This window comes from Rhizophagus irregularis, chromosome 6, assembly GCF_026210795.1.
Source record: "Rhizophagus irregularis chromosome 6, complete sequence".
In the NCBI taxonomy this organism is placed as follows: Eukaryota; Fungi; Glomeromycota; class Glomeromycetes; order Glomerales; family Glomeraceae; genus Rhizophagus; species Rhizophagus irregularis.
The window spans coordinates 3,122,366-3,660,590 of NC_089434.1; the positions used below are offsets into that span (position 1 = coordinate 3,122,366).

Here is a 538,225-nt window from a genome sequence, read left to right on the forward strand (position 1 = left end):
TTATTTACAATTAATTCTTTCTATAATCACAAATTTCAGAACTACTTACAGTATACTTATTAATAAAGTTTTTGCAATATAACCACACATATATAAACTTTGGTATTAGTATAATTATAGAAAAAATTTATATAAAATACTTTATTAAATTATTTTTTAAAAAATAATATTTAGATAAATAAATGATATATTTGAATTTAAAGAAGTGACTATATTTGGTGTAATTATAGAAAAGATTTATCAACTGTATATATAAAATATAAATTAAATTATTATAAAAGCCTTATAAATAAAAAAAAGGTCAACCTTCTAATTATTTACTTATTAGAAAAACTACCATCCATTTTGAATAAAAAATGATTTATTGATTTGCTTTCTTTAATGCATTAACAAATGATAGTCTTTACATACAAGTTTTTTATTTTTCCATAAGCTTATACTAGGCTATTATTTATATCACTTTTGCTATTATAATAACTAGAATGTATTATCAGGACCCCGGATATCTAATATAAAGGTCATAATGGACTTTTGGCCAAAAACACCCCTTTTTGCTGAAACTCAAAAAATCGTTTTTTGTAAATATCTCAGCATCCAGTAATTCAATTTTAATGAACTTTTTTTTATTTTGTAGCCCTCATTTAGCTCTACAATTTAAAAAAAAAGGTCATCAAAATTGGACCCCTGGATGCCGAGATATTTACAAAAAACGATTTTTTGAGCCCCTGAAAAATGGGCCAATCTGCCGAAAGTGTGACTTATGACCTGTTTTGGAGATATCCGGGGTCCTGTATTATCAGTTATTCTAATAAAGAAATTAACTTGATTTAATTTAAGAAACCATATATTGAATAGATAATTTTAACAGGAGTATTTCCATTTATTCAAATAGGTATAATATTTTAACAAAAAAAATGACCAACTTCAACAGAATAATATTATATAAAGAATTAAATTATACATTTGTTAATAAGTATTATTATTTAAATTTTAAATACATGATTTTATTATTTTAAAAAAAATTGACATAATTTTTAAATTTTGAAAGTTTTAAGATTTTAATATGCTATCTAATGCAAGAATAATTTTTTTAATTAAAACATAATAACTCGTAATAGTTAATAAATAAGAATATAATTTATAAATAAGAAATATATACTATAAATAAGAATAAATCATTCGCTAAAAAAAAAATAAAAAAATAAAAATTTTGATAATCACAATATTATTAGTCTGCCAAAAAATTTTGGGAGGAATAAGGTAAAAAATGATAAGTTAATAAAAAAGAAATTATCTAATTATATATACATAATGTAGAGAGAAAAATATATATAAAATGGAAAATAGCAATAAAAATAATAAAAAAATAAAAATAAAATAAAAATAAAAATAAAATGATGTAATGTGTAAGAAATAAAATATTCTATATACAGAAATTTTTCAATGATTTCATTTCCGAAGTCTAATTATTATATTGCCGCAGTATTAAATTATGATATTAAGCGGGCACACCCAAATATACTCTGCAACAGCGTTCGACCATCAATACATGAATCGGCAAACACATGTGAGTTGTTGTTACTTCCATGAAAGAAAGTACATGGAATTGATTAAGTACATCCCACATGATCTCAGTATTTTTCTTTTCATTTTTTGGGTTGTATAAAAGGTCAACCTAATTTTTAAAATAATTATTGTAAGGTAAAAAACAATATATAAAACTGATTAGACTGTCAAAAATATATTTACTTGAATAGTGTTAGATACAGTCTCATTATTGTTCACTTCGACAAGAAAACCCGTCGCTTCTGGTCGGAAATCATTGACAGGAATGGGATGATTCAAAACCATGCCGCATATTTTTGAACTTTGTCCATTTCCATCTAATGTCGGCTTGATATCAAGCGTTGTGTCTAAATTGACACTAAAAATGGGCACCTTGCCTTCTGTTACTTTGATCCATACTAAAAATAATATGATTTTAATAATTATGACTAGTTCACAATTTTATCATTGATAATAAATATCTGATTTTACTTACAATTTTTTTCTTCCTGCGTCATGACACCAGTTTTAGTAATTATAATTTGTTTATAACCACCTATATGCTTATTAAAAGCGCATGTCCTGCCCCAAGTCTCTTTATATAAAGATTCTAGGCTTATTTGATTTTTGCTCTCATAAGTTGGAGTTGAGTAACTTCCAAGCTTTTTGCCCTCCATATCAACCCAAACCATAACTAATCTGCGTTGATCAAAGCTAAAACCATACGACATGTGCAAAATTTTGTTGTATTCTATAAGTTCTCTTACTGGAGGTGCTTTCTTTATCAATTGAAACCCGACAGAAACAACAGATGGCTTTGGTAGAATAAAAAGTGGTCTATAAGATTTTGATCGTGTATATACACTGAAGGCCAAGTCTTTAAGAACAGGTCTTTGTCTAAATGGCCTAATACAATTTTCGCCGAATCGAACGACGTGTTCAATCGGTATGAGTTGTGGCATTACATAATTCAATATATTTTTTGTTGAGACCGATTTCAATGATTTTTCAAGGGACGTGTAAAACTTAGCATAGCACTTGAATATGTCATAATAAGCCGTTAAATGATTAAATGGGTTGATAAGATAGATCACAAGTTGTGTTTTCTCAAAATTAGCAATATGCGATGCCAATGAAGAACCTTATAAGAAGATTGATTACAATAAACAATTTTTTTCAAAGATTATCAACATAAATGATATTAAAATTATTTAAATTTATTAACCTACCGAATTCTTCGCATGTTGATTTGTAACTGCGAATCATTCGATCTAACTCTGTTTCATTTCGATTTTGTGCTAAAAACAAACAAATAAATATAAGGAAAATCGTTTATTTAAAGGAAAATAATTTTCTTATTTTTTAAAACTGTACTTACGTTTTAGACGAATGGGTATAATACCTTGCTTGAAGTTGTAATTTGGATTTTGTATAATTCCAGGTTCGTGCATTCCTAACACACAGTGAAGCTATTGAAATGCAAATAGGTCACAAAGAATTATTTTTTTTTAGTAACAAAATATATAGATAAATAACCGAAATTGGAATAAGTACCTCATACTGAACCCGAAGTTCGTTGAAAAAATTTTTCACATGATAATATAATGAATCGCCTTCTGGACAAAAGACAAAGTATTTTACGTCCTTTTTTCCGGCGAATGGAGTGAGATTGTGCTTATCCCAATACTTAACAATCTCCGGAGAAGTCTCAATGAGAAATTTATCGGCACAAACGATTATATCAGGAGTCTTGAGCACCTGAAAATTAGACTCCACACCTTCGTTAATTTTGAATTGAACACCTAAAATAATATAACCAATCAATAATAGTAATTGTAGAAGAGACAAATATACGCACTTACCATTTAAATTATAATAATCTTGAACAGACAGCGGCCCATTGACGGACAATTGTGGATGATTTTCTGGACGAGGAAATTTGACAGAAATTTTCTCGATAACATTCTTTAATGACATAGTAATTTCTTGCTGCTCTGACGGAAGAGCAGATGATGTAGGAAGATCTATAATAAATTAAAGAAAAAGTTAAAAAGCAAAATCTAGAAAATTAAATAATTATTTAACATATTTAATGCTTACCATCACTAAGATTTTCCAAAATTCGTCTACGTGTTTCAATAAATTCAAAAGTACTCTCGCCTTCTCCATGAATTCCTGCCCCAAAAGGATATGAACCACCTGCTATTTGTTCCCGAAGAAATTGTAATGCCATTTCGGATTGTGTATCATTGCAAACTTCGCAATCTGTTAAACGTCGAAGTTGTCGACGTTCACAAAGAACGTAAATATTAAATATCATACTTAGACGTCCAGCATTCAAAAAACCCAGCTCGCGGTGATTTGAAACTTTTGAATTCCCAATCTCATTTTTCCATTCAACCTCCGATTCATCATTTGATTCAATGTCAGATTCAGATTCACTTTCACAACTCTCACTAGTATAATCAATATCGCTTTCACTAGAGTAGTATTCCAATTCCTCCTCATTACGCTTTTGGCTAGGTTTTAAATCATCGTCTGAAGTTTTAGGCTTTTTTGCTTCTAATACCCAAGCAGGTTCATAATCTGGAGTATAAAAGAAACCTCGTTTTCGCTTTTTACGATTAGTAGCTCGACAAAACTTCCCTCCAGGCATGTACTTAGTCATATCAACCTCGTTGTGGAACATTAATGGGGTGTAATCCTCCGGACAATATCTGAGCTTAACTTTACCAATTTCAAATTGAAGGTCACGATCGATTTGCTGTTGTCTATGTTTGGCTAAAGAAATCTGATTTTGACCAACAGATGGAGAATCTTCATTAACTATAGATATATTGCCAGGCGTTTGATCGTTTGTTGTCGGCGAAATTGCCTGCGACTATTTAATGTCAGTTTTTAAAATTTATTAGAAAGCCATTTGAATATGAATCGAGTATTTATTTGAACAGTTACTTACATCTTTATTATCACAATTGTCAAAATCGGCATCGGTAATATCATCATACATATAGTAGTCAAATTCGTACGATCCAACGTCCATTCCCATTATTTCATCAGTTAATTCTGCGTCATTTTGTGGTGGTGGCATTTGAATTTCATTGGATTGTATAGCGTCTGGTGGAGATGGGTAAGCTTTTGTTTCCAATGGCCTCTTCTTTGAGGACCGACCGGTACCCAAGTTATGCCCAGGTGAGCTAGCACTTGAAGTACCATTTCCCATTCCAGGAGTATTAGGTGTCATTGTATCCACACCAGGAGAGGTTGTGCCTAGGTCAACGGAATTTCTAAGCTTCAGAATCTGCACAGCTTCTTTTGAATGATCGTTATACGACCACCATTTGCTCGGCTTTAACTTTTGCTCAGATGAATAATCAACAAAGTTATTAAAAATTTCTGGAACCATTCCTGAATCTCGAGCCTCACAACGATAGATATTATTACTATCAGTTATAACATATACTCCTTTTGCAGGATATGGAAAGTCTTTGGTGAGATTATCGTGCGTGATTTGTACATGCACTAATGTAGGTATTGATGATTCTTCTTCCAAATTTGACAGGTCAAGACCAAATAGAGTTCTGAACTCGTTCAAGACAGCCGCGATATCATCAGCCTCATAACGACGATATGGTAAAAGATTTCCCCTTATACCCGAAGGCGCCAATAAGACTTTTACTACTTCTAGCTTTACTTCTTCCGACTTGGAAAAGTCAGAAGGTGCTAACGGCCTCAAACTTTGATATCTAACAACTGGCTTTACAACCAGATTAGTCGATGTTATGTGAATATTATATTTACAAGACAATATACTAGTTAAATATAAATATATATATTGATTTATTTATTTTTTTTTTAAAAAAAAAAAATTAGATATATTTAATTGAATAAATTAAATAATTAAAAATTGAAACATACCATTCATATATTTTTTGTTGAAACTTTGGAAATAAATGCAATTCTCCCATTGGAACTGCACCTTTCCCTATTAATGTTCTATTGTAAAAAAATAATGAAGCATTTGTTATAACATGATAACTGTAAATTCGGAGAGTCTGAGAATATGAAATATAAATACCGGCTTATTAAATTTTTTATTGATCTTATAAAAAGGTCAAATTGTATTGCTGAGCTCTCAAAGTCTTCCCATGTGAAGGTTCCCTTTTCAGTAACTTCAAGGCCTATATATTGAAACGATAATTAATTCGGATAAATTTATAAAATATACACAATTTTAAAAATTAAACATAAAAATTACTCTCAAGCCTAGTTAAATTATCCAGGGTTGAAGGATGTTCTTCGGCGTCTTCAAGCCAGAAGACATATAACTCACGAACTAACATTTTATCAGTAAATAAAATTTCAAAGTTTTTTTCATTTTCGTCCTTGTATTTCCACGTACATGGTATACCTTTCTCTAATAATACCATATAATTAACGACGATTGGATCGTCGATACGCGATATATTTTCAACTTCAGACGAAGGGGTAGAAGTGATAAATGAACGGAGTTGGTCTCCAGAACAAGAATAAGTATATTTACACCACCCCACTTTAATTATATTTGACTGGAAGTAAAAAAATAAAAAATTATATATAATTGAAAAAAAATCAAAAAAAATCAATAAATTATTTAAATTATAAATACCACTGTAAGAACATTTGTTACAGCGGATTCAATCGGAGAAATTTTGGTTAAACTGGAAGAATCCATACTGTTGCTAGCTTATGTGATATAATGGAATAGTTCTCAGCCAGTGTTCTTTTTGCTGAAGAAACGAAAATGACAAATTCTTAAATATTAGATGCAAATATTTCAGTCTTTGAGTATAACTTTAACCGTATTACAAAAAATTGGGGCTATCTGCTATAGTACAAAAAAACAGTGCCTTTTTGAAAGTTATCTAAATTGACACACCTGCGACGATTTCTTAATTTCATTCGCATTTTTGATGATTAAAGTTGATTTAGTTGGTTACACCAATTAAATAATTTTCCTATAATAATGTTTTTTTAATCAAATTTTCTCGTTAAAATAATAATGGCACAAAATGTATTTATTGTAGCTGCAAAACGTAATGTTTTGTTTATTATAATATTTGTCATTTTATAATTAATTATTTAATACTATTCATTTAATTATTTATAGGAACGGCTTTCGGCGCTTTTGGTGGCTCTCTGAAGAACTATACAGGTATTGATTCTCTTTAATATTGATTTGCTAAATAGTTAAACTTTTTATTAAAATTATTTTTTAACTTATTAGCAACTGAACTTGGTGGAATAGCTGCAAAAGCAGCTATTAATACTTTGCCGAAGGATGTTCCAATTGATTCAGTGATATTCGGTAATGTTTGTCAAACCGATAATGCTGCAGCTTATTTAGCTCGTCATGTTAGTCATCGCGCTAGTTTACCTACTCACGTACCAGCATTGACTATAAACCGATTATGTGGTAGTGGGTTTCAATCAGTTATTAATGCTGTCCAAGAAATTCGCGTTGGCGATTCAAATATTGTGTTAACTGGTGGTACGGAAAGTATGAGCAGATCTCCTTATACTCTTAGTGATGTACGTTGGGGAACTCGTTATGGAGTAGACCTTAAGTTAGAGGACTCATTAGCTGCAACTCTAGTTGATCAATATCCTACAAAGACACCTATGGGTATTACGGCTGAAAATTTGGGCGAGAAATACAATATTACTCGTGAACAAGCAGACGAATACGCGCTTAGTAGTCAAAAACGTTGGGCGGCTGGTTAGTAATGATACTATTGTTACTTGATTTTGTGTTTATTAAAGGATTATCGTACATTTTTTAATTATCTTTACACTAAATAGCCAATGAAGCTGGGCGATTCAAAAAAGAAATTGTCCCGATTGAAATTAAGACAAAGAAGGGTGTTCAAGTATTTGATACAGATGAACACCCTCGTCCCAACGTCAATATTGAATCACTGGCAAAGCTTCCTTCAGTGTTTAAAAAAGATACTGGTCTCGTTACTGCTGGTAATGCGTCCGGTATAAATGATGGAGCAGGAGCAGTAATTGTTGCTGGCGAGAATGCCATAAAGAAATATAGCTTAACTCCTTTAGCGAAAATCGTTAGTTATAATGTAACGGGTGTTGAGCCTACTATTATGGGAATCGGACCGGTTCCCGCTATAAAGAGCGCTTTGGAAAAAGCCAATCTAAAACTTTCTGATATTGGAATCATTGAAGTCAATGAAGCTTTCGCTGTTCAATATTTAGCTGTAGAAAAGGAATTAGGATTAAATCGTCAAATCACAAATACAAATGGAGGTGGTATTGCTATAGGTCATCCACTTGCTGCATCGGGCTCTCGTATTTTAGCGCATTTGGTTAGCGAACTACATAGAACAGAAAATCAATATGCCATTGGATCTGCTTGTATTGGCGGTGGACAAGGTATTAATTACTTAGTTCTTTATTCACTTTAAAAATCTTTTAACTAAATTTATTACGTCTTTTCTAGGCATTGCAATTATTCTTGAACGTGTAAAATAGAAAGTCCGAATGTTTTCCATCAAAAGGTGCATTACATAGAGATTACATTAAACTGTTGACTTATATTTATAATAAATTCGGGAATGTAAAGAGTATTATTAAGTGTAGATTTATAAATATTATAAAATGTATAATTTTTTGAGGATTTATTTCACACAAATGCGTTAGGTTAGGTTACCTCGTTTTTGCCGTTTTTGCTAGTGATGGGGGAAATTAACGGTTATAACATTTATAACATGGTATATACTCTAAAAAATATATATATCACATTATTTACCATCACTAGACTTTCTACCGCTTTTTCTGAGAGAAAGAAACGTTATTTGTCACCGTCATATGACACACCCGCCTTTTTGCAGAAGATTACCCCCAAAGCATAAAATTTTTTATTATCTTTTATAGATTAATAGATTATCTAGTACCATTAATTTTTCCAGAGGATCTAATTCTTAATATAACTTTCTTCATCCATTCTTCTCCTTGCATTTCAGTTAATCTTGAAATTGCTCTTTTAAAAGCAAACTTTTCTTCCTCACCCGTAAATATAGGCAAATTTTCGTTTTGTTCATCTTTACCCAAATGAAATTCAACATCACCAAATATCGTATGCTGGATACCTTCGGGATGCAATGGAGATTTTTCATTGAATAAATCATGAATTGGTGTATCTGCCGAACAAATTAATATTGCCTAATTTAAAGAAGATAAATTTAAAAACTACGAAAATAAAAAGAAATAAATATCCGAATTAAATCATTACATTACCTTTTTATCATATAAAGCATCAATAAGTGTAATAAATCTTCTTGCTTCATTTCTTAATGCAAAATTCATTTGTGGAATATTAGTTAAAATAATTACATTATAATATTTCATTAATTCTAAATAATCAGCTGAACTTAAAGATCGACAACACAATTCTCGAAAAGTAAATTTCGCTATATCATTACATGATTCCGGTACAATTAAAGATCTACCAAGAAATCTCAATTTTCTTTTCGTAACATGATCATTTTTTGTTAACGTTTTAAATATATTATTTATGGATTCTGAAGTTTGAGAATTCAATGGATAAAAGTAAGCTCGAGTTGTTTCTCTTGCAAGTTTACGATAATCTTCACCAGAATCAAGCGTTTGAATTTGACATTTTTGTTTTATAAGTTCAATGCACGGAATAAAACTTTTTCGTTGTATTCCATTTTTATAAAGGTCATCAGGGTGTCTATTTGAAGTAGTTACAATAACCACATCACGACTAAATAATTCATCAAAAAGACGACGTAAAATCATAGCATCTGCAATGTCTGTTACTTGAAATTCATCAAAACAAAGAATTATTGCATCGTTTGCTAGATCTGTTGCAATTCGTGGTATTGGATCGTAAGTTTCATAATTTGCTTGTTTCAAACGATAAATACGATCATGTACATCTAGCATAAAAGCATGAAAATGTACACGACGTTTACGTTTCGTTAGTAAAGTATCGTAGAAAAGATCCATCAACATGGTTTTTCCTGATCCTACATCCCCATATAGATATAATCCTTTTGGACTATTAATAGTTCTACTTTTAGATAGTGCGCCAAATAATTTAAATATCTATAATGCAAGATAAGAAAGAAATATTAACTTCCTATCAACTTATAAACTAATAACAGTTTAATTACCTTGCCAAAAACTGATCCACTATCTACTTCATCTGTTGCATCAGTAATAAGTGGTGGATCATAATTCAATAGACGATCGTGCATATCTTGTAAAATATTTACAATGCTACGTTGAAATGAATCTTCTCTTACCATTCCTGAGGCAACAAGTGCATTATATCGTGAAATGGGTCCAGCTGTATAGCAAATTATAAAATTGTTATTCTCAAATTTATTATATTATATAACTAATTAGGTAATTTGAATTTATTGTTTACCGTTCGATATTGAAGTGTTTTCTAATAAATAATTAGCATCTAAAGTCCTTAAATTGTTTTCACTAACAAATGGACCTACAGAAGAATAGTTATCTGCAACAATTTCGAGGTTTCCATTAGAAGTTGCTAAAGAGCTCTTTGAATATCCTTTGACCTTAAACCTAATGGTGCGTGATTTCAGTGTGTCCTGTGTTTTTAAAACAGAATACTTTCTAAAAATACAAGAGTATCGTGCATTAAAAGTCGATCTACCATGATATTGTATTGTCCTATTCAATCTAGAAAAAGAGTAAGAATAAGCAAAAGTTCGAGTTAATTTACTAAGGTTTTCTATTGTGGTCATCGGTTCAGATTAATAAAAAGAAAGACGCTTCAAGTGTTTTTTTTAAGTGTATTTACTGCATCCATTTTTAATTTAGTGTGGAAAATCTATTCTTATTATAAACTTAATCAATAAATTTCTCAATATTTCTAGCAAATTCTATTAATTGAATATAAATACTGTACATACTGTACGGAGTTCAAATTTATCAAATTTCCTATATAAGTTACTTCAACATATAAAGTTATAATGTCTGTTCGTTGTTTTTTTGATATCGATATTGGTGATGTGCGCGAAGGTCGAATTGTCTTCGAATTGGTAAGACGAAAAAATTTTCTTTGATTGAAACACGAAAGAAAGCGCGAGTTTATGCACTTTAACGCGTTCATGTGTCGTTTATTAAATAGTTTGACGACCTTATACCAAATACTGTTGAAAATTTTCGCGCGCTCTGTACAGGTAAAACCACATTACCATAATTAAGATAATGATAATTTTTAAACAATTTCTCAATTAACAATATAATTATTAAACTTTACTAGGAGAGAAGGGTATTGGTAAATCCGGTTACCCACTGCATTATAAAGGTAGCACGTTTCATCGTGTGATCAAGGCAAGTTTTCAAAAATATTTTGATATATTCTTTTTTATGTAATTTTTTTCTTATTTGTCTCATGAAATAGGGTTTTATGATTCAAGGTGGTGATTTCACCAGAGGCGATGGTACGGGAGGTGAAAGTATTTATGGAGACAAATTCGATGGTTTGTAAATTCGATTTCTTTAGTAAATTTACTTTTAGCTTCATTAACTAACCTTGATATTCTTATAGATGAGAGCTTTGACGTGAAACATGACGAACCTTTTCTATTGTCGATGGCGAATGCTGGTCCAAACACGAATGGTTCTCAATTTTTCATTACTACGGGAAAGGTATTATAGAACTTCATTGTTTGATTCTTTTCCTCAGGCTTACGATAGTTTATTCACTTTCATTCAGGCGACACATTTAGATGACAAACATGTGATATTTGGTAGAGTATTAAAAGGTAAATCGGTAGTCCGAGCCATTGAGAATAACCCAACTGGAACTAATGATAAGCCGATAAAGAAGGTTACAATTGTTGATTGTGGAGAATTGAAAGAAGACGAAGATGACGGCGTACCAGTTCCAGCGGATGGCGACACTTACGAGGATTGGCCCGGTATTATCTCTTTAAAATTTGAATTTATTATTATTATAATTATTATTTGTTAACTGAAATATAAAATTATTTTTCACTTTTATAGAGGATGAATCTGGATCTTTAAAACCTGAAAAGTTGTTAGAAATTGCTCAAAAAGTTAAAGATATTGGAAATGATTATTTCAAAAAAGGAGATTATTTGAACGCAAGTAAGAAATATACCAAGGTATCATAAAAGTTGAAATTTTATTTTTATTTTATTTTCTTCTTATGATTGATTATTTCTTTTTTATTAGGCAATTCGTTATTTGAATGAGAAAACAACATTTGAAGATGATGATCCACCAGAACTGGAAAAGAAATTCTATTCACTTAAAATCTCATGCTATCTTAATAAAGCTGCATGTTCACTTAAATTGCAAAATTGGAAAAACGCCGTTGATGATACTACCATAGTACTTGAAATGTCACCAGAATATCTGTTGGACGCAGATAAGGCTAAAGCATTGTATAGACGTGGTAGTGCTAAAGTTGGTATGAAAGATGAGGAAGAAGCTGTAAAAGATTTACAACAAGCATCAAAATTAAATCCTCAAGACGCTGCAATCGCGAAAGAAATAGCTATTGCTAAACAAAAACTCAAAGCTCGTGAAGAAAAACAAAAGAAAGCATTCGCAAAAATGTTCGAATAAAACTTGCATTCAAAATAAAATTTTATTTTTTTAAAAATAATTTATTTCTTTTTCTTGTTCTTTAAAGAAGCATTTTTTGTTTTCATGGAATTATTATTTTTAAACGTCACTAATGTTTCCTTAACTCTTTTAGTTTGTTTTGATGCCGATGAAGTATCTAATTTCTCAGGAAATCCGATTTTTTTTTGAATAATGGGTAACTGAAAAATTAAATTTTGTCCAATACTAAACGTACTGGATGATAACCAATATAAGCAAATTGCCTAAAAAAACAAGAAATTAATAATCAATACAAAAAAAAACCGAATAAATTTAATTGCTAAATTTACCATAGGTGCCTGAGAAGCGACAGGTATCATTAGTATGGATAACCCTCTACTTAAGTTTTTTAATATTTTCGACCTAAGACTTGGTTGAGATTTAGTAAACCATGAATGTATCTAAAAAAAAAAAGTATGTTTCAATTTTTTTGAACGGATTAAAATTATGTAAATTATAATTTAAAATTACCTCAATATTAAGAAGATTTGTAAGTCCTATGGCTAAGGGGAAAATATATAAAGGATCTGTTTGCGTTAAATCATTAAACCATAATATCCCACCATTTATTAGTGTATCTGTTGATATATTATCAACGGAGGTAATATTAGTTATAATGTCCACTTCTGATGTAGAGCCGATAATAGTGTTTTCAGGAATAGTTGAATTTGATTTTGTGGAATCTACCATATGCCTTATAGTTAGTGAATTACTTATGAAAAGCGGTATTTGTACCCAAGGTAATAAATAGTTCCTTATAGGAAAACATTTATTTGCTTTATATATTTCGTTTATTTTTGTTTTAAACTATAATTATATAATTAAACATTAATAATAATAAAGGAAAACAAAGTTATATATAACCAACCTTTTTTGTCAATTCACTTTGAAATTCTTCATAAGTCCCATTTCGCTTTTTAACTTCTCTCACAACCTCATGTTTAAGTCTTTCAAATATCTCCATTATTTGTGGCTGCAAAGATAATATTTTTGCACCATTTTTTTGTTGAATAATGGCAATGGGCAAAGTTAAAAAGGTTCGGAGTAAAATTGTTGATATTAATATAGTTGCCCACCAAGGAAGAACTGTCGAATTGTGTATAAATTCAAGAATAGATTGGTTAAATGATATTATGGAATTAACATCATTTGTAGGTAAATTTTCAGGTAAAGTATCGGCTATGGAAGGATAAGAAAAATCTACTATTTCATTTGTATTTGAATTTGTTAAAGTTGAAGTTGAGGAAACATTTCTTTTATTTAAATAGATAATGCTTTTAACTTGTGGAATTCTATTATGTCGAAATGAATTATGAAGAAATGGATTATTTAAAAATGAAGTTTGTTGCAATTTTCGTGGAATAATTTTACAAAACTTGAGCATAATTTTGAATAAAAAATTCTAAATCGTAACCTTTTTCTTTTGATGCTTTAAATAATCTTGCCTTTCTTGGAAAAATCTAAAAAAATATATATGTTCATGTGACATTTCCTAGTTGTATTTTAACTACTCCACGAAAAAATGGAGAACGATAGTGAAGACGACATTGACTCTAGAGAGTCTCAGCAAAGTTCAGATGCTGAAGCCCCTGATCGCTCTCCATATTCTGAAGGTATCATAAAAACTTTTGTTCTTCAGTAAGTTTTTTCTTACCTGAATCTCTGACGCGTTTGTCCTCTCTTTTTAGAGAATTTAGACTTAGAAGACGTGGTTGCTCCTTATAGCTTTTCGAGTACAAACGCTGCCGCTACCCACACAAATCGTACACTTCAGCCGTTTGCAGCTGATTGTAAAACTTACGATATTGTACCATATGTAGGTTATATTTCTCTGTAAAGCATTTATTTTAAATGATCTCAATAAACTTCTGAATGTTTAGGTAGCGGCTATACATGCGTGTCAAATTTATGCACTTGATGCGACAAGAAACATGCGTTGGGTATTTACTGGTGGTGATGATGGTTTTGTAAGGAAATACGATTTTTTTGCTTCAATGGGAGGCAAAACGTTATTAACGCAAAATCAAAAACATACTCAAGTGGAATCTGTTCAAAAGGTGCGATAGGGTAATTATTATTCTTTGATTTTAAATTATCGAAATACATTATAAATTTTTAATGAAAATATAGGCAGGTGTAATCCCTTCATATTGGGAAAATGAAGAGCAACCATTACCACCTGCAACTCCTAAGCCTGGTAAGTCGAGATAATTAATTTAATCTCTAAATAATATGGTTAATTTATTTTTAACTTATTAGAAAAGATAAACGGACCCACAGAAGATGGTACAACTCCAACAAGTGTCATTGAACCTCCAGTTCAAGAACTAAAAATGTCACCAGTTTATAGCCTAGCGGTTCAATCTGAAGCCATTTGGCTTTTAACGGGAATGGAGGTAAGCTTTTTCTATAATGAGAGGTCACATATAGTGCAGTGAATTGTGATTGCATTAATCACCCGATAAATCGGGTTTACTTTCTTCGTTTTGTCATTAAAGTTTAAAATAACACGTGTGCATCCAGAGCGGCGCAATTAATTTATTCACTGTCAGACATGAAGAAGGAAAATGCCATCATGTCTTACGACAACATAAAGCTCCAGTATCTGTTTTAAAAATAACACAAGATGAAACTGGATGTGTGAGTGGTTCTTGGGATAAAACAGTATTAGTAAGTTTATCTTTTTTGAAATTTATTATTCTTTGATTATTTTTATTTATTTATTTGTATAATTTAGCATTGGGACCTTAACACTGGTCAAGTCGTACGCGAGTTTTCTGGTCATAGTTCGCAAATTAGTTCCATATCATTTCGTCCATTTACAAACACTTCTTCTCGAACATCTGGGCAAAGTTCCCCCGCATCATTTGATCCACTTTTCGATGAACCGGAAGATATGCTAACGCATTCCAACGACGTGTTGCTTACAACAAGTATTGATGGTAATTGTTTTGTATGGGATAAAAGGGCAATGAACTCTATTCCAAGAAAAATGCCACCGCCTGAGAGAACTCCTCCGTGGTGTTTATCGGTATATTTGAATTTTTTTTCTATACTTGTAATATCATAATTATGACACATTTAGAATATTTAGAATCTTTCATTATTAATTAGGCATGTTGGAGTGCGGATGGTAATAAAATCTATTGTGCTAGACGTAATGGCACTGGTGAGCAATTTATGAATATTACAGGCCATTAAAAATTAGTATCATTTTTTAATTTTCTAATTTTATATCAAGTTGATGAGTGGGATTTTGTATCCGGAAAATTTATTCGTTCGTTTAAAATGCCAAGTGGATCGGGTCCAGTGTCTTATGTATCAAGTATGCCCAATGGAAAACATATTATTTGGTAAGTCTTAATATTTTGAGTATTTTGAGACAAATTTTAATTTCCTTTATTGCAATATATAGCGCTTCTACAGATAATATAAGACTGTGGAATGTTATGGATGATTATGAATTATCTAAATCGGCTGTACCGTTCTTAATTGTACCTGGACATCATGGAGGAACAATTTCTCAAATATGTATCCTCTTATTTCTTCACATATATAGTTTTCTTGGCTATATTACCCTTAACTTTTGTTCCATTTTTATTTTAAGTAATTGATCACGATTGTCGCTATATGATAACAACTTCCGGTAATAGAGGTTGGGAAGGATCAAGTACTGAAACTGCTTTGTTTTATGAAATATTACCAGTCATTTAATAATTTCTGAATTATATTAATTAAGAATCATTTAAATATTAAATATAAGTAATATGTGTTTGCATTTATTTAAGAGAATGAGAATGGAATATTAGGTTCATAAAAAGCAAATAAACAAATATTAATTAGAACTTCAATCTATTCGGGTATTTTGGCTGTTTTCCCAGTTTTTTTGATGGCTTCAATTATCTCGTTAGGTGATTTAGCAGTTTTAACCACTACAGTCTTTTTTTCGAGATCGAAGTCGATTGATTCCATCCCTTCCCAAAAAATATAAACAAATTAACTAAGTGAAAATATAAAAAATTATCAAATAATAAGTACCTCCGAGATTATTTAACGCTTTTTCAACAGCTTTTGTACATCCTGAACAAGTCATTGGTTCAACCTCGAACGTATAGGTTGTTTGCTATGTCGAAAAGAAATAAAAGGATTAGAATATGTAAGAACTAAATATATTTACAAAAAAAATAAAATATACATTTTCGCTCATTTTAAGAGTTTTCTGATTGAAAAGTAATAAACGTATCTTACGTGTTTTTGGACGATCATTTAGCAGTAGGTCTATATAATAGGGCAATAACAGCTGATATATCGTTACACAACCGACTTGACCGAAATTTTATACAGTTGGCTCGCGTTATAACGAATTTGCTGATCTGACCTTCGTTATGGAAAAATTCGGTAACGGATTTTTTGACATCCATATAGCAAAATTCGGAATATTGATTGTATACCGAATTTTTATTAAATATTTTAAAGTAAATTTATGTAAATAAATGTAAATTATAGTATATTTATATTATTTATTATTAAGATATTAATAAATCATTAAAATTCGTTTGTCTCGCAGAAATAAAACGTTGTTTTAATGCCTCCTCCTTAAGTTTTTTAATGCATCTTAATTCTTTTTTCATATCGAATTTATCCTCTTATTGCTCTAAATACAAAATCATCTTATCTGTTATCATAATGTTCAATGGCCTCGCTATGAGTAATGGATGGTAAAGGATTAGAATTTAGTTCTTCTACCTCTTGTTCATGATTATTGGGAAGAACTACTTTCAAAATTTCTTCACTGGATATCATTTCTGTTATAAGTTCAGATTCATCCCATTGAATAAATTCATCAGCAGTTAAAGGATTTTCAAGATTAAGTTTATCAATTAAATGAACTTCTTTCAGCTCATTCGTATGTGTTAGAAGAACTTGTGTTTCAGCACAGAAATCCATATCAATTTCATTTTCATTATCTTTAGGTAAAATATCTGCTTTTAACCAGCAATTTTCAATAGTAGATTGAGTGACATTATCCCATGCATGTATGACATATTTGATGCACTTTTTGATATTAATTTCAACAGGGTTAATGCCAAATTCACAATAATAATTTTCAGTATTGTACCTGAAATAAAAATTAAATTTTTTATAGTTAATAAAATTTTTTCATTGAGAAAGTTCATTTTCAAGTTTTTGCTAAAGTATTCTTTTTCTAATTAAATTAGAAATAATGTATAAATAAAACTAAGCAAACGCATAAAGTATCAACACGTAATAATGAACCTCCATGTTGAAAATGTTTAATATAAGTTTCTTTAAAATGACAAAAATTCTAAATGATTATTAGTTGTAGGAATATTAATATTTATATTTAAAATACAAGCTGCTCCTTGATGACCAATTAATGACTATGCATGAATTAAATTTCCACACCGACATGATATTAAATATTTTAAAAACTGAATAGCTCCTTCAAGTAAAGCACATATTTGATTATTTTTTGCAGCATTCAATTGAACCTGTATTAATAAATTCAGTATAAATTAAATAAATTTATTAAGTTATCATTATAGTAATTAATAATATCTGAAAAACATTTTGCAAATTTTGTATAGTTAATTTAATTCCATTAATACTATCTATATTTTTAATTTGTATTAAAACTCCTTTAATACATATGGGCTGATTTGTTTTTTTTGTTTTTTTGTTTTTTTTATTAGCAATAAATGTTAAAGATCAATACATATGGGAAGTCTAATGACTTATACATAGGAAGGCAGGCAATATGGTTAGAGCTAAGGTTGCTTGCCGAAACCTAGGGGTTTAGGCAAGATGGCGTTTCGCCGAAAAGCGAAATTCTGCCGAAACTATATTAAAGTTATATTAAAAAACTGGCGAAACTTTGGAGAAAGGTGAAACTGCCGAAACTTATTATAAATGCCGAAACTGCTGAAACTCTGCCAAAACTATAATAAATCTATAGTAAAATTTTGACGAAACTAATCGTAGGATTTTGAAGAGGTTAAGACAAGCAACCTTAGTTAGAGCTCTGATCGGTTTTGGTAACTACTGAACCGTACTGATCGGTTTCGATATCAGAACGGTTTCAGTATTCTGATTTACTGAACCGAACCTTTCAGTAAATTTACCGATCGGTTTCGGTAATTTCAGTTTTGGTATCAGTTTTGCGATTTACTGAACCGATTTACCGAACTGAAACTTTTGGTAAGTTTTGGTAAATTTTACCGATCAGTTTGGTAAATTTTACCGATCAGTTCAGTAGATTTTACCGTTCAGTTCATTAGATTTTACCGTTCAGTTTGGTAGATTTTACCATTCAGTTTCGGTAAATTTACTGAACTGATTTACTGAATTTTGCGAAACATTTATTAGTTAAAAAAAGTTGCGCAACGTTTTTTCTTTTGATGATTTTATAAAAACGTTGCGAAACATTTTTTATTTGGCAATTTGGTAAAAAAAGTTTCGCAAGCTAGGGCCGGGAGAAACTCAATCATACCAATAAGGATGACTGTAGTATTGCGGCAAAAATCATAAAAAATAAAAGCGTTAAACTTGACGTTTTTATAATTTTTTTATTTAATTAATTAAAAACGTTGAACTTCGCGCTTTTTGATTAAAAAAAAAAATTAAATGTTTTGGTTAAAAAATGCCGCACTTGACATTTTTTAACTAATTTTATTAAAAAAACGTCAAAGTGCGACGTTTTTAATAAAAAAATTTTTTTTTATTTTTTAGTTTAAAAACGTCGCACTTGACGTTTTTTAACTAAGTTAATTTATTTTTTATTAAAAAAATGTTAAAATGCGACGTTTTTAATAAAAAATTATTTTTTTTTTTATTTTTTAGTTTAAAAATGTCACACTTAACGTTTTTTAATTAAGTTAATTTATTTTTATTAAAAAAACGTCAAAGTGTGCCATTTTTAATAAAAAATTATTTTTTTTTATTTTTTAGTTTAAAAACGTCAAAGTGTGACATTTTTTAACTAAGTTTAATTTATTTTTTATTAAAAGGACGTCAAAATGCGGCGTTTTTAATAAAAAAAATATTTTTTTTTTGATTTTAGTTTAAAAATGTCGCACTTAACGTTTTTTAACTAATTTAATTTATTTTTATTAAAAAACGTCAAAGTGCGACGTTTTTAATAAAAAATTATTTTTTTTTTTATTTTTTAGTTTAAAAACGTCACACTTGACATTTTTTAACTAAGTTAATTTATTTTTTATTAAAAAAACGTTAGAATGTGGCGTTTTTAATAAAAAATATAAATTTTTTATGATTTTAGTTTAAAAACGTCGCACTTGATGTTTTTTAACTAATTTAATTTATTTTTTATTAAAAAACGTTAAAGTGTGATGTTTTTAATAAAAAAATACAATTTTTTTTATTTTTTAGTTTAAAAACGTTACACTTGACGTTTTATAACTAATGTAATTTATTTTTTATTAAAAAACGTTGCATTTGACATTTTTTTAATTTAATTTAATTTATTTTTTATTAAAAAACGTCAAAGTGCGACGTTTTTAATAAAAAAATACAATTTTTTTTTTGATTTTTTAGTTTAAAAATGTCGCACTTGGTGTTTTTTAACTAATTTTTTTTTATTAAAAAAACGTTAAAGTGCGACGTTTTTAATAAAAAATACATTTTTTTTTTGATTTTTTAGTTTAAAAACGTCGCACTTGGCATTTTTTAACTAATTAATTTTTTTTCTTATTAAAAAACGTCAAAGTATGACATTTTTTCTTTTCTTTTAACAATATTAGTAATAAATTCTTTTTTTTTTAATCATCATTCTTCTCGCCACAAATCACATGATTGCAAAATCGCACAATCAATATTACAGAATTGAGTATTCTGATTTAATTACCGAATTTTTGCAGATTGATCTTATCAATTTTAATCTTTTTTTACATTTTTTTCATTTTTTTTCATTTCTAATATTAATTATATTATAATAATAATAATAACTTTAATTACAATAATGACTTTTGAGTTCAAAGAAAATGACATTGAGAAAACAGCTGAGGAAGAAGCTGAGGAAGAGGCTGAGTATGAGACTGAGGAAAAAGCTGCCGAGAAAGAGGCTGAAGAAGAGGCTGAGTATGAGACTGAGGAAGAGGCTGAGTATGAGAATGAGGAAGAGGCTGAGTTTGAGACTGAAGAAAATCAAGTTGATGATACTGAAACTGAGGAACAGCAGATAGAAAAAAATATTGAGCGTGAAGTAGAACAAGAAGAAACTAATACGAAGAAATGTAGTTGGGTGTAGAAGCACTTCACATATGATGAAACTGTGAAGAAGGCAAAATGCAAGCATTGTAAGATTTTAATTGCTTGCAATAAAGGAAGTACGTCGGGAATGGCTGGTCATATTAAAAGTAAACATAAATTAATGAAAGAAAAAGAAAAAAAACAACTTACAATACGTGAATCTATTAATAATTCTGAAGTAATTGTAAGTATAATGTTTATTTCTTTTTATTCATGTAGGTTATAATTTTGTGCATTAAATATGAATATTTTAATTTTTAATTTATAAACTCATATATTCATATTTAGGTATATAGTAAAGAACCTTTTAAAAAATTTATTATTTGATGGATTGTAAAAAATGACCTTCCTTTTACTTGTGTTGAATCTAAAGATTTTTGTAATATGATTTCTCTTTTACGTAAAGATGCCTTCATTCCATCTGCTGATACAATCAAAAATTATATTATGACATCTTTTAATGATAATCAAAAAAAAGTTGCTTCTATTTTACAGGTTATATATATTAATGTTTTTTAATAATAGTTTTATTTGAATTTTACTAATTATTATTTTAATTTTTGTAGAATACGTCTAGTAAAATTTCTTTTATGATTGATGCATGGACTTTATCAAACAATTTTTCTTTTTTAGGAATAACAGCTCATTGGGTTACAGAAAATTAGAAATTAAAAAGTTTCCTTTTAGATTTTATTAAACTTGAAGGGCCGCACTCAAGTGCCAATATCAAAGATGCTTTTTTAAAAAGCTTAAAAAATTTTAATATTGAATCAAAGGTTAGTTTTTTTTATAAATAGTAAAATAATTTTAATAAAAATTAAAAAAAAATTTATATAGATTATTTTAATAAAAATTAAAAAAAATTTTATATGCATTCTTGGGCAAAATAACGACTGATAATGCCAGCAACAATATTACATTTCTCAAAGCTGTTGAATCTGATCTTTCTCAAAGATATATCTATTATGATAGTGATGATAAGCACATTCGTTGCTTGGCCCATGTAATCAATCTAGCAGCGCAACAAGTCCTTACTACCCTTAAAGCCACAGATAATAATGAATCATCAAATGAAGAAGTTGGTAGTTTGATAGTTAAGGTAAATAATTTTATTATATTATTATTATTAAAATTTAATTAATAAATCTATTAAAAATTGTATTGCCTTTTAGCTTCATACTCTTATTAAAAAAATAAAAGCATCACTCCAACAAGTAGATAAATTCAAAGCTCAATGTAAAGTTGCAAATGTTCCAAATCTAAATGTCATACTAGATATTCGCACTAGATGGAACTCTACGTATGATATGCTTGTAAGGGCAAGAAACTTAAGGAAGTAAGTTTGTTATTTTATTAATTTTTATTTTAATTAATTTATTAAAAACAATTATAATTTTATTTTATTTTTGCTTAATATATTAAGTAACAGTGATTCAAATCTTCGTCCTTTTACAATTAATAAAGATGAATGGATTAATTTATTAGAAATAGAAGAGTTATTGAAGATTAAATTTTAATATTATATATATAATTATGTATTTTTATAGTTTTATTAAAAATTTTTATTTTTTAGTATTTTGCTAAAGCAACAAAGCAAATTTGTAGGGAAGCATACCCAATACTATCATACGTGATTCCTATATACAATATTTTGTTAAATAAATTAGAGAATTTTTGGGATACTCCAAATAGATTTGAAAATGGAAAAGTAAGTTTATTTATATTTAATATTTATATTAAATGTAATTAAATTCCTTTTTTTTAATAGGAAGCGGCAATTAATGCCATTAATAAGCTTAAAATTTACTACAATAAAACTGATTCAACTTTATATGCAGTTTCTTTAAGTAAGTTATTATTAAGTTAATTTAATTTAATTAATTTTAATAATGTTTGTAATATATATAGTTTTAGATCCACATCTTAAAGTAGAATATATGAAAGATAATGAATGGGAAATCCAATGGGTTGATAGAACAAAAAAAACTGTATGAGTTTTATTTGTTTTATTTAAATTATATTATAATTTTCTTTATTTTATACATACTATATAATAATTTAATAGGTATCTGAACTCTATATGACGTTATATGCACCTCAAGAAACTCAAAATACTAATATAGAATATAATTCATCAGATAAAGATCTTGTTTCACATATTTCCAAATGGCGCCATATTGAATCTGTAAGTGAATTTGATCGTTATCTTAATGCTGATCGAGCACAAGCTCTGTGTGATACTTTAAATTGGTGGAAAGTAAGTTTATTATTTTAAAGGATATTTATTTAATTAAATATTTGTAACAATTTTTTAATTAATAGCGACATGAGGAAGAATATTCTAACTTATCGAACATGGCCAAGGACTACCTTGGGGTTTCAGGTTTATTACTAATCTGTTTTATTTATTATTCAATAATATTTTTTAATGTAAAAATATTTTATTTGGTAGCAACGAGTGCTTTTGCTAAACGTATTTTTTCCAGTGCAGCTGACGTAATAACATATGATAGAGCAAGTCTTGCACCCGAAACTGTGCGTGCAGTCATGTGTCTGAAGCATTAGTTTCGTTCAGGTGTTTTAGATTAAATTTAGGTTTATTAGTTTTTCATATTTGAATTTTGTTATTTGAAGTTAGTTATTTGGATGGAGAAGAATTGGATACTCAGGAAAACTTTGGATGAATAATTTACATCAAAAGAAGATGATTGATATAATTTCTTACGATAACCTCACTTCTTTATAACATAATGTTGAAAATGTATGGAAAATGTGTGCTGATAGCTTTTAATTTTGACAAATAAAATTGTTAAACCCGATCCAATTCAATCAAAGTCTTACGAAAATGCTTTTTCATAACCAATTTAATAAAAAAATGGATCGTTGATGTTTTTTTAAAAAAACATCGCAAAACTGTGTTTGTTTCGCAACGTTATTTTTTGAAATAAAAACATTTTTTATTAGTTACACTGGTCAAATAATAAAGTATCAGGTAATAACATATCAGGGCATGATATGCAATATTAAACAATATGTTTAATGGTTTAGTTTATTTGCTTATTTGCGTACAATATTTATCGATTTTTATTTTAGGTATTGTACGGTATTGTATTTATATTGGTTAACGTCATGAAATATTACATGATCGAAGTTTCTCTTAAAAAAAAAAGAAAATAAAATTTTTTTTTCATTTTGAAAAAAAGTATTTTTTCATTTTTTCAGTTACCGCAGAAATCGTTTCAGGTAGATTACTGCAGAATTGATGTCTCCTTTTCTCCTTTTCTGAAAAGGAGATTACTTTAGTCATACTATATAGATTTTAGTAGAACTTTCGAATGGGAAAATTTTGCAACATTAGTATGTTCCTTATTCTGATGATGTTTATCAAGAAGGGAGTTTTAGAAATAAACTTCAAGAAACGAACTAACGTTTCTTTTTTTAAATTTATAAGATTTAGCTTTTCTGGAGAGGACTTTTAGACGGTAAGTTTGTTTTTTGGGAGTTGAGTTTTGAAATTAACTTCAAGAAACGTACTAACGTTTCTTTTTTTTAAATTTTGTAGGTTTTAGCTTTTCCGAAAAGAACTTTTGGATGGTAAGTTTGTTTTTTGGGAGTTGAGTTTTAAATTTGACTTCAAGAAACGTACTAACGTTTCTTTTTTTAAATTTTGTAGGTTTTAGCTTTTCTGGAGGGGACTTTCAGATGGTAAGCTAGTTCTTTGGGACTCGATATACTGTTTTTAGGGTTTCAGAATTGAATTTAACGTTTCTTTTTTTCCAATTTTATAGGTTTTATCATCAGAAACACCTTTAAGATATGGCTCAAATTTTTATTGTAATTCAAGCCGACGACAACAATTTCAATCTTCATTTCATGGACTTAATATTCCTAAGTTTCAACGGACTGTACAGCGTCATTTTTCCTCACAAAAACAATGGATGCGATACCTTTTGAGCGATCACTTTGATCAAAGTTAAGGTTAACTTGATGTACAGACTGATCATCATTGAGGAAATTTCCAAAGATTTGCTTCTGTGACTTTATAGGCGAGGTATGAAACAAGAATTTTCCTTTTGGTGATGCGTTGAGATTTAGTGGCGCCATAGCAGCAGTATTACTGTAAGGGTGAAGTCTAACTTGTGAAAATTGAGAATTTCTGACATGGCTGCTGCTTAGCGATCCTCTTGATGGCCTTTAGAGTATGAACTTGAAACTGAAGTTTAAATAATGAGAAACAGGTGTAAGAAAATAACCACACGGTATATGAAGAAAATTGTAAATTATTCAATTGAAATAATCTACTAAGAAATAAAGATTCTTATGGGTCTCTGGAACGAAATTCTGGATGGTAAGTTGTTTTATTTGAGGTGGAGATGCCATTGGCTTTTAAAACATATTGACGTTTCTTTTATATTGCTTTTGTAGGTTTACGGTTATTTTGATGTAGCTGCATATTATTATTCATAATAATTATATAGTACATTATTAATATTATAAATACACAATTACTGCATTTAACTGTGAAATCTCATGAAATTCACGATGTCTAAACCATGTACTGTATAGATGATCGCTAGTCAGGAATTTGTACGAACTAGAAATAAAAAATTATACATGTACTGCTGTAAATAATAAATATTTCGTTCCAATAGAATGAATGACAATAAACAAATGGTTATATTAATTACAAAACGTTTTTTTAAAAAAAGCTCAGTAAATCGGTTCGGTTTTTGGTAATTACCAATACCAATCAATTCGGTTCGATATCAGTTTTTGCAAAAACTGAACCGAACCGAACCGATCGGAGCCTTAATTAGTATAAATATTTAATAATATTTTTGCAATTATATGTATTTCTTGTACACTATTTTGTATTTTTATTTGCAATTTGTTCAGGTAAAAGCTTATAATTTTTTAAAAATTCTCTAACTTCACTTTGCTATTCATTTGTCTATTCTATTATAATTACCTCTTCATTATTAATTGCAGATTGTAACAAAACCTTTTGATTATCTTTTAATAATAAAAGATGAGAATTTACTTTTCTTTTACATTTCTAAAATAAAGGATAAAAAGAATATTAATATACTAACTTAATAAATATTGTAATTTAATATGTTTTTTTGCCAAAGTATACATGAAAAAAAGTATAAATATAATAATAAGTTCATTACTATAAAAATTTCAAATAAAAATTACTTGTAATATGACTCTAATTCACAAAATTTTACATGACAATTTTTTAACATTAGAAAAGTAGGTAGCATAACAAATAACAAAAAATATTGACTCATCATATAATTAAAATAGCATATGACCTAAAATTAATATTATTTATTTTTAGAAGCAGAGGTAGGATAACTGCTTAGAAATGAATCAGGTTTTAAAAAGTCTTAATTAATAAAGTATTAATATATAATTACTACTAGTATTGTAATAATTATAATTATTGTTAATTATATAAATATGTATTATAATATAATAGGACTGGGAAAACTTATAATAAAGGTCACTGGATAATAGTAAAATGATGGTTTTGCCCAAATTAATAAAAATTTTTCTTAAGTAATTAAACTAAAAATCTAACAAATATTATACAAAAATGTCTGAAAAATAAAATGAATCATAAATTATTCTTTTAATATCAATATTAACTGAGATCATTAAATTTTTCAAAAAAAAATTTATAATAACGCAAATCACTTTTTAAAAAATTTATTAATTATGCGAACTACCTTTTTGCATTATACAGAATATATAAAAATCTAAATTGAGTGTATAAATCATACATTTAATTCTAAACTTAAACAGATAAGTTTAATCCACATATTTTGGCTTTATTAAAAATTGTATATATAAAAAATTCAATGGACTTTACTAGTGTGCTGAGTACTACAGTAACCTCCATTATAGGTTTTTCTGATCCTAATATAATATATATATATCATATTGGGTCTTTGCAATAAAAAGGTATGAAACTCAAACAATATCAAAAATTGAATTAATATTAAATTTGCATTTATTTCAGTAAAAAAAACATAATCATATGTGCCGATTTTTGGAATTAGTCTAAATTAAGATTTTTATAAAAATTTAATATTTTAGTAAGATTAACATTACACAAATCTAAATTAAATATGTGTTACATATTTACATAACTCAGATTTAATAAAAAATAAAAAAATTTTTTTAATCAATATTCAAAAATAACGGTAATAACCACTTCTTTTTCCCCATCACTTCCCATCACTTTTCCATCATTTTTCTATTCACTTTTATTAAATATGACAAAAAAGTTTATAAGCAAATATAGCAGTTATTCTTAAGTGGTAAGTAAAAGAAAAAACTTAATATTTTATATACATAGATAAGACATATTTTTTCATAATTTTTAGCTTTAATTTATTGTTTTTTCTTTGTAAAAAATACATGCAAATAAAAAATAATTATGATGTAAAATAGTTGTAAAATGATTATAGTGTTCCGAAACGAGTCGAGTTGACTCACGAGTTGGTCGAGTCGAGTCGAGTCAAGTCGAGTTGAAAATTACAATCAAATCGAATTGATTCGAGTCGAGTTAATAATTTAATAAAATCGAGTCGAGTCGAGTTAAGCCGAATTAAACATAATTCCGGCCAAATTTATGGAATTTCCTTTTTTTGGAAATTATGTTACACAAAATCCGAGACGAAAATTTTTTGAAAATTACAAAAATGGAATTTTGTGGAACGGCTATCGCCAAAAAAAGGAAATGATTGGCATAGCCAAATAAAATCACGTGATTTAATTCGACTCGACTCGATTCGGTTTGACGGGCCAACTCGACTCGAATCAAGTCGAGTTTATATTTTTATAATTTTAAGCTGTCATTCATTCGTTCGAAGTTTAAAAATGAATAATAAGATATTCTTTTTTTCAAAATAACTAATTATATATTTGTTTTTTATCTTTTAAAATTATTTTATTAGATTTATTCTACTAAAATCCTTAAATGGCAAATAAAATCTTTTAAATAAAGTAAAAGAATTTGGGATTCTTTTATGAAAGCATTTTTTGGTAAGAAATAAAATTTTCAGATCAGACTTTATGCAGGTGACAAAATCGTTCATTATTATTCCTGGAGATATGCTAACGTCATCATTTTACATTCATTTGAAAGCTGAGAATTTGCTCTATCGTAAGAATTAAAGATCAGGAAAATTGGATCACTGGATGAGGCGTAATTAACGATCAAAGTCAAATCAAATTTAAAAATTAAAAATAAATATATTAGACGTAATTATTCACAATCCAGTGATTCAATTCATTCAATTTTAGGCTTATTAGATAGACCTCAATTTTCTCTTTTAAATGAATATAATTTCATTCATATAGCTTGCATCTACAGGTATTTAATAAATTTTTTTATATCAGATTTTATCAAACAAAATTTTATATTAATAATATAATTGATGATTCCTAAACATCTACATATATTAAATGAATTATTTTAAATTTATTTTAAAGATAAAAGTTGGCATCACCTTAGGGAGCAAAGATCATTCAAATTGAATCACTACATGTGAAGTAATTAATGATCAAATTTAGATAAAATTCAATAAATATACTGAACGTAATTACTGAATAACTAGTGATTCAATTCACTTGATTTTAGATTCATTAGATAGATCGATCTCAATTTTCTCTTTCAAATGAATGTAAATTTATTTGTATAGCTTATTTCTACGAAGAATTATCAATGATTTTGTCATGAGAGTTATATTTGATCTTTTAAATTTTAATGATATCTTATATTAAAAAAAAATTGAAAATTATATAATTAATTAGTTTTTTTTGCATTATCTAGTATAAATTTATTATTCTTATATAAATGATAAGTCATATTTGCTTTAATAAAATTATTTTTGTGTAAAAAAATTAGATTCCAAGAATCGGCCCATATGTTAGCATATAAAGTAAAATTAAATTTTTTTTTGAGTTTCGTACGCTTTCATTGCAAAGATTTTTAATTATCATTTCTTTTTATAATAATATCTGTTCTACAAAAATTTATTTTTGTAATTTTTATTTTTTAAAAAAGGAAATTTAAAAATCATAAGTGTTATAATATTACAATACTTTAACTTTAAAAGTAATAATAAGTTGCAACTCTTACTATTATATTATAATATAAAGTAGTAATTATCAATTATATACTACTAATAAAAATTTATGAATATTTAACATTATTTTATATAATTATTTATGATCATAATTAACAGAATCCTACCTACTACTAAGATATGTCACTAGTAGAAATTTTACTTTTATATAAAATCTTATTTTAGATATACTTAAATTCTATTGGTTAATTAACTAAAAAGAAAAAAAATCATAATAATGTAACATAAAATTTTTCTTTTATAGTAGAATCTTTAAAGAATTTTATATGTAAACCTTACCTTAGACTATAGGGTAATCTATTTTAATAGTAGGTAGTCCTTGATTAACTTAAAACTCTTCTATTAAATTAAATTTTAATTAACCTATTAAAAGTATTTAAGTTTTTTAGTTACTTTAATTATTGAAAAATAGCAATATAATATTTTAAATAAAAAATTAGAATTTAGCATTATTAAAGAAAAATTTTTTAACTAGTAATTATACAATATAAAAATTTTAATTTTTCAATTTTAAGCAATTAGTTCCATTATTTAAAAGTTTGGAATTTATCTGATAAAAATATTAGAACAAATGAGATTTTCAGTATTTTTAAAATCCTATGATAAAAAACTGAAAAAACTTAATTTGGACAGAGATAAAAAAGTTTTAACTTTTAAACAAAGTGATCTTAAATTAGTTCTAAAACTAATTTTAATTTTAACAAATTTTAAACTTAAAATACTTTGAAAACTATTCTAAAAATCAAACTAAAATTGATTTGAAGAAACTGTTTTAAATCAGATTATCAAAATTTTACTGGTAATTATAAATTGTATTAAGAATTATAACTAATAAGAAGCATTAAAAAAAATTGTTTTGATATCCTACTAACTAAATCATTTGATTTCCAATTCTATTATTCTATAAAAATAAGTAATAATAATATATTGACAAGAGTTTAATAGTATATTCAAATAAGATAGTTAGTTAGTTACTAACTATTGTTTAATAATCAATCAAAATTTTTTTAATTGATCTTTATTATATACTCTATTTGCATTTTAAATTTAATACATATAGCTCATATTTTACTTAATATGAAACTGAAGTAAAATTAACAAAGAACTGAAATAAAACTGATAAACTGATCTCCATTTCTAGTTATAATTCCAAATGGATAAACTTGAAAATCTGATGAACAAATAGATAAATTTAATATGAAATTTCCTCTGAATATTATTTTAAAATTATTAAATAAAATTTTATAATGTTTTACAATAATAGAATACATATTTTATTGATTGGTTATTAAGATTATTATATAAATGAAGTTTAATTTAAAATTTCAGTTTGGGTTTAAATTTGTCCATTTTGTTCAGATTTGAATAAAATTTTTCCCATATTTATTCAGTTTATCCAGATTAGTATTTAAACTTAATTTTTCCAGTTTTAACATTCAGTTTAAGTGTCAAGTATAAATGGATCATAAATTGATCTTTTTATTACATAAAATTAGAAAAGATTATAGTTTTCAAAACTATTGGTCATCTTTATTTTAAGAGTATTTTAACAAGTTAAATTTTATTATTCTATAATCATTACTGAAATTAGAACTTATTATTCTATTAAATTTATAACAAAAAAACAGAAAACCTTCTTTATAAAAATAATTTATTTTGTTTTGTTTTTTACCTTTTAATAGAGTTTATTTTCTTTCTGAAATGTCAACTATTCTTCACTCTTAAAATATTAAGATATTTTACATATACTTTAAAGAAAATTATTGTTATTTTTCCTTTTTTTTTATCTTATTTATTTTTAGTTTATTTTCTTTTTCTCTTTTTTAAGTAGTTTTTAGCATGGGTAAAATTTACTTCAGTTACAATTCCTCAAATGAAGCTAATTTTTGCTTCTAAAGGAAATATTAGATTCAATGTATACAAAATATCTATCCAAAATGTTATAAATTGGTGTAACCTGTAGATGTCCGAATTCCGAAATTCTAGTGACGGATATTTTTACTATGTCCCGCTTTACTTCAAAATGTTTAATTTTTTTACAATCACATTCAAATCCATTTCTATCATTATCGAAATTTGATTTTTTTTTTCGACCTTATGTATCATTTTTACAGGTACCGACAAGAAAATTAGATTTAGGTAGTTTAAGCGATAATCGTAAAGCAACCAAAGAGGTGAATGATAAGCTCTTTCAACCTGAGAAAAATTACAAATTTGAAATTTTCAACAAATTATGTATGTCTTTTTATGATTTTGTTTAGAAAAGACGCGTAGGACGTGGGCCAGCTTCAGGTAGAGGCAAAACTTGCGGTAGAGGTCATAAAGGTCAAAAGGCTCGTGGTGGTAATGGCAAACCAAGAAGAGATTTCGAAGGAGGCCAAACTCCCCTTAGTAGACGTTTTCCTAAAAGAGGTTTTTATAATCTGTATGTAATTTTCAAGAGAAACAAGGACATTGTTTTACTTTTACGTAACATTATATTTATTGTCTAGCTTCAAAACGACTTGGGCTCCTTTAAATCTTGATAGACTTCAACATTGGATAGATAATGGGAGAATAGATCCTTCACAGCCTATTACGATGAAACATCTTTTGGACTCGAGATGTGTAAGAGATGTTAAAGATGGAGTTAAAATATTGGCTGATGTAAATACCTTTTTTTTCCATTTTTTTAAGGAAAAAATTTACTTATTAAAATATTTTTTAATAGGGTAAAGAGCATTTCAAGACTCCAATTACAATTGAAGTATCACGTGCGTCTCAACAAGCCATAAAAACAATTGACTCAGTTGGAGGAAAGATTACTTGTAGATATTTTAATAAATTAGCTTTAAGAGCTACAATTAAACCTGAAAAATTTTGGAAAATACCAAAATTCGCTGCTCCGATGAAACAACGCGATATTGGTACATATTTATAAAATTTCACGTGATTCAATTGCTTTTATACTAAATTTTTAACTTTTTATTATAATAGTTTGGTATTCGGATCCAAAAAATAAAGGTTATCTAGCTTCACCACCATCTCATTAAGATCAATGGGATTAATTTGCATTCGTGTTTTTATACGTGATTTGATCATAAATAATAAAAATAATAAATGAAACAAACAATAAATAAGATCGTTTTGTTGATAATAAAAAGGCAACAATACATATTAAAGTCTTTTTATTTTGTTTTTTGAATTTGCCTTTTTTCATATAGTGATCTTTGTGGTTTTTTCTTTTTTTTTCTTGGTTAATATCTTTTTCATAGTAATTACAATAATTAACTATTGACAGCAAAATCGTGAAAAAAGAATAAAGAAATATGTAGGATATAAAAAGATGACGACCAATTTTCTATAATTCCTAATAACCAACAAAAAAAAGTTTGTTAAAAAAGATTATAAACGTAACATTGAGTTAAGGTTGTATGCGGAAAAAAATGAAGATAAGGGAATAAGGGGAGATTTTTCTTTTTTACAATATAATGCAAGGAAAAAAATAATGTTCTTACTTAAAAGGAAAGAAAAAGTGTTGGAATCAACATAAAAATATATATATTATAATCAAAAATAGGATTACAAACATGCTCTCCTATTTTTTTTTATAATAAATGTTTTTTGATCATTAAAAGTTTTTAAGAAATAAAATTATTAATCTTTTTAAAGAGCGATTTTAAAAACAAAGGAGAAATGTTTTTTTTTTTTAAAAAAAGTGATCTTGCAAGAGAAATGAGTCATAACAAATATAAGTAAGTAGCAAGGATTATCGCTACAAAAATAAAAAAAAACTAATTACTATATTCAAAAAAATATATATATAAGAGCAAAAATGAAGGAGTTTGGGAATCAATTCGCCGTGTGGTAAGTTGAAAGGAAAAAAAAAATAAAGGAAAAATTAATTACATTACATACAAAGAGATACCTCCAGATAAAAACATGCAAAATATTTGCATATACAAAAAGTGCAGTTAGAATGTTTGAAGAAAATAAAAAAAAATAAAATAAAAAAAAATAAAACCTCTTTATTATCAGAAAAATAATAAGGAAGAAAAAAAGAATAATTCAACAAATAAAATAGCGAATGAAAAGAGTCCTCCAATTTTTTTAATTAAACATCTTTACACTCACAATATTTCAAATGACCTTTTGTACAAAAAGGGATTTTTTCAAGAAGCAGCTTTAACACCCATACCACCACCTCTTGCATTAGTGTTCCTCATACCACCTGAACTTCGTGAATTTTGATGACTTTGATGGTTTTGATGACTTTGAGAGCGATTATTTTGAATATTTTGAATATTTTGATTATTTTGACTATTAATATTTTGATTATTTTGGTTATTCTGAATTTGTTGAGTTTGAGCATCATCCAGTGCACTTGGAGCAACATACAATCGCTTGTCAATAACGGGCGGAATAGGTTGAATCTCAGTACCAAGCTCTTGTTCAATCTTGTAAAGATTAAACCGATCATCATAAGTGATAAGATTAATGGCAAGCCCAAGATGTCCAAACCGTCCGGATCTACCAATACGATGAAGGTACGTTTCGGCATTTTTTGGGAAATCAAAATTAATCACGACATTAACCGCTTGGATATCAATACCACGAGTAAGTAAATCTAATTACATATAAATTCTATTAATAAAATTGACATAGAAATCTTTCAGTTCACAACATTTACGGAGAATTATCCTATACAAACCTGAGCATACTAAGTTACGACAAACACCGTTTCTGAAATCATGGAAAACACGATTACGATGACTCTGTAACATTTTTGCATGACTGTAGAAACATGAATATCCAAGTTCGGTTATTTTCTTCGCAAGAAGTTCAACCCGGTTAGTCGAATTACAAAAAATGATAGATTGATTAATTTGTAGCTGTAAATCGTATTAAAACAATAATTTAGTATTTATTTTCTTTATTAATCTAAAGATTAATATAAAATTATTTATACCTTAGAAAATAAGGTATTAAGACAATGCACTTTCTGCCGTTCTTCAACGAAAGCATAATATTGTGTGACACCACGAAGTGTGAGTTCATCCATTAAATTGATTTCATACGGCTTTACAAGATATTTATCCTAAATGACACGCATTAACATATAAACATCATTTTAACAAATTAAGAAAGATAGGTTATCAAGATATTAATACCTTAAAACTTTTCACAATCAAGGGAAATGTAGCGCTATATAACATTATCTGGCGATCTTTGGGGAAATATGTTATAAGTTGTTCGACGATCGGAGAAAATTCTGGACTCAACAACTTATCTGCTTCATCCATTACGAATGTTGGACATTCGCTGAAGTCGGCTACGCCTTTTCCAGCTAAATCCAAAATACGACCAGGTGTTCCAACAACAATATGTACAATTTCAGATAAACGTAAAATATCGTCTTTTAACGTTGTACCACCTGTCGTTACCATAACCTGTACTCCCATATGCTTTCCAAGGGTTTTGCATACTTGCGATGTTTGCAAGGCCAATTCTCTCGTAGGGACGAGTAACAACGCTTGAATTTTCGGTTTTTTCACATTAATTTTTTCTAAGGCTGGAATAACAAAAGCTGCCGTTTTACCAGTACCATTTTTTGCTCTTGCAAGAATGTCACGACCAGTAAGAGCGATTGGTATGGATTCTTCTTGAATTGGTGATGGTCTCTCAAATCCGGCCTCAAATATACCCATCAGTAATTCGCGTTTTAGAAAATAGTCTTCGAATTCGTTTCCCTTTGTAGCTGTGACATCCTGTTGTATAAAACGACACATAAATATATTATGTAAATATGATTAAATTGAAGTAAGAGAATAGTTTTTTTCAATTTGACAAAATTAGTACTTGCCTCTGTTTGTGGTCGATGATCTTTAGGAGGCAGCCGTAAATTTTTCTTCCAACTATCGTTTTCATGACTACCATTGAATAAAGATCAATCATTTAAATTATCAGAAAAATTCATTTTATATATATTATCTAAAAATATAGATTAAACCACACGAGTATTATCAACACTCGCGTCTGAATATTATTATAAAAATGACAACTTTTAAAGTTGCTTTTTTAAAGCCATAACGTTTTACAATTAACAAAAGCGAAACGAGATAAAGTATAGAAGCTTACTTGAGATGGTGTGGCTGTTGATGATTTGGGAGAATTCCAGCCATTTGAATGTTTTTAAGTTTTTATACAGTGTTATAATACAAGAGTTATTTTGCGTGAATCTTTTTAAAGTTAAAAAAATGCGTGTTGGTTTATATGACGGCTGTCCGTCTTTCTTTACTTGTCTTGGTATACCGAACGAAACGATCTCTGCCCGTAAATAAAATATTTGTGAAGAAAAAATTTTTTTTTTTGTACAGATGTGAAGTTGAGTCTATGTTTAGCTTTATAAATAGTGGCGATGCAGAGCGAATTTCAAAAAAAAAGTTGTTCGTCTTATATACTTTATTAGGTTGTAAAGCAAACTTTGTCTATATTTTATATTTTTTGGTTAAGTTATCGTCTACAAGCAAAAGACAATTCTCTTTATTGGATTAGGTGGCTTTTTTTCGTAGTTGAAACGCTGGTAAAATGGTTATTAAGGGAAAAAAAAATTCAACAAGAATAAGAATAATTGTTCCAATAATATAAATAATTTTTTTTTTGTGGGGTTAAGTTTATGTAACAATACTAGATTTAAACACGTGATGCCGTGTCCTCTACAATTCTGGCCAGAATTAAGAAATCAATTTCTTTTTTTTTATAACAATTACATGAATAGCAGATGGAATTTTATTGATTGTTTTACATTTAAGCTTGCTTAAACAAATATTGTTAAATTTATAATTTTTCTAACTTTTATATATATTTAAAAATTTAACATTTTAACTAATTATTAATCTATTGAATCTTATTACTATTTAATAACTTTAAAGGTTTATTTAAAAAAGAAAAAGGATTATTTATTGTAATTAGTAGTGTTGAGCATTTTTAATATCCAATTAAAACAATTGGATTTGAATATGATATGAAATATCCAATTGGATATCCAATTAGATATTCATTTGTTCAATTATTCAAATGGTCTAATACTGATTGTAATAGTCATTAAAATTAAAGAATTAGATAAAAATATGGTATATATTATACTATTAATTGATAAAAATTTAATAGATTATTAATAAAAAAAATATTTTTTAATACAAAATATATATATAATATAAATTTTATATTTTAATTAAAGAATAATTTTAAAAATTTTAAATAAAATTTTATTGAAATTAAAGTTTTATTATATATATTAAATTTTTCAACTAGAGTAAATTTTTATAAAAAAAATTTTAATTTATTTTAATATTACTTTAATTTTAGTTTATAATTTATTGACTATAATTTTAATATTAATCAAATAATTTAAAATTATATTTAATAAATATATTTACTATTTAAAATTAATTTATTTTCAGTAAAATTTATTTAGTAATGTAATTTTAATTTATATTAATTTTATATTACTTTTACAATTATATATATATAAAATAAATGTATAACATATTAAAAAAAAAATTATATATATAAATAAAAAGATATTACTAAAGTTTATTAGTAATAATTGATATTATATTAATATATATGATAAAATACATTGCAATAATTGTAAACTTAAAAAAATCAATAAATTTTATAATAATAAATAATTATTCATTACTATTTGATTATGATGATAAATAATTATTTATTACTATATAGTAATAAGTAGCAGAACCATTAAAAAAATTTTATATATATAAGTTATGGTTTATAAATTGTAGTATATACAGTTAGCCCTTTCTATAACGAATTTTGATATAATGAATTTCACGATATAACAAATCTTTAGTGTGGTACGCATTTAGTCATATAAAAAAAAATTTATTACACCAAATTTTACTAATAAAATGCATTATAACATTGAACGAAGAAAAATTATGATTTCATATATATAAATGACCCTTTTTATAATGAATTTCTTTTAAAACAAATTTGTTTTTTAGTATAATGAAGATTTTTGCAAGATAAATTTTAATATAAAAGATAATTTGATATTGCTTTCATGAAATTTTTCCCAAATAAGCAATTTACCATTTTAATTCATTTATCAAAAGATGGATGATTTATGCTTTGAAATTTCTTTGCCTCTGTGATCATTATACCAAATTTTTCTGCTATACTGAATAATTTGTTATAGCATTAGTGAATTTTCTCATAACAAAGGGCTGATCGGTCTAGACACCTACTTCGTTATATTAAGGGCTAACTGTACAGTAAAATTTTGTTAATTTTTGCAATTGGTAAAATTGAATTTATATTCTTATTATAAAGGATATTACATTTAGCTATTATATTAAAGATAATTAACTTTTTATATACTTTTAACAAATTAATCTATTTTTTAAAAGTTAAAAATCAGAATTATATATAAGAGGACTCTGGACATCTCTTATATAGGTCATAACTGATTTTTTGCCAAAAAAGTTCCAATTTGCTTTTTTTTTTATTTTCAGTTTTTTGTGATTATCTCGACATTCAGTAATTTGATTTATAGATTTTTTTTATTTTGTAGAGCTTGATGAAAGCTATAAAATAAAAAGAAGTTCGCATAAATTGGACTACTGAATGCTGAGATAATTCGCAAAAAACTTGATTTTTTTTTGAAATTTAGGGTCAATTTGCGAAAGATCAATCTCTGTATTGTATATATGATGTCCAGGATCCTTATATAAGTGTTAACAAAATTGTCAAATTGAAATTATAGTATTATAAAATATAAATTTTACTATTTAAATATTTAAGATTACAAGTTATTTATAGTATAATTAAAAAAATATTTAATTTTTTTGTATAATTTTTATATATTTAATACTAAATAAATATAGCATTATTGTGATTTAATATATTATAGTATAAGCTTTATATATTATAATTAATTTTAATAGCAAGTATAAAGTTATATAATTTTCTTAAATTATTAAATGTCAAAATATTTGCAAAAAATATTTTTTTTGAATTTTAGCAAAAAGAAATAATTTGGCCAAAAATCCATTATAGTTTATATTAAATATCTGAAATTCTTTAAATATTATATAGTTAAAAAATAATAATTATTATTATATAGAATATAGTATTTTACTTTATATATAACTATTAGTATTTATTTTAATAAATTTATAAATGTACTGCAGTTAGTATATTTATTAAGAAATAATTTATTAGTAAAAATATTATTAAAATTTTTAAATTATACGATTTTTTTTTAAATGTACTTGTATTTTATTTATCAAAAAATAAAGTTGTTTGTCAAAAATAAAATGAAATAGTAAACAATTTCAATATACAGTCAACTCTCTATAAATACATCACTAATACATTCCCTTGGAACCAGGTATAAGAGTGCATTTAAAGAGGATGTGCATTTATAGAATACATATAAATCTATATGATATTAATCTAAAATTAAGGTAATACAAAAATTTTATAAGTAAACTATATAAAATTTTTTTATAAAAAGTGCATTTACAGAATACATATATATAAAAACCATGCATTTAGCATAAAGGCCCAAGTTGGGACTAGATAAAAGGTGCATTTATAGAGGATGTGCATTTATAGAGAGTGCATTTATAGAGAATTGACTGTAATAAAATTCACTAGTTTCAACAAGCAAGCAACTTTATCAAGGAATTTCAAATTTGTAAACTTTATAAATACCATTTGAAAAATTCTATTTATTTACCTAATTTGTAGATATATACATTAAAATAAAATAGAATTATTCTAAAAAGATTGGACTATATAATTGACTATATTATTAAAATAAAGGTTAAAATAAATAACAAAAATTAAATCAAATAAAATACAATAAATGCACTGACATCTATAATTAATAAAATTAATTCTATAAAATAAAGGTTATTTACTTTCAAATTTAATAAATTTTAAATAAATAAAGTTATATTTAAAATAACTCAGCAAAAATTTGATTATTTTTAAATACTAGTTAATATTTTATTTTTTGGTTTTAATAATAATCACAAAAAAAATTTAATCAAGTAACATTAAAGTAAGGAGAAGATTATTTTTTTCTTTTAATTTTCATAATTTTTATTTACATGGATCTTGTATATGTGAAAAGTAAAAAGATTTTTGAAATAATAATATATTTGAATTTTATTCTGTTTTATTTTATTTTTTTTTTTTGTAAAGTCACGGAATATATAACTTTTAGTTGGATTCTATTATGTTATACAATTACAGTGTTGTTTTCTTTTGAGCTAAATGAGAATTCAGGCCTTGCTTATTTCTTGCTATTTCAATTGCATAAAACTATAAGAAAATTAAAAGATCATATAAGCAAAAGAATTTCAAAAATGCAGAAAATTACCCGTACCTGCATCCGTGTAACTATAATCCAAGATCAAAAAAAAGGATGGTTAAACTAATATGATCATCACAATCTCATTCCCGATCATTGTATCTGTGTAAGACCCCACAATAAACTTACCAAACATTGTGTTTTCTTCAGTATAATCACCATCAACATTTTTTCTTAATAAGGTACCAAAATTATAATCACTAACACGCTTTTCATATTTCATAATCCAATTTCTCCAAATTTCTTTTCCGTTGGTAGATTTCATTTCTTCTTCATCTATTTCAATTAATGAAAAATTTGGGAAAGTATTTTGAAAATCTTGATAAATTTCATCATCAATTCTAATTAAGATAAAAAAACTATTTTAATTTTTTTAAAAATATTATTTTTTTTTTTTTAATAAAATTCTTATATGAATAAATAATTACGGCGTTAATCGAAGAGATTTTCCATCAATACTCGATATTAATCTAAAATATGTTTCTGCATATTGCGTGGCTTTGACCGCCCATTGCTTTTCTTTTTAAAGAAAAGTTTTTATTATTTAATAAATAGGAAAAAAAAAAAAAGAATTAAAAACTAACCAATCTCTGGGAGTTGTTCAAGTTCATCAGCGCTAGGTAGTGCCATGGTGGTTTTAACCGTGATTGTAAAAAGTTTGGAATAAAAACAATAAAAACGAAAAGCTAGAAAACTAAAATCCGAAATTGACCATCCTCTGTTTTTTTTAGGTATTGAATTCAAAAAAATTGCAACCAACGGTGAACCAATCAAAATTAATTTGGTAAATTGAACTTAGCCACATAACCGCCATTTCGATGATATTTTAATTTACATATCACATTGCTTCTCTTTTTTTTGTTTCAATTAAGCATAAAAGATTTCGTGGTTTAAAATCGTAAGAAAACTTTTTTTTCTTTTTCTTTCTTTGTTTATTTTATAATTTAAACCGGTAAGAAAAACCAACCTTGGTTTTGCCTTTAATTGCGCAACTTGGTTAGATCCAAATCGATATACGTTATTGTAGAACACCTTTCAACCTTCCTACTATTTTATACAAAAAAAAATATATATATTCTCAAGTTGTATTTTTATATACTTTATTTTATAATTTTTTTTTTTTTTTGTAATATTAACTTAACAATTCGTCATGACTGAAGCCGAGCCACCTACAATTCCTGTAACAAACGGAGCTAAAGATTATACAGCAAAAGACATTGAAAAATTACATGCTAGAATTCAAGCAGTCATTGATAAACCTCCAGTATCTAGTCCAAAAGTACAATCTAATACAGATTCTATACCGAGCGTTGTGCTAGAAGAATCTGCCAAGGTTTCAAATGAATCAGGTTCATTGAATGATCAACTTTTAACATCTGCTGATACGACAATTAAAGCTTGTGAGAATGAAGTTATTGAAAATGATTTAAAGGAATGTTATTGTCAAAAATTAAGTATAATTCCTGGAACAGCGAATTGTAATAGATGTGAAAGAGTTGTTCCTGCGTTAGTAGATTTACATAAACAACGTTTACAACAGCTTGACGATTTAGAAGTTGCTAATAATAGGATAAAAGAAGAATTTGACAAAGTAGAAAGGCAAAATGACGAAATTGAGAATTTACGTAAAAGAATTGAAGAATTGGAAGATCAAATTGATGTAAAAACTGATGAATTTATTGCTTTACAAAAAGATATGGCTATATTAAATGATAAATTTGTCGATGAAATTACTAAAGTTGCCGAATTACAGCATTCTAAAGAGGTAGTTGAAGGCGAATTGGAAGAATTAAGTAGAGTTTTGTTTGAGCAAGCCAATGGAATGGTTGCTTCAGCTGCAAAAGAAAGATATGATTTAGAAGTTCAACAAAAAGCATTAGAAAAGCAACTTAAAGAAACTCAGGAACGTCTAATGGCCGAGAGTTCTCAGCTTAAAGAATTAAGAGAGAAAATGGAACAATTAGTACAAAATCAACCACAACCAGAAAGTAAAAGATCAAGCTCAAGTGATCCTTCATTTAGAGCAAGTATTGATTTCGCTGAACTATTTGGTTTACGTGAAAAATCACCCGACGCTGCTGCTACTTTACCTGGTCCTACAGGAGTCGACGGAATTGGTATTGATAATGAATTGATTGCAGATTTTCAGGAATTTGTTGAACAAAGTCCGACTGTAAGGCTTCAAAAAATTCATACTATTCCTTTTATGCGTCATTGTTTAGAAGAAGATGTGGATCCTTGTATGAGATTTGGAAGTAACCCTCGTGTCTCTTCACGTAGAATAGTTGATGCTATTGTTGCAAACACTTGTTTTATTGAAGAATCTCCTCCTGGTGCTGATAAAGAACAAGCTTTAAATTCACATTCTCCCATTCGTAATTCTGCTTCTAAGCCGATGTTATGGGAACGTCTTTCAGGAAATTCAAATTCTCCAAGGATAGGTTGTCAATGTTGTGGTCGGATTGGTCCTTTGCCTTTTCAATATCGTATAACGAATTTAGATGATTGGTCTTTAATTGATCGTTATTGCCGTGATCGGCTGGTGGCTGTTTGCGAATTTTACGTATTTATTCGTAATATTCGTCAAGGCTTATATAATAATAGGCCAATTGTTGACCTTTATGCTGAATGTTTAAGATTACGTTTACAAATGTTTTATGCAAGGTTAGGAGCGCTACCTTCTATGCTAAATACACTTGGAATTAAAAGTGCAGAATTAGCTTCTGCGAAGAAACCTTCTCGCGCGCCTTCCGAGACTGGTGAAAATCAGCCAAATCAAACTGGAGAAGAACCTGAAATAACGATGGTTGACGAACCAGCTGCTGTACAGATTATTGCACCACCACGGGAATCAAGTCTTCCAAATTTAAACACTCCTCCAGATACACCTGATGATGATACAGAGAAAGATTCAAATTCTTTAAATAATGGCCTTACGGTGTAATAAATTAATGATTGAATTTTTCTTTCAATATTTTGCAGGGGAAGTCTTTTATTTTCAAAAGTTGACCTGATCTTTCATTGATGTTAAATGCGTCATATTTTAAATACGTCTTAGATTTTGGTTGAAAGTTTTAAAGTTTAGTGATAATTATTCAAGGCATTTTTGTAGCGATTATGATGGGAATAGTAATTTGATGGAAAAAATTTTTCCTAAAACAATTCGGTTTATGTAAATTATTTTATAATCTTTTAATACATTTATTTTTGAAAAAGAAGTTGCAATATTTTAATTTTCTTTTTTTGGTCAAATTCATTCACTTATTTCAATTTTTTTTTGTTAAAAAAATTTATTGATTGAACAATCGGTTTATATTATTTTTTGTGTATAGTATGTTTTTTGTTAATATTTGTAATTTTGTCATTGCATAATTATTAGCATATTTATCTTATCATTTCATAATCAATTGATAAAAAATTTTTGTGCATGTATAATTAATTTTATTAGAGTTCAAAAAATATAATGTTATTTCAGAAAAACGTTTTTCATTCCAAGTTTAATAAATAAATATATTAACTCGAAAGTATAGGGTCAGGATTAGCTATGTATGGTATGGCCGAGCAAAATTTTAAAAAGTGTCCAATCAAAATGAATTGGATTATACCCCTTGATTTTTTTATGTTTTTGATCACAATCACCCCTATCTGTTAAATTGAATATTAAATCATGTTGAAATATCACATCACATTATTTATATTTTGGTATTCATCGAAAAAAAGACGGATAAGGTCAATACTAGAGAAACTGGTGAATTTCATGTTATAATGGAATTTTATTTGTAATAATGCAAACTGACTTATATTTAATTCAAAATGTCATACATTCTTAACTCCAAATTCTAGATCTTCAAAATTTATTAGTAGAAATTATAGTGTTTATTCATAAAATAATCCATAAAATAAATTTATTTTATGAAGAAAAAAAAATAAAAAAAAAAATAAAAAAAAATAAAATTACTAATTACAAAAAATCAATTTAAAATTTACAAATTATATATGAAATTATATTTATTAAATATTAAAACCTCTACGAGACTTTTTAGAAGACATTCCCCTGTCTTCTTCATCGGAGGAGTATCTTCTTCTTTTTGATTTTTCCTCTCGTGCGTATAATATCTTTTGCATTGCAGCATATTCCTGAAGACGTTCATTTCTTATTCTATCCTCTTCTGCAGCTCTCTTTCGTCTTTCTTCTTCTAACACTGCCTCTTCCGCAACTCTTTGTTCTTCTATACGTTGTTTTTCTTCTTCAACCCTTTTTCTTTCTGTTCTTTCAACTTCTTTTTGTTCTTCAATTACTTCGAGCTCTTTCTTCTTTTTTTCAAAACTTCCAATCATTGAGTTTCCAAAGGCAACACGATTCTTCACTAGATCACGATCAAACATCACTTTTTTGTATTCTTCTTTAAGTATCTCTTCAAATGTTTTTGTAGACCATTGGGCCCAAGCGATTACTTTTTTCAATTCTGGCAATGAAATATTTGGAGATGCTGTGGTTATTGGAGCCGTTTGGCCTACTTTTGATTGACCTAATTTGGCGTCTCTGATTAATTGAGCACGGGTTTGTTGGAGCAAAGCGAGGTTATGAAGTGCAATCTTATGATCTGGCTTCAATCGAAGAGCTCTCTGTGTCCAATCCAAAGCTGTTTCTAATGATTCAAGGTCCTTTCGTTCTTTTCCAATTATATAATATACTCTTGCAATCCACTCCATTATCTGGTAATCCCTATGTTGATACTTTTTGGAAGCTACTTCATAAAAACGTATTGCGTTACCATAATCGCCTAAAAGAGCACAAGTATGTGCATAATTAATATTAAATTCAGGCTTAGGGCAATTTTGGAGTATTTTCCAAAAACCCTCATTTGCTTCTTGCATTCTTCCGGTTTCTGCTAATGCTACAGTAATTCCATTAGCTGCCCATATATTTCTTGGGTTTAAATTTAGAGCTCTTTGGAACAATTCTACAGCTCTCTTATAATACGCTTCTCTCTGTGGTTTTTCATGCTCTTGTTTGATTAGACGTGCCCTAATTAAGTATAAACTGCCTAATGCTGTTATAGCTACTAAATCATTTTTTTCCGCAAGAGAATGCAAAAGATTTCTAGGTGTTTGAAAATCTCCACGTCTCAACTGATATAAAGCGTGAATTTTTTTGACTTCCATATTCTCTTCATCAAGATCTAAAACTTCATGAATTATTTCATCAACTTTATGATGATTTTTAAGTTTATCTTCAATTGCAGCTAGACGTAACCGAGCTAACACAAATTCAGGGCTACGATCTATAATCTTCTTATAAATTTGTCTTGCCTGCTCTGTTTTATGTGCGGCTTCATTAGCACGCCCCTTATTATAACACACTGTTAATCCGCGATATCCCCCCTTTTCCGGCAATTTCTCAATTATTCTTAAGGCTTCACTATAATGATCAATTGCTTCTTCATATAATTTAGCTTTAAAAGCCATATTCCCCATTTTATTGAGAAGTTCAAATGGAACTGATCTATGAAGGCGTTCATATAATTCCTTTGCTTTCTTTAATGATGCAAGCGCTTTAACCGGATTCTTTTTTTGTTCAAAGAACCAAGCCTTTACTGTTGAAATGTCAGGATTCTTATATTTGTCTTCTACGAAAGCTTTCGAGATTCTATCGAAATCATTTAATGCTTTTTGCCTAACTGATTGATCCGAGTCATTAAAGCCAATATGAGCGTTCAATACGCATAAAACTGTGGTGACGTCTAAATTTTTGATATTTAGGTGCCATAATTTTTCGAATTCATCTTTAGCTTCTTCATAATAACCATTACGAATCAACATTTGTCCGTATCCATAACGCGCTGAAGTATGATTTTCATTAATGTCTATTGCATGATAATAGTGATAAAAAGCCTTATCATAGTCTTCTATAAAATGATAAGCTCTAGCAAGTTGATAATGCGTTTCGGATTGCATAAATCTGGAATCGGCATATTTTTCGGCTCGTCTTAAAGCTTCTAGAGCAAAATCCATCTCTTCTCGAAGATAGAACCCGTGCGCCAAAAGAATTAGTGCACTGGATTTGGTAGGATCAATATTAAGAGCTAATTCCACGCGCTCCATGCCTGCGCAATAGTTAGCTAATCTTTCTTCGTCAGATACATCTTTATAAGGATCAAGTTGTTTAGCAATATCAAATTCAATAGTAGCTAGAAGGATATTAGCGGGTACACTATTTGGGTTCATTGTAATAGCTCTATCAAAGGCTTGGACTGCTTCATTAAACCGATTCAATTTATTGAGGCAAAGACCAATTCCAATACGTGGATCTGGATGCGTCATGAAAGGGTTAAGCCTAGCAATTCTTTGATATGTTGCAAGAGCATCTTTGAAAGCTTTATGAGAATATTGTATACGAGCTAAACCAAAAAGAGCCGGTATAAAATTTGGCGAAATTCTTAAAGCATTTGAAAATTCGCGACCCGCCTGCACTACATCTTTTTTTGCAAGATATATAAGACCTTTCCCCACTAAAGAAATAAGATTTTGAGGATTGAGCTGCGAAGCTTCGTTGAATTTCTCTGTAGCTTGAACCAAAAAGTAATTTTTTTTGTCGATGTTCGCTTGATATTTTGGCGCTTTGTACATTTTAAAGTAAGTACTTGCAAGTAAGTTCAAGCATTTGCAACGCTCATCTATTGAACCGGGTGATAAAAGACCTCTTTCTAAAATACTAACAGCTTCTTCAGGTGACTCACGATTTACGTTATAGAAAAGTGCAAAATGTATCCAGTATTTCATGTCAATGACTTCATTACCAAACATATTGAGAGTTTCCCCCGCTGTTCCAAGCTGGTCGCAATCAATTTCAACCGTTTGGTTCGAGATCGGAAGCGGAATTTCAACAACTTTTTGAATAGATCCAACGCTCATCTTTGTAAAATTTTAAACTTAACAACGAAATGTATTATGTTGTTATTTCTATTTTTTATTTACATAAAATAACGTTTTGTAAATTTGAAAAATGAAAGATTTCTTTTTTTGATAAGAAAAAAAATACGAGCGAGAAGAAAACATGATAAAATTTACTAGTTGAAAATGCCCTCTAGAAACTTAACTAAAATTTGCTGCGGCACGTGACTAAAATTCGTCTCTAATGACTCAAATTGTATGTATATTTATATATTTGGATTTTAATACCAATACTAACATAAAATTAGGTTCGAATTATCTGAGTATATTAAGAATCTTTTTTAAGATTTACAATTTTTAAATATTGTAATAAAAATTCATAAAAAAGATCAATATCATTAATATAAGAATTATTATCACATCATCGTGATCTTTGAGTTCTTCGTCTCTCGAGCTCTTGCCTTTGTGATGTTCGCTAAGAAAAAAAGAGAGTTATTATTCGTGATTAATATTTAATATGATAAGCATTATAAAAAATTACCTCGACAACTGAAGTACCATCCCGAAATCTTGTACGAAATAATACGTTAGCATTATTGAACATTCCATCTTTGAGTGATACTACTATAAATTGTGATCCTTTGAATCGAGTTCGAAGCAATTGACCTATATTTTGTGTATGTGAAAGGTCAAGTGCCGCATCCACTTCATCAAGAATATACATTGGAGCAGGTTTAAATTGTAACAATGATAAGATCAGAGATAAGGCGACAAGTGATCTATGTATCAATTAAGAAATATCCGGCGTATAAGCAAAAGTAGAAAAGTAGGTTAACATAATGATTCATGCTGACCTTTGGCCGCCACTTAGCTCTGACAAACTTTGTTTCCATATTCCTCCAAGACTCACTTTGATTTCTAAACCATTCATCAGATCTTGACCCTCAGGTGGTTGAATTTTAGCAAAACTATTTGGTAACAAATCGCTGAAAATTGCTCCAAAATCACTAGAAAAAAGGGATAAATAAATTATAAACCATTATAAATTTATTTTTATTTTATTGTAAATTTCTTACGCATTAACTTTCTCCCAAGTCTTTTGCAATGCATCTTTCTTGTAGTTATCAAGAGAAACAATTGTTTCTTCGATTTTTTTCTTGTCTCTTCCAACTGTATTTAACATTTGTTTCAGAGATGCTTCTTTCTTTTCCACGCTAAAAAGAAGATATGTTAATTAATAATATATAGAATAAGTCAATGATTAAATAATTAAAGCAAATTCAAACCTATCAATCATGTTCATAACTTTAGCATTGATTTTTTTACGTAATTTGTTACGATTTAATTCAAGCTGCCGCAACATCTTTTTGCATTCATTCGGGTTTTGATTTGTAAAATCAAATGGAGTATTAGGTTTTCCAAAATGCCTATTATAAAGTAATATTATAAAATACTTATAAGTTATAACGTATAATAATGAGAAACTTGGCAAGATATACGTACTGTCTTTGATTTAAAATCCAGTCATGTTCATTTTCCATTCTTAAGACATTTTGTTGGGCCGCTACTACGTCCTTTTGAACCTTTTCAATATCATGATTAATCTTGGACATTTCCAATTGTGCTTCAGTTAATTGTGCTGTTTTCGCTTTAACAGCTGCTTGAAGTTCAACAATTTCCTCATCAAAAGCAGAAAGTATTTCTCTCTCTTTTTCTAATTCAGCTTGAGCTTGCTCTAGTGAGTTCTTAAAGGATGATTTGCCGTGGGATTTAGTAAATAGATATAGTTTTAAACTGTTAGCCTATAATTACCTTAAACTGATCTAGTTCATTTCTCATAGATTCAGCAGCTTGTGATAATTGTTTAATATTATTATCAACATTTTCAATTTCACTGTTGACATTTAACAGATCCTCTTCGAATTGCTCTGTGTTAAAAAGGAACAACTTAGAAACTTCATAATCAAATTGAGATTTGACGATATCAAAACTTACTCATTTCTAAGCGCATAGTTTGAACATTTCTTTGCATATTTATTACAACTTGATTACTCTGTGCGATCTCAGATTTTCCTTTGAGTACTGATTGCTGTATAAGTATAGTATAATTAATAATGATCGAAATTTGTTTTTTTTTTGCTCAATTGTTTATCTACCTTGATATCTTTTAATTTAGAATCCCGATTATTTCTGAACTCATTCATTTCCTTTTCAATTCTTTGACATGAATCTAAAGCAGCTTGCCGTTTTTTCTGAGAATCGATAATAGTATTTTCATGCTCAACTATTTGAGATTTAATATTCTCAACTATATGAATTATCTGATATCAAAAAATATTTGATATTAGACACAATTTAGAACTAAATGGATACTAGAGCTTTATGATATAGTTTCTGGTTACCTGCGAGTTACTGCTACTATTCATTTGTTGTTCTAATAATGTAACTTCATGCGTTTTCAAGTCTAACTGTTTCTTGGTTTGGTTGTACTCGTCTATTATCTCTTGTGTGCTTCTGATTTCTGCATTCAGATCATCGAGCTCTTGTTGATAAGTTTTTAATTGTTGTTTGTATTCTTTTAATGTTTGTAACCCTATAAGAATTCCGGCAAACAAAGGTTTTGAGCCACCTTGAAGAGTTCCAAAAGGATCATAGACATCTCCTTCAAGAGTAACAGATTTTGTTCGTACGTTCTTATCAAAAGTGACTCGTTTAGCAGTATCAGCATCCGTACATATTAAAGTATTGCCAAACACGAATTCCATAGCAGGAGTTACTACATCATCATAACCAATTAATGACAATGCTAAATGTACTTTCTCGGGTGCAAGCTGTTTAGCACTTATAAGTCTCTAACAAATTTATAATTAAATTATTTTAATATCATAATACTTTCCAAATATTAAATATTCTTTGATCATACCTCAGCTGGTATCTTGTACGCTTTAATCTTGTTCAAAGGAATTATTGTCACGCGCTTTCGTAATTTTCCCTTTTCGATAAGTTGAGACCCAACACTTTCGTTCTCCACAACCACCTATATCGTAAAATCTTAATTTTAACTTCCTTGATCCTTTTAAATAAAATCATACATAAGCACTAAAACATACGTTATACAATTTGCCACCAGCACAAATCTCCAAGGCAGTTGAACATTGTGCATATTGAGGATTCAAGTTAATTAGTTCAGCAACCAAACCTTTAACTTTACTACGATCAAAGTTTGATGTTGGATCAGAATATGAGAATTCAATGTTTGATAATTGCGATGACAGAGATTCACATTTCTAAAAGTAAAAAATTTTTAGTTAAGTCATATTTTCAAACAAATCAATCCGTAAGAAAATTACCTCTGTAAACGCTTTTACTTTATTCTGCATTGTAGATTTCTTATTCAACAAACTTTCTTCTTTACTTGGATCCCAATTAATCTTCGATAATGCTGTCTAAATTATTAATATTGCTTTAATAAACGGTAATTTTTTTCAGAATAGCATATATAATATAACGTACCGTAAGATTTTGTACAACTTTTTTAGCCGATTCATAATCTTTCAACAAACCTTGATTGTCATTAACAGCCTTTATAGCTAAAGGCTCTTTTTCATTTAATTCTTTGTTTAGATGGGATATCTTCAATTTAGCTTGTTCTATTTCGGTTAACGCGTGAGATTCATTATTTCTTGCCTCTACGTAAATCATATAATTATAATATATTAATACCATAAACATTGTAAGTTAATGTAGAAATATCAATATACCTTGTAGCTGCTCCATATATCCATTTTCGTGCCCTTCTTGTGCCGAAACACCCGTAGACAAAGTTTGTAAAAGCTCCTCTGCTTTTCTTACTTGCTCGCTTTTTTCATCATGATTTCTTTTTATTTTTTCAAACTGAGTTTCTAATTTTTTGTATTCTTCAGACTTTTGTAACAAAACTTGATTTATCTATTGTTAGTTAAAAATCGAATTAAAATCATGAATTATCCCACGTGCCATATAACCATACAATTAATTTTTACCTCAGCTTTGTTACATAAAAGAGTGTCCTTATTTTTCGTTTCTTCATCAATGGAAGCTCTGTTGAGATCACATTTTGTATTAATACGAACTATCTGATTTGAATATTCCATTATACTATTTTCTAATTCTTGAATATTGTCGCTCTTTCCTAATTCCTATATTTATTAGATTAATTAAATGTAAATTTATATAAAAATGAATATAAAATACATAAAATTTAAAATACCTTTTCTTTTTTATGCATCGTTTGCTTTATATCATCTTCTAAGTGCACGATTTCTTCTTTGAGACGTTCACTAAACGTTTCTGAATCTTTAATTTTCTTCTTCTTGGCATCAACATCAGCACCTGATTTGTTGACTCTTTCCTTGAAACGATAATAATAAGATATGAATTTATAATTTATAAATTAAAAAATTATTGGAAAAAATCTGATAAATACTAGATTCATTATATATTCAAATGCGATGACAATTCGGTTCAATCGTTCAATTTCAGATTCAGTTTTTTGATATTCTAGATAAGATCTCTTTTCGGCTCTCAATTGTTCCAATTTCGGGTCAATTTCTTCAATAAGTAACTATCATATTAAAAATTTACTAATTAGACATTAATCTCTACAAAAAAAAGAAATTTCAAATTACTTTTGTTATTTCTTCAACTTTTTTTTCTTTTTTTGCAATGGTTTTCAACGCCTTTTCTTTTTTCTCTTCAAACATACGTGTACCAGAAGCTTCTTCTATCATTGCTAAAATTTCTGGAGGTTTCATGTTAAGAACTTTTGTGATTCGACCTTGCATAATCAAAAAGTGTGGGTTATTGATATTAAGTTGAACTGATTGGAATAGATTTCCAACTGTCTGTTGTTGAGTTCTCGTCCCATTAACCATATATTTACTTTGGCCACCCATAATTATCTATTAAATGTTTGTAATGAATAACAAAATAAATAACTTAATTTTGGTCTTTCTAATTATAACAGATTTTTATTACTCACTTGTCTCGTCACACTTATTTTATCATATGTTTCAAACCCAACAGGACTACTATTCCTATCTTCATTATTAAATGTAATAGTGACCGAAGCTTTATTAACGCCGGCTTGACCGCGTTTGTAGATCAGATCTTGCATATTTGTTGCTCGAACCTAAATTTTATTTCCATACTTTTATTTTTGAATGATTAGATCAGCGATCTTTATAAAGGTTTTCAAATAATACCTGGCTCAAATTCGTTATACCCAATACGAAGCATATTGCGTCTAATATATTTGATTTTCCAGAACCGTTGAGTCCTGTAATAGCATTGAATTCGGGATCCCATCCGGTAATATGAGTACGAACTGCATATGACTTGAAACCTTCTATAACAACTTCTTCGATTCTCATTTCTTTTTCTTTTGTTAAAGTTAAAAAACGCAAGCGTAAGTTTTGTCAGTTTTGTCAGTTTTGTCAGCGCGATTTATTTTATATGACGTAACGCGATTTATTTCTTATTCAACACCGGTATGTGATAGCGTGATAACAGTCAACGGTTAATATGTTTACTTATATAGCGATAGTTTTACAATTTTTTCTTTCACTAAAATTACACAATATAGCAGTAAATTTAAGTAATAACAGTTGGTTTATCGTGTCCTGTAAATTCTTGCAATTTTGAAATTTGTAATGCGACATCAATTAATGGTTTTAATGCTTCTTGAGTGTTAGCTCCATACTCCGAAGCATTTTGAGTATATTTTTCAACATATAATCTAATCGTTGCACCTTGACTTCCTGTACCACTTAGTCGAATAACAATTCGAGAGCCATCAGTAAAGATTATGCGAATACCCTTAAGTGTTATATAAAATAACATTTAATTAGAGGTAAAAAAAAAATCAATAAATTAACAACAAATTACCTGATTTTTAGAAACACTTCTATCAATTGGATCAACATACTCGAAATCATCTGCTTCTTTAACCGTAAATTGATCAAATGTTTTTCCAATAAAGTCATTTTTACCTTCACTGATTAAATGACGAAGATGCGCAACCATTTTATTTGCGCTTTCACTCTCAACTTCTTCATAGTCATATCTACGGTATATTTAAATTTAAATAAATTAATAAATATAGTGTAATTTCAGAAAAATTTAATACGTAATATACCTAGAAAAGAAGTTGCGTCCATAGGTTTGATAATGCTCAAGAAGAATTTCTTTAATACCAGAGCCTGGTTTCTTTTCATTCACCGCAGCTATGATGTTAAGCCATGCTAAATTTTTATAATAATGAATAAACAGATAAATAAATAAATCTAACATATATTGTCAAATGTTTACACTAACCTACAATGGCCCATATACCATCTTTTTCACGAATGTGGTCAGAACCAGTACCAAAACTTTCCTCACCACATATTGATAGACGGCCTGCATCCATAAGATTACCAAAAAACTTCCAACCTATAAAATTTGTATCATACAATACATTGTAACATAAAAGTTTTTTATATTAAGATTTAGTTAAATTATATGCTTACCGGTAGGTACTTCGAAAACTTCTAATCCTTTCTTCTTTGCAACCAAGTCAATAGCTGCGCTTGTTGGCATACTACGTGCCAATCCTTTAACTCCGGTTTTTTGGAAATATGGAATTGCTTCAGCGTGAGCAGCAATAACGGCTACTGAGTCTGATGGTGTGACAAAAGCATCTTTTCCGTAAATCATATTACGGTCGCCGTCACCATCAGAAGCGGCTCCAAAATTAATATTTTCTCTTTCAACGCGTTCAACCAAACTATGTGCGTAGGTTAGATTAGGATCAGGATGGCTGCCACCAAAATCGGGTAATGGAACGCAATTTTGTATCGAAGAACGTGAAAGACCGAGTTCATCAACAAAAATATGCTCAGCATAAGGTCCCGTTACTTGTATTAATAAATAAATAAGAATAAAAAAATTTATTACAAATAAATAAATAGAAATATTAATTATTTATACCTCCATGTAAACCATCAAAAAGAACTTTAAAATTAGGGTTATTTTTAAAGAATTGTTTAATTTGTTCGAAATCGAAAATTTCTTTAAGTAAATTTACGTAATCTTCTACAGAATCCACAATCTCGATAATAAACCCATCCATGGTCTCTACTCTTATTTTAGATAGGTCAATCTAAGAAAAGAAGCGTATCGTAACGATTACTAATTAGTTAGCAGAATTAATGAATGTAGAAACATAATAGTAATAAATTACTTCAGGCATGTCACATATATAATATTTGTCACATTTCTTAGTATTTTCGTAAATCAAATTTGTGACACTTTCTGGAGCAGGTCCTCCATTGCTAACATTGAATTTAATACCAAAATCATTGTCCGGACCTTTAGAAGAAAATGTATCAGCTGATGATCCCAGCCAAAAACAATTAAAACCCTTTCTATATTTACCTCCAGGATTATGAGAAGCCGTTAATAGAATTCCGCCGTCAGCTTTACGTTTACGGATGAGATTAGAGGCAGCAGGAGTTGAGAGGATACCATTTTTCCCAATAATCAATTTACCAACCTAAAATAAAGTATAAAAATAAGTTTGAAATTATGGCCGTAAAAGAATATATATTTAACCTACTCTATTTCCTGCTGCAATGCGTATAATGAGTTGAATAGCTTCTGGAGAGAAATATCGACCATCACCACCTACGACGAGAGTAGCACCATTAGCACTCGGAGAAGACATAGCATCCAAAGTAGCTTGGATAAAATTTTGCGTGTAATTTTCTTGTTGGAAAACTTTAACTCGCTTTCTTAAGCCACTAGTGCCAGGCTTTTGGCCTTCATGAGAAGTAGTGGTTACACATCTAACCTGCATTTTGTACAGTACTTTTGAAGAGGAGAAACGAAATTTTGCCGATACGCGATATTTATATATTAGCGCTGACGTTAAAATGATCTCATGATAGCATTGTGCACTTAATTAGCATTTTTGTGAAACATAGATGGAGACAACAAATCAAAATTGAGAATTTTATCCATTGTCTTCAATTTTCTTGTTTAAAAAAAGTCTGGGTTGCTTCTTCTAGTGTCTATAGACAAATATAAAACATTTGATTGTATTCCTTTGATATGTCGATACAGGCTCCTTCGCATATTGAATATAATTCTTCGTCAGAATATAGTGAATCGGAATACGATCCCAACGGTAGGATTATGATATTAAGATTATTTATGATATTAGGGTTAAGTATTATATGATTTATTAAATTTCCTTTTGGTATAAAGATGAACGTTGGGATGATTGGGAAGAAGAAGCTCAACAAGATCTTAAATGCTTATTTTGTAACGAATTATTCACTTCGGCAGATGATTTATTTAACCATTGTTCGCATCATCATGGATTTGATTTTCAAAAAATACGTGCAGAATTAAGTACATATCCTATTTTATTTGCAATGAAATTAACTTAACTTATATAAAATTCTAATGCTTTAGATTATTATAGAATTCGATTTTTATCAATGTATCCGTCTGATAAATTATATTCGCCAACAGGTAAATTAATTATATTATAAAACAAAATTCTTAAAATTGTTGTTATTAAATTAATACTAACCTTTATATAGGTTCTAAACAATTCTGAATTGGAAAGTATCACATCATACACAGTACAAAATATACAATCAGTCATCAATGATGACGTTTATCTTAAGCCAGTTCTTGAAGATGATCCCTTATTATATGGTAAACTAAAGACTTATCATATTTTTGAAATTTCAATTTAATCTAAAATTCTACATACTATATAGCTTTTGATTATGCTGAAAGTGAAGATGATGAATTTGATAAAGATGTTGAAAGTAATTCTTTTGAATTGAAAGGCCAAGATCAAAGTATCGAGATTGATCCTACTACACCTTTAGAACATGAACTATTAAAAAAACTTCGCCTTGCGGAAGAGCGACTTTTTAATACTGAAGCAAGATTTAAGACTATTGAATCACAATTCAACGATTATCGTAATATGGTCAAAAACTCTTTCTTAGATGTTTATTCCGATATAAAAAGGTTTATGATGTGTTTACCTTCAATTATGTGAAGTTATAAAAAATTCACTGCTTTCCTTTTTTATTAGTGAACAATCAACAGGATCATTGAAAATGACAAGCACTTATGAGGAAAGGACAAATTATTATTTTAATTCTTATGCAAAAAACGGTTAGAATCTTTTTTCGAAAATTTTTACCTTCTCGATATAATAATTTATGTTGAAGAAATTTAATTCTGTTTATTTTGAAGATATACACGAAGAAATGTTAAAAGATCGAGTTCGCACAGAAAGTTATCGTGACTTTATTTATGAAAATAAAGATCTCTTTAAAAATAAGGTTCGATTACACTTATTTGTTTACACCGTTTATAATCCTCTATAATAATTGCTCTTCAACATAGATTGTACTGGATGTTGGTTGTGGTAAGTAATTGCTAACAGCTTATTAACATCATGTCAGTATTTAATAGTCCTTTTCTCAGGTACCGGTATATTATCGATGTTTGCGGCTAAAGCTGGAGCGTCCAAAGGTAATGTTCATTTGTTTTTAAGAAAATACGTTTAGATAAAATTGAATGTTATATTATGTTTCTTTATAAAGTTTTTTCCGTAGAAAAGTCCGATATAATAGAACGGACCAAAGAAATCGTAAAAGAAAATCAATTAGATAATATCATTACGTAAGTTTATATACTAGGAAATTTATTTTAATAGAAATTTGATATAAAGATTTTATTGTAGATTAATTAACGGGAAAATCGAAGAAGTAGACCTTCCTGTAAAAAAAGTGGATATAATCATTTCGGAATGGATGGGTTATTTCTTATTTTTTGAAGCAATGTTGGACTCTGTCATTGTAGCGCGGGATAAATGGCTAGCATCAGATGGAATTCGTAAGTTATTAGCAATACTTATTAGTTATAATATTTCCTCAATTTGAAAGTAAAAAAATTTTTAAAAAAATTTACAGTCGCTCCAAGCCATTGTCGCCTTTTGTTATCAGCAATCGAAGACGAAGAATTATTTAATGATACATTAAACTTTTGGAATGATGTCTACGGTATTAACAAGATAGAAATGAGAGAAATGACGTTTATGCTTTTTTATTTTAATAACAATTTCATACTGATTTATTATAGGTTTTAAAATGACATCCATGAAATCTCCTATAAAAACTTCTGCAATAGTAGAATATGTAGAACCACAAGCTGTAATTACGAATGTCGTATCTATTAAAGAAGTACCTACATATACAATTCGTAAATTCCGGTTAGATTTTACATCACCTTTTACTCTAGTATCTACTCGAAATGGTCACATTCATGGATTTCTGGGATATTTTGATACGTGGTTTACACGCGACAATCATGATATTCCATTATCTCAGAATATTGATGATATAGTTGAGGGGGTTTCAGGTTTTACAACAGGTCCCCAAGGTAAAGTTACTCACTGGAGACAAACTATTTTTCTCTTAGAACATAGTATTAAAGTTGAACAAGGTAATTTGTTTATTTTAAAGAGGTGAGAGGATTTATGTTTGATTAACTCATTTACATTTTACTATTTTATTAGGCACAATAATAAATGGCACAATTGATTGTAAAAAAAGTAAGGAAAATCCACGTGACCTTGATTTCGAAATTCGTTATCAGGTTGTGAATAAAGATGCTAATCTCAATGATACAGAAGAATATGTGCAAAAGTTTTATTTGCGATAACTTATTTTTCTCTTTATATTAATTTAAAATTTTCTTAATTTATTAAAATATTTTATACTTAAAATATTATTTTTTGAAATCATTTTTTTTTTAAAAAAAAAATGGAATTAGTAATAAAAAAGTAAAATAAAAATGCCAGTTTTTTAGTTTTTTTAACCCTAACAGAAAATATATCACAAAAAAAAACATGCACGCATATATATAAAAATGTATGTTATTAATTACTTTTAAAATTTTCTAAAAAGAAATTATCGTCTATCAAAAAAAAAAATGTATATATATAGTAAAATAAGGCAATTACAATTTCTATTTTTTAAAATTTTCATGCAACACCAAACATCCAAAATGGAGGCATTCCTCTTTGTCTAGCTTCTTCACCTAAACCAACACATTTATCGACACTTTTTCTTTTCAATATTATATCTTCTTCATTTGGTGAAATTGAAGAATTTTTATCAAATAAATTCATTTTACTACCAATATTTTTTAAAAAATGTTGAAAATAGTCATGTTCATCACCATGTTCGTGCCAAATCCCTCTTTTAGTATCACTTGCTCGATGAGCAGCCTGAGCTATGTGTATTAATGGTCTTAACAAATCATTGTCCAATTTACTAGCATGTTTACCTAAATGATCCATCATTGCTCTACTTAATCTTTGACCATCTTTTGCAGTATATTGCCACAAATCTAATCCAATCCTAACATTTTGTATTATTCGAGTTAAGATCATCCAATATTGTAAATTTAAAGTAGTATATTTAAAAGTAGCACTTTCATGTTGTATAGGTAATAATTTACCTCTCTCGATCAAATTATTTACAAATATAATTTCATAAGGTTGACTCATATGAGAAGACAATGAAGCATCATTTGCAATATAAAAATGTTTACCAATTCTCATTCTCGTTCTACTAATAACTCTCAAATATAATCTTACATCATCAACAAATCCAGCTAACGTAGCTACTTGTATATCATATAAGGTACCTCTATGATCTGGTTCCCTTGATCTTTCAATACTTTCAGGACTATTTATTAAACGTTCTAACCAAATTGATGAGAATTGTCTTAATTCAGTAAATTCCTTATGTGTAAGAGCTCTAACACGATAAAGTAATCTACAAGAATCCAAAAAAAAGCTTGGATCTGTTTCTAAAAGATCGGCCGGAAATTTTGTTCCTATTTTATTAAATTTTGGCACTGTTCTAGGAATTTTATTAAGATGTGGAAAACTATAACCTTCATCATTTGTAGCTTCAAAATCTGTATTAGTGACTTGCAACTCATCTTGTTCCCCTACTCCGTAGGATGATAATATAAATGTTCGAATTAAATTTGCTGCCCAACGAGAGTAACGAACATTTCCAGAAAAATGATGTGCAAATGTTAATGTTGTTATATTCTCGAATAATTCTGACGTTGAAACATTTGGTAAAGGAACCGGTGTATTTGAAACGAACCGACCAAATTCATCTACTTCAACTCCAATATATTTTTTAGGTTTCTCTCCACCTGATGATGAAGGAAATATGTTATTCGTATTTGTTTCATTTAAATTAGTAGTATCCGAGTTTTCTGTTGATTGTTGTTGTGATTCATTTGTTATGACATGATTTTGTTCTTCATCTAACATTACATCTTGTTCAATTGAAGCAGAATCATTCGATTTTATCACTTCTTCTTGTTGCTGATACACATCATCAACATTTGTTTCTTCGTTTTTTCTCTCATCTTCTAATAAAGCTGGAGAAGGATCAGTTTTTAGTTGCAAGAATTTTACTTGAGTACTTGCATCGATAGGTAAACCATTAGCAGAAGAATACCAATTAGCAGCATACGAACTCATCGTATCTGCTCTATCTAACATAACATTAACAACCCTTGTTATTTTTTCATCACCCCTCCAATAATGTAATCTTGCTTGATTCAATGATTTTTCATCGTATAAGAATAAACGATTGGCATCAAAACCTTGTGTCGATCTTGCAATCTTTTCATCAATTCCATCCAAAAAATCTTGTATGGCTAATAATCTGTTAAAAGCTCTTAGAGCGCTAGCTTCTCTTTTATGTACTTCTTGTGATGCTTGACCTGAAAATAATCTAAACACCCAACCAATCATTTTATACTTATTTTTAGGAGGAGAAAAATATGGTGCATCATGTGATTCCCATGGTACCGGAGGTTTATTTAATATTTTACGCGGCGATGGTACTCCTAATCTCCATAACATTTCTAATTTTGATCTACGACCATATCTCATATTTTCATTGTATTTTTCCTCGGAATCATGACGAAATATTATTTGCGGTTCTTCTGGCGTTTGAGGCCTAGTATCAGTGCCAACTAATAATTGAGTATTGTTTAATAATCTAGCCATTGGTACAACAAAATATTTATAATCTTTTCCCCATCTTTCAATTTGTGTCATTATTTCATTAAATGCGTTTGTAGTTAAAAAACAATTTCCATCAAATGGAAATATCCAACGTGCATTAGGTTGTAATTTACCATGTGCTAATGCTGCATTCCTTCCTCCATTATTATTCATTGCATATAAATTTTTGTCGTGATATGAATAATCTATAGTTCTTAATTTAGCCACCTTTGAAAAATTCATGTATTCATAAGAATGAAAAAAGTCATGTTCAGGAAAATCTTCAAGTCTAAAATCGTATTTTAAATATTCTTCAACTAAAAAAGGTATTCTAACATATTCTTGGTTATATTGTTTTAATAAATCTATTAAAGCGTTTTCATATTCATTATCTATTATACGGTTTAATATCCACCATTTTTTTGTGTTATGAAATTTTGGTTCATTTTCCAGGATAAATTTTACATTTTGTAGAACTTGACCAGCTTTATGTCTAGGAGGAAGATCATTACCAAGAATACGATAAAGGTGAATTTCTTCTGTTGAAATAATAGGTGAAGATATTACATTAGATGGAGATTTTGGAGAATTTGGAATTGGTGAAACCTTAATATTATCTGAAGTTTGTTCGATTGGAGAAAACCAAACATAAATCATGAATACTATTAAAGTTACTAAAATGATAACAGATAATCCACGACGAATAAATCGTTCTCTGCGCATTATTGCGTTATGTATACCAAAAGTCCGATCAAATTGTGAACCTCTCGCTCGAGGTAATATATTAAAATCGTAATAATTATGATTAGGTCTCATAAAATAATCTGATTTTTTATTACGATTTAATGTCGCTGACGGCATAATATGGAATTTGTGATTCGATTGTGTGGTATTATGTATATTTTATATTACGTGGTGTTAATCTATTTAAAAAGAGTCATTGACAAGCTGCGCACGTTTAAAGAAAATGTTAATAAAAACTATTTAACATAAAATCAAACCTTATTTAACTTTAAATACCTTTTGACAAAAGATTAGAGAAAAAGTATTTTTTTTTTCTAGATTGTCAACATAGAATATTTATATACTCTTTTTATTATGTAGTTTATACAAGTTATAAACTTGGCAGAAATTTTTTTTTTTTTTTTTAATAGAATGGACATATATATATAGGCGTGAATATATATAGAAATATTATAAATATTATATAAATAGATATTTGTACGATTATTATGGAAAAATCATTTTATAAATCGTTAATTTAAGTAAATAACGGAGAAATTTATTGGTTTTACCGTATTAGGAATTTTTTATATTATGATACAGCTTATCAGTCATATCCGACTAAAAAAAAAAATTCAATCGGCAATTTCTTCTCTTTCAATCTAGTTAAATAATTAATTAGGTAATAATGTTTAAATTATTAACCAATAAAAGTGTTTTACGAACTTTTATCCCTCGGTTTTATAATAATAAAGGTATGTTTTATAAACTGCATAAAGTATTAGTATGCTGCAATATATGATAAATTTTTTTCACATAATTTACTTCATTAGAGCAATATTTTCGAGCAAAAAATGTTTCTCTTCGAATCTCGTCAACAATCCATCACCAAATCTACAATAAAGTACCTTTCCCACCTTATTTACCTTGTCGTAATAAACCACAGTCTCCTTTCTTATTTTCATCTACCAATTTTACCCGATCAATATCGTCTTTTCCTCCCTCAAGAATGCATTCACCACCTCAGAGAACATTAAAACAACTTGTAGCATTTGGTGGAGCGACGTTAACATTTTTCATTATCAAGCCAACACTTTTTTATATAATAAATGGAGCAATTGCCTTTGGTGCTTATAAATTTTTAAAAAGATTATTGGACTACTTATTTCCGGCTATTGACATTAATAGGAAACAATTTTATAATTTCAACCCAACAACAAAATTAACAAAGATTCAAAGTAAATTATATACTAAATCTATTGAACAAATTAAAAAGGTAAATTTAAATTATAATATAATTGGATTTACTGGTCCACATACAATTTCCACCGAATCTGTCGAATTTAATTCAACAGATTCTCAACAAAAGTATACCTTAATTAATATTGAATATTGGGCAATTGATGAATTGAATAATAAGAAAGCTATCGTCAAAGTTGAAGGAATGTTACATAATCATGATGATTTTGAGATAAAAAATATTGAAATGTATTGGCCAAATACTGGACAAGTTATTAATGTTCCTACGGATTTGAAACAAGATAGTCAGGGTTATCGGAAACCTCCAATTATTGAAGCAGAATTTCGGGATATTGATTAATTTTTAATAATAATAAATTGGTAGCAAATTGGTAGTGACACCACCACGTGTTTTATACTGAATTAGATCAAACCCGAAAACATAATATGCCATTTAAAATTCGTTGACTTTTTTTGGTTAAAATAAATTTATATTTCCTCCCAAACTTGTTGCACGATATAATACTTATTAGATTTGACATCGCCCAAAATTTAACTCTTATCATATCACTTACACTTTTCTTTTAATTGGATCTATAAAGAAATAAGGCACAAGAATTACCCGATCTATTCAACACAATATTTCCGCAGTTTGGTTTCGAAGAATTAAGTCTACAGTTAATTTACTCAATTAAATAAAATTTATAGCAAATATCATATCCTTTGTTTATCTCCTCGTTCTTATATAAAAATATTTTTAAATCATATTCGCCTGAGTTTCCTTCACATATGAAGTGGCCTACCATTTTATATTTAAATATTAGAAATTGCTATAATTCTCGTGACGAAAGTTAACGAAATGATCTTTACCTTTAACTCTGGCAATCTGTAGTACCTCATGCAACTTAGTACCAGTAATGCAAGAGTACTTAATCTTGATAGAATTGTGGTATATTGTATAATCTCGTTTAAATATCAAGAATTTTACATCTGACCTATCAAAATCGATGTATTTGCAACAGTAATACAATATATAATATTAATATAGGAATATCGTGTTTTGAAACTTAAAAGATACCATTTGATCGATCTTTTTTTTTTTATTGAAATTATGACAAATGGATCTTTTTATTACTTTTCTCCGAATTTTAAAAAGGCCTGTTCATTTCGGTCGGTTGCAAATTTCGGTCATACAATATTAAAAAATTCTATTGTTGAAACACGTTCGACCTCAAAATTCTAAAATACTGATCTAAAGTTCGATCACGAAAACAAATGCAACAAAGATCTGGACAATCAAATTAATTCTACAATCGAAAGATTCAACTGACTTCTACGAGGTGTCAATCTGCAGTGGTTATAAATTATGAAAGCAATGGTCTAACTCTTAAATTAGCGCAGTGCTGTACAAAGTACTATATTTATATTATAATATACTGATAATTTTTTTGTTTTATTTCAATGAACGGGCTGAAAATAAATATCTAAATTTGGGTAGACTGTATGTCAGAAACTATTAACTTTAATATATAATACGCATGTATATACATATAAATAGATATATCAATTTTATTATTTGATCAAACTTAAAGGTTTATTTGATGCATTTTGGGCAAAGGAGTGAAATTCATTCAACAATAATAATATATTAATTAACACAAGCAGATCCTGAAAAAACGATGATCAAATTTTTTACAGGTCAGCAACTTTATCAACCTAATCGGCTTATCCGCTTATCCACTATGATTGCAAATACGTGTAAAAAAGACCTTTGAATGACGAAAATTTTCGTAAAAGACCATTGTACCTTCTATTTTTGGCCAGGTCGTATGAGTGTCTTGCTAGGTTCTTCAAGACAGGATTAAATCAATAAATGATCGACAAATTTGTATGACTAATATTTTTTTTAATTTGAAACATGCATATTTTATTACTTTCGCAACTACGATAAAACTCTTTTATCTCTTATATTCCTTTTAATCCTTTCTGCTAATTGCCTATCTTTCTTTGTAACAAAATATGTTGCTTTACCGCGTTTTCCAGCTCTAGCGGTTCTACCAACCCTGTGAAGAAAATCCACAATAGTTGTAGGAAAATCAAATAGTATCACATGATTTACAAAAGTAGTATCAACTCCTCTGGAAGCAATATCAGTACATACAAGAATTTTAGCGTGAGATTCTTGATTTCTGAATGATTCTAATTTAGTTGTTCTATCATCTATATCTCCATATAATCCTATCGCTGGAAAATTTTTAGAATAAAGATATTTTTCTAAATGTTCAGCCGTTTTTTTTTTGTTACAAAATATCATTGTTGATGCAGATTCGGAATGTGCTTTTAAAGTTTGTATAGTGGCCTCATACTTGTTATAATTAAATATTTTTAAATCAATAAAATTGTGAGAGAGATTGGGTAAAGATTTATGTAAGGAATAGGAAGTTATACGTTTCATAAAAGGTAACTCTTTACTTAATAATTCATTAACAGTTTTTGGTAATGTTGCCGTTACCACAATAATTTGATATGGTCGATTATTTTGTGTTACATTTGAAGCTTTAATTTGTTTAATAATTGAAGTAACATCTTTATCAAATCCTTTACAAAACATAGTATCAGCTTCATCTATAACCAAATAACGAGTTTCTGATAATGATATATGTTTGTTTTTGATGTAATCCAACAATCCCGCTGGAGTTGCTACAACTAAATCTGTTGGCATTAAAAGCGTTTTACGCACAAATTGACGATTTTTGTGAGAAGTGATTGCTATTGGACGAAATTTTGCAAAATGACACATGTGTTTGGAAACAGAGAGAACTTGTTCAACTAATTCTCTTGAAGGCAAAAGAACGATAGCTCTAGGTCTATTCAATAGTCTTACTGGAGATTTTAATGATGCCTGTGTCTTTGCTTCTTTTTCTAATTGATCTTCTAATACTACGGTTTTATTGTCAGTTGGTATAGGAGAAAATGACGGTACTTTCATCTCTTGAACTTTAATTTTATTAATGATCGGTAATAAGTAAGCTAAAGTCTTACCGCTACCTGTTTCAGCTGCGCACAAAATATGTTGTCCTTCAGACTTTAAAACTTCTGGTATGGTCAATGCTTGAATTTCTGTTGGTCGTAAAGGGTCAACTTCTTTTAATGGTCCTTGTTTAATTGCTTCTAAAACTTCTGGTCTTAGATCCATCGATTCGAAAGTTGCATACTCAAGGTGAAGAGAATCCAATTTTTTGGATTTTCCTTTGAGACTTAGCAGTTCTTGTGAAATTCTTTGTTTAATTGAAGAACCATCTTTCTGATGTAATTTTACGTCACTTTCGATTGGTAATAATTTAAATTTTGCTGGAATATAACCACGCGTTTTTTTTGTCACCGGAGTTGAAGTCTTTGAATATTTTTTATTTGTAGCCGTTTGTTGCTTTTGTCGTCGTATCATATTTTGATGATGCGTTGACTTGAATTTATCTACACTAAAATTACCACTTGGAATTTCATTTCCATGAAATCTAGGTAAATTTTTTCTTATACGTTGTTTCCTTTTTTTTTGAGTTAAGCCTCCCGAATATAATGCATTGGTTGATATAAATGTACGTTTCGAACATAATGAATAAAAAAATATATTAGAACTTGATAGAAAATTTTTAAAAAAATGACTTTTTGAAAGAAACATTTTTTTTTTATAAAAAAAAAATGATTGCTGCGTTAGTGACGACGTAATGTAACGTTTACAATTAAATCACGTGAGATGAATTCTTGATTTTTCTCACAACTCCAAAAGAAAAATTTAACTCTTTTAGATCGCTTTGACTAAACTTTCAACAAGATAAAAAATGCAGCATACACAGCCAGAAACGTCAAACCCACGAAAACGTCCGGCTTCTCAATCGCCACCGGATAGTCCGGCCCCAGCAAGAACGGGTAATCGAAGTGTACCAGCCTTTTTGAATAAACTTTACAAGTAAGAAATTTGATACTATGTAATCTCCCAACTTTTGGCCTTTTTGGCACTTTTTGGGACTTTTTTTTGGGAGAGCTTTATCTTTTTTCTTTTACAGTCGTGTATATACCTTATCCTTGGACAACTTTTATATAACTTTTTAGTATGGTTAACGACCCTCAGTCAAATGATTTAATCATCTGGTCCGAGACTGGTAACTCTTTTCTTGGTAAGTTAAATAATTTAATAATTACTCGATAATTTAATCTATTAATTTTCTATTTTATAATATACAATTTTATTAATAAAGTTAAAAGACCTCAAGACTTTGCAAAAGAAGTTCTTCCTCGATTCTTTAAGCACAACAATTTTAGCAGTTTTGTGAGACAGTTAAATATGTATGGATTTCATAAAATACCACACCTTCAACAAGGAGTACTCCAATCTGACGGACAGTCTGAACAATGGGAATTCAGTAACACAAATTTCCTTCGTAATCAACCGGATCTTTTATATTATGTTACTCGCAAGAAAGGGAAAGATAATGAAAATATAAAAGAACCAAATGAAATGGATATAAATCACATATTAAATGAAATTGCTTCAATTAAGAAACATCAGATGAATATAAGTGCAGATTTAAAGAATATTCAAAGGGATAATCAAATCTTATGGCAGGAGTCTATCTCAGCACGTGAGAGACATCGGCGTCAACAAGAAACTATAGATAAAATTTTACGATTTCTTGCTTCAGTGTTTTCTGCTGATAAAAAGAGAGCTATTGTACCAAAGAAGCGAAGATTACTACTTGAAAATTCTGACTCACTGGAATCTTCGGAGCAAAAAACGATTTCTAACGATAGTCAAACAAACACCTTACCTGATAATGAAGCCGATTCTTCATCTTTGGTATTAGATATTAATAACCCAGGTAATAAATAATACCTTTAATTATTGGTAACTGTTTTTTGAATTTTAATAAAGTAATAAAATTATTTTTCCAAATTATATAGCAGCTTTGTCCATATTGACTTCTTTAGCTGTTAATAATGATCAGTTTGACATTTCTAATACCCTACCATCCCTACCATCCCTACCGTCCCTACCATCCCTACCATCCTTATCCTCATTAACTGAGGAAATTGGTGATAATACCGATTTCTTGGATTCTGAATTGCCTGAAATTGAAACTCGTATTGATGAAGTTGGATCCAACGTTGATTATTTGACTTCATTAACATCTCAAATGGGATTTGATCCAGATGAAGTGATCGATTTAGAGGATGATTCTATCGGGAATGATTTTTTGTCATATTATAATGCGAACTTTAGTCCTACGGAACAAGATCATCAACTGCTATTTGATCTCAATTTAGATGAAAATAATAATAGTAATAATAATAATAATAATAATAATAATAATAATAATCCCAGTAATCATAATCCAGTTGATTAAAATTAGAATTAAAATTATTTGTGAAGTAACTTCTTTATTTTACAATTTGATTGTTTATTATTTTTTTTTTATTATTATAGGTATTTCTGGCTTACTGTTGTTTTACAACTTTACATCATGGTATTATTTATTTGGGATTAATTACTATGATGGGATTATGGAGTTTTTTTTTTACACGGAGAATTTAATAGTAGTTACGAATAAAACATATTTTATGTTCTTCTCGCATCTTTGTATTATATCAAATATTTTATATCAAATACTTTTATATATATATATTTTCGTCATCCTTTCAAAATATGTGATCATTCTTTTTTTATTATAGAAAAATAAATAAACCCTTTGCCAAATATTTACTAGACAGTATATGAAGGCATAAAACTGACATTATTATTTTTAACATTCTTGTGACGTATAATACGTATAATATGGGTAGTAGTTTAATTGATGATGTGATATCAACGTTAAAAATCTGATAAAAATCTTTTTTTTTCGGTTTATCCAAATTCTTCCCTGTTTATATTAAATACAAAAAAAAAAATAAGTGAAAGCTATTCTATAATACTGTAATTAATACTGGTATTTTACGAACAATGAAACGATCAGATTTGAAGTTTTGTCCCACTTGGTATTATAATTCCATTTCAATTTATAAAAAAAAAATTTCAATCTGATAATACTCATGTTTTATTAATTTAAAATTAGTCGTAACCTTTTAGACAAAATAGAAGATATTAGTGCTTCAAAATTTATTTTGAACTGCCGCACTTGTGATTATATAGAAGAAGCCGAGAAAAAAGATTATAAAGTGGAAACTCGTGATTTTACGCGTCAAATAAGGTAGAATTTTTTTTTTTTTGGTAAAAATTTTAATATTTAAAAATTTCTCCTTTGATTTGTTTAGACATCATCACGATAGTCAATTTCTTCCAAGACTCTTTCAAGATCCATCTTTAAAAAGATGCATTAGTAATTGTAAAACGTGTAATAAAAAAACGCGTACTATCGAGTGGCATTCACATCGTAACGACTCAATGAGTGTGTAAGTTGCGTGTTAAATACATGGAACGCGTTCTATTTAACGCACTAATAGAATTAATGAAAATTTTAGGGAATATTGGTGTGAAGAATGCGAACAACAACAACCATCCCCTCATAAAGGTATAGCTATGTTATATGATAACGAGAAATCGGAAAATTCATACGCGCAACTTGAACAGGAAGGATATTGCACTGACGAAGAAAGAAATGAATTGGAAGTTGTCGGACAAGAGGATTTTTAATTTCTCAAGTTTGATCATAATTATAATCGCCAAATGTTCATTATAGCTTGCATTTCGATGATTAGAGAAAAATATAAATTATAAGATAATAATGTATTGATGTTATTAGTATTATTAATATTGCACTAAATTTTTAAAAAAATTTTTATGAATTGATAAAAAGAGCCATTAATTTCAAGCGAAGGTATAATCAACAATTTATCCAAATTAGAAGTAGCGAATCGATGCTGTGCACACGAAGTCACAGGTCTTGCATGTGCGGACCCCGCGCCCACACCCAATAAAGTCAAGCCGCACACCGCTGAGAACAGCCCAGAAAACTCGCCCAATGGCATCGTACAGTGATGTATTATTTTCGCAGATGGGTAAAGCGAAACTAATTCTTCATTCTGAACAGTGTATTTAAAAAAAAAAGTTTTTTTTTCTTGGCTCGTTCATATACACACAGACCCTGTTCTTTGATCTTTCTACAAGTATGTACCCTATGTGTATGCGTACTTAATAAGTAAATGAAATTTATTCTTTTTAGAAGACATTTTTTTCTTTTTTTTTCCTTGTGCGTTTATTTCTGGTATATGTACTATTCTTCTATTATTTTGTAAATAAAGATAACGAGTTTAATAAAATTATTTTTTTCTTTTGTTAACCGACTAATGGTGTAAATTCTTCGTAGACTGTGTCCTACGTAAAATTTCGTCTGTAGTCGTCTCTTTTTATGATAATATTTTTTGTAATTACTAAATAATTCGGTTTAATACACTTTTTGTCGCGCTTTAATATTTCCCTTTATCTTGTAAATCATTCCCTTCATACCTTATTGTTTCGTTTAGTTTTGTAAAATATTCGCGAAAACTTGTAACCTTAACTAGGTTCTTAAAATTACAATTGGTAATCGATAATAATTGCATTTGGAGGGTTATAGCCTTTTTGGTAACGCGTTAATATTACTCTTTCTATTATTATATAGTTTAAAAAATTATTTTTTTTTTCTTTTTTCGTTTGGTGGTTTATTAGTTTTCAATAATTTTTTCTTCTACAAAAATACCGATCCTTTTTATATACATATTTATACTATATACATAAAAGAGGACAAGAAATTTTTTTTTATTATTATTTAAAAAAAAATTTTTTTCTTCTTGTAAATAATGACAATCAAAGGCAGACAACTTTTTGTTGGCAATGTGAGTATATTAATTATCAATTATTGTTTGAAATTGAATTTAATCAACATCGAACTAAATTACGAACTCATAATACATTTCTTTCATTAATTACCATTATAATTATATTTTTTTAATGATCTTTTTGGCAATATATTTTTATATTTTGCGGATGAAGCTTCCATATGTAGGTTAGTGAAACAAAAAAAAAAACGCGAACAATGCATTTATGAGACTTGATGAAATTATTTTGATTGGTTATCGTAATTTAAAATCAAGACTAATAAATTACGTTTATTTTACAAATTAACTGAAATAGTTAGTTGGCAAGAATTAAAGGTTAATAACAATCACTTTTTATTTAATTTTACAATAATTCCTTTGTTTCTTATTTTATTTTATTTGTTTATTTATTTTGTAACAAATAATAATTAATTTATGAATTAATTTTTTTTTAGGATTTATTTAGAAAAGCCGGTAGTGTACAACGTGCAAATATTATATTAAGTCGTGAAGGTCATTCGAAAGGACATGGTATCGTGCTCTATGCGACAGTTGCAGACGCGCAAAAAGCAATATGTAAGATAATCTAATATATAATTTTATTAGAGAAAATTACTTTATATTATTTAATGTAATAGTTTATAAATTGGATCACAATTAGAATTACGCTCGGAATTTTTAAAGAGATTTCTTAAATATTAATATTTGACCTTATGATTTTATTATGATATAAACAGCGGAATTTGATGGATATGAATGGCATGGTAGAAAGTTAGAAGTTAGAGAAGTAAGTGGATTGTATATCTGAAAAAATTATTAGTAATTGGTCTAATTAACTTATAAAATTATTATTTCATAGGACCGTAGTGCAATGGATTATCCTCCACCTCCACCACGTACAGAGGGTGCTAATAATATTAATCAAAATGAGGTATTTTAATTAATATTTCAATTTTTTATATTAAAAAAAAAAAGGATAAATTTTATTTATAATTTTACGAAATTAAATTTATAGGAAAGTGATAAAGTTACTTCAAACAATATCTTGTCAACGTCGGCGAATTCAAATGATGTAAATGGCACATCATCAAATCAAACTCTACCAACACCGGTTGATTATTCCATCACAAAAAATAATGAAATACTTAATGTGAACGGCACAAATATTAATGGGACCACGAATGGCGTAACAACATACAACGAAGAATTTACCAATAATTATTCCAATCATAACTCTCATAACTCTCATAACTCTCATAATTCTCATAACTCTTCGACTCTACAAAGACAATTATTCGTTGGGAATGTAAGTAATAGTATATGAATATACTCGAATTATCTATTATAAATTTGGATTAAGTATTTTTCCATCGTAGTTACCTTTTCGTGTACGATGGCAAGATTTGAAAGATCTGTTTAGAGAAGCGGGGACTGTCATACGTGCAGATGTTGCAATGGGATATGATAATCGATCTAAAGGCCACGGAACAGTGTTATTCGCCACCCTCGAAGAAGCAAAAAATGCGATCGGTATAACTTTTATGATTGTTTGATTATTTATGTTGTATTTTTATGACAGTATTAATATTATACAATTATATTCTTTAATCTATTTAGCTATGTTTAATCAAAAGAATTGGCAAGGTCGAATCTTGGAAGTGCGAGAAGATCGAGGTTTCGTTGATCCAAATTCCCATAACAACATTAACGGTAATGGCCATCATCATCATCATCACCATCATCACCATCATCCACAAGACCATTCACGTCGGGTGATTGATCCTACGCACCATAATCACACACAAAATCCTTATGGACCAGGTGGCCCTTTGATGGGGATGGGTGGTATTTTTTATGGAGTAAGTGATTAAGTATTATATACACACATATGTAAAGTATACCCACTTTATTAACATGTACTTCTACTATTATATTATTACAGCCTAGAGTTCAAGCACCTCAGCCAAATTATGCTGGGAGATTACTTTTCGTTGGGAATGTGGGTTTGAAATCCTTTGATTTCGTATAGTATTAAATGTGACCTTATATTAATATTTAAATAAATTTATATTTATAGCTGCCATTTAATTGTCAATGGCAAGACCTAAAAGATCTTTTCCGTAACGCTGGCAATATTATTCGAGCTGATGTTTCAACAAATTTCGATGGACGAAGTAGAGGTTTTGGTACGGTGCTGTTTGCAACACCTGAGGATGCCAGAAATGCTGTCGGTAAGAAAGAAAAAAACACGTCGTTCTTAATTGTTTTATTTATTGATAGTTAAGTTTTTTCTTAAAATGAAATGAATTAATCAACTAGGGATGTATGACGGTTATGAATTTCAAGGAAGAACTTTACGTGTTCATTTTGATAGATTTTCATTACCTTTACCGCCGCATCATCATAATCCACCACCGCATCCAGCACATTTACCACCTCCTGTACATCCACATCATAGGCCACCACTTATATCTCATCACAATTTCCATTTAGGTCCACCACCAATTCCTCATCATTTTATGCCTCCAGCACATATGGGGCCTTTTTCTCCACCTCTAACAACTCCTTCATTGACTAGTCCTCCGTTTCCTGTTTCATACAATCCTTTGGCTCATTTAAATAATCATCCGAATGCAAATACTAATGCTTCTTCACCATTTCAACCTATTCAACCTATTCCAATTGTTTCTTCAGCTGCTTCTATACATGGGATCGGAACTAATTCACAACAAACTTCTACTCAGTCATCACAAATCATCCAAGATCAACCAATTTCGACGCCAACAACACAATTTCCAGGATTTGGTCCAATCGGAAAAACAAACCATTCACCTCAATCAACCGTCACATCATCAATTTCAAATTTAGGCGCAGTAGGCGCTTTCCCATCAAATACAACAAATGGGATTGCAAATCATAATGGAATAAATGGAACAACAGATGGCAATAACAATAATTATGGTTCTGGAAACGATAATGCAATTCATGGTTTAACTTCGACTTTTGCAAGTTTGCATCTTAGTCATCTTGGTCAAGCCCCCCAATTATTTTTTCATCCTCATCCCCACCATCGCCATCCGGTGATCCCAACGGCTTATCACCCTCATCATCATCATCAGGTAGCTGCAGCAGCTGCAGCTCATCATCATCAACAGCATCATCACCATCAACATTCTCATGGCCAACATCCACATCATCATCACCATCCCGGTGCTATCGGGAGTGGACTTGTTGGAATAAATACTCATATTCATAGTCAAGTAAATGGAACTTCCGATTCTTCAGTTTCCGTTACAACAACATCTGGATTAGGTAGCGTTGTTAATCCAACATCGTCCTCTTCTCATATAGCCAAAGAAACTGATAACGGTGGTAAAAATGATATTATAGGTTCAAGTTCTACCACGACAGAAGTAACTAATAACTCGGCTAATAACAGTAATAATTCAACCAACTCTTCTGTTCCAGGTTTATGGGATAATAGTACGTCAACAATGTTATCTACTGCAGCAGCAGTATCAAATGGATCAAATGGGACTGTTAACTCAGGTAGTGTAATTAGCATAGGGATGACTTCATCATTGACTGGAATGGGCGGACTTGATAACCCATCTGTGGGTGTATCCCCTCTGTATTTGTAAATTTGTAAAAAAAAAATTGTGGTTTTGGATATTAGATCGTTGGATGATTTTAAAATTTTAAGAATATGGAGAATTTGGATGAAATTTAGAGATTAAAATGGTAATAATTGGTTAAATAATGGTTAAAATATGTCTGTTGCAATTTGACATCCTTTCTTTTTGTTTTTTCTTTTTGTTTTTTCTTTTTTTTTCAAGCAATTTGGTGGTTTTTTATAGAATATATATATATATATTTGGGAACATTTTTTCTTTACACTGTTTTTTTTCAAAATTATAAAAATTTTTTTACTAACATTTTCAAATGCAGTTATTGCTTTCAAAAAATGAACTTTATTAGCAAAAAAAAATTTCTACATATTACAAAAAAAGATTTTATACAGTAAAAAAAACCGATTACAAAAAATTAGATTAGATTGTATGAATTTATAACAAAAAATTTTTTATTAATATATATTTAAAAATGTTTAATTCATTGTCATAGTTATTAGTTATTACTTGTTAATTGCTTATTTAAAATTGTATTACATATTGTATATGTATTATATAATGTAAAAGTTGTTGACGTGAATGAAAAATTTGGATAAGTACCTTAATTTTATCAAATAAATATATTTTGAAGTGAAACCAATAATTGCCTTCTTGGCTCAGTTGGCAGAGCGTCTGCCTAGTAAGCAGAAGGTCGTCAGTTCGATTCTGGCAGAAGGCATTCATACGTTATTTATTTTGTGTTTTTTCTTTTTTTTTGCGCCATAAGGCATTCCTAAATTATTTATTTCCTTTTTTTGCTAACGTTTTTTGATGGCGTATGTTTACGCCATGAAATTTTTAATTCTATTCATTCTATTCAGTATATAAACTGATCATCATTCTTTTTTTTTCCACAAAAAAAAACGCAATGAAAGGTGTTAACTACCAAAGATTAAATAATAATAAAACACGCTTTTGTGATTTACGAAGTGTTAAACTTACATTATTAATATTAATCCTTCCATTAACACTTTGCGTTTTATTTTTAGGAAATAATTATTCTATTAATACACATAATTTTAAACCATTAAATTACACTTTAATTAATAAACTTGAAGCTCCCCTCTCCCAAAAAAATTTGATTTTTATTGGGGATGTTCACGGATCGTATGATGAACTATTAAATTTAATAAATAAAATTAATTATGATCCTTTAAAAGATCATTTAATTTTTGTAGGTGATATAGTAGCAAAAGGACCAAAATCCATTGAAGTTGTTCAATTAATCCGTTCATTGGGTGCTAGTTGTGTACGTGGAAATCATGATGATAAAGTTTTACAGATAAAAAACATTTTAGATTTTTTAGATTCCCAAAAAATCCCATTAGATGAATTTATTAAGGAACATGATATACCTAAAGATATCGTAAAATCTGAACACGGATTATTAGCAAAGTTGGTCATTCGATAAATTAACCTCTAAAATTTTGTTTATGTATTATACTCTATTTTAATTGATTTTTTTCTTATAGAGAACTTGACGTGGAGCTTTACAATTATCTTCTTTCTTGCCCTATTATTTTGGACATTCCGGAATATGATTTATATGTAGTTCACGCTGGTTTATTACCGGATGTACCATTATTTGAACAAGATCCTTCTGACATAATGAGCATGGTACCATTCACGTTATTATTACTATTTATTAAAAAAAGTAATACACACCTTTAATATGGATTTCCTTTTTTTTTTAGCGTAATATTAAGAATGGTAAACCCACAAGTAAAAAAGATGTAGGTCATGCTTGGAGTAAACATTGGAACGCAGCACAGCAGGAATCTTCTTCTCCTAAAACGATAATTTATGGTCATGATGCCTCGAGGAGATTGAAAATAAAACCTTATAGTTTCGGACTTGATTCTGGATGCGTATACGGTGGGGAATTAAGTGCATTAATATGGAATGATAATAGAGAAATCATAAATGTTAAATGTAACAAATATGTCGATTAAAGATTTTACCTATTTATTCATTTAAGAAAAAATTATCGTCAAATTCGTCATATCACAATTTAAATGATCTAGCAAATACTTTCTTTTTTACTTATTTAATAGAAGTTCACAGAAATAAACACTATTCTTTATTTATTATCTATACAGTTACTTTAGATACAGGATGTTCTGCTAAATTTCTTTAATAAAATAAATTTGAGATAAAAATCATAATTAAAATAACTATAAATAATTAATTTATACTTCCCGTAAATGTACTATTTAATAATACAGAAAATCTAAACTCATCATCCCATCAGTAAAAATTTTCAAAAAAATCTAGTCTAAATTTATTATAAGTAAATTATGATTGTATTATAATATATCCCATGCTTAAGCTCTGGTTTATGATTTTATGATTGTATAATAAACTATAAAATATTTGCCAAAACTTTTGTTTTGGTAGATATATTTGGAAAGGTTTGCAAAATTATTTCAGAATGCAAACCTACCAAAACTGTTAACTCTGGAATTTACTTAAGCAAATCTATTGGTTTTTCTGCTTTCAAATTACTGAAAACTAACACGAAATCATAGCAATAGGCAGATATAGTAGTTATACAACTTTTTATTGTTTTTCAAAAACTTAATAATAATTATAACTAATAGTATCCAGATACAAATTATACAAATTCCATTTTTAGAATTTATTTTTCAAGATAAAAATTAATCAAAAGCATTTAAATGTATTATTTTTAATGTTATAAATTATTCAAAGGTAGATGTGAAATTTTCAGTATATTCTGTAGCAGGAGGAGTTGAGGGAGCAACAGGAGTCTCTGTTATATGTTTTTGAAAGTCCTCGGAGATTGGCTGTGTAATTTGTTGTTCTTCCTTGGCATCCTATTTTAAACGGGATTAAATATTTGAAAGTGATAGAAAAAATCAACTAAACATAAATTAACCAATAAATTGTCATACCGAGATGTGAACCATATCGGGTAGAGGGTTCTTTGGACCAGCTCTACCACTTGGATCTTGGTCCTAAAATAGAAACTTTCAGCGTTACTTTATACGACAAAATTTGTAATAAAATCTGCAGATCACGTACCTTCATGATCTTGACCTTAATACCCAGAACACCTTGCCTTAACATAACGTGTCGGATAGCAGTGTCCACATAATCACGGATTGGCTGACCGGAATGGATCATGAACCCATCAACAAATTTCATAGATTTAGCACGGGCCGCACGTAATTTTCCAGATACAACCACTTCACACCCTTTTGCGCCTGATTCCATAATAAAACGTAAAACGCCATAACAAGCTCTATATATAAAGAATATAATTCAGAAAAGTTTATAATTTTCTAAATATATTTTTAATATATTTACCTTCTTACAGCAAGACCCGCCAATAATTTGTACCGAAGAGACTCACATTGAGCAATAGCACAAAGTCCACGGTTTTGTACTTTCTCAGCGTATAATTCAACAGTATTTTCAGGAAATTTAAATCTTTTTTGAATAAGGGCAGTTAATTCCCGAATTCTACGTCCTTTTTCACCAAGGACTTCTTGGGTGTGGGTAGCCCGGATTATAATTTCCGTACGAGCTGGTGTTACACGGACTTCCACACCAGAATAACCTTCTTCGGCCAACTCACGTGTAAAAAATTCGTTGAGTTCGGCAAAGAAAACACCATCAGCAACAAACTATTTGATTTTAGATTTACGCGAAAAATTATAAATTAAACAAATATTAATTGATTGAATTGGTGTTTTGTTATGCTGGACAATGTTTTGAATAATAAATTAATGAAAAAAAAATTTTTTTTTTTTGATTTTTCCCCAACTTAAACATTAAGGAAATAATAAAAAAATATATATATATATTATAGGGCATCTCAATTCATCTGGATCAGGTAATCTTTTTAATCCGTACATTATACCTTGGGTAAATAAGGTATTCAAACAAGAGGTGCCAGATATAAATATCATCATACCAAAATATAAAGTGAGATACTCTATAAAAGCAATATCTTTAAAATATCTGTAATAAAATCTTATCGATATTTATCCTAAATTCATACTAGAATATCAAAAAAATTACTTCACTTTTCTTTTCTTTGAAATTTGAGCCATTGTCCGTTATGGAATGCCTGAGCGATATACTGTAGTAGATATCTAGAGAGGCAAGATGCAAGAGGAGGAAAAAAAATTTTATCGTGAAGGATCAAAGATCATATGGTGAACGTTCCGCGGATAATCACTGATGACCTAAAAAATTTCCGAACAAATAGCAGCGTAAACGGTGGCAGATTTCACGACCGCTCTTCCCAATATATAAACCGTCTAATTTAGAACACGAATCAATCGATAAATCATGAATAATTTATACAAACATGCTTTAAAACAAGAGCAAAGCTTAACACAGGACTTAGAAAAATTTGAAAATGGAGAGGATGTTTCTGTTGGTATACAAGGTATATACGTTTTTTATTAATAAGTTTAACTTGTTTTTTATTTATTCTGAACGTTTTTAATTAGGACAAATATCGGCAAGTCTTACAGCATTAAAACGAACAATAGATGATTATGATGGACTTGCTAAAAGAGAAATGATTCTTGTTAAGCAAGAAAAAGCTTTTGCGTAATATATTTAATTTATTATAAATAATAATATTGCGTATTCACAAGTTATATTTTTAAGTTTTTTTTAATTAATTTCTGTAATTTTTATTATAGTAATATAAGTAAATTAAGGGATGATTATAATGAATTCAAAAGTCAATTTGAACGATTAAAACAAAAAGAGTCCAATAAGGTATTTTTTTGAATTAAAAAATTACATAAGAAACAAATATTGATTTAATTATCTGTGAAATTAGACCATTCAAAATAATAGGGCAGAGTTATTGGGACGAAGACATAATACATCCACGGTATTTTTTGAGATTATTTAATTTTATTTAGTCAATTCCATTTAATTAAATTTGTTGGTTTATAAAAAAAAGCCAGAATCCCCTTTTCAACAACATGAATATTCGAGAGAACAACATGCATTACGAGAACATGATTTTTTAAAAGAAACAGATTCAGCACTCGATGAGTATATAATGCGTGGAAGGGAAGTTCTTAATAATATATATGATCAAAATAATACTTTGAAGGTAAGGTTATTTGCATATTTTACTTATATTTCTTGCTAAAATATCTTACATTAAGTTTCAATTTTATAGAATGCTCAAAGGAAAATGCTTGATGCAGCAAATACACTTGGATTATCTCGGAATGTTATTCAATATATTGAACGACGTTTTGCTCAAGACAAGTGGATATTTATAGCGGGAGTTATTTTTACTTTATTTAGTATGTGGGCAATTGTACATTATTTAACATAGGATAATTTATATTTATATATTTTAATATAAGATAATATTTATACCAAGTATAGTTAAAAATTTACTAATTAATAATTGGATCCTTATAATACAAACATTATTCCTTTGAGCAATTCTCTTGAAGGTATTCTTACCTTCAATAAATACCAGTAGTATTTATATATAAATAAAAATCTTTTATTCCATATTAAAAAAAATAATAAAATTAGTTAAATTACAAATTATTTCAAATTAAAAAATTTTAAAAATCACATAATTGAAATTAGTATTGACTTATAATTGGATAGAAATTAATACTTTTCTATAATTCTGGCTGAAGTTATAACTTATTTTATTTTATTTCTAGAAGAGTAGTTATCGGTATCTATAACATTAATAGTATATATACATAAAGGAATACAGGGACTATTCAGGTTATTAGAATTGCGAATTTAATCCCACAAAGTAGACTAAGCAGTTATGCAAGACCTCACCCTTCAAACTAAACTATACTGGTAGGAAAACTACGCTACTACCAGTACTGAATGAAGTTATAACTTAGCTAGAATTAAGATTTTTAGTTAATATTCATACATGTATCATGTGATTTTATTAAAAAGTTATGTAAAAAAAAAAATTTTAATAAATATAATTTTAAATGAAACATGTGATATATGTATTTTTATCTATTCTGCAAATTTACTTAAAGCATCAAAATTAATTTTGAATATCAATTTTGATTTATTTAATAGATTCTTTTTCTTTTTCTGTTTTTCATTAAATTTAATTCTACTTAATATTAAATGATTAGTATAAAAAATTTACTTTTTGAAAACCTGTAAACACTTATTGTATAATTAAATTTTTAATTTGAATACTGTATTCCATATATTATGAGCCATAATACCCCTTATATATAGTACTCTTCTTGAAAAATTTCATAGAATTGTATAATACCTGAGGTATTTTACATTTATCTTGTGATCCAGTAATCAGATTTGAGCCACCTTCTTTTGTTTGATAGCTCTTATTAAGCTTTTTAAAATAAAAAAAAGACTACTCAAATTGGACTGGTAGATCATAAGATATTTACAAAAAACAGAATTTTTAAGCCGAAATTTTTAATAATTATAGTATTAGCCAATCATATGCCGATCATCTGCTAATTTGACTTTAAAGCTTCAGGCAAAGCCACAGATGTTTGGGTGAAACTTGAAACTTTTATAGTATATTATTTAGGTATTTAAGAATCTATGGCTAAAATAAATATGAATAATTTTTGATAATCAAGAAGTTATCATTAAATACATGCTTGCAATTATTGTAAGATTGATATAAGGCTAATATTTGGTAAAATTTTTATGAACTATTTTATGAATTAATTTATTAATAGTATATAAATAAAGTAAATAAAATCAAAATTTTATACATTATTATGTAAAGTTTGTAAAAAAAATAAACTCCACAGTATTTTTTTTGTGACAATATTGGACAAATGATCAGCAAAATGATCGGCAATATCATGATAATATGAGGATGTCCACCCTGTTCCTAAAAGTACAGAGTCAAATTCCCAATATTTGCAAAATACTTAAGGTATTATAGCCTGCAATATATGGTACTTCTTTTTTTTAATTGCAGCACATTTATAAATCTATTAAAATAATTAAGTAATATATAATAAAAAATTAAAAAACATTTGAACACTTCTTGATAAAAGAGTATTTTTTTTTTAAAGTATAAATTATAATTTATTATTATATTTATATTTTAAAATAAATGTTATCTATAAATTTTTTTTTTTTTTTCCACAATGCATTTGATAGTTTATTAAATAGAGACAAGACTCAGAAAATACAATTATGACAAAAACTAAATCTAAATTATCTAATATTATTAACTACTAAACCACTCGTCATACGTAGAAAACACACATGTGCAGCTGTCGAGTGAAATTTTTGCTCAGAGGGTATGATTCGTTTCAAATGTACCATTCTTAAAGATAAACGCTCCTTTTCTTCACAGCGCATTTACAGGACTCATCATACGGTAACAAAAAAGAAAAAAAGATCTATAAAAGTTGTGTTTATAGCTGAAAGAAAATAAAAACTTCGTATCGTTCCTTCCAAAAGTGACCTAAGGAAATTGAGAAGGAGTGGTATCCATTATCCAAGTCTTTCATAAGTGGCCCAAGGTACACACAATTAAACCAGAACTGACCAGCTGTAACAAATACGAAACATTTCCAATTCTTTAGACCAGCTAGTGTGAGACCCCATTTACTGGTAGAAAGTTGTTTGTTGTATATAAAGGCGGACTTTAACATCAAATGTCCAATATCACGGCATATGTTCTTGAAGCATCCGTTATCCTGCCATCAATATTGACTACAATCAACCAACTCAAGTAAGCTTCTATCCAATTTAAAATATTTTAAAACGAAACTAAAACAAATACTATTTCTAAAAGATAAACTAAAAATATTGGTAAACAAAAGAAAAAAAAAGAAAAAAATAAAAAGAAAAAATAATTCTGGGATTTATAAAGCCAATTTTTGTCTCTATCTTTTTTCCTTCGAGGTGTGTAGGCACAGTCAAAAATGAGATCCAAAACTTTTATCGAGGGTTGTTTAAAGAGAAACCAAATTTGGTTAGTTCTACAATATTGGTAAAAATATGGACTGAACGTTACACTGAAAAAGCTGGTAAAATTTCAAAAGCAGTTGTCCGTTCCGTAAGTTTTCCCAAAATGGAAGTTGTCTTTCAAATCATTTGTTGTTATTTGTAGGTGGGCCAGTAAGTTGCAGAAGATATCCAGAAACGCGTCTAGTTTATGACGCGATCTAATCCAAAATTTATTTGATGGTGACCTAATCGGGAGTCTAGTGACTTGACGAATAGGAAACGCCAGCAGGTGTTTATAAACAGTGGGTGTCAAAAAAGGTGTAGAAGAAGGTAGAGGTGTATATTGATCATATCGTTCAAGTAGGCTAGTTAAAGTCTTCCAGAGATAGTCTTGTGTATGGTGCTTAAGTCGTTGTGGAGCTGTCTCATGCTTCTTGATAGCTTGTTCCAGTATCTTGAAGAAAGAGGATCTATTGGTATATAGAAAGTTGTTGTGGAGAAAATCCACAAAGTCTTTATTGTTAAGGAGGTCGTTAGTTGCTCTTTCCATATCCAAGGTTTCATTATTCTGCTTAAAAAGGGTAGCTTAAAACTGTCCACATTTTATTGTCGTCCTAAGCTTGCTTATTCTGGGTGATACGCCTCTCCAAACCATCTTAGTCTAGAAACACCACAAAGAGAGGGAAAACGCATAAAGAATAGGAAAAATAAAAAAATAAAAGAAAATTTCTAATACCACGGTAGGTTTTTTGCTGTTAAGTAGTTATTTGAAGTATATGAAATAAAATAAAAGTGTATTGACTATAAGCGAAGTAAAGAAAAAATATTTTTGTTATCGAAAAAATATGGTCCAGACGTTTAGCAGAAAGAGTTTCCCTTAGTTATTATAATATCTGTTATCTATAAATTAATCATTAAAATATTATTAAAAGAATTATTATTTTATGTTATTTTATAGCCAAATAGAATTATACTTTTTTCATCATGCTGATATTTTTTTATTAAGTTATAAATAAACTACCATTGTATAATTATTATTGATATTTTTAACATTGTTTAATTAATAATTTATTGTATTTATAAAATAATCATTGGTGATTGCAGAATAACACAGTTTCGCAGTTCAGTAATATTCTAATCTCCTATCAAATAATTATTATATATTATTTAAATTATTTTAATATTATTCTTATTTAAAAACTTTAATTTTATTTTATATTTTATTTATTTTTTCAAATTAGTTTTCATTAAATATTAAATTTAAAAAAAATTTATATATTAGACCATATAAATTAATTTTATGATTTTTATAATATAAAAATTTTATTAATAACATAGTTAATTTTTTTTTCAAAAATTTTATATATAAAATTTTTTTTTTAATTTTTAAAAAATTTTTACCTGATATAATAATAATATAAAAAAAATTTTTTTTAACTTATAAACAATTAATAAAAACTAATCCAACTGGAATATGAAAATTATTTTTACTACTTTATATAATTATATCACCTTATTACTATACCAAGTAAAATTTTTTTTAATATTTAAACTAAATTTTATATAAAAAAAATAATTTATTACTTTTTTAATTTAATGTATATTAGTCTATAGAAATATCACAAAATTTTTAGAAAAATTTTTGGTACTATGATTTTATAAAATAAACAATTAAATTTTATTGTTTATATTATAATTAGAATAATATCTCAGTCCAAAATTTTGAAATTAAAAAACAAAAATTTCAGGTTAAAGATAATATATATATATTATACAACATAACAAGTATATATTTTGATATTTATTAAGTTCTTAAAAATATTTTTACACTCTTTAAAAATTGAAATTTCAGTTTAACCAGTTCAATCAACTTAAATATTGTCAATTCTTTTTTTATTTTTAGAAAATTGCTAAAGTTCACTAGCAGTATTGATCACCATACTAGCATTATAATGTACTTTCAACTAGAATTAAAAATCTAATAAAATACTGGCCGGCATTATATTATAATTTTACCACCTGTAATATTTAGCAATACCCTTATTTTTATATAGTAAATTAATAGACATAAAAAAAAACTCATTTTTTTTGCTTTATTTTAAATATTTTATATGTATCTTTTATTTTAATATAATTTTAGTTTTAATAGTTAGGCATATTTATTAAATAAACAATTTCTTAATTCTGGCCAAACACTAGAAATTAGCCTTAATGGCAGTCAAAAATAAAATCTATATCATTAAAATAATTTCTTCAAATAAGTTTTGTGAAAAAGCATAAAAAAATAAAAATATTTGTATAATTATTTTAAATTTTTAACATAGATCAGTGACATAAAGGTAAAAAATAAGTGTTTTTTAATTAATAATAATTCTTTTTTTTAATAATATAATTTTTTAAAAAAATATATAGTATTTAGTCTTAATAATCATTAAAGAAAAAAATTTTAATTTTAATATATTATATTAATATTGAGAATATTTAGTAATTAGTATATGTATAATAGTTAGTGTATGTAAATATTATATAAATAAGTAATAGAATTAAATAACTTATGACTTACGATCGATTAAATAGTTAGTTTAAAATTATTATGTTACAAAATAATTTACTAATGATCTGCAAGTGTTGTGACATTTCCGCTGACTGTATATTCACATAATATTCACATTAAATAATTATATTTTACAGTATATAAAATAAAATAAATAAATCTATATTTAATATTTGCCTTTGGTTCAACTTTATTAATTATATTTAAATTTTTACAATGGAGTTCGATTTTTATTTTGGTGTAATTAATATTACTTCATATTTTGTAAACTGATAAAACTATCAAAATATTATGATAGTTAATAATGACTTACAAAATAAATAGTGTAAAGCTAAAAATTCAATAATAATTACTAAATTAAGAATGTTGAACAACAATATTAAAAAAGAAAACAATGCCGTTTGACATAAAAGATATTTGCAATAATTTAACTTTAAATAACTCATATCATTTGATTAATACTAAAATTATTCATTAATCTTACGCTTACGAATGAATAAATAAATAAATAAATTTTATTAAATAATTTACTTTTTTGAATTTTTTTCTTTGTTACTAAAGAACGATTGTTTAAAAATTTTAATACGAGGTCTGTTCACCTATCCACTACTTGTCACAGTACCCAAGCGAGGGTAACACAATTCATTTTCATTCATGTCTATAGATGGTTTTAAATTTACTTAATAGACGAAATTATATCTGAAATTATTTGAATTCTTTGACTAAAAATACATTAAACTGTGTACATGTTAAATCGGTGTAGATCATTAGCAAGTGGTTTTATATTCGATTGGCAAATCCGAAATTAATTTAAGGGCATTGTTCCAGCCGTGTGGTGCTAAAATTACCAATCAAATTAAACAATATAAGAACGCCGATCACCACGTTTCCTTGTTTCCTATACATAGTCTTAAATAATAAATGGACAACGAAACATGTTAAAAAACTAATTACCTTAACAAAGAAATAAATACATTTATGAAACCTTATTCTCCTTGTAAGATCGTAACTTATCTCACTTGCAATCATTTTTGAACGCCATTTCAAGCAACAAATAGTAACACACGGTTTCCTTATTGTTAAAACTCTTCTTTATTAAAACTAATAAAGAAACAATATGATAGATATAATTACTTTGTCTATCGAATGATATAAAATGAATGTTAATTCGTGGGAAGCAGATTTCCTCACTTTTGAAAAAAAAAAAAAAGTCATAATTAATCCTATCCAAATAATTTAATCCCTGGTGGATTTTTCTCTTTTGAAATAAAGCATCCCACTTTTCATTCTTTTTAATAAAATCCCTTTACCTTTCAAATTAATTAAAAAATCTTTCTTTCTCAACTTCCATCAATAAAATAAAAATGGTTAATACTTCGTGGATCTTATTAAACACGCTGCGCGTGCTCTCAATCTTCTCATTGATGCTAGTAATAGCAACATGTATAATAGTAAATGTAAAAGGATTTCATGGCTTGGGCCGAAGTAATACAATATTCCAATTTTTCGTTCGATGCTTTATTGCTATAGAAGCATTGATCTTAATATTCACAGAATTGGGATGGCCAAAACGAATTTTCGCTTGGTTCCCAATGTTGGACTCATGGACTTTCTTCGGTTTCTTACAAATTTCAATGGGCTCACTTATTCTTGGATATGATAGTGGAATAAATAGTCAAAATTTTTTGGGTCAAAGTTTATTCATTTTTATTGTTGTGCCTGGTTGGTTTGTATTTATAATTGGAATAATTTATATGTTATGTGGTACTTTCGGTGGTAAATCCTTAAAAAATAAACGAGTAATTGGTAGAGGTTCTGAAAAATCTTCACCTCCTTCTTATACTGTATAACTAAATTAATTATTCGCCATTCGGTTTAAAAAAATTTGTATTCAGCGTGAAGATATTATGTAATTCATGTTTAAAATTATTTCTTTCTGACTTTATAATACTTTATAGATTTTTCCTTAAAAAAAAGTGGATGTAAATTATAATAAAGAGAAAAATCAACCAAAAGGGTTTGATAATAGGATTAACTATTTTATCGTATTACAAAATGAAAATATAAATTGATATAAATTGTAAAAAATTAAAAAAAAAATATTATACCTACATTTTATCGCCGTTTTCAAAATAGTGTACGCAATTTATTTGTGATTGTATATTCGAATACCAATATTCGCCCGGTTTTCGTCCGGTTTTCGGGTTTCTTTTTTTTTATTCAATTTAACTGAATACATCATTTTGAAAACGGCGATAAATTTTATATGCACTCACTCATTTTTTGGATGGACTACAGTCAAAAACCTTGATGTACCAATAACTGCATGTACGATAGATTTTCCATGTCTCATTTCACAATTAATAAAGAATCTCATTGTATATTATTTCGCGTTGTAACATGTATTTGATACTTTTCTTTTGCCCCTTTTGACTGTAGATCTTTGAGACAATAATAATGATAATAGGTTGATATAAAACGTTTTTTAAAACGATTTGAAAATTGTTGCACTTTATATTATTCACCTAATATTGTTCCTTAATCATTATTAAACATGTACAAAAGTCAATAGAGTTTCAATTGCTGTAAAAGGAAAATCAGGAATTTTTTTTTAAGTGATAAAAAATTGCGCGCCATCCTTGAGGATTTGGAAGACAGGACATCGGTTCTGGAAGGATAGTCAGAAACAATATAATTTTATTCATCGGTTTCAAACTTTTAAGAAACGGATGATCACTATTGAAATATTGAAATACAATGCTTTAAACTCGATTGAGCCAATAAAAAATTCATCGATGGTCACGTGAGCGTGAAATTTTTGAATAAAATAGAAATTTCTTTTTACGCGTCTTTTTACATTAAAGCTATTAACTATTCTAATTCGCAATGTACACGAACTCTGTGGTTCGTCCTTTGATTGACACCACAAAAAGAACAAGAGAAACTAAGAGCACATTGTTCTATGAAAGGGACAAAGTCCAAGGATTATGTGAAGAAATCAATCTTTTAAAGCAAGTAACTGAAGTGGTTAACGATAATAATGAATATTTGAATCAGGAAAAAAAATATGTTTATAATACTATTCAAAAAAAAAAATTGAATGTAATTCAATTATATCACTTTCAAAGAATTCAAAAAAACAAAGATGCTGCAAGTAGAGAAACGCGTTTAACTCAAAATGAATTAAATAGATTATCTGATCGGGAACAATCATTTTATAAAAAATATGAGCAACTTATTCAAGATTATAAAAGTAAATGTCCAGAATCTCTTTACATATCCAATGAATTACATGCTCCTAAAAGGCCTTATGTGGTCGTTCGGGTGATTGAAAATGTCGGAGAAGTGGTGACCAAGAATGGTATTATCGAATTGCTCAAAGGAAGTCAAACTATGGTTAGAGAAGCAGATTCAATAATTGCAAAACTGATAAAGATGGGTTACCTCAAAAAAATTGATAGTTATTAATGAAGTGATACACCACTTATAGCGTTAAACTATATACTAAACTGGTTATTATTCTGTTCCCTGAATATTTTTTTTTTTTGGTTAATGTTAATATAATTAAATTCTATTCAATTTATAATTACGTATGCGAAATTATACTTATGTATTGTGTTATATAGATGTAATAGATATAATTTTTAACCGCAATAATTTATTTATGGTTGTTTTTGAATTTTATTTTAGATTTCTGATAACTTTCTCTTCTTCGTGTCTTTGTCTTTTTCTTTTCCTTTTTCTTTCTTCTTACTTGCGGTATCTTCTAAGTTGTCCTCAACCTCTGTATCATTATCATCGGAACCTCCACTATCGGAATCGCTTATTTCAACGTCCCTATAATATAAAAAAAAGTAAAATGAGTATAAAATAAAGCTAATGCATAAAAAATAACATTTAGACGCTTACCACATTGACAATGAAGCAATGGTATTTTTTGAAGAGCCTATAGAAGCATCATTTTTTTTATTTATACCTGGCTTTTGGAGAGCTGATATATAAAGCATAAATTTATTAGTAAACTATCTTTATATAAAATAGAGATTGATTTAAAATGAATAATATAATATACCTTCGGCAACTGTGTTTTGTACCTTCTCCTTCATTTCTTCGCTAGCCTTTAAGTAAGCAGTGTCATCAAAACGATGCTTTTTTGTTGAAGGTTCACGCAAACCTTCTTCAATTTTCTTTTTTACTTTTTCCCTTTGAGCACGTTGACGTTCTGGCTCTTGCTCAAGATGGTCAGCCAATCTATATGAAAAATCAGAATTTGGTAATAAGTTTTTTTTTTTAAAAAAAAAGAATTGGTAATAATATGAGTTGTAATAAATAAAGTACCTTCTAGCCTCATTAACGGTTCTTAATCTACGTCCATTCAAATCACGACATGCTTCAAAGTTAGTAGTTTTTTGGCTTGCCATCTTACCTCCTTGTGCTCTTAACATAGAACCAAAACCTCCTTTTCCACCAAGAATGCGAATTCTAAGGTTAACGTTTACAAACTCCTCATTTTCGAAAATAGGAGCATGATCGTTTAATAACTTTCCGGATGTTGTATAAAGATATTGATCCTTAGGTTCAAGCAAGAGTCGTTTATATACGACTTGTTTTATATCGAATATAGTTATGTGAGCATCTGTTGGAAAAGTCAAGCACATCGTTTTCTTGTCACTAAATAAAGTCACGATCACCGATCGGTACTTTTGTTCAGACTTTTCTTTAAAAACATTGTTTGAAAGATCGTCAAATGGAGAATACGAAAAGTTATATACAGGCTCAATAGGGAATAATGTAGTTGCCATAATTGAAATTATTTGTTTAAATCTGGTACTGATTATGAACAGTACAAGTCAGAAATCGTAAGAAAACAAAAACACAAAAAGCAAGCCATTTGAACATGATCTGACAAATTATCTGTATTTTCACGTGATTTATACCTAAATTAAACTATAACCAATTATCACCAAGTACGTGAAAAGTCATAATTAGATTATTTAAAAATTCAACCAACTTCTCTCTGGTTTATAACGATAAAAAAAATAAAAAAATGAGACGTTCTTTTGTATACATCGTATTATTATCATGGCAATTTTTCGTGTTGCTATTATGTACAATAATATCAGCACAAGAATCTAGCGAGCGTAGTTTTGTTATAACTGATTTGAAATTAGCAGTTACAACGTCTGACTCCGTTAGAAAACTAACTGAAAGGTAACTGATTTTTTTTTTCTTGCTTTAAAACGTTATTATTTTTTTCCAAAATTAACCTCTTTTTTTTACGTGACTAATATTTGAAAGTGTTGAATATCCATCTTCACTTGATAAACCGATTGAATTATCTCACGGAGATAATTTAAAAATTATTTTCTCCCTTCGTGACAAAGAGACCAAAAAAGGAATTCAACCTCATCAATCGATGATTATTTTAAGTTCTAAACAAACAGAAAATCAAATACCAATAATTGTAACAGTAAGAGATAATGGCAAAGCTCGCGCTGAGTTAAATATGTTAGATATACCCGAAAATCTTTTTTTAGGAAATTATTCTCTTAATCTTATAATTGGAACTTTTTCTCATAATAACCCAATTAATTATCAAATTGGAACTGTTAATATTGATGTTCCATATTTATCCCCTGTTCTCATTAAATATGGTCCAAAACCCGAAATTCACCACATTTTTAGACCTGATCAAAAGTTACCTCCAACAATTATATCATATAGTTTTGTGATAATCGTATTATTGCCCTGGTTATTCTTAATTGGAGCGGTATGTATTTATTATTTAAAAACTTTTTGATTTCGATTTATTTATAAATAATCATTAATCTTATTCTTTTTATCAAAAAAAACAGTGGATACATCTTGGTGTCAATATTTCATTCTTGACAAGTGAACCTGGCTCACTTCCAGTTATAATTAGTTTCTTGTTTACATTATTGGCTATTGAAATCTTATTTTATAATTATTGGACACATTTAAACATATTTCAAACATTATCATGGTTATCTGGATTAAGTATTTTGGCATTTCTCTCAGGTCAAAAAGCTCTAAGTGATGTGCAAGGATGGAGACTTAAAGGACTTAGATAATTCGAATATTTAGATCTATTATAATGTAATTTAATTTTTTCTTGATGATTGATTAAAGAAACGAATCAGCTACCTGATATAATTCAAAAAGCCTTCTAGTATTTGTAACTATGCTTTGTATCAAGTGAAGATATTTCTTTAAGCAATTTTTTCAATGTACCATAAATTTATAGAGTAAGCTATTGTGATGATTTTCGATAAAAAATCTCTTTATATATAAATGAATATTATAGAAATCACATAATTGTTTTTTTCAATTATTCAATACACTATACTCTCTCATTTTCTTTTTCTTCATTTACGAGAAGTATCATCTCTTCAAGACAACGTTCAAGTAAATCTTGTGTTATGGGATCAGCCGGACGAATTCCTAACGACTATTATTTTATCACGTAATATTAAATTATAAATAATAGTAAATATTTGACCTTTATTGTAAATGGGGATATGACTAAATGAAAAAATAATAAAACCTCGTGATAATACATAACCGCTTCTTCGTACTCTTCTTTCACGTGATAACAATATCCGATGGCCGTTAACGCGCTTGGGCTTGGCGGAGTCATGGTCGTAACTTTCTGAAAGTACGTAATTGCGGCGTCCAAATCTCTAATAAAAACATTTTGATATGATATGTTTTCAATTCGAAAGTGCTATAATATTAAAACGAAAAAATTACCCCATCTTTCTGAACGCATGTCCAAGGTTCATCCACGTAGTTTCCCATACTTGTGGTCTACATTTTGTCTCTTCTACTAATATTAAAGCCCTTTTAAAATAATCGATAGCAGTTGCATTGTTTAATTTTTGATAATACATTACGCCCAATTCATTATAAACTAAAGGATCCCCTTCGCAAAGCTGAAGGCTAGTTGACAAATATTCATCCGCCGATAAAAGATTATTTGCTTGAAGATGCTGCATGCCGATAAAAAGATATGGGATATGCGAACTGAGATAATGAAAAGAAAGAAATTTTTATTTCTTCTAATCATGCTTCAAAAATTATAGCAAAAAAGTCGAATTAAAATTAAAAACATAATACCCTTCATATAATTTTGCTGCTGTAGAGTACGCCGTTATGGCTTGGTCATGTTCAGATTCTACAGCGAACGAATGACCAAATCCTATCCATGCTGGCCCATAATGAGAATCCATAGTCGATGCCTTGCTATAACAGACGTGTTAAATCACACTAAGATATAAGAGGCAACATATTTTTTTTTGCAAATACCTAAAATATCTCCTAGATTCATCATTCTGTCCTATAAGATAATAATAACATCCAACTCCAAACCATGTTACGGGAATATCTGGGGAATGTTCTACGAGTTCGTGAGCTAATAAAAACAATTTATTTTTTTCTCGTAATTCATGAAGACAAACAATATGAATTGGAAGACAAGCTGGATTGTGAGTGTCGAGTTCAAGAATTTTTGAAGTAATTTCAAGGCATTCCTTGAATCTACATTGTGAATATAATTCTTCTGCGCGACTTAATAATACATCAATATTATTTGATAATCGCCATACTTCCTCTAATTCAGCTCGCGCCTCCTGAATTTCCGTAACATGATCATACTGTATAATAATACATTAATATGTTAATTAATTTTTAGGTCTGAAATATGTAAAAAATATGATTATTGAAATACGATCCTGTAATACCTTTTGAAGCATTGATATATAGTTCATTCTTACGAATCTTGCTTCCTCACAATCCAGTTGTTCTTCATATTTTAATGAATTAATGAAGTCCCATTCTATTTTACAGTCAATAAAAAGTAATTAAAAACATAATATAGATAGAACGAAATTCATTCAAAAATAATTGCTAAATACCTTCTTTAACCGTCATCATATGATTACTTACTAATTCATGAAATGCCTATTTTTAATTAATTCCATAATAAAATAACAAATAAATCTACACTCAAATTAATTCCAATTGTAAATACATTTTTCACGACTACCAACCTCATAACATTTTACATCTAATTCTAATGCTTCCTTAAAGCACTTTTTGGCACTGTCAAGATTAGCTTGTTGAGAGAGTGCATAGCCTCGTAGATAACATATGGATGCTTCAAGCTACATGTGTATGGAAAAATGATTATTAATAATTTATTATAAATATTGCAGTTTCGAAAGTAATTGATTTTAATTTTATATAACCTGAATGCCTCCTTCCGTGTTTTTCACTAATGATCTATAACCTTTAGCCAAAATTCTAAACTCAATAAAAGAATTTTTAAAAATAAAAGATATATTATCAATTTTGACAAACCTCTATCAGCAAAAGTATTTTCTTCACCTAAAAGTTCTAACGCTTCCTGATATTTTTCTTGTTTGATCTAATAGATAAAATAAATAAAAATGAGAAATAATTGGAATATGGGTGAATCTTATAATAATTATTCTAAGAAAAATAAAAAATAGACAATACATTTCTTCGCTGATCAACTTATGATCATTATTCATTTCATACTCACGCAACACTTTGCGGCTAAAAATCTACATGCGACACTAGTATCCATTAATTTCCAAATTAATTTTTGTGCTCTAACATATTGACCCATATTATAATATATTTGTGCTAGCCAAAATACATCATTTGAATCGCCTATAAATTAATCAAGTTTAAAAGCATTATTAATTGGAAATAAAATAAAGACTGTAGTAAAATTACCTGTGATGGTCACAACTTTATTCCCCCAAAACGCCGCAGTTTCATATAAATTCTTCAGATAAGCATCATGTCTCCAATATCTTAGCTTATCTTCCATCTTAAGATTCGTACTACTAGACGAATTACTTCCCAAACTTGTTCTAGCATCATAATATGGAGAATGAGGAAGTGGATATTTAAAAGGTGGAGGTGGCGTAGCTATAAGACTTGGTGTAGCAGATGCACTATTATTACGAAGAAAAGAGCATGGTGTAGCAAGAGGATCTGGGAGTTGAGGAGGTACATTATTATTACTTGGGCGACGCGGAGGACTAGTCATCGGGTTTGTCACGAAAGTGCCGACTTCAGTAGAATTATTTGTGTCGTAATTTGTGTTATTTGCGTTCGAATTGCTGGGGTTGATAAGATTATTTATACTCATTGTCGCGGTTGTGGGAGTAGAATTACTATAATTATTGTTATTGTTGTTGTTGTCACTACTAGTGTTGTTCATATTCAAATTTGACAACTATTGGTATAAAAATCCGGAAAAGTTTTTCTTATGATCACTGATCAACATAATCCAAATTATGTTTATACAGATAACGATAATCTAAGATATTCAAATTTATTTCGTTATAAACTTATGAATGTTCGAAAAATATTATAAGAACTTTTTTAAACCTCCGCTTTGCATTATAATAAAATCGTGCAAAATGTCACAATTGCCTGGAAATGAAAAATATTCAAATTGGACTAAAAAACAACTTATCGAAAAACTCTTATTTTACGAATCAAACCTTGAAGAAAACACTTTAAATTCTACAAATTCCCAGATAATTCTAACAAAAAAGGTAGATAAAAAGAATAAAAAATCAACTTCTGCTAGGCCTTTTGACTGGTCAAAATATTCAATAAGAAGTATTGCTTTAAAAATCGCTTATTTGGGTTGGAATTATAGTGGTTTCGCCTCTCAGGGAAATGAAGATGATTTTCCTTCTATTGAAGGTCATTTGTTTAAATCTTTGTTAAATGCAAAATTAATAGCTGATCCATCGGATTGTAATTTTTCTAAATGTGGCAGGACCGATAAAGGTGTTAGTGGATTGGGTCAAGTAGTTTCATTAGACGTCAGATCAAATCTTCCAAAAAATACCTCCTCTGACATAACTAATAATAAGAAAATTGAAGAAGTGCCATATATTGATACTTTAAATAGGTTATTACCAGATGATATTAGAATATTAGCTTGGGCTCCTGTTGATAAAGATTTCAGTGCAAGATTTAATTGTAAATCTAGAAAATACAAATATTTTTTCGTTCGTGGAAATTTAGATATAGAGTTAATGCGTGAAGCGGCAAACCGATTTCTTGGAACTCATGATTTTCGTAATTTTTGTAAAGTTGATGGTTCTAAACAAATTACTAATTTTGAACGCACTATACTCGAAGCAAGAATTGATCCAGTGCAATACAAGCATCAGGATAATCCTTTAGAATTCAGAGAATTTTATGTATTTAACTTGCGTGGAACAGCATTTTTGTGGCATCAAGTTAGATTTATGATGTCAATTCTTTTTTTAATAGGACAAAAGTTAGAATCTCCATCTATCATTGACAACCTTTTGGATATCACAAAAACGCCTGCTAAGCCTAATTATGAAATGGCTAGCGAGATTCCGTTGGTGTTATACGATTGTGAATTTGATAATCTTGAATGGCAATATGGACGTGATTCCGGCACTTCGTTCAATACTCTCTCAAGACTTTATAAACATGTTTATGGACAGTGGTACATTCATACGACAAAATCTTTAGTTTATTCAACACTTCTTTACGATCTTGGCGAAATGTCTTTAAATCAAATAATGCAAAATGAAATGAAAGAACAAAATACGCAAAACAAGTCGTTAAAAGATTTTGTTTATTCCGATAATAATATAATAACTTCATCAACTAATGCATCAACTTCTATTATTCTTGGAGGCGGCAAAGAACATAGAATTCGCAATTATGTTAAGATTTCTAATAAGAAAACGTGTGATACAGCAGAAAGCAAGAATGAAAAGTATAAAGTAAAAAGAATCAAATTAGATAACAATGAAATAGAAACATAAAAATGTTTTACGGTACGTTAATCAATATAATACTTTTATTAAACTTTCATTGGAAATTAGAATCTCAGCTATTTATAAAGATAAATTTGGCTACCTATCCAAGAATAATTATATAAACCTACTAAGTATCCTCGGTTTAATGAGAAGTATATTGAAAAACATAAGAAACAACTCCTTGATTAACTTCCAGCTTCAGAATCGAATCTTTAATCTTGAGAAGATCTGATCCTCCAGTAAAATGATCCCATCTTTTACGGGGAAAAAATTAGCATTAAACAGCGAAATTTTCGATGAATGTATATTATAATATGATAAAACTTACGAACTCGTGTCTCCATAGACCATTTTTTCACTGGGAAGCCTTGGAAGAACTTGAACTCCTTCAATACATCTTTTGCACTTAAAAGTACTATGAGTATCGCATATAGTGTCTGGATCAAATTGGAACAGACGTCTTAATGATTCAAGTGAAAAGTGTCTTTCTACACCTTCTTCCTCGTCAACAACACATGATGAGAGAGATTGCTTGTGTGATTGACGTTGAAAAATTTTTTCCTCAATCGTTCCAGTCGCAATAAATCGATATATAAAGCCTTTAATATTGATATTAAGGATTAAACCTCCAAAAAAAGGGCTATCTATAATACAATCATAGTACCATTATTTGTTAAACTTACATTGTTTCTTTTGTCCATCTCTCCAAATTCTTGCCAGTGCCTAAGCAACGAAGTAAACGATAACTATACGTCAGTAAAACAATACTCTAATAAATTAAAAGAAGTATAATTACCTGTTGATCTGAAGCTGGATTCCAGTCTAGTTGTGAATATAAGCATATTAATTTATCTGCCTAATTATTTAATTGTCATTCTTTAAAGAAACAAAACGTACCAGGATCAAATAATACAAGACGATTTGCCCCAATTAAATTTATACCACATCCACCCGCTTTACTACTTAATAGAAAAACAAATTCTGGGTTATTTGGATTATTAAACTGATTTACAAGTTCCTGACGTTTTTTTATCGACATAGAACCATCAAGCCGCAGACATTCATATCTTTAAAAGATTAAAGCAAATATTAGCGTTGATAATACGGAAATGATTGGCCAAAGACAAAGACACCATTACTTTTTCATCCGGCATAATTTTTCGAATAGATCCAGTGTTTGAGTATAGTTTGAAATCAGGACAATCTTATCGTTTGTCTCATTCTTAATTTTTGCCAACATTCTATGTGAAAAAGAGAAATATATACATGATATTATTCAAAGTACGTTCGTTTCAAGCAATAAACGTTATAAAATTTACCTATCCAAAACCAACATTTTACCAGAAAATTCTGGTCTAACTATCCGAGCCTTTTCCTTTATTGAATATCCTTGTGGAAAACATTTTTCTGACCTTTTAAGATCCTTTGGAAGGTCTAGCAAATCGGGATGATTGCACAACTTTTTAAGGATAGTTATAGCTGTAATTGAAGCCATTAGAATATGTATAAAACTAGCATCCTGTTATCTATTTGAAAGAACATACCCTTAAGAGGTTGTGAACCTATACCACGCAAGAGATGTTGAATTTCAGGAGATGTCATGAACAATTCGTACAAAGACAATTGGAATTCACTTAATCGGCAAAATACGACATGTTCGTATTTTATGGGCACTTGAAAATTTATCAAATGAAGTTAATTTATCACTTTAAAATAACTTGAACTATTTTTAAAATTGAGTAAATCACACACAATATTTTGATAAAATATCGTTGCTTCGTCTTATAATGAATTTGCTCACGACGCTCCATAATTCAGCTAATTTTTGATCACTAATAGATCGTTCATGCTCAGTTGCATCAGCATCTCTACCACGAAGAATAGGGTTTTCATAATTTCTGCGAAATTCGTTGGGTGTACCAAGTAGTCCAGGATTGGCGAAATTTAAAAGTGAAAAATATTCTGAAAGGTCATTCTAAATAATAAACAGAAATTATTTTAGCGTAAATAAAATATATTTAATAATGTTCTTGTAATCACCTGAATTGGTGTCCCAGATAAAATTACTCTTCGTTGTACTTGAAGTGAATTTAAAGCTTGAAATGTTAACGAATCTATAAAATACAAAAATGATTCATATAATTGAATGACGTGTCAAATTATAAAGCAATCATTAAAGGATCATTTACTTGAATTTTTTAGTCGATGTCCTTCATCACATAAAAGTAGGCCGATTTTACTATCTTTTAATTCTGCAATGTTTGTACGTAATGTCTCATACGAAACAATCAAAACTTTTCGATGTAATTTTGAAATGGTAGAATAAAATGATATTACTATGTTATGTATTCTCAAACAAGGATCCAATAATTCCGACATACCAGGATAAATAATTGTTCGACCCTGAGAAATAGCAAATTGCCTTAATTCTTTCAACACGTTTTCTTTACCCCCCTTGTTATCGATCACTAACGGTTTTATTCGTAAAGTACCAAGCCATTTAACTAATTAATTAACTCTTATGATTAATTTCTAAAAAACATTATTACGTTATACTAATAGGACAGTTGACAGTTGGCTTGCCTAGCTCATTAGCCCAATTTGTTACAAGGCTTGATGGACAAACAATGATACATTTTTCTATTGTTTTCTTGTTAAATTCAGGCGATTGTTTAAGTAGCGTCCACAGAAGTGTGATACACTGAAGCTATATTACATGAATTTTAAAATTATAATTCATTGATAATAATTTCTTTAAGGTTTGATCAAAATTCTTACAGTTTTCCCAAGACCCATTTCATCTGCCATAATACATCTGCAAAAAAAAAAAAAATATTAAAAAAAAAAGAAAATAATAACTTTAAATTCTCACGATGTGTACCCGTAAACTCCTTCTACAGTTCTTCCAGTTGTACAGTTATAAAGAAACTTGTTGAATATTGAATTAACCAAAGATTATGAGAGTTCGCAACCAAATAATTTTTTAACATTCATAACATCATTTTCATACAAACCATACCTTTACACCATCGATCTGATGAGGGCGAAGTTTTTGTCCCAAGATTGGATCTAAACCGATTATCAAAATATGTATAATATTTGCTAGATAATAAAAATTTTTAAAACTTCAATGTATATCTTACCAACGATTACAGGAATTTTCATATTATCCGGGTTTTTAGTTCCCAAAATTTCTGCTACGGATTTATCCTTCCCTTTAATATTTTCTTGCAAGTTATCTAGATCATCCAAAGGATCATAAAGTATAATTGCATTTTGTGCTTTAGGATCATGTGCGGGCTTTACAGCTGTAGGAAATTTATGCAGAGTTCCCACTTGTGATTTTCGTTGGCCATTCTCAAGTTGCCTGATAAAAGTAGGAATTTTAAAAGGACGCGAAAATTTCTTTAATGATTGGCTAAAAGAAAAGGTCGGCCTAACATAATTAAATTTATTGGAATTTTCAGGTGATACATCGTTGGTATTCCTTTCTTTAAGTACTTTTAATTTCTTGTGAGGAAGTTTTTCATTGTTTGAATCTTCTACATTGGAAATATTTTTATCTTTATTCGAAATATCAATTTTAGCGCGTTTTGCAGGATATGTAACTGAATATTTGACGCTCTTATAAGAAAGAGTTTCCTGAGAAGCTTGTTCTTTTTTATCGGCTACATTTGATCGAGGAAACTTAAAAGGGGTTTTAAAATCATTATTCTTAATACTTTTACGCATTTGTAATTATTTTTGAAGATTATGATTTAAAGAGCTAAAAATGGTAATAGATGCAAGTAGTGCAACTGTGAAAGTAGTGAATTTATAAATTATTTTAAAAAAAAAATCGCGTGTGACGTAATTCGCGAACTCACGTGACATATAATGCAGTAAGTACAGTTCACCCTCGCTATAGTGAATTTTTATATAGTGAATAATTTGCTATAGTAAAGAAAAGCTCAGGTACGGATTTTCTATATAAATAATAATTCTTAATACAGTTCACCTTCGCTATAGCGAATCCCTTACTATAGTGAATCTTAACCTTCAGCCCATGAGCTTCACTATAGCGAGGGTGAACTGTAATTGAATTGGTTTAAAATACTTTATCTTACTGACAGTTTTAATTAATTCTTTTATTTATCTAATCTTTTAAAGAAATTTTACTATATAATAAATTATATTTGATTAAAATATATAATTGTTCTTTTCTTTCAAATTAAGTAAATTACTAATTTTTAATTTTTATTATTATTAAAAGAGATTAAAAATCTATAGCTAGATTTAATAAAGATTAAAGGTTCTTAGTTATTTTTATATTTTTTAGTTATTTAGGCAAAGTTTTTTACTTATTTTTTATATTATATTTAATCTATTTCTACTAAGTAAATAACAAATTATAATTCTACTAATTATGGAATAAATTATATAAAGAATTATTACTTTAACCTACAATAAATTAATTTTTTGTTTCATGTAAACTCTTCTTTTAATCAAGGATACTGAGTATAATGTTAAAAAAAAAAATCAATTCTTTAAATTATAATAAGATCATCTTTTTATTAGTTTAATATTTATATGTCTGAAAACTGTTTTTGCTGTTGGAAATATCTACAAAAATGTAAAAATATTAAATCTTAGTTGTTAAGAAAAAATTTTTCAAAAAAAATACTAAATTATTAATATTTACTTTATTAAGGTTCTGGATATTTTATTTTTATTATTTTTATTTCAAGTTTTGTGAGTTTATGCAAATCCACTATTATTTGATAGTGAATAGTTTAACTGGAAATTGCAAAGCTGATAATGCTAATTTACTACCAGCATTATTAGTTATTTGCAATTGTCCACAACTAATCAAAAGATTGGAAGTTAAAAAAAAAGCAAGACACAATTCGAAGCTTATAATATGTACACAAGTAGAAATTTTCATCAAAATTAAATAATATTTTTTTTTTGTCTCTGTTCTACCCAGCCATTTACATCAAATTAAATCTCTTTCGCTGGTTTTGCCATTACTAATTCAATTAAAGGAATGATACTATATGATTGACTAATAATAAATAATAATGATAAAATAATTAATTATTTATACAGAAAATTCCGGTTTCCTTAATGTAATGACATCTTCTCCATCTTTGTACAAAGATATCATAGAAGGAATCGTGATAAAAAGAATTGTTCTTAAGTATAAATGTGAAAAGTTCTGTTTTTTCTTTCTCAAATTAAGAAGCCTTCGCCAAAGTGATGTGCAAAGGAATAATCATTGTGGTTATAATTATTCCTTATCGGAGTGCCCATTGTGTGGTGCAGGAAATAAGGTGAACGCTGTCCACTTTCATAACCATTTCTTCTTGGACTAATAATAAAAGGATTGATTTTCAATCATAAAACTAAAATATGTAAATAATAACAATTTAAATTTTATTACCTTGTAGGATCCACCTAAATCGAAAAGAATGAGAAATATAACAAAGATACAATTTTAATGAATTATTATATACGTGTACCCTATAAGTCAAAATAAAATGAAAATAATGAAATAATAACAATAATTTGTCAGAAAAGACGATAATCATTTACCTCACTTTCGTCTTCATAGATGAGATCTTTATCAATCCTAACGTACCAACTTGGTACCCAGCCACGCTCATCATTAATTTCACAATATAACCAATGATCTTGTTTTTTATATATACGAAGCGTATCATCTTTTTTTATATTGAGTTCTTCATAATCAATTAAAGCAACGCCTCGTCCAACATATGGACTATCATCATCCATCATATCCCCTCCATTTACGCTTGTTTCAAGCAAGAAATTAGCTGGAACCCATCCAGTTTGACCATCCTTTTCGACAAAACACCAACCACCATCTTTGCTTCTAATTTTGAAAACATCTCCAACAATTACATTAAGTTCATCATCAAGTTCTGGAACGTATGGATAAATAGCAACTGCTGTGCCATTACCCTCCACCAGATCCACAGAATAATCATTTGATGTTTGATATTCAGAGGATTGTTGATTTGAAGAAGGCATTGGATAATTTTCGTCAGGCGCTGGTGGCAATTCTTTGTTTAAAAATTGAGTTGTACGTCGTTTCGATTTATTTGCCTTCAATGAATTAATAATTTCCTCAGCTGTAGCAACAGGTGATTTAATCTCTTTAATATTTTTTAACATAAAAACTGGATTTTGATTCGCTTCCTTTAATTTTTGGAATAATAATAAAGGTTTTTCATCATAGCTCAAACAACGTTCTGTCGTGTGATCTGTGAAAATATTGAAAGTATCGAGATTATGCTATCAATATATAAAACCTAAAGATTCATAAATTTATCTCAAGTCAATGAATTTACCTGGACTTCCGTAACAGATGAATAATGCATATTGACGCCAATCATCTGTAATTTTATATTTTTTTAGAGCAGCCGGTAGGACTTTGTAACACGGATCTTCAAGTGACACTCGAAAACTTTTATAAGATTCAGCTTCTCGATTAGCATTAGCATTTTGATTGTTACCAAAAAATTTTATGGAACCATTTTGCGTGTCATTGATTGTTACTTGAGGCGTGTTTGGTTTCTATATAACATAAAGATAAATAAAAAATATATTTATAAATTTTTAAATATAATATACATATATGTAAGAAACTAACTTACATCAAAATCATTATTGTGATAACGGTTACGATTTCCATCGCGTGGTGAGTGAGGAGAAGGTGGCGCACTTGAACCATCCGATGAATATGTCGGTGATTTCGAGTAGTTTGTTATACTTATGCCAGGAACTGTAACGGACAGGTTTGCCTTTACGTTACCATACTTCATTTTATTAGGACTTCTTTCCGGCTCAGGTAATGGCTATTCGAATTTTATGTATAAATTTTCGATGAAGTTTAAATAGGTATACTTCCGAGCCTTTTAACAAAAATTCTCCTAAAATTAATTTGAACCTTATTTTCTTTAGCCATTTTCCAAAAGTCATCTCGTAATCTTGATAAGTCAGTTGATAATTTTTGAATTTCTTTCGACAAATGTGAAATCAATGCATCTAGTTAAATTTAAAAATTTTAGTTAAATATGATATTAAATAACGAATCTCAAAAATAATTGTTATTTGTATTTATTTCAAAATACCTCTCTCTTGAATTGCGCTTTCAATTTTACGAAGGTCTGGAATTCCATTCGTAACGCTCATTGCCTGAAAAATGAATTGGTAAAAATTATCAAATTATTCAAGCTAAAATAAAAAACACAAATTAAGAGTTATACGTACACTTTCAAATTCTGCAGCTATTGTAAAGAGCCAAAAATAAAAAAATTAAATTTAAGCGATATAACAGAACGAATTTAATTTTTTAAAAAGATCACACTTACAAGGAGGAATATATTCGCCAATCTCGACAGGTATATTATGCTGTATTTTCAGGTTATATATAGCCTTCAGTATGGAAACTCGGTGGCCGACCGAACGTATACCAAGGTCTTTGAGTGCTTCATGGTCTAAATGAACCAAGATCTCCCCACTTATACCTTGTTCTGAGATGAAAGGTTGCAAAGGTTAACCGCTGAAAAAGCAATAACGACGAAACGGTTCGAGATTTCTGGTAAATTGGAGGATTTTCAAAGTACCTTTTAGTTGTGATTCATATGAGGAATAACCAAGAGAAGAAAGCCAGGCATGTACTTTATTCACATCCCAGGAGGTTACAGATTCCGTTGTTCGGTCCATGGGGTAATTGGAGTAGACGGTTTTTATCAAGTATTCTTTGGTAGAACAAATTTTAATTTTGTTCTGAAAACATGTGTTCAAATTTAATAACAAAACTAGCCACCCACCGCACCACGGAAAAGGGTTGTGGTACGAGGTGATCAGCCATCACGAGGATCAATTTTCTTTTTTATGCCATAAAACTTTTCAACCCGGCCGGCGTTAAGAATTTATTGTCGGGATCTAGTTTATTACTAATTTTTTTTATATTTCTATGTATATTATTTTACATACACCCATTAATTATAATAGGCAAATAAACAGCCAAAAGTATATTCTATTAATACATGAATGATTAGAAGTATTTTATTAATTTTGCTTTAGCACGCGAAAATTCGTAGCTTTGTAATACAAGAGTCATGTGATTGAAGATCGCACCATTTTATGAAGCTGTGATCAAATAGTTAATTTATTACATATAATTACAGAATATAAAGATAGATTTTCAAATCTATTTTAAAAAACAATTGCACCAGCAATTATTTTCATCATTATAATAATATGAAATGTAAGAAATAATTTAAGAATATTTTTTAGATCATTCAATATTCAATCCTACTCTATTGATATATTCAAGTGCATCAGGAATTCGCCTATTTAAAACAAATAAAAATGTAAATAAAATTAAAATCCAAATTAACAATCGCTTTTAAAGTAAAAAAAAAATTCTTACTTAAAGAAATGATCACTCCCAACTCTATCCGTTATTCCAGCACGTATAAATAACTTCCTTTGATTTTCACGCAATTTTACAAAAAATACATTAACTCCACGTTGATGATATGCTACAATAATTTCCAAAAGAATTTGCACAGCACTAAATAATTATAATTGATTGTGAATTTTTTTATTATTAAGTCAACGTAAATTCGTAATAAAAAAACTATATTAACTATATACATACCTAGCATCAATATCTTCCATTGTTTCTATATCAAATATTACATTCTCAATTGGAGACATCCGAGCTTCTTCAGAAGGATGAACACTCATATCACCGAATTCTTCCAGACGCCTTAACCGATCTTTAAGTTGACCAGTGTTGGCGAAGTACAAGGGTTCAGAAATTCTAACAACGAGCACTCCTTCAACATGTTCAGCTTGGTCAGGAAAATCTTTTATAGGTTTGAAACGGTTTGTATCACCTATCCTACCCTATAATTGCAAATACAATTGGTTTTTAATAAAAGGTAAGTAAAAAGAAAGAAACCCATTATTTAACTATAAGCACTTACTAATAATGTAATACGTGGATAAGTAGAATGTTTAACCACAAGTATTAACGATAAGGCAACTGAAATTAATGTGCCATATTCAATAGAAATAAAAATAGTGGAGAAAAAGGTCAAAAAGAGTAAAGCAAAATCTTTCCATGCTTTAATCTTGTACATGAAATATAAATCATGTGGAAGTTCTTCTAACAGGGATATAGCAGCAACTGTGACAATTGCTGCTAATACTGGTTTCGGCAGATAATAAAATGCACTAAGAAGGAAAAGTAAGCATAAAAGTACAAGTGTAGCATTAATGAGCCCTGCTAATTGAGTCTTGGCACCAGCTCTATCATTAATACCACTCCTCGCCATACCACCATAAGCAGCGAAGCATTGGAAAAAACTTCCAACTAAATTTGCTGTACCCAAGGCAACTAGCTCACGGTTGGCACTAACAGCATAATTATGTTTTGTCGCATAAGTTTTTGTGACTACAATAGATTCTACAAAACCGATAACAGATATCAAAGCAGCTGCTTCAAAACAATCCCTAAGATGAGAATGATTTGGAAAAGGGAGTTGGAAACTAGGGAATCCACCTCCTTTAATTGATCCAAGAATATCGACACCATCTTCATCCCAATTAAGAATATTACACAATATTGTAAATATAATAACACATATTAAAATTTCCGGTGCGAATTGCACTTGTGGCCATCGTTTGGACAATTTTTTTTTGATGAAGCCAGTTATTAAAAGAAAAGCAAGACTTGAGAATGAAACCATGGTAGTTAATATATGAGCATGATCAAGATGTGTAATAATATAGACAAAAGTTTCAACTGATGACGATGCGTGACCGATTCCATCCTTTGCAGCTGTCTCAGATAACTTGAACATAACCAAAAGTTGTTCGATCATAATTACAATTGCCACAGCAGAAATAAATCCACGCAAAAGAGCACGAGACAATACAGAATCCAAGAATCCTAATCGAACTATACCAAGAATAAACGTCAAAATACCCACAAAAAATGTTATTAAACCTGCGATTAAAATAGCAGATACTTCGTCACCCTCTTTGTCCATATATCGTTGTTGTTGTACTACAGAAGAACCTATAAGCATAGATACAAGTGCTTCTGGTCCAATAACTAATTGTCTAGGTATATAATTAAATCAGTTAGAATACAATAATGAGTAACTAATTTCAAATAATATAATATTTTACTTTGAAGTGCCAAGAAATGAATAAATGGCTCCAGGTATGACGACAGCATATAAACCATGAACAGGTGGAAGCTTTGCCAACACAGAATATGACAAAGCAGAGGGCAACAAAATGGCTGTTACAGTTAAACCGGCTAAAAAGTCTTCAATGAATATTTGTATAGAATAAGTTGGTAACCAACTGAAAACCGGAACATAATATCTAAGCCGAGTTTTGAAAGTTATCCATGAGTCACTATGTCTATTATTAGTTTGAGGAGCTAAATTTAAGAATTGTGAGAAAGTGATTTACTTGCAGAACGAATAAGAAGAGCTATTTTATGTTGAACGTAATACCTGATCCATCGGGTGCTGTAAGTGGAGTTACTTCCGTAAGTTGTTCTTCGTCAGTATCGTATTGACTACCTTATAATTTTATTCGTAAAATAAATAATTTAGACTCTTTTCGTACTTAGTGTAAGATAGAAGCGAATTCATACCAAACTCAGTAGGTGTCGACGATTCGCGCGGCGAATGCGACATTTTCTTTAAGAAATCCTTTGTTAAGAGTAATCCGATAGAAACAAATGAAAGCTTAATTTTTTTTTTTTTTTAAGGGAAATTTCTTGGCAAATATTAAGATATCGAAAATATTAAAAATATTGTTGGCTGAAATTTTGCGTCGAATAACATTTTTCAATCAACAACAGCGGATAATTCTAGGCTCGCGTAACAAACAAATCAAAGGATTTTCAATATCAGATATGCCAACTTATGTATGAGAGTATGACTCAGCCTTTTTACTAATAGGCTCAACTTTTTTAGCCTCAACTTTCTCACGGAGCCTGGATAACGAATTATAGTAATTGTCCTACGGTAGTTAGTAAGTACATGTGATAATTAGATTAAACAGATCTTTGATCTTTAATGGCAAAATTAGATTTTTTAGCAATGTTTTTAAAGACACGAAATAAAGCGCGAAATTAAGTATTAATATAAATTTATTTGGCTTATTTTAGTTAACAATTTGTGCGGGTTCGTAAAATTTTATTACGAAACACTCATGAGCATTTACATATAGAAAAATTATGAAGGAAAATATAACGATATCCAACTTTCCCACCCAATTACATTAAAGAAATAAAAAACCAATTTATATAAAATGTTCCTCCATTAAAAGAAAAAAAAAATTAGGATCGTTCACCACGAAGTCGTCTAGCGAGTTGAATATCTTTAGGTTGAATTGTAACACGTTTTGCATGAATGGCCGCTAAATTCGTATCTTCGAATAATGCAACCTAATTTCCAAAATAAGATATTTTACGATTATTAATTGATGTAATTTATGTATTATGTATATTTGTTAATACTTTTGAACTTACCAAGTAGGCTTCGGCAGCTTCCTGAAGAGCTCCAATGGCTGAACTTTGGAAACGTAAGTCAGTTTTGAAGTCTTGTGCGATTTCACGTACCAAGCGTTGGAATGGAAGCTTTCGAATCAACAGTTCAGTGGACTTTTGATAGCGTCTAATTTCTCTAAGAGCGACGGTACCTGGTCTATAACGATGCGGCTAATAAAATAAAATACAGAAAATAAAGAATAAATGTAAATGGAGGTAAGCTTAACGTCATAAAAAAAATATTATCGTATTTATTTTACCTTCTTAACACCACCGGCAGCTGGAGCGCTTTTTCGTGCAGCTTTAGTAGCAAGTTGTTTGCGGGGAGCTTTTCCACCAGTTGATTTACGAGCAGTTTGCTTTGTTCTGGCCATTGTTATATTTTTATATTTTTTTTAGAAGTTTATAATATTAAGAAAATGTTTAATAAGGGGGGGTGAACTAGGTAATATTTGTAAGAAGAAAAATTGGGAGTAAGTTAAAAATTCGCCCTTTATATAGCTTTTGATTTTACGCGTCAACCTAAAATGATTGTTTTGATGATTCGACGTGATTCTTAAAGAATCACAAACTGAACGCGCGCAAACGTGACATACGTGACCATTCAAAACTTCTCAAAATAGTAAAAAATAGAAAAAATAAGAAGAATATCCAAATATAACTTAGATATGTAACACGGTTACACGTCGTAATCAGTATTATTGAGTAATTGTAACTGAATATGTATATGTTTATTACGGACGCGACAAAAACTTAATCACAGTACGTGTATCGTGATTCATCACCTGACACGTTAAATAATAAAGCGCGAAACAATTTCAACAATTTCAGGAAAAAACAATAAAAACAATTGTTGCGCGTTGCTGACCGAGACGCGATCAGATCAGGTATATATAAAGGCATCCTTCTGGCCTTCCACATTTCTTCAGAAAATTTTCAAAAAAAAAAAACTTTTATCCCTCGCCTTGAAATTAGGTTACCCCATTATTTTTTTTTATACCCCGTAAAAATAATACAATAAACAATGTCTGGACGTGGCAAAGGTGGAAAAGGTCTTGGAAAAGGAGGAGCAAAACGCCATCGCAAAATTCTTCGAGATAACATTCAAGTAAGAAATAATAATAATAATAACTTTGAAAAACTTCTTTTGTTCGTTTCGAATTTTTATTTATTTCTTTCTTCAAAAAATAAAAATAGGGTATTACTAAACCTGCTATCAGACGTCTCGCACGTAGAGGTGGTGTAAAACGTATTTCAGGTCTTATTTATGAAGAAACTCGTGGAGTACTCAAAGTTTTCCTTGAAAACGTAATCCGAGATGCAGTAACCTACACAGAACATGCAAAACGCAAGACAGTAACGTCTCTAGACGTCGGTAAGTTCCATGTTCATTATAAAATTCATTCTCATATTCATTTGTATTCCGTTTATTGATAAAAAAAAAAAATTTTTCTTTTCAAGTCTATGCTCTCAAACGCCAAGGACGCACTCTCTACGGTTTTGGAGGTTAAACCGTTTCAACCTATTCAACCCTATCGGAAACAAGAAACTTTTTATTATTGCGAGCCTCATTATTTCATATTCATAAAAAAATATTTTTTTTTTTCTTCTATAATGCTGGACTTTGATGTTATATTTTATTAATAAAATGATGGATCAACTATTATAATAATTACTCAATAAAAATCTAATTATATTTTAATCTTGGCAATGATTTTCATTATCTGTTATATGTAAATTATAAAATCAAAACTTTTTATTTTCATCTTTTTATCAATATATAAAAAATATGGTACTTAAGTTAGCATACACTTTTAAATCGTTTACAAGATGAAATCTGAACTTAAATATTAACATCATCTTCTGTCTTGTTGCGAAAAACCAATTAGACTTCAACTTGTGAGGTGGATCCTCAAGTATTAGAAAAACTTCGTAAATTCAGATTTTCGAAAAGTTCGAAAGGAAGTGCCGCATTTGTTTGTAAGTTTTCAAATTAGTACAATAACAAAAAAAGCTATAATATATACCGGCTAGCTAGTTTAAACCGAGCTTCGGGGTAACATGAAAAATGTATAGAAATGTTCGTGAAAAGCGAAATTTATATAGAAAACTAATTATTTAAATTATTACCGTTCAATTCAATAAAGTGAAAATCGACAGGGAAAAATTACTGGTCATGGAAGATGAACAATATGATAATATATCATTAGAAGAACTTATTGAAGGTAATTATTAAGAATGCATTCTTTTTCATTGAAACTTTTTTTTAATCTTGTGTATTCAAAAACACGTAAGAGTTACCCGAAAATTCTCCGCGGTATATCGTATTAAGTTATGAAGTAAGAATAATAGATTTCATTAAAAAAAAAATGAACTTGATTTTATCTAACTTTGTATATAACTCTTTGAATTAGTTATTACATGATGACGGACGCAAATCATACCCTTTAATTTTGATTTATTATTCACCAGTTACTACAAATCCCGAGACGAATATGCTGGTAAATCATCTCAATTCATCTTTGAAATCTCCTTTGGCGTTAATATTTTATTTATTTATTTATTTATTTATACAGTATGCAAGCGCGAAAACTTATTTTCAACAAAAAGCAGATTTAAATAAGGTATAATAAACTTTTCCTATAACCATTTAATGAACCTAATGATAGGGAAATTGATATCCCAATTTCATTAAAAAATATTTATAAATATTGTTTTCTATTAGGTATTTGATATTCGAGATACTGAAACACTAACGGATGAATGGTTAAAAGTGAGTTTAATTTATTAAAATTATTTTAAACAATTTACATCTATACACGTTCACTTATTTTTTTAATTAATTTAAATCAATAGTCAAAATTGCTTCCTTAAGATATTTTTAAAATTATTCTATATAATAAAAAGATTTGAAAATATGAAAGATTTATTTGTAATACAAATGGCAAAGCCACATTATTACATTATTTATATTAATTATTAATTAATTAATTCAATTTGACATTTTTGGCATCAAATCATTTTAGTAAACCTGAAATTTTTTTTTTTTGTTACGCATCTATGATGTCATAAAAATTTTTTCCACACATCCTATAACAGTACATCAAATATAAAGAAATTTATTTCTTTTCTGTACAAAATTACAATATGTAAAAAACAAAATGTTAATAAATAAAACATATACGTTTATATTAAAACTGTTAATATTAACTAAATTGAACTAATGTTTAAAAACCCCAATCACTTTTGATTACGTATTGCTCTTTTTTCTCTTTTTTTGATCGAAAAAATAAATCTTCTTCCCCAATATAATTTTTCTTTGAATCCCTCTTTTCACCTTACAATACGATCATTCTCAAGTTAAATATCATCATATTAACCCAAGAATTATTAATTCCTAACATATCAATGTTTTTTTTTATCACAAACTTTCAGAAAATCTTAGGATTCATTGATGAGTGCGACAATCATCCTAAATTATTTGGTTTTTTTTAGGGGGAAAAAAAAAACGAATTAATTAATTTTTTTGCTCATGATAAGTCCTCTTTTCACGCTTGTACATACCTATACAGATAATAAAAGAAACTAATAAGATAAAATCCAAGTTTAGCAAAACATTCTTTTTTATGTTGTCCTAAAGTTCTAAAAATTTCCGTAGCATCATACATATGTTTATTACTTGTTACTCTAAAATAAAAATTTTCCAATTAAAAAGATAATTATTAGAATGATAAATGTATATATAATGATAAAAGAACAAAAAAATTTTATAATTTACTTGTTAACATTATAAGCAACTAATGGCGCATTGATGGTTAATGCGATCCAACTTCCATTAATTAAAAATATAAAAGCAAGGAAAGCATGAGCCATCATTTCTGGAAGTACAAACTATAAATATAAATATATATATATATATAGAATATATTAAACATAATCATGTATTAATATTTGTAACTTTTAAGGGATTTCAAATTAATTTAATCATATTGTAACTTACCTGATTCAATTTATTACAAAGATCAATAGGATTAATATAATCACATTCAAGATCCGAAAACATAATTGTCTAATAAAATTAAATGATAATATTATGTTATGGATAAAAACTAACTTTAAATACGTTCTTCTTTGATAAGCATTTAATCGAAAAAAATCCATTTCATTTTATTCATAAATCTTATAAATAATAATTCACGAAATAATTAAATTTTCATATAAAAAAAGGATACAAAGAAAACCATCGTAAATAGTAGAACTGCGGCCATAATGACAGCAAAAAGGAAAAGTAACGCTTCGCTCGGCATGTTGAATATCGTTAATTTTTTTTCTTTTTTTTTTTTATTAATTTTGTTTTATTTTTTTTTTAAAAAAGGGCAAGTTTTATTCCCTTTCAATTTTTAAACAAATTTTAATAATATTCAAAAAAAAAAAATTCGGTTTTTTGAAATCTGAGAATAAAAGAAAAAAAAAAAACCTTTCAACTTTAAATTTTTTCAAAAAGGAAAATTGTATTATTTATTAGATTGTGAAACTTTGCAGATTGTGAAACCTTACATAATGCAATTTCGATGATTTTTCTTATTTAGGAATCGAGCATCTTGCCCAATAAATTTTTTTTTTTTTTTTTTTGGTGGATTAGATAGATAATCCTATCCTATCCTACTTATAATTACTTTTTTTGAGAAAATGTCAAACTTTGATAAAGATTTTGTAAAATTGACTTCAGAAAATCTCATACTTCAAGATATTATAAATTTAGTAAAGGATGATGGAGCTGGAGCAATTACAACATTCAATGGCACGACCCGTAACACTTTCAAAGGTGTGTCTTCTTTATCTACTGGTTTTCATATTTTGATAATCTAATTCTTATTTATTTATTCGTCGATACAGGTAAAACTGTTATTCAATTGGAATATGAATCTTATTCTCCTATGGCAGAAAAAGTTTTATCTGACCTAATTCATGAAGCAAGAACAAAATGGGAACTTACAAAAACTGCGATATATCATCGTACAGGAATTGTACCGGTTGGAGAAACTAGTGTAATAATAGCAGTATCAAGTGTTCATCGTCAAGAATCACTTCATGCTGTAGAATGGCTAATTAATCAATTAAAAGAAAAAGCTCCAATATGGAAAAAAGAAGTCTATAGTGATGGAAGCGTTTGGAAAGAAAATGCTGAAAGCAGACAAAAAGTTTAATTAATTCAACGATTATATATCTCATATTTATTTCAACTAAGAAAGAAAAATATCAAATAATAATAAGAGAAGATTTACATAAAATAATAAATAATAATCAATTCATTGTATAATATTTAATATTTGAAAAAATGTGAAAATGTAAAACAAAAATAAATTCCCTAAAACCTAGTATAACGCCAAAAAAAGAAATTGCTAATATATATATACACATTGCATATGATCTTTCCTTTGAAGAAAAAAATGTACTGTATTCACCAGGAATTGTACATCACTTTAATAAAAAGAAATAATATCTATATTTATCTATGTTTTGACTGACAAAGTTATTAACTTTATCTTATTGTATTAAGATTAGGTCCGTCCATAGACCAAAATGAAGTAAGAGTTGCGATATCATCATCTGGTATAATAACGCTAAGTGGATTTTCCAAAGCTTTCGAATTTACTGATACACTATCATCAGATTTAACTGAACGAGCTGATTCATAAAATTGTGATGGGCTCATAGGACTACGTTGTGGTGGTTTTACAGTAGATTGAGAGTTGCTGTATGATGAATTTTGAGATGGTCTCGAATAATTAGATGGTTTGGGAGAATTACTGTTATATTTTCTTTGTGAAACTTTTCCACTTGTACGTTGAGAAGTTTTAGATGGAACAGGCCTTGAATTCGATGTATCTTGAGGTTTATTATTATAAGTAGCACGTGATTGTTTTGAAGTATATGTACTTTGAGAAATCTTAGACTCGAGTGTTTCTCGAGATGATCTTAATTTTAATTTTGAACTATTTAATGTTCCCCGAGGAGATTGTGTAGAAATTTCTTGAGTTAAGGGAGGTCGTAGATAATTATTATTATTTTCTTCAACTGAAGAATTTTGTAAATTAGGCTTGCGTAATTCAGGAAACTCCAATAAACGACTGTAATAAACTGCTTCAGGATGTGTAAGATTACTTGAAGAACCATTGAACAATATTGTTGAACCACCTTTCCGTAAATATTCATCTAGTGAATCATTCACCAACCAGTGGTAAACAGTTTTTAATACTTCAGGTGCATTAGGACGATTATTTGGATTAGCATCCCAACAACTTTTCATAAGTTCAGAATAAAAAGAAGGTGTTCCAGGTGGAACAGGTGGTCTTTTCCCCTCACATATATCTTTTGCCATATTAACATCATGAGCTGTACCAGCGTATGGTCTAATACCAGAACATATTTCCCACATTATAATAGCAAAACTATAAATGTCTACTTTCTTTGAATATTCTGCTCCTCTAAGAAGTTCTGGAGCAACGTAAGGAAGTACTCCATATAATCCCCCTTTCTTACGTGTCATTCGATTAGCTGGTCCACAAAGTCCAACGTCCCCAATAACGAAATGTGATTGATCAATATTCATTACATTACCACTATGTAAATCTCCATGAATGAGATCTCTCTTATGCATTTCAGCAAGACCACGAGCTATTTGTTTAAGAATTCGAATTTTATCTTTCCAACTTGATATACGATTGCGTTGAAGATGCATCCTTAAATCTCCAAATGATGCATATTGAATTACCATCATAAATTCTCCATTTTGTAATTGTGTAATACCATAACAATGCAAAAATTGTGGTTGAGAAAATAGACACCAATGCATTTTGATCTTTTTTTTTTTTTTTTTTTTTAAACAATCAAATAAAAATAAAATAAAAATTTTAATGAAATTTTTTAGTTATTAAAAATAATAATAATAATAAAAAAAAAATACTAGATTAAATTAAATTAAAAAAATTACCTCATTTAAAAAATCGTTACTAAAATCTTGTGAACCATCCAAACATTTCAATGCAACAGTCTGACCGGATTTACTCCACATAGCTTCATAAATTGCAGAATACCCACCACGAGCAATAGGTTTACAATTTACAAATTCATCAAATGGAATCCAAACTAAATTATGAGCTGGATATGGAAATTCCAACCGAATTTCTTGAATAAGATCATCTATTGGTTTATGTCCACTACGCCAATCTCTACGTTGTCCTGAACTTGAACGATTTGCGGTTGACGGTATAAGTGGTGGAACAAGTTTATTTGCATCAATGTTATTATCATTAACATTGTTATTTACGTTGTTATTATAGTTGTTATTAACATTGTTATTATTAAATGTATTATTAATATTATAATAGTTCGTTATATCTATTGTACTATTATCAGACGCCGTAACACTTGGAATAGCCTTGTCACTCTGTCGTTTTAAGGATCTTGTTCTACGTCTAGTTTTTTTACGTTTTTTAAGGAAGACTCTAAGAAATATTCTCCTTAAACGAATAAACATAATTTTTATTTAAAAAAAAAGGACGAAAAAACCATTTGATAAAGTTAACATTTTAAATAAATAATATAGTAATACAAAAATTTTTTTTTAAAAAAACCGGATTTTAACGGAAGAAACCCCCCAAAATTTTTTTATGGTTAGTTTTTCATTTATAAAATAATGGTGGGATTTATGCAATCAAATTACGTAATAATATAACCAAAATTTTTTTTTTTACTTACCGAATAATCGAGTTAGATGGAGTCATTGAAAAATTATAATCACTCAAGAAATTGAAATTGGAATATGAGAATAAGATTTTTTTTTTAAAAAAAAAAAAAAAAAGGAAGAAAAAAAAAACTAAAAAAATTTAAAAATAAATTAAATAATTAAATAAATAACCATCTCACAACATGAAACTGAAAGGGTTAATAGAAACAAACTTTGCATAATGCATTGTATCGGATTCTCCGTTTTTCACTGGTTCTTTTAGATGGTTGGTGAACATTTTCATCAGCCAAGATAAAGTTTAGCCTTTTTAACAACATGCCGTCATCTTCCATTTTTTTACAATGAACTTAAACCCAATTTGTTATATAAAAAAATATTTAATTAACGCTTATCATGCACATTATTCGCATGTGTACAAAACACTGTATTCTCGTAAAATCGAGTACATATAACAAGTAATCTGTAATTTTGTATAAACAATGTTCTATTATGAAAACTATAAGTCCAAAAAGGAAAAGCCACATATAATTATTTCTCAATCTCACCGCTAATTTGGATATGCACATTATTTGTTTACTATTTATTTACTCAAAAGGATCTTGAAGAAAAAATAATTGAACTATTTTAAACTTAATAACCTGTATTAGATATTCTTAATTGTAGCTATAAATAGTTACAAAAATATTTATGGATTGAAAATCAATTGCCATATCTAGTCATCAATTTTAATTACTTTCATTACAAACAAACACAGAGTTAGAATAATGTATTACATAATGGTTTGATCTAACCTAACCCTATAGATAATCTTATAAAAAGTAATATTGTTTTCTTATACTTTTTTGCCGTATTAAGAAATTAAAGGATTATGATACAAGGGGCATCTTAAATTACTCAATTAGTATCTTTAAAGTTTTCATTTAGATGACCCAAATTAGAGGGTAGACAGATTAACTAATATTCGCCACCACCTCTCTCTGCCCCACCACCACCACGACTAATATTACCAAGTTGCTGTCGTCTTTGAGCATCCAATTTTGGACATTCGGATATACGATGTCCCAGGCCGCCACAAAACATACAACCTGTGAAAATTTATATTTATTAGAACAATGCAAATTACATAAACTAACACTACTCTTGTAATCGTACCTCCTGATAAGTCTTTGAATTTTTCTGTAGGATCTTCTAAGGCTTCTAGTACGGGTGGAACTCGTTGTTTTGCTTCTCGAAGCAAATGTTTTAAATCTAGCAAAATCTGTTCTGAACAGTTCATATTAATAAATGTTGTGGCCACCCCTGTCTTTCCTGAACGACCAGTACGACCAATTCTATGTACTTTTTTTATTTATTTATTTTATTAGTAAATAATATCACTACTTAATAATAAACAATAAATAATAAACAATAAATACCATAATTTTCAATTTCCTTCGGCATATCATAATTGATTACGTGTTGGATATCCGGAAAATCTAAACCCTTAGAAGCAACATCAGAAGCAACTAAAACATCTTTTTTATATTCTTTGAATGCTCTTATTGCAAATTCTCGTTCCTCTTGACCTATAAACCAATAAACATTTGTAAGTTATGATATTATTTTTTTATAAATTATAACAAATTGAATATATATATATATATATACTTTTGCCTCCGTGAATAGCTACTGCTTCAACTCCTTTCACTAAAAGGTATTCGTGAATATCATCCACATCATTTTTATTTTCTGCAAAAATAAGTACCTAAAAAAAGTATGACAATAATATAAATATGAGATATAAAATAGTAAATATTGAATATAATAATGAATAAATTTCAATAATTACAGGTGGTGGTGTCTTCTGTAAACATTCCAGAAGATATACAATTTTCGCTTCCTGTTTTACATATTCTACTTCCTGAATTACGTCCAAATTAGCAGCACCTGCTCGACCAACATTGACGATCACAGGTTTTACTAATGCGGATCTTGCAAAATCTTGAATTTTCTTTGGCATAGTAGCCGAATATAATAACGTTTGACGCTGACTCTATTAAAATAAATACATATATTAATTTCTAACACTTAAGTAAGATTATTCTTTATTGTAATAAATCTCATACCGTAAAGTAAGACATAATATTTCTGACATCATCCTCAAAACCCATATCAATCATCCTATCAGCCTCGTCCAGACACAAATATCTAGAGAATCGATAATATATTAACAAAAAATTTTTGATTAAAAGTAACAAATAAATTAATTTATATAACACACTTGCATAAATCTAAATTAAATTTTTTTTTTTCCAGCATGTCCATTAATCTTCCGGGAGTTGCAACCACAATATGTATTCCTTCTGATAAGATATTCTGTTGATCAGACATAGATATGCCACCGATACATAATAAATGTCGTAATTTTGGGTAGCCATCTCTAACTAAAAAATCCATCATTGAGCTAATGCTTTCATAAGTTTGTCTTGCTAATTCACGCTATTTAGTTAAATGTTGAGAATTCATTAATTAATATTATCATGTAAAATTAAGGTATTATTTTAAATAAATAAATACGAACCGATGGACAAATAATCATTCCAATTGGACCCTCACCCCTAATTAATGGAAGTTTACATTCTTCTTCTAATGCAAACATAACTAACGGCAATGAAAAGGCCAAGGTTTTTCCAGACCCTGTAAATGCAATTCCAATCATGTCTCTTCCAGTCAATCTAAAAATATTCAAAAAAAAGAAAGTAAGTATATACATAAAAGCTTAACTCATTATGAATGATCGTATATTCCTTACACAACGGGAAGACCTTGAACTTGAATAGGTGTTGGCCGATGAATTCCTTTAGATTTTAAGTATTTCAAAATACAAGATGGAAATTTCATATCCTATTATAGAATTAGCAAATGTAAAAAAAATATAACAAAATAAAAAAAAAGGCGTACCCTAAAGTGTTTAATTGGTGGTGGGATATCTTCACCTTCTACAAGGATATGATATCTCTGTCGAATTGCATCATGATCAGCCTGAGCTCTCTCACGAATTTGACGAGGCGGTCGCCAGCTAATAAAAAAAAGGATAGATGAATAACAGCTATCTGATAACAAATACTTTTTTAAAAAAGATAAGAAACTTACGTAGTCTTCATTGGTTCCGTATAAATAATTCCTTTTGCAAGTTCTTGAACTGATGCCAAAAGCCTTCGTTGAGCGACAGCTTCCATAATTGCCTTTTCTTCTTCAAGTTTCTTTTCAACGTCGGTTTTGGAAGAATCTAATTCATAAAATTTAGTTCTTTAATCACTGTATAGATATTATAAAAAAAAAAAAATTCGGAAGATCTCTTTACCTTCTATTAATTTTTGTTTTTTAGCTTCCACTGCCTGATCGATCAAGCTGACATTAGCCTTTGGTCCAGCTCTGACCAATTCTTCAACTTCGTCATCAACCTCATTTTCTTTTTGCGGTTCAGGGATGTTTCTTTGACTAGCGAGTTTTTGAAACTTTGCTTCTCTTCTTTGCTTGATTGGAACATAAGGAACATAACTATCCAAATCAAGTTCTAGATCTAAATCGTCGACTTTTCTTTTCTTGGGCGAAGTGGACATTGAATTTTTGTAAAAATAAGATTGATCTACTGTATATGGAGTATATGGAGTAAAAAATTTTAACAATCACGTGATATATAGAAGATCACGATGTACGACAAACCTTTAAATTTATGATCTAACCTTTTGAAAGTTACTAAGGATTAACAGAGTATATCTGGATCGATTAAAATACACTAACTGCTAATGTAAAATAAGCTATCAATCATGAAACTAAAAATTTATTTGATAATATAAAGAGATCTACTTGTCGCGTATATGGGCAATGAATGGATCATCAATTATAAATTTATAACAAGCAGAGATTAAAGAATCTCGTAAGCATGCATTATGGTTTCCGGATATACAGTACATGGCAATATCGATTACCATTCTTATCACAAACGATACAAATGATTTCCTTTGAAAATTTTTTCATAAATAACAGGTTTTCATTTTATGAGAGAATCTGTTCCCGTTTCTCCTATCTCTAGTAAAATTTAAAATTAGAAAATATATTAAATTTACATATTTTAACCAGTAATTAAACATTTAATAAATTATATTTATTACCTCTTTCCTTCTTCTGCATGAGGACTTTGTTTAATATTATAAATTCTAATTAGACTCGTCTTCCATTATTGATATATTATATATTATAAATGTCAGAGGAAAATCTATAAATTTGTGATAACGAATTAATACTCGTGAAAATTGATTAAAAGGGTCCAGATTAGGAATAGTTGATTCAATCAAATTGCAAATTTTGTTGTGAAAATAACTTTGTATCTAAGATTAGTCAGATATTAAGATATCAAAGATATTAAACATATAATTCCGATAACTCCGATACATATGTTTAACTCATTTTAAAATGAAGAGCATCCAAACCAAAGCTTTGACGTTAAGAACAATTCCAATGATCTCAGTATAAAGTATTAAAGTATTATTCTCCAGTGTAATAAGACTAAGGTTGGTTGCCGTAAGTAACGATTATTATTATCGAATTACAACCTTTAGCGGTTGTAATATTATAAACGTAAGTTGTAAATTGGCTGTAAATACTACACTATTGTGGTTAGCTAAAAGATGGTAATTTTGATATTACAACCATTATATTTACTTGACTTTTAGACTTACAACTATTTACGGAGACCAACACTAAATAAGACATTTTTTTTAATAAGACATAAGACTTATTTTTAATTAAAAAGAATTTTTTTTTCCTCCTAAAAATTATTTGTTGTCCCATCGGTATTATGTATACCGATGGATTTTTTTGTAAATTACTCCACCGGCATAAAAAAAGTGGAAATCCATCAGTGTATACGTCATACAAGCCTGTTATTGCACCCCGGTTTTGTGGGCGCGGTTTTTGGTGGGGTGTGATGTTTTATGCAGTGACAAATAAAGATCAGGCCGCTAAAAAAAACTAAGTCCCTCAGATACTTAATGTTTTTGAACTCGTGGCTGCACGTGATCAGGTGACAGTTAAATGTCACTTGTTCCTTATATGGTGAAGATCGACACAAACCGCGCCCACAAAACCGGAGTGCCCTGTTATTCCATGGATATCTATTAAATACTCCATATACACCGATGCTCTTCGGGGGACCCCCCAAGTTATTCATTGATACTCATGGAATAACAAGTATAAATTGGACAGATAAGCCATGAATTCAAACGCTTCTTTTCATAACGTAAAGTAGATTTTTCTCTGCGTTACTCAAGTTTGGAGAAATAAGTTTGTTTCTTTTCTAATATAATTGATATTATCTCAGCAAAGCGCTCTTCATGTTTTATATTTTATTCTACTCATTATTTGCTATTGTTTCTACTATTAAAAATATTATTTTTCATGCCGAAATTGTTGTTATTCTTGAAAGAAAAAAAAAATAAAAAAAATTGGAAATCAATTTAATGATAGAAGTAATAAATAGAATGAAAACAAGTTTAAAATCTTGAATTATAGTAGTACGTCATAAATGTAATTTACTCGGTACAATTTTTAAAGTTACAAGGAGTTTTAAGTACATTCAGGGAGGCGATATATATATATTTACTTTGACGAATGAAACCAAGAATAATATCTTGTAATCTCTCTAAACACTAACTGTCTTTTGCCATTGAGTAAAATATAAATTATTCGAAGATCATCTGGAAAAAAAGGTTATATAATTATCTCGACGAAAAAAGCAAATCTTTTTCCCATTAGTTTTCCATTAAAGTTCACAATATACAATATTCAAAGTGTAATATAAAGTGTACTGTACATATCGCGAGAGTACTTTAAATTTGCTTCGTTTTTTTTACAAATTTTACGATGGTGGACTTATCAAATGATAGAATTAACCGCCCAACAAATTTGGCCCAAATAGGCACTCTATCAAATGTTCCATACACTAATAAATATTTCTCGCGACTTAAAATACAACTTAAACAAGTAGTCCTCTTTTATGGATAATCAATTTGCCAATTTGGCACTTCAACTCAATACTATCATCCTACGATACAATCATATAAGCTTTACTTGATGGTACCCAATTCCAAAATATTTTCCCTTCACTCGACGTTAAAACTCTCCTCAATTTAAAATTATCATTATACCTAATTCTGTAAATTTAATTAATTTAGATTTACAAAATCTAGTTCGACAAGATGATTCATTTGACTTTAATAATTTTTAGTGACTAAACAACATCTTTTTCTTTTTAGCTAATTTATTAAGTACACTAATTATTTTAAACCTCATTTATTTGATAAATTTAGCAAATAAAATTCATACAATTCTCTTTTAATAATACTTTCCATCTCTTATATTTTTATCCATAAAATGATATATAAGTAAGTAAATTACATTAAATATACAGTAAATGTTTTATTGAAGCCAAAAAATTGTACATATAATAAAGAATCTTAAATATCAAAAATAAAATCTAGTAAATACAGTGTAAATACCAAAGAAATATTATAAGTAATAGTTTTTCCTACTTAAGGTGGAATAAAGTTTAAGTTCTGGACTATAGGGCTAAATTTTTAGCAAAACTAGGCCTTAATAAATATTATCTCACTTAACCATAAATTTATTAAACTAATTATTAGCTAAATAAATATAAATTTATTATTATTAAAACTTTTTATTATTAAATTAAATATAAAAGTAATAGTTTTGAATTTAATCCTAAACATTAGTTTTAGATTGAATTCAATTTACCTATATATTAAAATTAATAAGTTTAATAAAACTGTAAGTAATCTTCTATATTTAAATAATAATATATATATTTTTTATTAGTTAAATTAGTGTTAAATTTATTTTACATAATTTACAAATAAGAGTTTTACTAATTTGCCTTCTAGGTTAAATAATTTGGATTAAATCATCTTCTTAAAATTTATTTTTTTTTAAAAAATAAATTATTTGTATTATTATTCATTTTACTTTATATAGATTTATTTATTTGAACATTATAAATTATAATAACCAAAGTTTTCTTATATTTTTGACAATATTTTTTGTTTTTAATTTTAATTGTAACTATAATTTATATTTCTTTTTGAAAATTTGGCCAAAATTATAAAATTTACTAACAGATTAAATCATTCAAATTAAATTACTTATAGTTAAAATTAGTTTTATAAACTTATATTATTATTTTAATACTTTTATCCAATACAAAATTTTTTATATTTAAAAGTATAAAATATAGTAATTACTTTTTTTAATATAGATGATATTTATTTATAAAACAATAAATTTAACATTAACTAATAAATTTCTTGTAAAATAATAAAAAGAAAATATTAATAATGCAAATTAAAAGTACAGTCAGACCTCTATATAGTCACCTAATCAGTTTCGCAAAAATCAGTGACTATATAGAGGCTTTTACTATGATGTGATTATACAAAGGTTTTTTATATAGTAATTATATATATTGGTATTTTCCAAAGGTGTAATTATATAGAGAAATTTTATATGATGTGACTATATGGAGTGTGATTATATAGAGGTCAGATTGTATAATAGTTTTTTATAAAAAATATTTATATTTAAAATATAATCAATATATTTAAAATACATTTAATTAAATTTTTTTAATTTTTTTATTTTATATTTAATTTGTAATTTATAAGTTAACTGCAAATAATTTGTAAAAAATAGGAATTTGATATAATATCAAATAAAAAATGAAAAAATTATTGTAAAAAAAAAACTATTTGAAACTTTAAAATAAAATATTATATATCAATCAGAAAAAATATTTAATTTTTTATATTATATTTATTATACAAATACCACTCATTATAAATTTATAATGATATCTTAATAAACTAACATATGGAAAATTATCAAAAACAAATTTTACTATACTTGTTATAATGATATTATTATAAATATTAATATATTATAATTATAATACAAAATTCTGATAAACTAATTTTATAAAGTAACAATCTAGCTTGATATATATAATAATATCATAAATATAATGACAGTCATTATATAAATATATTTATTAATGTCCATTATATATCAACTTATTTTTTAGTTTTTTTTGAATTTGCAGTCATTCAAATATAAAAAATACAAATAATGTATAATGAATAAAACTTCCTAATAATAATTCAAACAAAAAAAAAAGAATTACCTTAAATAAAGCTTAAAAAAAAGAATTTATATTTTAGCAAAAAATAACCTTAGCTTAAAATATCAAAATATTATTAATAAATATAATATTAGTCATAATACTATTACAGAAATTCTTATTAAAAAGAATTATTTTTAATATTAATAAATAAAAAGGGTTTTGTTTTTTATCGCACCTGCGTTATGTCGCACCCCTATAATATGTTACATATAAAAGTCAAAAATGACATTCTAAATCCTTTTTGATATATTAAGAAAACTTGTAGAATGGTCAAAAATACGTATAGTATAAGGTTTCTTATAGTACATAGTAAGTGCATAAGGTCTCACGCAAGGATTTTTTAAAAAATGGGAAATCTTAACGAAGTCATATGATAAAAATGATCGATATAATTAATATATAAAAATTACCAAAAAAAGGAGATGCGACATATCGCAGGTGCGAAAAAAAACATATTTCTAATAAAAATTCTATTGCAAATCAACAAAAATAAATAAATAAACTCTTTTCCTTCAACTAAAAGAAACTTTAGCATTATATAGTTTGATAAAACAATTAAATAATATAATTTAATAATTACAGGCAAAATTTTAAAAATTAAAGGTCATGCAATAGTTAATATTTAATTTTAATAGATCTGATAAATGATTATCTAATTTTAAAAAGCAACATCCCATTTATTAAATTACTAAATAAGATAAAGCAGCAAATATACTACTTGAAAAATTATCAAGATTTAAAAGAATTTAAAAAAATATTATTCAAGAATATTTTCTTATAGATATGTATAAATACAGATGAAAATAGCTTTTTTTTAAGATTTAAAACTATCAAAAATACATACTTATGGACTAATGACGGGTATTAAAAAATTAAAATCTTGAATTATTATTTTATTATTATGTAATGCATTAGATAATAAATTAATTATACCAATTTTTATATACTAAAAAATAGAAACTATTGTAAATTTAGAATAAAAGATTTTGTACAAAAATCCAAATATCTTTAAAAATTCAATTTATATATATAAAAAATCTGGTATTTCTAAAAAAAAATGAAATATTAAAAATGTTTTTTTAAAGTAAAATAAATAAAAAAATAACTTATAGTTTGATATATATAAGAAATTCAGAAACTTTAGAAAAAAAATAAAAAATAAAATCAAAATATTTTTTTGAAATTAATTAAAAAAATATACTTATTAATTAAAATTAAATAAAAAAAAAATTATTAGATAATTATATTTATTATAAACTTATTTTGCAATTATTGTTTATTTTTGATATAACATAAAATTTCAATAATACATTTTATGCAGACCAATTAGAAATAATGCATACAAATAAACAGATTTTATTTATGATTCAATATATTATTAAAATTTATAAATATATATATCTTTCACTTTACTTTAAATAATAAATATCAAAACCTTTAAGTATTAAAATAAATAAAAAAAATATTACCTATTTATTAATAAGAATTGGATGTAAAAATAGACTCTAGTGAAAAATATAAGTTTGGTCATCTAATTAAATTATATAATTTATATTGATTATTTTCTTTTTTAGGTCAAATATTATACTAATTTTTAAAATTGGTAAAATCAATTTTTAAAAAAAATATTTTTTGTGAAATAAGTATTAGGCGAGACAAAGTTAAAAATTCGGTTCTCATATCCCGCCCGCGTTGATAAAGTGACTCTTCGAACTTTTAATTTTTTTTATGATAACCAATCAAATTTAACTCATGTGAATGTACCAATAAAATTGAAAATTAAAACTTTTTTAAAACTGTTTTTAAATTTAAGCTTAAAATATTAAATGTTTTATCAAAATGTTTAATATACATGCTGCGCTGCTAAACGCGAAATCAAAAAAAATAAAAAATTGTCTAAATCAAATCTTTGTACGCTTTCCCTTATCTTTACCACCCTGTTTCCATTTTAGACGTTTCTTTGAAATGGCAGTATTATCACTGCAACTACTGCAATGTGGGAATTTGTCTTCTGCTGTTTCGTTAATATCTAAGCTTCCACACTCAATGCAAACGTCCGGATAGATTCCAGCTGAATAATATAGTTTTTCAATCTGTGACGTACAAGACCAAGAATCATTAACAAAAACTCTTAAAAAAAGTTCACGAATAGAATCCTTCATATTGTTATCAGATTTATTCTCATCATCTGAGTTTTCAGGTTCGTCTTCATTACAATCATCCCCCTCATCCAAATTTTCTATTTCATCATGTTGCTTTGATGGTACAGGTGTAGTTATTGCCAAATCGCATGTATTATGAAATGACATGCCGCAGGTATAGAAGATTGTGTCTAAGAAACTTTGTAGCCTTGTCCTATCCTTTTTGGACAATTTCCTGGCGCTGAATAATAAACGTGATTTCTCACACTCAGCACAATTTACAACAACACTAACATTTTTTGCACGTACAGCAGAAGGGCAGAAGGGCATACTGTGTTTCACTTTTGTGGTTGTCATATTTTCTTTTTTTTTGCTTTAGCATCTCTAAACGAAGGTCTATGATCTTCTGTTGTTGGTGTACCATATAGCTTTTCAAATGATATGTAATGCAAGTCTTCACCAGGTACTGGATCTGGAAGATGATGCAATTGTTCAAAATCTTCTGTTGAACAACGAATAGGATGGCAAATAGTACAAGTTGATTTACCACATTTCTTGATTGAAAAAAAGTAATGCCTTGACTTACAACAGTGCTCTAAGAATTCTTGCATATATTCCTATAACAAAGTTACATTAATGAAAGTTTTTTTACGTGAAAATTAATCAATTTTATTTACCTTTCGTTTTATATGTTCTGCAGTACGATCTTTATGAGTAACACTATCATCTACAATCTGAATTGTTTCTCAAAATCTTTCTATTTTCGTTTCTGATGCTGCTGGAAATGTTTTGAAAGACTCACCTTTAAGAGCTTGACGACTAAACACATCACGAATCAAATGAATTGGAACTTGAAGGCTTGTAATTAGATCTTCCTTCAGGTTAGGATTCTCCTCTGCAATTTTGCGGATTTCATTCATTGTACCACACTTACTCATTAGATTTTCAGACTGATCATTCATTTCAGCTCGCATCAAATCAATACTTTGAAGTCCTAGATTTAGCACTGGTAAAAAAATGATTTATCCTACACATATCTTACACATATTGGGCACTCAAAATGTAGAAAATCATACACAAATAATACACATATCATACACATATCGGGTACTAATATATATATCATACATATATCAGGTACCTGATAGGTATACTATATATATAAGTACCCGATATGTGTATGATATGTGTATTATTTGTGTATGATTTTCTACATTTTGAGTACCCGATATATGTAAGATATGTGTAGGATATGTGTAGGATAGACCATTTTTTTACCAGTGTAGGATTGACATGATGCGCTCAACAGGATTTTTCCATGAATGTTGTGGTGGAGTTCGGACTGCAACAAGATAATCAAGATCTAATGCAAGAAAAAGACAAATATACAAGAGTTGGACTCGGGTATATGTACAATGATGGTCTGGACCACCATCCGTATAGAGACATAACACAGGCTTGTTATAAAGATTTTCATCAAGTAGTATATTAAACAATTCTGTTACATGTCGGAGAGGTGAGGAAAGTTGAAAAATTGGATCCTTTAATCTAATGCGTACTTTTCCCGCATAGAAATCACTATTGATCGATTCTGGAATGTCACATATCATCACTACACTTGGTATAATTCCCATTTTTGTAAAATCATGGTCAGCTACTGTGAATGTGGTATCTTTACTAACAACTACTTTCTTTCCCCTCTCTATTGTAGCAACAGGAAATCCAGGTTCACCAACTTTGCAATGATGCTTATCATCTAGAAAAATCATATTTGTAATCTCACAGAATTTCACTGCAAATTCCTTCTCATATCGAAATAATGCTGATGCATAATGGGCATCTTGATGATTAGCTCGTAGTTGTTATGTCTGAACCATAAATTTTAAAGGTAAACGACCGGTAAATTGCAGGCTACTAAGCCATGTTGGATTCTTTAGCCAAAATTGTAATCGTAACCATTGTGCACTAGGAATCAATATTTCAGGTGAACACTCATGTTTAATTTGGTGCAAAAGGTCATTCACTGAGATTGCAGTTGCAAGATGTACGACTGTGTCATGCCTGCGTTCATCTACAGCAGTTACAATGTCTGCTGCTTTTCCTGCAAGAAACTGAGCTGTAATTTTCCAAAAATCATTATATTTGCCAGGCTGCCCATCATTATGTTCACGTAAATCTATGGTAATCTCTGGGTCTCCAAGTTCCAAAGCGAGTCTAACACGTTCATCAACTTTTGCTTCAATTGCATTTTCAGCCGCAGTAATGTCACCTGTTAGCATTCAGTAAATTGTTCAGAGTGCTAATGGCTTGGCCTTTGGGAGGAGAAGATCACATGTACGTAGATAGTTTATCTGCATTGCTCTTGTGTGATAACGAGGTGCATCAGCCTGCAATTCCATTACAATCTGTGTGTTTTCTTGAATTATTAAGTCTTCATTAACATGTTCGTCAACTTTCCAGATTGAAATTGCATTAAAAGCATTATTTCCAGAATTAAATCAATATTCTCCAATTTTGAAAGAAAATGCGTGAGGTAAACCTTGAATGTAACGCATTCTTTGCCTACAATATGGATTTTGCATTAGAATTTTAAACCAGAAACAAGATTTAATATTTTTTTCTCATGCATACACAGGATCATTTGGCAAGTATTCTTCAATATCAACTGGTTTCCATGGTGGTAAATTGCTAAGCAACTGTTCAAGACGGTAATATTTGGTCTTATCGATAGGTGTAACCCAAATGTTACACTTGTGGACTTTGATCGTTGTTGCTTGATCGATAGATCGTATGGGAGATTCTGATGCATAATTCACAGCAGTAACATTATGATGACATTGAAGATATCCAGTATAATTTGAAATGGCAACAATGAAATTGTCAAATGCACCACGGAGCCAGTCAAAATTCGCCATTAGCATCTATGACGATATAGCGCATGGAGCAAGAGATTGGTAATGTAAGTTTAATTCATTTGCATCAAAGAGTTTTCGGAAATGCTTATGTGATTCAGGATTTGCATGGTTAAAAAACTTAAGGAAAATATTAGGTATATGAAAACTACGTTCTTCAAGTTTCTTGTGACTACGCATATCAATATACCAAATTGTTTCAGTTAAGCTAACAATAAATTCCTTTCCTTGTGTATTAGCAATTGATTGAGTAGACCATCCTCCACCATTATTGTGAATCCAATCAACAAAATCATTACGCAGTGTTTGCTTACGATTTCCTGATTGTGGGAATGTTAGCAAATATAATTTAGATTTGCGTGCATTTTGCATCAAGATCGCAAAGCCATTTTGTGATGCTGGAGTGGCTGTTGTAATATCAGTTTTGAGTCGGTAATGTATATATATTCCTACACCCTTCGTAAGTTCTATGATATTACAGTTAAGACTGGCTTGGATTCACTGGTAAAAAAATGATTTATCCTACACATATCTTACACATATTGGGTACTCAAAATGTAGAAAATCATACACAAATAATACACATATCATACACATATCGGGTACTAATATATATATCATACATATATCAGGTACCTGATAGGTATACTATATATATAAATACCCGATATGTGTATGATATGTGTATTATTTGTGTATAATTTTCTACATTTTAAGTACCCGATATATGTAAGATATGTGTAGGATATGTGTAGGATAGACCATTTTTTTACCAGTGGTTGCAGAAGCAGCTAGTGCCTCACTTAACTCGATACGTTTTATTTCTTTAGAACTTGTCACAGCAATATTGCATTCAGAAGATATTTCTTTATTAACAAGCTTCATAAAAAAATCTTTTAATGACATTTCATAGGGAAAAGGATGGATATACCAGCCATGGAGTACTCATGACCCTTTAGAGATGCGAATATTTGCAAATACCATATTCAAGAAAAAATGAATTCATACAAGGTTGAAGAAAGTATATCTTAACGTGTTTTTTAAAATTTTCCATTTATGCAATTTTCTATAAGGGGCGCAGTCAAAAAAGAAACCAGAACGATTGTTTAATTTCTAATATTATAATACATGCAAGATGCATATTTGCTTTATAAATTCGTTTGAGTATTTTTTTTTCGCTAAAGATCTTTATGACTTATATATTTAAAAAATGATTCCCACGCTTAATTCGTATTGTATTTATTAAATTGTTCATGAAAATCGAACTAAAAACTTGAATTAACTTGATATGTAAATCAATACATAATAAATACGTAATACAATTTACAATAAATCTCGAATTTTATTGGTTTAAAATTTTTTGTTCTATAAAATTAAAATCTGTGCGCCCGCATCAAATTGAGGCAAATTTTGATATGAGAACCGAATTTTTAACTTTATATCGCCTTATTAAAAAAAATAATAATCTGCATACTTATAGAGTTCTGTATGAATCAGTTCAGATCAGATTTTATTAGATTTCAATCTGATCCAATCAGATTCAGATCTATCAATTTAAATCCAGATTTGAATTTCAGATCTATATTTGAAATCTGAATCTGATTTGTTTAATTTGATTCAAATTCGAATTAAATTTGAATTTGATTTTAAATTCAGATTAGATTCAGATTCGAATTATATTCAGATCAAATTTAGTTTAATCTGATCAATATTTGGTTCAATCTGATTGATATTTTTTAAATTTTTAATAATAAAATAAGTATTTACTTCATTAAAATTTCTTTATTTATATATATACACAGGTCGAAATGTTAAAAATTGGCAAAAAAAATGGCGCAAAAAGCAGTGGCTATTCTTGGCTATTCTTGGCTATTCTTGGCTTTTCTTGGCTGTTTTTAGCTATTTGCGAATTAACCTATACTATTTGTAAATAGTTTATATGGTGCTGAAAGTCTTAACTCGACAATCACGTGATTTTGTTTCAATTTTTTTGGAACCGACCCTTAATCACGTGTTTGGAAATCAGCCAATAAAAATCTGAGATTTTTGATAAATTTTCATACTGGCGGCTTATCGGTACCATGATATGTCACACTTACAGTATGCAAAAAATGTTAACTGAAAAAAAGTGTTACGCATTTTATTTTATTTCATTTTGAATAACATTTTTCAGTAATGCAAAGCCAGCAATTAAGTATGTAAAGTATGTATTAATTAATGACTTTATTATTATCACTTACGTATTATCTAAATCATCCATTATTCTTTCAATATTGTCAGGTAACCGATGATGTGACTTATATTTGCTAACAGCCCATTCAGCGGTCCTACCTTCCAACCCTTTATTGTATGCATCCATATATCTCCATGATTTGCATGCAAATTTATGAATGGTTGTTACAGGAACACTAATAAGAACTTCTGGAACCTTTAACAATAAGTCATTATAATTATAATTGCATAACCGTCTTGTTTCCCGTTTTGCAAAACCCCAATATCGTTCTATGAAGTTACACTCACAATGGAATTTTGGGTAACGTTCAAAAATATGTCCTGCTTTAATTATTGCCTCTTTCAATATTGACCGTTGTTCACAAAAATCTGGTTGCAGTGACATTATTCTTCGTGCACAACAATCTAGCCTTTCTGAAACAATATCATCTTGTTTTCCAGAACATTGCTCACACATCAAACGTATACCCTTCTCTGGCCAAATATTACACTCTGTAAGCACCTGCTTGATACCTTTTGGCTTTCCTTTTAGTTTATGATTGTCTGGAAATACCATCGAATGTACAAGTTTCTCTCCATTTTCATTGATGTACTAACCATCACGCATTTTAGGTTGTGCTCCTCCGGGACTCAAATTCATTCTCACTGCAATTAGTGCATCAGCTGCCATTGCATTATGGTTTGTAGATTGGTCAAAACAAAATACACCAACACAACCAGGGTGCAATATCTCAAAAATCGGAATAGCTTGATGCACGAGCTAATTTTTGTAAAAGAGGTTTGTTATCATATTTTCTAACTTTAGGTCTATAAATTTTTGACCTACCTGATCCAGCATATGCTCCGATTTCCAATATCCATCTGTTTGTACTGAACGAAGAATGAAAGCTTCTTTACTTTTAATGTGTGGATTTTCCCGCATTTGTTCATCAGATAATTGTAGCAACCCGTGGTATAGACAAAGGAAGGCGGAAACCATGATAGAGCGTCCTTGGTGTTTTGAGCATAGGATATCTTCATCCTCTCTCATCCAGATTCTCCGCTGTCCATCATTTGCGTAAAAATGGCATTCATCATGCGTTATCTGAACTAATTCTTTATCTCCTAGCTTAAGTTGGGGTTCTGAAACTATATCCATCATATCACCATCAAAATCTTTCATTAACCTTTGATATTCAAACATCCTCTTCAACCATTCCTTTCTGTATTTCACTACATCTGGTCGCTCATGCCCATCATAATAAACCCCCTTTTTTCTTTCATCATACTTATATCTCCACAAATACATGTAGTTTCGGCATGTTTTCTCAGAAATTGTATCTTTTTTGATATGGCCTGTTAATTTAGGAAATACCATTCCTTCAATATACACTTTCAGGTTTCCAGGGGTACGTGACTCTGGTTTTTGTTGTCGTAACCATGCTTGACATTCTTCTTTAAAGTCCTCATCATTTAGCAAACTTTCTAGTTTCGTATGTTTCCCTTGATGATGGATAAGAAGCTCTCCCGTTTTTATAAAATGATCTCCCCATTTTCAAATACATTTTGCAATATAATCACCTTTGCTCCACACAGTTTGTGCAATCTGATTACTGGCATCCATTTTACCCGACCATCTAATAATAACTGTATATATCTGCGTATACTTAGATGGCGTAAATAGTCATAGGTAAAAACATTTTTATTCATTTTTACATTTTTTGTTACTGTGCATTGTTGATTTATTTCATCTAGACGTATATATAGATTTCTTGTAATCTCATCAGAAATTAAAGAAGAATTTGGTGTAGTTTCAAAAGATAAAAATGGAGATGGAGATAGAGATTGTGGTTTTAATGATTGTGGTAAGGGCATATTAGTTGATTTTTCAGTGCTTCTAAATAATGTATCAAGAGTCCTCATTCTTTTTGCATCACGCGCTAACTCTTCCTTTTTTTTGTGTTCCTCCAGACTGTGATTCTTGAAGTTCCATTGTATGCTGCTCTGATACTACCCGTAGCTTTCTCATACCAACAAAGAACTTCGGTAATAAGCTTTTTTCCCACTTTCTCAAACTCTTCCAAATCTTTTGTCCAATCATTATTTATCTCATCCTCTATCTGGTCTTTAACAATTTCACCCTCTGCCCACTCGTTAATATTCTCATTATCTATCCATTTTTCATCTTCAACAGCCTCTATCTCAGTTTCTCTGGATATGTAATGTTCTTTTTTTCTAGGTATTTTGTTAACTTGCAGTTGCCTTTTTGTTTTACGTGGCATTTAAAAAAATGGTTAGTTTATTCAAATAAAACATTTTCATTTACATGTGAAAATCTAAAAATTTTCTCCATGATGTTTGTTTCTCTCGTGAAAAATTGATTATGATAATTCAGGCCGGCATCAAATTATCATAATTTCAGCTCAAATTATGATGATCTTCGGCCAATAAAATTGCATTCACATGACAAAATTTGTTTCAAATTCGGACAAATAATATGAAAATCACCGAAGTTTAAATGCTTATAACTCTTTATGTAGGCAATTTTTTAAAAATCGGATCAGTAATTTAATAGATTTCACTTTGAAGAATAAGATTACCAGTTTATTTTTTTTGAATTCATATTATTTTTTAATGTTAAAAATTTTCCAAGTATTACAATTTTATTGTCTAGTTAAGACTTCTGGCACCATACAAATTTGTGAATAGTTTATGCAATTCACGCCATTTTTTTTACCTGTTTTTGGTCATTTGACATGTGATAATTATATTATTACTTAATATTATATTATCTGTTATGCTAAATCGCTAATTACTAATTTGCTAATTACTATATTATTTATAATAAAGATTATTAGATTAATAAAATTAAAATTTGAAAAAAAACTATAAAAAAAAATTAATATCAAAAAAAAAGTTAAAAAACTATGAATATTAATCAGATTAATAAAACTATAAAAAAAAATTAATATTAAAAATTAAGAAAAAAAATTAAAATATTAATTTTTTAGAACTTCACATTAGGTTTTAGACATATACATTACTAGTCAAAATCTATGCTATCAGGTATATATCGGGCACCTATATATCGGTGACTAATCAGATATATATCGGGTATTTACATATATCGGGTACATATCGGGTACCCAATATGTCACCGATATATACTGGTATATTTCAGGCACCTATATAATCAGATATATATATATTTCTAATATATATCGGGTACTAATATTTGTATGATACATTTTGATATATCGATATCGATATTCTATTAGTAGAATTTGATAATCTAAATTTGATTAACCGTCATACCGGTCGATCAATCTATTTTTAATAAAAAAAAATTTCATATTCCTTTTATATCCTTACCTCTATTTTTTTAAGTTGCCAGACTCTTTGAACGAACCCGGGCTTTGGAATGTAAGTTGGAAAGATGCGGATTATTTTAATATTAAAGAAACGTTACTAATGTTTCTTTCTCTTATTTTTTTAGGTTCTGGACTCCTTGGACTATCTCAAACTTTAGAATGTAAGTTGGAAAGGTGATTATTTTAATATTAAAAAAATGTTACTAACGTTTCTTTCTCTTGTTTTTTAGGTTGCCGGACTCCTTGGAGTGAGCGAGAGCTCCGAACGGGTTAGGTCAGGTTGGGTAACCTATTCTGACTTGATCTGACCCGTCTGACCTGAAAATATTCAGGTTAATTCAGGTCACTTCGGGTAATCAGGTAACCTGAAATTTTTACATGAAAAAAAACTCCAATAGTATGTTATTTATGTATACAATTTATAAAATTATTTATATTTATTTTAAATATATTTTATTTTTGAATACATTTATTATTTTACATTAATTTGTTGTTAATGGTTTGGAACAATGTTCCAGTTGGTTCGATTCCAATAAACAACTATTAAAACTTAATAGAGAAAAAAAAAGAAACGTTAAAACGTTTCTCAAAGTCAATTTTAAACGCCACTCTTAAAGAAATGTTTGCCCATTCAAAGTGTCATTCTAGCAAGCCAAAACCTACAAGGATCAAAAAAAAGAAACATTAGTATGTTTCCATCTTTAATATTAAAAGAATTTCCCTTCTCCCGGTATCTTTGCTGCATAAGTTCAGATTCGTAAGAGTCTGGCGTTCTACAAGAGAAAAAGGAAAGAAGCGTTAAAAATGTTTCATAATTATAAAACACCACTCTCCCCTTCCCTTATTCCTTACATTCAAAGTCCGGGTTCGATTTGTTTCCAAGAGTCCGGCGTTCTAATCCTACAAAAAAAATAAAGAAAGAAACGTTAGTACGTTTCTTTAATATTAAAGAAAAAATTCTCCATTCCCTATTCCTTACATTATCCAAGTCCAGGTTCATTTTCAAGAGTCTGGCGTCCTAGTCCTACAAAAAAAATAAAGAAAGAAACATTAGTACGTTTCTTTAATATTAAAGAAAAATTCTCCATTCCCTATTCCTTACATTATCCAAGTCCGGGTTCATTTTCAAGAGTCCGGCGTCCTAGTCCTACAAAAAAAAATAAAGAACCGTTAGTACATTTCTTTAATATTAAAGAAAAAATTCCCCATTCCTTATTCCTTACATTATCCAAGTCCGGGTTCATTTTCAAGAATCTGGCGTCCTAATCCTACAAAAAAAAATAAAGAAAGAAACGTTAGTACGTTTCTTTAATATTAAAGAAAAAATTCCCATTCCCTATTCCTTACATTATCCAAATCTGGGTTTATTTTCAAGAGTCCGGCGTCCTAGTTTTACAAAAAAAAGAAAGAAACGTTAAAAATGTTTCTTAATTACAAAACAGTAACTCCGACCTCCTTCTCCCACATTACCTTTATTGTGTAGGTACAGTTTGTCCTGGTCTCTAAGGGTCCAACGTTCTACAAAAAATAAGAGTCCGACCTACAAAAAAAAAATAAAAGAAAATATAAAAAAAAATGAATTTTTTTTTATATGATGATAAACCGAATATAGCAGTGTCGATTTCAATTGCTTACCGAACCTAGTTTCGCGTTGCCCCTCTGTACTCCGGTGAATTTCACCTTAATCAAAATTTTTAAATTTATCCCAGTAAAATTCACCAGATGATTTTATATTACACAAACGCGTAGCACATATTTTGTTTTTTGCTTTCTTGTAGTATTATTTCCAAAATGGCCAGCTTTTTCTGGAATTTCTTAAGGTAAGATTTTTTTATTTTCTTATTACTTCGCTAGTTTAATGTTCTTTTTCTTTATGCTAACTTGTTAACTTGTTTTTCAGAAAACAACAATTTCAAATAACTTCAAAGAGTTTAAGGTAAGACTCACTTTTATTACTAGTATTTTGCTATTTTATTGTTTTCTTTATTGAAAATGATACTAACAGTTTCTTTTATTTTCTATCATCCACTTTATTCCCTTTTCATTTTCTATATCCATTTCACTCTCTTTTCATTTATTTTCTATTATTTTTTTCGCTCCTTTTGTTTTTATTATTTCATTATTCCCTTCGCCTCCATTTTATTTTTCTATCATGATTCCCTTTGTTCTTATTTTGTTTTTAATTATCCTTTTCATTTATCATCGTCCCTTTTGCTTCCATATTGTTTTTCATCACTCCATATCGCTCCATATCATTTTTCATCACTTCACATCGCTCCATATTGTTTTCCATCACTCTACATCACTTCATATCATTTTTCATCACTCCACATCGCTCCATATCATTTTTCATCACTCCATATCGCTCCATATCGTTTTTCATCACTCCATATTGCTCCATATCATTTTTCATCACTCCATATCGCTCTATATCATTTTTCATCACTCCACATCGCTCCATATTGTTTTCCATCACTCCACATCGCTTCATATCATTTTTCATCACTCCACATCGCTCCATATCATTTTTCATCACTCCATATCGCTCCATATCGTTTTTCATCACTCCATATTGCTCCATATCGTTTTTCATCACTCCATATCGCTCCATATTATTTTTCATCACTCCACATCGCTCCATATTATTTTCTATCACTTCACATCGCTTCATATCATTTTTCATCACTTCACATCGCTCCATATCATTTTTTATCACTCCATATCGCTCCATATCATTTTTCATCACTCCATATTACTCCATATTGTTTTTCATCACTCCATATCGCTCCATATCATTTTTCATCACTCCATATCGCTCCATATCATTTTTCATCACTCCATATCACTCCATATCATTTTTCATCACTCCATATCGCTCCATATCATTTTTTATCACTCCACATCTAAGGTTGCTTGCCGAAACCTAGGGGTTTAGGCAAGATGGCGTTTCGCCGAAAAGCAAAATTCTGCCGAAACTATATTAAAGTTATATTAAAAAACTGGCGAAACTTTGGAGAAAGGCGAAACTGCCGAAACTTATTATAAATGCTGAAACTGCCGAAACTCTACCGAAACTATAATAAATCTATAGTAAAATTTTGACGAAACTAATCGTAAGATTTTGAAAAGGTTTAGACAAGCAACCTTATCCACATCGCTCCATATTGTTTTTTATCACTCCACACTGCTCCATATCATTTTTATCACTCCATATCGCTCCATATCGTTTTTCATCACTCCATATCGCTCCATATCGTTTTTCATCACTCCATATCGTTTTGCAACATTCCACTTCATTTTTTATCATCTCAATTCGCTTTATATTGTTTCATTTTGTTTTACATCATTTCATTTCTTTTCCATTTTGTTTTCATCATCCCATTTCACTCCCATTTTATTTTTTCATTATCTCCTTTAATTCCATTTTATTTTCCATCGTTCCATTTTGTTTTACATCATACCATTTCACTTCCATTTTGTTTTTTGTCATCCTATTTCGTTTTTCGTCATCTCTTCACTTCTATTTTATTTTCATCATCCTTTCACTCCAATTTCATTTTTCACATTATCCTTTTAATTCACTTTCATTCACTTCATCCCTTTTTCACATATTCATTTCTTTTCCATCATAAAATTATTAATTGTTAACTGAATTATAAAGGATTATATCTTATGCATTATTATAGGTTTTAAATTAATAAAAAACCTAAATTAAATGGTTAGTGGATGGGTGTAATGGTATATATAAGTAGGGTTTTGTATTATTTAAAGTGATAAAGAGTTTAACTTGCAGTGTAATTCTAGTATAAATAGCATAGTGAGTAGTACAAAGTTTGCATGAACGTTAAATGCATTTTTATTAATCCGGATTGACATAAAATCTATGGCCCAATCGCCCAATCAGAATTTGTTATTGTAATCAGGCGATTGATCACATGATTTAAGTGTTTATATTTTGCACTGTGTTTATTTTTTTTTTCTTTCCATCGTAAAAACCTTTCTCTTAAACTTTTTTATTATTTAAAACAAACTAAACAAACTCTTTACTTAGTTATTATGAAATAATATTATTAATATTTTTTTTTATTTTTATATTTAGAAATAAACATAAAGGTATATTTTCATTATACTTGTTTTTTTCTTTTTATATATATATTTTCTATTGACGTTCTAATATTTTTTTCTTTTCTCCCACTAATGTTTTCTATTACTAACATTTTCTATTAATATTAAATACTACTAACATTTTTATTAACGTTCTTCTATTAATATTTTCTATTTTACTAACTTTTCTTTTTTGCTACTAACATTTTACTAATATTTTCTATATTTACCACTAACGTTTTTATTAACATTTCCTTTTTTCTTTTATTAATTAATACACTTACTAATATTTTCGCTAATATTTCTTTTAAATAATAAACAGATATAACAAAAGCAAGCAAAGAGGTAATTTTATTATCATTGCTACTTTCAGTAGAACTTTACATATTACATAGTATAATTATGTTCAACTTTATTTGATTTTTACGTAACAGATAGTGTAAGATTTGTATTATTGCTTTTATGTAAATAAATTTATAAATTTTAATAAAATTGAATTTCATTTAGCCCAAATTAAAATAAAAAAAAGAGATATAAATCTATTAGTTTTAATATGAAATTGTCAAACGTATACAATAAAAATATATATTACCAATATTTTACATATTTTACTACCCGATATATGTGTGTTAAATGTATGATATCTATAATATATATCAATGATATTTGACTACCCGATATGTGTAAGATGTGTATATGATGTTTACATGATGTGTCACCGTTTTTCTATGGCAAGCCAAATCGGACAAAAGTCTGTCAATGCACAGATAAATTATCACAGTTATTTCTTTCCATTTTTGGTAATTTTTCGCAGATGAACTGTGATGTTTCGCATTTATTATCTGCAAAACTTTCCAAAAATTTTTACAGATATTTTTTCTGAATTTTCCCATTTTTTATTATCTGAACTTCAACAGATAATTTATCTGTGCATTAACAGATAATTATCTGGGTAATAGCAGATAAATTATCATTAAATTTTTATATTTTTTTGTGATAAATTAAAAAAAACATTTTTTAGAAGTCTGAAACTTGTCAAACTTAAACTTTTTTTCATGATTTTTTATTTATTGCTTTACAAGGAAAGTTTTTAATGTTTATTAATATACTTTTTATAATATTTTGTTAATAAATAATAATTACTTTATAGTTTTTGATACATAATTTATTTATTATATTTTTATCTTACACTATAACAGAATGAATTTTTTTTTTTAATATCTCAATTGTACTATTTGTTTTTAAATTAAACAAATAAATTTTTAAAAATTATTTTAAATTCATATATTTAATACCATTCTCTCTAAAACTAAAATGCAAATTATTATCTTAATAATTAGAATAATTTATCTGTTAAAATCTGGATGATTATTTGTTAATATTCAGATAATTATCTGCTAATGTACAGATAAATTATCTGTTGATGCACAGATAATAAAAAATGGGAAAATTTGGAAAAAATATCTGTAAAAATTTTTGGAAAGTTTCGCAGATAATATATGCAAAATATCACAGATCATCTGCAAAAAATTACTAAAAATGGCAAAGAATAACTGTGAAAATTTATCTGTGCATTGACAGACTTTTGTCCGATTTGGCTTGCCATATTTTTCTACATTTATACTACACATATCAGGTACTCGATATGTGTAGTATTGTTAAATATCATACACATATATTACATATATCATACACATATCAGGTATCCGATATGTACCCAATAGCACCAATTTTGACCAGTGCATGCCCTTACTGTTTTTCAAACTAACTTCATAGACATATAGGATACTTGTGAATAGCAAAACGCTTTCTATGTCTAGGATGGGATACTGTGAACATAAATTCTATCAAAAAGTGTAGTATAGAAAATGAATTCTCTATGGAAAGTGTGAATAATTCCAGTCATTTCTATACTGTAAATAGTAAGATTAGAACCTGTACTTGTCAAATTATTAAGATGACCGGTGCACCTATAGATGCTGTCAGAATTATTTTTACAATTACGGCACATGCCGTAATGCCGTAATTAAATGCCATAAATTGTAAATACTATGACGCCTTAAATGCCGTAATTGAATTTAACGCTGTAATGTTATAAATATATATGCCGTAAATGAATAAGACTAAACTTATTTTAGCCAAGTTCGTAATGCTAAATCAATTTTTTTTACGTTTTATCACGTGACATTATACAGATTTCCAAAAAAAGAAATTTTGTTCTTCAATAAAATTGAATAATGGGTTACATAAGATTATACGAATTTCCAAAAAAGAAAATATCCATGTCGATCATTCAGCATTGTAAAAGTCACGTGATCATAATTAATTACAGCTCCACATTACAGTTACAGCATTATTTACAACATATGTCGTAATGCTGAAATGTCATAATTAGGAAATTCTGACAGCACCTATAGGTGCACCTTGTAAGCACCAAGGTGTAGTTTCAGTAAAATTTCATATATCATGTTTAACTTTGTGCTATCTTTGACTTCTGATAACTGTATAATCTATGCTTACAGGATCCCGCTTACTTCTAATAGAGATCATCGTAAAATTTTTAAGATTTATATGTAAATTTACCTTACTCTAAATTTTCCTTCTACTAAGTAATTTTACCATCTTTCCAGTTACATTTTTAAATCACATATATTTTTACCTTACAAGTTCAGTAACATTTATAATTATAAATTATATAAAACATAATTTATTTTATACATTTGGTACTTTTTATTTCTTTTAAAATTGGCCCAATTTTTAGATATAATTATTTTAAAAAAATGTAAAAAAGTTCCTATTTAAAATAAGTTCGAAATTGATCAATAGTTACAAATATATATATTATTTTTTGACAAAAAAAAATAAAAAAAAATAACATTTATTCCACCTATCACCTCCAACCATCCAACTTTTCTGTTCTTTGCTTTATTTTATAATTTTTTATATTATACGGATATTTATAAAAAATTCTTTTTTACATATTTTACGTGTTTGTGTAATAAATTTGTATGTATCTGTATTTGTGTAATAAAATTTTACGTGTCTGTGTAATGAACTTATGCTAAAAAATAATATAATAAATTTTACGTATTTGTGTAATAAAATTTTACATGTCTGTGTAATGAACTTATGCTAAAAATGATACTGGGACAAACTCAATGGTATTATAGTATATGCAGCGGATACAGAGCTCCCTAGGAAAGACATTAGGTACCATAAAACCTTTAAATGTTATAACAAGAAAAAATCGAGACCAGAACGACATACAAATAAATTACTTAAGCTATTACATAACTATTACTATGGAAACCGACAAATGATCACAACCGAAAACGCCAAATCCAGATGGACAAGTAAAATTGCTAAATATAATCAAGACTATGTTACATCGACTAAGGACAATTACAAGTGTAACATAACCACGCATGGCATATTTTCAGAAGAGTGGTTTGATACTCTTAAAACAAAAGTGAATTACCGCCTGAGAGCGGATTACAAAAAATACAAATCAGCAGAAACGAAGTCTATTAAAGATAGAATAGACAAGAGAGTAGAAATTACACGAGATTATCAAACAAAATGGCTATCCAGCATATTAGATAGAAACACTCTCACTAATATAGTTATAGATAAAGTGTTAGTAAATGAGGAAACAGGAATTTCGACTAAAAGACTAGCTACAGAACCGAGAGAAGTTAAAAAAGCAGTGGACAATGATTTCGCGAACATGTTTAGGAAAAGAAACACACTGCTGGATACAATGACACCAATTTGGCGACAAATTTATGAACCCGTAGGTAAATTCAAAGAAGTGATGGAATCTACAATAGAAAAAATCACTATGGCAGAATGGAATAATACCGTTAAAGAATTAAATAAAGAGTCGGCTGCGGGGTTGTCTGGTATAAATTACAGAATCATCTTACAATTGCCTGAGGAATTAATCCTCTTCATGGTCAAGTTCGGAAACTTGACACTACAAACTGGACTTGTGCCTATGGCATGGAAAACATCGGTCATTCTCCCCATACCTAAGCCCATCAACTTTGAATACAACATTTTGAATACTCGACCTATTGCATTGTTGGATTGTTTTCGGAAAACCTTTACAAAGATGATCACGAATAGGTTGAGTTCGGTTTTGAAACAATGTAACGTACTACAGGGATACAATTGTTGCGGTTTACCCGGAGAATGCACAAGCGAACAAATACACCTAGTTAACAATTTTATAGAGGATGCCAGGGAAAACAGTAAGGAACTATGGGTCCTCACACAGGATATGAAAAAGGCGTTTGACTCAGTGGGATTAGAGGTTTTAAAACGAGCCATGCTTCGTATTGACATCCCAGCATCATTGGTTGAATGGATTATAGCCCTCTTCAAATACAGACACCTTAAAATAGCTACAGCGTATGGACTAAGTGATGGGTTCACCAGAAATGACGGAATTGATCAGGGCGATGCACTTTCTCCGCTATTGTGGCGAATTTTTTATGATCCGCTGTTGATAAGAATACAGCAAATCAAAGACAGCGGATATGAAATGAAGGTTACCTGGTCGAATGATATTAATGACCCTATCACATAGACGCAATACAGGCTTCAGGTCCCCGTATGTGCATATATGGATGATACGATATTCTTAGAATCATCAAGATTTAGGATGCAAAATATAGTAGATATAGCAAATGAATTCTATATAATTAATGATATTGATATCAATGCTAAGAAGTCAGAATTGATAATCATCAACCCAACTGTGGAACGGCACGAACAAAATATTGAACTAGGTCGTGATCGTTCTATAATTCAAGCCACAAATGAGGAAATAAGGTATCTCAGAGTCTGGTTCTCCAATAAACCGAGCAGACGACGATGGATGCAACGCCTATCTATGATAGTTAACGATTTTTGTACTATAGTCCGTAGGAAATTTGTTTCAGCTGGTCAATGCATTTACCTAATCAATAGAGTATTAATACCTAGACTAATATATACAGCTCAAATTATGACATTATCAGAGCATAATTGGAATCACATATTTGCTCCGGTAATGAAGGTGGTAAAAAATTGGTTGAAATTACCTAAGAACACACCTTCGTCATTATTATTTCATGAGGGATGTCTCGGTATGGATCATCCATGGAAACTCTACTGCATCAATACCATAACAGACTTAACGATTAGGTTGAATAGTGATTCATACGCAGCGACATCAACACAGATTAGACTCAGAGACGCGCAGCTTAAATCACTCATCACGGATCCGATTTTTGACTGCGATCTTCAAGTAATGCCTTGGATAAAGCCTCAAGCCTGGAAAAACGTCTCATTTAATGCATTGGTAATAGCTAAGACCCTCGACATGACAATGGCGATAGACCCGATTGATAGATCAATCTGGAGTGTATTAGGGGGAAAGAGCCGATATTAAAGTTCTTTAAACAATATCAACTCACAAAATACATATATCGGATAAACCAAAGCCCACATTACCCAATATTCTATATTGATCAATTATTTATCAGGGGTACACATCTTATGACATGGAAACAATATCGTAAATTAGCATTACTCCCGGTACAAGGAAGGGTAGCCAGATGGTATCGTGATGTGACCCATTTGTGCACATCCAGAATAGATAATTTAACGGTAAATGATGATCTGGAGCTTGCTAAAGTTAACCATTGGGCCTTTTTAATGGATATCACACCGGACGCACGCCGTAAACAAGTTGTCTATGTTCGGGAACCTTTGGCTAATTCAGACGCATGGTCAATAGGCAAAGTTAACAAAATACTCCGACACGAACAGGGGATTTTAGTGAATTATCGACCGGGATACAATAATAACGGAATCATAGGATGGCAGGGACACGGGACGATCCATACCGGCTTACTATTGCAAGGTGGCAATATTAGAAAAAAGTTCTAATATGCGCGGTTGGAGTTTCCCTAGTGAATGGTTGTCATCAACTCATCGATCTAACACCATGATACCTGATGATATGGTACCAACAGCGGCCCTAAATCCTATAATTAGTTTACCATTGGTTCAAGACATATGGATTCACAGATGGATAGATGATGATAACCTGAAAGCTCAACTAATAGATATTAGAAATATACTAGCAGAGAGAACAGATAAGAGAATATTACACAGATGGTTCGCTCATACCAAGCATCCCTACATCAGTGGGCAAACAAAACCCTAATCTAGTGTACACAAATATGGGTGCAGCGTTTTGTGTTAATAATGAACCTGCTTTGTCAGCCCAAACAAATTTATCATTATGGCCCTCATCTACACGTGCAGAATTAGTGGCCATTTTCCTGGCATTACTCACAGGTCCTATGAATGCAAAAATCAGGATCTATACAGACAGTCAAAGCGCCATCTACATGATCAATAATCAACATAATAAATCAGGCAGGAAACTACTAAAACAGACTAATTCTTTAATCTTACTCAAGATAGATATTCTTTTACAAGAAAAAAAGATGGATCTAGAATTAGTGAAAGTTAAGGGACATAGTGGAGATGTTATGAATGAAATGGTAGATGAATTAGCTAAAACTACAAGTAACAACAGCTGCTACTTTAACAACAGGTTTAGCTATAGTAGTAGGACAGTTAGATTTTTTCCAATTTTCAAACAGATCCCAATAGAGTACAATTTAAGGAAATTTATCAAAACTCTAATGAATGCTAGAGTGGCAGCAGAATGGTCAATGTTAAAAACCAATGGACATGAAATACCAATTGCCTGGAATATAACATGGAACTTAATTCATAGATATAAAGGGTTTAATTGTATTTCAGTTAAAAAACACTGGCATTTAATTTTTATTATTAAACTATTTGCTAAACTTCTTCCTATAGGTACTATCCTGTTACAGCGAAAACCAAATATATACAAAGATTTTGTTTGTCCCAGGTGCAATGCTAATAAAGAAGAAAACAGATATCATTTTATTGAATGTGATGCCAATAAGGATTTATGGCCTATAATTAAAAGTAGAATGCAAGATGATGTGATTCCTATAATTCAAAAATGGAGTAACATACCAGAAAACACACCTAAAGCCATAAGTGAGAAATTAAACCAGATACTAGGATTACAACATGATAACAAAAAATTTATTGATTTTAGCTCATTGGCCTTGGAAGCTAAAATTAACACCAATATTTCCAAAATTTCAAAACAAACATTTGGATTCTCAGAATCAAAAAACATTTTATTCTTGGCTTCACTTTTGGACTCCTTTATTATTCACTTTAAAGAACTAATTTGGATACCAAGATGTAATGCTACTATTGCATGGGAAAAGACTAGAAATATTGGAAGAAAAGAAAAATTAAATGAATCCGAAAATATGGATCGTTATTTCAAATCCTCTCACCAACAGGTTAAACACTTAAAACAGGATAAACAAACTTTAAAGAAGAACAATTATTCAGATTTACAGGAAGATCAAATTGCAGTACTTGATAATATTTCAATTGAGTTGGATTCAGTGCAGTCTGAAAATTCATTAAATGAAAATCACATTATATCAAAGTGTTATAGAGTGGGAAAAAAAGCTCAAGATCAGATGAGTTTACTAATCAGTAATAACTGGTGGTATAGCTGGGCATATAAGAAAACAAAAAATATTATTAACAATGTTATAATAGATCTAATAACAACATAATTAATTTTACTCTGAACTTAAATTCATTAATTTTGAAAAAAAAAAAAAAAAAAAAAAAAAAAACCTCAAATCTTGTAGTTCAAATTAATTGGTATAGTATCAACTATCATTTTTCTTTTATTATTTATATTTTGATGATTGCATCCTGCTGGGTGGATATAGCTCATGATAATTTGTTTGTATGGTATATAAACTTAATATCAATAAAGCATATATAAATCATTAAAAAAAAAAAAAAAAAGAACTTACGCTAAAAATAATATAATAAATTTTACATGTTTGTGTAATGAAATTTTACATATCCATGTAATAAACTTGTACTAAAAATAGTATAATAAATTTTATAACTAAAAATAATATAATAAATTTTAGCACATCTGATATGTGTGTCAGGTTGACAGCGCAGTGTGACGCAGCGATTTTTCCAAAAAAATTAAATTGCAATTTTTTTTATTTAAAATAAAACCTTTAAATTACTGCACTAAATGTATTTTCGTTTGCTCTGCAAATTTACTTAGAGTATATACAGGCAGTTTAGAAGGCCATTTTCGAGTTATTTAACAAAAACCATTTTTTTGACAAATCCAATTTTGGAAATAATTGGCAAAGACGATAAAATCAGTTGTTATATACTAAAGTCACAATCTACGACCAAAACCTCCTTCTGTTTATAAGTGAATTTGTAAAACAGATGAAAATACATCTAATGTATAAATTTGAAAGCATTACATTAAAAAGAAAATCTTCAACTTAGATTTTTTTTGAATTACCTGTGCCGCCACACTACACCGTCAACCTGACACACATTTCAGACGTGCTAAATTTTACGTGTCTGTGTAATAAACTTTGTGCTAAAAATAGTATATACTACAGTTAAACTTTTATATAATGATATGTCAGGACATATATGAAATTTTTAGAAAATATCATTATATCAAAGTTATACCGATATTTATATGTCCTCATATATAGTGGGAAAATAAAATTTTATCGGTATATCAAGTTTTTAATAGTATATCGGTATATCGAATATCGGTATATTGAGGTTAAACTGTAGTAATAAATTTTATAACCTTATAATTACAAGTTACATTTTAAAATCCTGTTTAATTTTACCATATACTTAATAGTTACATAAAAAAAATTTACCATGGAATTACATTTACTTTTTTTAATTTATAAAGAATTTTACCTTATGAATTCAACCAGTTTTTTTGACTTTTTTATGTAATTTTTACCTTAGGCTTGTGGGTGATCTCTATTAGAAGTAAGCGGGGTCCTATACTTACATTGCAATCAGTAAGAAAATAATTAAAAAGTAAGATTTTGTGGTTCCATAATTCCATTTATTAATTTTTAATTTTTTTTTTTAGGCTATACTGCAGAAGACAGTTCTTTTTATACATCATTACATGCAGAATTTATTCTACTAGACCGAGAAGGTATACAAATGGAAACAACAACACCAAATAATAATTTAACTATCAAGCATAGATTTGTAAACTCTTCCTTAATAATTTGTTATAATTTACAAACTTATTCAAACACACCATTTTGTAGGAAATCGAATAAAAATGTTGAGGATGATATTATCACATTTATCAATTTTTTAGAAGAAATCAAGGAAGACTATTCAAACAGATACGCACAATTACGTACTGCATTAAACAAATTTGCAAAACATTATAAAGCAGCAAAATTAAAATCTATTCTGCAGTTAGTGTCCTTTCTTTATAATATTAATCGCAAGTTGAACTCAGCAGTTAATATCAAAAGTGGATCTATGATTCGCGTGCAAGTTGAATCTGTAAAATGATGAAAAACAGAAGGGTCAGAATGTAAGCGAAAACTATTTCCCATTACCAATAATAAGGAAAATCTAGAAAATTCTGATTCTCAGATTATTCCTAGTTGAAAAACAAAGAAAATTGGCAAAAAGGAACATAATTTGAGCAAGAATGTATTAAAAAATCAGCTGAATTGAAACAAGGTATTATTACAATAGAATTCATCACTTTATAATGCATTTTTTTTAAATATTAATAATAATTACATTTTTATATGTTATAGTATTTGTTTTTTATCAATTATAATGATTTATACATCTTTTAATTAAAATATTTTTAATAAATAAATTTACAATGAATAGTGTTATTAATTATTATATTTTATTATTTAAAAAAAAACAATTTTTGAAAATTTATCAAATTTGTTTATCAGTGCGGAAATGATTAATAAATCACATGATTGTGGCTATGGTGCTACAGCCACGTCACCAACCTGGCACACAGCATATCTTTTTTATGTGTCAGATTGGTGGCATAGCTGTGTCGCAAGCCACCACATCACAGCCATTTTACGTGATAAGTTATTATTAATAATCGCGTTTATATTGCACAATCAAATTTGATGATAAATATATCTCGCCAATATTATTTTCCATCTTTTTTTCCTACTTTGCTTCAAAAACGAAAGTGAAAAAAATAATTTTCCATATTTTTTTTGTTTAACTTTCAAAAAAAAACAATAAAAGAGAATAAAATTAATATAGATTTTTTTGTTTTAATAAAAATAATTGTTATCTCAAGTCGTGTATTATTAAACAGTATGGAAAGTGTAGGAGAGGTAGAAAATATTAGTTAAACTAAATAAATATCATCGATCTTTTGTATCATATTTATTTATTAAATTTGTTATATTAAAATTTATTTATTTATCATTAACGAAATATAATAAAAATTTATGTTATTGTTATCCTTTTATTTTAGATTTTTCATTGGAATTCTTTAAATGATCCTTTAAAATTAGTTCTTCCTCCAGGATACACATATTTAATCGAAAGTTTTGATGAATTACCTTTCTATCAAACATCTGAAAATTTTTCAATCTCACAATTTGAACTGAAGACATTTGTAGATGTCAATGATAAAGAAAGAGTACACGAATAGTTTCAAGCATTTGAATCACATTTAAAAATAACAATGGTACAAACTAAGAGGTACAGCATAAAGGGAAAAAAGGTTCTTGTTCAGAAGAAACGATATTGCATTCATAGCAATAAAGTTAAAAAAAGCAAGGTAATCATGAAACCAAGCATACACAATCATCCCATGCATGAAACATTCAGTATTGATTTTTGTTTAGAGAATTGGCATATCGAATCATCTAACCATCCATTAGAAGTTGACATTAAATTTATACACAATCATATGATAAACTTAGCAGAGTCATTAAGCTTTCATCGTTTTAAAGGAGAAGTAAAGGAACAATTCCTAGAGTTATTTAGGAATGGACATTCTCCAGTCTTGGCAATATACTCTTATGAAGATAAACTACATATATCAGCAGAAAATGGTTAAAAATTATTAGAAATGCTTGCAGATCGAGCAATTAACCCAGACTATGGTTATATTGTTAGGCTTTTTCAAGAATACCGTGATAATATGCTTGGTAGTCGCAATGGTAGTAAGATGTTTGAACGTTTAGCAGAAGTGATTGGGAAGTACAACAACTCAGGTAATGGCAGAGCAATTATGCAGGAGTATGATAAGCAAGCTGGAAAGGCGTTTATTCACTGTGTTGTAACTGGTTTAATGTATCGTGTTCATGAAAAAATCCTACAAGCTGGTAAACTTTGCTATATAAATGCTTCTGCCTCATTTGAACCCTTAAATACCTCAATTACGCTTTTGTATACAAGTTGTGCAGCTGGTGCACTTCCGCTTGGAATATTAATCACATCAGATGAATCATAAGTAACCTTAGAAAAGACGGTAATTATTCTCCTAACTTATAAGTTATTTTTATGAGTCTATTTGTAATTGTAATGTTCTAATAAAATGAAATTTATCTTTAATACATTTAGTTGAATTTATTAAAGACAATTCTTCCTTCATATTCTTTTTATGGACGTGAACCTGAAGTTGGACTTACAGTATTCCTTACAGATGACTCAAATGCAGAACAGAATGCTCTAAATCTCTGTTGGCCGCAGGCAATCCGTCTTTTGTGCACATTTCACATACTACAAGCGTTTTGGAGATGGTTATATGATTTAAAACATCATATAAATAAAGAGGATCGGACGCCTATTATTAAGATAATGAAAAAAATTGTTTATGCGTCAACAGAGTTGGATATGAATAAGTATTATCAAGAATTTAAACAAGAATTTTATCACTCATACCCTCAGCTACAAAATCATCTTGATCTTTTATGAAAACGACGTCAATTTTGGGCCTTATCCTTTCGTTCAGTATTGCCAATACGCGGTAATAATACAAATAACTATATTGAACACTAAAGCTCTGAACGGGTCAGTTTGGTCCGGATTATAGATGGTTCGAATTAGAGCTGAAATCTGTAAGAACTGAACCGAAAAACTGGCGGTTCAGTTCGGTTTAATCTGATTTTTATAAAAATGTGAAAAATTGAATAGCCGGCCATCTAGTGATCGTATAAAGTTGAGCCATATATTATTGGATTCGTCTCAATGAGACGCGTCGAATGGTGGTAAGATAATGTCTCTAGCATCGATAGATCACATGTTAACCCACGCTAAATGATTTATCAATAATTGGAATTAGCAAGCTATCTATTGGTACTAAAGACATGATCTTAGCATCATTCGACGCGTCTCAATGAGACGAATCTAATGAATATAAATTCGTTCATGTAAGACCACTAGAAGGCGAATAATATCAAGTTTCGCATTTTTTTAAAAAATTTCGAGCGTTAAAAATTAAAAATTCCAATACATGAATTTATTTGTCATCCAATAGTCGTACAAAAATGAATTAGGACTCATTGGATTCTTCTCGATGAGACGAGTCGAATGGTGGTGAGATCATGTCTATAGCATTAATAGATCGTAAGTTAATTCACGCTAAATAATTTATAAAAAATTGGCATTAGCAAGCTATCTATCAATGCTAGAGACGTGATCTTACCACCATTCGACTCGTCTCATCGAGACAAATCCAATGAGTCCTAATTAATATTTGTACGACCATTGGACGATGAATAAATTCATGTATCAGAATTTTTAATTTTTAACGTTCAAAAATTTTAAAAAAATGCGAAACTTGATATTATTCGCCATCCAGTGATCGTACACGAATGAATTTATATTCATTGGATTCATCTCACTAAGACGCGTCGAATGGTGCTAAGATCATATCTCTAGCACCAATAGATAGCTTGCTAATTCCAATTATTGATAAATCATTTAGCGCAGGTTAACATGTGATCTATCGATGCTAGAGACATTATCTTACTACCATTCGACGCGTCTCGTCGAGAGGAATCCAATGATATATGGCTCGACTTTGTACAATTACTAGATAGTCGGCTATTTGATTTTTTGCATTTTTATAAAAAATCAGATTAAACTGAACTGAACTGCTAGTTTTTCGGTTCTAATACCCGAACTGAACCGAACCGAATTTTGAGCCAGTTTCAGATCAGTTCTCCGGTTTAGCCTGAACCATTTGGAGCTTTATTGAACACAGCTTCCGCATATTAAAGGATATTATCTTTGCAAGGACCCAGACGTTTAATTCAGTTCAAGTCTTTCATTTTGTGACAGAAAATATGGATCGTTTCTATAAATTTAGACTGCTTGGGATTACGCACAAACATCCTGGACATACAATTGCAAAAAGATTTTTTTGTCCAGGTTGGGAGATGGTGGATGAGAGTTTAATTCAGCAAACTACCATTAAGAATGAGTATTTAGTTCCAAGTACAAGAGAATTGGGTGTTTTTTATGTTGTCAACAGTATCATTGGAACTTGTAGCTGTCCTGTTAAAATAACAGGCGCACCTTGCAAGCATCAAGGAGCTGTTTCTGTAAAATTTTACATCACGAATTTTAATTTTTTACCATCATTAACTCCTAATGATCGTATGGTCTACAGTTATATTGCAGTTGGTAAATAGTTTTCATTGCAATATTGATTGCAATATTACTATTGATAATTTTTTTATTTTTTAGGTTTTATTGCAGAGAATAGTTCTTTTTATGCTTCGTTGCAAGCAGGATCTCCTTCGCAAGTTCAGATTCACACAGAACCTTCTTCAAAAGTTCAGGTTCTACATACAGAATTGCAAGTTGAAAAGCATAATGAAATAGATGAAGGATTGATGATTTCTTCAACTACTGAATGGAGGTAAATGCCGTTTCTTAACTGCAAGATTAAACTAACTCCTTGACTGATTACTGAAATATTTATTAGAGAACTAAATGAAAATAATGAGGATGAAATTGATAAATCTGCTTTGGTTACTTTTTTGGAAGAAATTAAAGTGGATTATGAGAATTATGGCCCACAGTTTCGTACTGCATTTGATAAATTTGCCAAGCGATACCATGCATCAAAATCACAATCTATTCCTTGGCTATGTTCTTTTCTATATGATATTAATCGTAATGTAGATCCAACACGAGTTAAAAGTGGTTCAATGATTTGCGTTCAGGTAGAGTCTGTCAAACGGCGCAAAAGTGAAAGATCAAATGGCACTAGGCAAAAATCATCAGCTATTGTAGAGGGTGAGAAAGAGAATTCAGATCCTTAAACTATTCCAAGTAGGAAAAAACGGAAAGGTAAAAAAGAGCATAATTTAAGCAAGAACATTCTTAGAAACCAGTTAAATTGACTTCCATTTTATTCAAGAGAATGATGTTTTAAAAGTATTTGGAGTGTTCACCCTATAAAAAAAGTCTGTGTGATTTTTGTTGAAAAATCATTCAATTAAATTCACTACGATTTCTGTATATTTGACCATACAATAATTGTGCTAAAAATTGCAATAAATCACACAATTATTGCATGGTAATTCATTCAATAATTATCCTATTATTGACCTGAATTTATACAATTATTGTGTGATTTCTGAGCCAAATTTTAGGCCATATTTTAGGAATTATAGGTTAAATTTTACAGTAATAACAGGCAATTTATAAAGTGAAATTATGAATTTTTATTGACTTAAAATATAAAAAATATACACAATATTTCATAAATAAAATACATACTAAATTTGATATAATCATAAATATAAAAATTTGTAAGAAAATAAAATAAAGTATGTTAATAACATGAAAGTAAATTAGTAGTATCAAAGAAGAAAGTAAATTATTAGTGTAAGTAAATTATTAGTATTAAATAAATAAAAAAGTATGAAGTTAGTGAAGAAAGCAAATTAGTAGTGTTAAAAAGTAAATTATTAGTGTTAGTAATAAAAAAGTATGAAGTTAGTGAAGAAAGCAAATTAGTGTGTTAAAAAGTAAATTATTAGTGTTAGTAATAAAAAAAAAGTATGAAGTTAGTGAAGAAAGCAAGTTAGTAACATTAAAATGTAAAAAGTTAAGAAAATAAAAAGATAAAGAACACAAGTTTTTTTTACCTGATATTTTAAAAGAAAGTTGGAGAAAAGTTAAAAGGTTAAAAAAACATAAACAAAAACATTTCGCGTCATCATATTTATTTTGACGATCAGATCACGTGATCAACATATATAATTTAAGAGTTAATTTTTACCGCATAATTCTGGCCAAATTATAATTCCAGTCAGAACTAATTGTGTAACCTAATAAAAAGTTTTTGACTTTTTTTTAGTTACAAGATGATACAAAAATTTCACCAATGGGTCTGAAAGATGCCCGTTTATAAGCAAATATGCAGTTGAAATTTGTGTAACCTTACTGCATAAATCACTTTACTTAGGAAAATCTATTTGTAATGGTTAAAAGTGGTCTATTTGACCCTAAAAGTGGTCAAATGTAACCATACAGGTAAGATGGAAAGTAGTATAGTAGGATTACTCAAAAATTGCTTTCTGTATCCTAAATTTAAGTCTATTTTCAAGTTGTACAATAATCACAATTTTTATTGTACAAAAATTGAATGTTTTCTGTATCCTAAATTTAAGTTGTATAAAGATCACACAAAAATTGAACATTTTCTATATTCTAAATTTAAGTTGTACAAAAATTGCATACTTTTAATATGCTTTGAAAAACTTCATAGCTATTTTTATCCAAAAATCTGCAATAATTGTACAATTTCCACACGGACTTGAACAAATATCGTACAAAAATTGGATGATTTTTTTTCATAGGGTCAACATTAAAACTTTCACACTTTATCAACTTTATAACGTACATATACACAATTATTACAATAATAAACAATTAACAATAACAATTATACACTTTTTTATTGTTAAAAATACTTTTAAAATTTTATCATTTATTAAAAATAGTTAAACTTTATTTAATTTGACACTTCTAAACGATTTATAGTTAAATCTATTTCCAGTCGGCTAATTTGAATAATCTTTAAATTCTATTGTTAATAACTTATCACGTGAAATGGCTGTGACGTGGTGGCTTGCGGCGCAGCTACGCCACCAACCTGGCACACAAAAAAGATATGCTGGCACACAATACGGACGTGCTGTTTGATAATTGCACGTCTGAAATGTGTGTCAGGTTGATAGCGCATGCGCGGCATCACAGCCACTGATCACGTGATACATACAATCAGAAAATTCACGTCGCACTGATAAACATCTCTCCTTATCACGCTAATTTTTTTTGCTTTTTCTCCCACACTCTCTTTCGAACAAAAAAAAAAATTTTTTTATTTTTTACTTCGGAAGTGTAATAGCCAATAGGTCTACCTTTCAACACTTTTGTTTTGGTAAGTTGCCTAATGGCAAAATTTATTACAAAGAAATTAAGTTACACAGCTCAAGTTGTGATTCGTTAAACCACAGTAAATACATAACTGATAAACAGTATGGACATCGAATCACAAAATAGCTCACAAGTAAGTCAATTTTGCATATTTTTCTTTCATATTATCGAGCTTTTTTTGTTTTGAGTACATTCTATATAATATACATATGAAATATAAGTTAAAAATGAGAAAAAAAAACGAGTTTTTGATTAAATAGGTATATCGTTGCATTTTTAATTATAGAGTTTATTTGATATTGAGTTTTATTAGAATTTATTTAGTTTAACTTTATTTTATGAGAATAATATATTAATATAGAATGTTAATTCTAATTTTATAATTAGTTCGTTATTTAATTTATTATGTATAATAATAATTTATTATGTAGCATTGTATCATTTTTCTCGTTATTATTATTCTAAATTAATTGGTATTTTTTGTCTATTTTATTGATTATATGTAAAATAAATTTTATTTCAGCATTATTTTATTAAATAGAACCAAATTTTTCTTTATTTATCATTATCGTTTGTCATTTTCATAATTTAATTTTAAATTTTCGTATTTATTTAGTTCTTTTCATGGGATTCCCTTCCCGAACAATTAAAATCAATCCTCCCTCTGCGTCACTCATATTTAATCAAAAATTTTAATGTTTTATCACCATTTCAAACTACTAAGAATTTTGAGATTCCACAATTTGAACTGGACGCATTCGTAGATATTGACGATAAAGAAAAAGCACGCAAATGGTTTTTGTCATTTGAATCTAAGTCAAAAACGACAATGCCAGAATTTAGGCATTATGAAATTAAAGGAAAGAAGGTTCTTTTTCGCGAGAAAAGACATTGTATTCACAGTAAATTAGTGAAGGAGAAACAAGGGAATCGTGAATTAAAACGCTTACAATCATCCCAGTTACAAAATACAAATTGCGCTGCTACTATTCACCTTCGGCTAAAGTTTTGTAATATTGAATTAAGCCATCCTTTGGAAGTTAACTTACGATTCACTCATAATCATGTTGTTAATTCTGCAGAATCGTTAAGCTTTTGACGTGTCAATAGGGAAATTTGTGGAAAATTTTTAGAACTTTTCAAGGATGGTCATTCTCCCGCATCGGCAATGTATGATTATGAAGATACACTTTATCTTAGCGCAATGGATGAGCAGGAACTTTTAGTATTACTTGCAGACTGGATGACTAATCCAAATTACGACTACATTGCTAAGCTTTTTCATAAATATTGTGAAATGGCACTTGGAGATCGCAACGGTACTTCAATGTTTAAACGTCTAGAAGAAGTCGTAAATGATTATAATAACTCAGGCCATGGAAAAGCGATATTGCAAGAATATGATTCACGCATGGGAAAGGCGTTTATTCTATGCGTCGTGACTAATTTAATGAATCAAGTACATGAAAGAGTTTTACAATCTGGTGAATTATGTTATATGGATGCTTCGGCATCATTTGAACTTTTGAATACATCTATCACTCTTCTTTATACAAGCTGCATGGTTGGTGCCCTTCCGCTTGGCTTGTTTATCACTTCAGATGAGTCTGAAATAACGCTAGAAAAGGCATTAAATTTACTTAAAACAATTCTTTCACAACATGACTTTTTTGGACGTGGGCCACAAGTCGGTCCAAAAGTTTTTCTTACTGATGATTCGAGTGCTGAACGCAATGCTCTTAAATTATGTTGGCCAGAAGGTAAGGATTCACTTTGAATTTAATTTCTTATTTAAATTCGTAATGATTTACTGATTTTATTAAATTATTAAATTATTCAACTAAAAATGCCAGGGATCCGTCTTCTGTGTACCTTTCACATTCTCCAGGTATTCTGGAGATGGCTTTATGACTTGAAGTATCATATTAATAAAGAAGATTGGGGATCTATCATGAAGAAGATGAAAGAAATCCTTTATACAACGTCGGGCTCGGAAATGCATACGCATTACTGTGAATTCAAACAAATGTTTTATGGCAGGTATCCTCAACTACGCAAGCATTTTGAGATTTTGTGGGAACGCCGTTGTTTTTAGACCCTCTCTTTCCGCTCTGAACTTTATATGCGGGAAAATAACACAAATAATTCCGTTGAAAGAAGTTTTGGCATACTAAAAGATTTAGTGTTTGCAAGGACGCAAGCATATAACTGCGTTCAAGTTTTTCAGTTTATTACAACAAACATGGAGAGATTTTACATGCTTCGATTGCTCAGCTTTGCGCATAGACATCTGGGGCATCTTCGGCTTGCAAAACATTTTTTATATCCCGGGTGGGACACCATAAACATGAATGCAATTCAAAAGAATAGTGTGAAAACTGAATTTTTTGTGCCAAGTGCGCAAAGTTCTAACATTTATGTTGTTAACAGTGAAATTGGAACCTGTACTTGTCCGATTGGTATGGCCGGTGCGCCTTATAAGCACTAGGGTGCAGTTTCAGTCAAATTCCATATATCAACATTCAATTTTCTTCCGTCTTTGGCTTCCAATGATCGTATGATTTACGCTTATATTGCACTTGGTAAGTAATAACCTGCATTAATAACAATGAATATTTTATTTGTTAAGAAACTTTTTTTTAATTAAAATAAGTAAAAGAAAAAAAAAGATGACATTATTTTAAATATTTTATTAATTATTTGATTTTTTTTCTTTAGGTTATGTTGCAAAAGATAATTCTTTTTATGCATCATTGCACGCAGTAACCACTCCACAAGATTTACAAACAAAAGTAGGAACGTCAAATAACAATACAACTATTGAATATGGCATTCTGTCTTATAAGGAATCAAACGAAAATGTCGAAATTGTTGATATTTCTGCATTCACTGATTTTTTGGAAGAAGTTAGAAGAGACTACCAGGATGGTGGTGCGTAATTGCGTACTGCATTAGATAAATTTGCGGAGCGCTATAAAGCAGCTAAGCTGAAGTCCATCCCTCGATTAACTTCCTTTCTTTACGATCTAAACCGCGACTTAGATCCAATGGTTAATTTAAGAAGTGGTTCTATGATCTGTGTACAAGTTGAATCTGTCAAATGACGCAAAACAGAAGGGTCGGGGTATAAGTGTAAGCTACCTAATATTATTAAAGATAAGGAAAATTTGGATCTACAAAATATTCCTAGTCGTAAAACAAGGAAAGCCGGTAAAAAGGAGCATAATTTGAGCAAAAACGTATTAAAAAATCAGCCAAATTGAAGCAAGGTATTGGTTCATAATATTTATTATGATAGCATACATTTTTAACATTTTTACAAAGCATTCATACTAATTTAAACCATTTTTAATAGCTAAGATATTATTTTTATTTGATAGCGTTTATTTACACAATGGCATTATGTTTTGAAATAATCCTTATAATAAATTAGGTTTTCTAATTCAAAAATTTTAATGAATTTTTAAATGTTTTATTTAAACGCATTTTATACAATGTTAAGTTTACACATTTTACAATAATACAGTGGACATCAAAAAAAACGCACCAAACTTTTTTAAAATTATTAATTGCTCTTATTAAATCAATTTAAATTCAATTAAAATAAAATTTAAAACTTAAATAATATATGGTTTGGCCTACTAAAAAACATAAAATTTAATATTAATTTACTAATTAGTTTTTTAATTACATAACATTAAATCAAAACAACTTGGTGCATTCTTTTTGCCACTTTTTAAAATTTTTAAAAAAATCAAAATTTTAACAAAATTATATTATGCTTTTATAATAAAAAAATGTAAAATTAATTATTAAATAGCTTAAATTATTAATTAAAATTAAAAAAAGTCAATACTTTTTAGTAATAAATTGATTAATTTATTTAATGAATATAATTAAAAATTACTATAAAACATATAGATTTTACAGTTTTTATTATAACAGTTTTTCTTAAACTACATTAAATCAAAAAATTTTATAGTAAAATAATACCCAAAATTAAATTCTCCTAATTAAGGGGAATTTGCGAAAAAAAAAATGGACCTTTAGATAGGATTTACACTATATGTAAAATGAAGATCATTGCCATACTTTAACAAGTAATATCTCACTATCTTGCACTCCATTTTTTTTTTCGCAAATTTCCCTTAATTAGGAGAATTTAATTTTGGGTATTATTTTACTATAAAATTTTTTGATTTAATGTAGTTTAAGAAAAACTGTTATAATAAAAACTGTAAAATCTATATGTTTTATAGTAATTTTTAATTATATTCATTAAATAAATTAATCAATTTATTACTAAAAAGTATTGACTTTTTTTAATTTTAATTAATAATTTAAGCTATTTAATAATTAATTTTACATTTTTTTATTATAAAAGCATAATATAATTTTGTGAAAATTTTGATTTTTTTAAAAATTTTAAAAAGTGGCAAAAAGAATGCACCAAGTTGTTTTGATTTAATGTTATGTAATTAAAAAACTAATTAGTAAATTAATATTAAATTTTATGTTTTTTAGTAGGCCAAACCATATATTATTTAAGTTTTAAATTTTATTTTAATTGAATTTAAATTGATTTAATAAGAGCAATTAATAATTTTAAAAAAGTTTGGTGTGTTTTTTTTGATGTCCACTGTATATATACATTTTTTAAGTTTTTTATTAATAATAATATAATAATTAATCGAATTTTTTTTAAATAAACACACTTTTACAATAATAATTAAAGTATTTAATTTCAAGCAAAATATTGGAGAAAAAGCAAAAAAAACTAGCGCGATAAGGAGAGATGTTTATCAGTGTGACGCATGCACCGTCAACCTGACACACATTTCAGACGTGCTTGATAATTCTGTACTACATCTTAATTGCATATATATTGAGCAAAAGCATTATAAATCGATACAAAAAAAAATAAATCATTTCTCTCTGAACGCTGAAACCAAAAATACTTTTATATCCATAAACTAGCTTTACCTGTAACTGCAGTCAAGTGCATATTTTTTTCGCAAGCACAAATACATACATATAAAAACTATGTCTTCACAAGCTTCTTCACCCGCTTCACCCGCCTTAATAACAGAAGAAATCTGACGTGATTAAAGATTTTAATACAGAGGAGATTTGAAAAAGAAAAACTTAAAGCTAGAGGAGTCCCACTTCGAAATTTTACACAAAGAAGAAATTTCTGGCCTTGCCTTTCTTGATACAACTAAAGAGGATTTTCGAAGTTATGGCTTGAAAGCTTGTCCCGCAACAACACTAGCAAAATTTATTGAAGGTCTCAGCCAGAAGTTACAAAATTATTCCTCGCTTAAGACTCTTGACGACTTGAAAGAAATGTTACGTAGAAATAAGGTCAATGGGAAAGATATGACAAACATCAAGCAGTTTACTCCCAGTAGGTAATTAATTAATTTTCAAACTGACTAGATAGCCATATTAACTTTATTTTTCTCTGTAGTCTTCGAGGAAATTAATGATGAAGATAAGGCCCTCAATCACTGTATGGAGGATATAATCTTAAAACTTTCAAATGTGGAAACTATGACTGACACCAACGAGGCGACGCGCTGTGAATTTATTTCATCGATTCTTCATGCATCCATCGCTATAGCTAAAAAACTTACCTCCCAAGATATATTTATAGTTTTACAAAAAGATATATCCGGTGAGGATGCAACAGGCAGAGTAGACTACGCAATCAAAAGTCTAGAAGACCTCCTATGTATCACCGAAAGAAAGCCTCGTAATATTAAAATCAGATATGCACAGGTAAATACTACTCGGATTCGTGTTTTAGAGCGTGTCATATGTGACCGCACCAAGCCGAAAGAGATTCAATAATATTAACGCATTTTATTTTTTAGAATCTGGCGCAACTTGAAAGTGCATTCCAGACCAATAAAAAGAAGCGGACTGCAGATCAAGCGTTTGGGAACGACTATTTTGATTATATATATACTAGCAGCGTGAAAAATCTATTGTAATTTAGCTGGTTTTTCCGGTAAATTTTTGATAAATTCAGTAAAATTTTATGATCCCGGCCAGATTTCCGGTATATTTTAAAAATAAATTAAGTTTACCGAAGATATTTTTTAATTCTGGTCATATATTCCGGTTGAAAAAATAAATTTCCGGAATTGTTATGCTTTGCCGGTAAAATTCTGAAATTTTTGCAAACTTTTTTTTCACGCTGGCACAGAGTGGCATTTTATCATATATACTACTGATGTTATATACTCTACGAGTGGAAGCGAATACCAGATTAATCTTACAAAATCTGCCATCAAAGAAAATCCAGAGTTACTCTGAAGCAACGTGAAAAGGGTAATAGGTATTATTGTTGGGCTGTTAAAAGATCGTGTTAGTGTAGATAGTTCCCCAGCTAGCAAGAGGGCTAGAATCAAAAAAATTATCAAAAAATAATATGTATACTGGGCAAAGTCCCGAACATTTGTATTTATTTTTCGCATGTAATAATAAAAAATTTTTCTTGGCAAAAGTCCAAATTGGAACGGAGGCGCACATGATTCTTTTAGGTTATGAAAAAACGTGACGATCAAGCCGATATGGTTAAAGTATAGGATTGTGACAGATGCGGAAAATGGTACTTCATAGAACGTACGCTAGACAGTGAAAGGAAACCTTGTTCAAGTTGTCAAAGCTCTTATTTGCTGTAAAAAAAAAGATGGAGATGTGGATGCTTAAGAAACGTTTTATTAATTCTGAATTTTTGACCCGAATACTCACGTGATTTTCTATCGTAAAGATTCTTCACGGTTGCACCTATGATGTAATAATGCGACAACGTACGTGTTTTAATGCTATCGATTCGGAAATTAAAAAAATAAATGTGCCGTAGTTAGATGAGAGAACAAGCAATTGTCTGCATATACTCAGTTTTATGTGCATTAAAAAAAGGAAATTGTGATCAAAGATGTTCACTGTAAATGTGGCTGAGTGAATGCAAAAATATAAAGGTAGCGAGTCAGAAGTATTGTTTTATCTTCTATCTCTGCTAATTTTTATTTGATTGTTACAATTTTCAATAAATGCTAATTTACAACTTTACTATAATTAATTAATGAAGTGTGCAATTTGCAATATTAAAACTATATAAAAATTAGTATGTAAACGACTAATTTGACAGACGCAGTAATGCAATGTGATAATGGTTCCTACTCTTTCATTATTTCACCTTTCCAGTTTCCCATTCACTAACAACTGTCCAATCTTCATTCGTTGTAATTCCTTCTTTATTACGCTTTAGGCAACGGGCTGAGACAAAAGCTACTTTATCACAGAAGGCTATGCCAACTTCAACTATTTCCTTAACATGATCTGGAAGACTCATCCGGTAACCCTTGTCAAAAATTTGATCTAGTGCATCTGTGGTGTCTTGTTTCATTATACGGAAGTCTACATCATCAGAACGCTTAAATTCATACGTTATGCTAACGGTTTTATTTTGGATAATTGGAATGATTCGGACATCTGGACGGCCAACCCCAGCTTCGCGATTAGATTCAACCCGGTATTCAACGCCATGATACATAGCGAGTGCTCCGAGAACAAATATATGGTACCAGGTTTCATATAATTTACCTCTTTTGAGATCAGCAATATCAAAACAAGACACTACCTCCATATAAAGCGATGGAAATTTGTTACAAAATGTAGCAATATCTTTTTTAAACAATGATTCGTATATTTCGTTTGTCTTCGCATATTCCATACCGATAACCTCAAAAATCCACAAAATCCATTGGCATGCTACCTCTCTATTTGGGATTACTAGTTTAACATTTTTCACAGTATGACCAACCAAAGATCCTGGAACCATAGTCAAGTAACCACTATAGTATAATAAAGTACATAATGAGTTTATCTCTGGCTTCGTATCAAGGTCATTGTATCGGAGATATGGCATTAATTCCACATCTAGACTTACTACAGACTCATCTTGACCTACAGACTCAACCACATCTTTATCCTTACAGAAGGAATGGGAATGGATTATATTCTCGAGCCGATCTTTGACTCCTGACCCGCACTTTTTTAGCATTTCTACAAGTGTGTTTGTAGAACCGCTATTGATCCAATAATTATCAATTTCATCTTTGTCTAGACACGATATTACTGAATGTGGGTTGTAAATATGAACTTCAGTGCTCGTTCGGTATCCATTATAGTAAAGGCGTAGTTCATCAAGTTTTTCATTTTGTTTTTTTTCTTCTAGCAAATACTTAATTTCATTTTCGGTGAATCCAAATGTATCAGAGAAAATAGCACGGCCAGAACAGCTTGGTTTTTCATGCATTGGATAGACCACTACATTGTTAAATCCGGAAAGAAAGCTTGTTTGTCCTAGTGGGAGAGTCCCAACAAACAGGACCTTATCCACGTAAGTATTTTCCTGCATAGAAATTTTGTAGTTTTAACAAGCATGTATGCAATCAGTTAATTACAATACATATGCTTACCTTAGCTACACTTGAGTACATCGTTTTAAAAAAATCGTGAACATTATCATAAAATCCTCTTGCATTTTCCATAGGCCAGTCGTATTCATCGATTAGAATAATGGAACTCTTTCCAAAGCACTTGTTAAGATAACGTGCTAAATTAGAAAGAGCATTATTCAAAAGTGCAACTCCTGTTGTTTTGTTATTGAGTATTGACACAAATTTTTCTTTATCACTCTTTGGAAGAATGTCAATAAGGTATTGATATTTTTCGTATAGATTTGAAATTCTTTCCTTTATTGCGTCCAGCATTAGTTCCCAGGATTCACTTCCAAGATCCTAGTAAAAGTAAGTCTTGTTAGCTATTTATGTAATAGTAGGTTACACCAGGCTTGCTTACCTTGAAGCTAATGTGAATTACGGGCCACTGTTTGTAGTACAACTTAGCAAACCATTCGAATCTAGCAACTTTTAAATTCCCAAACAACGATGTTTTTACATCTGGTACATAATTTAATGGAGGATAATCCGTTGAAAGGAAAGTTTCAAGCATCGAAAGATTGGTTGATTTTCCGAACCGACGAGGGCGAATAATCAGATTGGACCGTTTTCCAAAGATCATGAATTCCATTATAAAAAGAGATTTATCGACGAAAGTACCCGAAGTCACAAACTTTTTAAATTCTGATTCGCCTAGAGAATAGTCTCCATTGTTGATTATTATGGGAGGTTCATCTAAAACGCTTTGGAATGCTTTATTGTACAATATATGTTAATAAATAATAGTAATTAATTAATTAACAAGCTTTTAAGGAAAAGCTTACCCTCTGATTTATCACTCCATGTCATACTCGACACATCCTCCCCTTCGAGAGCTGGAAAGTGAAGATTAGCATTGTGTTCAGCACAAAAGATAGGTGCTTAAAATTGTTATAACATACCTTTGATTATTTTAGGGCGCTTTTTTGGTGGGTAATAATCTGGAATATCCAATATTAAATAAATAACAGAAATTCGTGCGTCAGACCAAATCGATATTTTGTTACTGCAAATTTCTTGTTCGAGAGGTAAAACGTTGGGAGACACTTACCAGTGTCGGTGATGATGGTGATGATAGAACTTCCAGATTTATTTTTATTATCCAATTCATCTTGAAAATATGTACTAAACGGTTCTTCAAGTTCCATTTCTTTTCCACGAAGTTTTTGAACAATGTCTTCTTCAGTAGAAATATTTTGCTCTTTAATATCTTTACTCTTAACACCAATAACTTTCCAAAGTTTCAAATTGTTTTTGTCGGAATCACCAACTCCTTTAATACTACAGACATGGTCCCTGAGGTGTAAAACTTCGAGTAGGTGTAAGGAGACATTTGTATTATCAAGTATGGCATATCTATCTTTATTCTTATCGTCTTTGCAAATGTTAACCGCATAAACTTGAGGACCATTGCTTGAAAGTATGTAAAGTTTGAATGATATATCCATCTCAATAATATTTCTATAAAATGATAAAATAAGTTTAGATTTTAAGAGAAAGTTGGAGAAAGGTTTCAAGAAAAACTTGAGAAACTTGAGAAAGTTTGAGAGAAGTCTAAGGTATATATATACTTTATATACTTTTCTGAATACATCATGATTAATTATAAAATGATCTTTATAAACTTTTAATTGGTGACACGAAATATGATATAATGATATAAATGATATAAGCATAGTAAAAAAAAAGTTTATAAAATTAACTTGTCGGCAAGCGAAACAAGGTGATTCATACGATTTTATCATTACTCAGATTGCATTCACGAGGTATTTATTAATTCTTCGGTTGTACAACAATTAGTAGCCAATAAAATTAATTTTAAATTATGTCATAACGATAAATCTAAGGCGTTTTCTCTGATGTAAGATTTTACGTATACAACTTTTTTTTCTTATTCCGACCCCAAGCCGTCATGCTATTTTCTCCGAGCATGAACCTATCGCAGTTTAAGAAGTGTTGACGAAAAAATTATTAAAGTCCGGACGAGACACTTCACAATTAAGGTATGAATGAAATATATTTTTTCGGCTGTGACTGTGCATTTGCAAGGGAGTGATTCATAGCTTGTAAAGCTAATCTCTATTTTTTTGTTAAGAAATTTCGAGGACCTTACTATGGAGGTGGGATATTTTCGTACGGAAACTTCAACATTTCTTCTTTTTCCTTAGAATATAGTGTTACAAGATTTTTATATAAACTCGCAATAAAAAAAATAAAATGCTCAGATATTTCCGTACATAATATTCATAAGCTTCAATATTTCTTTAGGAAAAAGACGTTATGGGAGTTGATAACGCCAAACGAAATTTTCTTCTTTTTCTTTTTTATCTTTCTTTTTTCGAATGTAGCAATGGGAATATTATAAACATGTTTGTTTAATAATAAAGTAATAAATTTGAATAATAAATTTGGAATAATCTTAATAATTTTTCTTTAATAAATTATGTAGTTACAATAAAGAAAGTTTTTATATATGAACCGTGAATAAAATTATAGAATGATAAGTCTTATGACTCAAGTACATTTTTTTTTATACATTAAATAAAATTATTAATTATGTACATGAAAAAAAAAAAATGCCAAAACAAATAAATGAACCTTAACAGTTACGTATAATATTAACCTTTTTGATTACAAAGTTTACTAATTTACCAGTTCAAATTTTAATATTTTACTCAACTTTCTTTTCCAGTCATTTGAGTATTTTGAGTAGAGCAAATAATCAAAATTAACCATTTATGGTTTATCAGATAGTCCAGTCCGATTTCAAATGATGTTAACATGGAATTTGATCGACATAAGATCCGGTAATAACGATGTAATAATAGTTAATCTATTGGAACAAGTTCCGATCGCAATATAAAAAAAAATAATATAAAAATACCCTTTGGCAAATTTTTAAAAGAAATTTATATTTTTTTCGTTCTGAAAATTGAAAGTTTCTCTCGTTCAAATCATTTCTTCTACGAATTCCATTGGTTATTTCTTAAGATATATAAAGTGTTATACCGATAATATACATATTTAGTTCAATTGTTGCTTTGAAGAAAAAAAAAATAATATATTTTGAGAAACATCTTTAACGCAAGAAGTTTTTACAATGACTCATGGATCCGATTTGGATTTTACTGAAAATATTAATGATGGAAACAATCATTTACAACAACCAACAAATGTGATCCAAATGGAGCATACTCGAATGGAATATAATCAAATAGAACATAATCAAATGGAACATACTTCAAATGCTCCATATAATAATAACTTTAATATTTCTTGCAACCCTTCAGATACAACAACTTACAACACTGGCAATAACGAAGGGTCCTCTTTTATGGATAATCAACTTGGTACTTCAACTCAATACTATGATCCTACGTTCACTACATCGTATCACGCGCCGCAGTATAACTCTCTTCTTGATGATATTCAATTCCAAAATAACTTCTCATCAGTTAATATTCCTCAGACGGATAATTCTGAGATCTTTAGACTTAATATTCCCGGTTTCAAAATCATCGTTATACCTAATTCTGTAAATTTAGCTAATTTGGATTTACAAAATTTGTTTCCACAAGACTCTAACCCAAATATCGTTACTATTCATTTGATTTTAATAACTTTTAGTAACTAAATTTCTTTTTATCTAATTTATATTATTATTATTTCTTATCTGTATTTTTTAAATATTTTATCATGTATTCATTATATAAATAAAGTTATATTTATTATCTAATTCTTAGCTATTAATATTTGCCAAGGGCTTAGGCCAAAATCTAATTATAATAAATAATGTTGGGATGCGGATTCTTTAAAACGATCTAAGGCAAAAGAATTATATGTTTTATTTGCGAATTTATATGATCGATTCCCGGCAATTCTTGAAATTTCTTTAAAATCCGCTTCAGGGTTTTTGTCTTTAATTTATCCTGTAAATCTTTTCGAAATAAAATAAACGCATTTTGAGGTCGAGTTATTCTACCTTTTTTGCCTACCAGACCTAGAATCATTACAGATGATATAATAATTTTTGTACTGTTATATACATTTTACGTAAATAATTTTTGTTCTTTAATGTTCTAAACTTTAGAAAATATTGAAAAAGTCCATAAATTATTGTATGAAACTGATAATATAATTAAGAAACGTAATTCATAATGTCCTTTTACTTTTAACAAGAGAATCTGGTACTTAAATATCATTAATCAAATATTTTTAAAGACAGAACAAATTTAATGTGAAATTTTTAGTTTGGAACTTTAACTCATAAAATTTATCGTAATTTTAAACAAACCTGCATGTTGGAGAATAGGGTATATTGAAAAAATTAATTTTTATCTATCCCTTAAACTGTTTTGCAGCCAAATTTGCCTGCAATTTTGTTTTTTAATTAAAGACACTTTTAAATACCTTAAAATATTTTATTACATAAACCAATATTTTTGTAATAAATTCTATAGTATTTTCTAAGTAAAAATCGAAAAAAAAGTTCAATTTGATTAATGATTTTTAAAAGTAAATGATCGACAAATTATAACAAATAGTAGCTAAATTTTTTAAATTGAAATATCTTTTTATCCATTAACCCTAGAAATATAAAATTACCACCATTTGATGCGTCTTAATGAGAAGAATCTGATATAAATAAAATTATCCTTCTACAAATATTATGTGACAGGATAACTTATAAAATCTAAAAATTTATAGATTAATATAACTTTTTATTTGTCAATTTTAGAGTTATGATTTTATTACCATTAAATGCGCCTTAATAAGAGGAATCTAACAAATATAATTTCATCTTTCTATGATCACTAGATCTCAAGATATTTTAAAAATTCTAAAATTTTTAAAATTAATTTTAGTCCCTACAGTTTGAGGGATAGTTTGGAAGCAAATCACAAGAACGTATATGTATTTATAGCAACCGCGACCTAAAATAAGATATTTCCACATCTTTTATTAAAATGAATCGAATTATTATAATTTTTGAAAATAAATTTTCAAAATTTTGAAGAATCTATCATCTTAAATTAATGCATTTAATAAAGGGTAAACAATAATGTTATTTTATTAAAAAAAAAAGTGTAACGTCAGTCATCAGCTGATATTTAATTTCTTTATGAGGTATTGAACATTCACTACTCATAGGATATTATTTATCTAACTATAATAATATCTCAAAATATTAATGTTATTAATAAAGAGCGTTAGATCTAGAACCAAAAAGTAAAAATCCTGTATAAAATTTGCATCTTTTCATTCCGAAACCATTGAATTAAAATTATTATTTATTATTTAATTAATTGTGAATATGTATTAGAGTATAGGACAAGATAGATATATTGAACGCAACTTGAATCACAAATAAATGACTCAAAGAGGGACAATATCAAATCATTTTAGAAGAAACATAACCTCCATTAATGTACATCAGTGATCGTAAACTAAAAAAAAAATCAGAGAATTAGTTTAACTTTTAAATTGAATTTCAGATCATGAAATTTCAGTGAAACATTTTTACCTTTTGGGAATATTTTCACATCCATCATCATTATCAATGATTTGGAGAACATCACGTAAGCATGCAAAAAATTTCTTGTTGAACTTCGAATATTTTTTTGATATATTTGGCCACATAGATTACCGTCATCAGTATAAGTTTATCACTTTAGGATTTAATTCTTTTAGAAAAATTATTTCAAAGTAAATGACAGGTTTTGTAACATTCTAAATCTTCAATTAGGTTCGTTCTATTATTGATAAATTATAAATGTCAGTAAATTTCAAAGAAAAATATTATATAACAATCCATTTCGATTAAAACGAGTCCTTACTAGGAATATTCATATTTCTTTTTGATTTCAATCAAATTGCAAATTTGTTATATAATTATTTTAAGATATTAACCATATATTTCCGTTGCATATGTTTAACCAAAATCGTTAAATGAAAAAGAGTATCGAAATCAAAGCTTTAATATTAAGGAAAGTTCCAGCTTATCATTAGTTTGAGTATTAAAATGTTCCTTCTGGCGTAACAAGACATTATTTAATTAAAAATAAATATTTTACCTTCTTCTAAAAATCATTAGAACTTAGACTTTTATGAAATTAAATGTTCGTTGTTTTTATTCTACAAGTTATTATTTCTATTATAGTTAACATTTATTATCTTTTCATGTCGTGTTTGAGATATTTGAGTTTCTGAAATAGTTGTTTAGAATGTTCCTCATAAAATAAAGGGAAAATGTAATTACAAAGTGCGTTCGCATTGCTAAAGTAGGATAAAACCTTGTTAAAGACCTAAATGTAATAAATAAAACTTATTTCTAAAAAAATTTCTCACTATCACGGGTTATATTGATTTTTCGATACTTATTTTTACCATGTGATTTATTTGGATCACATAATTGAGGTAAGGGAGAACCAAAGAAATCTTATTTTCTTTTTTTCTTAATAGTTTTGACACAGTTACATCATTTTGGAAAAAATTTGTTTATTGTTTCTAATAAATAAAAAAATTATTTATAAACTGTTTAATAAAGCATTTTTTATTAACTTTTACATGTAATTTAATAATACAATGTAATTCGCGGAGAAGTATAGAAACGAAATTAGAATGAAGTTAAAAGAACGAAAGAATCCTTTCATTTAAAAAGAAAAAAAAAATTTTTTTCGTTTTAATCCATTATTTAAAAAAATTTTTTACTTTTCGTTTCTTTCCCTAATTGGCAGTTCCTTTTGTTTATAAAAAAATTCGTTTTTTCTTTCCCTCATTGGCCATTTCTTTCGTAATTTAATAATATTTTAAACACTAACTGTTAACGTAGTTAACAGGTGAATCCTAGTAATAATAATAATTATCGTGCTCCGCTGTATGATGTTGATGATTTGTAATTTAATTATTTTTTATGCGTAAGTTTAATAATTACAATAAACTATATTTAAGCTATAAACAATACATGTGTTATAATTATTAATTATGGCTATTAGGATTATTATTGAAAATAATAACAGAATTGATAAAAACTTTATCAGCTGTTAATTTCGAAACTAATTCTTCCAAATTTTGACTTTTATTTTCTTGAATTTCATTTAAATCTTTTAATGGCCTTTTTGTAACTTTAATATTACTGTTTGCCGAATTAATAACTTCACGATTATCTAGAAAAAGTTCAATTTTGTTAAATTGATTATCAAAAAATAGAATAAAATTTTAGAATATTACCATTAAGCAATGATTTTGCAACAACGAAATTGTCTGTTGATAAAGTTGATTGTTCCATTGATTCTTCTATAGAAGAAAATTAGAATGCAGGTCATTTATTAATGATTAAAAATTTCAAATTTTTACCTGATCGAATATTATTTTTATTAAAACCAAATGCTTCAACAAGGTTAAAAGCATTATTTCGTTGAATTTCAGTTTCTGGACGCTCATATCTAGCAAGCCCTTGCTCAGACTTATGTCGTGTACTTGCCATACATTCAGAATTTGAAAATCCTCGTCGCTTTAATATTTGTACTAGCGTTTTCTGACCTGAATGGTTACTAATTTTGCGATCATCCACGTTAATTCCGGTTAAGGTAACAATTTTTTTCATAAAGGATTTAATTTCTTTTTCAGACACATGTTGCTTATGATACCATTGTCCATTAAATTCAACTGTATAATATGAAATAAAAAATAATAAAAATTTTGACATTAGATTTGTCAAAAAAAAAAAAAATTTTAATATTTACCTTCACTAATATTGCATGGCTTTAAATAAAAATGTGGATCAGCTTGGGTTGGACGTTTGGTAAAATAATTTTCATACATTTCAATGATACTAGGTATTTCGGGAATGTATAACTTATCACCTTGAGATTCAATATTATTGGCACCGCGTTGATTAGTTTTTGATTTGTAAATGATAACATCATATCCACCATATTTGTTTTTTCTTCGTATAAAATTTTGAAGCTGCAAATTGAAATGTTCTCCTCCCCTTAACCCTAAAACAATAGCATTAAAAAAAAAGATCCTATATAATAAACTGGCAGGATCATTGCCAGACATTGCTTGATGATCAAGAATCTGAAGAAGATCATCTTCAGTAAATCCATCAGCACCGTTACGCTCCCCACGACCTTGACTCACAAGACTCTTAACTTTACCATTCAAAATCTGCCATAATTTGTAATATTGATCTTTATCCATAATGTTGATAGGTTTTGAAAAGACAGACTTATTATTCAAATGTCTATTTATTACAAACATGCAACTATTAACTGAAGAAACATGATATTCGAGAACCATCTTTTTTTCTCATTGCATGAACAAATCTACAAAGCTGATCCTCTAATTCTTCTTTTGTATCAACTTCCTCAATCAATCCTTGATAATTAACATCTGTTCTAAATTTTTCCAAAGCTCGTATCCAATTTGAAGTTCGAATAATCAGTATTTTTACATCGGCTACTATCAATAAGATTGCGAAGTTCATCATCAGTAGGCTTTTTATAAGTAAAGTTCACCTTTAATTTCTTACAAGGTCGTTTATCTTTGTTATCTTGCATCTTTAAAATATTAATAGAAAGGTTTTGTGTAAAAAAAAGAGTCGAAATGGAGAGAAATGAAATTGGATAAAGAAAAAAAATGATAAAAGCTTAATTTATGAGTTTAATTCGAGTTTAATAAAAGTTTAAATAAAACATCATAATGTCACACGATAATATCATTATTGTGCTTGCGTTGATAAATATACAATTATTAACCAATGCTGCATTCTGATTGGACAGATTTGGCCACTACGTGGCCAAATCCTTACCAATCATCTGCTAGCATTGGTTAATAATTGTAATATTAATCGCTACAAGCACTATAATTTATAATGAAGAATCAATATCTGAATGAATTTTTTCAAAAAAAGCAGTAGCAGATGTTGCAAGTATTTATTATTTTATATTTGTAATCATAATATAGATTTATTAATTTATTGAGTAATTTAAATTAATACATAAAAAAAAAGTAAAAGTTTTTTGATATAATCATTCATTTTTTTATTTAGAACAGTAACTAAGTTTCTTAAATATATTTTAAAATTCAACTATCATTTAATATATTTGGTAAATTTTAAACAAAAAAAACAAATTTACAATTGTTATCTTCCGTACCGTCACGTGATCGTATCGATCACGTGACTCTACCGCTTTAATGACCACGAGCTTTGACTGTGAAATAAAATTAATAAAGGCTATGGCGGTGAATCCCTCTCATAACATGCATACGTCTTACACCATATGGCATCCAATATAAGTTCGGGCTGGTTTGTAATTGTCGCACTTGAAATAAGCCTCTATCAACGCTAATAAATCTTGAAATCATCGAGTATTGGACATTCAATCTCCAACCAAGACCTTGAAGTTCTCTCCTCAATTCTCTTCTACACCAGGCTTAAATATAATTATATATAAATAGTTAAATAAAAAATATGTTAGTCATGTTATAATTCATATTTTTTGTTTCACATACCACCATTCCTCCCAAAATGGGGATGTCCCGCAGGAATATTAGGAACTTCGTATATATCGTAAGCAAGATATGTAAGATCCCTTCTTACACGACGTGGATTCGGCAACGGACCAGGAGGTATAAATCGGCGGATTGCTCGTCTTGACATTTTAACAGAATTAAGATTAACGTAAAAATCAGTTAAATGATGAAAATGTAGCGAATATTTATTATCATCATTATTATTATCATCATCATCATTATTATTATTATTATTAGCCCGAAGGACTATATAATACTGTATGTCCGTCCGGTAAAAATGTCATTCTTGACGAATTAATAATAAGAATAATATACATGTATGTCTATCAAGAATCTTACCGTCAAAATTAGGCGGGATTGATGTACCATATATATATATATATATCCATTCTAGTTATTACGATCACGTGCCAGATCTTTACATGATTATCACATAATATTTTTGCGTGTACCTAATTGTGTAATCTCTTTTCTCACGTTCTTAAAGAAAATGCAAAAAAAACAAGGAAAAAAACAAGGTACTATTCATACTTCATAATATATTAACTGACCTTGACATTTTATTTGATTAAAATATAGTTAAACAGGAAAACAGACCAATAAAAAAGGTAGCATGGAGTGAAGAAGATGAAGTAAGCATTTTTCTCCGGTTGCGAAATAAATCTCGGTATTTAATCTAACCTTTCATCCTTTATAATACAGGAACATCGCCAGAATCTTATCAAATGTGCCGAGAGATATGCTGAAGCTCGACAAAAAGTTCTATCTATTCCGGGCACCTCAGTCATCGAAGATATCCAATATGCGATGGCTCTTGTCTACGAGGAATATAAGGCCAATACCTGGCCAGATAGATTCAAGCACAAATATGATTTATCACTTGCAGAATCTCCATTAAAGTAAGATCAATCGTCTTTTTGTTTTGTCTTTTTACTTTTACTTTAATTTTGCATATTTACTAGGGAAGCTATAGTTGCGGCCAGAATTATGGAAGAATTTTCAGACTTAACAACAGTTTTACATCGAGATCTTAATTACAATTGGCACTGGGCCGTTAATGAAGCTGGAGAAATTCTTGATAAGGCTATAGGATATAATAATCATCTTGAAGAATACGACTCTACGGAAGGTTTGTACACCAAAAGGTGTATCTATCGATTCTAACACTAAAATAACATATTAACAAGGCTATTATATCAACAATTAGATGATGAATAAGTCTATGGTGTTTATACGTTATCACCCGTGCCTCCACAACATGAGTATAATAACATAAGGATGTTGAAAGAATTGCAAATACTATTCTTAACTTTTGATTACTCGTAATTAGTTTGTATAATAATATTTCCTGATTCAGATTTTCATTGCACATTGCATTGTGATAAATGCGACTACAGGCAATATACGAATAAAGTCAAAAGAAGCGCACCCTCATGATGAACTGCAATATTAAGAAATCATTTTTTATTCATTTTTTCTTAACCGTTGGCCCTTTCTCATGTATTACTTTACAAAGTTCATCAGGAGTTACAGTTCGCGAAAAAAATAATCGGAATTTAATCAGAATTACAAAAAGTGTAAAGAATAAAAAACTAGTGATTAGAATTTCTTCAAAATTTGCAAATATATAAACCTTATGTATATTAAATTTCAGCCTTCTATCTTGCTTGGTTATCTCTCAATCGATTTTTTAATTTGATAAAAAAAAATCGTCAAAAATTTAAACTGTAAAAAAAATATAAATTTCATAAAGCATTCAAAATTGCAATTTATTAAAACTTGAATAATGTGATTTGAGTTTATGCCATTAAAAAAAATCTTTATTATTGAGAAATTGATTCAACATGATGATCGCACTCTGACCTTTACCCCCAATTTCCATTAAAAGAACTAAAATTCAAAATTAAACATAAAATAAAATAAATATAAAAGTTATTATAAATATATTTAATGTACAGATTAATAATTTTCAAAATATACAAATAAAAATTATTAATCCAAATATTTTAAAGTGGTTAAATTTATCTAAATTTTAATGATTTTTGAGTCAATTTTACTTTTAATTTACTGAAAAACTAACTGATTTAAAATAGCAAAAAATGTTTTTAATAAATTAATTATGGATATGCTTTTATGTTTATAATTTTTTATTTGGATATACAGGCAGATTGTTAATTTCTGAGCACAATATTGAAACCTTTATGAAATTTTCATTTCTTAAATTTTTAATGATTTTTTATTCAAATTAAAAAAAAATTGATTGAGAGACAACTAAGTAAAAACAAAAGGCTGAGATTTAATATCTTTTGTATTCTGAATTTAAACATGGGTAAAAACTGAGTCATACTTTTTTTTTTAAATTCAAATTTCCTCTTTCCAATCCAAGCCACTTATTATATTAACAAAAATAAAAAAAAAATAATCAGAATCCCTGGAGCTCTCTAAAATTAGGTTATGCATAATAATATAAAAAGTAAAAATACAAAACGTGATGAATACTTTATAGAGTACATTCAGTTAGTATCTTTTTTTTTTGATTAACATTAAGGAACCGTTATTCAATAATGAAATTTTTTATCATTTTGTAATAAAGTATAAAGTTTTTTCTGCCACTTTAAGCCACTTTCTAATTTTCATTGTAATTAAAAAAAAAAAAAAAGAGGAAAAAATATATATATATTCATCTTTTATAACTGTATGTATAATTTACACAGATTTTTCTTAAAAAAAAATATTGATTTTTTTTATTTCCTAATTTCCCATCAAAAGAAAAGAACATAATAAAAATAAAAAAAATATTTGTTTTACTTGGCAAAAATTCACGGGGGATTCAGTAAACAAATCAACTGTTATTATAAACCTTGTTAAATAAATATTCAGGTCATATTACAGAAAATTTGATTAATTATGATACCGATCTGAATCTAATATAGCTATCTAGTAAGCCAAAATTTCATGTCAATTTTCTTTCTTATCTCACATTTCCAAATTTCCTAAAATTCTTAAAATTTTGTGCATGTGCAAAAATCATACTTATAGATTTACTTAGTCATATGCATTTAATTAGGTTATTTTAAAGAAAATTAAATAATAATAATAATAATAATAAATATTGCACAAATCTACATATACTATTTTACATAATTTTAAGAACCCAACATGTATTTTATATAAACCTGACTTTACATGTAAAATAAATTTATATAAAACTATATAAATTTTTTTTTTTAAATTCAAATAAGATTTTATGTATTTTTTATATTAGTATTATATTTAGCAAATTTATTATTGTTTATTTGAAATATTATGATTATATTTTACTATAGCTAATAAATTTTACTATTAGCTAATAATTATCTAAATGATATTGAACTAAAATCTTTATTATTACATTTATTATCCTATTAAAAAATTATATTTATAAAAAAATAGAGTAAATTTATTCATCGCACGTGCGATGCATCGCCACTTTCCTTTTTTGTAAATTATTTATGTTGATCAACCTGCTTATACATCGCCACCCCCCTTAAAATGGCAATGATAAACATAAAAATTTGCATCGCACGTGCGATAAATAAATTATTTCAAAAAAATATTACCGTATATCACGCCATCGTACTACGCATGTATCCTCCCTTGAAAAATTTCATAAAATTGTATAGTACCCGGGGTTATTTTACAATTATCTCGTGATCTAGTGATCAGATTTGAGCCATCTTTTTTTGTTTGATAGCTCTTATTGAGCTTTTTAAAATAAAAAAAAGATCGTTCAAATTGGACTGGTAGATTGTGAGATATTCGCAAAAAACAGAATTTTAGGCTTTGTTTAGTACCTGAAGGTACAGGGTCAAACCCCTGATTTTTGCAAGATACCTGGGGTACTGTGGCTCGCTATATACAGTATATATTATATAATATTAATATTAAATTTATATTATATTTACAGCATATAAAAAAACTCTTACTGGTAGATCTTACACCTAAAAAATTTCCCAAAAATAATTTTAAAAAAAAGTGACTTTGTCACTGAACCACATAAGAAAAATATATTTTTACTTGCAAAAATAGAACTCTTGACTTTTAGTCTACAATATTCAGAAAAGACCTGGAGTTTTTTAAGGAAATATTAGCTTTTTTCTTTTGTTTTGCTGGCTGTAGTAATAGTATTAAACTAGCTATGTCAAAAATATTCTTTCACTGCATAGAAGGGCTTGGGTCGCTTATATGGGCGAGTGTAGAGCTCCTAATGAGTCGAGTTGAGTCAAGTTACAAGTTAAAAACCTTAATTTTAAAGTACTTTTTATTAAGTTAGAATATAATTAAACGAAAATTTACAATTATACGAGTCAAAAATGCAAGTTTATGCGAGTCATTTTTAGAGCTTTAGGCGAGTGAATAAAAGGAATATACTAGAAACATATTTATTAACAATAGTTAATAATAGTTTTTGCAACTTTATTATACAAATCTTTCAACTTTTTTTTATTCTTGGTGCTAAATTCGCTCATAATGATCGATATGAAAAAGAAATTATCTATCAATGTTACATACCTTATGGCTGAAAAGCTGACACATTTTAGTAGTACGAATAGATTATACAGTTCTAATAAGGGTAATTCTTATACATTACTGGATTTTGACTCTTTAAGGAAAAATAACATACAATTACAAGTGTTCACAAATAATCAACGAATTATAGACAAGTATAAATAATTACATGACGTTATTAGTAACAGAAAGAATGTGAATGTTAGATTTCATATCTTCAAGTATCTGATTGCGGTAATGCTTGCATTACTAATATCACGAGGGATGAGAACCAAATACTTCAATAAACTGCGTGCTTTATTGATAGAAAAATATCAATTATTAATCAAATGATTAGAATTCACGTCATCCAGAAATAATGAAATAACAACCTACATTAGGTTTTCAGTCAGATATATCACATGGTATTTTAGTTTCAAATTGCCATGTAATATTTGTGCTATAACTATGTCAAAAAATAGAAAAGTGTATTGGAAATGTAAAAAACAGGTTATTCAACAATTACCTAAAGTCCCGTTAGAGAATGCAGTATTTAAAGATCTAATGTATAAAAAAAAGAAGGAAATTTATCTGCCACAAAGAGGGATAAGTTTCGTCAAACAGCTTGCTTATAAAGATAAAAAGCTTTACAAATATTATGAAGGCAGTACTCCTATATAATATTGAGTTATTTACTCTCATTATAGAGAAGATGACCTGAAACCTGGTACTAGAAAAGCTGAAATACTCATAAAAAGATGTGTTAGAAGATTAGCAAATAATAAAAGCAAGTGGCAGATCTTAATAATAGTGATGTTTTATTAATACCACCCTCCCACTTATTTTACTATATATTCAAAATAAAAGAAGCAATATTTACTGTAAAGAAGTATACATTAAATCAAGTGATTTAACGCGGTTATATAGTGATGTCAGTAATAGACAACATTTTAATAATTTAAATGATGAAATTATCCTCAACTATACCTATAATGAAGAAGACTTCACTATGATTAAAAATTTTAAAGAAAAACAGCTACCGGCTGTACGTATCCTAACTGATGAAGATTATAGATGATGAGCTACATGATGAATGTGTACACAGTAATATTAGGTTTGATATGTCAAGAATCGATCCTTGGTATATTAAATGAAGAAGTGAATTGACAGAAACTAAAACTGCTAAAAAGAAATGGAAGCAAGAGGAAAAAAAAAGGTTATGTAATAAGAAATAGCATAGTTGTACCCAGCAGTTATAGAATAGAAACAGAACTATTAGTTTTTATTCATTAAAAATTTGATTTATATGTTTTTATCTTTTAGATAGAATTTTCATTAAGTTAAATATTCTACACCTTATAGTATTTACATGTAGCTAGTAAAGTTGCTGGAAAAACTAGGGGTTTTGGCAAGTTGGTGAAATGCTGAAATGATAAAACTTTGCTGAAACTATATGAAAGTCTTATTAAAAAGTTGGCAAAACTTTGGAGAAAAACAAAATCTGGCGAAACTTATTATAAATGCCGAAACTGCTGAAACCTTGCCGAAACTATAATAAAACTATAGTAAAATTTTGGAGAAACTAATCATAGAATTTTGGAGAGGTTTAGGCAAGCAACCTTAGTAGCTAGTCAGTTTCTAGATTAGAAAAAAAAATACGGGCTTTAATTAAAGTTGCATTAGGCAAATTTTTAGGTAAATCTTAACAGTCACCTAAAATTTTTGGTTGTATCATTGTTTTTAATAGTGATATAAGCATCTAGGTGACAGGTTGACTTTTTCTTCAGAGAAGTAGTCTTTTTCATAATGCTTGGTTCTTATATATATTATATTTTTTCTTATTTTTATAAGTTTAGTATATGTAAGTAGGTGTAATTATATTAAGACAAATCGCATCTATAGAAATTAATAAAAAAAAAAATATTTACAGCATATTGATTTAATTTTAAAATAATATAATCTTCATCTATTTTAATCTTTAAGTGTTTAAAATCTAATATATTTTGAATATATGCCTTAATTACAAAAATATTATTTGCATTTTTACCAAATACTTTTGTAATAATTTGAGAAAGTAACAATTATTATCTTCATTAAAACCATTAGACTTTATCACTTGATTTTTATATATATAGTAAAATCTATTTGGCTAGTAAATGTATCTACTTTTTCTAATTGACCTTTTAAATATAATCATATATGTCAACATATTATTCCAAATAAACTTTTATGATATGAATAATAATATGAACTAACCTAAATAATTATTATAATAAAAACTATCCAAATTTACCTTTTTTTTAATTCTTCATTACAAAATAAATACAAGATGTTTTATTTAGTTAGTTATTCATATTTTTGCATTTTTTTTAAAAGTTATTACTGCTAAATAATTTTTTATATATAAAAGTATTTCTTTTTTGGATATAAACAGTCATTTATTATTTTTTTAACTTTATATTTCACAAATTGCTATCATATAAATAAAAATTAAATAGAATATAAAAACTATGGTTTATAAATATATATACTACCACTTAGACTTTTTCTTCTATTTTATAATACTTTCCAACTTTTTAGTTATAAATTTAATTTATTTAACTTGTGTTTGCATTTAATTTATAGTTCTTTCTTATTTTTGAAATATAACTATAATTTAATCATATATCTTTTCATGAAAATCAAAAAGTCTCTTCATTTGGTTTTCAATAATTATTTAGCAAATTATTAGATATTAATTATTATTAATTATATTATTTTTGAAATATATCATTAATATTTGGTTGATAACATTAGTATGAATTTGATTTTGATTAATATCAACCAATAGTAAATATAGAAATTTATATTTCTATCCTCTACTATAATTGGTATTTATAATTCAAATGAGTTTTTTAATAATTATCATTTGTAATATTAAGTATATTAAATAATATATCAGATATAAATTTTGAAGTAAAAGATTTATCATTAATATTAATAATATCATAAGTATCCATCATCTATAATTTTTGAAATAAATAGCTTCAGTTATTATTAGTCAAAGTTTTAGTGGGTGCAGATTTTGAATAAATGGCTTATTAGTTTTTCATATAATAATTTTCCATTTTTCTTTTCATTATTTGATGCAAAGTTTGTATTTGTTTCAAATAGAATTATGATTTAGATGAATTTAAAAGGACATATTTTGGTAATTATAGATTACATTTTTTTTTATATATTATAAATTGCATCCCAATACATAAACTAGTAATTTAAAAAATTACTATTTAATACAAAAAAAAAGAGAAAATAAAAATGGATTGATTTTTCATTTGATCTGATTTGAATGAATTTCAATCCATTTTAATTTTCTTTCTACTTTTATTTTTGAAGACAATTTTTTTATTTTATTATATATTGATAAATATTTATAAGATATCTAAAAAAAAATTCTTTTTATTAACTTAATATTTATAAAATGGCTGAAATAGTTTATTTATAGATTAATAGATCGCAATTTTAGTTTCAAATTTATCAATAATCTAAATAAAAAAATATGTTGTATACTATGTATAAATAATGATAAACATTGTATAATAGTATTTACAGATTTAATATCTTACTGATCTTTTGCTTTATATTTTGAATCTGATCTAAGATTTTTTATTGTTTAAAAAAAAAAATTTAATAAAGTAATAAAATAAAATAATAAAAGTAAAAATAAATAATATTTTAATGAATTTATTGTAAAATTTTATTTTAATTTATAAAAACAAAATTTAAAAATCTTTGAAATTTATGAAAATAATAAATTGATTACATAATTAAATTGAAAATTCTAATTTTCTCAAAATTATATTATTATTTTAACTCCACCTTTTACACCTTTTACTATAAATCCATCTATATATTGCAATATTAATATAATTGTAAAAGGAGGTAAATTTTATAATCAGTTAAACTTATAGCTAAAACAAATAATATTTACATACTTGCATTAGTAGGTACAATCAAATCAATGCCATTTTCACCATTTACAATTATTTATAAATGGAATACTCCAATCAGTATTACTAATAATTTGTTATTAATCAGACTACCAGATTTAACTATAATGTTATAATTACTTGAATGATAATAATAGCCTATTGATTTGTTCTTCACTAAGTTTTATAAGATTCAAATTATTTAATTTATCATTATTTTTCAGATGTTCAAAAATTTATATGTATCCATTTTTCATATATTTCTTTGAGGTTATGGATTAATCAGTTGTAATGGAGATTATGGATTAATTGGTTGTTAAAGGAAAAGTTTTATTATTTTGAATTCTATATTCAATGTAAATAGTTGTTCTAGCTTATTTTGATGATAAAAAAATTGACTCTAATATCATTGATGGTGAAGTCTTGGTCTTTGACTTTATTATAAAATATTCCTGTGTTACCTTCTAATTTGAAGTATATAAGTCTGTATTTAAAAATAGATCATTAGCATGATATTACAGAACTCTAACCATTGATAAATTACTTATCCATTATCACTAGCTTTTAAAATATGAAAATTTTCAACATTACAGTAAGCACAGTGATGCATTCTTTTAATTGGTCTTTGCTTATTCCAAATAAATCCCCTCCAATAAACATGGATCGTTCAGCTAGACAACATATCTTTCATTTTTTCTAACCTGAAAACAAAATGTAAATGTAAGCGCATGAATGCATAGTAGGAAAAATAAAATGTAAAGGTGTAATGTAGATGTAAATGTAGAGGTAAATGTAGAGGTAAAATTAGAAACATAACACTTTCTACAATGAAGGAAGAAACATAACTGTTTTCTCCTCTGGAAACAATAAACCTTCATTGTACCTACATTTCCACAATTACTTTATACTTACTTCACATTTTTTTTACATGTTTTTGGTATGAAAGAAAGAATCGTTTTTTGCGTGAGAAATATTCGTTTCTTGTATGAGAAAGAGAAGTCATTTATATATTTTATATTACTCGATATTTTCAGACTTCTTTGACAGATAATTATCACCAAATATTATTAAATTGTGTGATTGAAATATTTGGACAACTTTCTGAAATAGTTGTTTAGAATGTTCCTTATAAAATTAAGGGAAAAATTTAATTACAAAGAAAGTACGTTCGCATTATTATTTGTTAAAGTAGTATAAAACCTTGTTAAAGACCTAAAAGGAATGAATAAAACTTATTTCTAGCAAGAAGTTCTCAGTGTAAAAAAAAATTTCAATCTACTTATCACTATATATCACGGGAGTATCACGGGCTATATTGATTTTTTCAATTATTCCGGATAAACTATATTCCGACATTATTCTTTTACCATATAATTATTTTGCAAAAAAATACTTCAATATTTTCTTTGGGAAAAGGACGTTATGGGCGCCGAATGAAAAAAATTTTTCTTTCTTTCTTTTAGAATGTAGCAATAGGAATATCATAAACATTTTTATTTACAATAATAAATAAACCTTACGTACAGTAGGCGATCAAAAGTATACGGACATCTCTCAAATTAAAAAAATTCTCATACATATAATATAAAATAAAACTAAAAATATATATTTATTTTATCTTCATTTATTGAATTACATAAAAATATAGGCGCTAATAATTTAATTTATGGCAGTAATTACTTCAATTTTCCATGCATCATATTGATTAATTTTCTTATATATTCTTAAGAAATATTTTTTTTTGTGCATTCTTTATTATTTTTTTCAAGTTAAAATGATAGCGAAGTATGTCAGAAAGTGGGTAAATAATTGTTTTTATATCTGCCCAGAGATTTTCAGTAAGTTTAAAATCAAGATTCCTAATCTTATGTTTTTGGCGATTTTAATTCAAAAATTAACTAAAAAAGGAAAGTCTCATGATCCTAAATTCAAAATCATGTGTTATTCATATCATATAATTTCGTAAAACAAGGTGTCCGTATACTTTTGATCGCCTACTGTAATTAATAATGACTATGGATCCTTTGCAATTCTGAAAAAATTAATCTATTCTTAGCTCAAAAAAAAAAATTATATATGAATGATATTAGGATAAAAAGAATCCGAAATACCTAAATAGGATCAATTCTATTTGAATGACGTACAAAGGATCAATTCTATTTGATAACGTACAAAATAATTGGATGAATACCTAAATAGGATTAGTCTAAACAGCCTTTTTTTTTAAGACTCACTTTGGAAGTTATAAATTCATTGATAGATTAAAATAATTTACGTTATTAAATATAAAGGAAAAATGCGATGTAATGTAAAAAAAATATATTACTATAAATTTTTTCAAGTAAGGGATCACAAAACCGGTTAAATATTGCGATATTAAAAAATACTATATAAACAATACCCTTTGGCAAATTTTTAAAAAATAACAAAAAGAATTTTATTTTTTTTGTTCTGAAAATTGGAAGTTTCTTTCTCCTTCAAATCATTTTCTTCTACGAATTCCATTAGTTATTTCTTAAGATACAAAGTATCACATATTTGGTTCAATTATTGAAGAAAAATTATTATATTTTGAGAAACCATTTTTAACTTACTTCAGAATATTTTATTGTGCAAAAGTTTTTACGATGGCTCATGGATCCGATTTGGATTTTACTGAAATTATTAATAATCATTTACAACAACCAACAAATGTGATCCAAATGGGACATACTCAAATGGAATATAACCAAATAGAACATAATCAAATGGAATATATCCCAAATGTTCCATATAATAATAACTTTAATATTTCTCGCGACTCTTCAGATACGACAACTTACACAACTAGCAATTACGAAGAGTCCTCTCTTATGGATAATCAACTTGGTACTTCAACTCAATACCATCATCCTACGTTCACTACATCATATCACGTGCCGCAATATAACTCTCCTCTTGATGACATTCAATCCCAAAATAACTACTCATCAGTTAATTCTCCTCAATCGAATAATTCTGAAATCTTTAAACTTAGTATTCCCGGATTTAAAATTATCGTTATACCTAATTCTGTAAATTTAGCTAATTTGGATTTACAAAATTTGTTTCCACAAGACTCAACCCCAAATATCGTTACTGAAAACTCGCAAACTCTCTTTCAAAATACTTTTGGTTTAAATGATTCATTTGATTTTAATAACTTTTAGTGACTAAACAATATTCTTTTCTTTTTTCTAATTTAATATTTTCTTAAATTGTATTCTTTAAATATTTTATTATGTAATCATTTTCATTATATTGTTTAATAAAGTTATACATATCTGACCAATTATTTTAAGTCGCAGTTGTATTATATAATGTATTTCATATGTGAGTTTTTGCTTCCTAGCAAAAAAAGTTTTTCAATATACCCACTCTTTGACATGCGAATTCGTTTAAATTTAGGAATTAAAGTATCAAATACAATTCTCTTTGCAATCTTTAAGATATGATTCTAGAACTTTTACTAAAGTGCATACATAAACTATTTGAATTGTGTGGCAGAATTTTCGGTAATGAAATAGAATTCGATGCTAACTAAAATTATACATTAAACCTTCTCATTTGACATTTCAGATTAATGATGTGAAATACCAGAGTCATAAAAATAAAAAACCGCGAATGACATTTCTGTTATTAAATTATCAATGTCATATAAATAAGGACTTTTCAATATTTCCAAAGTTTAGATAATTTTGAAATAATCAAAAAAAAGATTTATTTATCATAAAATGTATAGTTAATAGTATGTAGTAAAAAATTATTATACAAAGAAATGATCAAAAAAAAAAAAAGTATTGACAAAATGAATAATGAATAATTAATTGAGTTCATTGTTAATAATTCGATGTATACTTTTTTTTATTTATTTCAGTATAAATTTAAAATTTATATATACTTCAAGCAATATACGCATTTGAAGTAGGGTCCCAAATCATTGAATTAAAAACTATTATTTAAGCGTAGCATTAAATTGCTGGTTTATGTATATTCCATTCCATTTTTAATAAGTAATAATTAGGACATTAGGACAAGATAGATATAATCAATGGCTTAAAGGGGAGAAACACCTCCATCAAATACATCGTAAACTAAAATATTTCTACATCCATATCACGTAAGCATGCAAAAAAATTCCTGTTGAACTTCAGTTCGTGTATTTTTTGATATATTTGACCACATAGTTCACCTTTGGGATTTCAAAGTAAATGACAGAGTTTTGTAACATTCTAAATTTTCAATTGGGTTCGTTCTATTATTGATAAATTATAAATGTCAGAAAAATCTCAAAGAAAAATATTATAAATTTGTGATAACGATCTATTACTAGCTAAAGGATCCTGACTTTTGATTTCAATTATATTGCAAATTTTGTGATGAAATTATTTTCATATATTTCCGTTGAGTATGTTTAACCAATATCGTAAAATGAAAAAGAGCATCAAAAATAAGAGCTTTAATATTAAGGAAAGGTTCAACTTACCATTAGTTTGAGTAAAGTTATTTTTCCAACGTAACAAGACATATTTTTAATTAAAATAAATATTTTGCTTTCTCCCAAAAAATTATTAGAAATTAGGAAAATAAGTCATACTATGAAATTAAGGTAAATTAACTATTAAAGTATCGGTATTATTTAAATAGTTACGGTATCATCAATTGACTCTGTTACGGTATGGTCATTTTTTTATCGGTATGAAGATCCATTTGTGCATCATACTGTACTTACACCTTTGGTTGTATAATATTAATACAACTGCCATACAAATATCGTACCTGTATTGTAAATATTGTAAACCGCAGTAATACAATAAATCTTGCCAAAAAATAAACATGTTGAAAAGTCTATAAGGAAAAATGAAATTAAAATCTATGTAAAAATTAATAAAAAAGATTTCTATTTGTATAAACAGTTGCTAATTTATGTATTAATTATTTTTATTTACATTTATTTTACAATATATTGTTACATTAATTATTTTGATTTTAATAATTATTATTCTTCAACTGTAGCATATTGAAATTTGAAATATTTTTTTTTAAAAAAAGCTCTACATATTATATTATACATATTAAATCTTATACAAATTTTTGGCAAAGTAATAATATTTTTAGCAAAGTAATAATAGCATATTTCATTAATTATTATTTAATTCCATTTCCAACTTTTTAATCTGCAACTCTTTTAATTTTAGATCAATTTCATTCTGTTTGAGTTGCATTTTCCTCTCTTCTAATGCGATCTTGCGCTCTTCAATTTCCATTTCAGTGTCGTCATCATCATAATCAATCTTTGCCTTTTTTGAAGCGCATTGCTTTCCTTTACTGGTTGTTCTTTTGGATAGTTTTCTAACTATTTTTTTTATAACATTAAAACATGATAATACCCATCATAAATAGCAATCAAATCATAAAGTTTATTACTTTACCTGATCTTTTATTAGCTTGCATTTTTTTACCAAAGTCACTTTTATCTTTACTAGACATAGGAATGCCTGTTTGTTAATGTATTTTTATTCTTTTATAGATGCACTCATCATGTTTCCATCCCCTAAATATAAAAAATAAAATAGGTATTAAATTATTTATTATATAATTATGCAGATAGTAAAAAATTACCTTAGAATTGCAATTTTTAATTTCAATGATTTGCCTGTTCGATTAATCATTGCATGAGCACTTTCAGCAATATTAGTATCAAATTGTGTTGTCTGCCAATCTTCATATGACATTAAGGAATAATGATATGTTAATGAACCCAGAACCCATGGTTTCTGATAATATTCTAGCCAATCTAAAAAAAATAAATTGACATAAATTAATATAATTAATACGATTGATAATCTAATAAAGCAAAACATTATATACTTACTTTGTATACCATCTTCATTATGCATTTTAATTTGTCCAAATATTTGATTAATTTCTTCAAAAGAATTTACTTTAAGAATTTCAAGCATATCATGTTTTGTATCTGCACAATAAGGGTAATGGTCAACATTTCTATAAAATTATAAAATTATTAGCAAAAGTTATATTATTAATTTAAAAAATATAAAAATCTTACTTTTTATAATAGATATGACATGATTTAAATACATATTGTAAATGTTCTTTAGCTTTTCGTGTAGGATCCATTTTTTTCATAGCCTTTCCTAATCCAAGGGCTTGAACTTGATTTAAATCAGCTAAAACACAAACCCAACTATCACTATGTATATGCCGAAAATGGGCAGGCTTATTAGATAATTTTTTGACTATTTCAAAAAAGGTTTCAAACATTTTTTGATATGCCTCTTTAGTTGCAATATTAGTAAAAATTCTACAAAATGTTATAACTATAAAGAATGCATTTAAATTAATTAAGAATTATTAATAAATCAAATTGAAAAATTAAAATTGTTAACTTACTAGTTCTAGATTTTTCTTCATATGCATTAAACTCTAATTCATTAATGTCACCATAAATACGTTTAAATGAAAAATCAACTTTGAAATATTTAAATTCAATGCATTTTGCTGCTTGTTCATTAGTCATACATAAAATCATTATATGATCATCATTAAAAAAACCTATTAAATTATTTTATATTATATGTAAAGTAAATAATAAATATATTAATAACATTTTTACTTACTAATTTTTTGGATATAATTCTTTATTTCTTAAGTATTTTGATAAAAATCATATACCACTCCAAGAATCCATTGACCATGTGGATGTTGCTGATTATAAACACATGCAATTAAATATTAAAGCTTGTTAATATTATTGAGAGAAGCATGAATTTCAGCTATCATTTCTGTTCCAAATACACTTTTAAGCAAATGATATTATTAAAAAAAAAAGTTAATAATAAGAAAATTTATAATGATATAGCATAATAAAATAAGTTAAACTAACCTGACACTAACTGCTATGCAGTTATATCTATAAGTTGTTCTTTAGAATTTTCAATTAGTTTCCTCAACTCTGATTTAATACAAATAGGAGTCTTAGATAAAGGTGGTGATAGATGTGTATAAATTCCTTTAGATATCAAAATTACAAAAGGAAATCTTTGCAAATTTAAAGGTGTAAGTATTTTGAATTCAACTGAACAAGGAAGTCATTTTAATTCAAGTTTTTGAGTTAAGCCCTGAAAAAGATGGACTGATTCTAATAAAAAAGTCATTAATTTTTTAATAAATACAATTATATTAAAAAAAAAAGTGGAATTTATTTACCATAATATTTCTTATGACAACCTGTAGGGTGCAACATATTGCAATTTGTATCATCCTATATAAATTAAATAAATAAAAAACAATTCATAAATTAGTAAAGTTATAAATTATTATATATTAATAAAAAAGTAATGAAAATGCATACTTTCTGATCTAAAATTTTTCTCTGATTTGCAAAAAGTGACTTTAAAAGATTAATATCTATACCAGCCTTAATTTGCAAAGAAATATGACCTTTTTCATTTGGTTTCCATTTATCACATCCTATGAATTCACTCCATTGATTTGTAGTATAAACTAAATAGTGTTTAATTTTAGCTTTACCACCACAAGTAAAAGTATTATTTGGATAAGGATATCAGGTTTTTATTGCTGTTAAGTATTCCCTAAAAGAAAGTAAAGATTATTAAAAAATGCATTATAAAATTATAATTTGAGACTATTATAACTTACGTTTGAGTAAGTATTCTTGTAATCCTATTTTCTGAAGTATTATTATAATCATCTTCACAGATAAATGGATTGGTTTCAAAATTTACTTTAGTATGTAATGCTTTCAAGATATTTGGACCAGCTAATTGATAAGTTTTAATGTCTCCACAATGTTTTATTGCCTTTTTAACCTGGATCCATTTTTTATTTTCTGGATCATCCATATCTTTACCAAAAAATGGACATCCAACATTAGAAAAACTACCGCTGTCATCACAGAGTGAGTATTGGATCTATTTTTTTTAAAAAAAGTGTTAATTTTTGGTAAAACATCTTTATATTAAAAATTACTTACATCACGAAATACTGCCTTAGGATCCTCCCAGTTTTCAATGTGATAAATATATGCAACTTCTTCTTCTGATGTTTCTGGATATTCAATGGGAACTAGAGAGTATCTTACATCTTTGATTTTAGTATCTCTTGTAAATACTGCTATTTCAGATTCTGTATCATCTTCTGCATCTAAGTTAGTTTCAGCTGTCTAAATAAAAATGTATTTATTATTTACATCTATTACAATTTTTTTATATAATGATAATTTAATATTAATTAAACTTACAAATGGATCAAAGTTCAATGGTTCATCAAATTCATCTAAATTTATATATTCATATGGTGTAAACATTTTATTAAAAATGATAAAAAATAATAAGGTTAATAAGTTGGGAAAAAATTAAAGATGAAGGAAAAAGAAAAAGTTTAAATCAGCAAAATCATTATCGAGATTTAATAAATCTGATCATTTTTGGTACTAGATCTGCAGAAATGTTTCACAAATCAAATAAGAGCTAAGAATACAGGTATTATTTGATAAATATATCTAGAGGTTTGAAATTTTCCATTATATATCAGTATGATCAGTATGATTAGCATAATTTTGTATCATACCTATATCTTATCAATATAGTACCGTAACTAAATACTATATACTCATTAAGTATTGTTCATATTTTATCCTATAATAAATTATTTTTAATATAATTAACATTATTATCTTTTTCACTAAGGGAAAAATATAATTATAAAAGAAAGTGCATTCACATTGTTAAAGTAACATAAAAGACTTAAAAGTAATAAATGAAATTTATTTCTAGCAAAAAAAAAATTTACTTAAACTGTGTATCACATGAGTATCACAGGGTGCAAAAGTACCAAATATTTTTTTATAAAAAAAAATAAATTAAACTAAAAAAAGAATGTATTCATATTAATTCAATTATTTATAAATTTTTTTTTTCAGGTGAAACTTCTAATAATAGAAATTAATCAGAAAGTTGAAAATCTATCTTACTATTCAAATTAAGAATAGATATTTTTTTTTTTCAATACATTCTTGTTGATATTACTGATTATAAAACTGGTTATTTTGAAAACGTGCGTTGTTAAAAAAAAATATAAATACCCTTTGGCAAATTTTTTTTTTTTTCATTCTGAAAATTGAAAGTTCCTCTCTTTCAAATCATTTTCTTCTACGAATTTCATTAATTATTTCTTTTAAGATATATAAAGTGTTATAACATATCTAATATATATATTTGGTTCAATTATCACTTTAATAAACTTCAAAATTTTTTATAATGCAAAAAAAGTTTTTACGATGGCTCATGAATTCAATTTGGATTTTACTGAAAATATTAATGATGGAAACAATCATTTACAACAACCAACAAATGTGATTCAAATGGAACATATTCGAATGGAATATAATCAAATAGAACATAATCAAATGGAATATACTTCAAATGCTCCATATAATAATAACTTTAATATTTCTTGCAACCCTTCAGATACAACAAGTCAACAACTTACACAACTGGCAATAATGAAGGATCCTCTTTTATGGATAATCAACTTGGTACTTCAACTCAATACTATCATCCTATGTTCACTACATTGTATCATGCATCGCAGTATAACTCTCCATTTGATGATATTCAATTCCAAAATAACTTCTCATCAGTTAATATTCCTCAGATGGATAATTCTGAGATCTTTAGATTTAATATTCCCAGTTTCAAAATCATCGTTATACCTAATTCTGTAAATTTAGCTAATTTGGATATACAAAATTTGTTTCCACAAGACTCAACCCCAAATATCGTTACTGAAAACTCGCAAACTTACTCTCAAAATACTTTTGATTTAAATGATTCATTTGATTTTAATAACTTTTAGTAACTAAATTTCTTTTTATCTAATTTATATTATTATCTGTATTTTTTAAATATCTTATTATGTATTCATTATATAAATAAAGTTATATTTATTATCTTAAGTAGACCAGACTTATTATTTGAACTAATCATTACAAATGATATAACAATTTTTTTATACTGCTGCTTATATGCATTTTACGTGATATGTTAATAATTTTAGTCCTTTAAGATTAATGATACAATGTTTAGATGCTGACCCATCCAATAGACCAACAGCATCTCAATTTTACGAATGTTTAGGAAATCGGGTTACGGCAATATGCGATGATCCTGATCCGTCGGATTTATCTAATCAATTTGACGTTGCTGAAGAAATTAAATTCTCAAATTTAGAACAGTTACATTTTAACATTTTACTGTATCATGAGAGAGCCATCTATTATGTTCTAAACTTTGGAAATATTGAAAAAGTCCATAAATTATTGTATGAAATTGATAATTTAATTAAGAAATGTCATTCATGATGTCTTAATTTTTACAAAAGGAATCTGGTACTTAATTAATTATCTTTAATCTGAAATATCAAAATGTTTTAAAGACAGCCAATTCAATGTGAATTTTTAATTTGGAACTTTACCTCCTAAAATTAATCATAATTTTAAACAAACCTGCATATAGAAAAAAAATATATTTTATCTATAGTTTGGGAAGAACGATATATGTAATTTATAGCAACTGCGGTTTAAAATAATTGGTTGTTAATATTTCTACATTTTTTATCAAAATGAATCGAATTATTATAATTTTGAAAATAATTGAAAAATCTATCAACTTAAATTCATGCATTATGTTATTTTATTAAAAAAAAAGATGTAACATCAGTCGTCAGTTGATATTTAATCTCTTTATGTGGTATTGAAAATATACTACTCATAGGATATTAAAAAAAAAATGCTTCTTTATCCAACTATAATAATATCTCAAAATATTAAAGTTAGAGCGTTAGATCTAGAATTAAAAAGTAAAAATCCTGTATCTTTACATTCTGAATCATTGAATTAAAATTATTATTTATTATATAAACGTTGTCTTAAACTACCATTCTTGCATATTCACAATTAGAGTATAGGACAAGATAGATATATGTCATATATCGAATGCAATCACATATCAATGGCTCAAAGAGGGACAATATCAAATCATTTTAGAAGAAACATAACCTCCATTAATATACATCAGTAATCGTAAACTAAAAAAAAATCAGAGAATTAGATTAACTTTTAACTTGAATTTCAGATCATGAAATTTCAATGAAATATTTTTACCTTTTGGGAATATTTTCACATCCATCATCATTATCAATGATTTGGAGAACATCACGTAAGCATGTAAAAAATTTCTTATTTAACTTCGAATATTTTTTTGATATATTTGGGCACATAGATTACCATCACCAGTATAAATACAAGTTTTTCACCTTTAGGATTTAATTCTTTTAGAAAAATTATTTCAAAGTAAATGACAGGTTTTGTAACATTCTAAATCTTCAGTTCTATTATTGATAAATTATAAATGTCAGTAAATTTCAAAGAAAAATATTATAAATTTGTGATAACGATCTATTACTAGCAAAAATTGGTTAAAGGGTCTTGACTTCTAAGAATATTCATATTTCTTTTGATTTCAATCATATTGCAAATTTTGTGATGAAATTATTTTCATATATTTCCGTTGAGTATGTTTAACCAATATCGTAAAATGAAAAAGAGCATCCAAGCTTTAATACTAAGGAAAGGTTCAACTTACCATTAGTTTGAGTAAAGTTATTTTCCAACGTAACAAGACATATTTTTAATTAAAATAAATATTTTGCTTTCTCCCAAAAATTATTAGAAATTAGAAAATAAGCCATACTATGAAATTAAGTATTTGTGGTTTTATTCTACAAGTTATCAGTTATTATTTCTTTTATAGTTAATATTATTTTTTCACGTCATGTTTGAGATATTTGGGTTTCTAAAATAGTTGCTTATAAAATAAAGGAAAAATATTACAAAAAAAACTTTTTCTGAAGGTAAATGGATGTAAAATAATAAATAATAGTATGGCTAAAGTAAGATCTACCCCAAAATTTAGGTCTATATTATGACATCGCTATCGTCATTCATTTTAAAAAAAAAAATATTTTTTTTTTTTATATGGTGTTTTTTTTTATATGGTGTTTTTTTTTTATATGGTGTTTTTTTTTTATATGGTGTTTTTTTTTATATGGTGTTTTTTTTTTATATGGTGACCATTTTTTTTTAGGGTTCATTCGTTTCGGTATAAAAAAAAATGGGGGTGATTGTGTTTATTAAGAAAAAAAAATATTTAAAATTATGTAAATAAAAAATTTATGCATAGCTGCTTTTGGACTATCAAAGAAAATGAAAAATATTTGGGCGGGGTTTTTTTTTGTGTCACCTTGACAGAATTACTAAATTCTATTTAAGAGCCTTATTTTTCGAACATCAAAAATATAAAAGTTTCTCCCTTAAGTTAAATATAGTTTTATAACATATCTAATATACATATTTGGTTCAATTATCGCTTTGAAGAAAAACTTCAAAATTTTTTATCCAAAAAGTTTTTACGATGGCTTATGGATTCGATTTGGATTTTACTGAAATTATTAATGATAGAAACAATCATTTACAACAACCAACAAATGTGATCCAAATGGAACATACTCGAATGGAACTTAACCAAATGGAACATAATCAAATGGAACATACTTCAAATGTTCCATATAATAATAACTTTAATATTTCTCGCGACTCTTCAGATACGACAACTTACACAACTGGCAATTACGAAGAATCCTCCTCTCTTATGGATAATCAACTTGGTACTTCAGCTCAATACTATGATCCTACGTCCACTGCATCATATTACGCGCCGCAGTATAACTCTACACTTGATGATATTCAATTCCAAAATAACTTCTCATCAGTTAGTCCTCCTCAAACGGATAATTCTGAAATCTTTAGACTTAATATTCCCGGATTTAAAATTATCGTTATACCTAATTCTGTAGATTTAGCTAATTTGGATTTACAAAATTTGTTTCCACAAGACTCTAACCCAAATATCGTTACTGAAAACTTGCAAACTCACTCTCAAAATACTTTTGGTTTAAATGATTCATTTGATTTTAATAACTTTTAGTAACTAAATTTCTTTTTATCTAATTTATATTATTATTATTATTTCTTATCTGTATTTTTTAAATATGATTTTATTATATATTCATTATATAAATAAAGTTATACAAATCTAATTATACTAAACAACAATGCTGGATGCAGGTCCTTTAAAACGATCTAAGGCAAAAGAATTGTGTTTTATTTGCGAATTTGTATGATTGATTCCCGGCAATTCTTGAAATTTCTTTAAAATCTGTTCTAGGTTTTTGTCTTTAATTTATCTTGTAAATCTTTTCGATATAAAATAAACGCATTTTGAGGTCGAGTTATTCTACCTTTTTTGTTTAAGTAGACCAAACCTATAATCATTACAGATGATTGTCCGAAGCGTTAGCGAAGGACTATTTACTGTACTGAACTAGCAAAAATTTGTTTTAACCCCCGTTTTTGTCACCACAATTGAATATGTATCACGATTTATGTAACACTGCCTATTTGACCCCTGAAATATGCCAAATAAATAAATGACACGTAGATCACGTAACATTTGTGAGTTATGCAACGCGAAGGACTTAAACGGTTTCCGTTTTCCTAGTATAATAATTTTTTATACTGCTATATACATTTTATGTGATATGTTTCAAAATAATTTTTGTCCTTTAATGTTCTAAATTTTAGAAAATATTGTAAAAGTCCATAACTTATTGTATGAAACTGATAATTTAATTAAGAAACGTCATTCAATGATGTCTTTTTATTTTTACAAGAGAATCTGGTAAATATCATTAATCAAATATTTTTAAAGACAGAACAATTCAATGTGAAATTTTTGGATTGGAACTTTACCTCCTAAAATTTATCGTAATTTTAAACAAACCTGCATGTTGAAGAATAGGGTATATTGAAAAAAATTAATTTTTATCTATAGTTTGGAAGCAAATCACAAGAACGTATATGTATTTATAGCAGCTGCGGCTTAAAATAAAATATTTTCACATTTTTCATTAAAATGAATCGAATTATTATAATTTTGAAAATAATTCTTCAAAATTTTGAAAATCTATTATCTTAAATTAATGCATTTAATAAAGAGTAAACAATAATGTTATTTTATTAAAAAAAGGTGTAACGTCAGTCGTCAGTTGATATTTAATCTCTTTATGAGGTATTGAAAATTTACTACTCATAGGATATTAAAAAAAATGCTTCTTTATCTAACAATAATAATATCTCAAAATATTAACGTTATTCATAAAGAGCGTTAGATCTAGAATTAAAAAGTAAAAATCCTTGACTTCAATGAATATTATTAAATTCTACTGCAATTCTATATAAAATTTACATCTTTTCATTCCGAATCATTGAATTAAAATTATTATTTATTATTTTATCGAACGCAATCACAAATCAATGGCTCAAAGAGTACAATATCAAAACATTTTAGAAGAAACGTAACCTCCATTAATATATATCAGTAACCGTAAACTAAAAAAAAAATCAGAGAATTAGTTTAACTTTTAACTTGAATTTCAGATCATGAAATTTTAGTGAAATATTTTTACCTTTTGGAAATATTTTCACATCCATTATCTCATGATACATTTTGGCCACTATTTACCGTCATCAATATAAATACAAGTTCTTTAGAAAAATTATTTCAAAATAAACAGCAGTTTTTGTTTCTTTTTACATCTTAGCTGAATTATGAAGGAACTTATTATCTAATAAAAATTTGATATTAAAAAATATATTTTTAATTGAAATTTTGCAAAATATCTTATCAGTAATTTAGCATTTAGCAAATTGAGTTACCTTTTTCTTTTTCTGCTTTAGAATTCTAAACCTTCAATTAGGTTCGTTCTATTATTGATAAATTATAAATGTTAGAAAATCTCAAATATTATAAATTCGTGATAATGATCTATTACTGGCAAAAATCGGTTAAAGGGTCAAATTTTGTTGTGGGATTATTTTTCAGATAATAAAAGATATTAAACATATACATGTATTTCCACTATATATGTTTAACCAATATTGTAAAATGAAAAGCACCAAAATCAAAGTTTTAACGCTAATGAAGATTCCAGCTTACTATTAATTTGGGTATTAAAGTGTTATTCTCCAGTGTAACAAAGACATATTTTTCAATTAAAAAAAAATTATTAGAAATTTCATACTATGAAATTAAGTGTTCTTTATGTTTTTATTTTACAAATTATTATTTCTATTATATTTTTTTCACGTTAAAATTGTTGTGATTGAAAATATTTGGGTGGCTTTCTAAAATAGTTGTTCAAAATGCTCCTCATAAAACAAGAGGAAAAATTTACGTAATTACAAAGAAAGTGTGCTCACGTTGTTAAAGTTATTAAACCTTGCTAAAGACTTAAAAAGTAATAAATAAAACTTATTTCTAGCAAAAAATTTTCAGCCCACTTATTACTATGTATCACCTTACATGGATTATTTAAAATACCCGGATATATCGTACTTATTTCCGTACATAATACTCAATACTTTATAAACTACAATATTTCCAAAATTTTTTTCTTTTTCTTCTTTTTTAGAAATGTAGTAAATAGGAATATAATAAGCAATTTTACAATGATGAATATGATGAATGAAAAAAAGATCTCTCATGATTATCTGAGGTAGCACATTATATTTAATCAGTTTTGTTTTTTGATTTAAACTATAAAAAAAAAATAATTAACAGTATGTTTTTCTAATATGTGATGATTTACAATTGTTTTAAGTTGTGATGATTTACAGTTCGTTTGTCGCGAGTATTCATTCAAAATCCTAATATAGATAAGCCTATAATGTAAGCAGTATATGTGATAAATTATTAAAAAATAACGAAATTTTTTTTTTTTTCGGTTTCATAAAATATAGTGTTATAATATATCTAGTATACATATTAAAAAGAATTTGGCTTTGAAGAAAAAAAATAATATATTTTGAGAAAACATCTTTAAGAATTTTTATAGTAGAGCAAAAAGTTTTTAGATCCGATTTGGATTTAACATACTCCAACTGTTCCATATAATATGACTACGAAGGGTCCTCTTTTATAGATAATCAACTTGATATTTCAACTCAATACTATCATCCTACGTTCAGTCGTTCACTACATCGTATTATGTGTCGCCAATTCTGAGATCTTTAGATTTAACATTCTCAAGTTTAAAATTATCGTTATACTTAATCCTGTAAATTTAGCTAATTTTACAAAATTTGTTTTTACATGACTCAACCTCAAATATCGTTACTGATAATTCATAAACTCACTCTAAGAATATATTTTTGGTTTGAATGATTCTAATTTACATTATTATTCTTATCTAATTATCCAGAGTCCTACGTTTACCGAAAAGTTTGATCACGTGAGAATATATATAGTACAAAATTTCCCAATAGAGGTCACATTTTTATTCAAAAAATGATTCGTCACAACATATGTGATACAAAATTCCTTTCAAAAAGGTGAGACGGTTGATCAAATTACGAGATAATTATCTCCCTTCTAACTTCAATTTCTGACATATTTACAAAGAGGCCAAACGCCTGACAAACTATTTCAAGGTTAATTTTTTTTTTGAAAATGAGAATTAAGAAAATTTGAAAAATTTACCAAATCTTAAATATTTTTTAGACTCAATTAAATTTCTTAAAATATCGTAGTAAAACATTACAGGTATGAAGTCGTCTTTTGTTTTTAACTAATTGTATATAATCAGAATTAACATCACCTGTTCTAAATATATTTCTAGATGTTTAATAAATATAAAATATTTTGAAATAATTGCCATATATTACGTTGAAGGGCATATTTCACAAATAATAATTTATTAAACAATGTGAAATAGCACATCATCGACGAGACTTTTTCATTTCAGCAGGCTTTCAAGTCTTCAAAATAGCCCAACAAATTCTTCAGTATAATTTTAATAAAGAAGGTTCTCAGCGTCCTGAATACGATCTCATTCAAATGATTGAAAAGTAAATGTCCAACTTTTTGAACTCTATCTGAGATCTGCTTATTCGAAAGAGAAATCGGCTATGTACCTTATTCAAAGATCAAAAACTTTAAGTTGAAGGTCGCACAAAGCAACGATTTCATAGTTTCCATCATTTGCCAATTATATGTGGGTGAAATTAGCTCACCATCAAAGAAAAATTATAATGATCACATTCATCAGGTGCGTTTATGAAAGATATAGAAATTGATAGAGGACAATCAGCTGCGGACGGCGAACGTAATACAGATTCTGAACATCTCGAGATGGCTGAGTGAAAATCATGAGATGTTCAGAATCAATTCGACGATGACATTCATCTATTGACAAGGATGCGAATATAAAAGTGCTGAGATTTCAATGCATTGATGCATTGGTAAGAAAAATTATCATCTTGTTTTTTTTCCTATTTTATTCTTTTAATCACTTGTTAGTTATTTATAGATTATAATAAACTTGATTATTAAACGCTTTTTAATAGGCAACTGTCACAACTTAGGAATTTAAAATTAAAACGCTGAGTAAGAAAGTGGATGAAACTTTGGATTTTTTTAATTCTAATAAAAACAAAAAAAAAATTTCGAGACGAGTTAGTTGTTGGACCTTAGAAATATATACTATGGTTCATATTGGACAAGTATTAATTCTAGTATCCTCAAAGGATATGTCATCATTTATAGTTAGTAGAGAATTATCTTTAGGAATACAAAATATTTTTCGCAAACCTCTATACTAGCTTTATAATCTGGGATCACTGACAAAAAAAGCAACATTCAAATAAGATACCTTTGCACTCCAAAGTTTCAACAGTTAGTTAGCAAGACGTACAATGTTAATGGATCCTGTCCATTTTGGTTTGGACATTTTTAATATATAGAGTGCCACATCAAAAAATTTATTATTGTTATTATATGACTCATGTAACTCGCATTCTTTGTACGTATAACATAAATATTAAATTGTAATGCTCATGTGTATTTTATTTCGGAAAAATGATTATAGTGTGAACTTAATGTAAGTTATCATTTTCGTGTGATCTACAATACGTATTATAAACTTTTAGCTTGTCTTTTATGTAGTGTGTGGTATAAATACTATAATTTTTTTTTGCAATTTTCGGCACTATCAGCTAGTGCATAATTTTATTTTGTTCAAACACTTAAACATTATACAGACTAAAATAAATTCATTATTAAAAAGTCAAATATAGAAGAGATTTATTGATTTATATGCATAAATACCCACTTTTCATCTTGATTATAAACTATAAAATGCCATCAAGTCTAGTCAAAAGAATTACTTAATATGGATTGAACACTATTGGTATCATAAATTAATTGTTTATGAAAAGAAAAAAATTCAAAATCTTTTTGAATATTGGAATACAAACAGAAAATAGTGATTTTCAGATAAAGCAATATCAAACTGATTTTGTTTGAATTATTGATTTTTAAAAAGGTTAATTTATCATTAACCCATGCAATAGGTATTTTAAATTCCTCATTTAAAATTTCTATATCTTAGCAAGTATAGTGATGTATTTTTTAACTTTTATTTCTGAATCTGACTTTGAATGCAGAATTTTCGATAATGAAGTAGAATTCTTATTCTAATACTAACTAAAATTATACATTATATATTCTAAACTTTCTGTCTTTTCACTCATTTGACATTTCAAATTAATGATGAGTCTTATAAAAATAATAAAAATCACGAATCAATATTTTCAAAGTTTAGATAATTGAAATATAAAAAATATAAAAAAAAGGAGATTTATTTATCATGAAATATATAGTTGATAGAAGTATGAATATTATTATATCGTTCAGTTAAATATGTGATGATCAAAAAATGCAACTACTTCAGTTTTCTATCATTATTTGTATTTATTTCAGTATAAATTTAAATTTATATATACTTTAGACAATATACGCATTTGAAGTAGAGTATAAATACATCATTTTATCAAAAAGAATGCTTTCTTTCATATATGGTACTAAATATATATATATATATATACTTCCAACTTTCATCTTAAAAACTAATATTTAAGCGTAGCATTAAATTGCCGTTTATGTATATTCCATTACGTTTTTGATAGGTACAATTAGGAATTAGGACAAGATAAGTTTGAATCACAATTCAATGGCTCAAAGGTGAGAAACACATCCATCAAATACATCTTTACCACTTCGTAAACTAAAAAATCAGAGAATTAAATAATTTTTAATTTGAATTTCAAATCACGAAATTTCAGTGAAATATTTTTACCTTTTGAGAACATTTCGCATCCTTCATCATTATCAATGATTTGGAGAACATCACGCAAGTATGCAAAAAATTTCTTGTTGAATTTCGAGTATTTTTTGATATATTTGGCCACAGATTAATATAATTTAAATAATATATATATTAACAAATATCCCACCCACATATGTCATATAAAGAATTATGTTCTGTAGTAAGAGAATCTTTCCGAGGTGAAGTTATTTTGAACCTACAGTATAAATTTTGTTATAAATAAGTTAAAACTTTATACTGAACGTATGCAAGAAAGTCTTAACGTTGCTACTCAAAAATATATTGGTGACTGTGATAAACCAAATGTATAAGTTTTTCACCTTTGGGATTTCAAAGTAAATGACAGAGTTTTATAACATTCAAAAACTTCAATTAGGTTCGTTCTATTATTGATAAATTATAAATGTCAATAAATTTCAAAGAAAAAGTATTATAAATTTGTAATACCGATCCATTACAATCGAAAAATCGATTAAAGTGAGTCATTATTAGGAATATTCATATTTCTTTTGATTTCAATCATATTGCAAATTTCGTTATGAAACAATTTTAAGATATAATTCCGTTGCATATGTTTAACCAATATCGTAAAATGAAAAAGAGTATTCGAACTAAAGTTATTAAGAAAAGTTCCAGCTTACCATAGTTTGAGTATTAAAATGTTACTCTCCAGCGTAACAATACATATTTTCAATTAAAAAATAAAAAAATCAAGACTGTCTTAAGTATTCGTGGTTTTATTCTACAAGTTATTATTTTTTAGTTAGCATTATCTTTTCACGTCATGTTTGGTTTCTAAAATAGTTGCTTATAAAATAAAGGACACAAATAAACATTTTTTATTCGTCGGTTTAAACGTTACACTAAAATAATTTTACTTGGTTAAATGGATTTACGATGAATATTGATGATATTAATATTTACTTGGTTTACTTGGTTAATGATCTACGATGATAAACGTTATCTTATCACGCACTAATAAGTTGTTATCTTTGTGCCCGCCCTATCATTGTGCCTCAAAATATTTATCTGTTGTGGTTCTCAATTTTTTTTTAAATTATATCATATTACTTTAATCTCTTTAATCTAGATACTTTCATCTTCTTTTTCGTATAAAATTACACTAAAATAATTGACATTTTAAGTTACAAAAATATTTTTTATTTGGTCTACACTAAAATATTTTTATTATTTTAAAAAAAATCTATTTAATGGCCTTATTTTTCGAACATCAAAAATTTAAAAGTTTCTCTCTTAAGATAAATATAGTTTTATAACATATCTAATATACATATTTGATTCAATTATCGCTTTGAAGAAAACTTCGAAATTTTTTATAGAGCAAAAAGTTTTTACGATGGCTCATGGATCCGATTTGGATTTTACTGAAATTATTAATGATGGAAACAATCATTTACAACAACCAACAAATGTGATCCAAATGGAGCATACTCGAATGGAACTTAACCAAATGGAACATAATCAAATGGAATATATCCCAAATGTTCCACATAATAATAACTTTAATATTTCTCGCGACCCTTCAGTTACGACAACTTACACAACTGGCAATTACGAAGAGTCCTCTCTTATGGATAATCAACTTGGTACTTCAACTCAATACCATTATCCTACGTTTACTACATCGTATCACGCGCCGCAGTATAACTCCCCTCTTGAAGATATTCAATTCCAAAATAACTCCTATACTCTTCAGACGGATAATTCTGAGATCTTTAGACTTAATATTCCCGGGTTTAAAATCATCGTTATACCTAATTTTGTAAATTTAGCTAATTTGGATTTACAAAATTTGTTTCCACAAGACTCAAACCCAAATATCGTTACTGGAAACTCGCAAACTTACTCTCAAAATACTATTGATTTAAATGATTCATTTAATTTTAATAACTTTTAGTAACTAAACAATATTCTTTTCTTTTTCTCTAATTTGATATTTAAATATTTTTATTATGTAATCATTTTCATTATATTGTTTAATAAAGTTATATTTATCTGACCAATTATTTTAAGCCGCAGTTATTATTTAATGTATTTCATTCGTTCTTGTGGTTTTTTGCTCCCTAGCTAAAAAAAAAAATTTTTTTTTCAATATACCCACTCTTTAACATGCGGATTCTTTTAAATTTTAGGAATTAAAGACTCCAAATACAATTAATTCTCTTTGCCATCTTTAAAATATGATTCTAGAACTTTTACTAAAGTAAGTGTATTTGAATTGTGTAGCAGAATTTTCGGTAATGAGATAGAATTCTTATCCCGATGCTAACTAAAATTATACATTAAACCTCCTGTCATTTCACTCATTTGACATTGATGTGAAATACTAGAGTCATAAAAATAAAAAACCGCGAATGGCATTTCTGTTATTAAATTATCAATGCCATATAAATAGGGACTTTTTCAATATTTTCCAAAATTTAGATAATTTAAATTATTTTGAAATAGACAAAAAAGATCTATTTATCATGAAATGTATAGCTGATAGTATGTAGTATAAAAATTATTATACCGTTCAATTAAATATGTGATGGAATAATTTATTGAGATATCGATAATTTGATGTATACTTTATTTTAATATTTATCAGTATAAATTTAAAAATTTATATATACTTCAGCCAATATATGTATTTGAAGTAGGGTCCCAAATCATTAAATTAAAAACTATTATTTAAGCGTAGCATTAAATTGCCGTTTTATGTATACTACATTTTTGATAGGTAATAATTAGGACATTAGGAGTTAGGACAAGATAGATATAATCAATGGCTCAAAGGGAAGAAACACCTCCATCAAATACATCGTTACAACTTCGTAAACTAAAAAAACCAGAGAATTAATTAAATTGAACTTCGTGTATTTGGTCACATAGATTACCACCATTAAGTTTTCACCTTTGGGTTTAATTCTTTTAGAAAAATTATTTCAAAGTAAATGACAGAGTTTTGTAACATTATAAATTTTCAATTAGGTTCGTTCTATTATTGATAAATCATAAATGTCAGAAAAATCTCCAAATATAAATTCGTGATACCGAGCAAAAAATTGGTTAAAGGATCCTCTGTACTACGATATATACATAATTATTGTACCACTTTATATACTCCCTTTTTTTCGAAGTTGCCACATTTTTTTTCTGTAAATTTTTTAGTCGACTAATCAAAAAAAAATCAAAAGGAACGGGATAGTTTATCTTTGTTCGCAATAGAAAAAAACTATCAATCAATAATTCAAAGAAAAATATATATAGAAAGTAGCAAAAGGTTTTTAATGGGACAAATCATGAAAGAATTTCTTTCTATAAAAGTTCAAGTAGAAGCAAAAAAAGTTACTTCTATTTTGGACAAAAAAAAATAAAAAAATTACTTCATTCTTCTGAACGAAATTAACTATCCATTTGGAATGATCTTTTCAAAAGAAGGATTTTTTTGTTCAATAAATTGACAAATGTAAGAGTAACTATCAAGTTTTTTTGATATTTTCTTTTCTAGTTGATTCATTTTGTAATTTAAAGACAAATAAATTTCTTCTTTTCTTTTTATTTTAGATTTTTCTAAAAGGGAATTACAACGTAAATATACGTATGAAAAAATACTACTCCAGTCAATTATTGCCCCATCTGGTTTTGTTTGGCGTTTTTTCGGTGACGGTGTATAGGGGGAAGGTAGTAAAATTTCTCTTTTTAACGGATTGGGCTACGTCTAAATCTTAGGATTGGGAATTTGCCTTCGGGTTGATTTAAGCTAGGTTAGATTTGAATGATCTTTTATATAGTAAATGTACTATTCTCCTTTGATCTTCTTATCTCTTGATAAAGTTGTTATTATGCGTTAAAAAAAAAAAAATCTACTCCAGTCAATGGCCGTGCAACGATAGAAAACGAGACACGCTAGCAGAAAATTAAACGAAGAACTTGTTCGGTTTCTGGCGTGAGAAAGAAGACTTTGAAATTTAGCGAGGAGCAATGAGAATATTGGAAAATAAATAGATCAAATGATTGTACATTTTCAAATAGCCGAAGAACTTTTACAGATTTAGTTTGGGCTAGCGAAAAATCTTCGACTTATTAAGGTATGAAGAAAAGAACAACATCCGGTCTCTTAATACTGGAATAAGTTTATCCATTGAGGAAGAATTTGCAAAATACAGCATTGACTCACTGATACATACATTTTCCAGTTATTCACTCCTCGAATCCAAATTTAAGACGATAATGAGTATTTCATAAATTGCATAGAAGATACTTGGAGGGTATTTCTGAAGGAAATATATTGTTCATTCTGTAAACTAGTAGAACTGAGAATAGCTTAGGGGTCTTTAGTCTTAGTCTATAAGGATCTTATAATTTTATCATGAGACAAAATACGAAATAATTGGAATTCCGGATGAGTCGATTATGTGATCAAGGTGAGGATTATCTTTCTGGTTTATGATGCTTTATGGCTTAAATAGCATCATTCCTACAAGACTCTCTACGAACTGGCAAATTATTCTGATCGTATGTTTCGCCACTTTGTATGAATTTCTCATGTAATAAATTTAACATTTATATTTTATTCTAGGTATCTGAAACTTATTTGTGTTGTGGAAGACAAAGTGCATCGACTAATACGTGAAGGCTTCGTTCAAAATATCAATTTAACTTGAGCTCGTTTGAAACGATTAAATAAAAAAAATGAAAACAGAACGATCATGATTTCGATTACCTTTATGGCACTATCACAACCGGTATATATTACTAAAGTGTTACTACGTCTTTGTCCATTTCTCACTTATAAGTTGTATTTTATTAACTATTTTTTTTCGTTATATACGGCTCGAAAATTGTATTTTTTCTTTGCAGTCCTAGCATGATTTCACAGAGCAGCGGGTATTTCGGAATTGACTTGTATAATTTAGAATAAGCATGGTTTTCATGCTTATATTCTGTCGTTTTGCTATTCGAAAATAATTGTTAATACGAAAAATTCTCATTTTTCATCATTGGATTATTTTTTAGCAAGTTTTGGATTATATCTAGTAATTCTTCGATTTCGAGAGAAATGTTCTTATGCGTTTTAATAAAAAAATCACAGTCTCGTCGTAACTCAAATACCATTAGAATTATAGTTTGTTGTAAGCACACAATTTTATTCTTAGTGATCTATATTACGAAGTATCATTTATATCAAGAAAGATTGTTTAAAAATATTTTACGTCAAATCCTCAATAAGAATAAAAATATGTTATTAAATTACGCGGTTACGATATACGACATAAAAACTATTTAATATTATGATTATCATTATTTGTTTCTTCGCAAAAGTGATGACGTCTAGTCACATTAATAAAATATCAGCATATTAACTAAGATACTTTCAGTAATGGAGATACAAAGTAATACTATCCAACAATAGATGATCGATTACTTTTGACTAGCAAGATATCAATCTCATCCTGCAAACTCTTATAACTAAATGAACGGCTAGTGTAAACGGCTTCTGAATGAATAGGTTTATTCGGTTTCCATTTCATTTTAATATAAATTCGACAGGCTTTGTGGGCAATTTTCAACTGCTGATGAATTTCACTATCAGAATATTTTATTAAATCATAATCTGGATCAAAAAATCCTGACTGATAATCTTTAAAAAAATCACCACTAATTTCAATTAGATATTCACTATTTGGATATCCAAAATCATCCCTTGACCGCCTAAATTTGCACAATCTTTCGATGGATATTAATATTTCACTCGCGGATGGTCGTTTCGAAGGATCAGGATCCCAACACACCTTTATAATATCATTGTATACTAGAGGAGAGTAATGGCATGTTTGTGGGCGAAGACCATCGCAGATATCCAATATTAGATTTACATCATGAGAACGGTCCGCAAATGCAATGATTCCACAAGCTAACTCCCATAAGAGAATTCCAAGGCTGTAAATATCGCCTGCTTGAGAATATGGATTGCCACGAATTATTTCTGGCGCAATATAGGAAATGACCCCATACACTTTGTCTTTTGCTTCTACTGTATCAGTTGGTCGACACATTCCAAAGTCGGAAATGAATGCATTTTCTTCGTTTAGTAAAAGAATGTTTCCGCTATGGAGATCACCGTGGACCCATCCTTTTGCATGAATTTTTTCAAGTTCAGCACATATGGTTTGGGCTATACCCAACTTATTCGGTAATGTAAGGTTATCAAAATTTCGCAATAAATATCGTCGAAGATCACCTTGTGGTGCAAAACGCATTATAAACATATATTCTAATGTCGAGGGATCTTGTGTGATCCCGTACAAATGACAAAAATCGAACTGGGCTTGAACCTAAATATGTAATAAGAGAAATTACCATCATATATATAATAATTCTAATTTATAGGGAATTTGTACCTCTAAAAGAAATGTTTGCGTAAATTCCATTTCACCTTTCAGTTTCTTTAGAGCAACTGTACATGGACCAGTTCGATAATGATATACATTTTTTCTCGTCTTATCATATTTATCCTCTTCTTCCAGAGATGATTTAATTCCCCAACTCCACATTGCAGAAAACACCGTACCAAATCCACCTTCACCAATCTTCTTTATTTGGGACAAAGAGTTGTGTGGAACCCATTCAGGATACCGTTCGTATGGAGAAAAAAGTTGTGTTTCCTGTATGAAGCTATCAATTAGTTCATTCCCACTGGTCCAACTCGAAAACTTGCCGTGCAAAACTCGATGAAGACAATTATCGCAAATGTATGGCAAGTTTAAGTCGCATTTAGGACCCAATGATGATTCAAGTTCTGGGTTTAGACTTTTAAGGTATCTTATTCTCTCTGGATCTAATGTTTTTGGAAATTCATTATCAGACATTCGAAAGTTACACTCTATTTGTGGATTCTTTCCCTTTAGTTTAAAAAGTTCGAGGACGTGCTGTTTTTCCATAGTGGAGTGTTAACAAATACATATTTCAGCCTGCTTGAACGGAATAACTCCATTAAAAAGTGTATTTTTCATTGTAAAAAAAAGTCTAAACTGTAGATCAGACCTATAATCATATCAGAATGGATATAATAATTTTTTATACTGCTATAATACTGTACATTTTATGTGATATGTTTCAAAATAATTTTAATTCTTTAATGTTCTAAACTTTAAAAAATATTGAAAAAGTCCATAAATTATTGATAATTTAATTAATTTATTTTTACAAGAGAATCTGGTACTTAAATATCATCAATCAAATATTTTTAAAGACAGAACAATTCAATGTAGAACTTTAACTCATAATTTTAAACAAACCTGCATGTCGGAGAATAGGTTATATTGAAAAAAATTAATTTTTTATCCATAGTTTGAAAGAAAATCAAATGAATGTATATGTATTTATAATAGCAATTGCGACTTAAAATAATTAGTTGTTGACATTTCTACATTTTTTTACCAAAATGAATTATTTTGAAAATAAAGAAAATTAAAAAATAATTTTGAAAAATCTATAAATCTATATATAATCTTAAAATTAATGCATTTAACAAAGGGTATACAATATAATATTTTATTAAAAAAAGGTGTAACGTTAGTCGCCATTTGATCTTTATGAGGTATTGAAATATACTACTCATAGGATATTAAAAAAAAATGCTTCTTTGACTATAATAATATATCAATATTTTAAAGTAGTTCTAGAACTAAAAAGTAAAAATCCTTGATTTCAATGAATATTATTGAATTCTACTGCAATCCTGTATAAAATTTACATCTTTTCATTACGGATCATTGAATTAAAATTATTATTTATTATTTAAGCGTTGTCTTAAACTATCATTTTTACATATTCACAATTTGAGTATAGCTCAAAGAGGGACAATATCAAATCATTTTAGAAGAAACACAGCCTCCATTAATAATTAATATAAATCAGTAATAGTAAACTAAAAAAAAATCAGAGAATTAGTTTAACTTTTAACTTGAATTTCAGATCATGAAATTTTAGTGATATTTTCACATCCATTATCTTCATGATACACTTGGCCACTATCTACCTCCATCAGTTAGCAAATTGAGTTACCTTTTTCTTTTTCTGCTTTAGAATAATGTAATACCAATCCATTACAATCGAAAAATCGATTAAAACGAGTCATGATTAGGAATATTCATATTTCAAATTTTGTTATGAAAAAATTTTAAGATATTAAACATATATTTTCGTTGCATATGCTTAAACAATATCGTAAAATGAAAAAGAGTATTCGAACTAAAGATATAAGTAAAGTTCCGGCTTACCATTAGTTTGAGTATTAAAATGTTACTCTCCAGCGTAACAAGACATATTTTTAATTAAAAAATAAATATTTTGTTTTTTCTAAAAGAAATTAGACAAATAAGTCAAGTTATTATTTCCTTTATAGTTTATCTTTTCACGTCATGTTTGAGATATTTGGGTATCTAAAATAGTTTATAATTATTATAATTATAAGATAAAGGAAAAATATTACAAAAAAAAAACTTTTGTTAATAAAGCGTCATGTTAGCATGTGGTCATCCAATGTAAAAATAACCAATAAACTTTCCTGTACATCTAAAGTGAATTCATAATGATCTCTTCACGCATAATCCTGCATACGTTAAAGAAGTGTGATGATGATTGACAAAAGCAGATATTTTTATCTAAAATTTTTGATATAAAAGTCCAGCCACTGAAGCGGTTTTTTCATTTTATTTTGAGCTTATCGCTTCTTTACTTTTTTAATCATTATATTATCAAAAAAAAAAAATGTTTAGATAAAATTTCAAAATTATATTTTATAATTATATTTATTTCTTAATAAAATAAGCGAATAAAACTTACCAAAAAGAAATGCGTATAGTGCTGCTATTAATCCCCATGCACCACCTATTAAATCCAGTCCACTTAAGTACTAAATAGAATCGAATTTAATAATTTTTGTTTTTCATAGTAAGAAAAAAGTTCCTCAATATAATAAAAGTACTTACTGTCTTTGATCTTTTTATTAATTAAATATATAAGTTGTTTTTAGTTTAATAACTGAAATAAAGAATTATTTAATAATGACTATAATATTATTATATATATACAAACCTAACTTCTTTATCTACTCGAATGACATTTTTGCTCTTAGGTTTTATATTAAAAGATATTAAACTACCCTCCGTCGATTTATATAACAACGGCCCTCCAACTAAAGAAAATAAGAATAAATAGTAAATATAATATTATTGGAATTAATAAAATAATATGACTTACCTAAAGTAGATTCAATATTTGATTTCTGTTCATAAGTTGGAGGGACACCAAAATCGTTCATCCAATTTGGTTTCATTGATTCTCTAATTACACGAGAATATGGAAAATCGTAAAACTACGAAAAAAGACTTGTTAGTAATCTCCCATAAATATTTCATGCTTAATATTAAGAAAATTCCAAACACCTGAGCTGGCTTTATTTTATACATATTCAACTCATAAATTGAATCGTCATATGCAGTCATTTCCTTCAATAATTTATGATATATATCATATTCTATGATAATACAAAAAACTATTAAATATTTATATATGAAATTTCGAATATAAATTTTAATAATACCTGAATCAAAAGCAATGATCTTTCCAAGAAACAGTGAAAGAAAGATCACAAACTCAGGAAACGTAAATCCTAATTCCCACCAGCATTTTAATTATAAGATATTTGTCTGAATGGTAAAAGCCTCAGGACCTTTTGCGCAACAGAATTTATGTCGTCTAATATCTTCTATTACCTAGAATTCAAAATTAATATCCATAAAACTCTCACAACAAATATTTTAATTTGGTCGAACCGTTTCAATTTTTGCGAATAACAAAATCACTATCATAGTCGACGAATTTAATTATATTAAAATAAACCCTCAAGTAGAAAATAGAATAAATTAATTACTAATAATTATATATTTAGCAAAATTTCAATTTTAAATATAATTTGTAATATTAAATTTTAGGTTCTTTCATAAGTTCTGCCAAGTTGTAAATAAAGCAAAATAAATGTGTAATGTGTAATTTATATATATATATAAATCCAATAATTTACAATAAAAATAAAAAATTTTTTTTTAATAGTTTATTTTTTGGGATATTTTCACACCCATCATCTTTATCGATGATTTATTTACTTACTTGCCCAATTTCATCAATTTTAATATGGTAAGATTATTTTATTTTTCCACGCGCATATTTGAACCGCCAAATTTTTTATTTTAACTTAAATTCTCTGGTTTTTTTAGTTTACGAAATGCAACAATCACTAATGTATATTAATGGAGATTACGTTTCTTCTAAAATGATTTGATCTGTCGTGATTCAAGTTGCGTTCTATCTATCTTGTCCTATACTCTAATTGTATAAAAATGTAATTGAATATGCAAACAATGGCAGTTTAAGTAATAATAGATAATAGTTTTAACTTTTAACTCAATGATTTGGAATGAAAAGTTGAAAATTTTATACAGGATTGCAGTAGAGCTTAATAATATTCATTGAAGTCAAGGATTTTTGCTTTTTAGTTCTAGATTTAACGCTCTTTACTAATGACTTTAATATTTTGAGATATTATTGTAGTTAGAATTTCATAAAGAAGCATTTTTTTTGATATTCTATGAGTCAAATCAAATAACATATCGTATGACCTATGTTAAATGCATTAATTTAAGAAAAGCAAACATCCTTTTTTTCATTTATTTCCTATTATTTGAACTAATCACCATAGACTAATTAAACGATACAATAATTTTCTATACTGTTATACATTTTACATAACAATAGAGTTCACTCGATATATATCAAAATAATTTTAGTCCTTATAATGTTTTTAGAAATATTGAAAAAAAAGTCCATAAATTAACATTGATAATTTAATTAAGAATACCATTCTTTTATTTAAATTGATGCCATTCGAGATATTCCAACTGCGGCTTGTCAACTTTAAATATTTATTTATATAATATAATGAAAATGAATACATAATAAAAATACATAAAAAATACAGATAAGAAATAATAAGAATATAAATTAGATGAAAAAATTTAGTTACTAAAGTTATTAAAATCAAATGAATCATTTAAACCAAAAGTATTTTGAGAGTGAGTTTGCGAGTTTTCAGTAACGATATTTGGGGTAGAGTCTTGTGGAAACAAATTTTGTAAATCCAAATTAGCTAAATTTACAGAATTAGGTATAACGATGATTTTAAATCCGGGAATACTAAGTCTAAAGATTTCAGAATTATTCGGTTGAGGAGTATTTTGGAATTGAATATCATCAAGAGGTGAGTTATACTGCGGCGCGTAATATGATGCAGTGAACGTAGGATCATCGTATTGAGCTGAAGTACCAAGTTGATTATCCATAAGAGAGGAGGACTCTTCGTAATTGCCAGTTGTGTAAGTTGTCGTATCTGAAGGGTCGCGAGAAATATTAAAGTAATTATTATATGGAACATTTGGAGTATGTTCCATTTGATTATGTTCCATTTGGTTACGTTCCATTCGAGAATGCTCCATTTGGATCACATTTGTTGGTTGTTGTAAATGATTGTTTCCATCATTAATAATTTCAGTAAAATCCAAATCGAATCCATGAGCCATCGTAAAAACTTTTTGCACTATAAAAAAATTTTGAAGTTTATTATTTTTTTCTTCAAAGTGATAATTGCACCAAATATGTATATTAGATATGTTATAAAACTATATTTATCTTAAGAGAGAAACTTTTATATTTTTAATGTTCAAAAAATAAGGCCTTTTAAATAGATTTTTTTAAAATAATAAAAATATTTTAGTGTAAACCTAATAAAATAATATGTATACCAATAAAAAAGCCACTATACCTACTATACATTAATCGGAAAGTATCGATTTAGGTTTAGCGGGTGACACACGTATGGCCCCTATTAAGAAAATTCAATTTTGATAAAACTGATACAAAAAATTTACCCCTATTTGGACAATGAGTTTTAAAACTTTAAAAATTCACACTGATCTCTTAATAGGAAAAAATACCCTGTAGGCTAATCAATTAAGATTTCGTAATAGAAAAAAAGAAAATTCACAATCCATCAATTTTTGCATAATATTCACTTCAATCTATCCAAAATAAGCAAACAAAATTCTGTAATTAGAATTTGTGAATTATGGTACTTTAATATTGATCGTTTCAAATTTAGAAAATAAAAATATAGTCAACTGAAAAATTAAAAAGGTAAACAATCTCTGAATTTAATGCAAGCAAAAACCACATTTTATTTTTTGTGAAACAAGAAGGTGCAAGTTATTTTTAAAATTCCTATATAAAGTGTTCAATAATTATGCATTGAAACCGTTACCATTCGTCAGTGATGCACGTGATACATAAAGGATCGCACGTCCGAAATGTGTGACAGGTTACGCCGAAATCGGTGACAATAACAGGTGACAAATAAGGGTTGGACCACTAAAAAAAACTGTCCCTCAGATAAATAGTAGCCCTGTTCATTTCCGGTCGGTCGCATTTTTCGGTCAGATTTAAGTTAATTTTGATTGGGCTGATCAGTTTGTACAACGCAACCATTTTCTGAACTTTTAGCCCAATTTTTTTGGGGGGTTTTTTGGTCGAACGCCAAAAAATAACCAACCAAAATTAGATAATTTCTGTTTACGTGACATTTAAGAAAAAAATATATATCAATATAAGGAGTTCGAACTAAATTTCAATCTAAAGCAGTTCAATTTGCGATCGAAAATAAAAAAATTTTATTGGATAATTTTTGTACAACAAAATCCGACCGAAAAATGCATCCGACCGGAAATGAACAGGGCTAGTGTTTTTGAACCTCGGGCTTGCACGTGATCATGTGACGCTAAATGACGCTAAACATCACTCCTTACTCTAATATATTCGGCGTAACCTGTCACACATTCCGGACCGGCTAAAGGATCAACGGATGACATCGATTATCAAAATAACTCATACTCATTTCCATGCTTTTTTTTTTTGACTGTACACGTAATCTGTTTTCTTGAAAGAAGGTTAATGTAAAATTATGAAATAGTACATTTTTGGTTTGTCTCACTCTGATTGCGCTGATTGGCCATAAAAATCAATAAAAAAAAAAGAAAAAAAAAGATCAAAATAAAGAAAATCATGAGTACAACGGATTCACAAAGCCGATATGTAAGTTTTAAGATTGTAAATTTTCAAAAGAGAAAAAAAGAATGTAATTTATGCAAAGAATAAATTATTCAATCTGACACCAATCGACCATCAATCGGGTAGATAAATCCGATTCACGAGAACCTATGACTGAATTTGGTCCGCTCTACTCAAGTTTGTTAATATTCTGATAATGTCACCAAGACCAAAATGCTGTGGATTTTGATAACTCAGCAGTGATATAATAACTTGAACAGTTACATCTCTTCTCTTCAAGAGAGCGTCGTCATGTATACTATGCTGCGCAATGTAATTTATTTTTAACTGCATTAATTAAATTTTGAATACTTACAATATATTTCGCTTACTTCATCATATTGTAAAATATAATAATGTTGATAAATCCCAGGTCATGCTTTCAGGATTTCGCCTATTTCGCCAGTTTACTATTTTATTCAATCCGAATAATCATATATTACCCTTAATTGCCACCCACATCACATCACATGTTAAAATCAAATAGATATGAGCAAAATATATATTTCTTAGACATGATAATTTTGCAGTTGTCAGCACTATAATGTAAATAATAAAAGTAAAAAAAAATAAAATAATACAACAATTAAAAAAGAAAAAAAAGTCAGATTGAGAAATCAAGCAGAATTAAAAAGATTGAACGTATTACTACGAAAAAAATAATGTGCTACTAATCAGGTTAACTGGGGTAGATTGTTCTTTAAAGTAAATTTTCTTGACAAATGATTTCGTCCAGTCGATAATTACAGCACCCACAACAAGTTACATCATCTTTTTCTGCGGCTGTAACACGGCATTCGAATTTATTCTTCATAAATTACAAAATCTATTAGATTAAATTTGCTAACTTATTCAGATTTATAAAGAGAAATAAAAATGAAATACTTGCATTTATGGATTTTTCTATTCCTTCACTTGCTCTGTTTGCTCTCTTTTCGTATTTACCAGAAATTCTTTTAACGTGTAGTTGATTTTTTGGTTCAAAACGGGCTTATAGCGTCACCCGTGTGAGTTGAGTGAATACCAGCAGTCGTTGGGGTTCTGTGAATTTTGTGAAAACGCTGGGTCCGAACATTCGCGAAACATTATGCAGATATATTAATCAAATATTGAAAATTTGGAAAGTTTTTATAAAAAAAAAATCAGAACTTCAGATATATTTATTACGCAACGCAAAGAGTCATTTGATAATAACTTCCCAGCACGTGACTGTGATCAATTAGTCTGTGCTGCGAAAGGATACGTAAAGAAATCTCTACTGACATATATTATACATATTTATACCGCAAAGATTTGTTATAAATATGATGAAATAAGTCAGCCATAACCTTGGGTATTCAAAGAATGCGTACTCAGATTCATTTTTTGAAAATATTATAATTTTCGGATTATATTATTTTTTGGGCGTGCTAAAATTGATATGCCCTAATTTGAGTAAACATAAAAATAATATTAATATCATAGTTAATGTCCATTGACATAAATGTTATACATTAAATTGCAATGTTGTCAGAATTTCTTTATTAAAAACCCATCTGGTCTATAATCCAAGGGAGAAGTATATTTTGTATTCTTTTAATCGCTTCATTCCTGTGATTAGTGAAACTGGCTAATATATATATACTGTATATATATAAAGCAAAAATTTGGGCTTCGCCCAGTTTCACTGGAGTATACGAACAATTAATCCGTGCATGTGAGCTCCACTCAGTTTCACTAAATTACTTTCTCTGGTTTCGTAATCATGCCCATGATCTACCGATTCGCCGCAATTGTAACATTTATCGTTCATTGATAATATTAATACATCTTTTAAATGTAACATTTGCTGCCGGTGAGTAGTCATCATGTTAATGGTGTTATTTTGATGAATCAAATCCTATTAATAAATAGTACTACGTGTACATTAAAGAAAAAAAAAATATTATTAATATATATTTGAATCATTTCTTCATAAAATATTATCCGCTCTGTAACCTACGAGTCTTTCTGATGTAGCCATTGTCATAATACTACAAATTTGGATCATTTCGTATTCTCATAAATATTTACCAACGTAATAAAATTTGATTAATATGATAAAAATCCTATTATTATCGTTACTGAATATATAAATACATAATTGTCCAGAGGATATGTACGTTCAACACAAAACCATGTCAATGTTCGTCTGATCATGGCTCTATATAAAGAAAACTCAATTTTTACCATGGAATTCGCTTGCAGGATATGAAGTTTTACCGCGAACTTTTTTCAACGCATCGTTTAGGATGAGGATATGAAGGTGATTTAGGAAAAAAAGTATCGAGACATCTATTTTAGATATTCATTTATTAACTGTTTATGTTTAATTGCATTTACCAATAGCTTTTTAGATTTTAAATTAAATTGATTGAGTTTAATAAAATATATAAATATCAAATTAAGTATTATATTCAATTATTTATTTATTTATTTTGTTTCATTCATTGTGTTTCTACTTCATTTGCGAAGAATCAAAGTTTCAATGATTCTTAAATATAAACATGATTAGTTAAAAATCATGTGATTCTTAAATTTTTTAAAATTAGCCAATCAGAAGTCTTTCCACCATAAGTCTAATTTTAATATTTATCACATAAATTTGTCCTCTAATTGTTACAATCGCTGCAAACAATAATTATAGCTCCTATTTAAATAATCATATTACTTATTTAATTCATTCCTTTTACCTTTATTAAAAATAAAATGCTTACAATATAATAAAATTTGATAATACAGGTATAGTTTCTTTTTTTTTCAGTAGAATAGTAAATTTTAAAACTTATCATCTTATAAGAAAACTCTTTCATATATTTTGAACTTAAAAATAATTATCAAAGAAAAAAGGGCGTAATTAAATTCAAACAATAATAAAATTTATACCTAATCGAGCGACTGCGGTGTACCTCATATACTCTTTTATACTATAAATAAATTGAAAGTTTACATAAAGTTTATATCATAGGTTTAACGAAAGCTTGAGAGAAAGTACAATAATATATATACATAAATATTAATTGCTATTTGTAAAAGAAATAATAAAATAAATTCCATAATCGTTCATTCATAAAAGGATATATTTTCTTATATAATAAATTTAAAATGGACATCATGTATATTATAGTAACAGGAGAAAAAATAACTTATTCGTGTTAAAAAGTTTTACAATCAAATGAAATTCTAAATTATGATCAATCACGTGAATTTCTCTGTCCTCACATGACTTCATCCAATAAAATCGCAAATTTTTTACAAGGTTTAAAAGGTAGACCCATTAAAAAATTGATTTGTGAATGGATCATTCGAAATTTGTGTTGGTAATCGTATAAATCGATTTGGTATAAGTGTTTTATATCTAAAATGTTGATATCGACGTCTCCGAATAATACGAGCGACGTAAGACGATGAGACGATAGTAGGATAGTATAAACGAGTTGAAGTATCAGGTTGATTATCCCGAGAATTGTTTAAAACATCTGACGAAATATGATCCATTTGGGCTTGTAAATGATTATCGTAAAAAATATAGGAAATAAATTTAGAAATATAATAGGTAACTTTTAAGAAAGCTGAATTATTATAGTTATTATTTTTTGTAAGCAACACTTAATAAGTATATCCACATGTCTTAATAAGCGTATCTCTTTTTTTTTGTTCTCTCAAATAATTTCTCTATAAAGAAAAAGTATATTAACTAATGAAAACCATAGAAGAAAATTATTTAAAGAAAAAAAAATAATGAATATTTTTTTTTATTAAAAAATTCTCTAAAGCGACTTTTTATAATTTTTTTTTATTATTTAAACATTTATTTCCTAATATATTAATTTTCAACTCAGATAAATATTTTATTTTATTTTTTTTTATTATTTTTTTTTATTTTATATTATTTTATTTATTTTTGGCTTATCAATTTCATTATTCCGAGTCATATCTGAGACAAGTTACCGTAGATCGAATTATACCGAATATCATTGTTCTGAACAAATTTTATTTTAAAAAATTATTGTGTCAAATGCAAATGCAAGTTTTTATTTATGGAAATATACTCGCAAGCTTCACGAGCAAAAATATCGCATGGCGCTTAATTGTCACACAATAATTGCATCCCAATAACTAAAACCAAATTAATTGAATTATACATAGTTTATTTATGCATTGTGAAACTATATTTTCAATAAGATTATTCATTTTTTATTGTTTTCTATCCCCATAGAAAAGATATACTAATGGAAATTGTAGAAGAATTTATTAAAATAAATAAATAATATATATCTTCTTTTTAAAAATATCCTACAAAGCGATTTTTTTATAATAAAATTTTTTTCGGATACAGTATATAATTTTTCTAATATATTGATTTTCAGCTCTTTTTTCATTATATTCAAGAAGTTGATCTAGATCATATTGATTATGATGGTAATTTGTCGTTAAAAAAATTTTTTATATCAAATCAATCAAATCATTATGTACGAGACCCTACCGAAAAAAATTTTTAATTTAACTGAAACTTGAAAAGGAGTTAAACATCCGTTGTATGATTAAGTTACTAAATTTGGATGTAATTTAGTAACGCCAATCAGTAATTAAGTACGAAAAAATTAATGCTACAACGAATTTTATTAGTTAAATCTGAGTAAATGATTTCCAGATTATTGTATAACATTCTAATTAAATGGAATTTTTCGTCCGAAAAAAAAAATCAATTAAGGTTCAAAAAAATTTTCTTTATTATGCGTTCCTTTTGTTATCTGCTTATGATGATAATGGATAAAATCATATTATTGAAGGATCACAGCAAAGGCAGGTGCAACAAAGGGATGGACTTTTATCATCAACATATTTCCGGCTCGCATAGTTATAATTTCCTTTTTTAAAAAGTCTTTTAAATTATATATTGTAATTTGTTATACCTGACAAATGAAATCAATGTTCTCATTATAACTAGATTTAGAAATATTAAGTAACACTTTTATTATATATAACGAGCCCAAAAATTTAATGCGTTATTTCTATAAACTGTTATCATTGGTCCTCAAGTTAGGCCGGTACTAGTCCTGAGTAAAGAAACTCTTTACTCAATAAATTACAAACTTATGATATAGTAAAAAGCTTTTCGGATGAGCAACTTATGTGAAAAAACCTGGATCATCCATCACCCATTTAGCAATTTGCTGTTCCGAAAGCATTACCAAATTTAGAGTAAACTAAATCTAAGCCATTATATTTTTTATAACCCGATAACTTTTTGTCAGCACTATACTAAAAAATAATTTTCTATTTATTTTATTACAAAAAATATTTAGTTTCTAATATGTTAATTTCACAATTCGGATTGTTATGTCACTTTGTTCCCTGAGTCATATCTGAGTAAGTGTAACAAGTTAGATCGAATTATATCAAATATCATTGTTCTGTTAAAAGAAAATTACCAAATTCAGCAAAGAAACAAATTTCATTTAAAAATTTATTTAATGTTAATGTCAAATGCAAATGCGCTTAATTGTTACACAATAAGCTACAATAAGTATAATAAATATCTAAGCCGAATTAATTGAAATTATAATAATGATTGATTATTATTCAGTTATTTATGTATTGTGAAACTATATCTCATTTCTCAATAAGATTATTCATTTTTTATTGTTTTTCAAAATAATTTCCCCATAAAGAAAAGATATACTAATGAAAATCGTAAAAGAATAAATATTATTAAAATAAATAATTAATAATATATGAATAATATATGTATTCCTTTAAAAAAAATCATACAAATCGATTTTTTTATAATAAATTTTTTTTCGGATCATATACATAATTTCCTGATATATTATTGAATTCCATCTCTTTTTTTTTCGTTATATTCCGAGTAAAATTAAGAAGTATGATGGTAATTTGTCTTTAAGAAAATTTTTTTTTTAAAAAAAATTTTTTCATATCGAATCAACCAAATCATTATGCATGAGAAATTATTCTCTACCGAAAAAATTTTTAATTTAATTGAAACTTGAAAGGAGTTAAATATCCGTTATATGATTAAATTACTAAATTTTGGATGTAACTTAGTAACGCCAATCAAGCACTAATCAAGTACGAAAAAAAATTAATGCTATAACGGATTTTGTTATCAAGAATTAAATCCGAGTAAATAAAGATTTCCCGATTATTATTTAACCTAAATGGAATTTTTCGTCCGAAAAAAAAACAATTAAGGTTCAAAAGAAATTTCTTTATTATGCATTCCTTTTATTATCTGCTTATGATGATAACAGATAAAATCATATTATTGAAGGATCACAGCGGAGGCAGGTGCAACAAAGAGAAGAACTTTTATCATCAACTTGTTTCTGGCTTATGTAGTTATAATTTCCTTTTTAAAAAAATAATATGATTGTAATTTGTAAGTGAACTTTTAAATGAAAATCAATGACTACCAAATTTAGAGTAAATTAAATCTAAGCCATTATGCAACAATTGCATCATGTCAATCAATATATGGTTTAGAATTTTATTAAATCCGGTTAAGTTAGTTTGGTTGATTGGTTTGTGAAATTTTTTTTTCTTTGTCCGATAACAAATCAAAGTAAAATTTTGTTTTACTATACGGTAATTTAGTAATTAATATTTTATGTATTATCGTTCCTTTTGTCATCCGTTTTTAACAATGAAAAAACAAACTCCTGAATTAGATCTGAGTAAATTTAGGAATACTCCTCGTAATATATATATATATATTTTATTTTTTAAAAAAAAAATTTTATTTATTTTATTACAAATCATATATTTAGTTCCTAATATATATAATAATTTCAACACTTTTTTTTTTGCTATGTCACTTTATTCCCGAGTCATATCTGAGTAAATTAACAAATTATACCGAATAACATTACTTTGTTTAAGAAAATTACCAAATTAAGCAAAGAAGCAAATTTTATTTTGATGTTTATTTATGAAAATATACAACATAGCCACATTTGATATTTGGCGCAAAAATATTGTATGATCGCTTTAATTGTCACACAATCATAATTGTCTCCCTTACGATTAAATACCTAAATAATTAAAATTAATTGAAACTTTAATAATGAATAAATGGAATTCCCCAATATCCATGAATAATTATATTTTTATTCAAGTTATTTATGTACTGTATTGTGAAACTATATCTTATTCTCAATAAGATTATTCGGTTTGTATTGTTTTCTTACAAAATAATTCTTACAAAATAATTTCTCCATAAAGAAAAGATATACTAATGAAAAATATTATTAAAATAAATAACTAATAATATATGAATAATATATGTATTCCTTTAAAAAAAAAAATCCTACAAAGTAATTTTTTATAATAAAATTTTTTTTTCGAATCATATATATAATTTCCTGATATATTATTAATTTTCAAGTCTTTTTCGTTATATTCGAATATGATGGTAATTTGTCATTAAGAAAATTTTTTTTTAAAAATTTTTTTCATATCGAATCAATCAAATCATTATGCATGAGAAATTATTCTCTACGTAAAAAAATTTTTTAATTTAATTGAAACTTGAAAGGAGTTAAATATCCGTTATATGATTAAGTTACTAAATTTGGATGTAACTCAATCAATAATCAAGTACGAAAAAAATTAATGTTACAACGAATTTTATTATCACGAGTTAAAATCTGAGTAAATTTTAATAGTAATTTCTAGTTTATTGTTTAACACTTTAAATGGAATTTTTCATCTGAAAAAAAAATCAATTAAGGTTCAAAAAAATTTCTTTATTATGCATTCCTTTTGTTATTTGCTTATGATGATGGATAAAATCATATTATTAAAGGATCACAGCAAAGGCAGGTGCAACAAAGGGATGGACTTTTATCATCAACTTGTTTCTGGCTTATGTAGTTATAATTTCCTTTTTAAAAAAGTCTTAAAATAATATGATTGTAATTTGTAAGTGAACTTTTTAACTATAAATGAAAATCAATGACTAATCCAAAATTTTAATCATTTTACTGTAGACCTGAGTAAAGAAAAATCTTATTTAGAATTTATCGAATCTAATTCAGAATAAATCATCCCGATTAGTGATTTGTTGTTTATTTAATTTATGTTAAATAGAATGAAGCATTACCAAATTTAGAGTAAATTAAATCTAAGCCATTATGCAACCAACAATTGCATCATGTCAATCAATATATGGTTAAGAATTTTATTAAATCCGGTTAAGTTAGTTTGGTTGTTTGGTTGTTTGGTTGTTTGAATTTCAACTCTTTTTTTTTTTGCCATGTCACTTTGTTCCCGAGTGGTCGAGTCATATCTGAGTAAATTAACAAATTATACCGAATAACATTGTTTTGTTTAAGAAAATTACCAAATTCAGCAAAGAAGCAAATTTTATTTTGATGTTTATTTGAAAATATACAACATAGCCACATTTGATATTGATGCATGGTCGCTTTAATTGTTACACAATAATTGTCTCTCTTACGATTAAATATTTAAATTAAAATTATTGAAACTTTAATAATGAATGAATAGAATTCCCCAATATATATATTCATATTATTCAATATATAATTTATTTATGCATTGTGAACTACATGTATACCTCAATTTTCAATAAGATTATTCGGTTTGTATTGTTTTCTTACAAAATAATTTCTCCATAAAGAAAAGATATACTAATGAAAAATCGTAAAAGAATATTATTAAAATAATATATTCCTTTAAAAAAAAATCCTATGATGGTAATTTGTCGTTAAGAAAATTTTTTTTTTAAAATTTTTTTCATATCGAATCAATCAAATCATTATGCATGAGAAATTATTCTCTACTGAAAAAATTTTTAATTTAATTGAAACTTGAAAGGAGTTAAATATCCGTTATATGATTAAATTACTAAATTTTGGATGTAACATAGTAACGCCAATCAAGCACTAATCAAGTACGAAAAAAATTAATGCTATAACGGATTTTGTTATCAAGAATTAAATCCGAGTAAATAAAGATTTCCCGATTATTGTTTAACCTAAATGGAATTTTTCGTCTGAAAAAAAAAACAATTAAAGTTCAAAAGAAATTTCTTTATTATGCATTCCTTTTATTATCTGCTTATGATGATAACAGATAAAATCATATTATTGAAGGATCACAGCGGAGGCAGGTGCAACAAAGAGAAGAACTTTATCATCAATTTGTTTCTGGCTTATGTAGTTATAATTTCCTTTTTAAAAAAGTCTTTTAAAATCATATGATTGTAATTTGTAAGTGAACTTTTTAATTGATAAATGAAAATCAATGAAATCAATGACTAATCATTTTATTGTAGACCTGAGTAAAGAAAAATCTTATTTAGAATTTATCGAATCTAATTCAGAATAAAAACCCTGAACTATCCCTGATTAGTGATTTGTTGTTATTTAACTTGTATATTATATATAATGAAGCATTACCAAATTTAGAGTAAACCAAATCTAAGCCATTATGCAGCAATTGCAACAATTGCATCATGACAATCAATGTATTCTGAGTCAGATCTGAATCCGGTTAGTTCGGTTAATTGGTTGTCAAATTTTCAGTGCGAAAAATCAACTATATAACAAATAAAAGTAAAATTTTGTTTTACTATACTGTAATTTAGTAATATTTTATATATTATCGGACCTTTTATCATCCATTTCTAACAAAAAAAAAATGTGCACAACAATAGTAAAAAATGAAATAAACTGTTATCAGTTCCCGAATTAGATCTGAGTAAATTTATGAATACTCCTAGTAAAATATATATATATTTTATTTAAAAAATAATTTTTTATTTATTTTATTACAAATCATATATTTAGTCTTTAATTGTCACACAATAATTGTCTCCCCTACGATTAAATACCTAAATTAATATTAATTGAATAGAATTTCCCAATATTCATGAATAATTATATTATTCAATATAATTTATTTATGAATTGTGAAACTATATCTCATTTCTCAATAAGATTAATTATTCATTTTTTATTGTTTTCTTACAAAATAATTTCTCCATAAAGAAAAGATATACTAATGAAAAATCGTAAAAAGAATATTATTAAGATAAATAACTAATAATATATGAATAATATATGTATTCCTTTAAAAAAAATCCTACAAAGCAATTTTTTATAATAAAATTTTTTTCGGACCATATACATAATTTTCTGATATATTATTGATTTCCAAGTCTTTTTCGTTATATTCGAATATGATGATAATTTGTCGTTAAGAAAAATTTTTTTAAAACTTTTTTTCATATCGAATCAATCAAATCATTATGCATGAGAAATTATTCTCTACCGAAAAAGTTTTTAATTTAATTGAAATTTGAAAAGGAGTTAAATATCCGTTATATGATTAAATTACTAAATTTGGATGTAATTAGTAACGCCAATCAAGCACTAATCAAGTACAAAAAAAAAATAATTCTATAACAGATTTTGTTATCATGAATAAATAACGAATTTCCTGATTATTGTTTAACTTAAATGGAATTTTTTATCTGAAAAAAAAAAAAATAATTAAGGTTCAAAAGAAATTTCTTTATTATGCATTCCTTTTATTATTATCTGCTTATGATGATAACAGATAAAATCATATTATTGAAGGATCACAGCGGAGGCAGGTGCAACAAAGAGAAGAACTTTTACCATCAATTTGTTTCTGGCTTATGTAGTTATAATTTCCTTTTTAAAACAAGTCTTTTAAAATCATGATTAAATTACTAAATTTGGATGTAATTAGTAACGCCAATCAAGCACTAATCAAAGTACAAAAAAAAATTAATTCTATAACGGATTTTGTTATCAAGAATTAAATCTGAATAAATAACGATCTCCTGATTATTGTTTAACTTAAATGGAATTTTTCGTCCGAAAAAAAAACAATTAAGGTTCAAAAGAAATTTCTTTATTATGCATTCCTTTTATTATCTGTTTATGATGATAACAGATAAAATCATATTATTGAAGGATCACAGCGGAGGCAGGTGCAACAAAGAGAAGAACTTTTATCATCAACTTGTTTCTGGCTTATGTAGTTCTTTTAAAATAATATGATTGTAATTTGAAAGTGAACTTTTATAACTGATAAATGAAAATCAATGACTAAACCAAAGTTTTAATTATTATGCGCGACTTCTAAAAACTTTTATCATTTGTCTTCAAGTTACACCAGTGTTAGACCTGAGTAAAGAAAAATCGCATTTAAATTTTTAAAATTTTACTCGGATTTAATTTAGAGAACAATACAATAAATTTTTGGAAGAGTCCATTTTTATGTAAAAAAAAGTCTGATTAGTGATTTGTTATTATTTAACTTGTATGTTAAATAGAATGAAGTATTACCAAATTTAGAGTAAACTAAATCTAAGCCATTATGCAACAATTGCAGCAATTGCATCATGACAATCAATGTATTCTGAGACAGGTCTGAATCCGGTTAGTTTGGTTGTGAAATTTTTTGCTCATCAGTGCGAAAAATCAATTACAGTATATAACAAATCAAAGTAAAATTTTGTTTTACTAGTAATATTATATATATTATCGGACCTTTTATCATCCGTCTCTAGCAATGAAAAAAAAAATGTGCAAATGTGCACAACAATAATAAAAAAAAAGAAATAAACTGTTATCAGTTCCTGAATTAGATCTGAGTAAAAGTTGAGAATAAATTCTTTTTGAATAAAATCCTTCTGATTGTAATTTGTTCGTTTTAAGAGAACTGAATTACCAAATTTAGGAGCACTCCTGAAAAATTTTTTATAAACCGGTTACTTTTTGCCAGCACTGTAAAATATATATATATATTATTTTTTTTTGAAAAAAAAAAATTTATTTATTTTGTTACAAATTATATATTTTGGTTCCTAATATATTAATTTCACAACTCAGATGATTACTTTTTTTTTTTGTCTTATCATTTTGTTCCCCAAGTCATATCTGGGTAAAAAAATTTTTTTTTATACTGAATAAAATGGTAATTAGTTGGAAAGAAAATTAAAATTACCAATATAGCAACGGAAAAATAATTTTTTTTAATCATTCCTTGACAAAATCCTTTTGTTTAAAAAAAAAAAATTGAATGCTTGTCATACGATTAAATTACAAAATTTAGAAATAATTTAGTAACACCAATAAATACGAAAAAATTAATGTCACAAATAAACCTGAGTATGAACTCCGATTATTGTTACTATTGTTTTAACTTGAATGAAATTTGTCATCCCGAAAAAAAAATTGAAAAAAAAATCTTTATTATGTATGCTTATTATGTTAACATAATGAAAAAAAAATATTTTTTTTATCATATTTGGAATAATCACGGCAGAGGCAAATAGTTGTACAGTAATTTCCTTTTTTAATTAAAAGAATATGATTGTAATTTGTAATTGAAATTTTATAATTATAAAGTAGAAATCAATATTAAATTTTTTTTAGAATCCAGGTAAGACCCGAGTAAAAAATATCGTATCTGAAGTTCAGATCAAATAGATCTTTTTTTCTGTATCACTTATTCTATCATTTCTATGTAAATCTGATTAGCTTTATTGTGAATTTAACTTGATTGTTAAATGAAATCAACGTTCCGAAAAAAAGGAATTGTCAAATTTGGAATTTGGAGTAAACAAAAAATATTTGATCATTATTGGCATTTTTTTTACAATAAACTTGTAAGTCGGCGTAAATTAAAGGTCCAAAAAAGTTTGTATTATCATTTCTTTTTATCATCTGCTTCTGATAATGGAAAAAAAGTATGGACACAGCGACGACAAAGAGAAAATGAACTAATATTGCCAATTTGTTCCCGAATTAAACCTGAGTAATGTCGAGAGCGATTTTTTTTCGTAATTTTGTTCTTTTTAAAGATTGCCAAATTTAGAAAACACCCCTGAAAATTTTTTAATAACCATTTTAAATAACTGATAAAATTTTTTTTTTAAAAAAAAAATCGCTATAAATTTTATTCATATTATTATTTAGTTCCTAATATATTAATTTTACAACTTGGATAATGAAATTTTTTTAGTCTTATCATTTTGTCTCCGAGTCATATCTGAGTAAATTTTTTGTTTATACTAATATAATATAATGGTAAATTACCAATTTTAAAAAATTTATTACGCATGTTATGTTATATTTGCATGTGATTTCCCGATTAACTTACAATAAATGAAAAAATTAGGTTCAAAAAAAAAATTATGCAATGCGTTCCCTTATTATCTGCAGATAATAATTAAGTGACGAACTATTTATCCGATTCCGATAAGTATAATCTCTTTTTTGTAAAAAAGAAGTTGGTAATTTGTAATTAAGTATTATAACAAGTTAAATATTCGTTAACTTTTATTATACAGGTCCAAATATTTAATCATTATGCATGCGTAATTTCCATAAATTGTTATCATTCGTTTCCATGTTAGGCCTGATAAAGAAGGATTACATTTAAACTTAACTCAGATCTAATACAAACTTCAGATATGCTAAAAAAAAAAAAAAATTTTTTTTTTTTCGGAAGAGATCTATTTTATTTAGTAATTTAATTTGTTTGAATTTAACAGTTGACTTGAATGTTAAATGGAATCGATATTCCGAAAAAAAGTTACAAAATCTAATCAAAATGTAATCAAATTATCCAAATTTATCTTGTCAATCATTCACAGAGTCAGGTCTGAGTAGTTAGTGTTATCAATTTTTTTTTTTTTTACAGCAATTGAAAGAGTTTTTAAATGTTTTTTTTTTTATATTAGTGCTCCGCTTCTGATAACGGAAAAAACATCGTATGGTTACAGCAGGAGATGACTTTTTTATTTTTTAATATAACTCAATTAAATCCGGCTGATTGTAATTTGCCATATTTAGGGTTACCCCTGAAATTTTTTTTTTTATAAAATACAATTCAAACTATTTTGTTCCTGTAAATTCATTCTTTGAAGTTCCATTAGTTCCATTGAGAATATTTTATTAGTGTTACTTCGAATCAAAATAAATGTTATTCGATAATTTTCTTAAGAAAACCTTTACTTTCTATTTAAAGAATGAGTATTAACATTATCAAAATATATATATATTTTTTTTTTTAAAAAAAAAATTATGGTATAGTGCATTATTTTACTTTACCGTTGTTAATTCATAATTCAACCTATAAGGAACTTTGTCATAAAAAACAAAAGCGCCATAAGTTTAAATTTTTTTATGAAAAAAGGGAACCGAACATAAAAAAAAAGAAACCTTATATAAATTTTTTGAAAAAGAAATGGATAATCAATCAGTCATTTTAATTAAGTGAAGAATCAATCTCAGCGTGGAAAGAATTTTTATGTTAACTATATGAGAACATTTGCAAACAACTATATGAAGAACGGTTTTGGTCCTATCAGTTGATTGCGTTGATTGCGTTGGAAAAAGAAATAGTCTTCTTTTTCAAAATTCAAACAAAGATAATAATTTGCTTTATGCGTCAAAAAGAAGCGTTTAATTTATGTCATGGCTTACAAATAAATTTCTTGAAAGGAGACTTGAAGGGAGAGACGTCAGAGACGTGAAAAATAGCGAAAAAATCAACTGTCGTAAGAGAGGGTTTCTATTCGATTTTTTATGACTGCGGAATATAGCTTGAGTTAAATCAAGAACAAAAATCTTGAACTATTATATTTCTAAGTTATCAAAAATTCTCAGATCCTGATTTTATTACTAGGATCGAAATGAATTAACAAATTTATTATTGATGCTGCTCTACAAAGGAGGAGTAGACTAGAATCTTTCTAAATGCAGTCGACGTTTAATCTCAAGATATCATCATCATCTCTTTGTCTTTTCTGCTTCCTTTTACTGGTTTATTTCACCATATAAAATCTTTTCTCAAAAGACAATCACTGCGATAATAATTGCGGTTTGTAAAAATAATAGACAAGATAATGCCCGGATTTCGCCACCATGATCCTTCTGATTCTTCGATATTTAGTTTTTTCTTGTGATTTACCGAGTTCTTTTAGGTAAAGAAATTCGATTAATCCATGTGAAGTTTTTCCAAGAGACAGTGGTAACTTCGTCAATATTAATTATAAAAAGATGATTTAGAGAGATCACAAATTTCAGACATATTTCACTAATTATTATCAAAGATTTTTCAGGATCTTTATGCTAAAGATTATTCAAGAAACACCAACTCACTTTATGCACTCAATCAATACTCATTACAACATCAGTATTTTCGATACAGATGACTTCAATTAAGCGTATCATACTTTGATGTCACCGAAATTGAAATCAAAAGAAATAAGAATTCTTCTGATTGGGAGATACCAGTATTTGATTTGAGCAATTTCCAATTAATACAATTGGATTTTAACGTATATATTCAATCGAATATCGGATATATATACCTTGGATGTCTAATTAGGGGTCTATATGTCCGACTGGGCAATGGCCAATTTCTCGACATTATAATTTATCGATAATAGAAGACGAATCTAATTAGAGATTTAGATATCGTTGGACTAAAAAAGGTATTCTATATTTGCTAAATGCTAATTACTGATCAATATATGTAGAAAATCTCTAATTTTAAATTTATTAAAGTAAAGGGAACAGGTTTTTTCATATAAATTCTGTAAGATGTAAAAACCGATGTTTATGAACCAATTTTTCAAAAAATGGTAATCGTTGTATCAAGTTCAGCCGGAAATCTTATTGATCAAATCATCGATGAGAATAACGAGTATAATGATTGTAAAAATATTCCTAAAAGGGTAAGAATTCTCATTAAAATGTGATTTGAAATTCAAGTTGATATTAAATTAACGACTAATATATTTAATTTTATTAAATATATATTCAAATAATTCATCTCAAATGGATGTTACTTAGAGCATAGACAGTTTTTGTCATAATGTATTAAAGTTACCTTTACTATTTAGTTAAAAGCAATTTTGATAAATTCATCAACCAACTGTTCCATCGCTAACACTATCTAACACCCTTGCCATCTTTAAGGATCATCCAAAGTTTTGCACAGTGATCCATGACTCACACATATTTTCCTTTTTTTAAGTCTCAAGATGGATTGTCCCTCCAGTGCCAGTTCAAAGCCTACTTCTTCATCTGTACCCTTTGGTTTATAGTAATAATTAATCCTAAATGTTTTTTAATTGTAAGCAAAATACTGATTTGTCGTATATTGCTTATATATTTATATGGATGATAGGTTTTTAGATGAACTAGCATTTTGAAAATTATTTTAAAATATAACAATAAATTATACAATGAAGTTTTTAATGCTCTAAACTTTGAGGATATTGAAAAAGATCGCCCTGACACAGATGTCATTCGTGGTTTTATAATTTTTACGAGAAGACTCTGATATTTTATAGTACATCGTTGATCTGAAATGTTAAATGACAGGAAGTTTAGAATCTAAGGTTACAATTTTGAGTCAGATACATTATTATGATTAATGATGAGAATATTACTTCATTACCAATAAATTCAGCAACGTGAAACTTTATGTTTGGGAACTTACTTTAGGGTGGGAAGTAAGAAATCATATTACGGTATTAATTCCTACTAATTTACTAAGAAGGGTATAAAAAAAATATTATAAATGAAAGTAATCTTTACGAATGAGAATGAAATGTGTGATTTTCGGAGCAACAACGGATGGATTAGTATTTTTCAGGTGACACAGTGGTGATACGGACGTCTTTTTCTAATTGAAATTTTTTTTTAGAACAATTAATTTCTTTGCTCTTTGTTATTTTTAGCATTAGAAAGGATGGTCGTTACGTGATCGTTACAATAGGACCCGGACAATTATATAAAATATGGGATGTATATATATATATATATATTATATAATCTAAAATTATAAAATTATCATGAATCGCGCATTATAAGATCGGCATAAATAATTTAACTACTCAAATCTTATTTTGAAGATTCAAAGCAGTAAAATCAAATAATTATGAATTGCTATACAATAATCGACAAATAGGCTAATCTTCGTGTGACAAAAACCCAAACGTTTACATATCAGATTAGTAAAAAATTGGGATTTGAACAATACTAACAACAACAACACGTATTTACTACTGTATTAACTCCATAACATCATTGTTTTCAAACTCTTAGCTCAAAAAAATTTTTAAGATTTGGAAATTTTATTTAGTAGACACTTTAATAGGGATTTTTTCTTTATAAAGTCTATTAAGGATTTTAAAATCTATTTTAAGAATTTTTTTCTTTAAGTCCGTTATGATATTTTTTTTTTAAAGGATTTAAATGTTGTGGAAAAAGAAAAAGAAAAAGAAAAAAAAAAGGATTTAGATTTCATGCAGTCATTGTGGAAATCTTTTTCAATTGAGGACAAACTAATTATATAAATATATATAAATACAAATATATATGTACTATAAAAAAAAAATGATTTTACTATCGTGGCACAAAGGATCATTTTTTTCAAACTAATTACACCAGAATTAAAGACACCCTCAGCCTATAACTGACCAAATAAGGAAACTCATTGTTTGATGATGGGACGCTCATCAGCACATTGCATTTCTTTCTCCGATCTACTTTCAATTTTCCAATTAAGGATCATCAGACTTAGTACCAGAATTGAAGACCTCAATTTTAATTATTTATATTGTAATTGTATCACACGCATTTTAAATTTTTAATTATAAATACTCTGCAAAAACTTTAAAAGTTTGAAAAGTTTTCACCTTCAAATATTTTATTCTAAGATTTCATTAGTTCTTAGTTCTTTTTAAAGATATATATATCAAAAAGAACCGCTTTTTGTTTAATTCTTTGCCCGAAGAAGCTGAAATAAAATAAACTTTAAATAAATTATTTGGAGAGGGCACTTTTAACTTCCTTCAGAAATTTTATAAAGGTTTTTACGATGGCTCATAAAATTATTGATGATGGAATTATTCATCTACAACAACCGACAAATGTGATCCAAACGGAACATACTCAAATGGAACATAACCAAACGGAACATACACCAAATGTTTCATACAATAATAACCTAGACACTTTCCGCGACTTTTCAGAAACGATGACAACTTATACAACTAACGAAGAGTTTTCTTTTACGGATAATCAACTTGGCACTTCAACTCAATATTACCAACCTACGTTCACCACTTCATATTACGCGCCGCAGCATAACTCTCCACTTGATAATATTCAATTCCAAAATAATTTCACTTCACTTAATTCTCCTCAAATGGATAATTCTGAGATCTTTAAGCTTAACATTCCCGGTTTCAAAATTATCGTTATACCTAATTCTGTAAATTTGGCTAATTTGGACTTACAAAATCTTTTTCAACAAGACCCGAACTCAAATGTTGTTAATGTTACCGAAAACCCGCAAACCGACTTTCAAAATACTTTTGATTATTTAAATGATTCATTTGATTTTAATAAATTTAGTGACTAAACAACATCCTTTTCTTTTTATCTAATTTATATTATTATTTTTATTTCTTGTAGTATACTCTTTAAATATTTATTATGTATTCCTTTCATTATTTTGTTTAAATAAAGTTATATTTTGGTATTATCTTAAATGGATCAATTATTAAGTTGCTACAAATGCATTATATATTTATTTCATACATTCTTGTGGATTTGGTTCCCAACTAATATAAATTTTTTTTCACTCTCCAACATATTATAATTCTTCAAATGTTATATCAGAGGAAGGTGAAACTGAAAGAATCAGACAGTGAAGCGCGTTGTTATATGAACTCACTTACCCTTGGGCAATAATTCGATAAATTCCGTGATATAAGGTTGGGCTTTGGTTTTTCCTACATTTTCGGCTACATTAATTCCGGAAATATGAGCCTTTTACGGAAAAGGATCGTCTTTTTTTACAGGGTTAATGTTGACAGTGAAACAGAGATCCTCAATTATTTCAGAAAACATAGCCGAGAATTTGGGGATATAGATAGACAAAAATAGCTCTCACAAAATTACCGTTTGACAAAAATAAAAGGAAAGCATAATATTCAGTTAAAGAGAAAAGAAGATTGTATCCAAATTTCTTCTCAGTAGGTATATCCATAATTACACAATACGCGTGAAAGGCACATAATTTATGCAAAAAATCCACAAAGAATTTGAAAAAATCCTGATGGCAAATACAGAAAAATGGGGTATAATACGTATAATACTGGAAATAGTCTGCACTTTTTTTCAATAGATTTCTGAATTTTAATAAAACTTTGTGGTCTCTTTTCAAACCAATAGATACTGAAAAAAAAACTCCTAGAATGATGTCGTTCTGAGACTCCGAACCTTTACTAATAACTCTAACTTTTTTTTTTAAAACTCAGTTCAAAAAAATCTTTTACTCAGTATTGGGAAATTTCATTTAGTAGAAAATTTTAATAAGGAGTTTTTTTAATAAAGTCTACAAGAATTTTTTCTGAGACCGTGATTTTTTTTTAAAATAACCGAATTTAAGCATTTAACGTCTTTAATTTGAATTTGAAATTCGTATTATTACTCTATTCCGGTTGCAACTCAAATTATTTTTTATCTGTATATACTCTATACCACTTTAAAAATCACAAAATTTACTTATAAAAAATCCTTACCCTATTTTTTCATTTACTTCATTTTACCCACATTTTTCCGGACTTCAAAAATCTTCAATTTTAATTATGTTGTATAACACACATTTTTACGCTATTTATAAAAAAAATAACGAAAAAATTTTATTTGTATTTTTTTTTCGGTTTCTATTCTTCTTAGTTCTTCTTAAAGATATATACGATATTCAAGATGTAATATCTAGTATACATCAAAAAGAACCGTTTTTTGTTCAATTCTCGCTCGAAGGAAAATAAAATAAACTTTAAAATAAATTATTTGGAGAGAGCACTTTTAACTTACTTCTGAAAACTGTGATAAACGATTTAAATGAGACTATGAACCAGTTAAATTACACAGACTCGGGCGAAAATATTGGCACCTTTAGAGATCACATAAATTATTTGTTAATACGAAAAGTGGAACAAAGGTTAGGCAAGGAGTGGCAAGAGTGGCAAGAGTGAATGGTCTGAAGCAAAATGCTTTAACGTTAATAGTGAGTTATTTCATTTAAACGAGGGACATATGTTTCACCAAAGTGAGATATTTTTTCATTTTAACGAAACAGTATATTGTCTGTAGATTAATTTATCCGATAGAAAAAATGCGAAATCATATCTTTAGATTTTAGAATATGAAAAAGATTGTTGCGCATTCAATATTGATCAGTTTTGCATCGATTAATAGGAAAAATATCGTGCACTTTCGCACAATCAGTGTATTATACAATAAAAATTTAGCTTTTATTTTACTCTAAAAAGAAATAAATGTGAACGTTCGTGAAAATTTCAAGATAAAAAAAAAATAATAATAAATACTCTATTTGAACAGGAGGAGTTGTTATAATGACAACGAAATATCAAAGAAAAATAATCTAATTTTGTTGATAAATCTTGTTTAAATCAATTTGACAGGAATGTACAAACTTCGTTTTTTTACTTTCTTCTCTTTCATAAGGAACAATAGATGCGTTATTGTTTTTAGAATCAATACTATTAAGTTCTGAATTTACTTGAGAAATATTTGGTCGTTCATCTGGTTCGTGTTTCCAACATTCTATTCAAATAGATTAAAATTAGATTGCGACAAGAAAAATAAATTGTATAATTACCAAAAAGGATTAATTGCGAAGTAATAAATTTTATACTTACTTTGATAAAGTTCAATAAATTTAACATTCGTGTCCAAAACAGGTTCTTCTCTCTTACCACTTAGTATTTTATTTGTAATATGATCATTTTCAAGACCATCAAAAGATGGCTTGCGACTAGTTAACTCCCAGAATAAAAATCCCAAATTATATATATCAGATTTTTCGTTGATCTTATATGGAATGTTTCGATTAAGTGCTTTAGGGTCCACATAAGGCATTATACCCCATACTTCAGTATTATAACAATCTGTTCCTTTTAGAGATGAACGGCCGAAATCTGCCAATTTAATCGTATTTTGATGAATTAAGACATTATTGGGATGCTAAAAGGAGAAAGGGGAATATGTTAATTTTACAATATAATGAATTAGTTTAGATTAATAAATTATAACCAATATTAGCATACTCACAAGATCCTGGTGTACGATTCCCTTATCATCATGTAACCATAAAATCGCACTTGCAATCTCCTTGGCAAATTTTAATTGTTCCTTCCATTTAAAAGTTATAGCATCATTCCTTAAATAATCTCTTAGTGTTCCATCATCCGCACTTTCAAGAACAAGTGAATATTTATTTTCGTCTAAACAATTAAACAATAAGTAAATAAAAATGATAAAAATGTCAAACATCAATTATATAATTATTATTTTACATTGCAATTTTGTAATTCCATAAAATCGAATGATATTTGGATGGTGAGAAGCTATTTTCATAATCTTAATCTTGAAAAAAAATTTATAAGTACCATATCAAAAAAAGATGTAAACAAAAAACCATTTCAGTAACGTACTTCGTTATTGATTTCTTCTTCCTTAGAAGTTTCTTTAAATTTTTTAATCGCATACTTTACTGATGTATTCTTCCAATATGCAACATAAACAGAAGAGAATCCTCCAGAACCGATAGCTTCCGGGAGAATCTTAAGATCTTGAAGACCATAGAAATATATCTCTAGCTCGTGATGTGACTAATGACGTCATGTTGGTGTTTGTGTTCATGTTATGCATAATTGGGGGTTTTTTTTCCGCATCACGGTAATTTGGCGTTTTTGGGAAGTTGTTTTTTTCGAATCACGGTAATTTTTTAGATTAGTAAATTTGTTCTGCGCAGTAAAAAAAAACCATAAATATCGGACTTCTTCCTTGGGTTTCGTGGCGCAGTTTTTAAGATTGTTTTGAAGAAAAAAATAAAGAATTTTTAACGTTTTTTATGTGAAATCGGGAGTTGGTGAAATAAAAAATAGTTTTCAAAATGCCGTTAAGCAATAACTTAATCAATTGGAATTTGGAACGTCGAGTTAAACTGTAATAAATAAACAGTAAGTTTTTGGATCTTTAACTTAATAGACCATAATGAAAGAAATGAGCGAAAGGTGAAAAATATTGTAATCTCGAGTCCTATTTATACAAATATACTCATGTAACCAATGTAGTGCAAAGATGAATATGTAACGTACAACTTGCATAATAATACATTCTCCTTAAATATATGTTACACACATTACTAAACAGTGACGCAAATGTATCGTTCTTATACGATCAGGTGCTATGTTCTTATACGACGTATATGTCACATAATATAGGTCGTATAAGATAGTATGTCGTACACGTATAAGAACGATACATTTGCAGCAGAGGCAGTTAAAGTAAAAGAGATGAGCAATCTCAGCAATTCAGACCACCTTACGCCAGTAGTTTTTACAAAGCGATTCCTTGCAGCATTTGAATTGCAGCGACGCCATCCAAGGGCATTCTCGCGAAATTGTGCCGAATCTCGATTGATGAACCATTCGCTCATATTATCCATTCCAGCGAAATTATGTTTATGATTTTCGTAATTGACTGCTATTGTCGATTTATTATGATTGTAGTTTCCTTTTTTTTAAAAAAAACTTATCAAAATAATATTTTAGGCGACACAAAGTGGTAAAAATGGTTTTCATAGTCCGGCCGGGTCAGTTTTGTTAAGTCTTAAAAAAAAAATTTTTATATTATTACTATGCCGGGTGAGAATTTTTTAAAAATTGAAAAAAAATTTCGCATATAAAATTTTTGAAAAAAAAAATTAAAAGCCGGGTTGCCGGGTTATTGATGAAATTTTTATATTATGAAAACCATAAAATCAAGTTTGTATGGCCTTATACATTCCGTATTACAAGAGTTTCATTAATTTCTAAGTAAACCTGAGTGAAGAAAATAGCATCTAAATTAACTCGTTTCTGTGTAAGAAAATCCTAAATCTTCCTGATTGACAATTTGTTGTGATTTAACTTTGAATATCAACGTTCCAAAAAAAAAAGAATTACCAAATTTGGAATAAACAAAGAAAAATATTAATGCAATTTATGCATCAATTGGGATATCGTGTCAATCGTATATCCCGAGTCAGATATAAGTAAAGTTTATAATATTTAATTGTATTTTTATGTACTGTATATATTATCGATCTAATGAAAAAAAGTAATGAAAAAAAGTATGGGAACTGATATTATCAATATTTTCCAAATTAGATATTTTTTTGATAAAAATTAAAAATCAGTCTGATTGAAAATTTAAAAATTGATATATATATATATATGTTTGCGGAACGATTATTATTAACCTATATATTTGTAATCAATGTACGGAAAAAAATTTTATTCTGATGTCAAAATGTGAACTTTGCGAAACAAAAGAAAAAAAATCCAAACCTTTCTAAAGTTGATTATTTTGATCCGGTTGATTACTTTTGAAATGATATAATCAAAAATACTAACATAACTGTCGATACTGTCGATAATAAGGTTAATTTAGGATCATTTGGCGAAAGAACTGGATCAATAGTACGAATTACATTTCGTGTCGTCATTATACATCAAAACCGAAAAGGTACATAATGACAATATCATGTTTAGACTGTTTAGAAAGATATGTAAGATAAAAACATATATATATCTGATATATATATTATATATATACAGTTATACACACCTCTTTGACATTGACATCCGCTTATTTCGATATTTTTTTTAATGACATACGATACCCCAAATTTTTTTTTAACACTTCAAAAAATTAAAACATTAATATCCATCAGCTGGCGTACAAAAATCAACATTATCCTACGATTAACCGTCCAACGTCCTACAATTTGATTGTATTTTAAAAATTTATTTTAAATTCGGATATTTTTCTCCATAACAATTAGATTTTTATAAGCTTTCTGCTATTTATGTTAGCCGGTTTTTTTTTGATATACTGTATAAAAATTTTTTTTTTATAAATAAATACATATTTTTTTTTATTCTTAAAAAAAGACCGAAATCTTAAAAGTCGAAATTTTGATTCATTTTAAAAAGATTTTATTTTATATTTACAAAAAAAAAATAATTTATATTAGCGTGTTTCGGTGTTTCACTTATCTTAAAAAAAAAATATTGGTCTAACTAACGCATGGAATCTAATATATTTGTCCTTATTGAACTTGGCAAATTAATACAAATCATTTTAACATAAAGACAAATTACCCCATTTTAAAGTAACTTATTTCTAAAAATAGATGAATATATATTTTTTTACCTAAAAGCCAAGGATTCGAAAACGGAACATCCGAGTCCAATGATTATGTTAATTTGGGTTGGCACCATAATTCTGACAAGAGTTATTAAGCGAAAAAGGTCTTATTCATTAAAATATTAATATTATAAATTCAATATAATTTCGGCCACTATGGTAAGGTAGGACCGGGAAATCTTTACTATATATCCCCACATTTTTATTTTTATTTTTATTTTAGCAGGTGAAACAATTTGAAGTACAGATTGTTAACTGTTTATCCCCACATTCGAATATTACTACTGTATAAATTCAAATAATGTAGTCACCAGTTTTCATTAGATTCGCAAAAAAATTGGTTACCCGCTTAAGGCTTAGATTCGCACATACATATTACAAAAAAAGTAACCGCCCATTAGTTTGATTCGCAGTTATATATATAGGTCCCCGATTATCATTTGATTCGAAATTTTTTCTGATCTTTAGTATTTTTGATTTTAAAAAATAATGTCGCTTCCTTATGACTCTCGTCAAAGCCGCTTTACCTCTTTTGATAACTTTCAAAAATTTATTAGTACTAAAAAAGTTCTTTGTAAATGTGGTAAAACTGTTTCGCTTGGTGCTATATATCAAGTTGCTAATTTTCAAAGACATTTTCAAAGTAAAAACTGTGATTACTATTTAAATAAACAACCAAGCATAAATGTCTTTTTCTCAAATAGCATATCAGAAAATGATGAAGAAAATAGGAATGATGAAGGAAGTAACGATGAAAGAAATAGAAAACGAATTGCTGTTAGGTGTCAGGGTCTCTGTGATTTAGAGCATATTAATTATGTTATAAATAGTCCTGCTAGCTTTGGTGGCGGAAAAAGAGCCAGAAGTTATAGAAAAACAACTTTTTCCAGAAAAGTTTCCAGAAAAAACCCTTTTACTAGAAAGAAACTTAATAAAAAACAACTAAAAGAATTTGAGAGAGTATTGGAAGCTGAAGCTACTTGGCGTTCGGATAAAGAAGATTTAGCTATATCATGCACAATGTGAAAAAAGAACAACTAATGAAAGCTCTCTGTGTAATAAGTGTGAAGAATTAAAGGGTAATAAACGTTTGGATGAAGCACTTAAAGCTGTAAGTTTATATTTTTTATTTTTATTTTTACTTTTATAAATACTTTATTATTTAAGAAGCGGGCAACAAGTAGTACCGTTAAATTTATAGTTATTAGAGCTTCTCAAGATTTCAAATTTACGGCAATTTTTGGCTGCTACAAATAGTAAAAGTGATAATGCGGAATTTTGGATCAAAGTAGCCCAATTTGGCTTAAGTGGAACATTTAGTGGAGATAAAACTTTTGCTGAAAAAAAAATGCAGTCTATTTTCTGAAAGTAGCCGTGAATATAAAATCTTTAAGAAGGCTTTGCTGGACTTACAGTTCAAAGAATTCGGTAATTATTATTTATTTATTTGAATTTTATATAATAAATTATTATACAAATATCTAAGTTGATAATTGATTAACTTTTGAATAATAGATAAATTCGTAGAACAGATTCCATTGTAGTTACTAATCCTGATTTGGTGATAGAGATTAGAAAACTTTATGTAGTTTTCACAAATTGTATCAAGTCTTAATTAGAATGGGCCGATTATAGTCATGGCATATTCTACGAAATTACGAAAAACTTGAAAGACCTAACCACATTGCTGGGTCAACCTTACCACATTCAGAAACAACTATTGCAGTACTTAATGATGTTCATCAAAAAAATTAATCATATTAGAGAAATGATGCAATTGCTACACAAGTTCGTGATATAGCATCGAAGGTTAGTAATCATGAAATATACATATTAATTTTAATAAAATATTAATTAGTTATATTATTTTTAATTAGATTCCTATTGGGAAAGTTGCACCAATGATAGTAGCAATGATTCCTACTAAAGGTGATGAGGGAGCTGATTAAATTATTCGTCAAGTAATTGAAGTGGCACATGTAGCAAATTTTGAACATTATAAGTTTTGGAGCTGATGATGCTAGATCTGAGTTTAATGCACAATCAATTATTAGAAATGAAGCATCGAAGACAAACAAGACGACAGAACTGCATTACGTACTTTCATTCAAATACTTTGATGCAAATTCCAGTTAGTGGTACTTTAACTGATGACCTATTCGTATTAGGTAATTATTTTGTATCTTTTTTATTTTTGATTTGATCTAAATATTTATTAAATTTGCCTTTTATCTAAATAGGACAATTGATCATAGAACGCGCATTGAAATGGTATTACGTGCTTATTTTTTTTTTAAACATATGGAAGGACTATATTGAACGCAGTAATACTAATACACAATATTCAATAAAATGGTATAGCTTACAAAAAAGTTTTATCTCAATTCAAAGTTATGATACTAGTATGGTGGAGTCTTTGGTAATGCTTATAATAGATCGTGAATATTATCCACAATATCCTTTATTCCATGGGAACATGGAATTGAAGCTTTGGAACATACATTTGGGATTTCACGAAGAGATTTTAATTTTTATGAGTTTTTTAAGATACAACAAAGAGTTTCATATCGGGATAAAATTTCACGAGCAGGAATAATTGATACTAATAGAGAACGTGATTCTGCAGCAGGTATTTACAATTCATTTTTTTTATTTTAACTTCTAAAATGCTTCAAATAATTTATAAGCAATAAATATATTTTTAGGTTATGTTTTTATGTGAAAGTGACGTGCCATCTACAGTATATCAAAATAATTGAAAGACTTCGCACATGGCCTACTACTGATGATATATAAGAATGTACCAGAGTTGCATTTAATGAAGCTATGTCATTAGCAAAATATATTCATATAGATAATCATGAAGAATCATCAATTCCTGAATTTATTGCACATATAGGAAAAATGACAGACGATGAGGAGGATAACCAACATAATGAATTAAATGGTAAATAAATAGAATTATATTTAATTAATTAAAGCAATATTATTTTAATTACAATTTATTAATTTAGAATTAATGAATACTTCTGATGAAGCTAGTTTAGATCGTTCATCCATAGTTGGCAATGTAGCTTTAGAAATATCACGTATATTATCAGATTCACAGAATGAAAATGATCAATTATATGAAGAAAATTTGGATGATAATGAAAATGAGGAAGTAATACAACAACTGCCATCAGTTGGAGAATTTCCTGATATTCAATATATTATACAACATCCTCGGCCTATACCAATTACTTTTCACCCATTTCAACAATTTTTTACCGATGTCATTTTTAATATTACGATTCTTTTACAAATTCGTCAAAGTCATGATGCATTTTCATCGTAATTTGCAATCAAATTCATAACAAATAGTAAATAGAAATAATAATCAAATACAAGAAATTAATGGAAATGCTGTTAATAAGCTTATTACCGAAATAACAGCTAACAATATTGGTGAAAATCAAAGAAGAAGACGCCGAGATTGATGTGAAGGAAGGAAAAGATTAGAGACATTATCTAAAATAATAATTTAGGTGATTGTTACATTTTTATTTTGCATTATAAAAAATTTATTTATTAATTATATAATTTATTTATTTAATTTTTAGTAACAAATCTTAGCTTGGCCAATGTTTCTGATATTAATCCTTTATGCAAAAATGGATTCTTAATAGTTTATTCCAATCATATTTTATGTTTGGGAAAAGTTATTACAATGTATTGAAAATGTGGACAACGACATACATGGGTTAAAAAACCAGCAGGATTTTTAGATAATTTATCATTAAGATTTATATGCAAATGACATCGCTTTTTTTCATGTGAAAATTCAATAGGAGATATTACAATTCATATTACTCCACATGAAGTGGTTTATTTTTTGGGTATGCGTTCATATACAAATGTAGAAAATCACTTAATTTCAGTAGATGATGAAACCATTTCAGTTTATGAATGTTTTAATCACCTTCTTCACGTGATTTTCTCTCAAAAGTTTTTGATAAATAAATAGTGTGGTTGATAATATTATTATTAACTTTTTTAAGGCGTTTGTAAACTGATTCGCTTATCGCAAGATTAAGATCAGGTGCCTGCCATCGGGAATTATTGAAAAAAAAAATTCGCATAATTTAATCCAATTATTCCCCCCAACAGGTTTATCAAGCACCAAAAATTCCAAAATCAACATCTCGCGAACGCATTCGTTTAATTGAAAAAATAAGAAACCGTGAAGTTATCACATAAAGGTTCACCGGAAATCAAATTGACAATGTCACAACAAACTTTTTTTTGCAGAAATTGGAATATATATTTTGAAGCACAAATTTAGATTTGATCTCGGCATTCGGGCAGAGAAATATTAATTCGTGATCCGTGAGTAAAATTTATATATGAATTCAGTGCAAATTTATATTGATCGCTAGTAATTTTACATTCAATACTTAACATATTTTAATACATAATATTTATCCCAAAGTTTCAAATATTCTACTTTTAAAATAATTTTTTCACAATTTTTTACTTTTTATTTGATGTCTCTATTGCAGGTCTTTTATATATGTTGATTTAAATATATCTTTATTATGCTTAAAAATATTAATTTCTTCTCAGGTGACATTCGTCATTAATAATATGATACAACTCTTAATAAACATTAATAATAGTGCCAAATATAGAAAGTAACAAGTTTCATTTGTCAAGGTTAATATCCAAAGAATTAATTCCAAATCAGTTTTTTCAAGTTTATCTCGAATCCTAAACCAGAGGCCTTTAAATTTTTGAATTAACGGATTGGTAAATAAAATAAGCTAACTTTAATTAGCTAGATCTAATTTTATTTCGAGACTTCTGAATGGGACATAAACGAAGGTGTAGAATGAGAATAAATGTGCAGTAATCAATTACTATACCGACCTAGCGAAATTTTCAGTTTTAAAATAAATCAAAGTTAGTTTAATTCGATGAAATTGAGCAAACTAAAAAATGTACTACTATATTTAACGTGGCAATAAAATCAATAATCAATAAACAATTAAACAAAATATTTTTTTAAACTACATACTTCTTATACTGGTTAAATACAAGCCCGATGTGGTGAATCTTATTATTTATTATGCCTGAGTTTGATCTGGAATCGATAATAAGGAATAATTAAGGGAAAAGCGTTATAAACAAAGAACTACCTCCAAAAAGTTGTTGCAATTGAAGATGCAATACAAGAAGCTGATAAATCTATTCTTTTAATATATTTTTATTTTAATTAATACAATAATTTTATTCTTTAAATTTAACGAGCCATCAAATTATTTGCAAATAATCATTTAATTTCGGAATTATGTAGTATAATAATGTTTATTAGAACTCAATTTCATTTAATAAACAATAAACAATAACCAATTCTATGGCCTTATTAATTTTAATTCGAAAATATCATCCGATTTCGTGGAAGGGGAATGTACAAAAATGAGTACGTTGATACCGTATATCTTAAAAAAAAAAAGAACCGATTTTTGATAAGCCAATTTTTTTTTACTAAATTTATTATATCTATTATATACTGTAAGTATTTTTAAACACTAAGATAATAAAGTCAGTAAAGTTAAATACTAAATTGTTCTTTTATATTTGAAGAATTTCGATCGAAAGTAGGTTTGCCAATTAATTTAAGTTTTGTCATAAAAAGATTTTGCTGCATATTCAGATTATAATTATAAGCGAAAGGAAGCGAAAGTATAGTTAATCTCATATTTAGTGAAAGGCGGATCCACTAAAAAATTGATTTGTGAATGGATCATTTGTAATTTGTATCGGTAATCGTATAAACCGTTTAGGTATAAATGTTTTATATCTAAAATGTCGTTGTCTCCGAATAATACGATCAACGTAAGATGATGAGACGATAGTAGGATTGTAACGAGTTGTAGTATCAGGTTGATTATCAAAAGAATTGTTTAAAGCATTTAAAGCATTTGACGAAATTTGAGCTTGTGAATGATTCATTTTAAAAAATATAGGAATAAAATTTAAAAATATAATAGATAACTTTTAAAAAAGTTGAATTCTTAATAATTATTATTTTTTAAAAAAGAAAATTATAATAATTATAAGTATATATCATGTCTTAAATAAGCGTATTTCTTTTTTTTTGTTCTTTCAAAATAATTTCTCCATAAAGGAAAGTATCTTAACTAATGAAAATTATAGAAGAAAATTAATTGAAGGAAATTATTTAAAGAAAAAAAAGAAAATAAAGAGTATTTTCAAATAATTCGCTAAAGCGACTTTTTATAATTTTTTTTTTATTATTATTTAAGCATAATTTCCCAATATATTAAATTTCAGACAATTATTTTTTATTTTTATTTTTATTTTTATTTTTATTTTTATTTTTATTTTATTTTATTTTATTATTTTATTTTATTTTATTATTTTATTTTATTTTATTATTTTATTTTATTTTAGCCATTATTCCGAGTCATATCTGAGTAAAATCAACAAACTTAGATCGAATATCATTTTCTGTTTATGGTAAGTTACCAAATTCACTAAAGAGAATCAAATTTTATTTATTTTATTTTAAATTATTTTAAAAAATTATTTATGTCAAATGTCAAATATGTCAAATACAAATGCATATATCGCGTGAGGCTTAATTGTCACACAATAATTGCCCCCAATAATTGCACCAATAACAATGATTGAATAGTCAACCCCTTTTTTAAGGTGTGACTATATAGAGGGTCAATTGCAGTTTATGCATACCGGTAATATAATCTCAAACATGACAACGTTTACAAAAAATTTTTCTATAATCAAAATTTTCTCTTAAAATAATTTCCTTTAGTAAAAAAAAAAAAAAAGTTTTTTTAATTTAATAAAGGAGCCAAACATCCTTGGATTACTAAATTTAGATGTAACTTAGTAACACCAATCAAGTACGAAAAAAATTAATGTCACAATGAATTATTTTATTATAATTTGAATAGTTGATTTACTTAAATGAAATTTTTTCGTTCCGAAAAAAGGGGATTGATTAATATTCAAAAAAAAATTCTTTATATGCATTCCTTTTTTGTTATCTACTTATGATGATAAACAGAGGGATCACAGCAGAGGCAGGTATAATAAAGAAACGAACTATTATTATCAACTTGTTTCCAATTCACATAATTATAATTTCCTTTTTAAAAAAGTCTTTTAAAATAATATGGATTATAATTAGTAATTGAATTTTATAACTATTAAATAAAATCGATAACGGCTCAAAAATTAAATCATCATGCATATAAAACATGCAAGATAAGCGCAATTTCTAGACCTGTTATTTATCATTAGTAAAAAAGACAACATCTAAATTTTACTCAGATCCAATTCGGAATTATACAAAATAATTAATAAATTAATAATTTTTTTTCGGATGTTTACACCGAATGTTAAATGGAATGACATTACTAAATTTAGAGTAAACTAAATCAAACTATTTAAGCCATTATGCAACAAATATATTCCCGAGTCAGAACTGAGTTAGGTTTAGGATTTTATTAAAATCCGGTTTTTGAAAATTTTTTAAATTTTTTGATTGATGTGAAATTTTTCCCCACCCTTTTTTTTATGCAAAATCATCAATCAATCGTATAACAAATCAAGTATTACCATATGATACGATAATACACAGTAAATATTTATATTATCGTTACTTTTATCATCCGCTTCTGAAAATGAAAAAAAAAATTATTATGCAAAAAAAAAATGAAATGTCATTATCAATTCAATTCGTTCCCGAATTAGATCCGAAAGCGTTTTTTTTAAAAAAAAAATTATAATCCGGATGACTATAATTTGTTCTTGAAAATTACCAAATTTAGAAAATATCCCTGACATTTTTTTTTATAAACCAATTATATGTGTATATATTTTTTTTATTTATTTCTTATCATTTGTTCCATCCCGAGTCATATCTAAGTAAAATCTTTTTTATACTAAATAAAATGGGCAATTTGTTGCTCCGTGCTCCCGTTAAACGATTGAAAGAAAAATTTAAAATACCAAATTTAGCGACGGAAAAAAAAAATTTATAAAAAAATTTATTATCAATCGTTACGCATAGGTGGTATAGCCAATCATGGTTTTACACATTTTTTTTTTTAAAAAAAAAATTGATTGACTGATTGAAAGCCCGTTTGAATTACTTAATTTAGTAAATCATAAACTCCGATTTTAACTTAAATAGAATTCGTTGTTCCAAAAGGAAAATAAAATTGAATTAAAGTTTCATAAAAAAATTTTTCATTATGCATTCTTTTTATTATCTGCTTATTATTGTAAAAGATAATGAAAAAATTGATTATTTAAATTACATTAATTATATTTGAAAAAGGATCACAACAAAGGCAGTTACAATAAAAGAGATGGCTGCTATTGTCGATTCGGATGATTGTAATTTCCTTTTTTTAAAAAAAAATTATTAAAATAATATGATTGTAATTTGTAATTTAACTTTTATAACTATTAAATGAAAAATTGATATTCCTGGTATAACTTAATTTAGAAATAATAAATGAAGCAATTATTAAAAGGCTCAAGAATTTCAAGTAAAAAACCTGAGTGAATACAATTTCTGAAAGTGAGAATCAGACTCATTCTATGTGAGAAAATCCTGAACCATCCTGATTGACAATTTGTTGTGGTTTAACTAAATGTTAAATAGAATCAACGTTCCAAAAAAAAAGAATTGCCAAATTTAGAATAAACAAAAAGAAATTTTTAAATTTTTAATCAAATCATATGCATCAATTTGGGTACCGTGCCAATCATATATCCCGAGTCAGTCCTGAGTAAAGTTTCCAGTTTGATTGTGTTTTTATGTATAAATTATCGTTTCTTTTACATCATCTAATGAAAAAAAAGTATGGGGAACTGATATCATCATCAATATTTAGATTTGAGATGCATAATTTAAAAAAAAAAACGTGTTTGAAAAATTTAAAATTTGGAAATACCTCTGAAAATTTTTTTTTTTATAAACATACTGTAAATAATATAAATAAATAAATATATTTTAAAAAAAAAAATCATTATAAAATTTTTTCATTATTTATTTTATTATTTAGTTCCTAATATATTAATTTTACAACTTTTTTTTTTATTCTTGTTTTGTTCCCGAGTCATATCTGAGTAAAATTTTTTTATACTAATATAATTTAGCAACGGAAAAAAAAATTTCAAAAAAAACTTTATTACCAACGAAATTTTTTTTTTTTAAGAAAAAAAAAATGATTGGAACTTGGAATGCAATTGATTTGCATAACTTAGTAACACCATGTGATTCCCGATTAAACGGAATTCTTTGTACCAAAAAATTTTAATCTAACTATTATCCGATTCCGATAAGTTATGATTTCCTTTTTTAAATAATTTATTAAAATATTAGTGATTTGTAATTAAGTTTTATAACAACCAAAATTTTAATCACTTATGCATACTAAACATATAAGATAAAGCGCAATTTCAGGCCAGAGCAATACAATATAACGGGATATGTTAAAAACCTTTTTTTTCCGATGAAATATATTTTATATAAAAAACCTTGAATCATCCCAATTAGTATTTAAAAGGGAATCAACGTTCCGAAAAAAAATTACCAAATCTAGAGTAAACTTGAATGTCGTTATCGATTTTTTTTTTACGGTAGTTGAAAATGGAAGCCGATGATTCGGAGATAAATTGAATCTTCATGTTTAAAATTACCAAGTCTAGAGTAAATTTAGATTCAATTTATCTCCGAAACGTCGGCTTCCATCGATACCGAAGTTCTAATAAAAAAAAAACTTTTTTTTTATATTATTGCTCCGACGAAAAAAAACATCATATCGTATGGCACAGCCACACCAAAAGAAATATAACCAAATTAAATCCGATTTACCAAATTTAGAGTTACCCCTGAAATTTTTTTCTTTTTTTCTTTATATTCAAACTACCTTGTTCTTTTAAATTCTTTGAAGTTCCATCGAGAACATTTTTATTAGTGTGAATTACTTCGAATTAAAATAAACAATACGGTAATTTTCTTAAGAAAACCCTTCCTTTCCATTTAAAGAATGGACATTAACTAAAACAAAAAAAAATTTTTTTTTTTTTAATTATACATTTAATATTTACTATATGACCGGCCTATAAGGAACAATAAAAACAAAAATGCTGTAAGTTTAAATTTTTTTTTAAGAAAAAAGGGAACCAAACATAGGAAAAAAAAGAAATTTTATATAAATGAATTTTTTTTTTAGAAAAAAAAAGAAAAGAAATGGATAATCAATCAGTCATTTTAATTAAGTGAAGAATCAATCTCAACATGAAAGAATATTTATGCTAAATATATTAGAACATTTGTAAACAACTATATGATGAACGGTTTTGGTCCCATAAGTTGATTGCGTTGGAAAAAAAATATAGCCTTCTTTTTCAAAATTCAATCAAGATAATAATTTACTTTATGGTTTACGTCCAATTTCCAAATAATTTCAAGAATAGCAAAAAAAATCAACTGTCGTAAGAGAAGATTTTTATAATTTTATTTGATTTTTTATAACTGCAAAATATAATTTGAGTTAAATCAACATCAACTAATCAAGAACAAAATCTTAAGTCTATTGTTGATGCTGCTTTACAAAAGAGGAGCAGATCAAAATGTTTCTAAATGTAATCTACGTTTAATCTCAAGATATCATCATCATCTCCTTGTCTTTTTCGCTTCCTTTTACTGGCCTATTTCATCAAATATAAGTTTCTTCTCAGGAGACAATCATTGCGATAATAATTGCATTTTGCAAGCATGAAAGTATAATAGCTGTAATAATACCCTGATCCTTCTGATTCTTCGGATATTCGAGTTCTTTTGGGAAAACCCGTTCCATGGAAAAATAAACATGAACATATGGATTAATTGAATTCTTTACAGTGGTAGGAAGATCACAAATTTTAGACAAGTTTCACCAGTAATGACCTTTTATGATAGAGATTGTTCAAGAAACGCCAATTCCCCTCATAGTACCCATAGTACTCATAATAATAATAATAATAATAATAATAATAATTAAGACTATTCAATCAATACTCATGCGTAGAACATCATTATTTTCGATACGGATATCAATCAATGGAATAGTGTATGACTTCAATCATACTTTGATGTCACCGACTACTAGAAACTACCTGAAACCTGATCGCATGCTTTAAACATAAAAGTTATGTCCATCCGATATTCAAGATTAATGATTATACTTCCACAAAGAAGTTTGAAAATTGAATAAGAATTCTTCTGATTGAGATTATTGGATCTGGGCAATGTCCAATTAATACAATTGGATTTTGTCCAATCGGAATAGGATATATCTGTGATGTCTAATTAGAGGTCTATATGTCCGACTGAGCAATGGTGAAACTTTTCGACATTATAATTTATTAATAATAGAAAACAAATCTAATTAGAGATTTAAATATCAGTAACAAATACAGCTTCTTTCAACATCCTTATACATTTCCAGATTTCCTCCGGTATAAATTCTGTAAGATGTAAAAACCGTTGTTTATGAAACAGTTTTCCAAGATGGTAATCAGTGTGGCCAGGAAATCTTATTGGAAAACGAGAATAATGATTGTATTCTCATTAAAATTTCGTGATTTGAAATTGATATTATACTAATGATTTTAATATCCTTCACGCTTTATATCTTGCCTAATGGTTTTAATGTCCTTCACGCTTTATATCTTGCTGAAAAAGAAGAAAAGGAGATATGGAGCATGATTAACATTATCATATGATGTCAAGAAAGCTTTGAAAGTAGATTGTTCATACCTTTTTCACATGGAGATCTACCCTGCAAGACGCAAAGTTGACTAACGCCTGGCGATCTCGGAATTGCAAAGTCCTCACGTCTTCATAACATACTGTTTTGGCATCAAATATTTACTTATGAAGTAGGTCCTGTACCGTGACCAGACACTCTTTCACATTTTTCTCCATTTTTGGGGGAAAAAATAGATAGAGGTAAGACTATTTTTTTTCGAGCATAAAAATTATTCAGTCGCACTATCGCTTGATCTACTTATTTTTGTCGCACAGGAGTACATGCATTGTGGCTCAGCAAAAAATATTCAGGAAAATTCCGCGTTGTTGCATTTATAACAGTGTAGCATATTCAAATTTACATTATATTTAATATATTTTTTAATATATTTTATACACAAAAATAAGAAGGGAATATTTTATTTGAAAAGAATAATTTCTAGAATCTACGGGACAAATGAGTCTTAATTTTATATAATAAAAATTGCTATTTTCTGAAGAATTAAAAGAACGAAAATTAACAGATCTTTGATGTAAGCTCTCCTTCGGAATTTTTGTATTCTTAACATACCTATCAATAATTAGCATGCGTGTACCTGTTATTTTGCGGACATGTTCAAATTTGCCTTCAAGTCCTTTGTCATGATTTATTTTAAAATTTACCTCTTAAAGTGTAATCTCTTCCAGTTCTCCCAGAATTGTTCCCGCCTTTTCCCTAATTTTTTCAAAATCAAGTTCGTAATTGTCTTCAGGAGTAATTTCATCCCTTCCTTCGAATGATAATGGGATATAGCTTTCGGCAAGACTAAAAAATTCTGCACCTTTATAATATACTTTTTCGCCATAGCTATTCTTATCATCAAGATAGATTCTTAAATATTGTTTAATTAAATCATCACGTTCACCTTCAGAATTGGCAATTTGTTCGAGTATTTCTTCGTATACTAAAAGTACGGTTGCACTTAATTTGTATGGTGGGTTTGTAACATATTTGTATTGATCTTCGCTGAGTACCCATCCGGAACATAAGAAATAATCTTTCTCCCCTCCACGATAAACTATAAGGCATTGGTACGACGTGTGATCAATTACAAAGTATGCACTTTGATTTTTATACGTTCCAAGGTAAACGTTAACATTATTTTCATTTCTGTTAGTAAATTCTTGAAGAGTTTCTAAAAGTTTTTCCCGATTTTGACTATTCCAGTTATCGTCTTGATTGAATCCCCAATTGGTTTTGTGATGACTAAATATGTGTCACAATTCTTTTTCGACATAATGTACACGAGATTTGTCAAAATGTGCAAAACCCGGGTTGAGTACATTTGCCTTTGCATAAGTTTTATACACGTTATAAGATTCGTACGTATTTAACCTGATTTGATTTTGGCCAGATACGGTTCCAATCCAATGTGTGCCAATAAAAGAATATCGACCATCGGTTAAAGTCTCACGATGGCTATGATTAGAGATATAAAACCAATGACCATTGAACCAATCTGTATTTTCTTTACTATTATCCTTATACAATCCAATCCAGTCCCATTTTGATGGCGTAATAATGGACCATTCAAATTTGAGATATCCTGATTTTATATCACACTTCATGTAACAAATTTCTCTTTCTTCTGATCCATCCATAATGAATATTTTGTTGATCTTCATCCATGAAAGTAATCCTTTGAAATAAAGAGAAAAAAATTTGTCGAGTAAAAGAAAATTTTTGGGTGAGAAAAATTTTCATTTATATAATTATCGATTAACATTATTGAAAAATGCAGGAGCTAGTGGCTTAGAAACATCTCAATCCAATGATCCCACTTCTAAGAATAGATTTTTTATTTATCATTGGTGTCACGGTCATGTGGTTGTATTAGTTAGAACGTGCGTTATATAAGTTATTAGGATCGGATAAAAAAAATAGTGTTACGTTCGGAGTGTTACCGATGTGGAATAAAAAATTTACTTCGGGAAAAAAAGAAAGCGTTAATATAGGTTTTTATGTCGCACAGACATGTGCGTAATTATGTTGTGCCCCAAGTTGACGATTGCCCCAAATCAACGATCGGCCTAAATCATCGGCCCATCTTTATAATGCCTTAAGAATTTTCAAAGCATTACTTTTCACATATAGTAATCATCGATGATTATCGACAATTTGGGGCATATTGAGATTTGGGGCACAACAATTACACCACGTAATTGTTAAACAAATGGTACATTTTTTTTACAGATCACAATACAAAGTTGTTGTCTGCCGCTTTTTTTTAATAAAAATATATTATATACCAGCCTCAATGAAATTACACTTTCTTTAATAAAATCGCACTTTTTTGATAAAATCGCACCTTTTTTTGTTATACTTGTAATAAAATCGTACGAAATTACATTTTTTAATCTTCATAATAAATAGGATTAAGTGTAAGAGGCGGTTTTCCATCTATTACCTGATTTACCTCCCTCACATCGAACATATGACACTGTAGCGTCTTTGATACTCCATCTATGTCAATTGAAAGTATCTTTTCATCACGGGTATAAGATACAAGGATATCATCAGTGCCTCGATTCAGTGGCATTATCGCAATAATATATAACATCAAGGGTCGCTTTTACAAAATAAATTGCAAAATTATCGGTATCCTCATAATATCTGAAAACTATATCATGCCTTGCAAAGGTCTATTGCAAAATTGAATTTATTTAAAGTTCAGAAGTAACCTGGAAGTTATACTTCAACGAAATCGGACTTTAAGTAAATGTGGGAGAGTGCGTATATGTTTTTTATAATACTTGAGGAGCATTTCTAACAATTCTTTCTTGTTTACTTTATAGAATGGAGAGTAAAACTAGTTGACCTAATTTTGAATTAGTAGGTTAAATTTTTTAGTACAAAAAATCACAAGAATAAAATATGTTGATAATTTTCAATTATTTGCCATTTTATTTTTCATTTTTTCAATTACTGTATTTCGTGATATACAATTTAATATTTCAATAATTTTTTCAATCATGTCATCCCAACCAAAATATTTATCATATTCCTTATTAGCTTACCATCAATTAAAACTTTTGTTTCCAAAATATAATAAACTATTACTATGTTAGATGGTACATGATGTCACTAATGGAAATGTTTATTATCAGAACTCAATTTTGATCTTATCCATTTAACATAACTATTGTATGTCTATTGTAAAAAAAATTTAATTCAAAAATATTATTCGAACTCATGGATGGATGTACGTTGATATCCATTAATTTCACAATTTAACGTTAAAAAGACGCGATTTTTAATAAGCCAATTTTTTTTATTAGATTTATTATATCTATTATATACCGTAAATATTTTAACACTAAAGTAATAAAGTCGATAAAGCCGGTTAAATAAATCGTAGGTTTGCCAATTAATTTTAAGTTTTGTCATAAACAGATTTTGCGAAAGGAAGAAAAAGTAGGCGAAGGATGTATACGTTTCTGCAATGAGCAATGAACAATCACGTGAATTCTCTATCTCTCACGTGACGTCATTCAATGAAATCGCAAATTTTATAACGGTTTAAAAGGTAAACCCATTAAAAAATTGATTTGTGAATGGATCATTCGAAATTTGGGTCGGTAATCGTATAAATCGATTTGGTATAAGTGTTTTATATCTAAAATGTCGTTGATATCGACGTCTCCGGATAATACGGTCGTAAGATGATGAGAGGATAGTAGGATAGTAACGAGTTGAAGTATCAGGTTGATTATTAAAAGAATTGTTTAAAACATTTGACGAGATATGATCCATTTGGGCTTGTGAATGATTCATCATAAAAATATAGGAAATAAATATATAATGGGATAACTTTAAAAAAAGTTGAATTATTATAATTATTATTTTTTAAAAAAGAAAATTAAGTGACGCTTAATAAGTATATCTCAATGCCTAAATAAACGTATCTTTTTTTCTTTTGTTCTCTCAAAATAATTTCTTCATAAAGGAAAAGTATATTAACTAATGAAAATCACGGAAGAAAATTATTTGAAGGAAATTATTTGAAGAAAAAAAAAATGAGTATTTTTAAAAAATTCGCGACTTTATAAATTTTTTATATACTAATAATTTCCTAATATATTAAATTATTAATTTCAACTCGGATAATTATTTTATTCTTCAACATGCTTTGCACAATAATTCAAAACAAATAGTCTTAAAAATTAGATATATACAAATTATTTATTTTTTTTTTATTTATCATCAATTTCATTATTCCGTGAGTAAAATCAAGATCGAATTATACCGAAATATCATTAATTACCAAATTCAGCAAAGAAACCAAATTTTATTTTTAAAAATTTATTTGTCAAATATGTCAAACGCTATTTATGCACATTGATATTGGCGCAAAAATATCGCAATAATTGACAACAATAATAATTGGTTACATTTGTAGAATTCCATCAATTTTTCATATTACTAGTAACACCATTAAACACTAATCAAGTACGATCTAAACCTGTTATTTATCATTAGTAAAAAGAAATAGCATCTAAATTGTACTCGGATCTAAATAAAAAAAAAATATTATTTTTTGATGAAACGATATGACGTTCCGAAGTCCGAACATTACCAAATTTAGAGTAAACTAAATCAAATTATTTTAAGCCATTGTGCAACAATTTCATGACAAACAATATATTCCCGAGTCAGAACTGAGTAATGTTTTCCCCACTTTTTTTGTTTCTGCAAATAATCAATCAATCATATAACAAATCAAGTATTATCATACGATAATTTGATAAATACACAGTAAATATATTTATATTATCGTTCCTTTTATGTAATCTGTGTCAATGAAATGATTGTTGGTTAATTAATCGAACCTATAATAATATACATATAAATATAAAAATAGTGTTTAAATTTTATATTGTATAAAATCATCCGCTTTTGATAATTTTTACACAGCAACGGCAAACAATTAAATTCATTCCCGAATTAGGTCCGAAAACGATTTTTTTTTTATGAAAATTACAAATTTAAGAATATCCTTGAAATTTTTATTTTTATAAACCTATTAAATGTGTACATAAATATATTTTTTTTTAGAAAAAAAAAATCAATTGACTTATCATTTTGTTTCATATCTAAGTAAAATCTTAATAAAATGGGCAATTTGTTGCTCCGTGCTTCCGTTAAACGATTGAAAGGAAATTTAAAATACCAAAATTTAGCGACGGAAAAAAAAAATTTATAAAAAAAATTTTTTATCAATCGTTACGCATAGGTGGTATAGCCAATCATGGTTTTACACATTTTTTTTTTTTAAAAAAAAAAAATTGATTGACTGATTGAAAGCCCGTTTGAATTACTTAATTTAGTAAATCATAAACTCCGATTTTAACTTAAATAGAATTCGTTGTTCCAAAAGGAAAATAAAATTGAATTAAAGTTTCATAAAAAAATTTTTCATTATGCATTCTTTTTATTATCTGCTTATTATTGTAAAAGATAATGAAAAATTGATTATTTAAATTATATTAATTATATTTGAAAAAGGATCACAACAGAGGCAGTTACAATAAAAGAGATGGCTACTATTGTCGATTTGGATGACTGTAATTTCCTTTTTTAAAAAAATTTATTAAAATAATATGATTGTAATTTGTAATTTAACTTTTATAACTATTAAATGAAAAATCGTTATTCCTGAATATAACTTAATTCAGAAATAATAAATAAAGCAATTATTAAAAGGTTCAAGAATTTCAAGTAAAACCTGAGTGAAGAAAATAGTATCTAATAAACTTTAATTAGATCAAATATGGTAAAAAAAAAAGTCATTTACTATATCAATTACAATTTCTGAAAATGAGAATCAGATTCGGATGAAAATCGTTGTGTAAGAAAGTTCTGAATCCTGATTGACAATTTAACTTTGAATGTTAAATGGAAATCAACGTTCCAGAAAAAAAAGAATTACCAAATTTAGAATAAACACTATGAAATACTTTAATTATGCTCGTCAGTTCTGAGTAAAATTTAAAGATTTCCGATTAGTTTGTTTTTATGTATAGATTTTATATCATCTAATGAAAAAAAAAAGTATGGGGAAATGATACCATCAGAATTAGATCCGAGTAATGCATTTTTTTGAAAAAAAAAAAAAAAACGGTAAAATCCGATTGATTGTAAATTTAATAAACATACTGTAAATATTATATAAATATTTTCATTATTTATTTTATTATTAGTCCGAAGAACACTCCCGAGTCATGTCTGAGTAAATAAATTTTATAGAAAAAAAAAAAATTTGCCAAATTTATACTAGTATAAATGTATAATACTATATATAAGGATTGTTCGTTGTAAGTATTGTACGACATTGTTCTTTTATTTATAATCTTTAATTCCTAGGCTTGTTATACAAAATATTAGCTGTCATATCTGTCAATTATTACTTTTTTCCATTTGATCCAAATTGTAAATCAATCTAAATTGATTAGTCATTGTGCTACTTCATTAATCTTTTCGTATTATCCATCGTTATACGTCAAAACCGAAAAAGTCCATAATGTCATCATGTTTTAGGACATATAATATAAAGAATCATAGCAGAATCAAGTACAATAAAAGGATAAACTATTATCCTATTCCGAAAGGTATTTTAAATAATTTATTAAAATGTTAATAATTTGTAATAACAAGTTAAATGGAAATCAATTTTCCGTTATAATGTAACATTTATTATAACAGGTCCAAAATTTTATTCGATAAGCGCAATTTCTATAAACTGTTATTATCATTCGTTTCCATGTTAGGTCTGAGTAAAGAAAATCATCTAAATCTTTTATTGTAATCTCCAATAAAATTTATTTTATATAAAAACCTTAAATTATCCAAATTAGTATTTAAAAGGGAAAAATTACCAAATCTTAGATAGAGTCAACTTAATCAAATCATAGTTCATTTAACATCGAATTCGTCGAATTCCGGTTTTTTTTTTACGGTAATTGAAAATGGAAGCCGACGTTTCGGAGATAAATTTGAATCATAAAAAAAAGCTTTTTTTTTTTATATTAGTGCTCCTTTTGCCATCCGACGAAAAAAATATCATATCGTTATGGTGCAGCAACGCCAAAATAGATTTTTTTAGTAACCAAATTAATGTGATTTACCAAATTTAGAGTTACCCTTGAAATTTTTTTTTTTCTTTTTTTCTTTATAAATAGAATTCGTTCCTGTAAATATTCTTTAAGTTCGTTCCATCGAGAACATTTTTATTAGTGTGTTACTTCGAGTTAAAATAAACAATACGGTAATTTTCTTAAGAAAACTCTTCTTTTACATTTAAAGAATGGGCATTAACATTAACAAAAAATAATAATAATATTTTTTTTTAAAAAAAAAAATTATTAATTATTTACTGCTGTTAATTCATAATTCGACCGACCTATAAGGAACAATAAAAACAAAAATGCTGTAAGTTTAAATTTTTTTGAACTGAACATAGGAAAAAAAGAAACCTTATATAAATGAAATTTTTTTTTTTTTAAAAAAAAAATAATCAATCAGTCATTTTAATTAAGTGATGAATCAATCTCAGCGTGGAAAGAATATTTATGCTAACTATATTAGAACATTTGTAAACAACTATATGAAGAATGGTTTTGGTCCCATAAGTTGATTGCGTTAGAAAAAGAAATATAGCCTTCTTTTTCAAAATTCAATCAAGATAATAATTTGCTTTATGACTTACGTCCAACTTCCAAATAATTTCTTAAGGAGAGAGGAAGTGCAAAAAAATCAACTGTCGTAAGAGAAGGTTTTTGTAATTTTTTTATATAATTTGAGTTAATTCAACATCAATTAATCAAGAATAAAGTCTTAAATCTATTATTGATGCTGCTTTACAAAAGAGGAGCAGATCAAAATGTTTCTAAATGTAGTCGACGTTTAATTTCAAGATATCATCATCATCTCCTTGTCTTTTCCGCTTCCTTTTTACTGGTCTATTTCATCAGATATAAGTTTCTTCTCAGAAGACAATCATTGCGATAATAATACCCGGATTTCGTCACTATGATCCTTCTGATTCTTCGGATATTCGAGTTCTTTCAGTTTAGGTAAAGGAATTCAATTAATCCATATGTCCATGTTTATTTTTCCATGGATCGGGTTTTCCCAAGAGACAGTGGTAGGAAGATCACAAATTTTAGACAAGTTTCACCAGCTAATAAGATACAATGTTTTTTCAGGACCTTTTATGATAGAGATTGTTCAAGAAACTCCAATTCTTCTCATGGTACCCCAAAAATAATAATAATTAAGACTACTCAATCAATACTCAATGCGTAGAACATCAGTATTTTCGATACAGATATCAATAAATGGAAGAATGTATGACTTCAATCATACATTGATGTCACAGACTACTAGAAACTACCTGAAACCTGATCGCATGCTTTTAACATTCATCCGAGATTCATGATTAATATACTTTCACAAAGAAATTTGAAAATTGAAATCAAAAGAAATAAGAATTCTTTTGATTGGGAGAGATCAGTATTGGATTTGGGCAATGTCCAATTAATACAATTGGATTTTGACGTATAAGATGTCCAATCGGAATAGGATATATATCTTGGTTGTCTTCTATATGTCCGACTGCTGGGCAATGGTGAAACTTTTCGGCATTATAATTTATCAATAATAGAAAACGAATCTAATTGGAAGTTTAGATATTAGTAACGAAGACAGGTTCCTTCATATAAATTCTGTAAGATGTAAAAACCGTTGTTTATGAAACAGTTTTTAAGATGGTAATCAAACGAGAATAATGATTGTATTCTCATTAAAATTTCGTGATTTGAAATTCAAATTGATATTATATTAACGATTTTAATCACTAATTTTATAGTCCTTCACGCTTTATATCTTGCTGAAAAAGGAGAAAAGGAGATATGGAGCATAATTAACATTATCATATGATGTCAAATGTCGTACCAATGCCTTATAATTTATCGTAGAGGGAGAAAGATTATTTCTTATGGTCCGGATGGGTACTCACTACTCAGCGAAGATCAATACAAATATGTTACAAATCCACCATACAAATTAAGTGCAACCGTACTTTTAGTATACGAAGACATACTCGAACAAATTGCCAATTCTGAAGGTGAACGTGATGATTTAATTCAACAATATTTAAGAATCTATCGTGATGATATGAATAGTTATGGCGAAAAAGTATATTATAAAGGTGCAGAATTTTTTGTTTTGCAATTATCCTGATGATAATTACGAACTTGATTTTGAAAAAAAGGGCGGGAACAATTCTAGGAGAACTGGAAAAGATTACACTTTAAGAGGTAAATTTTAAAATAAATCATATTAAAGATCCGTTAATTTTCATTCTTTTAATTCTTCAGAAAATAGCAATTTTTATTATATAAATTAAAGATTCATTTGTCCTGTAAATTCTAGAATTATTCTTTTCAAATAAAATTTTCCCTTCTTATTTTTGTGTATAACAGATTGTTTAAATTGTATTGAAAAATATATTAAATATAATGTACCGTTCTTTGACTCAAATTTGAATATGAATTATCTGTTATATACCGTTAAATATTTTTTGCTGAGCCACAATGCATGTACTCCTGTATATATATACATATAGTCATGTACTTTCAAAGCTTTTGTGATCAATTACAAAGTACGCACTTTGATTTTTATACGTTCCAAGGTAAACGTTAACATTATTTGCATTTCTGTTAGTAAATTCTTGAAGAGTTTCTAGAAGTTTTTCCCGATTTTGACTATTCCAGTTATCGTCTTGATTGAATCCCCAATTGGTTTTGTGATGACTAAATATGTGTTGCAATTCTTTTTCGACATTTGTCAAAATGTGCAAAACCCGGGTTGAGTACATTTGCCTTTGCATAAGTTTTATACACGTTATAAGATTCGTACGTATTTAACCTGATTTGATTTTGGCCAGATACGGTTCCATCCAATGTGTGCCAGTAAAAGAATATCGATCATCGGTTAAAGTCTCACGATGGCCATGATTAGAGATATAAAACCAATGACCATTGAGCCAATCTGTATTTTCTTTACTATTATCCTTATACAATCCAATCCAGTCCCATTTTGATGGCGTAATAATGGACCATTCAAATTCGAGATATCCTGATTTTATATCACACTTTATGTAACAAATTTCTCTTTCTTCTGATCCATCCATAATGAATATTTTGTTGATCTTCATCCATGAAAGTAATCCTTTGAAATAAAGAGAAAAAAATTTGTCGAGTAAAAGAAAATTTTTGGGTGAGAAAAATTTTCATTTATATAATTATCGATTAACATTATTGAAAAATGCAGGAGCTAGTGGCTTAGAAATATCTCAATCCAATGATCCCACTTCTAAGAATAGATTTATTATTTATCATTGGTGTCACGGTCATGTGGTTGAATTAGGCTCGGATAAAAAATAGTGTTACGTTCGTACCGATGTGGAATAAAAAATTTACTTCGGGAAAAAAGAAAGCGTTAATATAGGTTTATGTCGCACAGACATGTCGCGACATTACGTAATTACACGTGATTTTTAAATAGACGGTACAATTTTTTTTATACAGTATATACAGGCCTCAATGAAATTACACTTTCTTTAATAAAATATTGTAATAAAATCGTAATTTTTTCAACGAAAACGCATTCTAAGGAGTTCTAACTGATAATTAGTAGTTGTCTTTACAATAAATAAGTCAAAATTTCATAATAAATAGGTCCACATCGAACATATGACACTTATGACACTGTAGTGTCTATCTATGTTAATTTCATCACCGGTATAAGATACAAGGATATCATCAGTGCAAAATATATAACATCAGGGGGTCGCCTTTGCAAAATTATCGGTATCCTCATAATATCTGAAAACTATATCAGGCCTTGCAAAGGTCTATTGTAAAATCGAATTTATTTAAAGTTCAGAAGTAATGCATGATGCTTCAGGAAATAATATCATTTTTTACTTAATTAACTGAATAGCCTTTTTTTCACGATATATTTATATTATATAATAAAAGATTTGTTTTTTTGCTTGATTTTATTTTGTAAAAAATATGTAATATTGCATTTGAAAAAAATAAAAAAATAAAAAATCTCGATACAGAATTTTTTAACAAATTATTACCACAGGTTTGCAAAAAAATTTCTCGCGTAATATTTACTGTATAAACGAAACATAGATTCTAATTAATTATTAAATCTTGTAACACTGATGATTTTTTGAAAGGAATTTTTGTAATCCCATTATTAAATTTTATATTAACGGGTTCTTTTCTATCGATCCTGTAATTTTTTTTTTTTAGTTTAAATAAAATTAATTTAGTTGTCTAAATAAGTTAGAAAAACTTATGAGATCATAAAATTTACCTCGAAGGAAATCTGATTTCCAAATACAAGTCTCCCTCCGGCATTAGATCTATAATATAATTATAATCAGATGCTGTTCTTTTAAGAAATTATTTGATTAGTAATATTATTTCCTATTAAATATTACATACCGATTGTATCTTTTCTTGACAACATGTATAAAACTTAATTTAGTAATGGTTTTTAACCATTCCTCAACGGGTTTGAAATATAAACCTGACAACATCCCCTTCAAACTTGACCGAGACTCCTGGTTTGTGACAGCATGGAAATTGTTTAAACATAAGAGAAATCTAAAAACTTTTAAAGGGAGTAAAAAAAAAAGGTCAGAAGCAAGTCTAAAAACAGTGAAAAAAAGTCGATCATTTTCACTTTCTATAAAAATTTCTCTGAATGTTACGAAGGAAGACGCAGTTCCTTCTCCGGAACCAGTAAACCTTCTCAAAGAAATTTTAAGAAAGAAACATTGCGCTTCCGGGGAGGTCATCCCACGCTCATTACATTGCTCATTACATTACACTCTCGCGGGGAGGGTCATCCCACGCTCATTACGCTCACGAAAATAATTGATTTTTTTTACACATATTTATTATACTTACTTTCGTCCATTTTTGAAGTCGAATAAATATAAGCGTATTCTTAAGTGTCGTTATAAAAATGTGGACGAAAATTACGAAAGTTATAGTGTGTTAATTATTATTATAAGTATTATAAGTATGCGAAGTATGCGTTAAGTTTTATTCAGGGGAATAGAGAAAAAAGTTAGGAACTGAGTAGAAAAAAGAAAGGGAAACTGGAGTAATTATATACGTAAAGATCACTTGAAAAAAAAAAAAATGGTCATATATGTATACTTTTTTGAATACATCGTGACACTATCGTGACATAGACTCTTTTGGTGGTTTGTAGTGATACTGATAAACTTTTTTTACTAACATTTCATCATTTTTTCAATCATGTCATCTCAACCAAAATATTCATCATATTCCCTATTAGTTTTAGTATTATTACCATCAATTAAAACTTTTTATTCGGCACGAAGTGCCGAATAAGTGATTTATCCGGTATCCCGTGATTTGAATATTGTTAGATGGTACATGATGTCACCAATGGAAAGAACTCAATTTTGATCTTATCTATTTTAATAAATAATAAAACATAACCAATTCTATTGATGTACAAACGAGTGCTACGGAGATGAGTGGTGTAGGGCCAAGGAGATGTGTAGTGTATGGTCCCTATGTGACAGTTTACACAGGTGATAAATAACACGACGGGCCAAACACGTGATTTTGAGTGGGCCGAAATGCTATTAATCACCTGTGTATGGTTCACACCCCTTATTTTACACACTGTTACACACTGCTAAATATCACCATACACCACACAAGTGGTCGACCCTACACCACTGGTATTCGTCTTACCGTGTACAAACATAGCACGTTGATACCCATTAATTTCACAATTCCAATTTTTTTTATTAAATTTATTATATCTATTATATACCTTAAATATTTTAACACTAAAGTAATAAAGTCGATAAAGCCGATTAAATAAATCGTTCTTTTATATTAGAAGAATTTTGATCGAAAGTTGCCAATTTAAATTTAAATGCGAAGGATGTATATGTTTCTGCAATGAGCAATGAACAATCACGTGAATTTCTCTGTCTCTCACGTGGACGTCATTCAAATCGCAAATTTTATAACGGTTTAAAAGGTAGACCCATTAAAAAATTGATTTGTGAATGGATCATTCGAAATTTGGGTTGGTAATCGTATAAATCGATTTGGTATAAGTGTTTTATACCTAAAATGTCGTTGATATCGACGTCTCCGAATAATACGAGCGACATAAGTTGATGAGACGATAGTAGGATAGTATAAACGAGTTGAAGTATCAGGTTGATTATCCCGAGAATTGTTTAAAACATTTGACGAAATATGATCCATTTGAGCTTCGTAAAAAATTTATGAAATAAAATTTAAAAATATAATAGGTAACTTTTAAAAAAAAGGTGAATTATTATAATTATTATTTTTTAAAAAAGAAAATTATAATAAGTATATATCATGTCTTAATAAACGTATCTCTTTTTTTTTTTTTTGTTCCCTCAAAATAATTTCTTCATAAAGGAAAAGTATATTATTAACTAATGAAAATCACAGAAGAAAATTATTTGAAGGAAATTATTTGAAAAAATAATGAGTATTTTTAAAAAAATTCGTTAAAAGCGACTTTTATAAATTTTTTTTTACTATTTATTATTTAATTTCCTAATCTATTAATTTCAACTCGGATAAACTCGGATAACTATTTTTATTTTTATTTGTATTTTTATTTTTATCTTTTATTTTATTTTATTTTATTTTTGACTTATCAATTTCATTATTTTCCGTAGTAAAATTTAGATATCTAGATCGAATTAGCAAAGGGAACAAATTTATTATAAAAGTTTATTTGTTAAACGTTATTTATGCACATTGATATTGGCGTAATAATTACAATTGGTAGAATTCCCCCAATTTTAATATTACCTTATTCAGTTTATCAGTTATGCATTTTATGCATTGTGAAACTATATCTCACTTTCATGTATTTTGGCTTTTTTTTTTAATATGATAACATAATTTAGTTTATTTTATAATGTTTACAAATAATTTCCTATATTATTAATGAAAATCGTAAAAAAAAAAAATTTTTTTAATTTAATAAAGGAGTCAAAACATCCTTGAATTACCTTAGTGACACCATTTAGCACCAATCAAGTAGTATCAACTTGTTGCCAATTCACATAGTTATAATTTCCTTTTTTTAAAAAAAGTCTTTTTATATGAATGATGATTAAATTTCTGAGCCGTTATCGATTTTATTTAATAGTTATAAAATTCAATTACTAATTACAATCATATTATTTTAAAACATGCAAGATAAGCGCGATTTCTAAACCTGTTAATTATCTAAATTTTACTCGGAATTATACAAAATAATACAATCTTAAATTTAAACGACGTTCCGAAGCATTAATCAAATTATTTAAGCCATTATGCAACAATTTTCCCGAGTCAGAACTGAGTTATGTTTTCCCCACCTTTTTTTTTCATGCAAATAATCAATCATCGTATAACAAATCAAACGATAATTTGATAAATACACAAGTAAATAGTTTTTTTTATGTAATCTGTGTCTGTGAAATGATTGTTGGTTAATTAACCGTAACCTATAATAATTTTTTATTTAAATATAAAAATATATATATATATTGTATAAAATCATCCGCTTTTGATAAAAAAAAATATTATGGACGCAGCAACGGCAAACAATCAAATTCGTTCCGGAATTAGATCCGAAAGCGATTTTTTTTTAAAATTAAAATATGATTATAATTTGTTCTTGAAAATTACCAAATTTAGAATATCCCTGAAATTTATTTTTATAAACCGATTATATATGTATATATATATATATATTTTTAGAAAAAAAAGAACCAATCTTCTTATTTATTTGACTTATCATTTTTTTCCCCTAAAATTTTTTTTTAAAAAAAAATTGATAAGGCGTTTGAAGGCGTTTGAATACTAAATTTAGTAATATCAAATCACCAATACTAATCGGATATAAATTCCGATTTACTATTTTTTTCGTAAAGATAATGAAAAATTTATTATTTAAATTATATTTGAAAAAGGATCACAGCAGAAGGTAATTTAACTTTTATAACTATTAACAGTATTTCGGTATAGCTTAATTTAGAAATAATAAATGAAGCAATTATTAAGGTTTCGAAAATTTCCAAGTAAAACCTGAGAATTACCAAATTTAGAATACACTATGAAATATTTAAAGTTCCGAATAAAATTTAAAGATTTCCGGTTAGTTTGTTTTTATGTATAGATTATCGTTTCTTTTATATCATCTAATGAAAAAAAAAGTATGGGGAAATGATATCATTAATATTTGGATCTGAGTAATGCATTTTTTGAAAAAAAAAAAACGGTAAAAACGTCTAAAACATACTGTAAATATTATATAAATATTATATATATACTTTTACATTTGATAACGTCGTGTCCAGATGTCCGACAATTCCCAATTATTCTGCTCATCCTGATTATATAATACAGTATAATTGTTAATTACCAATTTAGCGACGGAAAAAACTTTTGACTATATAGAAAATTTTTTTCATAAGGTTGTAAAAATATTGTACGACCACGTTAATTCTAATTAAGAAATTTTTTGTTATACAAAAACGAATTTTTAATTGCTGTCATATCTGTCATTATTATTAGTTGTTTGAATAATAAACTTTTTCCCATTTAATCCAAAATTGTAAATCAATCAAAGATTACTTTCTACTTCTTAATATGGTTTAATCATTGTGCTACTTCATTAATCCTTACGTGATTACACTTTCCATGTCGTCATTATACGTCAAACCGAAAAAGTCCATAATGTCAATTTCATTATTTTCATGTTTTAGGAAGAGAGTACAAAACTATTATCCGATTCCGAAAAAGTTTAAATAAGTCCGGTATAATGTAACATTTATTATAAAAGGTCAACGATAAGCTATCATGTTAGGCCGGAGTAAAGAAAAATCATCTAAATCTTTTTTATTCGGAACAATCTCCGATGAAATTTATTTTATATAAAAAAAAAACCTTGAATTATCCAAATTAGTATTTAAAAGGGAAAATTTACCTGAGTAAACTTAAAAAATATATAAATCAGTTCATTTAACATCGAATTCAGCCATTCGACGTCGTATGGTACAGCAACGCCAAAATAGATTTTTTAGTAACCAAATTAATGTGATTGGTTACCAAATTTAGAGTTACCCTTGAAATTTTTTTTTTTCTTTTTTTCTTTTATAAAATAGAATTCAACCTACTTTTTTGTTCCTGTAAATATTCTTTAAGTTCGTTCCATCGAGAACATTTTTCTTAGTGTGTTACTTCGAGTTAAAATGAACAATACGGTAATTTTCTTAAGATAACCCTTCCTTTCCATTTTAAAGAATAGGCGTTAACATTAACAAAAAAAAATAATAAAATTTTTTTTAAAAAAAAATATTAATTATTTACTTTACTGCTGTTAATTCATAATGACCGACCTATAAGGAACAATAAAAACAAAAATGCGGTAAGTTTAACTTTTTTTTAAGAAAAAAGGGAACCGAACATAGAAAAAAAAAGAAACCTTATATAAATGAAATTTATTTTTTTTTTAAAAAAAAAGAAATGGATAATCATCAATCTCAGCGTGGAAAGAATATTTTATATGAGAAACATACGAAGGACGGTTTTGGTTCCATCAATCGATTACAATAAAACTTAATTTCAAAATTCATCAAGAAAACATGCATCGACTCATGTCATGGTTTATAATGACGTTACAACTTTATTTACCAATTGCAATCTCTTTATCTTCCCTCCATGTCTCTTTCGAAAATTATACCAATTATACCTCCTCTCCCTTACACATTATTAGTACGACCATATTTGTTGTTTTTTATTTATTGCTCAATTGAATTTCTAATCACATTTTTCCACTATTTTTAGGGTTTACATTCTTGGTGCTAATTAGTACTTTTTTGTACTGGAGATCTTGATGTCGAAGCAAATACAACGAGAATCATCTTTTAAAAAACCATAGAAGGTGACACTCAACTTATTCCAGATGATCCTCGACCCATAATTGAAAATCAACTCAAAAAAATTCTTCAACCGCACAAAAAATCGGTCGTTTTATATATGATTTGTGCCGAATTTGGAACCGAGAAAGCTTTATCAATCAAAAAGGTATCAAAAAAAATTGGACATGGCATAATTCACGTTAATGTTCCTTATGACGTTGAAGATTTTGGGATAACATTTGGAGAAGCATTCAATTTTGAATTTGAGGAGGATATAACTCTTAAAAAAAAACTGATACGAAAGATCGGAGGTACTGATGGTGAGTTAATTATCACTGCACTTTTGTAAAATTCATCATTTTTTGACTCTAATTCTTTTTTTTGATAGGTAAATTGATGATTCCTGTATGGAAGTGAGCCTTGAATGCTTTTAAGATATCTTAACAAGTTTAATGCAGATAATAGTGTTTGCTGCTAGCGAAGGAGTTGATTTGTAGGTATGATAATTTTGGTCTTGAGAGAAATATATATATCTTACTTACGACCGTGATTCTTATTTAAGTAAGTCCTTCCTGGTCCCAAGGAACAAATCCACCAATGGAAATCGGTAACATTAGCGAAGAAGAAAGAATCAATGAAATATCTAATTGAGAAGCGTAAGATCAATGAAGCAAAAACTAAAGTATTATATCGGTGGACTGCATTTTGGAATTGAAAGCTATTGCAGATGGTACTATCTACTGAAGGTAGAAATTAGGTTTATTATCTTGCAACCAAATTTTTACAATTCTGCTTTGAATAATAACTTAATTCTTTTTTTCATAGATATTAAAAGTTCCAAAGAAATTATTATTTATATATTGTCAAGCAAAACTTGAATGATGATCAGTTTGATATCACAGAAATATAAGAAATGAAATAATATTTAACAGCAATTATTGGAATTAGGAACCAAAATAGAAAAAATAGTTAAGGAAAACCATTCGATTCGGATCAGAATTTCAACAATATAAAAACAAAAATCAAACAATTAGAACTACAAATCAACCCAAAACCGTGAATAAGCAACAACATACACAAATGAAAATAACAAAAGAGTTAGAATTGAAAATGATTGCCAATAGTGATAAACTAGCAGATCGGGATATGACCTGATCCATCCTTAAAAAATTTAAAAAGATTTATGTTTGAAATCCTTCCAATCTTGTAGGTATTTGCAATTGATATTCTTTGTTCTAATCAAATTTTAACCTTTCTTTTTTATTTTAGTTTTGATTCATATATGCATCCAGATAATCCTTTAAAAAATAAAGATCTAGCCGAAGATGAATACATGGATAACATATTGATCCAATACTAAAAAAAGCTTTAGCGTGATAGGGCGAAGGATTACACTAATCACGATAGTCAAAGACGCGGTATTTATAAAATTCTTTGTAGAATAATGAGGAGGAATACAGAGAGATTTTAAGAGCTAACGTATTTTCGTTTCATCAAGAAGTACAGTGAGTTTTCAATCGCGATCAATAGAATATTCTGTTCGTGAAAACTCTAATATGTTCGTTGATTTAATAAATCTCGCTCCTACTGATGATATTGATAAATTCAATTCTAATCAAGCGTCAATCTCCAAATCATAGAAAATCAAGATGCGAAATGTAATCAAACAATTGGAATCGATCAACATATAGCACCCGAAAATAAGAAAACTATGCAATGAGGAATATAATATATATGTTGCTAAAGAATAAATTTATTATTTGTTTTTTCTTGTGATACAAAATAAAACGTTTGATTTTTTCAATGTATAAAAAACTAAAGCACAAATTAAGAGAAGATAGACAAAATAAACGAAATAAAATAAATGACATGTTTTTAAGGGAGAGGGACGCGAATCCTACCTAGGCTATTTAGTGCGAGTCCCTGCGTCATATTTTTTCTTCGCTCTTTTATATTTTCGCTAATATTGTTAATTACAAGATTCTTACTACACTTTATCTCTAAACATATAATTTCCGAAATAATCGATCCAACCCATATATCATATTCGAGAAATTATTTTGTGGCATGTGATTATACACGTGTTGGTGACAATATATCCGTTTTGACTTTGTACACCTATAAAAATCGGAAAAAAATGATTAGCATCGTATTGATGTTCTTTTAGAACTATTCGAGCAATAAAAACAAGATACCTTATTAAATGTCGTTTGATAAATGATATTGACGATGTAAACTTGATTAGTTTCACAAGACATAAAGAGATTATTAAATGATCTAGAATCAATATTTAGTAAATATGACCTCAACACGAAAATCAGATAACACAGACGCCTCTAATCTCTGTAGATGTTATATATGCGGATCATGTTATGTCGAACCAAGTATAGCATGGAAACTCAAATAAATTTTAGGTTAGGAAAATCGTTCTCCAGTAGAATGATGAATTAACTGTTTATCATGAACATCTTCGCTTAATCACGCTTGTACTTTAGTTGACTATGGGATAATTAATAAACGAAATGAATACGAAAATATTATTTAAGAATTTCTGAATTGAACGAAGAAATTTTTAAAGAGAGAACAATGAGAACAATACCATTGAATTACTATAATGAAAGTTACCTTCGTTATAGTATCAATAAATAGTTTTCTTTAAATTTCTTAAATTTCTGCAGTTGTTGCAATAATACTATAGAAACCCGCTTAAATAAACAATCACCCCTATTACCTAATAGACATCAAGTGACAGTAATCAAACAAATTGAAACTGGCATATAATTTATAGAAAAATGATAAATTATGGGATAAGGAAGATCCCGACCTTATAAAAAATTTTATCCGTTATTTCTGTAAAAACTCCGTAAAAATGAGCCTTTCACGGAACAATTTATAAAAAGAAACTTAGGTAGCGAAGGACTACACTCCCGCGCAAAAAGTTTAGGACCACCCTATTTTTGATTACATTAAATAAAGGTTTGTTCTTATTTATATAAATTTTTTTTAAAAAAATTATTTATATTATAATTTTTAAATAAACATAAAAAACTATCATATTTGCATTTATAAATCATATAATATAAGGTTTTTTTTTTTAATAATGAATTTTTAACTTTTTAACTAAAGCAGTTACAGTGAAATGAATACAAAATTTTAATAGTTTAGTTAATGATAAAGTTATATTCCAAATTTCATGAAAATCGAGTCAGTAGTTATCGAGAAATCAACTATTAAAATATTGACAATTATATATGGAAATCATTACTTTGTTAGGTCTCACATATAAATTGTCAATCTTTGATAGTTAATTTCTCAATAACTACTGATTCAATTTTTACGAAATTTGAAATATAATTTTATTTAAAGCTAACTATTTAAATTTTATATTTATTTTTGTTGTAATCACTCTAGTTGAAAAGTTACAAATTCACCATTGAGAAAAAAACCTTGTATTATGTGATTTATAAATGTCAATATGAATTTTTTAAATTTATTCAAGAAATTGCAATAAAAAAATTTTTTTTAAAAAAAAAACTCATATAAATAAGAATAAAATTTTATTTAATATAATCAAAAATAGAGTGGTCCTAAACTTTTTGCGCGGGAGTGTATATACAGTACCCGGAAAAAAGTCAAGGACCAGCAGTAAATTACGATAATCGTTATGAAAATATCCTTCTATATAAATTTTTTTTTTAATAATTAATATGTCATATGTAATAAGTAAAGTTGATCATTGATCATCGAATTGAATTGCATCTACTCTAAAAATTTTTATGAACTGAAAAAAATTGATTGTTATATTTAATTTTTTTTTAAAAAAAAAATAAGAAAAATTAGTCGGTAACGCCATTTATAAACTGTCGCAAATATTCAAAAATTATGCAAATTCCTACAGATAATATAAAATATTCTACGATAGTAAAGATTTTATAAATTACTACAAAGTATCATCAAAATAAACAAAAGTCTGCCGTAAGTTACACATTTTAACAAAGATGATCGGTATCCATTAGTTATTTACAAAATATTAATTAAAGAACAAATTATTGATCTTTGAATTCTCATTACATTGAATTGCTATAATGAAAGTTACTTTCGTTATAGTATCAATAAATAGTTTTCTTCTTTAAATTTCTGCAGTTGTTGCAATAATACTATAGAAACCCGCTTAAATAAACCATCACCCCCAAGTGATAGTGATCAACAAATGAAAATGTCATCTAATTTATAGAAAATGATAAATTATGGGATGAGGAAAATCCCGATCATAATAATAAAGACAATTATAAAAAGAAACTAAGAAATTTGGTAGTGAAGGACTATATACTACTACCCGGAAAAAACGATAATCGTTATGAAAATATTCATCTATATAAAGTTTTTTTTTTTAGTAATTAATATGTCTTTTGTGTAATAAGTAAAGTTGACCATCGAATTGAATTGCATCTACTCTAAAAATTTTTATGAATTTCTAAAATTGATTGTTATATTTTATGGGTTATTAAATAAATCGGATTTTAATAAAAAGTATTTAGGTATAATATAACATTAAAAAATTTTGTTTTATTATTGTTTCATTTTTTAAATAAAATTATTTATTCAAAGTTTATAACATATTACTACAAAGTATCATCAAAATAAACAAAACAAGTCTGCCGTAAGTTACACATTTTAACAAAGATGATCGGTATCCATTAGTTATTTACAAAATATTAATTAAAGAACAAATTGTTGATCTTTGAATTCTCATTACATTGAATTGCTATAATGAAAGTTACTTTCGTTATAGTATCAATAAATAGTTTTCTTTAAATTTCTGCAGTTGTTGCAATAATATTATAGAAACCCGCTTGAATAAACAATCACCCCTATTACCATAGACCAAAGTGATAGTGATCAAACAAATTGAAACTGTAAATTATGGGATAAGGAAGATCCCGACCCTATAAAAAATTTTATCCGTTATTTCTGTAAAAACTCCGTAAAAATGAGCCTTTTACGGAACCATTCACGGAAAATGTAAATAATTCGATAAATTCCGGGATATAAGGTTATTAATTCCGGAAATATGAGCCTTTTACGGAAAAAAGATGGAATATAAAAACGGATCGAACTTTTTTTACAGGGCGATCATAATAATCAAGACAATTATAAAAAGAAACTTGGTAGCCTGGAAAAAAGTCAAGAACCAGTAGTAAATTACGATAATCATTATGAAAATATCCTTCTATATAAAGTTTTTTTTTTTAATAATTAATATGTCTTTCATGTAATAAGTCATTGCGGCGGATTTATGAAATTTGGCAAAAACCCTGCTGCGCCCTCGGGAATTAAAATTGACTTACAGAAACATTAAGCTTTTTCCTAAAAAATGTCAAATAATGACGCACCTTATACTGGAAAAATTGGTTAGATGCAAGATTTGGGGTACAAAAAAATTTTTTAGAGCTCATTTTTGCCTGTTCACTAATAAATTTGGGACTTAAATAGAAATTTGGTGACTAAAAGACTGTCAAATATTTATTTAATTTGACATGACGGACAAATTTTGAGGTATTTCATAAATCCGCATCTATTCTAAAAATTTTTATGAACAACTGAAAAAAATTTATTGTTATATTTTATGGGTTATTAAATAAATCGGATTTTTAATGAAAAGTATTTAGGTATAATATATAACATTAAAAAATTTTGTTCAAAATATTAATCAAAGAACAAATTATTGATCTTTGAATTCTCATTATAATAAAAAAAAAAGCTAGAAATAATCAAAATCCCCCCAAAAAATTGGGCCGAATTTATATTAACGCATCAATTTTTTGCTGACAAATGATCGGCAAATTACAGTAAAATGAATATAACTTGATGATACTTCGTAAATATGCCAAAAGTTTCGATAAATAATTTTATTTAAAAAATGAAGCATGGTAGAACAAAATTTTTTAATGTTATATTATTATACCTAAATAATTTTCGTTAAAATTTGATTTATTTAATAACCCATAAAATATAACAATCAATTTGTTTAAAAATTTTTAGGGTAGATGCAATTCAATTCGATGCTTATTACATAAAAAAAAAACTTTATATAGAAGGATATTTTCATAACGATTATCGTAATTTGGCCCTTGACATTTTTCCGAGCACTGTATGTTTTAGATGACGTGGTAAAAAATGTCACGTTGTTCCCTAGTTAGTTATTTATCCTGAAACTTTTCACTAAAATATCGCGTGCACATGTAGATATATAAGACTTTTTCCTCGTATTTCACTATACTCCCCAACCCGCTAGTAAATGGGTCTTTCATAAATTCCATTACAAAGATCCGAAGGTACGTAACACGAAGGCCAAAACCAACCATACGTGATTGCAATGGTAATCATCAGCTGCAGCTGAAACATGGAAGACGAGGACTAAATGTTAATCTTCCTCCTATATTTATATTGGATTCTGCAAATTCTAAATTATGGGATCGGCAAATTCTGGTAATTTCTGGAATTGGTTTTTACTTTAATATATTTTTAACAATCGAATAAAATATTTGCAAGGAAGAATTATCTAGTTTGAACTTTTGAAAAAATTTTTATAATTATAATTGTTTCAATTAATTTTTCGAATGATGGTTTTACGATAAAGCAAGTTACGATTTTTCGAGAAACAATACTTTAATTGGAATATTTCGTAGCCTCGAAGAGAATATTATTATTATTAACAAATATAAAATAAAAGAAAAAAATATTATTATAAATTTTTTCATTATTTGGTGGATTTAACGTTATCAAATAAAGATCGATTATATATTCTACGATGTACAAGTTTGAATATAATAATTATCAAACATCTTGTATAATGCGGATAAAAGAGATGGTGTTTTTATTATAGCAAGAGGAAGTGTTAGAAAAGATAATAATAATTTGGGTAGTTTTATTCAAGCAAATATTTATAATATTAAGGATTGTGCCAAAACTTTATTTTTTAATATTAGTTTTCATGATAATAATCCAAATTTAACAAATAATTCACTAGCGACAAATAACAATTTACTTTTAAAATGGAATAATTTTACAGATTCGCTAAATTTAATTAATTTTTATAATTCATTAAATGAACAAAACATGAAAATTTTACCTCGTCGGTTTTTTAAATTAATGTGATTTCAAAAAGGTTGGGACACTTAGCAAATTTTTAAGAACTCGGTAAAGCACCACCATTCTCGGAATAGTACTCCAAAATTAGCGTATAATATTTATTACATGTCAAGCTTTACCGGATATTTCCGAGTTCTTTAAAATTTGTTGAGTGTCCCGTACATTATGAAATCAGCTGTAAGATAGAGGTGTGATCCGATCATCCGAAATCGGGTCATCCGACCAAAGTCCGCTGATTCATAATATACGAGACACCATCATTTTTACTCCATTTCAAGAGAAACTCGGTATAACTCAGGATAAAAACTACATCACTGCTCCGAACTAACCATATAGTTTTTACCTTATTCTGAATTTTACCGAATGTGACTAGGTGTCCCATATATTAGGAAATCAGCTGTAACAATAAATTTAGTTGATCAATTATGTAAAGACACACGTTATTCGATTTATTTTTATCATTTAAAGTTTACAAATTTCAATTCAATAAATTTAATTTCACGATGGAATAATATCATCGAAAAAAAATCAAGAAAGTTTTTTAACAGAGGTCAGTCAAATTAAAGGGTTAGAAAAATTTTTTAAATTTAAATCGTAATGGCAAATATCGTATAAAGGAAATTCATTGGAGATGTACAGTACGTTCAATATCTTAAACGGAGACATTGATAATTTAAGTACAACATTCGAAAGTTCAAAAAAGAAACCGTTGAAATTAAAATTCTTACTAGAAGAATTATCTAATTTTGAGCAAATGAAAATATTGCTTTTATCGTTATATGAAGAATGGAAATATCCATTATGTGGACTTGAAGATGAAACTTATGGACATATCCAGAAAATAGAAATATATTAATATTAATTTTAAAAACAAAACGTCATTGATAATTATCGAATGGGCATTTCATCGAAAAATTATTTATTCCATTTTGGTTATTTTATTGTTTTTATATTAAATACATAAAGTTATCTTTTCTAGATAAATTTTGAATCAGCTGATTTTTATTAAATTTACCTCGTTGTTTATAATACTTTACTTACTTTTTCGTGAATAAATGTTTTCAGGAAAATAAAGTTATTTATTTATTGCTTAACAATTAATATTAGTTACTTGAATGCTGAAGTGATAATATCCTGAAAAAAAATAATTTAATTTTTTATTTTCATTGCGCGATGAATATTTTATAAAAATGTTACCTGTAATCGCTACCATTTTCGGCGAAATGGACGATTCGATGAAATGGATTCGATAAAATACACTTTTGGCGAAACATCCCTTCGGCGAAATGGCTTCGGCGAAATGGGCTTCGGTGAAATGTACCATAACCTTTTTAAATTATCAATTGATTTGAATATTACTAATATATTTTGATAATATAAATTCATACCATTTTGGAGGTTTATATAATTAAACTATTCTATATTATTGACTATTTATCCTGAAACTTTTCAATATAAACGAAATTATAAGTTTTATTTATTATTTCCTATATGTAAATGATGATAACTTTGAAAAATTTTGAAAAATTTATTTTAATAGTAAAAATTTATACGCCCAAAAAATTCTAAAACCAAAATTTTAATATTCTCGAAATTCATTATCCCGAAATAATTAAATAATATTTTATAATAAAATTGTTCAAATTAATGATCTTATCTCTTGACAAGTTTAGTTAACCGCAGTACATTTTATTCGTATATCGTCTTCAAAAAATAGCTTTAATCGATTTCAATAATCACTGGATGAAGTTTTAGATATTCTAATAGACCATACTATGACATTGATAATTTACACAGCTTACTATTTTATAAACTATTTTATAAAATCTGAATATTTGCTGCGAAATAATTAGGAGTATGTAGGATAAGGAACTTAAACCACTGTAATACGTAATTCTGGCCGGAATTATGTGATCGGCGTATAAAATTCCTTTTTTTGGAATACGTGTGAACCTAATTTTTGTGGGAAGAAAATTTTCCTTTTTAGGAATTTTATGTCATATCACGTGATTCGTGTGAAAAATTTGTGGGATATGGGATGGGATAATGGGATTATGACAAATGGGATTGGATAAATGGACATGGGATCATTGGGATGGGATGTGGGATGTGGGATATGAGATATGAGATATGAGATATGGGATATGAGATATGGGATATGAGATATGGGATATGGGATATGGGACATGAGATATGAGATATGAGATATGGGATATGGGATATGAGATATGAGATATGAGATATGGGATATGGGATATGGGATATGGGATTGGAATGGGGATTACGACAAATGGGATAGGATAAATGGGATACGGGTGGGATGGGATATGGATTCTCCCAATCCCATTTATATGGGCGGCAAGTATACTGTAAGTACGTTTATTCTATACCAGTAGCACCAGCAGCATTACATTCGGGATAAGCTTGAAAAAACTGATTTGGAGTTAATTCTTTGGATATTAGCCTTGATAAATGAAACTTGTTACTTTCTATATTTGACGCTATTATTATCTTAATGTCTATTTATTATTTTTCTCTTTTATTTAAGAATAGATAAATTTAATTAAACAATTAAATATAATTAAATAAAAAAAAAAAATTAATTCATGAATCATGATCCATGAGTCAACTGCAAAGGATCTTGCAATCTGACGTGGCATCAAATAAAAGTAAAATTTATGTGAAAAATTATTTTAAGAAATAAAATATTTGAAACTTTTGGATAAATATTATGTTACTAAAATATGTTTAAGTGTTAAATGAGTTCACGTAATAAAAATCGCGATCGATATAAAAATCATATATAAATTTTACTCACGGGATCATGAATTACAGCTGTTTTCATAAGACCTGAAATTTTTGAACCCGACCGCCGACCCGCCGATCCGGTATTTTTAGCTGGGCACGTGATCCAGATTTGATAGTTTGATTTGTAAAACTGAACCGGATCGGCGGGTCGGCAGTCGGGTTCAAAAATTTATTTTGTCCTAGGTCTTATGAAAACAGCTGTAATATTTTTCAGCCCGAATTCCGAGATCAAAATCTAAATAATAGGTGATTTCAATATATATATATATATATTTCAATTTCTGCAAATTGCAAAAAAAGGTTTGTCGTGACATTGACATGATTTCCGGTGAACTTTTTTGTGGCGCTTTCATAAGTGATATTACGTCGGTTTCTTGTTTTTTTTTCTTTTTTTCGATTAAACAAATGCGTTCGCTTTGGAGTTTTCGGTACTTGATAAATCATGTGATAACGAAATGACAGAGGAATTGGATTAATAAATATATGTGACTTTTTTTATCCCCAAACCTTCCAGTCCCATAATTTGTGATTTTTCTATAAGCTAATGGATAATATTTTAGCAAATTCATTATTATACGACGTAATAGAAAAGCTTTCTTAAATATTTAAAATATTTAATTAATTTTTTGCAATTTATAATAAATAAATAATTGAAACACATTAATTTTTCCATTTTAATTATAGATTACTATTCTTTTTAAAGTACAGATAATTGGTATACAATATTATTATTGTTGTTTAGCAATATTATTATCATTTGATTTTAAGCTTAATTTAAAATAAAGCTAAGTTAAATAGTTGAAGAATTTTGGGGTGATCAAAAAATATCCTATAACTATTATATATTACGGTGCTACCCAAATTAAGATACATTCTATATATAATTATTTGTAGAAATAAGTCCCTTTATAAACTAATGAGGGACTTTATATATGTTAAAATGATTTGCTCTTTCACGGTATTTATTTGCCAAGTTCAATAAGGACAATGCGTTGGTTAAAACAATACATTTTTTTAGTAAACATCTGAAATAGCATTTATAATTTTTTTTTTTGTAGATATAAAATAAAATTTTTAATATTTACATATAAAATTAAACTAACTAAATTCATTATTTAAGAAAATTATATGGTAATTTATTTTAGATGGTAAGTTATAAGTAATTTATTTAATTCTATTTTTACATATTTATATAATATATATATATATAACTAAACTAACTAAATTCTTCATTTAAAAAAAAAATATGGATTATTTATAAAGTTGCAAATAAAAAAAAAATTTTATGTCAAAAAAAAAAAAAAAAATCGGTTTAAAAGAATAAATGGGTAAGGTAACACAATTGATGAATCAAAAAGGGCGTTTTTTTTTTGAATGTGCCGTATATATGGAAAAATTTTTTGTCGATCTTTTTTATATAATAAAGAATATAGATAAAATAAAAGAATGTTGAAAGTGGGTATACAAAAGTTATAAATTTCAGTGTTACAGTAATTAAATACAGAATTGCAATAATGATTTTAGGAATGATAATTAAAAGAAAGCAGATCCATAAAATAGTTGATTTATAAAAGGATCTGGACGTATTAAAGCATGTCTTAATTTCCTTTTATTTCGACGTTTGCGAATAGGATTCTGTGACACGTAGGATATTGAACGGTTGATCGTAGGATAATGTTGATTTTGTACGCCATTTGTCATAACTGATTGTTTCAAATTAAAAAAAGTTGGGTAATTGCTGTATCGCGTATATAATTAAAAGAATATCGAAATAAGCGGATGTATTTTTCTTATTTTTCAAAATATTTTTATAAAAGAGTAATTGAAAATCGTAAAATTAAATGATTTTTTTAAAAAAAGTAGTATAAAGACGAAATAAAGCAAAAATAATTCGTTAAGCAAAAAAAAAAAAGGTTATTAAAAAATATCGAAGTAAGTTTTTAATCGTCAAAAAAATCAGCTTAAAATGTCAAAGAAGTGAGTGTATATATATACGTTTTTATCTTATATATCTTTTGTTCAACTAAAATCAAAAAAATTTGACCCCATCGTCATATGAATCTTATCCATAGTTGCTACAAATTTGGAAATCTATTTAACCTATTTCGTAAAGAAATAACAATACGAAAAATGAGGACAATTTATGAAAAATTTTCAGTTTGTTTTACGATCCGGTATAATTAATATAAAACGCGTTTATTGCACATCATTCTATATAAGGAAGTTAGATAACCAATCATCTTAAAAGAATGGATGAATTTTTTAGTAAATTAATAAAATTAACAATTATTGTTTTAAAATCTGATTTACAATAATATTACTGATCTTATCATTCATGACTTTAAATCTTTCGGGACAAAAGGTAATCAAAAAAAGGAATTCTTTCTTAAAAAAGTACTCTTTTATAGATTACCAAGTATGACTCATAAGAATATGAGTCATTTTTGCCGCAAAGGAATATGATTCCGATATATGCCAATCAATTCTTCGTAAGGTATTTTTTTTTTAATTTTGTGGGCTTTTTTTCTTTGTTATTTGTAAATTTAAAAACGTATCTAGTTTTTTCTTCTGCAAGGACGATCGATACCATAAAAGTTAAACTAATTAAGGCTAATCGCCGTTTTAATATTAATGAATTTCTATTACAAATTAGTAATATATATAATATTAGGCATAATTACATAACGATGCATTTTTAAGAAATTCGAAAATAATACGCCTTTAAGTCTTTTCTCCTACAATTTGATTGATGTCATGTAGCAATCTTTTTTTTTTCTTAATTAGAATTAAAGAACAAACGAAAACTTTTTCATATATAAAATAAATAAACAAATAAACTTTGTCACTTTTATTTTTAAAACGCACATCAAAGAAGATTGCTTTTTTTGTTGAACTTTCAGTTGGTTTTTTATATGTAAATATTAAACTAGCCATATCATCGTTTAATTTCAGATGGAATAATAATGATGAATTTAATTCTTACGCTACCAGTAAAAATTTTTAGACATGACAATATATTCTCTCAAGGCAACTTACCTGAATGTAATCCATTACAGTCGATAATATGATACTTGCCAATTTCTTAAGATTCAGTTAATGCAACGCACGTATCGTTCACCTTTCATTTTAACAGCAAGAAGTTGAGCTCTATTGAAAAAAAGTGTATGGTCTTATTGGTCTAAAGTCAGGCAAATAAAACATTTATATAATGGACATTTTGTATGGAATAGAAAAAAACTTTTTTTTACAAAATTTATTGTAATCTAGACAAAACAATGTTAATTTTTCTAAATACTAATTAGATAGTAATACTTAGTTTCAATTTTAGTTACATAATATACGTACATTATTTTCAATACTAAATAGTAAAATAAAAGAAAAATTGTCATTTATGAAATCTTATTACGTGCTTATTGAAAATTAATCGTGGAAATATTCTCTTTTATGCATTCACCAAAAATGTTTAGATATAACCTTTATCAGTTCGTTTGATGCATTATATATGCCTGATGCATAACAATAACTGCACAGTAATGCAAACACCGCCCGGTTACACCATTATGCGCCGCCTATATTATATGATTTACCCAGCGTACCCTACAAAAATGTCACGAAACGGCCGGCATTAAGAAATTAAGAAATTAACTATGGGTCAAATAATGTGTGACAAATAGGATTTCACACCTCGAAAAAATTCTCTGTCCCCCAGATACTTATAAAAAATGTAAAAAATGGAAACAAGGAAGGGTGTGACGCATGTGACAAAAGAGTCACGTGATTTTTCGTAGGTACCGACTGCGTATAACTGCGTATGAAACTTCGGAGCAAAAATGAATTGGGTGGTCCGTTATTTTTGCAAATAGCTGTAATATGACCATGTTTTTCGCGATACTTATGATGCATGTAATAAGTTTTTTATTACTACGTTCTCCGACTGCTTCTCTTCCAGTTTCGTGACTCTTTCAATAAGTTCAACTTTCTCGAACTCGAGCCCAGTTATCTTAGCCACATTTTCTTCTCTAAGTAAGGCAAGCTCGGATTCCATAACACTTTTTATACAAGCGAAAAAAAATAATGCCAATCCTACACCTATTCTTCGGCAAGGATTTTCCCGATGTCTTTTCTGCGCATTTCAGGTGATCGATCTCACAAAGACTAATAATCTAGCTAATTGGGAACTTCATAAGATAAAGATTTTCTCAGGTGAATCAAAAGAATAAGCGCCTTCCCACTTTCCTCGTATTGAGACGGTTCACTTCAGTGAACGTATCAGTATGATAAAAAAAATTCGAAATACTTTTTTATATGGTCAGGTGAAATGATTTATGTTTTTTTATTACTGGCATGCAAGCAAATTCTTGGATTTTGTATTGTGAAACTCGTTTCATACATGCAAAAAATATCGATACTTTATTCAATGAAATAAAAAATATTGCCGAAACAACAACTAATACATAAAAAATTGGCTCATTGGTTGCAAAAATAAAACATGTAAATACTTCCATTATCGGTACAATAAAATTACTTCGGTTATTTGTAATATGATAATTTGTTGAGAGGAAAAGCATTTCTCCAATTCGAATATTTCGGACGAGCCAGCTACTCAGGTAGAATTAACCTTATGTTTAAGGAATGATAAATACATTTTGAAGAAAGTATTATTTTCCTTCATTATAATTATCTTCGCTATCTATATCATCAAATTCATCAAACATTATCGAACTTCATCTCATCCACTTCTTTCTCAAGGAAAAATGCATCTGGAAAATGATAAAATAAAGGAATTGTACTATAGTTGTATGACTGTCACCAAATATTATACTTCATATAATGATTCATCTATTAGATCCTTAAATGACAATACCTACCTCTGTTTATTTGCTTAGCATTAGGATATTTCCCTATCATCAAGTTCTTTAGTTCCATCCATTGAGAATAACCATTGACATATAATTTCAAAGTGTTCGAATTCGGCCTGAACCACCAGCTGAACAAATCTAGTTCTATGAAACATTCCATTAAATCATTATCATCAATTATATCTGTGTCCAGATTCATAATAGTGGTTTGTAACTCCATAGCTGTTTCATATTGAGGATTATCAATATGCATATTTTAAATGCGTGAGTCAACTCTTAGAAAGGGCCGATCACCGGCCCTAGGGTATGACTCTAGTTTTTATATAAGAACATACCAGGCAACAATTCTTTCAGGTACATGAGTCTCTCATTGTAGTTATCATTTGGGATTGTGTTGAGAACATTTGATACAAGGTCTAAGAACTCTATATTATTCGAATTTTTAGTGAAAAATACGTGCAATTTAGCCCTCTCTGTTGATGGAAAACCCTCTTCATCGAGATTAAAGCTGAGCTGGTTAATCTCTTGATGAATAGTAATCACTTTTTCACTCCCTGTAGTTGAGCTAGTTGAGCTATACATTTGGTTATTTGTATATTACAAACAGTCTTACAAGTTGTCCGAATAAGAAGTGATTTTATTTTTGCAGAAAGATATAAGAAATCGATTGTCGCACAGATTGATCTGACTCATCAGTTGAGATCTGATTAATTTATATATTTGTAATGTAATGATTTTAACGTTTTGTTTATTAAATATTTAGTTGCCATAAATATCTCTTTTTAAGCTTTACTGCTTTGAAGAAGAAAAATAATTGTAAATATGAATATTGATAATATATTCGATGTTGAAGACTTTCCAATTGAATTAGTAAATCCTGAATTTGAACTGTTTTATATAATTATTATGACTTTATGAGTCAAATTTTATTATTATATAGCTGAATATTATTAAAGAAATAGAAATTTATAAGCTTATCTTCAAAGAGTATATTTGATATATTTATATTTTTTAACATAAAGCATTTATTAAAAAACCAAACATGTACGAAAATTCAAAATCGAAAATTTTTAAAGCATTCGTACGTACTAGTATAAAAAAATTTATCTGTTAGAAACGTACGTACGAACAAAAGTCCGCCCAAATTTGTATTACTGTACAGTACTACATTACTTAGTCAAATATGGTCAACCGTACGATTGAAAATTGAGTAACAGTAAATCATGATAAAAATGAGGAATTTTTTATGCAAACCTTATTAATCATTTCTTTCACATAAATTTTTTTGCTGATGAATTTGATTTTTTTTACTTTTTTATTACTATTTTTTCGATATTTATATCGTCATAATAAAAGAGTCTATTTTATTATTAGTCGTGATGAGTTCAGAAAGGGTATATATATACCCTCAAGTTTTCTCAAAACTTTCCTTCTCTAAAAATTTTTTTTGCGCTCCTTTACATTCATTCTCCCAGTATTGAGCCTTATACTTGTGCTATCTTCAGCAAGAAATCGGGATGGTTGACAGCAAAATGCTTGTAATATTAAATTGTATATTATTAGGAAGCACTTTATTTTTGATTCTTTTACGGTCGACGTTTATGATTAAAAACAATATTAATGGAGCTGAAGTCGCCTTTGGTAGTCTCAAAATTGAACACCTCAAGTTTCTTATCTATCATGAGATGAATAACCAAGTTTAATTATATGAACATGGACCTTTGGAAGGCTGTTATTGCTCTCCGTGATAATCTTAAAGATATAAAGGACAAAATTAAAAATGTAGGCGAAAATTGATGCCTATCGACTATTTTTCGAAATATTTTTCAGATAATAACGCAGCCAATAAAAATCTCATCATCGTACAAATGTCCGACGCTGCTAGTAAGTGTCTTACAATGTTTTACCTCTCGAATAAGAAATTTGCAGTTTCAAACAATAATAACCGATATTTTTCTCACTGTCCATTAGAGCTCGGGAGAAAAAGACCTATTACGGAAGAAGAAAGTAAGAAATATTGGCATCACATTTAGTTATTTATTCCATCGTTCTTACGAATTTTTTCTCTACAGCTATAAGAGCGGAAAGAAAATGGGCGGTTAATAGTGAAATTAATAGTGGAATTCTACAAGAGCGTCATATATTCTATTATTCTAATCTAGAGAGAAATGATATGAATCAGAAACGTGATGAATATGTAGCGCTTTATGATGCACGGGCTTCTGGAAAGTCTACACTAGCGCATCTAATTAGGAGACAGTTGAAGGATGAAGGTTTTTATTAGCATTTAGTAAGTTCTAATTCTCTTTTAAGCTAGATGGTCATATTGCATGTAGTCTTAACTGCTGCTTCAATTTATTTTTTCTTGGAACAGTGTAAGTCTTGAGCAAGTTGATATAGAAACTGTGGAAAGATTCTGGATGGCATTAGGCTACTCTCTCATGCGAGATGCGTGACATCGATATCAAATCTGCCAGTTCTGTTTTCGGTCTATTAATGATTTGAAAATAAATTCTGCCAATGATTTCAATGAAGTATTTAAAAAAGATATTGGAATAGTAGCTTTGTTCTCTTCATTGATGAGTTCGATAAAATGTATGAAGCGAATGAAGATGTTAGATCCTCGTGCCTGGAAACTTTTCGTGCCATGAAAACTCCAAATATAACCATTCTATCAGTGCTGTACCTTGCGTTTTGTTGATGGATTTAGCATATAGTCTAGATAAGTATCTCGATAAGGGAAAACAACATAATAATACACTTCAGATTATTACCTTTGATGGCGAAGAAGCCTTTAAATATTGGAGTAGTACCTGGTCTATTGTTACCATCGGCACCTTCAATATTCTACATCTAAAATCAGAAAAAAACTTCTACATCACCCTTTAATGTTTTTGAGCCATTCCAGAACCCAATTTCACGTTTAATCAAGTGTGAGACTTATATAGAAAGTTTGCGACAGACTACGGTTTACCATTGATCAGGAGATCATCAAGGATGTCAATAATCAGACAAGCGGGTATATGAAGCTGATGAGTCACGTAAAATCAAAATCTAAAATTCATTTTCTGTTATTTGACAGGCATGCTGGCTTGTCTGCCTTTGCGGACGTTCTATCCAGAATAAATTATTTGGAAAAATTGGCGAAGATAGCGTGCTTAGCTTTTCAAGTTGGTTAATCTTTACCATCAATTCATTGTAGAAGGAGATACAATAGGCCACCTTAAGAAAAATGATCGAAACGCTTAGTAAAAACTAAAAAGGAAGCCAAGTCTATGTTCCTAGGATTTTTCGATTCAAAGACTCTGAAGAAATAAGAATTATTAATAATAAAATTTATTAAAATTAAAAAAAATTAATATCGAATTTAAGTTTTTCATCATCGGCATTTTTAATGAAAACCCAACCATCTTCCTCGTTCGGCCAATCAGCACCTTTACTTGAATTACGGATTGTTGAAGAGAGAAGATTTTACGCAGAATTCTTGATAGCTGAAGGTGGAATGAAGAAGATTTAAAATGTCATCTGCTCTTGTGAATGGGCTGATTCAGCGATGAGTTATTCCTGATGTATATACAATTCTTCCCAGAAAGTGCAGTCCCTCTAAAATGAAGACTTCCCGGTTACGAGGTTACTGGACAGTGGCATCTGGTACACAAATATAGCAATATAGTAATTATAACGGAGCATCAAAAAATTGCTCTAGAGCTTCTAGCCGCTGCCATTAAATATATTGTAGACCAGGCTATACCATTACATTCTTAGTTGGCTTTTTATATACAAAAGTTCTTTGATGCTTATTAGTTTATTAGCAATATTTGGGTTGGCTGTAAAACTATAAAATATAAAAGTGAGAGAATTCTTTATGTATTACAATTCATTATGATGTGCAATAAAAAAAATAAATATAATGTAGTTTCGCATACGCATAGGTAAACTTTGGTAAACTTTATTAAATGCAAGTCCCAGCATCATATTATTTCTTTGCTCTCACAAGTATAAGAAAAATATTTATAACTAATTTATTTCTGTCGCTATTACTTACCACGAGATGGAATCGATTCTCACTCCCATATTCTTTCTTCACCTGAAATAAATTTCTATAAATAATTCTCGTCTATTTAAATCACTCACAAATTCGGGTTTGTACAATTGGCATAACTATTATGCGATATCCATATTTTTTAAATCAAACAAGGATCTATCCCCATCTCAGAGTCCAGTACAAGAAAGAAAATTTCTCTGAATTTTTCGCAAAAAATAATTTACAATGACAGCAGATAGCGATCCATTTAATGATTTCTGGGGAATTTCATCACTGGAATCGGTTACCATTGTAGCTACATGAATCTGCAATAAATCGAGGATGGGAATGACAATATCGAGGATGGAAATGATAGAACCGAAATTGTCAAGACAATGTTAAAGGTTACAGGCGTAATATAATTTGGGGTTCTCAACATGCTATATATGAATATTTATTTATTCATCGTATGGTGGAAATATTATGATAAATAAATTAATGTAATCTTTCTTTAGTTCTAATGATTCTTTCTAATCATGCTAATATTAATTAAAAGATTTTATAACCTTCCGAAAATTATTATAGTGATTAAATTTATTTTTTATTGGTCAAAATGTTGACTCAATTGAATAATATACTACTTTAAATTTATATTAAATTTAGTCCTGCTTTGAAACTTGTGACAAAAACTACACATTTTAGATAATGTATATACAGCCAACTCTTCCCTAAATGCATCCTCTGGTTCGGACCCAAACTTATACGATCTCTAATTATTTACTCTATAAATGCACGCCCTCTCCAAATGCACTATTACAAAAATTATGTGCATTTATAGGAGTTGACTATATAATTTTTTAATTTTTTTTTTATCAAAATGTACATTAAATCGACTAATAAATGGGGGGTTTTTCACGAGATCACGTGATCATAATCGTTAGTCTCTTATTTATTGAAAATAATTAAAAATAAAATACCTCCATTTGATTAATTAGCGTTGTGAATAGTTTCGACCGAAGAGTGAGGTCCCGTAGGGGATGAAGTTCTGGGTTCTATACACGCATATTAGTTATTTCGCATGAAAATGCCATTTACTTTTATTTGTAATAGTCTTAGTTCTACTACTCTTTTAGAAATAAAATAAATAAATAAAAATAAAATACTTGTACATCAGAGTATATAAAATTATATTAATCAATTCGCATAATTTTTTTGACAATTTTTTTTTTTCGAAATACCTATATCGTCATAAAAAGTCACCAATTAAAGAGTCTATTTTATTATTATTAGTAACGATGTATCCAAGCAAATATATATTATATTCCCTCAACTTTCAAAAAATACTACCCCTAAAAAAATACCATAAAGATTCATTAGAATCGTCCGATCATGAGTTCAAGTTGGAATTTACTCCTTTATTTGCTTATTTGACATCAGAACGTTACTATTTTATATAAATGAAAAGAGCCCTTTGATCGAAAAATGTATCAGTATATTAGGTCCTTTACAACACCAAAACAAATACAAACAAAATTATCATTATAAAACAATAACAGCAGCTCATCAAAATCAGATTTACAAAGTTTATTTGTGAACGTCGAGTTTGTATTACAACATGATTCTGATCGGGCATGGTTCCTCGGTACCCTTAAAATCGGATTATTGATATTTATAAAGTATATGCATATTCAAGTAATATTACAGATAAAAAGAATGTGTTAAATGAAAAAGCAATTTTTTTACGCTCATAAATTATAAAGTTCTTTTTTTTTTTACGGTTGATTTAATCACTTCACAAAATTCAGCTTTTGGATTTTCTGGCATAGGTTCATAATATCAGATAAAAATAATATGCCTAGGAAAATTCTTTATTAACGTAAAATTTATATGTACAGTACACTGTGTATATATTAAAATAATAAATATATATTTATATATATGTATGTATGTATGTATGATTAACTAATAATATTGTTATTATATTTATATTATTGTTTCACATTTGGCTCAAACAAGACATCTCCCGAGACGATCTTGACAATTAAACTCTAAGCTAAATGCGAAATTTTATCCCTGATTGTTTATAACAAAGATGATAATTCCCTTTTAAAACCCGAAATTTATACGCCAATTTTTTTTTTTGTGTATTTTAAATTTACATAAATATATATTACAACATATATATTTTTTATTTCCTATAATAGGTTGCATATTTAGTTATTTTGGTTGATTTTGAGTGCATTTAAAATGATTTTTTTTTATAAATAATAGGCTCTCGCACTTTTTTTTCACTTTCAACCTTCACTGTTCTATTTCCCTCCTTGTTTATCCATCAAACTTTTTGTTATTGCTTTGTGTTCGGTTTGAATTTATCTTGTAATCATAAAAAAAAAATTTTTTTTTTTTTTTTTTGCTTGTTTATCGTTTAATTAATAAATGATAACATTTTGAACTTTATTCCCTTCCAATCAATTTTTATCCGCAGTAATTCTTCTTTTTTCGTGGCTTTAGTTAATTTCTACTGCGCACAGCCTCAATTCTTCATCTATTTCTGTAAATATTTTCTTCATTCTGAAGTCGTTCTATAATTCTCATACAGTCTCCTTTTTTTTTATATATATCATTTAGATTTTCGATAATAAACCACCAAATACGATACTTTTTAGTAGTCTTTTTTTAATATATTTATTTCTCTCATACAAAACTAAAATAATAGGTACTTTTTTTTCTTTTTCATTTTTTTTTCCTTTTTCTTTTTCTTTTTCTTTTCTTTTTTTTTTTGAATGAAAATTAATATATCATCACGTGAAAACACAGCACTCAAGTTTTGTGGGCGCGGTTTATGTCGATCTTCACCATATAAGGAACGACATTTAAGTGTCACCTGATCACGTGCAGCCACGAGTTCAAAAACATTAAGTATCTGAGGGACAGTTTTTTTTAGTGTCAAAAATTTATTTGTCACTCCCGTGATACAAAAAACCGCGCCCACAAAACCGGGGTGCGAAAACACAAATGGATGACGTACAAGATGGTATTGACATAATAGTTCAAATAGATGACCCACGTGATCCGCAATCAAAACGCGTATTAGCTAAATTAAATCCTGGAGAAAATTTATTAAATAATCGTAAAAAGCTTGAGCAAAATAGCAAAGTTAAAATGAATGATACATTTTCATTTACAAATAAAGTCGGTCAAATCGATAACAACAATATTTTAGCTGAAATAGCAAAAGAAGATGAAGAAAGAATAATTTTAGAAAAAATTATAAATAAGGAAGACAGAATTTTATATTTAAAGTCAGAACCTGATTGGAAATTTTTAAAGGATAGACATAAATTAGAATATGGGATTACTTTAACATTAGAAAAGGCTAATAAGAAAGCGTTTACAATAATGGAGGATTGTAAAATGACTGAAATTGTTGATGGTTGCAAATATAGTACAATTGAAATTGATTCGGAAGAGGATCAAATTATGAAAAATGATTTACTTTTAGCTGCGGACATTAACACAAAAGTTTTTGTAAATTTAAGTACATCATTTGAAAGATCTAAAATTACAAAATCTAATTGTAACGCTAATTTAGCTTGTACCATAAGTGAATATGGTAAAGCATCTTTAAAATTTAGATTGCAACCAGATGTAGAATTTATTAAAGAAGTAAAAGATGCTATAGAATCTAAAGATCCTAGGAATTTTAAGAAAATCATTGAGGAATATGGTCAATTCATTCCAACAGAAATTACGTTGGGTGGAAGAGCTTATTTTAAGAGGTCAAATATTTCAAGGCATTTTTCTGAAGAAAACCCTAAAAAACTTAATATAAGTACAGGTAGTCAAGGCTCAAATATCAAAATAGAAAGTAATACTGAAAATTTAATCAATAATATTAATAATTCCAAACGTGAATGTTTTAAATTAGTTGGAGGGCAAAATCTTAATATTAATAATTTTGATGAAAAAGTTTGGGCAGAATCTCTAAAGGATTTCAGGTATTGGAGTTGCATAAAATTTAAGAATCCAATTAGCATTTTTCAACCTCTATCTGAAAATTTGCGTAAACAGATCTTATTATCAATCGGAAAAAAAATACTTTATACTAATACTGAAGATCATAAGTATTTTTTAGTTGAATATGCAAAACCAAGAGTATTTGGATTAGACATACCAGAAAATATTTTAAAAATTATACAAAATAAAGATGCTGGTTGTAGCATCTTTGCAACGGTAATTGACAAAAAGGAAAAAGATATTTTTAATTGTCAAGTCATTTGGTCACAAAATGAAGACCCAAGACTTGTAATTCACTGTATTCAAAAAAAATTTAAGCAACGTAAATGCAAATTGAGAATTAGTTGGATGGTTATTGGCTACGACTTAAATTTTGATCTTAGTCATTCAGAATTTAATATTCAATTAAAAGTTCAAAATGAATATTTTAAAGCAACAGGTCATCAAACCATAATTAAATCATTAGATTTGGAAGATAATTCATCAGTTCTTTGTCTTGGAATCCCTGTACTAAGCAAGTTAAATTCTTCAAATGATTCTCTTGTCATTAATCATCATTTTTTTAATGATCAAAATAATGAAAAAATTGGATTGCATGCATTTTCTTATTGTTTAGAAAAAAATCATTATGTAAATTTACCTGATTTTACTTTTACTATACTCATTATTTCATCTTATCCTAATTCTGATGATTATGGAATATTACCCATTAAAAATAATAATAAGATAAGAAATCTTATTAATTCTATTAAACATAATCCATTAAAACAGCAGAGACCAAAATTTATAAGTTTATATTCTATGGGAGAAAATTGTGGTTTAAATTTTCTAAAACAAAAAATTAATCAAATTAAAATAAAATCTATTGATACTAATTGTGATCAAGAAGATTGTGTTTGTAAAAGTAAAAAAAAGAAATCGGAGATTAATCTGAAATACGCATTCTTAAATCCAATTGAGGTATTTTGTAATTTCTTTTATTATTCAATTCAATTGTTTGATATGATAACCTTGAAATTAAACCAAATATTTTATCCTCTCCTTTAGATTAAGACTGTGAAAAGAGAATCACCTTGGCTACTAAGAAATTAAAATCTTTTTAATATTTAAAGTTTTATTATAATTAAGAAATTAATTTTATATAAACGAACCTAGAAGTAATTTAAACCTAATCCCCTTTACATCTTGTATAAGTTATTTTACATATAAGGTTTTATTATGAAATTTTAGATTTACTTTATGACAAAAGAAATTAAGGAATTTATAAGGTTGTATTTAAAATTAAGGTTTTATACGTTTAAAATTTGATTGTTCGTTAAATATGTATTATACTGTACAGTATATATGTGTTATAGATTTATCATGTAATGCTATTATGATATGTATGTCAATAAAATAATAATTACCGTTGAAACTTAAATATAAAATTAACGTTCATATCGGCGGATGATTCAACGTGTAATTTTGATATTTTTGTTACACAAAGCATTTCATAAGGCGTAGTAAGATTGGGGATACAATAATTTGATAAATACTTCTTCTAAGCCAAAAATATAATAAATATGATTCTGTTAATATTGATAATATCCATTATGGGATCTCATTTTACACAATAATTTCTGGGATTTTTTTTTTTGTAAAATTAAAAGCGTATACGTTTTTACAATCAGTTTGAGTGTAAAGTTTCTATAATGTGTACAATAAAATAAATGTGAATTAGTTATATGACTTGAAAAATATGAAAAATAGACAATTTTATAAAATTATCATAAAACAGATTTTTTAAACAATATTCATTGAGTTTTAAATATTTTTAAAATGCTCATAGCTATTGTGACTATATAAATTTTCTATTTTACACTTTGTTTTATTAAAGCATACTTACTTTCTAATAATACACACTAAGATTACTATGACTTTATGTTGTACTCAACTTATTATTTAGTCAAATAATAGTTTATCAGGTGATTTTTTGTATTACAAACACAATTTTGGGCAACTGGAATTATGAAAATCTTTCAGATTTAGCATTTAACACAAAGTAACCAAATCCGCCGAAATGTTTTTTGCATCACGTGATTTGATAATAAAGCGAATAAATTCAAAATTTCAATAATTTTTGTTGTAAAGTGTAAGCGTTACACTCCATCCCAAATCCCATCTATAAACTCAGCAAAATTTTTCTCAAGACCGCCGCAGAATTAAATTGTCTGTATGATCGGCAAAAAAAATCCTTTTTTTATAACCAAAATATTTCTGTGAAACGAAATTTCCTTTTTTGAATTTATGTAACATCACGTTTATGATGATTCGCATTAATTAATTAGCCTAATTAAATAATACCGACTTGTATTGTCCATAAAGGAAATTCACATACAGTCAAACTCCGATATAACGATATGTTGAGATCCATATGAAATCTTTGTGAAAAATATTGTTATATCAAGTTATACCGATATTTATATGTTCTCTCATATAGTGGTAAAATGAAATTTTATCATTACAATCACCACTGGTTATAACTGTTTGTACCGAAATCTAACCGGAATTTCCGGAACCGATTTTTTATAAATAATTTCACTGGATATAATGAACTTTTATAATAAAACACTATTTAACGCAACCGAACTGAACTTCAACCAGCCCCATATATTAGCTATATACATTTTCTATAACGAACAGTCATGTGAATCCAGGCTAAATTTATAGTGCCGGTCAGGATTATTGGTAATTTTTCTTATAATTCTGGCCGGCACCACAAATTTGTCCTAATTATCGGTATATTACCTCAGAGTTCGTTATATCCAGTGGCAACTGTATAATATATCGAATTTTTAATATATATACGGTATCGAATATTGGTATATCGAGATCTTCAGTAACAATCGCACGTGCTTTATTTTACCCCCTTAAAAATCGCCGCAGCTCTCTATCTTGTGAATTACTTAGGCTTTGAATCCGAAGCTGTAGGACACTTCAAGTACAGGCATGCAGTCATGCAATGTCTGTCCGCAACTTCGCATTGCATAAACCAATCGAAATGTGCAACAAATAAAACACGTAACTATTAACACGTGTATTTTTTTAATGCGGTCATTTCAATGGTATGATTACCTGGTATAATAAAAATCGACCATTTAATGAATTTTTTTTTTTAAAAAAAAATTGAATTTTAATTTTTTGATAACCTTTTAAAATATTTTTTGTTTGATTTGTTTATTGATTTTATTGTTATATTAAATAAAATTTGAGCTTATTTAATCGAATTAAAATTAAATTTTTGCTTAATCAAAAAAAAAAAATGCAAAATCATTCGTTAATCTTTTCGTTTTTTTATCACAGAATCAATTTGCTAAATAAAGTAAGTCTAAAAATACATATTTCCTTAAAATCGCAAAAAAATCTTTTATTCATATTTGGAAATTGTACGACGTTTCTTTAACACCATTTCACGTTGAAGAACTTGATAACTGCACATTAATTATTCTCACGCATTTGGATTACATCTTTGTTTATATACAATAGTTTAAATTAATTATTAATTTAAATAATGCAAAATAATAAAAGATTTTTTAGATTTTTTTTTTTGATGCACATGTTAATTCTATGTCATTATCATATTCGGATAAACTTGAAAAAACCGGTACTAAACTTAATCCAGTTAATTTATAGTTATATTCTTTTGAACATTAAACCTTATTTCGATAAAAAACTTTTTATTCCCTATATTTGGAATTATTATTATTTCTTGTTCAGTAATTAATTTAATTAATTGGTCCCAATTATTTATTAATGCTTTATTCGGAAATTATATTATTGTTAATGGTCCATTGTCTTCTACAGAAGGAAAAAATTTCTTAATATATTTTAAAATACTTTGCATATTAAAACTATATAAAAAAAGTATATACCTTATTATTTTTCTCTTTTTGAAGTTATTCATTTGAATATTAGATAGATAAAGTTTTAATTAAATAATTAATTATAATTAAATAAAAAAAAAATACAACGTCTGTGTGAGTTTTGCGCAGTATCACGAGACAAAATCTAATTTACACAAAATGTGTACGACAGTCAATTTCAATAAAAAAAGAAGAAAAAATTTTTTTCTCCTTTCCATATTTGTTTGTTGTGACATTCTCATGATTTCATGTACGCATGAAAATTTTTTTTCCAATTAGAAAGAAATAGTTCCTTGATAAAGTTATCAAGGATGAAATTCTGAATAACTGTTCCCACAAAAATAAAACCCTTACACTTCAAGACGATTAGAATAATAATTTAGTGAAGGATATAAAAGATGAGAAATATGCAGAAAATTATAAACTTACTGACCTGTAAATTGAACACCGCATGAAAGATACATTTGTATTATTATTAAACTACCAGATAGCTTCTTAAAATAATAGAGAGAGGGAATATTTGAGAAATTTGATTTTCATGAGAAAAAAATATTTTATGTAGAAATAAAGTTTTTGACATTCAATGAAAATATCATCATGTGTAATTGTGTAGAAAAAGGAATCTTAAAAGCTTGTTTTTCGTATGAATTTGGAAAAATTATTGCGTTGGTAATACGGTTACCAGTTTAGTCGATTAAAAAATATTGATAGTTTACTCTAGTTCCATTGGCGGTCTTTATCACATATTCTGATGGTTCATTAATGGGACTTCATCATAGTTGTTGTCATTATACTGACAGTAGCTCCACTATAACTGCTACTCCTGATTGTTAATTTCACATTTAGCGGCGGTAGTAGGGGTTAAGTTCATAAAGAACTTTCTTATACCTCCTCTTCAGAGCATCCATTACAAAAACTTGATTAAGAACTAAAAATATAGAATTTTGAAGTATGAGAATTTAAAAATCAGGTATTAATCAACTTTTATACAGTACTTTCTTATTGGACATTAAATTATTAATTTGTAACTCATACGGTACCTTGAGAAAGACTAAAATTTTGATACCCGTCTTTAATCAAAAAGTATTCTGCATATCACTGAAAATCCAGGTGTTAGGAACCAAAAAGACGTTGGCAATAAAATAGTCTTGGTCTACATATACGAAAATTGTTATAATTAATGTGCACGATACCTTTTAGAGACAGGATGTACATACCACTAAAGCTTGTTCCCATATCGATCATCCCAATACGGATGTTTGTGCATGTATTTCCAAAATAAAGAAAATATTAATGCAAGAAACCTGTCAAATGTATAGATATTACGCATAAAACGATCACTAAATAAATACGTATATATTTTTGCATTAGCATAATTTTTTTCTAAAAAAGATATTTAAGGCAAAAAAAAAAAATTATATAATTAAATATTTGAAATAAAGTATATGTTGAATTATTTTTTTTGAAACCGGATTATTGAACCGGTTATAAGAACATGATGGTAATAAGGAATCGTTGAAATAGTACAAATTTCAGCTCGTCTTGCAGAGGATTAAAGGTCCAACTTACCAAGAAATACTCAAAAATGCTATGTTTGTACCGCTGTTAAATGTTAAAATGAATAGGAATATAAAATTAGTCTATTTAAAAAATTCGGCAGAATCTCGGATATAATTTCGGTAACACTAAAAATTAAATTTTGAAACTATTTACCCTTCACATTAAATTATACAAGTTCAATACATTCGGTAAACCTGGTAAAGTTCAGAGAATATATCTCTGAGCACAGTGGCGTAATTTTTATTTTATCCTGATATATCGAATTTTACCGAGTTTCCCTCAAATCAAAAATCTGCTGTAGATGAAGAGTTTGAACATGATTAATATTATTTTTCGAGGAAGATATTTTAAATATTATTAAAGAAATAAATGACATACTGCGGCGAAAATATTCAAAAAAAGAGTTTTTTCTGATGATCCATAATAATATACAGTAACAAACGTTAAAATGTTAAAATATATATTATAACTTTTTAAACAGTGTAAAATCGAAAGACACTTGTTAAAATGTACCTTATTTTTGTTGTTTATTTGCTCTCTCAATAATTTTATTAAATAAAAAAGAATACTTTTTTTTTCCTCAAAACGGGAACGGAATCAAAAATTTTTGTGGTTTCTTCTTTTTTGCATATACTGGTATATGTATCTTTTTCTTTGTAAGCGAAACTAATAGAATTGTAAGGAGAAAAAATGAGAAAGATAACCGCAGTAACCGAAATTTCAAAAAGAAAGGGGAGGGGGAAGAATGGGAAAAAATATTTTTTTTTTATTTTTTGTTACCAAAAAGTATATATTTATTTATTTGTATTTACAATATAACCTACAAGGGTTAGATCTACTAATCATAATTTTAGTTTATAATATATACATATATTTAATTATGTGATTATTCGTATTTATTATTCGTGCTCCCATCACCTTTTAATTTTTTATCACCTATTTTTAATTGTATTAAATTTATTAAGTTAAATTCCCTTAGCTATTTTTAATTGTATTAAATTTATTAAGTTAAATTCCCTTAGATCATTCTTCAAATCTATTTTTTTTTTCTTGCATAATTTTTACTTTTTCAGTTAATAAAAGTTTTCAGAATAGAATAAATTTGTGATAAACTTTAATACCCTGATGTTCACGAATCAATAATTATCACTGTTATACAGCATTTATAGTAATCGGGGTATGAGGCGATCTACGTATCTGCGGATTGCTAAGCCCATTTTTTTTACAGCATTTGGTTTAAGAGAGGTTTTTCGTTTCTTTTATTTTTTAAAGAATATTTTAAAAAAAGAGTCCTTCTCGCATATATAATTAATATTTAAGCTAATCTTACTGTTATTAAATTAAAACTAGATCGATATGGATGCCTTTTTAAACTAAGACAATAAGGAACTTCAAATTATTAGATAAAAAAAAAACGCGAAATCTTAGGAAACAACCCTTCTATAATTTTTTATTATAAAAATATTATATACAATTCTTTTTTTTTTCTGAAAAAAAAATATCGAAATAAATGCGTATTTGACGATGATGTAACTTTTTTTCTTCTTTTTCTTTGTATATACTACTCGTTATGTAAAATATAAATTAATACTAAATAATAAATTAATAATAGTATATAAAATGTCTCCTTATTACGAGTTACTTAATTTATATAAGAAAGGTATCATTGTAATAATAATATTAAAAAAGAACATGAATTATTTTATTTATTTATTTATTTATTTCATTTTTTTGCCAAAAGACCAAATAGGGAAGGAAAAAAAAAAATTTGAAACATTTTTTTCGACCGGGAAATAATAAGGAGGGATAAATAATAAATAAGTTGATTGCCGATCATTGCAACAACTATAGCGCAGTAAAAAGGATTCGACATGGAATATCTATGTAGTATGTATTTATTTATATCTATTTATTTATTTAATAAATTTATTATAGCAAAAGTCATAAAATTAATAAATTGTTCGTTTATGAAGAAATTACGAAAATTTTTGAAATTGTGTTTGTTGACGATGTATATCTATTTTAGTTGAATTTAAAGAATTTTCCGAAAATTAGTTTTGCCGAGTTTGAATATAATCAGATTTTGCACACTATCTAGTTAACGATGGATGTTTCGGTTATAAAGCGAAGAAAGATCGAAAGTAAAGATTGAATAATGATGTCTAGAAGAAATTAGGCGTCCCGTTCAAAATTTGATCGGTAAATGGATCGGTAGTGACCTGTACGGGTAATTGCAAATATCTAAACGGATCTAATACTTGCATTCTACGTCTTCTGTTTCTACGTCTGCGAATATATTTTGATAAATAAGATCGAGATGAAGTAGTTGAAGTATTAAGTTGGTCGTTCATAGAAGAGTTAGAGAAGTTAGATTCTGTACGATGTTCCATTATGTATAGTTTTTTATTAATAAAATGCTACTATAGTACCGTATATGCAGTATATAGTCATAAATATAATTTTAGAGAGAATCTATATCTTTAATATAGAATCTTTAGTAGAGAGAACAAATGGAAATAGTAAAAAAACAAAATAAAATATCGATTTTAGTTAAAGAGCGATGCCAAGATTTCAGTTAAGGAGCGAAAAAAAATCTGTCAAAGCAAAAAAAAAAAAAAAATTTTAAATTTTTTAAATTTTTTTATTTTTTTATTTTTTTATTTTTTTTTTCGTTTTTTAGAGGGAATGGAAAGATTATTTATAATAAAAATTTTTTGATCTTCAATAAATGTAATAAATGTACATTTTATATTTTTAATACATGTTTACAATATTTACAATATAAATATAAAATTATAAAATGAAAATATATATATATATATATTGTAATTTTTTTTTTTTTTATATATTCGATTTTTTTGTATGTTGATACTTTTATATGTATTTTTTTTATATATATGTATTTTTTATATAGTATTCCGAAAAAGGTTAAAATATTAACTGTTGATCTGATATCAGATGTCATTTTTAAACTACAAATAAAAACCGGAGATTATATGAATTATATCAGAATGATAAAATAAAAAAAAAAAAAATAATTAATAATAAATTTTTTTTATTTTACCTTATTTTTATATTTTTATTTTAAAAAAAAACCGTGTGAAATTAGTCCAATAAAAGTTAAATAAAATAAAGCAAAAAAAAAAAATTTTTATTTATTTTTTTTACTTTATTTTTATTTTTTTATTTTAAAAAAACTGATGAAAGAATTTATATGAATTATATTAGAATGTGAAATAAAATAAAGCAAATAAATAAATAAATAAATAAACAAATAATAAATTTTATTTATTTATTTATTTTTTACTTTATTTTTATTTTTTTTTTATTTTAAATATTCCAAAATCGAAAATATTTTTGTTGTTTGGAAATTTCGGTTTATCTCTTCTTTTAATTAAATAATTTATATAATTCCCTTTTTAAGTTTAGCATGAATATTTATTTACATTAATAATAAGTATATGTATAAAAAAAAAAGTGGTTTTTTTTATGGAAAAAAAATCGGTTTAATTTTTTAAATTTTTTTTTTGAATTAAAAATGTACGAACCAAAATACTTTCTCTCCTTTTTTATTGTAAAAAAAAAAGATAGGGGGTGAATATCTAAAAGGAATAGGTTCTTTTGTTTTTGTTTATATAATTTCCACAATTGTTGCACTTTCATATGCTTTATGTTATACAATCCATTACTAGTGTCTGTTCCTTCTTCTCCTTATTAATCTTTTTATTTTTTGTCATTTTTTCCTAAAATTAAAATTTATTTCTTATGTGACATCAAAGTTCTTAATTTTCACAAGCAAATTCTTTTCTCCTCACTAAAAAAAAATAATCAATTTAATTCAATTTATTCTTATTATTATTATCAGTTATTGTTATTATATATTCATTTTAGCGTAATTATTAAATAACACAATGCATAACAAATTTTAGTATCACAATTGTGAATGAGTACTTATATGGTATACTCACAAAGAAAGTAAAATAGGGGTACTCTAGAAGAAATAATTATTATTGTGACAAAAAAAAAAATAAATAATATTCTTTTTCTTTTTCTTCGTAAAAAAATTAAAAAAAATTTACTGGCATTCATATTACATTTACTTCTTACTTTTTGCATATTCTTCTCCTATCTTATTAAGCGTTTTTGATTTAGAAAAAATTTACTTTATTTTATTATACTAAGAAAAAACGCGCAATCTTTTAAAAAAGAGAAACCTTTTAAACTTTTAATTTACTTTAAAAAGAAAAAATACAACAAACCCAAGCCAAAAAAAAAACCACTTTTTTTTATAAAAAATGAATCAAATCTTCTTGATTGAACATCACAAATAAATCCTTATACAAAATGTTTCTATATAAAATAAAGGAATGTACGTGAAGAATTATGTGAAAGAAATTATTAGGAAAATAAAAAAAAAAGAGAAAAAAATAGAATATATCAGAATTAATTAATAAGAGTATTTTCTCTAACCGCAATAAATAATCGTGTCGCACAGTTATATTTAAAAAGAAAGGATTGCTGCATATAAGTGATTAATTCAAACTTCGAAAAAAAAAGGAAAAAAAGGATTTATAAAACGTATGAATAGATAAATGAATCAAAAAGAATGCTTCACAAAATTTACCGTATTCTCTTAAAAAAGAATAGAACGTAAATATGTGTACCTGAGTTAAAAAAAAATGATATACGAATGATGTGTGATCTACTTGTATATCATTATGTGAATTATGTAAAAGAAAAAAGTATTATATAATGGAGCAACATCGTACAAATAATTTTTAAAATGGAAAAAATCGGTAAATACGAAAAAAGATTGTCAAGATATATCCAGATTTGACATATTAACGGATTCACGAAATTAGAAATATCGATTTCGAATTATTTGAATTACGTATAAGCATTGGCATGTCTTAGTTGTCCAAAGATTTTAAAAATGGTATGTTTTAAATGTTTTAAGAAGAGAAGAAAAAAAATTTTTCTTTTATTTCCCTTTAATTTCGTCATTATCTTCTATTTTTTTTTTCACTAGTCCTCTGTACCAAAGAAAAAATATAGATTTTAGCAGATCCTATCGTCCTATATTAATCGAATTCTTAGTAAACAAAGAAATCGTTGGGTAACTTGTGAATCTAAATCGTTCTTTATATAAATTATTCTGCGCGTAAGGTATATTCTTGTTACTAATGCTTCCAATAATTACTGTTAAGATTGTTTAAAATAGTTGTTTGGAATACGATGAACTTTTCTGAGTCTCTTTTGTTTATATTTATTGACAGATATCAAGTTGTTTACAAACCGAGATAATATCAGTATCATCAAAAGTTTAGGTAGCAGAATAAATGACTATTCCGTATTTCGTTACTTATCTTTGAAGTTAACATTGACGTTGTTGACGGTAGAGTTGCTTAGGGCTAGATAAGCACTGGAATGATTAGTTAGTATAGCAAGGCCAGGCCAATAGGATTTTCTGTTTAACAAGAATTTTTGTTGAAAAAAGAGGGAGGGGGGGACCAGGGAGTGGGCCAAAAATAATTTACAAAAAAATTTTTTAAATTAATTTTTACTATTAAAATTTTGAGGGGAAGGGGGAGGAAAAAGTAAAAAAAATAATCTAAAAATTAGATTTTTGGGGGAATATTATAAAAAATTTTTTTTTTAATATCTAAAGAAATCAAAATTTTGAGGGGGGTGAGAGGGAGGATTTAAAAAAATTGATTTTTGGTGTCTTTAAATTTAAAATTTTTTGGGATTTGTTAAACAGAAAATCAAATTGGTCCGGCCTAACTACTAGTAAGTTTTTTTTTAAAAAAATTTCGTTAAATCTGTTTTCATAAATTTATATCTTAAGCGTATCTTGTTTTTATTATCAAAACATAAAAACTTACTACTAAAAAAATTCATCGTCAGAAAAAAAGTAAGTTTTTTTTTATTGCTAAAAAAAAATATCTCCTGGAAGGTTGTCTATATTTATTTTATTTTATTTATTTATTTATTTATTTATTTTTTAGAAAATTAAGTTTTATATTAAAAATTACTTGTTATATAATGTATGGACTTAATTAATTGTTTATGATGTGGCTGTGACATTGCTTGCATTAATGAGATATGCAGTACTTTTATTTTTATTTGCATTTTGTCAACATATTAGAATAATTCTATTTTTTTTACTTCTGTCATTAAATTTATTAACTTGTGTTTATACGGAACCTTAATAATAATATATAAGAAAAAAATTCACTATCGTATATACAGTCAGAACTCGACATAACGAACCTTCCGGTTCACTAAAAAAATTCGTAACGATACTAAGTTTGATATAACGAATTGTATATGCTTATGTATAAAGATAAAATCTTAAAAAATCTCTTTATCGTGAAATTCATTATATCGCATAATCGTCATATCAAGTACTGAATGTATAAAATACATATAGCAAGTGGGAATCTGACGCACATACAATGCAAAGTCATTTTTTTCTCAATAGTAAAGTTATAATTATTTTAACATATTATTTTTTTCCTTGACATATATCATATGATTTTTATTAAAAATATTTGAGTTATCGCAGTTTTAGTATTTATGAATTTATTGTCACCTATACAATTTTCGTTAAGTTTCGTCCCGAAAAACATAATAATGCTTAAAAAAGTAAAAATTGCGCCAATCTTAAAATTAAATAATTAATAAATAAGATTTTAGATACATACAAATACATAATACAAGATTTTTAAGATTTTTGAAAAAGGAAACCATTTTTATAGATAATAATAAATAAATGTATTCCAAGTATTATATAAATAAAAAATCTCTGATTAAAAAGGGAATCCGTTGAAAAATTGAGTAATTAATAAAACACTTGTACTTTGCTGCGGAAGGTTCGCGATAAGCCTCAATGTGTTACCATTATTAATAAGTATGTTAGGTCGAAAATGTCTTCTTATAATTCTTTGTCTTCTTAGTTGTTTCTGTCTTTTTTGAAAGGGCATTTTCGTTTGTATAACGTATATTAAAGAGGAGATAAGATAATATGCGTATATTTAAAGAGATAAAAAAAAGATACAAAAAAATTGACGTATTTATAACATTTAAATATTTGACATTGCACAAAACTATGTATAGATAATGACAGATAATCGATACAATAAACACTCATCTATCCATATTAGTGTATATAAAATTATTTTTTATATATTACAGTACTTATAGTGTATCTGTTCACATATATTTTAAAACAGAAACGTGAATGCTTGGACGCGTTAAAATCGGGGCATTGCTTAATTGGCTTTGCGCCCATGATTTATTATTAGTACAAAAATGATTATTAAAATTTTTTGTAAAAGGAGAAATAATCTGTTTGATTCTGTTGGCGTTTTAGTATTTTAAAATGGAAGAGACGTGAATGGACACGTTAAGATCGAGGCATTGCTTAATTGTTTTTGTGTCTATAATAATTTATTATTACATAAACGATTATTAAAATTTTTGTAAAAGAAATAATCTAACTCTGTTGACGTTTTAGTATTTTAAAACATGAATGGACACGTTAAGATCGGGGCCTTGCTTAATTGTTTTTGTGTCTATAATAATTTATTATTACATAAACGATTATTAAAATTTTTGTTAAAGGAAATAATCTAACTCTGTTAGCGTTTAGTATTTGAAAAAAAAACCATGAATGGCGTTAGAGTCGGGGCATTGTTAATTTTTGTGCCTATGATATAAAAGAAATAATCTAATTCTGTTGGCGTTTTAGTATTTAAAATGGAAGAGACGTGAATGGACACGTTAAGATCGAGGCATTGCTTAATTGTTTTTGTGTCTATAATAATTTATTATTACATAAACGATTATTAAAATTTTTGTTAAAGGAAATAATCTAACTCTGTTAGCGTTTAGTATTTGAAAAAAAACCATGAATGGCGTTAGAGTCGGGGCATTGTTTAATTTTTGTGCCTATGTAAAAGAATAATCTAACTCTGTTGGCGTTTTAGTATTTAAAACAGAGATGTGAATGGACACGTTAAGATCGGGGCATCCCTATAAAAAATTTTATCCGTTATTTCTGTAAAAATGAGCCTTTCACGGATCCATTCACGGAAAATGTAAATAATTCGATAAATTCCGCGATATAAGGTTATTAATTCCGGAAATATGAGCCTTTTACGGAAAAAAGATGGAATATAAAAAACGGATTGACTTTTTCTACAGAGCATTGCTTAATATAAAAGACTATTAAAATTTTTGTAAAAAAAAATAATTTTGTTTGAAAGTATTTCATTTCATGAGAATAAAACTTGTCACAGTTACACAAAATTATGCAAGATTTACCAACCAATATGAATACCATCATTGTTATCTTTGTTTATATTTTACGAAACAAATCGCGCCTTTGCCTTTCTTTTTCCAAAATATATGAAAATTTCTCTATAGAAAGCTAAGTTAGTAATTAACGTTAACCAACGTAATTTGGTTAATTATAAATTGACCAACCAAAGAAGCAGATTTAAATCATGTGATCGAACTTCCGATTTATTTGATTTTTCATCTTTTTTTTTTAATTTCAGTTAACAATAACTAAAAAAAAGGTGTTATTACACAAAATCGGGTAGAAAATAGTAAAAATAATTTACATCCTTCTGTGCAATCCAAAATTTTTGACCAGGCCGTTCCTTCACGAATGCAAGTACACTTTGATAAAGAATGTTCTGGGCACCAAATAACGCAAAGTCTACTAAACAAAATGTAGGTTTACAAGATTTTAATTAAATCTTTTTCAGTGATTGATTGACCTTCAGTTCAATACACCGATGGAATGTTCAAAACGGATTTACCCTTCGCCCTGAGCAAATCCACAAATTACTTCAGCTACACTTCATCTTCTATTAACCTGACGTCGATCAATTTTCCTATATATTATATTGATTTTTTTTAAAAAATAATAATTTTGTAAATATATTTAATATAATATTTTATTTCTTTATTTAATAATAATAAAAAATTGAAGGAAAAAGAAAAAAAAATAAAAAAAGGCACCACATAATAGCATTAGTGATATTGTGGATTGTTCCAAAAAGTGTTTCTAACCGAACTTTACCACCACCAATTTATTCTGCAGTTTGGATGGAAGGCCCGATGTGGAATTTCGATGAAGAAGCCTATTGAAACGTTTGGATGATTCTCAAAACATGAGCCTTGAATTTATAAATCAAGTAAGTGCATAAAACAAAAGTATCTTATCGAATTTTGAAATTGATCTGCTGTCAATCTCGGAATTAGTTATATATTCAAATGTTCAGATAAATTATAAATTATACGAGATCATTATAACAAACTCGAGGCTTTTAGATTTGATGATATTTCACATTTACAACAATATTTAAAGGAGCTAATTGATATAAGGAAACAATTACGAATTTAAAATTGAATTAAATATAATGGAGCAAAAACAATTATTTCTAGTATCCGTAAAAGATGTATAAATTACAAAGACGATCGAAGAAATTGATCAAATTCAATCCATTCGAGGTGGTCCATATTTTCATTAGCATATAATTGAGTATCCCTTATAAATTTATCAATTATAGAAATTCCGCTGGTCCAGCTACAAAAATTTCTTTAAAAATTGCTATATCGCAATTTTTACACCATGTTACTGCAGTTCGTTTTTTGTTTACATTCTGAACGATTACCATAAGATTGAGATATCTTGAGACCCAGAAGGGCTCAGTGAACGAAACGAAGATTCATTATTATAATCCAGTTTTTTGATTTTTTTTTAAAAAAAATAATGTAGTTCTCTTTATAAAAAAAACACATTTCTTGGCGATCACATTATGTAATTGCTTAATAATAGGGTAAGAAACAAATCCCTATATTTTAGGGGGGTCGGAAAAATTATCCGATCAACAAGCAAATAAGCAAATATACAGGTTTTTTTTAAAAAAACCAAGGAGTAATGCAAAATAATAAATAATTTGTTGCACGTGATAAGGAATAGTTGCCAATTTTTTTCTAAAAAAAATGATCAATATGTAAATAAAACTTCAAACGAATATTAAATAATATTCGCGTCAAAGTATTTAAAAAATAGGAATACAGTATATATAATCAATTTTAATGTTACATATAAGTAGTTTCGATAAAAGTAATAATAACGGTAAGTGAAAAATAATTTTTCCATACAAACATGAACGACGAGAAAACGAAAATTAATTTAAGTATAAACAAATATATAATAAATATTAAAGGAAAGTTTAGCGTTGATTGTGAACAAAATAATTGTACATATTAACCCAAATCATTAAAATCTCTACAATATTCGTAAATTCGTCAAGATACGAATATAAATTCATATCTCAACGAATAATTATACTTGTTTTATGTTTTAAAATTAAAAAAGCTATAGTTCAGAAAGTGTTCAGCATAATTCTAATCTACTGCGGAGTAAAACCACGTGACCACGATAGGTCGCCCCAAATTTTCTAAAGATTTGTATTTACCAAATTATTTTCCTTTTTTTTTTTGAAAAACAAGTTTTAAATAAAAAAAATTGCTTCAAACATAATTATAATCTAAGAGAATTCTGATAAATCAACAAGTCATATTATTTTCAGGTATAAATAAAGAATTATTATGTAACTAACATTATTAATATTATTATATCAGGATTAACAATTAATAATTGATGCCGTAATTTGTTATATAACAATAAATTTGTTGGTATATTCGAGTAAAATTTTGATTCGTTATAATTTTCCTTTTACAGAATTTTACTGCCAAATACTCATGCGCAGAATTTCAACCATTGCTTTAAATTAATTATAATAGATTTATTTTATTTAATAGCAGAAATAACATTTTAGGTAAAAGCTCATTCTTATATCGCAGTAATATTAGTTTCATTTACATTTATGTAAGACTTATTTTAAATACCACTTATGAAGTTTAAACTAAAAGTAGTTTGACATTGAAATTATTAAAATCAAGTAATTTTCCGTAAGAATATGAAAAAATCGAGATCGTATTTAATGATCGGCCGAAATCTGGGCTTCTTAAATGTACCTCATTTTGTTGTTTATTTGCTCTCTCAAAAATTTTATCAATTCAAATTTTATCAAATGAATATTTTTTTTTTAAGCGAAACTGATTAGAAATTGTAAGGAGAAAAAATAAGTAAACCCGCAGTAACAGTATTTTAAAAATGGACAAAGAAAGTGGGAGTGGAAAATAATTTTTTTTTATTATTTTTGTTGTTAATATAAACGCCGAAAGTATATTTATTTATAGAATATTTATTATTTATTATTATTTACTTATAAAATATGATAACCTACAAGGGGTAGATCTAAACCTATTTTTTAAGTTTTTAATTTAAAAAAAAAAATTATAATTTTAGTTTATAAGTATGTGATATATAAACTATATGTGATTTATTCGATATATACCTTTTGTCTTTTTTTTAGTTACCAATTTTAGTTATATTAAATTAAAATTCCCTTTAATTATTTCTTAAGTCATTTATACTTTTCCAGCCAATGAAAGATTTTTAGGTTAGAATAAATTGTGATGAACCTGAACTATGATATTTAAATAATTCATCACTTTCTAAATCTATATAATTAAAAAAATTTGTAACGTTTAGATTACCTGTATAAATAAATTCTAAATTGTGAAACCTTGACTTACTACCATTGGCCAGTTTCTTATGTGACGTTAAACAAATTCAAAAAAGCGAAATTTATATGACGATCATATAATTCCAGCCAGCATTACAATCTTGGTGCGAAGCAACAGGAACGTATTATATTAAAAGGTTATCATTTCATGTTGCGTCATCATTTTTGTTCCATGTACAGTAACTAATTGTTGAATTAACAACTGGACTGATATTATATTATTTTATTTTAAACTATAACTATATAAATAAATAAATAAAAAAAAACGCGAGGATTTTTTTTTTCTTAAAAGAAAAATTTTTTATTTTGGCACGCTTTTCTTTATTCTTTATAAAGTGACGCAGTATTTGTAAATAATTTTGTTATTTATTTTATACAATTAAATTTGATGTTGATTGACGCAAAAAAAAAACGAAAAACGTTATAATGAAAATAAAGTGGTAATATGAAAAAGAACTCAGATTTGATTTTTTTTTTTTTATTTAATCTTTTGCCAAATTTTATTGCTCAAAAACTATGGTTTAAAACAATCAAACATTGACGATATACTATTCTATTAATAGTAGATAAAAAAGGTTCTATATAACGAATTATTTAATTTATAATAAAAAGGGGGTAATATGGAAAAGAACACAGATTTTTTTTATTTAATCTTTTGACAAATCTTTTTTGCCAAATCTTTTGAACAATCAAAATTTAGCCGCCATTGAAGCTGATTGACATACCGATACGTAAATATATATGTAGTACGTATTTATTTACTATATCTATTTATTTATTTAATAAATTTTATTGTATTATAGCAAAAGTTATAAAATTAAATAAATTGTTCGTTTATGAAGAAATTTCGAAAATTTTGGAAATTGTGTTTGCTGACGATGTATATCTATTTTAATTGAATTTTAAGAATTTTCCGAAAATTAGTTTTGCCGGGTTTGAGTATAATCAGATTTTGCACACTATCAAGTTAACGATGGATGTTTCGGTTATAAAAGCGAAGAAAGATCGAAAGAATTAAATATTTGAATATCATAAACATCTTAATATTTATTATAATGATGTCTAAAAGAAATTAAGCGTCCCGTTAAAAATTTGATCGGTAAATGAATCGGTAGTGACTTGTACGGGTAATTGTAAATATCTAAATGGATCTAATACTTGCATTCTACGTTTCAATTCTCGTCTGTTTCGACGTCCACGAATATATTTTGATAAATAAGATCGAGATGAAGTAGTTGAAGCACCAAGTTGGTCGTTCATAGAGGAGTTAGAGAAATTAGATTCTGTACGATGTTCCATTATGTATAGTTTTTTATTAATAAAAGGCTATAGTACCGTATATACAGTAAATAGTCATAAATATAATTTTAGAGAGAATCTATATCTTTAATATAAAATATTGAAATTTCAGTTTACTTAAAGAACGAAAAAAAATCTGTCAAAGCCAAAAAAAAAAAATTTTTTTTTTTCATTTTTTAGGAAATGGAGAGACTATTTATAATAAAATTTTTGGTACATTTTATATTTTTAATATATAAATATAAAATTACATCACTAAATTTCCAGGCAGGTCGGCAACCATTATTGGACATATGTCCACTAACTGTCCATTGACGGACCCTCCGTAGGTTGGACGTTATATTATGTACGTCCATAAACCGTCAATTTCAGGTATATGGACGTTCGATCTGTTGAAAAAATTATTTAATATTAAATAGTTAATTTAATATTAAATATTTTAATAATATTTAATATATATAAACTTATACTTACCTTAGGAATCGAACCTAGGACCTGAGGTACTTGTTTTTCGTGATCTAATCACCTAGACTATTTAAACTTTTAATTTATAATATATATGTTTTTGACTTATTTAAGTTGAAACCATTAAGCTACTAATACTAATAAAAATGACGACCCTTTAAAATTTCGGTTATAAGACAGTATTGTCTGGTTACCGTCCGAAATCATGATAATTATACTGATTAATAAGTTAATAGTCCATTAACAGTTATTGGACACATTTTTCGTTAATTTTACGTAAAAATCTTAACGTAAAATTTACGATTTTGACCGGGGATAGTCACCGGACTACCTAATAATTTAGTGATGTATAAAATGAAAATATATATATTCGATATTTTTGTATTTTTTATTTTATATATTACTAATGAATACTATTAACCACGTGCATTATTATTAGAGTAACACTAATATAACTTTAAAGATTTAGAATTTATAATATTTAATAAACCTTTTTTAAGTAAAAAGAGATGATATCGAGAGAATCCATTTTTTTTTTTGATTATCTTAATTGTTGAATAAAAAGATTATAAAGTTAATAACTTTCTTATTTTAATAAACAAAGAAAAAAAGAAAAAAAAATGTCACCAGCCACATATTCATATTTAATATACATAAAAAATATATATCAGATATATTTTTTATATATCACACATATATATTTTATTTTTTACATAACATTCTAATTTAGTGAATAATTGTGAATAGTTGTGAATAGATGTGATAAGGTTAAATTAACTTTACTGATTTAGTGATTACAACGCGTTCATTTTAAAATAATCAATTGTTACTAATTCGAAGCTCATTCTCTTTACTTATATTAATTCGTAAGTCGGAGTCTTTAAATTGTCTCGCGTTTATACATGAAAAGTATAACATATTATTTTAATAATAGATTACGCGCTTTTAACAAAAATAACATTAACTTTATTGAAGTTAGTTTAAAAAAATTTCTTTTTTTTTAAAAAGACTACAAAGAACTCGAGGTCAATCAAACCTTTTGAAACTAATACTTTTCCTAATTAGTTTGTTAATTATAATACTCAAAAGATTTGTGCTTTGCGTTGATAAATACGATAAGTATTAGTTATTTACTGATCTAGTAGTATATAAATGGGTCATCCGAATTATTAACCAATGATAGCAGATGATTGGTCCACGTATGATACGTATGATAAATGTCGTTGTATCTAAATTAGGTTAAGTAGGAAATTTACCGAAAATGGTAAATTGAAACCTGTTTACCCTTGGTTTAATAATAACATTTAAAGAAAGTGTTATTTGTTAACCAGTAAAAAAAAAAGTTATTGATATATATTTCTTGTCTTTTTTTCACGTTATATTTACTCATTGATAAAGCTAAGAGAACGGTCCATTCCGATAATGAAATACTAAAAAAGAAAATCTTTTTATTGTCCCTTTTATATCTTTTCACATGTATTATAATCTTTATATCTTCTAAAGGGTTTATTATAAATCCGTACTGATATAATGTGAGTTGGATTCGGTATAATCAAATATCCGGAACTAATCAATTCAAGTGGCTGTAGCAGTGTAGCCTCGTCATATCACGTGATTCAATTGCGAAATTATTCCAGAGAGAATTGTGATTTTGTTTTTTTTTGTTTCGTAATTTTCGTGATATTATTGACTCCTTGATTGATGATATTGATTGTCAATTACTTTTTTATTTGTAAATCTTTGAATTATACCATTTTTGTGGATAAAGAAGAAAACAAAAATGTGAAGTAACATTATAAACATGTGAGTGGTTAATTTATAATCCCGACCCAAGCCTTCGTACCAAAAATGAATGAATTATTAATATATATGTTTTTTAGATTGTCTTATTTTCTCTCTCTCTTCTTTAAATTTTTTTTTTTATTTCTTTTTCTTTTTTGATAATCATTTTTTCTCATCACTTTTTTACTAAAAAAAAACTAATTTTTACTAACCTTTAAAGGTTCGCATAATAAAAAAAAAATTATATATATTAATAATACCTTTTAAAATGTAACGCAGTATTACGCAATTTTTTTTTTATGCGTGTTATTTCCTTTTTTATTACGGAACAAAAATATGATAATTTGGTTAAATTTTTATTTTCGGAAATTTTTGATTGTTCATAATTAATCAAATAAAAATTATTAGATATTTTTTTATATTCCGAAAAGGGTTAAGCATAATATAAATAAAAATTTTTTTAATTTAATTGATGATCTGGTGTCATTTTTTGGCAAATAAAAACCGGAGATGAAAAAATTTAATCGGAATGTAAAAAGTTAAATAAAATAAAGCAAAGAAAAAAAAAAAATTTTTATTTATTTTTTTTTACTTTATTTTTATTTTTTTATTTTAAAAAAAAAACCCGACAAAAGAATTTATATGAATTATATCGGAATGTGAAATAAAATAAAGCAAAATAAATAAATAAATTAATAATATTTTTATTTTTATTTTTTTTTTTATTTTAAATATTCCAAAATCGAAAATATTTTTGTTGTTTGATAATTTCCTGTATATTTATCTCTTCTTTTTAATAATTAAAATAATTTATATAATTACTTTTTTAAATTTAGCACGAATATTTATTAACATTAATATTAAATATATGTATATAAAAAAAAAAGTGGTTTTTTTATGGAAAAAAAATCGGTTTAGTTCTTTTTGAATGTAAAAAAGTATGAACCAAAATACTTTCTCTCCTTTTTTTATTGTAAAAAAAAAGATAGGAGTGAATATCTAAAAGGAATGAGGTTTCTTTATTTTTGTTTATATAATTTCCACAATTGTTACACTTTCATATGCTTTATGTTATACAATCCATTACCCTAGTGTCTGTTTCCTTCTTCTCCTTATTTGTTATTATTAATCTTTTTATTATTTATCATTTTTCCTAAAATTAAAATTTATTTCCTATTTGACAACAAAGTTCTTAATTTTTCACAAGCAAATTCTTTTCTCCTCACTAAAAAAAAATAATCAATTTAATTCAATTTATTATTATTATTATTATTTTTATTATCAGTTATTGTTATTATATATTCATTTTAGCGTAATTATTAAATAACACAATGCATAACAAATTTTAGTATCACAATTGTGAATGAGTACTTATATGGTATACTCACAAAGAAAGTAAAATAGGGGTACTCTAGAAGAAATAATTATTATTGTGACAAAAAAAAAAAATAAATAATATTCTTTTTCTTTTTTATCGTAAAAAAACTAAAAAAAATTTACTGGCATTCATATTACATTTACTTCTTACTTTTTGCATATTCTTCTCCTATCTTATTAAGCGGTTTTGATTTAGAAAAATTTACTTTATTTTATTATACTAAGAAAAAACGCGCAACCTTTTAAAAAAGAGAAACCTTTAAACTTTTAATTCACTTGAAAGGAAAAAAAAATACAACAAACCCAAGCCAAAAAAAACCATTTTTTTTTAAAAAAAAAGAATCAAACCTTCACAATAAATCCTTGTACAGATGCTTCTATATAAAATAAAGGAATGTATATTTTACGTGAAGAATTATGTGAAAGAAATTATTAGGAAATAAAAAAAAAGAGAAAAAAATAGAATATATCAGAATTAATTAAATAAGAGCATGTTCTCTAACCGCAGTAAATAATAGTTATATTTAAAAAGAAAGGATCGCTGCATATAAGGATGAATTTTTTATTATAAGTGATTAATTCAAACTTCGAAAAAAAAGGAAAAAATGGTTTTATAAAACGCAAGAATAGAAAATGAATGAATACTACACAAAAAAGAATGCTTCACAAAATTTACCGTATTCTCTTAAAAAGAAATAGAACGTAAATGTGTGTACCCGAGTTAAAAAAAAAATGATATACGAATGATGTGTGATCTACTTGTTAATCTTTGTATATCATGTTGAATTATGTAAAAGAAAAAAGTATTATATAATGGAGCAACATCGTACAAATAATTTTTAAATGGAAAAAATCGGTAAATACGAAAAAGATTGTCAACAATATTTGAGATATCCAGATTTGACATATTAACGGATTCACGAAATTAAAAATATCGATTTCAAATTGTATAAGTATTGGCATGTCTTAGTTGTCCAAAGATTTTAAAAATGGTATGTTTTAAGAAGAGAAGAAAAAAAAAAATTTTTTTTTATTTCCCTTTAATTTTCGTCATTATCTTCTATTTTTTTTTTCACTAGTTCTCTGTACTAAAGAAATATAGATTTTAGCAGAAGCATTGGATTAGGTAAGGATTAGGAAGGTTAATTTAGGCTGAAAGATCACCTTTAACGTTAACATTGACACTGGAGCTGCTTAGCAGTTAGGGTTAGATAAGCACTGGAATGTAAGGCCAGGCAATAGGATTTTCTGTTTAACAAGAATTTTTGTTGAAAAAAGGAGGGGGCAAAAATAATTTACAAAGTTTTTAAATTACTTTTTACTATTAAGATTTTGAGGGGAGAGAAGGAAAAAGTAAAAAAAGAAATCCAAAAATTAGATTTCCATGGGGAAATATTATATAAATTTTTTTTTAATATCTATAAGAACCAAATTTTGAGGGGAAGGAGAGGGGGAATTTAAAAAAAATTGATAAATTTTTGCTTTTTTCGGTGCCTATCTAAATTTAAATTTTTGAGGGTATACATGGAGACGTAATTATTTCAGATAATTCGGCATTAAGGTGGCGTAGTAATGGTGAAATATATTACACCAAATTTTTGTTCGAAGATTCATTTGATGATATGAAAATAGTATTACATCAGTATTACACCGGTATAATGCCGAAATTAGTGTAATGTGTCGTAATATTTCAGCATGGCTTGAACCTAATTCACCTCCATGTATGGGGGAGGATTTTGTTAAACAGAATATCAAATTGGTTCGGCCTAACTAGTAGTAAGTTTTTTAAAAAATTTTCGTTAAATCTGTTTTCGTAAATTTATATCGATAATTTTTTTAAGCGTATCTTGTTTTATTATCAAAACATAAAGCCTTACTACTAAAAAAATTCATCGTAAAAAAAAGGTAAGTTTTTTTTTCATTGCTTAAAAAAAATCTCCTGGAAGGTTATTATATATAAAATTATTTTTTCTATATTTATTTATTTTATTTATTTATTTATTTATTTATTTATTTATTTTTTAGAAAATTAAGTTTTATATTAAAAATTACCTGTTATATAATGTATGGACTTAATTAATTGTTTCTAGTGTGGCTGTGACATTGCTTGCATTAATGAGATATGCAGTACTTTTATTTTTATTTGCATTTTGTTAACATTCTAGAATAATTCTACTTTTTATTTCTGTCATTAAATTTATTAACTTGCGTTTATACGGAACTTTATATTACCTTAGTAATATTATATAAGAAAAAAATTTACTATCATATATACAGTCAGAACTCGACATAACGAACCCTCCAGTTCACTAAAAAAAAATTGGTATGTCGAAATTTATATATAAGTTTGTTACAACGAATTTTATATGTTTATATACTATAACATATATAAAGATAAAATCTTAAAAAATCTCTTTATCGTGAAATTCATTATATTGCATAATCGTTATATCAAGTTCTGCTGAATGTATAAAATACATATAGCAAGTGGGAATCTGTCGCACGTACAATTTTTTTCAATAGTAAGTTATAATTATTTTAACATATTATTTTTCCTTGGGATTTTTTTACATATATCATATGATTTTTATTTAAAAATATTTAAGTTATCGCAATTTTAGTATTCATGAATTTATTGTCACCTATGCAATTTTCGTTACAATTAATAGCTAATAAATACTTTTTTTTATCAACCATACCTAGTTTGTGAAGAAAGACGAGGGATATGGAAGGTTTAATTTCGACTGCAAAATTGGCTTCTTTTAGAAATTAATAAAATTTTAGATCCTATTAATCATATTACTCTCGAACATGTTAAAAATATTAATGATATTTGAAAGCATAACTTTCATAGATTTAATTAAAGGTTTCTTTCCTTGTTCGTTAATTAGTTTTTTCAAACAATTAAAATTTTGGATAAATCTATGATTTTTTGGAAAATGAGGTGTAATAAGCTTAATGAAATAGATAGAGGTTTGGGAAATTGATAAAAATGTTAAAAAAAAACATTTTTGTAAAGAGCAGTTTATTGACAAAATGCGCATATCAAAAAATAAGAAAATATTTTAATCTACAAAGTCTTCAAAGTCATATTTATTTTGAGTAGTACAGTAGATTACTATAATATTATTTGATTACGGCAGTGTTTCGTAGTTTTTATTTTTATTATTTTTTATGGTTGTAGTACTAGTAGTTAAAGGTATTGTGGAGAGTTTTTATATAACATTACCGAAGTCCATACGAATAGTAGTAATTATACGGATAGTCTAGTGAACCTATTTGGGTATGCAGGATGGTAGATAGTTCCTTTGAACATAAAATCTTAAGTCCCTAATAATATTATTTTTCGCTTTACTAAATGTTATATAATGTAGATCTTTTCTTTTTTTGTAATTTTTCTTATTTCCTAATAAAGTAATAAATTGACTTCGTTAAAAAAAAATAAAAAATAAAAACTTTTTTTTTAGTACATAATTTGAATTTTGTTGATTATTACTATAAATCATTTGAAATATAATAAAAAATTATCAAAATTCGCATATAAAAGTGGAAATTTGTTTTTTTTTAATAATTAAGGTATAGTTATTTTAGCATACTATTTTTCTTGGGTTTCTTTATATATATATATGATTTTTATAATACAAGGAGTTATTCCTTTGTCTAGTATTATGTAGTTTTCTCAAAATAACCGTTAATTAACAACCCTGCCGGATCACCAATTAAAAATTCCAACATTTTCTGACCTAACAGTAATGAAAAGCATATATCATTAGAATCCGAACCAAAAGATGTTGGCGTTGAAATAATCCTAATTTATTCATGTTAAAAATACAGTAATAATAGTATAATATGCAAGCTCTACATACCATTGAAGCTCGTTCTCGTATCGATATGCATGCAAATTCCAAAATAAAGAAATTATTGATGCAAGAAACCTGTCAAATGTACGCATAAAACAAAGTAGAAGGGTCACTAAATAAATAAAACATATTTTTGCATTAGCAGAATTTTTTAAAAAGATATTCAAGACAAATATATATATATATAAGTTTAATATATGTTGAAGAATTTTTTGAACCCGGATTATTAATCAAACTATCATCGAGAAGTTTGATAAATTTCGTTCGTTTTGCAAAGGACTAAAGGTTCCAGCTCACCAAGAAATATTCAAAAATGCTATTAAACAAAAAATGCGAAAACAAATTTTTAAATGTGAAAATGTATGGAAAATATAAATTTCGGTAACTTTTAAAATTAAAATTTGACCTTTTACAGCAAATTTCATAATTCGGTACGTTCGGTAAATCCGGTAAAATTCAGAAACTACATATATCCCTGAGCACAGTGTTGTATTAACTGAAATTTAAGAGTTTGAACATGAATAAAGTTAATTTTTGAACAGGTTTACTGTGGCGAAAATATGATCCATAATTGTAAACGTTAAAACATTAAAATATTATTATAAATTTTCAAACAGTGTAAAATAGAAAGATGCTTCTTAAATGTACTTCATTTTGTTGTTTATTTGCTCTCTCAAAAATTTTATCGATTCAAACTTTATCAAATGAATATTTTTTTTTAAGCGAAACTGATTAGAAATTGTAAGGAGAAAAAATAAGTAAAACCGCAGTAACAGTATTTTAAAAATGGACAAAGAAAGTGGGAGTGAAAAATAATTTTTTTTTATTATTTTTGTTGTTAATATAAACGCTGAAAGTATATTTATTTATAGAATGTTTATTATTTATTATTATTTACTTATTATTATTTACAAAATATAATCTAGTACAAGGGGTAGATCTGAACCTACATATGGGCCGATTCAACACATAAAATGGATTTGGCCAATATTATCGGATATTTTAAGGGAAATTTGGCTAAAATTACGGTATTTTCGGCCAAAATTACGGCATGTCTAACAGGTGGACAACCAGTTTTTGAGGAGACGTTAGATGATTATTATTATAACTTTATACTATCTTGCCAAAAATGATAATTTTGTAACTAAAGTAAATTTGTTACTCTTTACCATTATTGTTATATAGAAAAAAATACTTCATTGAAATTTTTAACAAAAATTTTAATAAATAACAAATTTACTACTTAATGCATCAAATCAGCCCATATGTTTTTTTTATTTTAAAAAAAAAACCTTATAATTTTAGTTTATATGTAAATATGTGATATATATACACTTTAGTTTACAAAGTATAATCTACAAGGGGTAGATCTAAACCTATTTTTTTAAAGTTTTTTAATTTTTTTTACAATTTTAGTTTATATGTAAATACACATTTTTAAATGGCATCAGTTTACAAAGGGTTCATTGCTCAACACCAAAAAGTGTTGAGCAATACATGGCATTGTTTAATCCTTATAAAAAAAAAATTCTTTAAAATGTACTTAAAATATACTTATGTATTTTTTTAAAATATACTTAAAATATACTTATATATTTTTAAAATATACCTAAAATATACTTAACATTTTTTAAAATATACTTAAAATATACTTAAAATTGCAATTTTAAGTATATTTAAAGTATAAAATTTTGCAATTAAATTATACTTAAATTATATTTAAATTGCAATTAAGTATATTTTAAATGTAATTTAAGTATAAAATTTTATACTTTAAATATACTTAAAGGACCCCGGATATCTAATATAAAAGGACCCCGAAATATACATAAAAGGGTCAGTTCAGAGTTTGCGTATAATGAGTCAAAAAAATCATGTAGATCATTCCTTTTATGGATAATCCCAGCCAAAATAATATTTCCTAATTTAGATAATGGCTGAAATTATCGTAATTCCGGCCCTGAAAGAATGCGTATTTTGGACCACTTCTGGACCTGACCTCTACATATATATTTCGGGGTCCTAATATAAAGGTCATAATGGACTTTTGGCCAAAAACACACCTTTTTGCTGAAACTCAAAAAATCGTTTTTTGTAAATATCTCAGCATCCAGTAATTCAATTTTAATGAACTTTTTTTTATTTTGTAGCCCTCATTTAGCTCTACAATTTAAAAAAATGTTCATCAAAATTGGACCACTGGATGCCGAGATATTTACAAAAAACGATTTTTTGAGCCCCTGAAAAATGGGCCAATCTGCCGAAAGTGTGACTTATGACCTGTTTTGGAGATATCCGGGGTCCTATACTTAAAATTGCAATTTTAAGTATATTATAAGTACATTTAAAAATTTTAAGTACATTTTAGATATATTTTAAAATATATAAGTACATTTTAAGTATATTTTAAAGAAATTTTTTTTCATAGGGAATACATTATACACCTGCCCAAAACTTTCTGATGCATGTAGTATTCCTCACGAGTTGAGTCAAGTCAAGTTTTGAATCAATTTTTTATATGATAAAATTTGGCCTATGCTAATTTTTACTATATTCTTTATGTTATGCGAGTCTATGTGAGTCATTTTGATTCACATATGCAGGACACTAGATGCATGTAATAAACACATGGAAAATCAAAATTTTAAAAAGAAGAAACTGTGAACAACAAAGAGAAGAAAATAATTGAAAAAACTATAAAAAGAGAATATTACAAAGAAAATAACAAAGAAAATACAACAATTTTTGAAAAGAAAATTTAAAAAGGAGATAAAACTACTGAATTATATTGATCAACAAAAAGATCAACAAAAGCGCAGAAAATAAACCAATGAAAATTCAGATATGGAAAATCAACAATTTAGAAAAATATTTTGAAAAAGATGTAAGAAAAATCATATACCTATTATAGGAAGAGGATAAAATATCAAAACCAAGTAATTAATTAAAGAATTACCAAATAAGGAAGGAAAGTAGGTCATTAATAAATAAGGAAATTTTGAGAATACAAGGTGATACAAAGAGGTATAGTAAATTATGTGACATGGCATAGCTGTAGCCACAGCAAAAGAATACCTGATGAAGTATAATGGAAAATATTTAACAAAGTGCAGCAAGTCAAGTAATAACACATGCTTGATTTAGTGGATCAAGACCCAAATTTGATTCTTATTGAAGTATATAGAAATATATAGATATAGACTAGATAAATAATAGATAATAGTATTTTCATTAATTTATTTAAAATTGTGAGGTCACAATTTGTTGAAGGGGGAAAATATGTAATCAGCAGAAACCAAGCATAAATTAATGAAAACAAAAGTTGTAGGTAAAGCAGGAATTAGGAAATTAAAGAAATGGAACTAAGGAATTAGACAGTAATGCAGATCACTCCAGGTCATGAGTATAAACTGATTCCAATATAGGATACACAAGGATATAATTGGGAAATAAGGATATGATATATAGATGATGGATACTACTCCTATGCTATTATATAAGTATAAACTGGGTATATGATGTCACTTATTACATTATAGTTCTTGAATAGAATATTTTGTATTACCTTATTTCTGTATAAATAGGTGATCAATTTATTTTAATAAAATCAAGCTATGTTTTGAAGATGTATTCATTTTTGTTAATTACAACTAACCTTATTTGATTTATTAACTTTCATTTCATAAAGCATGATTTGATATGGCAACTCTTATGAGAAAATCAGGCGTTTCATTGTCATCAAGACCTAGGTCCACCTTTCTAAGTAAGAAATCTCTGATTACTGATATTTCACTCACTAATTCATTATCTAATTACACAATTAGTACATTGAAATATCTAATTATGTAACTACAAGTTAAATTAGTCATTTTTGATATGATGAAATACAATATATAATATCAGCTATATAGTTAAACTATTTTTAAGATCTGATTTGATATTTAATGTACTAATTTGATTTGATTTATGATTTCTCATCCAACCATTTTTTTCTTTATGATAAAAGGTCAAAGTTAACAACAAAATCATCAACAACAAATTCAAGATCAACAACAACCTTGATACGCAAGATTGTGAAGACTGTGGGCAGTTGTGAAAAAACTTACGGTAAAGTGTTTCTGCACTATTTCTTTGCTAGTTAACATATCAATAAATCTGTAGTCTTTAGATTACACATGCACTTTCTTTAAAGTCATATCAGTTATTGGATCAATAACAACCATTATATCCACAATAATTTACTTGATTACTAGATAAATGACGTATGTACAGTAACCTTAAACGGTGTCACCTGTTTCATGTAATAACATCTTTGACTTTTTTAGGAAATTAGAATGATGAATAAAAATATGGATTCAGGTACAATAATCTTAAAGAATGAATGGAGTTGTGATACACAAATATAAATGAAAGAATAGAGTTGGGATTCGGGTTGATTGCCAAAAAATTTGATCTTCTCTATAACAAGATTTCTGTTAAAGATAAAGAAATTGCCGTTATTAATAGAGAGATCACTGTCATCAATAGAAAGAATTCTGCTATTAAAGGTAACATTGGTGAAAAAATTCAAATGCTTAAAGTCAAGATAGACTTGTTCTACTTGACAAACAGTAAAAAAGAAGGTGGTGGAGTAATATGGAACAGAAATAGATTTCACCACTAAGCTATGTATTATATTTTTAAAATATTCATTATATTCTTGCTAGAATGCAAATTTAATTTTATCTAGCTAACAAGATAAGAGAATTATACTGCATGTGTTATTACTATTAATGTAAAGTAATATACTGTATGATAGGTTAAGTAAAAATGAAGAATCATTTGTATTAAAACATAATGTATTTAGCGGGCCTGGTATGAAATCTCGACAGGTACGAAATCCCGAACTCTAATGCTGGTCGAACACATCGCGTGACTCTGCATAATTCTGCATAACGCGGGCCATTTGTCGGGATTTCGTACCATTCGGGATTTTGGACCGTCGAGATTTTGTACGGATCCCCGCTTTACTAAATGTTATATAATGTAGATCTTTTCTTTTTTGTAATTTTTCTTATTTCCTAATAAAGTAATAAAATGACTTCGTTATAAAAAATAAATAAATTTTGTTGATTATTACTATCATAAGTCATTTGAAATATAATAAAAAGTTAACAAAATTCGCATATAAAAGTGGAAATTTGTGTTTTTTTTAATAATTAAGGTATCATACCATTTTTTCTTGGATTTTTTTTACATATACTGTATATATGATTTTTATAATACAAGGAGTTATTCCTTTGTCTAGTATTATGTAGTTTTCTCAAAATAACCGTTAATTAACAACCCTGCCAGATCGGCAATTAAAAATTCCTACATTTTCTGACCTAACAGTAATGAAAAGCAAGGTAAACTTGTATATCATTAGAATCCGAACCAAAAGATGTTGGCGTTAAAATAATCCTAATTTATTCATGTTAAAAAAATACAGTAATAATAGTATAATATGCAAGATGTACATACCATTGAAGCTCGTTCCCGTATTGATATGCATGCAAATTCCAAAATAAAGAAATTATTAATGCAAGAAACCTGTCAAATGTACGCATAAAACAAAGTAGAAATAAATAAAACATATTTTTGCATTAGCGGAATTTTTTAAAAGATATTCAAGACAAAAATATATAAATATATATATAATATATGTTGAAGAATTTTTTGAACTCGGATTATTAATCAAACTATCGAGAAGTTTGATAAATTTCGTTCGTTTTGCAAAGGACTAAAGGTTCCAGCTCACCAAGAAATATTCAAAAATGCTATTAAACAAAAAATGAGAAAACAAATTTTTAAATGTGAAAATGTATGGAAAATATAAAATTAGTTTATTTAAAAATTTATTTCAGTAACTTTTAAAATTAAAATTTTACCTTTTGCAGCAAATGTCATAACTCGGTACGTTCAGTAAACCCGGTAAAATTCAGAAACTACATATATCCCTGAGCACAGTGTTGTAATTTTTATTTCCCTTAACTGAAATTTAAGAGTTTTGAACATGAACAAAGTTAATTTTTGAACAGGTTTACTGCGGCAAAAATATGATCAACGTTAAACCATTATAAATTTTAAACAGTGTAAAATAGAAAGATGCTTCTTAAATGTACCTCATTTTTGTTGTTATTTGCTCTCTCAAAAATTTTATCGATTCAAACTTTATCAAATGAATATTTTTTTTTTTAAGCGAAACTGATTAGAAATTGTAAGGAGAAAAAATAAGTAAAACTGCAGTAACAGTATTTTAAAAATGGACAAAAAAAGTGGGAGTGGAAAATAATTTTTTTTTATTATTTTTGTTGTTAATATAAACGCCGAAAGTATATTTATTTATAGAATATTTATTATTTATTATTATTTACTTATTATTATTTACTTACAAAATATAATCTACAAGGGGCAGATCTAAACCTATATTTTTTAAGTTTTTAATTTAAAAAAAAAAAACCTTATAATTTTTGTTTATATGTAAATATGTGATATATACACTGAGTAATTATTTACTTACAAAATATAATCTACAAGGGGGGTAGATCTAAACCTATTTTTTTAAGTTTTTTAATTTTTAAAAAAAAAAACCTTATAATTTTTGTTTATTAGTTATATATAAATATACACTTTAGTTAATTATTTACTTACAAAATATAATCTACAAGGGGTAGATCTAAACCTATTTTTTTTTTGTTTTTAATTTAAAAAAAAAAAAACTTATAATTTTTAGTTTATATGTAAATATGTGATATATACATTATATGTGATATATAAACTATAATGTGATTTATTCGATTTTTCTTTTTTCAGTTACCAATTCTAGTTGCATTAAATTAAAATTCCTTTGAATTATTTTTCAAGCCATTTATACTTTTCCGGCACATGAAAGGATTTTTAGGTTAGAATAAATGTGATAAACATGAACTATGATGTTTAAATATTTCATCACTTTCTAATAACGTATCATATCTAAAGGGATCGCCATTTAGCATGTCATGTTGCGTCATCATACATCCTGTACAAAACAAATATTTCGTTTTTTTTTTTCAATGATTCAAAAGAGATCTTTTTTGTTCCATGTATAGTATAGTAACTGGACTGATATTGATATTATTTTAAACTATAATTATAAAGTACTTTAGATTAATAAATAAATAAAAAAAAAACGCGAGAATTTTTTTTTTAAAAAAAGAATTTTTTTAAATGGAAAAAACTTTTTTATTTTTGCACACTTTTCTTTCATTCTTTATAAAATGACGTAGTCTTTGTAAATAATTTTATTTATTTTATACAATTAAATTTGTTAATGATCGACGCAGAAAAAAAAAAACGAAAAAACGTTATTCCATATAATGAATTATTAACTTATAATAAAAAGAGGTAATATGAAAAAGAACTCGGTTTTGATTTTTTTTTTTTATTATTTAATCTTTTGCCAATTTTTTTTTGCTCAAAAACTATGGTTTAAAACAATCAAACATTAACGACAATAGTCTATTAATAGAAGATAAAAAACGTTCTATATAACGAATTATTTATATTTAATTTATAATAAAAAGGGGTAATACGGAAAAGAACACAGATTTTTTTTTTTTATTTAATCTTTTGCCAAATATTTTTGCCAATCTCTTTCAAAAATTCAAAAATTAGCCGCCATTGAAGTTTATTGATGATCATTGCGCAGGAAAATTTATTATGTATCGATTGTAAGTTATTAAAATAAATATCGTAAATTTGTTGTTCGTTTTATACGTTTGTCATAATCAGATTTTCAGATTTTGTATTCTATTTAATTGATAACGAAATTCGAGTTATAGAAACGAAAGGGAATTAATCAGAAGGTCGATCCATTGAAAATTTGACACGTAAGTAAATTATTCGAAATTTGTGTTGGGTATTGTGTTGGATTTAATGCATACGGTTTATGCCTCAATTCTCGTCTACTCCTACGAGCACGAATATAATGTGATTTGTGAGATTTAGCTGAAACATCAAGTCGATTATTCTCTTCGAAATTATTGAGTGTGTTAGATGTATCTAAAATTTCACAACATTCTGCTGTTTGAGTATCGGATTTACGGTGATCTTGTTGATCCATTTAAAATGTACTGTATATGTTATATTGTTTCGATAATATATAGTATCTAACTATATATCTTTTCTTTGATATAGAAACTTTATTATTAGAGAAGAACTAATAAAAATAGTAAAAGTATAAATAAAAATATATACTTTTACTAAAGAAAAAAATTAAGGAAAGAAAAAAAAGCAGAAAAAAAAAGCAGAAAAAAAAATTTTTTTTTGTTTTTTTTTTGTTTTTTTTTTAGTTGTTTAGAGGAAAAATGTGAAGGGGGGAGGGGATTTTGCTGTATTTTTATAATCCTTGATCGAATTTTTTTTTTCATTTAAACTGGAATGTATATATATATATATATTTCATTTAAACTGGAAAGTATATAATCGAATATAATTTATAAAATAAAACAAATCTCTCTCTTTTTTTTTTTTTAATTGCATAATTTTAATTTTTATTCATTCAATAATACTTTAATAAATAAAAAATTTTTTATATTGAATATATATTGGGATTTCAATATTTATTCATTCTTTAGTAGAACTGTAAAAGATTTTTTTTTAATATTTTTTTTTTTTTTTAACATAAACAAAAAAAAAAATCTTTTTTCCCCTTTTCGTTAACAAACTTGCAAAATGACTTGAACCCGAGTATATAAAAAATTGGTTACAAAAAGGAATTTCTTTTTCAATTACTTTTTAACCGAGTATATAAAAAATTGTTTACAAAAAGGGTTAAATACGGTTTATTACTTTAACAGGGTTAGCACTTTTAAGCAGGGTTTAATGATTTTCCACAAAACAACAAAACAAGTTAATAAGTGAATACAAAATAAATTTTTTTACAGATTTATTTATTTTATTTATTTTAAAAGATTTCTTTCTATATGGAATATTTTGGGTGAGGAAAAAAAAAAAATTTTTTTTTTTAAAGTTTTATAACGGATATTTATTTAATTCATTATTAATATTATATTTTTTTATATATTATTATTGTATATTTCATATTAATTGTATTCTTTATATATTATTTATTATATTGTATATTAACATTATATTGTTACAGTATATTTTAGTATATTTTATGAATTACTATAAAAATACTTGTAAGGGGGTAACCGGTAATTAACGAAACGGGTTACTTAACTGTATTTGTTTACATCCATTCCATAATGGTTAATTTTCATATGTTAATAAAACTTTACTTACTATTATTCATTTTTAACGTTTTTTATTTTATTTTTTTTTTTAATGTGATATTGGGTAAAATATTCTTTCATTTTTTATAAGTGAATCCTTTTTCTATTCTCTAAAATAAAATGGATAATAAAATAATTTATTATTTTGTATTCATTGAGCGTGGGTTTTTAGTATTGACTTTAATACTGAGCACACATTATGCAATGACATACTTTAAGTATCACAATATAATATAAAAGGATCTTTCAACAAAGCCAAGTAAATTAAGAAGTATGCCCATAATTCGAATATTTATTATGATGAAAAAAAAAAATTTTAATTTTTTTTTTTTTTTTTTTTAATCATGAAACTAAATTATTAATATTACTTCTATTATTTCCTACATTTGGCGTCATTCTTCCCAAACAACCGTTTTCGTTATAGAACATTCTACAATACTTTATTATAAAAAAACGCGCAAAAACTTTATTTATTTTATTTTTTTTTTAGAAAGCTTTTAAACCTTTGATTTACTTTAAAAGAAAAAATAAAATCAAGCAAGATAAAGTTAGACTTTTTTTTTAAAAAAAAAAAAAGAAAATATTCTTTATCGAATATTACAAATAAATGTTCCTTGTGCAAATGTTTTTATTTTTAATAAAGTTTATGTATATTTTACGTGAAGAATTCCGTGAAAGAAGTTATTAGAAAAATAAAAAAAAAACCGGGAAATGATATATTATGATTATTATAGTACTTCGAAGTCTTTCAAGTTCAAATAAATATTAACCGCAGTTAAAAACGTTACATTTAAAAAGATTTAAAAAGGAAAAAGGTCACACTAATTTTGTGTATAAAAAAAGGTGATAATAACAATAACTTAAATTAAAATATACAAAGGAATATTTATTAACTTCCCAAAATTTTATCACGCCCTTAAAAAAAACCAGTGGTGATCTACTTGTTAATCCCTTGTATAAATTAGGTAATAAAGATAAAGTGAAAATAACAATATACTTCATATATTATTATTATTATTATTAATTGTTTTTATCATTATTATATATATTGATATTATATAATTTACATAAAAATTTTTTAATGTATCATACAAAAAAAAAAATTTTTTATCATTATATAAGATTTTGCTAACTTGCCCCTGGGTTAAAAATAACCTGGGTTAAAGCACCCCCTAAAATTTATAATATTTTTTTTTTTTAAACAATTATTTGTGTTATTATTCATTTCACTTTATATAGATTTTTATTTGTTTGGATATTATAGAGCATGATGACCAAGTTTTCTTTACATTTTTGACAATGTCTCTCATAATCATAATTTACATTTTTTTTTTGAAAATTTGGGCAAAATTATATAATTATATAAAATTTACTAATAGGTTAAATCACCCACCCTGGGTTAAAATTAGTCTTATACTATATAGAACACCTTTTTAATGTGTATCGTATAAAAAAAATTTTTTTAAACCATAATTTGATTGACAAATTTACCCCAAAAAAATTTCACCCACGTGATTTTGTGGTGTTCGGACATGAAAAATTGAAAAAGTCGAAAAAAAAGAAAAACTGATATTTTCCTTTAACATATTAATCATTTTATTACTTTTACAATAAATACACTTGAAAATAAACCCATTTCACTTTATTAAATTTAATTTTAATAAATAAATCATTTATATTCTTACTTTTAGAATAATATAATATTATTGATATTTATACTATTTTAAAAAATGCTAATTATCCCATAAATATTACAGATAATTTAATAACTAAGTAATCCCACACCTGCTAACAACTTTACTTAATCTCCAAAGGCTTGTTTCATTTAACAAAAGTACCAAAATTACGCTGTAAAGTGAAAAAATCAACCGCGCACGGCACAATAATTTCCATACAAAATATTCATACTTTGTGCTTTTGTGTGTCTAGAACTACGCCTTACTGTGCCTTAAGTTCTCAAGATATTTAATAAAAATTTAATATTTGAGTGGTTTCATATCTGCTAAACAACTTTGTCTAAGCTACCTAAACCAATTACATTTAGCTAAAGTCCTGACATTACACTACAACAAACAAATGCGACTCAATAATTTTTTTTAAAAACGGCAATATTTTCACAAAAATAATATACATGCTTGTTAAATAACTTTCTTCAAGCGCTCAAACCCTTGTTTCATTTAGCTAAAACATCCAAATTAATATTACAAAATCTATAAAAAAGCGCGTTTATTGTAAATAAAAATTAATCATACTAGCTTTATAACAATATTCTACACTTAAACTTTTCAAAAATATTTAATTTATTTTATTGTTTGAAGGATTTTTATTTTAACGTGAAAAAAGTGGAGAGGAGAGAAATAGTGAAAGTCACGTGAGAGTGGAATACAACGATGATCTCGTGCTGCTATATCTTAGGTTTCAAATATCACTTTATATGCACTTTTTACCATTTCAGTTTTAATACGATATAGTTTAGAATTTAGGTCACGCCTCTAAATTTTTAATAACAGGCAGGACGACTCCGCTAAGGGGATTGGGTTTTATAACGTTATGTATATTTTAGCTTACCATTTGTAATGGTAATAACTAACAGGGGTTTCCCCCAGTCTATGTCTATATCATAAAATAAATAAAAAAAATATGCACTTTTTATCTTTTAACAATTTTAAAATCTGCAAAAAAAAATGCATGATAAGGTACGGTCATCATAATCACCAGTTTATAAAATGGTAACAGCATATTTAAATTAGCCTGCCTTGCTTGATTGTTTATCATAATAATTATGCAGGTCCCCTTTGCTAATATACTAAATATGTCTTTCAAAGAGAAATTTAAAATATATATTTTATGTGTAGTTAATAAATAGAACAATATTAGTGTTCAGTCATTCAGGAATTTCTCCGTCAAGGCGTCAACTCTGCATTCGAAAGTTAAAATGAGAGGCACAGACCGCTACACAAACAATGTCCATTATATCTTACCAAAAAAAAAAATATTTTACGTTAACACTAGTACTACATTTTGGTACAAAAAATATTTGATAATGTTCGATCAAAATACGAAAAACTTTAATAAACAAAATTACAAACAACCTTTCTTCTTTTTCTTATCTTTATTTTATTTTATCTATTTTAATTTATTTTATTTTATTCTATTCTACTTTGTTCTTTCCTAGTATTCTAAAACTTCTGCTGGGAAAGTAAAAGGTGAAATTTAGGGATATTTTTATTATCATTTTTGTTGTCAAAGGTTATTATTAGAAAATTCTAGGTTTATTTTTTAATCCAATTAGATTTAAGAATTCTGAGTCAGTGGGAATTTGGTTAATTATTTAGTAATCGTGTGAATGAATGTAGCATAGCCTCTAATCTGCTTACGTTATTAATTGAGCATAAATAGAAAACAAGGAAAATCCCCATTTATCTTCATTTGCCGCAGTTTGTTATCATAAATAACAATAGTACATACAATATATATATATACACACATATACCGAAACATTATTATTATTATTTTATGCTACACTTTCATTTTTATGCGGATACTGTATAAGTATTTATATTTATATATACAAGTATTTATACTATTGACACAAGGCACAACGTCATCAGCATACAAATGTACATACAGTACACATACATATATGCCCTATTCGTTTTTTAAGGGTGTACTATTTTTAGTTTACGTTATCTATTGTTCTTATTATATACTTGATTTTATAAAAATCAAAGTTTTTTTTTTCCCTTTCTTTTAAAATTTAAGCCCTATAAAAAATTTTTATCCGAATATTTCCATTATTTCTCCGTGTCTTCCGTAAAAATTCCGTGAAAATGATACATTCACGGATATCCGTGTTAGCGAGATGAAAATTTCCATGATTTAAGGCTATAAATTCCATTAAAATGATACATTCACGGAAAAAACATGGAAAGATAAAACACGGATCAGATTTTTTACAGGGAAGTAATCACTTGCTATTATAGTTAATAAAGAAAAATTCGCCCCTAAAATCAAATTTCATAAAAATTCTATTAAAGCGTTATCATATTACTTTGTCAATTGTTAAAGATAATAGGCAGAATTTCATTCATGCGCGAATTCCTTGTCTTTGTTCATTCTGTGTAATAATATTACCAATTAAATAATACAAAATGGGGGATATCTAAAAAAAAATTTAAAATCATCACAAAGTATCAAACTAATTTTTTTTTTTTAAAAAAAATAGTTTATACTTTATATAGTAATTGAACAAGTGTATTTTTTTTTATTAAATATTCATTGAGACGCAGTTTGTCATACATAATAATAACTGTTAATAATAATCAATCAATCAATTAAATTAATTAAATTATATCTATATTACTGTATATCATAATTTTTTATTGTCCGGAAGCGAAAGCGGAGGACTATATACTGTATGTTTATGAAATGTAAACCCGATAATATCACTTACGAGGTAGTATAAAATTTTTTGTTCCAGACTTACAACGGTTTCCGTTTCCTAGTATATATTATAAAGATTAAATTAATATTATTAAGATTAAATTAAATTAATTTTCAATAGGTCTTAATAATATTTAATAGTTATTCGGCACGAAGTGCCGAATAACTGTTATATTGGGTAAATCAAGTTTGATTGGTTGATCCGGGCTCCGCAGGAGCCCGAGATCAACTGATCAAACTTGATTCCCAATATAACAAGCTACCTTTAGGTAGCGTTAGTTATTCGGTTCGAAGTGCCGAATAAGTGATTTATCCGGTATCCCGTGATTTGATATTGCCTGATACACGAATTTTTTTGCCTGATACACGAATTTTGCCTGATACACGATTTATTATAACCATTTTTAATTATAAAAAATCACGTGATACCGGATATCTTATTTTAGGTCTTGCTAATAAGATATTTTTATGTGAAAAGCCCGGTGATATTTTGCCATTTTATCACATTCAGATTTAATTTTTGCACGTGGTTATTAATAATCAAGAATAGAATAAGTTTATTTACTATTTTTTTTTCGCGTATTTAAAAATGTCTTGAAAAAAAATTTTTTTTTCTTTTTAAATATGTCGTTTATTTGAAAATTTCCCTTATTTCCCCTGGTGGTTTCTGAGTTGTGCCATATGCGATGTGTCAAGATTCATTATATGCATCATGCTGTGAAACTTATTATTCAATAACGGACGGACGGATGAAATATATGAAAAGCGTTAAATTCACAAAAGTTTAAATACTACTTCTCATCTTCAAAAATTTTCTAATTAATTCCTTTTTATGTGATATATTTAAATATATATGTTGTGCGTCAGATGCCGATTTGACAGCTGATGTGAGTCTGGCCTAGTAATGCTGGCCAACCCACTTAAGGCATTATAATATTGGGCAATATTGGGCCGATAATGTAGGCCGGAGGCATCTGACGCACAACATACAGTATATATGAGAATTTTTATCGAAAAAAAAATAATAATTTTTTAACAGCAAAAAAAATATGTTTTTTTTCTGATTTAACGATTTTTTTTTTAGAAAAATTTCTTTTTCATTATTTGAAAGTACGGTAGAGAAGTTTTAAAATAATTCGATTCACGAAAAAAATTAAAAAAAAAAAATTTTTATTTAACGAGATTTTTATTAAAAATTTCTTTGTACAAAATATAATTCCTTTTTTTTTAAAAAAAAAGGAGCAACCGATCAATTACAATCTGTTAACTACCTCGATACTATCATTTCCTCTCATAACGATGTATGCAAATAACCTTATATTTGTCAAGAGAAATTACATGAAGAACACGAACAAAAGGGACAAGAGAAACTCAGTAAAAGCTCTCCACATTCCAAACAACTATTTCAAGAAGTTGCCCAACAATCATAGCAATTTCAACGTAGAAGAAATTATAATGTTGCTACGATAATAAATATTGGAAAAATTACTTGTATTAGAAAAGGAAACACTCCAAAGACTTTGACAATAAAAAAAAATATATCTGCGAAAAGGAAAAAAAAATATTTTTTTTCCTCTTTCTTAAAACTTACCATTTTAAAGTCGAACGAACATCCTGTTGATATTGATATGGATCAGTTACCTTATAAAACTAATCGAGTTTCAGGGCTTAGCATTTTTAATTCAGGATCGAGATCACATAATCAAACTATATTAAAACTCCGTACGAGCCGGCTTGAGCCGAGCCGAGCCGAGTTTTAAGGTGGCTTGGCTCGAGCTTTTCGCAAATTCTATATTTTATTTGCATTTTTTAAATTTTGGCTGGAATTAAGTAATTGACATAGAAAATTCCTTTTTTGAACAATTGAGTAACGTGACATAATCATAAAAGGCAATTTTGTTGGAAATGCGTTACACACGATTCCAAAAGGAAATTTACACGTCGATCACTTAATTCTGGCCAAAATTAAAATCACGTGACACAGGCGCTGCGATAAATTTATTGATATTTTTTTTAAAAAATAAATATTTTAATATAACAGATAAACAATAAAATAAAGTTAATCCTATATTTTATTTGCGTAATGCTTAACAAATAAATAAATAAAAAATAGATAAATAAATAAATAAATAATAATAATAATAAAGAAAAAAAGTTCTAGAGCTTGCGAGCCAGCTCATAGCTCGCGAGCCAGCTCGAACGAGCTGTATCAAAGCTCGGCTCGAGCTGGGACTGGCTCGTGCGGAGCACTAAACTATATCCACTATCATATCCATCGCCTTATTTCTTGGCAACTGCGCACATGAAGTACAAGATTTGCGGTAACATTTTTCCGCAGCAATTAAAAAATTAGAAAAATATGCAATGAACAAAAATGTACCTATAATTTATTATTGTTCCCTTTATGGAAAGGAATTTAATTATGAATTTTGATTAGTACAGGGTGTACCCAATACGCCATCTAATTTATCATTTGTGGGTAATTTGTTATCATCATAAAGGAGTTGTACGAGATTCCAACAAAAAAAATCATACGACGTTAACGGAATTTTAATCGTTAAATATTCCTTTATATTTTATTTTAATACACTAACTATTTTAAGAATGTGGTATATAGGAGTTTAAAAAGGGTGTGGATTTGCGAAATTACACGTATGTAAAAAAATCACGCAAAGGTTTACCGGCTAGAATTTTATTGGAAAAAATTATTCCAAGATTTTTTTTCAACCACTGCAGATCTTTCTTTCAGAGTTTCTTCGGGGTATTTATTAGTTATTTCATCTCCAGGGGTTGGCATTACTTCACTTCGATTTTTATACTGTTTGTATAAAAAGAAACTTCCGATTGTCAATGCAATACCACAAATTATACCTATTAAAGTTCCTATAGCTATGCCGGTTGTATTAATATTAGAATGTGATAATGATTGAGGAGTAGGTAGTTGGGGAGTAGAAATTAATGATTGAGGTTCAAATTTTGTTGTCCAAACATATTCATCGTTATTACTGATATCAAGTAATAATATATCATTCTCAGATTCTCGTGTGTATCCATACCCTTTAATATCAAATATACTTTAGTAAATTCAAATAATTTATAAAATATTAAAATACTAAATAATTATTATATTTACCAAAAGTCACAACCATATATTTTCCAATTGTTAATGATCTATGAAAAGCACGGCTTGATGGAGGTTTTCCAGAGGTTGGCGGAGAATGCCATTTAATAGTATTTAAATTTAAAACATAAAGTGCATTTTCAGAGTACAGAACGTTCTTTGACGTAGAATTAGTGTCCCCTCCAAAAATAATCACCCTTTGTGCATCCGGTCCTGTTGATTGTAGATTAAATTAAATATAAATTAAATATATAATATACTATTATTATATTATTTGAAATATTTACCAAGAACCGCTGAAAATGCAGCTCTTGGTGCGGGTATCGTTCCATCAACTTTCTAACATAAAACAAGAAGGTTACACGCTATTAAACTAAATTAATAATAAAAAACCAATCACTACCTTTGCCTCCCATGAACTGTTGATTGTATCATATAAGTATACCTTAAAATAATATCAAAATCATGAGTTATTGCTTAATTTATTTATTTGATTCTATAATAATTACCTCATCTAATGGTAACCAGCTAATCGGACCAGACCCATTCGGACCACTCGGACCAAACCCACCTAGTTATAATAATAATATCATGAATTATGAAAAAATTCGTAATCTTTTTTAAAATCATATATTCATATTACATACCTAAATAGACAATAGTTTTGTTTGGCAAGAATACGGCACTATAACCATCTCTTCTCCTAGGTGGATTAATTGCGCTGGATTTATTCCAGTTAAAATATATTGTATCCAAGATAAACATATCATTCACATAACCTACGGGACTATTTCCACCAAACATATATAATAACCCATTATCATCAATTATAGGAAACATAAAATCCTTTCCGACAGGAGGGTCACCAGCTGGTTTTGGAACATACCATGCGCTATGTTGGGCATCAAACGCATAAACTAATTCCATTGTTTGATTGCCAAAAGTTGTACCGCCATATAAGAATAACGTACTATTGTTTGCACCACCTTTAATAGCTATAGAATATCGATGCGATGGAACGACATTGCTGTTTGAGAGGTCAGTATATTTTACTTCATTAGTGCTAAAAGGAGTAGAGACATCGAAATAAAAAAACGTTTCTTTTGGTTGGTTCCCGCTATTACGAGGAGGGATTTCTCCGCCTAATATATATAATTTATCATCAATTAATGTAGCAGTATGAGCGAGACGTAAATCCGGTTTAGTTATTTGAGACTTTACTTCAACTAACAATTGAAGCAAAGCACCAAACGTAATAATATATATCAATGAATTGTTTAAAAAAATCATTTTGTTTGAGAAAAAATATATATATACTGTATGTGTATATATATATATATAAAGACGCTCGATAAAAGAAGGAGAGTGAATAGAAGGATTTTTAAATGTATGAAATACTTTTTTTTTTTTTATCAGGTAAATTTAAAACAATAATACAAATATTCAAAACCAGCCCTGAAGGCTGTACACTTTGGTGAGTTAATTACAAAACCTTATCTCATTTCGATCATGTTAGTTAGGTTGTATCAGGTATAATGCCGATCATTACCGATTTATATTCATTAGGTATGCAATATGCACTATCGGAAATCAATATCCGATTGATCCCCTTAATTAGGTAGTTTATTAATTCTAGTCCACTACGAATTTTGTTTGGTGCTGTATCAATTTTATCAATTTTATCATATAAAAAAATTCTTGTTATACCGAAGATTACTAGTAAAATGCAGTATACCAGTGTAAAATATATATAAAATAACTTATTATAACGAATTTTTGTTCATGACGAAGATATTTTGTGTGACATGCGTTATCCATTATATCGCCTTGCCGATCATTTGCTCCTAATCCTCTTACCCTAGCCTTATCCTAACCCTTATCCTAACTATCAATTAATTTTTTGTTTTCTCGTCCTTACGCCAGTTTCGCATCAAAATCTGTGCTCATGAAAAAAATAGAACCCGTGTTACATTAAATTTATTCGCCGTCCAGGAGATCGATAATCGAGAAATGGTCGAAAAAGGTAAATGGATTTTTAATTAAAAGGTGATAATATAAAGGGCGTAACACATGTGACAAAATTTCCTAAACACTGATGTTAATTTAAAATTCCCGCGCATTTAAGATTACAAATTAAAAAATGGCGGGCGCACTGATTATATGCCATATATCCTGCATAATTTATAAACTGTTATAGTTTAAATTTAATAATGATATCTGCTCTCATAAATAAATAAAAAACTTCCTCTTGGCGTTGACAAAAAAAAAAAATAAATTGTTTTTTCCTATTCCTCAATCTTCTTTTGAACGTTCGGTTACTACGGTTATTTCTCTCTCTTTCGACCATTTTTTCCTTACAATTTTACTAGTTTTTTATTGAAGAAAATAATCTAAATATGCATACGAAAAAAATAACAAAATTTTTACATTAGTCGCACTTTTACTTACCTCTTGCTTTAGCTATATTTATGGTATGTTTTGCTTAACTTTATAATCTTCGGTCAAGATTAAAAGCAGGTAATTTACATTTATCATTTGTCACAGATTTTCGCCGCAGTACATTGTTCTTCGATGATAAAATGTTTAAATGTTCAAATCCTTCACTTACAACTGATGTCATATTGAAACATCACTTCTTACAAATTACGTCATTGTGTTCTCCGAATATAACTATAGAGTTAAGCTCTCGACATGTGCCCATTTTCACAGCATCCGAAATTTAATTATGGAATTTGCCTAAATTGTATTCATTAATTTATTTTGTCAGACTAATTTTTTTTAAACAATTTACTTTCATATTTAATTTCATTTATATTATTTCTTAAACCATTATTTGCATTTTTCTCTTGGTAAGTTGGATCTTTACGTAAGAATTTTTTAATCTCTTTCCAATTCTGAGACATACTATTTCAAAAAGTCCATATTATCATCATATTCGGCCATCTCTTCTCTCAGTTTTTGAACGATCATATCAACCGATATCTCAAAAGGGAACAATCAAATAACTGGGCTCAATACAATTTTAATTTTTAATCGTTTCAAAAGAGTCCTTCGATCGACAAATTACCTTTTTTGACTCTAATTTTTTTTTTACACTAATTTCTTCTTTTTTCATTTTGACCCTATTTATCATAGTTGTAGCAGACACTGGCTATTTATTATTATTTATTATTATTCATATACAAATAAGGATATAAAAATATTGTGAAAATTGATTTTGTAATACGAATCATCAATAAATGTTTAAAATAATGTTTAGTAATATTGTGAAACCTTTCTAAAGCGAAAAGACAAATTAGGAATTAGTATGTAACACGCATTCGATTGATTACCTGTTTATAGAAAAATAACAATAAATATTTAGGGTAGAAAGTAGAAACTATGTCGGTCACGGACACACAGGACCGAATGATTGGATGAAAGTAGTGACCATTTTCACCATTTTCATCAGGGTCCTAAGGGCCTTGTGACCGATAAGGTGATAATGATGATAATATTTATGAACGGGGTAACATTTTATGCAGGTCACGTGGTGTGAAAAATCTTGGGGAAGATTGATGCCAATCCAAGCATATGATCAAATTATAATTAATCACTGATCGCAAAATTTTCCAATTAACATGTTCGTTTTTTTCGTTTTTGCTTATTTTAAATTGCGATCAATACGACCAAGAAATTCCACTTTTTTGTAGAACGCAAAAATCGAATCATTGATCGGGTAACACATTTCCGTCAGCCAATATTTATCAACTCAAAACGGCCTAATTATATAGCATTTTGATCATGCATTTCCGCTTTATAAGCTTTTTTAAACTTTTCCTATAAAAATTTTCATTTACACAATCATTTTTACTTTATCTGTTATTATATCAATTATATATAATCATGCATGATCCTATTGGGCTGAACGATAACCAAAAATATTTCTTTTTTTTTATTCCTCATAACAGTATTAAGTTTTTTGGGTAGATATAAAATGTAACGTTGTTGTGTAGCCAGCCAAATGGTGCGACAAAAGTGGTGTTTTTGTTTCGTTTAATTACGATACTTCGTGAAAAATGTAAGTTTAGTTTTGTTTACACGTCTAGGAAGGATAACGCCAGGATTTTTCCTTGAATTTCCGAATTTCTCAGATAATAATTTTTTTTTCTTTTTGAGACGCGAAAAAAAGAATAAACCTTTTTTTTTTTTGGCGGTAAATTTGTTAATTTATAAACATCTTTTCGTTCATGTCTTTTTTTTAAAAAAAAATAATAAAATGATTCTAATAATCATCCAAAGTAATGATTAGACGCGAAAAAAATTTACTTCACATTATTACGTCGTAAAAAATTTTATTTATTTATTTTTTTACCAGCCCTTGAATGTCCGATTCCCGGTGGTTGCCGCTGCCAATATTAACCTTTTTTATAATTTTATGAATTATAAGCAAAAGGAAAAATCAGATAGAAAAATAAAATAGTGAAATTTGATGATACATGTTTAATAAAGTTGAATAAAAAAAATTTTTAATATAAATACATAATCTATATACAGTAGTTTTTTTTAACAAAATTTTTTTCCTTTTGTCTTATGAATTTTTTTTTAAAAAATACAATAGAAGTTTTATAATACTTTTTTCAAATTTTTCAAAGACCTCTATCGAAAAAGTTCTCATTTTGAAGAAAAAATATATATATTCGAATATTTTTTTAGTATTTCGAGAAAAACAAACAACAAACAAGATACACTTAAAAAAACTTCTCATTATTATTTTTTTTTATAAAAAAAAAACAAATTTTTATTAAAAGCGAAAATTTGAAAAATTTCTTATACAGAAATATAATTCTTTTTTTAAAAAAATTAAAAAAAAATGGAACAGCAATCAGTCACTTACTCTGCAATCCAAATTTTTAACTACCCCGGCCAAACTCAAAAATGGGCAAACACTAATGTTATTTCTTCTAATTATAAAGAGGTATGCAAACAACCTTGTGAAAAGAAATTACGTGAAGAACGCGAACAAAAGGGACAAGAGAAACTCAGTAAAAGTTCTCTGCATTCCAAACAACTATCTCAGCAATCTCAACGTGGAAGAAATAACAATGTTGCTATGATAATAAATATTGGAAAAATTACTTGTGTTAGAAAAGGAAACACTCCAAAGACTTTAAAATGGTAAGTTCTAAGAAAGGAAAGGAAAAAAAATATTTTTTTTCGCTTCACTCTATTTTTTGGGTTATCTGTATGTAGAAATGGGGATGTGGAGAGTGAAACACACGGCAAAAAGTTAATTGGTTATTAATTAACCTTCTTAACTACTAAGATTCAGTTTTAATTTTTGACATTTTCTATTACCTCTACTAGTTCTTTGTATCAAAGAAAAGTTATCAGCCCATCGGCTTATGTCAATCGTATCCTTCGTAAACGTAGAAATCACCGACAGCTAAGACATGTCAATAATTATACATTATTGAATCCTATCAGGCAATTATCAAGACAAAACACAAACGATCCATTTGCGAACCAAATTTTTAATGGATCCAATTTCTTCTGATTCCCTTCTGATTCCATTCTATTATTCAAATATCGTCTCTTCGCTTATGTTTAAATAATTTAAAGTAATTCGCTCGAAATCGTTATTCTAATTTCGTAATCAGTTAAACGTGCAAAATCTGTCAATATCGTCACACTTCATTTTCCATATTTAAAAATTATTTTATATGATACTATACTATATAAAAAAAATAAAAAAAATTATTTTCATGTATTTATGAAATTTTTGGAGGAATACAAAGTCGTACTCACATTTACGTTCAATTCGTTTTTTTTAAGGGTGCAATAAAATTTTTTGTTTTTATGTAATTATATTTTTAGTTTACGTTATTGTTATTTTTCTTATTATTTATGGTTTTATAAAAGAAATAAATGATATTATTGTTAAAAATAATGGACAGAATTTCATTCATCCTTGCCTTTTTTCATAATTACGTTACAAATTTTGGGAAGCGTGCAACACAAAAGCGAGAGAGATGTATGATAAAGAGATCATCCCACAAATCCCACAAAGAAAAAAAAGAAAAAAGAAAAATAAAGAGAATGTTACAGATAAGGCCATGCCCTTATTTTCTATTTATGCTTAGTTAATAATGGACCCATAACGTAAGCAACGATATATACCGAACCCGTTGTTACCCAATACTTTCTCCCCCAAAAAAATTCTTAAATCTAATTGGATTAAAAAAGGGCGCCCAATAATCTTTAACAATAATAACAACAAAATAAATTTAAATAATAATGAAAACATCCCCAAATTTTCAACTTTCGGTTTTTTTCTGTGCAACTTGCTGGTTATGTTTAAAGATTTTTGTACTTCGATCGAATATTATATTTTTTTTTTGTGTACCTACTAGCATTGATGCAAAAGGTGATATCTAAAAGCATTTTTTTTTTGGATATTATTATTTGTACAGCGGTCTTACCGCAATCCTCCAAACATGAACGCTATAAAAAGTAAAGACTGTTTCACAACTAGTCATTATTAATCATTGATATACTGCCCTATTAGGACCATCGTACATGTCGTACAGATATTTAGCACATCATGCTTATAATATAATGTTTGAATTTATTATAATTGCGTATAAAAATTTTACACTAAATTTATTGACACATGATTCTATATTACATAGTGTTAAAATTAATTAGTTGATATTAAAAACTGAATTTGATATTAGATCTAATATAAAGCTTATGAAAAGTATAATTAAAAACTAATCAAATGATGATCATTATCATTCTTCGATCCGAGTCCGGTTTATCCGGATTTTATCCGGATAAAACCGATTATCCGCGGTTAAATCCGTGTTTTATCCGGATTGTAAGTTTTGGATAATTTAAAGTATTTCGGGAACTAATGATCAGAACTCTATGATTCATAGCTTGTTTGAAAGCTCTTAATGCTACGAATGTGATCATAGTACTGAAATTTAAAAATAAACAGTTCTAACCCGAATTTTATTTTAATAACTATTTTCATTCGGATAAAATAATTATTTTATCCGGATAACGGTTTTTATCCGGATCGAAGCACTAATTCTGGCATTGTGCTTGATAAATGGAATGATGTAGCACGAAGTGCCACATCATACCATTAACAAGCACGCCCGTGCAATAACATATAATTAATATGAAAACTTGACAATGGTATTAATGGTATTAATAAAATTTGTACAGCTTCTAAATACGTCAAAAAATTTTTTTTTTTCTAGTTCTGACTAAAATAACGATTCTAGGACAATATTTTTACATTAAATTTTATTCAGCAAACGATGATTTATGGTAAAAAATGGGTATATATTTATGGAAGATAATGTTGAAATAAAAATGCTTTAAATTTAATTCGTGATCCGCAAAGGATCTGCAGAAAATGGGAATCTGGCGTGGCGTCAAATAAAAGTAAAAAATTATGTGAGAAATTTATTTAAAAAACAAATTATTTGAAACTTTGGGAATTGGGATAAATATTATGTATTAAAATATGTCATTTAAATGGGTTTACATAAAGAGCATTACTTAAGGAGTGAAAACAGGGTATCAAAAAAAGATTACTAAATGATCGACATTAATTTACACCGAAATCATATATGAATTTTTGCAGTTGACTCACGTTAAGCAAGTTAGTTTCATATTAATAATAAAACTCAACTTGAGCTGAAAACAATAAATAATTGAACGAACCAAAAATTTTTATAAAGCTTTCCTTTTTTCTTTCATTTACAGTCAACTACTCCATATCCGTGATCACGATACCATAACAGATAAAGGTAGTCAAAATAATCGTTGTCAAATGCTTGATCCGCAGTTCATTTCTTTTGGTATGCGCTTTCAAGTTGTGCCAGGTTCTGGGTATACCCAATCTTAATATTACGTGGCTTTTCTTCAGTGATGCAAAGAAGGTCTTAACTCTGGATATAACGAACTTGTTTATACCGAAATTTGTTATACCAAACCGTGTATTGCAGAACAGATTTTCTTACAATTAATAACGAATTTATATAATAAAATGCATCTGAGCATGTTCATGCGGTATTAAACTTAATAATTTATTTAACGTCATATGTTTAGCTATATTAAACTACAACCGAATTACTACACGGCTTAAAATTTAGCATTGTAACTTTTTTACATTATTAGGACATGGATAATCTATTTTGCTAAAACGTATATAATCTTTAATTGTGATTTGTGCGAGATTATCACATGTCTATATTTTTATTGGTCGATTTTATAAACTGAGCGGTTTATTTATGAAGGATACTAAAAATCCCAATTGTCAAAATTTTAGCCTAAAATGCATTAGGATATAATCAACAATTTGTTACAAAAATTCTCTCGGATAATTTAATGATATGATATGATTAACACGTTGAATGATGTACAAACATTCTACATGCAGTATATGACATCAACGTAACCAAAATGTTGCACAAACATCATACATTATGATGCAACTTTTTTTCAGGGGGTGGCTTTTAAAGGTATCATATGTAAAAATAATTCTTATTTTGTATACAATAATAGTAAAAAAATTATTTATATCTACGTTTGCGTTACATTTATCTATTGTCGGATTTTTTGATTCAAAACGTTTGATCTGAATACAATAACCACATCAAGAAAAAACAATAATTATGTTTTAAATAAAAAATTGCTCATTTCTAAAATGTCTTAGATTAATTAGAAAATTATTATGTAAAATTTATAAGTTATGTAAAAAAGGTTTTTATTAATTACTATTTTATTTTTCGTTACACTTTAATATTTTTATCTATAATCATGATTTTTTGGATAGAAAATTTTTTTTTCCTAATAGTGAATTAAATACGTCAAATTGATATTTTTTTCTTACTGTGTAGGCCGAAATTTTAATTTCCGTAAAGTCCGGAATATAAACAAAGAATGGTTGATCGACAAAACAAATATCTGCGGTTACGTCATTACTTAACCGATCTTTTCCTTTTAATGATTGGAAAGAAAGAAGATTGGATAAAAAAAATTACGATAAGATGACACCATACACTGCCATTTCCTCTTTAAGAGAATCAATCATTTTTTTATTTTTGAATTGCAATTGGACAATAAATTAAAAATAGAATATATTTTTATAACTTTGTTTTTTTTAAAAAAAAAAAACTAAGTTCAATAATTTGGTTTTAACTTCCACAAAGTCCGATACCTAAATACTAGGAAATTCGGCTATGACGCTATGTTCTTCCTTTATATAACTCAAAAAAACAAAAAATACTTTTACTCAATTGATTGAAACTTTCTAATAATAGAACAACTGAATTAAAAAAAAAGTCAAAGAATTGAGTCGTTCTTTTCATAGTCCCCGCATTTAAAAAATGAGAAAATATGAATAATTAGGAAAAAAGAATTTTTTTTTTTACATAAATACACTAGACGATTTAACCCAAATATTTTTTTTAACAACGAAAAAAATTTTTTTTTTTTTCCTTTTCCTTGTTTGTCGAATTTTTTTTAAATTATTCTCTCATTTTTATTGAAAGTACGGTAGAAGTTTTAATACTTCTTTTCAAAATTTTTAAAAATTCCTTACAATGGTCCTTTCTTTTATGTGATATATAATTTATATATTTGCAAAAAAGAAAAAGAAATCGCAAAGTTTTTTAATTCATCTCTCACTTTGAATTCGAATCTTTCTTTTTAACATATTTTGAAAAAAAAAATGGAACAACTATCAACCATTTATTCTACCACCCAATCCGTTAATTATCCCAGTCAAAATCATAACTGGACCAATACTGATGTTATCTCCTCTTATAAAGAGGTATGCGAACAACTTTATATCCGTAAAGAGGAATTACGTGAAGAACGCGAACAAGAAGGACAAAAGAAACTCAGAAAAAGTTCATCGCATTCCAAACTATCTCAAAAAGCTGCAGAAAGAAGTAACAATGTTGATACTGGAGTAAACATTGAAAACATTAGCATCCAACTCAAACAACAGGAAGGAAAACCTACTTTATCAGTTAGTTATGTAGGAAATGGAAACGAACTTGTTTTACCAATGACTTTAAGATGGTAAGTTAAAAATTTTTTGGTGTATTATTTTTCTTTTTAATATTCGTCATCAACTTCTACTATTCCATTAATTCTCTGTATCAAAGGAAAGACATGGATTCTGCTGAGCATACTCCTATGGTCAACCCATCGTCATATGTTAATCGTATTCTTAGTAAACGAAGAAATCGTCGACAATTAAGACATGGCAATACTTATGCACTAATGAATCTTATTAGGCAATTACCAAGACAAAACGTAAACGATCCATTTGCGAACCAAATTTTTAATGGATCCAACTTCTTCTGAATATGATTATCGATTCGTTCTGTTATTCAAATATAGTTTCTCTGCTTATTTTTTAATTCAAATAAAATACAGTATATAGCTCCATTGTATAATACTGTATAAAAAAATTATTTTATCATGTATTTTATAATGTTACTTTCGAAAGAATACTAAGATTAACGTTATATATATATTATATATATATTTTTTTAAGCTATAAAATCATGTGGAGTAATTATTTTTGTAATATTCATTAGGTTTTATTCCATCTTTTTTCTTTCATTTTAATACAAATAAATCACTTTCTACAATTTAAGAAAAAATTATTTTAAAGTAACAATCCACGTGAAGTCAAAATGTCCATCACGTTACTCTGAAATTTATTAAAAAAAATTCATTTATTATACTGTATAACAAAGTTTGCGGTATTTAATACTGTAACCATAAGTGATGCTATTCATCAGGCAGTCCAATGACTATCACTGATCAAAATTGTGTTCATTAACCGTCATTCATTAATCAGACAATACCGTTATAACAGTTATATGTCGTCAAAATTTCCAAACAGACTACTAATTATAAAGTAAATGATTTCTATATTTTTATTAATATCATTATAGAAAATATGGTGTGGAAATGTCCATGTGTTGAGGTGGGATGGGAATTGAGAAGAAAATAATTCGTTAGCTCTGGATATATTGCACTAATTGCAGATCGCCGGTTATTAAATTTAAAATAAATTATTGTAAATAATGAGTGCTATCAGTATGCCCCTTCCATGTTAATGACATGGTTCACTTATTTTGATAATGTTCAACGTCTTTACCTAATTTATTAATAGGACTATATGACTTCCTTGCTATTTTATAATACAGACTAGTTTTGCTCTTTTAGAAGAGAAGGTAGCATTAATTAGGCTGTCTGGTATTATTGCTTACTTGGTATTTCTACAGGTTTCATATTTTCTGCGAGTTTTGTTTTAAAAGATTTGTATCTATTGTAAAGAAAATAAGCCAACTTTTTATTTTAAAAAAAATTTGTATTCTTGGTATTTGGTAATGTAGACGTGAAAAGAAAGCTTAAATTATAGCTTAAATAATACGCGATAAATATTTAAATAGATCAGTTGCCACAAACTGCGCCGTATGTAACAAAATCACATGCTCAAAAATCACATGCCCGAGCTTTTTTTGATGGTGTTACTGGGGAAGATATTGTCATAAGTTGAATATAATGTGTATGATGAGTATATAACATAAATAATATAAATATGTCTCCAATACCTTCAGTTTTTTTCTTTAATTAGGTCTTCTTATTCTTGATTTTTTCTTTGGAACAAGAATATTTGCACCTGATAGGTCTTCTCTTTATTTTAGGTCTTCTTTTGTTTTTCGATTAAATAATCTTGAACATGGAAATAATCTTGAACATAGTTGAATTTTTCTTTGATAAGTAATAAACCAAGAATATCTTCACCATTATTTAATAAAATTTTTAAAATTTTTAAATATTTCAAACGGCTAATCAGATTTTTTAACGTGGAATTTTGACAAAAATTTATTATTCATATAGTCTTATAACTTATACGGTATATTTTTAATGTAAATCTGGACGTTCATATTACCTAAAACTGACAGTTTGTGAACGTATAATAATATAACGTCCAACCTGCGGGGGGGGGGAAATGATCCTCAGATTTTATCCTCAGATTATAGTACTAACGGATATTCGTATGACTATCCGCACTATCTTCGGATGGCGGATTTGTAACACCACATGCAACGATTGTAGCGTAAATGCAACTTAAAAAAATTTAATAACTAAATGATTTTTAATGAAATTTTTTTAAAAAAAAAAAATGATGAAAACAATAGAATATATAAATTTGAAATGATACATTAACGAATAAATTTTATTTCTAAATAGTATCATCATGGTTACTTTTTATCATCAATTGCTGCTGTAATTATTCGTTCAGTTCATGTAAAATGAGGAGAGATGATAATTATGCAGTCTTTATAAATATTGAAAGAACATGTACATGAAAATTCTTTTAAACAAAAACGAAAATGTATTAATGTGAAAATTAAAAAATCAATTGAAGTTTTTAAATGAATAAAAAAAAACTAGTATTTTTTTTTTCAAAATAAAATATAAATTAATAATTAAAAAAATGATGTATGAAAATAATTACTTTTAAGTTTTAACTAATAAAATTTATTGTTTACTAAAAGGATTTATTTAAATTAAAATTAAAATGACTGAATTTTTTTATTGAAAAATTTTGGAACAAAAGAACCAGCAATGCTGAATCAAAGTTGAAAGAACCAAGGGAAAAATCCGTCTAAAGAAAGTAGTAAAAAAAAAAGATTATCATTCGGCATACAAACCATAATTGACTGGTCTGATCAGCCGAGTTTCCTGTAAAAATAGACATGTAATAGAGCTCAACAAATTGATTTTGATTTGGTGATAATCGGTTTTAATTGAAGAAAAATTGTAAGTTACATAATTTGACATGAGAAAATTAAAAAAAAAGAATAATTTAATAAAAAAACTTCTTACATTAATTAAAATAAAGTTTTTGATTTATTTTTTTAATAAAGGAGTTTGATCGCTGGAAAAAAACCTATTTCGGGAATTTTTTTTAGAAGTACGAGTAATTTATGTAATATGTAATTATTTAAGCCACATCATCCAAATTTGTCCTTTTTTATATTGATAATAAATAAAAATTTACATATTTGGAAATAATTTATATTTTTGATTAATGTAATATTTGTATTATAGCCACATCATCTGATACCTTTATCTGTTATGGAAATTGGAACAGCCAAATAAAAGTTGCAAAAAAAAAAAATTTTTTTGATTTTTTTTTGTAAATATTGCATAATATGTTTATTTTTTTTTGATTTGTTGATTTGAATAAATTAAGTGTAAATAAAGTAATATTGATTATTTTGAGTAATACATAAAAACTTTTTTTTTTGCGTAATTTGTGTAAGTAAATAGTAAATATTGCGTAATATGTAGAGTAACACGTAATTTATTTCTTTATTTTTTTTTTTGAATGAAAAAAAAAATGAAGAAAAAAATATATATAGCCCATGATTTATAAGAAGGGAGAGTGGGTGTTATACTCTTATCTTATTACTAAATCTATAATCTAAAATCTAAGATATTAAATTCGCAGGCAAATTTTTCGTGTAGATCACAACCAAAAAAGAGTATACTTTGATGATCGTTTAACCGGGTGGGGCACTTTATTTTAAAAAATATAAAAAAAATTGTAACACTATATTTCAGAGAGTACGACAGATTACCGAATAGGAAAAGGCTATTGTCTGTTTTTTACTCTAGTGATAATTTGGTCACTAATTTATTACTCATACCACACTGTCGATTGTCTTTTTCTACAGATCTAATTGGTTCGGAGCTCGTCTAACAATATCGATTTTTTTTAAAAAAAAATGAGAGCAAAACTCGTTTGAAATAAATTACGGTATATAAATAAAGGATAATTCTGTGAATTTTTTTTTATTTGTGCTTGAATATATATGATTTACTTTCTATAAATTAATTATTGTGTAGGTAAAAATCATAACTGGTGGCGACGCAGTCGCCACATATCAACCTTCTCTAGTTATTAAATAATAATAAAATACGAAAAAAAAAGAAAAAAATACAAGGAAGAGATGAAAGAAAGTTGAAAAAGTTTAAAAAGTAAAAAAAAAAAATTTAAAAGATCAGAACTGCGGCTGTGCTGCGGTTATCAATATATCTTTTTATTTGTAATAAAGTTTATTATTATAAAAAATAAATGTATTCAGTTGGATGCGATATCATACTATCATACACACGTACAAATGCGTACACAATTTTTTAAGCCCCTGAATATGATGATTGGAACCTCGTCGGGATAATTGATGTATGTTTACAAGTATCAATTGTACATGGTTACACTTATGTTACTTAGAGGAATTATTCCAAAGTGTACGAAACAGTTATCTTAATGATATCTTCGTATTCAGGGGCCGTGGCGTAGATCGTAAATTTGTGTAAATTTGCAGGTATCACAAATATTATTAAATTTACACATAATTTAATCTCCTGATGAACTTAATAATTTATTCCCCTTTAGTAAACTTGCTGAATTTATTATAAAAGATCAATAAAACAAAGTAAAATAAAAATTTTTTCAGTGAAATAAATTTCTAAAATAACAAAATGGAAACTGAATTTAGTGAACTAAGTATTTTAAACAAAGATACTGATACAGTAAATACTAAAAATTGTTCATATTGCAATAAACCTTTTACTGAAAAAGTATGGTGTAAAGAATGTATTAATTCTTTAGCAAAATTAGCAGAAAATGGTGATGAAAAAGCAATGTTTAATTTAGCTACATGTTATCACAATGAAGAAGGAACAGAAAACAATTTAGAAAAAGCCTTTCATTGGTATCATAAAGCAGCAGAAAATAATTTTAAAGAAGCAATGTTTAAATTAGCCAAATGCTATGATAATGGAGAAGGGGCAGAAAAGAATTTAGAAAAAGCCTTTTACTGGTATCAAAAAGCAGCACAAAATGGGCATGAAGATGCTATGTTTAATTTAGCCAAATGTTATGAGAATGGAGAAGGGACAGAAAAGAATTTAGAAGAAGCCTTTTATTGGTATCAAAAATTAGCGGAATATGGTGATATAGAAGCAATAATAAGTTTAGCCATGTGTTATGATAATGGAGAAGGAACAGAAAAAAATTTAGAAAAAGCCTTGTATTGGTATCAAAAAGCAGCAGAAAATGGTGATGTAGTTGCAATGTATAATGTAGCCATATATTATGATAATGGAGAAGGAACAGAAAAGAATTTAGAAAATGCCTTTTATTGGTATCAAAAAGCAGCAGAAAATGGTGATGTAATTTCAATGTTTAATTTAGCCTTATGTTATGAAAGTGGAAAAGGAACAAAAAAGAATTTAGAAAAAGCCTTTTATTGGTATCAAAAAGCAGCAGAAAATGGTGATAAAGAAGCAATGTTTAATTTAGCTTATAATTATGAAAATAGAGAAGGAACAGAAAAGAGTTTGGAAAAAGCCTTTTATTGGTACCAAAAAGCAGCAGAAAATGGCTATAGAGAAGCAATGGCTATTTTAGCTGATTTTTATAACAAAGGAATAGGAACAGAAAAGAATTTAGAAAAAGCATTTTATTGGGATCAAAAAGCAGCAGAAGATGGTCATGTAGAAGCAATGTTTAATTTAGCTTATAATTACTATGAAAGTGGAGAAGGGACAGAAATAAATTTAGAAAAAGCTTTTTATTGGTATCAAAAAGCAGCAGTAAATGATCATGTAGAAGCAATGTTTAACTTAGCAATATATTATGAAGATGAAATAAGAACAGAAGAAAAAAATTTAGAAAAAGCCTTTTATTGGTATCAAAAAGCAGCAGAAAGTGGTTATAAAGAAGCAATGTTTAGTTTAAGTGTACTTTATGAAGATGGAAAAGGAACAGAAAAAAATTTAGAAAAAGCCTTTTATTGGTATCAAAAAGCAAAAGAAAGTAATAAAATACTAAGTTCTGAAATTGAAGTTGAATTATGTAATGAATGTAAACAACCATATATTGATGATGATTACCAGTGGTGTCAACAATGTAATATTAAACGATTGCAACAAGATTTTTCAAAGTGGACTTGTAAAAATGAATTTATTAATAAATTCATTGAAGAAGCACAACTAAAAGCCAGAAATAGTTATGAAATTTTAGAGTGGATACCATATAATAAATTATCAAATATTAATTATTATGATAAAGGAGGATTTAGTGAAATTCACAAGGCTATCTGGTCAGATGGACCTATTTATAGTTGGAATTTTGACAAACAACAATGGAATAGGCAAGCAGATTATGAAATCATTCTTAAAATTCTTAATAATTCATCAAGTTTAGACAATAAATTTCTGGATGAGGTATATAAATAGTTGTTTATTTTTGTATTTTTCAGTTGCAAAAAATTAATAATTTTTTATTATTATATAGTGGAAATATCATTATAATTGTCAGAAAAAATCATTTTCAAAACTTACACAAATCTTTGGATTTACCCAAGATCCAGTTAGTTTAAATTATATAATTGTAATGAGTTATGCAAAAAAAGGAAGTTTGAGAAAATGTTTATCTGATATAAATAAATTTAAGTGGCAAGATAAGTTACAATTATTAAAAAATATTATATTAGGATTAAAAGTAATTCATGAATCAGGTTTAACTCATGGTGATTTTCATGATAAAAATATTTTGATGTCAGATAATTCCAATGAGATATTTATTATTGATTTAGGATTATGTAAACCTATAAATGATGATAATGGAATTAATGAAATTTATGGAGTTTTGCCTTACATGGCGCCTGAAATATTAAGAAATAATCCCTATACTCAAGCAAGTGATATTTATAGTTTTTCAATGATAATGTGGGAATTTACATCAGGTATTCCTCCATTTAAATATGAAGCACATGATCATAATCTTGTTTTAAGTATTTGTGAAGGAGAACGTCCTGAAATTATAGAAAATACTCCAAAATGTTATATAGATTTAATGAAAAGATGTTGGGATTCAAATCCTTCCAATAGACCAACTATAATAATGCTTGAAAATATTATATCTGAATGGATTAGATGTATTAATAAACATTATAATTTAAACAGGGATGAAAATTCTAACTTTGAAGTACTTGATATTGATAGTCAATTAGAAGATGATATGTTGGAATTTATAAATGCAAATGAAGCTTTAGTACAAAAACAAGCGCATACTTCTATTATACAATCTCATCCACAAGCATGTTATAAAAGTCGCAAACTTTCTGAAATTATAGATAGTGATAGGTCTGAATATTTAATATGTACTGATATTTCAGATAATAAATCTGAATATTTGGAACTTATGATTTAAAATTAATAATTCTGTTGTTATTTAATTTTTATTTGTTAAATTATTTATCAGTTACTATTATGTGGGAAATATTTATATTTATGTATTTTTATAGTTTTTACAATAAAGTAAAAAGAATTAAATATTATAAGATGATGGCTAAATTTAATGTAACATGATAGTGCCACAGGAAATTCTAAATTGCAATTTTTCCCCCCGGACACTTGTACTGTTCTGAATTGAACCGAACTGAACTGCACTGTTCTAGTACTATAAAACTTTCGGAAAAAAATTGAAGATCATGCCCATATTTTGATCGGTAACCTTGGCCGATCAATTTTTTAGGTAAAAAATAAGGATGGGCAAAATTATATTCCAAAATACATCGAACAACAAAATTATTTTCTAGTGGTGTCAAATAAATAATTATTAATTCGATTAATTGTGTCAAAATTTACCGATCTAAGAGAATTCGGAGACTATGATGTATTTAATTGCATGCATATGGCGTTTCCTATTTGGTGATACATATTACCGCATCTATTATGTTCACTATTTAGGAATAACGAATTTATTTTTTATACAATAATTAGTCCAAAGTGTAACGAAGGAACTATATTATTGTGCATAATAATAAGATCACGCACATATTTGCACAACATAGTAAACATTTGTTTTCCTTTTCCGAATTGTTTGTTATTATATATAGAGCACAATTATCTGTTATGACCTTAAACTACTTTACGTGCTCTTGTTATCCAAATTTTCAAATAGTCCATCCTATGTCATCCGTCGAATTAAAATCTTTAGTTGTTGAAGTAATTTCAAATCCTTGTTTACACTCATGATTGATCCTTTCTATCATAATGCAAATACAGTATTTCTATCTCTTATAACAATTCGTCATTTTATTAAAATGCATATATGCACGCATTAAAAATAAATTTTGCTTAACTCCTTAACAACAAAAAATAGAGAGCATTTACTTTGCTGGACATGCATAGCAGATAGCTGACTTATTATACGGTTATTAGCTTTTTACTACAACTACAACGTGCTTCTGATTACGAGTACATGTAACTACTTTACCATTACGTACTACCTAACTACGTAATCATAATTTTTTTACATGACTACATGACTACGTGAGCACAAAAATATAATCGACTACATTACCTATCACGTACTTACGTAGCTATGTAATCATAGACTACCCAGCGTACCCTACAAAAATGTCACGAAATGGCCGGCATTAAGAGATTAAGAAATTAAACTATGTGACAAATAATGTGTGACAAATAGGATTTCACACCTCGAAAAAATTCAAGTCCCTCAGATACTTATGAAAAATGGAAACAAGGAAGGGTGTGGCGTATGTGACAAAAACGGTCACATGATTTTTCGTGACATTTTTGTAGGTAAAAATAAATTTATGTAATTGTAAAATTTACTGTTTGTACTGTATAATGTAGTCGCTTTGCAGTATTGTGCTTACATGAGTCTATGACTACGTGATATCTATGACTACGTGAGAGTACGTGATATCATGTACTCGTAGTCACAACTGCATTGTAGTTGTAGTAATTAAATATATAATCCTTATTATACTGTATCACAATGTCGATCATTTTGTCGATCATTTATATTTTGATAACTTTGAATTACGCATTTTATTGGCTAGTTTTGAAATGACTTTAATTTAGCCGTATCACAGTATTTTAGCCACATTATTTACTTTTCAGATTGTTGTTAAACGGTTCGCAAAATAATTTAATAATTTAGAAGTTATAAGTATACCAAAATTCTTAGTAGAAAAACAAAATATAGTGATTTTAATATTGCTTTATTCATTTTTAATACAGAAACTTATTTGACTGAAAGTTTAGATTTTAAGAAATTAATTCAAAGGTATTTAAATGTATATTTTATTAAAATTTTTGTTTTTTTTTATATATTATTTAACATTAATTAACATTTAAAAATACATAGAAATGTCTAAAACTAGCAAATGTTCGTTGAGAAGTATTACAGCTTCTGTTTGTGATGACGTTACCAATGGTACAGTTCTTGTTACAGATAGAGTCAAGATTCCAGAGACTAATCTTGATATGAATTTGGTTGGGAAAGAATTATGCCGTCGTCACTATAACAAGCTAATAGTGAATGAAAAACATCGCTTAATGAAAGCACAACGATGTGCTTATCCAAAACATGAGGACACAAAAAATAGTAAAAGAGGAAGACCACGAAAAAATTTTCTTAGAAAAATTCCACGGCGACTTTTACCTATTTTAAATCTCTCTCCCGATTCTCTTATTTGTAATCCGTGTCTTAATAATATAGATCGTGATGAAGAAATTCAACAATCTCTTAATTATCGACCACCAATTCGAAAGATCTCAAATTCAAATACAAACCCTGAATATTCATATATTTTCCGTAATGATCTTTTGTATTCACTCAAAGAATTTAAGGAATTAGAGACTGCATATAATGAAGTATGTGAAGAACTTGATCTAACTAAATTAAGTATGTAATGAATTTTTTACATTTTGTTTGATTTTGTTTGTTTTTTCAATAATAACAACAAATGACCTTATTTTATTTTATATTTTAATGAAATTTATTTTATTTTAGCTTCTATTGTATCTTTTAGTGAAAAAATTCATTTGATGTCTAATGTTTTGTATAAGAAACAACGCAAAGATGAAGAAAAGCCAATTTATGATCCTGACGAATTCAAAAAAATTCTGGAAGAAGAGGAGCCAAAATTGCAAGGATTTTTTGATGAACTTGTTGCTAGCACAAATCCTGAGAAGAAAAGTCCTATAACTAATCAAACAAATAGAAAAAAACTTGTTGCGATGTGTCACTTTTTGGCCAGTATTAATAACAAATTTATTAATGGTGTAAAAACAGAAGTAGGATTTTTATTGAGTGCATCAGGGACTTCTGCGTCAGCAATAGAAATTTTAGCAAATGCTGGACTTACAATTAGAAGGGAAACTATTCAAAGACCAGAGCATCAATTAGCTAGATCACATGAAAGAACTGTCAAAGATTATATTATTGAAAATGTAATTTTTGTATATATTTTATAAATATATAGAAAATTTTACGTTGTAGTAAACAATGTTTTTTTTCGTATACTGTTTATATATTATTAGATATATTAAAAAAATTTTTTAATTGTCTTTAATATTGACGATTATCATAATATATATACTATACGATATCATTTTATTACAATACTTATGAAAGCATCTACTCAAGTCTCTGCAATTCTATTTAATATTAACGATCATCTTATAGTTTAAAATCCAAAAGTGTTGATTCTAGCAATATAATTATTCAACTTGAATGCGATATTGTACATTGTATGATTAATGAAGAATAATCTGGATCTTGCATTTAGGTGGTGGCTTTAATTAAAGAATCTATTCAAGGTCTTTTTAATAATTATAAAGATCTTGCGGCACGTATGTTTATTGACCTTTTGGACAATACAGTTCCATTGGTTTTGGATTTCTATTCAATAATTTTTGTAGTGGATGTTGGGAAGCATCTGAAGAAGCAATGTTGCGTATATGGTCTATTTTTTATCGATAAATTACAACAAATTCTCATTGTCATTTCTTAGTGACGTCTTTTATCCAATTGCTGAAATGCTTAAGCATATCGTTAATGATTATTATGTAGAGAATTTTTACAGTTCTGTACGATGTCAGATAACTAATATTTTATCATGTGATCATGATGATCATGCAAAACGTCTTGTTTCAATGTAAACCAAACATGTCCACACTACTATAAATATCTTCATGATGGTGTTAAGTGTCAATGCAAGGTGTTTTAAAATACATTAAGCAAAGCATTTGATCATTTTGATGATAATGTTGATGAAGAAGATGGTGAAGACTTAGAAGATCAGGATTCAGGAAGATTCGCAGGAAAATAATGTTGATGAGATAATTTCTATGGAAGAAGATATAGACAAAAAATTAGAAGAAGCATTAAGGTTATGTCAGTAATGGAATTTGGATTTGATTGATTAATTATTTACTAATTATTATTTTTTACAGAACATATGTATGAATTTATTTGTTGATTTCAGTTTAATTTAAAACATTTTATGCATTTTTTTAAATTAGTATTTGTTTCATAATTGTTTAATGCATGTATTATAAAAATGTTCGTCACGTCACTTGAAATTAACTTACTATCATCATGTACTTTAATTACAATCGAACAAACTGAAGTCGCACTGCACGAGTATATGATAATAGTAATTTTATTTATAAAATAATATAACTAAATAAAATAGTAACCATATTAAAAGACTTCTATTTTATTTAAAATTTTAAAATAAATGAATCGAAATATTACTATAAATAAATCGAAACATTATTCGCTAATTTGCAAAGGTTCAAAATATGATCAAGTGTTAATAAATCGCATAAATTGTAATTATATTAAACTAAAGGATTACTTATTTACGAAAGTTATATAATAATAATTTGCTTTTGATAAATTTAATATTCAAAACCAAAAATTAGCAAAATTTGAACAGAATTTTTAAATTAGCGTTTGACGTTAATGTGATTGTGATAAAATCGACAAAATGATCGACATTTATGTGATAAAATAAGAAAGTCCGTATCTGAAGGTTTAGCCGTTCGTGGACAAAAAAAATCACACTTCGCCGTAAGAAAGAAGAAAAGGAGTCTGATTTTCCCAAAGAACTTGTAAAACTATAAGTCTATACCGTACTATATATTATTTGTAAAGGATTAACAAAGGACATACTCAACTTGCTGGAGAAATGTTTCCTGGAATTAAGCATATGCATACTATAATTTATACGAAGGATATAGATCAAGAAATCAAGATGGTTTCAATGAAGAACGTTTGATAATTGGTATATGAGAATTATGGCATATCCCGTTTGCTAGGAAATATGGGAGTACATGTTGAATATTTTATCTATATATTTTTTTTAGAATAAAAATGACTCATTTAGGGCAGTTAGCTAATATTATTTTAATAGTAACGTTTACTCCCCCACCCCCAGGTAAGATTTTATGACCAATCACAACCATTTCACATGGTTTATATTATGAGTAACCTAAGATTTTCTTTTACTCCCCCACCCCTAAAATATTAGCTAATATATGTCATTGCCCTTATTATGTCTAAAGGAATTTTCAGATTTCTGTAATATTTGGATATTTTAATATTTTTTATCCCTTCTCAATACATCAAATTATCTGTTATATTAAAACACTGTACAACGTTAATAAATTAGCTCCATTGCATAATACTGTATATTTTTGTTAGTGTTATTTTCAGAGGAATAACGAGTAGAACACACTTTTTTTTTATTTAAGGGTGCGATAAAATTTTGTGAGGTAATATTTTTTTGTAAAATTTCCAATTTATGTTATTATCACATTTTTCTTCTATCAATACTTGCGTCTTATAAAGAGATAAACAATTTTTTTCCTTTTTTTTTCTTTCTTTGAAGTTTAAATTAATCACTTATTCTTTTCTTTTGAAGATTGAGTTTATAATTAAAAATTTTTTTTCATTATTATATAACAAATAACCTTTTTTAAATGTACTCACTGTACGTCCGTGTGTTTTTTATTATAGTAATAGTTTCTTTCATAGAATTCTTCACATAATTTAAAATATACATTCCTTTTTTTAAAAATTAGAAATGTTTGTATAGGATTTATTGATGATGAAGATAAAGATTTTTATTTTATTTTATTTTATTTTTTTTATTTTAGAAAAAAAAATTGTAATTTTTCTTGCTTAGTTCTATTTTTTTTTCCCTTTGAGGCGAATGAAGTTTAAAGTTTTCTTTTTTTTAAAAAAAAAATGCCACATTTTCTAAATCGAAAGCAATACGCTAAAAAATTTTTTTTTGTTAATATGAAATATGAATGTATTAAGCTTTTTTTACTTTTTGATTATCTATCCATTTAAATTGAATCCCGCGTGCATATTCTTTTACTTTAAACCATTTTAATGTAAGCTGTTTTTTCCTTTAAAACTTTTTAATCTAAGTTGTTTAAATAAATTTTATTAATATATTTATCTAGATGAACGATACCCATATCATATATGACGAAAATGATAATGAACCCAGTGATATTGCCAATGAACTTGAAATGAAAATATCCAGGAAGAAGCTTTGGATTCCTGAAAAGAATGTAGAGTACAGTAAATTATCTTAGAGAATGATATTAATATGAGAGAGTACGTGATATTATTATTGTACGATATTAAGGTTAAGATCATGCATGGTGTTATTATCAAGGGTCAGTTCGTGGTGCTATTATTGCATTAGGGTTAGGACCAGTGCGTGACGTTATTATTGCATTAGGGTTAGGGGCAGGAATCAGGATATTTGGTTTATGGGTTAGGTAAAAGTATAAATGAGGAAATTAGGGTAAAAATTGGCAAAATTAATAAAATTTATAGAATTAAAAATTTACATAATCGCAAAATCATGTGATAGGATATATATAAAATATGATTTTCACGGAGAATAAAATAAAGTAAATAAACAAATGATCCCTCACCCTGTTTACCGACAATCATTTCACGGACAGGATCATTTCAACGATAATCAATTACCGACAATTAATCTCTGTTTCACCGACAATCATTTCACCAACAATTATCTCGACAATCATTTCACAGACAGGATCATTTCACATATTTATATATATATACCGACAGTTTTGAAATCCTAATCCACTTACCCTAACCTAATACTAGCCTAATCCCAATCCTAGCCCTAACTTTACTGTAATCCTAAATTCATTTGTCGGTGAAATGATTGTCGGTGAAATGAATGCGACCCATATGTATATGATTTTTGATATACAAATTTAAATAAATCACATAAAAGAAACTAATGGAAACTTTTTGTTAAAGAAGTTTCTTAAAAAAGTTTGAAAGAAAGAAGTATTAGCCCTGTTCAAAATCGTTCGGTCGCATTTTTTGGTCGGTTGTGGTTTAATTAGTTTGATTGGCCGAATCTGCTTGCATTTGTTTGCGCGACCGATCTTTTAGACCAATATTTTTTTAGGTTTTTTGGATCGAACTTTTTCTACCAATAAGATTGCTTTATTCCTGACTGATCAAAAAATGCAACCGAACGATTTTGAACAGGGCTATTGAAACTTCTACCGCACTTTCAAAAAGAAAAAAAAAAATTGAAATATAAAATTCACCAAAACAGGAAAAAAAAGTTTAAACCATAATTTTGAGCATGATTCTAAAAGTTTAAATAGTATGCGTAGAGATTAGACAATGATAGCTAGCAATTAACTTTTCACATTATGTGTGCCACATATATTAAAAGATTTTAATTTTTTTATCAGCGTATGTACCACAATAATTTTCCGTTTTCGAAGTTTTTAGCGCGATTCAAGTAAGAATGGTCGAGATGATTCTCTTTTAAATGTTAAGCTTTATAAAGTTAAAGTCACAATAATAATATGATTACTATTAAATATTATGAGAAAATCAATCCGTAATATATGTTAAGATTATTATTATTGAGCATCGAATGAATATAAAATGTGAATCTGCTTTTCTAAATTATAAATAAAAATTATTTACTTTATTTTATTTATCGCCATTTTCAAAATGTTGTACGCAGTTATATTTGAATAAGAAAAAAAGACCCGAATACCGGACAAATACCGGACAAAATATGGATGAAAACCAAACGAATATTGGTATCGAATATACCTATCACAAATAAACTTATCCACACACCATTTGCGATAACTTATTTTAGTTTATTTTATTTTAATAAATAACTAGATTAATTTACGTCAATGATAGAAATAAATTCGCTTGGCCGTATTTTAATATCTAGTTATATAGATAGATAAATGAATTGGTTTTTAATTTATTTATTTTTTAAATCATTTCATAAACTCAAAAAAAAAAATAACGAAATTTCATCATATCAAGATAACTATGAAAATTCTACTTTTGACGAAAAAAATCTCTCAAAACCATTGTTAAGTGTGTTAAATAATAAATAGAAATATATAATAAATATATATTAAATAGAAATATATAATAGGAATTAGAAACAGATTTAATTGGTTCACATCTTCAACATACTTAATAGCCAAATAAACGATTAACAAGTTACTTGGTCAAATTTCCAATTGTCAACATCGCCATGTATATGAAAACAGGTATCTCCAGTAAAAGGTCCTCGTTTTTTCGTTTCCTCGAAACTAGCTAAAACTTTAGCATAAACCGTGTACGTTTGATTAGGGAAACTAAGGATTCTATGAAAATTCGAGCCATAGGAATTGTAACTACAATCATGGTAGCCTTTGCCACCAGATATGCGTTTACCATTTGAATCCTCTGCCCAAATTCTACAACTGCAAAGAGTCAAATCCAAATTTGTGTCGGAAGTATATGCTATACATTAAACCAAAAAGTCGAATTATTAGAAAAGAGAATGGAGAACATACTGAATTTAAGAACTTTACCTTTAATGTCCATTATATAGAAACACATGAAAATGACAGTAAGGAGGTAAAAGCTTTGAAATTTCATATTGGTGGTCTAATAACTCTTTCAGTTGGTTGATAGATCTGGAGGAGCAATAGTTTGGGTAGTTGTAGTAGAAACGGAAGTTGAATGCTTTAATGCTTCAATTTGAAAGTTTAAAGTTTTAATCTCTGCTTCTTTTTCTAAGCGTAAGTGCGTGGTTTAACTGACTAGTTAAGTTAGCGGTGCTAGATTTATGATACTACGTTTTGTTATTTTATGATGACGATTCTGTAAAAACAAAATTTTCGTGGCCATGGTAAAGTTATATATAATTTCAAACCTAGATTTTCAATGATTCTCTGCCAGAGCTATGTCATGGCTTGACTCGCTTTGTTCGTTTAAATCAGTCTATAATTGACAAAAAAATTCGCACATCCCAATAAAAGGAGTATTAGCGTTTTTTTTTAAAAAAAATATATTCATTCTCTTTTTTATTCTATCTTATTTTATTCATTTTGTCTTTATTATTATTTATTTTTATCTTCGGAATTAATAACCTAATATAACGAAATTTATCGAATTACCGCCTCCTATTTCTTAAAAAAAAAGAAAGAAAAAAAAAGGATCGACTTTTTTTACAGGGTCAACTTTGTCACATGGAAAAATAAGAATACTAAAAATAAAATTTCTCTTATCCATTAAAACGTTTCTTATTACTATCAAAATTCTTTTATACTCATTTAAATGATACGATACTCTGGTCAGTACGATTTACTGACAGGTACGATTTACTGATTGCATTTTACACGACATGAAAATTACTTTAATAGTTCTTTACTGCATTTAATTTCAAATTATTCGATTACAATTAAGAAACATTCCCACAAGTATGCATATTTCACTTCGTGATTTCGAAGTTAGTTTTTTTTGTGAATTTTTAGTTTCCCATTTGGATCCGAGAAATTCTTTTGTAAAAACATATATTAGCTCTATTTTTCGTCTCCTTTTATGCTTTGATTACAAATCATGAAATAAAATGACCGTGACTTGTCGTTGTTAAACATTTATTGAGCTGCAGTATATATTACATCAAAGTATCGATATTCTAGTGTTATCAAAAAAAAATACGAAACGAAAATGGAAAAATTAATTAGGTATGATATTTTCTATTTATATATTCGTTAAAGATTTCATTATCCGATCACTATTTAAATTCTGTACTAAAATTCAATTTTTATTATTTGTCCTTCCATAAGGTGATCGATTATAGTAGTCTGGTCACTTCTTGAGATTACCATGTTCGAGACTTTGAGCCCCATATTGTCGATCAGGACTCAAATGATTGATCCTCTGATCCACGGAGAATATAATTGCCATGTTACAACACGATTTACGGTTTACACCTACCATCAACAAATGAAAATATACAGTTCACCCTCGCTATAGTGAATCCCTCGGGCTGGAGATTAAAATCATATATTTTCTTATTTTTTATTGACTAAAAAATAGTAGGACCAATTGATATAGCAAAAAACCTGACATTCTTCTTTGTAATCATAAAAGTCTAACTCATTAAAATATGAATTTTTAACATTGTAAAAATTTTGCGTATAAGTATCATGTGATAAAAATTTATTAATGATCTGTGTAACTCCTTAAAAAATTCGCTATAGTGAAAATCTTCACTATAGCTAGGTCATTTTGTTCGGACATTTAAATTCGAATTACAAAGTACAAAGATTTTAATATAAAAATTCACTATATCAAAAATTATTGATTATAAAAAAATCTGTATTGGAGCTTTTCTTTATTATAGCAAGTTATTCACTATACAAAAATTCGTTGTAGTATAAAGGGTGAACTGTAATCTGTTAATGAGCAAAATATAACTACATTACTACATTACGAAGAAATCACTTTTTTATTGATAACCGGATTTTCATCATATTTCTAAGGAATATGGTGTATATTTCGTTAGCTGTTGTTAATCCGAAATAAATAATCCCGAACGCATTTATCAAAACCAATCTATTTTTGTACATTGTGTACCACTTGTGTACCTTAGATTGATTGTTACAATTGAAGATATTTTAGCTGCATAAATTTTATACCACCGGGTAGTGGCTTTACTTAAATGGAAAAAGAACCGAAAAACAAATATTGTGCTTAGTATATTTTTTCCTTATCTAGAATAACCATCTTGACCTCTTATAAATGTATCCAAATCCTGAAAACATTTTTACCATAATAAAATATGTTCCGGGTAACGACTAGAAGTCTTGCCAAAAACGGGTTAAAAAAGTGATAACAGTTAGGCTGTTAGAGCATTCAAAAATTTGTATGAGAAAACTAAACTGCATTGTTAAAGGAGCTTCTAGATATAATATATATATGTTCTCGATTGAAATACATCTATGTATATTTAGTTTATAATTTATGCAGTTCAATATAAATTTTTTTTTCGATTTGATCAATTGAATTTTAAATTCTTGTTTGCTGTGATTTTAACTATTTATTATGTTTATTATGTTTATATACTGTAAACTAGATCCATTATCTAGTCATAATAATTTTTTTATATCTACGTAATTTTATAATAAAAATGTCAAATTGCCTTTTTTAACAAAATCTATAAAATTAAGTTTGAAAATATTTGGATTTTCAAAAACAAACATTTTATGCGCATATAAGCACGTTGTATGTCTCTTGATAATAATTTACTTTTTGATGTACTTCGTTCAAATTCCAATGTAGTCCGACTCATTAAATAGTCACCCGAAGAATAACCAATTTGTTAGTGTAAAGAAACAAAGAAATTTCCCAAAAAACGTTAATAGTAATATTATAAAAAGAATAAAACTTTGCTAAGCCTCAGTTATGCGATTTAAACCTATGCACATCAAATATTTGTTCATGTCATATACAAATCGTATATATGAAGTATATATATGGTTAAAATTTATGCATATACTTTCTTTGAATGACCGTATTTGAAGTATTAAACGTCATATGATTAGCGAATAAGAAAAGAACGGGCAACATTATTATAAATTACCACTCATCCTAAGTTTCATTCGATCTTATGTGAGAAACTATACATATGATTCTATGTACTAGCATGCACAGGACACTGCGATTTAACCTAACATATTCCCGGTCTTATATTTGTTTTGTTCTAAATGTTTTTCATTTTCGTAACTTTTCAATAATCAACTAAAGGATTTTTAATGCTGATTAAGAATTAGTTAAGTTGAATTAGAGTTAGGCGTGGGATAAGAGATTAGACCCTATAAAAAATTTTCAGAAAAATGATCACGTGTCTGAGTTTCTTCGGAATAAAAACTAGAAAAATGATAATTTATCGGAGTTTTTTCCGGAATTTTTTTATAGGAAGAATCAGGGCGTAGAATTAGTGTAGGATTAGAGTTCACGTAGGATTAGGGTTATTGGAAAATGTTGGTAAGTTGGTTAGACAAAAAAAACCGAATCTTCTTTATAATGAATGATTTTATTAATTTTTTTAATAAATCTTACAGGTAAGCACTATTATTTAAATTTACATTAATAAATAATTAGAATTTTCGTTTCATAAGAATAGGGATTGGAACCGTCCAAAAAAACCTTAACCGGTTAAAAACCGGTTAACCAAGGGTCTTAACCGGTTAATAACCGGTTAATATTAAAAATATTTTAAAAACTTTTTTTACTGCAAATTGTACCAATTTTTGATTTTACTTGCATATTTAGTTATAGGATGACTATATATCACTAAAATTATTATAAATAAATAGAAAAAAATTCGGCATTAAAACTTCAAGTTTAGGAACACGTGGCCGCAATTTACATATCTCTGGGCCGCATTATATAAATCTGACTAGGATTATGATAAATATAGTTTTAACCGGTTAACCGATTTTCAAAATCCTTTAACCGGTTAACCGTCTTAACCGGTTAATTAACCGGTTAACATTAACCGGTTCCAATCCCTACATAAGAAAAGCATGATTGTATTTTTAAAATTTTATGCACCCTGCGAGTACGTCAAAACAATGATGACATATGACCAGGTCATAAAAGCATTTCTTGTTCCCTTCAAAAAGAGACAACATATTCGAATTTTTCAAGGAAACGGAGTAGTATGTACAGTACATAAAGCTCATCATGCACAACAGATTACTATCAATAAATCTTGTCGCATACACTAGAACTAATGTGATCACATTGCGAAGCAATACCTTGAGCGTTTTGCCGCTCAATCACGCTTTTTTATTCATTTTTTAACTCCCATGCACAAAATCCATTGATTATCCGAAAAGATGTATACAACACACCACGTTTTATTATCCTCACCTCCGAATTTGGGAATAAGAAAATAATTTCTCCCCAGTTTCGATGTCTCCTGAATTGGGGAATAAAAAAATATTTCCTCCCCTTTTCCGAATTGAGAAAAAAAATAATTTATCCCCAATCCAGAAGACATCGGGATACTGTTTTGGTATCACTTAAATGTACGTACAGGTTAAAATATACCATATTATGTGATTGAAGCGTTATTAAGACCTATCAATTTATGTGATTTATATTATTTTCATATCAGATATGCAGTTTATATATGAATGATTATGATCAATATCGATAATGCTTTATTAAAAACAAATTATATAATTCATGATGTGCGTAAACATATTTTTCTGTTGATACTTTAAAATCGGAAATTATCAAAATAATCACTAGGTACAGGTACTTTAATTGGAGAATGATAACATCATATTTTTAATTTTCAGCTTTTGAGAATTTTTTTGAGTAGCTCTACCTTGGGTAAAAGATTAGCCTCCTTGTTCACGAGATCCTATAAGCCATATTGTTATTAGTGGCCTATAACAAATAAAGATATAATTTAATCGTAATTACTTTCGGGATTGAGGTCTGCCTACCTGCACTGTGGCCATCACCTGAAAAACATCCATGAGTTTCCCCAAGTTGTTGGGCCTTCGGGAACGTGAATTCTCCAATTAATGCCATTCTATAAATTCCAGATCCATGACATAACATCTTCCAATATATCCTGAAAAAATATACTGGTCCCACTTACCAATGACATGTAGCCCGCAGACAATAAGATCTAACAAACAATCTTTTGATGCTCTCATTGTTTTTCTCAGAGTTATCGGATCCTGGTTTATCAGGTCTGCACGTGCTTTTGGTGGTTTTATTTCTGCATACATCAATTCGGGTAAGAACGGTGTTTGATCCAGCAAGGCTAGGATCGAATCGTTTCTTCGTTCGAGCAGATGATCCTGACGTCCTGCTTGCCTTACGAATCAACAAACAAGTTATGCTTATTTTTTATGTTATATATTAACTTTCATATAAATATAGTTCATACCAGCCTGTAATTGTATTTTTGCCTTCGGGAAAAATGACTTAATTATAGGATCTACATAATTGTGAGAGTGTGTATCCTCAATATTGTTGTTTCTGGAAAATAAGCTTTGATAGCTGTTGGCACTAGAATACATATGATATCTCATTAGGATAAGTGCTTCAATAATAATATGCAATTTTCATGAAACATACGAACTAGAAAGAATATTATGCATTATCTTTCTAATACTCCATCAGTCAAGTAATTTTTGAGAAAATTTTTAATCTCGGTCCGACGCTGTCGGAAGTCCTGTTGTTGGCATGCGATCTGAAAATATAATACACAAGTAATTAAACTGCCATTCATTGGAAACTTTAAATTCATATATTACCTTCAAAACGTCTCCGCACAAATTGAAGACACGTTCTGGAACGGATATTGAGCGTAAATTTCATATCTTGCCACAATTCGTCATCAAAATAATCTCGAAGCTCTTGTTGATTTTCTTCTTGATGGGGAATATGTAAATTAGGACTCTGTGATAGAGGGAAGAAAAGTATTGATATGTCATACTTCAACCATCTAGTAACAAACATGATACATACAGTTCTTCATTAGCACTTAAGATCTCCTTTGAATTGCATTTCTGAATTACAGAATCTCGGTATTCCATACAAATTACAAAAAATGTCCACTTGACTAACGATCCACTGTTAAGAGATAATAAAAAGTTACGCTGATGTATGATACAAAATAGTCAACAAAGTGTGACATCTTCCTGACCTTCGCTGATGAAATCTTCTGATACCGAAAAATCAAAAGATGGAGTGTTGGGCTACTGGAATTACTGCGTAATGAACTCTCATCAAAAGTAACTGAAAGGTGAGAAGACATTTTTGTTATAGGATATATGTTATACGTCAATTTTCGTCATATGACGCTGGCCTACATTATCGGCCCAATATTATAATGCCTTAAGTGGGTTGGCCAGAATTCAGTCGTCAAATATACATTAAAAAACGACATGGTAAAGAAAACCTACTTGGTATTCCGAAGCTATTATTGTGTGAATTAATAATGGTGATTAATCTTTTGATGATTTTTTCTCCACTAAAGAGCCCGAACATAAATGTTATCTTACTTTTTCATTGGGAAACAGGGATTGGTTGATGCACGTATTCGAACCGTTAGCATCTCACACTAATCAGTTAGAGAAGTGTTACATCAGGGTCTTGCATGGTGATGAGAAGCATTATGTACCTTGTTCACCCGATTTTCAATAGCTAGTTTTTCCACAACTCAATATTCGCAGGATCATTTTTAGAATACTTTGAAAGAAAATATCCTGTAAGTATAATTATGTCAAATTATATTTACAATATTTTTCACAGTAGATACAGTATCTAGCCACGCTTCAGGCAAAAACGCATTTTGCCCTCTCATTCGCGGGGATGGTCTTCCAAGTTAGAACAGAAAAAAAAAAATAAAAAAACCAACCTTTAAAGTCTTGCAAGGCAACTGCCTTCTGACAACTGCTTGATGTTTTATAGCTCCAGGAGTATGGTTGATGAAATATACATCCCAGTCGCTTACACTTCCCACTCTTCTAGTTCTATATTCCAGTAGTCTACAAAGAGAAAGAATTAGTGGAAATAATATAGGCATGATAACATGATAGAACCTTGCCTGAGTAACGGAGAGCTTTAGTAAATTCCGGGCTGAGGTCTGAGGTCATTATTCAAAACAACGGTTATATTAATTCTCGTGATAAACCGACACCATGAAAAGACTGATGGAAACCCGATCAGTTAATCTTTTATTGATTTTTCGAAAGTGGCACAGCTGAGTGCACAAAAATTTTGATTAAAGTACATTTTAAATTAATTCTACAATGGGATTGGAATCGAATAGTATAATATTAAAATGTAACTTTTTTATTCATTTTTTTTTAACTCCCATACACAAAATCCATTACGTAGATGATTATCAGAAAAGATATATACGAGAAAAAAATCTCCACGATTTTCTGAGGAACGAAGAAAATTATAGAGAGGTCCTAGAAATAACGTGTTCAGAAGGAGATAGGGGTACCACGATATCTATTCTACTGTGCTAAAAACTAATTTTGACCAAAATGTCCAAACATGATAACATGAAATCTATTCCTATCTAATGACAGCTTTTTTTAAACCGTATCTTAACCTTGACGTTTGAAACTGTTGGAACTAATAATTAGTTGTATTTGAGGACAGGATGAGAATAATTGTTAAACGTTCGATGGCTTTGAAACCTGGCACAGTACAAATATGATAACGTAAAATTTCAACTCTTTGGTCTATTATCATACCCATCTTGTATTTTTCAGAAGAAGTCTACCATATATTTTGGAGATACTTTTATATTTTCGTTTCTATTATGGTTCTCCCCTACATCAACAATGTCATCTACAAAAAATTCGTGCTGTTTAAAACATAGTAATAATACCATTTAATAAAATATTAAACCGCTGGTCTTACTGATTTTCTTCTCGTTTTTATCTCCAACACCAATAACAATATCAGATATGATACGACAGTATAATTGGCGTAACATTTGCTCTTTGTGCAGTCTCCAGCAACTGATACATAGTTCCGATAAATAAAATGCGTTTTGTATCTAGATTGTTTTCACTAGTACGAAATATTTTTATCTAGAGACACTAGTCAGTCTTCCGTTTTCTATCATATTTCATCGTAGCAATTTAAATAGCAGGAACGTAACAAAACATCTGTTTTGGTCGTTTTGGTTCTCTATTGGTAGTATTACATTGGACCGAGACATGTTCTCAAGATTTTTGTCACGCTAATGTCAACTCATGTTGTACCGAATCAAGTAAAGATAAGTTTTTGGTCTGAAGTTCCCTTTCGCTCAAGATACACATTATTCCTTCGATCTAGTGATCAAAGCAGTATCACATGGTTTGATAATAAATTATTACCATAATACCAAACTAGAATGAGAATCAGGTATTGTGATATATTTTCCGCATTCTTACTAAAAAACTATACTATATGGAATCAATTGATATCTGTGATCGAATTATTAATTACTTTCCCCATTCTCCATAATTTCAAAAAAAAAAACGTTTCAAGGATTCCTAGGAGTTACATGACATAACTATTACTGTTATCTACATATACATCACATCAAAAATTTAGATCCACACAAATCACGTAACTTATTCTTGGTCGAATAATTATATTTTGATTGTATCCCCCCGCTTTCGATTATATGCTTCTCGTTCTCGATCACTCTCAAAAAACGTTACAAAGAAATGAAAAATATTACACACATCCCGTCATCTATATTTTTTTACTACTATCCCCCTCGTTTTTCATTACCATTTTGTAGAACCTTTCTTTGAGAACAAAAGTATATTTATATTCTCTGTTGTAGATATCATACTCGTATTATTTTATGTGCAATATATTTTCATCTATTACTATTTTCTTCTTGAAATACTCCAAGTATGATTATTAAGTTCTACATATGACGAAACTACTATTATTTTTTTCTTCTGTATTCGGTTTTTTTGTCAATTAACGTCTTAAAACACTCGGGCAATCTACACGTTATACAGGTTATTTAGTGAAACTGCTGAGGCCACTTCGCACATTTTAATGTTTTGTTAGTTTTGTTATAATACAAATGCTATACACGTGCTATACACGATTTGTCTAAGGAACGAAAAAAATCGTTATTGAAATATTACGGACACGAAAAATAGCATTTGATTAATGATAGAATTCGTGTAACCATAATCTGGAAAATCTTACCACACCACCCTCGGTTACACAGTGACATTTAGCGTCACATTATCACGTGATATCCGCGTTCGCATTTTTTATATTTATCTGAGGGACTTAGTTTTTTTTTACTAGCCTGATCTCTATTTGTCACACACCTCAGACATCACACCCCAACAAATATTTGTGTAACCGAGGGTGGTGTGGTAAGACTACCCCATAATCTGTGGCTTATGTGATAGAACATGCTAGAAAGATATAGATTTTTCATTTCCTCGAGCGAAACCGTAAATCGAATGAAATCTTTGTTCAAGCAATCATCTTTTTAACTTCACATGTCAAACATTTTAATTGGTCTGGCGGTCTGGCCTATCTGTAATATTAACAGTTTAGCATCACCTGCACCGGCTGCACGATATACTGTACATGTACTTTCTTATACTGTACGACCTATTTATTGCATCGATAAAATCTTAATCTTTTTTGTCTCTAATGACTTTCATCACTTATCAGTTTACCCATTTATCGTCTGTTTCGAAAACACTTGTTAAATGTATCTCAATTTGTTGGTTTTTTTTATTCTCTCAATATAATTTTTACTAATCAAAGAATATTTATTTTTATTTTCTTTAAAATTGAATCAAAAATTTTGTTATTTTTTTTTTTTTTTTTTGTGTTTCTTCAATAAAAAAAAAACCTAATAAAAATTGTAAGGAAAAAATGTTCAAAAGAGAAAAGTATAACTGTTGTAACCATATGCATTCAAAAATTGGGGGGAATAGGAAAAAAAAAAATTATTTACTTTGTATTACGCCAAGAGGTTCATTTATTTATGAGAGCAGATCTCATCTCATTATTAAAATTTTTTTTTTTTTAAATTAAATTATAATTTTAGTATTATATAGTATCCATTTTTAATTTTTAATTTGTAATCTTAAATGCTTAAATGCGCGTGTTTAGAAAATTGTCATACATGTCACGCCCTTTATTTTATCCTCTCATTCATTTTACGTTTATTGATATTCACAAAAAAAAAGATTCCCAATAATAAGATCTGCGTGTTGCATGAAGCCAAGCACATACCGGCGAAAAAAATTTAACGTAACACAGTTTCATTTAGACCGATTTTGATGCTATTTTAAACTTTTAAAAGGAAGAACTTTAAGTTAAAAATAAAAAAAAGCGCGAAACTAACTTTGTCATAGCCTTTTCTCCTAAAAAATTTAGGATACAAGAAGATTATGGGACGTAAAGGACGTGAAAACCGACTTTTTATATGAAAAGAATATGCGTATGAAAATAAGTGTGCCGTTTATTTATTTCTCTTTATACTTTCTCTCTCACAAAAAATGAAAACCTTTCTTCCTGTTTCATCATCTATAGAAATTTCTAATTAGTGATAAATGAATGACTCCTTATTGCGAACATATTAATTTGTACAAAAAAGGTTATGAGTTGTATTAATAATAGTAAAAATCGCGGAAATTTATTATTTTTTTTTTTTATTTTATTTTTTTTTCGCCAAAAACCAAATAGAGAAAAGAAGAAAATTTGAAACGTATCTTAAACGGAGAGAATTGAAAAGAGTAAAGTAAAAAAAAAAAAGTTCATTGAAAAAATGAAGTGCATTAATGACGATTGGTAATACAACACTAAATTCAGTTAATTTTATAGGGTAATGTATGTTTATCACAATGCGTCACACCTTCCAATTTTTACTTATTTATTTAAAGTCGATAAAATTAGAATTTGCCAATGATTGACATAAACAGATTTGCGTGATACTTAATTTGAAGAATTTACGTAATAAACGAGAAAGGGAATATTAAAAATATCGAATATTATAATCATCTTTAGTTAAAATTACGTGAGCCGTTAAAAATATGATGCACGAATGGATTATTTGAAATTTGCACAGGTAACCTTCTAAACGGAAATAATGCAGATGTTCTTTTTCTTAATAATCGTTGATTTCTACGTTTGAGAATAATACGAGAATAATGTGACACGTAAGATTGAGCCGAAGTAGTATTATCTACAGAGAGGGGCTCTTCGAATGTGTAGGATATAGCTTTTGTATTATCATTATTAATTTCATTAGGTTTGGTCAAATCGTGATCCATTATGAAAAGTAGAAATTAAATAAAGGGCTTAAGTTGATCTCTAAATAATTTTATATAGAAAATCCTTTAACTTAGAACTACTATTATAATGAAAATAGTAGAAAATATGATTTGGATAAGTAGAGAGAAAAAAATCAGAAATAAAATTGTCAAAAGGGTATTTTATAGCGAATTTTTTTTTCCGAATCATTAAATTCTGAGGGTATAAAATATAAATATATTTATTTTTTCTAAATGTTTATTATTACTATTTTTATACAAAGATCACCCGTATATTATATAATTATTAAATCATTTTATTATTAATAGCAATTTGAAAGATTTTTAAACAATAATAATTTTGAAACGTACCAAGAAAAAAAGATAATCAATTCCTAATATGAAAATAGCGGAAAAAGTTCTTATACAATCGGAATTAATCTCAAAATATGATTCGATCTTTTAAATTTCCTTTTTTATTCTTTTTATCCCCCGTTCCTAATTTTCCTATATTATACATGATGTAATTATTAGCGGGAATGTCTTAGTGTAATTATCCATAACGGTGAATAAACCGGATCAAATTTTATTTTATATTTTCGGGAAAAGGTCGTAAAGCAGCCACACATTAAATTTAATGGATTTCTCACAAAAGTATAATTCCTATACCGAATCTTGTAACTTGTATAATTGAACGATTGACTTTATAAAAAGAAATTTTTCTAGTCATAAATAAAGTTCCTAGATTAACCAAAGATTTTTTTTATTATTATTTTATATACACGGTATTTCGTATTTCGGATGCAATTCCGTAAAAAATTTTAAAAAATAATTTATTCAAGTAATAAAATAAAAATGCATGCATAACAAAAGCATTTGTATCACAACAATTATTTTTATACAGCCCAGATTTTAACAATAAAGGAAAGTGATGTTCCAACTTCCAATAGTATAAAAATTCAGTTGAAACTTTTGAGTTATTGGATATTTTTTGATTTAAAAAATAGACGATTCACTTTTAAATAGAATAACACGAGAAAACTTCCCAAAAAATCTTTTAGAAACTTTGATTTGATTTTAAATTTTTTGTAGATATTATTTTTTTAAGAGTATCTTTGAGAAAATAATAATGCAAGTATTTTCGATTAGTATTGCATTATATCTTTTAAGACGCCTAACTGCAACATATGACCACTGATGTATGCAACTGACCCAATTTCCCCAATAATGACAAATCTTTTTTAACGTGCTATTCTTTGTTCTTTTTGATGAAAGTGAGATATTTTTGTAAATTAAATACCATATGACTATATTATAATTCATATTGTTACCTATAATATTGTTTTTTCGCGCGATTGAGGTAACTTTGATGTTTCACTTCTAATATTTATTTTGATGGTGTTAGTGTGTTACCAGTTACATTTGTAATTTTTCATTCGAGAGATGAAAAAAGGAAAGAATTACATGGTCAAGGAATTACAACTCCGAAGCCACTATTTAAAAAAAAAATGTAACTAAAGTGAGAAAAGATTTTTTTTTTCCTTTTTCCTGTAATAAGAAATAAATTGGGGTTACTTGAATTTTGTTTCATATTAAAATAAATTAAGATCTTTTAATGAACTTTTATTTTTATTTTAAATATTTTTTTATTTCTAAATTTTATTCTAAAATAATAATAAAAAAAATAAGGTTTTTTTTTATAAATTTTAATTAAGACTCGGGCTAAGCTGGGGTTCATATTTATAATAAGACTAATCTGGGTAAGAGGTTATATTAAGTTATACCACGAATAGATTAGTATAAGATACACGAGAAAAATTTCCCATTAGTAGTCACTTTGGGGAAGTGATAATTATAACAGGTAAACTTTTACTCCCAAATACCCCTAAAATATTGTTCTAAACAATAGCCATGGGAAATTTTTTTATTAAATTCTCTCTTTTTTTTTATTTAACAAATCTTTTTTACACAGTATTTTTGAAGTGTGAAGTGCACAAAGAACTTGAAACCTTCCTAAACTATACAGCTATCTCAAAAATTGTCCGAACTTATTTTAACCACAACAATCTCACAACAATCTCGGTGGAAAAAAAATAATAATTTCAACTATGAAACATTATCAAGAAAATAGTTTATAACGTATGTATTATTTTCGTTACTTATTTCAAACAATATAGAGATAGAGAAACCTGCTTAAGAAGCGTTTAATTTTTATGGTATCTGTGATTTTTTAAGAAGTCACAAAAGATTTTTCTTTCGAACCATCTTTTATGAAAAAAAACGTCTTATTAAGCTGGAGGTGACCAACTGTGAAGTGTGTTTAATTAGGCTATCAATACTACGTAGATTTTTGGCAATGATTTGACAATAATATTAATAAATCAAACTTTTTAATTTATATTAGCGGATCAAAATGTATTACGTAACCACATCATGAAAACAATTAGACTAATCCATTAGTGGTTACATATTATCCTGTATGGCTGATCAAGTTCAAAAAAAAAACCAGATAATGTGATATGATATTACCAAAATCTGTGAAAACCTTCAAATACATAGCAAATCTTAGGGTATGGATTTCTTGTTTGCTTTTCAGTAAATCAACTGAACGTTTAACTAACTTTTGATCCTGATGATTCTCATAATTTGTACAATTCTGATATTGATGTTGCATCAGAATCTTTCATGGAATTCAAGGTTACCGTTGAGATTGAGTTTCCACATGTTAGGGTATTCAGGCGTCAGTTTGATATCACACTGGGACACTGGGTTTAAAGAATATTTCAGAATGCCAATCGTTGAAAATGCACTTTTACGACTTTAGCTAGCATACCAGAATGTTTTTGGGAGCCAAACGAAAAAGAATTTGGCAAACTAAACTCTCAGGGCAAATTATTAGAAAATATGTTGATGGAATCTCTACATCTCACATTGACCGTGATGATCATAATAAATGTGTGCCTTTATCAGGATCACGTAATATCGAAGATGAATGTTACTTACGAACCGAAAAATTCAATTACACAATGAATATCCTAGATGAAGAACTTACTTCATTGTATAGACTATGCAGACATACCAGCGACCAACAACAAACAACAATCAATCGATAAAAATGATTTTCTTATCCTAGAAAGTATCTAGACCAAAGCTGCAAGGCGATCGGGAAAACATCATAGAATGTTGTTCGACAAACCGGTGAAAAATCTCAGCTCCATTTTAATGGATGATTGCATGCAATCACTCTATACCATTATCCATATGAAATTCTCCTTAATTTTCAGCTTTTATATGTTGTTGGTGAAGAAACATTGGACGTAATCAAGGCTCTTAAGGGCTTATTTACATCAGCAAAAGGACACCTGAAGCATTAGAAGCCTTTAACCAATTTGTAATAGCGTTAAATAGATTTTTTAGCCTCTTAGAAAGAATTTGCAAATAATGATGTGAATTATGAAACTATATCTATTAAATGGTATTCTTTATTAAAAAAATTAACATCAATTGGCTATGGAATTTGTTCAGAACCTGGTCCAGTAAGAAAGTGCATTAGGATGAATCAAAATATAAAAAATAAGAAAAGAAAGCATAAGTTGGATGATATATTTATGAAAAAATCACGATGGATGGGTAGACAAAATTTTTTCAGGACGGGTCGTCTCAAACATTTCACCACATGTACTACTGTCGCTTTCTTAATTAGCAAACATCTGATTTACTGAGTCGCCTTTGAAAGATGATTCTGACCGAACTTTTTATTAATAAAAAATTTTATGATTGATGTTACAAATGTAACAACCCAATTACCTAAAGGAAGATGTAAAGAAAATGGGCACGAGAATAAATTCTGTATTTATTATTAAGTCATGCAATATGAAATAGGTAACGTATTACTGAGCCTGGGGTCGAGAATGCGAAATTGTTGAAGTAAATGCCGGGCATGATGATGAGAATGCTGACTGCAGAGTTTAAAGCTGAAGTAGCAAAATTAAGGCATGACATCAAAGAAATCAGGGTTCATTTCATGACAGGAGAAAAAAAGCTCAGATTTTGGAGTGAACCTAACAAGGCTAGTTGTTCTTATGACTTTGAGCACATGTAAGAATGGAAATGAGCGGAATAATATAGATGAGACAAATGTGGTTCTTTCACATAAATATGGATGAGCATACAAGGGTAGTTATTGTACCTGTCAACGATAGAAGTAGTCTCAGCAACAGCACTAAATTATTGTATAAGTTTATTTTATGAAAAAATACAATAAAGTGATCTGCTTGATTTTTTAAATAACGTGCACATTATGTGATTTTAATGGTGCAGTGAATGTGTAATATAATTATAATTTATATTAACAAAATAAAAAATGATCTTCATGTGGCAATGAATTTAATATAAGTGATCATCACTATTATAATCGATGATTCTATAAATGAAATCCGCAGCGATTGGGAATATTCTATTACTAGCCGCTTTGATATGCATTACTATTTACTAGTATATAGTACTACTATATAGTGGTATATATGTATATATATATCTTTCCTTTGTAAAAAATTAAAGGAAAAAATGTGAAGTATGCCTATAGTAATCATACTTTTAAAAGAAATGGATTTTTTTTTTTTGTTAAATACATTATATTTACTAAATAGTATATAAAAAAGAATATTAAAAGTAAGCTGTATAAATATTTAAACCATAAAATAAATTTTTAACAGGTAAATCAGGTAAATCAATAGTTGTGTTTTGTGTTTTGACAGGTGTATCATGTGGTGGATTTTCACCGAGTCAACTCCGAGTCATCATCATCTTTCAACATTTAATAAACGGTCATTACTTTTTTGCATCAACACTAGTACATACTAGTACAAAAAAACCTTTAATCAAAGTACGAGAAACAATTGTTTTTCTTTCTCATATTTTATTTTATTTTTATTTTATATTATTTATATTATTTAATATTATTTAGTTTTTTTAAAATCTTCGACCGAAAAAGTTGCTAACAAAAAGGTAGATCATTATTTAATTGAAATTAATGTCTATTTGATTCTGTTGGTCAAAAAATATTTATTAGAAAATTCTAGGTGTATCCAATTAGTGAAAGAAATTTTTTTTTGAGAGGAGATATTTGGGAGATACGAGGAGGAGATACTTGGGGAGATAATAACGAGTGAGTGAATAAGAGTGAATAATAAACACAGTTCATAAGTCATAACTAAAACAAGGGAACCCCATTAAACATTCTATTAGCCGATTAAAAATCCGCCATTTTATCTAGAACATCCCTCCCCTAGTTTTACGTATGATCATCAATTGGTAACACATTTACTTTTTTAGAATTAAAAAAGGCAAAGGATCGCTCACGAATGATTTTCTATTATTGAACAAGTCTATTATTTTATTGAAAAATCCAAAATATATATATATAATACTTGAACATAAAAAATTTTTATGAAAAAAAAAAAAAAAAAAATTTATAAAAATTAGTAACAATTTTTTTTTTTTAATTATAATAAGTAAATTACCGTACTTAAATTTTCAAAATAAAAAAAAATAAATAAAAAAAAATAATTTATTTTCTTATATAAAATAAGTGTATGCAAAATATAATAACGGAAATTAAAAAAAAAAATATAAAGCTACGTTAAAAATAGTACTTTAAAAAAAAAAACCGAAATGTATATAAACCGAATAAAAAATGATGTTGAGATTTGCTTGCTTAATTAATAACATAATAAAAATTCATATTATTTATTTATACATTATTATGTTGTACGACTAATTTTTAAAAATGGAAAATCGGTAAATTCATTAACTCCGAGATTGTCAATGAAATATTTCGTCATAAAATTCGATTTTGTCATATAATGAAATTCATAAATTAGAAATAACGATTTCGAAATTATTTGAATAAACGAAGTAACGAAAGCGAACGTAATCACTTTCAGTAGAAATTGGAACCATGAAAAAATTGGACTTCATATGGATCGGTCGTATTCTGTCTCGGTAGACGTCTAATATGGTTTAAAAATGAATTATTATCGACATGTCTTATTTGTCGAAGTTTTCTACGTTTATGAACTATACGGTTGATATATGATGGGTTGATCTTAGGATTTTTCTCAGAATCTATATCTTTTTTTTGATAGACAGAACTAATAGAAGTAATAGAAGAAAATGACAAAAATTAATAAAGAGAAATATTGAAATATTCAAAAAAAAAAATAGTCTAATTGATGTGGCTCAAATTCAAAAAAAAGGCAATTTCATCTGATTATCTAATATTGTACGACTGGTCTTTGGGGAATCTTACCACACTACCTGTCACAATAGAAATAGTACTTTAAACGGGGTAGTACAGGTGACATATAATGCAGTGACAAATAGATGTCCGATGTCCTCAGTAAACAGGTCATCACGTGACGAAGTGAGTGTGGTAAGATTTTCTTGATAGATATATATATGGTGGCACCATACAAACATATCAAGACAAGATTGAATTTATTTTTTCGAATTTATCTCCGTGTGCTTCGCCTCACATTATTCTTCACAACCCCTTAAATTTTTTTGGGGTGAAAGGCTAAAATAAGGTTGGTCACAGATGACTCATACGCCTCCTTAAAAAAAAAGAGTATTTATATCCATAGTAGTGGAGAGAAAAAAAAAATTTCTTTCTTTTCCCTTCTTCCTTTAAACTCTTAAAACTTACCATTTTAAAGTTTTTGGAGAGACAAGATTGTTTCCTTTCCCAACACGACCAACTGATGGACCCATACGTCTCCATAAAGTGTTCTTCATACAATTCTTCTCTTCTGCGCATAAAGTAGAATCTTCTTGTTGTTGGAGTTGTTTGCTAATAATTCCAATATTTCCTATCGTAACAACATTATCATTTCTTGATAGTTTCTTTTGTTCGTGTTCTTCATGTAATTTCTCTTGGCAAATATCAGGTTGTTTGTTATGAGAGGAAATATGATAGTTAACAGATGGGTTGCCAGAATAAGTGGCTGGTTCCATTTTTTTTTTTTTTTTTTTTAAGAAAAAAAGGGAATTATATTTTTGTACAAAAAATTTTTAATAAAAATTTCGTTAAATAAAAAATTTGTTTTTTTTTTAAAAAAAAAAAAAAAGCGGGAAATTATTTTAAAAATCAAAATTTTCTTTTTTTTGTTTCTGAAAAATTAGAACTTTTACCGTACTTTCAAAATAATGAAAAAATGAAAAAGGAACAAAAAAAAATTTTTAATAAAAAATTTCGTTAAATATAAAAAAAAGATTTGTTTTTTTTTTTAAAAAAAAAAAAATAACGGAAAATGTTTTTTCGTGATCGAATTATTTTAAAAAATCAAAAATTTTTTTTAAGCGTATCTCGTTTTTTTGTTTTTGAAAAATTAAAAACTTTTACCGATACTTTTAAAAAATAACGAAAAAATAAAAAAGGGATTTTAAAAAAGAAAAAAAATTCGTTAAAAACGTTAAAATCCAAAAAAAAAAAAAATGGATTTTTTTTTCTGCTAAAAAAATTTCTCTTCGAAAAATCTTGGTATTTAAATGAAAAAAAATTTTTTTTTTTTTCCTGATCTACTGTGGTTTTCGTAAATAGTAAATAAATAAAATAAATAACGCGTAGAAAAAAAAAAAATTTTTTATTTTACAATTATACAATATACTGTGATTGTTAGGAGAATTTACTATTTTATTTTTTTTTTATTTGTATTTATTGTAAATTACAAAATATTTATGATGTGAAACCTGATGACTCAAAACCAAAAACCACTCATACACCAAATACGTACAACAAAAACGTAACAAGTGACAACAAATTACACCATTAAATCCGAGCTTATGACGAAATGACGAATTATTTTTTTCTTTGGCTAATAATATTTCGACTAAAAAAGTTTTTTTTTTTTATTCTACGATTATTTTATTTATCAAGTTATAAATTCATCACATTACTTTATTGTGAATAAATTGGGAACAAATTGGAATAAATGTGGATATAAATGCTTATTTATTATTCACATTATTTACGTAATGTTGTTTTTATGATTATTACAAATTCTGCGGATATAAATGTTTATTTTTTTATTCATGTAATTCATGTAATGATTATTACAAAATCTATATTTAAAATTTTTATTTCTTTTTTAATTATTAACTAATTATTTTTGAAAAAAAACGTACATATCGTATAAGGAAATAAAAAAAAAGGGAAAACCGTAAAAGGAAAAAATTACAGATAACAATTAATAAAATGTTTCAGCTCTTTTATTATGATTTCTGACCGTTTGTTATTGTACCATAAGTAGGGCGGGAAATTCCGTGTAATGCAAATGCAGTTTCAGTTTCAGGTGACTATCCGAGTGACTTAGTTCATTACAATTTCCTAATTAGGGATATTAATATCATTTTACTATTAAGAGTTTTTCCCAAAATATTAGCTAAAATATGTATATTACATTTTTAGAATAAGAAAATTTTTTCATTCACGCTTATTATTATTATTATTATTATTAGGATTGGTTTCAATTTTATTAATTTTATTAATTTTATTAATAGTATAAAGTACATTGATACATAATATACAGCCATTTGATCGGTCAGATTGTACCACGAACTTATCTAACTTATCTACATGTCAATTATCTAAGATAGAAAAGCGAACCAAGTTATACACAGACAATTAAATTTGTAAGCGAAACATAAAAGTTATTTTAGCTAAATTAAATTGGCTGAAGATATAATTATTACTAAATTCAGTTTTGTTTAAATTTCATCAAAAACTTATGGAAGAAAGGCAAATTTTCTTACAATGAAATTGATTGTCGCACGAATTTGCATTTGCATTTGCATAACCTAAATTTTAGTTCTTTATTTAACTAATATGTACATAAACAAAGATGAGAAAAAACAATGAGGTAATGAGTGATGACTTAAAGATGGCTTTGGTAATATTTGAAACGTTAAGTAATTAAATCATCTGAATTAAACGTAATCAACAATAAGGTGTTAGTACAACTTCCAAATATTAAAAAATGATTTACGGTTACAAATCGAGAAAATCGTTTTACGAGCAAATTTATAATAAAAATGTACATTATCATGATTTCTGGTACATTCATATACGAAGAAAATTAATACCGGACTTATTAAGTTGAATTTCAATCCCTCACATGACCAGTTAATGTTATCAAAGCGAATAACATCATGAAGACCTAAGCACCGAAAATCATACATTGAGAATGATAATTTTACTAAAAAAATATAAAAGATATTGCAAACTATTGACCTGTAAATTATGCATATTATTGAGGAACCTCTAATTTTTATAATAAGGCTATTCCAAATAAAAAAAATATAATAAAAAAGAGATGTGAAAACTTAATAATCATCAAAAATGTTAACTAGTTAAAATTGAGATATTCAATGCAGCAAAACATGATATAACTTAACTTTTTGGTAATAGTGACTTCATAACTTACATTCTTGTTCTCATAGTGCCATATTTGTAAATATTCTAAACTTATTCTGCCTTTTTTTCCTTTTTTTTGTTGTCATTATCCGCCTTTAATGAGAAAGTAAATTGCGTGTCACTGGAAATCCAGATCTTTGGTATATTGTAGATGACGCTAAAATATATTGATATAATTGATGCACTCGATTATTACAGATAAGTTAGTTGTACATACCATTGAGCCGATTGAGGTTTGTTTCCGCATCGATCATCCCAATAAAGAAAATTAATATAAAACAAAGGAGGAAGGTCACAGGGTCTGGGCAATGTCTGGGCACAATAAATGAGGTAAAAGTTTTAAATTAAAGTTAAAAAAAAAAAAAAAAAAAATAAGGTCATATGTCGATTAAACATTCCCTTTTGAGATATCCATTTAGTATGACCTTTCAGGAAAGCATGATGCTTGTTAAAGTAGTATAGTTCTGAATTGAAAGGAGATTAATAATTGCAAAAAAAAAAAAAAAATTTTACTATGACGTTTCGTCAAATATAACTGAAAGTGAATAGTATAAACCTTAATAAAAAATAAAATCCTGCAGAATTTCGGATATAATATCGGCAAATTTTCGGATTGCTGCGAAGACAGACATATAGTCACATGTCGAAAGCTTTACTTAGAAATAAAGTATCAATATATTCGGAGAATACAGTGACATAATTTATATTTTATATTGAATCATAGTTTGTCGAATCATACCAAGTTTCTCAAGAAGTGATGTTTCGTTATTTTTTGAAATCTACTATAAGTGAAGGTTTGAATTTAATTTTTTAAAGGAAGACATTTTAGTAATAAAGAACAGATATGATGATCCATAATAATAATAATTTAAAAATTATTAGATATTATATAACAAGCGTTAAAAATATACTTGATTTTTCTTTCAAAATGAAATTGAATCAAATCTTGTGGTCTTTTTTTAGTATACGCCCTTTCTCCAACAAAGAAAAACTAGTAAAAAATAGTAAAGAAAAAAAAAATATTCGAAAGAGGTGAAGCAAAATCGTAGTAACCGTACATTTAAGAAAAAAACCAAAAAAAATGGGGAAATGGGGGAAATTTTATTTTGGTAATGCCAAAAAGAGATTTTATTGTTTATATTTACGAGCAGATCTCTATACATATAAGCATATAAAGTTCGCTTTGGTTCACCACATACACCACATTGGAGGCCGCGTAAATAAATCGGGTAAGTATTTTTTTTATATATATATTTTTTTATATATATACATATATATATACATATACATATATAATGTATACATAAATATATATATATATATATAAATATAAATATATACATATAATATACATATATAATGTATACATAAATATATACAGTATATATACATATATTAAATGTATACATAAATATATATATATTTTTTTTTTTAAAAAAAAAAGTTTAACTTAAACTATAATTTGTTTATGAATTATTTAAATCAATGCCCTCCATTTTTTATTTAAATGCGCGGGAACTTTTAAAAAAAGAAATATATATTTGCAGTAATTGGGTAAAAGTCATTGTTTCTTGGAAAATTTGGCACACCCTTTATTTTATCAACAATTTTAATAAATTTAATTAAAATTTCCTTTCATCCTTCATTCATTCAAAAAATCGATTATCAATTACCAGAATTGATTATTGTTATTATTGAACTTTTATATTAACGAAATAAAAAAAAAAATTTCCCTAAAACATATATTTTTGATAACGCAGGGATTGACAAAATTTTTAATTATGTAGCACAACTTTTTTGTTTTTGTAAAGGAGAAATTTCATGTAAAAAGAAAAAGGCGCGTAACTTTATCCTAACCTTTTCACCAATAAGAATTTAGGGTCAAGAGGATTATGGGCGTAAGGACCTGAGGCAAGCGCAAGGCAAAAAATTAATTGAACTTTATATCTGATATGGAAAAAATGGGTATAAATTTGCGATACGATTGTTACAAAGAACATTTCTTCAATTTCCTAAATAAAATTCCTTTTATTGTGATAATTTTTTACAATAAAACTTTAATATTTACATTGTAATTATTATAATTTTTAAAAAAGGACAATATTTTCTTTCCGATTCATTTATATAATGTAAAAAGAAACTACTTAACAATAATTGGTCCGAAAATGGACGCACAAAAGATTTATCATGAATTTCTTTGGAGATTTGCCGATAAAAAGCTTTAACCATACTCTGATATAAAATACTACAATATAACCGCAATAATGAAAACATGCGAGTGCCGAATTAATGATGAATTGTGATTATTTGTAACACACGTTAATGATATACTGTATATATAGTATTTTAAAAATATATTTGATATACAGTATTTGTTGTCAAAATGGCATTATTTATTATTCATGCGATAAATAATTTTTTTTTCGATTTGATCAATTGAATTAATCGATAATTATAAAAAAAAAAAAAAATTTTCCTCTAAAAAATCTCGTTAAAGTAAGATCTCCACGTATAAATAAAAAAAAGTTATATTATTATTATTGTTGTTGTTATTATTATTATTATTATTATTTTAAAAAAAATTATTATTATGACATTCAAAATTCTTTATTATTATTATATATATATATTTTTTTTTTTGTTATTGATGTTTCACAAAAAAATCAGTCCACTTTTTTTTTACATCATACATTGCCTCATATCGATTAGCTGTTTATAATAATTTTCCTACTTGTGCATTTATTCTAATTTTTTTTTTATTTCGGGACAAAAAAAACTAAAGTTCCGATGACAATTTCCTCCCAAAAGTGGAGTTCCCATGTCGAATCTTGTAACCTGCATAATTGAACTAATTGAGATTGATTGACCTCCTTCTTTATGGAAAAGTTAAACAATAATAAAAAAAAAAATAAAATAAATAAAAAAAGAAAACTAGAAATTTTTCTTTAATTATCATAAAAAAAAAAAAAAAAAAAAAGTTCTAAGATTAGACAAACAGGTTTTTTTTTTGTTATTATTTTATTTACATCATTAATTATGAATATGAATTCCGGTTGCAATAATTGCAAATTAAAATTACTGTATATACAAAAAAGCATGTATTACAAATACTCGCTCATCTTTAAAAGAACAATATAAATTTTTTTAACAAAGAAAAAAAGATAAAATAAAACAATTAGTAATGAATGCTCTAAAAAAAGAACGGTTTTTAAAAATAAGCAATTCACTTTTTAAATAAAATAATACAAGGAAATCTTCCCAGGAAATCTTCCCGGAAATCTTTTAAGGAACTTTGATGATTCGATTTAAAATAAAAATCATACAAAAGTTCAATTTTTCGAACATTATAATAACACAATTAAATTCTTGTATAGATTTTTTTTAGAAGGCATAATTTTTAAATTACTAAAAGAAGAAAATAATAATCTATTTCAATTTATCATCGCATTATGCCTTTTAAGACCTAACTGCGACTTATGGTCGTCATATGAACCTGATGACACAATTCTTCACTAGACCTTATGATGATAAATTTTTTTATCGCGCTATTCTTTGTTCCTTTAAACTAAACTATTTTTAATATTAAATATGATGTTATATTATTATTCATGTTTTCACTAATATTGTCTTTTCGCGCGATCGGTCAAACTCCGAATTGTGTGTATCATTGCTAATACCAATCAATTGAATTTTTTTTTGGTGGTGTCACCCGTTACACTTATTACATTTATTTGAAAAATGAAAAAGGAAAGAACCGTTAATTTATGGAATTGAAATTCCGTTTTCGTTGTCTTGAAATAATAACTTATTTAAAAAAATGTGACCGAATTTTAAAACAAAGAATTTTTTTTTTTATTAATAGATTTATTTATAATAGAAATTTCTAGAGATACTTTTTTTTTTTATTGTTATTTTTTATTTTTATTAATATTATTAATAAAAATACGAATTTTTTTTTTTATTTTTTATTTTTTATTAAATTAGGTTGTAAATGAGTGAATAAAAACTAATTGGGTTTAAGGTTAATTTTTTTTTTTACGGGATTAGGTCACTAATGTTACACCAATAGCTATAATAGATTAGTATCAAATACACGAGGTAAGACAAAGAAAATAGTATAACAAGTATTTTTAATAAACGTGCTATAAAAAATGCCCAAAATGTTAAAAATTCTAAATTTCTTCTTATTATTTAACGGACTTTCTTGCACAAAATATAATTTTTTTTTTTTAAAAAAAAATGGGTGTTAATACTGAATAGTGAACAAATACAGACAAAAAGCTCGAAACATACTATACTGGACAACTATTTCAAAAAAAATTGTTTCATCAAAAAAATATTAATACTGCTACTGTAATTATACTAGAAACATTAGCGAGCAACGCTAAGAGAATAGTATAATTCTCTGGTATTGCGAAACCTTCTTTAAGCGAAAAACGCCTTTGGTCAGATTAGGAAAGTTGTATGCAGAGGTGATACAAATCACGAGTTTTTTATTGCATTGTCAAAATGTCGTTAATATGGATATTTATGAGGAATAAACGTTTTATGATGATGTAGTATAGATCCATTCCATCAATATCATGTATGTATATTGTATACACAGGTGGATTACAAAGTTCAAACGACAAAGAGAACCTCCTTTGCATGTTGAGAGAAGCGTTTTAGTTTATGGTACCCGTAGTTTTCTGAGGAGTGACAAAAGATATATCTGTCGAACCGCTTTTATTATGGTGGAGATACATTCATTAAACCAATTGTGAAGAACTGTCCTTAATATCAAAGTTTTGACAATGATTTGACGATAACATTATGAATCAATAATAATACCAACTTTTTAAGGGTGGATCAAAATGTATTACGTGAACACTTATGAAGCAATTAGACTATAAGACTAATCCATTAGTGGCTAATAGTATTTACATATTATCTTGTACGGCTGATCAGATTGCATCATCAATCAAAGTTTCTGGTTATTTGTCTGAATAGTTGTTTTGCTTCAAGTCTATTTATGGTACTTAGTACAAGGTCAGATAATTTATGGTAGTTAAAAACTTGTGAAATCAAAAAAAACAATGGGATGTGGAGACAAATTGGTTTATGTGTAACAGGTAACTTTTGATCCTGATGATTCTCCATTTACTGTACAATCCTGAAGGTTTCATTAAGGTATCAGATATGATTTTTATTGTGAAAGTAAAGTATGCATTAAAGATAGTTTACCTGTTCCACTGGTTCTTCTGAAGATATAATTAAATTACGCTACGTCCAATAGCACTTTCAAACAATAACGATATTATTTCTCCTGGCCAAGTAACGCTTCAAACAATAAACTGAAAGGTAAATATGATTAAGATCTAATATATCAAGTAGTTATCATGGTTCGTTTAATACAATTGTCAACTATAGGTCAGCTAATATTCATCCTCTTCCACAACGAAACTATAAGTAAGGATTAAAGAAAATTGGGCGATAACATCACAATTAAAGGTGGTCTTACGTTCCCGTCGGTCCCACTCGGTCCTGAGCGGTCTTTGGAATATTTGGAAAAGTAACAGCAACTGCGCCTTAAAACTTTGTGGTACTGTAGAACAGATTGAGGACTAATAAACAGCAAATTTTGGTCTTGATCCAATAAACCGTGCAGCGTCTAAGGAATAAAATGCCATGTTTCCCGGTCTTTTATGATTTTTACCAGTAATGATCTTAGGAAAAGTAGGATCAAGCCACTTTGCGGTCTTTCACTGTGCTACAAAATTTCAAGAGTACAAATATTGTTATTTTCCCAAAGACCGGCCTGAATAAAAAAGACCGAAAAGCTACTGATTATCTTTAATCATAATGTTTATTTGATTTAATATTATTAATTATCCATCAAATATACAAGAAGTTTTAATATGTGGGTAACTATGTTCGTTTCTATTAAAAAATTTACGTGAGTGCATATAAGAATTGATGCTCTTCATCAAGGACACATTTATGGCGTGATTTATCAGATAAAGAAAGTAGATTATTAAGCCTATATACTGTAATCCTGCTGCTGCATTAAAATGTCTTTGTTTTTTTTATTGAGCGTAATTTTTGCTGCAATTGTAATCAAGTTTCATAGTATTCTAGTGATAGATCCATCATCGCGTATAATTAATTTAATTAAAGTCAATTAGTAGATGCAGCTTGATACCTTTTATCAATTTAACATCATTTAAGTTGTCTTACAAAATTAAAATTTATAAAAATGGAATTCTATTTAAAAAACCATTATTACAAGAGTCATAAATCTTTTAAATCATCATTTGAATTTACATATATAGGACTAAGGGAATTATTAGTATTTTTTTATAATAACTTACTTATCTTCATTTTATATTTATTCAGAATGAAATTTTTTAGTTGTAAAAAATCTATTTTTTGCAATTAATATTATATATCATAATAAATAAATTTACTTTATAAATAAATTACATATATGCTTACAATTAACTATTAGAAGTAATACTAATCAAACTCAAATTTTTTAACTAAAAGTTGAAAAATTCTATATTTCTACCAATATTAATCTATTTAAAATGATTTTATTACTATTTGATTTATTTTTATTAAAATAAATTTAATAATTTATTTGAATATTTTGTTGATCCCTAATTGTTAAAATATTATTTGTTTAATTTATTATTATTAAAAATTTTAAAGATGTTTTTTTTTGATTAATTTTTTGCAAATTATCTAATATAATAAATAATTTATTATTATACAATACAATAAACATATGTTATAAAGAAAATTTATATAATACTCATCATATTATTAACAACTAATTAAATATAATTTATTAATAAATAAATCTTATTCTTATATATAAAAATATCCTAAAAATTATGATTTTTTTTAAACAATACTAAAAAAACTCGAATCTGATTTTATATAAACTTTATAATAAATTCTAGTTTCAAATATATAAAATTATATTAACTTTTTGGTTTTAAATTTTACTATTTTGAAAACCAGTGATTAGATTTTAATAATTTTAAACTTATTAGATTTTTTTATTAAAATAAATATTTTGATATTTATTTTTATCTTTATAGGTATAATATTATTAATCAAGGTATTTCATTTTAAAATTTTATTATATGAAATCTGAATTATCTTAATATTATTTAGGATTTTTTTTTTATCAATCATATAATACTTATATTATAAGTATATACTGTATTTATCCAAAAATAAGCAACAACTTTTTTGCATGTAATGCAAGCCAAGATTTAGTAATGTACTAATGTAAACCAAAAATACTATCATATCTGCCGATTTGCAGAATTTGCCGATCATCAGTTATGTGGCACAGTACCAATTAAAATCGATCAAAACCCGTTCCTACATAAGAAAAAATATCAAAAAATATATAAAAAAACTTTTAAGACCTCTTCCAAAATATTTGCCTCTTTAACCCGAAGCCAGTAGAAGGAGTTTCTAGAAAAAAAAGGAAAAAAATATTATAAAGTTAGTTTATTAAAAAAAACAAAAAAAAACTTTACAAAATTCAGAATATTTAATGATTTAACGAAAAAAAATTAACTGAAAAATAATTAATAATAAATATCAAATAAATTTTAATTAAACAACTAATCAATACATAATCTAAATTCACTAAAACATTGTTATTAATATTTAGAGGTATTTATTTATTGAAAAGATTTTTTTTGAATAATTTTGCTTTCTAAATAAATTTTTCTATAAACTATAAAAAAAAAATAAAAAAACAGCTTCAAGTTGTATCTAATATAAAATAATTACAAATATACTTGCAAAAATTCTCAACTTACTTGATGTAAAAACTGTTTGAAAAGTTGATGGGGAAGTTGATGGAAAGTTTAATAGGGAGTTTACGTTTACGAAAGAAAAAAATTTTTTTAATGCTACTTTTTATTGAAGTAATTTCTTAATATCTGTCATATGATCATGTAACACAAGCGTGATCATTTTTGCAAAACTTAATTTACCTAATTTTTATTAAATTATTGTCAAATTCCTTAATTTAGACGAATTTTATTAATTCTGCAGATCGGTGGATATGTAATTTTGTTTATATTATTTATTTTCAGAAGTTGCTTATTTTTTGATAAATATGATATACTGTATACTTCTGATATTAAGCACCCCTGAAAATAAGCACCCCTGGCCAGAATTATGAAAATTTTGGGCTACGTTATGCTGTTGCTGGCCAGCATTACGGTCAAAAAAGGTGCTTAATTTCAGAAGTATATGGTATATAATAATATTATTAATTGTATAAAATTAACAAAAAATATAAGTATTAAAAAAATCTAAATAATTAGTAAAAATTATTAAAAATTATTTTATTTAATATTTAAATTAATAAGAATTTGCTATTAAAATCTTATATAATCAATTCTTTTATAAGTATCTTCTATATAAGAATTCTTCTTTATAAAGCACATATTTTTGGTTCTGATTTTTTTATATATAAAATACTTCTTTTATAATCATTTTATTAGTTATAAGTACAATTACACCAATTGTTAATTCTGTATTATAATAAATAAATATAAAATTCCTCTGCATAAATATATAAACTACATAATTTTATAAAATAACCAATAAGATATGTGTTATATAATCTGCACTTTGAATTTAATGTTAGGAAAAGTTTTTATTTTCAAAATTTCCATAATATTTTTAATAGTAAATAATTTTAAGTATATTTTACATTATGAAATATTTTGTAATATTTACATACATAGTCATATTTATTTATATATGAAAATACTGAATTAATACCCTTACTAATATGCATATCTTATTATAATCACACTATTGAGTAGTTCTGAAGAGTATGACAAAAAAGTTTAAATAAAAAAAATCTAAAATATAAAACTAATAATTTTAAATTTTACAAATAACTTAATTAAAATTGATATTATTAATTACTATTTTTAAATTTTGTATGTTTTATTATATAATAAAATGACAAATTGATAAAAAAAATAATTTGTATAAATTAATATTATTAATATTATTAAATTAGTAATAATATATTTTTTAAAACAATAAATACTTATTTATATATAAAATTTTTTTTTTATTTAATTTACAGTCTAACCTCAATATACCAATATTCGATATACTGATATACTATTAAAAATTTGATATACTGATAAAATTTTATTTTCCTACAATATGTAAGGACATATAAATATCGGTATAACTTTAATATAACAATACTTCCTAAAAATTTTATATATGCATAATATATCATTATAAAAAGATTTGACTGTATATTGAAAATAGATTTTATATTTCTAGAAATATTTAAAATTTAAAAAAAAATATTTTTAAAAAACTTACTAAATTGAAATTTAAACTGTTTTTATAAAAAAAAATAAAAAAATATATTGTAAAAAAAATTAATTTTGTAAAACATACTAAAATTCTATTATAAATAATTAAAACTTATAGTTAGTTTTACAAAAACCAGAATTAGTTTAAATCAAATCAAATAAGACTAAAAATAATATTTTTAAAAATCTTTAAAAATCCATAGATCCTTAAAAATTTTATAAAATTTTTTTAAAAATAGAAATGATTTTTTAAAAATCCTTACAAATTTAATTAAAGAAAATCTTTAAAAATTCTAATTTTTAAAATATTACTAATATTAAATTTATTATTTGAAATAAACTTTTTTTATAAATTCAGAATTTTAGATTTTTATTTTTTTTAAATTTAGTTCATAATTGATTTATAAATTTTCCAAAAATTAATTTTGCTAATTTTTTTTTAATTATTACTTATTTGTAAAAGTTATTTTTTCTATATGAATTTAATAGGACCCCGGACATCACATATATAACTCACATTTGAGTTTTAGCAAATTCAATCAAAATTAGGTTAAACTTATAATTTTAGATAGAGCAAATTGATTGAAAATTAATTAATTGCTGATCCTCATGTGATGGGTAGAAATTTTGTGTAACTATTGCGGGGCTATGATTTATAATTAAAAACGAATACGTTCTGAATCTCGCGTTCCCCATTTTCAAAAATGTCAAAAGGACACTTTACTCCTGGAAAACTTGTTGCTATTGGTAACCTGGTGCCAGAACTTCATTATGGCCCTTTTTCACGAGATTGGTGGTATTATTCTGACTCCCAAATTCAAGATTCTAATACCTATGCTATTCCAATAAGACTCGGCTTTCAAGTTGCTTTAAAACTCAATCAAAAACACTTCATTATTAGAATAGTTCGCAACTTAGAAAATCCAAATACACCAGGTTTTATTTGTGAAGGAGAAGGAATTAATAGTGGAGTTTGTTTTAGTTCTTCTGCTGCTATAAACACCATTTATGGACGTGTATTTGGTAATAAAAATAAAACAAAATATCCAGGAGCAACAATGTTAGGTTTTCATGATTCTTATATGATTCAACAAATGCTCAATGATGTGGATTTTCGTCCTTTTACAATTTGTTTATATAATATTACAATTTTTATAGCATCTATTCCAGATAATAATAATTACGAAGGGTTTGCAGCTAGTTTTACGTATAAATATAAACAAAAACAAAGTGTGATATGGCAGAAAATTGAGGGAGGATTATTTTCAATTAGTATTTTTCAAAATGGTGAAATGGTAAAACAATTTCAAGACATAACAGCTTCTTCAGTTTGGAATCAAACCCAATTATTACGAAATTGTGATGGGATCGATCTTTTTGGAATTAATCATCCACTCGTGCAGTTTAAATTTAAAGAACGATATGAAAGACTATTTTCTAAGACTTGCACTCTTGATGATTGGAATAATAAAAGAATTATGCAATACATGTTCAAATTATATCTAAAAAAACATGTACCCGGAGATGATGAACTTTGGTATCGTATTTTAAATCGTTGGTATAATCAAAAAAGTACTATTATTGAAATAAAAAGCTTTATTCGTGATTTTTATAATGATAATCATGAAATTAACATGCGTGAGCTTCGGGCATGGAGAGTAATGCTTGAAGCAATTGGATGTAAAAATATTACTCCATTTGAAAGGGACGTATCTGATGTAAGTATTATTATAAGAAATATTACATTATTTATTTATTATCTAATTACAAAATATCCTATAGATGGAATTTTGGAGTCGTGCTAAGGATCCTAAAGGTGATATTGAAACAATATCCAATTTGTTTTCAAATGGATTTTTTGAATACTACGCTAAATTCAACAATTAGAAATGACGAATTTGAAAATTGTAAAGACATGCAAATGTTTTTTGGTATTCATTATGTGAAAGTCTTGATGCCAATCCTAATGGTTCAAGTGGAAAAATTCGAATTTTATCAATAGTTGCGGAGAATTTCACTTATGAAGAATTGATGAAAAATTTACAGGTATGATAAATTATAATTGTATAATAATACATACTAAATAAAAAATATGACTAAATACAAAATCTCACTTAGGTTTCGCCAAAAACAGTTCACGCTGCTCGTGAATATCATCATAAAAATGGTCCAGGTTGTAAGGCTCTTGATAAACCTATTATTGTTCGTAAACGAATGGCTGAAGTTAAAGAAAGAGAATTTGAATTATTTTTTGCTGATAAAGCAAACGTGAATATGAGTTCATATCATATTGACAAAAAAACACAATTACCCGTTCTCTATCTTAAAGATCAAAAAAGTGCATTATGGGAAAGATTCTCAGCTATATATCCTGATGGAATGAAACGAACTTCCTTTATGGCTCGTTTGCAAAATGGAAGATTCAAATATCGTGACGACTTGGGAGGACTTTGTCTTATTTGTAATGATTATGCTTATCAACCATTTGAAGATTTGATCAAATTAGTATCAAATAATATTACAAATATGAAAACGAAGGTAAAAAAACATTGAATTACCTTATATTATACTTGTTTCATAAAAATTCTAATTATAAACAGTATTATTGTTAGAATGAATTGATAACTCAATTGGAAATGCTTCGCCGTCACTTAAAAAAAAATTATGAAAACGAATTATTAGTACACGATAATGGCACAACAAAACACGTGGATTGTATAAATCACTGTTTACTGCATGCATTTGGCGAATGTGTAGAGCAACACTTTTCACGTTGTGCAGCATGTGACAAACTTTTTGAAGTTTTTGCAACTTTGTCGCATTTATTAGGACATTCATATAATACATTACTTTCAGAATATCAGGAAAAACTCACCTGCTACCTGGCTCATCAAACACGAAAAAAATATTTGAGTGCACAGTTCAATGCAGTGTTAGATGAATTAGATGATCATGGAGCTATCATAGTAGTTGATTACAAAATGCGTATTCTTCCAGCAACAGCAAGAGAAACAAAAAGCGAATTTTTCGGCAAAAGAGGCTGGACACTTCACACAACTCTTATTTTTCAAAAAAAAAACAATGAAAAAATGGATGTCCAAGCATATGACCATTGGTCTTGTGATACGAAACAAGATGCCTGGTTTACGGCATCTTGTTTTGAAGCTGTATTTAATACCATAAGTCCTCGTCCACGTTGGATTAAAATCATTTCTGATAATGGTGGCCATTATCATAATTCTGAGCTCATGGCTATTGTAAGTCATTGGTATGATTGGTATGGAGTTGAGGTACGTGGGTGGATATTTTTGGAACCTGGTGAAGCCAAAACCACTGTAGATTCACACCATGCAACGGTATGTTAGCTGTTGTTTGGTTTTTCATATTTTTTTTTTTTATTCAAAATATTTATTTTTGTAAATAAAAAAGATTGCTCATGCAATAAAACGATATGTTCGAATTGGTTGTGAACTTACATCAGGTCAAGATATTGAAAGAGCAATAGAAGAATTGAGTGGAACTTCAGTTGCTCAAATTGAACCTAATCGGAATAAAAATAATGAAAACATGGTTTTAGAAAAATCATGGTATGAATATTATATTACTAAATTTGTTGGAATTCCTTACAATCACGTCATTATTCTTTATTTCTCAAATATAGCAACACTAATTATAAAAAAACTAAAACCATACCTGGCATCTCCAAATGGTTTGTGTGGGATTGGCCAATAACTGAGGAGGCTGCAGGATATGTTAGAGCAAAATCGCTTCCAAATATTGGAAAATGGACAGAATTTTCACCCGCTGACATAAATACATTTTGTGGTGAAATAAATCGTCCTAATCCTGAATATACAACACCAACAAAGCCAAAAACACCATGGTTAACATCATTGTCAATGAAAAAAGGTATGCAAAAATCACTTGAACGTGACGAAATGCAAAATTCACCAACTCCAATATCAAATCAAATGGGGTAAGTTTGAATTTCTATATTTTATAAAAAAATAAATAAATAAAAATAAAAATACTAACAATTCAAATATTGATAGGGTTGATACAGAATTTCCACTGAAACCTGGCTGGGCATTAAAAGAAAATCAAAAAATGGGTAATAAAGGAGGAGGTAAACGCATAAGCAAGAAAGTTATACAATACTTGCAGGCTTATTTTCATGCAGGTAATCTCAATCCAAAAGACTGATACACTGCTGAAAAAATGCATGAAAGTTTGAAAGAGTTAGCACATGAAAATGAACTTAGCGTTGAAGATATTCCGGAAGTAAAAACAATAAAGGGATGGATAGGAAGGTATAGTGCCTCCTCTAAAAAAGAAATGTCCGAAAAAGCATTGGAGCAATGTGCACTTGAAGAAAGTAGTTTAATTACGAATACTACTCACAATAGAGCCAGCAAGCGGCAAAAAAGAGGCTAAATTTAAATATTTTGAATTTTTTGAATCTCATTATATGTTGAAAAGTACTATGAAATCTGCCGTTCCCTTATATAAAACTTTTTAAAATAAAACGAAAAAAAAACTTTTTATTATTTTTGTGGCTTTTCGGACATGTGATAAATGATGTAATTTAATAACTACTTTTAGTAACGAATGTGTCAAATTTTTTGGTTAGTGCAAAATGATGAAATTAGTGGTGATCTACATTAATAGCCCCACGTTTCACTATGTTAATTTCTACCCATTATATACAGATCGGCAATTAATAGTCATAATTATGAGTTTTAGCAAATTGTATTGATTTTACAAAGTCATATTTTATATTTGAGCAAATTGGTACTTTTTTTTAAATTTAACTTATCCTTTTTTTTTAACTTTATAAATATTTTTAAAAATATTAGTTTCGGGGTCCGGGTTATATTTTGGCCAAAATTAAGTATAATTCCGGCCAAAATTAAGCATAATGCGGGCCAAAAACCATCCGTTTAGTTTCGCAACATTTTATTTTTTAATAATTATTTATTTTTATTAATTATTATTTTATCTATAATCTACATATTTTAATTATAAAAATTGGCAGTTTAATTTATATTAATCATTTATTTTTTTATTGATAATAAAAGAAAAAATTATTAACTCATATTTTGAGTTTTAGCAAATTAGTATAGATTTGAAATGTGATAATTTGATTTTAGCAAATTAGGTCTATTTTAGCAGGAGCAAAAAGTACTTAAATTCATGCAGATCAGTTATGAGTTATATATGTGATATCCGGGGTCCTAATTTAATAATATTACAATTAATGCTTTTTTTTATAGTATTTTTTAAGTACTTTATGAAGATTTACTTTAATATTATTTATAATTAATAAGATTAAAGGTATTTACTAATATATTTATTTTTCTTTTAGCTTCAAATTCATTATCTTTATTATTTTTTTCAAACTGATATTTTTCAAATATATTATCATTTATATTTAAGTTTAAATAATTTTATTTTGTTAAATTGTTAGTTAAAATTTATTTTAAATTTAGGATTAATTTTATATTCACCAGTAATATGATAATTTTAGTTTTATAAGTTTTATATTAATTTTGTTTGTATTACGTTTTACAATTTCATACACGTAAATAAAAATTTTTTTATGAATTTTTTTAAACTGTAACTTTTTTTCCAAACATACTATTAAACCCATACAACTCAATTTCATAAATTAGAAATGAAATTTATAGAGAAATTTGTGTTTTTATAACACTACTAACTGTTTAACTCCTAAAGTTTTATATTTTTTATTTAATAACTTTAGAGTGTAATTTCACTACTTTAGTCAAATGAAATCAATTTCTTTTATTAATTAAAAGTTGTTCAACAGAGCCAAAACTACTTGTATATTATTTTTTATAAGTGTAGGTATAATACATATAAAAAAACCCATATTTTTTCATAATGGTACTAACTTTCAAAGTTGTTTTTTCATTTATTAACTTCAGAGCGTAATTTTACTACTTTAGTTAAATGAAATTGACTTTTTAAATTAATTGAAAATTGTTCAGCAAGGTCGAAACTACGTGTATATTAATTTTCATGGGTGTAGGTATAATATATATGGAGAAACCAACATTTTTCATAATAGTACTAACTTTTGAATTTTTTTTTTCTGTTTACTAAGTTTAGAGCGTAATTTCACCACTTTAGTCAAATGAAATCGACTTACTAAATTAATTGAAAATTGTTCAGCAAGGTCGAAACTACTTGTGTATTAATTTTCATAGGTGTAAATATAATACATATGGAGAAATCTACATTTTTCATAACGGTACTAACTTTTGAATTTTTTTTTTTCTGTTTATTAACTTCAGCGCGTAATTTCACCACTTTAGTCAAATGAAATCGACTTTCTAACTTAATTGAAAATTGTTCAGCAAGGTTGAAACTACTTGTATATTAATTTTCATAGGTGTAGGTATAATACATATGGAGAAATCTACATTTTTCATAACGGTACTAACTTTCAAATTTTTCTTTTTTCTATTTACTAACTTTAGAGTGTAATTTCACCACTTTAGTCAAATGAAATTTACTTCCTTTATTAATTGAAAGTTGTTTAGCAATATAAAATCTACTTAATATTGTAGGATTTATTTATTTTTTATAATAATACTAACTTATGAATTATTGTATAATATATTATTATATTTAAACTATATATTTTATATAAATATTTTTATTAATAAAATTATTATTTTTTTCAAAACAAAACAATTTAAATTTTAATAAATTATGTAATATAGGTGAACTTTACCTTGGGTGAATTTCACCACTGGTGAGCGTTAAAATCACCCTTAAATTTAATAATATTTGAATATACATAACTAACTGTTACATATTTAATACCTTTAATAATTTAGTAAAATTTTAAGTAAATCTCTTATAATATCTTATTTCTTATTAATAAAATTAATTTTTTTTAATTTTTTTGCATTTTTTTTTGTATTTTATTTTTTATTTACATTTAATAATAAAATTATAATCTCAATATATATATGATGTAAAATAATTAATTTTTCTCAAATTATAACCATTATATTTTAATATCAATTATTATTTTATAAAATACTGATTCTTTTCTATATCCTTACTGGAATTTTTTTATATATTAATAAAATATTTATATTTTATTTTAAAGATATAAAGAAATTAATTAATTTTTAGTATATATAATGTTATAAGTAATCCTTTATTAATAACTAATTGAATAGTATATATAAGATAATCTTTCTGTAAAAAAGTTAATCCATTTTTTTATTCCATTTTTTTTTGGTAAAAAGCTCATATTTTTAGAATTAATAGCTTTATTTAAAGATTTAGAATATTTAAAAATTTTATATTTTTTATTTAAATGATTAGATTTGAAGTTTTAATTTTTACAGTATAATTTTCATTATTATTATATTTTTAATTATACTTAAAATATATTTATTTGGATCAGTTGGATGAGTTTTTTATTTACCTTAATATATATTATATCTAATTACAAAATTTTAACCCTTTTTTTTCCTTATTTTGAATATTTAATAAATTAGAGTTACAAGATTTTTTTTTATTAAGTTTATTAAAAAAGCATTTTCATTATTTTTTTTATATATTTAAATTTATTAAATTATAAAAAATTTTTTACATCAGCTTAAAACTATGCATATTTTTTATAAATTATATTTTATTTAAACTAAATTTTAATGTAATGTTTAATATAGGAACTAATCTTCTATTAAAGCTTATTTTAATAAAATAAAATATATTTTTATAAAAAAAGATAAAGTGGCTTTGATTAAGATTAATAATCAATTTAAATTTTTAAATATTAATTGGATTATCTGTAAAGATTTATAAATTTATTTATTTTTTACTTAAATATTGAATCTAGATATTCATTTTAAAATTAACTGGATATAGTTAAAACAATAGAATAATTCAAATAAATCCTAGGAAATTATTCATTCAAAAAAAACTTTAATTAAACTATCTATTTTTAATAATAATATATAAGATACTAAAATTAATAAGTGTTTTTTTATTATTATATGTATTATAAATATTAGTGATTGATTTGATACAATTGAATAGATCAATTATTTAATAAAAAAAAATAAAAATGACAAAACTGAGACTTTATTCTAAAAGTATATAATGGGGTTGCCAGTGTCACGTGATTTTTTAATTTTGGCCGGAATCAAGTGATCGACATAAATATATCTTTTTGAAATCTTGTGTAATTCATTTCCCATTTTTGATAAGAAACCCAAAATCGGCTTTTTTTAGATCGTGTAACGGTACTCACGTGCCAAAAAGGAAAATTTGGCATAAATGATATTGCTACACAAATAATATCCCAAAATGATTTAGATATCACTTATATCACTTTGTGTATCATATTAGGTAATATATTTTATTGAAGCATGAAGCTTAATAATCAAAACTATGATCATATATTGATTGGATCATCTTTCACCATCATAATCACCGCAATTAGAATAGCCTCTAATCTTGCTGGTGGCATTGTTAACCAAGCATAAATAGAAAACAGAAAAATTTCATTTATCAAAAAATCCTCCTTTATTAACGACGCCCTCTCCCATTTTGTGTAGCTAAGAACCTTGAATTTGAAACTTGTTTAAAATCAAGTTTTTCCAACAAATGTATCAATATTCCACCAATTTGACATTTAAGGGTCTATTTGAATATTTAAGGATCTATTAAAAATATATATTTTTTTTTTGTATAACTTTTACAATACAATGATTTGTTAACCTAAGGCATATTTATTTTTTTGTTTGTTTTGAACGCGTGAGAATAGACCAATTAATCTATTGAAGTGATTTGAATTGATGTTATTCACAATAAAATTAATTATAGAGCATTTATTTCACATCAGGAAACATTATACTGTTTTGGTTTTATTGAAAGTATAATTTGGAAAAAACTCCTAAAAATGATCGCAGTTATGATCAATTTTCTAACCCCATGCTTTTATTCGGCAATCACTCAATTCAAACAATTAATTTTATTGATAATTTGATGTGGATCGACTTTTAATGTTGTAAATAATCATTTAAATAGCGCGAATTGAATAGGTGATAAATATAAAATCTTATTTAAAGTTTATCAATCTTTCTACAATGGAAAAAAGATGCGTAATATCCATTTAATAGCTGATTCAAGTACTATTAGGTGACAAACAGTTTTTTTTTTAAAAAAAAAAAAAATCAAACCCGCATTTTAATTACTATTATTATTTTTTTCTTACTCGAAAAGGAATAATGAATGCAAACTTTATTTTATCTCATATGATATTATACTTTAATTTAATTGAAAAAAAAATTACATTCTATCTAAACTCTCATTGATAATCTAAAATTATCCATAAGAAAGAATCAGGTTCTAAATCGGCCTTTTAATCAAATTTTTTAAGAGATATTTCTAATAGGAAAAAAAAGAAAGTCATTTGTCCTAGATTTTCGCATATCATTGGTTATTTTTTTTTTTTAAAAAAAAAAAATTACCAGTTTTGAAATTATTACGGAGATTCCATTATATTGGCGGTATTATTTCCTTCTTATTCCTTTCTCATGCTGTACATCGTTGAAATTTATTAATACAATTTTGTAACTTTGACTTGGACTAATATTGTACGTAACACAAACATTTATGTTGTGCAAATATGCAAATCGTCATTCGTGCGGAACGGGGATAATTATCGATAATACATCAATTATAATTATGTAATATGTGCTTTATTAAACTTAAATCAGTTAGCTTATCATATTCGAAAATTCACTATGAATATCCTATTAAAGAAAGATAATTCTAGAACTTGCGACTAATATATATTATCGATAATAACTAATAAAAAATAAACCATATACGGTATATATAAAATAAAAATGTATATCTCCTTACATTTATAGGAAAGATAAACATTATCGAAAAATAATAACGAACTACACAAAAATAGTACCTCATAAAATTTTACCACACTCTTAGAAAATAAAACGAATAGAACTGGTATTCCTCGAAAACAACATTATAAAATACGCCATAATCAGATTTTGCTTATTAACGAATTCATGAAATTAGAATAATAACGATTCGAAATATTTGACTTATTTGAAAATTAGATAATCGAAGGGAAGATATTCGAATATTAGAAGGATATAATCTAAGGGAAATTTGATCCATTATAGAATTGACTTGCGAATAGATTGTTTGTGTTTTGCCTCGAAAATCGTCTAACACGATTTAATAACAACAACGTATAAGTATTAGCATGTCTTAGTTGTCGACGTTCTCTACGTTTACGAAGGATAAAATTTACATAGAACGATGGGTCGATCATAGAATTTTGCTCAGAAACTATATCTTTTCTTTGATACGGAGAACTATTAAAAGTGATAGAAGAAAATGACAAAAATTAAAAAGAGAGTTAGTCGACAAGAGGATTTGGTTCATAGACAAATAATTTTTGCCGCTTCCAATTATTCTTCAAATCCCCATTTCGTGAACCTCGAAAAAGGATGAGGTCAATCCTGTATTTTATTGGACGCATCACTTGAATGTTACACACTGCTAAATATTTCTGGTTTATACGTGACTCCTTTTGTACCAAAAATAAAACGACTTTTTCTTACCACTTTAAAATCTCTGGAGAAACAATTTCGTTTTCACTATTTATTGTCTTGGCAACATTGTTACTTCTTCCGCGTTGAGATTGTCGTGATTGTTGAACAACTTTTTGAGATAGCTGTTTGGAATACGAATGTCCGCCGTGTTCTTCACGTAATTTTTCTTGTTTCATTTCTTTTTTCTTTTTCTAAAGAATTATATTTCTGTACAAGAAATTTTTTTATTTTTAAGGTCAAAAATTTTTTTAAACGTATCTATCTCGTTTTATTCGATTTTCTCGAATTTTTTTTTTTTTCTTCAAAGAGAGAAACCTTCCTTTTATTTACTAATATATGATATCACATAAAAGGAGAATTAGTGGAAATTTTTTGTAAGGAATGCTTGATAAAAGAAGTATCGTACTTCAAAAAATGAGTGTTTTAAGAAAAAGATCGTTAAAGGCAGGAAAAAAATTTTTTTCGTTGATAAAAAAGTGTCTGGGTTTAATGACAAAGAATCAAAGAGGGTTATATATGTGTATAATTTTTTTTTTTATTATATAGTAACAATATAATTTATAAGCATAAACCTTTTTAAGAGTTGACTTTGAAGAGATCATTGATTCTTTATTTACTGTATTGTTTGTTGTTGCCAGCCAAAAGTAAAGTTTCACAATTATTAATTTGATTTTGTCCATAATCTTAAAAACGACGACTTTCTTTTTCTTAATAATTATCACGAATTTTTTAAGGCAAATATCGGTAAGACGGGGATAAGAAAAATTTTTATATAGATTCAAATCATAACATAAAGATTATGCAGGGTTGGGGACATTGTATGTACTTTACTGTACTTGTATTATATTTTATTGATATTAGTACTCCAACCCTGCCTATAAGTAAACATGGATAATAATGGAATAATCATATTATACTATAGATAATCATCGATAAAGCACTAAAAATGTGACAAATGACGACAAAATCAACATATAAAAATAAAAAATAAATAAATAATTTTTATAAATTTTTTATCCGAACATATTTATTTAAAAAAGGGTAACAAGTATCCTATAAAAAATTTCATCCGTAATTTCTGTAAAAACTCCGTGAATATGATACATTTACGGAAATAACAACTGAATAAAGAACTTCAATTTTTGTTTTAAAGACAAGAACAAAAACATATTCCTTTCTTTATTTAACGAGTGATATTTCTGTAATATTTCCAAAGTTTAAAACGTTAGAGGGGTAAGATGATTTAAAGGTGCTCGTCACGTAAATGAATAATGTAAAAACCATCATACTGTCGATAACAAGTCAAAAAAATCAAAAATATGTTTAACAAGAATTCTTATTAAGAAAAAGATGGGAAATATGAGATGAGTAAAAATTGTTTGTCGTAAAACTTCGGAAAAAAGAATATATTTTTGAAAATAGAATTTTGGGAGGAAAGGTAAATGCTAATTAATAGCATTTAATTATTATTATTATTTTTATATTATTTTAAGGAGAAGAGAATTTTTTATACAAGAATTCCTGGCCTAAACAATTTGTAAATTGTAATAAATTAAATTATTCAATGCGGTAAACGTAATAGTAGTGGGTTCATAACTTACATTTCTGTTCGCATTGTATCATACTTGTAAATATTTCAAACTTATTCAACTTTCTTTCTTTTTGCCGTCGTTAAAATTTTTAATTTGATATTACAAATAAAGAAATGTTGACGCAAGAAAAAAATGTCAATAGTTACCCCTATAAAAAATTTTTATCCGAATATTTCCGTTATTTCTCCGTGTCTTCCATAAAAATTCCGTGAAATGATATATTCACGGATATCCGTGTTAGCGAGATGAAAATTTCCATGATTTATGGCTATAAATTCCATTAAAATGATACATTCACGGAAATAACATGGAAAGATAAAACACGGATCAGATTTTTTATAGGGATACATAAGGTATAAAACAAAGAAAAAAGGGAAAAAAGAGAAAAGGGAAAAGCAAAAAGGTACATAAATTAAATAAATACAAATATTTATTTAACGAGATTCTAAAAGGATAGGGGAATTGGAAAAAAATTTTTATTTAGTATATTTACGAGTGTCACGTCTTTTATTTTATCACAATATCGATTTAGGGAGAAGGTTTTCCCGTATAATATAATCGGCGGGTTGCATAATATCGAACTTAATGCAAAAAGCAAAAAATCAATTGAACTTTATATGTGTATAAAAATAAGTTATACGTTTGTTTACAATAAAATTTTCTAATTGGTGCATTTCTCTCATCTATATCGAAAAAAGAAATACCAAACACGTGGTGAATTTCTTACAGTATTCACTAATTTGATATACAGGTCTATATGTACAATGGCATCATGCTTATCAGTTATTATCTAATTATTGAATTTAAAAACTATACACGAGACATTACATTGATGTAAGATTAACAATTAATGTTATATTAATAATTAATATCTGATATTATCTAATCTGTTGGAAAGTATGAATGAAAAGTATATTATTATGATCGTTCCGATCCGTATATTACTTACTGTATTGCACGGAAATGATTTACCATTAAAAATCATGCCCGTGCATTAGTACAAAAATAGGTTATTAAAAAGGTAAAAAAGCACAGATCTTTTGATTTTTAATTTTCACAAAATGACAAAAAGACCAATTATAGAATCATTTAAAAGTATTAAAAAAAGTGTCATTGAACAATTGTAACACAAAACTTTATGTAATATTATTTAAGGAAAATATGTTAGTTATCACAATGTGACACAACCCCCCAATTATCACCCATTGAACGATATTAAAAAGATCGTCTGATTAATAAAGATTTGCTATCATGAAAGATCCGCTCTCATTATCATTTGTTCCAAGCCATTCCATTTTTGATCACAAATTTCTTTTTTATACATGAAATGTTTCATGGAATAAAAAAAAAAACTCTTCAATCGAATTAGTTTATTTCGATTTATTTATTTATAGAGGATCAATAAAGTTGTTTTATTATTATTTTTATTTATATAATATTTAATCGAATATATTTATATTTAATAAAAATATTTTCTCATGATTTTAGGTTTTTTATTTAACTCATTCCATTTGGCCTGGCTATACGGTGCATAAAAACGATTGATCACAAAATTTAAACAAAAGGTTTTAATGAATATAAAAATATATATATTAAAATACAATATGCGTGGTCTTTTCTTATTGAGAAGAAATACTTGTTGCACAATAGGCTACTAAAATAAAAGCACGCTATTTCGAAGAATTGATAGAAGATGATTTCGTCTTCGATGAGGCTATTTTTACCAAAGAAATCAGTATATGGGGCGAAGACAACTATTTCCCGACGTACGTAAACTTTTTACGCGAGAGCCATAAAAAAAAAGATCATATTACCTACTACGCAGTAATTATTGCTAGTTGCCATATAAAAAAAAAAGGTATAGCGGGAAATTGAACTTCAGGAAATTAGCATTCGGTAAATGCCGTTGCTTTAAAAAGTAATTATTTTTGTTCCACAATTTGTTAAAGAATCATTACACGGAATTTTCTTACATATTTGAATTTCGCATGATGTGATATTATAAAAAAATTAAATAATGAAGTAAAAAAAAAAGAAAGAAAATTAGAATTTTTTCTTTAATCATAAAAAAAGTTCTAAAATTAGATAAACAAGTTTTTTTTGATAACATTTTGATTTTATTTACACAGCGTTAATATTATTAAATTATGAATATAAATTTCATATGCAAAAATTGCAAAACACAAATGCATGCGTAACACATCGCACAATTTTTTCGATCACAAGCAATTGAGTTTTTTTAGGGCGTAACTTTAAATTACGTAAATAATAATGATCGTTATATGAACTGATATATGCGTCATCTCACGTAATTCTTCATTAGAACTTTCTTGAATTTTCTCAATAACAAATTTTTTAACGCGCTATTGTTTGTTCTCTTTGAAAATTATATGTAATATTATATTATTATTCATGTTGTCACTTATCAATCTTTCGCGTGATTGAAGTAAATTAATTTTTTTTTGACGTTGTACCCATTACATTCATTACGTTTATTCGAAGAAATGAAACAAATGATTTCAATGGACAGTTATTACGTAATAACCCCTGAATATATATTTTTTTAAGTGAATGGAGATTAATTTGGTTAAGAAAAGTTGAGGTTATACCACTGTTATACCACTATAAGTCTATAAATAGATTAGTGCAAAAATAATTTTGATCACGTGCAACAACCGTTCATAAAAAATTACCCCTAAATATTTTTTTTTAAAAAAAAAAAATTCTCGCACAAAAAAAAATTTTTTTTTCTTTTAATAAAAAAAAAAGTGAGTGTGAATAATGAACAAAAGATTCGCAAAGAACTCGAAAACATTCTAAACTAGACAACTATATCAAAAAAAAATCGAATGTCTTTCAGCCACAGTAGACAAAAAAATAATAATAATAATTCTATTGTAGTTATAATATCATTAGCAACAACACGTAGGAGAATAATATGACAAAAGTTTTTTATGATATACAGTATAAGTTTATTCTATCAGTATCATGTATATGTATGTATGCACAGGTGGATTTTTTTGTTTCTTATTTTTCCAAAGTTCAACGAATCTGCTTTGAGAAGATTTTAGTTTGTGGTACTCCGTAGTTTTTTAAGAATTGATAAAAGATTTATCTTTTGAACCGCTTTTTATGACCTTGTTACGCCGGAGATGCATTTATCAAACCAAGCAATTGCAAAGTAGTTCGATTAAAAACTGTTCCTAATGCTGAAGCTTTGGATTTGAATGTTCCTTCATTTATAAAATGTATTAAACCAAAAAAAACAGGCCTTTAAACTGCAATATCACGTAAGTTTTTGGCAATTATTTTAGCATATTAACATTATGAATCAACAAAACTAATTTTTTTAATTTATGTTAAATAGGTAAGGGCGGATCAAGATGTATTACATAAACACACTTACTCACATAATTGGTTTGCGTGTAACTTTGATCCTGAATGATTTTCCATAGCTGTACAATTCTTTTGGGACTGGAGGTTGACATCAAGATATTAAACACGACTTTAATTGTAAAAGTAAGCATATTTTACCTGTTCCAGTGATTCCTCTGAAGATATAATTAAGTGATCGTTTAAGTACGTTATTATCCTTATTTTTTGCTAATTCAGGCATTTTTACTGACCACAATAGAAGTAATTCACGTCCAAAAGCACTTCAAGCAATAACGACTCTTGGCCATATTATCAGAGCCAATTTTCAGTGATGCTTCAAACAATGATGTTGGCCATAAGCTAAAAGAAAATTACTTGATTTTATGATCAAAATCTTAAAATCTCAAGCATCATCGTGGGAACCATTCGCTCGTTTTTGAACATGTAAACGGTGGAACATTAAGAAATTATTTAAGGACCAACACTATGACCTTTAAATGGGAAAGAAATTGCGGGTGCAGTTTCTGATTACATCATAATAAAGTTATTGTAAGTATAAATTATAAGTTATATTTCATTCTTCCAAAGGAAGGTTTTACTATATCGTGTAATCAACGCGTTCTTTTTTAGAATCCCAATGATATTTTAATATATCAACGAACGATAAAATTAGTTGATTTTGGATCTTCACGTCTGCAATTATGATATTTGATTTTAACCGAAAAATCCGACATATACAGTTTGGCATTAGTGTTCTAGGAAAGCTGTTCACATCTTTTGATTATGAAATGAGAAAAAATGATTTGGAATTTATGCTTGAAATTCTTAATGGTGAAAGAGAGAATCCTATACCAAATACAAATAGTAAATTTGTTGTACTTTACAAAAGTGAGTATAAAATTATTGCCAAGTTATGCTTTTGAAATTAGTAATTAAATACACTTTTATTTTCAGTATTTTCTTATCACGTCTAATTTTATTAATTAAATAGGATGATGAGATGAGAAATACGAACCACAGATGTAAGACCGAAGTGATTTCAATAGTATAGAGAAAAAAGTGCATCGACAAGTAATTTAGAAAATCAATTGCGAAAAAGAATGTGATTTAAATTCCAATGGATATCAAATTATAATATTATTGCGATGATTGTCAAATAATCTTACAGTTTTCGTTTATTCATATTATTAGAGTAACGGTTAGAAATTATGTTATTTCTTTTATAGATATATCTTTAATAGATTTATATGTTCTTTTTCTTTTGATTTTCTTTCGTTTATAGTTTATTTTACTTTATACAAACAATCATTTTACAGAAAATTGTTCTTTATGACTTATTGATTATTACGACGAGTAAACATGAGAATAGAAATTGGTTCCTAGTTATATGACAATGGATATTTGTATTATATAAAGTATCAAAATAATAAATTGGAAATTGAAAAAAATGTAATTTACGATTAGAATAGTGTTATTTTTTATGTTTAAGACGTCAAGTAGAAATATATATCTATTACATTTTACTCCATAATTTTTCTAAGTTAACTTTTAGTTTCACATTTTGATATTCTGCGTACAAATTTCTCCATCATAATAAATCAATTTTCAGTCTTTCAGTTGGTTAATTTTAGTTTTGAGTAGTCATTTACTGGGAATGAGCATTAAATTTAATGAAGATCAAACTTATGATGCCAGCCAGAATTACAAATTTATCAATATAATTAATATAATTAATATAATATCACCTGATCTATTTTATTTATTGAAATTATATAATTATTTTGGCCAGAATTATAAGATCACATGATATAATTTTAATAAATCATACCTTAAATGATCCAAAAACAATGTATTAAACTAAATAGACTATTTGTAATATTACACTTGTATATTATTATAATTTTTTCATAGACTAATTAATTAATAGAATTTTTTTTCATTTTCTTATACTTTTATACTTTAACTTTTCATGTTTTTTATTTTAAATGTTATTTTTAATTTTTATATTTTTTTTATTTTTAAATATAATTTTTGATTTTATTTTTTATTTTCAATTTTTATATTTCTTATTTTAAATGTATTAATTACTTTTTAATTTTATTTTTTTTTATTTATTTTTTTATTTATTATAAATGCAATCTTATTATATTTTATTAATTTATTTTTTATTTTTTATTTTTATTTTTAATATATAATTACATTATATATATAGAAGTAAAAATATTGGTTATTTTATAGAAGTAACTAATATATTACTCCATTCTTCCTATTTAATAACTGTATATGTTATTATATATATCATTCAAAATCATAACTATCTTAAATTGCATTAATATTGCTAAGAACAAAAGGAAGTTTTACTGTAGAATAAACAGTTTTTCTATCAAATGTAATTTATAGATATTTTATACTTTTAAATGCCAAATTTATTATATTATAATTAGAACTACTCTCAAATGAGATAAGTGCTAAGAAAGGGATCAAATCAACAAAAAAATTTTTTTTTAAAATAACAAATTTTTTTGGATTAGATGATCAGATCTATAAACTTTTTTTTAAAAAAATTTAATTTGATCCCTTTTCCTAGTATTTAAGTATTGTTACATATGAATCAATTTATGATACGATATGACCTTAATTGATTCTAAAAGGTAACAACATTTTTTGTAAATAACTTTTGATCTAACAGTTTAATTTTAATGATATTTTTTATTTTAATCAAATATTGATTAAAAAGATCATTAAAATTATCAGATTACTAGATTTTAAGATAATATTTTTTGGAATTTGAATTGAGTTTAAGTTAAGTCTGAATTGAATCAAATTTTAGAGAAAAAATTTGATTTGTATAAAATACTACACTCAAGTATAACTATAATAACTCTAATATAATTATGCTGATGTAATATAAATTTTTTTTCATGTTAAATATTTAACTTTTTTTTTTAATATACATATTGAAAAATTACTAATATTTGAAAAAAAAATAAATGCTAGTATGCTACAGATATTAAAATAGATTTAATAAATCATACTTATAATTATTAAAACAATAATTGCAATTTCAGAAAAAGTTCATTTTTTTCAGTTTTATTAAATACTTTAAAAGAATAAAATTCTATTATTAATTTTCAAAACTTATTCAGTTTGTAATTTTTATCATTAAAAATAATCTAAAATGAAATCATTAATAAAAATAATATTACAAACAATAATATAAAAAGTATTTATATTTAATATATTTTTAAAAGGTTAACTTAAATAGGATCTCACCTACTATTAAGATATGTTACCAAAAATGTATATAGAATTTAATTTTGGAGTCTGTATAGTAGTTTTGCTAAGTTTTATTTGAAAAATAAATACATACAATTTTCTCATTAATGGATTATCATCTATTTTTGGAAATTAATCTGCAAATTTGATCACGTGCTGGAGATTTCTTGGGAAATGATTTTTGTGGCGCATTAGCCTCATTTGCTTTCTTGTGTAATATTTATCTTGGAAAAATTTTAATTGAAATTTTTTTTCGCTTTTTGCACCTTTAAAATATTAAGAAAATTAAATTTTCATACTTTAAAGTATAAAAAATATTGATTTCATATTTTTGTTTTTAAATTAATAAAAAAAAATTATTTGCTTTCTAAAAGTTTGATATTGTTTGGGTGCTAAAAAAAAAATATAATTAGTGGACTAGTTCCTCTATATAATTTAAACAATAGGAATGTAATTACAAGATCACTTTGTACTGTATGATTCACTTTTTATTATGTAACCATAAAGTCGCACTTGCAATCTCTCTTGCAAATCTTACTTTAAAAATATTAAGTAAATTTTTTCGCGGGTGGTTTTATTTTTTTTTCCGAAGATTATACGAAATCAATCAATCAAAATTTGGGCACCACACTGTAGATTACGTGACCGAGCTTTTTTTGTTAGTTATGCTGGAGGAGTTCGCAGTAAGATTAAAATTTTCTCGCCCCAGTCAAGTAAGTGAAGTATTCATTCCTATGGATGTTTTAAAATTTTTCTTTTTATGAGTCCGTATAAAAACATCAGCACAGATCTTTACTATACGATCTGTATATAGTTTATATTTTTCGTTGCAAGCGATTTATCTTTATATATTATAATGCGATGAATGATATACCATTGATTTTCTTTAGATTAGTTCAACAAAACGGGTAATAATATCTAATAATACAGAGTTTTTAATATTCAACTCGAGTTTTTAATAATAAAAAACAACGTATGTCTTCTATCATTAATCTACTTTCTGTTATTATTTTTTAATTGATTCTTTACTTTATCTTTGTAGTCGAGTTTTATAAAATGGAATGGATCGATTCAGAAATTACTCTATAGAAGGAATACAATAATAATAATTGTCTGGAGCGTTAGCGAAGGACTATTTACCGTACTGAACTAGCAAAATTTGTTTTAACCCCGGTTTTGCCCTGTCACAATAGACAATTTTGTTTTCCTTTTTGAATATGTATCATGATTTATGTAACACTACCTATACGACCTCTGAAATATGGCACTATATGCACGTAGATCACGTAACACTTGTGAGTTATGCAACGCCGAGGACTTAAACGGTTTCCGTTTTCCTAGTTGATATTAATCAGTAATACTCATATGATGTGAATATATCTCCAGCATAACTTTTTTTCAAACTGATATCTCTATTATGGTTTTCATGAACATTAAATGAAATATAAAATATCTGTCATGTATGCCGTAAAGTTCTTTTATCTCTATGTGTAATATTTGTATTTGAAGAATCATATACTGTGTGATTAGGCTAACCAATCTTTTTGGCATCGAAATATTTGCATGTGTAACTGATGATGCGATAATGAGAATTGCTATTGTAATTCATTATTAATAAATAAAAGATGCTGGAACATTTGGCATTAATTTTTTGCCTATATTACCATAATCAGAAGCGATTATAGTTAAATTACAAATAATAATATATTTTATTAAGGAATTGTAAATGATCGACAGATTTCTTTAGTTAAAACCGGTTTAAACAGATAAGCTAAATCATTGTCATTTTTGTAATTCATCCGTCGATATGCAGAATGCATGTGATAATTTTGGCGCTGCTAGATGGTTAATATGCAAATCCGGCGGAAATGATGTTATTATTTTTCACAAAAAAAGTTTATTTATATTTGCTGTTCACACTCAAATCCAGGTAAACCAAATTTGTTTGCAATAGTCTCGCGTAAGTCCTCGCTTTCTTAACATTCTGGTACATGTTTAGTTATCTGACTATTTACGTTTAAATTTGTAGGATTATTTCAAGTTATGTCTAATAACAAATTTATCACATATCCGGTTAAAAGAGACCTAAATGTAGAATGGGAAAAATTTTCAAACATGATAACTCATAAAGGAGAAGTCTTTCGGAATGACTTCTCCATTGATATATACAAGCGAGATGAGCAAATTAAGAATTGGCAACTTAGATACAAACAATATGATTTGTCCGATAAATTGAATGATTGGAAGAATAGTAGACTTGACTCTAGAGAATCTAAAAATTTTCGAAGAGAGTTTATAGGGCCTCTTAAAAGAGGCAGAGAACTTAGCTGCATTTATCTAAGTATGGAAATGAATGAGTCTGCTGATGAACTGTTATGCGTTGAGCGCCATGGAAAAATCTCCATGAAAGCATTCAATCCTAGACAAAGTAAAGTTGATCTTTTTGTAACAACTGGTACCACATTTTTAAAAACATGGAGTCTGAGCGAGTCTGCGGATGAGTGGAAAAATGGATATATTGAATCGCCAGAAGAAAAAGAATGCATTCAATTCATAAAGAAGCATCCTAATGAAGCTGCTGCACTTATCTTATCCAAAAATGATAATAGTTTTAAAATAGTCTGGAGTTAATGTAGCATTCACTTCCTTTTCTTCTGCCCTTTTTTATTTGTATGGTATTTTTCAAATCAAAAAATGATGAGACTTAGTTATATACCACGAAATGCAACGAAATCCACCACCTTAATTGTGATACAACTAAAAAGTTACAAATAATAATTATAATTATTTTCCGTGAGAAGTAAGAACTTTACTCATTTTTTTGGATGAATAGTTTAGGTAAAATACTTTGATAAATTAGAAATGATGGTTAACTCTAAGATAATTCGGAATAAGATTGCATACAAAGCATTATATCATATTTGTAAATATTCCAAACTTATTCTACGTTTTTTTTCATTAAATTTAATAACTTGTATATCATTTAAAGTATTTTATGGATTTTCTGCTCCATTGAACTGACTGTGACCGTCTTTAATGAGAACTGAATATAACCGGAATTCCTGGCCTGTTCACGTTCTATATTAAATTGATACAATTGGTGCACTTGTGTTATGACAACAAGCAAGATATACATACCATTGAGGATTGTTCCCACATCGGCCATCCCAATATGGTCTTTATTTTAAATAAGGAAATATTAATTCAAAAAAAAAAAAAAAAAAATGATTGAAAATAAAGAGTTAAAAAAAAATTTGGTCATATGTCGATTGTCGAAAGTTTCTTTTAAAATTAAAATTATTGAGCCGGTTATTTGAGAAGTTGAGATTGTTCCTTTTCGTTCATGAACTGTGAAATGGGATGATGATAATAGAGATAATAAAGCTTGTTGAAGTATTATCATAAAAAGGGATTATATAATTATATTATGTAAATGATCAATGTGCACTGTTAACATTTGATTATTGGACGATCATTGACTTATTTAGCAATAGTATGACGTAGTAGATGAAATGTGCTACATGACATGGATCTTATTTTGTCTCAAGCAGTTCATCCCGAAGTTTAGCCACCAAATTTCCCCCTTTTTAACTGACGCACGCCCAGGAATAATTTTAATGATCCAACTCACAGATAAAGGTTAAACAAAATAATATAAATGAAAAATTTTTATCATAAAAATTAGTCTTACAAAAAATAAATAAGCTTTGGTCACATGTTGAGAATTTAACTCGGTAAAGTATAAATTATATCGTTATATTCGGAGAGCAGTGGCGTAATTTTTATTTTATTCTAAATTATGGTTTACAGAATCATACCAATGTTCTGATATTTTTTTGAAATCTGCGTAAGTGAAGTATTTTTAAAGAAAAACTTTTTTGTAACATTAAAGAACAAGAAATAATTTATTGCGGTGAAAGTATATCATATAACAAACGTTAAAAATATATTAGTAACTTTTATATAACAAAATCGAAAGCACTTGTTAAATGTACCTCATTTTGTTGTTTTATAATATTTATTTTTTCCTTTAAAATGAAATTGGATTAAAAAAAATATCTTTTCTTCTTTTTATAATCTTTTCTTCAATAAAAAAAACTAGTATAATCGAAAGAGAGTACTAGTAACCACACAGGGTTTATTGTTTTTATTTATGGGGTAGATCTCGTTATGAAATTTTTGAGTTTTATTTTTTATAATATGTACACTGTACAGCATATAAATCAGTGCACCGCCATTTTGCCATTTTTTAAAATTTGCATCGATGAACAAAAAAAAATTTTAAAATAAGATCAGCGAGTTGCATCGATAATGCGGATTGACAATAAATATTCCCATATGAAATGAACGGTTCCCGGTTTTTATAAACGTATATTCCCAATAAAAAGGTCAAGTAACCATATGTGGAACGGTCTAAGCCTTTCCTTATTTGGTAACAAACATCCTTATTTGGCAATAAATTATTTGGTAATAGATATCCTTATTTGATAATAAACAATGTTGATCTGTAAGGAACGCGTGTGATACAAAGGTATCCCGTATCCATACATGTTATAGTAGTATCCAAAAAGAGAAAAATATTCGAAGTATTATTTATACCAATTATTATTATTATTTTTTTTTTTAATTATTATTTTATCCCTTTATTAATTAAAAATATTTATTTTAAGTAATATAAATTTATTTTACCAATTATTTATCCCTTCCCTTTATTAAGTAAAATAAATTTATTTTTACCAATTATATTATCCCTTTATTAATTAAAAATATTTCGTTTGAAAAATCATATTATACACATTTCAATTTTAGATTATGCAATTTAACTTACTTTTTACAACTCCAGCAAATATTTACAGATATGTAACATCGTTATCTATGTTCTTTTACGTTCATATTGTTATATATTGTAACGTCGAAGCAAGTTTATGCATCACGAATAATAGGAGTAAAAATTAAGTTATGAGTATTAAAATTTAATTGGTAAAATAATTTGAAGTAAATATAGTAAATATGCAAATATAATTTTTGATTACTTGTTTGTGATTGGATGATCTTAACATTACCTATTATCACACCAAATAAAGGCTACTGATCGCCAAAAATAGTAAATAATTTTTAATTAAATTAAATTTAAATTTCCATAAAAATTTCAATATGCCAAAAAAAAAAGGAGAGAGTTACATATAGTTTGTTATTTACTGAAGATAGTATAGTCATATGAAGAAAAAAGAAAAAAGTTTAATTTAAATCTAGTAAAAAATAATAATTCCTAATATGACGTTATGAAACTATTTACGCCATACATAAAACCTCCGCAAAGATTGATGGATACCTGCTGCTACCTGTTTGATCAGCATATATTTTATGAATTTATGGGTAATTTACTTTTGAAGAAACTAATCTAGAACTCATTAGTTAACTTAGAAACCGGATGCAGGGCCAATGATATTCGGCATTTAAAATTCACAATTTATTTTTTTTCGTTCATATCATTTATTCAGATGTGTTACAAAATCGCGCATAACTAGCAAAATTTACTTTTGCTACAAAAAAAAACAAAAACTTTTATACTCATAGAATTCATCTTTTAGCGCCGTAAAATAATAATAATAATAATAATCGACCTTATCATATGGCTGGTTTACATAGCTTTCATGAACTATTTTATCTCGTAATCAATTTCATAATTTTTATTTATATTTTTTTGCCTTACTTAAAAATATTAATATTTCTTAATTGGCGTTATTGGTTTTCGAGATATGTATTTTCGTTTTCTATTTATTTTCTTGTTACAATAAATATATAAATATGTTACTATTTTGCATCAATGACATTTTTTTCTAATATTGATGTGCACCTGTTGTGGGATCATACCGTCAGGTTCATTAAGAATATTAAGAATACGATTTATTTAAAAGTATAAATAAATACGACTTTTATCATTGTTCTATTTTTAATCCTTTCCCTTGTTGGTTAGTTTAGTTGCTGCGATTGGATATATCGATTGGTGCATAAAAGATATTACTAGCGTTATTGTTTTTCTAACACTGATGCGCATCTGTTGTGGCAGTTTCATCGCATTAGTACAATGTAGTCCACTAAGAACGCCTAATTCACTAAAAGGTATAAATATCATACTGGTGTAGACGACTTTCATCATTACTTTTATTTGTAATTCTTTCCATTATCAATTAATTTTAATTACTGTAATTAAATAATTTTTATTCTTTTCATCATGATATGGTCAAATAGAAATTTTCTTTTCATTACGACTGGTTTAGTCGTTTTGATGCTTTTTTTCTCGTCGTCAGTAGCAACTAATAACCATCATAAACACTGCGATAAAGTAGTCAAGGCACACCATTATACTAGAACCGTTTATCCATCACATTGCCCAAAAAGACACACTAAAACAACCACAACTACATCTACCGCTACCGCAACTACCACCACTACAAGCACCACCACCACCACCACCACCACCACTACCACCACTACCACCACTACCACTTTCGTTGAGCCCACTGGACCATTTCGAAAGAGGCATAATCAAGAACATGAACATTTTAAATGTGTTCCTGATAAACATAAACATTATACTTATAATAAACATGGCAAATGCACAGAAATCACCTATTGTACTCCAACAGTTTATAAACCATGTCCTAAAAAAAATAAAACCACAACAAAAACCGAATTTGAAACCACCACCTCCACTGCTACCGCCACTACTACTTCCACTTCCACTTCCACTTCCACCTCCGTTTTAGTAATACCCACATGTAGGGCTAGTGGCGCTTTTTGTGATTTCGCTAGTACCGGTGCATGCTGTAGCCGATGTTGTTTTTTAACTGATGCTAATCAACAACCAATTAATAAATGTTGCTAACAAGGTTTTTCTTATTAGAATACATAGAATCATATCTATTAGACCGGGAAAGAAAAATTTTTGTATTCTCTTAAAATTTTAATATTGAACTTATTTATATGTATTTTTTTTTTTATGGTATATCATATCATATGATATGTAATTGGTATCCAAAAATAAATTGTTTATAGAATACATTATTATAATTTTCTAAAAAATGCCCTTTTAATACGGTATTTTTTTTTTTGTGTAAAGCAATGATTTTTCAACTCAAAATAATGTTATGTCAGCGTAAAACTCGTGATTCAACTGATTCGTGTTTATTACTAACCATCATGCAGATAATAACGGTTATACTATGCGTCTTCATTTATTTTTTTAATTCGTGCATAAACCTGATATAGACATACGTACTGTACAGTCTCGTCGGAAAGTAACGCCCGATTCACAATTACATAGTAAATTACATATATAAAATGAATTCCGTATTTTATAATTAAAACGGTTCTTGCATTTTGACTTTCCCAATGTTCAAATATCATTTATTTAAAAGGATATGATATTGACTTTAAAATGATATAAAATTTAGAAATAATTATTAAACGAAATATAAATATATATGCATCTTAAAATCATCTATTATTATATGTAAAATTTTTTTTCAGATCTAAAAAAAAAACTTTTTTACATTATAATTAAAATAGCTCTTGCATTTTAACTTTCCCAAAGTTTAAATATCACTTTTCTAAAAAAATATGATATTAGCTTTAAATTAATATAAAATTTAGAAATAATTATTAAAAGAAATATAAATATATAGTATATACACAGGCGATCGCGATAAATCGGATCTTCGATAAACCGGATTTGGTATTATTTCGGATTTTTCTCCCGGAACCAAATCTGCCATATTACAGCTGTTTTCATAAGACCTGGGACAAACTAAATTTTTGAACCCGACTGCCGAACCGGTATTTTTAGCTGGACACGTGACGGATCGGTGGGTCGGCGGCGGTCGGGTTCAAAATTTATTTTGTCCCAGGTCTTATGAAAACAGCTGTAAAACAATCGCTATATACCGAATTTTATTAGTAAAGTCGCGATATTTCATAAGTCGGATTTGATTCTATATCAGTTATATCAAAAAAATATTGATATATCGAATTTTTCCAAATTTGGCGTTAACAATGTATCCTTTTTTAGCATACCTTTATATTATTGTAATTTTAAAAACATGCTTAATTCCAGCTGAAATGGTTAATTTTGACCAGAATCATTTTATACCGAAATTCTTTACAAATATTGCATACAATTTTACCATTCTTTTTTTTTTTAATATTTTAATCAAAGTTTGGAAATAGCTTTATTTTCTGTATATCTTGATATACCGGATCCTAACATAATTTTCATATAAAATCCGGTATAAGAAGATTTTTTGATATATCGGATATCTTTCGCCTGTGTATAACAGATAGTTCTTTTATAATAATAAAATTATGTTTCGTTTTTGAATCTTAAAATTTTGAACGAAAATCACGTGATATCTTGATATTTCGGATTTTTCGTATATTTTATATAAATCCGGTTTAGCGAGATTTTTTCGATATATCGGATGTCTTGATATATCGGATATTTTTACTGGAACCAACTGATTCGATTTATCGAGATTGCCTGTGTATTTACGTTTTCTGAATTCTGATTCACTTTTTTTCCGTTCATTTATTAATTTTTTGATTGGAATTTTTCTTTTTCCTACATCATACATTTGAATTGCATGATGGAACGTCTTAGCGTTATTTCTGTATTTGTTGTTTATGTTGTTTGACAACTTATTTATTATTTGAAAGAAAGGAATATTTTTATTATTATTATTATTTTTTTTTGAGTACAAAAGTTCCGATGACAAAGAGTAAAGTAGCCACAGCCGCAAATCCAATGTTTAGTTCTCATTTCTTACGAAAGTATAATTCCCATACCAAATCTTGTGATTTGTATGACTTTCTTTATAGAGAATTAAATAAATAATAAAATAAAAATAAAAATAAAAAGAATTTTTTTCTTTAGTCATAAAGAAAGTTCCTAATTTATTATTTTATTTATACAGTATGAAGATGAATTTCCTGCAAAAATTGCAAAAATAAAAATGCACAATCATGAACAATAAGATGAAGTGACTTATGATTGTAACTTAAAATTACTATTTTTCGATTTATCATATATTTGTATCGTATTATATCTCTTAAGAAACGCCTAACTGCGACATATGGTCGATATATGAATCTAACCCAATTTTTCATTAGATCTTTCTTGAATTTTCCCGATAATAATAAAAATTTTTGCGCCGTGAAAATCATTGATATCCACAGTTCCCCGTGATATAACTATTACTATAGGAACATGCTGATTTTATTTGACCGATATTTTCATTATCGTACAATATTGATATTAATAATTTATTTGCGAATATCGATATCTACTTTGGTCTGAAAAATAAAATTGAAAAAATATGATAATATTTTTATAATTATGCAACATATTTATTGAATGTATTATTATATATCCATTTTAAAAAATATTTTAATATGTATATTTTTACGTACATCAAAGTTTGATCGATAAAACAAATAGGCAAATCACATGTTGGGTTAGATATACTGCAGATGTTGTAACTCTATGATTATTACGTCTCTGCATTTTATCACTATATGCCATCTCACCATCTGTAAATGTTATAGAGGCGTATGCACGTAAGTTAAAGTTTTGTAATTTGACATAAATTATTTAGATTCTACTGTATGTTAATTTTCAAAATTTATTAGAAAATTCTAATATATTTAATTAAAATAAAAAAATAAATTTATTCTAAACAATAAATTTCTTTCATAGGTACATGTTTAGTTGAACTTTACAAACGTTTCCATATCGCTATCATGAAAAAAGAGAGCTGAGGTTAAGTAATTTCGAATCTACAGTACAATTCGAGAGATTAACAAATGAGTTAAAAAAAAAATAAGCAATGCACTATTTCTGATTCACACCTACCACTACAATTCATTTTAACCACATTCAATTCCACCTCATTTTCAAGAAATTTGTTATTATAATAAATGTATTTTGATTTTATCGCTAGTAAAATAATGAGTGAAACATCAAGGATTTGAACGTAAAGATGCTTATATAAGATAAATTTTTTGATGTATTGCGCAAAACTTTTGCTGTGCCGTTGCATGTGATGTGAAGAATCGATTCATGTGAATAATCTCGCTGCATCGTATACTTTTTTCCTTTTATGTATTATATTTGATTCAATGAAAATCATTATTAAGGTCTAGTGATTTATTGGCCATATAACTACTTCCTTATCCAATAAATAATTAATACAAATCTGCAGTCAGCTCTCAATATAATGAACACGATAACGAATTACATTTAACGTCAAATATTATAACGAATCAGCCAATTAAATTCCTTAAGTTCTATATATTACAATGCTATAAAACATCAGATGTTGTTTTCTTTCATAAATAACCTCAGGTGTTATTATGCTATCTAACGGTTTATCTGCAGGTCCACAAAATCCAAGGTCGCCAATATACTAATTAAACGAATTTGAAGAGGGTTCATTATATTGAGAGAACTGTAAATTTTAACAAAAAAAAAAGAACATTCTGATGCATTTTGTGATCAACCAATTATATTTTATTTTTTTGGTGCACATACTCAAAAAATTTATGATTGGCTATTTGGGACGTTAAAATATTTGTTCATATCGACCGATTTTTTGGAATGCTAACCAAATTTCGCCTTGAACTTTAAAAATCAAATAAATCAAATATAATAGTAAAATACGCTGGCATATGATTAAAGGCCTGGACCGGTCTATGGTAAACGTGCGTCGATTCCAAAAGTATTTGTTTTTTTTAATCGTGCGAAAAGAATAAAGAAAAATAATGAATCTATTTAAAGCTATCCTATATTTAATACTATCATTTAGCCATATAGGCTCATAGAATAAACTTTTTTTTAAAAAAAAAAATTTACGCACCATTGTGCATAAAATATATCATTATAATGTAGAAAATAGAACAAATTGAATATAATTTTTTTTATGCATGATTGTATGTCAAAATAATAGATATTAACTTTTTAAACTTTTTATAAACTTTTATATATAAACTTTTTTGACTCTCAATACAAACATTAAAAAAGCTAATTTATTGTGTAGGATATACTTGATAATAGGATAAAACGGTGCAGTCCAATTATCAAGTATACCTCATCTATTTAAAGCTATCCTATATTTAATATATCATTAATTGGGCTGTCTATTTTATTCTTAGTTTAAGGCGTAATGTAGTCAATTATAGGATTAGAAAGCTGTTCTCGTATCATACCTGTTTTCATTTTGAATTGTGTGATCATGGAAAATTCAAACTTTTCTTATATAAAGAATCTCCTTTCAACCTCTTTTTTTTTTTGAAATAAGCGCAACTCGTGATCCTAAAAATCATGCGACCTTCTTACCACATTCTACATTCCGTTTTCATATTCGCTTTATTGATTTCTTATAACCCAACACTTTGCAAGAGATACAAGTATTCTTTAGAAGAACTTATCAATGCCCCTTTGTTTTGGCTTGAACCAGCGCAAACTGCCTTTAATCTCGATATTGAACCCATAAGTTATCCTGATAAATGTGAATTAAAACAATTACATTTGAATACTAGACACGGTAATTTTTTTTTTATTTCATACAAATGTTCAAAATTACAACATAAAATAATCTTTCTTTTAAAATTGATTATCAGGAGCGAGACTTCCAGATGCAGATGATATTAGTGCTTATGATAAATTGGAAAAAATATTTGCAGATGTTTCTATTGCAAAAGAATGGGTAAAAATAAAACTCAATGAATTTATATGATATTTAATAAAATTTTTTGTCTTACAGTATTTATCAAAAAAAAAATTAGTATAAAAATCCTTTCCTATTAAGGGATAATTTTCAATTGGTCAAACGAGGAGAACTCGAACCTTATTTTGATGGGTTACAAAGTCGTAAAAGATACCCAAAATTTTGGAAAGGAGTTAAATATAATCCCGAAATTACAAGATTTCAAAGTTCAGCTACTTCAAGGTACAATATAATAGATATATGATTTTTCGTTTATGATTGGAATTTTATCTCATATTTTTAATACAATATATATAAAATACAATATCAATTGTATAACATAAAAGAGCTGGTGCGTCATCAATGGCGTTTTCTGAAGGATTATTTAATGGCGAGGGCCCTTTAGATACCTGTAAAAGTAGACCCGTGTATATTTGGAGTTTACCAACGGTAAATATTTTTTTACTACACTTACGTCATTTTATAAAAATCTTTTTTGGTTAACATATACTCCTTATATATAATTCTTGTATAGGAACAAGATTTTATATTACAACCACATCTTGCCTGTGCACGCTGGAACCAGACCGTTTCTACTAATAATAAATTACTCAATGAACAAATTTATTCCTATGGCAACAAGACTCTAAAGCCAATTGCCAATCGTTTATCCAAAGAATACAATATCAACCCACCTCTTGATCCACATCTATTACCTTTTTTTTTTACTTATTGCCAATTTTACATCGTTCAATTCCATCGAACTGACACATGGTGTTCATTATTAAGTCCTAAAGAACTTCTATTATTACGATATTATTGGGATCTTCGCTCATATTATATATTGCAATATGGTAATCCTCTTAATAAACGACTTGGCTGTGGTTATTATACTCAACTTGTAAATGGAGTTGATGATTATTTAAATGGGAAATCTGAGATGATAGCAGATATAAAGAATTCTCATGGATTTACTTTACTTATATTGTTCACTACATTGGTATGTGAAAAAGCTTCGTTTTCAAATTTTCAAATTTCATATATATATATATATGAATATATATTTTATTCTTCATTTTTGATGATAATATATATTATAATGTTATAATGTTATCTTTTTAATTACAGGGAGTATTTAAAGAAAAAGAACCACTCACAGCAGATTTCACCTATGAACAAATCAAAAAAGTCAGGTTTACAGAATATGTATCTGTACCTTGGTCTTCTACGTTTTATTTTGAAATTTATACTTGTTCCGATGATCACAACAAAGTATTGATACGAGCGTTACTTAATTTTAAACCGTTTTTGATTCCGGGTTGTGAGAGTGAGTATTGTGAATGGAACAAGTTTAAGGAGATTCTCGGTGATAAGATCGGATGCGATTTTAAAAAGATGTGCGCTTTTCCTTAATAGAAAATTTAAATAAGAAAGATAGAGATTTGTTAAATTTATTACGAAACCTGTTTCATCTATGTAAAAATTAATGGTCGAGACACGGCCATATTCCCGATATATCGATACTTTATTTAATGAAATAAAAAACGTTGCCGAAACCCGGATTATTGTACAGTACATAAAATTGCGAATACGTTTTTACATGATGTAAAAAAAATCTACCTACTCTATTCGGATGTGAATACGAACCTCATCATCAGGCGTCTCGTTAAAGTAGGAAAAAATTCTATCTTCTGTTCATATAGGCTTCTCTTTAGGATAAATTTGTGGGAGAAATCGTTACGATTGATTGATCCTAATTCCCCCTCTTACTTCATTTTCAAGATCAGAAACTTTTTTATCCTTAGAAACCTCAAGCGCGAAAATTATATTTCGGAAATTAAGACTGATGATATCATTATCTGCACTGGAAGACATCTTGTTTTGCTAAATACAAGGGCAATAGTGAGAAAAACTCGTTTGCATATAAGCATGGCTTTCTGGCATAATACATACCTTAATTTTTCGAGAGAAGAAAGTTGAATGAACTTCCACATATTCTACATATTCTACACGCTTTATATCTTGCTGGGAAAAAGAGATAAGGAGAGTGATTAGCATTATCGTGTGATGCCAAGAGCTCTATGAAAGCACATGAAAACGGAATTTTGATTCCTTTGGAATAAAGATCGCAAGATCAAAGTTGGCTAACCCGTGTAGATCTCGGAAATTGCGAGTTCCTAAGCCCTCTACAACACATTAATATTATTACTAATATCAATAAGAATAAGAAACACTACTCACTTCACTTTTCTAGCCTATACAGTTCTCAAACTGCGACTGTCCTCATTGTGAAAAGCGTTTGGCGTTTTCTTGAATGAGACGAATGAGATGAGATGAAATAAATATTATATGCGAAAATTAATATGTCGCACAGACATAACCGTCATTACATCATTGCGCAGAATTTCGTGTGATACCTTCACGAGCTGAAGATCAACACTCTGGAGGTATTAAGTTCGGAGGTGGTCTGTAATTTTGATGTAAATTGACAATTCCATCAGATCGGATCAAATTCTGAATATTGGCCAAAAGGACCGGTGCTAGATTTTGAGTCAGAATTAGAATTTGAAAAAACATGATATTGGAAATACCTGTATGTCTAAACATGGATATTTCATATTTGGATAAGCAGCTGATCTACGGCTATTTGGTAATTTTATCATACCCGGAGTGATACTTTATTAATGACGTAAAAAAAAATAGCGACAAAGTCACTTATTTATCATAGGTAGAATTGTCGCAATTCACAGGCCTACATTTTAATGTTAAAAAAAAAAAAATTAAAAGTGATTCCTTATATTATTTCCGCGGGAAAATATTTAGTTAAAGGTAAAAGAAATAAGTTGTATCCGGAGACTGCTCGTGATATTTTATCAGATCAACAAATTATTGACTGCAAATATTCATTGTTTTAATATATAACAAGGCCAAGATTTTTCTCATGGATTCATCTTAAGCACGATCATTCAGTGTGCAGTATCTTCAAACTATGAATTAGTAAAACAAAATTTACGTGGTAAATAATAAAGTATTAATTTATAATCCGTAAAAGAACCGGAGAAAACTGGGAATCTAACTGTCTCAAATTGACTGAATAATGCATTAAAACTTGAAATAAAGGTTTCTTGGAAACAGTGTTGAAGCCTTGGAATCTAATTTCCCAACATATTCTCAGCTTAGTCAGTTTTTAGTTCTCTGTAAGAGAAAGACTTCTTCCAGAAGTCATGATTTTTCATCACTCATGGAATCACGAATTAAATGAAGAATTTAAATAAATTTTATTTAGTTTGATGTAATACAATTATACAATATGTAAATTTGAGAAATCGAACAAATATATTTAATTTGGTTTGTGATAAAATATTGTTTAACAATGGTATCAATAATATTACATCTATGGATTAGATAAGTATACGAAAATTTAAATACATTAATCAAAATAAGTATAATACTATAATTTCTTTAATGTTTTCATAATGATAAAAATAAGAAATAAAGTAATAAAATACTATATAAATACTGTAGACTTGACTACATAACCATCTTTTACATCATTTTCATACAAATGGGCCCATTTGCATCCGAGCTGCACGTTAAGCCTTGTTCACAGCAACCGGTACCGCAAGGTGGATCAGCAGCCTCACAAGCAGTGCCGGGGCATAAGTTTTGAGAATCACATGGTACGTTGGTAGGAGGACATATGCAAGTGGCGGGGGCAGCAGCATCTTGCCTTTTAGTTAATGCTCCGATCATGATTCTTGGATTAGGTCTCGCAGAAAGGTAGGTTGCAGAGGCAAGAACGAGTAATAAAATGAGATAAAGATTCTTCATGATTATTATGATGATTATAATATGATAATAATTTAGATGTTTGAATGTATTTTATCGAATAATTATTTTTAATATTTTGTGGGAGTTAGTGAGAATTAGCGAGTTCATAGCGTGCGTATTTATAAGTGAAGTAGGTTTCACAGTTTTTACTTTTTGTCTTGTTACATTTTAAATACGAAACAACGGAGATAATTCAAAACTTGTCTCTCCCTATAATATCACAGTACATTATCACGTGTTTTGTAAAATAAGTTTGATAAATTAAACTTTTTTGGTTAATTTACACTTATCGGACTTATCGGAATTTCGGAGATCAAGAAAAGATGTTTATTGAAACATGCATCCTGTTCAAAAGCCACCGAGTTGCATTAATCAATCAGATTAATATTGAAACGAATAATGTTATATTATTTTTTATTTCAACTAGTAATATTTCAGAAGAAATATTAAACAATAACGATGAGAAAGAAGTACTATTGAGAATACTTTTTTTAACAAAATCTAGACACAAAAATTATGTAATTCATCTTTTACATTTTTCTTGTTAGCCTTTATTAGGGTATTTATGCATGGAATGCAATCAATGCAGGTTTCTTGGCAAAAGTGATCGGCATAAATATGGCCCACTTGATCAAGTGAGTCAAATCCGCCCATATGAAGTTCATATAAATTTTGAAACGTTAACTCCGACAGTAGAATCGTTCCTATAAATTCGCAATGACGAACCTCACAGAAAATCATCACATTATTATTATAATTCACTAAGTATGTGGCGCAACTAGGAATCCTGTTGGCAGATTTTATCATGCAGATCGTGATGAAAATTTGACCGTTAAAAAGAAGTCAATATCAATTATAAGAGGCTTGAGACGTCGAATGTGAAGTGTTTTGGTCTTTATGACTTTAATTACCGTTACATTCGTACATAATTTGAAACCTAGGGGTAAAAACAGATTCTGAAGTCGGTTTGTATAACGATGTTAGTACCCGAGCTGCCATATATAGGTAACAAGAAAGGTCGAAATTTTTATAATAGCTCTACGTAAGATTTTTATTAAGATAAATAGGTGTGTGACTTCACAAATTTCCCAAAAATAAGCAATCTAACCATTATAATACCATATTTTTTACAAATATTATTTGATCAAATTTTCTCGCATTTATGATTTACAATTTCACTTTTTCAATAGTAATATCATCTTAGCTAAAATATCTGTCTTAGTAATTTTTTTCATCCCCTATTAACTTTTGCATATTAGTATATTACCATCGCTTATATTAGATGTTATATAATGCATTATTAGATAATACCAAATTTACTCAAAAAATAAGCAATTGTAACATATGACTTTTCAAAAATTCTGTGAAAATAAGCAAATGAAAAATATGACATTGGCAAAAAATATCATTAATTTTACGCAAATCCAATCTCTGCTAAAATAGCATGTGACTAAGTAAATGATATTGTTACCTATACATATATTGCTCGGGTCCTACAATATTACTTTAGATACGTAAAATAAAACCCATTTTATTAATAATCTGACCATGGCTAAAAAATTCTCAGATTGTACGCAAATCAATAGCTAACCCTGTAAAAGCCCTAAATTATTTCTATTATAGTTCTGTAATAATTCTTTTATTAGGCTTATACTAAAAACAAGGTTTTTAGTAAAGTAGAAATAGGTATAGTTAAAATCAATTTTGATCTACATAAATACTACATATGTTTGTGCCAGTATGTCATAGTCAAAAAAATTGGGTGTTACAACTGTTACATGTGTGAAGTATCGGGAATTACGAGTTCGAGATATTTACCATCAGCATCAGGATTCCGTTCTTGCACTTTCCTTTTTTTTGATAATAATCTCCTATATGAATTTTTTGATGAATTCTCAAGACGATAATGAATCCTCTCCTTGAAATAAATGGATAATCTCACTTAAAAAATTTTATTTATTACAGCGACTCTTATCATAAATCATTAATTTCGTTTGATTAAGCATATGGAAGATTCCTTGAGCACGGAGTAATAAATACTTACTAGAATGTGATTTTAATTAAATTTCACGAGAGTAAAAGAATGGCCAATAAAAGGTTAATCAATTTAATTAAGGTACGGTAGATAAAGATAAATACTCAAGATATCCCGTTGGCTCTTTCATGGTTCCCTTGTTAATCTTAAAATAATAAATAATTTAATAATTTAATTAACTATCTATCAATATTAATTTATTTTTAGTCATATCATAATTAAAATGATTACAAATTTACATAAAATTTATACTAATAATTAATTAATATTTTCAAATAAACTTGAAATATTTTTTTCGATATTTACTTTTTTTAAAAATTTTTTGAAAATGTAATAGTGAAACAATATTAAAATTTATGGAAATATTTTATGCATTATCGGTACCATGATTTATTCAATCACCAAGATTAATCTCGGATATATAATGGTACCATAATCGGATTTTTCTACAAAACCTTTGTTTATTCGTATACTTTTATTTAAAGAGTACCCCATGCTATACTGTATAAATCATTTTCATTATATTTTTATATGAGACATTTTATAACATAAAATAAATAATAACTTGTAATTTGCACAATTTGCACATATACATAATAATATTATATACTGTATATATAATTTTTGTTTGATAATACTATTTTTATGTAATTTGTTCGAAGCTTTAGCTGAGGACATTTACGGTTAGACTCTCTTCATGCAAGGTATGTCTGTCCGCACGCGTAATCCACCAATCATTTTTGTTGTCGTGCTAACACGCTTTACTCCTTTTTAGTATCACCACTATTACCACTCGGTCCGCTCCTACCTTCGCCGTGTACACTCCGTGTACGTCTAAATTTGTTGTCTGTGCTACTTGCGATTCGGACATTCCAACGGTTTCCGTTCTCCTAGTCATAAAACTTAAAATATTTTAACTTGTATAAAACAAAAAAAAATTATTTGAAAACAATAATGTTATTATTAATTATTTTAAAAAAATTTCTACTTCAGACTACAATTCTTCTTTTTGTGCCACATTAGTTATTGGAAATCAGTATTAATACGAAAAGGAAAAAAAAAACCAAGAAAAAAAATTTTTTTCACTTATGTTTGTAACAAATGACTCGTTTTCATTGTTTAAACACCAGTCGCCACTGGATATAACGAACCCTCAGGTTTAGTTCAGTATAGAATGAATTTGGCCGTATATAATATACTGAACTTGGTTTTTCAGCCTTGGTAATTCGGGCCAATATGTAATGCCGGCCAGAATTATAACAAAGCGAACAAGAAAGACTATTAATTCTGGCCAGCACTATAAATCTGGCCCGAATTACTATATAGTCACGTGACTGTTCAGTATAGGATGGGCTGTTCGGTATACAGTATATAGCATTTTATTATAAAAATTCGTTATAACCAGTGTAATAATTATGAAAAAATCGGTTCTGGGAGTCTTGGTTCAGTATAACGAGTTTTCGGTATACAGTCAGCCCTTTCTATAGTGAATTTTGATATAATGAATTTCACGATATAACGAATCCTTAGTGTGGTACGCATTTAATCATATGAAAAAAAATTTATTCCACCGAATTTTACTAATAAAATGCAGTATAACGTTGAACGAAGAAAAATTTATAAATTCACATACAGTATGTAAATGACCCTTTTATACCGAATTTCTTTTAAAACGAATTTTTTTTTTAGTATAACGAAGATTTTGCAAGATAAATTTTAATATAAAAGGCAATTTGATGTTGATTTTATGATTTTTTTTTTAAATAAGCAATTTTACCACTTTTATTCATTTATCAAAAGATGGGTGGTTTATGTTTCAAAAGTTTCCTTTTCCTTTCATGATCATGACGTTTTACAAATGTATTGATTTCCCTATATTTTATTATATTATACCAAATTTTTCTGCTATACCGAATAATCCGTTATAGCATTAACGAATTTACTTATAACGAAGGCCTGATCGGCCCGGACGCCTACTTCGTTATACCGAGGGCCGACTGTATACAGGTTCGGTATAACCAGTGGCGACTGTACTTCATCAAATATATAAATCAATGAATCATAGAAATTTTCAAAAACGAAAAAAAAAATCCTTTTTTTCCTAATTCGGTTCTTATTTCGAAGAAAAAAAAACTTCTTTATTAGTGAAGTTTATAATTTAATAATATCTTGGGAGAACAAAAACAATAAAACGTTCGCTAAAAAATTCGATTCGAAAAAAAAAAAAATTTTAAATACCTTTTTAAAAATTTTATTAACAACATTTAAAAAAAGAAATTCTTGATCATACAAATAGAATTCTTTATAAAGGAAAAAAAAAATGGAACAACCATCAGTTACTTATTCCGCCACTCAATCTATTGAACTAACTCGGTCAAATTCATAACTGGTCTGTTACTAATATTATCTCCTCTTATAAAGAAATTTGCAATAAACTTGACATCTGTCAAGAAAAATTACATGAAGAACACGAACAAAAAAGACAAAAGAAACTCAGAAAAAGTTCTTCCATTTCAAAGAAACTCTCTCAGAAAGCTGTATGACAATCACAACAATCTCAACGTGGGGAAAATAATAATGTTGTTACGATAGGAAACTTTAGCAACAAATTGCTTTACGCGTAGAAAAAAAGCATTTAAGATTATTCATATCTTTTATAGAAAAGATTTACAATAATTTACCAGTTTATCCCAATCCCATAATTCATGGGTTTCTTTTAAATTAATGGTGGATCTCTTCCCGGAATCAATGTCACACGTGTCCTGCTCTTTTGCTGGCCACATTTGGGTAGCCAATACCTTTACTTTACTTGGGCTTCGGCTCGAGTCCCTTTCGAGGGCAAAGTACTGGTATTACATGTGTGACCGGTTTTTACCAATACTAGCGGGTTTGGGTAAAGTGAAAGAGACAGAAATTTATTTAACTTTTAAACTTTAAATTATTTTTCGTGGGAACTCAAAATTTAGTGAGGGAGATAATTCGTGTAAAGAACGCTTTATGGAGATGTATAGGTTCATCAGTTGGTTGTTTTAGCAAAGGAAACAAATTTGTCTCTCCAAAGACTTTGAATGGTAAGTTTTAAGAAAGAAGAATGAAAAGAAAATGATTTTTTTTTTCTTTCCGCTTTAATTTTAGTGTAAATACTTTGGGGGACATTATAAGTCAATTTATTTATTTTCGAATTAGTGTGATCGACAAATTTTTTCAGCTGCGGAAAAGTGATCATGTGTAAACCATAAATGTTATAACTACCCACCAAAAAATTTTCGGTAACGTGACTTTGTACTACTAGTCTAAAAATAGTAGATATATCTATGAAAGTAATATTTTCACAGTTCAGTTCTTACTTTTCAGTTCTCACCCAACTGTTTTGTATTTACGTGTTTTTTCCAGTAATTCACCTTGAAATATATATTATTCTTTTTTATTATAGTTTATCGTATTTATTTTGTTGTGAAAATAAAAACGCGTTTTTTATATTAAATACAAAATTTATAAATTTATTTACAACCTTGAGAGTATAAAGATGAACTATCAAGTTTTGAATAAGAATAAGCTTTTTCCATTTAATACATTATAAAATTATCTTTTTATTACTATTATTAAATTATATAAATGACACGAAAATTTATAATTGATAGGAAATATTTAAATTAAATGTTTCTTTATATTTTTTTTTTATAAAAACTACAAGTATTTTTAAGATAAATGTTCCCTCACTTTATTTTTTTCTTGAAAACAAGCTGCTAAGATAATGTTGTACGAAATAAATCTGACCAATAAAACTCGTCAATTCACGTTACCGAAAATTTTTAGGTATCACGTTCAAAATATTTTTTTTTTTTTTGCCGTTTGTTTCATATTTTCGCTAGCAGTGCAGTATATTTGTTCAATTCCTACGATTTCTATAATCGATTTCTATAATTGATTTTTCACGTAATTCTTATTATTATTACATTAGTGTTATTGTATTAAAAAAGTGACCAGAACACAAAATAATTGACCAATAATTATTTGGAATTACTCTTTGAAAACCAAAAATTTTTTCTGACCACCATGTAATCGTCAGCCAATAAAATCACAAATTTTGGATATAACATTATATATAAATGTCTTATAAAATATCTTTTAATAGTAACTTTTATTAATTAAAATGATTTTTAACTCATGGTTAATTTTAGAATTATAAATAATAATCATAATTAAAGTACAATAAACCAACACTTTTATTTTATAAGTAAATCATAATGATAAAAATATTAAAAATATAAACAATATATATATATATATACACAATAATAATAATACAAAAAAAAAACGAATAAGAAATGGATTAGAGTGGGTGTTATGGATCATGTCATTATTTATAGCTAAAATTTGCAGATTTTCAACATCACCAGAAACTAAAATTGTTGAATCATAAGCACATAAATGAGGAGAGTTTGTTGATAAGAGGTTAGAGAATTATAGATTAAATTAATAAAATGATTAAGATAATAATATTAAACAATCCAAAAAATATTATTAAATATAATTCAGTTATAACTTACTAGTGATTACTCCGGAAATTAGCGTCCATAGTGGTTATTTTAGCTAGGCCGAGACATAGTTTTTCTCGTAGAATATCCCATCAACTTCGACACTACATGGTAATTTATTAATAAAATCATTCAAAATTAATGAAAATTAACAATAAGATTTTTTTCAATGATATTTAATGAAGGTGAATTACTTACAAATCTCTTTTCGTCTTTTCCTATTATTATTTAAAATGAAATGAAAATTAAAATTAACAGTTAATATTTTCAAAATATTAGAGTTTAGAATATTTATAGTAATACTTACAGTCAATTTCTTTATTGAAGATAAAATGAAAATTAACGGTTAATATTTTTTTTAAAAAACAAGTGTAATCATAATATTAATGTTAACAATACTTACTTCCTGTTAATTGTTTAAAATAAAATAAAAATTAACAATTAATATTTTTTAAAAATATGTAAAATAAGTGCAATCATAATGTGAATATACTTACGCAGCCTATTTATTGGTTAAAAATAAAATAAAAAAGAACGGTTAATATTTTTCAAAATAAATGTAATCATAATAATAATGGCAATTAAAATACTTACAGACTATTTATAATTTAAAGTAAAAGGATAGTTAACAGTTATTAGTTTCAAAAATATGCACCATGATTAATACAAGGGAATAAAGATACTTACCGCCTATTTATTATTTAAAAATAAAATTAAAATTAAAAGTGAGTATTTCAAGACAATTGGAACCATAATAATTAATAATAACGGTAATGAAGATACTTACAATCTGATTATATTTATTATTTAAGTAAAAGGAAGATTAGCAGTTATTAATATATTTTAAAAAGAATAACATCAAGTACATCAAGTGTAACCATAATAATAACGGTAATGGAGATACTTACAGCCTATTTATTATTTATAATAAAAGAAAAGTTAACAGTTAACATTTTTTTTTAAAAAAAAACAATAAACATCAAGTATAATAACACTTACCACCAACCCCTATTTGTTATTGAATAATAAAATAAAAATTAGCAGTTAATATTTATCAAAATCAAGTGTAACCAATAATGAATATATATACTTACAGCCTATTAATATTTTAGGAACAATAAAATAAAAATTAACAATTAATATTTTTAAAAACGGGTGCAACCATAATAATAATGATAATGATAATGATTAATGAAAGTACTTACAGCCTATTCATTTTTTAAAAAGTAAAATAAAAGCTAACAGTTAGTATTTTCAAAAACAAATGTATGCGTAATATTGGTAGCAGTGAAGATACTTACATTCTATTTATTATTTAAAGTAAAAGGGAAATCAATGGTTAGTATTATTCAAAAACAAATGTAACCATAATAATAATGGCGATGATAACACAATAACATCAGCAGAGTGTAATGGTAATACTTACTAACTGGACCTATTTATTAAAATGAAATAAAAATCAAAAATTTAATATTTTTCAAAAATAAGAACAATCATAATAATAACGATAACAGAGAAACTTACAATCGCCTATTTATTAATTAAAATAAAAGGAAAATTTAAACATTAACAGTTAATAATTTTTACATATTAATTGTAATGATAATAATGAATAAAATATTTACGTTCTTCAACAAGTGGTATTGCTAAAGCAGTAGCAGAGAAGATAATCAAAAAGAGAAGGAAGATATTGAAGTTCATTTTGACTTTTTAGTAGGTTATAGATAAATTTTTTGATTCTTTTTTCTTTTTATGTTTATGTAAAATTTTCGGTATTAGTAAACTGAATTTTTTTTTTTGAGAAAAAGAAAGATGAGTCCTTTAAATATTTGAATATTATCATACGCGCAGTAATCCAATCGGATCTTGCATTTTGATCAAACTAATTTAGAGAAAATTTTTTTTTGCATGATTGTCATGATTACGTCCGATTTACATAAAATTTGCCGGTTAGGGTAGATCCACCTTGATCAGATGAATCGTTAGATCTAATAATTCCTTTATTAGATTAATTATTTAATTATTGGATATGAAAGTAGCCACAGTGTATCGGCCTATCGGGCAACAAATCATTGATTCAGAAACGGATTTCTTGATTTTTTGCCAAGCAATTTTAAAATGTTTATCAAAAAAAAATGCATTTATTATGTTCTCACACCCAACATAATTGAATTCTTTGTGGCATTCTCTAACGATTAGAAAATCATGATCCTGATATACTTTATCGATCGATCCAAATTAAAGTTTTGCACAAAACATCATGAGATTATTCGTAGCCGATCAGAAATTTACCCCAAACATAATAAGAAGTTCATTCACCTTTTATTTGCTTGATAACCATGATTACGCACGATTTACGTAAAATTTGCCGGTTAAAATAGATCCACTCAGATCAGGAATCGTTAGATTTAATAATTCCTTTATTAGATTAATTATTTAATTATTGGATATGAAAGTAGCTACAATCTATCGGTCAACAAATCATTAATTCAGAAACATATTTCTTGATTTTTTGTTTTTGCCAAGCAATTTTCCCTATAAAAAATTTTATCCGTTATTTCTGTAAAAATTCCATCCATTCACGGAAAAAATGTAAATAATTCGATAAATTCCGTGATATAAAGTTAATAATTCCGGAAATATGAACCTTTTACGGAAAAAAAGATGGAATAAAAAAAAAGGATTGACTTTTTTTACATGGTTTTAAAATGTTTATCAAGAAAAAATGCATTTATTATGTTCTCACACACAACATTATTAATTCTTTGTGGCCTTCTATGACGATTAGAAAATCATGATCCTGATATACTTTATTGATCGATTCAAATTAAAGTTTGCGCGAAACATCATGAGAGTATTCAAAATAATAGTAGATCGCCCCTTGCCGATCAGAAATTTACCCCAGTTAAATGGACAACATAATAAGTAGTTCAGTCTTGCTTGATTGCCATAATTACGCCCGATTTACATAAAATTTGCCGGTCAGGGTATAAATAATTGAGAAAAAACCGATCCACCTTATCAGGAATCTGTTACAATAATTTCTTTGATTGATTATTTGATAATTAAATAGCATTGGAAGGAGAAGTAACTATATCGGTCAACAAATCACTAAACCGAAACAGATTTCTTGATTTTTTGCCAAGAAAAATTGTACTTTTTTTCTCACGCGCAATATAATTAAAAGGAACAAAGGGATTCATTTCAATTCAACTGACAAACATTTTGCCGACAGGATCGCCCTGTAAAAAAAGTCGATCCTTTTTTATATTCCATCTTTTTTCCGTAAAAGGCTCATATTTCCGGAATTAATAACCTTATATCACGAAATTTATCGAATTATTTACCTTCTCCGTGAATGGGATTCGTGAAAGGCTCATTTTTTACGGAGTTTTTACAGAAATAACGGATAAAATTTTTTAAGTCATCTCACCGACATACTATATATATAGTAATTAAACATTATAATAAAAATTAAATATAATTTTTTTTTTTAAAAAAAAAAATATTATTTCTTTGTATTAAATAAAAAATTTTTTCTTTATTTTTTAATATCTAGTAATTATTGATATGTAACTCCAAAATTTTTTTTTATTAATGCTGAGCAAAAAGCACTAAATGTCAGTAAATTTAACCAGATCCAATTAAAATCCGTTCCGTCTGTCATTATATAATAATTTGTACTTCGGATTTTACAAAGTAGTATGATCTTCATGATCTTTCATTCAGTGATCTACCTTAAAATTTGCACGAACATAATAATAGTAGATTTGCCCCTTTGCCGATCAGAAATTTCAGCCATAGTAAGAAGTAATGCACGAACATCCAGCTTATAAACTATGTTTAGTATGTTAATCTCAATGGGGCCCATTTATTTTACTGAAAATCGTCTCACCAACAATTAACTTACCGGCAGTCATTTTACCGACAGGATCACGGAGTTACTTCACCAACAAGTTTTAAATTTTATTTATAACAAAAAAATTTATTGGTTGCTTTTTTGTATTTTTATTACTCAATATTATTTCATAATATAATAACCATTTTATACAAATATTTAATAATACTGTTTATAAATACTAGTAAGTGCTTTAAAATATATTTTATTCATAGAAATTTTATAAGCGAACGCAAATAAAAAATATTTAATGTAATGTAATATAATTATAATATGGATAAAGACTCTTATTATCTCCTATTATTACTATGATATTAATAATTATTAAGTTAATCTTTAAAATAAAATTCGGTTTCGGTGAAATAACCTGTCAGTGAAATGATTTTCGGTGAAATAACCTGTCGGTGAAATGATTTTCGGTGAAATAACCTGTCGGTGAAATGATTTTCGGTGAACTCATTGCTAATAAGTTGATTATTAGTGAAATAATTGTCGGTAAATAAATTGAACTCCTTCCAAATTATACTTTGAATGATAGCTCATTTTCTGGTGTATATAAAAATTATAGTCATTGTTCAAACCAATAAAGTTGTTTTTAAATGTTACATTTATTTATAGTGTATCTATAACGGTTCCCGTTCCCTAATTATCGTACGAAGCGTAGTAAAGGATACTTATGATTAAGTTAATACGATTGAGCCAATACTATTGTCTGTTTGTACGCTTATGCTACTAATAAATAATATTGTAAATGCCGATTGAATTGACACTTCTGAATTTTTTATCTATTTAATTGCATATGATCAATTGTTGATGTACAAATTAGAGAGAATAATTATAAAAAAAACAAAGATATGGAGAACAAAGTGATAATAAATAAATAATACTTTTAAATAAGTGCGGAATAATTCAAAACGACCATTACTTGTTATGATCAAATTAAAAAATAAGCCTTTGTTATACACCAATCCTTTTTAGAATAAATCGGCCAAAGTACTTCTAGAATCTCAACTATAAAACATCATTTCAAAAAAGACAGACGGTGATGTTATAAATATATTTGTGAAAATTAAAAATTTGAATAATCAAAATAATAATTAGAACTCTTTTCCTTATCAATATTAAATTTAAAATTGGCTTGAGTCAAGGTGATGAAAGTCACGTGAATTTTCATGACATTTACTGTATATTGATTTTTGCATTATCATATGCAATTGGAAAAATTGGAAGTTTCCAATACAGTAGTTTCAATAGCTTCCAATTTTCCAGTGCTACATCACTGATCACATGTTAGTGCAGCGCTTTAAAAATCACAATTGTCATAATGAGTCATCAAAAGATGTTAAATTCCGAATGTTAATTCATTGGAAGGACAAATTTTTTCTTTAACTTTCTTTAAAAACATAATGAGTAAGTTTATAATGGGTCACAGAGTCACAGAGTCATCAGATTGTCGTCTAATTAAACTATAGCAGAAGTGTAATTTCTATTTATCATTTGATTCCGTAAAGAAATTTCAAATCAGAAACGGGACGGATTCTAAAAGATGGAGGAACAAGCAACTTTTCAAGCATGCTATTCAATTAAAACGAATAATAACAATTAATGAGATGTTTTTAAAATCAAAATAAGGCCACACAAATTCGATTTTTTCGGTTCACTTCACCCGACCGGGTCACTTTTTCAAATTTCAATAAAAAAAAAAAGTTATATAAAAAGTTTATCACGTGATCAAGACGTAATTTTTATTGGCGGGTAAGTTTATCACGTGCTGAGAACCTCTGAAGCGAAAATAAATTCTTTAATTACCCTCCCCTTTAAAAGTCAACCAATCAGATTCACGATTTTACATATAAACTTTTTTTGATTTTAAATTTCAATGTTACGTGAACTGAAAAATTGAATTTGTGTGGTCTAATGTAGTAATTCCACTAAAGCCTGAATTAATCATGTAAAAGAACAGATTAAATTTTATTTATAAAATGAATGTTGAATTTTCAAACAAAATACTGTTAAGGTATGCAAACCAGTCATGTGATCAACATAATTGACCAATGAAATGTAGTGAAAATTGGGATGTACGATGAAACTTATCGCACGCGAAAAAACAAATTTATTTATGTTTTATAATTTCAAATTTTTATTTTGTGTAATTACACGTTAAATTTTTATTAAGATTAACAGGTAAACTTAAATTTTCATAGAAAATTCTATGTAAAATAAATTGTATAATAATGGCAGCTAGGTCACGGTTGTCCATATATAATTAACGACACCCAATCATTTAGGACTCTTTTTATGAAAAACTATATAGTTTTATATTTATAAATAATTTGCAACATATAGAATAACTTATCAAATTGTGGCTTACTAATTAGTAAGATATTAATATGTACATTGCTGTGGCCGATAAGATTTTCCAATAAAGATTTTTATTTCAAATCACCGGGGGTGATCATCAACCCCGGTGATAAGTTAAAAAAATTCCAATAAGCATAATGTTAGTGTCACGAGAACTTTGTTGTTTTTCCTTTTTATTATTCCATTTAACTAACATAAAAATCGACTGTTTCAAGAATCAAAACTAGTTTTTTCAAATTTTTTAAAGTTTTTTTAATGGAAGCTTGTTATATTTATCAATAATTATTAAGATTTTTTTTTAGGTATTTTTCGCGAAGGAAATAAAAAGAATTTTTTTCACAAAAAAAAAATATATATACACAGTATATATATATATAATTTGATTGTTGGCCAAACAATCGAATTAATAAAATAATATAAAAAAAACATGTAATAAACTTTTTCTTATATTTTATCTTCGACTAAAGCCGAATAAAAAAATGAAAAGATTGTTTAATAAATCGTCGATTATCGTAAAATTTGTAGTGCAAATTTTAAAGCCGCTTTATAATGTATGCCGATTACGATTATTAGGGTGCGATAGGTTTGCCAAAATATTCATTAGATTTACATTTGCCGATTATTAGGGGTACGATGGTTTTGCCAAAATATTCATTAAACAAAGATTTACATTTTGCCGATTATTAGGGTGCGATAGATTTTTCAAAAATATTCATTAAACAGATTTACGGATTTTTGAATCGTTTGAATTAAATTTAATGTTGGGAAGGGAGTTAAAATATCGACATTAATAGAAATTAATTCCATTAAATATTTGGTTTGCAAATGGATTGTTGCTTATGTTTTGTCTTGGTAATTGCATAAAATAATTTGTATACGAATCGATTTTGCTTGCATATCTTATTTTTCGTTGAATTCTACGATTTTTAAGAGAACGATCATATCGTGGCAGACGTGGCACGTATGATGATGATGAATGAGTTTGGATTACATTTATGAGACATTTTTCTTGTTGTTCAGAATATATATCTTTTCTTTGATACTGAGAAGAACTATGAGAATAGCAGAAAATGAAGAAAATTAAAGAGAGAATTAATTCATTGAATGAATCCCCTTTAAAATTTTTGGGGTGAAATGTTAAATGAGGGTTGTCACACACAGATAATGTCGTACCACCTCCCTTAAAAAATATTTATACCAAAAATAGGAGCGAAAATAAAAAAAAAAAATTATTTTCTTTCTTTCTTAAAACTTACCATTTTAGAGTCTTTGGAGAGACAAGTTTATTTCCTTTGCCAATACAACCAACTGATGGACCCATACGTCTCCATAAAGCGTTCTTCATACGAATTAAATGCCTTTCTTCTGTACATAAAGCAGGTTCTTCTTTCTGTTGTTTGAGTGTGTTTCCAATATGACCTATCGTAGCAACATTGACATTTCTTTCACGTTGAGATTGTTGTGCTTGTTGGACAGCTTTTTGAGATAGTTGTTTAGAATGTGAATAACGTTTTTTGAATTTTCTTTGACCTTTTTGTATCTGTAATTTTTCTTGACAGATGTTAAGTTGGTTGCAAATTTTTTTATAAGATGAGATAATATCGGTATCGGTCCAGTTATGAGATTGGCCGAAGTAGTCAATATCAGAATAAGTAACTGATGGTTGTTCCATTTTTTACAAAAAATTATATTTTTGTAGAATCAAGAAATTTTTTTTTTTTTTAAATGTTAACGAAAAAAAATTTTTTTTAAATAAAAAGAAGGTATTTACAAACTTTTTTTCTCGAATCGAAAAATGTTTTATTGTTTTTGTTCTCAAAAATACTATTAAATTATAAACTTCATTAAAAAAAAAAGTTTTTTTTTTTTCCGAAATGTTCGAAATGAGAATTAAATCAAAAAAAATTGTGATTTTTTTTTGATATATATATAGAGGAAACTAATGGGAATTTTTTCAATGGAGTTTTTTTTAAAAAAAAATTCGTTTTTTTTTTCGTTATTGAAAAAATATTTGGGATAACCGTCAAAAGAGGGTTATTATATAGAATTTTTTTTTGATTCTCCATGTTTTCTAGTTTAAGTACCTTTAAAGCAATATATATTCAGTGAGGAAATATAACGTAATTATTAAAAATAAACAATAGAATAAAATAAAACAAAATAAAATAAAAAAAATAAAATAAAAAATAAAAAATAAAAAAATAAAACTTTAATTAACAATTAACTTGTAAAAAAAAAAATTTTTTTTTTTTTTAATTTTTTTTTTTTTTTTTTAGGAAACGCACAGAATAATAAATAAGTTGTTTTTAAAACGCAAGATTAACATGATTAAAACAAATAAATAAATAAACAAAAAAAAATTTTTTTTTTTTTATATTATAATTTTTTTTCTTGAACTTTATTTGAAGGCGTAAAAAATATTTTATGTGTAGTACGACCACCAAACATTCATTATGTTTATTTTTAATTTCCTTTTTAAGAGAGTTAATAAGAAAGTAGAAAAAAGAAACATTAAAAGTAAATAAAAGTAGAAACTGAATATTTATAATACTTTTTTATCTGCGACGAGAAAAAAGTAGGATTAATTATAAAAAAAAAAACATTGTCTTTCTTGATTTTTCAATCTTAATTATTTAATATAATAATATATAATAAAATATTACCTTTACGTAAATTAAAAATTATATATATTACATATATAAATATTACCGTTACGTAAAATTAAAAATTATATATACACATAAAAAATTATATATAAATATATAAAACATTTTTTCAAAGTAATTTACTAGATCCCAAAAAGGTTCAATTTTAATTCTTTCATGTTTCAGTCGAAAAAAAAAAAATTGAATCAATTGAAGTAAAATAGGATAAAACATTTTCGAATGTAATATTTCTCTGAGAAAAAAAAACATCGCCAAAAATGAATTTCAATTGAATTCATAATCAATCAATTTACGATGATAATCTAACTCAATTTATAAAGTGCTCGGACGAAAAAAATTCTCTATTTCATTTATGCATTAAATAAAAATGAAACGGCATAAGTCATAATATTAAAAACTTGTTTACTCCACAAAGAAAAAGCGAATGAAAGAACCCAAATTTGAATCAATTGCTTGTATGATGAAAGAACCCAATGTTTGACATGTACATCATGCAACATGCAATTACAACATCATCGGTAAAACGGGACATTTAAATGCATTAGTAGTATTAGTAATCATTATAATAAACTTTGGAGTTATATTTCCGCAAAGTAAGTACAACATAATACAATGATACTTTAGTAACATCACATCATCATCACCCCACATTTAGAAAAGAAAGAACAAGTTAATTGTGCATAAAAAAGCTGGAATTCTTCCTGTTAAAATTTCCATGATAAAAATTTATCCGTATCTTTGTTTATTTACATCTTAATTTTCATTAAATTCCAATCAATGAAACTAAATTGGTTGACAAAAATTCTTTGTATATAGGCTTGCATTTTATTAATACAAATAATATTTACTGCGGCGGCGTAAAAATTGCAATCACCTGACACTTGAACTTTAAATACTTGATTATGCAAAAGAATTCTTAAAAAATAAATTTTTTTAAGGAATAATTTAAGTTTTTCTGTGCCTCGAATTTAAAATTTTATTTGCATTTATCCTACGCCTAATTAACCTATAAATATCATATTCTAGAAATGAATTGTTTAAATTAGCACAAGTTGTGCTCGCCTGTATATTACTTATATGGTGGTTAAAAGATTGGCAATTCTTTAAGGATGAGTCATTTTCTTTGCCTACATACAAAGAAAATCGAAACCATTACATTACTAAAAATGGTGATCATCCAAAGCGGAGTAGTTTTGAAATTACGCACGTGACAAATAAGGGTGATGACAAATAGGGGTTCACTAATTCTAAGCCCCCCCGGAAACAATAAAAATGAAAAGTAGAGGGGTGTGACAATTGCGTGACAAATATTTTTACTATTATCACGTAATAGTCGTAATATTACTCCTACCCTAAAATGTCCCGTCAGTTCATTTATTCACTTGTAAATCAATTTCTTTCCTCACAAATTTTTTTCTTTACCTTTAGTTCTTCAATTCATTCGCTTATAAAAATTTCTTTCAAATACTCATTCACCCAAGTTTGACATTATTTCTCCACAAGAGAAAACTGTACAGCTGATCTTTTTTTTTTTTGACGTACATAAAACATACATGAATCATATGAACGAAATAAATTTTTTATATTAGTATGTATATACCTATTAAGGTTAATTAATGATGTATATTTTTAAAATTTATTGAATTTTCATTGGTCAATATTCATTGACATAATTTAACTGATTTTGGTATATATTAAAATTGTATAAACTCATTATAGGTTAGTGTGAGCGATATATATAGTGATAACATTTCATGCATGTAGGCTTTTGTTATTCTCTTTTTTAATTTATTATTTGTGAAAACAAATTTCATTAAATCTATTAAATCTTTTTTTTTTATAATGAAACTATAATTTTGCAAGCCATCACTCTTTTAATTTTAATGAAACTATAATTTGCAAAACCATTACTTTTTTAATTTTAATAAAACTATAATTTTGCAAGCCATCACTCTTTTAATTTTAATGAAACTATAATTTTGCAAGCCATCACTTTTTTAATTTCAATGAAACTATAATTTGCAAAACCATCACTTTTTTAATTTTTAAATGCGCGAGAACTTTTGATTGTGAGTATATTTTAGGAAAGGGCTAAAATTTTCACATGTGTCACGCCCTACCCCAGAAAAGATAGTGGCGTAACTTTCATCTTTTTTTCCTTTTTTGACCATTTTTAAAGATCATCGATGAATTTTATCGATTTCCAGAATAAATAAATAAATGATAGACCATAAATAAATATTTACCCCAAACTTATTTTATAATAAGATCGGTGGGATGCATACTGTAAGTGCGGCGGATAAGTGCGGATCGACAACTGGATTCAACAGGTTTCATAAGGCATTCTCTCAAGAGAAAGAACTTCAAATTAAAAATAAAAAGGAAAGAACTCGAAACTAACTTCATCCTAACCTTTTACTTAAAAAAAATTTCAAGAGGCAAGGAGATTGATTATAGGGACTTAACATAAAAAAAATAAATAATAGGCAAACGCATAATTATAATTATTCAAGAAATTTATTTCTATGGAAAAAAATATGTATATAAAAGTAAGTATTATGTCTGTCTTTCATCAATTTCCTAAATAATTTTTTTTTTTTGGCGCGCTTTCAATCAATTTAAGACGAAAATATTAGTATAATGAAATAACTTGTTTCATCTCCTATATTAATATAATTTACATTAATTAGAACTCTTATTGCGAGTTATTTAATTTATATAAATAAAAGGTTATGGACTGCATCAATGATAGTAAAAAAACATTGAAAGATCTTTATTTATTTATTTTATTTTTTTGCCAAAAAGCCACATAAAGAAAAGAAGAAAATTCGAAACATGTATATAGAATTTTAGATGGAAAGAATAATTGTCATTGGATGTATTGATGATGAATGATGATCATTTTTGTATTGAAAATGCATCATTCTGCAGAGCTGTGTTTGACGTCAGGATTTAAGGTTAGATTAGGTCATTAAGGATAGTTAATACTAATTATATCACATCCATTTTTCTTAACTTATCAGTTATCACCAATTATATTGCGCAAGCATTACTCGAATGCGTAGAAATAAAAATTACAAGTGTAAAGTCGATAAATTAGAAAATTTTTGAAAGAATATATACAGTATTAAGGTAACGAAAGGGAATATCGGAATGGAATAATATGTATTAGTTACTTTATTGTTCTATCACCCGAAGGATGGTGACCCATTTATTTATAAACTAATTATTACTGTTTTATCATCCTGGATGTAACTGGCCTGCCAGTTTATAACTGGAGGAAAAATCCCTAAATACTAGTCAGTACTTGATAATGATAATCATCTTTAGAAAAAAGTTGATCCATTGAAAAATTGGTTCATTAATGGATTGTTCGTAACCTGCACAGGTAACCTTCTAATCGAATATAATGCATGATATTTTCTTAATTCTCGTCGATTTCTACGTTCGCGAATATTACGGCGGTAGTGTGACAGTGACCCGTAAGATTGAGAAGTGGGCTCTTCAAGATTGCTGATTGTGTAGGATGTATTTGTATCATCGTTACTAATTTCATTAATTTTGGTCACCTTGTGATCCATCATAAAAGTATTAATGTTATATAGAATCCTTAATACGGTTCTTCGGTTTGTGGAGGGCTATTATAACGGAAATAGCAGAAGAAATGTTCTAAATAAGTAGAATATAAATACTTCTAAAAAAAAATAAATATAATTTTTTATTTGTTGTCAAAGGAGTATTTTTAAGTTATTATATATAGAGATTTTATTTCTTCGAACTTTTTAAACAGCTATCTAGAAGAATCTATTTTGATTTCGATAGAAAAATTTATGATAGAACAGAGAAAAAGAAGGAATTTAAATGTGTTTTCGACATTTTGCGGGTTACGCCATATTTAAAACAATGAAGTTGATTGTAATCCAAATTAAAAACTTTTTCTTTTTAATAAAAAAAATGTAATGAAAATAAATATTATAATGAATATAATATATACGTATTTTAATTAATTGCCATATTTTTTTTTTTAATACAATGTATATAAATTAATATACTGTATTCGTATCTACAATTAATTACCATATTTTTTTTTTGCTTAGATAACATAACTATTTATGTTAGTTGATCTTTTCATTTTGTTGCCCCCTAATTCGTTTGATAATTCAAATATGGTTTAAACAAAAATATTGTAATAAACTTTTTTTCCACGTCATTTGGAAGATGATTGGTAAACCTTAAAAATTGTTTAATAAAAAAAAATCACTATCTTTTAAAAATTTCCACTTTTGGTCCATAATTCTTTTATGCATACTTATTCATTTTTTTTAGTCAGACGATTATTATTTTTTTTTTTTACAATTTATAAGGGATAAGGAATTATTAATTAAAAAAATGTTAATAAATATATATATATATATATATTTTTTTTCATTTATATTTAATCATTGTAATATAATTTATTTAGCTTTTTTAACTAAGAATTTACCATACTGTCAAAACTATGATGCGCAATTGTACATCGACCAAAATTATTTTAGTTCAAAAAAGTTTTAAACAATGAAAAGAAAATCATTTGTCTTTAATGCAATTTAAAACGATTTCAATCATATAATTTTTTTAATGATTCAGCCAATTTGCATAGGTTCTTTCTTACTTGAGTTTATCGGTGCATATACATACAGTAATATTGTATATACAAGAAAGAGATTAATTTAACCAAAAGTAAATGAATGCAGATAAATTAATTTAACCAAATGTGAATAGTAATTTGCAAGAAATTAATTTTGACCAATTGTTGAAGAGTATCATACAAAAATTTTTTATTTTGTTCCTTTGAAACAAAAAAGGAAAACAAAAAAAAAGTAGGTACAATCAGAAGTATCGTGATAAGGCGATTGCTATTGGAAACTCTTTTGTTTTTTTTTTTAAAAAAAAAATAAATAAATGATGTATATGCATGTCATTTTCAATAATCAGCCCGATAAGAAAATGCACGAAGTTAATAAATAAATATTGATCGTCTATTTTTATGTATGCATATACGCATATACATTATAATTTTTCATTTATGTTTATTTGTAATATTTTTTTTATATATATATTAAGGTTCGAAAAATTACTTCTTTCTTACATTACTCAAAGATTTTTTTTTTTGCAAAAAAAAATTTTATTATAAAATACTTTTGTTTTAATTTATTTTCCCCTTTCTATTATTAACTTTCCTAAAAAAAATCGAAAAAAATAAACATTACCCTAATAAAAGAAAGTTGATACGGAATTAAATATGAAAGTAATGGGAACATACAGGAAATGAACGGGATTCATACGGAATTTGCGAAATTTCATGTGAATTCTGCACATTTCTTGTAATGATTGTACATTTTAGTATAGTACCATTTTAATAATGATTTCTTATTCATCACATATATATAGTATAAAAACATCACATATAAACATTTCTAATTGATAAACTTTATTTACTTGATTTGTTAAAATCGATCGGTTATGCAAAAATAAATAAAATATTAATAATTTGTAATTTATTATTTATTTGTTTGTTTATTTATTTAATCGAGTATTCAAAAAGTAGTTACTGTATTAATTAATTACATTTTTCAAAAAAAAAAATAATAAATTTTTTTTCTAGCTAAGATATTTACTTATAGTACTATAGACTATAGACTATAGGTGTTAGCATTGCTATAAAAGATCAGAAAAAAACGATATCCCCATCCAATAACTAAGTTATAGGAATACTGCGGTGACCAATAGGAATTAATGCTAATAATACTGATTTCAATATTGGATGTCTCATAAAAATATCGGTCGCATATTCCTAATCGACTGAACAATAACTATTTTTAATTTATTTATCGCCGTTTTCAAAATGCACTCCCCTAGATAATAGGACTCCTAAAGTTCAAGGTCCTACAAATAAACTGCCTACACCATCTTGAAAACGGCGATAAATAGAATGTTGACCAGTGAGAGTGAGAATGATGATAGACGAACAGTTTTCTTGGATGTGTCACCCGCCGAAAGGGGCATCTTGAATATTTCAAAACACTTGGAAGGGCTATGAAATATTCAGGTGCTGTATATGCTTATTTAAGGACAATTGCAGATGCTTATCCGAGATCACGAACCAGGTAATAGACCGAATATCACCCAAGTGATTTCAGAACTTAATTGTATTCCAGGAGAAAGCAAAGAAAGTGAGAATGACAGATTGTGATTAAATAAACCATTGGATTCGTTAATAATTAGTTGTTTTACCATTAGAATAGATTATTATTTTTTTCCTAATAAATTTTTATATGAACAATTATTTAAATTTTACGTAAAATCTTGAAATCGCTGTTGATATTCGTGTATTGATTGCAAACATTTTTAAGTAAAAGATGGTACGATTATCGCAATCCATAAAAAAAATGCACAATGTTTTTTGCATTTTATGGTAATAGAACTATAGAAGACTGCAGAACTTTGAATTTGTGGCTTGTATTAAAAAAAAAATCATTATTTCTCAACTTATTAACGGTAGTTAATTATAAAAATACAGTCAAACCTTTATATAACGATATGTCGGGACATATATGAAATTTTTAGGAAATATCGTTATATCAAAGTTATACCGATATTTATATGTCCCACATATAGTGGGAAAATAAAATTTATCGGTATATCAAGTTTTTAATAGTATATCGGTATATCGAATATCGGTATATCGAAATTATTTAAAAATATAATATATTATATAGTATTTATACTGTAGTACTTAATATGTAAAAAAAAATTCAGGCGATTTCTATTTGTACACGGGTGTTCAAACTTCAAACACGAATTTCCAAAAAAGGTAACGAAAAAAAGTCAAAATTGATGCTTTGTAAGTCACGTGATATGTACCCATGTATTTTTCAAAATTTTATATATACAGATACATCTTAATTTTTACCATACAAACTTTACAACAAAATCTACAAAAAAAAAATATATTATGAGTCACTAAAAAAAAAGCATAACCAATTAATTTGTATTTTATTTAGAATTAACAAAATGAACATGAAATCACAAACATTTAAAACCGAAAAGAGAAACTATAACAAAGAGAAAAATTCAGGGTTAACGTCATCATTGCGTAAAAAATACATTTATAGATAAAAAAAATGTTGATCCATGGTTTATTCATCGGAGTTTAAAATATGGAGATATACCGGAAGTATGAAAATAAAATATATTAAAATATATATTGTGAAAAATTCTTGTACGCAAATATTCGAATCACATCTATTGAATTAGGCGCAAAGTAATATTTTATAAAATTTCTTCAAACAAAATTATAATAACATATACAATCTGTTTATATTCGGATATCCGAATTTATAACGGATCTCATCATGATAACTTAAATAAAGGTGAAGATCCTGTACCAAATTAGAAGGTGATTCGGATAAAATAACTAGAGGCACGGTAAAAAAAAAAAATTCTTTTCTTTTCTTTTCTTTTTTTTTAAAAAAAAATATCAATATATATATTTGTATTTATAAAAATAAATAAAAAAAAAAGATTCATACTGTACAACTCTTATCAGAAACTTTGGGGTATGGACGATATATGTTGCGTGTACAAAAAATACTTTAAACATAAATGGGAATAATATATATATATATATAACTTAATATATAAAAAAGACCAAAAACTTGTTAATAATTTTTTGGGGCAGTTGGAAAACCGGTTGAGTAGTACATCGTAATTCAAACCTTACATGTGACCAGTTACACAGAATATATCGGAAAAAACAAAAATTCTTTCCGTGCCTTTTTATTTGCTTCGGTATACAAAAATGTGCCAATTTTAAAGAATAAAGAAAAGCGCCCCAGAAAAAAATTTATTTAGATTATTTAAGTAAAGCCTTTTGTAAACAAACGTAACGTTTGTTTTTTTTCATATACTATCTGATATATAAAGTTCTTAAAAATTAATTTTTTTGCCTATCTTTAATGCTTCGTTTCAATAAATGTTGTCAAAGTTGTATTTAAAGGCATGCAAATTTAGGGATGCATCTGATTTGGCCGTAATTTGCATTATGGAGTCAATGTTATTTTTAATTGAAGTTCTAAGAGTTTCAAAATCGATCCTTTTGAATGATGTCAAAATTACTACAAACAAAATTTTTATTTATTCTGGAAATCGATAATCGATTCAAAATTTCATCAATGATATTTTTAAGGTTATAATAATAATTATTAAACAACAATTCAACATTTTGATATTTTGCACAACATATTATTGTGCCGACATTTTTTGTTTATCCATAGTGCGCTTAAATTGGAAATTACATTCAAAAAATAATGCAGATCTGGAATTTTCTTTTTATGTCTCACTTTTTTCTGTAAAAAACACTTTTTTCTGTAAATAAGTTGAGACATTTAATTGTAAAAAAAATGGGTAAGTATTATGATATAAAGTAATAAAAATAAACCCAGAATAACAAAAACAACAATAAATATGAGGGAGAGAAGAAAATTCTTTATTTCAGATTTGTAAATAAATTTTGGCACGTAGAAATAACGACCAAATATTTAATCAATGAGGCTAAATTCGCAGATTCACAAAGAAAAGGTTTTCGTAAACTCCGATTTTATATTGATAATATGTTGAATGTAATGGTATGTTAATAAACTTTTTTCAATATATATATATATATTATTATTTTAATTGGTTCATCATATGCATAGCTGTGGCGTAATGTTGGTGTCCCGAAAATTCAAGAACCAAATCTAGTTTTCATGAATTTTTTTTTTTTTGGAGATTTATTTAGTAATTATTGAGATTTTTCTAGAGGAGGAAAAAAGAAAAAATAAAATACTTGTCAATAACTTGATTGTTAAAATTGAATGCGGAAGGGAGTTAAATTACTTAAATATCGACCTTAACAGAAATTAATTCCATTAAATATTTGATTGGCAAATGGATTGTTGCTTATGTTTTGTCTTGGTAATTGCATAAAATAACTTGTATACGGATTGATTGTACTTTCACGTCGTATTTTTCGTCGAATTCTACGATTTTTAATAGAACGATTATATCGTGGCACGTTTGATAATGAATGAGTCTCTTGTTGTTCAGAATATAATATATCTTTCCTCAGATACTGAGAAGAACTATGAGTACAGTAAAAGAAAATTAAAAATTAAAAAGAGAGGATTAATTTATTAAAATAAAAAAAAAATTCTTTGAACCCTAACTAGTAAGAGGTGTTTCTCACCCCTTAAATTTTTGGGGCGTTGCCGCACACAAATAAAATGAACCTTATAATGTCGTACCACCTCCCCTTAAAAAATACTGTATTTATACCAATAATATAGCGAGAAGAAAAAAAAATTTTTTTTATTTCCTTCTTTCTTAAAACTTACGTCTTTGGGGAGGCAAGTTTGTTTCCTTTGCCAACACAACCAACTGATGGACGCATACATCTCCATAAAACGTTCTTCATACGAATTAAATGCTTCTCTTCTGCGCGTAAAGTAGGTTCTTCTTTCTGTTGTTCAAGTATGTTTCCAAAATTTCCTATCGTAGCAACATCGTCACGTTGAGATTGTTGTGCTTGCTGGGCAGCCTGGGAAGTTTCCTGAGAGAGTTGGTTGAAATGGGAAGAACTTTTTCTGAGTTTCTTTCGTCCTTTTTGTTCGAGTTCTTCACGTAATTTTTCTTGACAGATGTCAAGTTGTTTGCAAATTTGTTTATAAGAGGAGATAATATCCGTATTAGACCATTTACGAATTTGACCGAGATAGTCAACAGATTGAGAGGTGGAATAAGTAACTGAGGGTTCCATTTTTTTTTCTTTATAAAAGTTTTGTACGACCAAGAATATATATTTTTTTTTTAATAAAAAAGGGTATTTACAAAAAATTTTTTTCGAATCTAATTTTTTTTTCAACGAACGTTTTAAATATTATTAAATCATAAATTTCATTAAAAAAGAAGTTTCGAATATCGGTTTTTTTTCTTCTGAAGCGAAGATCTTCGAAGCGAAGACTGAATCAAAAAAAAAAAATCTTGCGCTTCCTTTTTTTTTGATGTACAGTATGTATTTAAATATATATCAAGGGAAATTTCTGAGTTTTTTTTTTTGAAAGAGAGAGAGTAGTATAAAAACTTTAATTATCAAAAAAAAAAAAAAAAAGTCAAAGCAGGAAAAAAAAAGAAATTTTTTTAAAATATTTGAGTTAACTGTCAAAAGAGGGTTATTATATAAGAAATTTTTTTCCCTGATCTTCCACAATTACTTTGAAAGTAAGGAATATATACTATTATATTTCTAGAATTATGCATTTGATGAGGAAATATAACTTAATTTAAAAAAAAACCCCAACAAAAAAAAAAGCTTTAGTTGGAAAATGTAATTAATTAATAAGCAAATAAATAAATAAATATATTTTTTTTAAAAAAAAAAACGGATCATAAAAGAACAACATAAAAAAAAAATTTTTTTTTTTTTATTTGAAAACGTACGGTTCAAGTCAACAACAATAAACAAAAAAAAAAATTTTTTTTTGAAAGCGGTGTGATCAAATAAAAAAATTTTTTTTTCAAATAAACAAATCGAAATAAAAAAAAAAATAATTGCTTTAAAAAAAAAAATAAAATAATTGCTTTAAAATAAAAAAAAATAATTGCTTTAAAAAAAAAATAATAATTTTTTTATCAAAAATATTTTTTTTTATTATTATTATTATTTTTTAAAGTAGTACTAATAAATATTTTTTTTTCCACATCAAATTATTGTTATTTTTAATTTTTTTTTTATTTCGATCTGTTTATCAAATTATTTTTTTATTATTATTATTATTATTGTAATAAATATTTTTTTCCCCCATCAAATTATTATTTTATTTTTATTTTTTTTTATTTCGATTTGTTTATCAAAATATTTTTATTATTATTATTATATTTTTTTTTAATTATCTTTTTTTTTTTTAAAGTAATAAATATTTTTTTTTTGTTTTTTTTTTTTTTTAAAGTAATAAATATTTTTTTTTTTTGTTTTTTTTTTCAAAGTAATAAATATTTTTTTTTTGTTTTTTTTTTTTTTTTAAAGTAATAAATATTTTTTTTTTTTGTTTTTTTTTTCAAAGTAATAAATATTTTTTTTTTTGTTTTTTTTTTTAAAGTAATAAATATTTTTTTTTTGTTTTTTTTTTTTAAAGTAATAAATATTTCTTTTTTTTGTTTTTTTGTTCGACGTTTTCTGGGAATTATTTTTTTGAACATGCGGCTAAAATGCGGTTAACTAAACAAAAAAAAAATTTTTTTTTCTGAAAGGGCACGGACCAAAAACAATAAATAAACAAAAAAAAAAAATTTTTTTAAAATAAAATAATATAAATAAACTGAAATTTTTTTTTCTAACGGCAAAGTAAAACAATTTATTATTTTATTTTAAAAAAAATAAAAAAAAAATTTTTTTGTTTATAAATAGAGATTTAAAATAAATTAATATAAGTAAAATAAAAAAAAATATTTTTCATTTTTTTAAAAAAAAAGTGCACGGACCAGAAATTATTTTTAAACAAATAAAAAATTTTTTTTTCTTTTTTTTGAAACGCGCATGAAAAAATTATGGGTCAATCAAAACAAAAAAAAAAAACAAAAAAAAAATTTTTTTTTTACAAGGGCTATTGAAAAAAAAAATTTTATACTAATTTATTTATTGTACAATGATAATCTTACTTTTCCTTTTTTGAGAAAGTTTAGTAAAAAGGGGAAATATTAAAATAAATAAATGTATTTTATAATACTTGCTAGAATTAATTAAGTACAAAAAAAAAATCTAATCTAATATTACCCATAAACATAAATAAAAAAAATTTTTATTATCTGTTATATATAAACAAATAGTCGATTGTTTTTGCTTTAAAATGGGCTTACATTTTTCCGGGCAGACTAACCATAAAATTAATACGTCTTAGTTTATTTCATTTATTTCAAAATATCCAAATTTATTTCTAATTACAATTGTTTTGGTTTTGCTTACTTTTTTTTTGTTCTCCTTTTTGCATTCAAAACATGTATATAATGTAATATAATAAGAATTTACAACCTTTATATGAAATACAAATTGGCTGAATAATAAATAATAAATAACAATAATAAATATTATTTAATTAATAATAATTGAATTATAACTTAGCTAAGAATTTACGCATACATGTCTACTATATACATAAACAAGTTTATTACAAAAAAAAAATAAATTTTTTTTTACTTCCTTTTCATATTAATATTCATTAAATATTATGCTTGATGATGTACTGTAATTCATTATAATTCCTAACCATCTTATTATTAAAAAATTAATAAGAGAAAGAAAAGATATTCGTAATGTGGCACAAAAAGAAGAATTTTGGATGAAGAAATTTTTTTAAATAGTTAATAATAATAACATTATTACTAATATTATTAAAGAATTTTTTTTTTTTTTACGTTAAAATATTTAAAGTTTTCACATATATATTATATGGTAAGAGTTGGCTGAAAATAAGCATGATAGTAGTGGCTTATAAGACTGTAATAAAGCTGATATTTATAGATCACATGCTTAAGGTTCAATTGAAAATTATTTATATGGGTACTCTAAAACGATTTTTTAAAATAAATATATTATTGAAACTGTGTCACAAAAAAATTTATTTTCATTTACATTTTATAAAGGATTACCAATAAAAGAAAGAAAATTAATAAAAAAAAGTATTCAAAAGAATCGTAGAATATCATCAGAGAAAAAAAAAATGAAATTGAAGTATCAAATGTATCAAAATAAAATGAAATGAAATTGAAATATGCGTAAATTAAATCTTATTTATTTATTTGTATATATTTTATGTATATATGCTATTAAAAAGGTGAGAATACAGTTTGGACCTACCTTTTCTTACACATCTGGATCCTACAGATCAGAAAAAAAAATATTTTTTTTTTAAAAAAAAAAAGTTTTTAAAAAGCACGGATCAAATTGGCAAACATTGTACAATATATAAAACACACTGTATCATATAATGTAATTTATACTGTACAACTAAATTTTCATGGGGCGTGAAAAAAAAATTTTTTTTTGTAAAAAGGTTATTTATATAAAATACTATATATGTTTATGTGTCATTGGTAACAAAAGAAAGTGCCACAGTATTATATATGCTATTATATATGCTATTATGAAAAAAAAAATTTTTTTTTTATATAAATTATTTTAGTTTTTTTTATTTTAAAAAAAAATAACGTAACTTATATAGTAATTTATATGAAAGAAAACAATATATTATATAATATAATATATGAAAATTCTTTAAACCATAAATAGTTTCTTACGTACTGAGCATCCATTTTACATTCCACTTATTAATTTGAATGCACAATTAAAGGACCACCTGTAAAAAAATTAATTTTCGACGATAGTTGCCTAATTGAAATTGACAAAATATCTTCCTTCAAACAAAAAAAAAATACCATAACACTTTTGGAAAGTGGGCACGACTAAAAAAGCATGAATTATGGGTATGACAATAATGAGCCACAACGTTTGATTATCGTATACTGAAAGAGAAAGACGGAGTTCGTAGCGTATGTATATCAAAGTATAACAGGGCGCACAAAAAAGATTTTTTTCTGTACAACTTGAAAAAAAAAAATTTTTTTTTCGCCATAAAATATTTCCTTTTTTTTTTATTCAAAGAAAATGTCAAATAATATAACCTAATTTAATTTAATTTAATTTTTTTTTTTTTTTTTGAAACCGCACGGATCATTTGATTTATTGGTATTAATTAATTAAAATTTTTTTTTTTTCACGGACCATGCCCCTATTTAATAAATATATATACACAAAAAAAAAAATGTTGCACAATAGCTTTTTCTTGTAGTTTAAACAAAAAAAAAATTTTATATAACATAGAGAAAAAAGACACATATATAATTTATGTATTGTTGTGCAACCCCTTTTTTTATGGGGTTATTATTATTTTTTTTTTAATACAAAGTTTTTCTTTTTTGTTGCCAACCCGCATAATCTCAAATATTTTTTATAAATATTTTTTTTTTTTTTCTTAGAAAACCTAAATTTTATGATTCGTATTTTTTAAAAGATAATCTTGTATTAATTTTACGTAAGATATTATATATATTATATAATGAAATTATATAATTTAATATGTTGTACATGATCTTTTTTTTTTTTATTACTACTAGTATGTAGAAAAAATTATTAACCCATAAATAGTTTATCGTTATTACATACTAAAGTATCAATCATTATTTACATGCATCTTTTAATTCTAAATGCGCAAGGGTGTGTTGTTGGATTTTTATTGAACAACCATCAAAATCGGTAAAAAAAAAAAAAAAAAAATACTTTTGATTGGAATTTGATTCCTTTTGTGAAAGAATCCCGAAAAGAAATTCTTTTAGCAAACACAAAAAAAAATCTAACCTAATGAAATTGTAATAGTTCAATAATAGTTGTATAACAAACTTAAAAGGAAATCGAAAAAAAAGCATGGATTATAAAAAAATGATAATAATGAATTAATACTTTAATGGAGTTGACAAAAGTAGGTACGAAAATTATCATAATGTTACACACACATATTTACGCCACATAGATGGTATCATATGCGTAAAAAAAAATGGTTTTTTTTAAAAAAAAAAAAGAATGTTGCCGGAGAAATATGATATGTAATATTTTGTAACCACTCCGAATCGGGATTTATTATTTGTACAAATAAATAGTTATTGAAAATTGTCAATTTGGATATTCGTCTATTTATAGTGATCTGCATGATCATGAATTAAGTTTTAATTATACTGTATAATTATATGAAAATACAAACAAGGTGTAAATAATAATAATAATAATAATAATAAATATTTTTTTTTTTTAAAAAAACATGATCTTTTTAGTTATAAAGACGAAACGCCACAATAATAAATAAATATCATTTGACCAAATGATATTCATACGTAAATTTATCCGTTCCTCAACCGAAGAGATTCAGTTTTGTAATCATTGGCCGTAAATCCGAAGATTAAGAACATATGTAAACAATATGCACGATAACGGCTATTAGCGAAATTTTCGATTAATTATTTGTTGTACTTGCTCAAAAAAGACTGCACCCTCAACTTTAAATCTAAATAATACACTAGAAATTTTATTTCTATATGGGTATCTCTTTATCTCTTGGGATTCTTTCTGGAAATGTAATATGCAATATGACAGATATCTATTGCCAACAATATAATCGAAAAAAGAATGGGAATAATAAAGAACAATATTGAATATGATGTTATGTAATAATATGTCACGTACAATTACATCGATAATAATTAAGTGCCGCTGAAAAAATTTTTATCCCGCCTCGCTTCATATCATTACAGTTTTGTTATAAATAAAATAAAAGAATAAGTATTATTATTATACAACATTTTAATATTGTACAAATCTCTTTTTTTTAAGAAAAAAAATAATAAAGAATATAAAAAGTAATTGAATAATGAATATTATAGTTTAACCATTTTTCATTCATTCATTCATTCATGCACATTATTTTTTTTTTTTGATTAAAAGAAATTCGATCTATATAATCATCGATTGTTCTCCATAATTAAAAGTTTAATAATTATATAATTATTATATGATCTGTAACTATAATATTTTTATTTTTATTTTACTTGTTTTATTTATAGTTTTGAAATTCTTTTTTTCTGTAAGTTGTAAAAGTGGCGGTGTTACCGTTGTACAGCATTCCTACTTGAAAATATTTTATTTTAATACTTTTAACCGACGGATGATATTTATTTAGTAGGAATTTTTAATTAATATTTAGCTTTGAACATATATTTTAAAATTTGGCCAATTAAAGCGGTCGGCGCAGTATATACATATTATATATATATATATATATATATATATAATGTATGTTATGCATAAACATTTAATTATTACGCTATATGGATAAAAATATCAATGACGAAAAATTATACAAGTTAATTTTTACTTTTAAATTTGACGCATTTGACATGTTTACATAATAGAATGGTAACATTTATTGAAGATACCATTCTTAATTTGGTCCCTGAATGATAATTTATATAATTCGTATAATTTATATAATTTAAGGATAGTTCAAAAAACTAAAAAGAGGAGTTTCTTAAAGGAATACTTATTATTTATTTGTTTATTTTACGTACAACTTTATACTTTTTTTTAATGTGGTTATATGAGGATATAAAAAAGGTGATTTGTTTATTCAATTTGGTTACAATTTATAAATCTTCTTTGGTAAAATATGGAATAAATGATATTTTAAATTATTGTACGACCTTATAAAGCATATAGTAAATATGTACACATTTATACAACAGATACATGGATTTTCTACGGTACAAAATTTACAGACAGCATTTCATCGACATGAAATTAACCGACGCCATTTGCTGACTTTCATTTTACCGACATGAAAATTTACTTACTCCATTTCATCGAAATGCCATTACCCGGCTGCGAAAATTTATTAGCTGCGCCTCACTCCTTCTGCGCCTTAATCTCAAGTGCCGAAATGTTAAGAGAAGTTCAACAAACTGATTACAAAATCCATTTCTATTTTTTTTTTTTTTCAAATAGTACTGTTTAGAATTTAGAATTCCATTTAAAACCGCAGTACGAGAAAATTACCACAAAATTTTTTTCCAAAATAAAAATAGTAGCAATAAATGTTAGTTTACAATATAAATGGGACACAATAATTCGAAAATATATTACACGAGAAATTACTTAATGATCATTTCATTTCAGGTAGAATCACCAGCATCAGCATCAGCGTCGCCTTGAAGGTCTTCAAGACATCTTAATTTAAATAATTCTGAATTTGACATAACTTCTCTTCATTTATGCGAAAAATCATCAACGCACAGTTTTCACTTAAATTTCCTGCTTTAACAATGCGCGAAGAAGACAATAATTAAGATTCTCATCAATATATAAACTTCGTTTAAAGCCAAAAGCATGTCCAAAATGACTGGTTACTGTAAAATCTGTTACATGAACACTATTTGTTCCGTAATACCAAACTTTTAATTTATTTTGTTAATTATTCCCAATAATTGAACTAATAAAATCTGCAAATTTTTTCAACTGGATATTTTCAATGTTTTTTGAAATATTTCCTTGATAATTAAAATATTGAACATGTTCTGGCAAATTAACACTGCCTGAACGGAAAGGACATGACACTGGCGCTCTTGTAGACATATATGACGTATGAATATACCATGAAAGCCATTCTCAAGGTGTTTAGTCTCCAGAAAATCTGTGTAGATGTCAGATAATTCAGACTTCGCTTGTTTCTTGACAATGATGTCCTCGTAAATAATATTGAATATAAAATTTCAAAATTAAAGGAACATATCTGGCCTGAGGAAAAAAATAAACTTAATATAAATATGATCCTAATGATACGAACCTTTGAAAGGTTAATGTCAGTAGAGACGAGCTTAAAGACGTTCTTACTAAAGAGGATATCCAAAGCCAAACTTAAAGGCGAGAAAATAGATGCAGGGGATTTTTTTACTGATTATTTTAAATTTAATCAACTTACTGATGGGAATGTTCACATCATCATCGTAGTAGATTCACTTATCAAAAATTTTATGGATATTGGATATTCTAATTTAAGTGATATTATATTATGGTGGATGGATGAAAAAGAACTTTATGAAGAGGCTAATGTGGAAGAAATTATGATGTCTTACTTTAAAGAGAAATTCCGTGAAACAAGTAACTTTATGGACATTGTTCATAATAATTATTTTTATGATCACGAATATCTTATCAGTAGTGTTTCCTAGAATAAAACATTAAATGCTATATTTGAGAGAAACAAGGTTTGTCAATATAAAATTAACACGTTTCATAAAATTTTTTAAACTTTTTACAGTATTAATAAGAAAGCAAGGAATATTTTCAATAATATAAATTTATTCTACCGTTCTATTTGAAAAAAAAATAGAGAAAGGAATAATTAGAAATAATTAGATTGGTGGTAAAATAGCATTTCGGCGAAATGAAGTAGGTATTTTTTTTTTAAATATTTTTTTTTGTTTATAAGACTATTGTACAATCCCTATAAAAAATTTTTATCCGAATATTTCCATTATTTCTCCGTGTATTCCGTAAAAATTCCGTGAAAATTATACATTCACGGATATCCGTGTTAGCGAGATGAAAATTTCCATTTTTATGGGGAATCTATTGTATAATTTTCCGAAGGGCTGGCAATATGTTCGTCACGAGTTTCTCCGTCTGCCACATGATCTTCAGCCTATGAAATCGCAAATTTTAATTCTATCTTTTTTTCGCTCCGGACTTATAATAGTTTCCCGTTTCCCGATTCCTAGTAAGTAGGGATGGACAAAAAATATATTTATAATTAGTAACTAATAAGTCAAAAAAAATTTTTTAATTATCAACTAAAAAAAAAAATAATTATTAGTTAGTTTACATTATATATATTTCATTTATAATAATAGAATGTACACACATAACGATAATTTTCAAAAGTGATTGTTTCACAAAGCACAGGTAATATTGTTTTTGTTTAAAAACTTAAATTGATTAACGAGGGTTAAGAATTTATAGTATTATTTGACTAATTTCAAGGGTTATTATTATTATAATTATACTGTATTAAATATAAAAAAAAAATCCGGAATTATTTTATTATTACATAAAAAGAAAAGAATGTATGTAAATTAATATGATGCATCGGATATTTTTTAATAAAAAGAAAAAAAATTTTCATTTATATATATAATATATTTATATATGCATATATTAAAAATTTTTTTTTTTTATGCATTTACCTACTTATTTAAAAGGTTAAAAGGGTTTAAAAATTTCAGTCAATACGTGATGCAAATTGATGCATCACTCAGAATTCGTCAATCCGTACTTAATTCGGAGAATATTTACGGGTTTTAGCGGGGTATGACAAGTTGTAAAAGTTAACTCGTCGAATTAAATTATAGATTTGAATATTTTTATATTTTTTGGGAACGTGCTACATTACATGGAATATAATCTATAAATAAATATGACGTTTTTAATTCTTTTCTTTTATATAATTTCTCCTTTCGGTCTATCAAATAATATAATCGAGCGAACGCTGTGTAATTGTATCATAATCTGGCATGCTTTTTATCTTATCTTATAATATAGTATATAGTAGTAAACAAACTTATCTGAACAAAAGGAGTTTTTACTCTTTGTTACAATATATAGTTGCATTATATATTGATATACTGTATATTGACGAAAAATTATATTAAGGGGTATAAAAAAAAATTTTTTTTTAAAAAAAAGATAAACTTTTAATGGATTTAATTGATGCGGATTAAAAAAAAAAAATTTTTTTTTTATTTTTTTTTATTTATTTACTTATATTTACATTTATTTATTTGTTAATCGAAAGTTTAAAAAATTTTTTTTTTAAATATATATATACTGTATATAATTACATATATATATTATTTATTTATTTATTATTTATTTTTTAACAAGTTAGATTCATCATTTATGTTTAAAAAAAAGGACGTGTAATTTTAAAATAAAAATATTTTTTTTTTTATTACTAAAGTATTCTATTAATAATAATACTAAAACATGGAAGATCAAAAGAAGAAGAAAAAAAAATATTCATATAAATACGACAATATTTTTTTTGTTTTTTTTTAAAAAAAAAATTCTTTTTTTTTGCTTTAACAATTTTTTTTTTTAAGTAGTTATTATTTTTTTTTTTGAAAGGTATTTCCTCTTTACGTGGTATATATTCGAATAATAATTATATTAAAAAAAACAAATTTTGTATTTAACAAACATTTTTAAAAAAAACTTATTGATTGAAAAAAATATAATTCTTTAGGAAGAAAAAAATGGAACACCTTGACTGCCTCAGTAAAACTCGTAACTGGACCGATACCGATATTATCTCCTCTTATAAAGAAACTTGCAAACAACTAGATATCTGTAAAGAAAAATTACGTGAAGAACACGAACTACAGAAAGAAGAATCTGCTTTACGCGCAGAAGAAAAGCATTTAATTCGTATAAAGAACGCTTTATGGAGACGTATGGCCTCATCACTTTGTATCAGAAAAGAAACCAAACTTGTTTCTTCGAAAAGTTTAGAATGGTAAGTTTAAAAAAAAAGAAAGAAAAGAAAAGAATTTTTTTTTTTTTTCGTAGAAAATATTTCTTTTAAAGGGAGGTGGTACGACATAAGGGGTAATTACCTGTGTGACCGACATCCTATTTAGCATTAACATTTTAAGGGGGAAAAATGAGCAAAGCATACAGAAAAAAAAACCTCATCCTTTAACTTGGATTCAGACTAAAAAAATGAACTTTTTATTGTAATGATAATGATTTATTTCTCTTTTTAATTTCCTCATTTCTTCTGCTGTTTTTATAGTTCTAGTTCTTCTCTATACCAAAGAAAAGATGAACAACAAAGAAAATATCTCACCAATGCAACCAAAACTCATTCATCATCATATGTGCCACGATATAACCGTTCTCTCAAAAATCGTAGAATTCAACGTAAAATAAGACATGCAAGTACAATCCGTTCGTATATAAATTATTTTAGGTACTTGCCAAGGCAAAATATAAACAACAATCCATCCGCAAATCAACTGTTTAACGGAATTAATTTTTATTGAGGATGATACTATCGTTTTATCGTTTTAATTCAAAACCGTAATTTATGCAAAATCTGTTTAATGGCAAAACTCGAATAATCGTATCTCATAATCGGCAAAATTATAAAGCGGCTAAATAATTTGTACTACAAATTTACGATTTAGTATTTATTATTATTTATTTCGACTGTTTCAAATTTTTTCTCGAAAATAATATAAGAAAAGTTTTATTCCGTATTTATTTTATATATATACAGTATATACACATATCTGATATATATATATATTATTTTTATTAATTCGAACGATCAACTCGTCGACAAATATTTATTTATTTTTCTTTGGAAAGGAAATTCCCGTTTTTTTTTCTTCCTTTATGAAAAACATCTAGAAAAAACTCCCAACAAATATTAGTAAATATGTGAACTTTTACAAAAAATTTTTATTCGATTTTTATATTAAATTAAACGAAATAATAAAAAGAAAAACATTTCTCGTAACACTGGCAGAATGCATATGTATGTACTGTACTATGTGTGTGACCAATGACCAATTAAAATAAAATAATTTTTTTTTTTGGGATATTGTTTTAGTATTGTTACCCTATTTTATTGGGAACCAATCTTACACTCCGTTTGAATAATAAACAAATATCGGTCGAAGTCCGACAAATATTCACCGTTCAGCCATTATGAATATTGCAGTGACCAATGAAAATTAATGCTACTAATAATGATTTCAATATTGAATGAAAATATCGGTCATTAAAATCCCACATATTCCTAACAATAATTTTCTCTTATTTATTTTTTCTATTTTTTCTTAATCATGTGATGTGTAACAATGATTTTGACATTTCGATGGCCCTCCGCGTTTATATTCAATACTACAATATGTATAACATAATATTTATATCGGTGTTTATCAAGATACCCTTTTCTTTGTGTAAATATATTTAAAATATATATTTAAAATTTGTTTACATCTTGAAAATAACGGGACCTTTCGTTTCGTTCAGCTGAAAGCCTGAAATAAAGATAAAAAGAATAATAAAAGTAATTTTCTTTTTCTTTAATTATTTGGATGATTACATTTATTTCTAAAGAAAACCTAATTTGTTTTATCTTTCTTCTCCTTCAACACGTGTGGAGAAGTTTAATTTAAATATTTTGTGAGACCCGACTTCGATTCGTAAGACCAAGCGTAGTAATTTTGTTATAGTGTAAATATTATACACATATATAAATAGTTTAGTTACATTATTTATATTATAATATTTTTCCATTTTTTTTAAAAAATTAAACGGCACACAATTTATTTACTGTGTTTTTTTTTTAAAAAAAAAGTGGTCACATAAAAGAAATAAGTGGTCACTGCAAAAGAAATAAAAAAAAATTGGTCACATGAAAGAAATAAAAAAAAAGAAGTGGTCACATAAAAGAATTTTCCGATCTACTCACTTAATCTACACAAATTCTTGGCATAATAACAACAAAAAAAAAATTCTTGATACCTACTCTATTTTGTTCCATTTATTATATTATTATTACACATACTATATGTTTTAATAATAATAAAGTACAATCTCAATTACTCCGTCATTACTTATTCCATCATCAATAATAATAATATTATTTATTATTACAGTATTACTATTAATTAAGGACCCGAACCGGAAAATAATTCGGATTAAGTTTAATATATCATAATACGTCGAGGCATAACCGAATAAAAAGATTTACATTATAAAGTTTTTTTTAAAATTATAGTAACTGATAAATATAAAAGTAAAAATAAAAAAAATACGTAATTTATACTGTACAACCAAGCTTTTTCGAGATATACATGTTTTTCTGACAAATTTCGTATATAATTGGGATGGGCGAGTGGCTATATCGGTTTACAGGACCGAATAATCGAATGAAAATGGGTCACGTAGCATTTTCACCAATCAATGAAGGGCCTTCATTAACGTTAAAAAAAAATTTACTTTTCTCAATTCTCAATGCCGGATATCAGAGGATAATAAATAAACAACAAACAACGAAAAGAATTTTTTCCAATTGTAAAATAGATATTATAATTGAAATAGCCACAATCAGAAATCCAGGATGGTAAACGTCATATTTGCATAAAATTTAATTGGATATAGTATCGTAAGTCATATAAGGAAAATATTCGGATAAAACTTTTTAATCAATCCGCTATCAACTACGTTATACTACATATTCGGACATTCGATTTATAGTAATCTGCACATGACCAGCGGATAATTAGTTGTAAATGCGATTTATAATTAAAAAAATCTTTTCCTTTTTCTCGAAATAAAAAAGATTATCTGAATTATCTGATCAATACTCATTTATCGGTTTCATATACAGATTTGTTGGTTGTAAAATAATGCATAATTAATTAAAAAAAATTACATAAATATATGGAAAGTTTAGTCTCATTTTATTGTATTTTTTCCTTTTTTGTTAAAAGTTCATGTAAATCAATTAGTACTACTACTATAAAATAAATAGTTTTCGAATATATTTTTTTAAATTAGTACAAGATTGAAACACTAAAAAATTTAGTTTCATGCGATGGCCAAAAAAATATTTTTTCGTATTATTCAAAAATGGAATTACAATTGATGGTTATAACCCTCTTTTGGTTTGAGTAATTACTACGGTTTATATGAGAAATCTATTATTAGTTATTTTTTTAATGCATAAAGTTGTACAGTATTTATATTACGTTACATTATACGATTTTTTCTTTGTTTACACAACTTTGTTTTTATTGTATAATAAGTAGGGTCATGGGTCGCATGACAAAAAAAATTTAATCTAAAATAATTATTGTAATATCTTTTTTTAATTTACCAACTAAAGAAAAAAACAATAAAAATAATTATATAATTATATAATTATTGTTTAATCGATTAGGAATATGCGGGATTTTAATGACCGATATTTTATGAGACATCCAATATTGAAAACGTTATTAGTAACATTAGTTCCTATTGGTCACCGCAGTATTCTTAAGATATCGGCCGAAGACAGATATCTCTTTTCCCCAATCCAATGGCTATTTAGTATTACAGCAAAAAAAAAATCTTTTATTGGCTATCAACTAAAGAAAAAAAGCAACAATAATAAATATTTATTTTTTACTTATTAATAAAAAAAAATCTTTTATTGCGTCAACTAAAGAAAAAAGATAACAATAATAAATATTTATTTTTTACTCAATAAAAAAAAAATCTTTTATTGGTTTATTGGCTATCAACTAAAGAAAAAAACAACAATAATAAATATTTATTTTTTACTTATCAATAAAAAATTTTATTGGCTATAAAGAAAATATTTATTTAACAAAGAATTTTTTTTTTAAAGTTAGGTTACATTATATATACTGTTATATTCCTATAATAGTTAGAATATTAGAATGTCACATGGCGATGAATGTAAAGTTAAAGAGTTTCAGGTAGGGTGGTCTGTCAACTCGATAAAGTTAGAATTTGTAATAATATTATTTGAATAATTTCAATGGTTATTATACTATTATAAAAAAAATTTCGGAGTTGTTATCTTTTACATAGAAAGAAATATTGAAAATTTTATTTTTTTTAATTCGAATATATACCGAATATTATAAATGATATTTTTTTATTAAAAAAATTATTATATAATATTAATTATAAACTAAAAGTTTTAAAATTTTCAAATCAATAATATATGGTGCAATTGATGCATCCTTAAATTTTATCCGAATAACTTTCACCCGAGCTGTTTGTAGAAAATAATTTGTAAGATTTTGAATATTTCCTGTTTTCTGTTTTAAATTCCGTATATGTTACATTACATGTAATCCATAAATATATATTTTTACGTAAATATGACGTTTTTAATGATATTTCTGTCTATTCTGTCTGTAAAAATAACGATTTAATTTAGCAATTTAGTTATCTAATTGGACGTAAATTCAAATTTGAGTGATTACCAACCGGCGTACTTGTTTACATAGTTTACGTACAAGATACAAGGAAGAGTTGTGCAATTTATTATATACTTTTACATTTACGTCTTTGATAAGATAAAAAAAAAGATTTAAGGGTCAAAAAAAAAAAAATTATTATAATATAAAAAAAAAAATTATTATAATAATATAAAAAAAAAATTTTTTATATAATTTTATTCATGCAAACCGCCCTGATTATATTACACAGTACATTATATTGTATTATACGCATATATGTATGATCATTTATGCTTGTGTTTTTTCAAAAAAAATAATAAGGAAATAACAACTTTATTTTATTTTATTTACAAAAAATCGATTGATTCATATATTTTTAAAATTATTATTTGCGATATTTATTTATTTTGTTAAAAATTTTTTTTAACAAACATTAAAATGATTATTCTTATCATTCATTTAAAAAAAATATATATATATTTATCGAATATTATTGGCAAATCTATCGTATGGCAAAATTATAAAGCGGCTTTATAATTTGTACTACAAATTTACGATTTCAATGACGATTTATTTCGACTATTTCAAATTTTTTCCTCGAAAGATAAAATATAAGAAAAGGTTTATTCCGCATTTATTTTTAATATATATATACACATGTATATACTATTTTTATTAATTATAACATCAACTCGTCGACAAATATATATATATTTTTCTTCGGGAAGGAAATTCCCGTTTTTTTTTCTTCCTTTATGAAAACATCTAGAAAAAACTCAAAACAATTATTAATAAATATATAAATTTTTACAAAAAATTTTTATTCGATTTTTATATTAAATTAAACGAAATAATAAAAAGAAAAACAGTTCTCGGAACACTGACACTATGTCACAGAATGCATATGTACTATGTACTGTACTACTACTATGTGTGTGACCCATACCAATTAATTTTTTTTGGGGGGATATTGTTTTATTATGGTTACCACTATTTTAATGGGAACCAATATCCATTCAGTTTGAATAATAAACAAATATCGGTCGAAGACTGACAAATATTCACCGTTCAGCCATTAGGAATACTGCGATGGTTTCAATAAATAAAAATATCGGTCATTAAAATCTCGCATATTCCATAACAATAATTTATTTTTTCTTAATCATGTGATGTGTAACAATGATTTCTATCTATGGTTTGACATGTCGATGACCAAGTTTATTTCATTTTTGCGTTTATATTCAATACTTACAATATGTATAACATAATATTTATTTCGACGTTTATCAAGATACCCTTTTCTTTGTGTAAATATATTTAAAATATATATTTAAGGTTTGTTTACATCTTAAAAATAACGGGACCTTTCGTTTCGTTCAGCTGAAAGCCTGAAATAAAGAAAAAAAGGAATAATAAAAGTAATTTTCTTTTTCTTTAATTATTTGGGTGATTACATTTATTTCTAAAGAAACCCGATTTGTTTTATCTTTCTTCTTCTCGTTATAGTGTAAATATTATACACATATAAAATAGTTATTATCATTCTTATAATTTTATATTATAATTTTTTTAAAAAAATTAAACGGTACACAATTTATTTACTGTGTTTTTTTTTTAAAAAAAAAAAGTAGTCACATAAAAGAAATTTCCGATCTACTTACGATCTACACAAATTCTTGGCAAAATAACAACAAAAAAAAATCTCGATACCTACTCTATTTTATTTCATTTATTATATTATTATTACACATACTATATGTTTTAATAATAATAAAGTACAATCTCAATTACTCCATCATTACTTATTCCATCATCATTAATAATAATAATATTATTATTACAGTACTACTATTAATTAAGGACCGAACCAAAATATTCGGATAAAATTTTGCGTAGCGTATGAAAGTACTAATTCGGATTAAATTTAAATAATATATCATAATACGTCGAGGCATAACTTATTTTAAAATTTGATTTATTAGTACTATAATTTAAACAAAAAAAGATTTATAATGTAAAAGTAAACATAAAAAAAATACGTAATTTATACTGTACAACGAGATATAAAAAAAATACACGTTTTTTTCTGACAAACTTCATATATATATAGCGAGTAGCTATATCGGTTACAGAACCGAATGATTGAATGAAAATGGGTCACGTAGCATTTTCACCAATCAATGAAGGGCCTGGAACTATAATAGACGTTAAAAAAAATTTACTTTTCTCAATTCTCAATGCCGGATAATAAATAAACAACAAACAACGAAAAGAATTTTTTTCCAATTGTAAAATAGGTATTATAATTGACATAGCCACAATCATTATACAAATTCAGGATGGTAAACGTCATATTTGCATAAAATTTAATTGGATATAGTATCGTAAGTCATATAAGGAAAATATTCGGACAAAACTTTTTAATCAATCCGCCTTCCACTATGTTATACTACATATTCGGACATTCGATTTATAGCACATGATCAGCGGATAATTAGTCGTAAATGGGAAAAGATACGGAAGTTAAAGCTTTATATTTAAAACATCTTTTCCTTTTCCCTCGAAATAAAAAGATTATCTGAATTATCTGATCAATACTCATTTATCGGCTTCATATACAGATTTGTTTGTTGTAAAATCATGCATAATTAATTAAATAAACTCACTTAAATATATGGAAATTTTATTTTAATTTGTCTCATTTTATAACTGTTGTTGTATTTTTTCCTTTTTCATTAGATTGTTAAGATGATTGGTTTTTTTGCTTGAAGGAAAGGTGTTTTATCAAACTCTTTTTTCCCTCGGATATTATTGCCATTTTTGATAATCATTACATTTAATCATATTCCTTAAATTAAAAGGTTCATGTAAATGGACAATTAGTATTTGGTACTACCATATAATAACTATTATGGTTTAAATAATTTTCATATATTATATATTTTTTAAATTAGTACAAGATTGAAACACTAAAAAAAATTTTCATGCGAGTGGGCACTGGGCAGAATGTGGAAAAAAAAAAAAAATTTTTTTTCATAAAATATTATTCAAAATAGAATTACAATTGATGGTTATAATGGTTTAAGTAATTGTTACGGTTTATATGAGAAATATATTATTGGGTTGTTTTTTAATGCATAAAGAAAAATTGTGTTGTACAGTATTTATATTACGTTACATTATACGATTTTTTCTTTGTTTAAGTGAGAAAGAGTTATTGCACAATCGTATGACAAAAAAAATTTAATCTAAAATAATTATATTTTTTTCTTTTAATTTACTAACTAAAGAAAATAAACAATAATAATAATTATATAATTATTGTTCAGTCGATTAGGAATATGCGGATTTTAATAACCGAGAGACATCCAAAATTGAAAACGTTATTAGTAACATTAATTCCTATTATTGGTAACGGTCTTTGACCGATATTTATTTCCCCCATCCAATAACTATTTAACATTTATTTTTTTACAGCAAAAAACAAATCTTTGCCTATCAATTAAAGAAAAAAAAACAACAATAATAAATATTTATTTAACAAAGAAATATTTTTTTTAAAGTTAGGTTACATTTATATACGTTATAATGTCACATGACGATGAATGTAGTGATATTTGAGTGATTGGTTAAAGAGTTTCAGGTAAGGTGGTCTGTGAAGGGGTCTGTCCACTCGATAAAGTTATTGTTGACTTAAATTAAACGGGGGCAATAATATTAGGCTAATTTCAAGGGGTATTACTATTATAAAAAAAATTTCGGAGTTGTTATCTTTACATAAAAAAGAAATATTAAAAGAATTTATTTTTTTAATTCGAATACATACCCGAATATTATTGGGTATAAATGATAATTTTATTAAAAAAAATCTTATATAATATTAGAAAATTTTTTTATGTACTGAAAGTTTTAAAATTTCAAATCAATATATGGTGCAGTTGATGCATCCTTAAATTTTATCCGAAAAACTTTCATCCGAGCTGTTTGTAGAAAATAATTTGTAGATTTTGAATATTTCCTGTTTTCTGTTTTAAAATTCCGTATATGTTACATTACATGGATAAATATATATTTTTACGTAAATATGACGTTTTTAATGATATAATTTCTCTTTTCTGTCTATAAAAATAACGATTTAATTTAGCAATTTAGTTATCTAATCGGATGTAAATTCAAAATTTAAGTGATTACCAACCGGCGTACTTGTTTATATAGTTTTACATACAAAAGACAAGGAAGAGTTATTATATAGTTTTACATTTACGTTTTTGATAAGATAAGAAAAAAGAATTAAGGGTCCAAAAAAAAAGTAATTATTATAAAATAAAAAAAAAATTTTTTAATATAATTTTATTCATGCAAACCGCCCTGGTTATATTAACACAGTACGACATTACTGTATATACGCATATATGTATGATCATTTATGCTTGTTTTTTCAAAAATACTAACAATAATAATAATCTAGGGAAATAACAACTTTATTTTATATGATTCATGTGGTTTTAAAATTATTATTTACAGTATTTATTTATTTATTTATTTATCTTAAAAAATTATTTATAGTATTTATTTATTTATTTATCTACCTACAGTATTTATTTATTTTTGTTAAAAATTTTTTTAACAAACATTAAAAAGATTAATTCTTATCATTTATTTTAAAAAATTATATACTATGTAATTTTAAGCAAAAAAATTTTTATTCATTATTAAAGTATTAGTAATACTTAAGAAAAAATGGGTGAAAAAAGTTTTTTTTTGTATAAATAAACCTTCTGGCAGTTAACACAAATATTTTTTTAGGGAAAAAAAGTTCTTTCTTTTTCCTGCTTTGAAGAATTTTTTTTTCATTTCATATTATTTTTATTTTATTTATTTATATACTTCTTCTCTTTGGTTCGTTCCTCTTTATGTGATATATATTTAAATATATATTAAAAAAAGAAACCGCAGGCTTTTTGATTCAATTTTCAAAAACAATATTCGAAACTTCTAACAATAAAAACGTTCGTTGAATAAAATTCGGCTCAAAAAAAAATTTGTATTTTCTTTTGTATTAAAAAAAAAAAATTTTTTATTTAAAAAAAAAATTCTTGATTGAACAAAATATAATTCTTTAGAAAGGAGAAAAAATGGAACACCTATCATTCACCTATATCGCTTCTCAATGGACCGATACTGATAGTATTATCTCCTCTTATAGAAAAATTTGTAAACAACTTGCTATCTGTCAAGAAAAGTTACGTGAAGAACGTGAAAAAAAAGGACAAAAGAAACTCAGTAAATGTTCTCAGAAAGCTGCCCAACAATCACTACAATCTCAACATGAAGAAAATAATAATGTTTTAAACTTTAGCAACAAACTCAAACTACAGAAAGAAGTTTCTGCTTTACACGCAGAAGAAAAGCATTTAATTCGTATAAAGAATGCTTTATGGAGAAGTATGGGCCCATCATTTTGTGCCAGAAAAGAGAACAAACTTGTTTCTTCAAAAAGTTTAGAATGGTAAGTTTGAAGAATTCTTTTTTTTTTCTTTCGTAGAAAATATACCTTTAAAGGAAGTGATACGACATTAAAAGGGTTATTTATCTGTGTGGCAACCTATTTAGCATTTCACTCAAAAATTTTAAGGGGATAAATGAGCAAAGCATACAGCAAAAAAAACCTTGTCATTTTAACAGAACCTTTTATTATAATGATTTATTTATCTTTTTAATTTTTCTCATTTCTTCTGTATTTTATAGTTCTTCTCCATACCAAAGAAAAGATGGACAACAAAAAAAATGTCTTACCAATGCAACCCAAACTCATTCATCATCATATGTGCCACGATATAATCGTTCTCTTCAAAATCGTAGAATTCAACGAAAAATAAGACATGCAAGTACAATCAATTCGTATATAAATTATTTTAGGCACTTACCAAGGCAAAACACAAATGATCCCTTCGCAACCCATATCTTTAATGGGACTAATTTCTGATTATGCTCGATATTTAACTCCCATTTTAATTCAAACGATCCAAAATTCGTAATTTTATTTAATGGCAAGACTCGAATATTATTGGCAAATCTATCGCACCCTAACAATACTCATTATCGGCAAATATATCGGCTTTATAATTTGTTTTACGATGAATGGAGATTTCAATTTATTTATTTTTTCTCATTCAAACAACTGTTACAACTTTCTTATTCGGTTAAGATAAATATAAAAAAATTTTTATTTCGTATTTTTTTATTCTATCTTTATTTATTCGGAATGTCAACAATCAACTTGTAAACAAATATTTATTTATTTTTTGACCTTTTTATGGAGGAAAATTCTTTTTTTATCTTTCATTAAAAAATTTTTTATGAAAAACTAGTTTTGATTCTTGAAACAATATTTACAATCGATTTTTTGTATTAAATAATAAAAACAAAGTCAGTATGCATACACATTCATTAAAAAATTTACGCGGGCAATTGATTCTCGGGGGATTTTTGTTATTTTTTTATTCTCCCGCGCAAAATGGTTTGATTGATGATCATAATTGGCATAATGTTTGAAATTTTAGAAAATTTTTTTTTTAAACGCCACAAAAATCACGTGGGGGATATGTGGTGAAATTTTTTTTTTTAGTATTGCTAAATATCACCGCTGGTGATTTTCAACTTACCAGAATTAGGGTAAAATTTTGGGCAGAATTAAAAATGTCATGAAACTCTGCCCGTTTATATTTGCTAATGCTGGTGCGGTGAGAATCACCTGCGATGAGATTTAACAACACGCATAACTTTATTAGGGTTTAAACTTATACAACATACAATTATTACCCAATTTTTTTTTATCTCAACAATATATATATATATAATTATCATTGTACTTAATTATTCTTATATCCTTTTATTATTATTTATATTAGATCTACAAATTTGATTATTAATAAAATTAATTACATTACATATAGTGTAATAAAATACAATATTTTCATTCCATCATTACTTATTCCATCATCAATAATAATAATCGGATAAAATTTTACGTAACGTACACATATCGGATTAAAATAATTATATTTGTCTATCATGATAAAAGAAAGTAATTCGGATTTAAAAAAAAAACGCACGGACCTATTGATTTGTTAATTACTAATTAATTATTAAAAAATGATTGTATAATAGCTTGTAGTTTAAAATGATAAGTAAACGTAAAAAAAAAAAAATTTGTAATTGCCGATCCGCATGTGATGGATAGAAAAATTATCGCAAATTTGTTTCCCCCATAGATAAGTAGATTAATTTTTAATAAAATTTTTGTTGAAAAAACCTTGAGATTATATCTTTTTTATTCAAGTATTTAAAATTAATACTGTAAAACTTAAAATTTTACAAACAATTCTTTAAACATTACCAATTAGTCAAAATTTGGCAATATTTTGAATAAATTTAAAAAGAACCGGCTAAAAGCCTCAAATTTTATATTTACATACTTTTACATATGTACAGTCTAACCTCGATATACCGATATTCGATATACCGATATACTATTAAAAACTTGTTATACCGATAAAATTTTATTTTCCCACTATATGTGAGGACATATAAATATCGGTATAACTTTGATATAACGATATTTTCTAAAAATTTCATATATGTCCCGACATATCGTTATATAAAGGTTTGACTGTATTAATATATTCTTTAAAAAAAAAAATTAATTGAAAAAATATGGATTTTTTTTATATTTGATTGAATGACTTCAAAACCTGCAAAAACTACCTAATTTAAGCAATTATTGATTTTTTTGCGATTTTTTCAAAATTTTCAGTTTTTTAAGTAAATAACTCCGCGAAAATAAATTTTGATGCCGTAATGCCGGAATTACCTAGTGAATTTATTAATTGTAGGTCGCAGTAGTTTAAGTATGTAAAATTGGGCGTACTTAACGTACAGTGAGGGTGTACGATATTAACGTACAAACTGGCCCGAGTTTAGGAGTTATGCACTTCACGTGATAGCGTTAACGTTAATTCTGGCCAGTTTGTACTTTAATATCGTACACCTCACTGTACATTAAGGAAACCCTATAAAATTATATTTCATATTATGACGGATCATGAGTATACATCATTTTTGTTAAGACTGCGGTGGCAACGTACTGTAGTTTACTATATGAGTAGGTCTTACAATGCTTTAAAATGATCTGCACCGCCCCCTAAATGAATTTAGATTATTATTAGTCTATCGTTCACATGCGGACTGGCAATTAATACATTTCATATATTATTTACGTAATGATTATTAACCATATATAGTTTGTCAAAAATCCATTTGCATGCACCTTTTAATTTAAATGTGCTAAATTTTATTAAATGGACCAACAATCAAAAACATCTAAAATTACTTTTAATTACTTTTCCACAATGCCGATCTCGAGCTATTTAAGGGTGCAGGAAAAAAATTTTTACAATTAGAATTTTTTCAGGGTCGGAATCATGATGCCAGCAAGCATCTAAAAAAGGCAATAAATTCTGGCTGACATTATCGATGTAAGGACGATAATTTTATGAAAAATATTTGGATAAAATCAATTATGTAATATTAATATCTTGTGACTATTCTGCATTAATATTTGATTTTCAAATCGTTCTTTGTTTATAATCTAATCCGCTATACGCTATGTTCATTATACTGCACAATTCGTAATACTCGGACATTCGATATATAGTAATCGTTATTATTAAGTTGATTTTCTTTTTTGTTTGAAGGGAAGACATTTTATCAACCTCTTTTTTTCCCGGTTTCGGATTTTCTCAAATTTCAATCAGGCAACTATCGACATTTCTTGGCTGATTTTCCTCTTGGCTTTGACGGTCGATCTTATCCAATTTGTAATTTCATTAAAAAAAAAAGTAATTTTTTTACCGTTTTTGATAGTCATTAACCATATTCCTCACGCATTTAAAATTAAAAGGTGCATGTGAATGGGCAATTATAAACTATAAGTACTAGTATTCATATATTATGTATTTTTTAAATTACAAGATTGAAAGAAAAATACAATATTAAAAAATTTAGGTTCATACGAGGGGTTTGACAACAGAATAATGAAAAGAGTTCTTTTCATATTATTCAAGTAGGCATTATATATTAATATATATCACTTTTCATTTAGAATAAATCTTATTAAAGCCAAAGAAAATGAAACGATAATTGATAGGTATAATCCTCTTGATTGGTAATATTCTAATAAATAATTGTTATGGTTTATATGAGAGATATATTATTATTATATTAAAAAAAAAAATTTATACAAAACAAAATGCTTTTTGTTATGCATAAAAATTTGAGTTGTACAGTATTACCATTACTTTCTATTGTATAATAAGTAGCAGCATGGGTATGACGACTATGACGTGCAATTTTGTTGATCTACGCCGAAAATACCATATGTTTCGTCACAGGATATATTGGAACTATTCAGATTTCCACAATATTTGATGTGGATTTCCATGTGGATTTCCATGTGGATTTTACGTGGAAAAAATTTCCCGATGTTCATTTATTTTTACTCAAACTATATTTAAAATTGCAATTTTAAATATGTGTATTAGTTATATCCTGGCTAATTAGTAAAATTTTACTAGAATCGGATAAATGATCGGCCGATAGCCGATCATGTTTTGATTCATTCCAATTAGCCAGGATATAACTGGTTTATCCCCCGCCACTTACACAATAGTAAATGTTTTATAATTTTCTTTCGCTTGTTTTTTTTCATTTTAAAAGATTTTATAAAAAAATAATTAAATTTTAAAAGGTTTCGGAACTATTACTATTACACTTGAAAAATAATATTGAGATTACAAATAAATTAAAAGAAAGATTTTCTCATTTGGAAAATGCAAATCTTTCTGAATTACTCAAATTTTCAAATCAATCCATTATAGTATAATCAATAGTTAATTTTTACTGCAAAATTTCCTAGAAACGGATAAATAAATACATATAAAATTTGCTACCCAACTACATTTGCATAATCGTGTAAATGGTGCCGATCAGGGGATAAAATTTAAATACATTTTGTGTAATAATTTTACACTTAAAATAGCAATTTAAAAAAAAAAAGTTTCCATAGGGTACTTGTTAATGAATATTTATTTCATATGATCATATAACAAAAAATTGGAATTATGCAAAATACAAAAAGTAAAATAATATATATTTGTTTTATAAAATATTTTCCTTTTGAAGTTTAAAGCTATATTCAAATACCTAAATACATTCAAATTTAATATGCCTTTTATAAAAATAGCGAAATTAAAAAAAAAAAAATTTTTTTTTTTACTTATCAAAAAGATTCATTTAATAATAACGATCTTTCGTTGATCTTTTTTTCGAATTCCTCAAACAAATCACACACTTCATCTCGATACTCTTGAATTTGTTTGATTATTTGACAAATTTGATGATATTTCATATCTACGTTTTCAGCAGTAGTCGTTTCATAAACTTCTCTTGCTTCTTTTTCTGCTTCATAGATTCTATCACTCAAGATCTTTAATGGAAGGTGAAAAAGAGGCAATTGTTCTTTAATTTTCCTAAATTATTTTTTAAATATAATATAGGCTAAGGAAACTATCAAAATTTAAAGTTAAATGGATATTTACCTGTATAAGTCAAGATGATCAGTATAATAATCTCCATCCACAATTGAATCACTGAAATTATCTGTAAGGTCTTGCTCTTCGCTCACACTATTAGTTTCACCAGTACTTTCAATTTGATAACCTCGCTGTAATTCTTGTTCTTGATTTTCAGATGATACTTTAACAAACTTGTTATTATTTTTGTTAGATTCCTGTGTCTCATAAATTTTTTCCAATAACTTATACACTCTATCATCTTGCCAAATGATCGCTTCCCCATTTTGTATATGATCATTCAACCATAACTTTATTGCGTGAATTAATCTTTTCATTTTTGAATAAGCGCTCTTATGAGTTCTATCAATATTTAAATGATTTATTGCTTTTCTACATGCCTCTGACAATGAATCGAATTGGTGACTTTCGATATAAGAGAGAAGTTCAAGAAGTTCATCCGTAGTCCATTTCTTAGGATTCGTTATTTGGGACATTTTTTTTTTTAGAATTTAACGAAAATGAAATATTTAGAAAACAAGTTATTAGTTATTAGTAAAAAAAGGTTTTATGAAAAGAGAGAAAGAAATGATATTAAAATCATTTTTTTTTGGCACCATTGTTATAAATAAATTTTGTAGTTACGATATACGATATTTTACAACTCACTCAGAAATATGTCATTACATTAGATTATTTATTAACTTATATCTGATATTAAATTTATAAAATATATATATAAGTAAAATGATAACAATATAATATTAATAATAATAATGAATAATAATATGATGAGAAACGGTCCGAAGCGCAGTTATCATTGTACATCATCACGTGCCGTACGGACAACAAGACATTTGTGAAACCGATACGAATAATATATAGTCCTTCGGTACACTTCGGACTAATAGGACTAATAAATAATAAATAAATAAATAATACCAGTCAACGGAAATTGACATGCTTATTAATAGTTCGTCATGATGTCATGTGTATTACAGTATAAATTTTCTCCATTTCCTCTTTAGTAATATTTTTTTTTTTTTGCATATACAAGAAAGTTCGTCTCAAAAATGAAGTTTTCCTCCAAATGCAACTTAAAGGTAGGTGTGAAATACAATTTAAACAACAAAAATATATGTAATTTTACAAGAAGAAAAAGGTTTATTAAGTTTAAAAAGGCAGTTATTTAGGGAGTTTTTGTGTAAACCGTAAAAAACCAATTTTTATAATAAAAAAAAATTATTTTGATTTCAACAAAACAATAAAACTTTCAACAAAAGCATTTTTTAACCAGTAATTATTTTATTTATAGGTATAACTTGGTGAAATGAATAACTTTTTCTAAGCTTAGAATGGTAATTATTAAGCCAGATTTTTTGTTATTTATAAATTTTGTTAAAATTTTTTTTAATTAAGCGCGCTAATAAAAAAAAATTCTTTTTAATTAGAATAATATTATTGGGTCTATTTGGGGCGTTATAAATGGTTTTTAATCGAAAAACTAGTTAAATATAATGTTTTTTTTTTGTTTATTTAAATATTTAAATTAGATCTTTAATGCTTATATATCTAAAAGTAATGTTAAAATAAAAGATATTTATAAAATATTTAAAAAAAATAAGCAAAAGAAAGTTAAAAAAGTTTTCTTAATACTTTATTAGTTTGTTATATTAAAATAAACATATAATTGACAACCTTCTTTTGCCAAATGCAACCGAATAAAGCGAAGTTTTTAATTTTTAAAGTTTATAAAAGTATTCTTGGGAACATGTACATGATTGTTACAAATGATGTTACATTTAGTGATGGGATTCTGCAGGAATCTATCGAGATCTGTTTGTACAAATCTTGTGCAAATTTTACATTAGTAATACTGTACAAATCTCATAAAATTCCGCATAACGGTTAATTAACCCAATCTCTGGTTACATTGCATCTAAATTTTGTTATTATTAACAAAAAAGTGTATATAAATTATATATCATCTGGTAGTGGGGTTGTGATAATGATAAATCGATTATTTTTTAGGTACCCAGAAAATAAGCTTAAAAACTTGTAAGTTTTGAAATTTTTTTTTAATTTTTTTATCAAGAACATTTACTAACATTCTTTTTTGATTTTTTTTTGTTAAGAACATTTTCTAACAACATTGCAGAAACTTAATTTCCTTAATATGCAGTAACTGCGTATTTACTATATTTTCACTATGCGATTACTATTACACGATAAAAATTAAAAAATGACTTGTCTTTGTGGCGACGGCAGATTTTTACTTATCGACATCCGGATCACGAATTAACGAAAAAAAAAAACAAAAAACAAATTATTCCTTTGGCTTGCCTTGTGTCTATTTCGTCTTGAAAGGTCCAAGGAGCCATTTTCTAAAGAAAAAAACAAAAAACGTTAGTAAATGTTCTTAGTGAAAAAAAATTTCCTTGGAGTACCTTGTTCAGGGAACTATTATCTAAAAAAAAAGATAAAGGATATTAATAAACGTTCTGAATTAAAAAATTAAAAATATTCTTCTATTATTGGCATACCTCACATCTATTTCGTCTTGAAACAGGGAGCCATTCTATATAAAAAAAATATTTAAAAAAGAAACATTCATTACAGAAACCTGTTTTCCTTAATATGCAGTAACTACATAGTGAAGGTTTTTCTGATATAAAATACTGCGTAACATTTATATTTTGTTGCACTGGATGCAGTGATACCTTACCCACAAAAATGCCTATTAAATAACATCAATGATCTACATTATAGCCGGATCTCGAATTAAGAATATTTACTAATGTTTTCCTTAATTTTTTTTTAGTAAATGACTCTGAAATATGTCCTCAAATTTTGCCGTTTCTGTAAAAATAAGAATAATAAAATAAATATATAAATAATACATCTATATTTTGACTGTTTTTATAAACGTATATTCCAAAAAAAAAAGAGAACATAGTGTATATGGAAACCTTTGTATTACTTATAAAAAGGTCAAGACGTCAAGTCCATATGTGGTACACAATAGAACGGTCTAAGCCTTTCCTTATTTGGTAACAAACATCCTTATATGGTATATGGTCTTATTTGGTAATAAATTATTTGGTAATAGGTATCCTTATTTGGTAATAAACAATGTTGATCTGTAAGGAACGCGTGTGATACAAAGGCATCCCGTATCCATACATGTTATACATGTTATAGTAATATCCAATTTTTTTTAAAAAAAAAAAAAAAATTTACCAATTATTTTATCCCTTTATTAATTAAAAATATTTATTTATCCCTTCCCTTTAAAGTAATATAAATTTTATCCCTTCCCTTTATTAAGTAATATAAATTTATTTTTACCAATTATTTTATCCCTTTATTAATTAAAAATATTTCGTTTGAAAATCATATTATACACATTTCAATTTTAGATTTGCAATTTAACTTACTTTTTACAACGCCAGCAAATATTTACATATCTGATATGTGACATCGTTATCTATGTTCTTTTACGTTCATATTGTTATATATTGTAACGTCGAAGCAAGTTTATGCATCACGAATATAGGCGTAAAAATAAAGTTCCGTGAAACTCAAAATCATGAGTGACCGTAAATATTAAAATTTAATTGGTAAAATAATTTGAAGTAAATATAGTAAATATGCACAAATATAATTTTTGATTACTTGTTTGTGATTGGATGATCTTAACATTACCGGTTATCACACCAAATAAAGGCTACTCAATAACTTGATCGCCGAAAATAGTTAAATAATTAATTTAAATTTCCATAAAAATTTCAATATGCCAAAAAAAAGGAGAGAGTTACATATAGTTTGTTATTTACTGAAGATAGTATAGTCATATGAAGAAAAAAGAAAAAAGTTTAATTTAAATCTAGTAAAAAATAATAATTCCTGATATGACGTTATGAAACTATTTACGCCATACATAAAAACCTCCGCAAAGATTGATGGATACCTGCTGCTACCTGGTTGATCAGGCATATATTTTATGAGTTTATGGGTAATTTACTTTTGAAGAAACTAATCTAGAACTCATTAGCTAACTTAGAAACCGGATGCAGGGCCAATGATATTCGGCATTTAAAATTCACAATTTATTTTTTTTTCGTTCATATCATTTATTCAGATGTGTTACAAAATCTAGCAAATTTACTTTTGCTACAAAAAAACAAAATTTTTATACTCATAAATTCATCTTTTAGCGCCGTAAAAAAAAAAATAATCGACGAGTTCAGTTGACCTTATCTATGACTGATTTACATAGCTTTCATGAACTATTTTATTTCGTAATCAATTTCATAATTTTTTATTTATATTTTTTTTGCCTTACTTAAAAATATTAATATCTCTTAATTGGCGTTATTGGTTTTCGAGATATGTATTTTCGTTTTCTATTCATTTTCTTGTTACAATAAATATATTACTATTTTGCATCAATGACATTTTTTTTCTAATATTGATGTGCACCTGTTGTGGGACCATACCATCAAGTTCATTAAGAACACACGATTTATTTAAAGGTATAAATAAATACGACTTTTATCATTGTTCTATTTTTAATCCTTTCCCTTGTTGGTTAGTTTAGTTGCTGCGATTGGATATATCGATTGGTGCATAAAAGATATTACTAGCGTTATTGTTTTTCTAACATTGATGTGCATCACCATTAATGGTTCATCGCATAATTCACTAAGAACACCTAATTCACTAAAAGGTATAAATATCATACTGATGTAGACGACTTTCATCATTACTTTTATTTGTAATTCTTTCCATTATCAATTAATTTTAATTACTGTAATTAAATAATTTTTATTCTTTTCATCATGATGTGGTCAAATAGAAATTTTCTTTTCATTACGACTGGTTTAGTCGTTTTGATGCTTTTTTTCTCGTCGTCAGTAGCAACTAATAAGCATTATAACCATCATAGACACTGCCAAAAAGTAGTCAAGGCACACCATTATACTAGAACCGTTTATCCATCACATTGCCCAAAAGTACAAACTAAAACAACCACAACTACATCTACCGCCACCGCAACCACCACAACTACAAGCACCACCACCACCACCACCACCACCACCACCACCTCCACCACTACCACCACTTTCGTTGAGCCTGGTACTCCCACACCATTACGAAAGAGGCATAATCAAGAACATGAACATGTTAAATGTGTTCCTGATAAACATAAACATTATACTTATAATAAACATGGCAAATGCACAGAAATCACCTATTGTACTCCAACAGTTTATAAACCATGTCCTAAAAAAAATAAAACCACAACAAAAACCGCTTTTGAAACCACCACCTCCACTGCTACCGCCACTACTACTTCCACTTCTACCTCCACTTTCACCTCCGTTTTAGTAATACCCACATGTAGGGCTAGTGGCACTTTTTGTGATCTTAGTAATTTCGTTACATGCTGTACCCAATGTTGTTTGTTAACTGGTCCTAATCAAGTTCCAATTAATCAATGTTGCTAACAAGGTTTTTCTTATTAGAATACATAGAATCATATCTATTAGACCGGGCAAGAAAAATTTTTATATTCTCTTAACATAAAATTTTAATATTGAACATTTTTATATGTATTTTTTTTAATTGTACATCATATCATATGATATGTAATTGGTATCCAAAAATAAATTGTTTATAGATTACATTATTATAATTTTCTAAAAAATGCCCTTTTAATATTTTTTTTTGTGTAAAAGCAATGATTTTTCAACTCAAAATAATGTTATGTCAGCGTAAAACTCGTGATCCAACTGATTCATGTTTATTATTAACCATCATGCAAATAATAACGGTTATACTATGTGTCTTCATTTTTTTGTAATTCGTGCATAAACCTGATGATATAGACATACGTACTGTACAGTCGCATTGGAAAGTAACGCCTGATTCACAATTACATAGTAAATTACATATATAAAATGAATTCCGTATTTTATAATTAAAACAGTTCTTGTATTTTGACTTTCTCAATGTTCAAATATCATTTATTTTAAAAGAATATGATATTATTGACTTTAAAATGATATAATTATTAAACGAAATATAAATATATATGCATCTTGAAATTATCTATTTTTATATGTAAAATTTTTTTTTCAGATCTAAAAAAAAAACTTTTTTACATTATAATTAAAATACCTCTTGCATTTTAAAATTCCCAAAGTTTAAATATCACTTTTCTAAAAGAATATGATAATAGCTATAAAGTAATATAAAATTTAGAAATAATTATTAAAAGAAATATAAATATGTATGTAGAATTTACTATGCGGGCGTTACTTTCCGACGTACATAATTACATAAACATATATAGTACTAATGATCTTGTTTATTTTCTCCCGATCCATTGCTTTTCGGTTTTGGCCAGACATTCCCGAAACTGAAAAGTTAAAATTCAGGCTGAAATTGTCTAGCCAGCACTATACATTTTGGCCCGCATTATGAATTTTGTAGTGTTTTCTGATCAACGATAACTTGAACCACCTATTAGGAAAGGTAAACGATAGTGCGATAACTGATGCAGATATATTTTTTATTCACGCACAAATCAGTGTTTATTATTTGCTATTGTATTTATTGTGTTTGTCTTTTATCAATTTTAAAGAACCGTTACAAAGTATTCCTAAGTTCTTTCACGAAAGTAGTGATGATATATTTGACATGACACAAAAATTTTAATACATGAAATCAAAAAAATATTTTTCTTCAAAAAGAAGGGTGATGAAATTAGGAAAGTTAAAGAAATTTTTTTTTTAAAGGAAAGACATCAAAGATAGAAAAATTAAAAATTTTTTATAAAGAGGAAATAGAAAGAAAAAAAACTTTTTTTAAAAAAAAGAAAGGGTGGTGAGTAGAAAATAAAAGAATAAAATCAAAAAAATCTTTTAAAGGAGCGACGAAAAAAAAATTTTTTTAAAGGAAGGTACGAAAAAAAAATTTTTTTTTAAAGGGAGGTACAAAAAAAAAATAATTTTTTTAAAAGGTGATGAAAAAGGAAGAAAAATTTTTTAAAATAAAAAAAACAAAATAACAAAAGAAAAAAACAACAAAAATAACAAAAACAAGACGAAAGAAAGGAAAAACAGAAAGGAAGATTAAAGTAAGGTTTATAAAAAATGAATTGCTTATTAAATATATGCAGAATCTATAGAAACGTACATAAAATGTATACAAAATGTATTCTTTCCGTATACAGATTGCTTATAGGGTAACATAGCAAACATACAATTTTACACTAATAAATTTTTAAAATTTACAAATAACTTTACAAAATTTAATTTAAAGAAAATTTATATAAAACAAAATTATTAATAATTATATTATAGAACTAAATATTTTCAATATTCTCATCTTCACTTAAACTATTATCATCTTCATCTTCAACTAAAGGTTTTTCATTATCTTTAAATGGTATAAATAATCTTTTTTATTAGAAATATATTAATAACAAATAATTGGCTAATTTCTCTATAAGCAAAAAACCTGCATTATGGGCAAAAACCTTGTATTATTTTTTTTATAGATTATATATAATAAACATGTAAAATTTCAAGTTTTGGCTTTGCGTATTTGGCTTCAGCATCAATTTTTATCCAATGATCGGCCAAAACTACATTAATTATTAATAATAGAATTTTTCTAACTATCACCGGGGGTGATGATCACTGGTGACTAAATTATGACGATTAACCAGCATTAAAAAAATATAGTGCCGGTAAAAATTGATAATTCTGGCCAACGGTGATGATCACTCCTCGGTGAAGGATAATTTAGCATATAAAAATTAAAAATTATTATTTAATTTAAAGTTATATTATTTATGCACTTTTTTATAATTTAATTATTTTTTAATAAAATGAAAATTGTGATTGGCAAATGATCAGTGAACTGATATAAAGCATGTTTGATATGCTTTATAGGGTAAGGTTTATAATTTTCTTGAATAATACCATATAGATAAAACTGAAATGAAATAACAAAGTCAAAATGGTTAGAAAAAATTCTATGGTTAAAATATTGAATTTTGATAGTTAAAACATATTATGAGGGTCAAAATGTATTACAAGACAATACAAAACAATGAAGGCTAATAAATGCAGTAATAATAATTTACTTAATAATAATTTACTTGTTTTATCAATCAAAACTAATATTGCTTTTTGAGATGTGAATAATTTTATTTGCAAATAATTTTATAAAAGAGAAAATTTTCAATATTTAATTTTAAATTTAATTTTTTGAATAGCTATATAAGGATTTCTTTAATGATATCAATTAAAATACTTCTCTATCTTCTCCTTTTACCACTTCAAACCATTTATGAATCTCTTCATCAATATATAGCAGAGGTTATGTACAGTACCTTGCTTTCATGTTTTCATAAAATATTGAGAGAAACTAATTTTATCTGGTGGTTTCACAACAAAATATGATATGGCTATACTTGTTACTTCAGATTAATGTTGGTCTCTGTAAATAGTTGTAAGTACAAAACTCAAGTAAATACAATGGTTGTAAATTAAAATTACCATCTTTTAGCTAATCACAATAGTGTAGTATTTACAGCCAATTTACAGCTTATGTTTATAATATTACAACTGCTAAAGGTTGTAATTTGATATATAATAATCATTACTTATGGCAACCAATATTACTTCAGATAATGTTGATGGTCTAACCAGGCTAAGTCTAGTGGTACCTATATATAAAGGTCATACTGTGTTTTGTGGTGGCATGCAGTCGAACCAGGCTTAAAGTGTTATCATGTTATGCGCCTATTTGTATGGCAACAATGATGATACAATTCACTCATTCATTTTATTTATTTCAGAATGAGTTACAAGACCAGTAAGGGCAATATCCTAACAGGAGATGGCGGAATTGATTTAATTGTAGAGTATAGGGGGTGTAAAATTCATTGTGTGATGCAAGAATTTTACAAAAGACAAAGTAAATGCTTCCCTTGTTAGAGATTTTATTGTATGTATATTTATGATTATTAAGGGAGGGTTATTGAATTGTTCTCCTGATACACTAGGAATTTTATTACAACCATCAGATATACGCAGTCATCACTTGAGTTAGCAAAAAGTTCAGTTTATGATATATTAATACTTAATATTTCAAATTTAATTAAACAGTTTATATTGTATATATGTAAACAGAAAAGTAAAGAAGTGCTCAAGTGATGATTGTGATATCATTACGATCGAAAATACTGAATTCAAAAATATTGAGCATTATATGTTTCATACTTTTTCTTTTTTAAAACTCTAACGGAACGCTTTTATTAAATAAAACTTCAAGTAACCGAAAACTGTAACAAAGTTTAAACATTATCATTTATAGTTAGTAAGTTCTTAATGGATAAGTATTTCATGTGCAAAACTATTTGTCTTGAAGATATGATTCCGTTAAGCACTACCATAGCTTCCGGATTATCATTGATATGATGATGCAATACCTGAAGGCTGAAGGTTTTACCTGAGATAGTTTCTTCAACCAAATTATGGATAAATGATTTGCTATATTTTTATTCGAGCTTAAAAAATTGTACAATAATTAATCTCCAAAAAAATGATGGTGATGGCAAAATCGGTAAGTTAAAATCACGATATAGCCACGAAGAATCAGCTGATCAGATTAGTCAAATTATGATTTATGTTCTGAAAGATAATCTTTTTAAGCTTAAAAAGTTATTTAAACTTTTTATCCTTTCGAAACTTTTTTAAAAAAAAAAAAAATTTTTCTTTCTTTTTTAGGAATTACTAAGGAAGGCGCAGAACCCTCTAGTATTAAATCACATGATAGTGTTTAAATCATGTGATGTTTGGTCGGTATCAGACTATCGATCGGTAAGTTTCGAAAGTTTGAAACTTTGTTCTTCTTTTAGAAAATAAAATTTAATTTTTTTTCTTTTTTTTAGGTATTAGATCAGCTTTGGTTTTGCGCTTTGGGTCAGTAAGTTTCGAAAGTCAAACAGAAATTCATAGATTGGACTAGTGCGTCCCTATAAAAAGAAGAAAGAATATTAGAAATGTTCTTTCACCTTCATTCACTCCCATTTACCTAAGAAGTCTGATGTCCTACAAAAAAAGTCCGGCCTATAAAAAAAATATACATTATAACAAAAAAAAAATTTTTTATTTTTTTAAATAAAAAAAAGTTAATACTGATCAACCCGCCAATCAGATATGACGAAACTATATGTATATCATAAGATATACTACGCCGAAGAAATGATGATATTGACTCAGATATCAACACATAAAGGTATAAAGGAGGCATTGGAATTGGATACCTTATGATAGATTTTATGATATTGAATATATTGCAAAAGGTGGGTTCGGTAAACTTTTGAACCGTCGTTTTTCTTTTAAAAAAATAAAATTTAATTTTTTTTAGATATAGTAGCACCCATAAGTGCACCTTCTATAAGTGCATTTCCTCTTATAGCCTAGTCCCGAGTTCAGAACTTAGAGCTAAGTGCACTATCTCTATATTTTGCGCATGCAATTCCGAGTCCCGGGTATATCCCATAAATGCATTCATGTGACTTTCACATAATGTTGACCAATCATCGATAACTGTTTTGGTCATGGTAAATTTTTAAAAAAAATAGATAAATTAATTTAATTTGAATAAAATTTGTAAATAAATTTAGAGATTTTTTAAAAAAAAAATTTTTTTTTCAATTTAAAAGAGAAATCGTGTGTAAAAATTAATTTTAGAAGTTAATCATGACGAACTATTATTACAATAAATTCAAATGTAACGTATGCAGATATATATTTATTTATGAATTCATTAATCGAATTAACAAGGAAAAAATGTTTCCTGAAAAAGTTGATTAAAGATGATAAACCTTACGTCATGGAACTTACTACCTTTGCAGCAAAATTGATCTTCAAATGTATGACAAGAATTGTAAAACTTTAATTAATTCGGTCGTGTTTTAATATGTTTTATTTTTAGTATTTTTAGTCAAAATTTTTTTAAAAAAAAATAATAAATAAAATAGCTGATTCATGATTATATATATATATTATATGTATTAAGTATTATTTTTAAGTTTATAATAATTATTAATAAATTAATTCCACGTTTTTATGGAGAATTTTTTTTTTTTTAAGGGGGTTTATTTGTGTGACAAACTTTATTTTACCCCAAAAATTTTAGGGGATAGAAATGAGGGATGTGCGAAGAACAATGAGGAACAAAAGTTCAATTGGCAAGAATTTAACAAGAAATCGACCCTTATATGGGCACCCGCATGAGCATCCGCATCCTTGTTTTTTTTTTACTTGATCATGGGGGACATTATATTGTCATCCTTTTTCTTTTCGATAAGAATGACTTGTATCACGAAATGGTAAAGTAGTACGGAATTCGAATTTAAAGTCTAGAAAAAATCTAGGTTCATCCGGTTCATCCGAATCCCCGAATAACGATCGGATGATTCGGGCCTTACAGCTGGTTAGTACTATTAGTACTCCAAAATTAGCATATAATTTTTATTTTATGTCAAGCTTTACCGAATATTTCCGAGTTCCTAAGAGTTCCGTACATTATGAAATCAGCTGTAATTAATAATAATAATATTTTGACGATAGAATAATGATAGAATGAAACGATTGTATATTATTTATTATATACAGTATATATTTTGTGAATAATAAAAATAAAGTACATATATGTATGCAAAGTTCACCGCATGTTAATAAGTAGAATATTAATCCCCGACCTCTCATTAATAATCACGCCCATGTTTTTTAAATCTTTTTTTTAAATTAAATTTAAAATTTATTTCATATTGCTTAATTCAATTTCATTTAAACATACTTTCTTTTTTTTAAAAAAAAATAATAAATAATAAATAAATAAATAAATAAATAAATAAATAAATAATATAACTTGTGTAACATTTGATTTTTTTAAAAAAATAAGGAAGTATTTATATAAATATAAAATAAATTATAAATATAAATAATAAAAATAAGCCCTTCTTAAATGAATGTAATCGTCTAGATAAATAATTAGGGGTACTACTTTATTATTATTATTATTTTTTTTTTTCTTTCTTTATTTCAGACTTTCGGCCGAACGGTCGATTATTTCAAGATATAAACAAATTTTCACATAAAAATAACGACTCGAATTATTATAATATATGCAGGGAAGAAAACTTATTATGGTGAACACGGGATAGAAATAGAATTTTTATTATGTATGTATTGTAATGTGTAAAATGTGAACGCGAAATGAAATAGATCCAGAACACATCACATATGAAGAAATCATTGTAACACATCGCCAAGATAAAAAAAAATGCTTGTGCGAGAAGATTATAAATCAAAACAAATATTTTTTTGATTAATTATTGGTTCCGAACTATGTGTAATAAATTTATTTTTTCCAAAAAAAAAAAAGTATTATTTTAATTGGTAATCACATGCATATGTTTGCATCGTTGTGTCGTTGTGGGCGTAATGAATGACTTTGTTTTTTTTTCTTCATATATCTAATATATACTTAATTAATATAAAAAAAAATAAATTCAGATATAACTATTGTTTCAAGAGTTACATAATTTTTTTTTTTTTTTTTTGTAAGTTTTATATCCGAGATTTTCTGGGTGTTTTTATGGAGAAAAAGAAAGAATAAATAAAGAATTTTCTTATTTTCTTTACAATAAAAAGAATAAAAAGGCTAAAAATATACGATAAGTTGATTGTTGATAAATTGGATCAAGCAATCCGAATTAGTAAAAGTAGAGTAAAAAAAAAATGGAATAAACTTTTATCATACGCCAATAATAAACCGAATATATCTTGAAACAATTGTTTCAAATGAAAAAAGGTAAATACAGAAATCGCCATTAAGAATCGTCATTGAAAGAAATCTCCATTGAAAGAAATCTTCATTGATAAGAATCGCCATAAAGAATCGTCATTGAAAGAAATCGCCATTGAAAGAAACGCATGTACGAAGTTGTGTTTGTGATCATCAAATTGTAGCACAAATTTAAGCCGCTTTATCGTTATATAAACGTGCATTTTGCCGATTTTATAAATATACATTTGCCGATATGTTTGCCGATTATTTGGATTTGCCAACAATATTAGAGTCTTGCCAATTGTCATCGCATTAAAATCACGTATTTCAAATATTTTGAATTTAATCGAATATCGAAATTCGATTCGAAAGGGAGTCTAATATTAGAAATTAGTAACTCCATTGAATATGTGGTTTGTGAAGAGATGATTTGTCGTCTGCTGCGGTAGTTGTCTAAAGTAATTCAAAGTAACATGCGAATTGATATTTTCATATCTAATTTTTCGTCTAATTCGCCGATCACGAAGAAAACGATTATATAGTGGCACGTATGATTTTTTTGAATGAGTTTGTTGTTCAGAGTATATATCATTTCTTCGATACAAAGAGGAACTAATGGAGCAATAGAAGAAAATAAGAAAATTAAAAAATTGTAATCCCTTAAAATTTTTTTGGCGTAGAAGCTAAAATATTGTTCGGTCACACAGATAAACTTTATAATGATGTACCACCTCCCCTTAAAAGTAACAAAAAAATATTTCTCCTTACCACTTTAAACTCTTTGAAGAAACAAGTTTGTTTCCTTTTTCAACACAAATTGACGAACCCAAACGTCTCCATAAAGTGTTCTTCATACGAATTAAACGTTTTTCTTCTGCGCGTAAAGCAGATTCTTCTTTCTGTAGTTCATGTTCTTCACGTAATTTTTCTTTACAGATGTCAAGTTGTTTGCAAATTTCTTTATAAGAGGAGATAATATCGGTATCAGTCCAGTTATGAGATTGTCCGAGATAGTCAACAGATTGGGAAACAATATTAGTGAATGATTGTTGTTCCATTTTTTTTTCTTTTTAAAAAAAGAATTATATTTTGTACAAGGAAGATGTTTTTATTTTTAAAGTAAAAAGAAAAAATTTTTCTTATAATAAAAATAAAAAAAAGTTTTTTTCTTAATTTAATAAAAATAAAAAAAGTTTTTTTCTTGATTTAATAAAAATAAAAAAAAGTTTTTTTCTTGATTTAATAAAAATAAAAAAAAGTTTTTTTCTTAATTTAATAAAAATAAAAAATTTTTTTTCTTAATTTAATAAAATAAAAAATTTTTTTTCTTAAAATAAAGTTTTTACGATTCGAATTTTTTTTTTAAAAAAAAATAAAAGTCGATCGCTTTTATTGTTTGTTATTCTTTCAAGTATTATTAAACTTCAAAAGAAGTTGTTAATCTTGTTTTAAAAAAATACTGCGGCTCTTTCTTTTTTTAATATATATTACATAAAAAAAGAAACCAATGAAAAGTTTTGAAAGAATCGAGAAAAGTATTAAAAAACTACTACCGAATATTACTATCAAAAAAGAAGAAAAAAACTCATCAAAGCAGAAAAAAAAGAGAATTTTTTTATCATTGCTAAAAAAGTATTGAAATAGGGTTATATTTATATGAAATTTTTTTTTTTCGATCCCGATGTTTCTAGCCAAGTAATAAAAAAATACTTTAGTTAGTAATAAATAAAAAAAAAATTATTTTTAGAATCATATTATCATAAAAAAAAAATCGCAGCATAAAAAAAATTTTTTTTTTAAACTTTTTTTTTTTTTTTTTTTGAAATTTTTGAAACACTACGGATCAATTGATTTTCACAATGAAGTAAAAAGTTTATCAATTTTATTTTATTTTTTTTTTTAAAAAAAAATTATTATTTGCGAAATAGATCCTTCGTTAGTTCCTTTCAATTTTAAAGGTTATTAAAATGATATTTTTAACTCGAAAAAATATTTTCTTTTTCTTATTCATCTTAAAAAAAAAAGTGGTTTCAATATTACTCCTATATTACTATAGGAATTCTTTAACAGAATCTAAATTTGAAAATCGGTCTAAATCACGTGATTTATAGGAGTTCAAATTACTCTTGTGTAATAAAATAAAATAAAAATAAAATAAATAAACAATAAAATTTTTTCTTGCTTCTTTGTTAATAATTTTTTTTTAAAAAAAAAAGAGAAAAAAAAATACAAAATGTAAATAAAATATAATATATTACTAGGCTGCATGAGCCCCCACATAATCTTAAATTTTTTTTTTAATCTAAAAGAAAGGCGTAAATCAATAAGTATATATATATAACCTAAATTTTGAATTTATGTTGTCTCTCGTTTACTTGGGATGCAAGGTTATAAAAAGAATTTTTTTTCATATTGTACTTTTAATAAATGCACGCATATTATGTTACAGTTACACAGATCATAAAAAAGAAATTATATCAAAGCGAGTCATAACTTTTATATTTCAGTATAAAAATAGATAATATTTCATAGAAATATAACATATTCATTGGAATTTAAACAGTCAAAATTAATATAGAGCGGTTAGCGTTAAAATATGAATTTCTTTTATATTGCAATTCACACTTGTAATGTTATTATTATACTAGTACATAAATATTCGGAATCTAATTAAATGCTAATCCATAATAAGCAACCTATTTCGGATAAAATTAGTGAAGCACATGTGCATATGATTTACATTTTTCAAAGAAAAAAAATTTTTCTTTGCTACAACCCTAGAACTTTATTATCTGTTATGAACAAATCATTTTTCGTTTATAAAAAAAAAAAAAAAATACTATAAACGTAAATATATGCATGTATATTAATTATTAACTTTAAAATAATAAGTTTTTTTTTTGCCCATGCGAACTATAAACTTTCTTGTAGTTTAAAAAAAAAAATGTTGTATCATGTCGTAAAAAAATAAAAATACGTAATAAATATTACGCCCAAGTATTTTTTTTTTTATGGAGATGAAATTTCTTTCTTTTTATTTTTTTTAAAGTCCGAAATGTAACAAAGTATTATATTTTTTTCTTCTATGTAAGGAAGAAATATATTATAGATAAAAATATTTAAACTATAAATAGTTTATACCAGTTATTATGTACTAGCCATTTACATCCCTTTTCAATTTTAAATGCGCTAAATGAACCAATCATCATCAAAACGGTAAAAAAAAGGAAAAACTCTTTTTCAATGACAGTGGCGGTGTTGTCTGATTGAAATTTAATTTCTTTAGAAAGAAAAAAAGAAGGGATAAAATACCTTCCCCTAATAATCTGATAAAAAAGTAATAGTTTAAAAAAAAATCATGCATGAAATAAAAAACGTGACAAATTATGAAACAGTCACACAGAGTTTGATTATATTGTTAACATATTTAGATTTTAGACCGAAAGTGAAACTATACCAAAGAATGAATCCAGGGCGAAACGTCATATTGCGTAAAAAAAAAAATTATGGATTATGATAATAAATATTACGTAAATTATGTAAATTAATCTTATCCATCATGATAACAGTGATTCGGATAAAATTACGTAGGGTCAATAGGGCATGGCGCAATGACCACATAAAAAAGCTTTTTTCCTTTCTTTTGAAAAAAACACCCGAACCAATAGTTTAATGTTATGTTCATGCGGCTTATACCCTTACTACCCTTACTTTAAAAAAAGAATAAAAAAGGGTTGTACAACAGATTGTAAGGTAAAAAAATAATTACATATATATATATACAATAATATAATAAAATGCCCAGCCTAAATTTTTTATAGGCATGAAAAGAATTTTTTTAAATTTTTTAAAGACTAACCACTTATCTTTGCTCCCAGAATAACCTTTCAAAGCAAACCCAAATCTTTTTATAAAAATTTTTTTTTTGTAACTTAAGATTTAATAAATAATAAATAATTAAAATTTACGTCATGAATTATATAAAATATTATATAATATTAATTATTTGGTACGCAAAAAATTTTTTTTTTTTACCCGTAAATAGTTTTATCGGATATTACATGCATTTACATGCATACACCATCGAAACGGTAAAAAAATTAGTGGCGTCCGATGTCAATGATTGCTTAATTGAAATTTGATTTTTTGGAAAAAAAAAAAATCCCGAAAGGAAAAAAAATTTGGTAAAATACCTTTTTCTTCAAACAAAGAAGAATTTATTATTTTAATAATGGTAAAAAGGGTAACAATAGCTGTAAAACTAACTTAAAGTGGAAAATTGACAAAATAGGTACGACAATTGACACAATCACATTATAATGTTCGAAAAGATAAGGTATAACATCGTCATATTTGCATAGGTTGAATGTAAACTTGCGGAGTCATACGGAAAAATTCGGAAAAATTTTTATGTAATATTTCGACAGCTCCGGCTTATCATCAAAAAAAAAAATAAATAAAACGCCATAATAATAAATCAATCATCTGATGCCCATTTTTGTTTTATCTACTCAAATGACCACGACTTCTGCCTCTCAGGTCTCAACTTTAAATATATTATTTATTTATATTAAATTAAGTAAATAAATTCACATAAATAATAAATAATATGGAAGTTTATTATTGTCATGTGTCTCTTAGATTTCTTTCTGGAAAAGTAATATACAGGCAGATAGTGTGGCTTGCTGTAATAGTTGTAACAGGTTGTAAAGGTTGTAACGTAAAGCCGTAAAAATGTAATTTTATGCCGTAATTGGTGTAACGGTTTAAATGGGTGTAATGTTGAATATTAATCTGCAATTCTAATTGTTTCAGTACATTAAGATATTAATAAAGTCAATAACTTAATTCCGGCCGGAATTAGGTTTTTTTTAATTGTCAAATTTAATTTTGGCCAGACTTTTGAGTCACTAATTTGTGACACATATATCAGACCGATATTAATGTTTTAATCACAAATTAATCTCACTAATTTGAAATACAACCAATTACGACTTACATATTACAACTTCAATACAGTCAAGCAATAATGTAATCGAAAAAATTAAAGAATAATTGTTGTTTCACAGAACAATGTCAAATATGTTAATGTTATGTAATATGTCGTTAATAGCTTTTATTTTTTTTCGTTATATTAGGACCCGAAATACATATCGATATAAAAAGGATTAAACTTTATAGTTCCAAAAGGTAGTTTAACACTAAATTTATTATAAATAATAATTTGATTGGAGGGAAACCCTGTGAAAATTATTAGATATCTCCACTATTATTATTAAATCTATCCGGTTCTTCATTATACGGATTATACGGATTTCTAATTTAAGAATTTGTGAGTGAAACATAATTTAAAATTGCAAATTTTGTCAGCAATATTCGAAAATGACGAGATGGTTAAGAAATTTATTACTGAATTTAATAGTTTTTATTTACCTTTGTTATAAATTTAAAGTATCGAAACTGATTAGAGCGAACTCAAGTTTCAGAACCGGATTTACTACTCCTGATGGTATAAACAGCATACAGCATAAATCAGTGCCACCGCCACTTTTAAATGCGCGGGAATGGTATATATCCATTTTAGGAAAAGCTAAAATTTGTCACATATGTCACTCCCTTTATTTTATCACCCTTCATCCTTTTTGCCTGTTTTGAACATTTCTTATGTTCATCAACGATTTCCAGAATAGAATAAATTGGAAATAGACTTTGACAAAAGAGAAATAAATTTTAGAATAAAGAAATTTAAATATGAATATGTAATTGTAAAATTTAAAACATTTTATTGTTTAATTTCTTCATCACATACCACCGGTACATATTTTTTAAAAACAAAATTTGATAACTTTGAATATTTAATTATTTAAATAACTAATAAGATTTAAGAGACTCCTAATAATGAAATTGCAATAAAAGTTCAATAACTAAGTTTTATAGATAATATTTCATTGAAATATTGATTGAAATTAAAAAAAAATTTGGGCAGATTTGCTGATCGATTCTTAAGATTTATTAATGAATCTGGCTATATTCTACAAATTATATAATAATCCAAACTAACCACCATATATATACTATAATTCATATTCTAATTTATAAGTCAAACTGATAATTATTTCATTGATTTTTTCTTAATATTATTAGATTAGGTTTAAGGCCACCCAATTTCGAAATTTCAATAAAAAAAAGTTTATAAATAAAAAGTTTATCACGTGATCAATACGTGATTTTATTGGCGGTAATTTTATCACGTGGCTGAGAACTTCTGGAGAGAAAATAAATTCTTTAATCCCCTGTCGCACTAAGTGTCACTCATGATCACCTTCATACTAATTTTTAAAAATTGCGAGTGATTAGCTGAGTTTATAAATGACCGGGAATCTTCGTTTAGTTATTTCCCGGTCTCATATAGATAGCCAGGAAATTACTAATTTTAGTTTAAAATAGTTAAAATAGTTAATATTTAATGAGTCACGCTCCAGGGGATTACCCATTTATTTCCAACTCCCCATGAAATAAATAATACCTAATTACCCCCCTCCTTTAAAAGTCAACCAATCAGATGTCACGATTTTTATATATAAACTTTTTTTGTTAATAAACAATAAACCCGGGTCCCCGGGTCAATTTTAAATTTCAATGTTACGTGAACCGAAAAATTGAATTTGTGTGGCCTAATTCTAAAAAAAATGCAAAAATTATCATTTACAACCTAATTTTAAGTAATCTTTTATAAAAGTTTTCTTTCCCGATAATACTATGATGTAGGATTTTGGCATCATTTTACTTTTAATATTACTTATTTTTAATGAGTTCAGCATATTATATAATTATAACACAAAGTGCAAATTCTGGAGGTGAAGATCTCGAACTCAATCTTGACAAATTCATAATCCTGAAAGTTCTTTTTTCTTTTTAAGCTTAAAGTGGGTCGCAATCATTTCATTTCATTGACAATGATACCGACAGGGTCATTTCGTGCCGACGATTACTGTAGAATAAATTTCAAAACCGACGGTGAAATAACTGTCGGTAAAATGATCCCGTCATGAAATGTTTGTTGATGAAACGATTGAAACGTTTGTCGGTAAAATAATTGTCATTGCATACGCACCACTCATTAGGACACTGAAAGGTACATAAAAAAGGTTAGGTCTGAAAATTCATAGAATGGTCACGTAGATATCGCCTTTTATGGATAACTCCGGTCAAATTTTTATTACCCTTATTAGATATTGGCTGACATTATCTTAATTCCGGCCCTAAAGAAATGCGTACATGTACTCTTCACTCATTTTTACGACCTAAGAGAAAAGTATGTGACCGAAAAATTTAGATTTACATTCTATAATATGTTAATTACATGGCAACAAAATATTTTCACGTACCATATACATTTACTCCGGGTTTGATTTTGGAAAAACTTTCGTATTTAACAAATTACAAGTATGGCACACTTTTGGTAATTGAAGATCAAACATTTTTTTTTCGGGGTGAGTTAGGACCCCGAGCTATATATATATATAGCAGCCAAAAAAAAAACTTACTATTGGCTCTACGCATTTTTTCAGGGCCGGAATTATTATAATGCCAGTCAGCGTCTAAAAAAGGAAATAAATTCCGGCCGGAATTATCTATAAAAGGAAAGATCTACATGATTATTTTGGTCAATTCTACGCATATGACATTTAATTTCAATCTCGTATTCAATTTAATTCATTATTTACATGATTAAAACCCGTAATTTATGCAAGTCAAGACTCGAATATTGTTGGCAAATCTATCGCATCCTAACAATACTCATAATCGGCAAAATACATATTACGATAAATGGCGATTTCAATTTATTTATTCAAAGTTCAAACAACTCTTACAACTTTTTCAATTTTTTTCCCTTTTTATTCGATCTTTAGTCAAAGATAAACATGTGAGAAAATTTTTATTCCGTATTTTTTTATATTATAATCAACTTATTTAGTAAGAAATAGTTGCAATTCTAGTACTAGTCTTGTATTATTATGAATAATAATTTAATAAGATAATAATTTTTTAGTTCGAAGCTATTTCAACATACTACCTACTTAAAAATAATAAAAATAAGAAATTCATTGCTGATAAGTGATAACAGTAAAATTTCAGATTCCCTTAAGCTTCGATATTTTCTGTTGCTTTTTTGTTTTTAACAAGCCCACGAGACTCTATGCATTGTAGTGAACATGCTATAAGATAGAGACCAATAAACCCATACCCAACATACTTTGTATATATCAAGACAAGTGGTGTTGCGAAGTGTAATAAAATAAACGGTAGAGCGGCCATTTTTATCTTTAAGTCATACTGATAAAAACACTTTTCATGCTGTGAGTTCTTTCATAATAAATTTTTTGGAACTCTGAATACCGGCGAGAAGCTTTACTATCAACATTTTTTGACGTGGTTACCTAAAAGACAGAACTATTATCAAAACAACGGGCAGTAAATAGAATCCAAACTGCAAGTATCGATTTTGTCGCATAGTAATGATTTGAAATGAACAGGCAGAACATAAGTGACTGGACTGTGAAACGCTGATTAAATACTATCAGTGCAGAGTTCTTGTTTTTTATAAGGACAAGAAATGCTACCACAGATAAAATTCCAAAGCCGGAGAACAGAAAAGTTGGAATGATATCTAATCGGTCTATATTGACATTTGCGTGCAAGTAATAAAACTTGAAACAACAGACTTAAGAAATGATGAAAAGTATTAATGTAGCCAGCACGAGACCCGAAAGCACTTGCAATGAGAGAGCCGCCATCAGTAGTTAAATCAAATACATGATGAATAATTAAATGGAAAATATATATGATGAGAGGAAGTGTTAAGAATACCACAGATACAATCAAAAATTTTAATTCCAGATTAAGGATGAAAATGTGTATATGATGATGGATATTGGAATACCAAGAGAGTTTAGCAGGAACAACGCCATGTCAATTTTCGCATTTGTTCTCATGTATTGTTCTCCAAAAGAAATTGACAAAAAGATTGGTACAAAGCTGTTACTACTGCATCAAATACATCGTTGGTAGGATGAGTATTCGTCACTAGGACCCGCTTTAACATATTGTATTTTTTGAAATAAAAGAACTAGAAAAAATAGCAAGTAGACCATGACAAATTATGACTAGTTATTGAGCAGGAGCAATTGCGTGTTTGCAATCATTTAAATGTTTCAATTATTTGAAGCATAATGTTTACATATTGTGTGCATAAGATTATTCTACCAATGTTTGTATGATAAATAGTCATTGTCTCTACTAATTTCGGTCATGCTGTCACATAGTAACAATGTGACAAATAAGGTGTGACCAAATAATAAATAGTAAAAATGGAAATCAGAGGCGTGAAATGAGAGGTGACAATTGTTTTAAAGCCGTGTGATCAAACAATTAAATAATTCAAACATGGTGTACATTACAATAATGCATGACCCCCAAATTTTTTTATTATCTGTTTTGTTCCAAATTTTGCCACGATAATCGATTTTTTATTCAGGTTCGGCGCTAGTGACGCGCAATAATTTTGACCTGAAATGATCGGCATTACTTTTATAATGATTGGCTAATTGTCACGTGTAGGAATAAAATTATAAAAATCTATTATACGGCATTTTAATCAAATTTAGGCCGGAATTATGATTTTGTCCAGAATTAAGAAAATTTCGGCCAGATTATATATCTATTCGAAAATCATTAATTTATATATACTAATTAAATGATCATGCATTTATTAATAAGTATAATCATAATATGACCAATGATAGTTGTCATAAAGAAAACGTGTCACCAGCGGGGCCAACTAATTTTTTTTTTTATTAAATGCATAAAATTGTTAGTTATGTATACCAAAATTACCTGATAGACTATCATATGACTAAATAATTGGTTGAATAAAAATCTACATTTGGCGAAACTTAAAATTATTCAACATAAAGTAAAGAAACCATTTCTCACCTGCATAGTAAATTTAATGAGTATTATTAGAAAGTAAGTATGCTTTAATAAAACAAAATGTAAAATAGAAAATTTATATAGTCACAATAGTTATGAATATTTTAAAAGTATTTTAAAACTTCAATGAACATTGTTTTTTTTTTATGATAATTTTTATAAAGTTATCTATTTTTTATATTTTTCAAGTTAATATACTAACTAATTCACATTTATTTTATTGTACACATTATAGGAACTTTACACTCAAACTGATTGTAAAACATAATATACTTTCAATTTTACAAAAAAAATTCCAGAAAATTATTGTGCAAAGTGAGATCCCATAACGATTATTATCAATATTATCAGAATCATATTTATTATATTCTTGGCTTAAAAGAAGTATTTATCAAATTATTGTATAGCAAAACAAAAAATAAAAATTTTTTAATGTTCGTCCCCAATCTTACTACGCCTTATGCTTTGTGTAACAAAAATATCAAAAAATTCACTTTGATTATAGGGTAATCAAAACCGCCGATATAAGCCATAGAACAGATTCATCACTAGGACGTCTTTCTATAAGGACATTCCAGCTATAGCCGTGATGACTGTAGAATGAAAAGTTATAAACATGAATGATATATAATAAAAAGCGAATGATAATACCCGTGGAAAATTTTTCATTCATTTTCAATATGCTTCTGAAGACCAGTCTGAGCCCAATACTGACATACGGTAAATGTTTTCTAGAAATAGAGTTTGTACGGTTTCCTATAATATTTTTTTAATATTTTTTTGCTGTCTTGGAACGGTGTAGCAGTAATCACGGTAATATTTTTATATTTCTTTCGTAATACATTGTTACTATTTCACTCACATTACTTAATTACTAAAGAGAATAATGAATGTGTGGATTAGCTTCACTATCTGAACATGCATCTTTGGCAACTATAAATCAACCGACATGTAGACTTATAAAAATAACAACGGCACTCTTTGAGCATACAAACGAAGAGATAAAAATAGAAATGATAATCCGTTTTTACGTGAGATATACAGTAATCTAATCGGTTAGTCTATATCATAATAATCGAAACTTGTTAAGAGTTCAGGATCCAAACTATTGATTCAATATGTTTTATCGAAATTTATGTCCAAGTCATAATGTTCATTTTCTAGCTCCTTTGTATTTTTACTTTCATTTGGTTCCGAACTATTTATTCGATTCGTTATTGTTTTCAGAACAAATACGATCAAGTTCCGAAATTACTTTTACTCACGTTTGATCTTTTTCGTGGTTCGTGTTGCCAACATTGTGTGATACTTTTATTTAAGTATTTTGTTTACATATGTTTTTTATTTAGATGAAAAAAAAATTGAATGAAATTATACACGGAGACCTTGTAAGAATAATTACAGTGCGTGTTATGGGACAAGTTGTTGATTTTGAAAATAATCCTGATAAACTAATTATGTTTGAAATTGTTCCTATTCCAAACACAAATCGTAGATTCGTTACGTTTTACGAAAGTAAGTACAAAATATAATATAACGGAGATTTTTTTTTTTACAGTCTGATTTCGAATTATTTAAATAGACATTTAAATTATAACATTATTTTATCTTTTAATTTTTTTAATTTCGTAAAACCATAAAAAATGAGTTATAGATGGATGAGAAGCCAGCCTCATTATCTCAAATTAGAAAAAACGAATTATAATTTATATACGTAACGACAACAAAAAAAGATTATATAAACAAACTATATCAATGAAGTGGTTGAACTATCTCGTTATCTAAATATTTTTCTAGTCTATTGGTATTGGTAGTGGTAATAATATTAGTGTAAATAAGATAAATGTAAAAATAACAATATCGGTTTCATGTAAATAGTAAGTAAACGGGAAAATAATAAATAGATATATATATATACAATTGAATACGTTATTCTGGTAAGATTTTAAAGATTCTAAGAATTCTTTAATTATTTATTGCTGCTTTCAATATGGCGTGCTATTGAAAACAGCGCAGTAATATAAATAGTAAAGTACAAATTGTTGAAAAATTAATAAAATCCTTTTATTGGTTATTTTTAGTTTATTGATCGCTGTTTCTAAGTTGAAAACGTCAGCAGATAGGTGTCTCTTATTTTTTGGAAATCGACAAGTAGATGATAATATAAAAAAGTTCGAAGTTCGTTATAGTAAAATCATTTGGAAGAGGAATGTAAATCAGTTGAATACGAAGAAAAGGAAATATTAGTTTATTAAAAAGATGATCCATTAAAAATATCATTCACGAATGGATCATTCGTAACTTGCGCAGGTAACCTTCTAATAAACGAATATAATGCATCTTCTTTTCTTAGTAGTTCTCGTCGATTTCTACGTCCGCGAATAAAAGGAGAATAATGTGACTCGTAAGGTTGAACCGAAGAAGTATTATTCAAAGAAATAGACTCTTTAAAATTGCTGATTATGTAGTTTGTATTGCCGTTATTAATTTCGCTAACTTTGTTCAAATGGTGATCCATTATAAAAAGTATGTTTTTTCTTATATAGAATCCTTAATACGGGAAAGAAGAAGAAATGATTTGAATAAGTAGAATATAAAGAGTGAAAGACGAAAAAGAAAGGTATTTTTAAGTTATTATATAGAGTTATTATGTGTAGTGAATGTTTTTTTCTTCGATCTTTGAAACAGTTGTCTAGAAGATAGAGTTTTATTGATTTTGTTGTTTAGAGAAATTACGAGATGAAGGAGGTGACGGTATTTATCCATTTCGTGGCCAATAATGAGCTTTCATAAAAGGCCTGCCATTATTATTGGCGTTTGTATTAATTTTATTTTAAAAAAAAGCATTTTTTTTTAGTGTTTAATTTAAATAATTAATTACTAAAGTATAATTTGTTTTGTTAAAAGAAAAAAAAAATTAAAAAATTTGTAATAAAAAACAATCTTTTTATGATAAACAAGTTAATTGACATTGCAGATTTTTGAAGATTGAGAGTACAAAAAATGTCAACATTCAAATTAGATTAAACTTAAAATAAAAATAAACAGGAAAAAAATAATGAATTCAATGAATATCATGTTATGAAAAAAAAAATTTATCTTTTCTTTAGAAGTAAAAATTTTTTTGTGGCACACAAAAAATGCACCCGCAAAATTGTGTGTACACAATATACACTAAATATGATGGTGGATAAGGACAATGACATTTTATTACATAATATTTTAGGGGGCGGGTAAAGAAAGGTCTTAATATATAAAGTGTAACATAAGGTTTTATATATTATGTGGGGTGGGATTAGACTTATAACAATTGGATATTACGTAATAAATGTCTACTGCCATCTATATAATTGATCTTTAACTTTGTTACACTTGCTTTATAAGGCTTTATTTTCTTTTAGCCCAAATTTGTTCGCTATTGCTAATACTTTGTGATGTAATGATAATGAATATTAATACGAAAAGGAAAAAAACATATTTTATTTATATTTGTAACAAGACTTTCTTTTCATTGTTTAAAACTTTATAATTTGGATTGTCGTATACCTTATTTACATACTGTACTATATATTTAACCAAAAGTGAATGATGCATGCAAAAAGATTTTTTGTCTTTGAAACAAAAAAAAAGAGATTTTATGATTAATGTACGGTAATCGTCTCAGAAAATGCACGGCCATTTAAAGTAAATAATAATCGACTATTTGCTTTTTAATATATTTATAGTATGTGCAGTACAGTAAGAATAGTAATTAGTGTGTATGATTCATTATAACATTATAACCAAATAAATAAATATTCCAATTTTTGACATTAAAATAAAAATTGTGTTATCATAAGCATCATAAAACGCCACACACCTCAAAGATTTATTTCCTGTCATACCAAACAATAAAGTAAAATTCGGCTCTTATTTATATAATTTCTTCAATGAAAATACTAGTGCTTGTAAACGCGCATTTAATAATTTTCTATGACGATCATTGATTTTAATACATACCATTGTAACACTGTTGTTCTTATTATCTTTATTAGTATTTATAGTAATAATGAATCTATTGAAAGCTGTATAGAGATACATTTCCGGAGTTTTTTTACAATGGATGAAAAATAATGGATGATTTTTCATTGTTGTTTATTGAAAATTAATGTTGGATTTGGAAAAAAAAAAAGAAATACTCGAGAGAAAATTTTCTTAATTTGTTTTAGGATCTACCACAATGCCTATATCAGATACCATGTTAATTGAAAAAAAATTTTTTAAGAATACATTGTGGATTCGAATTGTTGTGAATGCGAAAATGGTTTAGATTGATATTGTATTGTAATATTTAATTCGATTAAATGAACGAATGGATAATTTTTGACACGCGGAAAAAAAAAAATTTCTTTCTTTTTATTAAAAAAAAAGTTTTTTTTTATTAACTATATAAATATAAATTATTTATTTGTTTGTTTATTTATTTATTTATTTTATTTATTTATTTATTTATTTTATTTTATTTATTTATTTATTTTATTTTTTATTTATTTATTTACTTTTACTTTTTTAAGATTCTATTTATTAAATCATATCTTTCAGTAATTATGCAAGCTCATGCATTATTTACAACTAATAGCAGGTAAGCAATGATGTAAATAAATGTTGTCTAAACAAAGCTGTCAATTTTTTTTTGCTTTTTTTTTGCCACAAATCCATTTTTCTTTTCCATAAAACCAATATTATTTTTTTGTTTTTATTTCGCTTTTTAGTCAAATTTTTCCTTTTACAAAAAAAAATTATTTCACCTTTCTATAACAACCTTTTCTTCCCACTTACTTTTCAGAAACAATTGAGCGAATTTACTACCAGATTTAATATTATTTTTGAAATATTGGGGAACATAACTGATAAGAGAATTGTCAAATGTTATCCAGAATTTTCTTCATTTTGTATATTAACCAACTCAACGTTATACTGTTTCAAGTATAAGCAACAGTTATACTAAATTGCAAATCTGGTAAATGAGAATAAAAACTTACTATATGCCAATTGGTCCGTAACTCTGATGTAAATTTTCCAGAGGCCCGCGCGCCGTATAGCGCCCATATTTCTTACTTTTTTCTGTTGCTTTCCTTTTTCTCCCGAGTTCTTCTAATGGTTGTAATGGCAGTCAAGGGGTATATTCGATATTATTAACGACAAAGTATATTACTTGTTCAAGAGGTAAACCATTGGAAGACACTTGCCAGCAGCGTTTGGCTCTTGTACGATAATGAGACTTTTATTTATTGCATCTTTACCCGAAAAGAAAGTGAGGTGAGTAGGTATCAACTCTACGCCTTTACTTTTAATTAGTTCTTTAGTAAAGTCTTTAAGTTTATCACAGAGAGCGATGATAAACTTTCCAGGATCATTAAAGTGTAACATTTCTTTTTTCTTATTCCAAATAAGAAACTTGAGATCTTTAATTTTGAAATTTTGTTTTTGACGAACGTTAAATAACGTTCGGTTTTTTTGTAGATCCAGGACGCCGAAGGTAATTTCGAATTTTTTTTTTATTTTTAGTTAACGAATATTAGTTAACGTTCGGTTTTCTTAAAGCAACTACAAACGTGAACAATAAAAGAACAAGAAATAAAAGTCTTTCCTAGGAATATGCAATTCAATGAAATTTTTATTTTGAAGATAATTTGTAAGTATATAATGAATTTTTTTTTTTAAAGAAATTTTTAGAGAAAATAAGTTTGAGATAATTTGAGAAAGTTTGAGAGTATATCAGACATATATACTTTATGGGCTAATAATAGAATAGACTCTTCTTGATCAGTGGCTTGTAATGACTTATGACGATATAGGTACTTCAAAAAAATTTCTTTTTACTACCTGAAGTAATTTGAAAAAAACAAACATGGAGGATCAGAAAAAAAAAATTATATATAATAGTTCTCCTTGGAGGTTACTCAAATATTTTAACAACGAAAAAAAAAAAAATTCTTTTTCTTTAGCGATTTTTTTTTTTGATTTTATCTTACTTTTTTTTTTCTTGAAATTGATAGGGTTTTTAATACTTCTTCTCTTTCAAATTTCTTTTCCATTGGTTCCTTTTTATATGAAAAAAAAGAAACTACAAGAATTTTTTTCTTTTTATTCAGTTCTCATCTTAAAAAAAACAATATTAGAAATACCCTTTTTTACTAAAAACCAATTTTTTTTAACTAACACTTAAATTCTTGCCTGTTAAAAATATATTTCTTTAGAAAAAAAGAATCACCATTATTCTCTTACTCCCCTTATAAAGAAATTTTCAATTTTCAAACAACTTGGTATCTTCAAGAAAAGTTATGTGAAAACCGTGAACAAAAAGAATAAAATAAACTCAGAAAAGTTCTTCCCATTTCGAACAACTCTCTTGAAAAGCTGCCCAATAATCACAACAATCTGAACGTGGAGGAAATAACAATATTGCTACGATAGGACGAATAGGTAATTTTGGAAACGTTTGCAACCAACTCATACAACTGAATTAAAGAATCTGCTTTACACGCAGAAAAAAAGCATTTAATTCGTATATAAAATGCTTTACGAAGACGGATGAGTCTATCAGTTTGTGCTGTAAAAGGGAATAAACTTGTTTTTCTCCAGAGTTTAGAATGGTAAGTTTAAAGAAAGGAGAAGAAAAAATTTTTTTTTTTTCGTAGGAAATATTCCTTTTAAAGGAAGTACGACATTATAAGGTTTATCTGTATGACAACCCTATTAGCATTCACCCAAAAATTTTAAGGAGTAAGAAATAAGCAAATCCATTCTCTTAACTAGGGTACTGCTGTTTCCGTTAGTTCTTTTGCTGTATCAAAGAGAAGAGCCAATCATTAACGTTGACCTGAATTAAATTTAATGAAAAAAAAAACAAGAAAAAAAAAACTTATCAAATAAATCAAAAATGACATTCGAAATCATCTTTGACGCTTTTAAATAAACTTGTAGAACAAGCAAAACAAACCACTGCACCTTTATTTTTAAAGATACTTATTAAATTTTTTTACATAAATTTTTGTTATAAGGTCACGGGATACATGGCACGTATAGAAAAACAGTGAGTACAAATCTAAAGCCATTATTAAGTTTGCTCCATCCCCTTGAGCTCATAACGCTAAAGCAACAGGGATTAGGCCCTAAAAAAATCACCCGTCACCAAAAAAAAAATTATACAAGTGAATCTTCCAGTTTATATTTCCAAAAAAGCTTGTTTCCTAATTGTATAATAAGATTAAAATTAAAGGTGTTAGTAAGAAATAAATATCCATCACCGGAATCAGCGTCAAATTTTTTTTCTTACCACTAAATGTCATCATTATAATGAATTAGAAAAAATTGAGGGTAAATGAAGCATTTAAGTTCTAATAAATTTCATGGTAGTTTTATCTTTTTTTCTGATTTGTGCATCACAGCCATCACTAATTCGTAGCCACAGGTTGATGTTTTATCCCTGTACTTTACCGAAGACATCTACACTACAAGTAGAGATAGATTACTGTATATATCTCACCGCTTGATCATTCAGTAGAATTACGAAAAACTGTGAAATAAATTTAGAAATTTAAAAGTGATAATAGTTTGTTAGTCCGCTAGCGAAGAATAAAAAAAAATGACAAAAGTAAGTAGGTATAGTTTGCAGTTAGCTAATATAGAAATGTCATGCGTGGCTAAGTTCCGATCATGTTTAAACTATATTTTTATTAATCCACATAAAAATGATAAAATCAAGCAAAAAATTAAAACTTTTAATTTAAATTCTAAATGACATTTCATCTCGTCAACTATTGTGGGTTTTTTGATAAATATCACACCGGAGTTTTTTTCATATAATCTTTAGTTTCTCTGGCTAATATATCCCATTCCACTATCTCGATTAATTCTTCTTGTTTTGCTTGCTCTCTAGCTTTGTAATTTTTGATTATCTCTCTTCCAAGCTTGCCAGTCATAATTTCTAAGAGGATCATTTTCTATTTTGTAATCTTTTAATTGTTCAGCAAGTTTCCCGTACAATAAAGTTTTCTTTTAAAGTAAGCTCCCGTCAAACCCAAATCAGAAGCGGTGGCATTGAAATTGAAAAAATTTTCAGGCAAATACTCCAAACCACTATCAACGTCAGTATTAGCGATACCTATTTCCTTTAAATAGGTGAAATCCCTTAATGGCTTTAAAGAACCATAAAAAGGATTGTTAACGATACATAATCTCTCTAAATTAATAAAGGGAGTAAAACAACTTAGATCTTGGGCAGGAAATTTGTTGTTGTTCATGCGGAGAGTGACCAACCTGACCGGATTTAGAGTTTTTAAAAATTCTAAACTTGTTAATTTGCAGCCAAAAGCCCACAACAAAAAATTTTTTCAATTCTATTTAATCCAGTAAAATCTAAATTAGTTAAATGGTTTCAATTTGTCGGTTATTAGATATATCTATATTGGTAAGTTGATTTCTGGAACAATGTAATTCACGGATATGCGGGCAATCGGATACATCTAATTTAGTAATTTTGTGGCCACTGATATCCAACGATTCCAAATTAACGAACCTTTTTAAAGATAAGGGACCTTCTAAAGTAACATTGTTTTCAATTATGCTATTGTTTATTACATTATTGAGAAAAGCTGGCAAGGGTCGACCCTTCATAAAATGTGAAAGTAAATTATCTCCCATTACTTTTAAACCTTGTTTAGGTCCTATTCTTTTGACTTCTGCCTTTGCATCGGAATTGGGATATTTTCTATCCAACCTATATTTAATTTTGTCTATTCAGTCTAACTTAAATTTTAAAATAAAAGTGATTTTAAAAAAAATAATAATAGAACTTTTATTAGTTGCGAAAGAAGAAGTTACATTAACGTATATTTTAGAAAACCTATAAAATGCTACATATACGATATGCAATGTGATTTATTAACCTTAACGGTTATACCAAACGCCTCCTACCATTCTCACAATGATGATTGACGCTAAAACCCTATTCGTGAATATGAAATTTTGGAAAAAATCAGGGAACGTAACTGTAATTAGTTAATATTTATTTCCTTATTAAGGGACCCATTTTGTCAAACGTTGCAGGGATTGGTAATAAATGGAAATGATGATCCCGGACTAGGAATAATATATTCCGTGATAGCCGTAAAACAATAGACAAAAAATATCAATTTCACGCTACCTACGTACAAAATTTATTTAATTCTTAGCAAGACGTCTTTACAAAAAATTCTATCATAACCTAATCAGCTCTTTTAACCGTGAGCTAGAGTTTCGATCAGTAGCGGTTTTATCCGGTTTTTATCCGGATACCGGCTCGGTTAATTTAGGCTGGGACCACCAAAATTAATAAAAATTTATGGAATAATATTATTTTAATTCTGGCCGAAATTATAGTCCACTCAAAGCCGAAATTTGTAACCTTTTTAATCATAATCCCACGTTAAAATATTTGAGGTTTTATCCGGATCGAAACACTACCGTGAGCGTTACGTATACTGTGTAACTCTTTTCCACACTTGGAAAGTTTACATAGGATTTACATAGAATTATAAAAAAATTTTTTTTTATAATACAATTGAAAAATACCGTAATTTTCCTATATTGGCATAATCATTTAGGAATAGTTTTTTTTCGCGCCTGCATCTCCCTTTTTAATTATGTAGATCATTTTGATCACATGACTTCGTTAAGATTTCCCATTTTTAAAAAATCCTGACGTGAGACCTTATGCACACGATGGACCAGATATACAATCTCGTATTGATTATATATTCACTTCATCCAACATTCTTCAATATAGTTTTTATGCTTATACTCATAGCGTTTCTGAAGACCTCTTTACTACAGATCATAAGGCTCTAAGTTGTTACTTGACTCAAGATTATTTTAGAAATAAATCTAATAGCTCTAGGAAAAGCTTAGAAAAATCACCCACGTACAAACCTAATACTAATCCTCAAATTCGCTACAAATACAGTTCTATGACCACAGAATCTTGGTCTAATTACAAACTTACCAACGGTATTATATATCGTCAACAAATCAATAATCCAACTTCACCGGACAAAACACTGGAACAACAAATTGAATTCTATTGGTCTAATATCAAAGATATTATTAACCAAACTAAAAAAAAATGTATTCCCTTTTCCGAATATAAGAAATACACGAAACATGATCGTCCCCTTTATTTAAGACAAAATAATAACAAAATACTTACACTTCGTACGATTTTACGAAAATTCTCTAATACCAAAATTAATAGAATACAAGGTGACCACGATAAATGGAAAGACTACTGGAAACCTTGGGGCATATTACGACAACAAATTTTGATCATAGACGTTCACTTCAATGCCAAACGTACTATTTGGTTACCAGTTAATTTGACAATAGATAATATATCCGATGTCAAAAAAGATTTACAAAGCCTTTTAAGAGTAATCATTGTGTTACATAAAAAAGAAGAAGATTTATGGACTATCAATAATATTAATAAATATATTAACGATAGGAATAATAATTTAGTCCACGATCAAAAAAGGATGATTAATAGTATCCTTGAACGTAAACCTCAAAAAATAACCTTAGATCGTTTACATTATTACGATCAACAAACTAATCAATTTCAATTTACCAATAATCCACATATTATAGCAGAACAGAGTAATTTACATTTTCAACGTTTAGGTAAAGACCTTAACGAAATTAATAACGTTAAAAAGTATAAGTCAATTCAAGACCTCCCGTTATATTGGAGATCAACTTACGAACCTATCAATAATCGTGATTGTAAACATATGAACTCATTATCGGAGGATTTCTCAATTGAAGAACTTTCCCAAGTCATTTCATCACTTCCAAATAATAAAGCTGCAAACATCTCTGGCATTACTTACGAAGATATCAAACATACACATCAAGATTTCAGAGAATATATTAAACAATTTTTTAATTATATTATGCAGGTCCAAATTTATCCACGGGATTGGTTACATGCATTTCTCTTCCCTATACCCAAACCGAAGGCTTGGGACTGCAAAATAGAAAACACACGACCTATAGTCTTGTTGGAAACGTTCCAAAAACTATTTGTTAAAATTTTGACACAAAGAATTAACACTACGCTTACGATGTACAACCTGATTAATGAAAACAATCAGGCAGGTTTGACGGGACAATCAACGTTACAACCATTACAAGTTATCCAACATATAATTGAATCTGCTTATAAGGACAAAAAACAACTTTGGATTGGTTTACAAGACCTTAGCAAGGCTTATGATAGAGTTAATTTATCTCTATTGAAATTAGCTTTAGAACGCCTCCACTTTCCCGATAAAATCACTACTCTTTTAATATTCTTATTTAGTGATCGGAAAAATAATGTTATATTACCTTTTGGCTTATCCGCTGACTATGATGTAATTCAAGGCATAGACCAAGGCGAAGTCATTAGTCCGATATTATGGATTATTTATTATGATCCCATGTTTTCACACTTGTCACAATTAACGGAGAATTTACATATTACCCGTATCAAAAAAATTAATAATATATACCAACCGGATACAGACCTACAGATAGATTACTCATCGTCAGTGGTGGGTTACCTTGATGACACCAGTTGGTTCGCCTTAGAGCTCCGAATGGGTCAGGTCAGGTCAGGTTAATTGATAAACCTGACCTGAAATTTTTTTTCAGGTCAGGTCAGGTCAGGTTATATCAGGTTGTCTGTTTGACCTGACCTGACCTGAAACCTGAAAATTTTCAGGACTATTTTTATTAAAGTATTGAAAAAAAATGGTACAAAACTTTTTTTTTAATATAATATTATGAAAAAAAACGTTTTTGCAACGTTTTTTATTAAAATATTGAAAAAAAATATTGCAAAACGTTTTTTTAATATAACATTATGAAAAAAATGTTTTCGCAACATTATTATTGAAATATCAAAAAAAAAACGTTACGAAACATTTTTTTAATATAATATTATGAAAAAACGTTTTCGCAACGTTTTTTTCTCGAAATATTGCGATTCAACATTTTTATATTGATTTTGTATAAAAAAAGTGAGTTGCGGTATTGCGATTCACTTTTTTTATATAGAATTAATATAAAAAAGTGAATCGCAATATCGCAACTCACTTTTATTATATAAAATCTATATAAAAAAGTGAATCGCAATACCGCAACTCACTTTTTTTATACAAAATCAATATAAAAAAGTGAATCGCAATACCGCAACTCACTTTTTTTATATAGAATCTATATAAAAAAGTGAATCGCAATACTGCAACTCACTTTTATTATATAAAATCAATATAAAAAAGTGAATCGCAATACTGCAACTCACTTTTATTATATAGTAGAATCAATAGTTTCAGGTCAACAGGTCAATCAGGTCAGGTCAATCTTCATACCTGACCTGAATTTTTTTTAAAAATCTCATACCTGACCTGAATTTCAGGTCAGGTCAGGTCAGGTTACCTGAATTTGGCTGACCTGTTCGGAGCTCTAGTTCGCCTCTTCCAAATCACAATTGGAATCCAATCTGCAAATAGCGAATTCCTTTTACGATATGGCGAATATCACCATTAATCATGACAAATATACTATCCTTACTAATAACCCTAAATTTTGTAATAAGGAATTACAATTCCAGGTCACCCCCTCCAAATCAATTACAATTAGAACAGCGCCGCGTGCTTCGTCCAACCGAATTCTTGGAATTTACATCAACGCATTTAATTCACATACGCCAACGTTAAAAAAGATTAAACAAATAGTTAATCACTTCGCGTATACAATGCGCTTCAAGAAAATAACCCATGACCACCTTATTTACATTATTAACAAAGTATTATTACCTAAATTGGAGTATATCAACCAATTTACTATTTTCACACGTTCACAATGTGATTCTTTATTAGCCCCTGTTAAAAAACTTTTCAAACAACATTTAAAATTACCAATATCTACACATAATAACATTATTCATAACAAACTATTTCCGTCTATTAATAGTTTTTTTTACAACCAATTTTATTCACATATATCAATAGTTAACGTTATTTTTAATACCCCTATGTTTTCTACTATTGGTTTACAAAAAATTTTAACTACACAATATGATTTTTGGATCCCTAATTTTCCTACGTCTAAAGATCTATCTAATTCTATTTTTTCAAATTATCAATCCCTTTTAACTCGACAATTACGTTTATTTAATAAGTTTTATATTACTTTCTTACCACACTGTAATACATCTGTTTCCGGTGGTGGTAATTCCATAGTATCCTACTTTAATTCACATCAGCTCTTAGATTCTTTATCAAGTAGCGACCTCCAAAGCTTGCAGAAAAAATGCATAATGTTCATGGACCAGTTAGCGTCCATTGATGGTTCCTACCTAAGCACCTGGAAAGATGTTAAAAAACAAAACCCTAAGGCAAATTTTAAAGGACCTACACCCAAGTGGTTTCAATGACTTGAAAAATCCAACATTATTGCGGCCAAAAGTTCGCGCCGCCTTTTACAAAATTTAATTGTTTCCCCACCAGCGCGATATGACTCTATGTCACCTCCTATACGAAAAGCCTCTAACTATCGCCCTAAGAATGAATGGACTATTTCTTGGGACTTAGTACACCAATGTGAACTATATGGCAAGACGATTGAACAACAAAATGACCTATACGGTACTAGCCTTACTTATCGAACACATTATATACCAGTGGTAGACGCTGATACTAGACCCAATTTAACACCCAAAAAAGTTACATCTATTTTACGCCCTTGTCCTGGTCAATATGGTCATAGTGTACCTTTTAGTGGCGATTTACGCCCAAAATGTATTATCGTTTCCCTAACATCACATTTGATTCTTTTTAATGTTCATGCAAAAAAATTTATACCTAACAAACAATTTTTAAAATTAGAAAAATTTTTTATTTTTCCAGTTACACCTTTACATACACTTCGTACACAAGCGTTTACGTTTAGTAAACATAGATTAATTATACCCAATGTTTTACCTTCAACGGTTCCTATTTTATCTATATTAGATTCTTACTTAGATGAGAATTCGGAAACATTTTATAATCCGAATAATTTAAATTTAAATATTTCTTCTTCTCTTTTCATTAATAATATATTTGTAGGAAATAGAGATTTGATTATTCAACTTTTAGAAATAGCTAAAAAATTTTTGTTACGAAAGAATTTTACTTTTTATACTGATGGTTCTTTTTCTAGAATAGATGTTACTTCTTCTACTCAAACTCAAATGGGTTTTGCTTGGATAGAAACTACTGATGTAACTCCTAATTCAGACCCTCCTCCGCCATCATACAAAGGCGCTTTATCTTTTAACCCGTCTTCTACCAAAGCGGAAGTTTATGCTTTACTCACGGCAATTATGGCAGTACCCGATAATAGTGAACTGGATGTTTTTACGGATTCACTTAATGTTATCCATACTTTTCATTTAGTCACGAACAAATTAACTTCTATAAGAAGATCCTTGAAATGTAATAACCACTTAGCGTGGCGCTTGATCGATATCTTAATCACGAAAAAATCCTTGATTGTTAGATTACACAAAGTCAAAGCTCACTCCAATGATTATTGGAACGACATGGCTGATAGTTTAGCCAATGTTGCACACCAACTTGCACCTTTTGAAATCAACCCTACAAACTTACCGGGCTCATTAATGACTCCTATTTGGGCTTCTATAGCACCGATTGATCGCGATATTAGAAAATTTTGTCATAACTTAACAGATGTTTATACTTTTAATCAATTCTTGGGCAACCCTTCACTCTCACCTATTTTTGATAGGTTCCCCTTACAGTCAATTCATTGGCCTCTTACCCGAGCGTGGTTACAATTTAATTCCACGCCCGATGTATGCAGCTCTACTAAATCATCACACAACGCTTTCAAAATCAAAGCACTTAATCATATTCTCCCTTGCGGTGATGTCCTCACTAAACATTACCCTGACTTTTACCCTAATAATTACATACCTTGTCCGGTGTGTAACACTCATCAAGATACTAATGAACATCTGGGAATTTGTTCAAACCTTTTACCGGTCATTAACAAAATTTTAGAGGAACACAAACGGATATTACAACGCCTCCTTGAGGAGAACACTTCATATAATTCTGTCCTCATATCACAATCAGTCGCTCAATTTGAGCTACTATCACCAATTTCGGGTTCGAACTCTTATAATCATCCCATATATTTAATTATACACCAATTTGTTTCACAAGATTTTTATAACCTTGTTCGGTCCTTTACTTTCAATGATAAACTCACTCGTTCAATTATATGGGAATTTTTAATATCATTTCATGAACACATTTACCAAGAAATATGGCCTAAACATTGCTCTTTATTGAAATTATGGGAACAACGTAATGGAATTACACCCAAACGTAAACGTGATTTTCGAAGGAAAAAACCAAAGAAGTCACGTGATCACCAATTAACTCAACCTACTGCTCGACCTAGAATTGCCTCTTCTTCTCATCACGGATCGCAAAATCTTTCGCATCCCAGAGCCCAGACGAACTCCTCACCCTCAGATGGTATTTCTCGCCGTTCGTTTCACCCTTGGACCTCTACGGCACCGTCTACTCGTCCTCCTCACCTGCCGCATCTACTGATGTGGTTGATTTTGTGTACATGTAATTTTTTACATTCTGGTGGATGGTTATCTTCTGTCCGGCATCCTAGTAGTTTCGAGTTAGATATAGATAATTTTTCTTCTTTATGTAATTTTAGATTTAATTTTTTTTGTTCTTCTTTTTCGTTCGATAGTACTTTCTAGACTCCCAGTTATGCCTGATTGTTCTATTGAATAGAGGGCAAGACGACCCCTTCGGGCTCCTCCTGAGAGGTTGGGTTTATTATTAGCTTAGAATTTATTGTTCTTTTAGATCATGTTTATTCTTATTTAGTGTTTGACCCCAGTCGAGTCTGTATTTTAAAAATAAAAATAAAATAAAAAAGACCTTATGCACTTACTATATACTATAAGAAACCTTGTACTAGGACCTAGAAATTCAGGTTTGAGTTTGCGTATTTTGAACTAAAAAAATCATGAAATTCTTCCCTTTTTTAGATAATTTTTAATAATACCAGTCAGAGTTTTATTTCCTATTATAGTAACTGACTGACATTATCATAATTCCGGCCCTGAAAAAATGTGTACAGCTTCATAGTAAAAAATTTTTTCATCACCTGACCCTATATATATTTCTGGGTCAGATATTACCTAATATCACTTTAATATAAGAGCTGAGAAAAAACTCTTTCCCCTTTTTCTCCATTTTGTTAGTTTTCCGCAGTAATTTTGCGCAAATTTAATTTTTTAGTTTCCATTTGAAACACCTAAAGGGAAGAGGCCCTAAAGGGCGCCTCGGGCATAAGACGAGGTTTTATTGTTCTCATTACACCCATACTCAAAGGGTTGGTTATGTCTTATTTTTTAAGAGCCGATGACTTTGCTCCTGCACCAAGATACGACCATACACCTGCTGGTTTTGACGACTTCATTTTCAACTATGATACTTCACGAACAGTACCTCTTACTGAAGACAGTTTATCAGATACACCTTCATTTCATAACAATTTTGAGGATATCAGGCCCTTTTCTTCGCCTAATAAAAATTATATTTTTTCTACAAAATACGAAAAGTTTCACGTGACTCCACATCAAAGAGCCGGTTATAACAAGATTTACAATTTTAGGTGCTCAAAAAGTTTCTTTTTTGAGCTGGTTGATCATTTACCAAACACCAATCAACTTCAATTGAAGATTTACACAAATGATTATCATATGTCCTCTATCCCGATTAATCACAACTCCACGAGTCAACTCCCGAATTTCAAATTTCAAATATTGAAACAGCTCACACACTTTTTTTCAACACAAAAAGTTATCCCTCGAAGATTGCAAGAAAAATTTTTTACATATATTCGTAAAAAACTATTGGAGCGCTTGGATTTTATAGCATCACGTGCCCAAAAAAAGAACAAAAATAATCACATGACTAAAACTTTTTTTAATTTTTCGTATAAAAAATATAGATTTTATTTTGGAATTTACCTTCCATGTAATCATACTCATACAGTGGGTCCGTTGACCAATACTGCCGCGACCTGTTCCATTCCGGTTCCTTTCACAATGTCACATTATCGTCACGCCTGTATTATTCACCACAAGAAACTAGTCCTATATTTCCTCTCGAAGGATAACAAAATTCCTGATGTTAGTAATTGCAAAACATTCAAAGACTTTCATGCAACTCGCCTCTACAACAGATGGGTTAAGAAGAAGAAATATCAGAATTTTTCAAACCGATTAGGAATTTCTTTCACCACATCATACCAAGCGTATAACACTAATGTCGTCGCTACAAAAGGACTTGATTTTATTTACGGCAAAAAATATGGGAATCTTCAATTTACTCCCAGTTCATCTCCAAAAGTCAAGAAAAGACAAGAAGCACACTTTAATGCTTTGGTTAGGCATACCTTTCACAACGCCAAGCTGGATGATAATGCGCAGACGGATGATAAACTCCGAGCTGCAAGACGTTACAAATTATTATTTCAAGAAAATCAACTATTCACCGCTCCTATCAAACATCTTCGATATAAAAAAAAATTTATCGAACCTTCAACCGGTTACTATACCTTTCCGATTCCACTTCTTAAAATTAAGACCGTATCTGCATCTGCTATAGCGGAGACAATTTGTAACGTTAGCTCTGTCGCTACTACGTTAAATGATAATCCTACATCCTCAGTCAATACTGACAATTGGGAGAACGTACCTGAACATTATATTCCGTTAATTCCTCAATCTGCAATTTACGAAGGTGGTTTATTGAATCAACCTTCTTGTATGAAAATCTGGAAAAAGAAATTACAACCACTTGCAGTTGGCAGTGCTGGCTGGTTAGCTCACATGAAAGAAATCTATGATGATCATAGTGAAAGGATGGAATATGAACAAGAAAGAATAATTGCTGGAATACAATGGGATACGACTCCCGATCAAGGCGAATACCGAAAGGATCTATGTAATCTCGTAATGGAATTCACTGACGCTCATTACAATTATGCGAAGAAATTGATTGAAATGTCATCAGAAGTAATACCCGATTTACCGACCGTATCTGGACCACTTAAACAAAGTGAACGCAAAAAAATGCAAAAACAACGATTACAAAAATTTAAAGAAATTGAACAAAAAAGATGCGAAGATACTGAAATCTTAGAAGATTTACGCTCTCGGGTTGACACTTATGAAAATTATTTTGTCGTCGGTTATTATGGGAATGAAATCGGTTTGGCATTTCAGCCTTGTGCCATTATGGATGAGAGACTACTTAAACGACGTGCCAATGATAATGGCAATTTAGATACTCATTATAGTTATCATAAAGATAAAAAGGTTTGTATATTATCCGCCTCAAAGGATTTAGGAAATGGTCCATCTGCTCGTACTATCTAAGTTCCCGTTAGTCAAATTTTTATATATAGATTTATGAATATATTAGTTTCTAGTTGTATATGCTTATTAGCATTTTAGTTCATTTTTTTACGATAGATTTTTAACAACTTGAAATAGTGTAAAACATTCCACCTCTCACAGTATTTACAGGTGGCAGCCCTATGGGCTGAAAGAAAAATACGGATTAGTGCTCGTCATTTAATTGTTCTTCCCTCTACCTGCTCCTTCATCGGTCGTGTTGTTGGAGTAGTCTATGGTATATAATAATTAGTTAGGGTCTGCCCCTCGGGATAGATGATGGACTAAATGATGGGCGTAATTATTGTAATTAATGCTCTCTTAGAATAGTCCTTCCGACTTTACATAAAATAAAATAAATAAATAAAATAAACTTTAATATAAGAGCTTACTTCCCCCCCCTAGGTAAGATATGTTATATATATAATTTCTTATATAGTATTGTATGTAACCTAAGATCTTTAGTTACCCCCCCTAAAATATTAGGTAATATCTGACAGCACCCTTATACTATGCGTATTTTTGACCGCTCTACAAGTTTTATTAATATATCAAAAGGATTAGAATGTTATTTTTGACTTTTATATGTAACATATTATAGGGGTGCGACATAACGCAGGTGCGATAAAAAACAAAACTCATCATTTTATTACTGTCATTTATTAAGCGTTTGCTTTAAATGTAAATGAACTGAATCTTTTTTCTATAATAAGAAATAAATTGATATAATTTTCCTTGAATCCATTTATATTTTATTTTTAAAAAAAACGGGGTTTGAATAAATTTTTTTCTTAACGAATTCTTTTTTTTCTTGAAATTAATAAGTATAAATAAAGGACTATCACCTGAGAAGTATGTTAGCAAAGTATACGATCGTTACCATATCTAAGTTCAAATGTTTAAGAATTATATTTTTATTATTCCAAATAAAATGATAAATTCAATCAAAAAAAAAAACTTTCATCAATTCAAATTTCTAGATGAAAATAAATCCGAGAATAAAATTTGATGATGCATATTACAGGCTCAACTATAGTGAATTTTTTGATAAATATCACACCGGATTTTTTCATATAACTCCTTAGTTTCTCTAGCTAATATTTCCCATTCTGCTATCTCGATTAATTCTTCTTGTTTTGCTTGCTCTTTAGCTTTGTTAATTAATTTTTGATTATCTCGCTTCCAAGCTTGCCAGTCATAATTTTTAAGAGGATCATTTTCTATTTTGTAATTTTTTAATTGTTCTGCTAGTTTTCCCGTACATAAAAGTGTTCTTGAAAAGTAACTTCCCGTCAAACCCAAATCAGAAGCGGCGATATTGATATCAAAAAAAATTTCAGGCAAATACTCTAAACCACTATCTATGTCAGTATCAGCGATACCTATTCCACATAAACTAGTTAAATTTCTTAATGGTTTTAAAGAGCCATAAAAACGATTACCTTCAAGGTATAATCTACGCAAATTAATAAAGGGAGTAAAACAACTTAGATCTCGGGCAGGAAATTCGTTGTGAGTCAAGCGGAGGGTAATCAACTTGGAAGGATTTATAGTTTTTAAAAATTCTAAGCTTTTTAATTGGCATTCATTACAAAAAATTTTTTCAATTTTATCTAATCCAGTAAAATCTAAATTAGTTAACTTATTGCCTGAAAAATTAACTTCTTCAATTTGTCGGTTATTAGATATATTTATATTTGTGAGTTGATTATTGAAACAGTTTAATTCACGAAGTTGTAGACAATCAGAAATATCTAATGTAGTAATTTTATGGCTACTAATACTCAAAACCTCCAAATTAACGAACCCTTTTAAAGATAAGGGACCTTTTAAACTAATACCGTCTTCAATAATTCCCTTGTTTATCACATTATCAAGAATAGCTGACAAGGATCGACCCTCCATAAAAAGTTTAAGTGAATTATTAAAATTATTTTCTAATCCTGTTATTCCTGTTAAGTCTTGTTTGCAACCTATTCTTTTAACTCCTTTCTTTTTATCGGCAGTGGGGTATTTTTTATCCAACCATTCCTGAGCATTTACCTCGTTTACCATAATGTAATATTTTAATACTTTAAAATGACTTAAAAAAAAAAATAATAATATTTTTAATTATTAGTTGCGAAAGAAGAAATTACATTAAATATATTTTAAAAGCATATTTCATATGCCATGTGATTTATTAACCTTACCAAACGCCTAAAAATGATACCATTCTCACAATGATGTTTGACGCTAAAACATTCAATAATTTTTATTGAAATATGAAATTTTGGAAAAAATCAGTGAAATATAATGTAATTATTTCCTTACTGAGTGTAATTGAAGACCCACTTTTTCAAACGAACCAATCAGTTGCAGAGATTCCAGTTCATTATTGCCGATTATTGATTCATTTTGGTAAATAAACGGAAAAGATGATCCTGGAGACCTGGACTATATATTCCGTAATAGCCGTATAACACAATAGACAAAAAAACCAATTTCACGCTACCTACGTATAAACTTTTAGTTATTTTAATAATTCGTATTAGCTAGCCTCTTAGAAAGGCACCTTTACCAAAAAAGTCTACCATAACCTAATTAACAGAGTATTATATATATACTTTCTTACACTTGGAAAGTTTATATGGAATTATAAAAAAATTTTTTTTATTATAAAACAATCTACGAAAAATACTAAAAATTTTGTACTTTGGCATAATCAATTTATTATTATATTATTTATTAAGCTTTTGCTTTAAATGTAAACGAACCTTTATTTTTATGTTGCTACTCGTTACATTTATTGTATTTATTCAAGAAAATGAAATATTTATTTTTATTTTATAATAAGGAATAAATTGATATAATTTTATTTGAATTCGTTTATTATTATTTTTTATTTATTTTTTTAAAAAAAGGGTTTTGAATAAATTTTTTTCTTAACAAATTCTTTTTTTCTTGAAATGAATAAGTATAAATAAAGGACTATCTCCCGAAAAGTATGTTAGCAAGTATACGATCGTTACCATATCTAAGTTCAAATGTTTAAGAATTATATTTTTACTATTCCAAATAAAATGATATATCCAATCAAAAAAGGCTTTCATCAATTTAAATTTTTACATGAAAATAAAATAAAATTTAAGGATGCTTATTATATAATATGATCAATTCAACTACTTAGTTTCGTCTTATTAACTATTCAGCTATGAGTTTTTGATAAATATCACATCGAAGATGTTCATATAACTCTTTAACTTCTTTAGCTACTAGCCTACTACTTCCCATTCTAATAACTCAGTTAATTCTTCTTGTTTATCTTGCTTTTTAGCTTTGTCAATTAATTCTTGATTATCTCGCTTCCAAGCTTGCCAGTCATAATTTTTAAGGGGATCATTTTCTATTTTGTAATTATTTAATTGTTCAGCAAGTTTTCCCGTACATATAAGTAATCTTTTAAAGTGACCTCCCACCAAGCCCAAATAAGAAGCGGCGGCATCGAGATTGAAAAAATTTTCAGGCAAATATTCCAAACCACTATCAATGTCAGTTCCAGCAATACCTATTTCCTTTAAATAGGTTAAATCCCTTAATGGCTTTAAAGAACCATAAAAAGGATTGTTAACAATATATAATCTCTCTAAATTAATAAAGGGAGTAAAACAACTTAAATCTTGGGCAGGAAATTTGTTGTTGTTCATGCGGAGAGTGACCAACCTGACCGGATTTAGAGTTTTTAAAAATTCTAAATTTGTTAATTGGCAGCCATCACAAAAAATTTTTTCAATTTTATCTAATCCAGTTAAATCTATATTAGTTAACTTATTGTCTGAACAACGTAATTCACGAAGTTGCAGGCAATCAGACACATCTAATGTAGTAATTTTATGGTTACAGATATTCAAAAATTCCAAATTAATGAATCCTTTTAAAGATAAAGGACCTTCTAAACTAAGATTGCTTTCAATTATACCACTGTTGTTTATCTCATTATCAAGAACAGCTGATAAGGACCGACCCTTAATAAACGATGAAAGTAAATTACTTCCCACACTTTTTAAGTCTTGTTTAGGACCGATTCTTTTGACTTTTGCTTTGGCTTCTGCAGTGGGATATTTTCTGTCCAACCATTCTTGAGCTTTTACCATAATATAATATTTAGTTAGGATAACTTATTTTTTAATATTTTATTTTGTTATATTCTTAGTTTGAGAGAGAAAGGAAAATGAACTTACATTGAGGTCTATATATAAAAAAAGTGATCAAAATTTCATATGATTGTGATTTTTTTATTAACCTTACCGGGTTATATCAAAATGCAAAAATTTGACCCTGTACAAGTACAACATCATATATGTAACACAATATATGTTGGTAATTTCTGCCAAATTAAGATTTCTAAAAAGATTAATAAAAAATAGTTGTAAATCATTACCCTGTCTGATACTAATGCTAATATGGTGAAAAATGGACTCGGTTTTTTTTGTAAGTCAATTTATTAAAAGTAACAATGTGAACGATATACGCAAGATGTAAAATAAAAGAAAATAACAATTGCTAAAGTTGGTAATTTTTCCTGCGATGTTTTCGTCAGGTAAACTTTAACCACGCTAGATGGGACTTGATTGATTCAATCTTTGGAGAAAGTCGTTGAATTTCCACAAGTTGGGAAATTGAGCATTTCGATCATGTGCACAAAAAAATTTCTGAAACTCATTCTTCAAGTGAACGGTATTCATGACGTAAAGCAACATAGGAGCGTCTTGCTGCTAAAAGTTGTTCAGTATTAACAGAAATATACTTGCAAACATGAAAATATTATTGTTTATTAGTAACGGTTAAAAGATAGTCAATGGCTTTTTTAAGAGCTTGAGGGACTTTTTTGAGGTCGTTACGAAGAGTGTTAAGATGAATAAGTTTTTCAGCTTCTAAAGTATCAAAAACCATCAAGCAGTTTCTTTCTTAAAAAAAAAACAAAAAAATAGTAGCTACTATATCAAGACTTACGGTCCCAAAGAAAAATGTGTTAGAATTTTCTAATAAGTTTACTGCAGATTTAAACAAAAAGTGAAAGAAACATAAAAAGGTCAAACCAACCAAAAAAAACTTCATAATGCCTAGCAGAAAACTACTACCTTTTTAGGATGCTGACCGAAATTATCATAATTCTGGCCCTGAAAAAATGTGTACAATTTTTTTGGTACGATACTTTTTTGAGCAGAATTATTGATCTGGTAAGGTTATGAAAATAAAAGAAAAAAGAAATTTTTTATGATCATTTATCGATTAATAAAATGAATCTTTCAAATTGTACTTTAATAAGTTTTTTAAAATACTAAAATTAACAAAATACGATTAGTATCCAACAAAAGAAAACATCATGAAAAAAAAAATTAGTTTATATTTCGTGGGTTTTATAATTACAATCCATTGAATTATTGCAATTTCAGAATTTTACTAATTACTACCTCACTTGCTAAAAAAAATTATGATTATTATATTCATATAAATTAGAAATTAATAACTTTTTTCTTTATCACAAAGCTAAAACATTATTAATAATATTATTACTTTGGTGCCTTTTATCTTAAAATTCTATTTAAAGATAGTTAGATCAGAAACAGATTAACCGACAGATGAAAATTCAATCAATAAAATAAGATTCACTCTGCGTTTAACATATACTTTAAGGAATGCAAATCTCTCTTTACAAGTATTGCTATTCTCAAGATTTTGCCATTGTTTGAACGCCAAATTTATCAACATCTTCAATGAATTCAAATTAACATTTTTTTTATATCTTTGGCTAATAGAAATGACAATGTTTACCATTAACTGGTTTGTCTATTATTTCAGAGGCAAGCACAAATTATTTTTTATGTCATACATTAGATTAAATGGATTATAGATCACTCAAATTTTTTGGCCAGAAAAGATATTAACTAACTATTACTATAATTTGGAACAACCTTAACCCCTTAGGTAGTGAAAAAAAAAAAATTTTTGATGATTCTTAAACGAACGGTTCAGGTCTCTAATTATTATCTGGATGTCCACTAAAATAGTTGCGTGAAAATATGCTTAAGAACTTGGGTTTCCAGAAAAAATCAATTGACTTTAGTATTCAAAAGCAAGCGACATAGAAATTTATACGTAAGACAAAAAAGTAACGCGCAATAACAAATTAAAACACACTACCGCAATAATGTTAGGTTGCTTAAGAGAAATTATGAACCTAACAACATTATTAAATAGAGGTTGTAAAACGTTTCAGTTGATCTCGGAAACGATATTCTCGATCGTTTACTATTTTATCTTTGTATTCGGATGGGTTTACCACTTCAACAGATACAGGACGGCTTCGAAGAATACGATATGACGATGAGTCGAAGCATCATTCATAAAAGAGGAATTGTTAGTTGTGTAAGATATTTGATATGAAAGTTATATTTCATAAACATTAAAATTTATATGAATCAGAGGAACAAGTTGTTGAGTACATGATGGAAGAAAATGATTTTTTTTTTTCGTTATTATTTTTTTGTTCTATGAATGTAGTTAAAAAAAAATATGTTGGTATTTTTCCATTGCTTATTACACCTGTTTATATCTGATATTTTAAAAATAATACATGCGGTAGCTAACTTTTTATAAGTCCAGTTATTTTTGATTGACTGGATCATTATTTCCAATAGTCCAGTTTTATAAGTCCAGTTACGATTTTAAAACCCATGACGTGATTTTATATATGACTTGTGATTTGATTCATGCGTATTATTATGCACTTTTAGCGGAAAAAAATAAATAACCAGCATAATAAATCGGTCTAATTCATGAACTCGATTTTTTTTTAAAAAAATTGAACAGAATATTTTATCAATCAATAAGAAATAAATTTCTATAAAATTTCTTATTTCTACAATTTATAACAAATATAACGCGAACGTAAATAAAATTTTTTTTTTTATGCGTACTGAAATAATAGTAATGGCCTAATAGGAGTTGGAATGACGCCAAAATTTTTCTAGGTCAATTTTTTTTGATGTACGTTTTTTTGTATAATGCTGTAGAAGAGATATTAAAATAAAATATCCATAAATTGAAAAAAATTATATTATTATAATTACGTAATAAGGTATTGTTACTTTTATTTGTAAATTAAAGGTGCAGAGAACACAAATTATAAATATTTGGTAAAATGGTAATACATGTAGTACTTTATTTATTGTATTTCTTTTTTTACGGTAAAGATAAGAAAGATAAGTTGATATTATTATTTAGTCTACGATATTTTTTCCGAAAAGAATGATAGGATAATGAAATTAAATGAATTGATCGATTTTTTTTTTTTTGAAACTGCTATAATTGAATAAATTTTTTAATTTTATATATTCTTGACTTGATAAACGAAAAATTATATTATATAAAAATTGTTGTTTGAAGTACTGATCTATTACATTGTAACACAGATCAGACGCGAAGCCTATTTAATCAACTAATCAATAAAAGTAATAAAAGTTTAAATTTCTTTTAACTAATTGAATAACAAAAGAGAAACACGTATAAAATAATATTAAAAACCTACTAATTGTGGTGGCTAAAAACATTGCCACAAGTAAAACAGGTAAAACACTTTTGAAACATAAGAGCTTATAAGAGGAAATGTATCCTTTTGTGAGATCGCAATGAAAGGTGTGTTATCATGCGATCCACTTTATTGCTTTCGTGAGAGTCGTTCGTACGTAGCTCCGCAAAAGACATTTAACCTGGAGAAGCTTTCTTTCGGTATGTACCTTCCTTATTGTAAAGAAACTTGCGCTTGATATTTTCTTACTTTCATTAACAAGATTTCTATTTATTAGGATTGATGATAAAGATATCAAGAATGATAAGCTCAATCACGAATTCCAGAACATAGGGTAGTTGTATTTTTCCATTATTTTTAATGCATAGCCTATAACAAAGATGTCTTCTCACCTTTAAAATGCATTTATAGGCCAAAATCAACGGTCAAGTTTCCCAAATGTGAGTTCACCCATGACTTCGTTGTATATTCCACCTTTTCAAATTTCACCATAAAGGAAGAATATATAAAAAAGAAAAGCATATTATATAATTATCTTACATATTACCTTACTGATCCTTGTTACAAATGTGGTACCAACTCGAGTAAGTGTTTTAATATACCACGAAACATAGCTATTTTATTCATCATTCTTCTCTTTCCAAACATTACCAAACAGTGGGTTAATTAGCTTTTTATTATATTAAATTACTATTTTAACATATAAAAAGAATTATTTAGTATAGCAATGGATAGATCACTAGAATACTCATTACAATCACAATCTGTTTTAAATAATTGGTAATTCCGAATCATTTTTGATTTTTATTAGTTAAAGTCTTGCATTTTTGCGTTTTTTACAAATAGAAATTTGCAATACTTGCTTTGATTAACAACAAATACAATATTTGGGAAAATGTATTTAATTCATAATATGAAGCAGTATCGCCAATAAAGCATATATCACTTCACATCTCAATGTGACCTTCGTGTCGTCTTTTCCAAAAATTTCATCATTCCACCTTTGTTCCTTATTATAAAAAAACCTTTTCTCCGGTATATATTTACGAAATGTGTCCTCGATGTAATGTTCTAATGGTTGAACAGTTACTTATTTGTTTTGTGCCTTCTTGGCGTTAAAGTACTGAAAAAATATAGCTACCAAGTTTCGCGCTATATAGAGCAGTGAGCATCCCTTGAGATGAGAGTGAATCAAAAGAAACGGCACTATCACCAATTGCTACCCATCTATTTTCATAAGATGCTAATTTAAGTTGAAATGTAACGTAAGTATTCGTATCACAATTAAAAGATGCAATAATTAGGTACATACCAAACCGAGAAAGGCTTTCTGAATTTGCAGGCATAGCATACACATGATTCTTTTTCCCACAGGTTGATACGAATGCTCACTTATACGCTTGGTAGTATGCGCTGCAGTTTCTTTCATAAATTCATAAAACTCTTCAACTCGCCTGATTTTTTCTTTTTATTAATAGATTTTATTAGATCTGAAAAACAACGATTCGTTGCTTATTTGGTAATAGACTAGTGTACCACCATCCAAAAGCACAAGATTCAACGTGGTCCGAATCAGCAGGTTGTGAAGTATCAGTTTCGGTTAATCATGCCAAGGCCAGTAGTTTATCGAAGGAGGAACGCTCTAAGTCCGGTAAATCTTTTCGAATGCAGCACTTGCATAAGAATGCTTCCGTGGATTGTTAATTCTAATAAAAAAGGAAGTAAAATCAAATTTAATTCGGTAACGCCATTGCAATTATGAAAAAACAAGCTTACTATTATTCGAAATAGAAACCTTCCAATATTTCTCCCCGTCATCATTTTCTACAAGAAGTAACTTAGTCATTGAATCACGTATAATCGGGATGAATCGATCATACTGTGACTCGGCAGCTTTAAGTAATCAAGACACCAAAACCCTCTGTTGAAATATGCAGTCGTACTGTACATACTGATTCACCATGGTGCAGTCCAACTACTCTAATCCCTGTACCTTCACCCTATTGGTAGTAGCATGTTTCATCAAATAGGAACCGGTTCAAATGAAATCCCTCACCATAGGCATTAATTATCGTGCTCATATCATGCAATTCATCAGATCCCCATGCAGAGGAATTTCCGTAACAATAATTATGTTTCCCTATAAAATCGACAAGTTAGTTAAAACACGAGATTACTTTCACACAGACCGATTTTCGGATTCAATACCTTGTATTGCATCGTTATCCACCGCTTCAAATACACCCAATGAACTAAGTATAGGTTTTGCTTCTCCAGGTAAGGATTCTCCAACTTTGAACGTCCCTGTATTCGTTGTTCTCTCATGGATAACTAAAATTTTTCGCCAGGTTGAAGCTGCCGAATTAAATAACTGGGCTAGTCTTATTGCTGTGCATGACCCTGCAATACCACCGCCTATAATAACAACGTCAAATGTTGCTTGATGTTCATTGTGGAGAGAATCTCTAAGGTTATCGAGGAAAATCCATTGAGCGATAATCATGAGATTATCGTGTGATCTAAACTTGCTTTAACAGTTAACACTATATTTTGTTTAATTATCTTCTAAATGGGTAAATCATGAATCTATTGTTGACGCAGACGTATTCAAAGGATAGTTCAGATGTTCAGAGAAAGTAATAATACGATCGAGTGATGTTAATAAAATTATAAATTGAAATGGTTAAATTTATTTAAGATTTTGATAATAAAGGCCAATTAACTTAAATTAACCGCACGCAAAAAAATTTTAACTACAATTATTGTCATCAAACTTTTGTTATAATTTGCGAGTAACAATATAATCGTAAATAGTAATTCTTGAAGGAGAACCAAATTTAGAATACTTACAAGAAATTCTGCAATAGACTTCAAAATACAGTGCATCAATGCTGGCATCCTTCCGATTATCAATATTTTTTTCTTCTGACCATCGCTTCTAAGCATTTTGCAAATAATAGCATAAGGTAGAATAGGCAGCATTGAACGCAGTGTCGGTAGCAATGCGGTGAACGAACTACAGGGAGAATATGGCAAAGCATAAAGTAAATTCATATTTTCATCATATACTTAGCAAAGAAGAAAAATTGCAACCATGGAATTGAAAAATCATTCACTTACGATATATTCCTTTTTTTCTTCTTCTTCTTTCCTTTTTTTTCTCCTCCTTTTTCTTCTTTCCCTCTTTCTTTTTTTCCCTTTCCTCGAAATTACTTTCCTCAAAAACTGGACTATTCGATTCATTTTCGAGCTTTAAAAAATGACCTGACTTCTCCGATCCGTAGCTTATTAACCTAAGAGTTTTTGCAGATAGCTTCAAAGATAATAATTCACTTTCGTCTGTGTGGAGTAACGCAAATATAAACAATATATGAACCTTCTGTCTTATTTTGTTTAAATCCTATATAGATAATTTACAGGATCATTTGCTGGAAAATTCGGATCAACTGGCCAAGATAATGTGATATAACGACACAATATTGGGAATACCCGGCGCATACTTTGGAGGTGCCACAAGAACCCATGATCTGCTAAATTGATATATGTTAATCATCATAATGCTTCAAATGTAAATTTTTTGCAGTTAGACTTGTAATTACCTCTATTCCTGAGTTTCAGTAACTTCAGCATCTACAGGACCATCAGAAGTGTCATCGTACCAACAATCATTATTCACGTAATTAGTAATCAAAGCATCTGCAAGATTGATTCGAGTATATCTATACAAGTACGAAGGTATACTGACTCTCTTTGATACTCCAAGATTCTCCCTTCCCACCAATAATTAAAAACTTCCTTCTTTCTCCATTATCATGTCCAAGTATAACTCACGTTCATATTTAAAATTTTCTTTATCGTCGACATCGTGACGATAAACACGCGCACCTTGAATTCTACAGAGTACGTTACACTTCCATTTTCATCTTTTTCACTAGATAAGTTTTGTTTCCTGACAAATTAATATGACATATCTAGTTGCATCATTACTTTCATCTGCCATAAACAGGTTTCTTCGGAGGTCGATTTTCAGTGAAAATATTGTTGCATGATATCATGTGAAAATGTGAAAACAAGAAGATATTGTCTTAGATAATATTTTAACATTGTTCTAATTTGTGATAGGTTTATTCGAAATTGTCTTAACTTTGCCATTACAAAAAAAAAAATAAAACAATCATCCAAAATGGAATTCAAGTTCAAGAGATAAACATAAAAAAGTGAAAATTAAGACGTTATTAATATTTTGTAATAAAAAAAAGAGTGAATAAATAAAAAAAAAATAGTTACCTCAGAAATATCATCAAATCCAAAAGTCAAACAAAAAGTTAAAATATGAAATAGTTTTTTTCAAAGAAATAGTCAAAATATTTAACGAAAAAAAAGAATTTAAATCAAAGCTACCGTTACACTAACCGGTGTACACATAACGACCATAACGTAGTACTAATTCTGGCCCCTGATAAATTTGCACAATCTTCTTTCTCCATTTTTAACAACAAACCGCGAGAAGTAGTGCCAATTCTAGTAATTTAAACGAATTGTTGCATGCGGCGAAGATAATAAAAATCATTAGTAAATTTCCCGAAAACTCGTGATTGACTAATTGAAATAAAAAATCTAAATAAACTAGTGAAACTACCTTTTTTTTTCCACATTCCAGGTCTTAAAAACAAACGTTTACACACAATTTAAATCACTTGACATAATCCGCTAAATATTTGAATAATTTTAAATAAAGGATAAATTTTCGTGATCGAAATTAATTGATCGACTTGATCAATGTGACAATAATGTGACAAATAGGAACTCCCCTGAAAAAGTTAATTTTTAATTCACCTATTAAACCATCATGAAAATTAGTAATATCGAAGTTGCTAAAATTGTTCGAAAAACATTCTTAGTCTAGAACAATTTCTTAAAGACTTTTTTTTTTTTTTTTTTTTTTTTTTGAGCACGTCTAATGATTTTTTTCATTTTTCCTACAATTGAGCAATAAACAAAGAAAAAATGTCGGCGAAGTATCTCAGAGAAGATTTTTTTTTTTCTTGTGGATGACAATCAACAAAATATTATGTTTTTTTTATATCGTAATTAAAACGGGTTATAAAAATATTATTGATCGCAATTTTTTTTATTTTTTTTTTTAAAAAGAGTTGATCTAATTATTTGATATTCTAATTTCTACAAAGTGTTCGAAAAAAATATCTTAATGGACAGATTCAATAAGGAAATCAAAAAAAATATGTTGACGAATTTTATTACTATTTTATTCATAATTTATCAAAACCATTAATCGAATAGATTAACCATTCAAGCATCTTGGTCCTGATTCCTGACCGATAATAAAATCATATTAATGTTAGCCCAAAATAAACAATTTGTATTTCTTGCTTTAAAAAAATGTCAAATTCTGCTCTTATAAATCTTTCTACCTAATAAAACTAAAATCAGCGATTAAAAGTCTGAAGTACTACTATAAAACTTTCAAATAGTTTGGTTATTGCAATCTTATTAGATATATAAAGCAATTCTTTGTATACTATTAGTCTATAAAGGAATTGGGAGTTTGGGACTTGGGAGATTATTTTTGTTTGATATACACTAATAATCCAATTGACTGCGCCAAATCATATGATAACCCTTTCAAATAAGGGATACGTTCCCCACGTTCCCCATTCTCAATGACAATTTCACTAATGCCATTACCCTATCAAGTCACAGTTCAGATACTCAGTCGAACACTCCTTCATAAAAAAAACAAAAAAAATAACTTCTTCCCATCCCCGAACTTGAGGGAAGAAAAAATAATTTCGCCCCAGTTTAATTGAAAAAAAAAAAAATTTTTTCTGCGTCCTAATATAACAAATGAAATTCATCAAACACTATCTTACAGATAATACATAATAGAAAAATAAGGGGCACAGAAATTTTTTTTTTTTCCCTGAGGTAAAATTATCCCCCCAAGTTCAGAAATGGGGAGAAATTATTTTTTTTTATTCCCCAGTTTAGATGATATTCAAATTGGGGAAATAAAACTATTACAAAATAAGGAAAGTAAAGGTTTACGTATACTATTTTTGTGTAACTTAATTAAACTAATCTACCATGGATAATGGAACATATAATGGTAAGGGCAATTGACATTTTACATAATATTTTAGGGGGTGGGGGTTTTTAATATATATATTAAGTGGGGTTAAAGCCTATAACAAATGGATATTACGTAACAGGTAATAAATGTCAATACCATAAAAAGATCAGACGTTGAACTAACAAAACTGTTGATCCCATTGATCGATTCGACTATTCAAATTATTATATTATGTTCTACTATAGAGTAAAATAGTAGATAAATAAGTAATTGATTACAAATATCAATAACAGAATAAATATAGGAAGAACAAATAATAATTTTACTAATAATTAGTGAAAGTATTAATTGTTCTATGGATAAAATCAATTGTTCATGTGATAATATTTCTTTCTTAATCTATCTTATCAATAATTCGATCAGGAAATGCAATTGAAAATACAATAATGGACTAGATGAATTATTATCTTAATAATATCATACAATATTATACAATATTAAGAAATTGATAAAAATGGTTTACTGCATAACATGGTTGATCTCTACAAGTTTAATTTCTTTCTGATTTCTGAACTTCTTTTGATATTCAAAAAATTTTAAGAATAGTCGATTTATAATCATTCAATTGGTATGTAAATTATTAGTGTTTCAATTCAAATCCTTATCTAGAAGAATATAAAATCAAGTAATTTCGTTTAGTTAACAAGAAATAAAGATAGTGGTTTTATTTGCAACTATTTCTGAATATAATATTTTGTATGGTTTCCATTGACCCGTTACTAAGCTGGCTTCTGTCTATACATTTGCTGTTAGCATAACGCGTGCATCTTTACCAACAACTTTAAATCCCTTTGCCATATCTGAATTTGCTTTTTTGAATAATTTTTTAATTTTATTATTTTCAGTTTTGACCTTTATGATCTTTTCTTTAAACGGCTTTACAAAAACACATCACTGGTGCTCGACACCATAGTAAATGATTTCACAAAAATTATGGCCTAAACTAAACAAATTGTACTAATTAAAAACATCCTTGAAAATGATGAGAAAAAAGAATTTGAATAATACTATTTTTTTTTGTACTAGAAATTTTGCAAAATAAAAAAAATCAAAAAACTTATAAAAAAAAAATAAGTAATTATATGCTGCAGCATTAAGTACTTTGATGTGAAAGATAATTATTAACTTAATAGAATCAGCTCATCTAGACTATTAATAATATAGAATAAAAAAGTTAGAGTAACAAATAAAAAAATACATAAATCATATAACTGTGGTGTTGAACACCATGGTGTTAAATATAATTTTTAATGTAAAGGATCATGTGTCATAAATGTAATAATAGATATAATTGGATAAAAAGAAAGTTTTTTTTTTTCTGAAATTATGAAAACTTCACCAAGGTAATTAATTTCTTAAGGTAATACGAAAAATTAAATATAGATAAATATTGCTATATACTATTTTGAAATTGGGTTGTCAACGAATAATTCATAGCATATTTATATATACAGTATCTTATAATATAGAATAATTAGAAATAAAGGTAGGTAAGCGAAAGGTATCTTTAATTTACGATTAGAAGAAATAAAAGTAAGCGAATGGTTTATCTTTAATTTACGATTTAAATAATAATTTTGAATAATTAGAAATAAAAAATAAACGAATGGTAGAGAATCAAATATAATCATCGATGTATGTCTTTAAAAAGGAGATCCATTAAAAAGTTGGATTGTGAATGGATCATTTGTGATTTGTATTGGTAAACGTTTCATATAATGATTTAATGGATATTTAATTTCACGTCTTAGCTTTCTTTGATTTCGACGTCTATGAACAATGCGAGAAGCAGTAAACCGATTACCACGATTACCAATAGAAGAGGAATCAGAGGGTTCTTTGTAATTACTAGTTGCATTATCTTTTTGATCTGTAAATAGACCATTTAATGAAGTATGTTTCATTTGAGTTAAATTTGTTGGTTGTTGCTTATGATCTATCATGACAACGAAAATGTGTTTTTTTTAAGAATCTATATTTTTTCTTTGATACAGAAGGGAATTATTGAAAATAGAGGTTTACTGAAAAAAATTGCATATTTTATATGAAAAATATTACATTGGACTTGAACTAATCTTGAAATAGTCTACTTCAAGTTTTTATAACCCATTTTTATAATTTGATTGGTAATTGGTCATAGGAATAAAAATTGAATCTAAACTGAACGAAATACATTAAAAATTTCTATTAAAGTTGCTGCTTTTTTTTTTAAAAAAAAAAAATGCTGAACGTAAAGAAATAAATATACGTGTAAATTTGATTTGTCGATTTAATTTTAGAAAGTTTTTTAAACCCATATCTGATATCGGTTTTAACATTTAGAATATAGCATGCAGGGGTTTAATTAAAAATTCATTTATTAATTTGTATGTTTGATCATTTATTTTAAGCGAAACAATGATATACAGTACAAAGCATATAATTATGTAAATCATGTTTATTTTTATATTGTTTATATTGTTGATCGAACAAATAAGGTTTTAGGTTTCAAGTTTCAGATCCCTTTCAAAAGTTGCCGTGAGAACTTGTTTGATCATATATTTATATCACATGTTATTTGCTAACTTTGAACGTCTATCCCACATGACGATCTGCTGGCTTAGTAAGAACATGGTTTTGTTTCTTTACATTATTTGACCCAATATGAGATCAACAAGTCATACACATGGTACAATTATGATACCTTAATTAAAGATACCCCCTCCCCTAAAAAAAATAAAAATAAAAATATAAGAATCGCGCTCATTAGGAATTTCTTTTCTTTGTATCGCTGACGCTGATGCAAACATTATAATCATAATTGGGACGATTGTAGTTTTTTTTTGATTTATTTGAATAACTGTAATAAATAAAAAAAAATATTTTATGTTCATGATCATAGTCATAATAAAGCTTGAGTCTATTGTGTTTGTTAGTAAATTCTTACGAATAACAATAATCCCAAAATTTTTGAATCAGAAAACCACACGTGTAATATACAAATATAAAAAATTTATGATTTGAACTATTTTTGTCAAAACCGTCATTATTCATTTAACCAAAATTTGTCTTTGATAATCACACCAATGCCATAACAAATACCGTAATATTCAATATCCCTAAGATCAAATCATTTTGTTCATATTCGCCATGTTACACCATTTATTGCCGGATATAATTTCATTTATTAAATTTTTTCGTGAGAAAGAGAAACTATCAAACTACTAAGCTATTAAATAAACTTTATTATGTGTTATCATTATCATGTAAGGGCAGTAAGGCAACCAGGGATATAACCGCTTCGATTGTTCACAGCGTGGCGCAGTGATGGCAAGTGACCCAAATGACATCAAATGATTGTTCATTTAGGGTTAAATGATGAATATATCACGTGACATTATAAATTTGTAATTCTGGCTGCGGGCTGCCTAAATTATAAATGACTTAAATGACAAATGACCTCAAATGACTAGGTCATTCAAAGGTCATTCGGGGGGTCATTTGTCATTTGATCAAATGACCTGGTCATTTGCCATTACTGGGCTGTGGCGCAAATGACAGACTATTCACATTTTTCGATTGTTCATTTCCTGATTTCCTGAACTAGATCATTTCCCGAAATTCCAATTTCCCCTAATATTGATACCCAGAATGGATTAATTAATGATGTATAGATTTCATTACATTTTACAGTGCATGAAAATGATAGACTTCATTTGATTTACAAAATTAAAAATAAAATAATATTAACAAAAGTTTTAAATAAATATAAAAAATATATATATAATATAATAATTGATAATGAGAACATCACTACCATGTGTTTTGTCACAGGGTATTTGGAAATTATTGGCACTATGCAGATTTCCACATATTTCCACAATATTTTCATGTGGATTTTAACTGTATAAATGTAAACCAAGTTGTGTTGTTTCGCGAAAAAAAAAACAATCCCATGATGAAACGACCGGGTCATTTCGCAGACAAATGTTTCGCCGACAACCATCTCACCGACAAGGGAGGTTAGGATTAGAAATTAGGGTTAGGATAAAGTTAGGATAAAGTTAGGGTAAGTGGATTAGGGATTTCAAAACTGTCAGTAAAATGACTGTAGGTAAATGAACCTGTCGGTGAAATGGTCCAGACCCATATAGATTTTCGAAATGCGCCTCCATTCCGGTACGTTGATTATGTATACATTATATTTATAAGAAAAAATTAAGTAATTTTTAGAACAAAAAAAATTTAGACGAGTATGTATATTGTATATACAGTACATATATTGTCATATGATAGTAAAAAGTTTCGAATTTAAATCGAAGCGAGCGCCAAGCGGATCTTTTGTAAAATCCTATAAAATCACGTGATATATGTGATATGACTTTAAAAAGTAAATTATAAAAAGATTTCTACCTTACTTTCCAAACTGAAAAAGTAACAAACACCATTTTATTATACAAAAAATTTTTTGCTGTATTTGAACCAATTTCGATAAAAATGGGATAATTACAAGAAGGAAAGCTGCAAAAATATTTAGTACCACCTAAGGGCTTACTCAATATATAAATAATAGAGTTTAAAGTTATATTCCGTAATCATGCTTTATTAAACTTGATTAGGAAATTCAGTTTAAATTTTGATAAAACAAAGATTTATTCAAAAATATCCTTGTTTACCGATATTTAATTGTTAAATTGTTAACAAAAATGTACTCACAATAGTTATTGAATTGTCATTGAAAATCTATTTTTGCTTATCCAAAAATTCGGGTACCAATTCCCAATATGAATTTACATGAATTACGTAAGCTGATACCGAGACTTACGTAATAAACATAAGATGATAACGGTTAACTTATTGTTAAGAAAACAGAAAAGAAAATAAGGTTTATTTGGATCGGGTACTTGAAAAGGATGAGTAATATGCAGATAGCATAATTAACATAATTGTTTTTACTATTTTAAACATGATGATAAGATAAAATCTTATGCACAATATCCTTTTTTATTTAATTCTTTTTAATTCGATTTTATTAATATACGAAAGTTTATCAGAAATATCAATTTTATTATATAAATATCAAATAAAAATCTTTTTTTTTTTCCTCTCTTTTTTTTCCAAAATCTATGCTAAAATGGAGCCAAATAATATTATGCGCACATCGGTTTTTAATCGTCGTCAAAGAAGATTTAACAGCGACGGAAATGAAAGACGTCAAAAGCGTAAAAATATTGATAGGATATATAAGAGACGTGCACGTATTCCGGTTAATAACGAAGACACATTAAGTCGAATTGCACAGCTGCCTTTACAAATTACAAATGACTCATTTGCATCTCAACTTTTTCACGGATCTCCTTTTTATTAAATATAAAATTGGTATGGTTATTATGGTTATTTTATAACTATGTTATATAATGTTCACAATATTATATTTTAATTGGCGCGTACAGATTATATAACGGTATATATCCATCACAACGTTGCGAATTGGGCCATTAATTTCGTAAATTTTTATAGTAAAATATTTTTTATTAACCTTTTTCTCGCTAATTTATTCCTTAAGTCTGCGAGTTTTTTACAACTTATATTTCAAAATTTACGATTTTCTTTTATAATTTGTTTTAACATTTTTTTTATTTGCATTTTGCAATTAGTATAGAGTAATATATAGTTGTAGCGTATAGCAGTAGCTCTTTTGATTATTTTACTTGCGCTTCTTTTCTTTTTTTATTCTACATGACGTAAAACATGTATTTTCCGCGTTAATTAGATCTGAAGTCATTACCACAATTTGTCATATAACATGAAAATATATTAAAATATGATATAATAAATATCTTAACGGTCAATTTTCGTAAAAAATTAATCGTATGGAAATTGTAATGTATCCCGTTAAGACGGGATATCCGATACAGTTTTTTATAATTTATAAGTAAACAAACATTGTATTATGGTTAAACAATCAGACCAGTGTTAGACTAGTTGTAATATAAAAAGAATTCGTACTCATTAATTAATTAAAAATAAATATAAATTGAAATGAAAAAATAGCATTATTATTATTATTATTATTAACAGTTGTTCGATTTTTTTAAATGATCCAATAATGTGCTATGGAATTTTTAATATCGGTCAAATTATATAATTGATTATAGTTGTACGTTAATTTGTTGAATTTTTTTTTTACCCCTGACGGTTTCAAATTTTTAAATTTTGTTCAATTCAATAATACCATATAAATATTTCTCTTTACAATTTAGAATAATTCATTAATGCTCTAAATTATTTGGTTACCCTTGATTTATTTGTAAATGTTTCCGATACACAAGGTAAAAACATCGACGATTATTGCCTTAATTTAACATATGATGAATTTCTAATAAAATTTTCATTGAAATAAAATTAGATGACACAAAAATAATAAACTTGGTTCCTCATACCCGGCTGGGTCAGTTTTTGTTAAAAAATAAAATTTCTTTATATTATTACTATACCAGGTAAAATTAAAAAAATAAAATTTTTTTAATATGAATTTTATATATAAAAATTTGAAAAATTAAAAACCGGGTCGTCGGATCATATGAAAATCAAAAGCCATTTAGGATTAGAAAATATTCGAAATGATAGTGTCATTACATGCTTTTTGAATTTTTTTAGATAATTCTCAATAGAAAATAACTTACGATAAAAAAATCGATTCTTATAGGCAAATTTCATTTTATTTAAAAAAAAATTTATTTACTTGGAATTTTAACGAATAATGTAAAGAATTAAATACTTGGACCAGCTAAAATTTTTTAACAATTCTAATACATGACGTAGGAGCTATGCGGGTAGAATCAGCTCTGAACAGGAATTGTTTGTCACGTCTCTAAATTTCGGATATGATCCGAATATTCCCGTTCGAGAAAATTTCTTTTGAAAGTTTATTAGGACCAAATAAACGCCATGCTAAACATTTAATGAATCTAAATATTTGGTAATTACTGTACATTAATACTCTTGGAATCGTGTTCTTCCAAACTGAGAGATTGCGTGGAATAAAAAAAAATGACACAATACACATATTCATACGACAAACTTTTATGCAAAGTCGTTATTCAGCATATGCGAAATATGTCCGGTGGTGATAATTCACAAATATCACAATTCATCTACTACGTGCAAATAATTTTTATTATTTAGAATAGGACAGAAATTTTTTGATAGCGCTTTCAAGACATACGAAGTTGTTTCTTCGATATATTCCTACATAATTTTAATAACGTTTGGGACTTTGGGTGTTAATTCATACATAAAGTCGTATTCGTTTTGTTCATTGTAAGTTGTAACCATGTTCTATCTCATATTCTACAATTCTCAGTAGTTACATTATACATGAATTTGTATATGATAGAACGTTTAATCTATATATGTATTTACTGTATATCCCTTAACAATCGAATATAATCATTGTTGTACTGTATATCTTTAAAAGGGAGATCCATTAAAAATTGATTTGTGAATGAATCATTTGTGATTTATGATGTTATTTGTCTAATATGATTTAAATATATATATGTTTGAAATCATAATTTCGCGTTCTTAGTTTCCGTTGAATTCGACGTATACAAAAATACGATTGTACTGAGGTACGTGATCGTAGGATAGGATTGAGCTGAAGTAGCAAATTGATTATCCTCTACGTAACCATTAGTCGCGTTAGATGCTTGATCTGAAAATTCACAAGAAAAATGTTTAAATTATCGCATGGATCACTTGGAACACTTGATGAAGTATTTTCCACTTGGGCTACATTTATTAGCTGTAAATTATTGATTCCATTATCAATAATTTCGGTAAAATTGGATTCGTGAATATTTTTTAAATGGTTCATCGCAGTATGTAAATCAAATAATTTGGAAATATAAGATGCGCTTACTTGGCACATATATATTGCGTATACGTATATTATTGTTTAAATCGAATCGAACACTTAATGAGTGGATTGTCTTTTGTTCTCTAAGTTAATTTTATATAGAATCCGTATCTTGCTTTTTTTTAAAAAAAATAATTTGAAAAGTATAAAATAGATTTTCACCGTACCTTTAAATCAAAAAAAAAGTAGTAAAATTTTCGTTGTTTAATTTATCGAAAAAAAGATTGTTAAATATAAATTGTCTTAAATCGGTTTTAAAGGTTCAGATTCGCTTATATATATACATTTTTTTAAGAGTTCGATCCAAATCAGAACATTATTTATATTTAAATCCATTTATTAAACAATATTAAAAAAAATTCTCACCTTTCTTTCGGTTAATTTATTTGATTAGATAAAAAAGACATTAGTTCTCCGTATGATTAGGTAAAAAAATATATATATATTTTTTCTTCTATGTTATATTTATTATTATTATTAAAAAAATAAAAATTTATTTATACATATATTACGATTTTTTTTTTAAAAAAAAAACGGGTGGTCCTAGCGTTTCAACCAATAGAAATTATTTCCGGAAAAGTACACATGATGAATTGGTTTACGCCAATAGCTACAAAGCCTACAATGGGTTTATAGCTTTTGAAAACAAAAGAAAACATAAATCATTTACGAACGCCACAAAAAAAATTGATGAGAATTTTAATTTTCATTTAACCAAAATAAGCGGTTGATCGTACCAAATATAAATATTTCCCAAGAACAAAGGTCCTGCATGTGCAGGTCTTGTGGTCCAACATTTTCAGTTTAAATATAAATGCTATTTTATTTTTAACAATTGGTTATTTTCCCTTTTTTTTTTAAAATGAAATGAAATACATTAAAATTTGTGGCTAGCAAAATCAATTACCTATCTAGTTAAATCATCTTTCTTCAACTGAACGAATATTCTAAATATTCCAAGAATATTTACCAAATGATCAGAGGTGATCAGCGTGTTGCTTTATCGATACCGTTCTAGTCCCAATAATGATAGTTTAAACAACAAAGTTTGTCTTTCATTAACAAACAAGAACACGCTCTTAAATAACAAACTTCTAATCATGCTTTACGAATGGGAAGAGTGCTTCTATGTGTAGTCAAATTTAAACTCAGGGATGAATTGAGTAAACCATTGATAAAATTTATAACTGAATCGTTTCATTTAAACTCAATATAATTCTTTATCAATATGTGAAAAATCCATAATAGTCACCATTATTTAGAGATAGCGATTCTTTTATTTCGAAAAATATTAATTTAAATATTTGGTCAGTACCACCAAGGTAGAATAATAAAAGAAATTTCAGAAACGACAATCAAGATAATTTACTGAACCTGAAAAAATGATCAAAAAGTGTAATGAACCAGATGAAATATCTTAATAGATACTATACAATTAACTTAATAACATTAAAGAAATTGATAAAGACAGTATATTCAGTAACGTGGAATTATTTCACCATTGTAAGTGAAGTTTAATCTTAAACTCTTAAGTTACAGTATCCGTATCAACCAATCTAACATATCTCTCTATAAGTTTGATATCCTTTTGGAACCTTAACTCGATGATCGATCAGTATGTAAAAGAAGAAATATTGGAACAAGTGAATTACCTTATTTCATGTTTTCTTTCATAACAAAATTCTCCTCTCATATCAACCTCCGGTTTGGGATACTTCTCAAGAAAAATTAATTGTATACCCATGAAAAATAGAATCATCAGGATCAAAAGTTGCACGTGAACCAATTTGTTCTTTTAGGCTTCAGGAATATCCAAGACCAAGACTAACGGACCAACCGGTTCTAAAATTCTAAAAAAAAAACAATATATGATATTTCGTGGTATATATTGGTGTATATTAATTTTCAAGATCAACTAATTATCGAGGATCAATATATAAAAGAAGTTTGTTTATGAACTGAGCATTGAAATTAGAATCTGATAGTATGATAAGGTTCGAATGTTATCGTCCACCATTTAGAGGGGCATTTAAACATATGTGTTGACCAAAATTTAGATTTAAAAAATAGAAGGGGGTGGGGTACGTTAAACAAACAACCATGTTGGAACGGCCTAGCAATATAGCAATATTTGTGGGTCAAGTAAAATACTCAAATTTAGAGATCTTACTACTCATAGATGCAGAGGCAATGAAATCGTTTTACATATTTCGTCAAACTTATTTTAAGGGAAGACTACAATCACACTATTCAGAAATCGGCTCTAAAACAACTTCTATCGCCAACCTCAAAAATTATCCAAGTAATCCAACGAATTACCTTTGTTAATAGAGTACTACATGCAAATCTCATGATATGAATTCCTTGGTGCGAGAATTTTTTATTATAATGAATTTATTTTGTGATAATTAAAGCAGTGTCTCTTGTTGCCAAAGGTTTAACATCGTTTATACAAGATCGGCTATAATAAGTGAAGTTCATCCCATCAGTATTTCTTTAGAAAATTGGGCGATAGCACCACAATGTATATTAGGGATTTATTAATTAGAACAACCTTTCTAATTCATCTAATGGAAAAACTTTACGTGAGTGCATATATGAATGATGAATGGATTTTATATCAATATTATTCAAAATATGAATCATTTATTTCTAAATTTTTAGTATATGAATATTATTAACCATTCATTCTTTCCACCTATGATGGCAGATTGGGCTATCAAAGATCTTTTGATCAAGCACGCATTTATGGCGTGATTATTGAACCAAAAAAGAAAATAGATCAAGAAATTTTATAGTCTTGCTGTCTTTATCAATGGGAATCAAACTTATGCTAGAATATATGAACCTATTGTAACATTGCTTTACGGTAACATGTGATTATAATTGTTATTAATTTACAAATGTACTTTGTAAATATTTATCAAACGCCACATTAATTGTTTCTCTTTATTCTCCCATTTTAATAAAGGTTCAGTAACGACCGTAATCAAGTAAATATATCAAAATGGATCTTATAATTTGGATGACAGGAAGTGCACATTGCTAACATAATTGTGATGTGTGCGATTAATCACTTCTTGCCAAAGTTATTAGGTAAGCATTATTAGTGGAATCGAGGTTCAAGAAAATATTATTATTATTATTATTCAACATAATTATTGATCTTTATTTTCCTTTAGTATAT

At 27.2% G+C, this 538,225-nt stretch overlaps 130 protein-coding genes across 134 annotated transcripts; 62 read left to right on the plus strand and 68 right to left on the minus strand.

The window, feature by feature from the left end:
- Positions 1-1,498: 1,498 nt before the first annotated feature.
- Positions 1,499-6,259, minus strand: OCT59_026412 (uncharacterized protein; the record flags this gene model as incomplete). The annotated part of the gene is made up of 13 exons (XM_025313443.2): positions 1,499-1,675; positions 1,750-1,964; positions 2,042-2,686; positions 2,775-2,843; positions 2,924-3,014; positions 3,100-3,347; positions 3,408-3,569; positions 3,646-4,426; positions 4,505-5,357; positions 5,464-5,541; positions 5,624-5,726; positions 5,804-6,113; positions 6,194-6,259. The coding sequence occupies 13 exons, from the start codon at positions 6,257-6,259 to the stop codon at positions 1,499-1,501; spliced, it is 3,798 nt and encodes a 1,265-aa protein (XP_025187224.1).
- Positions 6,260-6,574: 315 nt separating this feature from the next.
- OCT59_026413 (3-ketoacyl-CoA thiolase mitochondrial) lies at positions 6,575-8,227 on the plus strand. The gene is made up of 5 exons (XM_025309011.2): positions 6,575-6,620; positions 6,695-6,739; positions 6,812-7,303; positions 7,387-7,974; positions 8,042-8,227. The coding sequence occupies exons 1-5, from the start codon at positions 6,587-6,589 to the stop codon at positions 8,071-8,073; spliced, it is 1,191 nt and encodes a 396-aa protein (XP_025187225.2). The 5' UTR covers positions 6,575-6,586; the 3' UTR covers positions 8,074-8,227.
- Positions 8,228-8,237: 10 nt separating this feature from the next.
- OCT59_026414 (uncharacterized protein) lies at positions 8,238-10,340 on the minus strand (the record flags this gene model as incomplete). Its single annotated transcript, XM_066143149.1, has 6 exons — positions 8,238-8,270; positions 8,351-8,376; positions 8,496-8,763; positions 8,839-9,672; positions 9,741-9,916; positions 9,998-10,340. The coding sequence occupies 6 exons, from the start codon at positions 10,338-10,340 to the stop codon at positions 8,238-8,240; spliced, it is 1,680 nt and encodes a 559-aa protein (XP_065992692.1).
- A 186-nt stretch (positions 10,341-10,526) lies between these two features.
- OCT59_026415 (Peptidyl-prolyl cis-trans isomerase D) lies at positions 10,527-12,238 on the plus strand. The gene is made up of 8 exons (XM_025329270.2): positions 10,527-10,637; positions 10,727-10,778; positions 10,862-10,932; positions 11,003-11,081; positions 11,150-11,250; positions 11,318-11,522; positions 11,608-11,729; positions 11,800-12,238. The coding sequence occupies exons 1-8, from the start codon at positions 10,569-10,571 to the stop codon at positions 12,193-12,195; spliced, it is 1,095 nt and encodes a 364-aa protein (XP_025187227.1). The 5' UTR covers positions 10,527-10,568; the 3' UTR covers positions 12,196-12,238.
- OCT59_026416 (uncharacterized protein) lies at positions 12,201-13,637 on the minus strand. Its single transcript, XM_025324239.2, has 4 exons — positions 13,103-13,637; positions 12,706-13,041; positions 12,525-12,635; positions 12,201-12,458 (listed from the first exon to the last, which is right to left on the minus strand). Exons 1-4 carry the CDS (start codon positions 13,616-13,618, stop codon positions 12,237-12,239), a joined length of 1,185 nt encoding a protein of 394 aa, XP_025187228.1. The 5' UTR covers positions 13,619-13,637; the 3' UTR covers positions 12,201-12,236.
- A 119-nt stretch (positions 13,638-13,756) lies between these two features.
- On the plus strand, positions 13,757-16,083 carry OCT59_026417 (uncharacterized protein; the record flags this gene model as incomplete). The annotated part of the gene is made up of 10 exons (XM_066143150.1): positions 13,757-13,847; positions 13,923-14,050; positions 14,115-14,291; positions 14,365-14,431; positions 14,494-14,630; positions 14,758-14,904; positions 14,972-15,265; positions 15,349-15,403; positions 15,476-15,765; positions 15,842-16,083. 9 exons carry the CDS (start codon positions 13,757-13,759, stop codon positions 15,589-15,591), a joined length of 1,212 nt encoding a protein of 403 aa, XP_065992693.1. The 3' UTR covers positions 15,592-15,765; positions 15,842-16,083.
- Positions 15,801-16,490, minus strand: OCT59_026418 (uncharacterized protein). The gene is made up of 3 exons (XM_025331471.2): positions 16,430-16,490; positions 16,273-16,357; positions 15,801-16,208 (listed from the first exon to the last, which is right to left on the minus strand). Exons 1-3 carry the CDS (start codon positions 16,439-16,441, stop codon positions 16,087-16,089), a joined length of 219 nt encoding a protein of 72 aa, XP_025187230.1. The 5' UTR covers positions 16,442-16,490; the 3' UTR covers positions 15,801-16,086.
- Positions 16,491-16,721: 231 nt separating this feature from the next.
- Positions 16,722-17,268, minus strand: OCT59_026419 (uncharacterized protein). The gene has a single exon (XM_066143152.1). It carries the CDS (start codon positions 17,179-17,181, stop codon positions 16,906-16,908), a length of 276 nt encoding a protein of 91 aa, XP_065992694.1. The 5' UTR covers positions 17,182-17,268; the 3' UTR covers positions 16,722-16,905.
- A 2,965-nt stretch (positions 17,269-20,233) lies between these two features.
- On the plus strand, positions 20,234-20,521 carry OCT59_026420 (uncharacterized protein; the record flags this gene model as incomplete). Its single annotated transcript, XM_066143153.1, has 1 exon — positions 20,234-20,521. One exon carries the CDS (start codon positions 20,234-20,236, stop codon positions 20,519-20,521), a length of 288 nt encoding a protein of 95 aa, XP_065992695.1.
- Positions 20,522-30,639: 10,118 nt separating this feature from the next.
- OCT59_026421 (uncharacterized protein) lies at positions 30,640-31,853 on the plus strand. Its single transcript, XM_066143154.1, has 5 exons — positions 30,640-30,859; positions 30,947-31,110; positions 31,178-31,331; positions 31,396-31,591; positions 31,662-31,853. The coding sequence occupies exons 1-5, from the start codon at positions 30,689-30,691 to the stop codon at positions 31,715-31,717; spliced, it is 741 nt and encodes a 246-aa protein (XP_065992696.1). The 5' UTR covers positions 30,640-30,688; the 3' UTR covers positions 31,718-31,853.
- Positions 31,854-32,836: 983 nt separating this feature from the next.
- OCT59_026422 (DExD/H-box ATP-dependent RNA helicase dhh1) lies at positions 32,837-34,846 on the minus strand (the record flags this gene model as incomplete). The annotated part of the gene is made up of 6 exons (XM_025313445.2): positions 32,837-33,291; positions 33,376-33,556; positions 33,634-33,762; positions 33,836-34,432; positions 34,528-34,594; positions 34,803-34,846. 6 exons carry the CDS (start codon positions 34,844-34,846, stop codon positions 32,837-32,839), a joined length of 1,473 nt encoding a protein of 490 aa, XP_025187233.1.
- A 3,842-nt stretch (positions 34,847-38,688) lies between these two features.
- OCT59_026423 (uncharacterized protein) lies at positions 38,689-39,814 on the minus strand. Of its 4 annotated transcripts, none has more exons than XM_066143155.1 (5): positions 39,657-39,783; positions 39,501-39,591; positions 39,202-39,413; positions 39,088-39,101; positions 38,794-39,023 (listed from the first exon to the last, which is right to left on the minus strand). In XM_066143155.1, exons 1-5 carry the CDS (start codon positions 39,700-39,702, stop codon positions 38,949-38,951), a joined length of 438 nt encoding a protein of 145 aa, XP_065992697.1. In that variant the 5' UTR covers positions 39,703-39,783; the 3' UTR covers positions 38,794-38,948. The 4 variants fall into 4 exon arrangements, with proteins under 4 accessions (XP_065992699.1, XP_065992698.1, XP_065992697.1 ...); XM_066143158.1 differs by having other exon boundaries at positions 38,794-39,004; positions 39,202-39,431; XM_066143157.1 differs by having other exon boundaries at positions 38,689-39,413.
- Positions 39,815-39,907: 93 nt separating this feature from the next.
- On the plus strand, positions 39,908-42,502 carry OCT59_026424 (uncharacterized protein). The gene is made up of 2 exons (XM_025313447.2): positions 39,908-39,970; positions 40,074-42,502. Exon 2 carries the CDS (start codon positions 40,223-40,225, stop codon positions 42,014-42,016), a length of 1,794 nt encoding a protein of 597 aa, XP_025187235.1. The 5' UTR covers positions 39,908-39,970; positions 40,074-40,222; the 3' UTR covers positions 42,017-42,502.
- A 349-nt stretch (positions 42,503-42,851) lies between these two features.
- Positions 42,852-46,043, minus strand: OCT59_026425 (uncharacterized protein). The gene has a single exon (XM_066143159.1). It carries the CDS (start codon positions 45,985-45,987, stop codon positions 43,084-43,086), a length of 2,904 nt encoding a protein of 967 aa, XP_065992701.1. The 5' UTR covers positions 45,988-46,043; the 3' UTR covers positions 42,852-43,083.
- Positions 46,044-46,227: 184 nt separating this feature from the next.
- OCT59_026426 (uncharacterized protein) lies at positions 46,228-51,424 on the minus strand. Its single transcript, XM_025313448.2, has 21 exons — positions 51,210-51,424; positions 50,987-51,136; positions 50,634-50,906; positions 50,432-50,569; positions 50,216-50,356; positions 49,989-50,144; positions 49,728-49,914; positions 49,480-49,655; positions 49,317-49,412; positions 49,077-49,253; positions 48,890-49,003; positions 48,369-48,818; positions 48,123-48,287; positions 47,962-48,055; positions 47,779-47,894; positions 47,470-47,711; positions 47,253-47,393; positions 47,043-47,180; positions 46,821-46,973; positions 46,508-46,745; positions 46,228-46,441 (listed from the first exon to the last, which is right to left on the minus strand). The coding sequence occupies exons 1-21, from the start codon at positions 51,375-51,377 to the stop codon at positions 46,388-46,390; spliced, it is 3,567 nt and encodes a 1,188-aa protein (XP_025187237.1). The 5' UTR covers positions 51,378-51,424; the 3' UTR covers positions 46,228-46,387.
- Positions 51,425-51,510: 86 nt separating this feature from the next.
- On the minus strand, positions 51,511-53,842 carry OCT59_026427 (uncharacterized protein; the record flags this gene model as incomplete). The annotated part of the gene is made up of 9 exons (XM_066143160.1): positions 51,511-51,772; positions 51,892-52,069; positions 52,142-52,247; positions 52,321-52,437; positions 52,515-52,901; positions 52,975-53,146; positions 53,228-53,355; positions 53,422-53,539; positions 53,603-53,842. 9 exons carry the CDS (start codon positions 53,840-53,842, stop codon positions 51,743-51,745), a joined length of 1,476 nt encoding a protein of 491 aa, XP_065992702.1. The 3' UTR covers positions 51,511-51,742.
- Positions 53,843-56,703: 2,861 nt separating this feature from the next.
- OCT59_026428 (uncharacterized protein) lies at positions 56,704-59,980 on the minus strand (the record flags this gene model as incomplete). The annotated part of the gene is made up of 1 exon (XM_066143161.1): positions 56,704-59,980. The coding sequence occupies one exon, from the start codon at positions 59,978-59,980 to the stop codon at positions 57,062-57,064; it is 2,919 nt and encodes a 972-aa protein (XP_065992703.1). The 3' UTR covers positions 56,704-57,061.
- Positions 59,981-60,530: 550 nt separating this feature from the next.
- On the plus strand, positions 60,531-61,442 carry OCT59_026429 (uncharacterized protein; the record flags this gene model as incomplete). Its single annotated transcript, XM_066143162.1, has 2 exons — positions 60,531-60,597; positions 60,676-61,442. 2 exons carry the CDS (start codon positions 60,531-60,533, stop codon positions 61,440-61,442), a joined length of 834 nt encoding a protein of 277 aa, XP_065992704.1.
- Positions 61,443-62,989: 1,547 nt separating this feature from the next.
- On the minus strand, positions 62,990-64,760 carry OCT59_026430 (uncharacterized protein; the record flags this gene model as incomplete). The annotated part of the gene is made up of 1 exon (XM_025313452.2): positions 62,990-64,760. One exon carries the CDS (start codon positions 64,758-64,760, stop codon positions 63,024-63,026), a length of 1,737 nt encoding a protein of 578 aa, XP_025187242.2. The 3' UTR covers positions 62,990-63,023.
- A 120-nt stretch (positions 64,761-64,880) lies between these two features.
- OCT59_026431 (uncharacterized protein) lies at positions 64,881-66,868 on the plus strand. The gene is made up of 4 exons (XM_025313453.2): positions 64,881-65,048; positions 65,192-65,256; positions 65,338-65,958; positions 66,041-66,868. The coding sequence occupies exons 1-4, from the start codon at positions 64,921-64,923 to the stop codon at positions 66,481-66,483; spliced, it is 1,257 nt and encodes a 418-aa protein (XP_025187243.1). The 5' UTR covers positions 64,881-64,920; the 3' UTR covers positions 66,484-66,868.
- A 208-nt stretch (positions 66,869-67,076) lies between these two features.
- Positions 67,077-67,766, plus strand: OCT59_026432 (uncharacterized protein; the record flags this gene model as incomplete). The annotated part of the gene is made up of 4 exons (XM_066143163.1): positions 67,077-67,111; positions 67,189-67,323; positions 67,388-67,525; positions 67,595-67,766. 4 exons carry the CDS (start codon positions 67,077-67,079, stop codon positions 67,764-67,766), a joined length of 480 nt encoding a protein of 159 aa, XP_065992705.1.
- A 1,145-nt stretch (positions 67,767-68,911) lies between these two features.
- On the plus strand, positions 68,912-72,570 carry OCT59_026433 (uncharacterized protein; the record flags this gene model as incomplete). Its single annotated transcript, XM_066143164.1, has 13 exons — positions 68,912-68,947; positions 69,105-69,113; positions 69,206-69,265; positions 69,385-69,505; positions 69,667-69,716; positions 69,789-69,860; positions 69,945-70,235; positions 70,306-70,459; positions 70,547-70,788; positions 70,872-70,928; positions 71,007-71,160; positions 71,249-72,241; positions 72,320-72,570. 13 exons carry the CDS (start codon positions 68,912-68,914, stop codon positions 72,568-72,570), a joined length of 2,490 nt encoding a protein of 829 aa, XP_065992706.1.
- Positions 72,571-73,428: 858 nt separating this feature from the next.
- Positions 73,429-74,775, plus strand: OCT59_026434 (uncharacterized protein). The gene is made up of 3 exons (XM_025313456.2): positions 73,429-73,992; positions 74,070-74,214; positions 74,292-74,775. The coding sequence occupies exons 1-3, from the start codon at positions 73,466-73,468 to the stop codon at positions 74,547-74,549; spliced, it is 930 nt and encodes a 309-aa protein (XP_025187246.1). The 5' UTR covers positions 73,429-73,465; the 3' UTR covers positions 74,550-74,775.
- A 352-nt stretch (positions 74,776-75,127) lies between these two features.
- On the minus strand, positions 75,128-76,740 carry OCT59_026435 (40S ribosomal protein uS3). The gene is made up of 5 exons (XM_025323234.2): positions 76,647-76,740; positions 75,925-76,244; positions 75,640-75,859; positions 75,510-75,572; positions 75,128-75,431 (listed from the first exon to the last, which is right to left on the minus strand). Exons 1-5 carry the CDS (start codon positions 76,671-76,673, stop codon positions 75,297-75,299), a joined length of 765 nt encoding a protein of 254 aa, XP_025187247.1. The 5' UTR covers positions 76,674-76,740; the 3' UTR covers positions 75,128-75,296.
- A 116-nt stretch (positions 76,741-76,856) lies between these two features.
- OCT59_026436 (uncharacterized protein) lies at positions 76,857-78,123 on the plus strand. The gene is made up of 6 exons (XM_025313457.2): positions 76,857-77,014; positions 77,079-77,181; positions 77,277-77,355; positions 77,420-77,473; positions 77,546-77,701; positions 77,771-78,123. The coding sequence occupies exons 1-6, from the start codon at positions 76,915-76,917 to the stop codon at positions 77,930-77,932; spliced, it is 654 nt and encodes a 217-aa protein (XP_025187248.1). The 5' UTR covers positions 76,857-76,914; the 3' UTR covers positions 77,933-78,123.
- A 2,500-nt stretch (positions 78,124-80,623) lies between these two features.
- OCT59_026437 (uncharacterized protein) lies at positions 80,624-81,085 on the minus strand (the record flags this gene model as incomplete). Its single annotated transcript, XM_066143165.1, has 1 exon — positions 80,624-81,085. One exon carries the CDS (start codon positions 81,083-81,085, stop codon positions 80,624-80,626), a length of 462 nt encoding a protein of 153 aa, XP_065992707.1.
- A 3,009-nt stretch (positions 81,086-84,094) lies between these two features.
- On the plus strand, positions 84,095-85,485 carry OCT59_026438 (uncharacterized protein). Its single transcript, XM_025313458.2, has one exon. It carries the CDS (start codon positions 84,454-84,456, stop codon positions 84,937-84,939), a length of 486 nt encoding a protein of 161 aa, XP_025187249.1. The 5' UTR covers positions 84,095-84,453; the 3' UTR covers positions 84,940-85,485.
- A 459-nt stretch (positions 85,486-85,944) lies between these two features.
- On the plus strand, positions 85,945-86,741 carry OCT59_026439 (uncharacterized protein). Its single transcript, XM_025324240.2, has one exon. The coding sequence runs from the start codon at positions 85,976-85,978 to the stop codon at positions 86,555-86,557; it is 582 nt and encodes a 193-aa protein (XP_025187250.1). The 5' UTR covers positions 85,945-85,975; the 3' UTR covers positions 86,558-86,741.
- On the minus strand, positions 86,603-87,966 carry OCT59_026440 (uncharacterized protein). The gene is made up of 4 exons (XM_025310008.2): positions 87,428-87,966; positions 87,162-87,340; positions 86,999-87,080; positions 86,603-86,926 (listed from the first exon to the last, which is right to left on the minus strand). The coding sequence occupies exons 1-4, from the start codon at positions 87,889-87,891 to the stop codon at positions 86,776-86,778; spliced, it is 876 nt and encodes a 291-aa protein (XP_025187251.1). The 5' UTR covers positions 87,892-87,966; the 3' UTR covers positions 86,603-86,775.
- Positions 87,967-88,083: 117 nt separating this feature from the next.
- On the plus strand, positions 88,084-89,289 carry OCT59_026441 (uncharacterized protein). The gene is made up of 3 exons (XM_025313459.2): positions 88,084-88,300; positions 88,388-88,859; positions 88,945-89,289. Exons 1-3 carry the CDS (start codon positions 88,137-88,139, stop codon positions 89,179-89,181), a joined length of 873 nt encoding a protein of 290 aa, XP_025187252.1. The 5' UTR covers positions 88,084-88,136; the 3' UTR covers positions 89,182-89,289.
- A 161-nt stretch (positions 89,290-89,450) lies between these two features.
- OCT59_026442 (uncharacterized protein) lies at positions 89,451-92,513 on the minus strand (the record flags this gene model as incomplete). The annotated part of the gene is made up of 13 exons (XM_066143166.1): positions 91,871-92,513; positions 91,700-91,804; positions 91,628-91,644; positions 91,469-91,535; positions 91,357-91,397; positions 91,159-91,272; positions 91,024-91,069; positions 90,850-90,944; positions 90,416-90,762; positions 90,227-90,352; positions 89,861-90,133; positions 89,655-89,790; positions 89,451-89,558 (listed from the first exon to the last, which is right to left on the minus strand). The coding sequence occupies exons 1-13, from the start codon at positions 92,361-92,363 to the stop codon at positions 89,451-89,453; spliced, it is 1,968 nt and encodes a 655-aa protein (XP_065992708.1). The 5' UTR covers positions 92,364-92,513.
- Positions 92,514-92,565: 52 nt separating this feature from the next.
- OCT59_026443 (uncharacterized protein) lies at positions 92,566-93,966 on the plus strand (the record flags this gene model as incomplete). Its single annotated transcript, XM_025323235.1, has 1 exon — positions 92,566-93,966. One exon carries the CDS (start codon positions 92,566-92,568, stop codon positions 93,964-93,966), a length of 1,401 nt encoding a protein of 466 aa, XP_025187254.1.
- A 136-nt stretch (positions 93,967-94,102) lies between these two features.
- Positions 94,103-97,692, minus strand: OCT59_026444 (uncharacterized protein; the record flags this gene model as incomplete). Its single annotated transcript, XM_066143167.1, has 17 exons — positions 94,103-94,214; positions 94,289-94,559; positions 94,644-94,683; positions 94,757-94,782; positions 94,858-95,027; positions 95,100-95,201; positions 95,280-95,439; positions 95,505-95,633; positions 95,713-95,935; positions 96,001-96,074; positions 96,150-96,254; positions 96,342-96,464; positions 96,544-96,667; positions 96,739-96,775; positions 96,842-96,888; positions 96,980-97,029; positions 97,104-97,692. 17 exons carry the CDS (start codon positions 97,690-97,692, stop codon positions 94,103-94,105), a joined length of 2,382 nt encoding a protein of 793 aa, XP_065992709.1.
- Positions 97,693-98,639: 947 nt separating this feature from the next.
- On the minus strand, positions 98,640-101,691 carry OCT59_026445 (uncharacterized protein; the record flags this gene model as incomplete). 2 transcript variants are annotated; one of them, XM_066143169.1, is made up of 10 exons in its annotated part: positions 98,640-99,310; positions 99,383-99,462; positions 99,535-100,226; positions 100,314-100,539; positions 100,620-100,820; positions 100,913-101,010; positions 101,097-101,160; positions 101,236-101,252; positions 101,337-101,498; positions 101,592-101,691. In XM_066143169.1, 9 exons carry the CDS (start codon positions 101,689-101,691, stop codon positions 99,448-99,450), a joined length of 1,575 nt encoding a protein of 524 aa, XP_065992711.1. In that variant the 3' UTR covers positions 98,640-99,310; positions 99,383-99,447. The 2 variants fall into 2 exon arrangements, with proteins under 2 accessions (XP_065992711.1, XP_065992710.1); XM_066143168.1 differs by having other exon boundaries at positions 99,383-100,226.
- Positions 101,692-102,093: 402 nt separating this feature from the next.
- On the minus strand, positions 102,094-104,696 carry OCT59_026446 (uncharacterized protein; the record flags this gene model as incomplete). The annotated part of the gene is made up of 7 exons (XM_025324241.2): positions 102,094-102,323; positions 102,404-102,547; positions 102,635-102,885; positions 102,966-104,106; positions 104,176-104,434; positions 104,511-104,579; positions 104,654-104,696. The coding sequence occupies 7 exons, from the start codon at positions 104,694-104,696 to the stop codon at positions 102,269-102,271; spliced, it is 1,962 nt and encodes a 653-aa protein (XP_025187257.1). The 3' UTR covers positions 102,094-102,268.
- A 428-nt stretch (positions 104,697-105,124) lies between these two features.
- OCT59_026447 (histone H3.1) lies at positions 105,125-106,022 on the minus strand. The gene is made up of 3 exons (XM_025309010.2): positions 105,814-106,022; positions 105,536-105,724; positions 105,125-105,451 (listed from the first exon to the last, which is right to left on the minus strand). Exons 1-3 carry the CDS (start codon positions 105,925-105,927, stop codon positions 105,344-105,346), a joined length of 411 nt encoding a protein of 136 aa, XP_025187258.1. The 5' UTR covers positions 105,928-106,022; the 3' UTR covers positions 105,125-105,343.
- Positions 106,023-106,480: 458 nt separating this feature from the next.
- Positions 106,481-107,064, plus strand: OCT59_026448 (uncharacterized protein; the record flags this gene model as incomplete). The annotated part of the gene is made up of 3 exons (XM_025313460.2): positions 106,481-106,661; positions 106,751-106,928; positions 107,015-107,064. Exons 1-3 carry the CDS (start codon positions 106,578-106,580, stop codon positions 107,062-107,064), a joined length of 312 nt encoding a protein of 103 aa, XP_025187259.1. The 5' UTR covers positions 106,481-106,577.
- A 264-nt stretch (positions 107,065-107,328) lies between these two features.
- Positions 107,329-108,493, plus strand: OCT59_026449 (uncharacterized protein). The gene is made up of 8 exons (XM_025313461.2): positions 107,329-107,345; positions 107,443-107,533; positions 107,701-107,778; positions 107,849-107,892; positions 107,968-108,054; positions 108,130-108,177; positions 108,279-108,326; positions 108,410-108,493. The coding sequence occupies exons 1-8, from the start codon at positions 107,343-107,345 to the stop codon at positions 108,425-108,427; spliced, it is 417 nt and encodes a 138-aa protein (XP_025187260.1). The 5' UTR covers positions 107,329-107,342; the 3' UTR covers positions 108,428-108,493.
- Positions 108,494-108,647: 154 nt separating this feature from the next.
- Positions 108,648-110,012, minus strand: OCT59_026450 (uncharacterized protein). Its single transcript, XM_025313462.2, has 5 exons — positions 109,786-110,012; positions 109,554-109,622; positions 109,332-109,444; positions 109,118-109,240; positions 108,648-109,025 (listed from the first exon to the last, which is right to left on the minus strand). The coding sequence occupies exons 1-5, from the start codon at positions 109,858-109,860 to the stop codon at positions 108,995-108,997; spliced, it is 411 nt and encodes a 136-aa protein (XP_025187261.1). The 5' UTR covers positions 109,861-110,012; the 3' UTR covers positions 108,648-108,994.
- Positions 110,013-110,185: 173 nt separating this feature from the next.
- On the plus strand, positions 110,186-111,061 carry OCT59_026451 (uncharacterized protein). The gene is made up of 2 exons (XM_025309009.2): positions 110,186-110,378; positions 110,450-111,061. Exons 1-2 carry the CDS (start codon positions 110,243-110,245, stop codon positions 110,758-110,760), a joined length of 447 nt encoding a protein of 148 aa, XP_025187262.1. The 5' UTR covers positions 110,186-110,242; the 3' UTR covers positions 110,761-111,061.
- OCT59_026452 (uncharacterized protein) lies at positions 110,760-113,338 on the minus strand. The gene is made up of 2 exons (XM_066143170.1): positions 112,548-113,338; positions 110,760-112,415 (listed from the first exon to the last, which is right to left on the minus strand). Exons 1-2 carry the CDS (start codon positions 113,091-113,093, stop codon positions 111,096-111,098), a joined length of 1,866 nt encoding a protein of 621 aa, XP_065992712.1. The 5' UTR covers positions 113,094-113,338; the 3' UTR covers positions 110,760-111,095.
- Positions 113,339-113,990: 652 nt separating this feature from the next.
- Positions 113,991-116,928, minus strand: OCT59_026453 (DEAD-box ATP-dependent RNA helicase 35). The gene is made up of 12 exons (XM_025313463.2): positions 116,647-116,928; positions 116,436-116,571; positions 116,244-116,361; positions 116,095-116,186; positions 115,864-116,017; positions 115,564-115,781; positions 115,409-115,490; positions 115,132-115,335; positions 114,951-115,047; positions 114,719-114,868; positions 114,456-114,641; positions 113,991-114,388 (listed from the first exon to the last, which is right to left on the minus strand). Exons 1-12 carry the CDS (start codon positions 116,903-116,905, stop codon positions 114,258-114,260), a joined length of 1,827 nt encoding a protein of 608 aa, XP_025187264.1. The 5' UTR covers positions 116,906-116,928; the 3' UTR covers positions 113,991-114,257.
- Positions 116,929-123,437: 6,509 nt separating this feature from the next.
- Positions 123,438-124,007, minus strand: OCT59_026454 (uncharacterized protein; the record flags this gene model as incomplete). Its single annotated transcript, XM_025333269.2, has 1 exon — positions 123,438-124,007. One exon carries the CDS (start codon positions 124,005-124,007, stop codon positions 123,438-123,440), a length of 570 nt encoding a protein of 189 aa, XP_025187265.2.
- A 23-nt stretch (positions 124,008-124,030) lies between these two features.
- OCT59_026455 (uncharacterized protein) lies at positions 124,031-124,288 on the minus strand (the record flags this gene model as incomplete). Its single annotated transcript, XM_066143171.1, has 1 exon — positions 124,031-124,288. One exon carries the CDS (start codon positions 124,286-124,288, stop codon positions 124,031-124,033), a length of 258 nt encoding a protein of 85 aa, XP_065992713.1.
- A 1,887-nt stretch (positions 124,289-126,175) lies between these two features.
- On the minus strand, positions 126,176-127,495 carry OCT59_026456 (uncharacterized protein; the record flags this gene model as incomplete). Its single annotated transcript, XM_066143172.1, has 4 exons — positions 126,176-126,239; positions 126,309-126,598; positions 126,803-126,996; positions 127,363-127,495. 4 exons carry the CDS (start codon positions 127,493-127,495, stop codon positions 126,176-126,178), a joined length of 681 nt encoding a protein of 226 aa, XP_065992714.1.
- A 1,330-nt stretch (positions 127,496-128,825) lies between these two features.
- OCT59_026457 (uncharacterized protein) lies at positions 128,826-130,675 on the minus strand (the record flags this gene model as incomplete). The annotated part of the gene is made up of 5 exons (XM_066143173.1): positions 128,826-129,346; positions 129,419-129,581; positions 129,648-130,303; positions 130,382-130,457; positions 130,517-130,675. The coding sequence occupies 5 exons, from the start codon at positions 130,673-130,675 to the stop codon at positions 128,826-128,828; spliced, it is 1,575 nt and encodes a 524-aa protein (XP_065992715.1).
- A 65-nt stretch (positions 130,676-130,740) lies between these two features.
- OCT59_026458 (uncharacterized protein) lies at positions 130,741-131,082 on the minus strand (the record flags this gene model as incomplete). The annotated part of the gene is made up of 1 exon (XM_066143174.1): positions 130,741-131,082. The coding sequence occupies one exon, from the start codon at positions 131,080-131,082 to the stop codon at positions 130,741-130,743; it is 342 nt and encodes a 113-aa protein (XP_065992716.1).
- Positions 131,083-145,422: 14,340 nt separating this feature from the next.
- OCT59_026459 (uncharacterized protein) lies at positions 145,423-145,788 on the plus strand (the record flags this gene model as incomplete). The annotated part of the gene is made up of 1 exon (XM_066143175.1): positions 145,423-145,788. The coding sequence occupies one exon, from the start codon at positions 145,423-145,425 to the stop codon at positions 145,786-145,788; it is 366 nt and encodes a 121-aa protein (XP_065992717.1).
- Positions 145,789-147,343: 1,555 nt separating this feature from the next.
- Positions 147,344-147,727, plus strand: OCT59_026460 (uncharacterized protein; the record flags this gene model as incomplete). Its single annotated transcript, XM_025310009.1, has 1 exon — positions 147,344-147,727. The coding sequence occupies one exon, from the start codon at positions 147,344-147,346 to the stop codon at positions 147,725-147,727; it is 384 nt and encodes a 127-aa protein (XP_025187266.1).
- A 1,837-nt stretch (positions 147,728-149,564) lies between these two features.
- OCT59_026461 (uncharacterized protein) lies at positions 149,565-150,548 on the plus strand (the record flags this gene model as incomplete). The annotated part of the gene is made up of 3 exons (XM_025324242.1): positions 149,565-149,904; positions 149,968-150,142; positions 150,209-150,548. The coding sequence occupies 3 exons, from the start codon at positions 149,565-149,567 to the stop codon at positions 150,546-150,548; spliced, it is 855 nt and encodes a 284-aa protein (XP_025187267.1).
- Positions 150,549-152,776: 2,228 nt separating this feature from the next.
- On the plus strand, positions 152,777-153,772 carry OCT59_026462 (uncharacterized protein; the record flags this gene model as incomplete). The annotated part of the gene is made up of 2 exons (XM_025324243.2): positions 152,777-152,806; positions 153,290-153,772. 2 exons carry the CDS (start codon positions 152,777-152,779, stop codon positions 153,770-153,772), a joined length of 513 nt encoding a protein of 170 aa, XP_025187268.2.
- A 69-nt stretch (positions 153,773-153,841) lies between these two features.
- On the plus strand, positions 153,842-154,450 carry OCT59_026463 (uncharacterized protein; the record flags this gene model as incomplete). The annotated part of the gene is made up of 1 exon (XM_066143176.1): positions 153,842-154,450. One exon carries the CDS (start codon positions 153,842-153,844, stop codon positions 154,448-154,450), a length of 609 nt encoding a protein of 202 aa, XP_065992718.1.
- A 465-nt stretch (positions 154,451-154,915) lies between these two features.
- On the plus strand, positions 154,916-155,612 carry OCT59_026464 (uncharacterized protein; the record flags this gene model as incomplete). Its single annotated transcript, XM_066143177.1, has 2 exons — positions 154,916-155,132; positions 155,392-155,612. The coding sequence occupies 2 exons, from the start codon at positions 154,916-154,918 to the stop codon at positions 155,610-155,612; spliced, it is 438 nt and encodes a 145-aa protein (XP_065992719.1).
- Positions 155,613-158,019: 2,407 nt separating this feature from the next.
- On the plus strand, positions 158,020-158,526 carry OCT59_026465 (uncharacterized protein; the record flags this gene model as incomplete). The annotated part of the gene is made up of 2 exons (XM_066143178.1): positions 158,020-158,080; positions 158,144-158,526. 2 exons carry the CDS (start codon positions 158,020-158,022, stop codon positions 158,524-158,526), a joined length of 444 nt encoding a protein of 147 aa, XP_065992720.1.
- Positions 158,527-159,644: 1,118 nt separating this feature from the next.
- On the minus strand, positions 159,645-162,334 carry OCT59_026466 (uncharacterized protein; the record flags this gene model as incomplete). The annotated part of the gene is made up of 6 exons (XM_066143179.1): positions 159,645-161,098; positions 161,166-161,486; positions 161,548-161,900; positions 161,972-162,022; positions 162,089-162,127; positions 162,238-162,334. The coding sequence occupies 6 exons, from the start codon at positions 162,332-162,334 to the stop codon at positions 159,872-159,874; spliced, it is 2,088 nt and encodes a 695-aa protein (XP_065992721.1). The 3' UTR covers positions 159,645-159,871.
- A 141-nt stretch (positions 162,335-162,475) lies between these two features.
- On the plus strand, positions 162,476-163,565 carry OCT59_026467 (uncharacterized protein; the record flags this gene model as incomplete). Its single annotated transcript, XM_066143181.1, has 7 exons — positions 162,476-162,489; positions 162,668-162,745; positions 162,939-162,952; positions 163,034-163,047; positions 163,164-163,189; positions 163,282-163,306; positions 163,455-163,565. The coding sequence occupies 7 exons, from the start codon at positions 162,476-162,478 to the stop codon at positions 163,563-163,565; spliced, it is 282 nt and encodes a 93-aa protein (XP_065992722.1).
- A 721-nt stretch (positions 163,566-164,286) lies between these two features.
- On the plus strand, positions 164,287-164,820 carry OCT59_026468 (uncharacterized protein; the record flags this gene model as incomplete). Its single annotated transcript, XM_025333271.2, has 1 exon — positions 164,287-164,820. The coding sequence occupies one exon, from the start codon at positions 164,287-164,289 to the stop codon at positions 164,818-164,820; it is 534 nt and encodes a 177-aa protein (XP_025187273.1).
- Positions 164,821-169,458: 4,638 nt separating this feature from the next.
- OCT59_026469 (uncharacterized protein) lies at positions 169,459-169,750 on the minus strand (the record flags this gene model as incomplete). Its single annotated transcript, XM_066143182.1, has 2 exons — positions 169,459-169,652; positions 169,723-169,750. The coding sequence occupies 2 exons, from the start codon at positions 169,748-169,750 to the stop codon at positions 169,459-169,461; spliced, it is 222 nt and encodes a 73-aa protein (XP_065992723.1).
- Positions 169,751-170,215: 465 nt separating this feature from the next.
- Positions 170,216-170,942, minus strand: OCT59_026470 (uncharacterized protein). The gene is made up of 2 exons (XM_025329991.2): positions 170,706-170,942; positions 170,216-170,626 (listed from the first exon to the last, which is right to left on the minus strand). Exons 1-2 carry the CDS (start codon positions 170,851-170,853, stop codon positions 170,418-170,420), a joined length of 357 nt encoding a protein of 118 aa, XP_025187274.2. The 5' UTR covers positions 170,854-170,942; the 3' UTR covers positions 170,216-170,417.
- A 243-nt stretch (positions 170,943-171,185) lies between these two features.
- Positions 171,186-172,177, plus strand: OCT59_026471 (uncharacterized protein). Its single transcript, XM_066143183.1, has 5 exons — positions 171,186-171,244; positions 171,306-171,358; positions 171,429-171,625; positions 171,689-171,855; positions 171,934-172,177. The coding sequence occupies exons 1-5, from the start codon at positions 171,217-171,219 to the stop codon at positions 171,942-171,944; spliced, it is 456 nt and encodes a 151-aa protein (XP_065992724.1). The 5' UTR covers positions 171,186-171,216; the 3' UTR covers positions 171,945-172,177.
- Positions 172,178-181,848: 9,671 nt separating this feature from the next.
- Positions 181,849-182,409, plus strand: OCT59_026472 (uncharacterized protein; the record flags this gene model as incomplete). Its single annotated transcript, XM_025313466.2, has 1 exon — positions 181,849-182,409. The coding sequence occupies one exon, from the start codon at positions 181,849-181,851 to the stop codon at positions 182,407-182,409; it is 561 nt and encodes a 186-aa protein (XP_025187277.2).
- A 1,971-nt stretch (positions 182,410-184,380) lies between these two features.
- OCT59_026473 (uncharacterized protein) lies at positions 184,381-185,524 on the minus strand (the record flags this gene model as incomplete). The annotated part of the gene is made up of 5 exons (XM_066143184.1): positions 184,381-184,595; positions 184,672-184,721; positions 184,862-185,036; positions 185,115-185,245; positions 185,310-185,524. The coding sequence occupies 5 exons, from the start codon at positions 185,522-185,524 to the stop codon at positions 184,381-184,383; spliced, it is 786 nt and encodes a 261-aa protein (XP_065992725.1).
- Positions 185,525-186,827: 1,303 nt separating this feature from the next.
- On the minus strand, positions 186,828-187,589 carry OCT59_026474 (uncharacterized protein; the record flags this gene model as incomplete). The annotated part of the gene is made up of 4 exons (XM_066143185.1): positions 186,828-186,855; positions 186,923-187,194; positions 187,257-187,445; positions 187,524-187,589. The coding sequence occupies 4 exons, from the start codon at positions 187,587-187,589 to the stop codon at positions 186,828-186,830; spliced, it is 555 nt and encodes a 184-aa protein (XP_065992726.1).
- A 972-nt stretch (positions 187,590-188,561) lies between these two features.
- OCT59_026475 (uncharacterized protein) lies at positions 188,562-189,139 on the plus strand (the record flags this gene model as incomplete). The annotated part of the gene is made up of 2 exons (XM_025331472.2): positions 188,562-188,819; positions 188,876-189,139. The coding sequence occupies 2 exons, from the start codon at positions 188,562-188,564 to the stop codon at positions 189,137-189,139; spliced, it is 522 nt and encodes a 173-aa protein (XP_025187279.2).
- Positions 189,140-189,353: 214 nt separating this feature from the next.
- On the plus strand, positions 189,354-189,644 carry OCT59_026476 (uncharacterized protein; the record flags this gene model as incomplete). The annotated part of the gene is made up of 1 exon (XM_066143186.1): positions 189,354-189,644. One exon carries the CDS (start codon positions 189,354-189,356, stop codon positions 189,642-189,644), a length of 291 nt encoding a protein of 96 aa, XP_065992727.1.
- Positions 189,645-191,639: 1,995 nt separating this feature from the next.
- OCT59_026477 (uncharacterized protein) lies at positions 191,640-192,446 on the plus strand. Its single transcript, XM_066143187.1, has one exon. It carries the CDS (start codon positions 191,755-191,757, stop codon positions 192,325-192,327), a length of 573 nt encoding a protein of 190 aa, XP_065992728.1. The 5' UTR covers positions 191,640-191,754; the 3' UTR covers positions 192,328-192,446.
- Positions 192,447-193,658: 1,212 nt separating this feature from the next.
- Positions 193,659-194,310, minus strand: OCT59_026478 (uncharacterized protein; the record flags this gene model as incomplete). The annotated part of the gene is made up of 5 exons (XM_066143188.1): positions 193,659-193,790; positions 193,868-193,915; positions 193,996-194,026; positions 194,118-194,148; positions 194,234-194,310. The coding sequence occupies 5 exons, from the start codon at positions 194,308-194,310 to the stop codon at positions 193,777-193,779; spliced, it is 201 nt and encodes a 66-aa protein (XP_065992729.1). The 3' UTR covers positions 193,659-193,776.
- Positions 194,311-199,982: 5,672 nt separating this feature from the next.
- On the plus strand, positions 199,983-200,543 carry OCT59_026479 (uncharacterized protein; the record flags this gene model as incomplete). The annotated part of the gene is made up of 1 exon (XM_025313469.2): positions 199,983-200,543. One exon carries the CDS (start codon positions 199,983-199,985, stop codon positions 200,541-200,543), a length of 561 nt encoding a protein of 186 aa, XP_025187282.1.
- A 3,355-nt stretch (positions 200,544-203,898) lies between these two features.
- Positions 203,899-205,572, minus strand: OCT59_026480 (uncharacterized protein; the record flags this gene model as incomplete). The annotated part of the gene is made up of 2 exons (XM_025313471.2): positions 203,899-204,966; positions 205,033-205,572. The coding sequence occupies 2 exons, from the start codon at positions 205,570-205,572 to the stop codon at positions 204,031-204,033; spliced, it is 1,476 nt and encodes a 491-aa protein (XP_025187284.1). The 3' UTR covers positions 203,899-204,030.
- Positions 205,573-207,052: 1,480 nt separating this feature from the next.
- Positions 207,053-208,140, minus strand: OCT59_026481 (uncharacterized protein; the record flags this gene model as incomplete). The annotated part of the gene is made up of 6 exons (XM_066143189.1): positions 207,053-207,075; positions 207,479-207,548; positions 207,625-207,634; positions 207,731-207,830; positions 207,896-208,010; positions 208,081-208,140. The coding sequence occupies 6 exons, from the start codon at positions 208,138-208,140 to the stop codon at positions 207,053-207,055; spliced, it is 378 nt and encodes a 125-aa protein (XP_065992730.1).
- A 1,569-nt stretch (positions 208,141-209,709) lies between these two features.
- On the minus strand, positions 209,710-210,270 carry OCT59_026482 (uncharacterized protein; the record flags this gene model as incomplete). The annotated part of the gene is made up of 1 exon (XM_025313472.2): positions 209,710-210,270. One exon carries the CDS (start codon positions 210,268-210,270, stop codon positions 209,710-209,712), a length of 561 nt encoding a protein of 186 aa, XP_025187286.2.
- A 4,858-nt stretch (positions 210,271-215,128) lies between these two features.
- On the minus strand, positions 215,129-215,365 carry OCT59_026483 (uncharacterized protein; the record flags this gene model as incomplete). The annotated part of the gene is made up of 1 exon (XM_066143190.1): positions 215,129-215,365. One exon carries the CDS (start codon positions 215,363-215,365, stop codon positions 215,129-215,131), a length of 237 nt encoding a protein of 78 aa, XP_065992731.1.
- A 14,234-nt stretch (positions 215,366-229,599) lies between these two features.
- OCT59_026484 (uncharacterized protein) lies at positions 229,600-230,437 on the plus strand. The gene has a single exon (XM_025329271.2). The coding sequence runs from the start codon at positions 229,790-229,792 to the stop codon at positions 230,333-230,335; it is 546 nt and encodes a 181-aa protein (XP_025187287.1). The 5' UTR covers positions 229,600-229,789; the 3' UTR covers positions 230,336-230,437.
- Positions 230,438-232,369: 1,932 nt separating this feature from the next.
- On the minus strand, positions 232,370-234,002 carry OCT59_026485 (uncharacterized protein; the record flags this gene model as incomplete). Its single annotated transcript, XM_025333273.2, has 6 exons — positions 232,370-232,551; positions 232,647-232,971; positions 233,059-233,231; positions 233,304-233,373; positions 233,442-233,618; positions 234,000-234,002. 6 exons carry the CDS (start codon positions 234,000-234,002, stop codon positions 232,370-232,372), a joined length of 930 nt encoding a protein of 309 aa, XP_025187288.2.
- Positions 234,003-236,691: 2,689 nt separating this feature from the next.
- On the plus strand, positions 236,692-238,151 carry OCT59_026486 (uncharacterized protein; the record flags this gene model as incomplete). The annotated part of the gene is made up of 5 exons (XM_025310010.2): positions 236,692-237,224; positions 237,557-237,630; positions 237,718-237,725; positions 237,967-238,011; positions 238,080-238,151. The coding sequence occupies 5 exons, from the start codon at positions 236,692-236,694 to the stop codon at positions 238,149-238,151; spliced, it is 732 nt and encodes a 243-aa protein (XP_025187290.2).
- A 107-nt stretch (positions 238,152-238,258) lies between these two features.
- On the plus strand, positions 238,259-238,924 carry OCT59_026487 (uncharacterized protein; the record flags this gene model as incomplete). The annotated part of the gene is made up of 5 exons (XM_066143192.1): positions 238,259-238,370; positions 238,443-238,473; positions 238,564-238,621; positions 238,750-238,831; positions 238,908-238,924. The coding sequence occupies 5 exons, from the start codon at positions 238,259-238,261 to the stop codon at positions 238,922-238,924; spliced, it is 300 nt and encodes a 99-aa protein (XP_065992732.1).
- Positions 238,925-239,028: 104 nt separating this feature from the next.
- Positions 239,029-239,539, plus strand: OCT59_026488 (uncharacterized protein; the record flags this gene model as incomplete). Its single annotated transcript, XM_066143193.1, has 2 exons — positions 239,029-239,149; positions 239,217-239,539. The coding sequence occupies 2 exons, from the start codon at positions 239,029-239,031 to the stop codon at positions 239,537-239,539; spliced, it is 444 nt and encodes a 147-aa protein (XP_065992733.1).
- A 2,405-nt stretch (positions 239,540-241,944) lies between these two features.
- Positions 241,945-242,196, minus strand: OCT59_026489 (uncharacterized protein; the record flags this gene model as incomplete). Its single annotated transcript, XM_066143194.1, has 1 exon — positions 241,945-242,196. The coding sequence occupies one exon, from the start codon at positions 242,194-242,196 to the stop codon at positions 241,945-241,947; it is 252 nt and encodes an 83-aa protein (XP_065992734.1).
- A 6,508-nt stretch (positions 242,197-248,704) lies between these two features.
- On the minus strand, positions 248,705-249,679 carry OCT59_026490 (uncharacterized protein; the record flags this gene model as incomplete). The annotated part of the gene is made up of 2 exons (XM_025309007.2): positions 248,705-249,284; positions 249,414-249,679. The coding sequence occupies 2 exons, from the start codon at positions 249,677-249,679 to the stop codon at positions 248,705-248,707; spliced, it is 846 nt and encodes a 281-aa protein (XP_025187289.2).
- Positions 249,680-250,431: 752 nt separating this feature from the next.
- On the minus strand, positions 250,432-250,638 carry OCT59_026491 (uncharacterized protein; the record flags this gene model as incomplete). The annotated part of the gene is made up of 1 exon (XM_066143195.1): positions 250,432-250,638. The coding sequence occupies one exon, from the start codon at positions 250,636-250,638 to the stop codon at positions 250,432-250,434; it is 207 nt and encodes a 68-aa protein (XP_065992735.1).
- A 6,383-nt stretch (positions 250,639-257,021) lies between these two features.
- Positions 257,022-257,318, plus strand: OCT59_026492 (uncharacterized protein; the record flags this gene model as incomplete). Its single annotated transcript, XM_066143196.1, has 1 exon — positions 257,022-257,318. The coding sequence occupies one exon, from the start codon at positions 257,022-257,024 to the stop codon at positions 257,316-257,318; it is 297 nt and encodes a 98-aa protein (XP_065992736.1).
- Positions 257,319-258,000: 682 nt separating this feature from the next.
- Positions 258,001-258,270, minus strand: OCT59_026493 (uncharacterized protein; the record flags this gene model as incomplete). The annotated part of the gene is made up of 1 exon (XM_066143197.1): positions 258,001-258,270. One exon carries the CDS (start codon positions 258,268-258,270, stop codon positions 258,001-258,003), a length of 270 nt encoding a protein of 89 aa, XP_065992737.1.
- Positions 258,271-261,181: 2,911 nt separating this feature from the next.
- OCT59_026494 (uncharacterized protein) lies at positions 261,182-261,421 on the minus strand (the record flags this gene model as incomplete). The annotated part of the gene is made up of 1 exon (XM_066143198.1): positions 261,182-261,421. The coding sequence occupies one exon, from the start codon at positions 261,419-261,421 to the stop codon at positions 261,182-261,184; it is 240 nt and encodes a 79-aa protein (XP_065992738.1).
- A 3,804-nt stretch (positions 261,422-265,225) lies between these two features.
- OCT59_026495 (uncharacterized protein) lies at positions 265,226-265,758 on the plus strand (the record flags this gene model as incomplete). Its single annotated transcript, XM_025324248.2, has 4 exons — positions 265,226-265,427; positions 265,496-265,512; positions 265,573-265,600; positions 265,670-265,758. 4 exons carry the CDS (start codon positions 265,226-265,228, stop codon positions 265,756-265,758), a joined length of 336 nt encoding a protein of 111 aa, XP_025187291.2.
- A 7,132-nt stretch (positions 265,759-272,890) lies between these two features.
- Positions 272,891-273,115, plus strand: OCT59_026496 (uncharacterized protein; the record flags this gene model as incomplete). The annotated part of the gene is made up of 1 exon (XM_066143199.1): positions 272,891-273,115. One exon carries the CDS (start codon positions 272,891-272,893, stop codon positions 273,113-273,115), a length of 225 nt encoding a protein of 74 aa, XP_065992739.1.
- A 6,659-nt stretch (positions 273,116-279,774) lies between these two features.
- Positions 279,775-280,508, minus strand: OCT59_026497 (uncharacterized protein; the record flags this gene model as incomplete). The annotated part of the gene is made up of 3 exons (XM_025324249.1): positions 279,775-279,827; positions 279,936-280,148; positions 280,262-280,508. 3 exons carry the CDS (start codon positions 280,506-280,508, stop codon positions 279,775-279,777), a joined length of 513 nt encoding a protein of 170 aa, XP_025187292.1.
- A 1,286-nt stretch (positions 280,509-281,794) lies between these two features.
- On the plus strand, positions 281,795-282,382 carry OCT59_026498 (uncharacterized protein; the record flags this gene model as incomplete). Its single annotated transcript, XM_025324250.2, has 5 exons — positions 281,795-281,810; positions 281,898-281,933; positions 281,999-282,155; positions 282,211-282,216; positions 282,301-282,382. The coding sequence occupies 5 exons, from the start codon at positions 281,795-281,797 to the stop codon at positions 282,380-282,382; spliced, it is 297 nt and encodes a 98-aa protein (XP_025187293.2).
- A 4,583-nt stretch (positions 282,383-286,965) lies between these two features.
- OCT59_026499 (uncharacterized protein) lies at positions 286,966-289,059 on the plus strand (the record flags this gene model as incomplete). Its single annotated transcript, XM_025310011.1, has 2 exons — positions 286,966-288,927; positions 289,015-289,059. The coding sequence occupies 2 exons, from the start codon at positions 286,966-286,968 to the stop codon at positions 289,057-289,059; spliced, it is 2,007 nt and encodes a 668-aa protein (XP_025187294.1).
- Positions 289,060-295,591: 6,532 nt separating this feature from the next.
- OCT59_026500 (uncharacterized protein) lies at positions 295,592-295,819 on the minus strand (the record flags this gene model as incomplete). The annotated part of the gene is made up of 1 exon (XM_066143200.1): positions 295,592-295,819. One exon carries the CDS (start codon positions 295,817-295,819, stop codon positions 295,592-295,594), a length of 228 nt encoding a protein of 75 aa, XP_065992740.1.
- A 10,347-nt stretch (positions 295,820-306,166) lies between these two features.
- Positions 306,167-306,403, minus strand: OCT59_026501 (uncharacterized protein; the record flags this gene model as incomplete). The annotated part of the gene is made up of 1 exon (XM_025324251.2): positions 306,167-306,403. The coding sequence occupies one exon, from the start codon at positions 306,401-306,403 to the stop codon at positions 306,167-306,169; it is 237 nt and encodes a 78-aa protein (XP_025187295.2).
- Positions 306,404-321,745: 15,342 nt separating this feature from the next.
- Positions 321,746-322,009, minus strand: OCT59_026502 (uncharacterized protein; the record flags this gene model as incomplete). The annotated part of the gene is made up of 1 exon (XM_025331473.2): positions 321,746-322,009. The coding sequence occupies one exon, from the start codon at positions 322,007-322,009 to the stop codon at positions 321,746-321,748; it is 264 nt and encodes an 87-aa protein (XP_025187297.2).
- An 8,309-nt stretch (positions 322,010-330,318) lies between these two features.
- On the minus strand, positions 330,319-332,037 carry OCT59_026503 (uncharacterized protein; the record flags this gene model as incomplete). Its single annotated transcript, XM_025329992.2, has 6 exons — positions 330,319-330,683; positions 330,760-330,960; positions 331,035-331,086; positions 331,151-331,192; positions 331,257-331,318; positions 331,395-332,037. The coding sequence occupies 6 exons, from the start codon at positions 332,035-332,037 to the stop codon at positions 330,319-330,321; spliced, it is 1,365 nt and encodes a 454-aa protein (XP_025187298.1).
- A 3,562-nt stretch (positions 332,038-335,599) lies between these two features.
- OCT59_026504 (uncharacterized protein) lies at positions 335,600-336,283 on the plus strand (the record flags this gene model as incomplete). Its single annotated transcript, XM_025331474.2, has 2 exons — positions 335,600-335,904; positions 336,094-336,283. The coding sequence occupies 2 exons, from the start codon at positions 335,600-335,602 to the stop codon at positions 336,281-336,283; spliced, it is 495 nt and encodes a 164-aa protein (XP_025187299.1).
- A 4,194-nt stretch (positions 336,284-340,477) lies between these two features.
- Positions 340,478-341,121, plus strand: OCT59_026505 (uncharacterized protein; the record flags this gene model as incomplete). The annotated part of the gene is made up of 2 exons (XM_025329993.2): positions 340,478-340,833; positions 340,920-341,121. The coding sequence occupies 2 exons, from the start codon at positions 340,478-340,480 to the stop codon at positions 341,119-341,121; spliced, it is 558 nt and encodes a 185-aa protein (XP_025187300.1).
- A 4,206-nt stretch (positions 341,122-345,327) lies between these two features.
- OCT59_026506 (uncharacterized protein) lies at positions 345,328-347,163 on the plus strand (the record flags this gene model as incomplete). Its single annotated transcript, XM_066143202.1, has 2 exons — positions 345,328-346,759; positions 347,147-347,163. 2 exons carry the CDS (start codon positions 345,328-345,330, stop codon positions 347,161-347,163), a joined length of 1,449 nt encoding a protein of 482 aa, XP_065992741.1.
- Positions 347,164-347,755: 592 nt separating this feature from the next.
- Positions 347,756-348,064, plus strand: OCT59_026507 (uncharacterized protein; the record flags this gene model as incomplete). The annotated part of the gene is made up of 1 exon (XM_066143203.1): positions 347,756-348,064. One exon carries the CDS (start codon positions 347,756-347,758, stop codon positions 348,062-348,064), a length of 309 nt encoding a protein of 102 aa, XP_065992742.1.
- Positions 348,065-350,034: 1,970 nt separating this feature from the next.
- OCT59_026508 (uncharacterized protein) lies at positions 350,035-352,001 on the plus strand (the record flags this gene model as incomplete). The annotated part of the gene is made up of 5 exons (XM_066143204.1): positions 350,035-350,572; positions 350,681-351,120; positions 351,459-351,633; positions 351,743-351,827; positions 351,911-352,001. 5 exons carry the CDS (start codon positions 350,035-350,037, stop codon positions 351,999-352,001), a joined length of 1,329 nt encoding a protein of 442 aa, XP_065992743.1.
- A 2,149-nt stretch (positions 352,002-354,150) lies between these two features.
- Positions 354,151-354,478, plus strand: OCT59_026509 (uncharacterized protein; the record flags this gene model as incomplete). Its single annotated transcript, XM_066143205.1, has 2 exons — positions 354,151-354,271; positions 354,345-354,478. 2 exons carry the CDS (start codon positions 354,151-354,153, stop codon positions 354,476-354,478), a joined length of 255 nt encoding a protein of 84 aa, XP_065992744.1.
- Positions 354,479-356,216: 1,738 nt separating this feature from the next.
- On the minus strand, positions 356,217-356,593 carry OCT59_026510 (uncharacterized protein; the record flags this gene model as incomplete). Its single annotated transcript, XM_066143206.1, has 2 exons — positions 356,217-356,509; positions 356,581-356,593. 2 exons carry the CDS (start codon positions 356,591-356,593, stop codon positions 356,217-356,219), a joined length of 306 nt encoding a protein of 101 aa, XP_065992745.1.
- A 5,636-nt stretch (positions 356,594-362,229) lies between these two features.
- OCT59_026511 (uncharacterized protein) lies at positions 362,230-363,098 on the minus strand (the record flags this gene model as incomplete). Its single annotated transcript, XM_066143207.1, has 6 exons — positions 362,230-362,276; positions 362,341-362,485; positions 362,654-362,659; positions 362,733-362,824; positions 362,992-363,005; positions 363,091-363,098. 6 exons carry the CDS (start codon positions 363,096-363,098, stop codon positions 362,230-362,232), a joined length of 312 nt encoding a protein of 103 aa, XP_065992746.1.
- Positions 363,099-363,232: 134 nt separating this feature from the next.
- Positions 363,233-363,614, minus strand: OCT59_026512 (uncharacterized protein; the record flags this gene model as incomplete). Its single annotated transcript, XM_066143208.1, has 2 exons — positions 363,233-363,277; positions 363,447-363,614. The coding sequence occupies 2 exons, from the start codon at positions 363,612-363,614 to the stop codon at positions 363,233-363,235; spliced, it is 213 nt and encodes a 70-aa protein (XP_065992747.1).
- Positions 363,615-367,587: 3,973 nt separating this feature from the next.
- Positions 367,588-367,857, minus strand: OCT59_026513 (uncharacterized protein; the record flags this gene model as incomplete). Its single annotated transcript, XM_066143209.1, has 1 exon — positions 367,588-367,857. The coding sequence occupies one exon, from the start codon at positions 367,855-367,857 to the stop codon at positions 367,588-367,590; it is 270 nt and encodes an 89-aa protein (XP_065992748.1).
- A 2,816-nt stretch (positions 367,858-370,673) lies between these two features.
- OCT59_026514 (uncharacterized protein) lies at positions 370,674-370,949 on the plus strand (the record flags this gene model as incomplete). The annotated part of the gene is made up of 1 exon (XM_066143210.1): positions 370,674-370,949. The coding sequence occupies one exon, from the start codon at positions 370,674-370,676 to the stop codon at positions 370,947-370,949; it is 276 nt and encodes a 91-aa protein (XP_065992749.1).
- Positions 370,950-373,777: 2,828 nt separating this feature from the next.
- OCT59_026515 (uncharacterized protein) lies at positions 373,778-374,850 on the minus strand (the record flags this gene model as incomplete). The annotated part of the gene is made up of 2 exons (XM_025331475.2): positions 373,778-373,988; positions 374,543-374,850. The coding sequence occupies 2 exons, from the start codon at positions 374,848-374,850 to the stop codon at positions 373,778-373,780; spliced, it is 519 nt and encodes a 172-aa protein (XP_025187305.1).
- A 12,521-nt stretch (positions 374,851-387,371) lies between these two features.
- OCT59_026516 (uncharacterized protein) lies at positions 387,372-391,101 on the plus strand (the record flags this gene model as incomplete). The annotated part of the gene is made up of 9 exons (XM_066143211.1): positions 387,372-388,385; positions 388,450-388,508; positions 388,581-388,713; positions 388,786-389,205; positions 389,280-390,023; positions 390,097-390,254; positions 390,329-390,643; positions 390,720-390,847; positions 390,905-391,101. The coding sequence occupies 9 exons, from the start codon at positions 387,372-387,374 to the stop codon at positions 391,099-391,101; spliced, it is 3,168 nt and encodes a 1,055-aa protein (XP_065992750.1).
- OCT59_026517 (uncharacterized protein) lies at positions 389,254-390,843 on the minus strand (the record flags this gene model as incomplete). The annotated part of the gene is made up of 8 exons (XM_066143212.1): positions 389,254-389,317; positions 389,543-389,549; positions 389,846-390,000; positions 390,144-390,208; positions 390,361-390,399; positions 390,477-390,513; positions 390,703-390,749; positions 390,826-390,843. 8 exons carry the CDS (start codon positions 390,841-390,843, stop codon positions 389,254-389,256), a joined length of 432 nt encoding a protein of 143 aa, XP_065992751.1.
- A 5,737-nt stretch (positions 391,102-396,838) lies between the features above and the next one.
- On the minus strand, positions 396,839-397,474 carry OCT59_026518 (uncharacterized protein; the record flags this gene model as incomplete). Its single annotated transcript, XM_025324253.1, has 2 exons — positions 396,839-397,058; positions 397,308-397,474. The coding sequence occupies 2 exons, from the start codon at positions 397,472-397,474 to the stop codon at positions 396,839-396,841; spliced, it is 387 nt and encodes a 128-aa protein (XP_025187308.1).
- Positions 397,475-407,656: 10,182 nt separating this feature from the next.
- OCT59_026519 (uncharacterized protein) lies at positions 407,657-408,172 on the plus strand (the record flags this gene model as incomplete). Its single annotated transcript, XM_025329994.2, has 1 exon — positions 407,657-408,172. One exon carries the CDS (start codon positions 407,657-407,659, stop codon positions 408,170-408,172), a length of 516 nt encoding a protein of 171 aa, XP_025187309.2.
- Positions 408,173-411,776: 3,604 nt separating this feature from the next.
- On the plus strand, positions 411,777-412,430 carry OCT59_026520 (uncharacterized protein; the record flags this gene model as incomplete). The annotated part of the gene is made up of 1 exon (XM_025333275.2): positions 411,777-412,430. The coding sequence occupies one exon, from the start codon at positions 411,777-411,779 to the stop codon at positions 412,428-412,430; it is 654 nt and encodes a 217-aa protein (XP_025187310.2).
- A 4,488-nt stretch (positions 412,431-416,918) lies between these two features.
- On the plus strand, positions 416,919-418,716 carry OCT59_026521 (uncharacterized protein; the record flags this gene model as incomplete). Its single annotated transcript, XM_025313478.2, has 6 exons — positions 416,919-417,141; positions 417,218-417,303; positions 417,383-417,546; positions 417,651-417,753; positions 417,839-418,303; positions 418,432-418,716. The coding sequence occupies 6 exons, from the start codon at positions 416,919-416,921 to the stop codon at positions 418,714-418,716; spliced, it is 1,326 nt and encodes a 441-aa protein (XP_025187311.2).
- Positions 418,717-418,928: 212 nt separating this feature from the next.
- Positions 418,929-419,966, minus strand: OCT59_026522 (uncharacterized protein; the record flags this gene model as incomplete). The annotated part of the gene is made up of 5 exons (XM_066143213.1): positions 418,929-418,994; positions 419,074-419,187; positions 419,257-419,328; positions 419,545-419,553; positions 419,895-419,966. The coding sequence occupies 5 exons, from the start codon at positions 419,964-419,966 to the stop codon at positions 418,929-418,931; spliced, it is 333 nt and encodes a 110-aa protein (XP_065992752.1).
- A 584-nt stretch (positions 419,967-420,550) lies between these two features.
- Positions 420,551-421,224, minus strand: OCT59_026523 (uncharacterized protein). Its single transcript, XM_025313479.2, has one exon. The coding sequence runs from the start codon at positions 421,132-421,134 to the stop codon at positions 420,850-420,852; it is 285 nt and encodes a 94-aa protein (XP_025187312.2). The 5' UTR covers positions 421,135-421,224; the 3' UTR covers positions 420,551-420,849.
- A 13,529-nt stretch (positions 421,225-434,753) lies between these two features.
- Positions 434,754-435,638, minus strand: OCT59_026524 (uncharacterized protein; the record flags this gene model as incomplete). The annotated part of the gene is made up of 2 exons (XM_025329995.2): positions 434,754-435,018; positions 435,223-435,638. The coding sequence occupies 2 exons, from the start codon at positions 435,636-435,638 to the stop codon at positions 434,754-434,756; spliced, it is 681 nt and encodes a 226-aa protein (XP_025187314.1).
- A 9,808-nt stretch (positions 435,639-445,446) lies between these two features.
- OCT59_026525 (uncharacterized protein) lies at positions 445,447-446,467 on the minus strand (the record flags this gene model as incomplete). The annotated part of the gene is made up of 4 exons (XM_066143214.1): positions 445,447-445,467; positions 445,561-445,610; positions 445,666-445,793; positions 446,046-446,467. The coding sequence occupies 4 exons, from the start codon at positions 446,465-446,467 to the stop codon at positions 445,447-445,449; spliced, it is 621 nt and encodes a 206-aa protein (XP_065992753.1).
- A 7,661-nt stretch (positions 446,468-454,128) lies between these two features.
- On the plus strand, positions 454,129-454,533 carry OCT59_026526 (uncharacterized protein; the record flags this gene model as incomplete). Its single annotated transcript, XM_066143215.1, has 1 exon — positions 454,129-454,533. One exon carries the CDS (start codon positions 454,129-454,131, stop codon positions 454,531-454,533), a length of 405 nt encoding a protein of 134 aa, XP_065992754.1.
- A 2,082-nt stretch (positions 454,534-456,615) lies between these two features.
- On the plus strand, positions 456,616-457,404 carry OCT59_026527 (uncharacterized protein; the record flags this gene model as incomplete). Its single annotated transcript, XM_025333276.2, has 2 exons — positions 456,616-456,875; positions 457,155-457,404. The coding sequence occupies 2 exons, from the start codon at positions 456,616-456,618 to the stop codon at positions 457,402-457,404; spliced, it is 510 nt and encodes a 169-aa protein (XP_025187316.1).
- An 8,749-nt stretch (positions 457,405-466,153) lies between these two features.
- OCT59_026528 (uncharacterized protein) lies at positions 466,154-467,710 on the plus strand. Its single transcript, XM_025313481.2, has 2 exons — positions 466,154-466,858; positions 467,098-467,710. The coding sequence occupies exons 1-2, from the start codon at positions 466,485-466,487 to the stop codon at positions 467,333-467,335; spliced, it is 612 nt and encodes a 203-aa protein (XP_025187317.1). The 5' UTR covers positions 466,154-466,484; the 3' UTR covers positions 467,336-467,710.
- Positions 467,711-471,688: 3,978 nt separating this feature from the next.
- OCT59_026529 (uncharacterized protein) lies at positions 471,689-472,477 on the minus strand (the record flags this gene model as incomplete). The annotated part of the gene is made up of 2 exons (XM_025310013.1): positions 471,689-471,938; positions 472,008-472,477. The coding sequence occupies 2 exons, from the start codon at positions 472,475-472,477 to the stop codon at positions 471,689-471,691; spliced, it is 720 nt and encodes a 239-aa protein (XP_025187318.1).
- A 4,267-nt stretch (positions 472,478-476,744) lies between these two features.
- OCT59_026530 (uncharacterized protein) lies at positions 476,745-477,931 on the plus strand. The gene has a single exon (XM_025313482.2). The coding sequence runs from the start codon at positions 476,822-476,824 to the stop codon at positions 477,488-477,490; it is 669 nt and encodes a 222-aa protein (XP_025187319.2). The 5' UTR covers positions 476,745-476,821; the 3' UTR covers positions 477,491-477,931.
- Positions 477,932-485,242: 7,311 nt separating this feature from the next.
- On the minus strand, positions 485,243-485,917 carry OCT59_026531 (uncharacterized protein; the record flags this gene model as incomplete). The annotated part of the gene is made up of 2 exons (XM_066143216.1): positions 485,243-485,471; positions 485,628-485,917. 2 exons carry the CDS (start codon positions 485,915-485,917, stop codon positions 485,243-485,245), a joined length of 519 nt encoding a protein of 172 aa, XP_065992755.1.
- A 10,053-nt stretch (positions 485,918-495,970) lies between these two features.
- OCT59_026532 (uncharacterized protein) lies at positions 495,971-497,407 on the plus strand (the record flags this gene model as incomplete). Its single annotated transcript, XM_066143217.1, has 7 exons — positions 495,971-496,023; positions 496,080-496,134; positions 496,202-496,367; positions 496,735-496,789; positions 496,934-496,975; positions 497,262-497,319; positions 497,399-497,407. The coding sequence occupies 7 exons, from the start codon at positions 495,971-495,973 to the stop codon at positions 497,405-497,407; spliced, it is 438 nt and encodes a 145-aa protein (XP_065992756.1).
- A 2,635-nt stretch (positions 497,408-500,042) lies between these two features.
- Positions 500,043-500,261, minus strand: OCT59_026533 (uncharacterized protein; the record flags this gene model as incomplete). The annotated part of the gene is made up of 1 exon (XM_066143218.1): positions 500,043-500,261. The coding sequence occupies one exon, from the start codon at positions 500,259-500,261 to the stop codon at positions 500,043-500,045; it is 219 nt and encodes a 72-aa protein (XP_065992757.1).
- A 7,687-nt stretch (positions 500,262-507,948) lies between these two features.
- Positions 507,949-508,350, plus strand: OCT59_026534 (uncharacterized protein; the record flags this gene model as incomplete). Its single annotated transcript, XM_066143219.1, has 1 exon — positions 507,949-508,350. The coding sequence occupies one exon, from the start codon at positions 507,949-507,951 to the stop codon at positions 508,348-508,350; it is 402 nt and encodes a 133-aa protein (XP_065992758.1).
- Positions 508,351-512,064: 3,714 nt separating this feature from the next.
- On the plus strand, positions 512,065-513,399 carry OCT59_026535 (uncharacterized protein; the record flags this gene model as incomplete). The annotated part of the gene is made up of 1 exon (XM_025329997.2): positions 512,065-513,399. One exon carries the CDS (start codon positions 512,065-512,067, stop codon positions 513,397-513,399), a length of 1,335 nt encoding a protein of 444 aa, XP_025187324.2.
- A 908-nt stretch (positions 513,400-514,307) lies between these two features.
- On the minus strand, positions 514,308-515,472 carry OCT59_026536 (uncharacterized protein; the record flags this gene model as incomplete). The annotated part of the gene is made up of 1 exon (XM_025329272.2): positions 514,308-515,472. One exon carries the CDS (start codon positions 515,470-515,472, stop codon positions 514,444-514,446), a length of 1,029 nt encoding a protein of 342 aa, XP_025187325.1. The 3' UTR covers positions 514,308-514,443.
- Positions 515,473-516,312: 840 nt separating this feature from the next.
- On the minus strand, positions 516,313-517,615 carry OCT59_026537 (uncharacterized protein). Its single transcript, XM_025324254.2, has one exon. The coding sequence runs from the start codon at positions 517,548-517,550 to the stop codon at positions 516,672-516,674; it is 879 nt and encodes a 292-aa protein (XP_025187326.1). The 5' UTR covers positions 517,551-517,615; the 3' UTR covers positions 516,313-516,671.
- Positions 517,616-522,102: 4,487 nt separating this feature from the next.
- Positions 522,103-522,333, minus strand: OCT59_026538 (uncharacterized protein; the record flags this gene model as incomplete). The annotated part of the gene is made up of 1 exon (XM_066143220.1): positions 522,103-522,333. The coding sequence occupies one exon, from the start codon at positions 522,331-522,333 to the stop codon at positions 522,103-522,105; it is 231 nt and encodes a 76-aa protein (XP_065992759.1).
- A 277-nt stretch (positions 522,334-522,610) lies between these two features.
- On the minus strand, positions 522,611-523,490 carry OCT59_026539 (uncharacterized protein; the record flags this gene model as incomplete). The annotated part of the gene is made up of 4 exons (XM_066143221.1): positions 522,611-522,693; positions 522,764-522,880; positions 523,044-523,127; positions 523,196-523,490. 4 exons carry the CDS (start codon positions 523,488-523,490, stop codon positions 522,611-522,613), a joined length of 579 nt encoding a protein of 192 aa, XP_065992760.1.
- Positions 523,491-528,781: 5,291 nt separating this feature from the next.
- OCT59_026540 (uncharacterized protein) lies at positions 528,782-529,081 on the minus strand (the record flags this gene model as incomplete). Its single annotated transcript, XM_025324255.1, has 1 exon — positions 528,782-529,081. The coding sequence occupies one exon, from the start codon at positions 529,079-529,081 to the stop codon at positions 528,782-528,784; it is 300 nt and encodes a 99-aa protein (XP_025187328.1).
- A 3,170-nt stretch (positions 529,082-532,251) lies between these two features.
- Positions 532,252-532,485, plus strand: OCT59_026541 (uncharacterized protein; the record flags this gene model as incomplete). Its single annotated transcript, XM_066143222.1, has 1 exon — positions 532,252-532,485. The coding sequence occupies one exon, from the start codon at positions 532,252-532,254 to the stop codon at positions 532,483-532,485; it is 234 nt and encodes a 77-aa protein (XP_065992761.1).
- Between the last annotated feature and the right edge of the window lie 5,740 nt (positions 532,486-538,225).

Excerpts from the sequence above, each read along its gene's own strand:
- OCT59_026435 (XM_025323234.2), bottom strand. The coding sequence starts at position 76,673 with ATGGCTCAAATTTCAAAGAAAAGAAAA. Across the intron at positions 76,245-76,646 it reads AAATTTCAAAGAAAAGAAAA|TTTGTTGCTGATGGTGTTTT; the intron begins GTGAAGTAATTT and ends AAAATCAAATAG. Across the intron at positions 75,573-75,639 it reads TTAAGGTCAAGATCATGAAG|GACCAAGATCCAAGTGGTAG; the intron begins GTACGTGATCTG and ends TTTCTATTTTAG.
- OCT59_026424 (XM_025313447.2), top strand. The coding sequence starts at position 40,223 with ATGACTGAAGCCGAGCCACCTACAATTCCTGTAACAAACGGAGCTAAA.
- OCT59_026537 (XM_025324254.2), bottom strand. The coding sequence starts at position 517,550 with ATGGTAAAAGCTCAAGAATGGTTGGACAGAAAATATCCCACTGCAGAA.
- OCT59_026523 (XM_025313479.2), bottom strand. The coding sequence starts at position 421,134 with ATGAAGAATCTTTATCTCATTTTATTACTCGTTCTTGCCTCTGCAACC.
- OCT59_026421 (XM_066143154.1), top strand. The coding sequence starts at position 30,689 with ATGTCCCGCTTTACTTCAAAATGTTTAATTTTTTTACAATCACATTCA. Across the intron at positions 30,860-30,946 it reads ATCGTAAAGCAACCAAAGAG|AAAAGACGCGTAGGACGTGG; the intron begins GTGAATGATAAG and ends GATTTTGTTTAG. Across the intron at positions 31,111-31,177 it reads AAAAGAGGTTTTTATAATCT|CTTCAAAACGACTTGGGCTC; the intron begins GTATGTAATTTT and ends TTTATTGTCTAG.
- OCT59_026436 (XM_025313457.2), top strand. The coding sequence starts at position 76,915 with ATGAATAATTTATACAAACATGCTTTAAAACAAGAGCAAAGCTTAACA. Across the intron at positions 77,015-77,078 it reads TGTTTCTGTTGGTATACAAG|GACAAATATCGGCAAGTCTT; the intron begins GTATATACGTTT and ends GTTTTTAATTAG. Across the intron at positions 77,182-77,276 it reads AAGCAAGAAAAAGCTTTTGC|TAATATAAGTAAATTAAGGG; the intron begins GTAATATATTTA and ends TTTTTATTATAG.
- OCT59_026439 (XM_025324240.2), top strand. The coding sequence starts at position 85,976 with ATGTACACGAACTCTGTGGTTCGTCCTTTGATTGACACCACAAAAAGA.
- OCT59_026425 (XM_066143159.1), bottom strand. The coding sequence starts at position 45,987 with ATGAGCGTTGGATCTATTCAAAAAGTTGTTGAAATTCCGCTTCCGATC.
- OCT59_026477 (XM_066143187.1), top strand. The coding sequence starts at position 191,755 with ATGGCTTATGGATTCGATTTGGATTTTACTGAAATTATTAATGATAGA.
- OCT59_026530 (XM_025313482.2), top strand. The coding sequence starts at position 476,822 with ATGATGTGGTCAAATAGAAATTTTCTTTTCATTACGACTGGTTTAGTC.
- OCT59_026471 (XM_066143183.1), top strand. The coding sequence starts at position 171,217 with ATGCAAAAAAAACAAGGAAAAAAACAAG. Across the intron at positions 171,245-171,305 it reads AAAACAAGGAAAAAAACAAG|TTAAACAGGAAAACAGACCA; the intron begins GTACTATTCATA and ends ATTAAAATATAG. Across the intron at positions 171,359-171,428 it reads CATGGAGTGAAGAAGATGAA|GAACATCGCCAGAATCTTAT; the intron begins GTAAGCATTTTT and ends TTTATAATACAG.
- OCT59_026419 (XM_066143152.1), bottom strand. The coding sequence starts at position 17,181 with ATGGATTTCTGTGCTGAAACACAAGTTCTTCTAACACATACGAATGAG.
- OCT59_026423 (XM_066143155.1), bottom strand. The coding sequence starts at position 39,702 with ATGGCACTACCTAGCGCTGATGAACTTGAACAACTCCCAGAGATTG. Across the intron at positions 39,592-39,656 it reads TGAACAACTCCCAGAGATTG|AAAAGCAATGGGCGGTCAAA; the intron begins GTTAGTTTTTAA and ends TTCTTTAAAAAG. Across the intron at positions 39,414-39,500 it reads AAATCTCTTCGATTAACGCC|AATTGATGATGAAATTTATC; the intron begins GTAATTATTTAT and ends TATCTTAATTAG.
- OCT59_026440 (XM_025310008.2), bottom strand. The coding sequence starts at position 87,891 with ATGGCAACTACATTATTCCCTATTGAGCCTGTATATAACTTTTCGTAT. Across the intron at positions 87,081-87,161 it reads ACAAAACACAGTTGCCGAAG|CTCTCCAAAAGCCAGGTATA; the intron begins GTATATTATATT and ends TTTATATATCAG. Across the intron at positions 86,927-86,998 it reads ATTGCTTCATTGTCAATGTG|GGACGTTGAAATAAGCGATT; the intron begins GTAAGCGTCTAA and ends TTTATATTATAG.
- OCT59_026447 (XM_025309010.2), bottom strand. The coding sequence starts at position 105,927 with ATGGCCAGAACAAAGCAAACTGCTCGTAAATCAACTGGTGGAAAAGCT. Across the intron at positions 105,725-105,813 it reads CTGCCGGTGGTGTTAAGAAG|CCGCATCGTTATAGACCAGG; the intron begins GTAAAATAAATA and ends TTATTTTATTAG. Across the intron at positions 105,452-105,535 it reads AAGCTGCCGAAGCCTACTTG|GTTGCATTATTCGAAGATAC; the intron begins GTAAGTTCAAAA and ends TTTGGAAATTAG.
- OCT59_026413 (XM_025309011.2), top strand. The coding sequence starts at position 6,587 with ATGGCACAAAATGTATTTATTGTAGCTGCAAAAC. Across the intron at positions 6,621-6,694 it reads ATTTATTGTAGCTGCAAAAC|GAACGGCTTTCGGCGCTTTT; the intron begins GTAATGTTTTGT and ends AATTATTTATAG. Across the intron at positions 6,740-6,811 it reads CTCTCTGAAGAACTATACAG|CAACTGAACTTGGTGGAATA; the intron begins GTATTGATTCTC and ends TTAACTTATTAG.
- OCT59_026452 (XM_066143170.1), bottom strand. The coding sequence starts at position 113,093 with ATGTTTATTCGTTTAAGGAGAATATTTCTTAGAGTCTTCCTTAAAAAA. Across the intron at positions 112,416-112,547 it reads GTAACGATTTTTTAAATGAG|ATCAAAATGCATTGGTGTCT; the intron begins GTAATTTTTTTA and ends AAAAAAAAAAAG.
- OCT59_026415 (XM_025329270.2), top strand. The coding sequence starts at position 10,569 with ATGTCTGTTCGTTGTTTTTTTGATATCGATATTGGTGATGTGCGCGAA. Across the intron at positions 10,638-10,726 it reads GTCGAATTGTCTTCGAATTG|TTTGACGACCTTATACCAAA; the intron begins GTAAGACGAAAA and ends TTTATTAAATAG. Across the intron at positions 11,251-11,317 it reads TTTTCATTACTACGGGAAAG|GCGACACATTTAGATGACAA; the intron begins GTATTATAGAAC and ends ACTTTCATTCAG.
- OCT59_026450 (XM_025313462.2), bottom strand. The coding sequence starts at position 109,860 with ATGCCGAGCGAAGCGTTACTTTTCCTTTTTGCTGTCATTATGGCCGCA. Across the intron at positions 109,445-109,553 it reads TTTGTAATAAATTGAATCAG|TTTGTACTTCCAGAAATGAT; the intron begins GTAAGTTACAAT and ends TTATATTTATAG. Across the intron at positions 109,026-109,117 it reads TTCTTTTATTATCTGTATAG|GATGATTGTCGCACTCATCA; the intron begins GTATGTACAAGC and ends CAAATAATTTAG.
- OCT59_026434 (XM_025313456.2), top strand. The coding sequence starts at position 73,466 with ATGAAAGGTGTTAACTACCAAAGATTAAATAATAATAAAACACGCTTT. Across the intron at positions 73,993-74,069 it reads GAACACGGATTATTAGCAAA|AGAACTTGACGTGGAGCTTT; the intron begins GTTGGTCATTCG and ends TTTTTCTTATAG. Across the intron at positions 74,215-74,291 it reads CTTCTGACATAATGAGCATG|CGTAATATTAAGAATGGTAA; the intron begins GTACCATTCACG and ends TTTTTTTTTTAG.
- OCT59_026451 (XM_025309009.2), top strand. The coding sequence starts at position 110,243 with ATGTCAAACTTTGATAAAGATTTTGTAAAATTGACTTCAGAAAATCTC. Across the intron at positions 110,379-110,449 it reads GACCCGTAACACTTTCAAAG|GTAAAACTGTTATTCAATTG; the intron begins GTGTGTCTTCTT and ends TCGTCGATACAG.
- OCT59_026528 (XM_025313481.2), top strand. The coding sequence starts at position 466,485 with ATGGAACACCTATCATTCACCTATATCGCTTCTCAATGGACCGATACT. Across the intron at positions 466,859-467,097 it reads TCTTCAAAAAGTTTAGAATG|TTCTTCTCCATACCAAAGAA; the intron begins GTAAGTTTGAAG and ends TGTATTTTATAG.
- OCT59_026418 (XM_025331471.2), bottom strand. Across the intron at positions 16,209-16,272 it reads AGCGTTAAATAATCTCGGAG|GGATGGAATCAATCGACTTC; the intron begins GTACTTATTATT and ends TTTTTTGGGAAG.
- OCT59_026484 (XM_025329271.2), top strand. The coding sequence starts at position 229,790 with ATGGCTCATAAAATTATTGATGATGGAATTATTCATCTACAACAACCG.
- OCT59_026441 (XM_025313459.2), top strand. The coding sequence starts at position 88,137 with ATGAGACGTTCTTTTGTATACATCGTATTATTATCATGGCAATTTTTC. Across the intron at positions 88,301-88,387 it reads GTTAGAAAACTAACTGAAAG|TGTTGAATATCCATCTTCAC; the intron begins GTAACTGATTTT and ends AATATTTGAAAG. Across the intron at positions 88,860-88,944 it reads GGTTATTCTTAATTGGAGCG|TGGATACATCTTGGTGTCAA; the intron begins GTATGTATTTAT and ends CAAAAAAAACAG.
- OCT59_026453 (XM_025313463.2), bottom strand. The coding sequence starts at position 116,905 with ATGTCCACTTCGCCCAAGAAAAGAAAAGTCGACGATTTAGATCTAGAA. Across the intron at positions 115,336-115,408 it reads ATATTATGTCTTACTTTACG|AGTCAGCGTCAAACGTTATT; the intron begins GTATGAGATTTA and ends TTATTTTAATAG. Across the intron at positions 114,389-114,455 it reads ATTCAAAGACTTATCAGGAG|GTTGTATGTTTTGTGGCGGC; the intron begins GTACGATTACAA and ends AAATTTTCACAG.
- OCT59_026416 (XM_025324239.2), bottom strand. The coding sequence starts at position 13,618 with ATGCTCAAGTTTTGTAAAATTATTCCACGAAAATTGCAACAAACTTCA. Across the intron at positions 13,042-13,102 it reads AAAGTGAATTGACAAAAAAG|TTTAAAACAAAAATAAACGA; the intron begins GTTGGTTATATA and ends ATATAATTATAG. Across the intron at positions 12,459-12,524 it reads TCGCTTCTCAGGCACCTATG|GCAATTTGCTTATATTGGTT; the intron begins GTAAATTTAGCA and ends TTGTTTTTTTAG.
- OCT59_026449 (XM_025313461.2), top strand. Across the intron at positions 107,893-107,967 it reads ATATCGTATTAAGTTATGAA|TTATTACATGATGACGGACG; the intron begins GTAAGAATAATA and ends TCTTTGAATTAG. Across the intron at positions 108,178-108,278 it reads AAAAAGCAGATTTAAATAAG|GTATTTGATATTCGAGATAC; the intron begins GTATAATAAACT and ends GTTTTCTATTAG.
- OCT59_026431 (XM_025313453.2), top strand. The coding sequence starts at position 64,921 with ATGCAGCATACACAGCCAGAAACGTCAAACCCACGAAAACGTCCGGCT. Across the intron at positions 65,049-65,191 it reads TTTTTGAATAAACTTTACAA|TATGGTTAACGACCCTCAGT; the intron begins GTAAGAAATTTG and ends ATAACTTTTTAG. Across the intron at positions 65,959-66,040 it reads ATTAGATATTAATAACCCAG|CAGCTTTGTCCATATTGACT; the intron begins GTAATAAATAAT and ends CAAATTATATAG.
- OCT59_026438 (XM_025313458.2), top strand. The coding sequence starts at position 84,454 with ATGGTTAATACTTCGTGGATCTTATTAAACACGCTGCGCGTGCTCTCA.
- OCT59_026426 (XM_025313448.2), bottom strand. The coding sequence starts at position 51,377 with ATGAGAATCGAAGAAGTTGTTATAGAAGGTTTCAAGTCATATGCAGTT. Across the intron at positions 49,656-49,727 it reads ATATATGGAGCAGCTACAAG|AGGCAAGAAATAATGAATCT; the intron begins GTATATTGATAT and ends TGATTTACGTAG. Across the intron at positions 49,004-49,076 it reads CTGGTGGCAAATTGTATAAC|GTGGTTGTGGAGAACGAAAG; the intron begins GTATGTTTTAGT and ends TTTACGATATAG.
- OCT59_026470 (XM_025329991.2), bottom strand. The coding sequence starts at position 170,853 with ATGTCAAGACGAGCAATCCGCCGATTTATACCTCCTGGTCCGTTGCCG. Across the intron at positions 170,627-170,705 it reads CCATTTTGGGAGGAATGGTG|CCTGGTGTAGAAGAGAATTG; the intron begins GTATGTGAAACA and ends ATTATATTTAAG.